We start from the raw sequence: 576,716 nt of genomic DNA, 5'->3' as shown, positions 1-576,716 counted from the left end.
CTCATAAATATTAACAACCTACTTTTCCATTCCAGGTGCAGTAAACTGGTTAAATGACACAATAATTGCTCTGATTAAGCTGTGATGATGATAGTTAACCAAGTTTGGAATGTGATAGTCAACCAAGAATTTGGAATGCGATAGCCAACTAAGAGTTTGGAATGTGCAGAAGTAAAATTATACAAATATTTAAAGGAAATAATGCAACTAATGCACTAGCTGCTAGTATTACATCCATTATACATGTGGGAGTGTTCCATAACTGAATGTTGGATGCTTGTGGTATGTTTTTTACCTACAGTATTAGTCTTGAAAAGTTTGCAAAATAGATTTTCATTCTTTAGATAAACTGATAATACACTATGACGTTAGTTTGATCTACAACATTGAGTATCTACTGTATACGTGCTACAAGCTCACCATGATAATCCAATGTAGAATAGGAAATATATCATTGGGTCATTGGAATGAATCCTACATTGGAGAGCACTGACTTACAGGTCAATATTAAGCCTAGTCATAACCCAGGTCTAAATGCAGTTTGAGACCAGAGCAAGAGTTTAGAGCAGTGGTGGCGAACCTATGGCACGGGTGCCAGAGGTGGCACTCAGAGCCCTTTCTGTGGGCACCTGGGCCATCGCCCCAGCAAACCAGACAGGACTCAATCTTCCTGCCGTTCCAAGCAACTTAAAAGATGCTGCTTTCAGTCATACTTTGATACTTACTTCACTACTTGGGACTAGGAAGAGGGAGAATGAATAGACAGGGCCGGATTATCTTTGGAGGACCTCCTGCTGGTCCCCTACAGGTCTACAGAGGGACACTGGAAAGAAGCTAAAATGATGTACATTTTCCATCTTTCTACTGTGTTGCTGTCCTCAGGAGGCCAATATGATTGTTGAAGAACAGGGAGCAGTAAGTTACTGCTTTAATTTTTGGTTGGCACCTTACGGTAAATAAGGGGGGTTTTGGGTGTCTTTTTGGGCACTTGGCCGCTAAAAGGTTCGCCATCACTGGTTTAGAGGATCGAAACATTTAGAAAAAGCTGAACATTTCAATTTGAGACCACCCAAATGGTCAAGACTAAGGCTACATTCACACTACCATATGGCACCTCTCCGTACCCGGGAAAAAGATAGGACCTGTCCTATCTTTTCCCGTAATATGGCACCGTGCGCCATGTATCCATATGGAGAGGGACGGGGGTGAGCTGCGCTCACCTCCTCCTCCTCTCCCCGTACACTGCCGTTGCCCGCTAAGGTACGGGCGGGCAACGGCAGTGGGAATGTAGCCTAACTCATGCGGATTTTGATCCACCATGTCTATAATCGATTGAAAAAAGTATCCCTTATTACATTTTGTACAAATCCTTCTTGACCTTTGATATTTGCTCAAGAGATCGTAAGATGAATTGTACAAGATGACCAAAGCTGGTGTCTTGTAACTTTCACCTTGACATATATCAAAAGTAAAGGTTTGTAGGACAAATATATATATATATATATATAATTTCAGTGTATTATAGCATTGTACATTCATCACAAAAATGACTATTTCAGAAGAACAAATAGTAATAATAATTAAACAAAAAGACACAGTTGGGGTTTCTGGACATTGATGGTAGGTTGAGCGGACAAACAGGACTGACGAAGAGCGGTAAAAACAAACAAGGTTCACTCAAGGGTATGGACTTACAAGGGCCTATATTTTGATTTTCTGAAACACAAGGTAAACTCTGTTGACTCCAGGTTTCTTACCCGCTTCTTTTTGAGTTCATTAACCACTGGACAAAGTCTTGAGCCCGCCTGGAGTCTAGGTACTTGCTGTAATCACTAGTAAATGTGCCTTGTGAGTGACGTTTAGCTTCATTGTGGTGATCTGAATCATCTAGTGCTTCAGTCCTTGCAGCTTTGACTGATCTGCGTATACAATTTTTTTAATGTTGATATCAGTATCTATTAAAAATCTGGGATGAAGGGGGGTATTGCGCCGAGATCTTAGCCTGTATGAAATATTTAACTACTTGGTACTACAAAATCCAGATGAGAGATACGATTATTGGACGTAAACCCTTGAAGTTATACCTGAATGCCTTTAAGTGAGAAGAACCAGAGCTTGACATTTCTTAAAGCTAACTGTAAATGTTTTTGGTGTCTATTATCCATAGATTAACCTCCTATTTGTCATGAAATTGCATTTTATAAGACCTATGGTCAGTTTTACTTCACTTTAGCTTTTGAAGAAACAGTGCATCCCATTGTTTTTACCGGGATCGGGTCTGTCCATTTTTGCTAACAGTAATCGTAATCAAAATGGAAGGCCTTGCCTGTAGAAACATTGCATGCTAGGGTCATTCATATGGGGCCATAAGGCAAATATCTGACCAGATGGGAGGAAAAGACTCTTATAGGTTGATTGGACCCATTGGTGAGTATTTATAAAGGTGCGTGGAAATTGTCTCCTTTCGACTTATGTGGATGCATCATAAGACTATTTTATAGGAATCGAATTCTATCTGTGGTGGTGAAGGTATACATCCCAACTAAGGCTGACATTCTGTAACAGTCCCTTTCACACATATTACGTCACATCATAATTCTCAGAACTGCTGTGTCTGGGGAAGCTAAGAACATGTGATTTATATGACTTGTTATATGCAGAACTTTCACTATAGGACAAGCATGCTACACATGTTTTTTCTATTAAACAGATTATCTGACATTATCTGACGTTATTAGCATTTCAGATTGTACCTATGCAAAATCCAAAAGTATTTGATTGGGTGCCTAATAATTGCCAGATTTGTACCGGATCTATGAATTAACTAATCAATTTGCTCATCTCTAATTGTGATTATAGGGTTCAGACCTCTTAGATCACAGATCTCAGGGCACCTACAGCTTTGCCTTAGCAACTAAGGTTGGACTTGATGGACTAAGGTTGGACTTGATGGACTAAGGTTGGACTTGATGGACTTTCGTCCTTTATCTACTATGATACTGGATCAGTATAATACTGGATCAGTATTGTCTATATTTTATCAAACCAATATTGTTGTAGAGGTTGGGTCACTGGGAAAGCTGCTGCCCTTAAAGGGCATCTACCACCAGGATGAAGGACTGTATGCAAATGAACCTGAGGGGCTCCAGGCTCCATAGGTGTATACAGTCCATTTGCATACAGTATTTTATCCTGGTGGTAGATGTCCTTTGAGCTTGTTTCTTGTTTAAAGTGAAAAATCTGCCAATAAGCATCAATGATCAATACTTATAGCTGCTCCTTGTTTATTTTGAGTATTAATAGGGGTTTCCTTGGTATTGCTCTTAAACGTGACATCATATGTCAAAGATATACCTTCACTTGGCCTTATGGGAAAACTTTTTGAGTACAAAATATATTTTAAAGGGGCAGGGCTTGTTACATTCCTTCAGGTAGAGCTGTACAATGTGGTAGGAAACTAAAGATTAACTGGGTTAGTAAAAATAATTGAGTTACCCTACAAGAAATTAAACCTTATTCTTAACAAAGCAGATGAAATCTTAAGGTTTCCTTCAAAATATTATCGTTTAATGGAAAAATTCAGACAGCATTTCACACTTCATCAAGGAATTCAGAAGCAGAATGGAAACTTTTTAAAGTCACTTGATAAAATATTCTCTACCATCAAGAGTTTTACATATTTAAATAATAAATGATTAAAAATGTTGGAAATTGAAAAAAAAAATCTTGAAAAAATGATATTTCATGGAATTTTTTGGATTAGATAATGTAGTTACAAACGGACCTCTAGATTTTGCTAATGTACTGTACTTTGGCCCCAGGCTATAATAAACAGCTATAACAGTTATCACAGGTGTCTCTAATTAAGCTTCATTGTTAATCCTGATTCTTATGACAACCCAACATTTTTAAAATCCAATTGTCACAGAGACCAAAAAATTTTTTTGTTGGGGTTACATTTATAAAATATAGAGTTCCGACTTACATACAGATTCAACTTAAGAACAAACCTACAGAACCTATCCCGTACGTAACCGGGGGACTGCCTGTATACTTTAAATAGGAGCTCATTTGTATATTTCGAGGAATATACTATATAGTAAACCTTAAGCACCTACCTGGATTTGCCTTCTGTTTCCTGGATTGGATTTTGGAAACTTCCTTGAAGTAACATGAAGAGAAGCCCCAACATATAGTAAACGCTTTTCATGATTTTCTGTAAAACATATGAATAAAATGTAATATTGTGAAAAATGAGAAAATTTTAATATTCTGTAAGACATTTTAAGTGGTTTCATAATGATTGTTATGCTTAGATTATTAGATAGATTTGTATGAAACATAAAAAAACTTGGAAATGCTTTTTGGATCGAAACTATTCTAAAATATTTGGAACAGATATTGTATCTCACACTAAGGATAAAAGCTTGATCGAATGCAGACACAGATGTTCATGTGTATTACGTCCTTAGGCTGAAAGGCTAAATCATAAGCAGTTTTACCATTTATCAATTAAATACAACAAAAAAAAAGTTAAAAAAAAAATCACAAAATAAAAACTAAGCATAAATATATTTCCTCTTATTGTTTGTGCTGTGTTTTAAGCATTTAGCAAAACTTAATAGATTTTTAATCTCAGTTTAATCTTTATAAATAAATTAATGAATGTTGATCTGTACTGCGCTCCGAAATATTATGGTGCTATACAAATAAAGTTTTATTATTCTAATGCCTGCAAAAAAAATCCATTTTAAGCCTAGTGGTAAAAGTTGAAGAAAATGAAATCAAAATTTATAAATAATGTAAATTTATTCAAGTTAAAAATAAGTCAAATACTTGAAGTCCCATCTGTATATTCTGTATCACATTATATTATATTATATTTTTTTTAATAAATAGCCAAACATTTTTTTAAAAATATGGTATCTGTAAAAGTCAATTCTTTCATAGATAACTATATATATATATATATATATATATATATATATATATATATATATATATATATGTATATATTATATATATTAAGAAATATATAATAAATATATGTAATAAATATATGTAATAAAAATTCATATTAAATTATTAGGGCAAGACAGAAAATATATTGTACCATTCCCTATTTAATAATGTGATCTTCTTTCTATCGGAGTAAAGAAAAGTTCTTACCGTGAAGTGTATGTCTGAAAATGGACAAAATGATGCTCTCACCAAAAGCAACTTTCCGATCTTTTCTGATGATGATTCCAAGTGCTTCTGCCACAAAGCATTTTATACTCTTTTCAGCTTCACTGATCATTGTGAGGATGCATTATCTGCATTATACTGACACAAATGATCATGTGATTGCCGATGCTTTAAATGTTTCACATATGACTGACTGCTTTTTGCTTAATTTACACATTAGAGACGGCTGGAGAGTCATTGGGAAACAATTGCACACGTAAGAGGCTTTCCTTTTCAGGGGTGCATGTGCAGGTATAATGCAATGTCCGATTATATGAACTCTGCACATTTGTTAATAGGGCAGATTAAAAGGCACTTTATAAACTAGGAAAATTTGAGTCATTTTTGATTCAATCTTATTTACATATTTTATAGAAACAGAAAAGGCTTGTAGTAATATAATATTTTAATTTGATTGCTCAAAGGAAATCGAACATCAAAATCCATCATGATAAACCAGGGGCACTTACTCATAGATCCAGGCACTGGGACTATGATTTGTTATCCGTAACCTCCTCCCTTTTAAAATCCACTTTTTAATTTAAGTTTATTATCCAGAAGGGCTCTGGAGGCAATACCAGAGCCCCTCAGTGCTGGCAATCCAAATAACCCCCTAACTTACCTGATTATTATCATAATTTTAAACCTGTATCCCAGGTCCCCTCTGTTATCTAGGAGTCCATAAATTTGTGTGGGATGTCATAGTCAAATATACCCATGGGGTGAGCTTAGCTTGATAAAACACAAGGGCCCAGATTTACGAAATTTGCGGCTGCACTATTCCCAACGCAGCACAACATTCTCCACATCAAGGGGCGTTCAGCACATTTATCATGTAGTGTCCGAATAGCATCGCACACCCTGTGTTAAGGGTGTGCACTAAATAAAGTTGGTGCGTTCTGAATCTGGCGTACCCTGCACACTTCACAGGCAAACTGCACCCTCTACAGGCAAAGTTTGTACTATTTTTGATAAATCTGGGCCAAGATGTACCACATATTCTGTTGGGTGTGATTTAGGATGCCCCCATACACATGGGATGGTACTTCTCTTGTGCCAAGATCAACAAGTCCAACATCATTCTTTATTGTATCATTTGTTATTAAGACAAAAATAGGCAACAAATAAAGCTTTTACCAAAATTCTGTACCTGTGGGGTCCAAGTTATTGAATACAATGACCCTTTTATACAGTGGTCCTGTTATACTCCACTTTATCCTGGTAGCAGAAAAGTAGCAGAAAGTGTGCGCCATGTCCGGATAACGTCACCCAGTGCTAATCTGTGCTCTAGCTAAATATACTCTTGTATTTCTCTATTTGTTTCATTAATAGTCTCCAAGAACATTGTGACAATTACCGGCGTCTCTCTATGTGAGCGCCGGGCCTGGCTCTTCATATGTTTTCATTTAAAAACTATAATTAGGTTACAAGATTTTGCATGAAGAGATGAGGAGAAATGTTTACTGCTCCCCCGACTATTAACATTCATCCCAATGGTTTATTAGTATATGATCTAGGAGTATCACTCCTTGTCCTCAATGGCATCCTAGTTATACACAAAATAAAGATCCAGAATAATATGTGTACTGCAGGACGAGGTGGAACTGAAAACCCCTGGACCACAACCCTAAATCTTCAACAGTCCCACTATTTCAATCAAAAACTGGCCCAAGATTTATAGTTACATATGATGCATGGAGTCCTTGAACACCTGCTCTGTACTGTAATAATGTTTTTTCGTATGGCATGGTTGACCAAGGGGGTTATCAGGTTTCTTAGAGTCCTTTCCTTGGGGCAGTGTTTGATCTGTCTCATGTGAAATTACCATTAAACACTGCCCCAAGCATCATAGTTACATATGATGAATGGAGTTCTTAAAGCCCTGAGGACGCCGCTCTATACTGTAATTATGTTTTTGGTATGGCATGATTGACCAAAGCGGATGTAAGGTTTCCTAGAGTCCTTTCCTTGGGGCAGTGTTCAATCTGTCCCATATGAAAGATGCCTAACATGGATGTTTTCTGTGTAGATAAAAAGGGTTCTGTAGGGTCTCTCCGACACTAGGGCCCATGTACAACTTTTTACAGAAACATAGAACCAACTCGTTGAGGTGTTTAGAGCCATCAGATGCGTGGCTATTCCTATCAATTTGGGCGTTATGTTGATCGGATTGTGTTATTCCCTCTGGGTTGGTTCCAAGAAATGAATTAATAGCAACTGGACAGAACTGTCAACCCCTTAATTATCATGGTGATGCTGGGACAAGGTGGTTAGATATGTAGGGCAGAAGGTCATCTGCTTGCTCAGGGGTTTGTTTGGAGCATTAGAGGTGTGGCTATCCCCATTGAGTTGAGTGTTATGTTTATTCAATGGTATTATCCCCTCTGTGATCGGTCCAAGAATAAAATAAGAGGAGTTGTAAAGCATGTCAACAGATTTGTCAACCCTTGAGCCAGTGGGGTGAGAATGAGGCTAGACGGTTAGCTCCTCAGCTCATAGACAGCACTTCTAGCTCCTGCTCCCTGCCCATATACAATGAAGTTGAGAGAGTCCAGGTCCTGGCTTCACAATGCAAGCCAGCTCGAAAGAAATAGACCCTTAGGACAAGGGTCTATCTCAAAAGTTGATTCTTAATGGGTTTTTTATGAGGTCCTGTCGTAGGTACAGTCCGTTTTTGGTTATTGTCCTTCATCTAGGCCCAAGCACTTTAAGACTGTGCATCAAGCATGTCGTATATTTGCAAAACTGGACAAAATAGTTTTAAATATAATATTTTTGTGTATTAACATTATCATACACTAACCTGCATATAGTAGGATCCAGTACACATTGCTGTTTCATCTTTTCACATGGATATAGTACACACTTGTTATTGGGTCACATTGGTGTCTCCAGCTCATAACCTAAGGAGTTGTCGCTTTGATTAATATGAGCGTTGACAGGACTCAAGGTGTATGTTGTGAGCTTGTCTCAAATGAACTGAAATGAGATGCATCTGATGACGCACAGTAGTACTGGTGCATCTAAGCAGCGAGGGAGTGCTAGGTGCCATTATTCCTGCCATTGGCTATATGAGTAATTGATGATACAAGTAAACACAATGTGCCATGTACACTTTATCGCAATATACTGCTATGTGTGGTGAAGTTACAATGATACATACCGATCAGCCTTAGTATTAAAACTACATAACCCTGATCATCTAATCATATAGGGTGGGATATATTAGGTAGCAAGTAAGCATAAGGTTTGTGAAATTGTAGTGTTGAAACCACAAAAAATGGGCTACCTAAAGAAGGGGGCATATTTTGATTGCTTAAAGAATGGGTTACATGGTATCCCTAAATTTACGTTGCTTATATGCAGTGACAGGGGTGAGGCGAGTTGAACCTCTTGCTTCAGGCAGCAACACCTGCAACAAAATGTGTGGCAGCATCACTTACTACAAAACAGGTCTCTTCCCATCCAATGTCTTCATGGGTGTGAGATACTGCATGAAGAACCCACTTACTAAAATAATAAACTAATATGTATCACTACTGGATGGGGCAGAGGGGGCGCTGTTCTATAACTCGCCAGCAGATCATTTAGGTTCACCCATGTGCAGTGATGGTACATGCCAAAATTGGTCCAAGGAGTGCAAAGGGATCCAGAGAACCTGAAGTGCTCAGGGAAAGAGTTCCCAAGGCTTATCAATACACCTGAGTAGTGAAGCCTAACCTATCTGTTCTGGTACCATTGAAGAGTACCACAAATTGCTGAGAGCTTTAATACTGTCTATGACAGAAAAGTATCAGAATACATGGTACATTGCAGTATGCCATAAATAGGTCTGAATAATCACAGGGAGGTTGTAGTGTCCATGCTGACCACTAGAAGAAGAATACCCGGTCTACCAATAAATTCTCTTACTTCATGTCAATGGTCCATAAGAAAAGATGGAACCTATGTCCTAGGACAATATTCTGCTGGGAAGCCCTGCAGTAAGTGGAGATGTTGCCATGATAGATGCCATGAAACAGGATTTTGTTGCAGAGAGAGTAAATACTTCAAGTCAGTGGTGTTCCGTAACGGTGACTTCTTTTAGGATAATAAGTCCTGGCATACTGTAAAAACAGTTCAGGAATGATTTAGGGAACTTGTTAAAGGTGTTGACCTGACCTTCAAATTCTCCCATTAATACATCTATGGAATGTGCTGGAGAAAGAAGGCCAAGCCTTGGAGGCCACAGCTCAAAACTTACAGGACCTGCTGAAACTTGGAGAAAAATCCCACAGGACACCTTCAAAGTGGAGTCCAAGGCCCAAATAGTGAGGCAGTTTGGTACTACGTGCAGTTTGCCTCACTATCGCACAGAGTGCACCCAATTCATGAAGACCACAACACGATCTTCATGAATCTGGGGCACCCTACAAGCACCCAAAGTGCCTGAACTGAGTGCACGAGCTCTAGCCAATAAAGTAGGGTCTTGGACAAAGGGATAGTCTCAACAGGCAAGACTACTTGAGCCAGGCATTAAAGTTTAACCCTTACATGTATGGCCATTCCTGTAGTACAGGGATTTAATAATTCTGGCAGAATTATATATACTCCTAACATACAACTCTTATCTCTGGCTCATGGTGGGGGTCCGAGCAGGAAACTCATATATTTTATTGGGCTGTGTCCATAAGTTAATTGAATCACACAACATTCTTCTACAGTGCAGTTTTCACTCTTACCTCCATTGCTTTGAAGACTGATAAACTGTAATAAGTAGTGGTACATTTAGGATGTTATGAGCATTACAGCAATTTTCTAGGCTCACAACGTATTTAACATTAGATGATCTTAAGTTGTCAACTTCATTCAAGAACTTATAATGTGACGAAAATAGCAACCCCTGGTTCCATTCCTTAGTAAACTACAGTAGAAATTAATGCAAAAATATGTATGATATAACAATAGCTGAAAATTAACTATGAGTAAGTCTATGGGGGAATTTATCATACACGACTGCCGGTGTATGATGAAGACCCCAGCCACGTCGGACTCATCGGGACGCTCCTGCAATCGACTTGCGTTGGTGTACAATTGCACCATAACCCTTGAACGTTCTGCCATCCTACACTAAACCACCCCACTCTGCCTCCTTCACACCCCTCCATGCCCACTTGGTGTAGAGGTGGCTTAAAAGGAGAAATCATCACAATTACTGGTGGTTCAGAACTGCAATTATTTCTGGGATTGTACTCCCCAAAACTGTTGTATCTGTCCTAATAAATCTCTACCTATGGTTCTTGCTCACATGCTCTAAAAGTAGACAATATCCCACCGGCACTGATGTTCTAAAACTTTCTATATGCGAGTCACAACTGGCTTAATTATTCCCCCTTTCTCAAAAATGACATCACACAAGCTTAAAGTTTCTATTATTTATTCATCAGAAATAGTAGTTTTTGACTTTATACATAATTTTAATAACTGAGGTTTACGGTGTACACCAACTGGACAGGCAAAACACAACAAACACGATTGACATAGAAAAAGGCATCTTGAAGATTTGTCCGCACAGTGAATGTTTTTTTACCAAAATTTGTTAAAATTAAAAAAATATATACGGTACAAGATCAGTGAACGTAACTCATGAGATTGAAAAACATTTCTTAAGAAAATGAGTCATGTGATTGTATAGATGTTTTCTTCCAGAGCCACCAATCGAATGATCCTTGTCTGTGTACCACTGAAAAAAGAAAAAATAGAGTCAGACAGATCCCATATACTTTATGCATATACATCATTTCGTATATCTCACTTTGGCTTGACGTGTCCCCAATATGTGGAACATGAGATGACCAGATTTACAAAACAACATGGTTTGGGATATTAAGGCACAGGATGTCTATCCTATTTGTGTCTAAGAGTAGCCACCGATTTGCTGTGATGTGATCCAACTACAAGTTCAGATAAGAGTCTATAAAAATCACAAGTATCAACAAGGTAGAGTAGTCCTTACCAATGTCCTACAATGCAGAATACCAGTGCTGAAGGTCCTAACCCTGTATAATGCATACACCTGTATATTTATTGTAACCCATGATATGGACACTTTTCAGGGCCAAATTAACTTCCTGATGTCCTAATGTGCACAAAGCCAGTGATGACCCTATGCCTGTATAATGCATACACATGTATAGTTAATGTATCCCATAATTTGAGAACCTCAGGGCCCAAATTAACTCCCCAATGTCATTGCTATACAGTAAGTCTGTAATATCACTGTAACTGTATGGAACTGATTTAGAAAGTATGTAGTGAACTTCTTAATATCATCCATGATCAGAAGTTATAATGTAACTTCCATCTGCTAAGCATTGGGCATATGGTTTGGATTTGAGTGGATGTTTTGTGGCTGCCTCGAAATGTTTGATGGTAAAATAAGTCCTGGGACCTTTGATTATTTAATTTCCTATGCGGTGGGACATATGTAATTTATACATGTCTACAATGTCTAGTAACAGTTGAAATCTAAGGTAAGAGGGAATTTGTCCTTCTACAGGTACGGTAGTAGGGGGTTCAGCAGAATTGTTGACGTGTTGGCCGTCGCAAACACCGTCCAAAATTTATTGTAGATTTCTTAAGGTTCCTGTAAATTGTAATTAAACTGGAAGTTTTGAGGCATGTTAATTTATGGGATTTGGATCACAGCTCCCAAACTTTTAAAATTTGACTTTTTGTTAAGTCAAACAATAAATTTAGGGTTTAAATCCATCAGAGTCCTGTAATCTGAGTCACTTATTCTGCGGGAATTCCGCAAGGCATTTATCACCTATCCACAGGAGAGCTGATGAAAATATATCACAGTTGGAGGCGCCACTATTGGGAGAACCACTGATCACTAGCACAGGGGACGCAAGAGGAATTTAGTCACAAATGTTCACAGGACATTAGGATTCATGTCTGTGAATCCTATATAGCAATAGTGCACAAGTATGACCAATTCTTCATCCATATTACTGCATCTAAGGTCCCTATTCTAGTCACTGGTAGCGGTCCGAGCAGTGGAGCCTCAAGTGATCATTTATTTGCCATGTATTGTTCAGATAGCTATGGTAGAGGTGTACACTGAAGTAAGAGTGGCCCCTAATAAAGATATGGCCCTTTTGGTACCTGTTTACATTTCTAAATGAGGTAGACACTCATTGCCCCGGACCCCGCCATTGGTCCATAGACATTGTAGTATCTGTGGAGAATCCTGGCATTTTATATGACCACCCATTAAAAGAAGCAATGCAGCCCACGTAAAGAGATTGTGTCAAACTAACCCACAAAAACAGAATAAATCTTTGAAAGCTGCTATTATACAGCAGCACAACTATCCCTATATTTTTCTTCCACATGCCTGTTACTTTTCACAGTCCGTATCTAAATTTGACTCACCTTCTTCTTTGCAAATGACGCCATGATCATTGGGGCCGGTTTATCAAGCTGCCTAAGAGTAAGAATGTGCTTAGTTGCTCATGGCACCCAATTACAGCTTCTCTTTAAAATATTCATGAGCACTGGTAAAATGAAAGCTGAGCTGTAATTGGTTGCCATGGGCAATTAAGCACATTCTTACTCTTAGGCAGCTTGATAAATCTCCACCATTGTCTTTCCTTTGAGCAAAGTCCGGCATATTCATGTTCTTCCAACTCAGTTGTGCCTCCTAATTATCAAGTAGCATTCTCTCTTTTCTGCCAAATCTGCTCAACTACCTCATTCTCCCATCCCAGGCATGAGAGAGAAGCTGTCTGTGAGTGACAGACGGCTCCCTCATTCCCTTCTCCCTCGGGAATTCTCTTCGGCTAGTTTCACACAGCCAGTGTCTCTCTCATTCCTGAGTGAGGGGGAATAGGGTAGCTGAGCTAAGTCAGATGGCTGAAGGAAAGCACATTTAAGAAGCTAAAGGTGCAATGTAGCTGGAAGAGCATGAACATACTAAGACAATGGGGCAGATTTACTTACCCGGTCCATTCACGATCCAGCAGCGCTTTCTTTGTGGAGGATTCGGGTTCTGCCGGGATTCACTAAGGTAGTTCCCCCGACGTCCACCAGGTGGCGCTGCGGTGCTGAATTCCGTCGGAGTGCACTGAACTTCACCAAGCCAGGCCGGGTGCAGGTAAGTGCGTGTCAAGCGACACAATCCAACGGGTTTTCCGACGGCCACACCCCCCAATTTCGGTTGCGTGCATGCCAGCGCCGATGCCCCACAATCCGGTCGCGTGCGCCAAAATCCCGGGGCAATTCAAGGAAAAACAGCGCAAATCGGCAAAATTCGGGTAAAACGATGTAAAAACGCGATTCGGGCCCTTAGTAAATGACCTCCAATGTTCGGACTCACATGGGGTCATTTGCGTAGATGGTGTGTCAACTTTGGCTGGTTTTGAATGGCCACATTTATCTACGCTATATCTTATACTAGTCATAAACTAGTTCACTATCTTGGCAAATTTAGACACACATTTAGATAATCTATCATCAGTAGTTAGCATGTAATAAATAAAAAGTGAAATCCTACTAAATATAGGAATTTACCATTGCTTCAAAGTCTACTTGTGCATCGACCAAAGCCTTCGAAATCTGCGCAGCTTGTTGGAAATGCACATTATCTATGACAAGACACAAAACCAAATCCGTTTGTTGACCGTATTAGAAAAATGAATAAATATTTGACAGTTTGGCGATGATGCATTAGGATGAGATGATGGTCTATGAGATGGTTGCCTATTGATAAAAATGATAGTATCATCTCAGCTTGAGAGCAGGTGTAGCACAAACACTCTTAGGTACTATTGTCTATCAGAAACTAAGTAGTGTGCTTATTGCTCATCAAACAAAGTTATTCTCAGATTCTGCCCTGTTGTTTACCCTGCAGATTGGCCCTTGATAGCACCTACCATCTGCCGTTCCGTGAACGAGTAGGTAATCTACTTTCCTGAAATTCTCGGCCCTGGACATCACAGTAGAATTCTGAAAAGGAAGGAGAAGTAATTCATTAGCCGTGATTTCTGATGCACAACTAATATAAAAAGGCTTGTGTTTGGTGATGGCATTAACTCTTATGCAAGTCTATAAAATGATCAATCTGTCTACGCTCTTATTTGCCTTTCTAGTTTTTTCCACTGACCTCACCAATATGTTGACTTTGGCCAGTTGTCTTGTATGTGGAAAGGTAGAATAAAATTGTGAAACGATAGGGCAGGATGGGAAACAATCAGGTTCTTTCCAAAATGATTGTGCAATCTATCATCTATTCACAGGATCCCTTACCGATAATGGGGGCCCTATGACCTAGGCCAGTGGTGGCTAACCTATGGCACGGGTGCCAGAGGTGGCACTCAAAGCCCTTTCTGTGGACACTCAGGCCATCACCAGAGATGACTCCAGGTATCTTCCTGCAGTCCCAGACAGCCCAGGACTTGCTGTGCACAGAGCTATTTTAAAGTGACAGCTCTACTTGGGACTGTTTTCTGCTTTATTGGTGTCCTCAGAGTGATGGTATCAATGAAAACTTTTACAGAGCAGGGAGTACAAATCACAAATTAAATTTCTGTGTTGGCACTTTGCGATAAATAAGCGGGTCTTTGTTGTAGTTTGGGCACTCGGCCTCTTAAAGGTTTGCCATCACTGACCTAGGATAAGATAGGTGATAGGTTGCAATCTCCTATTTTTCCATTTGAATGGGATAATTCTTGGCCTTACTTTTTGATTTGACATATCTTTATGACATGGGAAATTTTCCATCAAAATCAATTATGATAAACCAGGGACACTCATAGATCCAGGTACTGTGACCGTGGCAATCTTCATATGTTTATTATCCATGGCCTCCCTCCTTCTAAAACCATCTTTTACAATTACGGTAATGAGCCTGAAGAACCCCACCCGAACTCAGAGCCCCTTCTGTGCTGAAGATTCACAGACTGTTGAACTGTCTCCCCTTCCCGCTTTGCTCCTGATGTAATCTCACTACAGTGCAAGAAATTTCAACACACAGTGTAACAGTCTGTGAATCCATAGCATGGAAGGGCTCTGGTAATGCCCCCCGTGTCCTTCTGGCTCATTAGCATAAGTTTCAAACTTGCTTTTAGAAAGAAGGAGGCCATTGATAACATTTACAAGATGATTATCACAGTCACAGTGCCTGGATCTATAGGTACATTCACGCGGCGGTATGCCCGCCGGATGTGTATACCACCGTGTGATGGATAGGAGGAGGAGGCAACGCCTCCCCCTCCATAGGAAACAGCGGTGCACGGCCGCACACTCGGGAAAAGATAGAGCATGCTCTATCTTTTCCTGGTGCACGGTGCGGTTCGGTGCCACACATGTGTGGCACTGTACCGCTGTCGTGCCACAATTGCCGTCAAATTTGCCCGCAAATTTGTGTGAATGCACCCTAAGGTAGTTTATCATGATGGATGTTGGTGGTAGATTTCCTTTAAATTAACTTTAAGAATTCTGTACATCCTTTTCAACACTTTGATCCAGGTTATAAATACCCCGTTATGGTTGATATCCATTAACATTTTACACAAAACTACTTCACGAGCAGGAATGCAACTTTAAATGGAGTTGGGCCTATTTAGAAGGCCCCAGTAAGACATGTACCTATCTTGACGATGGTAATGAAGAAATTCTGGCAATACTTTTCATCATTACGCCCAAATAATAAAACACCAGGTGAAGTCTACAGAATCCCTGCATGGATTTCAGGGGGTCTGGTGGTCTACTTTTTTTTTTAGAATATGTACTGATCAGAACATGTGCTCACAATAGGGACAATTGGAAGAGAAGTCACTGCAGGGCTACTGGACTTCCTTGTATACTCCTTTGTACCTGATAATTTTGAAGGTTGTCTGATTTTGTTGGAAGCCCCATGTACCTCTCTGTATAGATGGATGCTGCAAGAAATAAATATTTAAAATGAGTAAATTGGGCAAGACCAAAGGTAAGGCAGGATATATAATATGTAATGTGCAAGGGAGATTTTGACTCCTCCGATGTCAAGGAGTAAAAGTCTTGTATGCTAAAATGTAGTACCTTATATACTCGAGTATAAGCCTAGTTTTTCAGCACAAAATTTGTACTCAAAAACCCTAACTCGGCTTATACTCGAGTCAACTAAAAACATAAAGACAAAAATCACCTTTCTGACGTCACCCATAGGTCCTCTTCTGTCTGAGACAGTCTGAGACAGAAGAGGACCTATGGGGGACGTCGGAAAGATGAGTACAGTGTTATTTTTTTTCCTACTACAGGGGCTGGGCAGGCTGTATGCTATAGGGGTTGGGCAGGCTGTATGCTACAGGGGCTGGCAGACTATATACTGGGAGGCTGTAACAAATGCATTTCCCACCCTCGGCTTATACTCGAGTCAATAGGTTTTCCCAGTTTTTTGTGTTGAAATTAGGGGTCTCGGCTTATACTCGGGTCGGCTTATACTCGAGTATATACGGTAATACTATAGTTTTTATAGTATAATATAGAACGTACCATAATATTCCCAATTGGAAACCGGAGCAACAGCCATCCCACATTTAAAAAGGCCTGTACCTTGGCCGAGGACCATGGATGTGACATAACCACCATAGGACTGAAGGAAGAATAACGGAAAAGTAAGTAACATTGATAGTAAATAACAATATTCATAAATTATTCCTATTTTACTATCCATAATAACGAGTGCCCTGTTGTCTTGACCATGTTTTATTTTATTTGTTTTATGATAAAGTTCCGGCTCGTACAAGTCTAAGGGTGAATAGTTTAATCCACTGGTGGGCCCTTGAGCTAGATGGGCTGGAGCACGATTGGAACATGTCGGTACCATCACTGGACGTCATACAGGTATTCAGAATAGATCTCAACTGTCCTCTAGTATTTATATATTATAGGTAGATTATGTAACAAGTTCTCCAATTAATTTTTTTTACCTATTGTAGATTATTTGGATGACTCCCAAGGCTTCAACTTCTTAATCACCTGTAGGCTCCAATATCCCAAGCCAGAGCCGGCTTCTTTTCTGGGATTAAACCCTGAGTGTCAGAGCTAAGAGGATCTTAGTTCAGGTCAAGAGCAAGTCTTCAGGTCACTGATCGGGATCCCAGAAACAGTCTGAGGCAAGGAGCAAGTGACTACTGAATGAAATTTATGTCAACTTTTTGTTTCAGGAATTTGAAAATAGGTGTCAGTTTGTGATGGGCTCCCATGACCACTGAAGCTGTACATGTACAGCAAGTAGTGGATTATAATGTAGGAGGTTTGGGCGGTAGCCCAGGGCTTAAGGCTTCTAGGGGGCACATGGCCACCCAAACCACACACTGGGGCAGATTTACTTACCCGGCCCATTCGCGATCCAGCGGTGTGTTGTCTGCGCTGGATTCGGGTCCGGCTGGGATTCATTAAGGTAGTTCCTCCGCCGTCCACCAGGTGGCGCTGCTGCGCTGAAAAGCATCGGAATGCGCTGGAGTTCACCGAGGCCGGCTGAGTGAAGGTAAGTGCAAGCTCCGCAACAGATTTTTTGTTTTAAATGCGGCGGTTTTTCCGAATCCATCGGGTTTTCGTTCGGCCACGCCCCCCCAATTTCCGTCGCGTGCATGCCAGCGCCGATGCGTGCGCCAAAATCCCGGGGCAATTCAGGGGAAATCGGCGCAAATCGGAAATATTCGGGTAACACGTCGGGAAAACGAGAATCGGGCCCTTAGTAAATGACCCCCACTATATTTTATACTGAAATGGACCTTCACCCATTTAATCCTCATGTATCTGTTTCTGCTCTCAATACACATGTACACAAGAGCCATTTCAGGACCTTTTGAAGGTCCACCAATGGTCCTGAAATCGAAGATTGAAAATAGGCAGAAGGGACACATCCTCCATTCCCCAAGAAGCTTGAGTTTATGTTCGGGTTTGTGTTCGGGGAAAAATTGCAAAGTTGGTTGATTGCTGAGCAGGCAATCAACCGGCTGCAGCCCCTTAGCAGCCGCAGGCATGTCCCCTGTGGCCATGGTGGTAATTGGCCAAGAGTGGTCATGTTTATTATTTTTTTATTATCATTTTTTCCTTAAAAGGGGCTTGCTTTACAATTGGATCACATGCGACACAACCCCCTGTTAAATACATGTCACAGCCGCGCAAAACCCGAAAATGTCAGAAAGTCCGCCGAAAGTGCAGCTGCGGACCCTTAGTTAATAAGTCCCAATGGTCCTAAGAGGCCCGAATACGGCTGATCATAGCGTATTACGTTAGTCGGCTGAGCACTTCTTTCCATCAATTTTAGCTTTTGGTGGTGTCGCAGTGCATGGAGTAGCACCAATAAAAATGTATAACATGATAAAAGTTTTACAAAAGTTTAATAACATTCAGTAGATATAAGTTTTGTCACCATAACTTCAGATGGACAATAGATTGATTTATATATTCAGAAAGGACTTTTTTGTAACACACAATAAGACATAAATTTACTAGTAAAGTTCAGCTGATAATAAAAGGAAGGATTTTCCAAAAAGAGTTAGGCTTCTTGCACATGGACCTGTGCACCCCCCACCTGGGCATTAGGAGGGGGGAGGGCACGTGAGCACTCCTCACCCCTCCTCTCTCCATTGAAAGCCAGATGTCTCCGGCAGCTCTACTCAATAGTACAGGGGGTTAATTTACATATTACTAAAATAAAGTTTTTAACAAGTTCGGTTCCAGGATTATTAAATTACAGATGAGGGCAAAGAAAGACAGGAGGAATCTACCACCAGATCTACTTTTGGTAATATATTCCTCGTGGTAGGTTTCCTTTAACTACACTTTAAGTAATTTTTTAATTTTTTTAATAGGATTTTTGGTCCATATTCTACAATGTATTTAGACATAAAGTAAACCTCCTTATCGTGTTGTGCTTCTTTTTTTCTGTCCTGACTTCTCATGATTTTCTAAATGTTTATTCTTAATTTTTATCAGTTTTTGCAACTGGTTCCTTTCAAAACAAATGTCTCTTTTATCATCTATTGGATGCATTGGTGTTTATCTCTTTAAGTTTTCTATTTTGTATCATTAATCTGAACAATCTAAAAATAAAAGCTTAATGTAACACCAAATTCCCGAGGCTTATAAACCCATTATTGCCTCGACCAAAGTGCACGATTTACTACCTCTTCACTGTATGTCATGCAGTAAACCAAGTAAAACATTGTTAATCTCGGAGAGAGCTGCATCCATCCTCATGAGGCCTTTGGCACTAGCTTAGCCAAGTACATAAACTAAAGGGTAGTCTTTTTTTTCAATGAAGAGTAATCACCAAGTTCTGTAAGGTTGTCTTGAGATAATTGAATGAATGGATTATCCATTGGGCAATGAGTAAGATTTTCTATTACCTTAAAGGGGTTTCCTACAAAACAAAATAGGCCATATCCACAGGATAGGGCCTAACTTGCTGACAAGTGGAGGTCTTAGTGAAGGCTAATCTTGGAGAGTGACGAGGAGTCTGATGGAGGTACCTCATACCTCATTGGACATGATCTGTGGGGGTCTCGTCACTGAGATCCCCCTGATAAGCAAGTAGTATGGCATTCCCTACCTGCATGTGACTGAAGCCAATCACTGGACCTCTTTTGCTCTGCATCAAGTGACAGGACCCCGCATCAATGTAAGTCAACATCATGGATGGATGTAATGGAACTTGGCAAGTGGGGTTTACAAACTTAGTATAAGGCTGGATTCACAAGACCGGTGCCCGCCGTACCGTAGCACGGCGGGCACATGGCAGCGCGCAGGGAGAGGAGGAGGGGGAGAGCGCTGCTCACCCCCGCCCATCTCCATAGGGATACATGGCACACGGCGCCGTATGCCCTGAAAAAATAGGACAGGGTACGTGTGCGGCACCGTACGCTCCCGTAGGGCGCCGCGCGCCCATAGCTGTCTATGGGGGACGTATATCGGCCGTATATACGTCGGCCGTATATACGTCGGCCGTATATACGCCGGCCGTATATACGCCCCCCTTGTGGTCGTGTGAATCCAGCCTAATTTAGAGTTTTCTGCAACATTTTGACAATTCATTTGTTTGAGCAGGACAACCCTTATGATATTGACCTATTCTAAACATTGACCCTATTTGTGGGTCCAACACACAGAAGAAGGTACTTAAAGGGAACCTACCACCACGAATCTACCTATAAAGGTAGATCGGGTGGTAGGTGGATGTATGGGACGTGAGGATAGCCCTTTTTAGAGCTAATCCTCACGTCCCCGCTAGCGTAGCATAAACTTTATTGCCCTAATATGTTAATTTAATTAAGCGGCTACCGGGGCGTGGAGTAGCCGGACACGAGGCTACACGGCGCGGCTACTCCACGCCCCAGTAGTTCCCGAGATCGCGCATCTTGGCCGGAGTTACTGCGCATGCGCAGAACTCCGGCTTCTCGGACGAGGGCGCGCAGCTGCCAGGAGCTGCGCGCCGAAGATCACAGGGTAGGCGGGGGAAAGCAGCTACTGGGGCGTGGAGTAGCCGCGCCGTGTAGCCTCGTGTCCGGCTACTCCACGCCCCGGTAGCCGCTTAATTAAATTAACATATTAGGGCAATAAAGTTTATGCTACGCTAGCGGGGACGTGAGGATTAGCTCTAAAAAGGGCTATCCTCACGTCCCATACATCCACCTACCACCCGATCTACCTTTATAGGTAGATTCGTGGTGGTAGGTGCCCTTTAAATGGGACTTGAGTTGGCATTAGCTTATTGCGACCATTCCCTTCCAGTACCTCAAGAACCCAGCAGCTGGCACCAGTAAATAAAATATGTTTGGAACGCTAAATCCACATGTGAACAGGGGCGTAACTACAGGGGTAATAGCTGCTGATATGGGGCCTGCAGTGGCAGAGGAGCCTTGCCACCCATCCTACCACAAATCTAAAGAATGGAGGACGTTCTGACCAGCAGTGTGTCCTCCATAACACACACTTTACCACTTCAGTCAGTCTACAGCTCAAGGGGGTGTAGCAGGACCTTTATCTTTAGGAATCTTTAACATCCTGTAGTGGCTCCAGCTGCAGGGCTGCACCTCTGACCCCCCTCATGAACACCATGGAAGAGTGAAAACTGTTGGACTGATCTTCAAGGGTATGTACAATGTGTTGTAAATATATGGGTGTATAAAGTACTGTAAATGTGTATGTGGGTGTATAATCTGCGGTTTGCATGTATATGTGTCTATAATTTCATGTATGCATGTATAATGTAATGTATATGTGTATGTGGGTGTAAAATGTTCAGTATGCGTTTGTATAATATACTATATGGGTGTATTATGTACTGTATGTATAGGTGTATAATCTGCTGCATGTTTGCATATGTATGTATAGTGCATTGTATGCATGTATATGGGTGTATAATGTACTTAATGCATATATATGGGTGTATAATGTTAAATGGAATCCACAGTTCTAAGCTGCTGTTCTGCAGAGACTCCTGGTACCATAAATACTTATATATTACTTATGTGGGCCCCCCAGCAGCTATGGGCCCCGGCACTTGCTGGTGACAGGCCTGCCTTTGATCGCTGCCAGCATTTCAGGTTCAGGGAACATCAACGGCAATGTTCAGCACGGACCCAAACTTTGCAGTACGGGTCGACTAAGTATTGCTGCTGTTATCAGTAAATGGGTGGCTATAATATTATAAATGACTTTATATCCTGCCTGGAAGATGTCAGCACTGTCCAAAGTACTTTGTGATCAAAGTGTCTATAATACAGGATAAATAGGCAAATAAAAGAGAATAATTCATATTCTGGGGAACTTTAAAATAAAACAATTAAAAAAAAATAGAGGAAAGAATGGAATATTGACCTGTAATGAAGGTGAATGCAAAGCAAATATATACGGTATAGTGTACACAGCATAAAAAACCACTACTATGTCATGTTATCTTATCACACACCAGATAATCTCCCTGCATGGTGAAATCTCTTCCTACACTACATATATTACATACAGGGAGTAGTTTTACTAGGTCAGAGATGGCAAACCTTTTAGATGCCGAGTGCCCAATCTACGACCGAAACCCAAAAATCTTTTGCAAAGATAATCGGCAATTTAAACAGTAACTTATGACTCCCTGCTCTGTTACATGTTTAAATTGTATAGGCACCTGAGGACACCAATACAGTAGAAATAAGGAGAAGACGTTCGGATTATCATTGCAGCTTCCTTCCAGGGTTCTGGGCTTCCTGGGACTGCATGAGGCCTTGAGTCCTGTCTGGCGAACTCTGCGTTGGGGTGATGGCGCAGGTGCCCACAGAAAGGGCTCCGAGTGCCACCTCTGGCACCCGTGCCATAGGTTCGCCATCACTGTACTAGGTACTTCTCTATGTTCCCATCAGGTATTTGCTTTAGTAAATTAATGTATTTCTAAATTGGGCTTCAGCCTTGATCAATTTTTGACTATTCTACAGCATATGTTTTCTACATTTTTTTCCTTTTGACCTACCAAAAAAAAATAAAAATAATGGGTATTTTGCTCACTAATCACATACGGATCCTATGCTGCTGCCTGTATTCTGCTTCATAATTCTGCTGAACATCACAGTTCTAGCATTTCTATCACCACCCCTGAGGTTGGATTATATATGGACCAGAAATTGAAAAGTCATTGATTTCTCAAATATCATATGGATCAGAGGATCATTTAACTTTTGACATTTGAATATTTCCCCTATGCGGACTCAACACTTTAGTTTACTTTACATCAAGGGTTAACTTGCATTAATCTATAGTGTTTTGTTATATACATTCGGTTTATTATTACTGTATCTGTATAGACTGGTAGAAAGGGTTAATGAACATTGAGAGACATTTCTGACTGTCTATCTGTAAATTAAGAAAGTCAGTAATTTTCTAGCTATAGAACAGATTGCTTTGCAGAAGAAAGACAGACTTGTTCACCAGACAAACAAACAGCCTCAACTTCAGAATGACAGGCGATGGCTTGAAAGTTGTTTACACTTTAGAAACTTGCTGCCATAGAATATTATGGGGAGTCAGTGTAAGTCTATGGGAGAATGCTTGGTGATTGTTTTTGTGCTGAAATGTAACCACTTCTCCCCTGGTAGAACATATATAAGGAGTATATTCTCACTCGTTAGTGTCTTGCAGTTAGGGAACAGAGCTCTGACAGGGTTCCTAGCCTGTGACCAGAGTACCAGCCTTCAGAGAAAGAGAGGGGCGCTAGCCCAGGTCTTTCAGCAGCATTATACCTTCTTCTACCTGGGAGTAGTCAGCCCTTTGACGTGTATTGCTTGGCACCTGAGCTTTTTAATTAAAGAAGCTAGCTGTTCACATCAAACCCTGAATCTCTGGACTTGTTTCCCATAGGAGAGCACCACACCTTACTATCCCTTCCATAGAATTACAACATGTGGTGACACCTTGATGGTGCCCGGAGGACCCATCATAGCTTTAGACAATCTTCAAAAAGACTGTCCAGTCAAGAGGGGAAATGACATGGCTGTACAAATGAGCAAATTATCCAAAATTGGCTTTGCTGAAGTTTGGCCAAATTTTTCAAAGATTTAGATCAAGTCTGAACCCCTCTATTCCTTTAAAAAAATGTGTTTTTCATTAAAAGCTTCTCTCTTGTTTCATCAAATATTTATATAATTTTTAAAATTTTGCCTCCCCCTCCCTAAGCTCTAGGATAAATGAAGGCAGTAGCAAGCCACCATTTCTTTGAAGTCAAGCATAAGAGATTTGGTTTTGAATCAGTGGCTGAAAAATGTTAGATTCATATGAAATCTATGAATAAATTAATTAGATGTTCTCCTCTGTTTATCTTGGGGTTGCAGTTAAATGGGCCTACCTTAGTTAGGTCCCATGCACACAAACGTTAATGTACACTAACCGTACAAATGGCAGCTAGTAAATGGCTGCCATAGAAGTACATTGTGTACGTCACGGCCCGTAGAGCACAACGTGAGTCACCATACCATGCCACAACCAGGAAAAAGATAGTGCATGCTCTATCTTTTGCCATACTTATGGCTCAGGTGCACAGCTCATTATGGAGAAAGGAGGGGTTAGGAGTTCCCCGATTCCCCAGCCGGCTTTACGCTACGCCCTGGTTATAGACTGGACAAGCATACATTTGTGTGGAAGGGGCCCAAGCCTGAGACACAAATAGACATAAAAAGGTTCAACAGGATCAATGGGAACCAGATGGAAAGATAAGGCGGCCTCATCATGTTGGGTTGTGTACACCTAGGTGTGACATTATGAAGTACTATTGCCTATGACTGAGTAGTTGGCTCCCACCCATGCCAGGTTATGTATAAGTGGGTATGTAAGAAAAATAACTGGAGAGCACTGACATAGTCTGGCATAAATTATAACAGGGCAATTGAGGTTTCTCACTTTTTTGCTGGAGGAGGGATTGGTGAATGGAAAAGAGAACTGCAAAATGCTTGTACAAAAACTGTTTATCACAAGATAAATTAAATCCCCTGTAAGCTTAAACCTTCCATTTGTTGACTTAATTTATGCCAAAAATTTCATTGCTCGATAAAGCTTCTTCAGTAACATTGCTTCATTAGAAGTTGGGGACCAGGCCTGGCTCACAACCCCACCCCATCCCCTGCACCATTAACGCCCACGATTGGTGCCAGCTACCCTTTAATTGTGCTGGCATAGTCGCAAGAGGCATTTAAATGGCTGTGGCCGCACATCTTGGCACTAGGATCATCATCGCTTGTCAATGACTTCATCAGGAGCGACGATCCTCCCCAAAATACCGGTGTGCATGATCCGCTCATCACTAAACTCAACTCAAGTTTTCCTGAAACTTTGCAAGAAGAGACTCATTCATGTGAAATACAGACATGTATGTACATAGGCTATGAAGAGCATGTTCTTCCTGACAGATAGCCCTGCTAGCCAGCTGTCACTGTACATTAGCATAGATCCCATGTCTGTACTCACTTCCTGCCTAGTCAATAAAGACCGCAAAGTAAATAACATAATGCTACTTGAAAGAATAACAGACGTAGACAATATTATAAGGCACTCGGCCACAAACCGTTATAGAAAACCCAGGTCGTAATATGACAGAGGATCGGGTGTGATGTAGTATGGGAAGGGATGACTCACTTACTGACGGGTTATCAGTATACGGTATATATATTCATAGCAAATGACTGATATGGATTGGAAAATTTGTAATAGCAAATGAAATAATAAATCTCCTATCCATCTATCATCTATCTATGCATCCATCATATCTATCTCCTATAATTTGTCCATTTCCGGTCTATATATCTGTCTGACCATTTATTTCTCTAGCTTTTTGTCTATTTATCTTATTTATCTATCAATCATATCAATCTCCCATCATCTATCTATCAATCAATTGATCTTCTATGTCTCTTCTACAGTATCTATCTATCTATATATATATATATATATATATAATCTACTTTATTTTTATACATCTATAAATCTATTATATATCTATGAATCAGGTGCATAACTACAGTGGAAGCAGCCGCTATGTGGCCCACAGTGTCAGGGGGCCCCAGCATCTGAGGTATTGGGTGTGTATTGAGTGTATGCTGTATATGTGTGTGTGATGTGTATACAATGTATGCATATGCTGTATGTCTGTATATAGTATTGCATGTATGTGTGTATTGCTGTATGTGTCTATATGCTGTATATCTGTATATATCATTGTATGTATGTGTGTATTGTTGTATTTGTGTGTATAGTATTGTATGTATGTGTGTATTGCTGTAAGTTTATATGTGATGTGTATATGCTGCATGTGTGCATATGGTACTGTTTGTATGTGTGTATATGCTGTATGGATATGTGGTGTGTGAATACTGTATGTATGTTTATGCTGTATGTGTGTGTATATGGTGTATATGTGTCTATAGACTTAAAATATTTAGAAATCTGCTATGGGGCCCACCTACTATGAATCTATATCATGTTTCATATTTATGTTCTATCATCAATCTCCTATCGTCTATCTCCTATAATTTCTTCTACAGTCCCATATTACAGATACTTACCTTACTACTAAAGTGTTATTATTGTGCAGGGATAAAGAAGCCTCTTACTGACTGTGACTGTTCATAGTTTTATTTCCAGAATCTGTTCTTTCCTGACCATGAAAATGTCTAAAAGACTGATTGTCACTCTGATTCACTCTTATGTTGACTGATGTTACTCCCTACGAATTGGTCTCCCACCCCCTAAACTATCTGTTTTGCAATCCATACTTAATGCAGCAGCCGGAATGATGTCTCTATCCCATATAGAATGGTTTACACGGATGCCTCCATTCTGTGTCAGTCACTGCACAGGCTGCCCATAACCTTCATTATTCATTTCAAATTAATCACCCTCATCCACAAAGCTCTGCACATGACTACACCCCCTACATCTCTTTCCTTACCTCAGTCTTTCGCCCAGTATGTGCTCTTTGGTCTTTCAGTGATTGTTTTAATTGGAACCTTGCACCCATGCCTCCAGGACTTCTCCCAAGTTATACTGATTCTCTGGAGTGCACTAATAACCAGCTACCTAAGTTTCAAACATACCCCAAAAAGCACATCTCTTCAGGCAGGCCGATCGATAGGGGCTGGTGACTGGTTCATTCAGAACATTTATTTACTTAATTATTTTATCCCTTAAAGGGGTTTTCCCATGAAAGAAACTTTTCACATTTCAAACCCTTAGTGATGTTTACACAATAAAGATTATTTTAACCCCTTAATTTACAATTTTACTCAGTCTTTTTGCTGTTTTAGCTCCCATCAATTCCTAGGCTGCTCAGTGCAAAATCCCAGGGTGTGGGCTGGGCCTCTCTAAGCAGACACATTATAATCCATCTAGTTCAGTGGGGTGACAATGTGGTTACATTATCAGGGTACAGGTGTATATACACTTTCATCTGGCTTCTGACATTGTACTAACACACTGACACATAGGGGCAGATTTACTTACCCGGTCCGTTCGCGATCCAGCGGCGCGTTCTCTGCGCTGGATTCGGGTCCGGCCGGGATTCATCAAGGTAGTTCCTCCGCCGTCCACCAGGTGGTGCTGCTGCGCTGAAAAGCATCTGAACGCGCTGGAGTTCACCGGGCCGGACCAAGTGAAGGTAAGCGCGTCCCAAGTGACACATTTCTTTTTTTTAAATGCGGTGGTTTTTCAGAATCCGTCGGGTTTTCGCTCGGCCACGCCCCCCGATTTCCGTCGCGTGCATGCCAGCGCCGATGCGCCACAATCCGATCGCGTGCGCCAAAATCCCGGGGCAATACAGGGGAAATCTGCGCAAATCGGAAATATTCAGGTAACACGTTGGGAAAACGTGAATCGGGCCCTTAGTAAATGACCCCCATAGAAAGAGAGAGAGATGAGACAGATCAGAGATGATCAGATGCATGAGATGATTACACAGAGGCATGGCAGACTTTTACAGTGTTAGTGTTAGATCTACTACATCTCACAGATATGTGCCTGCCTCCCCCTTTCCTAGGGGCAACTGAAACTGTGGACAGCAGGACTGATAGGGACAGGTTAGAATTATATCTGGGAAATGCTATATTTTGGTCAATAACAGTGAATTAGAGAATGTGTTATTTTGCTATCCTAAATACATTTAATCTGTATATGTCCCCCATGATCTGAAAAGTGCTGCATAATATGATGGCGCTATAGAGGTAAAGATTTATTATTATTATTATCAATTCATAGTGTCATATATTATTGAAATGTACTTACCCAGCCCCAGATTGCAATTCGCTGTTTATCGATGAATCCCATTTCAATAAATTTTCTAAAATGATAAAAAGTACTATTTTTAGGGAAGATGGCATTAACATATCATAACCCCACATATAGCATGAGCAGAGAATAATATTGATATTCATTATACAGTTTATAGTAAAGAGATAGACTGACAACAACACAGTTATATTACTGGAGAAAAGAAAGTTATGGATTGCAGTGTCTTATCCATGGCCTAGAGGTGTCAGACAATCTATGTCAGTGATGGAAAACCTTTGCAAGACCGAGTGCCAAAACTGGTACCCAAAAGCCACTTAATTATGGCAAAGTGCCAATATGGCAATTTAAACTACTACTTATTGCTAACTTATGGGTCTCTGCTATTCCACAGCTTTAAAAAAAATATTGGCATCTGAGGACACCAATATCATTGAAAGAAGAAGGCGGAATACAAGTTATTATTGGAGCTTCCCTCCAGGGCCCCCAGAACAGGAAGTATTGTATGGCCTAGAGCAGTGATGGCGAACCTTTTAGAGACCGAGTGCCCAAACTACAACAAAGACCCACTTATTTATCGCAAAGTGCCAACACAGAAATTTAATTTGTGATTTATACTCCCTTCTCTGTCACAGTTTTCATTGATACCAGCACCTGAGGCACCAATAAAGCAGAAAATAGTCCCAGGATGAGCTGTCACTTTAAAATAGCTCTGTGCACTGCAAGTCCTGGACTGTCTGGGACTGCAGGAAGATACCTGGAGTCATCTCTGGTGATGGCCTGGGTGCCCACAGAAAGGGCTCTGAGTGCCATAGGTTAGCCATCACTGGTCTAGAGCAAGAGCCTCAATGTTAATTGGACCCCCTGTGCAGCATCTCGCTGAAGATGTGTTGCTTTAAAATTGCTGTGAGGACGTCCTGGGCTGCTCGGGGCTACAGAAGGAAACCCTGAGTCCTGTTTAGTAAACTCTATATTGGGGTGATGGCCTAAGTGTCAACAGAGAGGGCTCCGAGTGCACCCCTGCCATAGGTTCGCCACCACTGATCTATGGGAATACCAGCCCGGAAGTCAGGGATATCTGTAAAATTTGTAATTATCAAACTATTGAGTGTGATGCGTCCAACCCGAATGATGAGCAACCGGAACTGAACTGTCCAGTGTTTGCGCCAGACATTCCTGCCGGACACGCTGCGAGCGTGATTCGATTTTAATGCATCACATGCACTAATGTGTAAATTAAGGAATAATAGGTGCATTGGAAGAGCTCCAATGTAGATGTACAGTATAGATTGTATACAATTGTGTTATTTAAAGGGGTTTTCCCACGAAGAAAACTTAGGCCCTATTCTGTGGATAGGGCCTAAGTTTTCTTTGTGGGAAAACCCCTTTAAATAACTTGCTGATCAGTGGGGGTCTCAGTGCTGAGACCCCCACAGATCACAAAAACAAAGGGTTCCGATGGGGTCTCGCGTACCTCTGTCGGACCCCTCGTCGCTTCGTCAGATTAATGGAGCATACGGAGGCGCATGACCGTTGGGCTCGACGCCCTCCATCACCTCCATAGAGATTAATGGGGCAGGATGGTCATGCGCGGCCGTCTGCTCTATTAATCTGTAGCAGGAGTCCAAAGGAGGTACCCGGGACCCCATCGGTACCCTTCGTTTTTAGTGATCTGTGGGGGTCTCAGCACTGAGATCTCCACTGATCAGCAAGTTAGGCCCTACCCCGTGGATAAGGTTTAACCTTTATTTGTGGGAAAACCCCTTTAACACAAATTTACTTAATGGAGGGTATTAATCAGGACTTTTACACTTTACACTGGCATAGAAGCCCTGAAATATTCGCAAATGCTATCTTATTGTTAGATAGCGAATATTTTGTCCAGGTGGGCGTAGAGGGGCATGTAGGGGGTGTGGCCTGCCCTCGCATGGGTGCATTTCATACATGAAAAGTTGCAGGCTGCTCTAATTTCTGTGCCGGGTAGGACCTGGCGTAGAAATAATCATGGTGCAGCAACCCACCAGATACATCAAGAGGTTGGAACCTTTAGATGTATCCGACTGTGCCAGCATATGATAAATACCCCCCAATATTTCAGTTATTAGAAGCTATATCTGCACTATTGCACTGCTAGACAATGGGTAATATACTCGCCATCATTTACGCTTCCCACCCGGGTCCGGCGTAGCCCCTTAAGACATTTACACTCAATTGACGTCAGATCCATTACACCCAGAGTCTTCTATATACAACCATACTAAGTTTCCTTTCAAATGTCATTCAGCTTATAACAACACCTTCCCCTATAACACCAGTTTTGGAAGAATATTCCATATTTTTGCTCTTAACGTGACACTTTGTACGGTATACGTCCATATTAATTGTATATTAATTACACCGCTACAGTGTTTTATGATGTTGGATGTGGTGTTTGTCTTACTATGTTATTCTATAACCTTCTCATTCCAAATCTTAAGTCATCACTCTGTAATCGGCTCCATATGTGTAGAAACCACATTACATTACACATAAAAAGCCATCCTGTGACCTTACTGACCCTAACACTGGAGTGATGAAACGCTGGTTACTTAATGTCACCCTACAGTTTGCTTAAGATCTTTGGAAATGTATCAGATTCGACAGAGAACAATGTGGTATTCACTGGAGGGTCCATTGACGCAGCTGAATATCTTCTTGTTACTGCTAAGGTAAAGCCGAAAAAGCGTGGATTTCCTTAATCCCTAGGATCTGCTAATGAGGAACAAGCCAGATATTTGGGTGATTGATAACACATGGACAGAATACAGTTCTCCATATGCAGTTAGTTACACATCACTGTCAGATTCTAAACATGGTGCCCCATTTCTTCTTGAAAGTATATTTCTAGTAATCTGCTTGAAAACCCCTAAATATATGCACCATCAGCCCGAAACTCAAGTTTAATCTAGATTCATACATGCATTGCTCAGGATGAAGGATTGTAAACCAAGCACCACTTACTGGTGTGTGCCTCCCCTGGCAGGATCCCCTCTTCTTTTAGTTTTTTATGCCCTTGTTTTAAAAAAAAAAAGCCTTTAAAAAATATGCAAATGAGCCCCAGGGGCTCTGGCCTCTATAGATGTTGATTGAGCCTGGAGACCCTCAGAGCAGATCTTGCCAGAGGGGGGCACACACCAGCATGTACGTTCATTTAGCGGCAGAGTAGAAGGAGATATAGATTAGTGAGGTCCTTTACTCGCTCCCTGCTTAGGGAAAAATTGATAAGATTGGTGGTGGTCAAAATAAGTATTTGTTAATTGCTTTCCCCTAAACTGGTTGAGCTAGCTTCCTGATCTGGACCTTGAACTTGAAGTGCTTTATCAATTTTGAGCTAAGTAAATGGGATGTCCATTATAAGTGAGGAGTCCACATGAGCATTGTACATGCTAGAAAGGCGCTCACATTCACCTTCACACTCTGCAGAGGAGTTTCTCCCAATAGCAAGTGCAGAGTTGAATAATTTAGAACACTAAACACGGCCCTATGTTATCTACCCCTGTACTGTGACAGCACTGTATGTATTATCTCTGTACTGTGACATCACTGTGTGTATTCTCCCTGTACTGTGACATCACTGTGTGTATTATCCCTGTACTGTGACATCACTGTGTGTATTATCTCTGTACTGTGACATCACTGTGTGTATTCTCCCTGTACTGTGACATCACTGTGTGTATTCTCCCTGTACTGTGACATCACTGTGTGTATTATCCCTGTGCTGTGACATCACTGTGTGTATTATCCCTGTGCTGTGACATCACTGTGTGTATTATCCCTGTGCTGTGACATCACTGTGTGTATTATCCCTGTGCTGTGACATCACTGTGTGTATTATCCCTGTACTGTGACATCACTGTGTGTATTATCCTGTACTGTGACATCACTGTGTGTATTATCCATGTACTGTGACATCACTGTGTGTATTATCCATGTACTGTGACATCACTGTGTATATTATCCTGTACTGTGACATCACTGTGTGTATTATCCCTGTACTGTGACATCACTGTGTGTATTATCCCTGTACTTTGACATCACTGTTTGTATTATCCCTGTACTGTGACATCACTGTGTATTATCACTGTACTGTGATATCACTGTGTGTATTATCCTGTACTATGACATCACTATGTGTATTATCCCTGTACTGTGACATCACTATGTGTATTATCCCTGTACTGTGACACCATTGTGTGTATTATCTCTGTACTGTGACATCACTGTGTGTATTATCCCTGTACTGTGACATCACTGTGTGTATTACCCCTGTACTGTGACATCACTGTGTGTATTATCCCTGTACTGTGACATCACTGTGTGTAGTATCCCTGTACTGTGACATAAATGTGTGTATTATCCCTGTACTGTGACATCACTGTGTGTATTATCACTGTGACTGTGACATCACTGTGTGTATTATCTCTGTACTGTGACATCACTATGTGTATTATCCCTGTACTGTGACATCCCTATGTGTATTATCACTGTGACTGTGACATCACTGTGTGTATTATATCTGTACTGTGACATCACTATGTGTATTATCCCTCTACTTTTACATCACTGTGTGTATTATTCTTGTACTGTGACATCACTATGTGTATTATCCCTGTACTGTGACATCCCTATGTGTATTATCACTGTGACTGTGACATCACTGTGTATTATATCTGTACTGTGACATCACTGTGTGTATTATATCTGTACTGTGACATCACTATGTGTATTATCCCTCTACTTTTACATCACTGTGTGTATTATCCCTGCACTGTGACATCACTGTGTGTATTATTCTTGTACTTTGGCATCACTATGTGTATTATCCCTGTACTGTGACATCACTGTGTGTATTATCCCTGTACTGTGACATCACTGTGTGTATTATATCTGTACTGTGACATCACTATGTGTATTATCCCTCTACTTTTACATCACTGTGTGTATTATTCTTGTACTTTGGCATCACTGTGTGCATTATGCACGTACTGTGACTAGTGATGAGTGGACGCGAATGCTGACCTGGAACCTGACCATCGGGGCCGCTCATCTATAACTGTAACATCTAAGCCCTTTGCTTCTGAACGTCTGGTGTTGTAATGGGGTCCCTGTTTACTAGTTATGAATATGGGTCGGACCTTGGTGGGGCCATAGAAGGAGACGCCACATCCTGTACAGCAAAGAACCTAAAAATTGAATGTGACAATGTCCCAGTAAACAATGTTCCCCAGGTGGCACCTGTATTTCAAAGGTACATTCCACTCTATTGTTACACCACTGGACTCACAAAAAACACTAAATGACTTTTTAATTTCATTCCAGGAAAAAATAATTCCCTTTAGGCTGAATGGAAACTTTGCCTAATCCAATGTTATTCTATGTAATTTCTCCCACCTTTCCTCAAATCCTTCACCCCTACATAGCGATATCTGATACAACCCTGGAAACCTTGGCCCGGATGCGGCATAATAAAGACTGGCAGCCGGGGATATTGGGATTACTTTCTGAGTCTCTCTAGATAAGCACCGACATTTAAACCTCCCCAAAACTAAAAGGGCATTTTTATACAGTAATTCATAGGAACTACTATACATACAATAAATATTATATCACTTTGTGGAAATCATTAGAAAATTAGCAAAGAAACTTTAAGGAATTAAAGGGATTGTCCACAGTTTTATAAATGTATATCTATAGGTAGGATAAGTCATCAACAACTAATTGAGAGGGGTCTAACTCCTTGCACCACCATCAATAGCCCTAAAGTTCTGAAACTTTACAGCTTCAAACACTGCATTGTGGCCGGAAATGGTATTGCATGCTCAGGTATAGGAAAGTCACATAATTTCTTGGGGGAAAAAAACCTTTTTGTAATAAATCTGACAACATAATTACCCGTATATACTCGAGTATAAGCCGACCCAAGTATAAGCCGAGGCCCATAATTTTAGTTTGGGTTTTCAGCACAATTTTTTATGCTAAAAAAACTAGGCTTATACTCGAGTATATATGGTAAGTAATTTCTATTATTGGGAGAATTGGATGACTTTCAACGTAGTTACCAATTCATCTAACACGGGAGTTTTCACTCACTTTTGGATGTAGGTTCTAGGGGTCCATGGAGGTCAAGTCCTACAGCAAACTCTGTTGAACCTATTTTTTTAGGTACAATATACGGTAGCTTAGGCCATGTTTTCACCAGCTTTTTAGATTTCTATTCCTAAAAACCAGAGTTATGGAAACTAAAAATGAGGAGGACATTACATGAATGTGAAGAACTCAAAAGTGGCTCTAAGGTCTTCAATACCTTTTAAGTAGGAGGTGGTCTGAAATCTGAAAATCTCCACCTCAGTTAATTTTGGTGCTATAGGTGCTCAGAAAATCACAATATACGAAAGAGAAAGCTATAGGCTCTATGTAGGGTCAATGTTCAGGCTAAGTTACTACACGGTGCTCAAGGTTTTCTGCTTTTCAATTCAAGCCATTGAGATACAGTTGTTCTGGAAGATCTGCCAACCCTTGGTGGCCAGTGGTCACACAATGATAAAATTGTTAAGACTGTGAACTGCGACATGGCTTAGTGGGTGACTGTGTAAAGGAAATCTGTCACTTGCTTCGTAAAAATTAAAACATTTTGGCCACAGACCATTGGGGACTCTAACCCAACAGCCGATAAGGAGCTTATTGTAGTTTAATATCCAAAAGCTTCTGACAGATTACCCTTTAAAGCTACACTACCTCCCAACCAGGAAAGACTCTCTTAAAGGACACCTGTCATCAGGTCTCTGTCACTAGTCCTGGCACCTCTACCTGTTGGAGCAGCTCACAAGGATCCCATCCCAGCCTTTATCTAGTCAATTCATACATTAATCATTATCAAATCACATTTTCTTTCTTATGTAAATGAGGCTGGTCACATGGTCAGAGGTAGTGATGTCACTCCTGTTCCCCCTCCCCTCTCCTCCCCCTGCTCATGTCTGTGTATAATGTATAGTAAAGCATTGCTAGTATCTGTGCTGCAGCTGCTGACATGTGAGAGACACAGACATCAGCTGCACAAGTACCTGACATGTTCTACTATAACAAGTCTGCATCTTTCCCAAACACACACACATGCACACACAGGCTGCAGGGGGCATGGTCACCAGCACCAGGAAGCACATCATTATACAGCCTCACATCATTATACAGGCTGTCAGTCATGCACTGGGGGTGTGGCTGTGCCTCCCACTCATGAATAAGGTGGACAGCTTGAATATGCTAATGACTCATTGGACATTTCACAGGTCATTTGCATACAGCTTTAGGGCCTCATTGCTTGGGTTTACAGGCATGTAGAGGGACAATGAAGGGATAGAGGCAATGCTCTCTAATGGCAGTTTATGAAAATATATTTAGTTTAGGGGGGTAATTTACCTGACGGGTTCTCTTTAAAGGATTTTTCCAGTAAATGATATTGAACACCCATCTATTTTGTAAAGCCTCTCAGCTACAGTTTCTGGTGCCAGCCACTAGATATACACCAGAGATGGTCAGGAGGCTATCAGAAACAGCAGAGGAGGTCTTGAGTGTCAGACCCCACCTATCTAAAACTGACCTGTAGGTCATCAATATTATTATACTGCAAAATTCCTTTTGGGCAATATCTTAACACCGGGAGAATGGGAGGTGAGTTGCAGTAACCCATCTCGGCCTCCGCATGGCGTGTGTAGCTGTTTGCTTTTTGAAGCTGCGGCTGATATCGGCTGTTGCTTAGATATCATATTTTCCTAGTGAAGCTTTATTCGTTTGAGAAATCAAAGTTATTTCCGGGAAAACACATTGTATATTCTGGCAGCGCGTCAAGAAGTGGTTTGCCCATTCCAAATATAAGATACCTACTTTACTGCAAATATTTGATCTTCAACCTCCAGTGTCCCAAGCTTCTTATACACCGCGTGCATGAACTTGTCTCCTTGGTAAGCCGTTCCTCTACCGTCCACTGATGCAACAATAATGTCCTCTGTGCTTGCCAGGTATGTTTTCCAGCCAATTGAAAATGTCTGATATACCTCCTGACTGGAGGGTCCTCCATACCTGAAAGGGATAGATATTATAAATTGTTAGCAGAAGTCCCCTTGAAAGAAGTTTTTTATATGGAACATGGAAAACTCCCTGAGGTCCAAGGTTGGGAGAAGTAAAAAAAAAAAGAACACCCTTCCCCGGCTCTCTGTTAGCCCAAAAACACTGCAGTCCTAACAATTTTTGGGACCTTCCTTGCTGGAAGTTCTCGGTAGAGGGTCATGGACCTGCTTCATCTAATGAGTGGCCTCCCTTGACGCGGAGCATTTTCCAGGGGACTTCACTAATTGGATAAAGTGAGTCCCATGAGAGTCTTTCTTCCAAAGTTCTAGTCAGAAGCTGGACACAAAAATGGAAGTACTGGCTTGACAAGGAAACCAAAAGCCAGAGCAGGATAGCTACAGGGATTTTTCCTATCGTCATGGGACATCCGATTAGTTTCCCTATAGTGTAACTTGTGGAATCACCTGTCTGGCTAATCCATCCTGGAGGTCCCATAAAAACAATTAGACACTTTGCTGCATCATCTTGTGCTCTTTTGATTTCAACGGGATTCTCATTGTCCTACACAATCCTTCCACTGGTTTTGCTTATCACCTGGGGTATCAATGTTTGGAGATCCCCACCCCTATGTTAGGAAATAATTATCTTTGAAGGAAAAAAGCACAAACCATATCATTGTGTATGTTACTACAAATGCATATTAATTCCAGGAATATAGGTGGACTTGGATTACTGAGAGAGCCTACCCCAGATGCTATATTCTTTGACCTCTCCCTAGCCCCTAGTTCTCCCTAGTTCTTTTGATGCTACTCCCTAGCCTCTTTCCTTTACTGTATAATATAATCAAAAACCTACGACCACTCTTACTCGGGGCAGATGAAAGAAACTGTGCAGTGAGATTGCAGACAGAAGTGCATCACATTGCTCTAAGCCCAGATACAATCCTAGAATGTAAATCCATATTTCACAGTCCTGCTGCTACTAACAACACAAAAAAAGGGTATGATTACAAAATGTGTGGTTATTCAGTTTAGAAAAAAGACAGCTGAGGGGAAACCTTGTTACAATGTACAAATACCCGATGTCTCCAAAAATCTTTTTTTTACCCAGGCGTGGGACCAGGAGGAGGTTCTACCATTGCCATTGACAGGGGGCAGCCTCTACACCTAGAGGAGAGGAGTTTCTACCATCAACATAGACATGGGGCAGCCTCTACACCTAGAGGAGAGGAGGTTCTACCATCACCATAGACAGGGGGCATCCTCTACACCTAGAGGAGAGGTGGTTCTACCATCACCCTAGACAGGGGGCATCCTCTATACCTAGAGGAGAGGCAGATCTACCATCACCATAGACAGGGGGCATCCTCTACACCTAGAGGAGAGGCAGATCTACCATCACCATAGACAGGGGGCATCCTCTTCCCCTAGAGGAGAGGCGGTTCTACCATCACCATAGACAGGGGGCATCCTCTACACCTAGAGGAGAGGAGGTTCTACCATCACCATAGACAGGGGGCATCCTCTACACCTAGAGGAGAGGAGGTTCTACCATCACCATAGACAGGGGGCATCCTCTACACCTAGAGGAGAGGCGGTTCTACCATCACCATAGACAGGGGGCATCCTCTACACCTAGAGGAGAGACGGTTCTACCATCACCATAGACAGGGGGCATCCTCTACACCTAGAGGAGAGGAGGTTCTACCATCACCATAGACAGGGGGCATCCTCTACACCTAGAGGAGAAGTGGTTCTACCATCACCATAGACAGGGGGCATCCGCTACACCTAGAGGAGAGGCGGTTCTACCATCACCCTAGACAGGGGGCATCCTCTTCACCTAGAGGAGAGGAGGTTCTACCATCACTGTAGACAGGGGGCATCCTCCACACCTAGAGGAGTGGAGGTTCTACCATCACCATAGACAGGGGGCATCCTCTATACCTAGAGGAGAGGTGGTTCTACCATCACCATAGACAGGGAACATCCTCTACACCTAGAGGAGAGGTGGTTCTACCATCACCATAGACAGGGAACATCCTCTACACCTAGAGGAGAGGAGGTTCTACCATCACCATAGACAGGGGGCATCCTCTACACCTAGAGGAGAGGTGGTTCTACCATCACCATAGACAGGGAACATCCTCTACACCTAGAGGAGAGGAGGTTCTACCATCACCATAGACAGGGAACATCCTCTACACCTAGAGGAGAGGAGGTTCTACCATCACCATAGACAGGGGGCATTCTCTACACCTAGAGGAGAGGAGGTTCTACCATCACCATAGACAGGGGGCATCCTCTACACCTAGAGGAGAGGTGGTTCTACCATCACCATAGACAGGGAACATCCTCTACACCTAGAGGAGAGGAGGTTCTACCATCACCATAGACAGGGAACATCCTCTACACCTAGAGGAGAGGAGGTTCTACCATCACCATAGACAGAGGGCATCCTCTACACCTAGAGGAGAGGCAGTTCTATCATCACCATAGACAGGGGGCATCCTCTACACCTAGAGGAGAGGTGGATCTACCATCACCATAGACAGGGGGCATCCTCTACACATAAATATACATCCATTCCCAGTTATATTATAGCCACTTTCTCAGAGTGAATTAACCCCATGTTTCTCCAACAATGAGCTCATCATCATCTTTCCCACACAATTAAGTTTCTACGAGTATTCAGGAAGCATTTTCCATGAATACCAAAACTGATGATTTATCATTTACTTACACGTAGAGCAGTAGAGGATACTTTCTAGATTTATCAAAGCGAGGAGGTAATGTCATCTTGTACCAGAATGCTGAGTAGAATAAAAACAAAGGAAAATGGGGAATTTTAGCCAAAAAAAAACAAAAAAACATTTTAAAAGTAACATAGATCTCCAATAACTCTGTAGTTCTGAAATCTGTAGGTGGGGATTATGTGTGTACTGTATGTGTTGGTTTTTATTTGTACCGTATGTTGGTAAAATGATGTGGCCTTGTGTTTGCCACCTCCAATAAAGTTTTAGGAGATTAGAGAGGTTGTCTGGGGGGGAGGGGGTATTATTAGAGGACTTGAATGGAGCTAAAATAGAACTTTTTCATTGGGTCCAGCAATCACCAATCTACAATCACCAACACTGGCCAGCGGTGATGTAGGGCACCGTGTTGGATTAAAAACTATCCTGGACAACCCCTTTAAAAAACTGCAGTATACAATCTAAAAAAAACTAATGAAAATGGGGACCTCGCCCAATGCCACGATCAGTCATGTCTCCACTAAACATTGGCTTATTCTATGATATCCATCTATCTACATATAGATTTTAATATTAATGTCACAAATATTAGCTATAAAAATTGCTCCAATCTATAGTACCACCTAGTGCTCACTACACAAAATGCATGTGGACATAGAAAGGATTTCTTGTCTTGGTTTCTTAAGGCCTCATTCACACAGCAGTATTCTACTTCAAAGTATTTAGTATCAGACAAACGCAGGAGTGGATCCAAAGCACAGAAGAGTTACTAGCCTCCTATTATACTGTTTGTCTGTCCAATACATTTCTGGCTCAAGGGAAAAAATATTTTTTTTTGTTTTTTAATGCAGATTTTGAAACCCAACACTACAACTGATCAACTGGTTAACATTGCAATTGGAGGATGAAGAACACAGTAGTAGTGTATTGGCAGTCCAGCTACATTGAGGACTCAAAGAAATGAATGGCAGCTGATACATTATGGATGGAACTGTCTTTTTCTGCATCCTAACGAATGTAAAACCATTGATCAGTGGTGGTGTTGGGTGTCCCACTCCGTATTGTTGGGTGTCGGCATTGGCACTGACTTGATTGGTTAAGGTGTCGCTTGTCACACCCCAACGATCAACCACTCAAGACCTATCCCATCTGGTATAAACTACATATAACAATATATAGAAGATGCTCATACTCAGCCCATTCTGTTTAATGTTCCCAATTCTCTCTGTGGGCATCTGCACTGGCAGGAGATTGGTTTCCAGTTTCTTGTTGTCCTGTAGTATCTGGAGTTCTAAGACCAAATGTAAAACCGGATCGTTTATGGCAATATGGAGTATTCACTGATTGTAGACTGAAAAAAAGTAATGTAATAGTAATACCTTTATCAGTAGTCCCATTGTGTAGAGTATATATGGGGAGACCCGGACCTGAAAACGAGAAAAAATACGTTAATACACTTTTCCAAAACTATTATTTTATTTCCACTTTATTTGTTTTTCAAAGTTACCACAGGGGAATGAGGGATGAGGAAGCAGCAGATATTAGAAGACCCTCAAAACCAAAACCAAAAATTTTCATGGAGAAAATATCAATGAACAGAATTCCAAAAACAATTGCCAATCTGAGGAGTGATACAATCTTCTCCTCCATAACAATTGAACATACACTCACCGGCCACTTTATTAGGTACACCTGTCCAACTGCTCGTTAACACTTAATTTCTAATCAGCCAATCACATGGTGGCAACTCAGTGCATTTAGGCATGTAGACATGGTCAAGACAATCTCCTGCAGTTCAAACCGAGCATCAGTATGGGGAAGAAAGGAGATTTGAGTGCCTTTGAATGTGGCATGGTTGTTGGTGCCAGAAGGGCTGGTCTGAGTATTTCAGAAACTGCTGATCTACTGGGATTTTCACGCACAACCATCTCTAGGGTTTACAGAGAATGGTCCGAAAAAGAAAAAACAACCAGTGAGCGGCAGTTCTGTGGGCGGAAATGCCTTGTTGATGCCAGAGGTCAGAGGAGAATGGGCAGACTGGTTCGAGCTGATAGAAAGGCAACAGTGACTCAAATCGCCACCCGTTACAACCAAGGAAGGCAGAAGAGCATCTCTGAACGCACAGTACGTCGAACTTTGAGGCAGATGGGCTACAGCAGCAGAAGACCACACCGGGTGCCACTCCATTCAGCTAAGAACAGGAAACTGAGGCTACAATTTGCACAAGCTCATCGAAATTGGACAGTAGAAGATTGGAAAAACGTTGCCTGGTCTGATGAGTCTCGATTTCTGCTGCGACATTCGGATGGTAGGGTCAGAATTTGGCGTCAACAACATGAAAGCATGGATCCATCCTGCCTTGTATCAACGGTTCAGGCTGGTGGTGGCGGTGTCATGGTGTGGGGAATATTTTCTTGGCACTCTTTGGGCCCCTTGCTACCAATTGAGCATTGTTGCAATGCCACAGCCTACCTAAGTATTGTTGCTGACCATGTCCATCCCTTTATGACCACAATGTACCCAACATCTGATGGCTACTTTCAGCAGGATAATGCGCCATGTCATAAAGCTGGAATCATCTCAGACTGGTTTCTTGAACATGACAATGAGGTCACTGTACTCAAATGGCCTCCACAGTCACCAGATCTCAATCCAATAGAGCATCTTTGGGATGTGGTGGAACGGGAGATTCGCATCATGGATGTACAGTCGACAAATCTGCGGCAACTGTGTGATGCCATCATGTCAATATGGACCAAAATCTCTGAGGAATGCTTCCAGCACCTTGTTGAATCTATGCCACAAAGAATTGAGGCAGTTCTGAAGGCAAAAGGGGGTCCAACCAGTTACTAGCATGGTGTACCTAATAAAGTGGCCGGTGAGTGTATAGGACAAAGAAAGAGGAGAGACACAAAGGGACTCGGAGGTGAGGTGGGAAACCCTTGGTTTCCATAGTGGGTAGGGGGTATGCGTCTGGTCCCCACACGTTGTTAGGCCATCATGGTAATGGACCACTAAGAGTCCCAGGGAGCCTAGAAATGGTCCAGTTTGTCTATCTGTCAAGTGTTCCATAGTACAAACCTCCTTTACCCTGGTGTAAAAGTCCTCTTTCCAGTAACTCTCTAGATCTATAATTTGTGATATCTGCAAAACGGAATAGACACTTTTCATGCCATGGTCTAGATATCTGACCCGTAAAACTAGAGGGTACAAAAATAATATCATTGGTGATTGCTCAGACAGTAAATGGAAGCACAACACACATTGCTTCCAGATTGCTCTTGTGTACCATGGGGCCCAGTAATGGGTGAGATGGAGGAGCAGAGGTCGTGGACCAAAGGAAAGCATTGGGATGGTTCTGGGCACCTCAAAGCTTCTCTATTTCCATTCACCTAGTATATGCAGGAAGTGCGGAAGATAAGTCGCCCAGTAATACAAAATTATTATTTTTAATACCGTTTACTGTAAAATATGATGCTCACCGTAACAGCTGAGGGAGTAGTACTTAGCATTGGTACTGAACTTGGCATAATAATACTGGCACCGCTCCTTCCTCAAAGTGCAGGTAAGGCATAGCTTCTCTTTACGGTTCCCTTGGAGTGAGATTCTGAAAGGAAAATAGAATTTTTTTCAATTCTGTCTGGTTTATGAATTTTTTTTTTTCATTATGTTGTGAGAGGTTCTCCATTTTGGACTTTTAGCTATACATCATACCAAAAAATATTCCAATTTTAGACATTCAGGGCAAATCCATAATATACCCTACAGCAAATGTCTTATAGATGGGGTTAGTAGGATCCCCCATCTCATAGTCAATGAATGGAGAGATCTCCATGCATGTATTCTTAACTCCATCAATAGAAAGCAGAAATCAGCTGATTCTATTAAAGTAGAAAGTGTGACGGAGACCCACTCAGACCAAAATGATCCTCCACGTGAGACACAGTGAAGATGGCTTTCACACCAAATGCAGGTTAAAACTTTATTTTAATTTTATTCAAAAGTTTCCATTATAAAAAAAACATTGGGGCACATTTACTTACCCGTCCCGATCCCCGAGGTGCATTATCCGACGAGGATTCAGAGCTGCCGCGATTCACTAAGATCGTGCGTCCAATGCATTTATCGCTTCCCCGCTCTGGTCCGCCGGAGATTACCATCTTCTTCCCAATGCATGTAAGTGCTTGGCTTGCAACACAATTTGGAATGTTAAATCCCGTGCTCAGTCAGAATCCCCAAAAACCCCAGTTAAATGCGGCGCAAAACAGAAAAATTCGGGAAAACCTAACAAAAATGCGATCCGCGGACCTTTAGTAAATGTGCCCCATTGTGTGAACACTGAACAAAAGATGAGTGGAGGAACTTTCCCTACGCATTTCAGGTGTGCTCTAGGTCCTTAATCATGGCTAAGGGCGTAGAGCACACCTGAAATGCGTAGATCAAGTCCCTCCACTTATATTTTGGTCAATGTTCATACAATGACCCACATTTATTAAAGCCACTGCACCAGTTTTTGTCTGACTACTGCACTGAATGGGATGTTTTTCCGGTACACAGTCGGACCGTGCGCCACTTTTATCACTGTCCAACAGAATTTTGTCGCACAGTTGGTGCACTCTGCTGAAGAAGTGTAGGGGGCACCAGATTCATGTAGGACATGCAATATAATTCAGGTATCTGGTGACCCCTGCACACTTCACAGGCAAACTGATCCTAGTGCAGTTTGCACTGTTTTTGATATATGTGGGCCACTGTATTTTGTAATGGAAACTTTTGAACTTCGGAATTGGCTAACTATCCATGGGTTGCAGGATGGGGTTTCTCAAGATAGTTGTTGTCCTGAGAGAGGGAAAAACCCTATCAACTACAGCAAAGACCACCTCTCTATGGTGGAATTGGTCTGTCCATGATTCATACAGTGAATTTCAATGTGAATGTGTAATACTCCTCATACTCTGTAGGGGCTCTGCAGTTAAATGAGACTCCTGCTGCCAGGTTCTCCGGTTCTCCAATAGATCACAGCTCATCAATGGAGAACAAAACAACAGGACATCCTGCAGAGAGCTTATTTCTAGGAGATACTTTTTTAAAAAAAGGATATATTTATCTTGTATTTTATAAAATAATAATAAAAATAATAAATGTCATGGTGAAGATTTTACCGATAAACATTCCTTCTGCCTGGAAATCCTTCAAATTCATTACTTGTGTAATATCTGCAAAAACAAAAAAGCACATGACTTTCTCATCTAAGATGCAATTTCTAGTCTTGATTTATTAAAGTATTGACACTAAAAAAAACTAATAAATAAAATCTTCTGCTATCAGAAAAGTTAGAATTTGTTATATTCACATTTTAATGGCTTCTGTGTGCAGATATTGTTGTTATTTACTTGTTATATCGCCCCCTGGTGTTCTTTAAAACCCTCTCATAATGTCTACCTAAATGGTCTAGTACTGGTGGACGCACATGCTCAGTAACTCCATCTTCATCCTCTTGTACTTCTGCAGTAGTGTGGTTACTGCTTAGTTAACACTTAAAATGAACATCCTAAGTAGTAAAAGATCACAAGGGGGCGCCATAACAAGGATGTAACAGCAATGTTTAGTAAAAAAAAATAACCCTCTAAATGACCTCCAAACTTTTTATATTTTATAGATATAAGATATTTAACTGTAAAATAACTAAAAGATGTAATTGCTTTTGTTTTAAGATATAGGGGCTGATTTATCATATGCCGACACTCGTGCGCCAACTTATGATAGCTCAGCCGACCGGGGGCCTGCACAGCTGGCAAATTTCCACATATGAAAATTTGCCAGCTGCATTGAGCATGCAGGTGCAGGACATGAATGCCTCACGCCAGCCCATTCCCTGCTAGCCACGCCCTCCCTCCAGCTGGCCATGCCCACCCTTTGGCTGGCCACGCCCCTCTCAATGGTGTAAAGGTGGTGGAAAAGGGAAAATAATTGAAGTGCTAGCAATAAGCTAGAACTTTTGAGTATTTCAGGGCTTCTATGTCACTGGCATGGCGCAAAAGTCCTGATAAATACCCACCATATAGTGTAACCGATAGAAAGAGTATGTATGGTAAACTTACATAGCTTTGTCCGAAGCATATAATATATAAACCGCTTCCCAACGTCCTTTGGTTATTTGGATAGCATTTTTCTAACCAAGAAAAAATAGAAATTGTAAGTCAGAGCCAATCAGATTCTAGTTTTCGATTTTAGAAAATAAATGCTGCAATCTCATTGGTTGTTCTTTGAAATTTCTTAAGAGTTAACCTTATTATCCAATCCATCACCCTCCCTCCTGCCCTCTATTAAATAACACTACACAGGACATGGGTAACATGAAGATCATTCGATACTGGCCACTGAAGGTTAGTTTTACCATGTACCCCTCTATTAGCAACCATGTAGAGACCAATGTGCTCTGAATGGGGATAAGTTAAAATTCCAAAAATGGCTTTAAAATTTTTCTTTAACTTGCACTGATTATAAACAAATAGGAACACATTGGGGGTCATTTACTAAGGGCCCGATTCACGTTTTCCCGACGTGTTACCCGAATATTTCTGATTTGCACCGATTTCCCCTGAATTGCCCTGGGATTTTGGCGCATGCGATCGGATTGTGGCGCATCAGCACTAGCATGCACGCAACGGAAATCGGGGGGGCGTGGCCGAACGGATTCGGAAAAACCGCCGCATTTAAAACAAAAAATGTGTCGCGGAGCTTGCAGTTACCTTCACTAGGAATACACCGGTGAACTTGAGCGCGTTCCGATGCTTTTCAGCGCAGCAGCGCCACCTGGTGGACGTCGGAGGAACTGCCTTAATAAATCCCGTCCGGACCCGAATCCAGCGCAGAGAACGCGCCGCTGGATTGTTAATGGACCGGGTAAGTAAATCTGCCCCATTTACTTACCCATCCGGAGGAGTTCACAGAAAGTGCATTGTCCGCCGATAATGCACATCTGCCGCGATTCACTAAGATTGTGTGCCGGATATCCTGCATGTGTCGCTTCCCCGCTCAGGTCCGACAGAGTTCACCTTCTTCTTCCTGGTGCATGTAAGTGCTTGAACTTGCAACACAATTTGATCAGTCCAAATCTGATGGATCGCCCGACGGCCCGCCCCCCCAACCCTGTCGCATGAAATCCAGCGTAGCTGCGCCAAAATCTGATCATGTGCGACACAATCCCCTGTTAAATACCTGTCACAGCAGCACAAATCCCAAAAATGTTGTAAAGTACGGCGAAAGTGCGTCCGCGGACCCTTAGTAAATGAGCCCCACAGTCTCAATAGTCTAGACATCTAGACTATTTTAAAGGGCTCTTCTACTGTTGACACAATTGACTTCCAGAACCCCAAAAAGCGTGGGAATTATGGGGATCCCTGACACCAGCTTAGCAAGCTAAGGTGGCCATATGCTATGAACGTGCCATAAAATGGGCGTAGATGGTAAAATACCACCAATCTGACAGTATATTCCCATCAGAGTTTTTAAATCCAAAAATAGTCTTTAAAATGTAATTCTATTACTAATTAATTCTAATTTGCAATTTCAAAATGTTACATTAGCTGGTATTGGGTGTTACAGATGGACCAGTTTGGGCAGTATGAATTGAGGCAATGGGGGTTATTTATCATGCACAGGGGTATGATAATGTCATGGTCCCTCGGCGCAGAGCAGGAATGGCTCACGTCGGCCCACTCCACCACCAGTCTGGCCCCTATAACGCCCATCAATGCCACCTTGGTGTTGAGCTGGAGTAAAGGGGGAATTAATTGCTGGCAGATCTCTAGCATTTACAATTGTTTCAGGGCTTCTACACCAGTTTCCTGGCCTAGAAGCCCTTATAAATGTCTCCCAATGGCTACAAGTGGTTCCACCTACCATAGTGTCATTGATGTAATGGATATGTTTGTAGCCATCTTGGTCACTGAGGATTTGGTAGTAGGATATACTATCTGATGTGAAGACCGGGAGAGAAGGGAAGAACTGGAAGAAAAAGAATAGTCATGGAATTGGTAAAACAGAGAAAAGAATGACTGTTAATATTAATACACAGGGGATTCAGTATATGGATACATAAATGGGTCATGTATAGACATTAGGAGGTAAGGGACAACCCTTCTAAAGGATGTAATGGAAACTATGTTGGTTGCTCCTCTAATTTTGCAAAAACAGATATAAAGTTAAAAAGAAAAATTTGTTCTAGTTCCTGTTCAATAAAAGGAAATCTACAATCAATATACATCATGATAAACCAGGGACACTTAGTCATAGATCCAGGCACCATGACTGTGGTAATCTTCTTAAATTTGTTATTTATAGCCTCCTTCCTTCACCTTTTAAATTTATGCTAATGATGGGCTCTGGGGGTTTAACCAGGGCCCCTCCCTCTGTCCTTTAAAGGTCACCTGTCATCAGGTCTCTGTCACTATTTCTGTTACCTCTACCTGTTGGAGCAGCTTACAAGGTTTCCATCCCAGCCTTTATCTAGTCATTTCATACATTAATCATTGCAAAATCATCTTTTTTATTATGTAAATGATGGTGGTCACATGATCAGAGGCAGTGATGTCACAGCTGTGACCCCTCCCCTCTCCTGCCCTTGCTCATGTCTGTGTGTAATGTATAGTAAAGCATTGCTAGTGTGTGTGCTGCATCTGCTGACATGCTGCATCCTCCTAATACACATGTGTGAGACACAGACATCAGCTACACGAGTACCTGACATGTTCTGCTATAACATGGCTGCCTGGAGCTGTTGTATCTCTCCCATACACACACAGGCTGCAGGGGACGCCAGCACCAGGAAGCACATCATTATACAGCCTCACATCATTATACAGGCTGTCAGTCATGTGTATAGGAGTATCTCATACACACAGGTTGCAGGGGCGCCAGCACCAGGAAGCACATGGAGGAGCCATTACACCATTATACCTCACATCATTATACAGACTGTCAGTCAAGCACTGGGGGCATGTCTGTGCCTCCCACTCATGAATAAGCTGGACAGCTTGAATATGATAATAACTCTTGGACATTTCACAGGTCATTTGTATATAGCTTTAGGAGCTCATTGCTTAGGTTTACAGGCATGTAGAGGGACAATGAAGGGATAGAGGCAATGCTCTCTAATGGCAGTTTATGAAAATATATTTAGTTTAGGGGGTTATTTTGCCTGACAGGTTCTCTTTAATAGATAGGAATAGCTGCCAAATTATATTATGGCCAAACTATCTTATTTTTTCATGTGCTTTAAACAAGATCATTCCATCTGTGGATACCCACCTAAAAGGAACGATCACACATGTTGAACTTTAACATGTCCAATCCTTTACTTAAGCATGCGACAAAATAAGATATTAAGGGGCACCTAGTAATGCCTTGTGATCCCACTGCAGACATATAGGGGCTTTTTTTCCCTGTTTCTGGTAGATAGACCCCCGTCCCCATCCATTTGAGTGCAGACGATGCCGATAAATTACCCATATGTAGATATTTCAGATGTCCACCTAGATTTCAATTATTGAACCTCATTATATTTTTGAGGCGGAATTAAGAAACCTAATTACAGCATCTAATTAGCAAAGCAAGGTAACCGTAGACACCAAGCACAGGGCGAAGCTATCGGATCAGCTTCTAGCTGTATATACATCTCCAAGCACAAGTAATTAGAAACTCACATATTAGCATATTTCCTGGCAGAACAAGGCAAGGAGCAAATAATCTAGAATTATTTAATAAGCCCCAATTATATAGATGAGGTCTCATCGCTCCTTATTTCAAGAATATTTTGTATTAAGCCGCAATCGTCTTAAACTTAAATAGCAAAACGAGTAAGTACAACACAGATGTTCATTTAGTCAATGTGCCCGCATTTGCCGTATGAAAGTATCATGAGTCAACGACATTCCCAATGCCAAATGATCAATTTACTTGAGCAAAGTGCATTCTAACGCGGTTATAATTAAGATCATGTCTGCGGCACTGCTCAAGCAAGTCATTAGACTAGGATTTGCAAATTGCACTAATTAGCGTAAAAATGTCCCCTCGGCACGTAGCCGCTCCAAAAGGACGGTAATTAGCTCGGAATGACGAGCGGATGGATGAGCAGAAAACTAGCAGTAGGCCTATAGAAGATATAATGTCAATGAGATAGGCATGACCTCATCGATCCACGTATGAGTATGTACGGCCCCAAACATGCCAACCTTATATGCCAACTCCTATGGTCATTGGCACAGCTACCACTGTAGCAGCCATTGCGGCTGCAATGAAGCCCAAGTGCAAGGGGGTTTTGGTAGCCCAAACTACCAGAGTTGTGATGAGTGAAGGATGTTTAGTGTTACTGTATGCAACAGATCTCATCTTCCAGAATAAACATGTTTTGGATCGTCAAGAAGGTAGCCTATAACATATTTCAGTGCCCAAACACTATACATCCTTTTACATGTAAATGTAACTGAAACCTCACGCTGCACATTTACCACTTTGGGAAAGATCTTAGTCATAAAAGCCCCATAAATAGGTACAATATCCAAAAAATGTCTAGGCTATTTCCCCCATAAACCACTTCCACGCCAATGCCACCTCTATGAAGGATGGGTGTCCGATGGAGTAGTGGGCAAGTGCAGGGAATCCCTGCCCTACCCAATTAGTTCAACTGGTTCCAGCTCCTGGTTCAACCATTATCTTTCCAACCAGCATGGATCAAACTCCACAGCGAGGCTTCCATCCAAGAACAAAGACATGCAACAATCCAGCAACATGATCCAACTGTTGCTACATAATGCGTCTGTAATTACATCAACATTTGACACATAAACAAGAACAGAACAAGAAAAGCCTTACCTGCCAAGCACCTGCATGCAAGCTATAGCTAGTGCTCGTTTATGGCAAGTTATGGCATATTTCTATGCCAGGCCAGCATTTCCGTCCCCCCTTTCTTTTGATAATTTAGGTTCCCAACAAAATGGATAAATGACAACTATACACTAATATGTCCTGGGTCATATGACTACTTTAAGATTATTAGATTGGACAACTGGGAGACCTCTGTCTTACATGGACATCTGGCATTGGTAATGTTCCTATTAGGTTTCGGCAGAGCAAGGGCACAGGCTTTAATCTCACCCACAACCTCTGTCTCCTACCTAACAAACCTGCAAATCCTTATGTTAGGGACTCCTGGTCAACCTTTCCTACTCTGATCGAGGTGACTCCAGAATGGGGTACAGGACAAGTATGGGGTACCAGAAACAGGTAGGAGCACGCACAGATAGGAATAAGGGTAAAGCTGGGGGTCCACAGGGTTACTTTTCAGACTGAGGGTACACAGGATTTCTGGTTCAGGCTGAGAGTACACAGGGTTCAGGCTCAGAGTACATAGTGTTTCCGACTCAGGCTGGGGGTAAACTGGGTTCCAAATTTGGTAGAATACGGGGCTCCAGATCTGGCGGGACACATGGTCAGAAGTACCACAGGTCCCATAGGAAACAATAACCAGCCCTAAGTGTACTGAGCATAAGCAATTTATCTAGCCCCTGCATCCCGTCCCCAGCAACCGACTGGCAAGGCCCTGCATTAGGTCTCCAGCTGAGAACTACACAGAGCCTAGATAGTGACACCACCCAGCGTTCCTGAGAGCAGAAATCCAGCTGACAGCAGGCTATCAACTCTGCAAGGCAGCTAACAAAAACACTCAGCAGAGTAGCCATGGGTGAGATCAGCAAGTTCAGAATTGAGTAGCCAGAATCCAAAAATAGGATTCTGAAAGTTCCATTTATGAGACTGCTTTGTAAAAATAAGTTGTATTGACCCCTAAAATTTGGGCTTGGTATTTGTCTTTGGATTAGCTGTTCCAACAAGTATGGTGACCCTTTCATGTACAAATATTTATCACAAGATAGAATACAAGGGGCCACATTTATCACTTTTGTGCGCCTAAGTGTAGTAGTTGCGCCTAAATTCGGGCGCACTGTTTTGCCAGAATTATCACAAGCTACAACCATCTGTGATAAGTATATTTTCTGCCTCTTATTAATCACTTTACTTTAACACAGTTTAGGCGCAGTTTAGGCGCAATGTTAGATTCGGGCACTTACATGTCATCCTGCTACAAGCTCCTCTCTGCTTCTCCCACAGCCCAGAATGAAGATAACACTCACAGCAGCACCCAGGTGTGTGACACCCAGCACCCAGTGACCTCCTCAGCAGGGGCTTCTCCTGGAGGGGATCCCCCAATGCTGGTCTCCTGCTGCACCCCTGTAATTCTGCACAGTATCCCCCTCAGACACTGTGCAGAATTACATGGGGGACACTTGTATGTAGTATCTGCAAGCTTCTGCAAACTTCTCTTGCTCTTGCTGTGAGCTCAGCGTTTTGCAGAATATTTTGTAAATAGAAGGTGATGAACTGTAAATAGAGTCTGCAGCTCCTGTCTGTAATGTATCTAATTGTATCTATTATATGTTCCAGTGTCTGGCTGAGCTCTGCTGCTAGAAATGAGCTCTTCTGCAAAGGGGCTCAGTGCTTTCTTCTCAGATAACGCCACCTTCGAGCTGGAGTGTTTTTGCGCCCGTTTTTGCGCCTAAATGCAAAAGTCGCACGTGATGAATATCATTAGGCGCAGCAAAACATCTGGAAATGAACGATAGATGAGGGAAAGGTGGTTATTTTAGCTGCGCGGCTAATTTGACGTTTAATCGCAAAAATGGCGCAAAAACGGTGCGCCTAAACGAAAAGGCGCAAAAACAACAGAAAAAACAAGTGATAAATGTGGCCCTTTAGGCGCAGTTTAGGCGCAATGTTAGATTCGGGCAGTTACATGTGATCCTACTACAAGCTCCTCTCTGCTTCTCCCACAGCCCAGAATGAAGATAACACTCACAGCAGCACCCAGGTGTGTGACACCCAGCACCCAGTGACCTCCTCAGCAGTGGCTTCTCCTGGAGGGGATCCCCCAGTGCTGGTCTCCTGCTGCACCCCTGTAATTCTGCACAATATCCCCCTCAGACACACTGGTGATACTGTACAGAATTACATGGGGGACACTTGTATGTACTATCTGCAAGCTTCTGCAAACTTGTGCAAAGTTCTCTTGCTCTTGCTGTAAATAGAAGGTGATGAACTGTAAATAGAGTCTGCAGCTCCTGTCTGTAGTGTGTGTAATGTATCTATTATATGTTCCAGTGTCTGGCTGAGCTTTGCTGCTAGAAATGAGCTCTTCTGCAAAGGGGCTCAGTGCTTTCTTCTCAGATAACGCCACCTTTGGGCTGGAGTGTTTTTGCGCCCGTTTTTGCGCCTAAATGAAAACGTTGCAAGTGATGAATATCATTAGGCGCAGCAAAACATCTGGATTGGTAAGATAGATGAGGGAAAGCTGCTTATTTTTGCTGCGCGGCTAGTTTGGCATTTAATCGCAAAAATGGCGCAAAAACGGTGCGCCTGAATGAAAAGGCGCAAAAACAACAGAAAAAACGAGTGATAAATGTGGCCCAGAGTCTGCAGCTCCTGTCTGTAATGTATCTATTATATGTCCTAGTGCAGTGATGGCGAACCTTTAAGAGACCGAGTGCCCAAACTGCAAACCAAAGGCGACTTTTCTAGTGCAAGGTGCCAACACAGCAGTTTAGTCCAATAGCGCCACAATACCACTATACATGAGACAAATAACACTGTGACATCATGAGGCCACCATTACAACCACATAAATAGCATAAAAGACCATTATCAGAGGTCGCACTAACATTTTTCCAGAAGGGTTATAATACTCCTCTCACCATTTTTGAGGAGTATTTTTACCCGAGGAGGAGTATGAACATTTTGGTAATACGCCGCGCACACTACGCTCACACTGCACACACAGCACTCCACTCACACTGCGCACACTCCACTCACACTGCGCACACTCCACTCACACTCCACTCCGCTCACACTGCGCACACTCCACTCCGCTCACACTCCACTCCACTCACACTGCACACACAGCACTCCACTCACACTGCGCACACTCCACTCACACTGCGCACACTCCACTCACACTGCGCACACTCCACTCACACAGCGCACACTCCACTCACACAGCGCACACTCCACTCACACAGCGCACACTCCACTCCACTCACACTCCACTCCGCTCACACTGCGCACACTCCACTCCGCTCACACTCCACTCCACTCTGCTCACACTGCGCACACTCCACTCACACAGCGCACACTCCACTCCACTCCTCTCACACTCCACTCTGCTCACACTGCGCACACTCCACTCCGCTCACACTCCACTCACACTGCGCACACTCCACTCCACTCTGCTCACACTGCGCACACTCCACTCACACAGCGGACACTCCACTCCACTCCACTCTGCTCACACTGCACACACTCCACTCCGCTCACACTCCACTCACACTGCGCACACTCCACTCCACTCACACAGCACACACTCCACTCACACTCCACTCTGCTCACACTGCGCACACTCCACTCCGCTCACACTCCACTCACACTGCGCACACTCCACTCCACTCACACTCCACTCACACTGCGCACACTCCACTCCACTCACACTCCACTCACACTGCGCACACTCCACTACACTCACACAGCACACACTCCACTCCACTACACTCACATAGCACACACTCCACTCCACTACTCTCACACAGCACACACTCCACTCCACTACACTCACACAGCACACACTCCACTCCACTACACTCACACAGCACACACTCCACTCCACTACACTCACACAGCACACACTCCACTCCACTACACTCACACAGCACACACTCCACTCCACTACACTCACACAGCACACACTCCACTCCACTACACTCACACAGCACACACTCCACACCACTACACTCACACAGCACACACTCCAATACACTCACACCAGCATAGACAGACACACACATAGAGGGCCTTACTAAGTGCAGCAGCCGCGGAAACGTCAGGCACCGGGACCCCGCAGGCATCGGGCACCGGGACCCTGCAGGCAGCGGGCACTGGGACCCTGCAGGGAGCGGGCACCGGGACCCCGCAGGCAGCGGGCACCGGGACCCCGCAGACAGCGGGCACCGGGACCCCGCAGGCATCGGGCACCGGGACCCCGCCGGCAGCGGGCACCGGGACCCCGCAGGCAGCGGGCACCGGGACCCCGCAGGCAGCGGGCACCGGGACCCCGCAGGCATCTGGACCCCGCGACTCGGAGCACAGGAGCAGTGACGTCGGAGCACAGGAGCAGGCAGGAGGCATGGGGCACCAGGACCCCGCAGGCATCAGGCACCGGGACCCCGCAGGCATCGGGCACCGGGACCTCGCAGGCAGCGGGCACCGGGACCCCGCAGGCAGCGGGCACCGGGACCCCGCAGGCATCAGGACCCCGCGACTCTGCAGGCAGCAGGGCGGGGACAAGCAGGCATCGGGACCCCGCGACTCTGCAGGCAGCAGGGTGGGCCAAGCGCGAACGAGCAGGCAGTGGTAGCCGGGGTCGAGCGGTCAACAGAGTGCTGGGACCCGGCAGGGGTAGGTATCATTGATGAGACTGGGGAGAAGGTACGCGTGCCAGCAGAGAGGGCTCTGCGTGCCCTCTCTGGCACGCGTGCCATAGGTTCGCCATCACTGTCCTAGTGTCTGCAGTGTATCTAATTGTATCTATTATATGCTCCAGTGTCTGGCTGAGCTTTGCTGCTAGAAATGAGCTCTTCTGCAAAGGGGCTCAGTGCTTTCTTCTCAGATAACGCCACCATCGGGCTGGAGTGTTTTTGCGCCCGTTTTTGCGCCTAAATGCAAAAGTCGCACGTGATGAATATCATTAGGCGCAGCAAAACATCTGGAATTGAACGATAGATGAGGGAAAGGTGGTTATTTTAGCTGCGCGGCTAATTTGACGTTTAATCGCAAAAATGGCGCAAAAACGGTGCGCCTAAACGAAAAGGCGCAAAAACAACAGAAAAAACAAGTGATAAATGTTGCCCAAGGTATAGGGATAATACTAATATTAAAAGCACTCTGGATTAGTATATATTTCCTATTAGAATCCTGTACATACCACACCGATCCATCCGGTTGTACTCGCTTCAACATGTTGATGATTCTTAAAGGAAAAAGGCAAAAATATAAAATTCAGCATACAGTATACTTGTATACAGCCAGTCCCTGGGTTATGTACAAGATAGGTTCTGGAGGTTTGCTCTTAAGTTGAATTTGTATGTAAGTCGGAACTGTATACTTTATAATTGTAACCCCAGTCAAATTTTTTTGGTCTCTGTGACAATTGGATTTTAAAAATGTTGGGTTGTCATAAGAACCAGGATTAACAATAAAGCTTCATTGCAGACACCTGTGATAACTGTTATAGCTGATTATTGTAGCCTGGGGCTAAAGTACAGAAAATTGCCAACATTCAGAGGTCCGTTTGTAACTATGGGTCGTATGTAAGTCAGCCTTTCTTAAGTAGGGGATCGTCTGTATACATAAAAGTTTATCAGTAAAATCAAATAGCAAAAGCAATAGATAGATAGATGGATAAAAAAGTCATAAAATGGCGACACACAAAAAAACATAGAGGCACCTTTACTTACCCGTCGCGATCCCCGAGGTGCGTTGTCCGACGAGGATTCAGAGCCACCGCGATTCACTAAGATTGTGCATCCAATTTCCTGCATGTGTCACTTCCCCGCTCAGGTCCGCCGGAGTTCCCCATCTTCTCCCCGGTGCATGTAAATGCATGGCTTGCAACACAATTTTGAATGTTAAATCCCGCGCTTAGTCTGAATCAGTGGCCTGACAGCCACGCCCCCCGATTTGTGTCGCATGAAAGTCAGTGCCATTGCGCCAAAGTCCGATTGCTTGCGCCAAAAGAAAAAAGTAAAATGCACCGCAAAACGGAAAAAAACGGGAAACCCGACGAAAATGTGGTCCGTGGACCCCATAATGAAAAACCATGGTTACTTTATTCTCAGAGTGCTACTTTGCAGCCTTGAGAAAAACTCTTGATTTAGGAGCTGAGACGTAGCACTCTGGGAATAAAGTACCGTAACCCCGGATTTTTCACTATATTTTTTGGTGTGCTGCCATTTTTTTATTTTTATATTTTAAGGATTTAACAATTCCAGGTTGTACACCCATTTTCCATTTGCTGGTGCTGCTGAATCTATCTTGTTTTCATAGATAGATGATAGATATATAGATAGATGGAGATAGTTAGATAGATAGATAGATAGATAGATAGATAGATAGATAGATAGATAGATAGATAGATAGATAATAGATGGATAGATAGATAGATAAATAGATAGATAGATAGATAGATAGATAGATAGATAGATAGACCTTAAGAACATCCGGTACCTTTGGACAGCTCCATCTACCTGAGCTCTGCTCATAGTCACATATGGATATGATGGATATGTTCTGTATTCTCGCCACCCATTGTACACTGACTCTCTCGTCCAGGATCCATGTCACCCAGCTGAAGCAGTATTCACTGTAGATAAGACATATGTATAATGTTAGATAACAGTCATGGTAGTTCATTATCATGAGATTAAAAGTTGATGATAGGCATTGAATAAATAGATAGATACTTGATTCTAAGTACTGTACCTTGAAGAAAGAAGTGAAGGAACGGCCACTTGGGTTTTAGTATACGATGAATCATCAACTTTTACAATGAAAACCTTGACTGCTGGGTTCTTTGCTCCTGCCTTTTAAATAGAGAAATGAAGACAATTATATCACCATGAGCAAAAATACCACACTGTTATTATTACAAGACAAGTGTTCTGTGTTCTGTATTGCTACTATTAGTCTAGCGACTCCCTGCTCTGCCATTTGGCACTGAACTGTGCATTTAGAGAGACATCAGACATAACTTAGCTTGGATTGGCTAGGTGAGGCGCTGTATACTGTACATAGGTCGAAAAGGGATTCATTTTTATTACTGAGAATGCACTTGCAGGCCACTTTTTTAAGTGTATGGAGTCCGCTTGCTCTTCTTAAAGCAAACTTGTCCCAAGGAATAGCTGATGACAGGCTCCAGTAGCCTATGCTATGCTGCTTCTAAAATATGCCTTTGTCAGCATTCTGATCCATTTCAGTAGTTTATAAAAGTTTCTTTTTCATTACCTGTCTCCCTGTCAGAAGCCTGTGGTGAGTCCCAGGGGAGGGGCAGCTGCAGCCTGTGTGCCTGAGTTTCTTCTCCTCCACACCACTCCCCTCCCTTCCCTGTCTGCTCAGTGCACATGACACAAAGTCTGGATGGATCTGGTTGATTGTGGAGGAGGAGACTGACACGGTCACACAGAGGCTGCACATGCTCCCAGTGACTCACCACATGCTGAAGACAGAGAGCCAGGTAATCTGAAATAAATGATTATAAACTTCTGAAAATGATTTAGAATACTGACAAATGCATATTTAAAATCAGAATAGCATAAGCTATTGGAACCTGTCACCGGACACAAATAACATTTCTGGTTTACTTTAAGATTCTGGGTAAGGAATATGTAAATATATTTTGCCATATCTCCCGCCTTTGAAATAAGGCAGCTTCCTCTACATCAATGTCTGACTATAATGTATCGCTTTCTGACCTACCTCTATGGCCTCTAACCTAGTTCCTAGCCAAACCAGTTCCCTATAACGATGAGACTGACACCAAAATAGTGCTGGCTACCGATGGCTGACTATTCTTTTGTCAAATTCTTTGTGGTTTGGCTACTATATCATGTCACTAGACATTTTGAAAGTCAGATATGGTGAAGCATAATTTTTCTTTTCAGTTCGATCGTCCGATGGCCACGCCCGCCAATTTGTGTCGAATGGAAGCTGGCGCAGCTTTTGCAAAAATCGATTGTGTGCGCCAAAATCCTCACACAGACACTTGCTAAATACCCGTGTAAGCCGTGTTATCCCCCAAAAAGGTGCTTAATCCGGCGAAAGTGCGATCCTTATTAAATGAGCCCCAATGTTTATGTTATTTACCTTTGGATATGGTATCTTCGTAGTTTTTGGATACTGGTCTTCACCATAGACTGAATACTCTATCAGAGGTACATCTCTGTCGTCAAACTGGACATAGGAAATAAACTTGGCACCTGGAGACCACCATAGAGCATACTTTGATCCAAGCATTTCCTCTGAAAAACAGGAGCAGAAGATGAAAAATTATATACTAGTAATAAAATATCATTAGATGCTTCATCATGTAGAAATAATAGAGATAAAAACTCACCTTCGTAGACCCAATCCGGAATCCCATTAAATATTTCATTTTCCTTCCCATCGTTTGTTAGTTGAATGGATGCTTGTCCAGGCTCATTTATTAAATAAATATTATTATCTACAACATACGCCTAAACATAACATAAGAAAATAGAGATAAAATATATATATATTTTAAATTTAAAATAAGATTTGAAAAGAATTCCATAACATTTACGTAATTTACATTTTTTTTTAATGAAATTAAATTAGAGTTTCATGATTATATCAGATAAGATACAATCAAATATATAAAATGAATTACAGTGATGAGGAGACCCAAACAGCCAGAAATTTACTTTTAGTTTGAGTTTATATATGGTATATTGGGGCGCATTTACTAAGGGTCCGTCGGATGCATTTTCGTCGGATTTCCCGACGATTTCCGTTTTGCGCCGAATTGCCCCGGGAATTTGGTGCACGCGATTGGATTTTGGTGCATCAGCTTGCATGCGACAGAAACCGGGGGCGGGCCGTCGGACAACCCGATGGATTCGGACAATGCGCAGGATTTAACACATCAAATTGTGTTGCAAGACACGCACTTAAAAGCACTGGGATCCCCTACTTAAGAACACCCGACTTACAGATGACCCCTAGTTACAAACGGACCCCTGGATGTTGGTAATTTACTGTGCTTTAGCCCCAAGCTGCAATAAACAGCTATTATAGTTATAAAAGGTGTCCGTAATTAAGCTTTATTGTTAATCCTGGTTCTTATGACAACCCAACATTTTTAAAATCCAATTGTCACAGAGACCAAAATTAATTTGTCTGTAGCTACAATTATAAAATATACAGTTCTGACTTACATACAAATTCAACTTAAGAACAAACCTACAGAACTGATCTTGTACGTAACCCGTGGAATGCCTGTATATGCATTTTAATGTGTTTGTTTGCTTAAATTTTTTAACTCATTTAGCACTATATTTGGAATAGCTTTAGTCTACCTTTATAATTGTTTCCCCGATAGTTGTTTGCACTTTTGAACCATTTCAAGGCTTGTATGTCAGAAAACCAATGTACAGGCCCAAGTAAATCCCTCCCCTTTAAGTGAATTAGGGCCTACTAACCAAGGAGGTGGTGACCTTTTAGTTTCATACAGATTACACAGGGACGCACCCCCAGAGAAAATGAAAGGTTGCCGCCCCCTTGCCTAGTAGGAGCTGATTCACAAATAAATAATAATACAACATAAATAAAAATAAAACATATATTTTCAGTGGGTGGTTGATTGATCAGGAGCCCAGTGACTGAAGTCGATGATGTGTGTAATTTGGCATTTTGTATTTGCTGACAGCTCCTCCGTAAACATGCCCTCAATTAGCACAGAGCTTCAGAATTATGCCACGAAAAAAAAAAAAAGGCAACACTAAGATCCACAATTTCATTGCAATTTAAAAAAAAAGTCCATATCTATAGGATATGTGGGAGATTTGGCCCAGTAGAGACCGTGGTAGCGGGGTGCCGTGATGCAGTTCAAGACAGTGACACCAAAGTACAGTCCAAAACAGGTCTCGCCTGCGTTTATTGTAGCAGCAAAATAAACGGCCTTCACATTCAGGCATTAAACAAACAAAATCCTACCCGTCAGGGTGCTAACTATACAGGTGTTCACTAACTCACCACTATACAAAATCACTTGGCTGCTCCAGGCACAGAGGTCAGGGCTGTGTGCTCTCCAGCCTCCTTCCAGAGAGAGACAACACTTCCAGCTCTGCTGAGCGGTTTAAAAAAAAGACTGATTGGGCTGCTCCCATCACCTGTGTCCAAGGTGCTGGACACCCATCCTCAGCACTAAGGCCTTGCGTAATAGCAAAACCTAGGGGAAACATACCGCCCACCCACAGTTAACCCCTTCAGTGTCTCACATACCCTCCCCCTCTGTTTGACCCTGTGGGGGCGAACACTTTTGGCCATCAGGCAGTGGGTACGAGACAGGGCATCGGCATTCCCATGCAGCTTTCCTGCTCGATTTTCTACCGTGAACTTGAAATTCTGCAACATTAGGAGCCACCTTGTGACCCTGGCGTTCCTCTCTTTGGCCTGACTCATCCAGGTGAGGGGAGAGTGATCGGTCACCAGTGTAAACTGTCGCCCTATCAAGTAATACCTCAGGGATTCCAGAGCCCACTTTATCGCCAAGCACTCCCTCTCAACTATGCTATAGTTCTTCTCAGGAGGTGTGAGCTTGCGGCTCAGGAATGTCACGGGATGTTCCTCACCCTCCACTACTTGGGACAGGACAGCCCCTAAGCCCACAACCGAAGCGTCAGTCTGCACAATAAAGGTCTTGGTGAAGTCAGGGGTGATCAGTACCGGTCCCTCGCACAAAACCGTCTTAAGTCACTGAAACGCCCCCTCAGCCTCTTCACTCCACTTTACCATCACCGCCCTGCTACCCTTGGTCAGGTCAGTCAGGGGTGCCGCTATGGTAGCAAAATCGGGGATAAATCGGCGATAATAGCCCACTATGCCTAGGAAAGCCCTTACTTGCTTCTTGCTCATAGGTCGTGGCCACTGCTTCATCGCCTCCACTTTATTTACTTGGGGTTTGATGACACCTCGCCCAATACGGTACCCCAGGTAACGGGCCTCTTCCAGACCCAGTGCACATTTTTGGGGGTTCGCTGTCAACCCTGCTGCCCTCAGGGAGTCTACCACTGCTTGCACCTTGGCCAGGTGACTCTCCCAATCATTACTAAAGACTATGATGTCATCCAGGTAGGCCGAGGCATATCTCCGGTGAGGTTTTAGCACGAGATCCATTAACCTCTGGAATGTGGCGGGAGCCCCATGTAGCCCAAAGGGGAGTACCACGTACTGAAAAAGCCCATCAGGAGTAACAAAAGCAGTCTTCTCTTTGGCCCTGTCAGTAAGGGGTACCTGCCAATACCCTTTCGTCAGGTCAAGGGTGGAGAAGAATCTAGCCTGTCCAAGTCGTTCTATCAACTCGTCAACCCTGGGCATGGGATAAGAATCAAATTTGGACACCTCGTTCAACTTCCTAAAGTCATTGCAGAACCGTAGGGAACCATCAGGTTTGGGAATCAACACAATAGGACTCGACCAGTCACTTTTAGACTCCTCGATAACCCCCAGGTCTAACATCTGCCTGACTTCTTCGGATATGCCAAGCCGGCGCGCTTCAGGGACCCGGTAGGGTTTTTGGTGTACCCGGATGTGGGGTTCGGTTATGATATCATGCTTGATGACTGAAGTACGTCCCGGTAACGTAGAGAACACATCCACATTTCGGAGCACAAACTCCTTCGCTTCCTGAATCTGGGCCCTGGAGAGGGACTCCGAGATCCGTACTTCAGGCACCTTGGCATCGGGTACACCTACCTCCGGTGTCCCCTTCTTGGGGACAGACGCTTTTTCTACTCCCACGGCCATCAGGGACTCTCTTTCCCTCCATGGCTTTAGGAGGTTCACGTGGTATATCTGTTCGGGTTTCCTCCTCCCCGGCTGAGATACCTTGTAGGTTACCTCCCCTACTTTCTCCATGACCTCATATGGTCCTTGCCATTTTGCCAAGAACTTGCTCTCAACGGTGGGCACCAGAACTAGCACTCTGTCGCCTGGGTTAAAGGTCCTGAGTCTGGCTGACCTATTGTAGACCCTAGACTGGGCCTCTTGTGCCCTTGTCATGTGCTCCTTTACAAGGGGCATTACCGCCGCTATGCGGTCCTGCATAAGGGAGACGTGTTCTATCACACTACGGTGGGGGGGGTCCTCTCCTGTTCCCAGGTCTCCTTGGCTATATCCAAAAGCCCACGTGGGGAACGGCCATATAACAGCTCAAAGGGTGAGAAACCCGTGGAGGACTGGGGAACTTCACGTATGGCAAACATCAAATAGGGCAACAAACAATCCCAGTCCTTCCCATCCTTGCTGACCACCCTCTTTAGCATCCCCTTCAAGGTCTTGTTAAACCTCTCGACTAGGCCATCTGTCTGAGGATGATACACAGAGGTGCGGAGCTGTTTAACCTGCAGTAACTTACACATCTCCTTCATTACCCTAGACATGAATGGGGTACCCTGGTCAGTCAAGATTTCCTTGGGGAGGCCTGTGCGTGAGAATACCTGGAACAGCTCCCTAGCAATATTTTTGGAGGAGGTGTTCCTTAATGGAATCGCCTCGGGATACCGCGTAGCGTAATCCAGGATAACCAGGATGTATTGGTGCCCCCTTGAGGATTTGACTATGGGGCCAACCAGATCCATTGCAATCCGTTCAAATGGCACCTCTATGATTGGTAGCGGGACCAAAGGACTCCTGAAGTGGGACACCGGGGCAGTAAGTTGACACTCAGGGCAGGAGCTACAATACCGGTTTACCTCCTCCCACACCCCGGGCCAGAAAAATCTCTGCAGGATCCTCTCCCGGGTCTTCTCAGCACCCAAGTGCCCTCCCAGCACGTTTGTGTGCCAACTCTAGCACCAGCCTACGGTGAGATTGGGGTACTACAAGTTGCTCAACCTCCTCACCCCGTATCTGGTCGACCCTGTACAACAGCTCCCCAACAATCACCATTCGGGGGTATATTTTGTCAGCCCCTGGTATTTGGAGTACCCCATTTATCACCTTAACATTCTCCCGTGCTTTAAACAAGGTAGGGTCCTGTAGCTGTGCAGCCCCAAAATTCTCACGGGAAAACTCAAGGTCCGGCATGTCGGCCACCTCCTCGTGGCCCTCGACCTCACCAGCTAGGACCTCTAGGGGAGAGAATTCATCACATGGGGTCACCCCTACTGCTGGTGTGGGTACATCGGCCTCAAAGGGTTCAGGGGCCAAGGCCGGACATACCTGACGTCCATTATCTGCAACAGCACCTGAGGTGGGTCTTCGTCTCCAGAGGTCCCAAAACACCGGTAAGTCTCTGCCGATAATAGCCTCATGAAACAGGGTCCCCACCACCCCCACTTCATGGGTAATAGTACCACAAGGTGTATGTAGGTTGATGACAGCAGTGGGATATTCGCGAGTGTCCCCATGTATACATAACACTCCCACTTTACAGTCCAGGATCAACCAAAGTTCCCCGCACCAGGGTAACCAGACTCCCTGAGTCTAGCAAGGCTTCCACCGTGTGACCCCCGATTGTGACCATACACACTTGGGGTTCTGCATCCGTGACTGACTCGGCAGCCAGAACCGGCCGGGCAAACAGTGACATTCGCCGGGTCTGGTTGCAGTCCATTGGCTCCACTGACAGGGGACAGTTGGCAGCAATATGGCCCATTTCATGGCATCGCCAGCACTGGATACGGCTATGACCTCTGTCACGAGCCTCACTGGGTTTCTGTGTATCCAAGCCCCCCAGTGTACCCCCTCCCAACCTGACCTGTTTCCCTTTTTCTGCAGTAGCAGTCCTACCAGATGGTTTAATGGCCTTGTCACTGGCACTGCTTCGTGTGGGAGAGGTAAGTAGAAGGTCCTCCGTAGCCCGATATCTCTCTACTAGGGACACGAGTTCCTCAGCATTTGTGGGACCGGCCTGTCCAACCCACCGCTGGAGCCGAGAGGGCAGAGAACGGGTGAACTTGTCAAGAACCACTCTCTCGACCATCTGTGCTGGGGTGCAGTCATCGGGTTGTAGCCACTTCCGGACAAGATGGATCAGGTCATGCATTTGGGAGCACGGGGGTAGTTTTTCAGAGTATGCCCACTGGTGGACCCGGCTTGAACGAACTTGAACGGTGACCCCAAGACGAGCCAGAATCTCCGCCTTTAGCTGGGGGTACTCACGGGCCTCCGTTTCACTCAGGTCGTAGTAGGCCTTCTGCGATTCGCCTGTCAGGAACGGCGCCAGGACATCTGCCCACTGCTCAGCTGGTAACTCCTCTCGCTCAGCTACTCGCTTGAACACAGTGAGATAAGCCTCCACGTCGTCGGTCGCCGTCATCTTTTGTAAAGCCTTCTGCACTGCAGCCCGTGCGGAATGCTGGACAACCGGGTACCCTTGCAAACCAGTATGGGACCCCTCAGTAGCCGTCGCTTGCGGTGCTGCCATAATGCCAGAAAACTTTTCCATCATCAGCTGGAACATGGCTCGGGACTCTTCCTGCTGTTGCTGTAGCATGGCTTGCTGCTGGCGGGACCTCTCCTCCTGCTGCTGGAGCATGGCTTGCTGCAGCTGTCGATTAGCCTGGGATTCTTCCTGCTGCTGGCGGGACCTCTCCTCCTGCTGCTGGAGCATGGCCTGCTGCTGCTGCCGATTAGCTCTGGCCTCCTCTTGCAGGTATTTAACCCCTTAACGCTCTGCGCCGTAGCTCTACGGCGCAGAGGTATAAGGGAAGTATGAAGAGGGCTCACGGGCTGAGTCCTCTTCATACAGAGGTGGGGGTTTTTGCATTTTGCACAAAACCCCCACCGCTAATAACCGCGGTCGGTGCTTGCACCGATCGCGGCTATTAACCCTCTAAACGCCGCCCGCAAAGTCGCGGGCGGCGTTTAAAAGACGGCGGCGCGCGGGCGCCGCCATCTTTTTTTTGATCGCCACGCCCCCGAACGTCATCGGGGGGCGGCGATCGGTTACCATGGTAGCCTCGGGTCTTCTCTTGACACGAGGCTACATGGTTTATGCAGGTTCGTTACAATGAGCCAGTGGCTCATTGTAATGTAAGACCTGCAAAAACGCCATATATTGCAATACTGTAGTATTGCAGTATATGGTAGGAGCGATCTGATCATCTAGGGTTATTGTACCCTAGATGGTCTAAAAGATAGTGAAAAAAAAAAGAAAAAAAAAAGTTTAAAAAATAAAAAAAATTAATAAAATATTAAAAGTTCAAATCACCCCCCTTTCCCTAGAACGGATATAAAACATAACAAACAGTAAAAATCACAGACATATTAGGTATCGCCGCGTCCCAAAATGCCCGATCTATCAAAATATAAAAACGGTTACGGCCGGCGGTGACCTCCGAGGCGGGAAATGGCGCCCAAATGTCCGAAATGCGACTTTTACACCTTTTTACATAACATAAAAAATGAAATAAAAAATGATCAAAATGTCGCACAGACCTCAAAATGGTAGCAATGAAAACGTCGCCTCATTTCGCAAAAAATGACCCCTCACACATTTCCGTGCGCCAAAGTATGAAAAAGTTATTAGCGTCAGAAGATGGCAAAAATTTTTTTTTCTTTTTTGTACACATTCGTTTAATTTTTGAAAATGTATTAAAACACAATAAAACCTATATAAATTTGGTATCACCGCGATCGCACCGAACCAAAGAATAAAGTAGGCGTGTTATTTGGAGCGAAGAGTGAAAGTCGTAAAAACTGAGCCCACAAGAACGTGACGCACGTGCGGTTTTTTTTTCAATTTTTCCACATTTGGAATTTTTTTTCAGCTTCGCAGTACACGGCATGTTAAAATAAATAACATTACGGGAAAGTAAAATTTGTTACGCACAAAATAAGCCCTCACACAGGTCTGTACACGTAAAAATGAAAAAGTTATGGATTTTTGAAGTTGGAGAGCGAGAAATGAGCCGGAAAACCCTCCGTCCTTAAGGGGTTAATAAAGTCCTCCATCTTGGCTTTATCCTGCAATTTGCCTGCTGCTTTCACCCAGGCCATGCAATGTTGCAGGATGTAGCGAGCCTTTCAGGTGTGTGTCTTTTGAACTGTCCGCAATCCGAAGCACCATATGTGGGAGATTTGGCCCAGTAGAGACCGTGGTAGCGGGGTGCTGTTCCAGCTCTGCTGAGCGGTTTAAAAAAAAGACTGATTGGGCTGCTCCCATCACCTGTGTCCAAGGTGCTGGACACCCATCCTCAGCACTAAGGCCTTGCATAATAGCAAAACCTAGGGGAAACATACCGCCCATCCACAGTTAACCCCTTCAGTGTCTCACAGATATTACAAGCAAGGAGACACTAAGCCATACACAGGTCCCTATGGAACAGTGGTTTAGTGTCCTAAATCGCCCTTTAAGTAGTCCCTCTGTGCCCACTGTGAGAATAAAAAACATTTATACCTTGTCCTGCTCAGGCGCACAGTGAAGCCGGCGTACTATACCCTGGCCTCACTGAGCATGCTTCGGCTTCATTCAATTATTGTGCAGGCATAGGAAGTGTCTCTACTTGGCGTCGTGCCCTCCCAGGACGCACTTACCTCTCCACCATCCTGCTCCTGCCCGGCTAGGCCGCTTGCATGTCCCCGCTCCCTAGGGCACACGCCAGCACTCAGAGATTTAAAGGTCCAGCGCACTGCTGGTGCTGGCCACTTCTGGGTTTCCACTGGCGGCTCTATTCATTCCCTGACAGATCTTTGCGCTCATTGCCTAAGAGTAAGCTTCCCTGCGTTGTTCCTGTTACCTTCCTGTTCCCGTTCTGTGTTGATCTTTTGTTGTGACCTCGGACCTGATCTTTGACATCTGCATCTCTGCCGCCTGCCCTGACTGTCTGCCTGTGCCTGACCATCAGACTGGACTCTGTTTCTGTACTGCGACCTTGGATGCCACCGCGGGCTACTCGCACCTATGGAATAACCTGGTGGAAGACCAAGGGCCTCTTAAATTCCAGTCCCAGGTGTTGGCTAGTATCACCTCTCACGGTAGTCCAGGGGGTTCACTGACCCCGAACCCTGACAGGAAGCACCAGAGATGGGTCAGATGAACCTCATCAGACCCATCTCTAGGTAAGTATAAAGGTCTATTTTTATAGTGCGCACAGAGGAACAAGCTAAAGGGCAATTCATAAGTGTCCCAAATCACCTTGGTGGGTCCTCTTTAAGCTCTACTTACCAATTTGTGGCCCACTGGAGACCAAGATATGTGCTGAATGCTATGAGGTAGTTCATTTGTTCTTATAAATAGTCTGTAAAAGAAATAAAAAATTGGTGTCACTGACAAATATACAGTGCATTATGGCATATATAAGAAATAAGAAGACATCAATGCTGACCCATGTTCTATATCATATATGTGGTATGTTGCCGTATAAGAATATCTCCATTGCTGAAAAGACATTGTAAGGAAAACAGAATTATTATAAGGCAATGATAACTTAGCTATCACTATACAAAAAGGTAAAACATCCATTTTTGGGGATGAGACTTGAAAGTTCAAGTCATCTCAACGAAGGCCAAGACCATTTCAGAAATCTAGGGTCATATCAGACTGGGGTTTATTGGGCAAGCCAAATTGAACTATTCGGAGGGCGCCCACCCTTGCTTGCCGGTAGATTCCCTTTACGTTGGGCAGAGGGAGGTCTGAAGGTGTCATGCACTAAGTGATACATGGCAGAAGGCCACCTTGGTGGAGGGCAGGAGCTTGGATAACTGTACTAACATGTTAATTTCCATGTAAATATATATGATAAAAAGTGGTCAAAATGGTCAATCTTGACGAGATCAACCAGTTACCAACCAGATAAGAGATTTTGGATTCAGACATTCACTATCCTTCATTCCCATCTGCACAGTGAGAAGAAATAGAGAACTTACTCATGGGCAGCTTAGCGTTGAGCAAGACACTTCAATTTTTCTGGACTGCTCCAATCTTATGTATAATAATATTGATGTCACATGAATTCTTCCCCACCATGACCTGCTGTTAACTACGCATTTTGATGACATGAGTTGAGCACATCTCTGGCCTCATTTCTGCAAGCGACTCCACCTACACTCTACACAGAGAGGCCATTGTGGCCAAGAGGTTACGCCTCTCATAAAATGCATTATGGACCTATCTGACACACGATGTGATGAGGTCATTTTACCTTTTTGTATTTTTTTATGTGGAACAGTTTTATTACATTTGTCAGAGCTACCAAATTCTGACTTTATTCACCCAGGAGTTTTTGGACATTAAACTTTACTACTTTTCATTTCATAAAGTTCTGAATGTCCTCATAACCTTTTACTGTCTGAGACACAAACACTGTGGTCTGCAGTAACTAGGTCTGACCACTACACAGACAATGGAGCTGTTATTTCAGGTCCATTCTCCATTCTGGTTCTGGTGGGGATCCAGGATATTGATGACCTCTTTTATAGATTAGTGATCAATGTATAGAAGCTGGAAAATTCCTTTCATCTAATATTTATGGCCACTTAATCGCTAATATTTTTACAATGTTCTAAATTAGTATGTGTCAATATTTTTGCTTTCAAAATAATCCAGGCATAATAATTGTCTATATCAAAGCCTGGAAGATGCAAATTATAGCATCAGTATTAGAATATAATTGTAATAATAGCTGCAGGTGATATTTTCCAGAATCATATATAGGCAGTCCCCTACTTAAGAACCTCCGACTTACAGGCGACCCCTAGTTACAAACGGACCTCTGGATTGTACTAATGAAGTGTTTCTATATTTTTTTTATTTGGTGCATTTTTACGGAAGAGTTCGGCACTTATTGGATTTTAGTGTCTGCGCCTTATCTGACATAGTGGGGCACATTTACTTACCCGGTCCAGTCGCGATCCAGCGGCGGGTTCTCCGACGCTGATTCGGGTTCTGCCAGGATTCACTAAGGTCCGTGCGCCGATATTCACCAGGTTTCGCTGCTGCGCCGAGGTCCGTCGAAGTTCACCTGCTTTTTTCTGGTGTATGTGAGTGCTTGATCTTGCGACACAAATGGCTTTTTAAATTCCGCGGTTTTTCCGAATCCTTCGGGTTGTCCGGTGGCCACGCCCCCCCCATTTCCGTCGCGTGAAAGTCGACAATCCTGTGAAATACAGCGCAAAGCGGAAATATTCGGGAAAAACCCGACGGATTCGTGGCTGCGGACCCTTAGTAAATGTGCCCCAGTAGTGAGTGCCTGCTATACAGATGTTTCACCGACATCTATCACTAATTTGCTCCAAAAATGGTGCAAAAAAGGCGCACAAATACACCTACTCGGAGCAGGTGCACTTCATATGAAAAAAAAAAAAAAAATAGGTGCAAAATTCGGCGCACATGAAACCAACTATGAATAATGTCCCACTTGGTCTTAACACTACAGATACTGGGGCTCATTTACTAAGGGCTTTGCACACTGCACTTTTGTCGGACTTTGAACGTTCTACATGGCTAAAACGGCTTGCACAAATATTTAAGAAGTGTCTGCGGTATTGTGTCGCATGCAAACCATTTGTGGCACGGCTGGCCTGGCCTCCATAGACACAAATTAGGGGACGTGCAATTGGTTGGTCCAACTGATTTAGACCGAGCGCCATATTTAACATGAAAATTGTGTTAAAGGTGCACCACAAAAAAGATGGTGAACTCTGTTGGGCCAGTGTAGCGAAGTGGCACATTCATGATTTCTTGCGCACAATCTTAATGAATGTGTCGAGCCAAGCATTATAGATGGGAAAAGGAATTCAATGCAAGTAAATGTGCCCCATTATATCTATAAGCCACCCAACTTATCAGATGAAACGATGGATCTCATTAATTAAAACTGAACCATTAAATAACATACTCCGAAATTTTCTAGTTTCATTTTATGAGGTGCTGGTGAAGGGGAAGAGAAAAATTTGAAATAGACTTTTTTTTTCCCTTTGACTCCATGGGGGACATTTATCGTCAAGTTTCAAGAGGTAAAACTGTTCTAGTTGCCCATGGAAACCAATCAGAGCTCAGCTTTTATTTTATAAACAGATGTTGGAAAATGAAATCTAAGCACTGATTGGTTGTCATAAGTACACCGCTGGCTGGGACAGAAACATCTTAAATATTCAGAAGATACAATCATTTTCATGAGTATGTTTGATCAAATATTTCTGCCATAGATAAAATATATATATTGTCTGTGTGTAACTATTGGGGGAAGGGGCATTTTTCACTTGTTCACCACATAGAAACCATTGCTGCCAATGCCAATCGAAATTTGGACATGACACTTGATAAATGCACTCACCCCCCTCATAGTGTCCCTAATTTCTGAAATAATTATGTAAATCTGATGAACGACAATAGATTACAAAAATCAAAATTACTTTTTTCCAATTGCTTTCGAAGGCAACAAATTTTCTATCTGGTGATAACATGTAGTTTGTAGCATTCACATCGTCCTGGGAAAAAATATGAAGATAAATTATTCACTGGAATTTGTGGTAGTATATGTTGGAATAGATAGATAGATAGATAGATAGATGGATAGATAGATAGATAGATAGATAGATAAAAACATTTGAAAAGTCCAGCAGCACCAAGATCGCCAAGTAATTTTCTTGGATAGATAGATAGATAGATAGATAGATAGATGATAGATAGATAGATAGATAGATAGATAGATAGATAGATGATAGATAGATAGATAGATAGATAGATGATAGATACATAGATAGATGATAGATAGAAGATAGATAGATAGATAGATAGATAGATAGATAGATAGATAGATAGATAGATAGATAGATGGATAGATAGATAGATAGATAGATAGATAGATAGATAGATAGATAGGAGATAGATAATGATAGATAGGAGATAGATAATGATAGATAGAAGGTAGATAGATAGATAGATAGATAGGTAGATGGATAGATAGATGGATAGATAGATGGATAGATAGATAGATGATAGATATGAAATAGAGAGATAGATAGGAGATACATATGAGATACATATGAGGTAGATAGATAGATATCTATGAGATAGATATCCATGAAAGATCTCCAGCTGAACAGATTATCTCACCCTGTATACTTACAAATGTTGTATTCTTTAGAAGTACGGACGCCCTACCAGTGTCCATATTATACACTAGGACATTTCCATCTTCATTTTTGTGAACATATTCATTTTCTGCATAAAACAGAAGACACATTTTATCATAATAAGACAAAAATAAAAACTATTTCCTATTATAGATTCTGTGCCTAAAGTGAAATGGGCTGAAGTGCGATCGACCTGTGATCAAGTGTGGAGGACATCGTGTTCAAGAAATCATAACTCTGAGTCTAAGCCGTCTATTTTTATTTTGAAGTTACCTAAATAAAATTATTTATATTAATTATTTATATAGCACACACAGATCACGCAGAGCTGCACAGAGTTTGACAAATCAGTGGGGCTCACAATCCAATCAAACTACCAGTATGTTTTGGATAGTGGGAGGAAACCAGAGGACCCGGAGGAAACCCACACAAACATGGAGAGAACATACAAACTGTTTGTTGACCTGGGACTTAAACCCAGGTCCCCGGTGCTGCAAGGTTGTAGTGCTAACCACGGAGCCACCGCACTGCCCATAGAACATAAATGTTAGTTAGAGATGACAAATGCTGTAATGAGTTCTGTAATCATGTAATATGATCTCATTAGTCCTGAATGTGAACTATGCCCAAAAATCCCTTTAGCAGAGTCGTAAATATATCCCCATCTGATATCATTCCTAATAGCAGCAAGTTATCACTGTACATCAAATTTGCTGCTCTTTACTGAAGTATGTAAAACAGTTGGTAGAAAATCCCAAATCGGAGCGTCCCAAATGTGAGCGAGGGAGAGATCGCTCCCAAAAGACTTCCATTATTCTGTAAAGGTTTAGTTAGAATAAGCAATATTTATCTCCTGCCTAAAGAACAGATGTATAGTCTGCGCTTTGGTTCTTTGCCAAAGAATTTCCCACATGTTCTAACTGCCCTGGAACATATGTATTTACTTTGGAAATGTCTGTAATAGGGATTAATAACTATTTAGAGGGAAACTTTTCGAGGGACGGGCTCATCTGTTTGTTAGCACCTACTTTATCAAACTGAACATCTGTTAATGTCAGAAATCTGCAAAAATAAATTGGAACATCATCCAGGTTTAGAAAAGATAACAGTTTACGTTTTTCCTAAGATCTCAATCTGTGATGTCTTTATTCTTCTGGCATAAGAAATAAATACATGTCACGGGACGGGATCCTGGATGATAGATTGACAGATAGAAATCTGATAGACAAGTGGATTAGATGGGAGATAGATGACAGACATGAAAATATAGATACATAGAAAACAAATACTGTATGAAGGAGAGTACAATGAGATCGATAGATATAATCTGGATAAATATGACATAGATGTAGAGGTACATGTATCATAGGCTGGCACTATATGCCCCAACATATGATGGTGCCCCAGCCCCCTGGTTATGGATGGATTTATCAGGAGGCTCTGTGCCGGCGGAGAACTTCTATGCCGGGTCTGACCTGGCCCAAATAGGCAGTGTACTGATCCATTAGGTGTGCCAGCTTTCGCATCCCTCCAACACCCACGTGGCATGAGAGGATAAATAGGTACAATTCCTGGCTGTATACTGTGATAAATCTCCCCATACATCTTACAGACAAATAGATGATAGCAATGAAAAAAGATAGATATAAGATAGATAGATAGAGATAATAGATACAGGCGGTCCCCTACTTAAGGACACCCGACTTACAGACGGACCCCTCTGCCCCCTGTGACCTCTGGTGAAGCTCTCTGGATGTTACTATAGTCCCGGGCTGCAATGATCAGCTGTAAGGTGTCTGTAATGAAGCTTTATTGATAAGCTTCATTAAGCATCACAGCAATACATTTTGAAACTCCAATTGTCTCTGGGGCAAAGTTTTTTTCTTGCCTGGATCTACAGTTATAAAATATGCAGTTTCACCTTACATACAAATTCAACTTAAGAACAAACCTATGGAACCTCTTTTGTATGTAACCCGGGGACTGCCTGTATATTGATAGATAGATAGATAGATAGATAGATGGATGATAGATAGATAGATAGATAGATTGATACAGATAGATAGATAGATAGATTGATACAGATAGATAGATAGATAGATAGATAGATAGATAGATAGATAGATAGAAGATAGATAGATAGATAGATAGATAGATAGATATTAGATAGATAGATAGATAGATAGATAGATAGATAGATAGATTGATACAGATAGATAGATAGATAGAAGATAGATAGATAGATAGATAGATAGATAGATAGATTGATACAGATAGATAGATAGATAGAAGATAGATTGATAGATAGATAGATAGATAGATAGATAGATAGATAGATAGATAGATTGATACAGATAGATAGATAGATTGATACAGATAGATAGATAGATTGATACAGATAGATAGATAGATAGATAGATAGATAGATAGATAGATAGAGCAACCGATAAATAGATAAATACAAAAAAAAGGTAGATAGATGATAGATAGTAAGAGAAGGAAAGAGAGAGAGATGAAAGCTGAAACATTGCAGGAAGAGAAATAAAGGTCACCCTTTTTCACTATTTTTCGGAGTGCTGACTTTAATTTTGATTATTAGATAGATAATGGATCGTTAGATAGGTAAGAGACAGGTAAATACTGTGTGTAATTCAGAATGGACTGAGACACAGTCAGACAGTTGTCTCTGAGACTAGACCCCCTTCCAGCTGTCCCTGCCTATTGCCCAGCCAACGCTAAGCAGTGGGCAGATAACTAAGAGATGTTCCCTCCCTGGGCCAACACACAGATAGGGCCACACAGTACAAACAAGTCAGCAGTGCTGAGGAGAAACACAGTACAAAATCACAAGTGAATACAGAACAGTCAAAACATGAGCCAAAAGTCAGAATATCGGAATCAGAATCACAAGGAAAGTATGGAACTAAGAAACTTCTATAGTCAGAACCCTTACAAGGGTGGGCAGAACTCTTATGATATATTAGAACTCCAGCCACAATAGTGATTGGGTCAGAACTCTGAGATCCGGACAAAACAGAGAGCAAGGCAATAATGTTAGTGAAGAGAGAACCTGTTCATAATAGCGGGTTAACTATCGATAAACCAGAGTCAAGCTTCAGGAGAGACACGAGTGTGCTGCTATTCAATCCAAACAGCATAGCTAAATCCGTGTTCACACTGACAATGTTCAGGAAGGACACAATCAGCGCCATTCTCTATGGGCAGAGGGTGACTCTGACACAAATGTTACACTGTCATTATGAGACCAATGACAGATATGAAAAGATAGATATATACAGATACATATACGGTTAATAGATGGATATGAAATAAATACAAATCTAACAGACAAACGGAAGGTTACATGAATATGTGGTAGAGCAACAGATAGAAGAAAGATTAATAATATGAAATAGACAAATAGTAGATAGAAATGATAGAAGCGGTAACATAATAATATATTATCAATGTAATAATCATATAATCACCTGATATCCATGTGTGATAATATTGCTGGGTGTAAAATGTACTATTGAACACATCTTCAAATGTAAAGGTGCGGAGGCCATCATTTCTCTTTGCAGTACCTGAAAATACGAAAATGAAAATCATGTAAGTTTTAGTTCTCATTGAACTTTATGACATCATTTATTATGTGGATTTTTAAAAAATATTAGTCAGGACCTGGCGTAGAACCGAATCGGGTGCACCTTAGTGGGCCCACCTGGCCAGGTATGTATCAAGACATGGCTGACGTGGCCCGAGGGGTGATAAATCTGCCTCATTGAATCAGAACACGTCAGCTCACCCTATGGGGGGTATTTATCAGGGCTTCTGCACGAGGACACCAGTGTATAAAACCTAAAATAATTGTAAATGCTAGCTTATTGCTATCAGTTGCGATTATTTTTCCCTTTCCGCCATCTCCACACCAGTGGGTGTTGAGAGGTCATAAAGGGGGGCGCGGTCGGCCGGGAATGGGCGCAGCCGTGGGGGAGTCATATGTATCCGCCGGATACATCAATAGTCTCTTGATCAAACCGTATTTATGAAAAGGCGCCTTGGACACAGAGCCTTGGGCGGCCAACTGCGGCGGCAAGCACATCATCTGAACACAGCCTGAAGCTGGGGGTAATGGGTATTAGCTTGACAGCACAAATAGGGGGTAAAGTGCCTATATAGTATATATAACCGCACTATTGATGTATCAGGCTGCGCTGGTGTATGATAAATGCCCCCCCCCCCCCCTATATTTCTACTGGGCTCCCGGAACAGCTCATAAGACAGCAAATCCGAGAAGTTCTATTCAGCACAAAGCAAATCTACAGGACTACAAAGTCGCCATTCTCCCGAGCATCGGGGTTCCATCTGTCGGACCCCGCAGCAACTATCTATACACTGGAAAGAATATCACTGGATGGAATGACAAATCCCATTTGAGAGCAGCAGCCCAAATACCTATAAAAAGAATTGCATTCAGCCCATGAAATATAATCCATGTGTTTCCTGTATTTCACACATGGAACAGGTCTCCACGCGTCATAGTTATCTATTATATATTGTCTCTCCATGTGGCACAGTCCTCCTGCACTGTAATTCAGTTTCCAGTATGACAAAGGATATAGACAAAGGATCAGAAACAAACATTCTGCCTGCAGATAGGACCCTATGTACAATCTACTCAGCTCCTCCTGCTCTATAACATGCTGCCTGCAGATAGGACACTATGTACAATCTGCTCAGCTCCTCCTGCTCTATAACATGCTGCCTGCAGATAGTAGACTATGGGGCTCATTTACTAAGGGCCCGAATATGTGTTTTTTGTCTGGTTTCCCAAAAATTACCGGTTTGCACCGAATTGTCCCTGGTTTTTGGCGGACGCGATCAGATTGTGGCGCATCGGTGCCGGCATGCATGCGACGGAAATCGGGGGGCGTGAACGTCGGAAAACTCGACGGATTCGGAAAAACTGTGGAATTTTTTAAAAAAATGTGTCGCTTGACATGCGCTGACATGCACCAAGGATAGGATGGTGAACTCCGGCGAACCTCGGCGCAGCAGCGACACCTGGTGGACATCGGGCGCACGACCTTAGTGAATCGCCAGAAGACCCGAATCCTCGGCAGAAAACGCGACGCTGGATCGCGACAGGACCGGGTAAGTAAATGTGCCCCTATGTGCAATCTGCTCAGCTCCTCCTGCTCTATAACACGTTGTTTGGAGATAGGACACTATGTGCAATGTGCAGATAGTGTACTGTATCCAATCTGTTTAGCTCCTCCCTTCCTATAAAATGCTGCCTGCAGATAGGGCACTATATACAGTCTGCACAGCTTTATAACATGCTACCTGCTGATAGGTTACTATTAGAGATGAGCGAACACTAAAATGCTCGGGTACTCGTTATTCGAGACGAACTTTTCCCGATGCTCGAGTGCTCGTCTCGAATAACGAACCCCATTGAAGTCAATGGGAGACTCGAGCATTTTTCAAGGGGACCAAGGCTCTGCACAGGGAAGCTTGGCCAAACACCTGGGAACCTCAGAAAAGGATGGAAACACCACGGAAATGGACAGGAAACAGCAGGGGCAGCATGCATGGATGCCTCTGAGGCTGCATAATCGCACCATTATGCCAAAATTATGGGCAACAGCATGGCCATGACAGAGTGACCGAATGAGGCTAGATAGCATCTAAAACATCCAATAATTGACCCTGACACTATAGGGGACGGCATGCAGAGGCAGCGGCAGCAGGCTAGAGAGTGTCATGGCGACATACCCTAAATGGACTCAGGCTTCAAACCAATGGGTGGCAGAGAGGAACCAAAGGAGGTGAGCAAGAAGCGCTCAAATAATATCGGTACATGATAAAAGTTTGCCAGTATATTTTGTGGATTACACAGCAGGGTGGCGACAAAGTTAACATGGAAGCCATGAAAACAACCCAAAATTCTGCCTGACACAGCTCGTTTGATAAGGGGACCATGTATGGAGGCAGTGAACTAGTAGTAGATTAAAGGTGCTGCAGTTAAAACTATGTTAGTTGGATCTTGGCATGGAGCTGGCGCTCCGCTGCCAGGCGAGCTTTCGCCAATCCAAGCCCCTGTCTCTAGGCTACTCCCCAAACAGCACTTCTAAGAACCTTTTGTATAAGATCAAGTGTAGTAGCGTTCTTATAAGTTTAGGATATGGCGGGTGAGGGGAATGTAAACAGATGCGCAAGAAGCGCTGAAATAATATCCCTAAATGGTAAAAGTTTGCAAGTATATTTTGGGGATTACACAGCAGGGTGGCGACAAAGTTAACAACTTTGATGTGGAATGCCCTGTAATAGCTCTTGGGCAGTGTGCCTTTTATCGCCTAGGCTCAGCAGTTTCAGCACCGCCTGCTGTCGCTTAGCGACGGCACTGCTGCTGTGCCTAGAGCTACCGACTGATGGCGCCATGCCCACGGATGGTAATTCGGAGGAGGAGGAGGTGGAGGAGGGGTGGGAGGAGGTATAGTAGGCCTTTGAGACCTGGACCGAGGTAGGCCCCGCAATTCTCTGCGTCGGCAGTATATGACCAGCCCCAGGGTCAGACTCGGTCCCAGCCTGCACCAAGTTAAGTGTAGTAGCGTTCTTATAAGTTTGGGATATGGCGGGTGAGGGGAATGTAAACAGATGCGCAAGAAGCGCATGATGCGCATGGAGCTGGCGTTCCGCTGCCAGGCGAGCTTTCGCCAATCCAAGCCCCTGTCTCTAGGCTACTCCCCAAACAGCACTTCTAAGAACCTTTTGTATAAGATCAAGTGTAGTAGCGTTCTTATAAGTTTAGGATATGCCGGGTGAGGGGAATGTAAACAGATGCGCAAGAAGCGCTGAAATAATATCCCTAAATGGTAAAAGTTTGCCAGTATATTTTGTGGATAACACAGCAGGGTGGCGACAAAGTTAACAACTTTGATGTGGAATCCATGAAAACAACCCAAATTTCTGCCTGACACACCTCGTTTGATAAAGGGACGATGTATGGAGGCAGCTATATGGACGACTTTTGGAGGTAGCAATGGAGACAACGTGTGGAGGCTGCTATGGAGACAATTTAATTTGGATAGTGCCTGTATGTGGCAGTCCCAAACATTTTTCAAACCAGAGGAGCAGGTAGGTGGCCCTCCAGTAAAATGGGATAGATTGAGTGCCTGTATGTGGCAGTCCCAAAAATGTTTCAAACCAGAGGAGCAGGTAGGTGGCCCTCCAGTAAAATGGAATAGATTGAGTGCCTGTATGTGGCAGTCCCAAAAATTGTTCAAACCAGAGGAGCAGGTAGGTGGCCCTGCAGTAAAATGGAATAGATTGAGTGCCTGTATGTGGCAGTCCCAAAAATTGTTCAAACCAGAGGAGCAGGTAGGTGGCCCTGCAGTAAAATGGAATAGATTGAGTGCCTGTATGTGGCAGTCCCAAAAATGTTTCAAACCAGAGGAGCAGGTAGGTGGCCCTCCAGTAAAATGGAATAGATTGAGTGCCTGTATGTGGCAGTCCCAAAAATTGTTCAAACCAGAGGAGCAGGTAGGTGGCCCTGCAGTAAAATGGAATAGATTGAGTGCCTGTATGTGGCAGTCCCAAAAATTTTTTAAAACAGAGGACCGGGTAGGTGGCCCTCCAGAAAAATGGAATAGATTGAGTGCCTGTATGTGGCACTCACAAAAATTGTTTCAAACAGAGGACCGGGTAGGTGGCCCTCCAGAAAAATTAAATGCATGAAGTACTATAGCAAGAGCCAGTGGGCCCTGTCAAAAAATAGCCATTTTCCTCTGCTTTACTGTACAAAGAGGAGGAGAAGGAGGAAAATGAGGAGGAGGAGGAGGAGTGGATCAATTATTCAGGTTGAGCTTCCTTCACCTGGTGGAGATTGGAAATTCTGAGAAATCCAGCCTTTATTCATTTTAATAAGCGTCAGCCTGTCAGCGCTGTCAGTCGACAGGCGTGTACGCTTATCGGTGATGATGCCACCAGCTGCACTGAAAACCCGCTCGGACAAGACGCTAGCGGCAGGGCAGGCAAGAACCTCCAAGGCGTACAGCGCCAGTTCGTGCCACATGTCCAGCTTTGAAACCCAGTAGTTGTAGGGAGCTGTGTGATCATTTAGGACGATGGTATGGTCAGCTACGTACTCCCTCACCATCTTTCTGTAAAGATCAGCCCTACTCTGCCGAGACTGGGGACAGGTGACAGTGTCTTGCTGGGGTGACATAAAGCTGGCAAAAGCCTTGTAAAGCGTACCCTTGCCAGTGCTGGACAAGCTGCCTGCTCGCCTACTCTCCCTCGCTACTTGTCCCGCAGAACTACGCACTCTGCCGCTAGCGCTGTCAGAAGGGAAATACTGTTTCAGCTTGTGCACCAGGGCCTGCTGGTATTCATGCATTCTCACACTCCTTTCCTCTCCAGGGATGAGAGTGGGAAGATTTTGCTTGTACCGTGGGTCCAGGAGAGTGAACACCCAGTAATCGGTGCTGGAATAAATTCTTTGAACGCGAGGGTCACGGGATAGGCAGCCTAGCATGAAATCTGCCATATGCGCCAGAGTACCAACGCGTAAGAATTCACTCCCCTCACTGGCCTGACTGTCCATTTCCTCCTCCTCCAACTCCTCCAACTCCTCTTCTTCTGCCCATACACGCTGAACAGTGAAGGACTCAACAATGGTCCCCTCTTGTGTCTCGCCAACATTCTCCTCCTCTTCCTCCTCATCCTCCTCCACCTCCACCTCCTCCGATATGCGCTGAGAAACAGACCTCAGGGTGCTTTGGCTATCAACAAGGGAATATTCTTCCCCCGTCTCTTGTGACGAGCGCAAAGCTTCCGACTTCATGCTGACCAGAGAGTTTTTCAACAGGCCAAGCAGCGGGATGGTGAGGCTGATGATGGCGGCATCGCCACTGACCATCTGTGTTGACTCCTCAAAGTTACTCAGCACCTGACAGATATCAGACATCCACGTCCACTCCTCATTGTAGACTTGAGGAAGCTGACTGACCTGACTACCAGTTCTGGTGGAAGTTGACATCTGGCAGTCTACAATCGCTCTGCGCTGCTGGTAAACTCTGGATAACATGGTCAGTGTTGAATTCCACCTCGTGGGCACGTCGCACAACAGTCGGTGAGCGGGCAGTTGGAGGCGGCGCTGCGCTGCCCTGAGAGTGGCAGCATCTGGGCTGGACTTCCTGAAATGCGCACAGATGCGGCGCACCTTCGTGAGCAAATCAGACAGATTGGGGTATGTCTTGAGGAAACGCTGCACTATCAGATTTAACACATGGGCCAGGCATGGCACATGTGTCAGTCTGCCGAGTTGCAGAGCCGCCACCAGGTTACGGCCGTTGTCACACACAACCATTCCCGGCTTGAGGTTCAGCGGTGCCAGCCACAGATCAGTCTGCGCCGTGATGCCCTGTAATAGCTCTTGGGCGGTGTGCCTTTTGTCGCCTAGGCTCAGCAGTTTGAGCACCGCCTGCTGTCGCTTAGCGACGGCACTGCTGCTGTGCCTAGAGCTACCGACTGATGGCGCCGTGCCCACGGATGGTAGTTCGGAGGAGGAGGTGGAGGAGGGGTGGGAGGAGGAGGAGGCATAGTAGGCCTGAAACACCTGGACCGAGGTAGGCCCCGCAATCCTCGGCGTCGGCAGTATATGAGCAGCCCCAGGGTCAGACTCGGTCCCAGCCTCCACCAAGTTAACCCAATGTGCCGTCAGCGATATATAGTGGCCCTGCCCGGCAGCACTCGTCCACGTGTCCGTGGTCAGGTGGACCTTGTCAGAAACGGCGTTGGTCAGGGCACGGATGATGTTGTCTGACACGTGCTGGTGCAGGGCTGGGACGGCACATCGGGAAAAGTAGTGGCGGCTGGGGACCGAATACCGAGGGGCGGCCGCCGCCATGAGGTTGCGAAAGGCCTCGGTCTCTACTAGCCTATAGGGCAGCATCTCCAGGCTAAGCAATCTGGAGATGTGCACATTAAGGGCTTGGGCGTGCGGGTGGGTTGCACTATATTTGCGTTTCCGCTCCAGCGTCTGGGGTATGGAGAGCTGAACGCTGGTGGATGCTGTGGAGGATCGTGGAGGCGACGATGGGGTTTTTGTGCCAGGGTCCTGGGCAGGGGGCTGACTAGCAGCTGACACAGGGGAAGGAGCAGTGGTGTGCACGGCCGGAGGTGAACGGGCTTGTTGCCACTGAGTGGGGTGCTTAGCATTCATATGCCTGCGCATACTGGTGGTAGTTAAGCTAGTAGTGGTGGAACCCCTGCTGAGCCTGGTTTGGCAAATGTTGCACACCACAGTCCGTCGGTCATCCGGTGTTTCCTTAAAGAACCTCCACACTTCTGAAGATCTAGCCCTCGCCGCAAGAGCCCTCACCACGGGAGCTTCACTAGTTGACAGTGGCGCTGATGCACCAGCTCTGGCCCTGCCTCTCCGTCTGGCCCCACCACTGCCTCTTCCAACCTGTTCAGGTCGAGGACTCTCCTCCGTCTCAGAAGCACTGTGTTCACCCGGCCTCTCAACCCAGCTTGGGTCTGTCACCTCATCATCCTCCGATCCCTCAGTCTGCTCCCCCCTCGGACTTCCTGCCCTGACAACAACTTCCCCACTGTCTGACAACCGTGTCTCCTCATCGTCGGACACCTCTTTACACACTTCCACTACGTCAAGAAGGTCATCATCACCCACAGACTGTGACTGGTGGAAAACCTGGGCATCGGAAAATTGCTCAGCAGCAACCGGACAAGTGGTTTGTGACTGTGGGAAGGGTCCAGAAAACAGTTCCTCAGAGTATGCCGGTTCAAATGCCAAATTTTCCTGGGAGGGGGCAGACTGGGGGGGAGGAGGCTGAGGTGCAGGAGCTGGAGGAGTGGGGATTTCGGTGACATGGGTGGACTGCGTGGAAGACTGACTGGTGGTGGACAAATTGCTCGAAGCATTGTCAGCAATCCACGACATCACCTGTTCGCACTGTTCTGGCCTCAACAGTGCTCTACCACGAGTCCCAGTAACTTCAGACATGAACCTAGGGAGTGTAGCTCTGCGGCGTTCCCCTGCTCCCTCATCAGCAGGTGGTGTCTCACCCCGCCCAGGACCACGGCCTCTGACCCCTGCAGTAGTTGGACGCCCACGTCCCCGCCCTCGTCCTCTACCCCTAGCCCTCGGGTTAAACATTTTTAAAATGAGAGTTATAACTTTTTTTTTTTTTTTACTTCTTTTTGTTTTTTTTGGTGTTTTTTTGTGTTTTTTTTTTTTTTTTGTGTTTTTTGTTTTTTTTTGAGTTTTTAAAACCAAACAATCCTATCCTATTGCTATGGCTATTTTCTAGCCAAGTATCAAAGGAAGCACACTACTATGCCAGATGAGATGACACTGAGTTATTGCCTAATAGAAATCCAACCCCTACTGAATTTTGCCACTTCGGCCTTTGCTATGGATATGTGCGCCACTAAGAGCTAAACACAACGGTAGCAAGTCCCCCTGCGATGCAAATTAAAATAAAAAAAGTAGAACGTTATTGTAGCCCTAAGAAGGGCTGTTGGGTTCTTTGAGAATCACTCCTGCCTAACAGTAAGCTAATAGAACACCCTAACGCTTTCCCTGACCAGCAGCAGCTCTCTCCCTAGCGGCATCCAGAGACAGAATGATCCGAGCAGCGCGGCCAGCGGCTAGTCTATCCCAGGGTCACCTGATCTGGCCAGCCAACCACTGCTATCGACGTGTAAGGGTACCACGTCATGCTGGGTGGAGTGCAGAGTCTCCTGGCTTGTGATTGGCTCTGTTTCTGGCCGCCAAAAAGCAAAACGGCGGGAGCTGCCATTTTCTCGAGCGGGCGAAGTATTCGTCCGAGTAACGAGCAGTTTCGAGTACCCTAATGCTCGACCGAGCATCAAGCTCGGACGAGCATGTTCGCTCATCTCTAGTTACTATGTACAATCTAAGTTTCTTCTTCTCTATAACATGTTGCCTGCAGATAAGGCACTATATACAATCTGCTCACTTCCTCCATTTCTATAACAGGGTGCCTGCCTATAGGACACTATGTGCAAACTGCTAAGCTTCTTCTGCTCTATAACATGCTGCCTGCAAATCGAATGTATGATCTGCTCTGCTCCTCCTGCTCTATGGCATGCTAACAGTGAATAGGACACTGAGTGCAATATCTTTGCTAGACTTCTTGTAAGATTCTTGTTTTCTTGCTAAGTAAACTGATTCAGTAGCATCTGCTTTTTTTATTTGCGGAACATTTTATGAAGAATATGTATCAGATAAAAACAAGTGAAGCAGAACCAGGACATATCTTTTCTTCTGCTTGAGCATTATGAACTTGTGTGACTTCTTATGAGTTCCGCCTCCGTGCTTAAGAACAACTCATGAGAAATCATCTTCAGCACCGGGCCTTCATTCTCGGGTATTATCTCAGACTAACACCAATGGAAATCATTTTATATCTGGCATTTGTTCAATTTTACTATTAGTGGCAATTAATTAAATGTTCCATATTGCTCTTTTCCATGTGACTGTCCGTCAGTAAAGGTGGTGAAAAGGCCCATCTGCTAACCATAAGAAAGTGAAATATTAGGGTTGGCTATGTAAAAAAAAAAAAAGTTGATATAAAATGTAGGCACTGGCCATCTGGGTGGCAGGAGTTTTGTTACTGTCAACTACGAGGGAACAAACTGCATATGGAACGTGTACGAAACCGCAGACAGGAAAACAGAAAAACAAGGCTATGAGTCACTGTATACTGCTCCCTACACATCAATATGTTTCCCGCTCCACAACAAGACTGTTCAATGATGACAAGTATTCTATGGGGCTCATTTACTAAGGGCTCTACGGACTGCACTTTCATCGGACATCCCAACGATTTCCGTTTTGCTCCACTGTAACAGGGATTTAAAAGAAGTTTTTTGGCGCACGCAATCGGATTTTGGCGCAATCACGGCAGCTTTCATGCGACACAAATCGGGGGCGGTCCGTCGGATGATCTGACGGATTTGGACAAACCGCAGGATTTAACATCAAAATTGTGTCGCAAGCCAAGCACTTACATGCACCAAGAAAAAGAAGGTGAACTCCTGTGGACCTGAGCTGTGAAGCGACACATTCAGCAAGTCGGGCGCACAATCTTCTTGAATCGCGGCACAGTGCATTGTCGTCGGACAATGCACTTTCGGGATCTCCTCCGGACCGGGTAAGTAAATGTGCCCAGATATGTAAGAATGAGTATCTTCAGGATGACCCTCCATAAACTGATGGATCCATCAAGAGATCTCTAGGTCTGAGATGTCAGGTCACAAAGGATCCCACCTCACTCCATGTTAATCGGCTCTATATAAGCGAAGGGCTATCACATTGGTGCTACTGTTTTTGCTTATATACATGTAAGGGTTCAGCAGCCCAAGTCCAAATTAGGATTCTATGATTGTTAAAGGGGTTGTCCAGTTGGCTCAAGATAGTGGCTAGCTTGTTGATTGGTGTGGGTCTCAGGGATGGGACCCTCATTGATCAGGAGAACAGGGGGTCTGTTGTACCCCAAAAGAAAGAAGCCACTGCTCGCACATGCATGCTGCCACTCCATTCAATGTCTATGGAACTGACTCAGGCAGCACCATAGAGATGAATAGAGCGGCAGGGTACATACACGACTGGATGCTCTATTCATCTGGGGTACAACAGGATCACAATGGACGCCAATCTGTGAGGGTCCCATCAATTAGATCTCACCAATCAATTTGTTGTTACTGGACAACCCTATAAGCGTTGATGCTCAAACTATTGTAACATTGTGAAGTATTGAAAACTTTAAAAAGTTTTCTGATCCTGGGAAGAATAATGGGGGTCATTTACTAAGGGCCCGATTCGCGTTTTCCCGACGTGTTACCCGAATATTTCCGTTTTGCGCCGATTTCCCCTGGAATCGGGGGGCGTGGCCAAACGAAAACCCGACGGATTCGGAAAAACCGCCGCATTTAAAAAAAAAATCTGTCGCGGAGCTTGCACTTACCTTCACTCAGCCCGGCTCGGTGAACTCCAGCGCGTTCCGACGCTTTTCAGCACAGTAGTGCCACCTGGTAGACGGCGGAGGAACTACCTTAATGAATCCCGGCCGGACCCGAATCCAGCGCAGAGAACGCGCCGCTGGATCGCGAATGGACCGGGTAAGTAAATCTGCCCCAATGTCTTCTGGATAGGGATTTCAGAGGCACCAGACATAAGGGGGCACAATTATTTACATTCCCGCTGTAGTTCACCGAAAGTGCAATGTCTGACGATAATGCCCTGTGCCGCAATTCACTAAGATCGTGTGCCCGATATCCTGCATGTGTCATTTCCCCGCTCAGGACCAACAGAGTTCACCATCTTTTTAGTGGTGCATGTAAGTGCTTTGTGTGACACAATTTGAAAATTAAATCCTGCACTCAGTCTCGGGGGGGGTCCACCCCCCTATATTGGGTAGCATGGAAGCCAGTGCAGCTGCACCAAAATCCCTGCGCAGACACTTGTTAAATACGTGTGCAAACAGTGTAATCCCCGAAAAAGGCACACAAAGCGACCAAAGTGCAGAGCAACCCTTAGTAAATGAGCCCCACAATGCTCATAACAATGAGTGCCATAACAGTAGGTCACAATAGCAACCATGCCATATGCTGCTGCACAGCATTGTGATCTCCTTCATGATTCTCCTGAGGCTATAGGCCAGTGATGGCTAACCTATGGCACTGGTGCCAGAGGTGGCACTCAGAGCCCTTTCTGTGGGCACTCAGGCCATCACCAGAGATGACTCCATGTATCTTCCTGCAGTCCCAGACAGCCCAGGACTTGCTGTGCACAGAGCTATATTAAAGTGACAGCTGTACCTGCGATTATTTTCTGCTTTATTGGAGTCCTTAGGGGCTGGTATCAATGAAAACTGTGACAGAGAAAGGAGTATATATCACAAATTAAAATTTCTGTGTTGGCACTTTGTGATAAATAAGCGGGTCATTGTTGTAGTTTGGGCACTCGGTCTCTAAAAGGTTTGCCATCACTGCTATAGGCTAAAAGCTCTGCTGTTGGATAAACTATTAGAACTAAAGGGGAAAAAAAGAGTAGTTACTTTAGGGAGGGATATACTAGTAACGACAGGTGAGACGCTGCATGCATGGAGCAATTACTGTTATCTGTTTAAAGACAAAATAAAACTTTCCCTAGAGGAAATAGATCTAATATCTGTAGAATGCTTAGTAGAGGACCTTGATTTGACAGAATGGATCAAAGCAGGAATAAAAAATCTTAGGGGTCTGAAGAGAAATGGAAATTGGATATCATTTAGAGAATTAAAAAAGGAATTTAATATACCCCCATCGGATTGGTTTATATATCTCAGGTTAAAATCCCTATCTCATTCATTAAAAGATTTTTTAGAGGAATCGGTCTACACCAGGTTGAGATTCTTAACATATATTAAGGCACTTAGACCAAAGGGAGGCACCTCTGCAGCTTATAGGGATCTTATTCACCGATATAGTAGGGGCAAATTACCGTATATGGTAAGGTGGGAAAAAGAACTGGGACTGTCCTTCTCAGAAGAACAGTGGAGGAAGGCAATAGAGGATTCAAATAGGAATCTGCGATGCACAAATCACATGGATAATTTGTTTAAAATCAGGAGTAGGTGGTATTTAACCCCCCAAAAACTTGCAAAGGCTAATCAAGATGTCAGTGAGTACTGCTGGAGGGGATGTACGGACATAGCATCAACTCTACATATGTGGTGGACCTGTGACCGAGTGGTGCATATATGGAACTATGCTTTTGATCTTATTTCAATAATAAGGAATACACATACTCCACCCTGCCCCGCCATTGCTTTATTGGATATATATATGAGGGGTTTTTCTGAGAACGAGAAATGGCTAATAAGCAGACTATGTGCGGTAGTGAGAATGACTATTGCAAAGCAATGGAAATCTGCTAGCCAGTTTAATAGAGACTCAATAATAGAGAATATGAGTCAGTACATAAGCGTATTAGGATAGAAAAATACTATATTTATTCTCCCCTTTCCTTTTTTTCTTTTTTTCCTTTTTTTCTTTTTTCCTTTTTTTTTCCTTTCTCCCTTTCCTTTTTCCCTTTCTCTTTTTTTTTTTTTTTTTTTTTTCTCTTTCCTCTGTATCTGGGACTTGGATAAACATGTGCCATATTTAAGTATTTAAGTATTAGGAGAAGTACGATGAAGGGAGGATTTTTCCTCCACAATGTATCTATTGACATTTTCATGTTTAAGAAATAATGTCGATCCATCGCTACACTGGAATAAGTAGTAACTAACGGAAAGATTTGCTGTAATAAGTAGTAACTAATTATAAGATTGTTGTTCTATATGAATCAATTTATGTTTTCTATTGAATGATCAATAAACATGTTGTCACCGCTGAGGCTATAGAAAAATATGCAGCTGTAAAGGTGACAGTATTCTCCTTTCACATCAATTTAGCCATGGGTTTCTAAGTGAGTGGGGAGCACATATAAATTTGTATGATCCTAGAGAGAATGATGTCCTTGGGATTGGGGTTGAAGTAGAATGGGCTTCCAACCAGTGGCATAAAAATAGAGGTCACCATTGTAAGGGGGAAAGGGAACAAGCCACGGCACAAGACTTCCATCATTTTGACATCTTGCAAATTAAGCATCTTAAATACCTCAACCTGCGGCTCCCCCCCCCCCTCCTCCATAACGAGACTAGGTGCCCATCCATAAAGATGGAAAACAGATAGAGCATGCTCCATCTTTTTCCGATGTATAGTATGGTAGTGTGACACGTGTGTGGTCATTCTACCACAGCCGGGTGCCATAGGCTTCTATAGGGACTGATATCCGGCTGCACAGTTTGCCCTCACACGTTAGTGCGAAAGAGGCCTTACTCTGCAAAACATTTTTACTTCTACACCAAAAAAAGAATTGTGAATTATGAAGGAGATTTATCGTAAAGTTTCTGAGGTTTCTTGAATGCCCACAAAAACTCATAGCTCAACTTTAATTTTATAAACATCTGTGGGAAAATGGAAGCTGGGCTCTGATTGGATGCCATGGGAAACTAGAACAGTTCTGCTCTAAGAGACTTATGATAAATCTCCCCTAAAGTGTTTTGAACCTCATGAGATTCTAAGAGGTAATTTATTTTAGTTTTTTTTTCTCAATTTTCATTGGCCCATTAATATTTGTGCCAAAATTTTGTGCCAAAACTTGCAACTTTTCCACTCGCCTAGCTAAGTTGGAGAGTTGCAGAGCCAGAATTTTTCAGTATCTTTAAAATCCAGATGTGCATGAAATTTTTTTTTGTTTGGTGCAAATTGCAGTAAGAAGTTGCAATTTTAAGGCAAATAAACTCCAGTTCCGAACAAACCTGAGAAAAACCTGCAGACTTAGCTGGCTAATATATCGCCCTACAAGATAAAAATAACAAGTCCAAAACCCGAACAAAAAGAGGCAAACACAAATGTCCTGAGTGAAGATAAATGACCCCTTAGGACATTCATAATATTATTTATACAAATATATAAAATTATTCCTTATTTTTCCTGACTGATACGTGTGTATTTTTACTAAGGGTCCGAATCGGGATTTTGGCGCATGCGATCGGATTGTGACGCATCGGCGCCGACTTTCACGCGACAGAAATCGGGGGGTGTGGCCGTCGGAAAACCCAACAGATTTGGAAAAACCGTGGAATTAAAAGAAAAATGTGTGTCGCAAAAATAGCACTCACATACACCAGGACGAAGGAGGTGAATTCCGGCGGACTTCAGCACAGCAGCGACACCTGGTGGACATCGGGCGCACGACCTTAGTGAATCCCGGCAGAACCCGAATGAGCGTCGGAGAACGCGCCACTGGATCACGACTGGACAGGATAAGTAAATCTGCCGCATTGTCTTGAAATTATGTCCAGCCTGGGACTGGCCCACCAGTGAATCGGAGGATTCTCTGGTGGGCCCAGGCTCTAATACAGTGATGAGCTTCAAGAGGTGACGCAGAAGACATCCCAATTTGGAAGTTACTACATTTTATTTCTACGAGATGATGAATGGTGTACCCCACAAATATTTTACCTGATGGGTCGAAGGAACCTACGTTTGTCACTGGTGATATTCTATGTTCTATATGTGTCTATGGGCTGTCACCCATAAGAAAATTACAGGTGCAACAAACCAGTATACAATATTTAATTGGTTTCATGAAGCTAAAGGGAGGAGGGAATAGTAATGTGCACTTTATTTAGGGCTTTTATAGGGCAAATATTAGAGAATCCTAATTCTGAATCAGTGGTCGATCTTGTGTCTTTTGCTGTGATTTATCACTTTTTCATTTACATGAATTGTGTGATATTTATATATTACTACCCATTTTGTGTATATATTAGGAGATGTGTGCTCATTCCCTCTATAGGGTTAGATGGATGTTTTTGTTGTTGTTCTTTCTTAGGTTAGATTACGCTTTGTATAGAATATAGCTGGATACTTCCCGTTTTCCCCATAACAGCGATGAGAGCCGGTTCCTTCTTGCATGAACCCTCATGAGAACGTTCAGCATGTGTCACCACGGTAAATATTTGCTTTGAAATGGATATTTATTTACGGACGGCTTCTTCACACTTAATCTGCCTGACAGTTTCCTTTGGCATTACTGCATACAGTGACCAGTGTCAATAGTGGAGCTGACATGTGTACTGTGCTGTAAGTAATAGGCGCTCTGGAGGAGAGCTATACCACATCACATACAGGGGATCCAGGAAAAGAGATAAAAACCTTTTACACAACGGAAAAAGAGATACCTGCCGCCCTGTAATCTGATGGAAAGGAGATTATCGGGATGTATCAACCATGGTCCAATACCAATAATATAGTGGAGTATTATAATTATCCATTTCGAAGTTATATAACGCAGCAATAATGGTCAAAATCTTAAAGGGAATCTGCCACCACGATTTATCTACCCAAACTAATTGCTATGTTATGTAGGGCTATCTTCACACAAGCCAATCGTACATTTTTTTTTTTCCACCTGCTCCTTTTGAGTCAAAATTTCACTTTACAAATATGCAAATGAAGCTGAAGTGCTTTGAGGGGGCTCTGACTTTGAGCTAATAACAACACCCCTGCTACCCCCCCCCCCCCTATTTCTGTTGCATGAAAGTCGGCGCGATTGCGCCAAAATCCGATCACGTGCGACACAATCCCCTTCTAAATACCTGTTCCAGCGGCACAAATCCCGAAGATTTCTAAAGGCCGACGAAAGTACGTTCCACGGGACCCTTAGTAAATAAGCCCCTATCAGTTCAGACCTGGTCTTAACAGGACCGAACCGGAGGAGCTTGCACTGGATCTACTAAGAGGCCATATCTGACGGGGAGGAATTTTAGGACTGGCGTTTAACATGCCTGTCTTAATGAATTCCCCTCTAAGAGTAATTGGGGCAGATTTATCAAGCTGTCTGAAAGTCAGAATATTTCTAGTTGCACATGGCAACCAATCACAGCTCAGCTTTCATTTCACCAATGTTCATGAATATTTTAAAGGGCTGTGATTCGTTGCCAGCTTGATAAATCTGCCCCGAGATCCTGCATGTGTCGCTTACCCGCTCAGGTCCGAAAGAGTTCACCTTCTTCTGCCTGGTGCATGTAAGTGCTTGGGCTTGCGACAAAATTTGAATGTATGTTAAATCCTGCGCTCAGTCCGAATAAGTCAGATTGTCTGACGGCACAATTCTCTCAACCCCCGCCCCCCCCCCCCCCCCCGATTTCTGTCGCATGAAAGTCGGCGCGATTGTGCCAAAATCCAGTCGCCCCCCCCCGTTGTATGAAAGCTGGCGATAAATACGCTGGCAGTAAATAAGCCCCAATATTGTGGCCCACTTATTACTTTGATCCAATAGTGTGTGTGCCAAAGGGGCAGATACCTTTAGGATGGGGTTACAGGAACAGGACAGGAATGACCATGGCCCCAGATAATGCTACGTGTAGCTATAACTCTGCATTGACCTCTTCTAGATCCCCAATGTTGTGCTGTATGGAGGTGGTTGAGCAGATTTACAGTGCTACCTGCACCTCTCCACTTAGTATGAATCATTTTCTGATGTCTGGTGTTGCTCATCTTCCATGTATGACCTACACATCCTCTTTCTAAGTGAGAAATCATGATTAAGAGGAATGTGACAGTGAGGGATGATGTGCCGCTCAGAAATGGTGATGAGGTTTCCATTTATTCCCGTCGTATCATTAGTAATTAAGTGTCACTATCTGACAAATCTGTAAACCCCATGCCAGATGAGCTGCAATTAGAGAAATGCTTAATTATCAGTAATAAGACATTACTCAACATTCTCATTAGAATTAGCAGATCAGTCAATCCGCCATCACCTTCCACTGGCGGTCACCACTAATGGGCAGTTTCTTTCAATAACTTGGATTTCTTTAGTTTTCCTGCGTTTCGATAATTTAGGGTATGTTCACATTCCAGATTAATTATTTAATGTTTCTTACACTGGAGAGTGCAGAAACAACTATGATGAATGGTAGATTCAGGATTTCTTGCGCATGTTCTGCATGATCTTGCACGACCTGCAGTGCTCTGGCACTAACTTTTTTTTGTGCATCTTTCACACGGGGCATGCAACACACTTGTGTCGGACTCTGCATGATGAATGTGGCGCACGGTGCAACTGAGTTCAGCTCGAGGTTGGCTGCCCACGCCCACCCCTCCCCAAAATATCTCTGCACTTCATACAGCTCTGGGAATAGGGAATGGCCGGCTGGGGAGGAGGTGGCCACCTTGAACTCAGTGCAGCTTTCTTGCATTTGTAAGCAAACAGGGGTGCGGATTGGCGAAATGCCGGCGGGGGACGCCAGGAGCGACCAGAGAGGGGAGTACAACTTTGTTTTTTTTTTTTAAATCCCTACCCAGCCCGCCTGCAGAATTTTAGAAACAGCCGGACAACCCCTTTAAGTCAGCCATTTTGGTATTTATTATCCTCCTCTATTTGGGTCATTATCCTCTATCTCCTGTTTATCTTGCCTTAGGCAGAATTAGCTGTAGCAAGATTGGGGGCAGTATCAGGGACACAGTCACCTGTAATAAAGCAGGGACTGACACCTAAAAATAGTGTCTCTTCACACCCGGTGTGAGGGACTGCATGAAGAACCCACTTCCTTAAAAGCATATTCCCATTTCAGCAAGTAATCGATATTGTTTGTGTAATGAAAAGTTGCACAATTTTCCAATATACTTTCTGTATCAATTCTTTACTGTTTTCAAGATCTCTGCTTGCTGTCATTCTATAGGAAGCTTCTATGTCTACATCCAGGGGACAGAAATCTGACCATGGTCACACAGAAGCACGGCTGGTTATATCACACAGCTCTGATTAATATCTATGATGCTAACGAGCAGTGCACCTGTGTGACCATGGTCAGATTTCTATCCACTGGAAGTAAACATTGAAGCTTTCTATAGAAGGACAGCAAGCAGAGATACAGAAAATGGTGAGGAATTGATACAGAAAGTATATTGGAAAATTGTATTATTTTTCACATTAATTTGCCGAAAGTGTGAAAACCCCTTTAAAATTAAAAACAAACTGATATATTACATCTGGACAGGGAGGAGGGAGCTGTCCTATAGCAGAGAGTTTACATTCATCCCTGTCTATACCATGTTCTTAATCCTGTTGGACGTTCACTAAATTAGGCAACATAACCAAACAGCTATTTATAGTCCACCATCACTTGTAAATGATGATATAGCTGTTTGTATAGCTGAAATTTACGATACTGTATCCTTAAACTGTGAGCGGCACAAGTAATTATATGAAATCTAATACGACCGCCAAACCCAAACAGCAAATTACCGAAATAACTGTATACTCCAGTTCTGCACAATTACTAATACCAACAGTCACAAATGTCTCATGGCACGGGCGGCGCCAATCTGAGGGATCACTAGTCCCGATCCCCTGATGATGCTGGTTCTCCGGCGAAACATGTTGGGGGGGCTATTGTTTGGCTTTTAATTTGCTAAGTCTGAGGCTGTTTAATCAACGGGCCGCTGCAGGGACCCAGAGATAGATACTTATAGGCTGAGTTCACACCCAGCATTACTTATTAGACTAGGACAGTCTACAGCCTCACACTTGCGGTTTTTAACTAAGTGTGTCACAAATTTATGATTGAACCTTTTACAAGCAAAATAAAAGTTATGTTTTAGGCCTGACTAATAAGGCTCCATTCTGTCTTAGGACAGTTCTGTTGATGAATTGTTATTGCCTTGGCAGTCCTAAAAGGGCTCCCTTTCTGTAAATAATCTGAGGGAGACGCAACAGGTGTATTTATGTATTCAGGGGCACAATGTTGCCAATTTTTATGTTTATTACTTATTAGTCATTTATCGTCAGGGTCTAGGGACAAACTATAGTGCATAGTGAGGTGCATTTTATGGTTATTTTTTATTTGTGGGTTCCTTAAATGGGACCTGTCACCGGCTTTGACCCCCCTGACTAACAATGCCTGCTGATAAAGGGTTACAAGTCCTCCCTATATCACCTAAAATTAGCTGCTGTTGGAGCACTGTACCTTAATTACAGACATTTTTCTGATATGCAAATTGACTTTTCTGACTTATCTCTGGCAGCCTGAGAGAGAAGAGTCAGAGATAGCAGTGAACCCCGTCCCATTATTCTGACTGACAGCTCTGTGTCTCTTCAAATACCTACTTTGCCTCCTTGTACTTAGGAACCATCTGCTAATATTCAACTACAGACATATATCTCTATGTACAGATGGGAAATACTGTGTCAATTGTTTCACACGGTGCCTTATGTTACATTCATGGCATGTGACCAGTGATATCATCGCATCATTGCATGACCTTTAGCCTTCTAAGAATAGCAAACTGTACACCATGTATGTGATTACATGAAATCACAGCAGCCTCCATGGAGGATGAAGAGGAGTAGAAGTCCATGGAGGCTGTTGTGACCTCATGTGGTCACATACATGCATGGGGTACAGTTTGGTATTATTAAGAGTCTAAAGGACCTGAGATTATGTAACACTGGTCACATGACATGAACTGTGACCAGTAAGGAGGCATAAAGCATGGGGAGGAGTAGGTGGGAGGGGCCGGCTGAGGAAGATAAGTAAAACCATTTTTACCTAAAAGAAGGGGTCAGTCAGTTAATAGAGCTCTATAGGAACCCGTCACTGGCTGTATATGTGCAAATGGGGTGACAAGTTCCCTTTAAGTGGCATATTTTTAGTTGGGAGTTCCTTAAGGGGCATATTTTTTATTTTGGTATTTTATTTTTCATCTGAGGGATACAAAGTGTAAAAGTTATTTTATTAAGGGACACAATGGGGCACATTTACTTATCCGCGCAAATGCCGACACATAACGATCGCATGTGACACAATCCCCGATGCGATCACGGAAAAGTTGGGAAACCCGACGAAAATAAGCCCCATTGGGGCACATTTACTAAGAACGGGGCAAATTGCACTAAATGCAGCTTGCCTGTGTATAGTGCAGGAGGCACCAGATTCAGGATTTCTGGCGCCCGTTCTTCATGAAACTGGCCCTACCTGCACTGCTCCAACAGCCTTTGCATGATAAATCTGGTGCATGGTCCGACTCAGCTCTGGAATAGCCCCTAATTCATGTTGCATGGTGACTAGTGCAGCTATGCTACAAAAGGGTCGCGTAAATACCTGTGCAAACACTTTGCACCTAAAAGATTGTGTAAAGTCCGTAAATGTGCCCCAGTGTGTTCCAGGTTATATTCAGTGGGCACTATGGATGGTACCATTACGTTATACATGTACCCTAACAATACGCCCACTGACCAACCTAAGTTGTACAGACAATAATTGTGTAAAAATCTGTATTTATGTCTTGCCAACAGATATTGCAAACATGTACACATTTTTGACAAAATTTGCTAATACAGCAAACAAATCTAAAATTAGACACAGTGATAGATTAGATACCGGAAGCTTATACATGCTGATTTTGCACACAATGGGGCAGATTTACTTACCCGGTCCATTAGCAATCCAGCGGCGGGTTCTCCGATGCTGATTCGGGTCTTCCGGAGATTCACTAAGGTAGTGCGCCCGATGTCCACCAGGTGTCGCTGCTGCGCTGAAGTCCGTCGGAGTTCACTGGAGTTCACCAAGCTATGCTGGGTGCAGGTAAGTGTATGTCGAGCGACACATATTTTTTAAAATACGGCGGTTTTTCCGAATCCGTCGGGTTTTCCCAAGGCCACGCCCCCCAATTTCCTTCGCGTGCATGCCGGCGCCGATGCGTCACAGTCCATTCACGTGCGCAAAAAACCCGGGGCAATTCGGCGCAAATCGCTAATTTTCACCCAAACCCGATGAAAAAACGCGATTCGGACCCTTAGTAAAGGACCCCCAATGAGATCCTCTTCCATAAAAAACAGGATAGTAACGCTGTATGAATCAGTGAATTGTATGAAGACACCCACAGAGACACATTAGAAAATATGATCAGTCTGGTTTGAGGCCACAATTAAAATAGTTGAGAATTAATAAGAGATAGTGCACTCAACAGAACTAGTGCAGCACAAGTCTTATAGGAGCTGGGAACCCTGGGATACAGGGGATGTTTTTCATACATTAAAATAACTTGTACCCTATGTGGGGTGATAGCCAGAGATGAGGGTTCAGGGTCCAGACCTCATGGTCTTTCCATAGAGCAGCAGTCCAGACCTGCTGTCAGAGTGAACAGAGAGTCAGTGCTCAACACACCTTTAGTGCTGCCACAGAAACCAATCCCAGGATCTGAGTCAGGAGACTCTAACCTAGAGCTGCAGCTTCCACAGTTTGGACACAGCTCCCTCTTAATTATCCCAGCCTGTATCTACTACCAGGCTGGTGCTTTATTCCTGAGGACCCATCTCCATGACCACTCTGGTACCAGATCTGCTGTTGACCGTTGTTGTTCAATAAAGAACTGTGAGTTATTTTGCACAACGTTTGCCTCTGTCTGATCCCTGGATACGGCTTTTTACCATCACGGTCTTGCCATCCATTACCCAGATACTTACAGACACTCAGGGGTTGCCCCAGGGAGAACCAGTACATCAGCCTCTCCCTCCATATTTCTTGCACACACCACCTGCTGGAGACCTGCCAGGCTGTAGGACAGCCCTCCGGTCCCCATACCAAGCACCGTGACAATAGCGTGCCTAGGACGCAACCGCCAGCCACTCTGGTATTCTGGGCCCCGGCTGCCTCCAGGCCACAAGAAAAGACTAGGACCCAGTGGGGGATGTTGCATATCTGTACACATTGTGGATTGTCATGGGGAAAATCTGCATCCAATATGCACATTTTAAATGTAGATTTGTTTATTAATAGTTACGGTTTTATGCATTGTTGTGGATTTTGACTGAGGGTATTCTACATGAAAACTGCAGATAGCAGTTACACAGTAGCATGAAAGTGAATGTGATTTTGGAAAAAGTTATGTAGACTATGCATAGAAATTGTTGCTCTGTGCAGCAAATAAAATAAAGACAATGGGGCAGATTTACTTACCGGTCCATTTGCGATCCAGCGGCGCGTTCTCTGCGGTGGATTTGGGTCTTCCCGCGATTCACTAAGGCAGTTCCTCCGACGTCCACCAGGTGTCGCTGCTGTGCTGAAGTCTGCCGAGGCCCGTCGGAGTTCACGATCCTATTCCTGGTGAAGGTAAGCGCTTGTCGAGCGACACTTTTTTTTTTTTTAAATGCGGCGGTTTCTCTGAATCCGTCAGGTTTTCATTTGGCCACGCCCCCCGATGCGCCACATGCGCCAAAATCCAATCTCGTGTTCCAAATACCCGGGGCAATTCAGGAAAAATCGGTGCAAATTGGAAATATTCGGGTAACACGTCGGGAAAACATGAATCGGGCCCTTAGTAAATGACCCCCCATGTTACTTTTCTTGTGCATCCTTGCAGATTTTTAAATGCATTTTTCTTACATTGAAGTCTATGGAGAGTGGAAATTAACATCAAATCTGCACCAAATCCATGTCAGATCATGTGAAACAAAACAGGTAAAAAAACACTAAATTGACAAATCCACATGAAAAGTGCACATAAAAAGCGTGCATATTGGATGCAGATTTTGAAGTGTATTTTCTGCATAAAAGTCCACAACGTGCGAAAATAGCCTAAGGCAGACTGTACGGATTTTATGCGCAGATCGCGGTGCAAAAACAGTAGCATTAAAGTGAATGTGATTCGGTAAGTAATGTAGACGATGCATTATTTTTTTTCATGTGGAAATAGTTACTTAGTGCAGAAAATAAAATAATGATCATGTTACTTTTCTTGTGAGTCCCCGCAGATTTTTGCTTGCCTTTTTCTTACATTGAAGTCTATGGGAAAGTGAAAATCTGTATCAAATCTGCACCATGATGTGGATTTAATGCAGATTTGTGCTTGAAATGATGTCAGATCATGTGACACAAAACAGGTAAAAAAATAAACGCATGCAGAAAATCTGTGGGAAAAATACAGCACTAAATAGGCAAATCCACATTAAAATGCACATAAAAACCATGCGTATTGGATACAGATTTTCATGTGGATTTTCCGCATGACAATCCACAACATGTTTAGATAGCAGAAGTGTTCTGCTCATTTACACTCACGGAAAAGGTCAGAATCTGCAGATATTTTGAAGGTACCGGTGACATGAGAGTGTAAGTAATTCAGAATCTGCAATAAAACATAACCCCAAGACACTGCATGTCCTGCCAAGAAGTTATGTGAGAGATTATATTCATGAGGTAATGTACTACACATGCACAGGCCTGGACCTTAGTGAACCGGAGGATACACCAGGGCTTCCTTCACCAGGGACAACCCCGGAAAAGGGCTCAGTCATTATGATATTTTCCAGGCAACATTGGATTTAGTTATGATCTGAATTTTTAGTACAAAATACTAGAAGAGAAGAGCAATAGACCTCCATTCTACTACTTTTTACTCATTTCTACTTGCAGGCACATATTTCAGGAATATGACAACAATATATCTGGCACAGTATGAGAGAAAACTGTGGTTACATGAATATACACTGTGGGTTATATTACAAAGATATACCGTGCCTTATTATATACCCTATTTATATATCTGACACTGGGGCACATTTACTTACCCGGTCCTGTCGCGATGCCCGAGGTGCGTTGTCCGACGAGGATGAAGTCCGGCGCGATTCACTAAGATCGTGCGCCCGAGTTCCTGCATGTGTCGCTTCCCCACTGAGGTCCGCCGGAGTTCACCTTCTTCTTCCTGGTGCATATAAGTGCATTGTCTTGCAACTCAATTTGAATTTTAAATCCTGCGATTAGTCCGAATCAGTTGGGATGTCTGACGGCCACGCCCCCCGATTTGTGCTGCATGAAAGCCAGCGCGATTGCTCCAAAATCCGATCGCGTGCACCAAGAACCCTTGTTAAATGTGGCGCAAATTGGAAATAGTCGGGAAACCCGACTGAAATGCGGTGTGCGGACCCTTAGTAAATGTCCTGTCTACCGTTTTACTCTGTCATCCCGGTACCTGCAGCTATTTTTGTCCCCTGTTACAGCAACTAATTTGGAGACCACCTTACAACTGGAGGTGGGACAATCCGGGATGCAGAGACAGATCCAAAAAAACGGGACTGTCTTGCCGAATCCTATATAGTTATGCCTTTATGTACTTCATTCAACAAAACAATCTAGCAGGGAAAATATCAGGGTTTTTTTTTTTCCATAAATCAGCTTTGAAATGGAAATTGAGCTCTGGTTACCATTGACAACAAAGCCTTTCTCACAAACTGAGGCCTGTTTAATTATAGGAGGCCTGTGTCACTTGCTGAAATCTGTTTCGCTGAGGCCTGTTTTGATTACTGAGACCTGTCTTGTTTAGAGTTCTTTTTTGCCAACTGAGGCCTGATCCGCGAATTTAGGCCTGATTCGTTAACTGGAGCCTGTTTCATTTACTGAGGTGTTTTTTACCCTTACTGAGATCTTTTTTGCTTACAGAGGCCCAATTTGTTAACTGAGGCCTGTTTGGTCAAATGAGACCTGTTTGGTTAATTGAGGCCTGTATCGCTTACTGAGGCCTCCATTGCTTACTGAGGCCTCTTTTGCTTAAAGGGGCTCGTTTTGCTAACGAAACCTATTGGGCTTACTGAGACCTGTTTTGCTTAGAGCCTTGTTTCACTAACTGAGTCTTTTTTTTACTAACCGAGGCCTGTTTCTTGTTCTAAAGCCACATTTTTTAGCTGTCAATGATAATTTGAAAAATGCTTTATGTGAAACTTCTCTGAGGCGGATATAAGAAGTGAAAGGCATATGGAAGACATTAGAGTGGTGTTGCCCTCTGGGACCTCTCACATGCACGCTGTTCAGCTACCGATGCTAAAACAATAAAAAGCTGCTAAAATGTAAAAAAATATAAAATGTTAGTCACTACTCCTCTACAGAATCTCTTATAAGGCACTAGAATAAGAGGATTATGCCTTGGAAGCTTTGCAAGCTCTACTGGTAGTCTCTCGGACATTCTCAGAGGGTGGATAAGTTTATCTATGAAGCACATCCATTCCTCAGAGGTCACAAACTTCCCCAAAACTTCATATACAAAAGCCCTAACCTGACAACTGAAAGTATGAGGGCGACAGTACCAGATGGTATGACATGTGCAATTGTGGCGGTAGATGAGGCACATTGAAGGAAGTATAAGAGAAGATGATATACAGAACCTTCCCCAATGCCAACATGTTGCCTCCTTTAATAGGTATCATGCCAATGATTTTTGTATGATTTGTATATTTGCTATTTTTCTCCAGTTCAGGACAGTATAAGTCTTTATGAGTATATTTTCAGCATATAATGTATTCTGGCACCGCCCATTAGTCTTTAGAAATCTAAGAAAAGTGAGCTTGCACAGAAATGTTGTTAAGTAATGAGAACATTTGAACTATGATGGCATCAGTTGAGTGGCACCTATTAACATATTCATAAAGTTGGAGTTGGGCTGGCTGGTTATATACTGGGGGGCATGGGCTTGCTGGCTATATATTGGGGGGCATGGGCTGCCTAGCTATATATTAGGGGGCATTGGCTAGCTGCCTATATACTGGGGGCATGGGCTGAATGTTTATATACTAGGGGGTGTGGACTGGCTGGCTATATACTAGGGTGCATGGGCCTGGCTGGCTATATACTGGGGCAAGGGCTGGCTATATACCGGGAGCCGGGGGCTGGCTATATAAAGGGGGCATGGGCTGGCTATATACTTGGGGGCAAGAGGCTAAATAGCTATATACTGGGTAGAGAATGTGACAATGTACTCAAGTCAATAGATTTTCCCAGTTTTTGTGTTAAAATTAGGTTAATACGGCTTATACTTAGGTCAGTTTATACTAGAGCATATATGGGCAATTATAATTTTTATTTTTTATTGCCCAAGTGAGCCCTGGTTTCTTATTTCAGACAATCTCTTACTGTACATGGTCTAAAAGAAAAGTTTTGCTTCTTGCGATATTTAGTGTTGCAGCTCAATCCCACTTTTAATATTAGTAGTTACCAATATCATCCTCGGCCTGTGAATGAGAGTGGCGCTGTTTTTAATAGAAAGCAGCTTTTTTAAATTTTAAACTGATGATAATTTGCCTGGACCACACTTAGGATTTCTGCCTAGACTAAACTTTTCGGAAGTCATATGTCTAAGAAATGAAATACATAGGGGAATACTCATACGCCTGGGTTTGCACTCTTGACCACAAAGTAGAGAAACTATTCTATCCTCAGCACATTTTCTGAGGTCAAATCTGATTTCCATCACAGTGCTTGCGGTGATCCCAGTTTCCTAGAACAAAACTGAATCTTCAGATTTTGACAAAAGTTTCTTCATCACTGTAAGGAGTTTACATATTAGATATATTAGATGTAGAATGAAGGGCTGGTTAAAGGGGTTATCCTACAATGACTTTTATCTACAGAACAGGGAATTACTGACTGATTGCACTGGGTCAGAATGGAAAACCCAGTGATCATCAGGCCGGGCCGGTGGTACCCAAAGTACCCCCTGTATATCGAGTCATGGAGAACAGAACTGCTGACAGATTCTCTATAATATGTAAAATATTAAAGGGGTTTTATCCCATATACAAAGGGGAAAAGTGTCTGACAGCTGGAGGTCCCAGTAGGGGTTTAATTAGGAGAGACAGGGCCCCATAGCAGACTTTGGAATGGGCCCCCCCTACACCCTCAGTAAATATACATATTTGTATACTCACACATTTATGCACTGATATATACAGTTATAGACTAAGACAGATCTGTTCCAGTAGCTGCTGACCACATAGGTACAAGTACATGGAATTAGAGAAGAAAGATCCCTAGTCCTGTCGTTATGCTACCCCCTCCCTCTGCCCCAACATTTCTTATCTGAGCTGGTAATTCATGCTGTGTACTGTGGAAGATATGCCCTGTTATATACATATTATGCTGTACGATGTGCAGTACAATATGAATCCATTCTTTAGTGTGTCAGGCCGAATGCCAGGGCCCCCTGACTCTGTGGGCCCCATAGCGGCTGCTATGTCTGCTGCCGCTGTAGTTACGCCCCTGGGTCCCAGTACTAGCTATTCATACATCAGAGGTGCCTGATTTCTTCTCGATTACTACTATGAGACTGTACTTTGATTTTCATGTCTGTTCCACAGTAGTGAACTGTGTAGTAAAAGGGAATGTCCACTTTTTTTGGTTCACACAGTGGTCTAAGGGGGGTCTAAGTGGCCCGGGGGCAGAGTGGGCCGACATGGGGTGTTCCAGATTTAGGTTGTGGTACAATGCTATGGTTATGGTGGAAGCGACACAACGCAGCAGAGCCGCCAGGGGCAGGGATACCATGATACACTGGAGCACATAACACCTGCTTATGATGAATTCCCCTCAGCGACTTGTGTGAAGACATATGGGCACACAAGCAATCAGGATCCCCCAATTTCCCAATCCCAATTCCATTACTCCTATCCTGTAACAGAAAGTGTCCTGAAAATCCCTTTAATATTTTTACTCCATCCTTCGCATGGGCACTGCTGCCATGATCTGTGGGAAGGGCTCCTCTACCATCGCTCATGATGTATAAAAAGCGACCAAAAACATACAGCGCTAAAATTTGACAGAAAAACTACCTCAGCTGAGCGCGGCCTACTCAAGATGTGAAGCCGTGTGTTGAGTTTGTTGTTTCATATACAGTAATTGATTCTCCATCTCACACATGGAATATGCCGTAGGATGACTCCACAGAAAGGCGATGAAAATATCCGTAATTGCAATCATTACAGCGGTTACCCCTCCTAACTGGATACCTAAAAATAGACGTGCGACTCAAAAATGTCACTCGACAGATTTCATCAGGCCGCTTGTTGTCATTTGGCAGACACGGTGTAAATATCTGACATGCCTGATCATCATTTCGTACCGGCGAGGCACTTCTTCACAACACTGTCAGTTTCCATGGTGACTCAGATATTCCCAAAATGTCTACCAAGTGACAATGACAGCCATAGCTTGCCAAGTGTATATGGCTGTAACTACCAGGATTGGGGAGGTAGCACCTGTTTTGGAGATTGATGGGGACACCTTTATAGATTTTGCACTGGGATGTAAAGAAGCTTCACGTTACGACTCATGGTGCATCGCAGTTCAAAACTCGTGTGTCCGTGGTATCAAAGGTGGTCTAGCTTTGCTCAATAAAGGCTCAATGAATGGCCTAAAATAAACTTTTTAAGGTGTATGGGGGGGGGGGGGGGTATCTAGTCTTCCTGACAGCAAATGTTAGATGGATTTCAGCATGACGGATATTTTTATACATAAGGAAGTTAAACCACTAGAGGTGTCTCATTCATCTCCTAGTTGAGTGCACATTTACTGTATGCTCGGCTGAGGGTGCATGTGTATGGGAAGAATATATGTTGGAATTTATTTCCAACGGTAAATTGGAAATGACTTCTTGTTGGAAATACGGTAACTTCTGCAAAGAGCCTTCTATAAACAGCTGATAGTATGTAAATCTGCTCTGCTTCTTATGCTCTATAACATGTTTCTTACAGAAAAGATACTGGAGCACATTTACTAATGGTTCGCACAACGCATTTCCGTCTGGTTTCCCAACTATTTTCGATTAGCGCCGCATTTAACAGGGGTTTTTGGCGCAAGCGATCAAATTTTGGCGCAATTGCGACGACTTTCATGCGACGCAAAACGGGGGCGTGACCGCCGGACAACCCAACTGACTGAATTTTAATTGTGTCGCAAGACATGCACTCACATACACCGGGAAGAAGATGGTGAACTCCGGCGGACCTCAGCAGGGAAGCGACACATGCAATCTGCTCAGCTCCTCCTGCTCTATAACATTCTGCCTGCAGATAGGACACTATGTACCATCTGCTCAGCTCCTTCTGCTTTATAACATGCTGCCTGCAGATAGTACACTATGTAGAATCTGCTAAGCTCCTACTGCTCTATAACATGCTGTCTACAGAAAGGACCATACGTACAATCTACTCAGCTCCCCCTGTCCTATATCATGCTGCCTGCAGATAGGACACTATGGGGCAGATTTACTTACCCATTCGCGAAACAAGCGGTGCGTTCTCTGCGGTGGATTCGGGTCCGGCCGGGATTCATTAAGGCAGTTCCTCCGACGTCCACCAGGTGGACGCGCTGAAAAGCATCGGAACGCGCTCAAGTTCACCGGCCTATTCCTAATGAAGGTAAGTGCAAGCTCCACAACACTTTTTTTGTTTTAAATGCAGCGGTTTTTCCGAATCCGTCGGGTTTTCGTTCGGCCACGCCCCCCTATTTCCGTCTCGTGCATGCCAGCGCCAATGCACCACAATCCGATCACGTGTGCCAAAATCCTGGGGCAATAAAGGGAGAATCGGCGCAAATCGGAAATATTCGGGTAACACGTCGGGAAAACGCGAATCGGGCCCTTAGTAAATGACCCCCTATGTACAATGTTATCCTACCACTCACACATGACAGTTTCTCTCAAATAGCAATACCTGTGAGGTAATATACCTTGGTAGATTCTGCAACCAGTGGAGTGTGCCATTATTTTTTCCTGCATTTATCTGAAAGTAAAACTTCTATATGTGGCTTAAAAGCTGAAACAGACAGAAGAATGGTCTAGGACAGTGGTTCTCAACCTGTGGGTCGTGACCCCAGCAGGGGTCGAACAACCAAAACACAGGGGTCGCCTAAAGCCTTTTGAGCCGTGATTTTATTGTGTTTTTACTGCAAATCGCATGGTTTGGGGTCACCCCAACATGAGTAACTGTATTGCGGGGTCACAGCATTACAAAGGTTGAGAACCGCTGGTCTAGGAGACTTGTGTATATAACAGAGCCATAATACAGGTGATCATGTTATTTCTTCTCCTGCACCCGCCCATTACAATGGGGCAGATTTACTTACCTGGTCCTGTCGCGATCCCGCAGTGCGCTGTCCGACATGGATTCGGTTCTGGCGTGATTTACTAACATCCTGCGTCGATCCGCTGGAGTTCACTTGCTTCTTCCCAATGCATGTGAGTGCTTGATTTTGCGACACAAAACCTTTTTTAAATTCCCCGGTGTGTCCGAATCCGTCACGTTGTCCGACGGCTATGCCCCCGATTTCTGTCACGTGCAAGCTGGCGCCAAAATTCGATCGCATGTGCCAAAATCCCGGTGCAATTCGGTGAAAAACGGAAATATTTGGGAAACCTGACAAAATTGCGGCGTTTGGACCCTTAGAAAATGAGCCCCAATGCATCTAATGTAATAGCCATCATGCAATACCTCTGTACCGCTCAGGTGGCTCTGCAGGTCAGGTCTTCGCCTTACAGGTGATCATTGGGGTCCCAGCATAATTGGGCTGTATAATAAGCTCCAATCTTACATAAATGACTATCCGTTGGGGACAATATTTATCCACGATGAAACAAAATGTTCTCCATCATCTGCACTCACTGACTAATGTCCCTTCAGCTACACGAGTAATATTTTCCTGCCATGACCTCAGTTATAAATGACCTTCTAGTGAGGACAAGAACCTTAGCGGTAGACGGGGGACTGAAGGAGAAGTACATGAAATTATTAGGATTAATGAGGGTAAAGGGAAGACAAAAGTGCTAGACAGATCCACTGCATCACACGTAACTCTGCCCTGGAATCACGGATCAGGCTGAGTTCCACCATAATCATTCACATCAGGTTTAAAGTAAAATGTCTTTGGGTAAATTCCAACATTTTTATTAGCTGACAAAACCTTGGCTACAGAGATCGGCTTATTACAGTCATTCTGCAGAGCTGGGAGGATAAAAGGGGAAAATAATCTGCATGTATCCAAATATATTCTGATATATTCATGAGATGTACAGATGTGTCCTCCTTTACATCACCCTGGATGGACGAGTCATGAGATAATCACTACAGTTATTACAAAGGGATATGATATCTGTGTATATTTGGGAGCTCTTAAAATGAACCCCTTAAAGGGGTTCTCCCAAGGTTGAAAAACATGGTTGATTTCTTCCAAAAACAGCGCCACACCTGACTATGACTTGTGCAGGTATTGCAGCTCAGCTGTATAGAAATGATTAGAGCTTAGTTGCAATACCGCACACTACCCATGGCCAGGTGTGGCGCTGTTTTTGGAAGAAAACAGCCATGTTTTTCCACATTGGGAGAACCCCTTTAAATACATATTATCAGGATGTTAGATCAGTTGAAAGCCACGTGTTTGTTTTGTAATATTTCTATCAGTGGCTGAAGGGGATAATGGCGTTAAGATGATTGATTTACAGCACAGTAATGAATTACTGTAACGCTCTGAAGTTTTGCCTGTACACATCACACAGAGCGTACAGCCGCCAGATATATGGGGCTGCCAGACGCCCTTGAATGTCTATTCTATTGGAGGAGGATTTGGCCGCACTCACAGCTGATCCCTACTGTGTTCTCCCTGAGAAGTGACGACAGCCGAATATGGTGACTCCCTGCGTCATAGGAATTAATATGTAATGGTCTAAGCCAAAAAGAAATAATAATGGAACAAACCATCCTAAGACTACAAGTATCTTATGTTTTGACCAGGAAGCTTCATTATATCTTTGAAAAGAAATAATTAATCATTTTATTAATTTCTATTATCTACTGTATATACTGGATAAGCCGACACGAATATAAGCCAAGGTACTTAATTTTACCACAAAAAACTGCCCCTGCCCCAGTACATAGCAAGCCCATGCCCCTGTATATAGCCATCCCATGCCCCAGTATATAGCCAGCCCATTCCCCAGTATATAGCCATCCCATGCCCCAGTATATAGCCAGCCCATGCCCCTGTATATAACTAGCCCCTGCCCCAGTATATATCTAGCCAACCCCCAGTATATATCCAGCCCATGCCCCAGTAAATAGCCAGCCCCCTGCCCCTGTATATAGCCAGCCCATGCCCCAGTATATAGCCAGCCCCCTGCCCCTGTATATAGCCTTCCAGCCCATGCCCCAGTATATAGCCTGCCAGCCCCCTGTATATAGCGAGCCTCTGCCCCAGTCTATAGCCAGCCTATGCTCCTGTATATAGCCTTCTCCGGTATATAGCCAGCCCATGCCCCAGTATATAGCCAGCTCATGCCCTAGTAATAGCCAGCCACTGCCCCAGTATATAGCCAGCCCATGCCCCAGTATATAGCCAGCCATTGCCTCAGTATATAACTAGCCCATGCCCTAGTATATAGCCACCCAGCCCCAGTATATAGCAAGTTTTTGACCCAGTATATAGCCAGCCCATGCTCCTGTAAATAGCCAGCCCCTGCCACAGCATATAGCCGGCCTTGCCCCAGTATATAGCCCATTCCACAGTATATAGCCAGCTCATGCCCCAGTAATAGCCAGCCCATGCCCCTGTATATAGCCAGACCATGCCCCCTGTATATAGTCAGCTCATGCCCCCAGTATATAGCCTGCCAGCCCCCAGTATATACCCAACCTGCCCATGCCCCAGTATATAGCCTGCCAGCCCCCAGTATAGAGCCAAACCATGACCCTAGTACAGGCAGTCCCCGACTTACGACGTTCCGAGATGCGTACAATCCGTAGATACAGACGGGACTCTCGGCGCCTTGTGCATGCGCATTGTACTTCCGCGCTGCAGCGCGGACACGGAGATGCCGAGGATCAGGTAACTAAGGATGCGATCTCACGCTTCCTTAGTTACAAGTCAGTGGGTGGAGGGCTTCTAGGCAGTCCACAGCCGGAGCTTGCAGGTAACTACTTCCCGTACTTACTGCATAGATCGGCAACCCGTATGCAATCCCAGGCATCACCGTGACTTGTTTTAAGTACTGTACAGCAATATTTAATGTTGCCTCCTCATAGGGCAGAGAGCGAAAAGAGGGAGCGGGTCACGGAGATGCCAGGGATAACATACAGATGCAGTAAGTACATGCCGGCAGTATCAGAGGTTTCAGGTAACTAAGCATGCATTAGCTTCCTTAGTTACCAGTCAGTGGGCTGAGGGCTTGCACAGGAGGAACTGCAAGCCAGTGGTTGCGGGTATACCAGTTCCAACTTACATACAAATTCAACTTAAGTACAAGCCTCTGGTCCCTATCTTGTACGTAACCCAGGGACTGCCTGTATATAGCCAGACCATGCCCCCAGTATATAGCCAGCCAATGCCCCAGTATATAGCCTTCCAGACCCTAGTATATAGCCTGCCATCCCCCAGTATATAGCCAGCCAGCCCATAGTATATAGCCAGCCCACCCCCTGTACATAGCCAGCCAGTCCCCAGTATTAAGCCTGCCCACCCACAGTATATAGCCTGCCAACCTTGCCCCACCACAGCAAATAAAATAAAAATCAATACTCACCACCCCCCACAGGTTCACTTCTTCTTTTCAGAGGCAGGTCCATGAGCGCCACCTTCTGACCTCATAGGCTGTACGCCGCCAGCGCACACGGACCTGCCGCTGGAAAAAAGAAGACCTGCGGGGGACTTTTTTTTTATAGACTCGTGTATAAGCCTAGTTTGGTTTTTTCAGAACATGTGATAAAAAAACGTGTACACTCGTGTATAAGCTTAGTTTGTTTTTTTTCAGAACATGTGCTAAAAAACTTGCCTTATCCTCGAGTACATACGGTATCTGTCCATCTCATATCTATTCATTATACTACCTTTCTTTAGAGAGCTGTTTTTGAAGGAATCTACCATCAAAATCAAGCATGATAAACCATGGGCACTTACTGCTAGATCCACGAACCGTGGGACAGAGTTATCTTAGTGTGATACACGTTTTTTGGTTGTATTTTAGTGAATTTTTGGGCGCATTGTGGTATTTGCTCAATTTTTTTCAACTTTTTTTCCAGCAGTTCGCCGGAGGTCGCTGTGTAACAGTAATCCTGGTTTGCGCCTAATTTTTCTTTGTATTTCTACTGCTATTTCTAACAGTTGTTTGCACCTTTTTTAAAACATTAATTTGCGCAAAAACACACCAGTTGTGACCATGCGTAGGAAAAGCAATGGCATGAGTCATTTTGCGCCTTTTTTAAAATTTGAGCCTAATGTCTCAAAAAAACTTGCAATTGACAAAGCTCCAAAACTACAAAGCCAAATGAGGTACAAAAAATAGATCCCCAAAATGCCCAGAAAGAGATCAGAGAAGGGGGAAATAAGATAAATGACCCCCATCAAGTATACGGAGACGTGTACTACTTACATGTGGAACAATATCATAGATATCATATAAGCAATGCTACAGTGTTATACATAGTCAATATATATACAGTGATCAGAGATCTTATAATACAGTGATATAAGTGATTACAGAGCATAAAAACAGGATGGACTGGAATGGATAAAAAACCCACTTGTTCAGCATTTCTATTGCGTTCAGCAAGTACCAACTTAAAGTGAACCTGTCACCACCATTTTTAGCTAGTGACAGGTTCCAATAGTCTCTGCTATGCTGATTTCTTAAAAATTCCTTTGTTAGCAGTCTGAATTCTGACACTACTTTATAAAACTTTTTTAAAACTCCCTGCCAGCAGAATGTGACGAGTCCCAGGGATCTCCTGTCCTCATCGCTCATCTAGCTCCCTCCCCCTGTCAGGTACATCCAATTTATGTTGAGGAGAAGGGGAGACACAGCACACAGACTGCAGTGGCCCCCAGGTAACCAGCTAAAGTGAAATTATAAAGTAGTGTCAGTATTCAGAATGCTAACAAAGGCATTTTCTAAATCACAGCAAAGCACAGGCTATTGGAACCCGTCACCAGCTACAAATCACATTCCAGGTGACAGGTTCACTTTAAGTAACCCACTAATTTTCTGCTATATGCTTAAAGGATTTATCTAGTCCAGGATGTGCACCCAACCTACTGGACTGGTGCTGCTGGATATCTTTATTATCTATGTTTAAATCATCTATTTATCTACATCTATCCATCTCTGTGAGATATATCTATCTTTTTCTACTTCCTAAATATCTATATTTCAAGTGTGTACATATTTGATATTTGTCTTTTTAATATGTCTACTACCTACCTTTCTATCTATAAAAAATAGGAAAAACAAGCAGCAGATTTCAGTGAAAATTTGGTGAAAAATGTATTTCAAGATGACGTTTCGGTGTAACACACCTGGTTTCACCGCGAAGCATCGCCATCTTGAAATAAATTTTCACTAAAATCTGCTGCCTGTTTTTTCTATCTATCTATCTATCTATCTATCTATCTATCTCCTATCTATCTATCTATCTATCTATCTATCTATCTATCTATCTGTTATCTATCTATCACCAAAAAATAGGCAGCACTCCAAGATTGTAGTCCAAAAAACGAGGGTGAAACTTTATTCCATGGCCTCGTTTTTTCGACTACAATCTTGGAGTGCTGCCTATTTTTTGTTGATATTTACAAAGGACCGCTTGCCACGGAACTTACGGCTTTGCACCACCTTACCATTTAACCAGTAGTGCTGCTCTGGACTTTTCCTTAAACTTTATCTATCTATCTATCTGTTATCTATCTATTGTCGATCTATCTATCTATCTATCTATCTATCTATCTATCTATCTATCTATCTATCTATCTATCCATCTCATGTCTTTCTATCTCATATCTATCTATCTATCTCATATCTATCTATCCATCTCATGTCTTTCTATCTCATATCTATCTATCTATCTATCTATCTATCTCATATCTATCTATCTATCTATCCATCCATCTATCTATATATCTATCTCATATCTATCTATCTATGCCATATCTATCTATCTATCTATCTATCTACCTATCTATCTCATATCTATCTATCCATCTCATGTCTTTCTATCTCATATCTATCTACCTATCTATCTATCTATCTATCTATCTATCTATCTATCTCATATCTATCTATCTATCTATCTATCTATCTATCTCATATCTATCTATCCATCTCATGTCTTTCTATCTCATATCTATCTATCTCATATATATATCTATCTATCCATCTATCTATCTATCTATCTATCTATCTATCTATCTATCTATCTATCTATCTATCTCATATATATCTATCGATCTATCTATCTATCTCATATCTATCTATCTATGCCATATCTATCTTCCAATCTATCTATCTATCTATCTAAAAAATAGGCAAAAACAGCAGCACAGTCAAAAACGATTAAGAGAGTTGTTAGGGTGCTATCCAGTACTCTCACCAGCCAGAGTCCATAGTAGATCCAAACATAATAAACGGCAGCACTCCAAGATAGTGAAACAATTCAGTGGAATAAACACTGAATTGTTTCACTACCTTGGAGTGCTGCCGTTTATTATGTTTGTATGTATCTATCTATCTATCTATCTATCTGTTATCTATTCTTCCATCTCCGTTTATTACTCTGTACAATATACTCTACAAATAAATTTTTTCTCTCCACTGCAAGACCCACTTACCTGACTTAAGAAGCACGATCATGATGACAGGTACTATAAGAACAATGGCTGCAGCTATGACAATAATCACTTTTAATTGAGGCTGCAAAAATAGAAAAGAAATTCCACAAATAAATCAACACATCGCACAAAATAACGAAAAACTGAAAGCATCAACTATCGTCTGTCAATCACATTGAAATTTGATTGTGTTTTTTTTAAACAATTCTAGAAATGCAAGTAAAATGTTGAATTCTAGAAATTCCACCAATAGTAAAGAAAGTTCTGGATGTGGAGGAACTCACCTTCATCCTTACTAGAAGTAGAGGGCAGTGAGTGGTCGCTTTGCTTCTGAATGGTTGTGAAGTGCCAGCGTGCAGGAAGTTTCCTTATGAATCAGAATTCCTCCAAAACACTGCAGATTTTGCTCAATACTTTGAAACATTTGGCAACCTTTGGGGTTTTTAAAAAAAGAAATTGAAAACAGATTTTATGGGCGTATTTAGCATTTGGGAAGAACAGTGGGTGGCTCCAGCCTGGATCCAAACCTCTGTGTCCAGCAGAAATCAGAAAGCTAAACTTCCCGGCCACCTATGACTCAACAATTTCATCCCGAAAAATGTGCCAACAGGTCAAATCTACCAAATGAGGCGACTATAGGACTTACTCCAAAAGGTAACAGTGATCTCAGATACGGCCACAGGCTGCAGTTTAGGAAGGGGGGAAAAAAAAGTTTGTGTCTGTTTCTTTTTATGATTCATTTCCTGCAAAAACAGGATCGTTTGTTATAGGATACTTCGGTGTAACGAGCGCAGAACACGCGGTGGACAGTTAGGGTCACGGAACATATGGAAGGTGGATATATGTACAGCACACTGGGCTTCCTATAGTATGTCCATGTATATTCTACTTTACTACTAAAAGAGGAAGAAGCACCAGGTGGTATACAGATAATAAATGACTAGTACTTTAAGGGGTATTCCAGAAATAAGCATAATTTATAATTACGGTAAATTGCTCATTAAAATATAAACTAATATCTAATTGAAATTTTCTCTCCTTAGCATAAAGAAGAATTAGAATGCAACTGGCCCTTTAATCAGACCATTGATTTTGCCCATTTAGAAGAGACAAAGGACAGAAGATGGCCGCTGGTCACATGTCCAGATCACATGTCCTGCACCTGCCTGGGCAGGTCATGTGATCACTACTATATTTGGCTGTAGTCGGTTGGTTGCAGTGTATCCAGTATGGCCAGTGTTGTGGTGAGACGTCAATGATTGTCAATGATGCCACGTGTAGTGATGACAATTACACATCATTTCTATGGTAACAGAGTAAGACAATGGGGCACATTTACTTACCCGTCTCGTTGACGCCGCCGATCCGGAATGTCCGACAAGGATTCAGAGCTACCACGATTCACTAAGATCGTGCGTCCAATTTCCTGCATGTGTCGCAGGGCAAATCGGAAAAATTCGCGAAAACCCGAAGGAAATGCGTCCGACGAACCCTTAGTAAATGTGCCCCAATGTGTTAGATCATCACTAGAAGCAGAGCATAAAAGGGAGGAGCTGTCACTGAGAACTGAGAGATCATGGGAGTTGTAGTTGTAGATGGCAGCCGCCTTGGAGATAACTCCTCCTACTTTACAAAGCCCATAAAATTTTGTGAATCATAAAATCAAACTATTTAAGCTCCATTGTTGTGACTAATGACATTGAGGTTTGTTGTAGTCATTTATTTATAGCATCATGGGATTTTGTATCAGGGGGGACATTAATCATAGTCTGTTAGACTGTTTTGAGTGTTTTTTAGCCCAAAAATCTGGCGCATCTCGTTAATTTGGCGCATTTGGCGCATGGCAAAGTTCGGCACTTAGTGGTTCTGAGTCCCTGCGCCTTATCTGACATAGTGAGAGCCTCCTATACAGATGTTTGCACGGGATCTATCACAAATTTTTTTTTTTACATATCTGTAACTTTTAGTCCCTGCAGTTACATCACAATGATAGGTTTTTGGTGCAGAGATGAAGCCCTGAACGTCCTGTCACCTCCTTTCATTATTGGTCACAAATGAGATCTAACAATTTGAGACAAATTTGGCGCAAATTTAGGATGCAAATGAATCGAACGTGAGACAAATCCAACTCAGGAATGTATAAACACAGGATTCCAAGAAATGTACGAAAAAGCATTATTTCATGCCTAAAAAAAATGACATTTAGGAGGATTATGAAATAAAGTTATTCCTGGTGATACCAGTTCTTTGACAATGTGAAAATTGATCTGGTCATAAAGGGGAGAAAACCATCTGCTATTGAATCTGGCATCTGCCTGGTCTCCTCCTCCCAGCACATGGGCATCAGCAGCAATGAGCTCCGAGATTTACTGCTGTGTTATCTTTATTGTGTTGCAGATTTCTTATACTTCTGTGTATGGAATGGTTACATGGTATTGGTTCTACACCTTTAATATTCTTTATGACAGTCAGAGGATACCAAAACTCATCTCTGCACAATTGTACACTGCACACTCCTACCTGCATACATGCACCAGCTCACTGGAAAAGAAAATCCACCATCAAAATCCATTATGAGAAACCAGGGACACTTAGTCATAGATCCAGGCACCGTGACTGTGGTAATCTGCTTATATCTGTTATACATGGCCTCCTTCTTCTAAAATCAACTTTTAAATTTATGCAAAAGGGAATTACCAGAGCCCCTCTGTGCTGCAACTTCACAGGCTGTTACACTATGCAATAGCACTTCCTCCTCCCATTGTGTCCTGAAACTCACTACTGCTGTGAGATTAAAACAAGCAGAGGGAGGGGGAAGTATAAGGGGGGAGGGTGAGACAGTATAACAACCTGTGAACCTACAGCACAGGAGGGCTCTGGTAACACCAGACAGACCTCTTCTGGCTCATTAGTATAATCAGAAAAGTTGATTTTAGAAGAAAGGAGGCCATGGATAATAAATATAAGAAGATTCCCACAGACAAGGTGCCTGGATCCATGAGTAAGTGTCCTTTATATATCATGATGGATTTTTATGATACATTTCCTTTAAATTTGAGGTTGGTGTAAAGGGCAGCACCTCTATGGAGATTTTATCCAAGCATTTGCTAAGTAGATAATTTATATAGTGATTGTAGTCACTAGTTTATATTTTCCTGTTAAAGGTAATTTGTGCTATTAAGAAACAGATTTTACTGACATGTTTTTATTGCTACAAAGGCATTTCCCCCTCTACATATTAGGGGAATGTTTCATGGGTTTTGAGTCTAAGTATACTTTATGAACTGTTAAGCTGACATTTCCATTTTTTTCAAGGTCCTCATTCTTTGCTGTGTAGACTGGAGCAGAGGCTGCACAGTTATCTCAATGTCATAAGAGGGACAGGGATTTGATGATGGATGACAATATATCACCCTTAATATATAAAGGGAACGTAGCAAGAATTTTTAATCTAATCGTACATTATTATTTTGTTGGCACAGCAACACATGCAGTGATCTGACCTTTAGATTTTGGAAGCTCGCCATCCTTTACTGTGTAGACTGTAGCAGAGGCTTCACCATACAGTGGGCCACATTTATTATTAGTGAGGCAAACTGCACTATATGCCTCACTAGCATGCAGAGCGTACAGGATGAAGAACAGCGCATAGTCTTTATTCATCTGTTGCTCTTCTAACATTAATGTGGTGGCTGGTGTGAAAGAACTACTTCTTTCGGTGCACAGCATTGTGTTGCAGAAACACTTCATAAGTACATATGCAAGCAGTTTGCATGTGTATTTATGTGAAGTCCACACCAGAATACTTCATAAATGAAGCCCAATAATTTACTGCTTAGCCTGGTGCAGCGGCTGCAGAGCTATCTCAGTGTCATAAGAGGAAGAATGAGCCAGAATACTATTGCAGATTACTACATAAATGTGGCCCAATAATTTACTGTGTAGCCTGGTGCAGCGGCTGCAGAGCTATCTCAGTGTCATAAGAGGAAGAATGAGCCAGAATACTATTGCAGATTACTACATAAATGTGGCCCAATAATTTACTGTGTAGCCTGGGGCAGAGGCTGCAGAGCTGTCTCAGTGTCATAAGAGGAAGAACGTGACAGAATACTGGCGCAGATTACTTTATAAATATGGCCCAATAATTTACTGTGTAGCCTGGTGCATAGTCTGCAGAGCTATCTCAGTGTCATAAGAGGAAGAACGAGACAGAATACTGGCCCAGATTACTTTATAAATGTGGTCTATTAATCCACTGTTTAGCCTGGTGCAGAGGCTGCAGAGCTATCTCAGTGTCATAAGAGAAAGAATAAGCCAGAATACTGGAGCATATTACTTCATAAATGCGGCCCAATAATTTACTGTTTAGCCTGTTGCATAGTCTGCAGAGCTATCTCACTGTCATGAGAGAAAGAATGAGCCAGAATACTGTTGCAGATTACTTCATAAATGTGGCCCAATAATTTACTGTGTAGCCTGGTGCAGAGGCTGATGAGCTATCTCAGTGTCATAAGAGGAAGAATGAGCCAGAATACTGGCACAGATTGCTTCATAAATGCAGTCCAATAATTTACAGTTTAGCCTGGTGCAGAGTCTGCAGAGATATGTTAGTGTCAAAAGAGGAAGAACAAGCCAGATGCTGGTGCAGATAACTTCATAAATGTGGTCCAATAATTTACTGTTTAGTCTGGTGCAGAGGCTGCAGAGCTATCTCAGTGTCATAAGAAGGAAAATGAGCCAGAATACTGTTGCAGATTACTTCATAAATGTGGCCCAATAATTTACTGTGTAGCCTGGTTTAGAGGCTGCAGAGCTATCTCAGTGTGACAAGAAGAAGAATGATTTAATGATGAAAGCGAAAGATGAAAGCACTTTAATACACTGACAGAGATCAGACAGATCACCATACATAATGTACATGCGTATGTGTGGCTCCCTTATTACTTCCCAATATCTGATCTGGGTGGGCCGAACTCTTTCTGTTCTTACATTTGTAAAAGTATTAAAAACTCCTATTTATTGTAGCTTGTATATAGCACATTTTAACTCTGTCCATACAAATAATGCAGGAAGAGAGATACATCCAATATGGCCTTAAACAAATAAACACATAAAAGACACACTTTTATTCTATAGACTTACATCCAATAAGTGATTCTGTAATTAGATACATGATACAAGGATTTCATCTGTTTATGCACCATGGACGGAGAGTTATATAGTGGTAAAGGTTGCACTAAGGACCTTTTGTCTGCAGATCATTTAAACATAAGTTCTTGTCAATATGAAAAAATGTGAAAAAATGTGAAAAACTCTGGGATAGCTGATAGAACAGAATACATTTCATCGATGAGCAAAACTGTAAAAAGAGCAAAGATCAACTTTTTCTCACATATTACAATCAGATCAATTACAATAACTTATATAATAGATATTGCTGAAATGAGTCCTAAATGCGCTGCTTTTATCCAAAAATAGTGGCCATCATCATAGACGTAGCATAAAGCTGCTGTGTCCCGCAGCAAAATCTGTACCCGGTCTTACACCAACCAACTCTTATATGTATGTGTCTCTTCACATAGGGAAGTAGTAACTATTGATTAATTGGGGACCTTGGTTCAAGTCCCAGGGTCAGCATCTGCAAAGAGTTTGTATGTTCTCTCTGTGTTTGCGTGGGTTTCCTCCGGGTCCTCCGGTTTCCTCCCACACTACATAACATGCAGGTAGGTTGATTCGATTGTGAATTATTATTATTATTATCATGAAGGATCATCATTCATCAATGAAAACTTCTGTGTCAAGACACTTTAACAAAAATTGGTCTTTTGAATTTTTCTACGGATTTTCATTACTTTGTAACGTTCATTTGAATCTCTCTTCAAATGTCCACCCTATGCTTCCGGTATCGATGGTCACACACGCTCAGTCGGTCAGCACAATCTTCTTAACTTTATTGCAGAAGTGCGGAGTAGTCATTTCTGCTGCAGAATCAGCCAAAAAAAATATCCTCTTCTGGTGGATTTATCGAAATAAGGAATGAAAGGTGCAGCAGGGGGTGCAGTTACAAGTATTTAACACTTAAAAAACTACAAAAGGAGATTTTTTTTTTTAATGATCTAAATGAAAAAAAAAATGTTTTGTGTGATCTAACAAACAAATGTAGGGGTTAATTATGAAATAGTTCCCTTATAAATTACATCTAAGCACGGATATGTTGTCATGGGTAACAAGGCCAGTATGGTGTTCATAGATGATGGCTGTAGTGGTATAAAGTCAGCGGGGGATTTCTCCTGCTCCACCCATTATTAACAAGTGAGGTCTTGAAGAAGCCATCAATCAGTTCACTTACTGGTTATAGTGATGTCACCCTATACCCACATGTGTGGCTCCAGTTCCCTCCCCAAAATCATTTTAAGCTTCATTAAATTGCAGGACTCCATCCATCATCTGTAACATAGATAATAATAATTCCAGAGAGGGAGTCCCATGTGTGGACTAGTAAAATCAGCCAGAGATTAATAGTTCTGGCAAAATATTGCATTTAGTAATCGTCGTCGCTGTCATCAGACAGATAAGTAAATGCTGGAAATTTAATTGGAAGATCTCTCCAAACATCCAAAGTGTCCTTGGTCATCTTCTCATCCTCATATCTGATGACAAAGTTACAGATTTTTAGGCAGGGAAGCTCTGAGCCTCTGTGTACCATTATGGTTCCCCAGGTCTATGGAATGAACAGAAACAGAAAATTTAAAAACCAAAAACATACAAAAAAAAGTCATAAACAAGGCAATAAACAAGTCATAAACAAGGCATAAACAAGGCATTGAAGGCAATAAATTTGCGACGTTTCGATTCGCAATGAATCTTTCTCAAGCATGCTTGAGAAAGATTCATTGCGAATCGAAACGTCGCAAATTTTTTGCCTTCAATGTAAATAAAGCCTTTATACTTTAGATTTCCTGGCGTGCTGTGGCCTCCTCCATGGATATTCTGTATCCATTATATACTACATGGCGACATTTTGTATGCATTATATACTACATGGCGATATGCTGTATGCATTATATACTACATGGCGATATGCTGTATGTATTATATACTGCATGGCGATATTTTGTATGTATTTTATACTAGATGGAGATATTCTGCATGCATTATATACTACATGGCGATATGCTGTATGCATTATATACTACATGGCAGTACGCTGTATGCATTATATACTACATGGCGATATGCTGTATGTATTTTATACTACATGGGAGGACGCTGTATACATAATATACTACATGGCAGTACGCTGTATGTATTTTATATTACATAGCGGCACACTGTATACATTTTATACTACATGGCGGTACACTGTATGCATTTTTTACTACATGGTGGTACACTGTATGCTTTTTATACTACATGGGAGGATGCTGTATACATTTTATACTACATGGGGGGATGCTGTATGCATTTTATAATACATAGCGACACACTGTATACATTTTATACTACATGGGGGGACGCTGTATACATTTTATAATACATAGCGGCACATTGTATACATTTTATACTACATGGCGGTACACTGTATGCATTTTATACTAGATAGCGGCACACTGTATACATTTTATACTACATGGCGGTACACTGTTTGCATTTTATACTAGATAGCGGCACACTGTATACATTTTATACTACATGGCGGTACACTGTTTGCATTTTATACTAGATAGCGGCACACTGTATACATTTTATACTACACGGCGGTACACTGTATGCATTTTACATTGCTTTATTTTCACACCAAACCAATATGATGGATCTGGTCCAGGCACTCCCTGATATATTACATATATGGGCGGGGGCGTCTCACTATGGCTCACCTCAGGCAGCAGACAGGCTTGGTACACCCCTGCCTAAGAGGACCTGAAGGCTCTTCTGCTATGAAAAGACAACACCAGTATAATAAAAGCTTCATTCTTGGTGAGGGATCTGCTATAGATTTCACTCTGTAGCTTAGGTCATCTCGGGATGTTATGGGGCAACATCCCCGTTCTCTTGATCCTTGGGGGTCCCATCACTTAAAACACCTTTAATGTATGCGATTCCTTTTGTCACCCAATCTATCTTCCTTTTACCATTCATGACAATGGGGTCCTGTTCTCACTATTTGTAGCAACAGGATGAGCTTGTGTCCTGACGCTCCATTCCATCGGAAATTCCCGAACGCAGCACTGGGAAGAAAATCCCTGGATATTCTATTCACTATCTACGGATTTCTGGAGATAGCTAAACAAAGCTACTTTATGGGCTTTCACAGTATTGAATGGAGCAGCAGGACACATACTGAAACTTCTGCTTCATTAATTAGTAAGAACAGAACATGTAATTTTACGTAAATTCACGTAATTATTGGGGGTCCCACTGATTAGACCCCCACCAATCAGATTGTTATCCTCTATAACTAGGTACCATCACTTTTTGTGTAGAACAAACAGCCATTTAATACAAACAAAATACAACTTACTGGTGGTCCTCTACTTAAGGACACCTGACTTACAGACGACCCCTAGTTACAAACGGGCCTCTAGATGTTGGTAATTTACTGTACGTTAGCCCCAGGCTGCAATGATCAACTCTAAAAGTGTCTGCAACTAAGATTTATTGTTAATCCCGGTCCTTTTCACAACCCAAAAGTTTTAAAATCCAATTGTCACAGAGACCAAAAAAAATTTGGGTGGGGTTACAGTTATAAAATTTACAGTTCCGCCTTACATACTAATTCAACTTAAGAACAAATCTACAGAATCTCTCTTGTACGTAACTCGGGGACTGCTTGTATATTGAATATTTCCCTATCAATCTGCTTATAAATTTACACAATACTGTCCACATATAATATAGGACTGAATGTGACAGGTTCCCTAACTGACATTGGACGCAATAATACGGCACAGGCTGAAAGCATTCAAAAGTTATAACCGCTTATAGTGACGCAGGAAGTTGCTAGCAAAGTCAGGAAGGTGAAAAGTGGCTTTGGCGGCAAAGGGTTAATACACATGAGAAAATAATTTGTCACAGACTGAGTATAATTTTAGTTTCTCGATAAATGTGGAAATAGTCTAATGATTAATAAAAACAATGATCAAACATCCTTCATGTCAAAATGAAAATAAAAAACCTGCACCTACCCGACCACAGTTTTTACAGATGATTTCGCCATTAGTTTGGTAATCTGCAAACTTCTCCTGAAGAGTTTTATTTTCTCCTTTTTTATAGAGTTTCCTGAAAGAAAAATATTACATTTTCTTTAAACTGACAATTTCTTTAAACTGACACCTCAGGATTACTCCATGGTGGAAATTTTTGGAACAAATTTCATTATTTAAAAACACCAATACTGTATTTGCATAAATGAGCTGGACTTTCAGGCCCTAGATCACATCCAAAATCCTGTTCTGACTAAGATGAATCCGTGGACCCCCTTCCCCCCACAACCGGGCAGAACTCTCTATGTAGGTGACCAGTGCATAGTCTAGGCTCCTGATTCATAGTCATAGTCGCTCCCGATTGGAGATGGAGAGTGGCTGGACAAGAGCGGCACTCTTGCGGTTTCCCCAGGCTGTGAAGAGGGGGTCAGCGGATTTCCGGTCCCAACAACAATGAGGGTCCTAGAGGTAGGACTAACATCATCTATTTATGACATATCTTCTAGATATGTCATAAGTAGTCAACATGGAAAAACCCTTCAAAGAAAAAAGTTTCTATGACCATTTTGGCTGTTTCTTTCTCCTGTATTGAGCAGTGTATCCAGAGTCGGCTCCAGGTTTCAGTAGGCCCCTGGGCGGCACAACCTCAGTCGGCCCCTTTGCAGTGAACTCACATGGCGGCATTAAAATTTCAGAAACTAAAACACCCCCTGTTCCCTAAAATATTTCCTAGTTTATCATCCCAAACAGCCCCCTCATGATTACTTTATAACACCCTATGATTTCATTAGATACAGCCTCCCTCACCCCCATGAATTCCTTATGTAAAGTCTTATGTGGGCCCCCCCTAGCAGCTCTGGGCCCCAGTACTTGCCCAGGTATGCCCAGTGCTGGTGCTGACCCTGAGTGTATCTGAAAGATTTTTTTTTACATAAAAATTGGAGGCTATGGATAAACTCTTTCTATACCTGTATAATATTTTACTTGATGATTTAGGGACTGTCTGTAAGGAGTTAAGTCATAAAAAACTTTATCAGCAGAGTACAGGAGGGAAAACGGATTTATACACACAGCTAATAGTATACTGCACTTGGTTTAAAAGCTTAGTTTTGATTTTAGTTAATTTTAAAGGGTTCTGATATTTCATACAGTTATTGGCTATTATGATATACATGACATACTTGAACTTAGGGTTGGGAACCACGTGATGCATATCTTCTATCACACGGATATCAAGTCCACAACAAACATGACTCTGACACTTTTTACACCAGAAGGTAACTTTGGCAGGGTTCTTCTGGTAAACTTTCTGCAAGTCCTTCTTCTTCTTTACTTTTCTCTCAATGATAGTCTGTTTCTGAAATTCTTGGATCTTTAAAAATATTAAAGAAAAAACACAACAATATCATATGTGTTCCATATGTACCTGCAATTCCCTATATTGTCCAGTAGTGGAACTTCTGAATTACCTTTTCAGCATAAATTGTGGGGTTCATCGCCTGCACTCTTTGGATAGCCTTATGCATCAAGCCTTCTCTGTATACATTAACACTGTCATGATCAATAGCGCCAGATGATCTGGAAGCCACCAGCACAAGGGTACTTTCATCAGCTCTGGCTCGACCACGGGCCTAGTGGGAGATAATGGCATGATTAACAAGTCATCCAAGTTTTTAGCAAACAATAATATTTATTTAAAGGGAACCTGTCATCAGAATTTGAGATTATAAGCCACTACCAGTAGGTTGCCAAGCAGCTAAACAACTTCCAGATCATGTTTCTTTCATGACCCAGTGCGGTGGCATCATCCAGAAAATCAACTTTGAAATGAGATGTAAATTGGTTGTATAAAGTCAAGGAGGCGGAGATTTTAATACTGAAGTCAAGCTCTCTCTTCCTTAGAAAGCCCCTTTCACTGTAATTGATGGTCCTGCATCCAGAAACATCACTAAACAGATCTGCTGAAGTCTGATGCATGATATCAATCACAGAGGAGGAGGCGTTCAGTGTTAAATTCTCCGCCTCCTTGACTTTATACAACCAATTTACATATCACTTTTTTTGGATGATGCCACCGGAATGGACCATAAAAGAAATAAAAACTAGAAGCTGTTACGCTGCCTGACAATATACTAGTAGTGGTTTATTAGATCAATTGCTAATGACAGGTTCCCTTTAATGAAAGTGGACAAGCACTTTAATTTGCAGCATTTTTATTACTGACACAGTATTGTTCCCACTCTTTTAGTTGGACTGTTTCTCCTGGCCAGGAGTCCACACTTCAGAACCTCCCCCCCCCCAAAGTTATTCCAGGAATGTGTCCCCTCTCAGAGTGTTACTGTACATATCCTCCTGCAGATGGGTGCCATCTAGGTGTCTGACACCCAAAGGTGTGGATAGCTTCTTTTCCCCTTAAATAGTCACTGGCCCGGATTTATAAAAAGTAGTGCAACTACACTAAGTGTCACAAACACTTCATAAATACATGTGCAAGCAGTTTGCACGTTTTTTCCAGTGCAAAGTCAGACAGAAAACTGGCGCAAACACTTTAATGAATGAGGGCCACTGTCTTCTCCTCATTCTGTAGTGCAAGGGATTGTGGGGGGGAATTGAAGAAGTTCCTGCAGATACGAGATTGCAGCTCTGGATGTGCCTGGAGTATCAAAGATGATTTGAGATTGATACTCCAGTCACATACAGAGCTGCACTTATCTAAGATGATACTGTGGTATATAGATGATTGCAGCTTTGGATGTGATTGGAGTATCAGAAATTATATAACAATTGATAAATGATTGCAACTCTGGATGTGACTGGAGTAACAGAGATTATCTAATGTTAAAAATCAGACTATAGCTCTAGAAGTTACTGGAGTATCAGAGATGATCTTATGCCTCTACAAAAACATTAGCAAAGTGCAGCGGCGTTGATTCTTTAAGCAGACATACATACATTCAGATATTCATATATTATACACCAGACCAATGGACATCGAAGATATAGAGAAATGAGACAGATAGGCAGCTACACATATAACAGCCCATACAATATACACATACATCAGCAGGCAATACACATATGCCAACAATTACCTGCATCATTGCTATTTCATTGTGGATGAGACCATAAGAGATGACTATGTTGCACTCCTTGATATCCAGCCCCTCCTCAGCTACACTTGTGGCTATGAGAAGGTTCAGTTCTCCAGTTTTAAATTTCTGAAGCACTTTCTTTTGTTCATTCTGCAAAACAATGAGATTTTCTATTACATGGATTATCATAGTAAAGCATGAGGCTTAAAGGGTATGTATCATCAATTTTTTTATTTTCTTCTAGATAAAACCAAAATCCTGATACCTATTTTAAATACATTTTAATCTGTTTTTTACTTTAAGATTATTTGTCCAAAATAATGGGAGCGGCCATCTTGCCTTAACATTGGTAATTCTGGGATTCTGCGATATGTCTAATTGGGCTGTGCGTATAATAGAACCTGTGTTGTTGAGATTGCATTGACCTTTACGGTAAAATGTTGTGGGCATGCTCTGTGACCTGTGCAGGGACAAAGATGAGGTGAAACATGATCATCACCTATTGGGAATACAGGATAATGTGGTACTAATATTTAGGTCATTTTTCCCCGCTTTTTGTGAACATTATCACATGACTGCTAAAAAGTGATCTCTACAAAACAGAAGCTGTTAGTCTGTTATAAGGCTCAGTGGTAAATTCCTTTTTTTTTGTTTTACGGATCCAGAACATTTTTAAAATACACTAAAATCACTAAAGAATTTACTTGAATTATTGGATACAATGGAACCTTGGATTACAAGTAAATTGAAGTGTTTTGCAAGATGAACTTGTATTTGAGAAAACTTGGTTTATAAGCAAAATTTCATATTACAGGCAGTCCCCGGGTTACGTACAAGATAGGGTCCGGAGGTTTGTTCTTAAGTTGAATTTGTATGTAAGTCGAAACTGTATATTTTATAATTGTAGATCCAGAAAAAAAAAATTGTCCCCAGTGACAATTGGAGTTTAAACATTTTTTGCTGTAATGGGACCAAGAATTATCAATAAAGCTTCATTACAGACACCTTACAGCTGATCATTGCAGTCTGGGAGTATAGTAACATCCAGAGACTTCACCAGAGGTCAGAGGGGTCTGTCTGTAACTATGAGTTGTCTGTAAGTCGGGTGTCCTTAAGTAGGGGACCGCCTGTATAAGCATGATGTGGGGCCTACCACAATATTGAAGAAGTAGAAGAATAATGGGGCTGGATGTTGTTTTACACACAACTAAATGTGTTTCAATGATATCCTATGCAAAAATGTGCTTTGCTATAGAAGCAATTTGGATTACAAAAACAAATTCTGCTTATAATCCAAGGTCATTGTAGAACCAAATGTCTGGGTTTCAATGATTTCCTATAAGTTCATTGCTAAAAACTTACTAGCATGTTCCCGGACTGAATTATGCTCGTAATTCAAGGTTCCATTGTATTTGCATTTTAAATATTTGTAACATAGAAATAGGATATGTCATAAATAGATGATAGATGCCGATTCAACCCATGGAACCCACAATTATCCCAAAAATGGGGGTGTGGTAACCCCCCGCTTCTGTGGCCAAGACTGAATGGAGAGCTGGCCCAGCATGTGCCTCCACTCTTCATTCAGGTCTATGGGAGTGTTGGAAATCTGAGAGTCTATACGCTCTGCAATTTTTTCACTCCCATGGAATTTAATGGAGCGTAGCCACCGGAAGAGGGTCAGATAATAAACTCCTAGAAAGTTGACACAGTGGTGCACACAGGGGCATAATTTGAGGGGGCCAAGAGGCTTAGGGGGCCCATTAGGTGTCACTTTCCCATATGAGAAGACTAGTGCTAAAATCCATACATTATAGTCGGGGCCTGGCACAAACTTTGCACTGGGGCCCATCAGCTTCTAGTTATGCCACTGGGTGCACATTTACTTATCCGTCCGACGAAGTTTCCGAAAGTGCATTGTTTAAAGATAATGCACTGTGCTGCAATTCACTAAGACCGTGCGCCCGATATCCTGCATGTGTCGCTTCCCCGCTCAGGTCCACCTGAGTTCACCTTCTTCTTCCTGGTGCATGTAAGTGCATTGTCTTGCGGCACGATTTGAAAGTTAAACCCTGCGCTCAGTCTGAATCAGTAGGACCGTCCGGCGGCATGCCCCTCGATTTCTGTTGCTTGAAAGCCGGCGCAGCTGCAACAGAAACCGATCATGTGCGACACAATCCCAGATCAGACCCTGTTAAATACCGGGCAAAGTGGTGCAATCCCCGAAAACGTTGGAAAGTCCAACGAAAGTGCAATCTGCGACCCTTAGTAGATAAGCCCCATAACCATCATCTTCAAGGTGGACTCATCGTAATATAGTCTACGTGAATGATGGCATTTCATTGAAGAGGATTGTGTCAACAAAAGACAAAACCTCATGATTGGCCAATGAGAAAAACTGGACAATAACCAATATGGCGGCCGCTACTCGTAGCTTTCCTAAACTCATGACCTCCAAATATGAAGATATATATGAATATAAAAGTGCAAGCCGTTTTTTGGGAATAAACCATTACCTGGGTCATGGCTGTATAGTCACTGTTGGCCCCTGCTCCTATAATGTAATGAGCCCGGATGCCCACTTCTCGGAACTTTTCATTGTCATCTATCCACTGACACAGAGCGGCTGCACTTTGCCGAGTCTTGGTGAATACAATTCCTCTGGCCTTGTTATTTCTGGTAAACTCTTCCATTATGGACCTCCTCAGTCTAGTAAGCTTCTCGTTCTCATACTCTTCATTCTCAGCCAACTGCTCCAGATCCTTCTTGCATTCTGAGGAAATATAGAGCAAGTGGGTATTATGTGCTAGAAATGAACATTTAAAGACCATCTAACCCCACACGTGCTCAGATTACTAGATATCATGACCAACCATTAAGAAAGATGCTCAGAATTATTATTTTTTGTCAAAGGAAATCTACCATCAAAATCCATCATGATAAACCGTATATACTCCAGTATAAGCTGACCCGAGTCTAAGAAAAAACTGGAAAAACCTATTGATTCAAGTATATGTCGAGGGTGGGAAATGCATTGGTCACAGCCCCCCTAGTATATAGACAGCAAGTCCCCTCTAGTATATAGACAGCCAGCCCCCAGAAGTATATAGCCAGCCCCTGTAGTATATAGCCTGCCAGTCCCTTGGAGTATATAGCCTGCCAGTCCCTTGGAGTATATAGCCTGCCAGCTCCCTGGAGTATATAGCCAGCCCCCTCAAGTATATAGCCAGCCAGCCCCCTAGTATATAGCCTGCCAGCCCCTTGAGTATATAGCCAGCCAGCCCCTGCCTGTAGGGAAAAAAAACAAAAACATCCATTGCGGCTCCAACATCGGCTCCTGGTCTGTCGCAGGCACCATCACGTCAGCCGCTCACTGACGTCATAGTGTGTGCCGATGCCGGCACACACATTAGAGCGTCAGCGTGCGGCTAACGTCACGAAGACTGCAACGGACCGGGAACTATGTCGGAGCCACGATGGATGCCGGGGGACGTCGGAAGGTGAGTACACTTTTTGTTTTTTTTTCTTGACTCCAGTATAAGCTGAGTTAGGGTTTTTCAGCACATTTTATGTGCTGAAAAACTCTGCTTATACTCACAGGCACCGTGATTATAGTAATCTTCTTATATTTATTATACATGGCCTCCTTCCTACTAAAATTAACTCTTAAATGTCATGCTAATGAACCTGAAAGGCTACTGGGGGCTTTTCACAGGCTCAACCTTCCCTCTGCTCCCACAGCACATCTCCCTCCCTTTCAGCATACAGTGGTAGGGGGGGAAGTGCACCTGCACAGTGTAACAGCCTGTGAAGCTGAAGTACAGAGGGGCGCTGGTAATGCCTTTCTGGCGCATTAGCATAGTTATTTAAGTTGATTGAAGAAGGAAGGAGGCCATGGATAACAAATATACGATTACCTCAGTCACGGTGCCTGGATCGATGAGTAATGCCCCAGGTTTATCCTGATGGATTTTGATAGTAGATTTCCTTTAAGAAGTACTGATCTAGATCAGTCAGTACTTCTTGTGATGGTAAAGGCCTACATTAATGATTACCGTCAAAATATTAGTAAATACTACAATTTTCCCACATTTTGACCCACCAAAGAATTTCCAGGGCGCTTACTATAGAATAATTCAGTGAGAAATCTATCCGTCTCATCGATCTTGTCAGACAGAGCGGCTCCATCAGACTCATTCAGCATTAGCGCCCTCTTCTTCTCATCATTATAGAACTTGACGAGATGGGCGAGGGCGTCATTCATGCGGATTGTGTCGTAGAGCTGCAGGGCGTCGTTGTACTTCTTCAGATGCAGTGCGCAGACGTGCTGCCTGCGGTTTCCTTCCTTGGCGGCTGGGAACAAGATTGAGATTTGAGACAAGGAAAAATGCAGTTTTCTAAAGTATTTGCACTTTTACATTATATAACAATTTGTTCAATGGAGCCCTTTACTTACTGTAAAGAGGCAATAGGACTTTCTATAGGGATGCCTACTAAGGGTTTAAACCTAAAGTGCACATTTACTTATCCGCTCCTGTCGCGATCCCTTGTCGAGGTCCGCCGGAGTTCACCTTCTTCCTCCTGGTGTATGTGAGTATATGTCTTGCGACACAATTTGAGATGTTAAATCCCGGGCGTTGTCCGAATCCGTCGGATCATCCGACGGCCTGCCCCCCAATTTGTGTCACGTGAAAGCCGGTGCCGAAGCACCAAAATCCGGTCGCGTGCGCCAAAAACCCCTTCTAAATGCGGTGCAAAACGGAAACATTCGGGAAAACAGACAGAAATGCGTTCCGCGGACCCTTAGTAAATGTGCCCCATTATATTGGAGCCCCCAGTTCAAACGATACAAGTACAGAAGACCCCAGAGCAAACCATAATTATATTGGAGACCCCAGATCAAACGATAATAGTACAGGAGACCCCAGAGCAAACCATAATTATGCCGCAGACCGCAGATCAGACAATAAAAGTACTGGAAACCCCAGAGCAAACTATAATTATACTGGAGACCCCAGATCAAACAATAATAGTACAGGAGAGCAATTATATTGTAGACCGTAGGTCAGACACTAATTATACTGGAGTCCCCTGATCGGACAATAATGGTAATGAAGAGCCCAGAGCAGACAATAATAACGCTGGAGACTACCGAGCAGACATTAGTAGTACTGGAGACCCCAGAGCAGACTAATACAAACACCTGGGGACCCCAGAGCAGACAAGAAACAAAAGAAATGTCTTTCGTCACTGATCTGTGCGCGGCTCTACACTGTGTCCTGACACTAGTTGTGTGCCCCAGCATCAGGACAAAGTGGTGCCCGCAAACGTTGAGTAAATCTGACAAGCACTTCTCTCCAGGGTCCTCTTCTGTGTACGTCTAGTATCGGAACCCAGAGCAGCGCAGCAGGAGAGGAGCCGGTAGTGGCGAGTTCCTTTCAGATGTACTCACTGCTATCTGACTTCTTAGCCAGGTATGGAAGTGATCATTGATCTTTGCCAGGCAGTAGGATGTGGACCACGAAAAGTGCACCACTTTTATACAGAGCTAAGGCTGCATAACCCAACTTGATATAATTATTACCGTATTTTTCAGACTATAAGGCGCACTGGATTATAAAGCGCACCTGATTATAAGGATGAATGACCAGCAGGTGGCAAACCTGTGCACAGTTCAAGGCAGCTGTTCTCTGTGAGTACGGTTCATATATAAGGCGTACTGGACTGTAAGGCGCACCTTTGATTTCTGGATTTTTTGTGCGCCTTATAGTCTGAAAAAAAAAAAATATATATATAGTAGATGTACTATATCACTCTCACTTCATTCCACTTGCACTTACCCGTCTTCTCTTTTTGCACAACCCACTGCTCATAAGATTGGGATCCATGATCATTTTGTGGGTACAGATCACTAAAGGTTTCAATATCTTTCATCATTTCTTTAATCTTATCTCCAAATGGGCTCTGTAATGAAATAAAAGAGCATGAAACAGCTGGGAATGTCAGGTTATAGCAAACGTAGACAAAACCTGAGTTATACTCATCTAAACCAACTAAAGCTCGACTGATGATCTCAGGATAGGTCATCAGTATCTGATCAGTTGGGGTCCAGAACACAGACCCCACATCTATCTTCCCCACAACTACACAAGGGGAAGAGGGTAGAAGAAGTTGGCGCCATCCTCTATGCGGTGGCCATATTGTGGTACTGCAGCTCACCCAGGGGTCAGACGCCCACCAACCAGCTACTGTTAATGGAAAACAGTGGGAGGCCCAAATTCTAAAAAGTATGAACATGATGTTCACATGTTATTTGATCAACAACATCATTTCTATGACATCACCTTAGCGTTGTCTTCGGCAATCTCCACTTTCTTGTATGGAAGCTTCACTTGGTTCTCTAACTGTTTGATGTGTGTTTGCACGGTCTTAATCCTGGAATCCATGTTAGCACAAATCTAATAGTACAAAATAATATAATAATAATTATTATAATATAATTATAATATACAGTATAAAAGGAAAGTAGCATTCTACAATATATATACAAAGTCGGTTGTTGTCAGGAGTATCTGAGGTGTCTGGGAGAAGTTTACCCCGATCACTACTACTAGTATGCAACTACACAACTACAAGTGCCTAATGAGTCACATGATAGATGCGATCACTATCAATAAAAAAAACAATAAAATTAAAGGGTTGTGTCCAATTATAGGACTTGTAGGGCCAGATGTAGTATTGTGGCTGCGCCAGTTTTCTGTCTGACTTTGCACTGTAAAGAACGTTTTTGGACATTGCACATGTATCTAAGAAGTGTTTTGCGCCAAACAGAATAAATGTGCACACAGAAGAAGAAAAAATTACATAGTGCACCTAAAATAAGTTGGTTCACACTTCCCGAGCACTGTAGGGGGCGCCAGATTCAGTATTCAGTAATCTGCCTCACCCTTTGCCTCAATTAAATCTGGGCCATAGTTTTATGGCACACAAAATCACAGTCCTGCAGGTTGAAAGATGAGTTTCTCATCATTAAAATGACACCAGAATCATGGTGCTATATAGTCCAATATATGGATCGTCTTAAAGGGGTTTGTGTAAAGAAAAGTTAAACAAATTTCCAATCTACTTACTGTATCAATTATTTACAGATTCCTAGATCTCTGCTTGCTGCCACTCAACAGGCAATTGTATTCTTGACTTCCTGTATATAAACACCGGTCCAAGGTCATGTGATGTCACACAGGTGCACTGCTCGTTATAACACACAGCTGTGATTACTTTCTGTGTTATAACGAGAAGTACCCCTGTGTAACATCACATGACTGTGAACCTGTGTTTGTCTACAGGAAGTAAAGAATAAAGCTTCCTGTTGCATGACAGCAAGCAGAGATTTAGAATTGATAGAGGAAGTAGATTGGAAAAATTGGCTAACTTCTCATTACCCAATCAATATCAATTAATTGCTGGAATGTGCTTAAAATGAACAATCCCTTTAAGTAAACAGGACAAGCGACTATTCTCAGCTCATTTGCATATGCCTTTGGAGGTGATTTTTTTTAAAGGTCTAAAAACTGACTGACAACCAAATGTTCTTCTTAGTCCTGGTCTCCTACACTACATTTCAATCTTGCAGGTCCAGTACATATAAGGTAACTAAGCGGACCACTCCACCTCCACCTTGAAGAATGAGAAGAAGTTCAGACAACCCCTTTAAGGTAGGCCACGTGTTTTACAGTATACCCGTACCTTTAAGATGTGCTCCTCTGCTTTCTTACTATCTTTGGCTCCGCCCACACCTGGTGATGCAGTCAGTCCCAGGATCTGGGGAAGTGGGACCACTGGTCCTTGCAACTTCTGCAACCTTTTATTCCTCTTCTTCTGCTGTATGTAGCGGATCATGATATTGTTATAGACCGCCCCCTTCTGGGTGTGGTGACATTCATCAATGATGAGGAGGGAGAAATCTAGAACCCAAAGCCCAGGTCAGTGAAATTATCCTTCTAGGAGAACTCCTTAAATTTTAGATGTATGGTTACCTACATACCAGACAGTTGGACGCCTTCTTCTTCGTCTTCTTCTGCTTTCATTAAGGAATTTTCCAGGATCTGAGCCGTGCAGATGATGACATCATGCTTCTTCACAACATCGGGAAATGAAATCTTCAGCTGGGAATCTCCGCTTATCTTGGTGACCAGATAGCGATCCTTCAAGTACGGATGAAACTCACTGCGGAAGTGCTGGTCAACCAAAGGAACCTACAAAAAGAGACAAGCTGGTGTCTTCTCAAATCAAACATTGGGGGGGGGGATTGGACTGTCGGCATCGGTGATCAGTCTTCTGAAAGCACAGCCCGATGTATTAAAGGGGTTGTCCAAGAGTTGTGAAAAAAGGTGGCCGGAGGGGACTGCTTAATAAAATAAAGATCTACTTACCTTCCGGCGCCCTCCGGTGTCCAGTTCTGCTGTCACTCCGGGTGCCATGTAAACAAACATGGCCGCCAGAGCAGTGCTGGACACGACAACCTTCCGGCCCCCATACACAATGCTGTGAATAGGGAAGGATAGGCGTGGCCGGCAACGGCTGGCCGGAAGCTGAATCCAGCACTGCTCCAGCGGCCATGTTTGTTTACATGGCGCCCGGACCGGAGCGAAAGCAGCACGGGACACAGGAGGGCGCCGGAAGGTAAGTACCGTATATACTTGAGTCTAAGCTGACCCGAGTATAAGCCGAGACCCCTAATTTTACCATCAAAAACTGGGAAAACCTATTGACTCGAGTATAAGCCGAGGGTGGGAAATGCATTGGTCACAGACCCCACCAGTGTGTAGCCAGCAAGCCCCCTATAGTATACAGCCTGCCCTCTATAGTATACAGCCTGCCCCCAGTAGTATACAGCCTGCCCCCAGTAGTATACAGCCTGCCCCCAGGAGTATACAGCCAGTCCCCAGTAGTATACAGCCAGTCCCCAGTAGTATACAGTCAGTCCCCAGTAGTATACAGCTTGCCCCCAGTAGTATACAGCCTGCTCCCAGTAGTATACAGCCTGCCCCCAGTAGTATACAGCTTGTCCCCAGTAGTATACAGCCAGTCCCCAGTAGTATACAGCTTGCCCCCAGTAGTATACAGCTTGCTCCCAGTAGTTTACAGCTTGCCCCTAGTAATATACAGCTTGCCCCCAGTAGCATACAGCCAGTCCACAGTAATATACAGCCTGCCCCCAGTAGTATACAGCCCAGCTCAGCATTAAAAAAAAAAAATAAACTTATATACTCACCCTCCGGTGGCCCCGACGTGTAGCGCTGCTCCCCCGATGTCCGCGCGGGTCCTCTTCTGGCTTCTGCGCCCGTCTTCTTCACTAACTTCGTGCTGGGCGCCGCCATTGTTCTCCCCCGGACGGCGCCTAGTAAGACGCGCCGCTGCTGGCGTCATACTAGATGCTGCCTGGTAGAAAAACATGGCGGCGCCCAGCACGAAGTTAGAGAAGAAAGAAGACGGGTGCGGAAGCCAGAAGAGGACCCATGCGGACATCGGGGGAGCATCGCTGCACGTCGGGGCCACCGGAGGGTGAGTATATAAGTTTATTATTTTTTAAATATTTTTTTAGTAAATATATGTGTGTATTGACTCGTGTATAAGCCGAGGGGACGTTTTTCAGCACATTTTTTGTGCTGAAAAACTCGGCTTATACACGAGTATATACGGTAGATCTTTATTTTTTTAAGCAGCCCCCTCCGGCCACCTTTAGATTTTTTTCACAACTCTCGGACAACCCCTTTTGAAGTGGCGCACGGCTGTAAGTAATTAGATGGAACTAATCAGTCGTGCGCCATAAAAATGAGATGTGCGTCAAAATCTTACATGGACTGCGCCTAAATTTTGCTCTTTGACCATTTTTTTTCTGGTCTATTGTGCGCCAAAAATTGCGCCTAAAAATGGCGACAAAATACACATAAATGTGACGGATAATGTGGAAAGGTTAGGCCACACCCACTTGCGCCAAAAAAAGCCGGAGAAGTTGGGATAGTCGGAAACAACTGTTCTTTTTGGCGCAAACTCATTATAAATGATCCGCAACAATTCTGCGCCCAAAAGACGAAAACTTTTTTAGGCGCAGATACGATAATACATGTCCCCCATTGTGTAGATGATATCCATCAGCAGTAATTCTTACATGCCATGCATAATTTCGTACCTTGTTGACCAAAACGATAATTTTAGCCGGAAGGCCGTTTTTCCTTCTTTCGTCCAGATGGTTCCTTGCGATGTACACGGCTACTCTGGTTTTCCCGCTTCCTGTAGGCAAGCATATGATAATATTCTCTCCGTCTAACGATGGTTTGGCCACTTCCATCTGATAATCTCGAAGTGTCATTTCAGGAACCGGAGAGGCGCGGTCTCTGCTCGCGCTGGGCAGGTCTTCTTCTACTGCAAATGAATTGAATTCAATGTTATACCCTCAAAATCCATCATGATAAACCAGGGACACTTACTCATAGGGGGTGATGGATTATTGTCATTTTGTCTATGTTTGGCGTTATTTTTGGCGCAGTTGTGGTACAAATATTGTTTTGTGACTTCCCATTGCGCCAAATTTTTAAAAAATTCATTATTTGCATTGATTAGTTTTCACAATAAGACTGAACTGAATTGCGAGTTTCAGTTTAGGCGCAGGTTTTGACGCAAATTGACTCCAGTCCCTGCTCTGGTCTATATTTTGCGACATTTTATGCGACAACCCCCAATGGCGGACATAGAACTGTCGTAAGGAGCCGCTCTAATGAATAAATGACCCCTGTAGATCCAGGCACAGAGACTGTGGTAATCTTCTTATATTTTCTATCCATTGCCTCCTTAGGTCTAAAATCAACTTTTAAAATTATGCTAATGAAATAGAGGGTCTACCCTAGCACCTCTGTGATCTGGCTTTACAGGCTGTTACACTGTTTCGCCCTGATAGCACTGATAATACTGCACAAGTGCTGAGGAAGTAGGGGGGAAGGTAAGACAGTGTAACAGTCTGTAAAGCCAAATCACAGAAGTGCTAGGGTAGTCCCTTAATTTTCAAAGTTGATTTTAGAAGGAAGGAGGCCATGGGTAACAAACATAAGGAGATTACTATAGTCACGGTGCCTGGATCTGAGTTTGGTGGACTTCGATGGCAGATTTCCTTTAAAGAGAACGTTTCACATGATCAGAATTCTGAATGGCTGATGTAATTGTCGATGTGTCCCTGATAAATACGGGGTTTAATTTTACAGAATCCATTTACCAATTTGAAACATATGACCCTAAGTGAATATGTTAATTAATCATAATAGCCAACAGGGCGGTAACCAGGGGTGCACCACCCATCAGAGAAGTTGAGCCTCTTGCCTCAGGCAGCACCACCTCCAGCAAAATGGGGGACAGCATCAGGACCAGTCAGCTAATGCAAAGCAAGGCCCGATTCACATCTGATGTCATCATTGGTGCAACAAACTGCATGGAGAACCCACTTACCAAAAAAAATAACCTGATATATTATTACTGGATGGCAGCAGATGGTTTAGGTCAGTGATGGTGAACCTTTTAGTGGCCGAGTGCCCAAACTGCAAAACAAAACCCCCTATTTATTGCGAGGTGCCAACCAAATATTAAAGCAGTAACTTATTGCTCCCTGTTCTTCAACAACGTTTGATCATATTGACCTCCTGTGGACAAGATGGAAAATTTGCATCATTTAGCTTCTTTCCTGTGTCCCTCTGTACACAGAATTTTGGGGCCAGCAGAAGGGCTCATTCTCCCTCTTCCTACATACCCAAGTAGCAAAGTAAGTATCACTTAGATATATGACTGAAAGCAGCATCTTTTAAGTTGTTTGGAACTGCAGGAAGATTCTTTAAATCCTGTCTGGTGTGCTTGGGTGATGACCCGGGTGCCCACAGAAAGGGCTCTGATGACCCGTGCCATAGGTTCGCCACCACTGGTTTAGGTTCTCCCCTGCCAGTAACCTTTTTTAATAATACAGCAGAAAAAACACAACCTCAGACAAAACCAAAGCTCCTCAATCTTGGATAATAAGCTGTTAATATATTGCCTGAGATGATTTCCTCCTTTGCCTAAGCTAAGATCTGCATTTATATTCCAGGATTGGAGCTGGACTTGGAGCACAGGGGAGCACTCCTGTGTGAGATCTCTTTGCAGAAGACAGCACAGCCCCTCTACTCTAAGTAAGAGCTGTAGAAGGCTTCTGCTTAGATATTACAGAAAAGGGGAGAGACTGAGAAGCAGTGTAATGTAAACGAAAAAAAAAAAAAAGCCCTTCCATGTCCAGCTACATTCCTAGAATATAAAATATATTTTTTGCTGCTGCTACTAACAACACACACAAATAATAACACAGTCCTCCAGTTTTGTATGGACACAACTGATGGCAGCCTCCCTTTAACATTTTCCACTAACACTCAATCAAAAAGGATTTCTAAAAAACATTTTCCCTATTATCAAGCGGGTGACTGACAAATGTTTATAGATACATAGAACCTGCTCTGACCAGATGTTGGGACTGATTTTTTTAATCCAGAAGTCTTGTACAACTCATGGCAACTTTAGGAGCATATCTAGAACATAACTCTATGGTTTTCATCATAACCCTTATACTTATATACATAAGTTTATCAGCAGAATTCAATGCAATAAGATTTTTACAACTTGTAAAGCTCCCTCTAGTGGTGGTTGCAGGTAGACAGATTTATAACAAGGTAAATAATATGGTAATAATATGCTTGAATTTTTTTTTTAAAGCATAAAAAATATAATATTTTGATACTTGACAACTTCTTACAACATTATTTTCAGCAATATTAGGGGCAGCACGGTGGCATGGTGATTAGCATTACAGCCTTGCAGCGCTGTGTTCCTGGGTTCAATTCCCAGGGTCAACAACTGCAAAGAGTTTGTATGTTCTCTCCGTGTTTGCGTGGGTTTCCTCCGGGTCCTCCGGTTTCCTGCCACACACCAAAACATACTGGTAGGTTGATTAGATTGTGAGCCCCATGGGGACAGGGACTGATTTGGCAAGTTCTGTGCAGCGCTGTGTAATCTGTGTGCGCTATATAAATAAAGGAATTATTATTATATTAGACTATATTATTACAGTATATTATTATAATATTAGATTAGATTTCAGATAATTTGAAGCCATTTATTGAAGAACCTATATCCATTGCAGAATTTGGCTTGAGTTATGGGGTGGGTTACAATCTCAGCTGTGACTTGTGTGACCTGTCCATTACTTGAAGTGTTGCAGCTGCCAGACACTGACAAGGGCAGAAGGATGAGAAATGAATCTGTAGCTTTACGCTGAAGCTGTTCTGTGCGCCATTGTGCATTGACATTAACCTGGCGGAGAACTCACGTGGACGGAGAAGATGGGTTGGAATGATCACCCCCACATGACTGTATCGTAGGCATGAAATGAGTCACACAAACACATGAATCCCTACAGTCTTCTGCACTATTTAACACCCGAGACCTGACCTTGGATTATTGTGTTAATATGCAAGTCCTACAAACACCCTACAACATGATCTAACCGTGCCCCTTACCCAGACCTTGTGCTCTACCTGGAATCACAGGAAAAGTTCTGTTTTAGTTGTGTTTAAAACAAGCTAGACTTTATCGTGTCCATATGACAGGAGGTTCCTGCCATTTCTAAAGAGAACCTGTCAGCAGAACTTGACCTAATAAACCTCTTCACATATATTGTTAAGCAGATGAACACCTTCCAGATCATGTTTCTTTCAGGGTTCATTCTGGTGGCATCATCCAGAAAATCAACTTTGACGTGAGATGTAAATTGATTGCATAAAGTCAAGGAGGCGGACACTTGTACACTGAAGTCAAGCTCTCTCTGCCTCAGAATACCCCCACAATGTGCTCAATTGTCCTCCATACAGACACATCACTAACAAGATCTCTTAAAGTCTGATGCATGATATCAACCAAAGGAGGAGGCATCTAGAGTTGGGGAGAGCTTGACTTCCGTGGTGTCATCAGGAAGTACTTATGCTCCCCAAAATGGCGGTGTGCAGCGCTGACAACATGCTAGTGCCGCTGGCTTTTTTTTCCGGAGGCACAACCAAACCTCGACCTGAAGTCTTGGTCTGGTACGGACTCAAACACTGAGTTTTCGGGTCCACTCACCACTATTTGTATCCCAAAACCCATGAGTGCATCAAAAAAACAGAAGGGGGGTCATTTACTAAGGGCCCGAATTGCGCTTTACCGGCGGGTTACACAAATTTTTCGTTTTGCGCCGATTTTCCCTGTATTGCCCCGGGATTTTGGCGCACGCGATCGGATTGTGGCGCATCAGCGCCGGGATGCACGTGACGGAAATCGGGGGGGGGGGGTTGGCCGAACGAAAACCCGACGGATTCGGAAAAACCACCGCATTTTAAAAAAAAATGTGGCAGGACACGCGCTTACCTTCACCAAGTATAGGATCGTGAACTCCGGCGGGCCTCGGGGAACTTCAGCGCAGCAGCGACACCTGGTGGACGTCGGAGGAACTGCCTTAGTAAATCGCCAGAAGACCCGAATCCACCACAGAGAACGCGCTGCTTGATCGCAAATGGACCGGGTAAGTAAATCTGCCACAAGATGTTTTCATCGAAGCTTTTCCTCCCGTAGGGTTGACTTCTAGTTTTGGCTTTCAAATAACTGATGTAAAATACGGATCAAATACTGACCGTGTGAAAGTGGCCTAACAGGAGTGGGATTATCTGTTCCCTACTATTCTTAAAGGGATTGTGTAGACAATGTTCTGCCTAATCTGCTCTTTTATACATTTGTCCTTTTTTTAAGATGCTGTCAACTCTGTTCTTACAAAAACCGTGCAGGAAAATATGTAGAAGTTAAGGAAAATGTCAATTTTAATGCCGAATAAGCAAATTCACCCAGAACAGCAGGTCCTGGAAGTACACGGGGGGATATAAGGAGAGAACCCGATACTGAAAAGAACCAGTTCTAGTCAATGTATATGGGGCCGCACAATAACAGACGTCCTGCAGTTTCGTAACTCGCTGCCTATAGATGGTTTTATGTGGTTTTGAAGGACATTTTTTACCAGAATCTTTCTTCACTGTTGACATATAGTAAAGTGAACTTTCTTGCTGAACTAATTTCCTCCCAGCAGACATTACATAACCACAAAAATGTATAGAGCAGGTAATCAGATTCTCCACCAATAAACTACCAGCCCCCTCAGGAAGGGGGTGAAATGTTCTTTCTAGAATTCCCTCTTATGTCAAATCTCACTCAGTTACCTTACAAAATCTCCATCAAAGTCATGTGCAAAAGTGTAGAGAAGAGTCATATTTTTAGTTGATAGTCAAGTTTAGAGGCTTCAGGGGGAGTGTCGCTTTAGACCCATCTATCTTCAGTTCTGTAGCACCCAGAATCATGTAGCTGGTGTCATATTGAAGAGGACCTGTCACCCAAATTTTCTGCACTAGGAGCTGCTTACTAAAGTAAGCAGCTCCTGGAGCTTGAACAAACGCCGCAGTGTTAGAGTGATGGCATTACCGGAAACCTCCGGTAATGCTATTGAACAATGCGGCGGGGTACAGTGTAATTGTCGGACTGCTCACAAAGCGTTCCGATGTATTCATGAGGGGGCGGGTGGTCACTGCCACCCTATGGAGCGAGCGGGGTCGGTCCGGAGAAGAGGCAGCACCTCGGACCGCCCCCTCATGAATACATCGGATTGCTTTGCGAGCGGTCCGATGATTACATTGTACCACGCCGCAGTGTTAGATAGCGTTACTGGAGGTTTCCGGTAACACTATCCTTCTATCACTGCGGCGTTTGGGTGACAGGTCCTCTTTAAGGATAAGAATCTCATCTTGCCAGATTGCTCAGGTACAGCAACCAGAGATTCAGGCAGTTTTAAAAAGGTGGGTGGATATCTGCAGTTCACATTTGGGGGAGATTTATCATAAATCTCTTAGACCAGAAATGTTCTAGTTGCCCATGTCAACCAATCACATCTCAGCTTTCATTGGAGCCATCTGCATTATGCCCACCCCTGCGGTTTCTGATCTACTATGCCGCTCCTGATATCAGCTCATCATGGTGGGGGGCTCCCATGTGTCAGACCCCACTGTTTTGCTAAGAATAAGGCATCAATATCTAAATGCCAGAAAGCCCCTTTATAAAATTCTGAAAACAATCTGGTCACTGAATATAATTTATTGTTAGTAGAATAATCTATCAGAAAACATTGCGTCATGGATGAGGGGGATCATCTTACAACAATAACAGGTCACCAGAATGAATGGTTCAGCTTGTGTACCTGGATCGGGGGAAGATTTGGAACAATTTACAATGGATTGTTCTTATTATTCTCTTGGAATGTGTATTTATGACTCTTCCAGAACACTGAGTGATGCACAGAATGAGGCAATGTTTCCATGTCCCTGTACCACATGACCATGGAGGAAGACTTGGGATACGGGGTTATATCTGGTATGGATAGGGTACATCGCAGAATAACGAAATCTAATATTTTTTTTACATAACTGATCTCTAAAAAAAAGCAAAGTGATATTACTATATTATATTTCAATTTCTAAAATAATAGAACGCTGATTTTAGGCAAATAATGGGGAGAATTCATTCATGTGTTGTGGCTAGACAAAACTAGTCTACTGCTGCACCAGATCCATCATTGTGATGATGTATCTGTCACTTTAAGACTGTCGCATTCTACCTTTAGACCTGATTTGAGCTAGTTTAAACTGTGCACCTGGATTATTTTTTGCTGCACCGACTATTTTCTAACTCGGTCATGCCCTATTTTCCAGAGACCACACCCTTTTCCAAGGGCCACGCCTCTATGTCGGACAAGTTGAGAAAAAAAGAAAAAAAATGGTCTAAAAGCATTAATAAATGTATCAGAAGGCAGGCTTTAGTGCACATTACACCAGAAATTTGCCTAAGGTAGCTTCATGAATTCTACCCAATGGGGGAGATTTATCAGAAAGGTCTTAGAGCAGAACTGTTCTAGTTGCTCATGGAAACCAATCAGAGATCTGCTTCAATTATAAAAACAGCTGTGAATAAATAAAAGCTGAGCTCTGATTGGTTGCCCTGAGCAACTAGAACAGTTCTGCTCTCAGACATTTCTAAAAAATCTCTCCCAATGAGTCTGGTATCGAAGCTTGGCCCCACCTTCCCAGGGTTCAGGAAATTCACTGTGCACACAGGGCTGGATTATCATTCTGTGGGGAGTGGGGGCCCACAAATTTTGCCAGTCAGTGTCCTCAAACTACCTGAGTGGTCCTGAGCCCTCTTGTAGGCAGTGAATGGAGTAGCATGGCACATGTTTCTCCTACCGCTCCATCCATTAGTGAGAAGGAGACAGGGGCATAACTTTAGGGGGTGCAGAGGTTGCGATCGTACCTGGGCCCAAGAGGTTTAGGGGGCCCTTATCATGCCACTTTCCCATTTGAGAAGACTATTACTATAAACCCTACATTATAGTCGGGGGCCTGGCACAGACTTTGCACTGGGGCCCATCAGCTTCTAGTTACGCCACTGGATGGAGATCTCTGTTCTCCGGATCGTGGGGGTTCCCATTCCTGTGTAGTCGGTATTTTATATAGAAGACACTGGAAAATGAAGTTTTACCTGATTCGCTGGGCAGGTCAGGGCTTTCCACTATTGATTTGTTAAAACTTGCATCCAAATCTGTAAACAAAAAATATTACATAATGATGGAGCAACACAAAGTATCAAGTATGTGTGTAGAGGTGTGAATTATGACTTCTCTGCCCGTTTTCTGTTGGAGAAACCACATGAACCTCCTTGTCCCTGGCAGTTTTCTGGCTTCTCCGAACCAAACACCCCTTTGGGCGCGTCGGGGCATAGAACGGGTGAGGAGCAGGGCGGGTGGAGGGTGCTCAGGGGCTTGAACCCGTCACATTTACTATATTCTCCACCAAAATTAAGAGAGGATGATGAGGATGATGGTCCTCTCACTGTCATGCATTGGTAAGGCCTGGCGTTATAGCTCAGTGCCCTTCAGTTGAACTGAACATTAGGGCTCATTTACTAAGGGTCTGAACACCGCACTTTCTTCGGGTTTCCCGAATATTTCCATTCTGCGCCAAATTGCCCCGGGTTTTTGCCGCACGTGATCGGATTTTGCCGCATCGGCGTCAGCTTGCACGCAACAGAAATCGGGGGGCGTGGATGTTGGACAACCTGACGGATTCGGAAAAACCACGGAATTTAAAAAACGAATTGTATCGCAAGATCAAGCTCTCACATGCACCAGGAAGAAGAAGGTGAACTCCGGCAGACCTCGGCGCAACAGCGACACCTGCAGGAACTCGGGCGCACGATCTTAGTGAATCGCGGCAGACTCAAATCCTTGTCGGACAACGCACCACAGGATCGCAACGGGACCGGGTAAGTAAATGTGCCCCATTGTGCGCCAACATATGATATAAACCCTGCCCCTCCGCCGCACCAGAGCCTCCTGATGTATCTGGCTGTCTGTGCTGACAATGTATTGCACTATTACCAGCGCCTGTTTAGGCATGAACGGTCCCAGACCATAGCCAGTGCACAAGGGTGATGATTTGGGACCAACTACAGGTCAACAGTGGTTTAGTGTCCTGTAACATCATTGTCTATAGCTGCTAAAAGAACAAACGTTTCTACATACCTAGAGATAAGTTGGGTTACATCGGAGTCATCTCTGGGCGATGCTTAGTTGAAACCAACATAGTCCACCCCAGCTTCGTTTTGCATGTCTTGTATCAACAGCTCATATGCAGTGAATGTGGGATGTACTACACTGGCTTCACTGAATGAGCACTCCGGACCGAGGTGTGTATTAAAGTCCAGAGACAGAAATAACTATTTGGGACCCCAAATGACTGGTCCATATGGACCTGTGCATGGTTTAGTTCCCCAATCAAACAGACAGACTCCCTTGAAGGACCTGATGTAAAAAGATTGATAAGTCTGCGCCACACTACCCGTTACGCCTCCAAATACAGAGGACTATTGGATGTTCTACTTTTTCCCTACTTAAAACTAAAGCTAGAAAACAGCGCCACCTGCTGGTATATTTTGCATATGTAAAATTTTGGATATTTGTATGCATTGAATGACCATTAGAGACAAAGGATCAGGTCATTTTCCTATTATCATGAATAAATGTGAAATTTTGTGATCATCCCACACCTAGGTACAGCTTAACTCCAATGGTTATGTATAGATGTGTGAGGTTCCAGACCAAAAGTAAAACACTTTAACACCATTTTTGCTTTTTTTTGAGTTTCCATTTTTAACTTCCCAACTTTAAAAAGCCATAACTTTTTGATTTTTCAGTGTACAATACTGTGTAAGGGCTTGCTTTCTGTGTAACTAATTGTACTTCCTAGGGAGAGCATTTTATATTCCATGCCGTGCACTGGGAAGCTGGAAAAAAATTTCAAATGTGATAAAATTGTAGAAAAGACGCATTTGTGTTGATTCCTTGGGTCTTTATGATCACCAGTATACCACAGGTATTATTATGTTTTTTATAGATTTTCAAAAATAAAGATCTTATGTGCAAAAAAAAAAAATTCTTCATTTTGCCTTTAGCCTTCTAAGGGGCCCATGGCCACCCAAACCACCCACCAAAATTTATACTGAGAAGGACCTTCACCTATCAAATCCTCGTACATCTGTTCCTGCTCTCAATGCACATGTACCCAATAGAAATTTTAGGAACTTTGAAGGTCCCCCAAAGGTCCTGAAACCACTGACTGAAAGCAGGCAGAAGGGACATGTCCTACTGATTCTAGTACCATGTAGGAAGTGATTCCAGACTATTGGGGGCTATAATATTCATACAGCCCAGGGCCCATGGAAGTCTTAATCTTACCTGACTGACTGGAATATTCGGAGTATGAGGTCTGGAATGTGCTGCTCTCCCCGGTCACATCACAGCTGTCATTTAGCGGCTCAGTCAGTTCAGAATTCGTGCTGTCATCTAGGCAGCTGCTTTTATGTTTGGAACAGTCATCATCCATGAGATCGATCCCATCTGTTACGGAAACAATATGGCTGTTAAAGGCATCATATAAAGGGGTGATATATTTGTCATGTAGTGAAAGCTCCACCCCCACCACTCCCCCGAGGAGCCGGCATAACCAGCAGGAGAGAAAAGAAGAGCAAGGAGAGGAAAACCAATCCTGTGTCTCCCTTTCCCACCACAAAACTTAGGCCGGATTTACATATCCCCTTAAAGAGGCCCCCTAATGTGTCCCCAAAGTAAATTAATTGCCCCACACTATATAATTTCTCCATTAGTGGCCGTCACTTAGTATAATTCCCCCTTCCAGTAACCCCAACTCTGTATAATGCCCCCTATCTGTACCCCAAAGACTATATAATGCCCTTTCCCATGCCACCCCCACACACTGTGTATTGCCCACTTTCTGTGCCCCTGCACACCGTATAATGCCCCCTTGTGGTGCTAGACACCGACGTCTGAGATTATAGTAAAAAAAATCTTGTTACCTATGAATTCTTCATATGTGCCTCCTGTTAACTCTTTGATGAGCTCAGTCTGTTTCATTTCATGTAACACATCCACAAAAACCTTAAACCAGTCCTTCTTTTTGGTGATTCTGCTGAGAAGTTCCCTACTGGCTTCGTAGTTATTTCCTATTGCGTTTATCTGCAATGAAAGATAATAATACATCCGGTATCAATAAAACTGCTCAGTGTGAACACAGGCTCTCCAGAACACTTAGCCCTATTAGATCATATGGACATTATAGATTGACAAGTTGTCTGTCCAAAACGCGTAGGAATTTTAACTGTCTGTCTGAGTGGACTATTTATCCTATGATGAAACATTAAATAAAGAAATCTTCGGTGTTTGGAGCCTGGCTGGACCGTGCACTTTTTCTTCTACAAATGTTTAAACCCCAGCAGAGGGGTGGCCCGAGCCGGACTTGACACCATATGGAGAGGTGAGCTGGCAACTGTTTTCGTTTTCATTCACATTGCAAACCGAACATACCTTGAGAATGCTGAAGCTACACTGATGCAGAAACATATCTTGTTTAATCCCTGAACTGAGTGGTTTTGCTAAAAAAAAAAATATTATAAAATTCAGGACCTTGGGAAAGCTTGGTGCAGGCTGGCTGCTGTGTTTAGTGGAGCCTCCTGAACTGTCCAGACAGGACTAATCAACCTGAGCTGGATGACTCATACACAGCAGCTGGGGGGTGGTGCAGCGATTGATTACTTCTGCCTGTCAGGGACAACACAGTGATTACATCGTTCTCTGGAGCAGGGCATACTTAATGTGAGAGGAGAAGCTCCCAAGGCAGCCACAGGAGCGACAGAGCCTCATTATCATAATTTTATAATAGTTTTTTCAGAAAAACCCCTCAGTTCGGGGGTTAAACAAGATATGTTTCTGCATCAGTGTAACCACAGCATTCTCAAGGTATGCTTGGTTTATAATGCATAAAAACAAATGGTAGATTTCCTTAAAGGGGACTGCTGAGACTTCTAGTCCAGCCATCACTATATACAATGAGCTAGGGGTGCTGCAAGGAACATTCATGTCTTATCCTAGAACCACCTTCAACACATTTGGTCCAGGTTATCCATGCCTATATTAAGGTAACAAAAGACAAATTATCTAGAAATGTTGGCCTTTTTGTGGTCTTCGGTATACCATCTTATCGTATTTGGGCATCAAATGGTCCAGATTTAGAATTTGAGAGTTTACTTTTTTTTTTGAAAGTCAGGTTTTGTATTTTAACCCTTGTGTGTATGGGGGTTTAGCATGTACTACACTGATATAGTTGTAGATTAACAAATCTGTTTGCAGACAGTGACATCTGCTGGTCATTCTGAATATTACAGCTTGGCATACAAAAAACACCCTTGTTTTCCTGGTTATAGATATTAATAACCTACTTAGTTGTCTACTACCCTGAGTTTGCCAGTACAGTTGGTAATTTTAAGATTTTTATGGCAGTTCCTGCTCCACTCAGTGGGATGACTCCTCCATTGTCCACTTTCAGCAAATAATGGATGTTGTTTGTGTACTGAAAAGTTTTACAATTACCCAATATACTATCTGTTTTAATTCCTTGTGGTTGTTTAGAGCTCTGCTTGCTGTCAGTCTATAGAAAGCTTCATTGTTTACTTCCTGTAGCTAATAATCTGTCCCTGGTCATGTGATGTCACACAGGTGCACAGCTTGTTATATTCCTGTTTATGGGATGTCACACAGGCGCATGTATCGTTATATCCTGGTCATGTCATGTCATACAGGTGCACGGCTTGTTATATCCTGGTCATGTGATCTCATAGAGATGTTCGGCTTGTTATAACCCTGGTCACAGATGTCACACAGGTGCTCATTAAATCCCTGGGCATGTAATATTACACAGATGCACATCTCGTTATATCATGTTCATGGGATGTCACTCAGGTGCACGGCTCAATATATCCCTGGTCATGTGATGTCACGCAGGTGCACGGCTCGTCATATCTCTGGACATGTGATGTCATGCAGGTGCATGGCTCGTTAAATTCCTGGTCATGTCATGTCATACAGGTGTAAGACATGTATATCCCTGGTCATGTGATGTCACACAGGTGCAGTTCTCAACATATCCCTGGTCATGTGATGTCACACAGGTGCATGGCTCGTTATATATCTGGTTGTGTGATATCACGCAGGTACATGTCTCGTTATATCCCTGGTCGTGTAATGTCACTCAGTTGCAGGTTTCAACATATCCCTGGCCATGTGATTTCACACAGGTGCATGGCTCATTATATCCCTGGTCATGTGATGTCACACAGGTGCACGGCTCATTATATATCTGGTCGCGTGATGTCACACAGGTGCACGGCTCATTATATACTGCTCATGTTATGTCACATATATATATATATATCCCTGGTCTTGTGATGTCACTCAGGTGCATGGCTTGTATATATAATCTTGGTCATGTGATGTCACACAGGTGCACGGCTCTTATATATATCCCTGGTCATGGGATGTCACGCAGGTGCTAAATGTCGTTATATCCTCATGTGATGTCACACAGGTGCACAGCTCATAATTTCACAGAGAGCAATCAGATCTGTGTGTTATAACGAGCCGTGCACCTGTGTGACATGAACAGGGACCGGTATTTATGGACAGGAAGGAAACAATGAAGCTTCCTATAGAATGACAGCAAGCAGAGATCAAGAAAAAGGGAGGAATTGATACAAAAAGTATATTGGAAAATTGTAGAACTTTTCATTACCAAACAATATCAATTATTTGCTGAAAGCGGACAACCCCCTTAAAGGCAGTTAGTGTACAGGTCTTAAAGGCTACATCCAACCTGTTGTCTAGGTCTGGTTTAGGATCACAATGATGTCCTTCTACGTTCTGGCAGAATTACTATTACACAGAACTTGACCTTTCAACGCTGTGACTTGTAAGGGGGTAGAAGCAGAGTCATGCTGGGATGTCCCCCCAGGCTGAATCGATGTCCCCAAGCCCAGATAGATCATCACAAGTCTGCCTAAATTGTGTGCTTGTGTGCCTAAATCCTCATGACAGATTCCCTTTAACCCCTTTAGGACGCAGCCATTTTACAGCTTAAGGCTCAGTCCCATTTTTTGGATTCTGACTTGCGTCTCTTTATATGGTTATAACTTTTGAACACTGTTACTTATCAAAGCGATTCTGAGATTGTTTTTTCCCCACATGTTGTACTTCATTTTAGTGGTAAATTTTGGCTGATAAATTTTGTGGTAAGTTATGTCTGGATAATTTATTTTGACGTCACGCGGCCTACAAATCGAATAGCAATTTTCCGTATTTTCAGAATTGACTATTTTGGGGATAAATACTGTTTGAAATCAAATTTTACATATTTAGCAACAAAAACCCCCTATATAACCAACCCATTTTCAACTCTGCACCCCTCAAACTATCAGAAACAGCATTTACGAAGATTGTTAACCCCTTGAGATCTTCATAGTAATTGAATCAAAATGGCAGTGAAATTTAGAATGGTCAAATTTTGTCGGTTATACGTTCATTTAGCCCTAAAATTTACACATTTCCAAAAGATAAAAAGAGAAAACTCACCATAAAATTTGTTCTACAATTTCTCCTGAGTGCAGCGACCCCCCACATGTGGCCGTTACTTGTGTTATGGGGGCACAGCGAGGCGCAGAAGGGAAGGAGCACCCTGCAGCTGCCAGGATTTTAGTTTTCTCGTTGCCCCCTTTTGAAGGCTATAAAATTTTCGCTTTTCCGTTATTTGGGCCATGTGATGGCATTTTTTTTGCGGGACGAGATGCTTTTTCCAGTGTTACCATTTTGGGGTTGGTATCACCTATTGTTGAAAATTTAGGAACTTTTATGAGGTCATGAGTAGAAAAGCATCAATTCTGTACTGGATTTTTTACTTTTTTTTTTTTTTTCGTGTTCACCGTATATCCTAATAATCCTGTTATCTTTATTCTATGGGTCGATACGATTACGGGGATACCAGACATGAATATTTTTTCTTATGTTTTACTAAATTTGCCAAATAAAACCCTAATGTGGGGAAAAATCTATCATTTTTGCATTGCCGTCTTCCAAGTGGCGTAACATTGTTACATTTTTGGCTACAGAGCTGGTTGATGGCTTGTTTTTTTTGCGGGACATGTTGTTCTTTGCAACAGTATCATTCTGGAGTACATATGTTTTGTTGATCACTTTTTATTGCATTTTTAGTGGGATATTTACGGCGTTCATCATATGGGTTCAATAGTTATTTAGTTTTATTCTATGGATTGTTACGGACGCGGTGATACTATATATGTGGGGTTTGTGTTATGATTTAGACTTTTTTGAGCGTTATATGTCTCTTTATATGTTTTGGGGCTTATGGGCATTTTTAGTGATTTATAAAGTAATTTTTTATTGAAAAACCTTTTTTTTTACATTATCCACCATGGGATATGAACAAGCAATCATCTGATTGCTTGTTCTTGATAATACTCTGCAATACAATACTAAGACGCCATCTTAAAGGCAATCCCTCCAGACTTCTCTGGGGTCCCGATCGGACCCCAGAGGTGCCAAAACGGCGATCGTGGGGTAAAGACCCCCAGAAGGCATGTTAAATGCCACGGTCGCGTTGACCGCGGCATTTAACGTGTTAAACACCCGCGATCGGAGCCCACTCCGACCGCGGGTGTTAGCCGGGGATGTCAGTGGTAAATTACCGCTGAAATCCCGCGGCTAACGATGCCGGTTCGGGTGCTGTGCAGCGCTGAACCGGCATCGTCTCTGCGCAGTAGCTGTACTGCGCTGAGCGCTATTTGCGGGACTCAGCGCAGTACAGCTACGGGCAGAGCGCTAAGGGGTTAAACACCCATTCTTCACAAACAGTAAATATCAGATTGGTGGGGTTCTGTCCACAACTACCCCCACTGAAAAGCTGTTCTGGCAATGGAACATTACCTGGCTCCCTGCTAGCAGTGTGTGGTGAGTCCTGGGGGAGGGGCAGCTGCAGCCTATGTGTGTCTCATGCATTCTTCCTCTCCTCCACACCATCCCCATACCTCCCAACATTTGTGAAAAGTAAAGAGGGACAAAACGGCGGCACGCGTAGCGTGCGATCCCCCTAAGCCACACCCCCAATCGCTCCCTGGCCACGCCCCAAATTTTAGCCATATTAAAATAATAAAAATCATCTCAATAAAAAAAAAAAAAAAAGTATCCTCAATGGGATTTGAACCCAGAACCTGCAGTGTCCATGTACAATAATAACACAGCACCTCAACCCACTGAGCTATAGCCTCTGTGATTAACAAGGTGGAGAATTTTGGTAACTAAGAACTATATACTGCTTTGGTATATAGGGAGGGATCTTCTCAGATTATTGTAATTATTGAGACTATTATTATTATTATGGAGATTATTATTATTATTGAGATGATTATTATTATTTTTACCATTATTAATAATCATCTCCATAATAATAAAAATAATAAAATGTATAATAATAATAATAATAATAATAATAATAATAATAATAATAGTCTCAATAATTACAATAATAATCTCTGAGAAGATCCCTCTCCATATATCAGTGCATTAGTCTGTGTCACAATGTAACACTGGCTGATAACACTTCTTAGTTACCAGAAATCCTCAGCTCTGTACACTGGGCTTATAGCTCAGTTAGTTAAGGCTTCTGTCTATGGTGCACAGGGTCCCAGGTTCGAATCTCAGCCTGGGCAAAACTTTATTTAATTTAATTATATAAATAGCTTGTGTCTGGGGAAGCCCTGGAGACCATATATGGACAGATCTGATCTGACCTGATGACGTGGTCCCTGCTCTCTGCTAAGCCCGACACTTCTCTGAAAAGGATTCCCTGCCCGATGTCTGCTCTGGGGAACCCTAGGAGATGCAGTGACCATATATGGACAGATGCTGATCTGAAGCTGATGACGTGGTCCCTGCTCTCTCCGCTAAGCCCGACACTTCTCTGAAAAGGATTCCCTCCCGATGTCTGTAGAAGCCATTCTGTACTGTGAGTTCAGACTTTCAAAGTATTTACTATGCGGACACAGCGCCGGGACACAGCGGGACCTGGGGGGAGAATCCGTGACAATCTCATAGCTGCCCGTGACGCGGGGCAGAGGTACGAAAAACGGGAAAGTCCCGTCAAAATCGGGACGGTTGGGAGCTATGCATCCCCCTCCTTCCCCTGCCTGCTCAATGCACATGACAGGAAGTGGAGAGGGGGGAGGGAGCTGCATGAGTGAAGAGGAGAGAAGATTGATACAGGTAATGTGAATAAAACTTATATAAACTAATGAAGTAGTTCAGAAGTTTTTGGGAGCTGAGCTGCAGTAACCCAACACATCCACCAGCTCTATTCTCTACGTTCAGGCTGCTGTGATATCACATGACCCATGGCTCTGAGAAGAGGAAAATTCACCAGGGTAAGTAGAAGGTGGGTGCCCCCATTAGGTTAAACTTTCTAATCCATGCCCAACCCCTTAATCACATTACAGATACTCACAATGTCCAGGTCCTCCCTGGTGAGTATTTCTTTCGCATGGCACATTGCTGCCGTCTCCTTTGCTTCTAGTTTTTGAACCAGCGTCGGATACAGCCGGGAGACCAGCTCCTCGCAGAGGTCATTTTTGGCCTCTTTCCGGGGGGGCGGTAGGTTTTCGGGGCTCACATACATGGCGGCTTGGTCATTTCCCGCTTCAGTGAGGGCAGTGACAAGCTCTGCAAACCAGCCCAGCCACCGGGGTCCTGAAATGATCCGATCCAGGAGCATTCTGGCTGCTTCTTTGTTCTCAGTGGCGGCTTTGGATTTTATGGCTTCCTTCAGCCCCTGATCCAGACTGTGCATGTAATCCAGCACCGGTATCACCTGCATGTGACTGCAGATCCTGGATTTGAAGGTTGCTATCATGTTTATATGCATCTCCTCGCTGGTGTCTTGCTGCATGGTCGCGGCTCAGTCTATGGACTCTGCAGAACCTTCTGTGTTCTCCCCCAGCAGCGTGTGGCTATGCAGATCCTCCAGGAATATCTATCCCCTGCAGTACTGCAGTCTGTGGATGTGACCCCCCCCAGCGCTCGCCTTTATATAGAGAGCAGGAAGTAGGATTTTCAGTTTCGTTTCTCTGTCCCAGCAGTCCTGCCCTGAGATATCAGCCGGGGATTTCACTCGCTGCGACGTCACAAGCTGGAAACTAAAAGAGACAGAAGGAGCAAGAGAAAAGAAACCGGTTTCTGTTCTCGTCTACAGATACAGAAATGAATAAAAGTAATGCAATGAATAAAAACATGAAAATATTGACAAAATTAAAACAACTTTCTATATCAATTCTGCCGTTTTCAAGGCTCCTACTATGGTGGATCTGTGTGACGATCGGGTAAACAAATTAAATCTGAACACTGATACAAAAATAGGGTGGGAGGTGGGCGGGGACGCAATGTACCCCCACTAGATGAAAAATAGATTGGTCCCAAAATTAAATAACACCACAAAATAAGAAAACAACAACCAAAATATAGAAAGCATAAAATAACACTTTTATAGATCAATTACATTTAAAAAGACACAGATAATACACAGAAAAAGTCCACCAATGGTTAAACAACTAGATAATGGGGCTTATTTACTAAGGGTCTCGGATCACTCTTTTGTCTATTCACGGTTTTCGGGATTTGACAAGTATTTAACAGTCTGCACTGGGATTGTGTCGCACACTATCGGATTGTGGCGCAGCTGCGCTGGCTTCCATGCGACAGAAATAAGGAGGCGTGCCATCGTACGATCAGATTGATTCGGGGATTTAACTTTCAAATTGTGTCGCAGTACAATTAACTTACAGGCACCAGGAAGAAGAAGGTGAACTCCGGCGGACCTGAGCGAGGAAGGGACACATGCAGGATATCAGCGCACAATCTTAGTGAATCGCCGCATGGTGCATGATCGCCGGACAATACACTTTCTGTGAACTCCACGGACGAGGTAAGTAAAAGTACCCCAATAAGTAGGTCACAGTATAGAGTCTGTACAGAAGGTATAATCCTCAGAACAAGTCAAGGTATTTGCTAACAAAGAAGTAATGTATTGCACATTACCCAGAGGAATAACAGAGGACACATACACAGGTACATACAGGTTACTGTGATCTATACATGATGTATATTTAGTTATATGAGATATCTGTGTACAGGCGGTCCCCTACTTAAGTACACCCGACTTACAGACAACCCCTAGTTACAGACAGACCTCTCTGCCCCCTGTGACCTCTGGTGAAGCTCTCTGGATGCGTTACTATAGTCCGAGACTGCAATGATCAGCTGTAAGGTGTCTGTAATGAAGCTTTATTGATAATCCATGGTCCAATTACAGCAAAAATTTTGAAACTCCAACTGTCACTGGGACAAAAGAAAAAAATTTGTCTAGAACTTCAATTATAAAATATACAGTTTCGACTTACATACAAATTCAACTTAAGAACAAACCTCCAGACCCTATCTTGTATGTAACCCGGGGACTGCCTGTATTTTACTGTGTATGTTGTCTATTTAAATGGGTTTGTTGTAACGGATCTAGTAAAGTGTTATGTTACGCTTTGGTTATGGTTTTCTTTTTCCTTTTTTTTTGTGGTGCTCTTGTAAATCTGCCAGTGATCAAGTGACGAGCAGGTAATAATTGCATTTTTTAATGCTGGAATAAAAGGTCATGTTTATCAGAATAGATATATTAGGATGATTGTGACTGTATGTGGCTCTGGATGGTGATAGAGTCATCCACAACGTCGCCATTTAGGATCCGATTACTGATTACACATGCCAGAACATCATGAAGGGGAAGGGGCAGTCTTAAATCCGCCAAACCCCTTCCCATTTTTGCATTTCTGTTTTTTACATCCCATCTGCAGTCCAAAAGCAATTATTTTTAGAGCAATGGGCCGAATGCTGAGTTACGGCATCCCCGTGCTGCAAGTTTGACTGAACAAAACTGTAGTATAACCCCGGCCTATGCAGTCTCTTTATCTGTGGGGAAAAAAATTACTTTAGACTCTAAAAGTGACTCATCTCAGGCAAACAGTGACTCTTCTCAGCTCATTTGCATACAACATTTGAGGTGATTTTACTCCTGTTAAATTGTAGCAAAAATGCAGCAATCCTGATGGGAAAAATGAAATATCCAAATTACCTACAATAAGGCCTCCCAGCAGTAAATATAGCGCGACTAGAAACATATGTACCTATAGTGGAAATACTACACATAAAGATATACGGTATACCTGAAATGTATATACCAAAGATATAAATATGTACCAGCAATGAAGGTAGCAAACACATACTGTAGGTACCAATGACTGGGCTGCACATATAAAAATTTACCAGCAATGAATAATCAGCACATAATAATATCCTGCACATATACCGTATATTCCGGCGTATAAGACGACTTTTGAAGACAGAAAAATCTTCTGTCTTCTCTGGGGTCGTCTTATACGCCGGTAATCCCGACCGCCCGCCGTGTATTCACGGCAGCGGTCGGATCGCGCTTCGTGGAGAGGGCTCACGGGCTGAGCCCTCTCCATAGCCGGTAAGTCTTTGCTGCATATTGCAGCAAAGGCTTACCGGTAACACCCGCGATCGGTGCTAGCTAATAGTACATTGTAATGAATGAGGAGGAAAATCCCCATATACTGCCATACTGTAGTATGGCAGTATATGATAGGATCGATCAGATAACCTAGGGTTAAAGTACCCTAGGGAGTCGGAAAAATAGTATATAATAAATAATAAAAATAATAAAAATAAAAAAAAGTTAAAAAAAAAATTATAATAAAAAAAACTAAAATTTCAAATCACCCCCCTTTCCCTAGAACTGACATAAATATAAATAAACAGTAAAAATCATAAACACATCAGGTATCGACGCGTCCGAAAATGCCCGATCAAAATATGATAACGGTTTTTCAATGCGTTTAACCCTGTAACGGAAAATAGCGCCCAAAGTCGAAAATGGCACTTTTTTGCCATTTTGAAAAATATAAAAAAATCTATAAAAAGTAATCAAAAGGTCGTACAGTGCTAAAAATTAAATAATTGAAAATATTATCAAATTTCGCAAAAAATTACACCATCCACAGCTCTGTACACCAAAGTATAAAAAAGTTATTAGCGCCAGAAGTTGGCAAAATCAAAAAAATAATTTTTGTACAGGAGGTTTTCATTTTTGTAAATGTATGAAAACATTATAAAACCTATAGAAATTTGGTATCCCCTTAATCGTACCGACCCAAAGAATAAAGTAGACTTGTCATTTGGGGCGCTCAGTGAAAGACGGAATATCCAAGCCCACAAGCAAATGGCGCAAATGCGTTTTTTCACCATTTTCATTGCATTTGGAATTTTTTTCCCGCTTCTGAGTACATGGCATGGAATATTTAATAAAATAAAAATGTAAGGTACAGTATGGTAACATTTACAGTAAAATGGACGATGGTAATGTTGTTGTTGTATGCCTTATGTTTATGAGCGACAGTTTTCCTGCTATATACCTGCATGTCATAAGAATTTAAATTAAAAAAAAGGACCATGTTAAATTCAAATCTGTTTTTTTTTTTAATTTTTACCGGTGTTTTGTATGCGTTGGAAAAGGGGTAGTCTTATACGGCGAATATATCTTAAATTTTTTAATGTTTTAAACAGGAAAGTAGGGGGGTCGTCTTATACGCCGGAATATACGGTAATTATACATCAGCAGTAAATAACCACAGATAAATATATATATCAGCATTACATGTACTGCAGACCAGGGCTCGGGCACAGACATCACTTACTGCTCTCATTTGGTGGTTGCTGTTTCCTTCTATGTTGGTGTTGGCCTGGTCCATCCTGTGCAAACTCCTCATTGTTAGCAATTAGAGATGAGCGAGCACTAAAATGCTCGGGTACTCGTTATTCGAGACGATCTTTTCCCGATGCTCGAGTGCTCGTCTCGAATAACGAACCCCATTGAAGTCAATGGGAGACTCGAGCATTTTTCAAGGGGACCAAGGGTCTGCACAGGGAAGCTTGGCCAAACACCTGGGAACCTCAGAAAAGGATGGAAACACCACGGAAATGGACAGGAAACAGCAGGGGCAGCATGCATGGATGCCTCTGAGGCTGCTTAAATGCACCATTATGCCAAAATTATGGGCAACAGCATTTCCATGACAGAGTGACCGAATGAGGCTAGATAGCATCTAAAACATGCAATAATTGACCCTGACACTATAGGGGACGGCATGCAGAGGCAGCGGCAGCAGCGGCAGGCTAGAGAGTGGCATGGCGACATACCCTAAATGGATGGTGATAGGAAATGATTTCCTATGTGAACAAAAGGTTGACGGTATATTTAGTCGATAACACAGCATGGTGGCGACATAGTGACCAAGTTCCATAACGTATCTGGTGAAACACCCGAAAAATGAGCCTGACACAGCTCTTTTGATAAGGGGACGACATGTGGAGGCAGCCATGGAGACGACTTCCATGATTAAGAGCGACAGTATGGGGCATTCATATTGCGCTGCTATGATTGCACCTTCAGGTCTCCAGCATGGCGGCGACAGATGGGCCGAGTTCCACTATGTATCTGGTGAAACACCTGAAAATTCTGCCTGACACAGCTCGTTTGATAAGGGGATGATGTGCTGCATATCCTCTCGTTATCCAGCGTCTGGGGTATAGAGAGTTGAAATGAGACATTGGTGGACGCTGTGGAGGATCGTGGAGGCAAAATGGACAGGAAACAGCAGGGGCAGCATGCATGGATGCCTCTGAGGCTGCCTAATCTTGGGATGGAGCTGGCGGTCCACTGCCAGGTGAGCTTTCGCCTGTCCAAGCCCCTGTCTCTCGGCTCCTCCCCACCCAAAATGGGCCTGGGGGCCAGAAGCGTTTACTTTGAAAAAATTATAATTTTCAAAGCAGGCGGGGTCGTTTGAATATTTCACCTAGGAATAATGGAATAGCATAGTGGTTCTATTTTTAATAGTTTTTACGGAAATGGTTCCATGATTAAGAGCGACAGTATGGGGCATCCATATTGTGCTGCTATGATTGCAACTTCAGGTCTCCAGCATGGCGGCGACAGATGGGCCGTGTTCCACTATGTATCTGGTGAAACACCTGAAAATTCTGCCTGACACAGCTCGTTTGATAAGGGGACCATGTATGGAGGCAGTGAACTAGTAGTAGATTATAGGTGCTGCAGTTAAAACTATGTTAGTTGGATCTTGGGATGGAGCTGGCGCTCCGTTGCCAGGCGAGCTTTCGCCAATCCAAGCCCCTGTCTCTAGGCTACTCCCCAAACAGCACTTCTAAGAACCTTTTGTATAAGATCAAGTGTAGTAGCGTTCTTATAAGTTTGGGATATGGCGGGTGAGGGGAATGTAAACAGATGCGCAAGAAGCGCTGAAATAATATCGGTAAATGATAAAAGTTTGCCAGTATATTTTGTGGATTACACAGCAGGGTGGCGACAAAGTTAACAAGTTTGATGTGGAAGCCATGAAAACAACCCAAAATTCTGCCTGACACAGTTTGTTTGATAAGGGGACCATGTATGGAGGCAGCTATATGGACAACTTTTGGAGGCAGCTATGGCGATGACGTGTGGAGGTAGCAATGGAGACAACGTGTGGAGGCAGCTAAAAAGACGACATGTGGAGGCTGCTATGGAGACAATTTAATTTGGATAGTGCCTGTATGTGGCAGTCCAAAAAAGTTTTCAAACCAGAGGAGCAGGTAGGTGGTCCTCCAGAAAAATTAAATAGATTGAGTGCCTGTATGTGACACTCCCAAAAATTGTTTAAAACAGAGGACCGGGTAGGTGGCCCTCCAGAAAAATTTAATACATAGAGTACTATAGCTAGAGCCAGTTGGCCCTGGCAAAAAATAGCCAGTTTCCTCTGCTTTAGTGTACAAAGAGGAGGAGAAGGAGGACAATGAGGAGGAGGAGTGCATACATTATTCAGGTTGAGCTTCTTTCACCTGGTGGAGATTGAAAATCCGGAGAAATCCAGGCTTTATTCATCTTGATAAGCGTCAGCCTGTCAGCGCTGTCAGTCGACAGGCGTGTACGCTTATCGGTGATGATGCCACCAGCTGCACTGAAAACCCGCTCGGACAACACGCTAGAGACATGGCAGGCAAGAACCTCATCCCTACTCTGCCGAGACTGGGGACAGGTGACAGTGTCTTGCTGAGGTGACATAAAACTGGTAAAGGCCTTGTAAAGCATACCCCTGCCAGTACTGGACAAGCTGCCTGCTCGCCTACTCTTTCTCGCTACTTGTCCCACAGAAGTACGCCCTCTGCCGCTAGCGCTGTCAGAAGGGAAATACTGTTTCAGCTTGTGCACCAGGGCCTGCTGGTATTCATGCATTCTCACACTCCTTTCCTCTCCAGGGATGAGAGGGGAAAGATTTTGCTTGTACCGTGGGTCCAGGAGAGTGAATACCCAGTAATCGGTGCTGGAATAAATTCTTTGAACGCGTGGGTCAGGAGGAGGAGGCATAGTAGGCCTTTGAGACCTGGACCGAGGTAGGCCCCGCAATCCTCGGCGTCGGCAGTTTATGACCAGCCCCAGGGTCAGACTCGGTCCCAGCCTCCACCAAGTTGACCCAATGTGCCGTCAGCGATATATAGTGGCCCTGCCCGGCAGCACTCGTCCACGTGTCCGTGGTCAGGTGGACCTTGTCAGAAACGGCGTTGGTCAGGGCACGGATGATGTTCTCTGACACGTGCTTGTGCAGGGCTGGGACGGCACATCGGGAAAAGTAGTGGCGGCTGGGGACCAAATACCGAGGGGCGGCCGCCGCCATGAGGTTTCGAAAGGCCTCGGTCTCTACCAGCCTATAGGGCAGCATCTCCAGGCTAAGCAGTTTGGTGATGTGGACGTTGAGGGCTTGGGCGTGTGGGTGGGTTGCACTATACTTCCTTTTGCACTCCAGCGTCTGGGGTATGGAGAGCTGAACGCTGGTGGATGCTGTGGAGGATCGTGGAGGCGAAGATGGGGTTTTCGCACGGGAGGTGTTTCGGCCGGGGTCCTGGGCAGGGGCTGACTAGCAGATGACACAGGGGAAGGAGCAGTGGTGTGCCCGGCCGGAGGTGAACGGGTTGGTGCCATTGAGTGGGGTGTTTAGCATTCATATGCCTGCGCATACTGGTGGTAGTTAAGCAAGTAGTGGTGGAACCCCTGCTGATCCTGGTTTGGCACAGGTTGCACACCACAGTCCGTCGGTCATCCGGTGTTTCTTTAAATAACCTCCAGACTTCTGAAAATCTAGCCCTCGCCACGGGAGCTTGACTACGGGAAACATTTGGCGCTGATGCACCAGCTCTGGCCCTGCCTCTCCGTCTGGCCCCACCACTGCCTCTTCCAACCTGTTCTGCTATAGAACTCGCCTCCGTCTCAGAAGCACTGTGTTCACCCGGCCTATCAACCCAGCTTGGGTCTGTCCCCTCATCATCCTCCAATCCCTCAGTCTGCTCCCCCCTCGGACTTCCTGCCCTGACAACAACTTCACCACTGTTTGACAACCGTGTCTCCTCATCGTCCGACACCTCTTTACATACTTCTTCCACTACGTCAATAATGTCATCATCACCCACAGACTGCGACCGGTGGAAAACCTGGGCATCGGAAAATAGGTCAGCAGCAACCGGACAAGTGGTTTGTGACTGTGGGAAGGGTCCAGAAAACAGTTCCTCTACCACGAGTCCCAGTAACTTGAGACATGATGAACCTAGGGAGTGTAGCTCTGCGGCGTTCCCCTGCTCCCTCATCAGCAGGTGGTGTCTCACCCCACCCAGGACCACGGCCTCTGACCCCTGCAGTAGTTGGACGCCCACGTCCACGCCCTCGTCCTCTACCCCTAGCCCTCGGGTTAAACATTTTCCAAATTAAAGTGTAAACTTTACTTTTTTTTTTTTTTTTGTGTTCAATTTTTTAAACAAAAGGATGCTATCTTATTGCTATGGCAAGTTTCTAACCTACACTGACAGCACACAACCGGATTTTGTGCTGTGCCTGATGACTTTGAGTTCTAAAAAGAAATAAACGTAAAAAAAAATAAATCAGCAGACTCTGCCTAATTCAAATCAAACCCCTAATAAATTGTCCCACTTCGGTGTTTGAGGTGGATATGCGTGTCACTAAGAGCTAAACACAACGGTAGCAAGTCCCCCTGCAAATTCCTCACAATATGGTACTAGCTGCACTACTAATGCCAGCAAGCCCAGCCACAAGCAAACAAAAAAAAGGAAAATATAACGCTATTGTAGGCCTAAGTAAGCCGTTGGGGTTCTCCTATGGCTATTTTGTAGCCTACAATGAGAGCACACTGCTTTGCAAGATGACTTTGAGCTATAAAAAGAAATAAAGGTAAAAAAAAATAAATCAGCAGACTCTGCCTAATTCTAATCAAACCCCTAATAAATTGTCCCACTTCGGTGTTTGAGGTGGATATGTGTGTCACTAAGAGCTAAACACAACGGTCGCAAGTCTCCCAGCAAATTCCTCACAATATGGTACTAGCTGCACTACTAATGCCAGCAAGCCCAGCCACAAGCAAACAAAAAAAGTAAAATATAATGCTATTGTAGCCCTAAGAAGGGCTGTTGGGTTCTTGGAGAATCACTCCTGCCTAACAGTAAGCTAATAGAACACCCTAACGCTTTCCCTGACCAGCAGCAGCTCTCTCCCTAGCGGCATCCAGACACAGAATGATCCGAGCAGCGCGGGCAGTGGCTAGTCTATCCCAGGGTCACCTGATCTGGCCAGCCAACCACTGCTATCGACGTGTAAGGGTACCACGTCATGCTGGGTGGAGTGCAGAGTCTCCTGGCTTGTGATTGGCTCTGTTTCTGGCCGTCAAAAATCACAACGGCGGGAGATGCCATTTTCTCGAGCGGGCGAAGCATTCGTCCGAGCAACGAGCAGTTTCGAGTACGCTAATGCTCGAACTGACATCATTGCGCGACCTGTGTAGCGTGGAGGAGGCTGGCACTTACCGTGTCAGCTGTCCGGCCCTACGTGCATCTCCGCGGCTTGGTGTAAGAGGCGCGGAGCAGTGACGTCACTATCCTGCGCCTCTTACACCAAGCCACCGAAGACCAAGGAAAGACACCTGCTCCTAAGAGGTGAGTATTATGTCTTTTGTTTTTTTTAATGATAGAATTGGGCAATAATTATGTCTGGGGCAGGGGGAAGGGGGTGCATTAGGGCTGGCAGGGGGCATAAATTATATGTCTGGGGCGGGGGGGGGGTCATTAGAGCTGGCAGGGGGCATAAATTATATGTCTGGGGCAGGCATTAGGGCTGGCAGGGGGCATAAATTATATGTCGGGGGCGGGGGGCATTAGGGCTGGCAGGGGGCATAAATTATATGTCGGGGGCGGGGGGGCATTAGGGCTGGCAGGGGGCATAAATTATATGTCGGGGGCGGGGGGGGGGGGCATTAGAGCTGGCAGGGGGCATAAATTATATGTCTGGGGCGGGGGGCATTAGGGCTGGCAGGGGGCATAAATTATATGTCTGGGGCGGGGGGCATTAGGGCTGGCAGGGGGCATAAATTATATGTCTGGGGTGGGGGGGCATTAGGGCTGGCAGGGGGCATATATTATATGTCTGGGGCGGGGGGCATTAGGGCTGGCAGGGGGCATATATTATATGTCTGGGGTGGGGGGCATTATTGTATATCTAGGACTGGCAGGGGCACTAATTATATGTCAGGGGCGGGCAGGGGACATTATTCTATATCTAGGGCTGGCAGGGGGCATTAATTATATGGTGGGGGCATTGTATATCTGGAGCTGGCAGGAGGCATTAATGATATGTCTGGGCAGGGGGGGCATTATTCTATATCTGGGGCTGGCAGGGGGCATTAATTATATGTCTGGGGGGCATTATTCTATATCTTGGGCTGGCGGGGGCATTCATTATATGTCTGGGGCGGGGGGGGGCTTTATTCTATATCTGGGGCAGGCATGGGGCATTATTCTATGTCTGGGGTAGGCTGGGAGTATAAATTCTATATCTGGGGCAGGCATGGGGCATTATTCTATGTCTGGGGTAGGCTGGGAGTATAAATTCTATGTCTGGGGCAGGCTGGGGGCATTAATTTTATGACTGGGGTAGGCTGGGGCCATTATTATTACACCTGGGTCATAGTCGGAGCTCTATCAATACTGGGGGGGGGGGGGGGGGTTTGAGGATGTTTCAGGAGAGAAAGAAGAAATAAATTACCCTTACCATTACAGTGTGTGACATTATGGGGCACTATTTGTGTGGTACTAATATTTCAGGGGGCTCTATTACAGTATTTGGGGCACAGTATTGGTGGTAGCAGAAGAACGGACAATGGGAAAGTGCAGAACATAAGACGTCTGTGTGGTAAACTCTGCAGGAAAGCTGTGTACCTGGAGGAAGAGACAAGGAGATGGTGGAACTAATGGAGAAGAGGAACGAGTACAATCCGGGGAGACGTCACCTGATGTCACTGGATGCAATAGGTGAGGATCTCATGTGTTTTCTGTAGCTGTATATGATAAATACTGATTTTTTTCATGTTCGCTTCTGTGTATATATGTAGTATTATAGTAGTTATATTCTTGTACATAGGGGCCAGTATTATAGTAGTTATTTTCCTGTACATAGGGGGCAGTATTATAGTAGTTATATTCTTGTACATAGGGGGCAGTATTATAGTAGTTATATTCTTGTACATAGGGGCAGTATTATAGTAGTTATATTCCTGTACATAGGGGGCAGTATTATAGTAGTTATATTCTTGTACATAGGGGGCAGTATTATAGTAGTTATATTCTTGTACATAGGGGGCAGTATTATAGTAGTTATATTCTTGTACATAGGGGGCAGTATTATAGTAGTTATATTCTTGTACATAGGGGGCAGTATTATAGTAGTTATATTCTTGTACATAGGGGGCAGTATTATAGTAGTTATATTCTTGTACATAGGGGGCAGTATTATAGTAATTGGCTTGTATATGGGAGAAGGTATTGTAGCAGTTTTATTTTGTATATAGAAGGCAGGATTGAATGTGTTATTCTAAATGTGTTATTGCAGCATTATTCCTGTACATAGGAGGCAGTTTCAATATATTCTTTCTCTGAATTGTACATGTATGGCACAGGGGAAAGGTATTTAAGGCTTATCGGGTCGTGTGTTTGCATCATTTACTGATCGACAGGTCACATTCCTTGTACATTAGATTCACTTACTAGCAAAACGTGTTCTTGTTTTGCATTAAGGCCATCTACCAACAATTTGTTTGTTACAACCCCACCCACATTATCTGACCACACCCACTTGTTTTGACTCCGCCCATAAAATGGGGCCACTTTTATAGTTTTTTCCAGGGCCGTTTTAAATTCCCAGTCCGCCCCTGATTCCAGGGATCAGGGTTTGGAAAAAAAGGTGTGCCCCACAAATACTAGATATTTAAACCCATCCCATATAGCGCCCCTTTTTCAGAAGCCCTCTTATAATGTATTGATAAGAAGATGGCTACAAAAAAAGTGACATTATAACACCCCTTTAATATAGCAACCCCCACACACCTATATTGTCCCATTTGTCTTTAGGCTTTTCACTGAAATGTCCACAGCAGAGCCCCCCCCATTGCAATATCACCAACAGTTCTCTCCCCACCCAATAAAACATCCATTGAGCCTCCGACCCAATGAAATTTCTCCAGCTGAGCCCCCTCAATGCAAAGGTCCCCAGTGCTCCCGCGTTAATGAAATCCCCCCAACAGTGCTCCCAACCCATAAAATGATATCCCCAGCAGTGCTACCCCATTAATGGAATCCCCCTAGCAGTTTTCTCCCCATTAATGAAATACCCCAGCAGCCCCCCCCCCCCCCATGAAATCTCTGCAATAGCGGCCCCATAAAATGGCCCCAGTAGTCCCCACCCCATGAAGTCTCTGCAGTAGCGGCCCCATAAAATGTCCCCAGTATTCCCCCCCCCCCCAATGAAATGTCCCCAGCAGTGCTAAGCCCAAATGAAATCACTCCAGCAGTTCTTCCCATTAATTAAAGGACACCTGTCATCAGGTCTGTGTCACTTGTCCTGTCACCTCTACCTGTTGGAGCAGCTCACAAGGATCCCATCCCAGCCTTTATCTAGTTATTTCATACATTAATCATTGTAAAATCATCTATTCTTTATCATGTAAATGAGGCTGGTCACATGGTCAGAGGCAGTGATGTCACCGCTGTTACCCCTCCCCTCTCCTCCCCCTGCTCATGTCTGTGTGTAATGTATAGTAAAGCATGGCTAGTGTGTGTGCTGCATCTGCTGACATGCTGCATCCTCCTAATATACAGGTGAGAGACACAGACATCAGCTACACATGACTCTGACAAGTTCTGCTGTAACATGGCTGCCTGGAGCTGCTGTATCTCTCCTATACACACACAGGCTGCAGGGGGTGCCAGCACCAGGAAGCACATCATTATACAGCCTCACACCATTATACAGGCTGTCAGTCATGCACTGGGGGTGTGGCTGTACCTCCCACTCATGAATAGAGTGGACAGCTTGAATATGCTAATGACTCATTGGACATTTCACAGGTCATTTGCATACAGCTTTAGGACCTCATTGCTTAGGTTTACAGGCATGTAGAGGGACAATGAAGGGATAGAGGCAATGCTCTCTAATGGCAGTTTATGAAAATCTATTTAGTTTAGGGGGGTTATTTTGCATGACGGGTTCTCTTTAAATGCCATTAGCAGTGCTCCCCCACCTAATGAAATTCCCTGATCGGTGCTCCCCACCCCTAAAAAAATGCCCCTCACCAGTGCTTCCCCCCCTTAATCAAATTAAGTTTGTGGCCGTGGGGAACATCTCCACACTCCTACCCTAAAAAGTCACTTTCAATATAATGTCCCCTGGACAACAGCAAAGTGCTCTTTGAAATTACCACAATGTGCCCCCTGCATATACAGATAATACACTGTGACCCCTAAAGATATTATAATATTTACAGTCGTATAGTTTCCCCGTATTCATTCATATTTAATACCAGCAAATCCTAATTAATTTAGATAGCACATGCCCCTGTATACAGTATAGGTAGCCAGCACATGCCCCCAGTATATACATAGCCCCAGCATATTCCCCCAGTATATACATAGCCCATAACATGCCCCAACTATATACATAACCCATAACAGTCCCCCTGTATATACATAGCCCATAACATGCCCCCAGTATATACACAGCCCATAACATGCCCTTAGCATATACACAACCCAAAACATACCCCCAGTATATACGTAGCCCAGGCCATCACATACCCCAGTATATACATAGCCCATAACAGTCCCCCATTATATACACAGCCCATAACATGTTTCCAGTATATACACAGCCCATAACATGCCCTTAGTATATACACAACCCAAAACATACCACCAGTATATACCTAGCCCAGGCCATCACATACCCCAGTATATACATAGTCCATAACATTCCCCCAGTATATACATAGCCCATAACATGACCCCAGTATATACACAGCCCATAACATGACCCCAGTATATACACAGCCCCAGCTTATTCCCCCATTATATACACAGCCCATAACATGACCCAAGTAGATACATAACCCATAACAGTCCCCCAGTATATACACAGCACATAACATGCCCATAACAAAACATGTGTAGGCTTCTTACATTTTCAGCCTTGTCTGACAGAGAGGGTGTGGCCTTCAGTAAAAAGGGCGTGGCCTCTGGGAAGGGGGCAAGCTGAGTGGTTGGTTCTGGAGTTCAGTGTGAGGCCTCATACACATGACCATGTTACGCCCGTGTTGTATCTGCTGTTTCAGGGCTTGCACACCAATGCTGTGGTTTCTACTGCACCATACATGAGCAAATTATGGAGCAGATACTATTCCTGCGCGTGCTTGTGGCTTGAGCTGTCATTGGCAGGTTTGTGGAGTGCACACTCGGGTGACACATGGACCATTGTTTGCTGCCCGTGTACTGCACACTTATCATGTGCAGGAAGCCTTAGTCTCAGCTGTTGGTTGAATGGTGCAGGGGCTAGCCAGTCAACTGCTGGGGAGCGTCCAGGAACTAGATCGGTGACTGGTCCTCTATTCACTCTGGGCTGGTTGAACATTATTCTGTGATTTGTTTGTGTTTTGCTGATCGTCGAACTCTGAACCTGTACCTGAGCTTTTATCCATCGTAAGCCGATTCCTGCACTTGAATCTGTGTCTAGTCTGAGCCCTCAACACCCATCCGGTGCTCGTTCCCCGACTCTCTTGTGTCTCTTCTTTTGTCTGTTTGTCTTGTCTCTCTCTGACCATTTACTCCTGTTCTAGGAACATATACTAAGTAAGGATTTTAGACCAGTAGTCAGGGCCGCTACTTGGAATTTCAGGGCCCAGGACTGTCAAATTTTGATTTTGATTATGTTTGTGGTGTGGTGTACTAGACTATGATGGGCCCTGGGCTATAAAGAAATTGGGGCCTGCCCAATAGTCTAGAAACATATGGTCTAAACATATTAAATGGGAACAGTAAAAAAAATTCCGCACACAGTAGCCAAGTTACTGTCCACCCCAAAGTTTTCCCGTTACAATGCCCCCCCCCCCTATAGTAACATACAGGAGATGTGTGATGACACGTATGCCATGTCAGCTCCAGAAATTGCCCTTAGTGCTCCGGTGCAATTAGTACAGTTCATCAGGGAGGAAGGAATCTCACTACCCCCCTTTCCCGGTAATCCCACTACCCCCCCCCCCCTCCCTTTTGGTAGGGGTCCTCAGTTTAGCTATAGGCACATTGGCTATGTCTTGGGTGCGCTTGTGGAATATGACATCACATCACTTTTTTTGGTTTGTGCCACAAAAGTAGAATTCAGCTTCCCTTTAAAGAAGCCTCATATAGAACTATTATTGGTTTAAAGGCATTTTTAGCAGGGGAGACTCCTTGTATCTTACATGCATATGCTTGCTCTGCCCCCCTCCCTTCTCCATTCACTCTGTATAGCTTCTATGTCAATGGATAGGAGATGCTGCCTTATGTTATACAGAGACTAAGAGAGAGATTTATCACAAGATCAAGTCTATTATCTACTGACGCTACTGCATATGGGAGAGGAAAGTCTGGGCAGTGAGTGCTACACCACATAGAAGGTGGGCGAGGCCGACAGAAGCAGAAGGATTGAGCTGTATCAAACTGAGCTTTCTGCTGTGAGAAGGAAGGGGGTGTGGCCGAGGGAGGGAAGCAGGAGATCTAAAGGGAACCTGTCATCAGGGGCCTCATTTTCACTAAAGACAGGTTATAGAAGCCCATTACAGCTGCATGTAAAGATGCCTTTCTGCCTTACCTACCTACCAGATACCTACCTAGTCCTTGATAAAATCCTCTGGTGAGTCCCAGAGTATGTTTTGCTCTGGATGCATTTAAAAAAAAAAACATGTATCTTGTGTGTGCTGCTCACTCTTCAGCTCTCAGCCCCCACTTTTCTGCTACTGTACAAATCCTCCTTCCTGCCTCTCACTCACACAGGGAGAGAGCTCACAGCCTGGTGTGCTGACATCAGTGGGATAGGGAGGAGCTGTACAGGAGCAGAAAGGTGGGGGCTGAGAGCTGAGGAGTCATTAAGCAGCACAGACAAGTCACATTATTTTTCTTAATGAATCCAAACCAAAACATACCCTAGGACTCACAAGAGGAATTAAACTGTATCAGACTGAACTTTCTGCTGTGAGATGAAACACTGTGAGCCCAAGGACTTGCTGGATCTTGAACAGTCTTGTGCATGATGTGGGAGAAGTACTTGAGTATCTCGATCTTACCAAAACTATTCAGAGTGAAGTAGCAGCAGGTAAAGTATGTGTGTATTTTTATCCATGTAAACTGCCTGGCATGAAGGGTTGGGAATTCTATTTATACTCCACACACATAGCATACATAGCTTTTCATTTGGGCTCATTCACACGGCCCCATAGACGGCAATGGCGGCATTGATCCGCGCTGTACACCGCAAAAAGATAGAGCATGCTCTATCTTTCTGGGAGTGCGTGGCTGTGTGGCTGATTCCTATGGAGGGAGGAGGGGTCACCTCTTGTGCATACCGCTTGTGAATGAACCCTTAGACTGTAAATTATCTGTATAAAGGGTAATATGAGGAACCCCCAAAGTGGTGACATGCACAGCATCATATGACTGATAACTGTCTGCTATGGTATTATCAGCTAGGCTTTGGTGGCATTTGTCAGCAATGGGTTATTTCAGGGTTTTAATAATAATGACCTATTGGGCCACCATCAGGACAGTACCAGAGGTTCTGTTATCAAGGACCTGATAAATAAAGGGGGCCATTGCCTGGAACAGATTTTAAATTAGGGTCCAGCGACAAGTCTGCTGGGAGTCAGACTGCCCTACCATAAGGAGTAGTCTCATTATACGAAGACATGGAGGTTGTACATTACAGAAAAAGGTTCAATAGTCAACATGAAATCCTAATTTACAATTTTCTTTCTTTTATTGCGGTAAATCACGGCCTGTGACATATGCAGAGTATATAATGACTGCAGTGAAGTGCGGTTATCATCCAGTCACGTAATTATATGGGTCAATAACTCTACTGAGATGTTACGTTGTCCTGCTGTGGACAGTCAATACGTTCAGAGTTACATTCTGCATCTCGAAGAAAGAAGAACGAGGCATGCTGAGAACAAGCCGATTCTTATCAAGATAGAGGAGTGTCTGCTATTAGGGATGTTACACTGAGCCTATTCATTATATTATTTCTCTATCCATAATAGGATATCATAATAATCAGTGAAATTGAGGGGGCTGCCCAAAAAAAGAAGAAAGGTTTGGTTTCATAGTTTTTTTTTTTTTTCTCCAGAAATGGCGCCACCTTATGGCCATTTTGTGGAATGATAACTCTCCACAATGTAAAAGGTGTAATAGCTATACCACAATTACAACATACACACAATAAAGGTTGTGTAACATCAAACATCCTCACACCTCCCAACTGCCCCAGATACGGCTCAACAGTCCCAGATTTTATCTTGGGTTTCAACACAATCTGCATCCTATTAGTTGTAACTCCTTATGTAACCAGCAGAGGACACCACGATTCTGGTGGCAGCAGTGACTATGAAATGGAAGGATCATAGCAATAATGTTCAGAATGAAAAAACGTAGCGTGCATAGATCAATACAAAAATATGTAAAATATGTGTCTATCGTTCCAAACTCATAGATAGATAGAAGATACTGTATACTGAGATACATAGATGATATGGTATATATGAGATAGATAGATGTGAGACAGATAGATATGAGATAGATAGATAGATAGGAGATAGATAGATAGATAGATAGATAGATAGATAGATAGATAGATAGATAGGAGATAGATAGATAGATAGATATATGGATAGATAGATAGATAGGAGATAGATATGAGATAGATAGATAGGAGATAGATGATAGATAGATAGGAGATAGATAGATAGATAGATAGATAGATAGATAGATAGATAGATATGAGATAGATAGATAGATAGATAGATAGATAGATAGATGATAGATAGATATGAGATAGATAGAAATAGAAGAAGTAAAATCCAAGTCAGCACAATCTTATGGACTCCTAGTAAGGAGGGGTGCAGCGCCCCCAAAGGGTCTGGCTTGATCCTCTTGTAGATAAATAAAGTAAAAAGCGGGCAGCACTCCATGGTTCAAATTTCAAAATAAAAGGTGAACTTTATTGAACAAGTGGCCACTTGTTCAATAAAGTTCACCTTTTATTTTGAAATTTGAACCATGGAGTGCTGCCCGCTTTTTACTTTATTTAGATAGATAGATAGATAGATAGATACAATGGGGAACCATAATACATTGGGGCCACAATAGGGCAGTATTATAATTCATTAGCTACAATGGAGGGATAAGTGAATGCAAGGTATACAAGAAGAGGGGGGGGGGGGCATGTTTCGTTTCGATGGAAAGGGACATTTTTACATTCTGAATTTTTATGTCGATATAAACATGGAGACGCCAGGTACCGATCACTTGCTTATGCACCAGCTGATTCACAACTAGTTCATGTGCCTCTGTGTTTTATGATTGTATTCATGGCTTTCAGCAAATCCTTTTTTTATTTTATGTAGCACTTGCACTTTATACTTACTTGGCACATATCAGGAAGTTTTCATTATTGTATAAATTGTATTTTCTAATAGTTTTTTTTAAATGAATTTGTGATCATGGCTCTCTAAGAGTTGACGATAAGACACTCCCACATTTGCCATTTAAACCTGCTCACTATGGAATGCACATTGCTTGAGAAAGGTGGTAACACACCGAAACGTCGCCAGTTTTGGAATAAACTCTTCTTCACTTTTACCTGCTTGGATTTGGAGTGCTGCTTCATTTTTTTGGATTTTCTAGATAGATAGATATGAGAGAGATAGAAGGGGCAGATATAAGCGGGCACCAGAATGGGGAACCATAATACATTGGGGCCACAATAGGGCAGTATTATAATTCATTAGCCACAATGGAGGGATAAGTGAATGCAAGGTATACAGGATGAGGGGGGGGGGGGGTATGTTTGGTTTCAATGTAAAGGGTCATTATACATTAGAGGAAACATGATACAATGTTAGAGGTACAGGAAGTTGGTATTATACAATCTTAAGGCAACAATGGAGCAACATACCTTATGGCAGTGATGGCGAACCTTTAAGAGACCGAGTGCCCAAACTGCAAACCAAAGGCGACTTTTCTAGTGCAAGGTGCCAACATAGCAGTTTAGTCCAATAGCGCCACAATACCACTATACATGAGACAAATAACACTGTGACATCATGACGCCACCATTACAACCACATAAATAGCATAAAAGACCATTATCAGAGGTCGCACTAACATTTTTCCAGAAGGGTTATAATACTCCTCTCACCATTTTTGAGGAGTATTTTTACCCGAGGAGGAGTATGAAAATTTTGGTAATACGCCGCGCACACTACGCTCACACTGCACACACAGCACTCCACTCACACTGCGCACACTCCACTCACACTGCGCACACTCCACTCACACTGCGCACACTCCACTCACACTGCGCACACTCCACTCACACTGCGCACACTCCACTCCACTCACACTCCACTCCACTCACACTGCACACACAGCACTCCACTCACACTGCGCACACTCCACTCACACTGCGCACACTCCACTCACACTGCGCACACTCCACTCACACTGCGCACACTCCACTCACACTGCGCACACTCCACTCCACTCCGCTCACACTGCGCACACTCCACTCCGCTCACACTCCACTCACACTCCACTCCACTCTGCTCACACTGCGCACACTCCACTCCACTCCACTCACACTCCACTCTGCTCACACTGCGCACACTCCACTCCGCTCACACTGCGCACACTCCACTCCACTCACACAGCACACACTCCACTCCACTCACACTCCACTCTGCTCACACTGCGCACTCTCCACTCCGCTCACACTCCACTCACACTGCGCACACTCCACTCCACTCACACTCCACTCACACTGCGCACACTCCACTACACTCACACAGCACACACTCCACTCCACTACACTCACACAGCACACACTCCACTCCACTACACTCACATAGCACACACTCCACTACTCTCACACAGCACACACTCCACTACACTCACACAGCACACACTCCACTACACTCACACAGCACACACTCCACACCACTACACTCACACAGCACACACTCCAATACACTCACACCAGCATAGACAGACACACATAGAGGGCCTTACTAAGTGCAGCAGCCGCGGAAACGTCAGGCACCGGGACCCCGCAGGCAGCGGGCACCGGGACCCCGCAGGCAGCGGGCACCGGGACCCCGCCGGCAGCGGGCACCGGGACCCCGCCGGCAGCGGGCACCGGGACCCCGCCGGCAGCGGGCACCGGGACCCCGCCGGCAGCGGGCACCGGGACCCCGCCGGCATCGGACCCCGCGACTCGGAGCACAGGAGCAGTGACGTCGGAGCACAGGAGCAGGCAGGAGGCATGGGGCACCGGGACCCCGCAGGCATCGGGCACCGGGACCCCGCAGGCAGCGGGCACCGGGACCCCGCAGGCATCAGGACCCCGCGACTCTGCAGGCAGCAGGGCGGGGACAAGCAGGCATCGGGACCCCGCGACTCTGCAGGCAGCAGGGTGGGCCAGGCGCGAACGAGCAGGCAGCGGTAGCCGGGGTCGAGCGGTCAACAGAGTGCTGGGACCCGGCAGGGGTAGGTATCATTGATGAGGCTGGGGAGAAGGTACGCGTGCCAGCAGAGAGGGCTCTGCGTGCCCTCTCTGGCACGCGTGCCATAGGTTCGCCATCACTGCCTTATGGTGACCGTATGTGTGGAGGAGTTTATACAGTACGAGGGCCACTAGGTGGGTACATTACTGTGTGAGTGACTAAGGGGGAACTACATTCCTGTTTTGAATGCTCTATACCAGTGATGGTGAACCTTTTACACCCAAATTACAACCAAACCCACTTATTTATATGCAAAGTGCCAACATGGCAATTTAAGCAGTAACATGTTGCTACCTGTTTTGTCACAGCTTTTAATTGTATCGGCGTCCGGAGGACACAAATACAGTTGAAAGAAGGAGGAGAAATTAAGATTATCATTGTAGTTTCCTTCAAGGGTCTCCCTGAACAGGAAGAATTGCGGGGCCCAGAGCAGGAGCTCCAATGATAACACAGCCTTGTCTGCACCTCCCTGCTCCTCCTGTAGTCCCAAGCAGCTAAGGATATGTAGCTTTAAAATAGCACTGATCAGAGCACATCCTGGGTGGCCAGGGACTGCAGGAGGAGGTTTTGAGTCTTGTCTGGAAACTCTGTGCTGGGGTGATGGTCTGGGTGCCCACAGTGAGTGCTCCGAGTGCCATAGGTTCGCCACCACTGCTCTATACTATTCTGTTAACTTTACACCATCTCTGGCACCACATTCTGTGTTATCCTGGGACCAAATAGGGAAGGTTACATGGGCTAGCATCCAGGGGCGTAACTTGAGGGGGTGTAGGGGGTGCGGTCGCAACTGGGCCCAAGAGGTTTTGGGGGCCCATAAGGTCTCACTTTCCCATATGAAAAGATTAGTACTATATACCATACATTATAGTCGGGGCCCTGGCACAAACTTTGCACTAGGGCCCTTCAGTTTCAAGTTACGCCACTGCTAGCATCCATACTAGAAGTCAACAGTAGCCAACAATCACAGTGCTCCTACAGTAGCCAATATACCTCCTTGGTCATAGAGGTTGTGTCTTCTCTGCCTGTCTGCTCTGATTCTCTATTGCGTCAGTCCAGGCCCCCCTTCATTGTACTACTGGAGGAGCCCGTGACTGCAGTCCCACTATTCCCCCCTGATGGTGGCCCTGTGTACACTGAGACTTTAAAATCTTTTAAAAGGTTATCAAAAGAGAAACCACCCAAAATGTGATACAGCTGCATGCAATCGTCCTGCATAATATTAGGGAAGTTAAGCTGAGGTCTCATAGGGGAGGGAAGACTAGGAAACATGTCAAGTATGATGCACCAGATCTTACACAGTGTGAGCCATTAGGGTGAATTTGTCTGTGTGATGGAGCTGTGAGGTGTTAATGAATGCCTCACCCCCCCCCCCCCCCACCTTCTCTAAATTCCTGACAGCCAAGAAGATACTGCCTGGAAATGGAACAAAACTGGTTCTGGGAAATCCCTTTGTCTCTCCCGCTGTAACCCACACAACTAGTCTGTCCGCTCCGCTCACTCCTCTGCCTTCCACCAGCTTTCATATTATCTGTACACGTAATACACAGATCATTTGCATCTAGACAAATTTTTGGCAGATGGAAATAACTCAGAATAGTATATTGTAAAGTTTTCTTCTTCAGGATCCTTTCCCCTCTAGGTCAGACATACACGTAACAACCGGAGGAACCAGTCTGACGGGAAAGTCATGGTAACGGGACAGTGAACGTGGAAGTACGAGGGGACTCTGAAGGTGCACGTCAAGCGGGCAGGTTACTATGTGACTCATGGTTGTCTTCTATGGGGATAGGCAGCCACTTTTACTGTTGTGGTGACTGGAAAATGTGAATAGCGTGTAACCAGGGAGAGGCCCAACAACATACCGATGGCCATGTAAAATATGTTTACAGAAACAGGGCAGCCATGGGGGTATGGGGCGTTAAACACATATTAGAAACATTCCTTTGGCCATGCCAGATTTCATGTTTTCCTGAGGTTATTGGTCTGACGAGACACGAGGAAGATTGTAGGGGTCTCTTTAAATTTATGTTGATAGGTTAAGGTTTTACCCTTGGGATCCCCACGGATTGGCCATAGTCTATATTGGACATAACCATCCTACTGTATATATGGCTCTACCTGATACAGTATATGCTGTGGCTACCTATCTACTAAGGGGGGGCTGTGCTGTGACTAGCTCTCTATTGTGGGACCTGTGCTATGGCTATCTATCTACTGGGGGCCTGTGCTGTGGCTATCTATCTACTGGGGAGATTGTGCTCTGGCTACTTATCTACTGGGGGCATGTCCTGTAGTTACCGATCTACTGGGAGGCTTGTGCTGTAGTTACCGATCTACTGGGGAGAATGTGCTTTGGCTATCTATCTACTGGGGGAATGTCCTGTGGTTACCGATCTACTGGGGGGCCTGTGTTGTGGCTATCTATCTTCCTGGGGAGAATGTGCTTTGGCTACCTATCTACTGGGGGCATGTCCTGTGGTTACCGATCTACTGGGAAGCCTGTGCTGTGGCTACCTATTTACTAGGGGTATGTGCAGTGGCTACCTATCTACTGGGGGTCATGTGCTGTGGCTACCTATCTACTAGGGGTCATGTGCTAAGGCTACTTTTCTACTGGGAGGCATATGCTCTGGCTACCTATCTACTGGGGGGCATGTGCATATTGTATGGCTCTCAAAGAATTACATTTTAAAATATGTGGGGTTAATGGCTCTCTCAGCCAAAAAGGTTCCTGACCCCTGATGTAGACGATCATGAAGACTTCTCCGAATCACAACTTGCCTGTAGCTGATCTAAAATTCTACAACAAAATTTCATACAATGTAGGATTAGATGTTGTATTAAATGTGGCAGATTCTCAGTTTTGCCAAGTATACATATATATATATATATATGTATATACTAGCCTTTATTCAATAACTGGGCTCATCGAATAGTTAAAATACTGTATCGGGCCAAAGGGTTAGAACTTGGTGCTGCTGTTGTACAGGGAAGCAGAGATTCTTTGGGGCCCATGTTCCTTTTGGTTTTGTTTTACTTGTTCTTCTTTTTATGGTGCATGTGCACTTCAGCAAATATTTTTTTTTCACAAAGTCGCAAAATTACTAAAGACTTGAAAGTTCTCAAATTTGAATCCCCTAGTGATGTTTACACAATAAAGATAATTTTTAACCCCTTACTATACAATTTTACTCAGTTTTATTGCTGTTTTAGCTCCTATCACTCAGTGAAGGTCAGTGTAAGATTCCAGAGTGTGGACTCTCTAAGCAGACCCTTCATGATCCCTCTGTGCTATGAGATGCTGTATGCTGTCAACATGCTTAGATTATCAGGGTACAGGGTTTATCTACACTTTCATTTAGCTTCTGAACATCCTACTAGTATCTGACACACAGAAAAAGAGAGATGAGACAGATCAGAGATGATGAGATCTATGAGATGAATATAACACACAATGACACTCTTTGCTCTGCTACCTCACTCCGGGGGAGATTTATCACTGCTTCTATGCCAGTTTTCTGAAGAAAAAAAAAAAAACAGGACAGCAAAGCCAAGACAAAGTTTCATGTGCACCTCATGGGAGGGGCTTAAATTATCCAAAAAATCAGGAATATGCTTGGTTTCCAAAGTGTTTTTTTATGCAAAGACAAACTGCGTACCATGATTTCAAAATGATGTAAACAAAATTGAACTTCAATAGGTGAAACGCAATGCAACGCTAAGGCCGTGTGTGAACGCGGCCCGAGAGAATAGTCACACATGTCCGTTTTTTATGCCACAATCACTAAATGATAAAGAGCATCAAATAGGATTCTGGAATCCTATTTAGACTTCGTCATACAAAACCTGACCGTGTGAATACACCCTGAGCTTTATACTTCAATCTTTTTGCGTTTAAGTTCAGTGAGAGACAAGGAAGCGACATGGAAAATTCACACATGGAATTCATTGCTTTCCTACACAGGAGAATCCCACCCCTGTGCTGCTAGTAACCGGACACCGCGTCACTCAGCCCCGCTAATACTACAGAGACCTGGGGGAGGCGCGTCACGTGCTCCGCCGCCAGCCAATAGCGGCGCGGCAGCTGCTAGGACCAGTTTACACTGGTAGGAAGCAGAGAGGATGCTGAACGCGGAGGGAAGAGCGAGCGATGACGTCACCGGGGGAGGTGGGTGGAGCTCGACACGGGGGGGAAAAGCAAGTGTAGAGTCTTAGGGGAGTAGGCGAACCAATAGGAGAAGGTGCGGCCCCACCCTGGGGAGGTTGCTGACCAATCAGGGACGAGCTCTGACAGAGCGCTGCTGGTACATTCCGTGCACTTCCCAGATTGGAGATAACACGTAGTAAGTGCGGCTCCGCTCCGGTCAGTGTGCACGGCGGTATAACGGACAGTCCTCCTGCTGAGCATGGCGTATCCCGGATATGGAGGGGTAAGTGACCCATGGTGCTCCCCGTACACAGAGGAGGCGCCTTGTAGTCGGGGGGAGCAGCCTGGAGGTCTTATATCGAATACATCAAGATATAGTGTCCATGCATAGATGGCTTAAAGGGGCATTCCATCCACTAGTGTATCCCCAACAGCTCCCCCTGCTGACTGTGTAACATAACCAGGGAGAGCGAGGCCATACGCTAAGGCGATGTGCACTCAAAGGGTTAAAGTAGGAGGAATTCCCTGCGGGAATGTTCATGATCCAGGATCAGGCCGGGGACATCCTCACAGGGCGACTCCCGCTGCTCAATTCTTGTGACGGAAGTTTAGTCCCTTATGCCAAAAAAAATCCCACCAAAATTTTGAATTGTGTGAAATGGGTAATATCATAGAACATACTGCGCGCATCAGAGAGCAGGCGAGATCGGGGTTTTTTTCATGCGATTTTTGCTGCGGCGTAACATTTGCACCCACCCAAAATAAAGGCTTCATTATAAACTAAGACTAAAAAGAATTGCCCTAAATATCCCTAAATGGTTCCTCTCCATGGCTGCAGTGTTACAAAAATCAGTTTGTAAACTAATAAGAAACTAAACTGATGTGCGTCCATCGCATATGGAGAGATCTGTTACATCTTTGGGCACTTAAAGTCATGTGACCAGGATGACATCATCTGCATCATCTACCCCATGTATATATCTGATCACATGAAATCACAGCAGCCTCCATGATGGATGGGGATGACTAGAAGTGCATGGAGGCTGCTGTGGTTCCATGCGATCAGATATATCTTTTTGGTATTATCAGATATATGCATGGTGTACAGTTTACTAATGTTAGGAGGCTAAAGGACATGTGGTGATGTCACATGACATGCTGAAAAGGGGAGGAGTAGCTGGGAAGGGCTGGTGGAGCAGGACAAGCCTTCTCTATATATAACACAAATTTGATTTGTGTTATAGGTCAGGAGGAGGCTTTGACCTATTGATGTATCTGGAGCCAGTGGACAAGTCTATGCCAGGCCTGGTGTAGAATAGCACTATAGTCTGCAATCTCTTATAATATTAATCTTTATTTACATAGCGCCATCATATTCCATAGCTTTACAAATCATAGGGGACGAATACAACTATAATATTACATTACAGAGACAAACATTCATATGGAACAATAGGAGTGAGGGCCCTGATCACAAGAGCTTACAGTCTATAAGGATGAGGGGTAACACAAGAGCTTACAGTCTATGAGGATGAGGGGGTGACACAAGAGCTTACAGTCTATGAGGATGAGGGGGTGACACAAGAGCTTACAGTCTATGAGGATGAGGGGGTGACACAAGAGCTTACAGTCTATGAGGATGAGGGGGTGACACAAGAGCTTACAGTCTATGAGGATGAGGGGGTGACACAAGAGCTTACAGTCTATGAGGATGAGGGGGTGACACAAGAGCTTACAGTCTATGAGGATGAGGGGGTGACACAAGAGCTTACAGTCTATGAGGATGAGGGGGTGACACAAGAGCTTACAGTCTATGAGGATGAGGGGGTGACACAAGAGCTTACAGTCTATGAGGATGAGGGGGTGACACAAGAGCTTACAGTCTATGAGGATGAGGGGGTGACACCAGAGCTTACAGTCTATGAGGATGAGGGGGTGACACAAGAGCTTACAGACTATGAGGATGAGGGGGTGACACAAGAGCTTACAGTCTATGAGGATGAGGGGGTGACACAAGAGCTTACAGTCTATGAGGATGAGGGGGTGACACAAGAGCTTACAGTCTATGAGGATGAGGGGGTGACACAAGAGCTTACAGTCTATGAGGATGAGAGGTGACACAAGAGCTTACAGACTATGAGGATGAGGGGGTGACACCAGAGCGTACAGTCTATGAGGATGAGGGGGTGACACCAGAGCTTACAGTCTATGAGGATGAGGGGGTGACACCAGAGCTTACAGTCTATGAGGATGAGGGGGTGACACCAGAGCTTACAGTCTATGAGGATGAGGGGGTGACACCAGAGCTTACAGTCTATGAGGATGAGGGGGTGACACCAGAGCTTACAGTCTATGAGGATGAGGGGGTGACACCAGAGCTTACAGTCTATGAGGATGAGGGGGTGACACCAGAGCTTACAGTCTATGAGGATGAGGGGGTGACACCAGAGCTTACAGTCTATGAGGATGAGGGGGTGACACCAGAGCTTACAGTCTATGAGGATGAGGGGGTGACACCAGAGCTTACAGTCTATGAGGATGAGGGGGTGACACCAGAGCTTACAGTCTATGAGGATGAGGGGGTGACACCAGAGCTTACAGTCTATGAGGATGAGGGGGTGACACCAGAGCTTACAGTCTATGAGGATGAGGGGGTGACACCAGAGCTTACAGTCTATGAGGATGAGGGGGTGACACCAGAGCTTACAGTCTATGAGGATGAGGGGGTGACACCAGAGCTTACAGTCTATGAGGATGAGGGGGTGACACCAGAGCTTACAGTCTATGAGGATGAGGGGGTGACACAAGAGCTTACAGACTATGAGGATGAGGGGTGACACAAGAGCTTACAGTCTATGAGGATGAGGGGGTGACACCAGAGCTTACAGTCTATGAGGATGAGGGGGTGACACCAGAGCTTACAGTCTATGAGGATGAGGGGGTGACACCAGAGCTTACAGTCTATGAGGATGAGGGGGTGACACCAGAGCTTACAGTCTATGAGGATGAGGGGGTGACACAAGAGCTTACAGTCTATGAGGATGAGGAGGTGACACAAGAGCTTACAGTCTATGAGGATGAGGGGGTGACACAAGAGCTTACAGTCTATGAGGATGAGGGGGTGACACCAGAGATTACAGTCTATGAGGATGAGGGGCTGACACCAGAGCTTACAGTCTATGAGGATGAGGGGGGTGGGGTTTACCCTTCGGCGCTGTTTATTTCAGATTAATAAAGTGCAACATTTTCAAAAGTTTCTTAAGTTTTGTAGCTTGTTGGGTCAGAGCAAGTGAGCCAATGCACAGTTTGCTTGGCTGGTGGGGACACACGTTGCAGCATGGTGCAGCACGTTCAGGGTGTGTATGATGGATGGTCGTCTATCCGGTTACATTCTCATCCCCCCCCCCCCCCCCCTGTGACACCCGGGTGGATAAAGCAGGAATGTCAGGAGCTGCCTGTACATGTTCCACAGATTAGAAGACGTCACTAGAGGGTCTCCATTGTCTACCCTCCCCTCAGCATGGAGGGGCTTCACCATATGTCGAGGGATTCTACAATGTTTCAGTCTTGTAACTTTGTCAGTTGCTACATAACTGTGACCAATGCAGACAATGTAGCAATAACTCGGGCGTCTGCTGTGGCCTTGTTGCTTCATTTTTGGGGTGAGCCTGGCCCTGCTGAACTGATCTCTCTGTAAGAAGTGTTTGAGCCAGTAGAGGCAATGCAAGCCATTACCATTCCCTCTTACATCAAAATCCAGAGACTCACTCCTAGATCCAGGCACCGGGACTGTGGTAATCTTCTTATATTTCTTATCCATGGCCTTCTACCTTCTAAAATCAACATTTAAAATTTTGCTAATGAGCCAGTATGGCTTGGAGGAAGGGGGGTGTTACCGTAGCTCCTCCATGCTGTTATACTATGCACCTCCCACTGAGTGAGATAAGGGGGGGGGGGGGGGAGGGGTGTTCTCCTGCACAATATAACCGCCTGTGGAATTACAGCTCAGTGGGGTTATGGTAATGCACCTGCTCAGCACTTCTGTTCATTCTCATAATTACTCAAATGGAAGGAAGGAGGCCATGGAAAACGCACATAAGAAGGTTACCAGAGTCCCTCTGTGATGTAGCTTCACAGGCTGCTACACCGTGCATGAGGAAGCAGATAGTGAGACAGTATAATAACTTGTGAAGCTGTAACACACAGGGGCTCTGGTAACTCCCCCCAAGAGCCCTTCAGGTTTATTAGCATCATTTTAAAAGTTTATTTTAGAATGAAGGAGGCCATAAAAATATAAGAATATTATTACCACAGTCACGGTACCTGGATCTATGAGTAGGTGTCCCTGGTTTATCATGATGGATTTTGATTTCCTTTAAATTTTCCCTTAGGCCCGGTAGCTTCTTGGTGCAGCTTTTGTAATACAAATTAAAGGGAAGTTGTAGTTTTTTTGAATGTTGATCCCCTTAATATAGGAGATTGTGGGGGTCTCACAGCTGCTTGATGAGGTTCTTGTGCTCTATTAGGCACCAGTTCTATTATAAGGCCCGGTGACATGGCATCTGTCCATCATGTGACCTATTGGGATCTCTGTCCTATTTAATGAATGGGACTGGACCGCTATACCAAGCACTGCCACTATATAATGTAAGGTGCTGGGCTTGTTGAGCAGTGACGAGATTACAGTGTTGGGATGTTTCACACAGCAAATCCCGGAATGGCACTTGATGCATATTTATTAACCCCCTCCCCCCATTAACTAAGTTTGATTAGTCTCCCGTATCCTGTGGTAAATCCCTATCCATAGATCATGAGAATAGGTGCCCTGCAGGAGCGGGAGGCTGTGCATGTGTCATATTGTTCCATTCAATACAATAGGAATATCAGAAATTGCTGGGCACAGCGCTCAACTCTCTCTGATACTCCAATTGAGAAAGTTTGATGGTTATTAACTCTGCTGCTACATGTGACCCCTCACAAGGGATTTTCCAGTCCATCACTAGATCACCTCTGTCTTCTTTCTGGATTTTCTAGGAAAATCTGAGTGATGGATGTAATGATTCAGCGTCTGGGCGGAGTAACCTTACACGTTCACATAACGCACGTGTGGCGTGTTAAAGGGCAGGACAGGATTCCCAGCTACAGCGTTGAGTTTAAACACCCACTGCCCAGTTATATGTTTTAGACTTGCCTTACCTGAACACTCCCTTTAATAATAGGTTACTGATGCCCCCAGTGAAATGTGGAAAGTCAACTTATCCCTTTAACGCAACAAAAGCGAATTATCAAAATCCAGGTGGGGAATTTGGACGTGTACATTCCGGCTCATTTCCTATTTATTTAGTGCCGACCATCAGACAGATATCGGAGTTTCTTGTAACGCTGTTACAAAAACAATCCCCCAAAACTTTTCCTTGGATTTGCCTTTTCCACATTATCAGAAAGCTAAACTTTTAACTTTTTTTTTTCTTTTTCTCCGAAAAAGCCAGTTATCTTATAAAAACGCGTTGGCGATGTGTACTCTATTCTCTATGGGGGAGCCAGAAACAGAGTTCCTGATGAGAGGTTCCCTTTAAGGTCCAGTTCAGATTTCCGTTATCTGCTGTCGAGTGATAATAACGAAAGTGGACACTAAAGGAAGTCGCTAAATGTCCATGGAAGATCATGGAGGTCCGAACCCGGGTGTGAACTGGGCCTGAGACGGGAATGATTATTGCTCCGGTTTATTTCCCTCCATATTCCACGACTCCCCATGGTCAGAGGTGACGTGCCTTTGTATCCGGGCGTCTCTCTTGGATGTGTCTAGGTTTGTGTAAAAGCGTTAATTGTGTTGATCACTTTGGTCGGAGGTGAACACATCCGTGAGGCATTAGGCGCTTCCTCTTCCCTCGGGGGGAATCCATAATAGAGAATTGCGGAGTATAATAGTCTGGTAGCTTCAGCACATATTGTCTCTATAATCCGCCACTTCCCCCCCCACGCTCTGATATCACTGACCGGCGTCCTGTCGCTGACTCTTCAATAGACATTCGGACATTCCTACGCGTCAGTGACTTGTAAAAATCGCTGCTTATAAAGGGGATCTCTTGTGCTCGACAATTCGTGGTTATCCGGAGCTGCGAGATCAGGACCACTAGGTACATCGGGCTCTTGGTGAGGGGTGACTATGGCCTAAGGGGTGTGCACGAAAACATGGAGGAGGGATTGGTGGGGAGGGTTTTTAGCTGGATTTTACCTGCCGCAGTTACGTATCGTTCTTGTATGGGTTACATGGCGTCGCGTTGGCACCTGCAGGTTGCAGATAAAATATAGTAGTGGCTGTTATTTTTCTTTTAAGGGGAGAATTTTTTTTTTCTATACTGAACCTTTGATGTTCTGCCATGTGTATAGCTGTATCATAGCCTATAACACAGAACGAGTATTGGGGACTATGGGTATAAAGCTGTCAGGGATCAGCCCATAAGGCGACACGTCACAGCTTATAAATGGAGATTGTATTGGACCTCAGGAGTCTGGGACAGCTACTAGGGCCCCACTCATACAAGCATCCGGGGGCCCTAGATGAAACATAATGTGGTGCTGGTCTCTTGCAGTCTTTCCTGTATTTCCATCTGCTGGAGTCTATTATCCCTATTTGGGGAAACTGAGCCTCCCCCCTGTAAGAGCAGCTGCCTCTCCATGTTATCTCACTGAAGGGAACTTATCTAACTTTCGGTATTCCCCTCTGTTAGGCCTCTGGCTCCGGATGAGTAGTTTTCAGACATTTGGTTTTTATCTTTGGGTTAGATGATTTCTCTTGCTACACTGTGGAGTAGGGATGGGGGAGGGACTGCTCAGACCCCCGGCCACAAGAATAGGGGTCTGCAAGTTCTCCATGTAGGAGCCAGTGCTTTTTGGTAGTCGGGTAAAAGTGAATAGAAAGGTGGTTGAATGCTTGCACCATGTTATTATGATAGAGGGTGGGGGGGGGGGGGTCACCGTACTCAAATCTCAACCCAGCAATCAGGCAGTTAACCTCCACATGTTTTTATTTAAAGGGAACCTACCATAAGGAATGAGAAGTAGACCTGATGGTAGGTTCCTCCTGCTGCCTCTGCTCTAATCTGTAAATTTAATAATCCTGGAACATAATTTAAACTTTTTTTAGTAATATGTAAATTATATATATATAGCCCAGTAGCCTCTGCAGGTAATTTACAAATTACTAAAATAAAGTTTTTAACAAGTTATGTTCCAGGATTATTAATTTACAGCTTAGGGCAGAGGCAGCAGGAGGAACCTACCATCAGGTCTACTTCTGATTCCTTATGGTAGGTTCCCTTTAAGGGGTGTTTTCATGTGTAGTATGAATGGAGCCCATCTCGTTATGTCATTATTACATGACGGATGCCGCTCCCACCTCTGGGCACGGTCCTTGCTCGTACACATACAGAGCCACCTGCTCCTGGTGACTGATCTATTTTAGGTCTCTGTGGTTAGCGTTCCCTTCCCCCCCCCCCCACTCTCTGGCATCGGTTTATTCTTTCGGGAAGGCAAAAACTGTTACTGACATTCAGGAAACTGCCACGAAGGGTTAATAAAGAGATCTCGCAATAAAGGGCGGACATTGCAGGACAGTAGAAGCTTTTCATTACTGTATCTATGTACATATACTGCTTTGTGGGAGGAACAGAATTCCGGAACTACAGTTATCACTGACACGCACTGTTAGCGAGGAGATGGGAGGGGGAACGTGTGCAGGACGCTGGGTGACAAACACTATAGCCACACAGCAGGGCCAAGAGCCCTTCAACTGGATAACCACTTAAAGGGAACCTACCATCAGGAGTTCACTACCTGAGGTATTCCTGTTGGTAGATTCCTTTCTGTCTAATAAGCCCTACACTGTCTTTACCTACACTTTACCCTAATGCAGATAAACTTCAGAGGCTGCTGGGGTGTAGAGTATCCTGGCTGAGCGGGGGGGTTGGGGGGGGGAGGCTACACCGCGCCCCTGTAGAAGGTGCTTTACTGTATAAATGTTTATACTCGGGCTGTTTAGTAGTTACATTTCTACAGCATTACCAATACAACCGGCCAATTCAGGGCAGCCACAAAGCTGAACATAGTGATAAATGACCTGAGACCCCGCCATAGCAAGTGTGCCCCCCAAAGATTAGCCAAAAGTCCCAGTGCCCCCTCCCCAAACCCTTTCCCCGCTACCCCGATACATTGGCCATAGTCTTCTTTACTCCCGTTAGTGACACCTGTAGATGCCGGCTCTGAAACCGACAGACACAACGATGGCATCGGGGTTTTTTTTACAGGGAAACGGGTGATATTTTACATAATTGGGGATTCTAGGAAGGATGTTTCATCCGCACCACAGGGAGTTGGTAGTTTAGTGAGGTAAAAGCTGATGACAGGTTCCCTTTAAAAATGTTGTGGACATCCTGTCGCTGACTCCTCTATTTGCTCATGTCCTTGTATGCTGGGACAACAAACCACCGGGTCCAGATTATGTACTTACAGCAAAGCAATCACCGGACACATCCTCCTCCCTATGTAGTGTTATGTGGCCGCTACTACCCTGGTGTAGGGGAGTGTTCACATTGTGTGTGCAGGGTGTTACACGCGCTACGGCAGCTCCACTACATGTATCCATTGACCCTCATTTATCTGTCATTATCTACCATCACGATAAACCAGTGACATTACTCATAGATCCAGGCACAGTGACTGTGGGAATCTTCTTATGTGTTATCCATGGCCTCCTTCCTTCTAAAATCAACTTTTAACATTATGCAAATATGCTGAAGGGCCTCTGGGTGTGTTAAGAGATCCTCTGTGCTGCAGCTTCACAGGTTGTCCTGCCTCTGCCTTCTTTAGTCACGCCCCCCCCCCTCCCCCAATTGAGGTCTGTGAAGCTACAACACAGAGGGGCTCTGGTAACACCCCCTCAGACCTCTTCTTGCTCATTAGCATAATTTTGGAAGGAGGCCATGGATAACCAATATAAGAGTACCTGGATCTATAAGTGGTTTATTGTGATTTATTTTGATGGTAGGTTTCCTTTAAAACCCCTTTAAGAAAACCCTTTAGGCCCGTTCTTGGTGGTTGTCACTTAAATGCAGATTTGTGCCTGGAACGGACGTCCTCCTATGCAAATCATCTTTTTCATGATAAAACAAGTCCCTGGAGTTTCTCAGGAAATTACATAAGCCGTCATATCATGGACTATCTTTTAACCCCTTAAGCCACAGAGTCCTCTTAGTTTTTGCGGGATGTGTCTTACTCCCTACTGGCAGCGTTTAATATGCTGTGCAATGAGAGAAATTTTCCCTATGCTGTGAGAATGCTAGAAAATGGCGCTAGTGCATGTTTTTAACACGCCCCGTCCTCTGCTCCAGCACCTCCTCTCTGACAGTGGAGAGGATTATAATGGTCAGACACCAGGACTGATATCTTGGACTGATATAACTTCTCTTATAAACGTGCTGATAAGTTGATGATTATTAACCATCTTTTTATCTCCTGTATTTTCCTGTAGCCTTACGGAAACATGAACCCACAGATGGGGATGATGCAGCAAACAATGGCGCCAACTGTACACGGCGGCTTTTACGGACAACCCCAGTATCCTGCGGGCGACCCCATGTGGGGCTACTTCACCGCAGTGGCCGGACAGGTGAGATCTGTACACGACATGCAGGTTTTGTTTCCATATTCAGAGTAGAGGGAATAAGCGTAAATCGCACTTTACTACAAGCATGAGGGTCCTTGAGCAGCACCCATCTGACTGCTCCCATTTTGGCTTGTATAGGCCTGCTGGAGGGGGCCCCGAGCCTATTCCTGAGATGGGTGCGGGGTCCTAGTAGTCACTTACATTTCCGGGTGATATTCGTTTTTTCTCATCACTTGAAGGTGCGGTTTCTCTTTTACATCATCTTGAAGCCATGATAGGAATGTGTCCGGGTGACTGGGGCTCCGGAGGGCGCTGCAGGGCTTTTCTACTACAGATTTGGATGGTTCCGCTTTTGACTATGCGGATTGTTATGTAAGCTTTCGGCCTGAACTGTTTGTCGGGTCCAGTCTATCCTTTCACACGGATTTCGGTGGAATTTCCCTTTCTGGTAAATGACCACAGTAACGATATGTAATGTCCTGCACGTGTGGTACTTCAAAACTTTCCCACAGAGATTTAACCCCTTATGTGTCGCGTGGTAGAGGGGGATCCGCATATTTGGTTACGGTAGTCTGAGTTTAGGGGCCGATATTGACCACCTCTGAGATCACTACACAACACCCGCATTTTGGATAATACATTTGATTGGAGGAAATATATAGAACGCTTTATACTTAATATACCCTTTTAGGTCATGGACTAGTAATTCTCTTTTGGTACTACTTACCTTTTATACTGTATGTTATATCGTTGTTGTTCTGTAGGATGGAGAAATCGATGCTGAAGAACTCCAGAGATGTCTGTCACAGGCCGGGATCCATGGGAGCTACACACGTAAGTCACTTATATACATGTGTCACTTATATACACTTATACATGTGTCACTTATATACACTTATACATGTGTCGCTTATACACACACTTTTACATGTGTCGCTTATACACACACTTTTACATGTGTCGCTTATACACACACTTTTACATGTGTCGCTTATACACACACTTTTACATGTGTCGCTTATACACACACTTTTACATGTGTCGCTTATACACACACTTTTACATGTGTCGCTTATACACACACTTTTACATGTGTCGCTTATACACACACTTTTACATGTGTCGCTTATACACACACTTTTACATGTGTCGCTTATACACACACTTTTACATGTGTCGCTTATACACACACTTTTACATGTGTCGCTTATACACACACTTTTACATGTGTCGCTTATACACACACTTTTACATGTGTCGCTTATACACACACTTTTACATGTGTCGCTTATACACACACTTTTACATGTGTCGCTTATACACACACTTTTACATGTGTCGCTTATACACACACTTTTACATGTGTCGCTTATACACACACTTTTACATGTGTCGCTTATACACACACTTTTACATGTGTCGCTTATACACACACTTTTACATGTGTCGCTTATACACACACTTTTACATGTGTCGCTTATACACACACTTTTACATGTGTCGCTTATACACACACTTTTACATGTGTCGCTTATACACACACTTTTACATGTGTCGCTTATACACACACTTTTACATGTGTCGCTTATACACACACTTTTACATGTGTCGCTTATACACACACTTTTACATGTGTCGCTTATACACACACTTTTACATGTGTCGCTTATACACACACTTTTACATGTGTCGCTTATACACACACTTTTACATGTGTCGCTTATACACACACTTTTACATGTGTCGCTTATACACACACTTTTACATGTGTCGCTTATACACACACTTTTACATGTGTCGCTTATACACACACTTTTACATGTGTCGCTTATACACACACTTTTACATGTGTCGCTTATACACACACTTTTACATGTGTCGCTTATACACACACTTTTACATGTGTCGCTTATACACACACTTTTACATGTGTCGCTTATACACACACTTTTACATGTGTCGCTTATACACACACTTTTACATGTGTCGCTTATACACACACTTTTACATGTGTCGCTTATACACACACTTTTACATGTGTCGCTTATACACACACTTTTACATGTGTCGCTTATACACACACTTTTACATGTGTCGCTTATACACACACTTTTACATGTGTCGCTTATACACACACTTTTACATGTGTCGCTTATACACACACTTTTACATGTGTCGCTTATACACACACTTTTACATGTGTCGCTTATACACACACTTTTACATGTGTCGCTTATACACACACTTTTACATGTGTCGCTTATACACACACTTTTACATGTGTCGCTTATACACACACTTTTACATGTGTCGCTTATACACACACTTTTACATGTGTCGCTTATACACACACTTTTACATGTGTCGCTTATACACACACTTTTACATGTGTCGCTTATACACACACTTTTACATGTGTCGCTTATACACACACTTTTACATGTGTCGCTTATACACACACTTTTACATGTGTCGCTTATACACACACTTTTACATGTGTCGCTTATACACACACTTTTACATGTGTCGCTTATACACACACTTTTACATGTGTCGCTTATACACACACTTTTACATGTGTCGCTTATACACACACTTTTACATGTGTCGCTTATACACACACTTTTACATGTGTCGCTTATACACACACTTTTACATGTGTCGCTTATACACACACTTTTACATGTGTCGCTTATACACACACTTTTACATGTGTCGCTTATACACACACTTTTACATGTGTCGCTTATACACACACTTATACATGTGTCGCTTATACACACACTTATACATGTGTCGCTTATACACACACTTATACATGTGTCGCTTATACACACACTTATACATATGTCACGGTGACCTAGTCCCTTCACTTTGCCCACATACACACCCACACGTGTATTTTGGAGCATGTGCTGTCAGTTGCCGCTTATTTCTGTGGGCTCATACACACAACCATGCTTTCCTACCATCATCAGTGTGTGATTGGACCTCACATGGCGATGACACTCAGTACTCATACGATGGACTATGGGTCCATTATTTGTGGCCCAACATTGCACATGTGGGTAGGTGCTGACTAAAGTGCTGACCACTTTCCTCATGTTTTTTGTACTGTGGGGAGGGCATTGGGTAATTTACCAATACACATCTATTAATAGTTCTGCTTCGCTTTCCTGACATGTAACGTGAAGCCTCCTGTCTTTTACCTCATCAGCCGGACATTCCTGTCCATAAAATGGCCGCCGATGGAGGGTCATGTGATCTTATCTGTCCACTAGTAATCGCCCTGCCAGGACCTTATGATTCTTATATTCATGAATACTATCATAAGGTCCTAGCAGGATGATTGTTCATGGACAGTTGGAGATCACATGACCCTCCATGTTCAGCCATTTTATGGTCAGGAATGTCTGGCTGATGAGGTAAAAGACAGGAGGCTTCACGAAGTGGCCAACCCCTTTAAAAGAAATCTACCATTAAAATCCATCATGATAAACCTGGGACACTTACACATAGATCCAGGCACCATGACTGTGATATTCTTTTTATGTTTGTTATCCATGGCCTCCTTCCTTTTTTAGTCAATCAACTTTTAAAATTTTCCTGATGAGTTTGAGTTTGTAGGGCTCCTGGTGGTGTTGATAGATAATCTGTGCTGTAGCTTCACAGGCTGTTACAATGAGGAGAATGTTATGTGTGTTCGTGTTAGATTTTGTTCTTTGATTTGCAGATCTGTGTTATAAAGAATGAATTAGCATTTTCCAATTTGTACTTCTCTGTGTGTTGGTAGTTTATGATCCTAGTGAAATACTTTATAGTTAACGATTAATTCTTTGCTGGAACATCCCCGAGCTTATCTCTCCAGGGTGAAGGTGCGATTGTCTAGGGAAGTCCTATAGATAGAGCTGTTAGAGGCTGCATCTCCGATTGCTGGTAATGAATGACTCTGACCTGTAGATAACCTATCCCTGCACCTACTGAAATCTATAGCTCTGTCTTGTCTTTTGCAGCTTTTCTTAAAGGAAAAGTGTAGAGTCCAACTCCCTAAATGAGGGCAGTGGTGGCCCTGTCTGCCTCCAGCTCCATCCTGTTTGGGGTAGCGGATAACCCTGCACCTATTCTGTAAAACCTCTTTAAAAGAAATCCATCACAATTATCCATGGCCTCCTTCCTCCTAAAATCATATTTTAAAATTATGCTAATGAGTCAGTAGGGCTCCTGTGGGTTACGGGCTGTTACTGTCACACACTGCTTCCTCCAGCACAGTGTATCAGCCTGTGATGTGTAGCACGGAGGTTTATTATTAGCATAATTTTAGAATAAAGGAGGCCATAAAAAATATTAGATTACCACAGTCGCGGTGCCTGGATCTATGAGTAAGTGTCCCTGGTTTATTATGATTGGTTTTGATAGTAAACTTCATTTTAAGAGTGACTGTAAAGTTATACTTATTTTATCAAATTTTTACATGTGGTTCCCCTTTAAAAACAAACAGAACGATGCCCATACTGTGCTGCTTGCCCTTTTCTTTCCAAAAATCTGAAAGTGTTGGACAAAACTTTTTCTCACCAGGGGTAAATTGGGCGGAGACTAACCCCTTCCTGTACCTGCCCTGAAGCTGAGTCCAATTCAATCTGCCCACAGATCCCATGATACCTTGTGTTCTATTAGTCAGTCATTTATCAGTGAGATTCCTACGAATATATCCACTGAACATTGCATAGTATTCATTAAGGATTTATATAGGGACTAGCCTGGCAGCTTCCATCACATGGAGGAGCATGGAATATGTAATAAGTGGAAGAAATCATAGGTAAAACAGTAAATATGGTGCTGTGGGAGCACTTAGAGTTAAAAGCTTATCTGCACACAATTTGTAGTACAAGCTGGGGAAGGGAGCAGCATTAGGAAAAACAGAGAAAGTTCTGTAGAATCACAGACGGGACTGATTAGGTACAAGATCTCCCCTGTTCCCTAATTTGTGCTGAGACGTCTGTATCTATGGTCCTAGACACATCCAGCTATGATACATACACAGAGAGCACTGTCACATGACCTCCTCCTCTGTGAGCTGGGAGCAGCAACCCCTCCCGTCTTGTGAGACTGTAGATTTGTTTATAAGACAAATGCACAGAGCTTGTCAGCAAAGGCAGAGGAAGCAACTACTGCAGCACTGAGATAATCTGAGGGTCATAGCCAAGAAACCGATGGATGCAGGTCACAAAGATAATAATAGGCAAAGTTTTTCTACATCCCAAGAGCTATTGATTTGTACAAGAAAAAAAACTTTACACTTGTCTTTTAGTGTCTTATGATGCAACACCAGATGCCCGTGTAATGTCGTACATAGAATTCAGAATGTAGATGTAACTGTATATTGTATGTATCATCTACAAACATCCGGAAGTGTATAGATTTACTGCATATATCTGTGAGACATTATTCATTAACCTGTTCTTTTCCATAATTTATTTAGAGGTTTGTTTTCTGTTGTTTGACTAAATGCAAGTTTCAAATCGATTATATTTTTTAATTGATTTTAATTTGTATTCCAGCCTTTAGCCTAGAAACCTGTCGGATTATGATCGCCATGTTGGACGTATCCTTTTGGGCGGTAAAAAGCGAATGGTTTCACGGTCATCAGTATTATTACGGACGTGCTGTTGGCAGATGCTATAAGGAATCTCTAGGGCAGCACGGTGGCTCAGTGGTTAGCACTACAGCCTTGCAGCGCTGGGGATCTGGGTTCAAGTCCCAGCATCGGCAAAGATTTTGTATGTCCTCTCCATGTTTGCGTGGGTTTCCTCCGGGTCCTCCGGTTTTCTCTTACACTCCAAAACATACTGATAGGTTGATCAGATTGTGAGTCCCATTGGGGACAGGGACTGATCTGGCAAAAGCTCTGTACAGCACTTCGCAACCTGTGTGCTATACAAGTAAAGAATTATTATCTAGCATAAGATACACCAGTGAATCCCCTATATTTAAAGGGGTTCTCTCACTTTAGTAAGACAATTCAGGGGTTAGGGCATAACTTCCTAATCAATGAGGGTCTGAAAACTGGGACTGAAACCTGAGAACAGGACCTTCCCCAGCAATTGGGAGAATGGGAATCAAAGCATGTGTCCTGCCTCTCCATTCGGTTCTGTGGCACTGGCCACAGATGGGTGAGCGCTGTGCTCGGCAAGCTTTGGCCACTGTCATGAAATTGAATGGAGTGGCAGGACACTTGCTCCGCCCATTAGTGCTAACAGGATCTTGTGTCCCCATGAGCACTGGGGGTCCCAGCTTGGAAGGTATCCCTTAAACTGTCAATCTACTGTGGTCAGATTGGAAGCAATTTGGGGCCAGACATTGTATGTGCCAATCCCTGTCCTTTAGTAGCGACCCCTACGCCCGCATCACGTCACTGCTTGGGACAATGATCCGTGCAGCACAATGATAAATGTGAAGTTCTGTATTTTTTGCTAGTCCTGCTCCATACATTTATGATTAAATCCTTCACATAACCCAAACCAGAGGGACTTTACAGGAAAAATGGGATTCAATGAATTCAAAGAGCTGTGGGGGGCCCTGAACGCCTGGAAACAGAACTTCTGTGCAGTGGATCATGATAGAAGCGGGACAGTGGAGCCTCACGAGATGAACCAGGCCATCCTGTCTATGGGTAAGCGGCTGTGTGTTTGACGTACTTGACACGCTGTTCTTTCTCTAGATCTATGTGTGTGAATCCATTACCGGGGCTTGGGCCCAATGCACAACAGCGCCAGGGGGATCCTACATTATGGGCTCCTGTCATGCACAATCCTGCTATAAATGCTGGAAGCTGCTGCACACTTTTGTGTACTTACTGCTACAGAAAGTGGTTGCAGAAGTTCTCCAAGCCCTTGGATTAACCCTTACACCGCTGACCTGTGTGCCGTGTACATGATGGACTAGTGCAGTGTGACCAGCCTCTTGTCTTAGATAAATGTAACAGTCAACATGGTTTCTGATCAATCTCTGTTGTCTGTTATCAATTCCATGATGCCTCAGCACAGTATCACGTGAGAAGCTAGAGAAGGTTGCGTCTATCCTGGCTGGGAGGAGCATGCAATGTTCATTCTCTCCATATCTCAGTGGTTCACAAGCCACACCGACAGGCCACATACAGCCTGTGAAGCCATGAGTTGTGGTCTGCCCCCTGTCCAATGAGCACTTCCGTAGCTGATGGAAAATCATTGGTGCAGGAGGCCGGGTAGCGATGAGGGCAGCTGAGAAGTTCTTGCTGCTCTGGGTCCTCTCCTGCAGCTGCACTCTGTGCTCACACTGGTCAAGGTCAGGACCCAGGAGTGGTAAGTACTTGGCGGCTTTGCTGTACAGCTCCCGGGTCCACTCCTGCTCCTTACACAGTTCTGATGTCGGCCCATACAACACAGAGCGGCACATGGAGGAGAAGGGACACTGCAGTGCGGGGCAGGGAGGATTTATAGATTTTTTTTTTTTTGTTTTTTGTTTTGTCTGCTCTGGGGTCTCCAGTATTGTATTCTATAGTGTCTCTAGTATTATTGTCTGCTATGCAATCTCTAATATTTGTTTGCGCTGGGGGTCTCCTGTAGTATTGTATACTCTGGGGGTCTTCAGTATTATTGTCTGCTCTGTATGTAGCATGTGGTTTCTGTGGGGTATATATAATTTCTAGAGGAGGGGGGATGTGCTGTACTGTGGTTTTTGGTGCATCTAGGGTGCTGCTTACTGGTGCGGCCATTATAGTTTAGAAGTATGACAGTGGAGCAATAAATGTAGCTCACCCCCCTGGCCGAGATCCTTGGATGAGGAGTAGAACGGCCCTGGTTATGTTGATGCGAGATGATTGGCGGCTCCTCTTGATTTACATGTCTTGTACCATTTTATTGTAGGCTACAGATTAAACCCTCCCACCCTGAATGCTATAGTGAAGCGTTACAGTAAGAACGGAAGGATATTCTTTGACGACTACGTCGCCTGCTGCGTCAAGCTCCGGGCTCTAACAGGTAAGAATGGAGTAAACCATTTTTATTTATTTTTTTTTTTTTCATTCACCCCCTTCCCTGAGATGGATGGAGCAAAACGGACATGCCCGACCGTCTGCGCCATTCATCTCGGGGAGCCAGGTTGAGAACTTGTATATCTGGTTTGCAGACAATGCATATCCCCCCCCAGCAATCAATCCCATGATGCCTCAGTGCAGATTTGGTTTTACAATAAAAAGTCCCCTTGATTAGGACTTTGTTTATTTTTATTAAACCTCTATTATGTCTGAGCTGTGTAGTGAGTGTATTGTGATTAGGAAGGTGGGATGTGATGCTGATGACATGTAACGTGCCGGGAACAACGGTAAATTTATCGCTCTTATGTATTGATGTGTTCAGCGTTTGTCTTCTTGCATTTATCATTTATGACCACATCTGCTGTTTATATAGTGAAACTCTCCTTAAGGGCATAAACCCCGGAGGTGACGCTGCGTCCCCTGCCCTGTGTCTCACTGAGTAGTTTGATTCTGACGTCCTACACAATGAAGGTTACCGCCTCAAAATGTGGCATTGTCAGGATACTAAAGGGGAGATCAAGGATTTAGATATGAGATATCGGAGCTTAGAAATGGGAGAAGAATCGAGGCCCTGGATAGAGTCGTAATACACGATGGTCTCGCTGCCTCACATGGAAACATTTACCAAAAAGTTGTCAAATATTTAACACTTGTCCTTGTTCACACAGATGCCTTCCGACGAAGAGACAGCATGCAGCAAGGAATGGTCAACTTTATATACGATGATGTAAGTGTCTGCATAGAAAAAACTTCATATACTTCGTGTATTAAAGGGTTTGCTCCAACTTTGATTATAGATGTGGGCTAACAATCTGATTGTGCTGAGACACCCACCAATCTCCATTCTTACTGCCGCTCCATTTAAGGGAGCGTCATTTGCTGAGCATAGCGCTCAGGTATTTCTGGCACTCTTGTATACATTGGGTGGGAGTGCCAGAGATCCCAGAGTACATTTCCCCCATACGGTTTAATGCCTCTTTAGTATTCCCAAATAGTGTAATGCCCACCTTGGGTCCCTACACCGTATAATGCACCGTTTGTGTTGTGTCCACTCGCGCAGTGAAAATTTCATTCTTCTCCGATAAAAAATGTTGTGCAACCCCTGATGCCATAGTATTGAATCTAGGGGTTGACCTGCTGCTCCATCAATAAATAAGAGCAGTTTTGGTGATAGATTGGTGGGTGTTCTGCCGCTGTGGGACCACTACCAGATCCTTAAAGGGGTTGTCCCCTTTAAAAAAAATATACAGACCTGAGCTGGATTTCTTTATATTTACCTTCTCTGTGCTTATGTTCTCCTGCACAGCCACCCGTCCCCTGTCCCAGCGTCTGATACACATTTATACTAATGTTGTATCAGACTCCTGGACAGGGGACGGGTGGGCACGCCAGGCAGGTGGTAGTTATCGGAGCAGAGCATGCAGGAAAACAGGAGCGCCGAGAAGGGAAGTATACATTTTATTTATTTATTTTGTACAGGGAACTGTTCAGGCTGTTGTTGCTATTATTATTATTCTTTATTATTATATAAAATTAATATTTTATTATATGTTATTGTTGTTGTTATTCAATATTGTTATTAATAATAAATGGGAATAATAAATATGTATTATTATTATTATTCCCTTTTAAGAATCAAATGTTTACGACCTCTTTAGTGTTGCCTTGTCTTAGTCTTCTGCTCCTTACTGACCTGTACCGTCTCGTTCTCCCCCCCCCCCCCCTCGGGCAGTTTTTGCAGTGCACCATGGCCATCTGAATTCCCACGAAGAACCTTCAGCCCAAAACTCAACATGTGAAATCCACTAGGAAGGAGCCAAGTGTATCTGTTGTATATTTTAGTAGCTCTGTTTTACCAGCCAGTCCCATCTCTCTGACTGTAAGTGCTGAAGCCTCATGCATTAACTTATTTTGTATGTGTATACTAGGACACAGGGGTCGCTGTAATAAAACGTCAACCCGGCAGATGTGGTTTTCTTCCCGCGATCGGGTGTAAAAGCCATTTAATCTAAAGCGTAAAAAGTGCCTGCTTGTAATACTGTACATTATAATGCAACCAACGAGAAGGGAAAGCGCTGTCTCCATTCACTTTCCTCCTTTTCTAATGGAATGTTTTGGGGGGGTTTTGTATGTTTTCGTTTTATTTCTTTAGGTTTTTTTTTTTTTTTTTTAAAGTGGTTTTTCAACTAACGACACCTAATGAAGATCCCATGGTAGTTGCCCCAACATTACAACTAGCCACAGGGGGTATGTGTGTCTTTAAAGAACATCTATTACCGGGATGCAAGATTGTAAGCTAAGCACACTGACATTCTGATGTGTGCCCCCTCTGGCAGGATTTAATGTTCTTTTAGCTTCTTATGCCCGGGTTTTTCCAAAAAAAAGGCTTAAAAAATTATGCAAATGAGCCCGAGGGGCTCCAGGCACCATAGGAGTTACTGGAGCTCCTCTGGCTCATTTGCATAATTTTTAAAGCCCTTTTTTTCTTAAAAGAGCAGATCCTGCCAGAGGGGTCCCACACCAGTTTGTCAGTGTGCTTGGTTTACAATCCTTCATCCTGGTGATAGATGTCCTTTAAGCTGGGGTCTCACTTTGTGGATACCTCTTTGAATGGAACAATGGTGGCGCATTTACACTGACACTCCATCCATCCATCTCCATAGTATGGACTGCCCCCTGCATTTTTGATTGGTGGAACCCATTTCATTTTGTATTTGCCAAATTATTAGGAATGCTTCAAACTCCCGGCTTCTGATATAATCGACTTTCTGCCTGTGTGTACATTTCTTGCCATATTGCACTATATACTGTGAATCTTTTAGGGCTTTTTGATCACATTTTTTTGTTACTGGTTACTCCTCTTTTGCCAGTACCTTACATGAATTTGTACTTTGTGCAATCAAATACATGTATTTGATATAACTTTTTTTTTTTAACACCATCATTTGTATAAATAAAAGCTAGTGAATAAAAATAAATGCATCTATATCTTTGTGCGTACGACATTCATATATATCAATGCAAGATACAGGACTATGACTGCTTGTAGTAGGGACTGTGGACTAACCAGATAATATAAATGGGGGAGCTATAAAGAGAACCCGTCATGCAAATTAACCCACCAAAAATAAAGGCTTGATTAAAAAGCATTACCCTTCTCCCTAGATGGCTCCCTTCCATGGCTTCAGTGGCACAAAAACCAGTTTGTAAACTTGTATGCAACTTACCTGTCCTGCATAGTAAAAGTTACTTGCATTACGCTGCCTCCATGTTCCTGAATGACAGGCGATGATATTCTTCTGTATGGAGAGCTCTATTACATCATTGGGCACTTCAAGTCATGTGACCAGGATTACATTATCAAAGGTCCCGTTACATCTGCAAGATCCAACCCATGTATGTATCCGATCACATGAAATTAGGGAGAAGTAGAATTCCCTGGAGGCCGCTGTGATTTCATGTGATCAGATATATGCGTGGTGTACAGTTAGCTAATGTTAAGCTTAGGAACTGTAATGATGTCACCATGGTCACATGACCATGGGACATGGGGAGGAGTAGATGGGAGGGGCATGTGGAGCAGGACAAGCCTTCTCTGATGTCGGGGAATATAATATAAAGTTGTTTTAGCTAAAAATGGTTTCACTTACATCCACATAAAAGAAGGGTGTCGGGTAGTTAATAGGGGTCTATGGCAACCTGTCACTAGCTGTATATGTCAAAATGAGTTGACAGGTTCCCTTTTAAAAGATCTGTCACCAGAATTTTACTAGTCATATCTTTTGGTGAAGATCCTTCCCAAATAACCTAAATTTATCTGCACCTGAGGTAGCGTACCTTTAATTACAGCATTTTTCTGATTTTTTTTTTTTTTTGAGAGCCAACTTCTGAAGAGAAGAGTCAGGTTTTCTCCTGGCTCCCAGTGAACCACGACGACTCATTTTGATTGACAGCTCAGTGTCTCTTCATTTCTCAACCTGGGCAGACAGGAAGTTCTCTCCCTGACCACTTCCTGTCCTTACCAGAATGCTGTCCCTCGCACTGCATGGTGTATTTAGCAGTGAGCTGTGTGGGAAACTACAGATCTTGTTAGCACTTTACACGCCCCACAATGGGCGTGGAGGAATATTCAACTGGAACACCTGCGCTGCATTTTCTTAATATTGTGCCTGTTCTTGATTGACGGGTTCCCTTTAAAGAAATCTACCACAAGGATGAAGTATTGTACACCAAGCACACGAGGAGGCCGACAAGAACACCTTATAGAGGCTTATATCATTAGTAGAAGGAGGAGCCAGAAGGGACTAATGTGATGTAGACAGGAGCCCCTGAGGCTTATTTGCATAATTTAAAAAAGACTCCAAATTTTGCCATTAGGGAACAATGGATACGGGTTCAAGGGACAGACACCAGCGTCTAAGAGTGCTTGGTGTACAATACTGCTTCCATGAAAGTAAATGTAACATAAACATCCACTATGATAAACCAGGGACAGTTACTCAGATCCAGGCACCGTGACTGATAATCTTCTTATATGTGTTATCTATGGCCTCCTTCCTTCTAAAATCAACTTTTATAATTATAAAAACTTATATAATTACGAGTCAAGTGTTCTGGGGGGGCGTTACCAGAGCCCCTCCGTGTTCAGGCTTCATAGGCTGTTACACTGTACAGGAACTAAAACTCCCTTCTGCCATGAGATTCCAGCTGGTACATGTATACACACACCATATATACTCATATACACTCATTTACACACTCGTTCACAAACCCACGTTTGTACACACACGCAATGACGAGACGCGTCTTGAATATTTTAGAAACTACCGTTTTATTGTCATAACAATGCATATATTTCGTTTTCTAAATACTAAATCATTTTGCAAATATTTTACAGTGAATTATACATTTCCATATTTACACATTGTAAAATGTTTTCAAAATTTGATACGGCAAGCAATATAGAAATCCTAACTTTTTTTTTTTCTTAATTTTTTTTTTTAACTTTTTTTTTATTAGGCTATTTATAGCGTTATACATTCACTAAAATGTGCTACTTACAATATGTACATCCAGTTATATACTTGTAAAATCAAGTGCATGCTATCCATACCCAAAGAGGGGGACTAGCCCGGAGCTTGGGTACATAACCTTACAAAATATAGATACATTACATGTGAATTGCGTACGTGGTTCCTAAACATGCGCACACTAAGAACGTGACTGATGCGTCTGCGATCCGTCGGGTCCCCCATTGAAAACACAACAGGGCGGCGCCAATTGCTTTTAAGAGACCAGAAATAAAATTGGACGTATGGAAGAAGGCGACAGATTGTTGTGTTTGAAAGACAAAGAAAACGTGGAAGCGGAACTGTCGGATGGAAGTGACACAATGGACATGGAGCGTCAGGCACCAGGAAGTAAAACCGCAATGTTCTAATATTTATTAAAACCTTCATTATCAAAAAAAAATTTATTTTTTTTTACAGTCCCGGAGCGGCTGTTCGGTCATCAGAGGGGAGGTCCTTACATTATGTTTCCATATAATACAGGAAGCCCCGCCCTCCGCTCTGTGCGCAGCCAGTGGGATTGTGCCACCATACGACACGTTTACACGTTGGTGTGAAACAGCCCTAAGTTATCTCACCCAACAAGGTCCTTTGTTACCTGTTGCAGCCAATCATAAGGTAGTTTTAAAGATAAAAGCTAAGCTCTGATTGGCTGCTGTATACAAGACATCACAAAATAAACGAGGCTCATCAATTACATTTTTTATATATTTTTGGAAATTGATGAAAATGAACAGAACAATGACACAAATGTTCACACCTTATACAGTTACGGGTTTGGTCTAAAGGTAGTAAAAAAATAAATATTTAAATAAATTAGAAAAAATAAAGCAGAAATAAATTCTCATCTGCACAGAAGGTTTACATGTGGAAGAATAAAAATCCATGGGGTCGGATGTTATGGACCCGTCAGTTTTAACAGGAAAAGTTATACTTTGGTATAAGACTGGGAAACTTGTAACTTATTTATTAGGCTCTGTTCACATTGCGATGTGAGAGATTATTATATAAATTAACTTATTAGCCTTAAGAAACATGATCTTCTTAAAGCCAGGGGTGCGAGCAGTTTTCTTTTTGGAGGACCCAAAATATAATGCAAAGCATACTGGTTTAAAGGAAATTTACCATTTGCTTTTATGCATTGTGAACAAAACATACCTTGAGAATGCTGTAGCTACACTGATGCAGAAACATATCTTGTCTAATCCCTGAACAGAGAAGTTCTGTTAACCAATTATAAAATTCAGGACCTTGGGAAAGCTGGATGCTGCTGGCTGCCGTACATATACACATTACACAGAGCTTCCTGAACTGTCCAGACAGGATGATTTATACACAGCAGCTGGGGGATGGTGCAGCATTGATTACTTCTGCCTGTCAGGGACAAAACATTGATTACATCATTCTCTGGAGCAGTCCATAATTAGGGTAAGAGGAGAAGCGCTGGGGCAGCAACAGGAGCAACAAAGCCTCATTATCATAATTTTATAATAGTTTTTTCAGCAAAACCACTCGGTTCAGGGATTAAACAAGATATGTTTCTGCATCAGTGTAGCTACAGCATTTCCAAGGTATTTTTGGTTCATTATGCATAAAAGCAAATTGTAGATTTCTTTTAAATTGGTAGTCTTGTAATACCTGGTTTCACCAGCAGTGTCGCTGCAGGGAAACTGAACACTTTTTTGGTAGATTCTTCTATAGATTACCACAGAAATCCCAGCAGCTAGACCCCCACACTATGACCATCGGCTTATTCTCTGGCTATGTTCACACATGGAGTTTACATTGGCTTTGTGAAATGCAATACAAGAGCGGAGTAATAATATTGTGATAATATTTGTATTTACAAAACACAATGGGGGTCATTTACTAAAGGCCCGATTCGCGTTTTCCCGACGTGTTACGCGAATATTTCCGATTTGCGCCGATTGTACCTGAATTGCCCCGGGATTGTGGCGCACGCGATCGGATTGTGGCGCATCGGCGCCGGCATGCGCGCAACGGAAATCGGGGGGCGTGGCCGAACGAAAACCCGACGTATTCGGAAAAACCGCCGCATTTAAAAACCGGAAAAGTGTCGCTGGGGGAGCGCTTACCTTCACTTGGTCCGAGGTGGTGAATTCCGGCGCGATGAGATGACTTTCAGCGCAGCAGCGCCACCTGGTGGACGGCGGAAGAACTACATTCATAAATCCCGGCCGGACCCGAATGCAGAGCAGAGAACGCGCCGCTGGATCGCGACTGGACCGGGTAAGTAAATGTGCCCCAATGTGTTTACACAGTGTTATCAGGATATTTACAAAACATAAATGTCAATGTGGTGTTGACACGTGTGTTAAGATTGTTAAGAGTTTTGTAAATCCAAATGTTAACAGCAATGTAATCTCCTTTATCTTATTTAGGCTTTATCTCTTCTTCTTAGTTGTTATTTTGCGTTTCAAAACGCAATGTGAACACAGCCAAAGGGACAGTCTACAGAATGACAACACAACGACAATTCTAAAAGTTGAGGTGTTTAGTTATTTGGCACATCTCATCCTGATAGTACGATGTGTCATCTACTAATGAACCTTCCTCACCCGGAGCTTATATGATTCATCTCCAATCCAGTGTAATAAAATCTGCTACATCTATAGGTCATCGCCAGGTAAAGGGGATGAGTCCAGGAAGTTGTATCTCGGGTCATCATGGCCAAAGGGGACTGTAACGTTGGTCTACTTGAGGGTAGATGTACATGGGGGTCTCTGTGGTGAATGTGTATGTACGACTCGTGTAATGATCACACTGATTGTATGAAGTTACATGACAATTCCATGCGGAAAATCTACTGTGAATCCCGACTCTGGGCAGGTTTTCCAAGAATTCAGAAAATCTCTTAGGGATAGGAATGGCAAAAAAAAAACCTGCCCTGCTCTGGTTGCTGTGTCACATTGGTACTTTGGCTCTTGCACTAGGTCCCTGTGGGGGTCACTACATACCCTCGGGCAATCTGTGGCCTCTGGGATGTTTGATGTGGCCGCAGATTGGCCCGAGCTGTTCCCGTGACCTTCTGGCACCTTCTACAGGGGCAGCAGCCAAGTTCCAGAAGTCCTGGGATGTAACTGTCCATGAACAATCGCCCTGCCAGGACCTTATTCTTATATTCATGAATACTATCATAAGGTCCTGGTAGGGCGATTGCTCAATGGCAGTTAGAGATCACATGACCCTCCATCTGCGGCCATTTCATGGACAGGAATGTCCGGCTGATGAGGTAAAAGACAGGAGGCTTCACTTTACACATCAAGAAAGCGGAGCAGAACCATTAATAGATGGATATTGGTAAATTACCTGATATCCTGCCTCCCCTCACTTTACACCCAATATGAAGTGGCCAACCCCTTTAATGTATGTAGGGTAAAGGACTCTTTTACGGTTACTAGTTAAACAGTGAGTAGTATCAGGGATGACACCACAAACCTTGACAGCTTTTATGACAGGAGTGTGACAGGGGCTCCGCACCTCCATGACCTTTGCACTGTATGACCTTTGCACTGAGTCCTTACAGTGTCTTATCAGCTCAGCATCTCCGGATGAACTGGGTTATTATCTACACCTTATAACACATACAGGATATTGTAATATTTTATTACACTTCTACATTCCTATTTATAACCGAGGTAGATGAGTTCAGCAGGTTTATTATAGGGGTTTTCCATTTTGAAAAAAATATTATACTATTAGGTAATTGTGAGATGGAAGAAGGTTGTCACATGTTCAGGATCCTCAGGGAGATGGACGGGGGTGGAAAAGAGGATCTCTCTGAAAGGACCTGATGATTGATTTAAAGGGACACAATCCTATTAAACTACTATCCCCTCAAAGTAGGGTATGAAATGTCCTTTTAAAAAAAATCTCTATATTATGTTAAATCTTGCCCATTTACCTCAAATGTCATGTCAAAACGAGCAGAGAAGAGTCATATTTACTTGAGATAAGTCAAGTTTAGAGGCAGTAGCGGGATTGTCAATTCAGATGCCCCTATCTTCTGTTCTGTAGTATCAAGAAAGATGCTCCTGGTGTCATATTAAAGATAAGAAGCACATCTTTTAGATCATGTTTAGATTTGCAATCTACAGAACTAGAGATACATCAGTTAAAGAAATAAGAAGCAACTGGAACGGCAGTTCACTTGTCAAACTATGTCTTCAAATGCCTGTCTTTAATATGACGCCAGAACCACATTTCTGGGTGCTAAAGAACCAAAGATGAGGAGGATTCTTAAGTGACACTTCAACTGTAGCCTCTAAACCTGACTCATCTCAGGCAAAGTATGACTATTCTCAGCTCATTTGCATATGATAGCTTTTTTGAGGGTAAACGGGAGATATTTCCTCAAAAAGAGGGAATTCTAGAGGCCCTACTTAAGAGGGCGGTAGTTTAATGGTGTAAAATCTGATGAATCCCTTTAAAAGGTTACAGTGTAATACTAATTTCCCCCTGTGGAGGCCCTGCAGAAAACTTAAAGGGAACCTGTCAGTAGTTGTAGAGCACCTAAGCTCCCAGCATGTCTTTATTTTGCTGTAGGAAGTGGCTGCGTCCATGATACTCCAGCTGGTAAAGTTGGAGGGGAGCAGGGACCCCCATGCATGAAACTGAGGTCAGTACACTCTGTTTCGATGCACATTCTGTGATCATGGGGTGCAAACACAGTAAAGTGATCTGCCATGACGTCAGCATCACTATGCGCCATGTGACAATGCAGGACTCAAGCCACCAGAGTCACAAAGTAATGTCACAGACATAATGGGGCGAGCCCTTCTCATAGACTCTTGTGCACGGGGTCCTATGCTGGTCACCTGGATGACTACTCAGGTGTTGTGTGATTGCATCAGCATCAATTTCACCCTCAACAAAATAATAGCGCCACCTTTGTCCTGAGGCCATGTTTGGTATTGCAGCTCAACCTATTTCAGGTGAATGGCCAATGGATAATACTACTGAGTGCAAATACCAGGTATGGGGGCCTATGATGAACACTATGATGAACCGTAAAATAGTCGCAATTCCTGTTGCGGATCAGAGTAATGCAACTAATTCCCCTTACCGCCACTTTGGAAGGGAGGGGGCAGCGCCAGGCCGCAGACTGAGCTGGCTTAAAGTGGGGCTGCCCGGTACCAGATTCAGGCGCAGGCTAAAGCGCCCGAGGGACGGGGCCAACATAAATCTGCCCCAAGTATTAACGGCCACTCAGTTCTATGGTGGTAACTCCCAAATTCGGACATTTTCCCTACAGGTCTTTTTGTCACCAAGTTTTCTAAACCTGTTTTTATTAGTATAATTTGATTACTAGATTTGTAACTCGTGATTCTATTTATTGCTTTACAATGGCAAATACCCATCCAATGCAATAACCTTACCTGACCAGTAGGGGCGCTGTTACTTCTGATTGATTCCCTTAAAGGGGATACAACTGTCTATGTTTGTCAATTTTTTGCAGAATTTGCAATGGAGGGTCCTAACATTGGTGTGAAAACATAGGCTAAGTGCTAAATATGTGCAGCGCCATTATATATCAGGGGACCGGTACAAATGTCACTACAATATATCACTGCCTGTCCCATCGCAGCACAATGAGATGACATTTCCTGGTCAGCAGAAAATTCTGAATGCAGCCGCTGCCATGCGTGACCGCACTCCGCACATGTAATGAACATTTCTGGATCAGTGCCTACATTTAAAGGGACGCTGACAGGTCACGTGATCTCACAACACAGACATTTCATAGAGGTCAATCTATTTACTCAGACTGGAATACTGATCTAGCAAGAGATTTGTGATAGCGCCCCCTAGTGGCCACTGCAGTCATATCAGTGGTAGGTTTTGTATTTGCGACTACTCTTGCATTATTCTTAATTCCTTTGGCATAAATCCCTATATACACAATAATATGACTTTCTGATTGAAGGGTCAGGAGTAAGAGCGTTCTGCTCGAAAGGCGTTGACCGTCAAGCTGCCGCGCTATATCTGTAGGTACGGAGGAGAAATGGATTTTACTATTGGATCTGTCATCTACAAATCCAAATTCTCACCCCCATCGGTAACACCCACAATCAGGCGCCACCATTTTCCTTAGGATTGTCGCTCTTGGATTGTCGCTCTTGTCATCATACAGCGACAATCCTAGGAAATATGGCATGTGTGAAGTTTTGCTCAAACCACAGACCTCAGCCTGGAATTTTTCCTGAAGTTGGGGTTCTGGTCCGCTCATCCCTAGTCACTAAACTTTCGGCAAACGTTGCATAAATCAATAGTACAAGCAAATGTTAGAAGCAAATGGATGTCAAATTACATAGAAGTCTATGGAGAGGAGAGGGGAACAGTGAGTCACAGCAGCTGGGTATCCAGCCACCAGCTCAGGAAGAACTGAAGATCGGAGGCTACACAGTGCATAACAAGGGGTGCACCAGCCATGAAGCGAGTTGAGCCTCTTGCCTCAGGCAGCACCGCCTGCTGCGAAATGGGGGGCAGACTCATGGGCACAGTCACCTACTTGAGAGCAGGACCTGACTATAGTGTCTCTCCACATACGATGTCAGCATGGAGAACCCATGTCCTTATATATTACTACTGGATGGGGAGGAGGGGGCGCCATTCTATAACTCAGCTCAGGCAGCAGAGAGTTAAGCTTCACCCCTAAAAAATGCAGATACCAAAATGTCCAGAAACAAGGTCTATGCATTGTACTAGTGATTCATGCAAAAGTTTTGGTAAACTTTAAGGTGCATTGCTTTGTATTTATTTTGTAGTTTGTCTAAATTATGAGTACAGGCAGTCCCCGGGTTACATACAAGATAGGGTCTGGAGGTTTGTTCTTAAGTTGAATTTGTATGTAAGTCGAAACTGTATATTTTATAATGGAAGTTCTAGAAAAAAAATTTTCTTTTGCCCCAGTGACAATTGGAGTTTCAAAATTTTTGGTGTAATTGGACCAAGAATTATCAATAAAGCTTCATTACAGACATCTTACAGCTGATCATTGCAGTCTGGGACTATAATAAAACATCCAGAGAGCTTCACCAGAGGTCACAGTGGGCAGAGGGGTCCGTCTGTAACTATGGGTTGTCTGTAAGTCGGGTGTCCTTAAGTAGGGGACTGCCTGTATAGGAAATACTAAAATTTTGAAAAATAAAGTGATAAAAATATAAACAAACTTTTATTTGTATTTAGGGTCCTGTCTGTACATATTATTTATGTGTCTATGCCCCTTTATACTGTTTATGGCTCATTTTACATCATGTTATAGGGGCTTCACATATCCTACGCTCACTCCAGGACTTCATAATGTAATAGTGTGAATCGAGGAGTGTGATTGGCTGTAGTCCTGCTCTAAAAACTAAATAAGCAGGGGGAGTGCTGTAAAATTTTCAATCCCTCATCTGCATGGGCTTTGGGTAGTTCCTCAACCTGAAGAGCTTTCTGCTCTGTATTTGACAATTCACTTACTATAGGCCAAGTAACCAACCAGAATTCAGCTATAGCTTTCGCTCATAGCAGAAGGGAGGGGCGGAGGAGTAGCTCACTACACAAAGCAGAAAGCACTTCCAGGCTGAAGGTCCCGCCCAGAGCCCTTGCAGAGCTACAGACCTGGATTAAAAGTTCACTTTTCACAGTCCTGCTGCTACTAACAAAATTCCTAATGGTCTCCAGGACTGTCTCCTAAATCTGTCTATAGTACTGTATGGCCAAAACTGTTGAGAGATTCCCTATGAGATCCCTTTAAGCTCAGAGTAAGAGTTACAAAAATGGCAACCCTAAGGGAAAATCACACCGTATAGTTGACAGAGCTGTGATGTATTTGTGAAATGAGCATCTTTTCGGGATTTTTTTTAAATGATATTTTTAATGTATTTTTTTTACTGTCTGCAGCCACCACTAGGTGGTGCTCATGTTCTATTACAAGTAATAATTGTAATTGTTCTAATTGTCTATTAGTGGGGTAGATATAACTATCCCAATAGAAGCATCTTCATACTGCGTCATACACTGCACATCGCTACAAGGATATTCTAGTAGCTATTGCTATACTCCGCATGTTCCCTCGGGGGCTTCTCATCTGTAGCCAAATTCTCAGACCTATAATTAACACAAGAAAATGTTCTGGAAACCTAATAATTGCCCATGGGACGAAAAAGACAGGGAAGACTGAGTAAAACTGAGACCTGTCAATCACTCCTCAGAGCCCGGCAAGCTGTGTGTGACAAGTGCTGCAAAACATGATTGCTTTTTGGCGTGTCAGGAATAAAGATCTAAAAGTTGAAAGTTATGATAATGGGGGGCATCAGCTGCCCTCATATATGCTGGGGGGCTGAATACCTGCAGATCCAGCAAAGGGAACCAGTTTTTTAGCCATTATAAGCATGAAACTTACAGGTCATGTCTGGTCCAACACCCAACAAGGAGAGCAGGGGCACTTCTAGACCTCACTGAATATTAAAAATACACTTTTGGGGGTCACCTCGAGCTGCAAGGGCTATAAGATTAGATTTTAGAGGAATATTTTCAATATTCTGCATGTTCTAAGTAGCTAAAGGTTCTGTAGTTCTTATAAATTTGTGGGATATCTACCCGGAATTCAGTAGTTGTAGGAACACAAACAAAAATATAGCCATGATACCACTCCTCAAAGGAAAACTACCACCAGGATGAAGTGTTGTAAACCAAGCACACTGACATACTGGTGTGAGCCCCCTCTGGCAGGATCTGCTCTTCTTTTAGTTTCTTATGCCATTGTTTCTAAAAAAAAAAAAAAAAAAAGGATTTAAAACTTATGCAAATAAGCCTTAGAGGCTCTGGGCTCAATTAACAGTTATGGAGCCCCTCAGGCTCATTTGCATAATTTTTACATACTTTTTAGTATGGTATAAGAAGCTAAAATAAGAGTGGATCTGACCACACGGGGGAAAACACACGTTTGTAAGTGCACTTGGTTTATAATCTTTAATCCTGGTGGTAAATATCCTTTAATACAGAGGTGTGTGTATTGTTCCCTGTTCTGGTACAGCTTTTACTGTATTGACATACCATGGGTGTCAATACAGTTTAAAACATGCAATACAGATGTGGGTCATCAGCCGTCTTCTACCCATGACCAAACAGGCATTTCCTTTTAGCAGCTACTGTGATACCATGATATTCTGGGACCCTCTGTTCAGGAAAGAACCATGTTCTTAAAGGACATCTACCACCAGGATGAAGAATTGTAAACCAAGAACACTGAGATACCGGTGTGTGCCCCCCTGGCAGGATTTGCTCTTCTTTTAGGTTCTTATGTCCTAGTTTTTACAAAATAAAAGGATTTTAAAATTATGCAAATTAGCCTGAAGGCTTCAGGCTCCATTGATTTGAATGGAGTCGGGGGCCCCTCAGGCTCATTTGCATATATTTTAAAGCCTTTTATTCTTGAAAACCAGGGCATAAAAGATCCCCCCCGGCCTGAGGTAGACAATCTGGCTGCTCCAAAGCTGAGCCAACGGTGGCACCAACTGCTCTGCCGTAGGTACAATGCATTCCAGGCATTATGTATTCATCATAAGATGCGTCTACACCTTATAAAACTTTATTTTTAGGCTGCTGATTTGTTGTTTTGTTGTATTTTTTGTCAACAGGAACTTTTTCAAAGCTACATCCAGACAAATCCAATTCTATGTGGACATAATGGTGGATAAAATTTAAAAAATATTTGCTACCTACATCCACCACATGGGGGAGCTCTTGAGCCTTTTTGCATACTACTTTGTTATAGAGTACAATTTATAAACAGTATACATTAAACCCTTTAAGCTCCCCCTGGTGGTGGCGAAAGGAAGACAGAATTTAGGATTAAATGTTTAACAATCGAATTTAAGAGTTACTTTAAAACAATTTCTTACAAAATAATTGTCCAGCACATGGACTAAAGTGGTTTTTGATGATGATAATAACTTAGATAACGCAATAGTATGAAATGGTAAATGATGAATAACATTTTAACAAACTTTGCATAAATTAATAGTACAAGTGACAAGAAGACATTTTTAAATATATCTTATCAGAGGAAGGAGCTTCTTTCTCGAGTAACATTGGTTCTTATCATCCTGCCACCTTCCCTTTTAATGTGATTTTGTCTCTTTAAATTCTTTTCCAAATTCCATCTTACCAACAAGACAGATAGAAGTTTACTCAGGTGTCAGATTACTAAGGAGTCTATGGAGAGGGGAGGAGGAGTTGTGAGTTATAGCAGCTAGGTCTCAGAGGTGGAAAGTGCTTCTTTCTCTACCTACATTGATTTTTATCCTCTCACACTCTCTTATATTATTTTCTATGTGAATTTTGTACTGAATTTAATGGGTTGTCAGATTACAAAGAAGTCTAATAAGAGGGGAAGAGGAGTAGTGAATCATAGCAGTTAGATCCCAGAGGAGATCTAACTGGGTCTTTCTCTACTTATATAGATTCTTATCATCCTCTCACATTCCCTTTTTAAATTATTTTGAAATCTGAATTTTTTACTGAATGAGGTGTAAGATTACAAAGAAGTCTATGAAGAGGGTAGAGGGAGTAGTGAGTCATAGCAGGTCATAGGTCATCAAGGTAAAAAGTTCTTTCTCTACTAACATTGATTCTTATCCTGCAACCTTCTATCTAAATGTTCTACGGAATTTCTTAAGGTGTCAAATTACAAAGACGTCTAAGGAGAGGGGAGGAGGAGTAATAAGTCATTCTCCTAAAGGAGAATAGTGTTTCTTTCTCTACTTATATAGATTCTTATCATTCTCTCACCCTCTCACCTTTCCTTCTTATATTATTATTGTATATTGTATCAGAATTTTCTACTGAATGAGGTGTAAGATTACAAAGAAGTCTATGAAGAGGGGAGGGGGAGTAGCAAGTCATAGCAGCTAGGTGGAAATATGAGGTGGAATATTCTTCATTCTCTACTTACATTGATTTTTTATCCTGCAACCTTCTATCTGAATTTTCTACTGAATTTATTGAGGTGTAAGATTACAAAGAAGTCGATGAAGAGGGGAGGGTGAGTAGTGAGTCATAGCAACTAGGTCTTTGAGATGGAAAGTTCTTATTTCTCTACATTCATTGATTCTTATCCTCCGTTCTATCTGAAAATTCTATCTCGGCTATCTGAATGTTTTACTGAATTTATTGAGGTGTCAGATTACAAAGTGGTCTATGGAGAGGGTAGGGGGAATAGTGAGCCATAGCAGCTAGGTCTTTGAGGTGGAATATTCTTCATTCTCTTCTTCCATTGATTCTTACCCTGCAACCTTCTATCTGAATTTTCTACTTAATTTATTGAGGTGTCAGATTACAAAGAGCTCTATGGAGAGGGGAGGGGGAGTAGTGAGTCATAGCAGCTAGATTTCCTCCGAGCAATCAAAAACAGCAAGTTACGCATAGGAATCTTCTGTAATATGCAGAAAACCAATCATATAATGGTCAGATATGGTGTTACTCCTTTTGTATACACACTGGACTACTGATCTACGCAAAGTCTGTTGAAAAGCTAGCCATGCTTCAATGATCGAACGGGTCTGTAGATACTTCATGGGTTATACAATCTGGAAGCGTGGTAACAGTGACTCCGACTCAAGTATTGACACGATAATATCACGTCTCTGAGAAATAATTTAATATCATTCTTCATGCGATTAAAAAATAAAGAGCGCAACATGCAAAGTGTCCAAAAAAAATAAATAAAATAAAACATAAAAAAATATAAGGTGCCTTGTGATGCTGGCAGTTTTATGTCATAAGCATACAGTCTTTCCATGATATCACATCATGACGTGTCAGTCGTACCTTTAGTAAGCTTCAAATGTATCAAAATATACAGTACTTTTGCATATTAGATATCCATTGTGTTGCCCCTGAGTCAAGTAAAGAGGATTTTACATACAAAGAGGGAGAACAGCCATTAAAAGCACTTACAATGTATCGGAAGGTACTTAGAAAATGACCTCTTTTTTTGGATTATTTTCCAGGAAGACCGGGGTCAGACTCGTGCCTGTGCAGGGACACGCTCCCCCTGTGGTGCGTGGAAGAATCGGGCAGAGACGTGGGTCTCATGGGGTTGAGATAGGACGTACATTGCCTGGGAGGGAGGCGCTCATCATCCAGGAGTGACGCCGGCTTGTCCTCGCACGGAGGATTTGGATGGGTTGCGCTAGAAAGGGTTTCTTTGGATGATTTGGGGGTTTTGGGCTTTTCTACAAAGTCTACAAATTCAGGGCTCTGAGGAGAAAAAAGACTCTGTTACAAAGGATCGCAGGCATTTCCCACCACACCGGGCGGCAGAATTGTATATGTGGTAGTGTTATGTCCATGCTGTCCTAGAGGGGCTTACCACTTTTAGTCATGTTTTGTGTAATGTGTGTAAGTGTGGGGGGCAGGATATTTACCAATATACAACTATTAATAGTTCTGTACTGTTTTCTTCATATGTAAAGTGAGTGTGTTATCCCTGTACTGTGACATCACTGTGTGTATTATCCCTGTACTATGACATCACTGTGTGTATTATCCCTGTACTGTGACATCACTGTGTGTATTATCTCTGTACTGTGACATCACTGTGTGTATTATCCCTGTACAGTGACATCACTGTGTGTATTATCTCTGTACTGTGACATCACTGTGTGTGTTATCCCTGTACTGTGACATCACTGTATGTATTATCCCTGTACTGTGACATCACTGTGTGTATTATCCCTGTACTGTGACATCACTGTGTGTATTATCCCTGTACTGTGACATCACTGTGTGTATTATCCCTGTACTGTGACATCACTGTATGTATTATCCCTGTACTGTGACATCACTGTGTGTATTATCCCTGTACTGTGACATCACTATGTGCATTATCCCTGTACTGTGACATCACTGTGTGTATTACCCCTGTACTGTGACATCACTGTGTGTATTATCCCTGTACTGTGACATCACTGTGTGTATTATCCCTGTACTGTGACATCACTGTGTGTATTATCCCTGTACTGTGACATTACTGTGTGTAGTATCCATGTACTGTGACATCACTGTGTGTATAATCCCTGTACTGTGACATCACTGTGTGTATAATCCCTGTACTGTGACATCACTGTGTTTTATCTCTGTACTGTGACATCACTGTGTTTTATCTCTGTACTGTGACATCACTGTGTGTATAATCCCTGTACTGTGACATCACTGTGTATTATCCCTGTACTGTAACATCACTGTGTGTATTATCTCTGTACTGTGACATCACTGTGTGTATAATCCCTGTACTGTGCACATCCTGCCTCCTCTCGGTGGATGTTGGGTGGAATAAGTACCAGGCATAGTCTTCCCCTAGCACAGCGTTCTTACGCCTGGACGCGGCTTATACGTATTTAGCTCATGTTCCGGGCATGTACTCGCCTGTGATGATGGGGTGAAGCTCCTGTCTGTTTTGATGGACGCGCGTGGATGCTGGGTCTGCACTTGTCTGAGCGCCGGCCTCTGATATTCGGATCCGGCTGTTACCATGCTGTAAGCAGGCGGCACAAGTGATGACGATCTCTGCAGGAGCTGAAGAATTGCCTGGATATCCGCAGTCATTTGTGATTCCAACCTGTAATTATAAATTAACTAGAAATGAATGAAGATAATAAAAACCAACTACGTGTTTTCTTCTCAGCGTGTCACGTCCCGGCGGATATTATTTCTTACTAACTCCTGGCTGTAAAATCTATAAGTTAATTAGGGGAATAATGCTAACTGCGGGGATTTTGTTTCCTGACACATTTCCATATTCAATATCTACAACCACCAGCAGGGGGAGCTCATTTTATACAAATCTTTTTATAAATGGGTTGGGTTCAGGGCCGGATTAAAGGAGGGGCTCCCGGGGCTTGATCCCCAGGGCCCCCACCACTTTCACTTTTAAATGGGCCCCCACCAGTTTCCGACAGTCAGCCACTCAGCTGAGTCACTGACTGTCTCTGCGATGCGCAGCAGATTGTGATGGGATGCCGGCGGCGAGTGATGACGTCACACTGTCGGCATCCAATCACTACATGCTGCCGCCAACATGCTGCAACGGCGATCTCCCCCAGCGATGGCAGCTGTGTCTTCAGTGGCCGGCGGCTGCCCGTAGAACGGGGAAAAGCCTGCAGCATCGGTGGATCAAGGGAAGGGAAGCTAAGGTAAGTATAAAGTTTATTATTTTGTAGCTATTTTCTACAGGGGACTGGTGGCTAAATTCTACAGGGGGCTGGTGGCTGTATTCTGCAGGGGGATGGTGGCTGTATTCTACAGGGGGCTGGTGGCTGTATACTAAAGGGGGCTGTTGGCAGTATTCTGCAGGGGGGAGCCTGGCTGTATACTACTGGGGCTGGTAGCTGTATTCTGCAGGGGGATGGTAGCTGTATCCTGCAGGGGGCTGGTGGCTGTATTCACTACAGGGGGCTGGTGGCTGTATTCTACAGGGGGCTGGTGGCTGTATTCTACAGGAGGCTCGTGGCTGTATACTAAAGGGGGCCGGTGGCAGTATTCTGCAGGGGGCTGGTGGCTGTATTCTACAGGAGGCTCGTGGCTGTATACTAAAGGGGGCTGGTGGCAGTATTCTACAGGGGGCTGGTGGCTGTATTCTACAGGAGGCTGGTGGCTGTATACTAAAGGGGGCTGGTGGCTGTATTCTACAGGAGGCTGGTGGCTGTATTCTACAGGAGGCTGGTGGCTGTATACTAAAGGGGGCTGGTGGCTGTATTCTGCAGGGGGCTGGTGGCTGTATTCTACAGGGGGCTGGTGGCTGTATTCTACAGGAGGCTCGTGGCTGTATACTAAAGGGGGCTGGTGGCAGTATTCTGCAGGGGGCTGGTGGCTGTATTCTACAGGGGGCTGGTGGCTGTATTCTGCAGGGGGCTGGTGGCTGTATTCTACAGTGGGCTGGTGGCTGTATTCTACAGGAGGCTGGTGGCTGTATACTAAAGGGGGCTGGTGGCAGTATTCTGCAGGGGGCTGGTGGCTGTATACTACAGGTGGCTGGTGGCGTAAACTACAGAGGGCTGGTGGCTGTATTCTACAGGGGGCTGTTGGCTGTATTCTACAGGGGTCTGGCAAGCTATATACTACCGGGGTGCAGGATTGCTGTATTCTACAGAGGCTGGCAGGCTATATACTACCGGGGTGCAGGATTGCTGTATTCTACAGGAGCTGGCAGGCTACATACTACAGGGGGGTGGAAAGCTGTATTCTAAAGGGGGCTGGCAGTTTATACACTACAGGGGCTGGCAGTCTATGCACTAGAGGGGGCTGGCAGGCTATACACTAGAGGGGGCTGGCAGGCTATATACTACAGGGAGTTGGCAGGGTATATACTACAGGGGGCTGCAGGCTATATACTACAGGGGGCTGCAGGCCTTATACTACAGGGGGCTGCAGGCTATATACTAAAGTGGCTGGCAGGCTATATACTACTGGAGGCTAGCAGGCTATATTCTACAGGGGGCTGGCAGGCTATATACTACCGGAGCTGGCTGGCTATATACTTTCAAAAACATTGTTGGAAGGGCCTCCATCAGTTTGCGCCCAGGGGTCCCCACCACCATTAATCCAGTCCTGGTTGGGTTAAAATTATTACAATGTTCCCCAAGTCTCTTACTGGTCTCTACTGTCTGGTCCCAATTTGCTCAGTGGTTCAGATTGGTCACTGCCGCTGCCAGTGATTGGCTGTGCGAAAGGGCTGTACAAAATGTGTCAAAAGGGACCAAGAATTATAGACCAGATAAGAACCCAGACAGCTTTGGATCAGGAAAGTTGCGGCGTTGTTGTATTCAGCATTATGTCTTTTCCTTTTTATCCATTCTGAGACATGTTTTAGCATCTCAAAAATAGATCTGTATACATCCCTATTAATTAGCACCCCCTAGTGGTAGCCACAAACATCAAATATCCGAGCCAGGGATATAAATGTCCAAATCAAAATCTAAAACTGGAAACATCGACTTTTGAGATGGATTTGTACAAACCTGGCCTTTTATTGGACTGGTACAAGTGGAAAGGATTGTTACAGTCATGTTGTCCCTTAGAGACAAGATAGCCGTCCTTGGATACGGCCAGCACTGTGTAGTACTGATGTACTATTAACGCCTGACCAATCACCGGGATTCAGCATTCATTGACAAAGGACCGCTGTCAGACATGCAGTATCTCCTGGCCATTTCATTTGCAAAAACTATTTTTTTATGTGCAATCCCTCCAGCAGCGGTGGTCGTATCCAAGGACAAGAATCTCATTTCTAAGGAACATCATGGCTACATTTATGGGAAAATAAAGGTGTGCTGCCCCGGATTTATTGAATTACTGCACAGGCACGGGAAGCACCGGAGATGGGTCCAATTTTTATTAATAGTGACACATAGGGACTTGCTAAAGGGCCATTTGGGACACTAAACCAACTTTCCATAAGGACCTGTGGGTAATTTAGTTTAGAGGTCCTATTTAAACGGCATCACCTGCAGGTATTTGTATGTAGTTCCTGAGACATCCAGCAGAGGGCGGACCTGCACCATACTTTGCTCTATCTGCATTTCTAACCCTTATCCAATCCAAGCGTCACATAAACTGATATTGGCAATAGATGATCTCCGTTTTATGTTTATAATAAAATCAGCGGAGTGAGCGGGTATTTGGCTCATTAGCAGATTTATGAATTTATTCCATATGAGTTCCGAGGTTTCCGCACTTACTGTAATAATATTGTAAATATAGACCAGTGTGATGCTGCTCCATCTCTGTGCTGTCTACTCTATGATTATACTACATATTTATTGGCTTACATTGGACCTTACTGATAGATCCAGGCACCATGACTGTGGTAATCTGCTTATATTTGTTATCCATGGCTTCCTTCTTTCTAAAATCAACTTTTACAATTATGATAATGAGCCTAAAAGGCTTCTGTGGTGGTTCCCAGAATATAACAGTCTTCATAGACTGTTACACTATTCAGGAGCACGCTCCCCCTCCCACCATGTGAAATTGTGGAGAAGTGCTGAGGGAGCAGAGGGGAAGACAGTGTAACAGCCTGTGAACCTACAGCACAGAGGGGCTCTGGTAACCCTCCCAGGAACCCTTCCGGCTCATTATCATAATTTTAAAAGTTGATCTTAGAAGGAAGGAGACCAGTGATTTTCTTTTATAACTAAATAAGGAGTCATTTTGGAAATTCTTGGGACTCAAGCACAGTAATGATCTATCTCATATCTATATATTCATCTTTCACCTAACTTATTATCTATCTATCTATCTATCATATATCTATCTATCTATCTCATATCTATCTATCTATCTATCTCATATCTATCTATCTATCTATCTATCTATCTAAAGTTTCAAAAACTGGCAGCACTCCGGATTGGTGTCAAAAAGGTGACGGGGTGTCTTTTATTCCATGTGCAACGTTTCAGCCCACAAGGAGCCTTTGTCAGGCTTGACAAAGGCTCCTTGTGGGCTGAAACGTTGCACATGGAATAAAAGACACCCCGTCACCTTTTTGACACCAATCCGGAGTGCTGCCAGTTTTTGAAACTTTATTACTGAGGCTCTCGGGCCAGAGGGCATCTGGACTTTGCACCCACCAGCATTGCGGTGCTGCTCCAAACTTTTTCACATATCTATCTATCTATCTATCTATCTATCTATCTATCTATCTATCTCATATCTATCTATCTATCTATCTATCTATCTATCTATCTATCTATCTATCTCATATCTATCTATCCATCTCATATCTATCTATCCATCTCATATCTATCTATCTATCTATCTATCTATCTATCTATCTATCTATCTATCTATCTCCTATCTATCTATCTATCTATCTATCTATCTATCTATCTATCTATCTATCTCCTATCTATCTATCTATCTATCTATCTATCTCCTATCTATCTATCTATCTATCTATCTCCTATCTATCTATCTATCTATCTATCTATCTATCTATCTATCATCTATCTATCTATCTTATCTATTTATTATCTATCTATCTATCTATCTATTTATTATCTATCTATCATGTATCTCTATCTATCTATCTATGTATGTATCTATCTATCTATCTATCTATCTATCTATCTATCTATCTATCTATCTATCTATTTATTATCTATCTATCATGTATCTCTATCTATCTATCTATCTATGTATGTATCTATCTATCTATCTATCTATCTATCTATCTATCTATCATCTATCTATCATCTATCTATCCCTCTCTCTCTATCTATATCATATCTATATACAGGCGGTCCCCTACTTAAGGACACCCGACTTACAGACAACCCATAGTTACAGACGGACCCCTCTGCCCACTGTGACCTCTGGTGAAGCTCTCTGGATGCTTTAAAATAGTCCCAGATTGCAATAATCAGCTTAAAATTGTCTGCAATGAAGCTTTATTGATAATTCTTGGTCCTATTACAGCAAAAAAATTTGAAACTCCAATTGTCACTGGGGCAAAAAAAAAAAATTGTCGGGAACTACAATGATAAAATATACAGTTTCGACTTACATACAAATTCAACTTAAGAACAAACCTACAGTCCCTATCTTGTATGTAACCCGGGGACTGCCTGTATTCATCTTTCATATAACTTATTGGGTCAGATTTACTTACCCGGTCCGTTTGCGATTCAGCGGCGCATTCTCTGCGGTGGATTCGGGTCCGGCCGGGATTCATTAAGGTAGTTCCTCCGACGTCCACCAGGTGGCGCTGCTGCGCTGAAGAGCATTGGAACACACTTGAATACACCGAGGCCGGCTGAGTGAAGGTAAGTGCAAGCTCCGCGACACATTTTCCGTTTTTAAAATGCGGCGGTTTTTCAGAATACGTTGGGTTTTCGTTTGGCCACGCCCCCTGATTTCCATCGCCGATGCGCCACAATCCGATCGCGTGCGCCAAATACCCGGGGCAATACAGGGAAAATCGGCTCAAATCGGAAATATTCGGGTAACACGTCGGGAAAACCCGAATCGGGCCCTTAGTAAATGACCCCCATTATCTATCTCTTCTATGTAACATTGGGGGTCATTTACTAAGGGCCCGATTTGCGTTTTCCCGATGTGTTACCCGAATATTTCCGATTTGCGCCGATTTTCCCTGTATTGCCGCACGCGATCGGATTGTGGCGCATCGGCACCGGCATGCACGCAACGAAAATCGGGGGGCGTGCCCGAGCGAAAACCCGACGGATTCGGAAAAACCGCCGCATTTAAAACAAAAAAAGTGTCGCTTGGGACGCGCTTACCTTCACTTGGTCCGGCTCGGTGAACTTGAGTGCGTTCAGATGCTTTTCAGCGCAGCAGCGCCACCTGGTGGACGGCGGAGGAACTACCTTGATGAATCCCGGCCGGACCCGAATCCAGCGCAGAGAACGCGCCGCTGGATCGGGAACGGACCGGGTAAGTAAATCTGCCCCACTGTGTGGACCAGCCTCTTGCTGTATGGAGTATATAAGAGTATTAATAGTGCAGCGGATATGAAGAACTCATCTTAGATAAATGAATGATTTGCAGAACCTTCCGATATGACTGAGAGAAGTAATTCCTTTTCTTAGAGGAAGGTTTTGGCAATTTCTTCCAAATTTAATTATTTCTGCAGTTATCATCTGAGGCAGAAAATCTAAGGTGACATTGTCCCATTTTCCGTTCCTCTCGCCACTTGAGCTAATCTCCAATGTATGTGACATTCATCGACTCCTTCTTTATCTATCTCCAAAATAAGGGCCTAAGGCTCCCACCGGGGCTCATGGCCAGATCCAGCCGGGTGGCAGAGCACATATTCACATGGAACATAAGCCCCTAATAGACGTACAGGGCACATACCCCCCCTCATTGCCTCATCACATGGAAATCGCTTGGTGATAACGCTGCAAAATTGTAGCTGCTAAGATTTAGGGACACAATGGAGCCTATACAGTGCTATGCAGGGTGACCATGGGACCTATAGGCACTGCACATACAGCTATATAATGCCACTATGTCTATACTAGAAGAAGGGCTATAAGAGAGAGAACATTCCACAAAATGGAAACCAATAGAGCACTAGAGTACACAGATGTACAATATATACTATACAGCTTATCATTAAAACATTTGGCAGCCTAAGAAAACTAGTAAATGACAAAAGTAGTTTTATTTCAGTTTTTCTGTCACACATTTCCAAATCCTCTCCATAGTTATGAATTCTAAAATTCAGTCAGCAACTAGTCACCACTAGGGGGAGCTCAGGAGCTGGCTGCTTACTATTGCTGAATGTGGGACTTGGTATAAACAGTATGCGCTCCCCCTAGTGGTGACAGTCATTTGTTTGGAGCTTTTCCAGAGAAATAGTCAATGTAAATATATACAGTAATACTATGTTAAACTAAACAGACATTTGGAACTATTTATACAAGACATTATGAAGACATTTATCTATAACTGAATACAGATATGCAAAACATAATTAGAACATTTTAACAGATCTTTTTTCATTTTTGGAAACTTGATGGAATGTACCAGATATATTTTTATTAGTAATTTAAATATAATTTTTTCCAATCTGTCGTTATTTCAAAATCATTTTTTATCACATTTTCTATAGATGATTAAGAGTTGGTCCATTTTGCCTAAGCAGCTGTTAATAGCACTTGATGTAATGATGTAATGATGGGTCAGTGTTATCTATATAGTGGTCATTGTACAGGGAGGGGGAGGGGATAAGCTGTGACATCATCTACTGTCAGTAGTGATGTAATGATGGGTCAGTGTTATCTATATAGAGGTCATTGTACAGGGATGGGGAGGAGCTAAGCTGTGACATCATCTATTGTCAGTAGTGATGTAATGATGGGTCAGTGTTATCTATATGGAGGTCATTGTACAGGAGGAGGAGATAAGGTGTGATATCATCTATTATCAGTAGTGATGTAATGATGGGTCAGTGTTATCTATATAGAGGTCATTGTACAGGAGGAGGAGATAAGGTGTGATATCATCTATTATCAGTAGTGATGTAATAATGGGTCAGTGTTATCTATATAGAGGTCATTGTACAGGGAGGGGGAGGGGATAAGCTGTGACATCATCCATTGTCAGTAGTGATGTAATGATGGGTCAGTGTTATCTATATAGAGGTTATTGTACAGGGAGGAGAAGGAGATAAGCTGTGACATCATCTATTGTCAGTAGTGATGTAATGATGGGTCAGTGTTCTCTATATAGAGGTCATTGGTCATTGTACAGGGAGGGGAGGAGATAAGCTGTGACATCATCTATTGTCAGTAGTGATGTAATGATGGGTCAGTGTTATCTATATAGAGGTCATTGTACAGGGATGGGGAGGAGATAAGCTGTGACATCATCTATTGTCAGTAGTGATGTAATGATGGGTCAGTGTTATCTATATAGAGGTCATTGTACAGGGAGGGGGAGGAGATAAGCTGTGACATCATCTATTGTCAGTAGTGATGTAATGATGGGTCAGTGTTATCTATATGGAGGTCATTGTACAGGGAGGGGGAGGAGATAAGCTGTGACATCATCTATTATCAGTAGTGATGTAATGATGGGTCAGTGTTATCTATATAGAGGTCATTGTACAGGAGGAGGAGATAAGGTGTGATATCATCTATTATCAGTAGTGATGTAATATTGGGTCAGTGTTATCTATACAGAGGTCATTATACAGGGAGGAGGAGAAGATAAGCTGTGACATCATATATTGTCAGTAGTGATGTAATGATGGGTCAGTGTTATCTATATAGAGGTTATTGTACAGGGAGGAGAAGGAGATAAGCTGTGACATCATCTATTGTCAGTAGTGATGTAATGATGGGTCAGTGTTATCTATATAGAGGTCATTGGTCATTGTACAGGGAGGGGAGGAGATAAGCTGTGACATCATCTATTGTCAGTAGTGATGTAATGATGGGTCAGTGTTATCTATATAGAGGTCATTGTACAGGGAGGGAGGTGATAAGCTGTGACATCATCTATTGTCAGTAGTTATGTAATGATGGGTCAGTGTTATCTATATAGAGGTCATTGTACATGGAGGGGAGGAGATAAGCTGTGACATCATCTATTGTCAGTAGTGATGTAATGATGGGTCAGTGTTATCTATATAGAGGTCATTGTACAGGGAGGGAGGTGATAAGCTGTGACATCATCCATTGTCAGTAGTGATGTAATGATGGGTCAGTGTTATCTATATAGAGATCATTGTACAGGGAGGGGGAGGAGATAAGCTGTGACATCATCTATTGTCAGTAGTGATGTAATGATGGGTCAGTGTTATCTATATAGAGGTCATTGTACAGGGAGGAGGAGGAGATAAGCTGTGACATCATCTATTGTCAGTAGTGATGTAATGATGGGTCAGTGTTATCTATATAGAGGTCATTGTACAGGGAGGGGGAGGAGATAAGCTGTGACATCATCTATTGTCAGTAGTGATGTAATGATGGGTCAGTGTTATCTATATAGAGGTCATTGTACAGGGAGGGGAGGAGATAAGCTGTGACATCATCTATTGTCAGTAGTGATGTAATGATGGGTCAGTGTTATCTATATAGAGGTCTTTGTACAGGGAGGGGGAGGAGATAAGCTGTGACATCATCTATTGTCAGTAGTGATGTAATGATGGGTCAGTGTTATCTATATAGAAGTCATTGTACAGGGAGGGGGAGGAGATAAGCTGTGACATCATCTATTGTCAGTTCTGATGTAATGATGGGTCAGTGTTATCTATATAGAGGTCATTGTACAGGGAGGGGGAGAAGATAAGCTGTGACATCATCTATTGCCAGTAGTGATGTAATGTTGGGTCAGTGTTATCTATATAAAGGTCATTGTACAGGGAAGGGGAGGGGATAAGCTGTGACATCATCTATTGTCAGTAGTGATGTAATGATGGGTCAGTGTTATCTATATAGAGGTCTTTGTACAGGGAGGGGGAGAAGATAAGCTGTGACATCATCTATTGTCAGTAGTGATGTAATGATGGGTCAGTGTCTATATAGACATCATTGCACAGGGACAGGGATTGATATCAATAGAATAGGAAATGTTTGTTTATTATAAGGCTCAGTGGCCAGAAATGTAATAAAACAAAAAAAGTCAAATATTTGTAAAAATTTATGTTGGATTTAAACAACAGGTAATTATCTGGCAATACAGTCCCTTTGATTTGGTCTAAAAGATCAAAAATTTTCAACTTTTCATTGAATATCTGTGGAAGGCTAATAGAAAATGTTACTTTGGCTTTGAATGACACCCACTATATTACTGCCTATGTTGTGTGAGCAGCATTAGATTACTACTGGTAGCAGTGCAAGTTTTATGGCATTCTATTTATGAACCAGGCTGCACAGGATGAACAGTGATATGCAATTGACATGGAATTACCGTATATACCTGAGTATAAGCCGAGTTTTTCAGCACAAAACTCGAGCCTATAAAAAAATGACCACTGTACTCACCTTTCCGACAACCCTCCCCGTAGGTCCTCTTCTTGCTTTTGATGCTCCGGTTCCTCTTTGGGTCCTCCCTCCTTTTTGGGTCGCTCAGCTCCTCTTCGTGTCCCCTCGGGATGCCGGCGTTTCACAAACAATGATATTGGCAAGCGGCTGACGTCATTGTGTGTGCCGGCCGTGCGCAGGGCCCCGAAGAGGAGCAGAACGACCTGAGGAGGAGCCGAAGAAGACTGAAGGACCCGAAGAGGTTGCAAAGCAAGAAAAGGAACCTTGAGGGACATTGGAAAGGTGAGTACAGTGTAAATATTTTTTTTACTACAGGGAGGCAGGCTGCCTATATACTATGGAGCTGGCGGGTTACATACTACAGGGGGCTGGCTGGATATATACTACGGGGGCTGGCAGGCTATATACTACAGGGGCTGAAAGGCTATATACTAGAGGGCTCTGCCAGGCTATTTACTACTGGAGCTGGCAGGCTAGATACTACAAGGGGCTGGCTATATATTACAGGACTCCGGCAGGCTATATACTGCAGTCGGCTGGCAGGCTAAATACTATGGGGGCTAGCAGGCTATATACTACAGGGACTAGCAGGCTATATATTATGGGCGCTGTCAGGCTATATACTACAGGGGCTGGCAGGCTATATACTACAAGGAGCTTGCTGACTATATACTGGGGTGGGGGCTGTGAACCATGCATTTCCCACCCTTGGCTTATACTTGAGTCAATAGGTTTTCCCAATTTTTTGTGTTAAAATTAGGTACCTCGGCTTATACTCGGGTCGACTTATACACGAGTATATACACTAAGTGATAAAGTAATAAATGCTGTTTGCTGTAGACAGAGTTTCTATCTCATATTTACCTGTTCATCTGCTCCTGCATCAGATCTAACCTGTGCTCCACTTCTCCATACGTCAGATCGTTGTCACCTTCACTGATGCCCCAGGCTACGCTGTTCAGTGCTGCATCATTGGTCACACTGGGGTGTATACTGACACTTTCTCTCTCCCAGCATCTTGGACTTGCTATATCTGTCATGAAAAAAAAGAATTTTAAAAATCAAACTATGTCCATTTCTAGACAGGACCTGCTGAGGCTTGTAGTTCCTCTGCTACTGCAAACACAGCCACAGAGAGAAAACTTTAACATTAAAGTAGATGTATCATATTTTCAATTCGTAGACAATAGCGAAAAACGTAATCATTTTTTTTTTTGCTTCAATAAAACCGTTAAAAAAAAGGATTAAGGTAATAAATAAAAAATACAAAAAGAAAATGTACAAATAATTTCTATGTATTTGTCATTTGATGCTCCTGTTACACTCCTCTTGTTGTTATTGTGCCCTTTCTGTTGACTTTCTTTGACCGTTGTTTAAGGTGTATACAAAGGGGCTCATGTACTAAGGGTCCGCAGACCGCACAAACGTTGGATATTCCGACGATTACCGATTTGTGACGCATTTTAAAGGGTATTGTGTCAGCACGTGATCGTATTTTGGCACAATCACGCCCGCTTTCGTGTATCACAAATCGTGGGCGGGGGGATCGGGGCGGGCCTTCGGACGATCTGACAGTTTAAGACTGAGCGCAGGATTTAACATTTAAATTGTGTCGCAAGACCAAGCACTTACATGCACCAGGAAGAAGAAGATGAACTCTGTCGGACCTTAGCGGGGAAGTGACACATGCAGGATATCGGGCGCACGATCTTAGTGAATCGCACCGGAGTCCATGATCGTCGGGGAACGCACATCGGGGATCGCGACAGGACCGGGTAAGTCAATGTGCCTCAATGTATTACATCCTGCATCTCATAGTAGAAGCCTCTATACACATTCCTCAACGTACAGTAGTGTATGAGTTGCTATTATAGACATTGCATAATGCATATGCTAATTTTCGGCAGAGGCTACTGGGGTGTGGAATAGCCTCTCCGGACTGTAGGAGGAAAAGCTACCGTACGCCCCAGTAGTCTCTGCCGTGCCTTTGAATGTTTGTTAGATAAAATTTATGTTAGGATAAATCAGGTTAGGAAGAATTAAAGATAAGAGAAAGATGGATAAGGGCTTAGGACGTTAGGAGGAAACCCACCTACTTTAATAGGTAGATATCGGATGATAGGTTTCCTTTAACATAAATCTACCATCAAAATCCATCATGATAAACCAGGGACACTTACTCATAGATCCAGGCACCGTGACTATGGGAATATTCTTATATTTGTTATCCCTGGCCTCCTTCCTTCTAAAATCAACTTTTACAATTATGTTAATGAGGGTATTACAAGAGCCCCTCAATGCTGTAGCTTCACAGATTGCCCCCTCCCACTGTGGGAGATTCCATCAGGCAGAGGAAGGGGAAGTGCTGATGGAGCAGAGTGGGAGAATGTGACACTGTAACAGCCTGTGAAGTCGGAGGAAGGGGAGGTCTGGTAACACCAGTAGAGCCCTTCTGACCAATTAGCAAAATTTAAAAATTTGATTTTAGTAGGACGGAGGCAATGGATAACAAATATAAAAAGGTTACCACAGTCACTGTGCCTGGATCTATGAGTAAGTGTCCCTGGTTTATCATGATTCATTTTGATGGTAGTTAGTAATTCTACAAAATTTGCAACTTTCAGGTTTGTATCTTGAGTAGCTTTATTCAAGCCTAGTTCCCTATAGTATCATGGTAGATTAGGCTAATAACAGGTGTAGGTTCATCAAGTCCAACCTAGAATCCTACAGCGCTGATCCAGAGAAAGAAACCCCCCCCCCCATAAAAAGACTGGTGGCCATTGGCTTATAATAGGGAAATGACTTCCCATCTCCAAATATGGTGGTCAGAATACATTCCTGTATCTAATTTGGAGCTAATTTCACACATGACCCATGACTATTAGTATGTTTGCCCCAGTTTTGCCTCCATGAGCTAGGATCTGGACCAGGCACACTGAAGGTTGGATTCCTTTGATGTATCTTAACTCTACAGAGAGTTAAGATACATCAGTTTTGAAACAAAAAGGTTATTGATCATAAAGGAGCGATGCAGGTGGCGGTGTACATCGTGTATCTGCTGCCGGCTTTGCCAAATCATGTAGTGAAGGTCTCCCGGATGATTGTCAGGGGGATTCATCACACTAATGGACAGAGCGGTCTATCCCAACCTATCTGGGGGTACGGTTACATATTATTACAGAGAACCATTAGATTCTCTGTTGAAGCCTCAACCGGTGAAGACTACGGAGAAATCAAGGCAGGTCCCTGCAATAACTGTACAATGAGACGGCACAGGGGGAACCATCATTGGCCTTATTTGGTTGGAAAAGTGAGCGAAGCAAAAAATATTCTCAAAGATGGTGAAAAACCAGTCCTGGAACGTTCCCAGGGCAGACAGAAGCAATATCTGGCCGGGCTGGAGTGAGGAATGTTTTCTTATAAAGTCTCTCAATCTTGTGTAATTTAAAGGGAACCTGTAACTAAATTTATACAGCTGCAAAATCTGTGAACTACAGGAACAGAACAAGAAGAGGTTTATACTGACACTTGTAGCTAAGAATTCATATACGTTGAAACATGAGTATGACCAGCATGAGAGGAAACCTCTAAACATGGAAAGAAAAAATCCAGCTCCATGTCCTCCTCATATATTGGCAAAGTTTATTAGCCAATATATCAGCTCGTATTAGAATCGGGTATAATACATTAGCAGATCGAAGTGTTTCGGCATAAGCCTTAGTCTTGATCTACACTTAACGACAATAACACACTATTGAAAAAAGAAATCGCCTCCATCACATGACTAGGGGGTATTGTCTCTGCCTTCATCACATGACGGCTAGGAAGCGTGGTCTCCGTTCCTTGTGAAGGAAACCAACTTTATCAGGACCAAACTTGAAAAAATCTAAACAGAATGGTTGCAAAGGGGGCGTGGTATCCACCTCCATCACATGTGGCTATGGGGTGTGGTCTCTGCCTTCATCACATGATGACTAGGAGGCGTGGTCTCTGTTCCATGTGATGGAAACCAACTTTATCAGCACCAAACTCCACAAAATCTAAACAGAATGGTTGTAAAGGGGGTGTGGTATCCGCCTCCATCACGTATGGCTATGGGGCCTGGTCTCTGCCTTTATCACATGATGACTAGGAGGCGTGGTCTCCAATCCATGTGATGGAAACCAACGTTATCAGCACCAAACTCGACAAAATCTAACCAAACATACCTTGAGTCCGCCTCCTCGGACCACCCTCTTTTGAATACGCCAGACCAAGATCAGACGATCAGACCGCTATTTAGTGGATGATTTTTTCCTAGCTTATTGGTATGTTCCGATAAGATAGAGATTTAACAATGCTCTAACTGGGAGAGGGCTAGGGAGCTTCTTACTTTAGTAAGTGCTGATAGAGTGTTTTATTGGCCTGACAGGGGTACATTTAGTAGCTGAAAAATGTATGGTTCCCTTTTCAGCTAGATTGGAAGTGTCAAGGCTCCTAAAAATCACTGGCCTCAGTGGTCACATGAGCAAAATCAGTGACAATCAGCCGGTGGTCATGTGACTGCTGACGAGACCAGTGATCAGCTGTAGCGATCACGGGATCCTTTATTATGATTGGTCCTGGCGTGTGGGCTGTGCCATAGTAAAGGAGATCTGAAGGTGAGTTGTTACCTTTTTATGTTTTTTGTAATAAATGTAGGTTTTATTAGTATGCTGGACATTTAAGTGAAGAAGCTAAATCTACAGTACAATATATCATTGGCATCTGATGTGTCTAATGAAAGGAACATCTACTGTATGACATATTTTCCAGGAATTGCTTGAACAGGGAGAAGGACGCTTCTCTTTTTCTCACATCTATATGTCTAGACTTGATAAGAATAATGATGTTTTCATCGGTTATAATACGATTTCCTGAGAACGCCGTTATGAAGTCACGAGGAACGCATTTTTACCAAAAAAGAAACCGTTTTCTCTCCGAGCTCAGAAGCTTCTCAAGGAAAAGGAATAATTATAAATCTGATAACAACTTCAGACTTGCTGTAATTGGATTCGTCTACTCTATAAAGCAATCGATAACATTAGACGGGAGGCGTACAATTTGCTAAGAGATAAAGGCCAAAAATAAATCCTCTTCGTATTTCAATGAAAGTCGCCTAGGTTCGGTTTTATTGTATTATTTCGCTATTATCGGCTTCTGGATTTATGTCTTCTGTCTTCGTGAAGTTTTTAAATCAAATAGCAATAGCTAAAAAAATAAAAAGAAACACTTCTGCTACATTCCGCATATTCCAAAAAAGACAGATTTGGATCATGCACAGACTTCATGAAAACGTAGACTTTTTTTTTTTTTTTTGCAGACTTTCTAAATTTTGCACAGACTAAAAAATCTGCAGTGGGTTGCCTTGGAAAGAGTTGCTATGGCTGCAGGGACACAAAGCTTCATCCTAAATAAGTCCGTGGAAAGAAATCTTTCAGTTGGAAGAAGTCGTTCATGACAAGTTTGGAAGAAGAAGCTTTTGCGAGAGATAAAAAAAAAAACGTGTCCTGCTCCCTAAAACCTATCCCATGCAATGATGCAAAAAATAATGTGCACAAAAAAAATTTAGAAAATAAAATACTGAAAAACCAAGCTTTTTATTACATGTTCTGATTGTTTGTTGTCTGTTACCACGGAGACACATTGTTTGCAGTGGAGTTTCTTGGAAATACAAATTTATGGTGTTTGCTTAGACTTGGCCAAGTTTGTCCACCTAAACTTGCATAGGGATATGCTCCATTACTAAGGGAGGCCCAATATACATTTCACTGAGACCTTAGTTCTGTTAAGGACCACCACTTAAGAAAAGACCATCAATGTGTATACCAGGATGGTCCCTTTTTGGGGTGTGTCATGAAGACAGTTCCCAAGGCCATCACAGCAATAATCGTACACTACTATGGTTTCATTGCTCCTCTGTAGACATGACAGAATGTCCTGAAATCTGGTTCTAGTTGAATTTTGGAGAACTGGCCATCAGATTTGATTAGGTCTGAATAGGTTCACTTGGAACACAAATTGTACCCTTAAAATTGTGTTGATACACTCTGGTCACCCAGTTTCAATATCTTTGCAGACCACATGTCAAAGATCTGGAAAAGTTAGGGCTTCCGTCTCGGTCAGAGTTCCAAGACCCGAGTAAAAGAAACTGGTCTCAGTAGAAGAAGGGGGCAATGGAGGGGTTGGATGGCCATCCATCTAGAGTCATTCTACTGTACCCTTTGTGAAATTGGAAAGGCATAAAGTTTATGGCCAGATCACATGATATGGGGACTGAAACCAGGTAGTCTCCTTGTGACTGTGGACCTCAGAGAGGTAGGTGAACAGTTCACCTTAGTAGGTTAACTAAACCTTCTATGTGAAGAACATATTGCTCATCACTACCCCTAAATACTTGAGGCAGCCATATTTTCCCCAATGTATAACTTGTTAATCATTTTAATTCTCCCCATAAATCTAAACCTAAAAATGTAACAGCACATTGCCTGGTTTCTTCTACTAAATTTTGAGACCTTTTCATCTTAATTGAGACAAAAGTTGGGACAAAAAACATCTCAAAAATTAGTAGAAGAAACCAATGTGGTGAAAACTGACCCCTTCCCCTCAAATAACTGTGAATTTAATTTTGTTTAATTTCCCCATCTCCTATGCTGGGTTCCTCTGCTGACTGCAGGGTCAGACTACATACAGTTTGTTTGTTGTCTGTTACCATGGAGATAGCTTGCCTAGAAGCAGTTTAAACAAAACAGTAGCAAATATTTAACAATAAAACTGGATTTATATTAAAAGCTGCAGATGTAGAATATTTCTCACCTCGGTAAGACAGACTTCTTTTCGTAAGGGTTATCTTGGAAGGGCACACAGCTTCTTCAAACTGAGGCACTGCAGGTTTCGGGAAAGTTGAGCTAAAGTCACCAAGTTCTGAAAATAATGGCTTCTGCTCATTGATGGAGGAGACAACTGAAGATGATCCACTTCTCCTCTTATCTGCATTCGTCTTGTTATAGGAATAATTTCTGAGATTTCCCATTGAATTTTCTGACCCGTCTTGGCTGTTGTCTTTACTGCCCTCTACAAAGGAAAGAAGATAAATGTATAGTATAAAGTTACCTTATGTACACAAAAGGTGTATAATTGCTTTGATTTTTAAAGGTAATGTCCCTGAACTGGACAATTTTTAAAGGAAATCTACCACTGCTTGGATGATGAAATCATACAAGTACACCACCCTGTAGACTATTTAATACTGATTACAGCACATACTTTGATTAGGGACATCAACCATCAACATTGATCAAAAATCGATTCACCTACATATGTAAATGAGCTTTCGGTGCTACCCCTACATCACTGGCCACCTATCGTTCCCTTCCGAATGTTAACTATACACGCCTCCATCTTATTACGGGCCCTCCTTCTGGTGCTGAAAACCGTGACGTCACATTGCTCTCGGTACTTATCGCGCATGCAATAGTTTGTCTCTGTGCATGCGCGATAAGTACTGAGGGCAACGTGGCGTCACGGTTCTCGGCACTAGAAGGAGGTCGCATAAGATAGAGGCATAATTAATGCTCGGAAGGGAACGGAAAGTGGCCAGTGACGTAGGGGTAGCACCGAAGGCTCATTTGCATATGTAGGTAAATAAAATTTTTAACTAAAATAAAGGTTGATGTCCCTAACCAAATTATTTGCCGTGATCAGTATTGAATAGCTTACAGGGTGGTGTGATTTCATGATTTCATCAAGCGAGCAGTGATAGATTTCCTTCAAGTATAGGATGGGACTTCCACAATTTGAGGCATAAATGTCTGTGAGTTTACAAGTCATGGTATCAAACCAATTCTGCTCCAACATGGATGTGACATACACATTTTTGAGTCTTTGACATTACGTGGTTATTAGGTACTGTCTAAACCCATATGATGCACTTGTCTACTTACCATTTCCTAAATCAGTGACCTTTCCAGTAAAAAAAATCTAGTGCAGGTTCTATAGGACAGACTTCTCTATTTAAGGTCTGTAAAATGTCATGTATGGGCTCTGGAGACCCTAAACCAGTGATGGCTAACCTATGGCACGGGTGCCAGAGGTGGCACTCAGAGCCCTTTCTGTGGGCACTCAGGCCATTACCAGAGATGACTCCAGGTATCTTCCTGCAGACAGCCCAGGACTTGCTGTGCAGAGCTATTTTAAAGTGACAGCTCTACCTGGGACTATTTTCTGCTTTATTGGTGTCCTCAGGGTGCTGGTATCAATGAAAACTGTGACAGAGAAGGGAGTATAAATCACAAATTAAATTTCTGTGTTGGCACTTTGCGATAAATAAGTGGGTCTTTGTTGTAGTTTGGGCACTCAGTCTCTAAAAGGTTCGCCATCACTGCCCTAAACTATGTATTATAAAGCATCCCCATATAAAACACACAATACTTGAAGTGAATTTGTCAGCGGTTTGACCATGGAATTCATCGGTCAGTGTTAGGTATTGACACTGAATAGCTGGTAGCATGAAGATAATAGCAGCTGGACTGTGCAAAACTGATTTATTTTCCAAGATCTCTCTCTCTCTCTCTATATATATATATATATATATATATATATATATATATATATATATATATATATATATTATATACATATACATTGGAAGGGGATATTTAAAAAAAAAAAAAAATATATATATATATATATATATATACACATTCTTCGTGGCATAGATTCAACAAGGTGCTGGAAGCATTCCTCAGAGATTTTGTTCCATATTGACATGATGGCATCACACAGTTGCCGCAGATTTGTCGGCTGCACATCCATGATGCGAATCTCCCGTTCCACCACATCCCAAAGATGCTCTATTGGATTGAGATCTGGTGACTGTGGAGGCCATTTGAGTACAGTGAACTCATTGTCATGTTCAAGAAACCAGTCTGAGATGATTCCAGCTTTATGACATGGCGCATTATCCTGCTGAAAGTAGCCATCAGATGTTACAGGGTACATTGTGCTCATAAAGGGATGGTCAGACATGGTCAGCAACAATACTCAGGTAGGCTGTGGCGTTGCAACGATGCTCAATTGGTACCAAGGGGCCCAAAGAGTGCCAAGAAAATATTCCCCACACCATGACACCACCACCACCAGCCTGAACCGTTGATACAAGGCAGGATGGATCCATGCTTTCATGTTGTTGAAGCCAAATTCTGACCCTACCATCCGAATGTCGCAGCAGAAATCGAGACTCATCAGACAAGGCAACGTTTTTCCAATCTTCTACTGTCCAATTTCGATGAGCTTGTGCAAATTGTAGCCTCAGTTTCCTGTTCTTAGCTGAAAGGAGTGGCACCCAGTGTGGTCTTCTGCTGCTGTAGCCCATCTGCCTCAAAGTTCGACGTACTGTGCGTTCAGAGATGCTCTTCTGCCTACCTTGGTTGTAACGGGTGGCGATTTGAGTCACTGTTGCCTTTCTATCAGCTCGAACCAGTCTGCCCATTCTCCTCTGACCTCTGGCATCAACAAGGCATTTCCGCCCACAGAACTGCCGCTCACTGGATGTTTTTTCTTTTTCGGACCATTCTCTGTAAACCCTAGAGATGGTTGTGCGTGAAAATCCCAGTAGATCAGCAGTTTCTGAAATACTCAGACCAGCCCTTCTGGCACCAACAACCATGCCACGTTCAAAGGCCACAAATCACCTTTCTTCCCCATACTGATGCTCGGGAGAACTGCAGGAGATTGTCTTGACCATGTCTACATGCCTAAATGCACTGAGTTGCTGCCATGTGATTGGCTGATTAGAAATTAAGTGTTAATGAGCAGTTGGACAGGTGTACCTAATAAAGTGGGCCGGTGAGTGTATATATATATATATATATATATATATATATATAAACACATGTGTTAATGGGCAGGGGTATATATATATATGTATTACTGGGGGGGGGGTGAAAGCTGTACAAAGATTTCTGGGAGGGGGTGTGGTGGCTGTATATCCATGTATTACTACGGAAGAGGCACATATACAGCCGCCTTACCCCCAGTAATACATCTGTATTACTGGGGGTAAGGCGGCTGTATACAGATATATTACTGGGGTGGGGCGGCAGTATACAGATATATTACTGGGGTGGGCTGGCAGTATACAGATATATTACTGGGATGGGGCGGCAGTATAAAGATGTATTAATGGGGGTTGAGGCATCTGTACATAGATGTATTACTGGGGGGGTAGTATATAGATGTATTACTGGGGGGAGACAGTAGTATATAGATGGGGATAGAGAGCAGAAGGATATGTATGTATGCTCCATTCTGTGGGGGCCTCCACCAGATTTTGCGTTCAGGGGTCCCTACCATCCATCCCTGACAGTACAGCAGTGTGGGGACAATAACTTAATACATTTTTTTTACTACTGTTAAGAAAATGTAGACGGCTCTCTAGGTCTGCTACCTATCGTGTTCTGTAGTTTAGCATCGTCAAGACTCCTGACATATTTTCTGTAGATACATGTACCCGTCCTGGTATCTGTGTGGAGAGGTGACCCACTATTTGGTAGAATAAAATAATAGGCAAGTATTAGAGTCTGCTTTCCAAACACTAGTTGTTCATTTGCATTTAAGGGACATTTTTTTTAGCATTTATTTTTATACTTTTACTCATTTTCTACTTTTATTCTGTATGATATCAACCGCTGTCTGTTCCAAATGTGACTAAGATGACTGTTATTTTTTCCTGATATTTTTAACATCATCTAACAAAATAAAATCTATCACATTCTGCACAAATCCAGGATGAATTTCTTCTTTATCACCATATGTTATCACTTCAACAAACTGCTAGCATATAAATAGTGAAAAAACACAGACTGGGATGGGTTGTGTTTGTCTTTATTCAGTAACTTCTGGGACTGCTGAAAATCTGGGAAACTTCTGGGACACACGGAGCATCAGAGATACACGGCGTAACTGGGCCCCAATGCAATAATGGGAAGAGCCACATTATGGGTCTACTTCATGGCCCATGTGCATGCTTTGCTCTCATTCAAGGGGTATTCCTATGGTAATATTTATGAAATATATACAGCTTATGTAATAGATAATGTAGTGTTTACACCCTCACTATATCATACCTACAACTCAAGGGTTAAAATGGGATATTTATGATTTGCTGCATTTTTTATCTTTCCTGCAGAATCCAAAGCTGAGAATGGTTGGAAGTTTAACAGCCTTTGGAATGTACTCAGTGATCCATAATGTGTAGCTCATTCCAAGTTTCTGGGTCTTTCTGCTCTTTTCCTTGAGATTTCTTCAGAGAGCTGCATCTCTATCTTGCTGCCCACGCAGCAGAGCCAACCTGGCTCCTATTTCCAGCCTTCTGAACACTGGATCAAGGCTGAGGTACTTCTGAAATTGTACTCCATAATGGAATCATTGCCAACCAATCCACAGAATTTTATGTTTTTGCAGGAAAATTAGCCTGTTACTTGCTGCTATGTGGACTGTGTAGCATTTAATAAAGTTTTGCAAAGATACCCATCATCAAGTGTTACCCCTGTCCTGCCACTAACATCACGGCCTTGGGTAGAAGATGAAAAAGTTCTACTGGAGCTATGGGGGACCCTTGAGAAAGGTAAATAAATAAAATATTATTTTGCAATTCTTGTCCTTCTAACGGATTAAACCCAACGTTAGGAAGAACTGGACACTGATTTGGCTATTTCCTTGTGCTGTACCTTCTCATGATCTTACTATCCCATGACCTATCCCATGATGTGTTCTTCACTATCTTTCTTTTTGGATAAACATGGGTGCAATTGATAATTTGGCAACAGGAATCTGTACCTGACGTTGCTTGGCTGCACAGTCCTCTGCACTGACCTCTTTGAGCGCAGTATGGTGGCACTAATTGGGCATTACGTGGTATACCCAATCTAGGGGAGGATTTAACAAACTCATCATCTATTGCATCAACATATTTCCAGGAGGCCACCAGCATTGTAGAAATTTATTCCCATGTCACGGGTGGTCCCACAGCCCATATCGCGGGTCGTGGGCTCACCTGTATCCCTCGGGGCTCGCTGAGAGTTCCAGAGTGCGCACGTCTCCATCTCCTAGGGCGCGTGCGGCATCTTCAGGAAATTTAAAGGGCCAGCGCACCACTGATTGGTGCGCTGGCTGAACGACTCCACCTTTAAAAATCCAGCACCTCCCTTCCTGCTTTGCCGGATCTTTGTGCCGTGAGCCTTGGGGAAAGCTGTTTTGATGTCTTGTGCTGTTTCTGAGAATTTCCGTTGTGACCCTGGTTCCGTTTTTGACTTCGCTCCTTTGCCACCTGCCATGACCTGTTGCTAGGAGTCTGACTCCGATCCTGTCACGCCTGTGGAACGACCACGCCGTAGCAAGTGCAACCAGCTTTGCGGCGGGCTCTGGTGAAAACCGGGTACCACTTAGACTGCGGTCCCAGGTAGTGGCTTGTGTCATCGTCCGCAGTGGTTCAGAGCTTCCACAACCTCTGAGCCCGACATCCCCATTGTCTGACCTACATTATTACAATCACTGCTCAAAGAGGAGGTGGTTAAGTATAAGATTATGTGACTTGTAGAAAACAGAGACTGGAAATATTTGGATAAGTTCAGAATGGGCACCAGACGCAATGAAGGTATCAGCGAGGCTGGATGTAAAGAGCTTGGCTCCATAGGACAGGTGAATGTACGCTACAATTATGTTCTGCTGATAATTACTTCCAGGTGCCTCATTCTTAGCTTTTACCCATAGACTCAGAACACTACAGGCTATGCCACCTGAAATCTAGCGACATCCTATCATTAGATCTGCCAGAGAAAGGTCAGTAAAAGACACTGGTGAGTTGTTAATGAAACACTTTTCTCAGCATCTCTGTCAAAAAGAGGGAAAAGATTATAGAAAGTGACACAACAAGTGCAGGGACTTGGGATTTAGGCTGCAGTGGACACATTTCACCCATCACATGAGCGGTATCCGCTATGCAGAATGCTAATTATTTTTGGATTGGGCTGTAATGGACATGCCAGGACTGCACTTTTCTAAACTTCTTTCCTAAATGGTCAGTAACTTTTCAATAAACTTTGCATAAATGAATAGCACAAGTGATAAAAAATAACTTTGTGATATAATTTGGATAAAAATCTCCAATCATCCATCTTAATTTGCTTTGTTTCTGAAATCTCTGCTCAATTCCATCTTGCTAGCAAGATAAATAGATGTTCACTGAAGAGTCAGATCACTCAGAAACTTTGTGGGAAGGGAGGGGGGGGGGGGTCAGTGAGTCACAACAGCTAAGACTTTACCAACCCATCAAACTGCAGATACAGACTGCAATCTTGAAAATTGCTAAAAAATTATAATTAATGGTCACTTTTCAATTCATTTCTTCTATTAGACCTGTCTCTGCATGTATATGTACCTGTGTCTTTGCCTCCTTTGAGTGATTCAGCCTTTCCATGTTACCACCATGCAACCCACTGCATATATACACAGCTTACTCCCTCTCTCTTCTCCAGGCCATCCTTATTGCAGCACCCACTGTGTCTCCTTTTCCACTGTCCATCCTCACTGAGAAAGATGAGTCATAATCTCCTGCTGCAGCTTCAACTTATGTAGACCTCAAAGAAGCATTGAGAGTCTGCACATAGTAAAAAAGTAAGTAGCAGGACTGCTAAATCACTTGATGAACATTCATGAATTATATAAAAGGCAGTAAAGGCACATGGGCAACCTATGTAAAAAATGGCCTACCTGTTTAATGATCAGGGACAGTGTTACTCCTCATGTACAGACACTGCACTGCTGCTTTCCAAAAAAATTGTAAAACAGTAATACCTTTTATTTATTTTGTATTATCTACATCTGTAACAACAGGTCAACTACTGAATATATTTTGAGGTGGCCTGAGCTCTTTTGCACAAATTCTCCAAGGTTCTTATGTAAATTGCGTGTAGTAAAGCTTCCCTTTTGTAGGTTTCCCACTAGATGAGGTTACTTTAATAGGGTTCCTAATGATCAATACATGGTATCACCTCCTATTAATGTGAGGTATGTTGTGGGGGTGGACACAGGACACAATTTATGGACGCTTGCCTTTATATAGCAATCAGAATCAGTAATGCAGCATAAGCAGACTGTGACCCCCTTTTTTTTGGAGGGGGTAATAATAATTTTGAACCATTTTTTCTTGGGGGCAGCTGGATTCCCTTGATACCTGCGTGGCTGGTTTTAGCGTGGAATAGCACTTGGCTTGTCATGGTTGCTTGGTCCAGGTTGAACAGGCCTCGTCGACACCGGTCAGGCCCAGTGAGGGGATGCAAGAAGAGGCTGAGGGCACAATGATGGAAGGTTTTCCCCTAGAAGATTAGGCCCATGATGTTAGCCACAGGGACAAGATGTGAAACATCAAACTTATAGTCTCTAGAGGTCCTATCTGGTAACATCCAAGGTAGCTGGTTGGATGCAGTCTGGTAAAGGATGCTCACTGTCCAGATCCAGGAACTTCGGGCCGGAGAAGATAGAAGCTGCTTTGCCGGCAATCTTAGATAGTCTCTGCAAGTAGACAAAGCTGCAGGCCTGATGCAGGGAGGGTTGCCCTCAGGTGAGACAGCATCAGGCTGCTAGTCTGCAGATCATGTTTCCAATCAGGACTCTCTCTGGAAAGATCTGGAACTTACAACCCAAAAGGAGTATATATTCACTTCCCATCTGGGAGGAGTTTCCAGGCATCCAATTAGGAACCTCAAGGCAAAGCTGGGTGGACATTAATTAAACACAACTTTTTGTGGTAGAGCATGCCACCATTACCATCTATGGGGACATATAGCTGGCCACAAATTTGTGGCCAGATATACGTCCCCCAAATGGCCGTGTGAATGAGGCCTAAGTGTCCCTGGTTTATCATGGTGGATTTTGATGGTAGATTTCCCGAATTAACAGAAAAACATTTATCTGAATGCTTTTTGATGGTGAACATAAGAAATATGTATTTTCTGTATTCCCCGATGATGATCATGTTGGCAGATTATCGGGCGCCTGACCTTGGGACTAATCTGCCGACTTTAGCGGCGTGTTATTATTCTTGATCGGCCTCCTAATAGAAGTCTATGTAAATACTGTGAAACATTTCCATTGATTTCTATTTAAGTGTAACTCCTGGCAAGTGTTACAGTCAACATCAGATTATAGCGCACAATAGGTCGTGTGAACTTGGCTGCCAAGAAAACCTTATGTTACTGAAATCCCGTCCCGGCCAAAACGCATTTCTACCTGAATAGTCGCCGATCGTATATCCCTTCTACGCAGGAAGTCGCCGCGCACCAATATAAAGCCAGAGGTGGATAATAATTGGATCTAATAACATATACATATCTAGGAACAGAGCACAGACCTTATCCTGAAATGAATCTACACTAATAACTACAGTAAATGCAATTACCTTCATCTGATCTTCCTTTAAAAGACAATTTCCTTCTTCGGATTTTGCAGTTCTCTCGACCATAGTCAGCATCTGCTTGTGATCTGAGGAGCGCGGCCTGGTTAATGAAACATACATGATAATGAGCCACAGATACAGATATCTTATTTAAGAAAAGCATGTTATGATACCAATAAACCCGCAGCTCATAAACATATGGCTTATTACACAGCCCCATTCAATGTGGCACCACATCTCAGCGCAATTTAATGAGCACTTAAAATGAGGCTGAGAGCAAGAGATCGTGGAGGGAGAGGAGCTGAGCGCTGTGATAAATAGGCTTACATGAAAGAGTAAGATCCCATGTACAAGGTGGGTAATATGGCCATACAATTTGCAGCCATATCACAGTCCACATGGAGGTCAATGGCACTCGGTCATGATGTGGTGTGCACACACTGGAGCACATTTAGCACATTTACTAAGAACAGTGCAGTGTGTACTAGGTGCAGTGCCTGTATATAGTGCAGGGGGCGCCAGATTCAGTATTTCTGGTGCACGTTCTGCATGAATCTGGCACCCCCTGCACTGCTCAGACAGAGTGCACCAACTTTTTTATTTGGTGCACCTTTAACATGGGCCATTCAACACATTTCTATTGGACTTTGCAGGTTAAATCTGGTGCATGGACTGACTGTGCATCGGAAACCCCCCTTCAGTGCAGAAATTTGTGTCGCATGCAGTATAGTGCAGCTGCACAACAAAACGGTTGCATGCTACATAAATGTGGCTTAAATGCCGTTGCAAGCAGTTTGGCCTAGAAAGAGTGTGCAAAGTCCGACAGAAAAGTGGTGCAAGGTGCTTAGTAAATGTGCCCCAGTATCTCTTCTAGACAGTAAGATTTCTGATAAACCTGCCCACACACAGTGATTGACTATGGAGGTCCTGATTACCACGCCCACGCACAGTGATTGACAATAAGAGTCCTGATTATCCCACCCACACACAATGATTGACAGTGAGAGCCCTGATTACTCCACCCACACACAGTAATTGATAATGAGAGTCCTAATTACCCCGCCCACACACAGTGATTGACAGTGAGAGTCCTGTTTACTCTTCCCACACACAGTGATTGACAGTGAGAGCCCTGATTACTCCACCCACACACAGTGATTGACAATGAGAGCCCTGATTACCCCGCCCACACACAGTGATTGACAGTGAGAGTCCTGATTACTCCACCCACACACAGTGTTTGATCGTAAGAGTCCTGTTTACCCCGCCCACATACAGTGATTGATGATGATGATCTACAGCATGGACTCACTTCCAACTCTCCGAAATATTAGATATAGCCTGATTTATAATTATAAATGTCAACCCTAACAACAATACATTGACAATTTACTATCAATACAAACCTTTGTGCTTTCATCTCTTAAATTAAAAGTCAACTCTAGATTTGTGAGAAATTGATCTGAAAACTCTGGATACATGTCCAAAACTTCCAAAAGGTCTTCTCTTTGGATCTTGTGCAAATCACAATACGTCAGAGCTCGAACATCAGCGTTTGATTTTCCAGGTTTGGCGTAAAGGTGAACCATCTCTCCAAAAATATCATTCTTACCTGAGGTGAGAAAAAGTAGAACTTCAGCCATTCTGTAAGCCAAAACTGTAATAGGCATTAAAATCGCCTTAGTTTAATCATTGGTCTTCGCGAACCATGGACATCTAATGTGAAATATGAGAAAGTAATGTCCTGTGGTCCAAAGTACCAGAAGTATGGGTATGATGCACAAAGAAGGTAGGTACACAGATTTTCTATTGGCAGTTTATTGGGTTTTCCATGATTTCTTGAAAGCTATATTTGGAACAGCAGTAAAACAGTAGGAACAAGCACTGGCTATGGGCACTGGAACAGAGGTGTTGAGTAAGTTTGGGTTCTTTTACAACATATGGAGTAGAAAACTCCTTAAAGAATAATAGCTTATATACATTATAATACCTCTAATAACTACTGTAAAGTTTCATAATTTACTGGACCCATAGGTATCCATCAAGAACAATCGATCAAACATGTCCACTAGGTCTAGGTTACCAAATCAGTGATAAAAGATACAAAGTTGCCCTTTAAGGGCAAACATCATGAAAGAGAGTCCAGATTGGCAGAGGTTCCAAAAGTTGGACCCACTTATTATCTGGCCCAAAATTATTCCAATAGGTCATCGAGGACATCCACTAAGTCCAAGATTGAAGACTCAATAAACAATTGCTACCAACCACCTGATCCTTGAACATGGACACTGCATATAAACCAGATCTCATGGTTGTCCATTTGAGAATCTCAACACTAAATCACATCGATACAAGAAAAGTAATTGTTATTGGATGTAGATCTTGAAGATCTTACCTAAAATTGCCACCACTATATCATCTTTCAGAATCTCAATAGAGCCCCTTGATAAAAAATACAGCGCTGTAAGCACATCTCCTGAGTGTACGAGAGTGTCTCCGGGCGGCGCATGTGTGGTCTTAAACTTCATAGCCAAGGCCCGTAGACATCCTTTACTTGCTCCCGTGAACGCCTTGCAGTTCTGGAGCAATGTTTGATTGAGATGCAGACAGATATCTGCTTGCAGGCATTCTGGAAATCCCTTGAGTACCTGGGAATACATAAAATGTATAATAACAATACCTTTAGAAATATAGCTATGTCAGCATGCAAAAAGTGGCCAAAGAATTGATTGGGGTAACACACCGAATGTTCAAGTGGAGAACAAGTGTAACATTGATAGTAATTGGGCAAACATTTCCACATATATTGGGCGCGTTTGTTGTGGATAGATCAGATGGGTCATACATTTTTAAGAAATCGGTGGCGCTGTGTATATCATACACATGATTGTTTCTTCTAAGTACTATAGTAAATACTATAATTTGCCACGGGTATCGAGTGTAAGAAATAGAACAACTCTCCATGTTGTATTCATTAGTAATTCCACTCTACAACCACAGGGTATATCAAAGGTACCCATTCAATCACGTTATTCCATCTGATAACCACCAGAATCAGACATTTTTACTGTACCCTTCTTTTCTCATATTAGGGTTGTGTGTAGACTACATATATGATGGTGGTACCCTTCTCATGTGGAGGCTTTACCATGGAGGACTTTTAAAACTCCCTGAAGTGAGTCCCAAGGTTCCCCATGGCCAGTAGTGTTGAGTCCACCATTGTCCAACCGGTGCCAGAGCTCGTTGTGACACACATAAGTACGTACGGAAAACCCTTCCTAAATCCATACAGAAGCTCCAATTAACAAACATCAGCCAAAAAGTTGCCAATTGTTTGATTGAAGGTCAACTACTAAAAACTGCAACCAAAGACGATCCAACAAGGATCAGACCAAAACACATGCCTTTTTATGGAAAACGCTTATCCATGCCTTTAGAGTGTAATCAACATAATCATTTCTCCTCCCAAAAAATTCCTAAAATTCTACAAATTTCAAAGTCTTGATATTGACCCCATGGCAATTCTGTGCTGATGCTTCACCAGTCATCCACCTATCTGTTCGTCCTACTCCAGTGATGATGTTTTATCATGGCCATATGATCCCTGCAGATAGTCACTGGCCCCAGAGGTTACCTCAATTAGATGGCTGCATATTTTAGACTTTTTTTACATGATGGACACCAATGGTATGCCTAAAAAAACAACATGATGTCTTAAGGGCTGTCCTCTATTTAAATGGTAGAAAAATCTATCCTGCATCTGTGATCTGTGATGGAGGCTTGGAAGGGACATGTACCGTATGCATTTATTTATGTATGTATTTACCATTTAGTCAAAAAGTCAAAAAGTTTAGTAGGGGAAGCAGGGGGCATCAACATTACTTCGTAAAGTTAAATATTACTTATTTTATGGAATTCTCATTTTCTTAGCAATTTTTTGTAATTTTAAGGGACTAGACAATCATTTTTCTCGATGCTTCAAATTTCTTTGACTATTGTGTTTCTTTTTTTTTAAATTTTGTGGCTGAAAAAAGAACTCAAGAAAGACCAACATCACTTAAAGATCGTAAGATCTGTTAATCCCATAAAATATATTCTTGTAAGTGTACTCGTAAGTAAGAAGTTCAGTAACAGGAATATTGGGGTAAATTAAAAGGAACCTGTGTATAGTGTACATATTGCCAAAGAGTTTTTATAGTAAAACTGACTTTTAAAAAAAGTGAAGTTTAGCTTTCTTTATGCAGAGATGTGTCCCTAGTCCCGTGTGAGGGGCCAGTGAGGAGTGGTCCGCCCTAACCACCCTCGAGAAACCGCTCCGTCATGCATCATTTAAAAAAAAAAATCTCCCATTTCCCCAATATCTCCTCCCACCATTGCTTTCCCCTTCAGGACGTCATACGTGTCCGCCCCACTCCTCACTGGCCACTCCCAGGGGACTAGGGACACAGCTCTGCATAAAGAGAGATAAAGTTGGCTCTAACTTTTTCTTTTTTCAGAAAAAGCCAGTTTTACTATAAAAACTCTTTGGCTATGTTTACTCTATTCTCCGTGGGGACATGGGGGAGCCAGAAAAGGGCTCCTGATGGCAGGTTCCCATTCACTGAACACCTTTTAGGGTTTCTCTATAGTTGTGCAGGATCATGCACTAAAGATGTTTCTATAGTAACTAAGCACAAGCTGGATAACGAAACAATTAAAATTTTACAAAGTCTCTATTCATAAATATTACAACATAGATTTTCATATTTAATGGAGTTGTATTTTAGGCATTGTGACCCACTAAGAAAGATTATATTTATCCACATGATAAATAAAACATATTTGACTCCTACTATGGCGGGTGTTTATATAACCCAACAAAGTGCAGCCTGCACTTACAAATGCATCAAACCGAGTCAACGACGCTGATGGATTCACATCATGCCGACACAAATTCTAATACAGCCAGTGCTTATTCTAACTTGACATACACCCCTAGGGCCACCTCCAATGAAATCTTATAAATTCAAGCCTACTTTGAAAATTTTCGATGGAACTGGAGCACCTTGTTGAAAACCCAATAAGCAGCCAACGTTTGACTTGTCTCTTTCATATACTAAGAGACTCATCTTTTCTAATGCCGTTCCTCTATTTTCCATGCTTGCACCTTATGAATAACACAGGCATGTGATAAATTCTCTCCATTGCTTGTATCTGGAGGACTACCCCATATACTGCCGTCCTGCCAAATCCAAATGGACTTTTATCAAGAAATCAAGATTTAAATTTTAAATTGTGTCGCAAGTCCATGCACTTACATGCACCACTTAAAAGATGGTGAACTCTTTCGGACCTGAACGGGGAAGCGACACATGCAGGATATGGGGCGCACGAAACGCGGTACCGGACAATGCTCTTTCGGTGAACTCTGTGGACCGAGTTAGTAAATGTGGCCCAATTTGTCATATATCTGATGTGAACAAAGTACTTTTTTTCCCACTGTTTTTTGTCCTCCTCCCTCCTCCTTCCCAATCTGTTGATCACTCTTAATCTCTGCTGAATTCTACCTTGCTAGCTAGACAAGAGCTCAGAGAGGTGTCAGATTACATAGATGTCTATTCAGAGGGGAGGGGGAGTGAGTCCCAGCAGCTATGTCTCCACCCACCTGTTGAAAATTAAAATAGATATCGAATAATGGCCAAAAACATTGTTACTCCTTATGTACGGACACTGGACTACTGATTTTTGCAAAGTTTGTTGAGCGGTGAGGGACATTTTAAAATGAATTCTCCATAGCTTTGGAGAAATGTACAGAGCTTATTTTTCAAATAACTTTATTAGTACGGTAGCCATAATTATTCTATCTCCAAAGTATTTTTTTAAGGGCCTCATTGGTTCAGAAACCACATTCTAATACTCTCAGATGACATAAGAAACTTCACCCCACTGATCTGATCAAACAGATTCATCATTTTTTAGACAGTCTCGTGGGAGAGCAGCCAACTTCAGACGGCAGCTATAAGAAGGATCCAAAATGCAATCCTGTCCGGCTCCCCTTTGAAAAATAAGTTTATTCCTGGCTTTAAAGAAGTATGTTCACTAGGGAACAGGAGACTATTGGCAGGCAGACAAATCAGGAATTCGCCATTAGTTTCTTTGAGAATCTGACAGCTGACATATTTAGAAAACTTCTAGAGACCACCCAACGACTTCCACATGTTGAGGTAATAGCAGGTTGATATTAAAATGAAAGAAATGTGTCACTATGAATGTAAGTGAGTCTGGAAGAGAGATGTACCGGCGGATTATATTAACATCGGCGCTCAGATCCCAGCCTCTCACTGTTGATTCCTTGTAGGATGGAACAGCTGTCACCAAGCTGGTTTTCTAGCCCAATGCTGTCACACAGCCTACGCTTCAAAGCTAAAGTTGTATAAGCATCAGTATGGTCAACGGGAAGTGAATTTTAAACTTTACGTTTTGCAATTATTGGTGAACAATTACAATTTTAAAGGTGATTTTATTTTTTAAACAAAAAAAGTTTTTGTCTACAAATGAATAGACATAAGAGGTGGGATTTATCATGGTGCACCAGTGCATGATGTAGACCTTCCCCTCCTATCACATCAAATATATCTAGAGGCTCTGGTCTTCCGATATAATCATCAGCTGGGCTGTGGGGCAATTCTATGCCAGTTCCTGAGTGGCATAGTATGGCTCTATAGCCTGCACAAGTCCCTGGCACAGGAAGCTAGTGTGCAGTTAAAAGGCAGGAAGCCCCCCATCAGCCCATTCTGGTGCCAGGAGTGGGCCACTTCATGTCCTTCCAAGCCCATTTGGCATGTAGGTGGTGTAAGGGAGATAACAGTGGCAATTCCAGACTGGTGACTATTTTTAAGGCTTGTACATGAGAAAACTAGCGTACAAGCACAGATAAATACCCCCCATTGAATTAAAATGACCAAACACCCACCCCCATAAAACCACATGCACCTCCCTAGTCATCCCCATCAGCTGTTGGTCAAAGTCAAGGTCAGATCAGATTCTGGTTCTCAATGGCTGCCCTCATTTCATGCCCTTATACCAATAACTGGTTTTGAGCAGACACAACCGGTGCTGGTTCGTGTCCCCCACACCCTGTACTTCATTAGAAGTACTGCCCTCCCACCGTTTATTCCCCCAATCGATGTTGACAGCAATCGCAGGCACTAACTCTTTAAAGAGTGCATGATGCATTTGTTTTCATGCATTATGAATAGAGATGAGCGAGTATACTCGTCCGAGTATCAAGCTCGGACGAGTATACTCCTTCTGCTCGAGATCGAGCATTTAATTAAACAAAGACAGTGAAGAACAATGAAGAATAGAATAAAAACAGTGAACACAGGATCATTTAAGTGAAAAACACAGTGAAGAATAGATTACAGATGTTCGGCACATCTGCTTACTTGTCGGAAGATACACGCGGAACGGGGAGACATCGCGCACCAGGGAGACATCGGGCGCAGCAGAGACACATCGGGCGCAGCAGAGACACATCGGGCACAGCAGAGACACATCGGGCGCAGCAGGGAGACATCGGGCGCAGCAGGAAGACATCGCACGCAGCAGGGAGACATCGCGCGCAGCAGGGAGACATCGCGCGCAGCAGGAAGACATCGGGCACCAGGGAGACATCGGGCAGCAGGGAGACATCGGGCAGCACGAGGGAGACATCGGGCAGCAGGGAGACATGGCGCGCAGCAGGAAGACATCGGGCACCAGGGAGACATCGGGCAGCAGGGAGACATCGGGCAGCACGGGGGAGACATCGGGCAGCAGGGAGACATGGCGCGCAGCAGGGAGACATCGCGCGCAGCAGGAAGACATCGGGCACCAGGGAGACATCGGGCAGCAGGGAGACATCGGGCAGCACGGGGGAGACATTGGGCAGCACGGGGGAGACATCGGGCAGCACAGGGAGACTTCAGTGGAAGAAGAGGAGCGGATCCCGGGACAGCGTATCTCCTCTCCCGACAAGTAAGCAGATGTGCCGAACATCTGTAATCTATTCTTCACTGTGTTTTTCACTGCGTTTTTCACTTAAATGATCCTGTGTTCACTGTTTTTATTCTATTCTTCACTGTTCTTCACATCTGCTAACTTGTCGGGAGATAAAATACGCGCGGAACAGTGAAGAATAGATTGCAGATGTTTGCATACATCTGATCACTTATCAGAAGACATTCTTTTTCAATTAAATAACACATTTTATTCCCGAACCATGGTCCCTTTGAAAAATGCTCGGGTCTCCCATTGACTTCAATGGGGCTCGTTATTCGAGACGAGCACTCGAGCATCGGGAAAAGTTCGTCTCGAATAACGAGCACCCGAGCATTTTAGTGCTCGCTCATCTCTAATTATGAACCAAACATACCTTGCGAATGCTATAGCTACAGTGATGCAGAAACATATCTTGTTTAATCCCTAAGCTGCGTGGTTTTGCTGAAAAAACAATTATAAAATTATGATAATGAAGCTCTGTCGCTCCTTTGCCTGGCTCAGCACTTCTCCTCTCACATTAGTTATTCACTGCACCAGAGAATGATGTAATCACTGAGTTATCCCTGAGAGGCAGAAGTAATCAATTGTTGCACTGTCCCCCAGCTGCTGTGTATGAGCCACCCAGCTCAGGTTGATTAGTTCTGTCTGTACAGTTCAGGAAGATCCGTGTCTAAGGTGTTTATGTAGGGATTCAGCTTTCCCAAGGTCCTGAATTTTATCATTGTTTTTTCAGCAAAACCACTCAGCTCAGGGATTAAACAAGATGTGTTTCTGCATCAGTGTAGCTACAGCATTCTCAAAGTATGTTTGATTCATAATGCATGAAATCAAATGGTAAACTTTTTTTTAAATGGTGCTGGCAACGTAACCAATGGAACTTAAATCCCTTAAATTCGCCATTTGTGGGAGGATCATCGCTCAAATATTTGGGCGCTATTTTCTGTTATGGGTTTCAAGGCCGGGAATAACTGTTGTTATATTTTGATATTTTTGGGACATGTTTATGATTTGATATGTTTATAGTTTTATCAGTTCTAGGGAAATGAGGCATTTGAACTTTTAGGTTTTTTTATTTATTTATTTAGACCCCCCTCGGGTACTTTAACCCCAGGGAGTCTGATTGCTACAACCAATAATACTGGATTGCAGTATACAGAGAATTTGCTTTACATCTTTTAACAGATCTTCAGAAATGACAGGTCCTGGAGTCTTGCTGTCGCAGTAACAGATTGTCGCTCTTTGATGACGTCATGGCAAGTGATGATTTAATCCAATATGGTGGCTTTACTGGCGGCAGTCAAAGGGTTAACACCCGCAAACAGCACAAGCTAGGTGGCACAGACTGAGTGGTGGAGCCCGGAGCTGATAGCTCCCTTCTACACCAGTGTGTATTTCCAGGGCATCCCACTGTCTTGGGTGTTAGAAGAAGTTCTGGCACCTGAGGAGCAGGACAGCACTAAAAAATTCTGGATAATTATATAGAAGAAAGTAACTGGCGGGCACAGTCCTGGTTATATCATTAGCGGCTTGACACACAACATGCTGGGACAAATGTGATCACAGTAGGACCCTCCGGCGGTGCTCGGCCAGATTTTGACTAAATTCTGGACTGTCCAACTGCATCTACGACATAGGACAGTGTAGGACAAATCTCTTAACTCGTCCACAGCAGATCAGGAGAATAAAAAAGTTTGTTGAATTTCCATGATAAATATTTTGGTCTTCCCGAGTGATAACCTCCTACCCATCTAGAACACACGCATGCTCGGTCAGGCATCAATTAAAAAGAATAATTTTTTGTCTGAATGAGCGTATGGTGACCTTTAAATAATGACCCTATAGTTCTGATCTTTGCTTAGCTGAGTTTGACAATTATCCTAAAGCATTGATATTATTCTTTTTTAAGCTTTGGATCACTCTTATTAACTTGCACATAACAAGATTATTTGTGTAATGCTGCCAGGGGAAAAATTAGGGGGGGGGGGGGTTATTCTGTCCTATTGTACATCTAATGCAGTCTTTGACCTACCAGATGGCAGGAGATGCCCGGAGGAAGTTAGGTGATCATTTCACCGCATTGCATTCCCTACCCTTGGTCATGTACAGGAGAATAACCCTACTAGAGTTGCCCAGAATGAAGGAAGGTCATTACAGGGGGGAATATGTCTAGAGGGTGGAAAGGAAGACAGCATTGGGAACTATGGGGCACATTTACTAAGGTTCCGTAAGACGCATTTCCAAATTTTTTCGTTTTGCCCTGAATTGCCCCGGCTTTTTGGCACATCGATCTGATTGTGGTGCATCGGCGCTGGCTTGCTTGTGACACAAATTGGGGGGGCGTGACTGTCGTACAACCCGACTGATTTGGACAAACTGCAGACTTTAAAAATGAAATTGTGTCGCAAGATGAGCACTCACATGCACCGGGAAGAAGAAAGTGCATGCAGGAATTTGGATGCACGATCTTAGTGAATTGTGGCAGCTCCAAATCCTCGTCGGACATTCCGGATCGGCTTTGTCAACGGAACGGGTAAGTAAATGTGCCCCTATGTGTGGTGCTGATACTACGTGGCACATTTAGGGTTAGGGAGCAATGTCTACAATGTGGGCACTAGGATGGACAGTGCATTTATGGATGAGAAGTTTGCATAGCAGATAAAGTGGTGCTGGAAAAAGAAGAAGTACACGTAATTCTGCAGCCATACCTGTAAAAAGTAATCATTGCATTAAGGCCTGGTTAAAGAATTGGTAAGAGGACTCCCAGGAGATTGTGTGATATGTTCAACGAATAAAATAGATGGATAATACTGAAGTGCAGGGGCGTAACTAAAGTGGTAGCAGCCATAGCAACCGCTGTGGGGCCCACAGTGTCAGGGGGCCCCAGCATCCGGCCAGACAGTGGAGGATGTGCATCATTATATCCATATTATGCTGCACTTTGTACATCATAATATGTATATAGCATACACTCACCGGCCACTTTATTAGGTACACCATGCTAGTGACGGGTAGGACCCCCTTTTGCCTTCAGAACTGCCTCAATTCTTCGTGGCATAGATTCAACAAGGTGCTGGAAGCATTCCTCAGAGATTTTGGTCCATATTGACATGATGGCATCACACAGTTGCCGCAGATTTGTCGGCTGCACATCCATGATGCGAATCTCCCGTTCCACCACATCCCAAAGATGCTCTATTGGATTGCGATCTGGTGACTGTGGAGGCCATTTGAGTACAGTGACCTCATTGTCATGTTCAAGAAACCAGTCTGAGATGATTCCAGCTTTATGACATGGCGCATTATCCTGCTGAAAGTAGCCATCAGATGTTGGGTACATTGTGGTCATAAAGGGATGGACATGGTCAGCAACAATACTCAGGTAGGCTGTGGCGTTGCAACGATGCTCAATTGGTACCAAGGGGCCAAGAAAATATTCCCCACACCATGACACCACCACCACCAGCCTGAACCGTTGATGCAAGGCAGGATGGATCCATGCTTTGATGTTGTTGACGCCAAATTCTGACCCTACCATCCGAATGTCGCAGCAGAAATCGAGACTCATCAGACCAGGCAACGTTTTTCCAATCTTCTACTGTCCAATTTCGATGAGCTTGTGCAAATTGTAGCCTCAGTTTCCTGTTCTTAGCTGAAAGGAGTGGCACCCGGTGTGGTCTTCTGCTGCTGTAGCCCATCTGCCTCAAAGTTCGATGTACTTTGCATTCAGAGATGCTCTTCTGCCTACCTTGGTTGTAACGGGTGGCGATTTGAGTCACTGTTGCCTTTCTATCAGCTCGAACCAGTCTGCCCATTCTCCTCTGACCTCTGGCATCAACAAGGTATTTCCGCCCACAGAACTGCCGCTCACTGGATGTTTTTTCTTTTTCGGACCATTCTCTGTAAACCCTAGAGATGGTTGTGCGTGAAAATCCCAGTAGATCAGCAGTTTCTGAAATACTCAGACCAGCCCTTCTGGCACCAACAACCATGCCACGTTCAAAGGCACTCAAATCACCTTTCTTCCCCATACTGATGCTCTCTGGTAACAACTGGCGAAAAAGCTTTCTCTTTCCATCCTGCTCCTCTTGCTGAGCGACATATACTCTCAGTGGAAACAACTACCCCAAACCAAAGACTCCAGATCCTGCAAATTTACACTGCATAAGCAGTGTAAATCTTGCAAGAAGCAAGTCTGAAAGGAAACTTGTGGAGTCCTATTAACTAAATACCACCCTTCTTTTAGCTAAAAATTGTTTCCCTCACATCCCCATGAATCAACTTTGTTATCTTACCCGGGATACAGCCATCTCTAGCAGGAGACAGATGGGGTGTGTCCTGCTCAGTCAAGTCCAGCAGCTCCACCCCATGCCTCCTATTTCAGCACTTTATTTTATGTGACCAGGTTAATATCATCTAAGGTATAAAATTTGCAAAATCTACCCAATGTATGTATCTGATTACATGAAATCACAGCAGCCTCCATGATGAATGGGGAGGAGTAAAAGTCCATGGAGGCATGCAATGATTTCATGTGATCAGATAACAACATGGGGTTGATTTTTGGAAATGTTAGTGATATCACCCTGGTCACATGACATGAAGTGCTGAATGGTGAGATGGAGCTGTATGCTAGCTCCTTCTCCATCTCTAATGTAGTAGCTGAATAGTATCTATCCCCCCCTCACCCATCAACTACTACAGATAAGTCATTAGTAGTTAATGTGCCTGGAAAACTCCTTTAACATAAATAATTGTATGGCTTAAACATGTTACCTCTTTTTTTTTTTAATTATATGTAACGACAGTGTGTGATAATTTCTGTATAATTTCACAATAATTGACAGAAACAACATTTCAGAAAGAAAAGATTAATGTGGACGACCAATTATCAATGGTGCAATATTAGCGGAACGCCTAAAGAGATGACGATTTCTCTTGCTCCGCGCTCCAGCAAACAATTAGATACATGAAATTCTAAATTCAATTACTTTACTCACAATGTCATTTATCTTTCTGACAATAACATAAACCCGGATTGATTAAAAATCCATGCAGAAACAGCGCCGTTTATTGAGTAAACTGGAATATTAAATTTTTTTAAAATATCGAGGAAACATCCAAAACCATTTTCATAGAACATATGGAAACAATTAATGAAAGAAAACATGTAAAGTTCCATAAAAATATAAAAATAACTGTGCCATGTGGGGAACACGGGACTGTAGGAAAGACGGCAAAGTAACCCAATCAGCGCTTTTTCTGCCAGTTTGCCAACTTAAAAAATTACAGCTTGTGACTAGTGATGAGCGAACCTGTTCAGCTGGACCTCGAACATAAGCTTAATTTGTGTACCAGCTTCAGAACATCCACTGGTTACACCTGTGATTGCGTTTTAACACGTTTTAACTAGAGATGAGGGGACCCAAAGTTTAGGTTCGTGGGTTCTTGTGCGCCTGAAAAGCCAATCTGTCAAATTTTTAGGGCAGTACGGTGGCTTAGTGGGTAGCATTACAGCCTTGCAGCGCTGGGGACCTGGGTTCAAGTCTCAGGATCAACATCTGCAAAGAGTGTATGTTCCAAAACATACTGGTAGGTTGATTAGATTGTGAGCCTCATAGGGACGGGGACTGATATGACAAGCTTTGTGCAGTGCTGCGTAATCTGTGTGCGCTATGTAAATAAAGGAATTATTATTATTGACACCCCTCGCTACTAGCTAGGCCAATGGCTAGTATCTAGGGGCATGAATTTGCCAAATTGGCTGTTCAGCAACCAATCCGGCAATATATCCGGGTCACGTGGGATGCACCTGAACCCCAAACGGAAACTTTGGGTCCCCTCATCCACTCCGCTCCAACTAACCCTTTAAAAGCCATAGGTGGCATTTAAATGACACTTTGCTGACAGCATTAAAAAGGGTAACACCCACAATTATACCATATCGGCAATGATTGCAGTCATAAGGCTGAAACCATCTGTCAGGCTGAGCAGTGACCTCAACCAGGTACTCTAGTTCTATTCTAACAAGAGATCTACTCTATAGTTATAGATAATTTCAAGCCTTACTAGAAAACCCCTAGCCCTTACATCATGATTTACCATGTGTTGTGGCTACTGAAATGCACATGGGCTGAAGTTTTCTACTTGGGCTGTGTACACTTGATTTACTCCTGGCCACCCCACCCACAATGGCAGGATTATACAGTGTTCCCTATTGTGATCCTCAAGGTTTTCACATACGCCTAACACTTTTGCACAGCCAAACAAGGTCTGGACAATATTAGAATTATGTGCACAAAGTGGGTATTACTGCTTAAAGGGGTTTACCCATGAAGACAAGGTGGCCCTACCCACGGGAAAGGGCCTAACTTGCTGATCAGTGGGGGTCTCAGTGCTGAGACCCCGCAGATCACGAAAACGAGGCGTCCGACCGACCTCTCGTCGCTCCATGAAAGTAATGGAGCAGACGGCCACGCATGACTCTTTTGCTCCATTAATCTCTATGGAGCTAACGGAGATTGGTGAGTGCGGCGCTTGGCAATTTTTGTCAGCGCTATAGAGATTAATGGAACAGAACAGTCATGCGCGGCCGTCTGCTCCGTCGACCCCTGGTTTTCGCTATCTGTGGGAGTCTCAATACTGAGACCCCACACTGGTCAGCAAGTTAGGCCCTATCCTGTGGATAGGGCCTAACTTGTCTTTGTGGGAAAGCCCCTTTAAAGGGAAACTGCCATTCAAATGAACCCACCCAAAATAAGTACTTAATTAAAAACTATGATTAAAAAGTATTGCCCTTATCTCTTAATGGTTCATTTCCATGGCTGCAAAGTTAAAAAAAAATCAGTTTGTAAACTTACATCCAACTCAAATGAGAAGAGACCCATCACAGTAAGTGAGTCTTGCATATTCATTCTTCTCTGCACTGCCCTGGTGCCCTGTTCCAGATTGACAGGTCTCACTGCTATCACCCTGCTGCAGGTATGGAACCAGTACTTAGGGACCATCTTCCAATATTTAAATACAGACATATACAGCTACTTTTTATCAGGGGTAAGAAATGCTACACTTTACTGGAAAGTTGAGAGGGAGAGACAGACAGTGGTTGTGTGTGACTCAGCTCTGCTAAATCATTAACCACATTTCTAAGGAAGGTGGATACTGGGAGGGATGCTACCTATATGAAGAGAAATGTATTTTGCTCCTCACCCTACCCTCAGGAATTCTCTTTAGCAAGTCACATGTCTCTCTCATTCTTGAAGGGGGCTAGGTTATTAGTGTCAGTGAGAAGGCTGGGTAGCTTGACTGTATACTGTAGCTCCCCGCCCCCTTGACCGGAACAGAGGGCATCAATAAAAGTATTTTTTAGAAGAACAGTGGCTTTAATCTTATAGATGGAGGCAGGTACAAAGACATCTAAAAGTTGTTGCATGTGCTTTGTGGTGGTGGTGGTGGTGGGGGCGCTGTTGACAACTGATATTCATTTTGTACAAGAACCGTGAAACTATTGCTTACACATTGTTACTATGTCTGCATAAGCTTTCCATTTTTTTAGCTAATTAACACAGATTGTAGCTTCCATCTAACTTATTTCTATGCAAATTGAATCATTTTAATTGTTAAACAACTATTTTTAAAATCTCTGATGAAACGAGGTACAGAGCCGGGTGTTTTAGCAGCTCGGAGAGTCTCGATGAATAAGTGGAGTCAATTCTCTGATTATGCCGTTTTCTCACTTCTATTTTTGTGCATGTAGTATGGTGCCGCAACACATGGGATGGCGCAGAATAAAAACCAGCTAAATATACAAGAGTTTTCCTGAATATTTTTGTTTTGTGCCACTTTTTGTAAACACTTTCGTATCCAAAAGTAATTTGATGAATGTGACTTTTTTTTGTCCGATTATCAAATACAAGGTAATATAAGTAAATTGTGTCACCATGGTGGTGGTGGGGGTGGTGTTGGTGGGGTGCATTAGTTTTTTTTTGTCTATTAGCATTAGGAAATTTTGGGTTTTTTCACTGCTTTTCATAGAAGCTATGATGATCAGTAGACACCAACTCATCTTTGAAGGTGCCGGGTGCTCTGCTACGTGTAGCAGCCCTTTCCATGTTTACCAGGAACATCTCTGTATATTTAATTGTGGTTGTGCCTGAAAATAAAGGGCATCTACCACCAGGATGAAGGACTCTATGCAAAGGAGCATGAGGAGCTCCAGGCTCCATCAGTGTTAATTGAGCCTAAAGCTCTTCAGGCTTATTTGCATTAAGTCTTCCATCCTGGTGGTAGATGTCCTTAAAGTGGGATTGAGCTTCTCTGACCAATTTGCAACTAAAAGGACCGAGTTGTGCCTTCTAACCATGAGAGACACAGGGCTTGGAGGAGGACCACCATTTAGACAGATGATTATTAAAGGTGCCAAGTGTCCTGCTCCAACCAATAAGAAAGTGGCGGACTTCTATCTACTAGTATGTACGTACTACATTAGGCTAGAAATGTGGCAGTCAGGTGATTGTGATTGCGTTAAATAGATGTAAAAATACTATCAACTGTAGTTTCACTGAAGGAGAAACTTAAAGGGGTTGTCCACTTTCAGCAAATAATTGATATGCTTTGTGTAATGAAAAGCTATAAAATTTTTCAATATACTTCCTGTATCAATTCCTCATGGTTTTTTAAGATCTCTGCTTGCTGTCCTTGAATAGAAAGCGTCTATTTTTACTTCTAATGGACAGAAATCTGTCCCTGGTCATGTGATGTCACACAGGTGCACGGCTCGTTAGCATTACAGAGAGTAATCAGAGCCGTGTGATATAACTGCTCCTTCTTAATAAAATCAACTTTGCTAATTATGCTAATGAGTCGGAAGAGCTCCAGTTGTGTTTCCAGAGCGCCTCAGTGCTGTTACACTGTTTTACCCCCCCTCCCCGCCTCTGCCTCAGTGCCTCACACATTGGGAAGAGGAAGTGTCCTATTCACACTGTAACATCTTGTGTAGATGCAGCATGGAGGGGCTCTGGTAACGACCCCAAGAGCATAATTTTAAAAGTGGATTTTTAGAAGGGAGGAGGCCACGGATCACAAATATAAGGGGATTACCACATTCACAGTGCCTGGATCTATGAGTTAGTTTCCCTGGTTTATCATGCATGCTTCTTTACCTTTTTTTATATATACTTATGTGTATATGTGTTTTAAAACCTTTTTGCAACATACTTAATTGTAAGCTTTTATTCAAAATATCTCTTATCCACAAGATAGGAAATAACAAAGTTTATCATGATCATAAGCACTGGAGGTATGGTGATCCGGTTCTCACTAATGGGTGTTTGGGCAGGACGCGCATGCGCACTGCTGCTCCATTCTTTTCTATAGGATTGCCGGAGATAGACGCGAGATGTGCTCTGCCATCTCCGGCATACACATAGTTAGTGATTGGAGCGGCAGGGTAAGCGCTTGTCTTGCCCAAACACCCATCCTCATAAGTGTTTAGAAACACTTTAAAGGGAACCTGTCACCACATTTTCACACAGTCAGCTAATGACAGGATCCCTTGGAGCTCTATTATCTAGTTATGACCCTTCTTTTAGCTTAAAATTGTTTCCCTTACATCCATATAAATAAACTTTAAGTTATATTCCCTGGCATCAGAGGGGGCATGTGCTCGGCCAGCCCCTCCCATCTACTCCATCCCATGTCCCATGCCTCTTCTCAGCATGTGGGGGAGGTCATGTAAGGTCCTGTTACATTTGCAACGTCTACCCCATGCATGTATCTGATCACATGAAATAAAAATGTCCATGGAGGTCGGGAGTAGTAGAAATCAATGGATGTTGCTGTGATTTCATGTGATCAGATACATACATAGTGTAGACGTTGCAGATGTAACAGGACCTTAGATGCCATTACCTTGGCCGCATGACTTTAAGAGTCCAATTATGAAACAGAGCTCTCTGAATGTTCCATACAGTAGCATGTCCTAGTAGTGAGACCTGTCAATCACGGAGGAACAAGGAGGCAGAGCACTGAATATGCAGGGCCTTACTGGACTCATATTGTGTTATGGACTCACATCAGGCATATAAGTTTACAAACTGATTTAATCAAGGGCAATGCTTTTTAATCATAGTTTTAATGAAGTATTTATTGGGGGTGAATTAATTTCAATTTCAACTAGTTTTATACAAACATAGCATTAAATTGTTGTCTGGTTGTCCCCTTATGATTTTCTTTTCTACTATTGAGCGATATGCAGGATAGGTAATTAGTATCAGACAGCCGAGCAGAAGACCTTCCCAGAGAACAGAAGATATAAGTCTATATTAATGTCATGGAATGAGAACCTTGCATGTCCACGTAATTTGGCCATGAAGTCCACAGGAAACTCTAAATACCTATACGCCCAAACAATAGCAATAATGTCCCTTGTGTCATCCTCGAAAACAATGATCTGTGTAGGAGCATCTGCCGAGGTTATTACAACACTTGTAGCAGACAATCTGCTCGTCTTTAGGGACAAGCAAAGCAAAAGATTTGATTATATTTTCTCAATTGCGCTCGTCACTGAGAACATTATCAGAGTCACTGACGTGTCCTCGTAGCCTTTAAACGTGAGATAAATGTGTCATTAGGGACTGAATGTTCCATTGCAATTCCCACCTTTACAATCTATTAACTTGATGTATTTGCAGTAAGGCCTGGACAAGTGTGTTTCTCAATAAAGGATAATTATATAATTAAATAATATAATCAGTCCATAGAAGTAAATGTAACTGATTATGATATAATTACGATCCAAAGCCCCATGCATAGACATAAATAATAAAAATATATCTGCTCTTTCCCACCTCTAGATGGGGCTGAAGAGCCTACTATGTATAGAAGGGATGCACTGACTTCCTATCAAAACCTCTGTCCCAGCCTACTTGTTGCCCTGTACTAAACTGCAGGCGACAACTGGGCAGTGGTCCCTAAACTATACACAGCTCAGATAGTCAGACACAAGACAAACAACAAGCAACAAAAAAACTGGTCAAAACCAAGATGGTGCCGAGGTACAAAATGGTGAAGCATAAAAATTGTTAACATTCATGCAAAAGATCAATATCACAGCAACTCACAACAGAGAAGAGAATCACAAAGGAATCAGAAAGACAAATTTAATACAGGCGGTCACCTACTTAAGGACACCCGACTTACAGACAACCCATAGTTACAGACAGACCCCTCTAACCTCTGGTGAAGCTTTCTGAATGCTTTCTATAGTCCCAGATTGCAATGATCAGCTGTAAGGTGTCTGTAATGAAGCTTTATTGATAATCCTTGGCCCCATTACAGCAAAAAATGTTTAAACTCCAATTGTCACTGGGGCCCAAATTTTTTTTGTCTGGATCTACAATTATAAAATATACAGTTTCGACTTTCATACAAATTCAACTTAAGAACAAACCTCCGGACCCTATCTTGTACGTAACCCAGGGACTGCCTGTAGCTGGCACAAATAATATGAACCAGCAGGTAAATAAGGAGTGACTGGAAATGCCCCGGTAACTGATTGGAGAAGACATGAAGGACTCCCATAACTGTGTGCACACATATCCCCTACTAAGAGAGGCTGAGCTATCAACGACCTTCTGCAGAACATTATACCTGAGTGTGGTGCTTGAACAGGAGAACAAAACTACAGCGCTAGCTCTTGCAAAAGTTCTGACACTTCCTTTAGCTTCTTAGCTCTAGCGATGACTGGAATTTGAATTTCCTAATCTCATCTGCTCCTCCGCTCTGCCAGTCTCTCTGCTGGCAACCCATTTGCTCAAGAGTTCACTAAGCATGAAATACAAGGCTATCCACAACCAGTGCCCTCATACATCTCAGACCTAATCACCCAATACCTTACCACACATAATTCCCAATCATCACAAAACCACTGAATTTACATGCTACAAATATCTGCTAAATCCATTGTCCCTGTACAACAGGGACCCCCAGCAGGAGCTGAATGCGAGGCACAGACAGTGGCTTCTGGAGCTAAATAGTAAAATTCTATTGCACCCTAAATACTTGAAGGAAATCTGTAATCAGGATTTTAAGATTAAACCTAATGATAGGTTCCCATAAAAGTTTTCATACTTTGCCCTATGCTTTTTTTGTATACAAATCCTTAGACTTAGTTAAAATCACTTTTAAAAAAGCTGCTCGCACCTTGTTAGGAGAAGCACCTTGTGACTCAGCTCCCTCACTCCCTCAGGAATTCTCAGTTCCCTCTCTCCTTTTTCCTCCAGGACTTCTCTTCTGTGAATCACACACAGCCAATGGGGCACATTTACTTACCCGGTCCAGACGCGATCCAGCGGCGCATTCTGCCGGGATTCACTAAGGTCTGTGCGCCCGATATCCACCAGGTGGCGCTGCTGCACCGAGGTCTGCCGGAGTTCACCATCTTCTCCCCGGTGCATGTGAGTGCTTGATCTTGCATCACAAATTCTTTTTTAAATTCCGTGGTTTTTCCGAATCCGTAGGCTTCTCCAACAGCCACGGCCCCCGATTTCTGTTGTGTGAAAGCCGGCACCGACGCGCCAAAATCCGATCACGTGCGCCAAAATCCCGGGGCAATTCAGGGCAAATCGTCGGGAAACCTGACGAAAGTGAGCGATTCGGACCCTTAGTAAATGAGCCCCAATGTCTCTTAACTTCCCGATTCCCTCATTTTTTAATGAATAGAGTTGAGTCACACAGTGGGGCAGATTTACTTACCCGGTGCATTTGCGATCCAGCAGCGCATTCTCAGTGGAGGATTCGGGTCTTCTGGCGATTCACTAAGGTAGTGTGCCCGATGTCCGCTAGGTGTCGCTGCTGCGCTGAATTCCGTCAGAGTTCACTGAAGTTCACCATCCTACCCTGGGTGCAAGTAAGTGCGTGTCAAGCGACACTTTAAAAAAAAAAAAAAATACGGCGTTTTTTTCGAATCCGTTGGGTTTTCTTATGGCCATACCCCCCGATTTCCGTCGCGTGCATGCCGGCGCCGATGCGCCACAATCCGATAGCTTTTGCCAAAATTCCGGGGCAATTCAGGGAAAATCGGCGCAAATTGGAAATATTCGGGTAACGTGACGGAAAAACGCTATTCGGCCCTTAGTAAATGACCCCCAGTGACTCGCCCCTTGTAACTCGGTGAGTCTCCTAGAAAGTTCCTGGTAGGTATACCAGAGCAATGGATTTTTATACAAAAAAAAGAAGGTAGACTTCTATGGGAACCTGTCATTAGGTTTAATGGGGAAAATCTGATGACGGGTTCCATTTACATCACATCAGTCAATATTTTTCTACTTGGACATAACTATGTCGATGCTTCTAAATGAGAAAAGTTATGGAGCAGAGTCTTCTTTACTTTCCGACTGTATTACTTTATCACAGTGTTAAGTGGAGTCATGTGCAATGACACGAAAGCTCGAAAGCTGTGGCACTGGAACAGAGGGTGAAAGAAAGATGAGTATAGGATTTATTTATATTTCAGAGCCCCCTAGATGTGCAAAATATCTTTATCCTGGACAATTCCTTTAAGAAGAAAGCGATTGGCACAATTCTAATTTAATTTCATATTTAAAGTATAGGGATTGGTGGAGGTCTAACAGCTGACACACCCACCATGCACGCTATCGGATTGAGGCACATCGGCACCGGGTTGCATGCGACGGAAATCGGGGGGCGTGGCCGTCGGAAAACCCGACTGATTCGGAAAAAACGCGGTATTAAAAAAAAAAATGTGTCACTTGACACGCACTTACATGCACCAGGAATCGGATGGTGAACTCCGGCGAACCTCGGCGCAGCAGCGACACCTGGTGGACATCGGGTGCACGACCTTAGTGAATCGCCGGAAGATCCGAACCTTGTCGGAGAATGTGCCACTGGATTGCGACAGGACCGGGTAAGTAAATGTGCCCCATTGAATGAGAGTAGTGGAGACTGTTTTTGGCTATATTCGGCAAGACCTGCCACTCCAAAATTTAGAATGAACCGATCCCCAGATTTTGTGATCCCTCATTGTAATTAAACTACCCCCTTTAAGCCTTCTACAAGGTATTCAACATATCTTATTTTTTATTTTTTTTATATAGTAATATATAAACTGTCCTAAATTTTTTCAAAATAAATTTTTTGTAAATTTTCTAAAATCTTTCAAGTTCTTAGAACTGGAAATAACTCAACTAAATCCTACCCTCTTACCACAAACAACTACAATGGTATTTTCAATTCTCCGGCTTCATTAATTCTACACATTTCATTGCCAACAAAGGTTACAATGATCTTTCTAACTAAGCTTCATAATTAGACATAATAGGAGATTATATCTGAAGCATATACATAATTATTTTTGCCTGAAGCCAAGTTAGTTGCACTTCTATTTGTTCTGCTCCATTAATGAAGCATGAATTAGAATATCAATATTGGCTTATAGTATGGAATAAAAATCCAGTTGACAGGTAATATTAATATTCTGCGGATAGAAATAAATGGCTGTGAACATTTATGGTGCGAGACAGAACTTAAACAGGTCGCCCACTTTCAGCAAATAATTGATATTGTTTGTGTAAGGAAAATTACAATTTTCTAATCTACTTTCTGAATCAATTCCTCGTGGTTTTCTAGATCTCTGCTTGCTGTTATTCTATAGGAAACTTCATTGCTTACTTACGGTGGATATAAACTGGTCCGTGGTCATGTGTGGGGCACATTTACTTACCCGGTCCTGTCGCGATCCCCGTTTCGGATGAAGTACGGTGCGATTCACCAACATCGTGCGGCCGAAATCCTACATCTGTCGCTTCCACGATGAGGTTCGCCTTCTTCTTCCCGGTGTATGTGTGCATGTCTTGCGACACAATTTGCGATGTTAAATACCGCACATTGTCCGAATCCGTCGGATCGTCTGACGACCCGTGCCCTGTTTTGTGTTGCCGATGTGCCAAAAACCCAATCGCGTGCGCCATAAACCCCTGTTAAATGCGCAGCAGCACGGAAATCGTCGGGAAACCGGACGAAAATGCGGTCCGCGGACCCTTAGTAAATGAGCCCCTGTGTGTTATAATGAGTAGTGCACCTGTGTGACATCAGATGACCAGGGATATAACGAGCTGTGCACCTGTGGGACATCACATGACCATGGACGGGTTTTTATCAAAATTCAGACTTGATATTATTGGAAAATTGTGTAACTTTCATTACACACAACAGGGTAATTATAATTATTATTGATATCAAGGGAGCTGCCTTACAAGGCAGCTAAAAGAGGTGTGGTTTTCCTCATTCCATCCTGGAAAACTTATTTGCATATTTCCCAAAATCCCCCAATTGAGCATCAATGGCAATAAGACTCCACACGCTACATGGTGGCAAAGTCTCCATAAGGAGAACTATTATTTCCAGACCATAGAAATTTTTATGGACAGTGTAGTACAAAAGAAGGGACTACAAAAGATCTATCTATCTGTCTCTCAGAAAAGCAAAGGAAGCAGAACTACAACCTAGGTACAAGAAGAATCTTTTTTTCTTAGGCAAAACTGTTCTAGTTACCCAATGGAAACCAATCAGAGCTCAGCTTTAATTTTATAACCGGCTAGGGGAAAATGAAAGCTGAGATCTGATTGGTTGCCGTGGGTAATTAGAACAGTTATGCTCTAAGAGACTCCATTGTGTCCTTTATTCATCCATACATGTGTTTCAAGGGACCCTTGTCAGATGTGTCCTTTTAATTGGGAACTTGGATTGACTTGTTAATTTTCTACTTTTTAGAATCCGGGTAGTAGCAAAAGGGGGTCCAGTGGTATCAATCGCTGGCCTGAGGAAACCCAAAGGCTGATCTACCCTTATTATAATTAGCACCAAAGGTAAGATATTATATTACAGGTTTGGCATTGGGATCAAGGGGAACCTCTTTGTATCTGTTATACTCTATGTCTAATTTCAACCACAAGATGTCTACCCCATTGCATGGGGATAATGGGAAGATTCACAAACTGACTACATTGTCATTGTCGCGTCAAAAACGACTAGTGCATAAAATTCTACACAATAAACCATTGAAACAGTTGTGTAACAGTATTTTTGAGCCTTCTTCATAAGTTGGCGATATGTGTCTAGCCACTGGGACTCTACTAATCAGGAGAACAAGGAATGCAAGTCCCCCATGTGAAAGGAATGGCGTTGCACATGCTCCACAACCGCTCCATTAACTTCTGTGGGACTTCTGGAATAGTTATGATTATCAGTCCCATAGAAATGAATGGAGCATTCCAACAGGGCACTGTATACTTCATCCTTGTGATCGGCAGGGGGGAGTCCCGGTAGTAGAATCTCAACAATCATGAACTCATCCCCTACCCTGATATAAGTAGGAAAATCTAAAATTGTGTAAAATGCATCAGCAAGAGTCAAGTACAAGAATTCGGTAGTCATTACCCCCCCCCGCCCCCCCCAAAAAAAAAATAAAAAATTAGGATGCATAGTGTCCCTTTTACAAAAATATACAAGTGTGGAAGTGCTTATTCATTATGGCAAATACATCTGATGAACATTTTTAAACAATGATGTCTCTAGTACAAAGCTTTCATGCAGGTTCTATCATTCCCAAGGTGCATGCAATCTGCTCTTATGCCAGTACATTCAATTAATGGCGGTCTACCGGATCACCTCTGAAAACCAACTCAGTCAAAAATACAAGCCATCTCATGAAATCAGAACCCAGATAACATTTAAAAGAATCTGATTTAAAGTCTCCATGCCTTCATAGAACTTGAGAAGTTTGTTGATATGTTTTTGCGACAGAAAAATGCAGATAATATCGAAAAAGTGTTAAAAACCTCCTGAGAATGTGTTGCATGGCATTTAAGGCACATATTAAGACAGATTGGTGAATATGCCTCTTCATGTGGCACTCTTGTCTTTAAATATGGTTTTTGAAGAGCAAGTATAGTGTCTACATAATAAAAAGGAGTGTACCATGTCCCATATTGGCTGAGGACAGCCCCGTACCACCCTCCCATGCCATAATTTATATGCATACATACACACTTCAACATTGAAGCTGCAACACCAAGAAGGACACAGTCTAACAAGCCAAGCACCTAGCTCGAAGATGAAACCTCACCAATTGGATAAGGTCTAGCTGATTGTGCAATATCTCAGATTCATTGTTACTTGTTGCCAACTGATAGGAACAAAATCATTGAACTAAGAGGCTTTAATTTGGGCGAGGGATAATTGTCGTTCACCATTGATGTCGCGTTGGTTAGGTGAAGAACTACAAACTGGGATGATAATAGGGAGTGGACAGAGAAGGATCACTAGATGGAACCTCATTATTAGGAGAATGAAGCCAAGTGATCCATTCTTTACTGCTAGTGAAATTGATTGTGTAAGGTGCCATGAAGAAGCCTTCATGATGGAGCATCTCTCCAGGGAATATGATGTAGGGTGGCATAATGAACCTCTCTAGATTTTACTCTAGGTACGCTAACATCCCATTGGCAATTTTGCCATAGTATCTCAAGAGAGACTTTTCAATGCAACAATGCCAAGTAACATTGCTTAAAGCGAGCCCTTCATCAGGATTTCATATTTCGACTTAATAACAGGTTCCCATAGGCTTTTTAATGCTAATTATGAATCTTCTTTTATAATTAACATTCTTAGCTCCATTCAGTTTTAAAAGAACATTCAATTTTACCCTGCCAGCAAAGGGAGATGGGAGGAGAGCGCAGGAGGGATGGGGAAAGAGGGAGAAGGAGGGAGGAGGAAGGAAAGCTGGCGGAGCTGTGATGACACAGGATTATAACTGTATACCTTGGTCCTCTTGCTGGTAAAGTATACTTTTATATAGATATAAAACTGAATGGAACTAAGAATGGGAATGATAAAAGAAGATTGGTAATTAGCATAGAAGCCTTTGGGAACCTGTCATTAGGTCAAAATGTGAAATACTGATGACCGGTTCCCTTCAAACATTGCTTCACCATACTACCATGGGCTGCAGTGTCCGGACATGTCTTCCATAGAGCACTAGGATATCATCAGAAGGCAATTGCAAAAGGAGCTGCCATATTGATGATTTGTGTGCATTTTTTGTATTCAGCATAGCAGAGTGTTCCTCCGAGGACCATTAAAGCAAATTCGCCAATCAGGCGAACCCACCCGAAATAAATACTTCTTAAAAAACTATGATTAAAAGGCATTAATCTTTTCGAAAAATGGTGTCTATCCATGGCTGCAATGTTAAAAAAAATCAGTTTGCAAACTAATATGAAACTCAGCTGAGGTGAGCCCAATGATAACAATGGGGTCCTGCACTGCCTCCCTAGTCCTTATTGACAGGTCTCTCTACTACCAGTACTTAGGGACCATTTGCCAATATTCAACTAGAGACATATACAACTCTGTAGATAATACTGTCAAATGTCTTACACTGTGCTTTGATGAAATGTTGAGAGAGGGAGGTCTGTTAAAACTTTAAGCACTTCATGGGACCAGGGCAATGTCATCTAAGGTCCTTTACCCATTAACATTTGCAAAATCTATGCCATGTATATATCTGATCACATGAAATGACATCATGCCTCCAAGGAGGGATGGGAAGAAGTCCATAGAGAAATGCTGTGATTTCATGTGATCAGATACACACATGGGGTAGATTTTCGTTAGGTGGTGGAGAGCCTTAGATGACATGGTCACATGCATGAGACGTGGGGAAGAGCTGCTGGACTCCGCCGAGGAGGCCGTTCCCCTTCTGACTTGCAGCTATTTGCCAGTTAAGAGAGCAACGTTGATTTTAGGAGGATGTGAGGGAAACAATTTTTATCTAAAAGAAGGGTGTCAGTTAGTTAAAGCCTGTTACAAGCTGAATTTGTGAAAAATGCGATGACAGGTTCCCTTTAATAACCCCATTTGTAGTATGCCAAGGAGGGTAAGTTCAGGTATTTCAGCCCGTGACACCCATATTTGATACTAAACAATTAGAGATTATTTTTTTTTGGTCATTTATATATAATTAACAAGTTTATTGATTCTGTGATTTCCATGACTTTTCCATCTTGGTGTTGTATGTCAGTAATGACAAGTGTACAAATAAAGATTTAATTAAAGTCCAGTCATTTAACTATTGATTATGGTTATTACTGAGATGATCTATGGAGACAATATCTTAGCAGAACATTGCAACCAATCACAGCACATCTTTCATTATTTGTGTTTCCCTTTAGACTTTAATAAGTGCCATAAATCTGCCTCCATTATCCCAACCAATAGATAACAAATCTCTGTAGTTCCATGAAGCTTTGGGGACTTTAATCTGTGATGTTATAATAGATGATTTTATAAAATCGCTTGTATTTTCCTTCGTTCTCGGTCACACAGCTCACATATCATACATAATCTGTAAGTATATTTAGAGGCTGAATCATTACTAATTTCTCGTTGCGTCACAAAGCATGTGCAATGCGGTATAAGAATAAAGTGGCCTGTACCAGCAATCCATTATGAGCATGGCCTCTGGCATTAGTGCCTCGATTAATGAACGTATGTAATGTTAATTTCTACCAACACGCAAGGATAAAGGCGGTATAGATGCGGGAGGGAATTTAGGTTAATTCTTCACTTTTTGAGATCAGGATGCACTTACAATATTGAGTGATGGAAGACATTACACTTGTATGGTAACTAGGGACATGGACAATGATTAATCATGTACATGCCATGTCAGAAACCTTAGGAAAAGGAGGATAGTCACCAAATCTAGTGCACAGGAAAACAGCAATGGGGGGGGGGGGGTTTAAAAAGACAGACGTTTTTTAAAAATTCCAGTGCCCCTATCCAGGGTTGGCTCCAGGTCTCAGTAGGCTACTGGTTGAAAGAGCCTCATTGGGCCCCATTGCAGTGAACTCACATGGCTGCATTAAAAATTCCAAAATTAAAACAGTCTCCTGTTCCCTAAAATATTCCCTAGTTTATCATATCAAACAGACCCCTCATGGTTATTTTATAAAAAGCCCCCCTCACCTACAGATTCATTAGATGCAGCCCCACTGACCCCCATGGATTCCTTATTACAGCCTTATGTGGGCCCACCAGGAGCTCTGGGCCCTGGCACTGGCCCAGGTATGCCCAGTGCTGGCGCTGGCCCAGCTCGTATCTACTTAAAGGCTCTGGCCTCTTAGTACTGTAGATATGGGCACAATCTCAGCCAGGTCGGACCAAGACCAAACCCAATGCGGCGGAGAATTCTACTATAGTAAACCACGATTTTCGGGTAGAGACTATAGTAAATGTGGTCTAAGGTGGCGTGTGGGTCTTACAAGCTATGAAACTGTCAGGGATGGGGAGATTTATGTGACTACTTATGAAGGGTTCACCAAGTTCAACAGAACTTTGAACAAACTTTGGATCGGGTATTTGAGCTGTATACTGACTCCACCGGCGATCGGTGCTAGCCCCCAATTGCAGGTGATAACCCTCTAAATTCTGCCAGCGTTTATTGCGGCTGTCAGCCCTTTAAATGCCGCCGGCATGTACGTACCCCCATTTTCTCTGGGATCATCACTCCGAGTGATGTCATCACAGACCGACAATCCTTTGAAAAATACTGGCATGCATGGGCATTTCATGGTGGCAGTGGCACCGATTGCGGGTGCTGCCAGTGGGTATTGAGCCCAAATACTGAGCCTGAACCAAACCAGAGTTAGGGAACCAGAACCTGCAAAGTTTGGCATGGACTCGAACATTGTAGCTCAGGTCAGATCCACCCTAGTTTCCCAGGACTGTGAAAATTTGGGAGAATTATAGCCAATTTGGGAATGTTGGCAAATAATCAATAGTCCTACAACATAGTGAGCCACATTTACTAATGGTCGTGCGCCACTTTTCTGTCGGACTTTGCACGTTCTTTTAGGTGTAAACTGCTTGCACAGGTATTTAAGAAGTGTCCGCACCACATTTGTGTCCCACGCAATCCTTTTGTGGCGCAGATGCACTATTCTTCATGCGTACAAATTTCTGTTCCGATGCTCAATCCGACCGTGTGCCAGATTTACCATGCAAAGTCTGACGGAAATGTGTTGCGTGCCCTATGTTAAAGGTGCACCAAAAAAAGTGGTTCACTCTGTCGGGGCAGTGCAGGGAGCACCATATTCATGAAGAACGGGCGCCAGAAATCCTGAATCTGGCACCCCCTGCACACTACACAGGCAACTGCACATAGTACAGACTGCACTGTTCAAAGTAAATGTGTCTCAGTATCTTCAACTTATTATATTCATGTGCTAAGAGAACCTTAGGGATTTCAGAGGCTGGAGTTTTTTGGCATTGGACAGACCCTCCTGGGGCAATTTTCCAAAGAATGTAAATTTAGGATGACCATGGAGGACCATGGAGGATGACCATGCCATGAACCTGACAATTATTTGTACCAGGCATTGATTGGCACAAAGCATGGCTTGGCACAATATGATAAAATTCAATAACCAATAAACTGTTTTCCTGTGCATTAGTTATAAGATGTATCCTCCAGTAGGAAACTACAACATCACGATAAGCCGGTACTTTAAAGTTATTATCTTTTTATGTTTCAAATTCAGCCTTGAAATATTCTTACTCTTATCCTTATATGTTCTATCACTCCAAGTCATGCAAAGGGGTAAAACAAAATATATGACCCCTCCCCCACACTTCTCTTACAGCAAAACACTATAGTAAACTTGAAGTAAAGTTATATAAAATACCTCCTGTTCTTACCGATGATGTTGTTAGTCCAGGAGACAGAGGTTGAGGCAGGCACAAAAGAGATAAATCTATTATAAGTATGTTAGAATAAAAGCAGCATAAACATCTCTAGACAAATATCTCTACTTCTATAGACGTAAAATGCAAATTAGTGCAGGTGAACCCGTTAATTAGTCATATATTGAGAATAATGTGACAAAATACATGCAAAGTGCTACATGCTATGGAAGGAGAAGTGTTTGTTGAGTCATTTATACTAAAAATTTCCCCATAAATTAAATAGAGATATAAGTCGCCAAGTTGTCTTCTATTTAGTCATTGATCTTACATGGCTAATCTAGGACAACCATTGCCTAGAAGGTTTGTCACCCCCACTTAACACATGGCCACCAACAGATGTAGCTCCTCATGTCTTAGAGTAAGTCCCATATTGATGACTCTGCCTGGGTTCTAATTCACCCAGGAATCAATGGTACATTAGTTCTTGACATTTCAACGCAATCAAATATGAAGACATCACAAACTTTCATAGAAATATTTTGAACAACTTTTTGGGCAATAGATTAGCTTCACACTGAGAAGACACCTGAAGTAGGGCAGTTCTTTCAAATCAGTATGTGTAATGCTGGGTGACAAACCCTTTGTGATGAGTAGATCCCATTCAACATCTCGACATAGACAATAAACATAGGTATTTTCAAAACGGCCAAAATCAGCCATTTTGAAATATCATAGTTTTTGACAAGGCATTGTCATGGCAAATGATTGGTTGCCTAGAATCTAATATATATGGCCAGCTTAACTTATATCTGAGATAATGTTACACAACTTTTTGACTTATATATCCAGTTTTTTATTTTATTTTAGAGGGAAATATTTTTCAAGCATGTTCTACTACTTTGTTTTCTTGACATAGATTACAAAAGTCAACCATTTTGTACAAAATTGTATTATGCCTTTTTACTTTCATGTTGAAGAATTCTTTATAGGATTCAGCCATTTTGAATTGAATTAACCAGTTTAGATTTTGCCGGAAAATCTAACGTTGTTGGCACGACTTTCCCATGTTGGCCACATGTAATTGTGGCCAAGCTGGATCTTCAAGATCAACGCAATTAGAAGGACTGTTTTCTGTAGTGTCAGCTTAGTCTTCTTTGTTCTATATATTTTACAGAACTTTATGGCCCAGATTTATTAAAGCACCAGTGTCCAACAGAAGTGTGTTGCACGCCCTATGTTGAAGGTGCACCAAAAAAAAGTTGGTGCACTCTGTCAGAGCTGTACAGGGGGTACTAGATTCATAAAGAACGTGTGTCATAATTGATGGATCTGGTGCACCCTCCACACTTCACAGGTAAACTGCACGTAGTGCTCCTATGTCTTTTCTGTCAAAATTTGGTCCTGACAAAGTCAAGGAAAAAGGATGGTTGTGATGAAATTTTGGGCCTTGTTTTCAGGTCTTGATACGTTGGCTTTAAATTTCCTCAACGTGGATCTCAACTTAGTTCTTTCTTCCTGGCATGATCACCATATTTACGAGTGCATTAAGTATGGCACCAAAACTACTAGGTCTTGGAGATTAAAATTTAATAAAACCTGTATGTATCATTGTGATAAAAGCTTCATCAGCGGGATTCAAGGTGCTGAGACATCGAAATATTATCAATACATAGGAGCCAAAGACTGTATCCCATCAGTTCTGATTGACTATTCTTTCCGCCCCTCAGAGAGGTGGGGTTAGCTGAAGACTTCAATGAGCCCATGTTCAAGTCCAAATGGGGAAAGAAGATTACTGCCGAAAAATGCTAAATACTCTTCTGAACAATTTTACCAATTTTACCAATCGGTGGTAGGCAATTGGCGTTCTATTCTAAGGAATCAATTCATAGTTTGGTTGTACCTTTTTTGGCTACATATCAGAAATTGAAGTAATAAAGGGTTATTGGTCATATACTGTATGTGTCCAGAACTTGACCCTCATATGAGGATAATTCTAGCCCGAGGTGGACTCCTAGATGTCTTTTTTTAGAAATAACTCAGGCTTAGTCATGTCTTCTTAGGTATTGTAGCTAAATTACTGTAGACTAGCGTTGACCTTAGAATATAAGATTGATGTTTTTGCAATATTTTTTAACCCTTAAATGGGAATTTCTTCAGCCAAACACTGATAGTAACTAATTGTCTCGAAGAGGTGGTCTTTATAAGACAACCTGTTATAGAATTGGCTGGTTTTACATTGTAACCTTTATAACATACTCACCTTTAACTGTGAATGTCAAAACAATGAGTGTTGTCCAAACACCACCAATCAGTAGGGTCATTTACTCCGTGTTGTTGTCACCACTGCACAATGAAGTGTCATCGAGCACCAAGTTATGTGACAGTGACATCCATGCTGCTTTCTCCATGAAGCACCCTCCAAGAGCCACCACTGCTTTGGAGAATTGGCTTCACCAATGTCGCCATATGTGATATGGTGCATGACGACACACACTTGCACAGTGATGACAAGATAACTTACAGTGAAAATATAGAAACCTAATCTTACGGTTTGAAAAGCCCCATAAAGAACGCTGCAATATTAAAGGGGTTGTCTGTTAAGAGAAACTAACAGGACATTGCTAGACTGTGGAGCTAAAGATGTGGTCACCCCTACTGAAACAACATAGTGGTAGAGTCCACTTTATTAAGGGACGAGGCGGTAAGATGCTTTCCTACTGCTGCAAAGAGAAAGGCACCTACATAACACTGTGAATGGTTAAAAAAGGGAATGTTACCTTAAATATATAGTGGGGGAGATTTATCAAGCTGCCTAAAAGTAAGAATGTGCTTAGTTGTGCTTAGTCAGCTTTTATTTTACCAGTGCTGATGAATATTTTAAAGGGGAGCTGTAATTGGTTGCCATTGGCAACTGAGCAGATTCTTACTCTTAGGCAGCTTTATAAATCTCCTCCTGTGTTCTTATTACACAAAAGACAATGAAACAATTTGTAATTTGCACATAAAAGCATGATTAATTAAAGATAATAGCATTTTGTGGCGCCTTTATTATCTATATATGGCAATGTAAGGAATCTGTAGGTGTAGGATACCAAAAATGCAACTTTATATTATTTGTTGTTGCTTACCTGCTGCACAAGATACCTGATGGACAGTAACAACCAAAGATGGGGAAGAGTAAAAACTGTTCTGTACACCCAGCACCCCCCTCCGATCGGCACTTTTGCTTCCCTGACTAGTGACATCACATATGTATGTAACATTTGTCACACCTCATGTTTCTCTGTTCTGTCCATGACTACCCGGACCACACAGTAAATATAGTACAGCTCTGTAGAGATAAAGAACCCCCCTTTTCTGAAAACAAGTGTTTGAAGCCCCCCAACTGTCATCAAAACAGTTGTACAATCTTTGCATGCTGATCGGTGTGGGTCCGAATGTTGGGACCCCCATGGATCATGAGAACAGGACTAGGGGCGTAACTTGAGGGCGTGCAAGACTATTACTATATACCACACATTATAGTCAGGGGCCTGGCACAGACTGGGGCCCTTCAGCTTCTAGTTACGCCACTGAACAGGACCCCAGAAATCTAGAGAAAGGGAGTTCTTTCCTAACTAATGGGTGGGGAGGCAGGATGAATTTTGGACCTGCCACTTCATTCAATATTATGGGAGTGTCGGAAAATGATAAAAATAGTGTCAGCTATCTATTGCATTCCCAATGACAGTCCTTCCGCTCCACCCACTAGTGAGAAGAGGACCTCCATTCTCCAGATTGGGTAGGGTTCCATTCTCGTGATCAGTTGGGGTCCCAGCAGTCGGATCCCAACCAACCCCCTAGTTATCCCCTACACCCCTGCCGTTACCCTCATTATAGTTATGCAATTCTAGGAAAATTGTGAGAGAAATCAACTTTTCTAGTGTAGACCTATTGTAGTTAAAATAATTTTAAGATAAAATACCAGAATAAACAAAACATTTTAACCCTTGATATAATATAACTATAGAGTACTGTATAATATAACAATGGAGGATTTAGAAAAGGTTAGTAGCATACCATATTCATGTCAATTCCATTGGTGTAGGTCCAGGCATGTTGAAAGTATTCTTCAAGCCTTTGACGTAAGGGATTAGGAATTTGGTGAAATCTTATGAATTCTTTTACTCGGAGCATTTGCATGTGGTACCGCGCTGTTCCTGAATATAATCTTTGGATTATTGCAGACACATTTCCAAAAATACTTGCATACATTAATGCTGGATTGAAAAAAAACAAACAAAAAACAAAAACAAAAGAACAAAATGGATATTAGGTGAGAAAACAAATGCTTAAATCCTTATACTAAAAAAAACCTTGAAGAGTGGTATTATAAAATAGTAATAACTTACCTTAAACTAATGATGAAAACAGAAATATTTAATAATTTCCTATGTTTACTGTTTGGTCTCTACAGAACTTACGCAGCTAATTTGCATACTTAATTGTTTTCCCCAGAGAAGCATTGCATAGTTTATACTAACACTTATTTGGCTCCCTCCAGTATCCCCAGATGGTTACCCAGTCTACACAGTAAAGCCAGAAACTAACCTGCAGAGAACAAAATGACACTCCCAATATAAACCTCATTGAAATGCAGGGTTCCGTTACATTGGGTATAATTAGTATTGAACTAGTTTAACAATTTTCTATGAAATCAAACAATAGATGTCCATTAACCAAGTTATATGTTAGAATGAGAAACTATCAGTAGAACTGGCTTTTCATGAAAATGACCTAACTCTGCCAACCATGTCCCAGTCTACACAGCAAAGCTGGAAAGTAACTCACAGGAGACAGTTAGTACCAGCAAAATAAAACCCACAAAACATACCCCCCCTAAAGTGTCATAAAATATTACTAATATAAAATGGATTTTAACAGTAATGTGTATTTTTGTAATGTGCCCGATTCTAAGTCAATCAGAGGACATAGCCAACACGGGGAAGCACCTGGGGACCCTGCACAGAGGCTTGGTTAGTGCACAGAAGCACTTTAGCACTTTTTGCACATATGGTTAGTGACGGATGTTTCCAGTAAGGATGGGTTATTAACCCCTTAGGGACGCAGCCATTTTGTAGCTTAAGGCTCAGCCCGATTTTTTGGATTCTGACCTGCGTCTCTTTATACGGTTATAACTTTTGAACACTGTTACTTATCAAAGCGATTCTGAGATTGTTTTTTCCCCACATGTTGTACTTCATTTTAGTGGTAAATTTTGGCAGATAAGTTTTGCGTTTATTTACAAAAAAAAGAAAATATGATAAATTTTTGGAAAAATTTGCCATTTTCGAAATTCAAAATCATTGCGTTTTCAGGCAGATAGATTTACCACCTAAATAAGTTGCTGAATAACATTTCCCATTTGTCTACTTTACATTTTCATAATTTCTGAAATGTTTGGATAATTTATTTTGATGTCACGCGGCTTGCAAATAGAATATCGCTTTTCCGGATTTTCAGAATTGACTATTTTGGGGATAAATACAGTTTTGAATGAAATTTTACATATTTAGCATCAAAACCCCCTATATAACCAACCCATTTTCAAATCTGCACCCCTCAAACTATCAGAAACAGCTTTTACGAAGATTGTTAACCCCTTGAGATCTTCATAGTAATTGAATCAAAATGGAGGTGAAATTTAGAATGGTCATATTGTTCCCTTATACGTTCATTTAGCCCTAAAATTTACACATTTCCAAAAGATAAAAAGAGAAAACCCACCATACAATTTGTTCTGCAATTTCTCCTGAGTACAAAGACCCCCCACATGTGGCTGTGACTTGTGTTATGGGGGCACAGCGAGGTGCAGAAGGGAAGGAGGGCGCTGCAGCTGCCAGGATTTTAGTTTCCTCATTGGCCCCTTTTGAAGGCTATAAAATTTTCGCTTTTTCGTTATTGGGGCCATGTGATGCCATTTTTTTTGCGGGATGAGATGCTTTTTCCAATGTTACCATTTTGGGGTTTGTATCACCTATTGTTGAAAATTTAGGAACTTTTTTTGAGGACAGGAGTAGAAAAGCATCAATTCTGTACTGGATTTTTTACTTCTTTTTTTTTTGGTGTTCACCGTGTAGACTAATAATCCTGTTATCTTTATTCTATGGGTTGATACGATTACGGGGATACCAGACATGAATATATTTTCTTACGTTTTACTAAATTTGTCAAACAAAACCCTAATGTGGGAAAAAATCTATCATTTATGTATTGCCGTCTTCCAAGTGGCATAACATTGTTACTTTTTTGGCTACGGAGCTGGTTGATGGCTTGTTTTTTGCGGGACATGTTGTTCTTTGCACCAGTATCATGTCGCAGTACATATGGTTTTTTGATCACATTTTATAGCATTTTTTGTGGGATTGAAAAGGTAAAAATCATAATTTTTGGAGGGTTTATAACAGTTTTTTTTTACGGCGTTTATCGTGCGGGTTCAATAATGATTTACTTTTATTCTACGGGTTGTTACGGACGCGGTGATACTATATATGTGGGGTTTGTCTTATGATTTAGACTTTTTTTTTGAGTTATATGTCTCTTTATATGTTTTGGGGGTTTGGGGCATTTTTAGTGATTTATGACTTTATTTTTTTATTGAATAACTTTTTTTTTTACTTTTTCACTTTTTCCACCATGGGACATGAAGAAGCAATCATCTGATTGCTTCTTCATGATAATATTCTGCAATACTGATGTATTGCAGAGTATTATCAGTGTCAGCCTATACACTTGCATAGGCTGGCACTGTGCCAGTAAGATGACGTCACAGACGCCATCTTACTGGCAGTTCTTGCAGGTAACTCTGGGGTCCAGATCGGACCCCAGAGTTACTATAGCAACGATCGGCGCACCCCGAAAACGGTTCGGGGGGGCCGATCGTGGGGGAAAGACCCCCCAGATACATGTTAGATGCCGCGGTCGCGCTGACCGCGGCATTTAACGGGTTAAGCACCCGCGATCGGAGACAACTCCGATCGCGGGTGTTACACTGGGGTGCCGGCTATCAGTCACAGCCGGCACCCCGTCTTTCCCGATGCCGGTTCGGCTCAGATCTTGAGCTGAACCGGCATCAGCTCAGCGTCCGATATATCGGACGCTGAGCGCTAAGTCACTGCGCTCAGCGTCCGATATATCGGACGCTGAGCGTTAAGAGGTTAAATAGATACAATGGGGCTTATTTACTAAAGGTCTCAGGGCTGCATTTCCGTCGGGTTTTCCGACTTTTTGGGAATCGCACAGGGATTTAGAAGGGCATTGTATCACACTCGATTGGATTTTTTGACCGCAAAAAATCCAATCGATCATCGGATGATCCGATGCACCAGGAAGAAGAAGGTAAACTCCGGCAGACCTGAGCGGGAAAGCGACACATGCAGGATATCGGGCGCACAATGTAAGTGAATCGAGGCATGGTGCACTTACGTCGGACACTCTGGATTGGGGAACGCGCAGGACCGGGTAAGTAAATGTGCCCCAATATATTTAACACTTTGTATGTATATATATCTGAATCAAATGTGCACAACTGTTACATGTTAATGAATTTGACAAATTTCTATGTATTGTATAACAAATATGTAAATTTGGTGGGTGTGTTTTAGCGGTTTATGTGACCACACTTATATGTATATATATCCACCATTTTCACTGTTAAGATGGCGTGAAAAAGTCTCTTACAGGGCCGAAACGTTGCTAACGTTGATCTAAAAACGGAAAATTCAGAGCAGCACAGCAAATTTGTTGGGTGCAGTGCCCCAAATGTATATTTCCAAAAACAGGCAGCAACAGATGGTGTACAAAAAGATAGGGTGTCTTTATTCCATGTGTGACGTTTCGGCTCACGGAGAGCCTTTCTCAAGCTCATGCTGTATCTCGGAGTGCTGCCTGTTTTTTTTAAATATCTATCTATCTATTATCTATCAATCCGTCTATCTATCTGTCTATCTGTCTATTTGTTGCAAGTGATACTATCTATTATCTATCTATCCTGTCACATATGATACTATCTATCATATAATTATCATGTATCTTTGGTGCCATTTGATACTGAGATAATAAACGACCCCTCTTCTACACCTCTTCTGAGTTTTATTCAGCAGTTTTTCCTCAGGCCAGCCTCACTCACTTGGGTCATGCTGCAATTTCCTACATCAATGGAGGTCACAGACTTAAACTAGCACTGTGGCAACAATGATTAGCTAGATTAGCTTGGGTCTTGGTGGATTTGACCATCCATGTTCATAAAATTATAGCATATCCTAACCATTCCCCATCATTTTACAAGATGGGAATAACCTTGGAAGGGTATCTTCTTACAGTGCCAGGTAGAAGGAGCCCTGGGGAGCTCTTTGTTCATACCCTTGCGTATGCAGTTGTAACTGAAAATAAACCAAGGCCTGCAGCTCTGTAAATGCTGCTTGTGGAGATGATCTATCCTGAAGAGCTGTCTGCTCTGAGAGATGGCTGTAAAATAAAACCGGGAACTTGCTGGAGCTGTCACTCATAGCAGAGGGAGTGGCTGTGGAGAAGCTCAGTGTAGGTTGCAGTTAGCTCTTCTGGATGAAGCACCTCCCCAGGTAGCACTTGCAGAGCTGCAGACTTGGGTTATAAGTACATTTTATCACAGGTCTGCTACTACTAACACCAAACACAAAGTCTCTATAGGTCTTCTCTACTAAATTTACAAAAAGCTTACACCAAATGAAATTCACCACAGATTAGAACCTCTTTGTGACATTCAATGTACAGCACGTGATCAGATCGTGCTACCTTTTGTAGTAAAAAAATGTAATATTCTTTAATGAAACCTATTTCTAGCTCATTAGTCATTGCAAGTTACCTTCAGAGACACAAAGACCTTAGAAACCTGACAGAGCTAATTAGCAGTTGGTTTAGAGGCCTCACTGGGGAGAATTATAGATCACCATTGTGCACTTAAGCAACAATTATCAAGGTTGGATATCATCACTAGTCCATAAAGTACAACAGAAGTGAAGGGGAAGGAGCCAACTGGTATCAGAGTGATGTTCTCAATGAGAAAAGAGGGAGTTCAAGGCTTGTTTTATAACTAGCCAAAATGACACGGATGAAAATCAATGTTGTATTACCTTTTGGTATTGACTTGCCTTTTTCTTGATGCCAGTTGACTAGTTAAAAGCCAAGTCACCAGATTCATTCTATGCCTCCTTTTATAAGATGCTAACAGAAACCCATTCCAGAAACAAAAAACTTTATTGTACTTTGCAAAAGTTTTAAGGCTGGTTTTGAGGAAATACTGCAAAGTTAGTTGCTCTATAACTGTTATGAATGTATTCTGCAGCAGGAGAATGATTCCAAACATCCAGCCAATGGCATTAAAGGGAACCTGTCATCAGGGAGCCCATTTTACAAGATGACAGGTTCCAATAGCCACTGGCATTTTGATTTCAAATATACCTTTTGTTTTACATCTGAATAATCCCACCTGTTTTAATTGTTTCTTAAGCATTACTAGGCCCCTTTCCAGCAGTGTGTGGTGAGTCCCTGGGGGGGATTGGGGCAGTTAAAATAAGAATTTCTTGTGGTAGTGAGCTTATGCAAGTGTAGAGGAACCAGAGGAGAGGGAAGATGAGATTGATGAGTGAGGATGAAAGAGGAGGTAATGAGGAGAAAAGGACTTGTATCACTTGAACTCCCCATCCCTAGGACTCACCACACACTGCTGGCAGGGAGCCAGGTAATGTCAAAGAAAGGATTAAAAAGCAGTAGAATTATTCAGATGCACCACAAAGGCATTTTTTAAATCAACATGCCAGAGGCCATTTGAACCTGTCTTCAGGTTAGAAATCACCTTCCATATTCAAGAACGTTCTTCAGAAGATGCAGAAGTCCTGGAGATTATAATGTGGCCTCCACAGAGCAATGATCACAACTATAATCCAATCTGTCCGGGATTACATAAAGAGGCATAAGGATTTCAACAATTTTGAATCCATAGAAGATGTTTGGAACAACCTCCCTACCGATTTTTTATTTAAAAACTGTGTGTTACTGTACTAAAAGTGATGCTGTTTTTCAGGCAAAGTTGGCCCCACAAAACATTGATCTGGTTTACAGTTCAAGTCTCTTTCGTTCAATCTTATTGCATTTTGTTGATTTGTAAACTTTGTAAACACTCATATTTTTTTTAAGTATTCTGGCTTTACAGATTTTTTTTCATACCTGCCTAAAACTGTTACTCAGTACTAAAGGGTAATAGTAGATTATGCAATACTAGAGCCTCCATTAATTACAAGAACGAAGGGTATATGGCTCTCCCTTTTCCTGTATTGGTGTTGGACCGTATAGGCTCTGTACTGTATCTTATTTTTATTTTTATCATGGGGTATCAAATATCAGGACCTCTACCCTCCTTGAAATAGCACTGCTCAATAAGAAACTAACGAAAATAAAAAAATATATATTAAAAATAAAATGTGGTATTCTATATAATTTATTAAACAACCAACTAAAATATACCCTTTTCTCATGTTATGAAAATAAACAATTTTTTAGAGATAAAGCAACCATCCTGGAAGGTGAGTAGTGAACAATATAAGTATGCTTCGCTGCTCTCCAGGAAGTCAGACATGACAGGGATTCGTGTTTGTATCATCCAGGCTTTAAAAGCATTGTCCAGAGTTAGAAAAAACATGTCTGATTTATGAAATTTACAGCATCAGGCATAGTTTGTGAGTGGTATTGCACATCAGTTCTGAATTACGAGCTGAATTGCAGTACCATGGACAGAGGGGGAGCTGTTCCTGGTAGAAAGCAGCCAAGTTTTTCGTATCCTAGACAACCCCTTTAATAAATGGGATACGACACTGCTTATTGGCTATTCAATATGACCCAGCATGCTACAGATCTCTAGGTAAGCTTATCGTTGGTCTTGGTACTTACAGCCGATCAACATTACACAGATAGAGAAGATTTTTTCCGAGTTGGTGTTGGGTGACACATTTCCAAAGCCCACGCTCGTCAGACTGCTGAATGTAAAGTAAAGGGCTGTCACATACTTGTCCTTGATGGACGGACCAGAACTGGGATCGCTGTAGTTGTACGGTTTCTTTATTTGATCTCCGAGAGCATCCAGCCAGCTGATCTTGTGAATTAAGTAGGGACGTTCCACGTTGCCAATTGCATACCAGATGCAGGCGAGCCAGTGAGCGATCAATGCGAAAATGCACATGAGCAGCATTAAGACGGCAGCACCGTATTCTGAATACCTATCCAATTTTCTGGCAACTCTGACCAAACGGAGTAACCTTGCAGTCTTTAAAAGTCCAATGAGAGTGGTGGTCTGTAAAGAGAATCATACGTAATTATATACTATATATAGACATGCATAACTACTATCTACAATAGGCTGAAAACTTATGATTTTTGTTATTATTATTAATTTTCACAATTTTTAGTCTGTTTTTTTTATTGGCTCGATGGCTTCCAATTCTGTAAGATCTTGAAAGATTTATTACAATCCATCATGATCTCATCATCATCATCATCATCTTATCATTTTCTACAAAGCAGTGAGATACAGGGACAGATAGTATCTAGGCAAACAGTAACGGATAACATCCAGAACACATGCAGTGAATGCCATCACTTGTGACCAGGGGCAGTAGAGAGGTCAATATAGTTATTCCTGGTAGAGGTGTTTGTATTATCATCCCTGATAATGAAAGGCGAGAAACAAAAGTCTCTGAGAGCAGAACTGTTCTAGTTGCCCATGGCAACCAATCAGAGCTCAGTTTTTAATATTAAACCTGAGCTCTGATTGGTTTCCAGGGGCAACTAGAATAGTTTTAACTCAGAAATTTCAAATAACCCCCCCCCCCCCCCCCATAATGTCCATGTTCTTGGCAGTCTAGGTGAAAGGATGAATCTTTGGTGGTCAAGATAGGTTACTGAAGAGCTATATGGTAGTATTTATGGTTGTCTAGAACAGTGAGGGAGTTAAACTAAGGATCTTGGGTTGTTTTTGGCTGTAACAATGTTAAATTGGCAGGAGTGGCCAAAGAAAGAAACTGTCTTGATAAAGGAGCCAATGTCACCTACCTGCAACACGTGGCTCCATCCCATCATAGTGGACAATTGGTTTGTCATAACAATACTGATGGCTTGGAAAGGAGTGTTGGGGGTCATGGGACTGACTACACACAATCACGTTAGGCGATAGGATGTTCCTTTAGAAGTAGAGTAAGGAACGTCTTGAAATCCTGTGACCTCCCGGTCAACTGAAGCGAAGTCCATGCCCTGACTACTAGTAATTGCCAACCATTTCTTAGTAGATAATCCCCATGACGCAAGAATGGTGGACTACTATGCTCCAGCACTGATCATCATATGAAGGGCTTGAAAAGTAACCAAAACTATAAGATCTATAAATATAGGGAATAATGTCTCTGCAGGAATTTATTCTCCAGCCTTCTAAATTTACAGTAAATGGAATGGGGAGGTAGATGAGACTGATACAACCATACCAATTAGGAAGCACCCTGCCTCCGACACCTTTCTTCTCTGTACTATGTAAGGAATAAGTAGTATTTTAATCATGACTTTTCAAGAAGCCAGAAAAGCGTTCCTATATTTTAATGATAGGTTAAACGCTGTAGTCTGCATATGTAGTCTGCATTTAGCCGATCCCACAGAATGCCTGCTGTTCCACATGTCCTAGTCAGATCGGGCTGAGGGAGAGGCAGAATGCTGCAGATCGGTAATATATTATATATTACCGATATATAAAGGGAGGCTTCCACATTCTCAGGATATGGATAATATGATTATGTTAAAGGAAACCTACCAACAGGTAGATCCAATGGTAGGTTCCTTCCCACATCCTAAGCCTTCAACTATCTTTCCCTATTCCAGTGATGGCGAACCTTTTAGAGCCGGAGTGCCCAAACTTCAACCAAAAGCCACTTATTTATTGGAATGTGCCAGCACAGCAATTTAAGCAGTAATTTATTTCTCCTTTTTCTTTGACAACTTTCAATCCTTCAGCCTCCTAAAGACACCAATGCAGTTGAAAGGAGGAGGGCAGATTCATCTATCATTGTAGGAAGATTCTTTGAGTCCTGTCTATTGAACTTCATGCTGGGGTGATGGCCTGGGTGCCCACAGAGAGGGCTCAGAGTGCCGCCTCTGGCACCCGTGCCATAGGTTCGCCACCACTGCCCTATTCCATTATTACTTCCTAACTTGATTTAAACTTTACCTAATATGCAAATCTTCGGCAAAGACTACTGTGGCGTGGAGTCCTGTGGGCTGTGGTCTACTCCATGCTCCAGTAGCCTGCACCGTTCCACCCTCTTCTTGCGCACAAGCTATAATCATGGCGCCGACTTCTTTGAGTCCTGTGCATGCGCAGCAGCCACTTCAGTCCCTGTGACTGTCATAATAAGCATGTGCACTCTGCCGCTGGCAATCAATGGCTTGGGTAGGCATCTACTACAACTAGATATTAGGGCTCATTTACTAAGGATCCCCGGAGTGCATTTTTGTCGGGTTTCCCGACGATTTCCGTTTTGTGCCGAATTGCCCCAGGATTTTGGCTCATGCGATCGGATTTTGGCGCATTGGCGTCAGCTTGCATGTGACAGAAATCGGGAGGTGGTCCGTCGGACAACCCTACAGATTCGGACTACGCATGGGATTTAACATTTAGAATTGTGTCGCAAGACACGCGCTTAGAAGCACCGGGAAGAAGAAGGTGAACTCCAGCGGACCTCACAGAAGCAACGGATACAGGAACTATGGCACACAATCTACTTGAATCGCATCAGACCTGAATCCTCGTTGGACAACGCACTGCGGGATCGCGATAGGACCGGGTAAGTAAATCTGCCCCATCGCCTTAGAAGGTTTCAATTAATGTTTCATATGGTTTGAGGAGGCAGACAGAAAGTAGAGTGCAGCAGGATCGGAGGCGGCAGGAATTGAGAAGCAGTGAAGGGATCAGCCGCAATTTCTTATTTTACCGGCCCCCTGAAGAAGAATTTGGTGTAACATAAAAACCTATAAAAAGACTGCCGAGCATCAATATAAGTGTAACAAATTTCTGGACGTGAGATGTAAAAGTTTTCAATTTCTGGGTGTAAACATTTCCGCTCGCTAACATGTAATACATCAGAGCGCTGCAAAACTTTTCTCTGATGATATTTGGATGAGTTATGATGTACAGTGTAGCTTTGGTTTGGGCTAAAAATAAAGTATTAAATTAAATATTGTCCCTTAATTATACACGGAGTTAAAACGAGAAAGGAAATATATCTCTCGAGACTCGATCATCCATATTTAAACATGAAAATCTCATGCTAAATCATAATTTTACATAATAACTCTGGAGGAGAGCGCATCAACGAGATCGCCTTGGGTTTCTTCAGGAAATAGCTCTGTACACATCAACTTTTCATTTCCACTATTAACAGATATTAATTTCCTTGCAAGAAGAATTGTAGTCGCTCAGGGACAGAGGCTCATAAGATCATTTCTTTGAGGTGAAGATCATCAAATGTAATGCACTTAAGTAACACCGTAACACCGTCCTGATGGAAGCAGTTGAGGGGAAAGCACACTTGACCCAATATTTAACGAACTGACCAGAAATTTGAGGGGTTTTTTTGTAATGTGGACTAACATTGCCGTTTCTGGGAAATTTGGGCACTTCTTGGCAGGGAAGAGCTGTAAGCCTGCACCACACAGGTAAATTCTTAAAGAGTTTGGCTACTTATATATTTACCCTACTTAACAGTGTAAATATAAGAACCCAACAGGGTTAATTATATTATACTTACCACGTTAAAGGACATCTACCATCAGTTTAGAGATGGTAGATGTGTCCTAGTAAGAAGTTCCCGAGCTACATGGTTCCTCAGGACTTTTTTTGTTATATCTCTATATCCCGTGATCGTGGAAATATAGAGTTAAAAAAGGCACCTCAGGGAGCCTAATATTTTAATGTATGCATTCTGCCAGTAGTGCTTGCGCCCCTAGAGTGTATAGATAGGTAAAGGTGGTGGGGGGGGGGGCTGTAGCACCATGGGGGGTGTGAGTTATAATAAAAAAAAGTTCTTACTAGGACACACCCACCATCACTCTACTGATGGTGAATGTCCTTTAAAGTTTGTATGGAGCCAACAAGATCTGGTTCTCCAACCACAGATGGGAAAGAGATGGGAAAGAGATGGGAAAAGTTTCGACAGAGGTTGCACATTCCTCTCCTTTCAACGAAGGATTCAGGACATGGGACTTCACAGAAAGCCCTGAGTTCTGCTGACCACTGGTCACAAATAATATGGGTGACCCTCTTAGGGTATTATACTGTACTTACCCTATTTACATTTGATATAAGTGGCCAACCCCTTTAAGTAAATTATACAGCATGTGTGTGCCATATTTTCTCGACTGCATATTACCTGATACAACATTAGGAGTCCTTTCCTTTAGGGTTCCGTTTATGTACTGAAGATCTGATCTCTCATTGTATTTATATCTTGGGAAGCACAGCCAACATTCAGCCCATATTTCATGGACTGAATATACTGAATATGCCCAGCTAAGGCGTGTTTGGCAAGAACATGATGTAGGATTCTGATCCTGGATGATCTACTAAGAAGGTTGGTTCATATAAACTGGTCATACAAGATAGATCTAAAATGGTTCCACTTGTGCTGGTGACACAATCCAATCATTTTTTGATCAAAAAATACTCTAAAGAATGTACTTCAGAAATATGATGCTCTTGGGTTATAGGTATCTTAAAGGAAATCTGCCATCAAAATCAAGCTTGTTAAACTAGAGACACTTGCTCTTAAATTCATGCATCATGACTTTGTGACTCATGGCCCTTCTAAAATCAACTTTCAAAATTCTGCTAATTAGCCAGAAAGGCTACCCATAGCCCCTCTGTGATTTGGATTTACAGACTGTTACACTGTCTTACCCTCAGGACTCCGATGAATAGATGAGTGGAGGCTATTCCCAAAAGGACCCTATACTTTAGAGGACTTAGCACTATCTTAGAGTCAACACATGGTTACCAGTTATGTTCAATGATCACCACATACATCTGAATCTTAGTTTATGGTAAATGTTGAGACATCAATTTTTTCTCTTGTATTGTATTATGGCTCCGAAACCACTCAAAGGGAACCTGTGACCACATTTATTACAAATACAACTAGTGCATTTAGAGCCTTACAAACTTAATGCCATCCAAATTATTTCCACCATATCCCCATAAAATAAACTTTGTTATCTAATCTGGCAAACAGCCAAATCCAGCAGCAAGTTGTGTGGCCTGTCCTGCTCAGCTGAGTCCAGCGACTCTTCTCCACCATTCAGCACTTCATGTCATGTGACCAGGGTGATGTCATCTAAGGTCCTTACCCACTAATATCTCCTATGTATAAATCTGATCACATGAAATCATAGCAGCCCCCATTGAGGGACGGGTAGAAGTAGAAGTCCATGGAGGCATGCTGTGATTTTATGTGATCAGATACATACATGGGGTAGATTTTGAATATGTTAGTGGGTAGAGGACCTTACATGTCATCACCATGGTCACATGACTTGAAATGTTAAAGTGTTGAAGAGAAGAAGGCATGTGGAGCAGTAGAAGTTAGTGAGGACAATAGTATACACCTCCTCTAACTCACACCTCAATCTTGCTGTATTACAGGTAAGATAAAAAAAGTTTATTTTCTGTGGATGTGAGGGAAACAGTTTTTACCTAAAATTAGGGTGGTATTTAGTTAAAAGTGCTCTATGGGAGCCTGTCACTGGCTGTATTTGTGAAAAATGTGCTCGCAGGTTCCCTTTAGTGAAGGTAGAAAGTCCTTGTTTGACACAGTTTCAACATATCCCAATAGAATACAAAATATGTCTATATACTCACCTCATCTGAGCCAGATCCAAAAATCAGAAGATCGAACGGTATTGCAGCGACCATATCTATTAGGAACCAGCCTTTGAAGTAATGAATCGCTATTTTCGCAGGATCGCTGACAACTTCTTCATTCTGATTGACGTAGGTGGTCCGGAAGTTTATAAGAATGTCGATAATAAACATGATATCTACAATTAGGTCTACAACATTCAGGGGGTTGCAGGAATATCCACACGCACGCCTCTTCTGCTCCTCTATGTCATTCAGTAGGAAGGCAGCTGAGTAGGGTGTGAAAATGGCAGTGTATATAACAAGCAACAATATTAACCAGTCCCATACGGCTTTGAATGGGCTATAGTGCAATATAGTAAACTTATTGATACGAGGCGTTTGAAGTTTGTATTCCGGCAAGACATCGGCTCCTAGCGATAGAACCTGTGGAGACACATCATTAGACATGACAATTAGTGAAGATGTATTGTCCTGTATTAGCATAAATACCAATTGTTACTAGATGGCGAGTATATTTTACAGCACTAAAAAGGAGATGCATTCTGTAATCTTATTCAATTCACCTTGTTGAATGGACAAGCAAATCCTTCATTTTTAAACACACACACATTAAAGGGGTATTTCCAGGAAAACAAGATTCTTAAATACACATTCTCTAATTCCATGTTATTAACAAAAATACTGCATTTCACAGATATTAAAGTATAGTATGACCAGAGCTCTAAAAGTCTTGATTATTATTTTTTCTTAAAAAAAAAACTCTTGTTCACTCATGGGGTGATCCGACCAAACACAAATTTCACTCCAACACGAAACTGCTACCGTTCTCTTTTAATCCTCAATTTTTCTCCAAAGGCTCCCTAGCTATACAGAAAAATTTGTACAAGAACATTGTGTAGACGGTTTCCATAAATTCCAACTCATATATGTGAGTGAGGACGTGATGAACTTAAAGGAAACCTACCACCACGGACCTACCGATAAAGGTACATCGAGTGGTAGGTACATCTATTAAAGGCTAATCCTCACCTCTTTGCAATCTTTTAATAACTTTTATTTCCCAAATTTGCAGATTTACTAAAGAGGCTACTGGGGCGTGAAGTAGCCAGAGCTGAGGCTACATGGCACGGCTACTCTATGCCCCAGTAGCCTCTTTAACCCTCCAGATGTCTCTGGCATGCAGCTCCTTGTAGCTGTGTGCCCTTGTCCGCGAAGCCTGCCATCTGTGCATGTGCAGTTCCTCCAGCTTAGGAGCAGTGACCACGCAGATGCGGGATGAAGACATCTGGTAGGAGGATCAAAGAGGCTACTGGGGTGGGGAGTAACCATGCCGTGTAGCCTCAGCTCCGGCTACTCCACACCCCAGTAGCCTCTTTAGTAAATCTGCATATTAGGGACAACAAAAAATATTAAAAGATTGTGGGAACATGAGGATTAGCCCTAAAAACGGCTATCCTCACGTCCTATAGATGCTCCTACCACCCAATCTACCTTTATAGGTCAATCCTTGGTTGTAGGTTTCCTTTAAACATATTGGAGGTAATTACAGGAGTTTGCAGAGAATAGATCCTGATTGTTTTACCTTCTGAGTGGATTTGGGAGCATCTGGTAAAGAACATAGCAGGTTCGAGTTAAAATCTCCATTAAAACCACTATTATTGTTCATGTTTCGGGAAAGAAGGTGGTTTGTCAGGTCAGAATTTGTTCTGGTCTTTAAACAGACGACTGCGTGTGTTGGGTAAAATTCTTACCTTTAGATTTTACAATGAAATATATTCATATAAAACTCTCAAAAATGATATGTTCAACGCAATAAAAACAGCCGAGTGCCATTTGTTAGGAACACCGCAAAACGGGACGGAAGAGAAAACATCCATTATCTCCTGGAATTTCCTTTGTGGTTAGAGCTCCATGAAATGCAATGGCCTAAAATTACTACAACAATTTCGGATTGTTATACCAACCACCAAACAATATCACTGATTTAAAGGGCTTTTATCCAACAGGTTAGAGCCGGCTGTAAAGTGCACTCCTAAATGTACTCTGCATTATACAGCGGTGAATGAATATTAGCCGGATATTAGGCGACTATTACACCTGTCAGCTACAAAATTGTTAGTATAAAATATACAAAGATTTATATAAAAAGGAAACTGCCTGAAAAATTCCTTTAGTGCACACATTGGGGGTCATTTACTAAGGGCCCGATTCGCGTTTTCCCGACGTGTTACCCGAATATTTCCGATTTGCGCTGATTTTCCCTGTATTGCCCCGGGATTTTGGCGCACGTGATCTGATTGTGGCGCATCGGCGCTGGTATGCACGCGACGGAAATCGGGGGTGTGGCCAAACGAAAACCCAACGGAATCGGAAAAAAAACAAGTGTCGCGGGGGTCGCGCTTACCTTCACTAGAAATAGGCCGGTGTACTTCAGTGCATTCCGGGGAACTTCGGCGCAGCAGCGCCACCTGGTGGACGTCGGAGGAACTGCCTTAATGAATCCCGGCCGGACCCGAATCCACCGCAGAGAACGCGATGCTGGATCGCGAATGGACCGGGTAAGTAAATCTGCCCCAATATCACAATTTCTACGTCTACTGATCTATAAAGGGAACCTGTTACAAGGTTTTACCCCACTAAACTACCACCCCCTTAGGTAGGAAATGTCCTTTCTAGAATATCCCCTTTTCTGTAAAATGTCACCCATCTACTTGTAAACAATATCCCCCAAAGTAAGGCAAATATGACTCTTCACATCAAATTTTCACAAGAGATTAGTCAATTTTAGTGGTTGCAGGAGTATTGTCAGACATCTGTATCTTTTGTTCTGTAGTACCTAGAAACAAGCTTTTTGTGTCATGTTAAAGATAAGAATCGAATACATTAGATCACATTTGGCTTTGGCTCTGTGAGCTACAGAACTGGACAGTTATAAAAGATGGGGAACTGGATCGCTATCTGCAGCTCTCATTTCCATCTATGTCTTTAGCTGCCTCTATCTCTGGTTCGGTAGCTCACAAAGACACAAGCCTGATGTGATCTGAAAGATGAGATTCATATCTTTAATATTACATAAGCAGAATGTTTGTAGGTACTATAGAACCGCAGATAGGGGCTTCTGAAGTGACAATATCCTTGGAACCACTAAACTTGACTCATCTCATGTGAAAATGGGATGAGAAGAGTCATATTTGCCCGACTTTGTGGGAGATTATTTTTTTTATAGATATATGTAGGAGATTTCCCAGAAAGGACATTTCATACTGTATCCAATGGGGGGTTGTATTTTTTTTATGGGGTAAAACCTGATGACAGGTTCTCTTTAAAGGGACTCATGCAGCTCTGATGACATATGATGTTCCTCTATGCTACGCACAAGCGGCATGGAATCGTGTTATATCCTATACCAGATTATATTGAATGCGTTCTGTGCCCCATTCTGTGCCCCTCCAAGCCCCCTCCACGCCAAGTGTGGCTTGGAGAAGGCGTAGGGTGGGAATGAGATGGCCATGGATTGTGACTTTTTCATGGCTAGTACACCAGAAAAATGTCAAACAAGCCATGATGAATGCCTCCGCGGATGTTTAGGTGAAGCGTCCTGTATACTTTCTTGACAAACTCTGTGGCTGAAATGAATAGAAATTTATTCACGTGCAAATAAACATTTGGTTCACCAGGAGTTAACGGGAGGTGCAAAGGATTATTTTAAGAGGGGATCAGGACACTGTCAATGCAGACTAAGTGGGAGGCACCGGAAGGTAAAAATGAGCAGGAGAGAGCACTGAACTTCATAGCCACACCTATAGTGCACCTAAGCATTGATTTGTGCATACAAATATTAAGGAAGAATTCTCTTCAAAGATTTGCTCGGGAAAGAAATCCTTATCATGTAGGGCATTTTACTACAAGTGTATTTGTGATTAGATATATGTTTTCTTTTTCTTAAAGGAACAAGGATTGTAAACCAAGCACACTTACATGCTGGTGTGTGCCCCCTCAGGTAGGATCCACTCTTCATTTAGCTTCTCCTGCCCTTGTTTTTACAAAAAAATGGCTTTACAAATTATGCAAATGAACCTGAGGGGCTTCAGGCTCCAAAGATGGAAAAAAGCCTGAAAAACAAAGGCATAGCGAGACACAAGCCAGCATGTAAGTGTGCTGGATTTACAATCCTTCATCCTGGTGGTAGATGTCCTTTAAAAAATAACACCTGCACCAGAGCGCCTGTCCATAGGTTATAAGTAGTATGACAGGTCTACTCCATACCCTACATTGCAACTAAGCTTCACTTGTGCCAGGACTGGGCATACCTGGACAAGTGCTGGGGCCCAGAGCGGCTGGGAGGGACTAGCATAAGGCTGTACAAAAGGAATCTATAGAGAGTGAGGGGGCTGTATATAAAATAACCATGAGGGGGATGTTTGGGATGATAAACTAGGGAATATTTAAAAGAACAGGAGACTGTTTAAGTTTCTGAATTTTAAATGCCGTCATGTGAGTTCACTGTAAAGGGGCCCCCTGAGGCTCTGTCACCCAGGGGTCTACTGACACCTGGAGCCGACCCTGCCCATGGCAGTCTTAATCCGTCCCTAATTCCCATGACATATTGGGGCAGATTTACCGTACTTACCCGGTCCATTCGCGATCCAGCGGCGCATTCTCTGCGGTGGATTCAGGTCCGGGCGGGATTCACTAAGGTAGTTCCTCCGACGTCCACCAGGTGGCGCTGCTGCGCTGAAGTCCGGCGAGGCCCGCCGGAATGCACTGAAGTTCACCGGCCTATACTTAGTGAAGGTAAGCGCGAGTCCCGCGACCCTTTTTTTTTTAATGCGGCGGTTTTTCCAAATCCATCGGGGTTTCGTTCGGCCACGCCTCCCCCCCCCATTTCCGTCGCATGGATGCCAGCGCCGATGCGCCACAATCCGATCGCGTGCGCCAAAATCCCGGGGCAATACAGGGAAAATCGTCGCAAAACGGAAATATTCGGGTAACACGTCGGGAAAACGCGAACCGGCACTTAGTAAATGACCCCCAATGTTTTTTATTATTATGATTTTGGTTAGTTTCTACCTTTAAAACATATCCAAGAGAAAGCTGTACACCATTGGCAAATACTGTGAATTTTTGTCCTCGTACTTTCCTTATTACAAGGTCATGGATACTGTTCGGCCGTGTACAGCAAATCGTTCTTCACACCGTTCTCAAGAGACAACCCCTGATACAATGAGACACGTCTATTAAATGGCTTGTCTGAACATGTTCCTTGGACTTTGTCCACTGTCATTTGAAATTTTGCCAGAACCTGGTAGGATATTAGTACGTTTTTCATAAGTCATTTGGCGCTGGTCATCTCAGTGAGCTAGAACATGGGCAAAATTGATCAAATGTGTTTGTAAAGTGTCCAAAGTATATGAGCGATAGAAGGTACACGATCTATATCCAATACCCTCGAAGATTCCCAAGCCAATAACTTATATTCAAGTCAAACACAATGGGGGTCATTTACTAAGGGCCCGATTCGCATTTTCCCGACGTGTTACCCGAATATTTCCGATTTGCGCCGATTTCCCCTGAATTGCCCCGGGATTTTGGGGCACGCGATCGGATTGTGGTGCATCGGCGCTGGCATGCACGCGGCGGAAATCGGGGGGCGTGGCCAAACGAAAACCCGACGGATTCGGAAAAAACGCCGCATTTTTTAAAAAAAATTTGTCGCGGAGCTTGCACTTACCTTCACTCAGCCCGGCTCGGTGAACTCCAGTGTGCTCCGATGCTTTTCAGCGCAGCAGCGCCACCTGGTGGACGGCGGAGGAACTACCTTAGTGAATCCCGTCTGGACCCGAATCCAGCGCAGAGAACGCGCCGCTGGATCGCGAATGGACCGGGTAAGTAAATCTGCCCCAATATGACAGGGATCCTGATAACCATACAATAACCATATAATAGGGATGATCACAGAGAAAATTTTGGTTATTATATTGTATATGTAGCTGATGTTCAAAAAAACCTCTGTCCTTGAAGAGTCCCGGTCTGATTCTTTCTATTGTTGCCCAGCTTAATGACTTCACAAACTCAGAGTTAGCAGAGATCTCTGCTTGCTGTCATTCTATAGACAGCTTCTATGTTGACTTCCAGTGGACAGAAATCTGACCATGGTCACACAGGTGCACAACTTGTTATATCACAGACAGAAATCAGAGACATTTGATATAACGAGCCGTGCACCTGTGTGACATCACGTGACCAGGGATATAACTAGACGTGCACCTGTGTGACATCACATGACCGGGGATATAACTAGACGTGCACCTGTGTGACATCACGTGACCGGGGATATAACTAGACGTGCACATGTGTGACATCACATGACCAGGGATATAACTAGACGTGCACCTGTGTGACATCACGTGACCAGGGATATAACTAGACGTGCACCTGTGTGACATCACGTGACCGGGGATATAACTAGACGTGCACCTGTGTAACATCACGTGACCGGGGATATAACTAGACGTGCACCTGTATAACTAGATCAGACCGGATTTCTATCCAGATTTCTATAGCAAGTAGAGATCTAGAAAACCGTGAGCAACGGATACAGAAATTATACTGAAAAATTATAGAACTTTTCATCATACAAACAATAACATTAATTTGCTGAAATTGGAACACCCCTTTAAGCTCCGAAATGTTTCATTCTCCCTTGTGTATTATTACCACACTATTCAACCCAGAGGGTAGCTATCATTTTGCAGAATCATCATTATGCATTTTAAGTAACTTGATTTATGAAGTTAAAGGGATTTTCCTGAAATTTAAAAAATATATTTAAACCTGTTTAACAACAACAAAAATTGTGCTCAATTTTGCTGACCCGACGTTACCTAGGTCCCCGCTGGTTTCTAATCTCTGGTATCTCTCGGAATAGTCAATGCATTGTAAAAGTGCATATTTTGAGTTATTTTGAGCTAATCAGATCTATTCTCCCTTGGCCAATGTATCTTGTGTTCACATGTTTACATTTACCTTCGTTAGGGCAACAAAATTGGTCTATAAATGAGCAACTTTGGTACTATTTTTATTCAGTGTTCACTGCCTGGATTTTTGAGGAAGAGTAGTACGGAGGAGGAGCTAATGCACTGTATGTAAAAAGCTGCTTATTGGTGCTTGGAATCTTGCTGGTATTTCCTGCTCTGAGAGGGGAAAGAAGCACCTGTACACATGGCTGCTGGGGCAAACCGGGTTTAATAAAAGAAAAGGCAAACTCTGACAATTTGGCATATAGATGTAATCCAATAAACATTGTATATAGGGTCGGAGTAAGGGGGACGGGTATGCCATAAGACACACAGGGCAGTGAGACCTAAGCTCCCAAAAACAGACTCCTGCCTGTTGCCTCAGGATGTTCTAGGGACACGGGACTCTGTGTGGACACAAGACAACAAGACAAACAAACAGAAAAACACTATAAGGTGTAGTGAACAAACTGGATCAGCAACTGACAGCGCAAACAATAAACGGATCACAATCCAAAAGAGAAGTCAGAAATACAGGCGAGAGATCAAAAACCTGAAGAATAACAGAAACATCAGATAGTGTGAACAAAGCTCGACAGAAATTTGACCAGCTCAGTGTGAAGTGGGCACCGAATACTTATATTGAGGAGAGACGCTGCCGTAATCACAGTCACACAGGGTTAACTCTTGAAAGTCAAAGGCAGAGTACAAAGAGATGGGTGTGGAGAATACAATGTCACTAGAGCCCAGTTCACACTGCCGGACAAATGAATCACAGAAAAGTCAAAGTCTTCTTGACCTTCTAATGCATATCGAGAAAGACGTGGACACAGATGTTACAGTCCGACTTGTGTTCCTTGTCCAACTAGTAATTGGACCTTCTAAGTAGTCTTCTAATTGGGTTGTCTTTTGCTCGACTTCTAGGGTCTAGCATTGGGTAAGAGCCTGGGCCTACCGGAGTATCCTCCATTGCTCTGATTGGCCAGTCAATAATTATATACCAATTTTTTCTTCTGGTGGCAGATTTTGTTTGGATTTTCATGTTCTAACATCTTCTCCAGTTAAACAATACAAAAGCATATCAGACAGCACTTAAGGACAATATGCTAATTAGAAGCCTCATGTAATTAATTGACATGACAACTGAAATTAGAACTTTCTGCATCTGTTGAATTAATTGTCATATATAAAGATTTGTCACATCGGGAACCTTGAAGAGAACGTACGAGCAAATGTGCATGAAAGTGTGAAATTCATTTGTGATGTGATGCAGTGATAAAGGCTCATTCCTACATTAATCATATTTGTCCGATATGGAGAAGAAGGGTGTGGACTTCCTTCTGTTCTGTAGTGAACATGAATGGTAGGACATAATCATTCATTATAAAAGTGGCAGATGGCCGTACTATATTCATCGCTATAGGGAGAAGGTAAAGAAGAAAAATACTTTGTGTAAGATATTAGAAAGGAGGCAGAATACTAAATATTTTGCCAAACAAAAAACATGGAAAAATTCCAGAAAAGGTTAATAACAAAGAGATAACGAAATGGAAGAGATGAAGAGCATCAGATAAGGGCTGAAATATACAGAAAATATACTCTGGAAATGGGGATAATGTAGCCGTTCATTGGAACAATGATAAATACAAGGATTTGCTATTTTTAGGACCATGCATTACTAAGGAATGCTGGGAGCCATATGTGGACAAAGAATGACTTTTACATGACGGTAATCTCTGCAGCCATTTCTCTCAGCCATTATCCTGCCAGAGTGCCTCCTGGCACAATCACTGTCTTCCAGACGTGGAAAGTCTGCATGTCTTGGCATTTACCCGGGCAAATTTGTAGTATCGGAAAAATACACATTTCAGTTATTACTGCTGAAAAAGTCCTGCCAACAGTCTCTAGAATAACCCATGGATTATGTCAAAATCTTCACTGCTTAGTACTCAACATGGAGGGCCGAGTCACCATAGACAGGCGGCATCCTCTGTGCCTTGTGGCAGTTCTACCTTTGTTATAGACAGGTCATACACTCTACACTTGGAAAAGAGGTGGTTCTACCTTCACCATAGACAGGGGGCATCTTCTACACCAAGAGGATAAGTAGTTCTACCCTCACCATATACAGGGGGTATCCTCTACACCTAGAGGAGAAGTAGTTCTACCATCACCATAAACAAGGGGCATCCTCTACACCTAGAGGAGAGGTGATTCTACCATCACCATAGACAGGAGGAATCCCCTACACCTAGAGGAGAGGCGGCTCTACCACCACCATAGACAGGGGGTATCCTCTACACCTAGATGAGAGGAGAGGAGGTTCTACCATCACCATAGACAGGGGGCATCCTCTACACCTAGAGGAGAGGAGGTTCTACCATCACCATAGACAGGGGGCATCCTCTACACCTAAAGGAGAGGCGGTTCTACCATCACCATAGACAGGGGGCCTCCTCTACACCTAGAGGAGAGATGGTTCCACCTCACCATAGACAGGGGGCATCCTCTACACCTAGAAGAGAGGCAGGTCTATCATCATTATAGACAGGGGCATCCTCTACACCTAGAGAAGAGGAGGTTTTACCATCACCATAGACAGGGGGCATCCTCTACACCTAGAGAAGAGGAGGATCTACTATCATCATAGACAGGGGGCATCATCTACACCTAGAGGAGAGGAGGATCTACCACTACCATAGACAGGGGGCATCCTCTACACCTAGAGAAGAGGAGGATCTACTATCATCATAGACAGGGGGCATCCTCTACACCTAGAGGAGAGGAGGTTCTACCATTACCATAGACAGGGGGCATCCTCTACACCTAGAGGAGAGGCAGTTCTACCATCACCATAGACAGGGGGCATCTTCTACACCTAGAAAAGAGGTGGTTCTCTCATCACCATACGAAGGGGACATCGTCTACACCTAGAGGAGAGGTGGTTCTACCATCTTTATAGACAGGGGGCATCTTCTACACCTAGAGAAGAAGTGGTTCCCTTCATCACCATACAAAGAGGACATCCTCTACACCTAGAGGAGAGGAGGTTCTACCATCACCATAGACAGGTGGCATCTTCTACACCTAGAGGAGAGGTGGTTCTACCATCACCATAGACAGTTGGCATCTTCTACACCTAAAGGAGAGGCATTTCTAACATCATCATAGACAGGGGGCATCCTCTACACCTAGAGGAGAGATGGTTCTACCATCATTATAGACAGGGGGCATCCTCTACTTCTAGAGGAGAGGAGGTTCTACCATCATCATAGACATGGGGCATCCTCTACACCTAGAGGAGAGGAGGTTCTACCATCACCATAGACAGGGGACATCCTCTACACCTAGAGGAGAGGAGGTTCTTCCATCATCATAAACAGAGGTCATCCTCTACACCTAGAGGAGAGGAGGTTCTACCATACCATAGACAGGTGGGAATCCTCTACACCTAGAGGAGAGGAGGTTCTACCATCACCATAGACAGGGGGCATCCTCTACATCTAGAGGAGAGGAGGTTCTACCATCACCATAGACAGAGGGCATCCTCTACATCTAGAGGAGAGGAGGTTCTACCATCACCATAGACAGGGGGCGTTCCCTACACCTAGAGGAGAGGAGGTTCTACCATCACCATAGACAGGGGGCATCCTCTACACCTAGAGGAGAGGGGGTTCTACCATCACCATAGACAGGGGGAATTATCTACACCTAGAGGAGAGGTGGTTCTACCATCACCATAGACAGGGGGCATCCTCTACACCTAGAGGAGAGGCAGTTCTACCATTGCCATAGACAGGGGTATCTTCTAAACCTAGAAGGATAGGCAGTTCTATCATCACCAAAGACAGGGATTTTTTAATGCAAGAGCAGTGTGACGCTCTTCATACTTTGACTTAATTTGACATATTTTGTTCTGGATACATGTCACTCCATATGGGAATGGTGGTGAACAAGTAGGATACTACTCCATAAAATATAAGGAAAGATAAGTTGTCACTCTTGAATTCATATACAAAGTTCTTTTATTCTGATACAGTGATAGCAATCCACAGAAATAATGTGATGTTTCGGTCAAGAAGACCTTCTTCAGAAACAGAATTGGACAGGAAAGAAAATGAAAAGGCAATAAAGCTCTTAAGGAGGCTTGTAGCACAAAGGAATAGCGGATAATAGCGGCTGGAGGATGGCGCCTTTTCATTTTTGTATCCAGTGTAATCCTGTGTCTGAAAAAGGTCTGCTTGACCGAAACGTCACATTATTGAGTGCCAAGCTCTTCATACGTTGCACATCTTCAAGATGCCTGGACGCCTTTCTTGAGAGCAATAATATCAAAGTTATGGAAAAGAAATATTTTGCTAATTAGATCTTCATCCAGAAAGTTATTCTCACGTCCAGATTTGGGGTCGGGAAGGAATTTTTGAGGAACTTTGGGCTGATTGGCTTCAGGCTTGTTTTTTTTGCCTGGCTCCGGATCAACAAAGAAGGATTATAGGTTGGACTTGATGGCCTAACATCTATTTTCAACCTTTTCCACAATTAGTTGGATGCCATTAGTAGGCACTGCATTAAATCAGTAATTTATTAGTGGTTTTATAAGACAAGATATTGATAACATATTCTTAGGATACATGAAGGGCATAAATGTCAGATCAACTGATGGGGTCATCAGTCTCCCATCTTTGAGACTTAACAGTGGATATGGGCACTGGAATAGCACATAGTACAAAGCCAGAAGCTGACAGCTCTATACACTTTGTAGTGGTGATTTTAGGGTACTGCAGCTCAGCTATCATTCAAGTGATTGGAGCTGTTTTGTACACTTTGATTGCAACAGCTAAACTGTGGTGAGTACCAATGTGATACTTGTGACTTCTCCTAAAGGTTGGCCAAAAACATCTAGTTTTGGGCACACTCCCTACTCATTTTGGCTTTCATGAAATTATTATTTGGTCACTACTTATTTAGATTTTAATACAGTTCTGTTTCTGTGAAAAGGAAAGACTATGGCCAACAATTCAAGTAGGGGTCCTGGCCACTATTGTCGACCGTTTTTCTTAATTTACCTGGTGTTTTAGGGTTTTGGAAGGAATAACTGATAATTCATCACTGTTCTAAATCGGTGATAGGATTAATGTTAAGTTCAAATTGCCTACAGGGTTTCCAGTAATAAATCTTTAAAGAAATTTAGGCTATCGACCAGGGGCATAACTAGGAAAAACTGGGCCCCATAGCAGATTTCTGAATTGGGCCCCTTCCCCATTTAAAAAAAATATACATACTATACACTATATAAAACATATTAATATGCTTATATATACAGTAAATAGACATACAACATAAACATACATATAGTACACACACACCACATATACATACAGTACAGTATCATATACACTACACCCATGCAGCATGCACACATCATATATACACACATACAGCATAAATATACATAGAGTATTCACACATCACATATACATACAAACAGTATATACATACATTAATACATACAATACCATATATAGACATACAGCATACACATATATTATATAAACACCACATACACATACATATAGCATATACACACATACACACAATACCATATATAGATATACAGCATTCACACACACACACACACACATACATTATATACACACCACACACAACCAATACCCCAGATGCTGGGGCCCCCTCACACTATGGGCCCCATAGCAGCTGCTATGGCTGCTACTGCTGTAGTTATGCCCCTGCTTTCGACAGTGAGAAACAATCCAACTGTAAAAGCAGAGAATCTGCATATTTTTATAAAAGTATATAAAATAATAGGGACACTGTGTAAACCACAGACACAATAATGCCAAATAGTAGAATTCTCAGGTTTGACATGTAAGTAAAATATGTAATATTTTATAATATCCTAATTATTTTTGTATTTATACACTACAATACTAAAGATGCTTTAATTATATATTCCCATTTGTTTAACAGTAGCCAGAACAATATCTTTTATTAATCCACATTCATATGCAAAGCCGCGCTATGAAAATGTGAGCACGCAAACCAATTAAATCATGAATATATTATCTATGTTTATTCTCTACCAGCAAAAAAAAGAGCAGTGACTTCCATGGTGATCATATGATAATATGTCAATGAATATTTATTAGCCTGGACACAGTTGTCCAAGATGATGAGGATTAACCCCTTACTGCCAAAGCCACTTTTCACCTTCCTGACACTGTGTCCTGTGTGCCCTGTGTCACTATAAGTGGTTATAACTTTGGAACACATTAACATATCCAAGTGATTCTGAAATTGTTTTCTTGTGACACTTTATACTTCATGTTATTTAAAAAATTTTGGTGTCATAACAGCAGAAAAACTTGATAAATAATATTCAAATGTCTGCTTTATGTGGATATATGTTTTGTATGCAACCTCTCGTTTTTTTTTGTAGGATGTAATGGGGCTTTGAACTTTAGGTGCAAATTTTGACATTTTCAAAAAAAAAAAACACTAAATCATACTTTTGAGGGACCTGCTCAGATTTTACGTGACTTTGACGAGGGTCGTGGGTGTTAGAGGCGGGTGTCAGCTGTAATATACAGCTGACACCCACAGCTTTGGCCACCTGCTCCATTCAGCAGTCAGTTACCTGCAGAGGCTACTGGGGCGTGTACTAGCCTGGCCGGGTACTGGGAGCTAAGGTTACTCTATGCTCCAGTAGCCTCTGCAGGTAATTTACATATTACTAAAATAAAGTTTTTAACAAGTTATATTAGGTTCCAGGATTATTAAATTACAGATTAGGGCAGAGGCAGCAGTAGGAATCTACCATCAGCTCTACTTCTGATAGCAGATTCCTCATGGTAGGTTTCCTTTAAAGGTATTTCATAAGAAAGTACTTAGCACTCAAATGTGAAGCAATCTTCTTTAATTCAAGCAAACGATATTTACATTTGAGTTTCGTTATGCAATCCAGAATTAACGTTTCGATCAAATCACATGGCCTTCATCAGAAACAGGAAAATGAACCATTTAAATAGAATATTAATCATGTGTATTCCAACCATATAGCAAGTCATTTTACTCAGTGCATTAGAACATATGGAAGCCAATCTGTAAGGTGGAATCATATGGATCTAGAAGATCTACGAGATCAGATTATCCCATTTAAAGAGAAGGATCCCGGGTATTATCAGACAGAAAGTAAAAATTTAAAATAAGGTAATATTGGCTTAGAAATATTAGGAAAATAATAAAATTATAAAAAAACATTAAAAAAAATATTCGCCTCCAGATCAAAAACATCAGTGGTATAAGAAAACTTTTAAAAAAATCACGTTTGATTTTTTCAAAAAGTACGGTCGGTATTTGTGCATATCTTGACCTAGTCTATTCTGAGGAAAACATCACATTTTAAATACATGAATTCAATAAAGAATTAAGACTTTGGATGAAGATTTATCCTGCAGAAATCGTACAGTTATATTTGGACATGAAAATTAAATGAGAAGAATAAAGTAAGGAACTTTGAAAAACCTCAATGTTATGTGAAATCCAGACAAAAGATAGAAATTCGCAAATTAGTTTTCTGCAATTACAGGATATCTATAGTTTTGGCAGATGTGTCCACCGTTAACCCTAACATCTTGAGACGCTCTACCACGTGATGTCTTAGTGGCCTCTGGTGGTTGTGTTTGATTTGCATGTGGACATTGTAAATTGGGGACTTCACCTCTTTTTGAGTTAGAACAAAGAGCTACCAACAAACTGTAGATCCAGATCTGGACGATTCAAGCTGAGAATTTATACAATGGGGCAGATTTACTTACCTGGTCCTGTCGCGATCCAGCGGCACGTTCTCCGGCGAGGATTTGGGTCTTCCGGCGATTCACTAAGGTCATGCGCCCGATGTCCACTAGGTGTCGCTGCGCTGAAGTCCGTCGGAGTTTACTGGAGTTCACCATCCGTTGCTGGGTGCAGGTAAGCACATGTCAAGCGTGTCAAAAATTCCTTGGTTTTTCCAAATCCGTCGGGTTTTCCGGCGGCTACGCCCCCCAATTTCCGTTGTGTGCACGCCGGCGCTGATGCGCCACAATCCGATTGCGTGTGCCAAAAACCCGGGGCAATTCGGTGCAAATCTGAAAAATTTGGGAAACCCGATGAAAAAAAGCGATTCAGGCCCTTAGTAAATGAACCCCCATTGGCTTCCATGGATGGATTCTTGTGGCCATGGTCCTTCATGGCATCCAAGACTGGAAATCTTTTCACCTCTCACTGTCTTCAGAACCAATTTTAAAGAAAAACTAGAACATTTTAATAAATATTCTCCAAATTGTGGTAAACCCCCCCAAATTCTTCAGTCTTCTTACCTGCGTTACTTTTTCTGTAACATTGTGTGTCCGCTCCTTGACCTTGGGTGCAATAATGGCCTTTTCTGACGAAGGAGGTGATGCCGCTTTTTTTTCATTTTTTATTTCTGAAAAGTTCAACGTGAGCTGTGGAATTTTGTTGATTGTGCTGTATTTGTTCAGGTTGGAGTCAGATGTGGAACCCAAAAGACTGGATTTGATATGGTTAAAAGGGCCTAAAAGTAGTTAAAGAAACGCAAGTCATCCATGTGCAAATAAAGTAAGGCTTTCGTGAAACGCCAAAAGAGGTCACGAGGTCCAAAAAACATGTTCTTTTATGGGTTAAATGACAATTAGAAATGGACAACATACAGAAATTTTAGTTGTATATTAGTAATTTCAGTGAGTTTGTGGCTAATATATAACAGTTATGCGCTCAATAATAAATCTATTTTGATTATACTGCTGCTAAAAAGGACACTTATAAGGCCCCACCCCCGAGGTTCCATGAACCCACAAAATATTATTTTAGTTAAACATCTAATATGTAAACTAGGGATTTTAATTATGTCTGCTAGCTGAAGCCTTAATTTACAATTTTGCAACAGGGTCCATGATGTCTATATATGGCCCAAGTGTACAGCACCTTATAATAAGGCAGCACCCGATAGAACATACCACAGTTTCTTTTCTATCCTTTTCCAGATTAACATATTCCAAACTAAACCTTGTATGTCTCAGTATGGCCCCACCTATGCAGGCCATATTCCAGTTTTAAACAACAAGGAGGCCTCATTTGATCATTCTGACCTATGGCGGTCAGAGAGGAATGATACACCGGCAAACTCTTTCTGTGTTTTTTAAGTAGAGAACAGCAGAGCCCCGACAGGGTTGACTTTAACATGAAAATACCAAAGAACAACCGATTCTGGAGGCTGTTACAAGTCTATTTTCTAGGGGGTGGTATATGATGCATGTTCATAGGAGTCATATTTAACCAATAATAATATTTTATCATTCATAGAAATGTGGCCTTTTTTCTGAAATTTTTTAAAAAATTATATGTAGCTGGTTATTTTTTATATACCCTTTTTCCAATTTGCATTTCCATTTTTCGCTCCACAAATTCAAAAATACATAGAAATTATATTTTTCTATTTACAGGTCTTTTTAAGGGATTGCTTTCTGCATAACAAATTTTACTATATGAGTTAATATATGAGTTAATGGGAGAAGAGGGGTACTTCAAACGTTTAGGTTTTTATTTTTTTCCTATTATTTTTTACACTTTTAAAATATATTTGTTAGTGTATTTTTAGAACCCCTAGAGTACTTCAACCCTGTGTGGGGGGGGGGGGGGTCCAATATTAACAATGTTACCGGCACAACAGGTTGAATGACAGGCCATGGAGTCTCATAGAGACTCCCGGCTGTCATGTGAATGGATCCTCATCACCTGAGGACCTCATGAGCGACAGAAATACTAGAAATATGCAATTGGTGTATTATACAGCAAACACTACTATTAAGAGGACCTGTTATGTAATACAAAAGGAGGGATGATGCACATAATTTTTATGACGCTGTGCACCTGATCACTTTGGCGTTTTTTTAAGTCCTTCCACCTATTGTAAAGATATGATGTCTGAAAGTTTTTTATGTGTAGTATGCGGTTTAATTTTTGCATCCTCCTTGGTTAAAATAGCTTTTGTGATGTAGGAAAACATTGCCGATTATTTTAATTACCATTTTAATGTCCAGCAGTTTTTGTTTTTTTTGCTATCCTCCTCAGTTTAGCCTGTCCCTGAACTAGCTGTCTTCCCTGACTGTGCTGCTTATGTCTGTGATACCATAGGTTGTATGCAAGCTAGGCAGATTCTATATGATGGAGGGGATGGTCTGGAACTCCCTTCTCATTCTTGAGGGAGGGGGAGGTCATGTGATGCTTTCTGTGTGTAGCTAGCAGGAGAGATATGTCTGTAGAGATCCGTGAATGCGGAAGTCTCCTGTAAAAAAAGGTGAAGTTCCCTGTGCTATTTTAGTCCCTTCAACCCGAGTCTGTAACTCTACAGAACTCTTTCTGTCTCTCTCTGCATCTCAAGCTGTGTCACATATTCTTCTGCAGCAATCCTCTTCCCAGCCTCTGCTCTCCAGACACTATCATTACAGCAGGGAAGCTGTTAAACCTAAGTAGTCACAAAGTACTCACTAAACACTTCATGTAACTGTTTCAACACTGGTTTCTACTACTTAGTGCATGCTCCACCATGTGATGCAATCTTCCAGGCTAGCCACTATATAGTCCTCTATGTACACAGTAGGCATAGATCTGTAGATTTCTGCATTGGAATCTCACTTGGTTTGCTGCTACATTACTTCAAGAGAGAATAAAAAGCATCATGGGACATGAGGACATCTCATAATTGACTCAGCTTTGTGGCAATGGCATGAAGAAGTTAGACTCCACCCACAGCACTCCTTTAGACTCCACCCACAGCACTGCTTCAGGACAAGTACTTTTGAACAGAAAAAATTGGATAACTCTAGAAAGAAAAGGGCGAGCAGCACAATAAGGGCATAGTTCTGTTTGTTTTGAAAGGGGGAATCATGTGGGACAATTCAGTTTTTTTGGAATGGGTGGATAGAATTATAAAACAAATAAATGCCAAAGTAATGAGGGGCTGAGCGGCAATCACATGAGGAATGCCAGTCTGTACATGGTGACAATATCTTCAGATTTAAAAAAAAGATCACTGATCCACTCGGACTACAACTATAACTACATTACGGCTGCTCAACCTGGCATGTCAGTGACAAGATACAGTGCGCCCCATTTAATCCAACAAGTGTGTGTAAGATAGAACGTTCCTGAAGTATGAAAGATCGCTCGCTTTATTCCACTCGCATAGTGCAGACCCTGCAATTATCTAACATTACTTTCCCTCTGAGTAATTCTATGACTCACTAAAATTCCCAATTTGATCAGCCTTGAAGCTAGATGGAAACATTGAAGTGAAGGATACATTTCATTAGCCGGGAAACTAAAAACTTTGCGTAACAGAATATCGGAGCCATCGGAGCCTACAATAATGGGCATATTTAAGCACTGCAGTTGTATCGATCCTGGAGAAATGTGGATTTGTATAATTGATTGGGGCAGTTTATTCTCACTGTGTAAATGATATTACCGCCATGGATCGGATTTAATAATACATTTACAGCTTCAGTCCAAGGCCTTGGGTTACACGAAGCTGCTTTGCCTGGAAAATCAGAGTCTTATCTAAGAAGCTCATATATCGCTAGCATGAACGTGAAGCTTCGGAAGGCTCCATTGTTGATAAAGATGATGACTAAGGGATAGTTTAACAATGAACAATATTATCAGATGTGAAGATATTATATATAGAATGATGTAAGAGCACTGCAACAGGTACAAAATGAAATCTAGAATAAAATATTATTTTAAAGCAAAACTGTCACCAGGAATGTTGTTTTTAGCTGGTGACAGGCTCCAATAGCCTATGTTATGCTGATTTTTAAAAATGCTTTTGTCAGCATGCTGAATACTGACACTACTTTATAAAACTTTTTTTTCACAATACCTGGCTCCCTGCAAGCAGTGTGTGGTGAGTCCCAGGGGTGGGAAGTGGCAACTGCAGCCTGTGTCTCAATCTCCTCATCCATTCTTTCTCTCCTTCACACCATCACAACACACTGCTCGCAGGGATGTGAAATAAAGTTTTTTATAGTAGTGGCAGCATTCAGAATGCTGACAAAGGCATAACACAGGCTATTGGAACCTGTCATGAGCTAAAAATGACTTGGTGTACTGACCTATGTAAGGTGTAATTTTTTGCAGTATGTGCTAGTGTTTTAAGTTCTATCAATTTGGGACCTATATGACTTTGCTAATTTTGTATTCAAATATTCATGTATGAAAAAATGGCAAAAAAGTGGCAATTCGGACATTTGCCCTTTATTTTCTGTTACAATTTTTATCGTCGAGAATAATCTTTTTAATATTTTAATAGAATGTGCATTTTAGGACGTGGTGATACCTAATATGTTTATGATTTTTACTGTTTATTTTAATATGTGTTCTAGGGAAATTTTAAAATTTTCTTATATATATATATATATATATATATATTTTTTTTTTTTTCTATTATTTCAGACCCTCTAGGGTACTTTAACCCAGCAGGGTCTGATTGCTCATACTATAAACTGCAATACTACTCTTTTGCTGTATATAGCAATTTTATTGATGATCTCTAATATTGGATATTGGAGATCATTACACATGGCAGGCCTACAAGTCTCTATGTGACTCTTGGCTGCCATGGCAACTGATCACCACTCACCAATGACATCACAGGGAGGACGAGGGGCTGCGATTGGCCATGGCCATCCAAGACCGTGGGGCCCATCCGCAGCTATGTTAGGTTAACTACCGCGAACGGTGGCAGTAACAGGTGGGTGTCAGCTGCATTATACAGCTTACACCCACTTTGTATGGAGAGAGCACAGTCCGTGAGCTCTCTATACACCCCCTGCAGCACCAGGATGTAAAAATTTTTTGGGGAGCAGAAAATTAATATGTAAAAATGTAATACTAATATCACAACAATGCTAAATATTAGCAACAATAACAGTGCAGAAAAGTGAAGAAAATCAAATACAATATGAATTATATACGGAAAATACACACTGTAAGTGATAAGTACTCTGGGGGGAGAAACACGTAAGGCATAGTTAAATGTAACACTCAATAGTACAACAGGGGATTGTGCGTATCGTGTGGGTAAAGAGCACGTCTCATATCATTAAACATTCACGTAGAAGATTAGTAACTCCATGAGAACAATAAACACATACTCACAATGGTTAGTAAGCGTAGCATGTGCTGCAGCATAATAATCATACACAGCATGCAAGCAGGAAATTTCACACTCAAACACCGCACTGAATCGTTTGCCGCAGGCATTAATTGACAACAATCCCCGAAAAAAAAGACCCCGAACTGCATTAACTTCTATGTATATTGTAGCGGCTGCTTTGTTTATAAATAGAGGTGAGCGAGTATACTCGTCCGAGTATACTGCTAGGTCGAGTATTAGCATACTCGGACCGGCTCGTTACTCGGACGAGTATCTCGCCGGCTCGAGATCGAGCAGTAAATTAATAAAATAAATTGAATAAAAGTATTTTTATTGTAAAAAAAAATATTACACATGTTTCCATATGTTTTACTTGTAAGAACACATTGAAATAACACTATTCTTCACTTTCCAGGTGTTCGCGCGTGTCTCCTGCTAATTTAGGAGATGTTCGGAACATCTGGAATGTGAAGAATATTGTTCTTTCAATGTGTTCTGCACTTAAATGGTCCTGTGTTCACTGTTTTTAATGTTTTAATTCTATTCTTCACTTTGCAGCAGTGCGCGCGTATCTCCGAACCTATCGGGAGACACGCGCGCACACCTGCAATGTGAAGAAAAGAATTAAAACATTAAAAACAGTGAAAACACGAACATTTAAGTGCAGAACACATTGAAAGAACACTATTCTTCACATTCCAGATGTTCGTGCACATCTCCTAACTTAGCGGGAGACACGCGTGAACACCTGCAAAGTGAAGAATAGTGTTATTTCAATGTGTTCTTACAAGTAAAACATCTGCAAACATCTGGAATTTTTTTTTTTGCACTGTTCTTTTACTGTTCAGTTTTATTAAAAAAATGCTCGGGTCTCCCATTGACTTCAATGGGGCTCGTTATTCGAGACGAGCACTCGCGCATCGGGAAAAGTTCGTCTCGAATAACGAGCACCCGAGCATTTTAGTGCTCGCTCATCTCTATTTATAAACTCAGACGCTAGAGATTAAGTCTGAACCCACTGGGATCTATAGTTCCTAGAAAGCAGAATTTGGTTTAGGAGAAGTAAACTGTAGGTGTTTTGATTTCATGGTGGCTCAGTGGTTAGTAGTACAGCCTTGCAGCACTGGGGACCTGGGTTCAAGTCCCAGGGTCAACATCTGCAAAGAGTTTGTATGTTCTCTCTGTGTTTGCGTGGGTTTCCTCCGGGTCCTCCAGTTGATTCCCACACTCCAAAACATACTGGTAGGTTGATTAGATTGTGAGCCCCATTGGGGACAGGGACTGATTTGGTAAATTCTGTGCAGCGCTGCGTAATCTGTGTGCGCTATATAAATAAAGGAATTATATTTATATATTTATTATTGTGGCTTTCAATCTAGTATTAACCCTGCTCCCTGCTTCCATAGTATCTATACACAGGGTGGGATTTGGTACTTCTAGGACCCCATACAAAGTTACTGTATATCTGAGTGATGGAGAACCATTCAGAGACTGACTACAAACTAGACCAATACCTACTTATTTTTTTATTTAGTGTCAACATGGAAACATGGAAACTCTGTCACAGCTTTCTATTATTTCGGTGTCTAGAGGACATCAATACAGTAGAAAGCAGAAGGAAAATTCTGGATTATCATTTTAGCTTTCCACCAGGGTCACCCTCACAGCTAGAATAAGCTCCAATGATAGTTAAACTCTGACTTTCCCTCCCCCATTGGAGAATCTATTTCACATCCTGTAGAAGCTTGTTACACTTTTTCCCTTCCCCCTGCTCCATCAGTGCTCCCCTACTCCTTCTGCCTGATTTAGTCTCACACAGTGGGCGGGGGAAGTGCTCTTGCACAGTGTAACAGCCTGTGATGTCGCAGCATGGAGGGGCTCTGGTAACACCCCCAGAAGCCCTTCTGGCTCACGGTGTCTGGATCTATGAGTAAGTGCCCCTGGTTTATCATGTTTGGTTTTGATGGAGGATTTCATTTAATGGTGGCCAAACCCAACACCTTTTATGGGAATGATTAATAAGCCATCATTAGGACATGTAGGGCCTATTTATCAGGGCTTGTATGCCTGAAATCTCTGAAATATGTGCAATGACCAGAAATTGCACCTATTTTCCCTATTATGACAAGTGGGTGTGGAGTAGTGTTAAGGGGGTGCGGTCAACAGCAGAGTGGTTTGGCCCGGGGTCTTCCTGCCCCCATGCCTCTGCACTGCCTACAACTTGCAAGCACTTAGGCATAGACTAGGGTGCAATGCTTCAACAGGTCAGACCTGTGCCCTGCCTGACGGAGACTTCTGATAGGTCCAGCAACTAACAGTGGGCGGGGGCACATCATACACTGGCACAATTAGGTGCACCTGAGCCCAAACTATCCAAAGTGGCCAGTTTCAATACACCCTGTATTTCAAAGTAGAGCAAAAGTTCAATTGGTTGCACCCCAACCAAGGTAGAGGGGTGAATTGATGCCCTCACCCTCAGGAACTCAATGTTTCCTTAAAGTTTAGGGATCCCTCGGATGTCCTCTCTATGTACAACAATGCTGCAGGGCAAACTATTTCAGTGGGCACGGTACTTCATAAGGCATGCAAGAATATCTAAACTTGACAAAAATAAACCATACCCCCTGCCATCCAGGAATGTGAAACTAGTTTTAAGGAGACAAAAGAGGAGTGAATGAAGAAAATATGCAATTTTTTTTTTTGCTTCTTTCAAATTTACCTCTTTGCTACCAGAGGAGGGAAATATTGCAATAAATAACGATGTCTGGCAGCAAAGGAGTTAACTAGATCTCATTACTGTACCTCCAACCCTGTAAAATTAAAAAAATAAATACATCAGCGTTTAGGAGCTCATGTTCCATTTTCTACGGATATTTCTGCGTATTTTACGCTGCCATCGAAAGACGGAATGTCACAGGTTCAATAATGCGCCAAGTCATTATCAGGCCAGCAGAGGGCGCTGTATCTCATAGAACATGCAACAGGCAGATTATAACATGCCGGGCAAGGTGGCACTCTAAAGCATCAAAGAAAACATTTGTGAATCACACGTTACCTTTGATATCGCGACCATTGTCTGATATTCAGCGGGACAAGAGGGAATACAAAAGAGAATCATTCTAAATGGTTTGGACTCGAAAAAATTAAAAAAAAAAGACAAAAAATGACAAAGAAATATAATGGTTGTTGGTTAAAGGGAAGGAAAATCAAACAATGAAAAAGGCACATAAATGTTTCCTTTGATCTTGTTTTATCACATATTGCAATAAAAACTGATACATGTACAAAAATATGTTTTCTGTGTGACTCCTATGTCTGGCTGTAAGATAACTGGCTGCAGCAGGAGCCTTTCCTTTCTCTCCTGTCTGTAGCAGGGTTATGTCACATGATGTCACAGTCCTCTAAAGGAAATCAAACATCAAAATTCATCCTGATAAACCAGGGACATTACTCATAGATACAGGCACCGTGACTGTGGTAATCTTCTTATATTTATTATCAATGGCCTCCTTCCTTCTAATATCAACTTTTGAAATTATGCTAATGCACCAGAAGTGCTGTCAGAGCATTATCAGAGCTCCTCCATGCTGCAGCTTCACAGGCTGTTACACTGTGCAGTTGTACTTTCCTCTCCAATTGTGTCAGATTACAGAAGGTAGAGTGAGGGGGAAAGTGCTGAGGGAACAGGGGGTAGGGGAAGACAGTGTAACAGCCTGTGAAACAAGAGGATAAAGGGGCTGTGGTAACACCCACAGCGGCTTTTTTGCTCATTAGCATACTTATAAAAGTAGATTTTAGAAGGAATGAGGTCATGGATAACAGATATAAGAAGATTACTATGGTCACGGTGCCCGGATCTATGAGTAAGTGTCCCTGGTTTATCCTGATGGATTTTGATGGTAGATTTCCTCTAAGTTACATATTTCAAACTGTTCCATGTTCCAATGATTTTTAAGAACATGCAAAAAATCAGACAAACAATAGATTGCTCCTCTATAAGGAATCTCTCGGCAGAGTGACTTCTTCCTTTTTTAACAATCCATTACAGCTTTTAATCAGAGCAGATGGGAGGGGCTGTGGGGCAACTCAGTGCCAAGAGCTTAGAGCAGAGAAGTGTGAGGACACACCTTGAAGAGCACAGAAGTGTGAGGACACACCTTATGTACTGGTAACATACACAATGGTATGATTAACCTGTTTCTCAGGTCATGTCCCCAGCATTGTGTAGGTATGCATTTTCAAAACTGCTGATAGATTCCCTTTAGAGGTTTTTTTGGGGCCCCTTCCCCCAGCAGGCACCAGTTATATCTGTTAGAAGGGCTAAAGAGCAAATCACTGGCCTCAGTAGGCACAAGAACTTGAATAATAATCACTGAAGTGCTGTGAGTGCTGAGGCCAGTCTGCAGCAGTCACTAGATTCTCAGCACTGGCTGCAGCAGTCAATGGATTCTCAGCACTGGCTGCAGCAGTCAATGGATTTTGAGCACCGGCTGCAGCAGTCACTAGATTCTCAGCACCGCTGCAGCAGTCACTAGATTCTCAGCCCAGGCTGCAGCAGTCACTAGATTCTCAGCCCAGGCTGCAGCAGTCACTAGACTCTCAGCACTGGCTGCAGAAGTCACTAGATTCTCAGTACTGGCTGCAGCAGTCACTAGATTATCAGCACTGGCTGCAGAAGTCACTAGACTCTCAGCACTGGCTGCAGCAGTCACTAGATTCTCAGTACTGGCTGTAGCAGTCACTATAATCTCAGCACTGGCTGCAGAAGTCACTAGACTCTCAGCACTGGCTGCAGAAGTCACTTGACTCTCAGCACCGGCTGCAGCAGTCACTGGATTCTCAGCGCTGGCTGCAGCAGTCACTTGACTCTCAGCACCGGCTGCAGCAGTCACTGGATTCTCAGCGCTGGCTGCAGCAGTCACTAGATTCTCAGCACTGGCTGCAGCAGTCACAAGATTCTCAGCACTGGCTGCAGCAGTCACTGGTTTCTCAGCACTGGCTGCAGCAGTCACTAGACTCTCAGCACTGGCTGCAGCAGTCACTAGACTCTCAGCACTGGCTGCAGCAGTCACTGGTTTCTCAGCACCGGCAGCAGCAGTCACTAGACTCTCAGCACTGGCTGCAGCAGTCACTGGTTTCTCAGCACTGGCTGCAGCAGTCACTAGACTCTCAGCACTGGCTGCAGCAGTCACTAGACTCTCAGCACTGGCTGCAGCAGTCACTGGTTTCTCAGCACTGGCTGCAGCAGTCACTAGACTCTCAGCACTGGCTGCAGCAGTCACTAGATTCTCAGCACTGGCTGCAGCAGTCACTAGATTCTCAGCACTGGCTGCAGCAGTCACTGGTTTCTCAGCACTGGCTGCAGCAGTCACTAGACTCTCAGCACTGGCTGCAGCAGTCACTAGACTCTCAGCACTGGCTGCAGCAGTCACTAGACTCTCAGCACTGGCTGCAGCAGTCACTTCAAAAAACTTTGCAAATATTTGTATGTTTCACAAATAGGACTTATAAACTATGTTTTACAACCCATTTAGCTGCTGCTTAAATGCAGTAAAGGGATAACAGGAACACACCTTAAACTCAGATTTCTGATATCCTCATAAATAAAATAAAAAGAAATCTAATAACAAAATACTCCATGCCCGCAGCCACCACTAGGGGGAGCTAAAGATTCTATTGCATACCGTTCTATAATAGTATTAAAGGGGTTATCTGGGTTTAAATTTTTTTTTTATGTCCGGGCTGGGGAGGGCTAGTTAAACATAATAAACATGTACTTACCTCCTCCGGTGCTGCCGATGTCCCGCGCCGCGGCCCGTCTTCTCTGTGCGCCGGTTTCATTACACCGGCGCACAGGGAGCTTCCGGCCGGCCGGAAGCTCCCATGCGCACCATCTCTCAGCGCTTACAACGCTAAGAGATAGGGACGCATGGGAGGAGCCGTCCACATCGTGGACCGGAAGCTCCCTGTGCGCAGCTTCCGTGCCCCTGTAAACAAACAGGGGCACGGATCGAAGGGACCGCGGCGCGGGACATCGGCGGCGCCGGAGGGGGTAAGTCCATGTTTATTATGTTTAACTATCCCTCCCCAGCCCGGACATAAAAAAAAATTTAAACCCGGATAACCCCTTTAAGTGTGAATTTAGTCAGCAGTATGCTCCAAAAAAATCCCTCTAACACTGGCTGAATTTTACTTTTCAACCTTAAATTTTAGCAGGGGATTTGGAGCTTTGCATTAGTATAACAAAGCAGATGAAGATATATTCAGAAATGATTCTAAAAAGATTTCTGAGCCCAAAAATTGCATAGTAACTATGACTGCGCCTGTGCTGCACATAGTATTGACCCTTTTCTACTGCCTTACTATCAGAACACCCAAGGGAAACAATGTAAAGTGTATAGACACACAAAAGTTTCATTTTTAAGGTCACTATCTATTATTGCGTCTGCTCACTTCCTCTCGAAGGGAACAAAATGCACAACTGTGCAAGACACCTGGGAGAGAGATGTTCTGGAAAGACGCCCTGACTAGCACAGAGCTCAGATCAGGCGATCGATACAGAGATCTCTTTCACATAGCAATGTCTCCAGCTATCTCCAGAACGCTGCCTTGCCATAGCCAGACTCATTTCTAGATTAACTCTTTCCATTCTCAAGCAATAAAATAGCAAAATTGAAGCCATAATATCTAATATATTTTATGTGGCTACCACTAGGAGGCAGTAGTCTGTAAAACCTTTTTTTAAAGGGATTGTTTACTCTCAGCAAATCATTGATCTTGTGTGTGTAATAAAAAGTTATACGATTTTACAACACACTTTCTGTATCAATTCCTCGTGTTTTTCTAGATCTCTGCTTGCTGTCATTCTATAGAAAGCTTCTATGTTTACTTCCTGTGGATAAAAAATGGTTCTAGGTCATGCAATGTCACACAGTTGCAGGGTTTACTATATCCCTGGTCATGTGATGTCATACAGGTGCACGGCTCATTATATCCATGGTCATGTGATGACACACAGGTGCACAGGTCGTTATATACTGTATTCCTGGTCATGTGATGTCACACAGGTGCACTGCTAGTTATATCCGCTGTCATGTGATGTCACACAAGTGCACGGGTCATTATATATACCTGGTCATGTGATGTCACACAAGTGCACGGCTAGTTATATTCCTGGTTATGTGATGTCAAATGGGTGCATGGCTCAGTGTACCAGACAGCTCTGATTACACCCTGTGATATAACGAGCCATGCATCTGTGTGACATCACATGACCAGGAATACAGTATATAATGACCTGTGCACCTGTGTGTCATCACATGACAAGGGATATATAACGAGCTGTGCATCTGTGTGACATCACATGACCAGGAACCGTTTTTTATCCACAGGAAGTAAACACTGAAGCTTCCTATAGAATGTCAGCAAGTTGAGATCTAGAAAACAATGATGAATTCATACAGAAAGTATATTGGAAACTTTTCATTCCAAAAAAATTACAATAATTGGCTGGAGGTAGACAAATACATTTAAAGGGAACCCGTCACCATTATTTTCACAAATACAGGTAGTGGCAGGTTCCTATAGAGCTCTAGTAACTATCTGACACCCTGCTTTTAGCTAAAAATTGTTCCCCTCAGATCCCCATAAAATCAGAGTTATAATCTTGCCTGGTATCTATGCAGCTTTGGAGCGAGTCCACGGGGGGCGTGGCCTAATGTCATGTGACCAGGGTGACATCATCAAAGGTCCTTGAGCTACTTAATATGAAAACTATACCCCATGCACATATCTGACCACATAAAATCACAGCAGCCTCCATGGACTTCTACTCCTCTCCATGCAGGCTGCTGTGATTTCATGACATATATGCTTAGTGTACAGTTCCTAATGCTACTAAAGCTATAGGACCTGCGATGATGTCACCCTGGTCACATGACATTATAGCAGCATACAGAGATAGGGATGGGGAGGAGCTGCTGGATTCAGCCTGAGGAGGCCACACCCACCTGGACTCCATGTAGCCATGCTTAGTTACCAGGTAAAACTATAAAGTTGAATATATGGGAATATCAGGGGCATAATTTTTAGCTACAAACAGGGTGTCAGATAGTTACTAGAGCTCTATAGGAACCTGTCACTACCTGTATTTGTGAAAATAGTGGTGATGGGTTCCCTTTAAGCAGAATAGGAAAATGTGTTCCCCTCCATTCTCCTAACTCTAGGGAATTACAAGAATAATTGAAAAATACAATCACCATAGACTTGGAGTTTTCCACTTTGATTATTTATGAAGAACCAACATATCTGCTATTTCTGCTTTGATTCAGCTCTTTCATACTCCAAAGTCTGAAAGGTTATGCTGTACTTGTTAAAGAGTTTTCCAGAAAAAAAATCTCAAGGGTTCCAAATTGCTCTGGTAGTCAGGTTTTTGCATCGGCTTTTTGGGAGGTTTCGGGGGTCATAGGATCCACTCCTGCCAATGAGTGGTCTACTTAGACCAAGGAACAGCACAGGAAGTGATGCCACCTGGAAAGAGGAAGTAATGCCCATGTTCCAAGATGGCCACTTCCTGGATAAAACAAGTCATGTAACCCCCAAAACGTTCAGCTCACTCCAGGCACAAAAAACTTTAGTGCAAGAGCAATGCAGAACACAAGCAAGGTCAGTATGTGTTCTTGTTTCTTATTCACCCCAACCCCTGGAGGTCGCTTGGGTGTCTAATGAGATCCTAAACCTAATTTTCCATATAAAACATGATATTTTTGCTATGTTGTAAAAAATGGAGGGTGTCATACCTTCACTTGCATGTCGGTCTCTAAAAACACTCTTGGGGTGAATGCTAAATCCTTCGATATCATGCACAGAAGAAGCCCGTCTCATGCTACAAAGGCTTTCTTTGGACCTTGAATGAGACAGGTGAGACCCTGCATGCATCACGTCCGGAAATAACTGGTCCCATTGTCGCTTGGGTGAAGAATGGTCCAGAGGTCCAGTTATATTAACCAGCGGTGAACACTTATTGGAATCGATCAGTGCTTTTGTGTCGTCTGCCTCCGATGGGCTGCAGCTCTCCTTTGTGGGGGATTTAAAGTGCTTCATAGCCATGGAGTCATCGCTGTGCTTAGAGGAGTCCACTATGACGGCATCGGGATCTTCCTGCGGTAGGGACTGTTTCCTGTAATTTAAAAGTCTCAGGGATGGTATCCGGAATCCAAATAATTTACCTGGAAGATATGGAATATTGAAAATTTAATCCGATATGAAGGGGACACATCGGAGCAGATTTATCAAACTTTTTAAGACATAATTCTACTAAAGTTTGAGCCAAAATATCTGTTTTTTTAATCTCTTGCACCACATTTATAAAGGATTTTAGACCATGTTGATATATTTTTAAGGATAATACAGAAGTGGGAAGTCTTGGAAAAGAGGTATGGCTTGGAGGGGAGGGGGCAAATTTTTCTAGTGTAAACTAGGCCAACTGGACCTTCTCATAATTCACCAGATTTATAATCCAGCATCAAAAAAATAAGATAAAGATAAATTTGACACAGCATCAGACTGTCAAGTCTAACTGTGCACCGCCTTAGGCTAAGTTCAGACAACCTTTCTATTATTGAATAGAGTAGCGTACACCTAGAACCTACCATCCATTCCCATAGCCAACAGTATACATATACTGCCTGGGTCAGGGGTGATCCACCAAGCCCATTGAGGTGTCACCACCTTTTGTTGCTCTCTAGAAGGGGTGGTAAGGCATGGTGCACCCCAATGGGAAATAAGTCCAGAGAGTCAGGGTCTGCAGTGGACAGTCGATTCTTTACTAAGGAAATTCAGGTACCAGAAAAAAAATACAAACAAAGCAAAGGGCCTGACTTCTCCAAACTTATCCCTGGCAGAATAAGGATTTCATGCTGAGGAAAGGCCAGGGCTAGCTATCCCTCTCTTTATCCTAAAGGTGGCACCGTGGAAAAAGGCTAGTAAACCAGGATCTAGGGTAGAGTATCCCCATTTTAGAATCTTCTTTTGGTCACTCACACAGTCTGGCAAAATATCCTCTTCTAAGCTCTGTTCTCTAACTGCAGGACACTATGGCCTATGGCTGTTTTCTTTATATACCTTCTAGGTTTGGATAAATTTCAGCACAAACCATGAAAAAAACATTCTCCAATAGATTAAAACTCACAAAGTCCCCATAATATTCTATGGCAGCAAGTTTCTAAAGAGGTAAACAAGTTTCCAGACAGAAGCTGTCAGTTTGACTTAAGTAATAGTAAACAAGTCTGTTTTTTTTCCTAAAAAAAAAAGCCAAAAAAGCTTTGGAAATGACTAGCTTCTTTTTTAGTTATACATATGCAGTCGGAATTTTTTCTCAGTGTTCATTAACCCTTTCTATAGCTTTAATAAATAATTTAAGAAGTGTTGTCTTCATATAGGGGAAATATTCAAATATCCAGACATATTCAAAATTTGACGCTCCTCTGCTCCAGGTCACTACATAGCCCAAACAGTGCCCAAACATGCCCAATGTGCACTGGGCATTACACTGACTATATACCGATTTCCATGATAAATGAAAAAACGTCTGTTCGGGCTAATTTGAATCTTTTGAAAAATTGGACGAAGATTCTATGAATCGATTCATGGATGATTAACTCATCTCTATTAATAGGTAGAACTCAATCCACCAGTAAATTGATGCTCATCCTCAAACAGCAATAGCGGTAAAGTGTAGAAAACCATGAGCCTATGTTGTCACATCACATACATGTATGTTGGGATGCATATAACAATCATTCCCTGAATTACATGTATTGTACGCGGTAATGCAGGAAGGGGTTAAGAATAGCTTATGGTATGTTGTGTGTTGTGTATGTGTACTAGCCCGTGTATTAATGTAATTGTTTGGTTCCGGTGTAGGCTCAGAGTCAATGCAGTGAGGGAATACATTAATCAATCATCTTCTATCTGCAGTAACACACTGGAATATGAAGGGGATTAGTCACGTCCCTCCCTGCATACAATTCACACAGGCAAAAGTATTCCCACTGAGAAACAAGTCTCTGATGTGACCCCATGAACAGTTATTTCATATAAGTAATATACAGAAAAAAGTATGCAAAAGGAATAATCCCTTTAAGAGAGGCCGGTAGTCACATGACTCCAGTAGCCTTCTGTGCCATCCACAGGCAAAGCTACAGGATCCGATTTCCACCCCAACTCTTCAAGCATTGGGTATTACAGTAATTGTTCCACATTGTAATCCTATAACTATAATCTCCAACACAATACTTAAAACGTAACTTGGCTTTAAGAGAAAGTAGAAAGCGAAGGGCGGGGGAGGCGTGACAACCTCATTTATTCTAATTAAGAGATTGTCACCGTTCATTTATGACAAATGACATTATAATTGCTGTGGGAATATTAGGAGTCTTGTGGATGCATCTGAAACGGTAAAGTTGTGCACAGGTAAATTATAGAGAAACACTAGACAAGGGCTCCATGTTTAGAGTATATTTCTGAAAGTGCTTCTGGTAATAGCCAAATGTAAGGTAAGGGGTATATACAGTATATATATATATATATATTTATTTTATTTTTACATTTCAAAAGTGCCAAGAAAGGGTAAAAAAATGGAATTCCTTGTCTGATAGTTTGGGGGTCTAACCACTTGCACATCCACCATTCTCAAGAACCTTATCCTCCTAAGTAATGATGAGCGGATTTGGCAAAGGTTCGGTGAGTGTAGCCTAAACTTGGAAAAAACATGTAGTTCGGACACCCGTTGTTAACGGAAGCAGTGAGCTGCCGAACGAGAACTTCTGACTGAAGTCAACCCTCAGTGTCTGGCACAGACCCGTTCGGGTATGCTCATCCCCACCTCCAATGAATGAAACATCCTTTCACTATACTTGGCATTTTGGGGGCTTCAATCAAACTCATGTTTGTGGGACCCCCTAATGTTAAACATATCCCCTTGGTGTGAGGCCATGTAACTCTGTCCTACTTTCCTCTCACTCTCTCTTCTTTCCTCTCCCGCTTCCATTGGACCCAAGTTGCACCCCAGGTTGCCCCCTACCTTGGGTTGCCTTGGATAACCGGCTGTTATTTTAATAACTGATCCAAGTGAATCTGTCTCACCACATCTGGGGCCCCATGAAGTTGATGTTATGTGTTATAGGCAAATCCCCTCATGACATTAACTGGGACAGCTGGATATAGGCAAGTGCGGTTCTGCCAGAAGCAGACAGTTCCATCCATGTTATAGCGGTGGAATCCAAGTATTGCATCTGTGCCTCCATTGAACTTAAGACTGTACGGCAGATACTCATTGTACCATGTAGCTGACCCTGCTGGTGGCCCTACACACAACTGGTCGGGAGGAATTTGGAGGCCACAAACCCACCGATGTCCTGATGATGTCAATATCAATCGGTCAGCAATATTGTAAGGATGTAATACACAATTAAAATTTTCATGGTTGTGTTAGAACCAGAAGTCATGATGCCAGTGTGAACAGAACCTAAATGGTGGTCTCTGAATAACAATAGCTAATGGAGCGTCCATATAATCAATAATAAAGTAGAACTCTAACCAGGGACAATCATACCCTGCAGGGTCCAATCTATAAAACCTGCAGCAGTCCCTGGAAATGACAGAAAGCTGTCCGCTAGGCGAAATTCTCTGCTAGCTCCCCATATGAAAGCTTCCCGAGACGCCTGTACAATACACAATACACCCAAAGGCATTACAGCCTAATGGAAAGACTCTCCGTAGGATCCTATTTTTTGCGATATCTCAGCAATTTTCAGTAGAATTGAAAATGAATCGAGAGCTTGTGTGCAGCCGAAATAGCTTGTTTGTAAAGCACCAAACTCATATGCTGGAACTTAGGAACAATACGAGTCCGTCTTCTCGCATGAATCGTAACCATGGCAACTCTAAAGTTATCTCACTAGAGACCTACCTGCGCCATCAAGAAAGAAGAAGAAATTACAGTGGAAAGTTTCAGACACTCTTTACTAGGTCATCCTGTGCAAGTGATGGGGAGCTGGGAACTTTGAGCATGACGATTCTGTTCTGTCTCTTTTGTCCCTCTAAGATAATGGCAGAGGTTATATATGATTGAATATATATATATATATATATATATATATATATATATATATATATATATATTGAGTTATATATGATTGCCTGCCCCCGATTTGTGTGGCATGAAAGCCGGTGAGATTGCAACAAAATCCGATCGCGTGCAACACAATCCCCGGCACGATCCCCGAAAACGTTGGAAAACCCGACAGAAATACGGCCTTGGGACCTTAGTAAATAAGCCCCACTGACAGTTCAAGAAATAGATGGAACTGGATCTTTATCTGCTGGTATCTCCACAAGCTTGAAGTGCTCTGAAAGACGAGTTTCTAATATTTGAAATAACACAAAACTATGAGGAGGGATGCATCATGTGCCACCGTATAATCCAAGCCCTGCCCCTGCCACCGGCCTGATCTATCAGGTGGCTCCAGCGTGGGTGCAAATGCCGGGTGCATTGTGCACCAGGCATAGAACAACGCTGCAGTCTGAGGCCGAGCCTGGCGCAGGCTATATAGCTCGTGCCTTGGCTGCATAGAGGGTAGGTAGAAAAGTCACTGAGACCAAATCACCGCTTGTAGGCCAATAATTAGTCATACAAGCTGTGATAAATCCCCCCACCCTATGTTTCTAGATTCTAAAGAATCGAAGATAAGAGCGTCTGAAGTGACTTTCCCCCTGCCGCCTCTAAAAGTGACTCATCTCAAGCAAACATGACTCTTCTCTGCTCATTTCCAAATGACTTTGGAACAGATATTTTTGTGGATAAACCGGTGGGCTTTCACATAGAATAAAGAATTCTACCCTACTTGAGGGGGCTGCTAGTTTTAATTCGATAAAATCTGGTGACAGGTTCCCTTAAAATAAAGAATAAACCCTTTAATTAATAGGTTTTGTGATACTCTTTAAACTTTAAAGTGACATCCAGTAACAAGGAGCTGTAATCCAGCAGTGACATTCTGAGCTGTAGGCAATAACTATGTGCGAGCCTTGAGGGATGACATTTTTACTATTTAAGAGGCAGTGTCAAAACCTGATGCACTGGGAGGCAGTTACCAGACCATTGAAAAGAAAACATTTTAGCGATCCTGAGGGCATCATTTACTAACTCTACATGACCAGATGGTATTCAGCGAAGCCTTAAAAGAGACGCTGCAGCAGATATTACGCTGGCTCTAGTCGCTGGCAATCAAAGCCCAGGACTCGCACTTTCAATAAGATTCGGGATGTGATAGCTTCTATCTCGGAGATCTTCAGAACAGTCCAGAGAACACATTTTCCCTTCTTAAGATCATCACAAATCACTCAAGTCATCATCCTGCTACAACTGCGCCTTTTATCTCCGTGACGGCTTTTCATTTCTTTGTTTATCTGATGGTCTTTGATATGTGAGCTGTCACTTTTATACATTCAGAATGCAGGGGTTGTCGTGTTCTCCACATAGGAGGTGCACAGAAGACCCGACTCGCTATCTCTGGATGGTTTATGTTAGATAGAGATGGAATATATAACAAAGATATACTCGAGTATAAGCCTAGTTAAAAATGTGCTGAAAACCCAAACCCAGTAAAAAAAATATATATCAAAACTCACCTTTCCGGCTTCCCCCGCTGCTGGCTATATACTGGGCCAGCGGGCTGGCTATATACTGGGGGTAAGGCTAGATACTATGGGGCAGGGTCCGGCAGGCTATATACTGGGGAGGCTGTGACCAATGCATTTCCCACCCTCGGCTTATACTCGAGTCAATAGGTTTTCCCATGTTTTTGTGGTAAAATTAGGGGCCTCAGCTTATACTTGGGTCGGCTTATACTCGAGTATATACGGTATGTAGTCAGTCAACAATTGTGTAAGGGCCCCCACTAAAAAAGATGAGAGAGGCCTGTAACTGGCATCATAGGAAGATCTCAACTATGAGAGACAATGGGGCTCATTTACTAAGGGTCTGCGAACCTCACAAGCGTCGGATATTCCATCGATTACCGTTTTGTGCTGCATTTAAAAGTGGATTATGCCGGACGCAAACGGATTTTGGCGCCGGCTTTCATGCGCCGCAAATTGGGGGGAAGGGGGGGCGTCGGACGATTCAACGGATTCGGACTGAGCGCGGGATTTAACATTTGAATTTGTGTCGCATGCCAAGCACTTACATGCACCAGGAAGAAGATGGTGAACTCCGGCGGACCTGAGCGGGGAAGCGACACATGCAGGATATCGGGCGCACGATCTTAGTGAATCGCTCGGGAGTCCATGATCGTCAGACAACGCACAGCGGGGATCACTCAAGGGACGGGTAAGTAAATGTGCCCCAAAATATGATAACGGATCCAGAAAATCACATTGTTTGATTTATAAAGAATTTATTCGCAAATTATGGTGGAAAATAAGTATTGGGTCACCTACAAACAAGCAAGATTCCTGGCTCTCCCAGACAGACCCGTCAGACTGGAATGCGCAGCTCAATGGGAAGGAACCCCCCTCACACAATATGAAAAATTATCTCAAATGATGGTTACACTTTAAATCTTGGAGTGCCGCTCCCTCTTTCTGGAATTTAGGATCTGTAGGGGTTTCCAAGAGGTGGGTTGGTTTGGGGGTACCATCTGGCAGGACATTACATTAAAGGGGGTGTCTGGGGTAGACTTTCATTAAAGAGGGCGTCTGGGGTGGACTTTCATTAAAAGGGGGCGTCTGGGCTAGATGTTTCATTAAAGGGGGGCATCTGGGGTGGACGTTTCATTAAAGGAGTTTTCCCAATATATGAAATAAAGTTAGGCCCTATCCACGGGATAGGGCCTTACTTGCTGATGATTTGTCGCGAGGACCCCTTGTCACTTTGTCAGATTAATGGAGCAGATGGCCACGCATGACCGTTCTGCTCCATTAATCTCTATGGAGCTGCCAGAGATCGCCAAGCACCAAGTTAGGGCCTAACTTTATTTTGTGGGAAAATCCCTTTAAAGGGGGGCATCTGCTGTGAACTGAGGAGGGCTGAATGGACTGAGGGGCTGACTATGGACTGGTGGGGCTATCTATATACTGAGTGGGCATGTGCAGGGGCTATCTGTTCCTGCCCTCAATTCACAAGTACACAAGAGCCATTTCATGACCTTTGAAGGTCCTCTAAAGGTCCTGAAATTGCAGATTGAAAGCAGCAGAAGGGACTCATCCTCCATTCCCCAAGAAGCTGATTCCAGTACCAGATGTAGGGAGTGACTCCAGACTTGTTGGGGCTATAATAATCATACATCCCAAGGCCAATGGCAGTCTTAATCCGTCCCTGATAGTTATCACGATCGAGCCGGTGTAGGAGACACAATGTAAGAACAGAGGCAGTATTGTAACAGACATAAAAGATAGATACGTCTACGGAAACCAGAGTATATGTTCGCATGGACGTGTGTGGTAAAATAAAAGTGCCCGCTCAGCAATTCACATTCACTTTGAAGCAATTGTGACTGTAAGACATGAAAAGCAGCGCTGACCTCACATTAAAAATGATAATTGGGAGCTCGTAGAACAAAGGCGCCACATTCATGTCCGGTAACGCCTGCAATATGTGCAGATAACCACAGGGTAACCACAAAAGAGCAAAACCATAAACTCTAGGAGTGTAGTCAATGCAAAGACTTCATGAATAAAGAAATGAATGGAATAATGGAGAAATGGAGGAGTGATTTATGCTTCCAGCTTCTTCCAATGCCACATCTGATTACACGTTACTGGAGCTCCATCCTCCCATTAGCATGTTAGAGGGTCTCTGCTTATGTCATTCTATTATTCATTCATTATATATCATTCTCTAATGATACCCTGGACATAGAACATCCCAGCATTCAGATGTAATCAGTGCAGGATCATGGCAGAAAGTAGATTCTCTGCACTGCCCCCTCTGGTGAAATTACAAATTGCATTGTGAGTTTGTGTGTTCTCTCTGTGATTGTGTCGGTTTCCTCTGGGTCCTCAGGTTTCCTCCCACACTCCAAAAAATATACTGGTAGGATGATTAGATTGTGAGCCCCATTGGGGACAGGGACTGATTTGGCAAATTCTGTGCTGCACCGCGTAATCTGTGTGCGCTATATAAATAAAGAATTATTATCATTATTCTTATTATTGTGCTTACTGATATCACAACTACAGATATTTGGGGGTAGTTTACAGATGGTGGGTCCTCCAGACTAAAAGATATTCTTATGGTTCCGGTCAAAAAATTACTGTGAGTGTATTATAATATAGGCGGTTTCCACAGTGGCCCCGGCCCAAGCTTTTTAGGGGGCCCATGGTCACCTAAACCACCCACCAAATTTTAAACCAAGAAGGAGCTTCAGCTTTGAAATCCTAGTACATTTGTTCCTGCTCTCAATACACATGTACACAAGGGCTATTTCAGGACCTTTGAAGCTCCTCGAAAAGTCCTGAAACCACAGATTGAAAGCAGCAGAAGGGACACATCCTCCATTCCCCAAGGAGCTGATTTTAGTACAAGATGTAGGAAGTGATACCAGACTTTTAGGGGCCATAATATTCATACAGCCCAGGCCCCATGGTGGTCGTCCACCCCTGGTGAGTCTTATAAGTCCATTGAAAGACACATATGCCTTTTCTGATCGTGCAGGTCCAACCAATGTGAACAAAACCATCTAGACATTGAGGGAGCGATAACATCCTGAAGAATGAAGTGCAGATGTCCATACTTGATATATATTCCATCCGATTCTATGGAACAACCATGCCATACAAATGAATAGAGCACAAGCTGCAATCGGTTTTGTATGGACCCTCCTTCTTACTTGGGGTCTCCCAGCCATCTATCCATAGGGGACAAGTGTCCTTTGTAGGGCACCTACCCCAGTTTAGCAAGACAAGAGTTTGATTGGATCATTAACCTGGATCATATCCACTTGTATTGTAAAACTAGAATATGTCTTGTGTTTCATGGGTCAACCAGACTAAATGAAATCTATACACTATATGCAGTTCTTCTTTATCATTATACACTGAAGACTTGTCACCAGTAAGGTCTACCAGTATAAGAAATAGAAACAAGGGATTTGTTCTAGTCGTGTCCAAAAGAAAAATATATACGGAACCAAACCCATAATACACAATATCCAACATCTGCTGGTCAGGAGCTTGGAGAACTCTCTGTATACTACATCCATATTAGGAACCGATCTTATTGCTAATCCTTCATCATAAACTTACGGTTTTCTGCTTTGATGGGAAGAATTTGGCTTATTTTATCTGGGGAGCCCGGGCTTTCAACCTTTGTCATATTCTCGAAATTAATGATAAACATCATTGCTACACCTTCCTGGTTCTTCACTGGTATGACGTGTGTGCTGCAGATGAACGTTGAACCTGAAAATAGAAAAATAATTAGAATTAATTCAATAGACTTTGTCTACATTAATATTGACTTCTCAGTATTCAATTCCAATTGAGAATTTGACTAGAAATGATGAGGGATAAACAGGAAGTAACTGCACCCAAACACTATGGCCAAAGCCCCCCATGGCACCTTAGAAGACAATTGTTTTATAATAGAGAGATATCTTATAATAAAAGGTATAAAGGAATAATTAAAGGGACCGTTCATTTTCTGAAAATAAATGTTATTGTTTGTGTAACGAAAAGTTATACAATTTTTCGAGATCTCTGCTTGCTGTAATTCTACAGAAAGCTTTATTGTTTACTTCCTGTGAATTATAATCTGTTCTTAGTCATGTGTTGGTATATAACGAGCCTTGCATCTGTGTGACATCACACAAACAGGGATATAACAAGCTGTGCACCTGCGTGACATCACATGATCAGGGATATAACAAGCCGTGCACCTGTGTGACATCACATGATCAGGGATATAACAAGCCGTACACCTGTGTAATATCACATGATCAGGGATATAACAAGCCGTGCACCTGTGTGACATCACATGATCAGGGATGTAACAAGCCGTACACCTGTGTAACATCACATGATCAGGGATATAACAAGCCGTGCACCTGTGTGACATCACATGACCAGGGATATAACGAGCCATGCACCTGTGTAACATCACATGATCAGGGATATAACGAGCCGTACACCTGTGTAACATCACATGATCAGGGATATAACAAGTCGTGCACCTGTGTAACATCACATGATCAGGGATATACCAAGCCGTACACCTGTGTAACATCACATGATCAGGGATACAACGAGCCGTACACCTGTGTAACAACACATGATCAGGGATACAACGAGCCGTACACCTGTGTAACAACACATGACCAGGGACATAACGACCATAAAAAAGGAAACATGTTCCCAGTTATGTTGCACACTCCTTTCTTATATGCCCCACCCTCTTGTCTTCTCACAAAACCAGAACAAATATGGGAGGAAGATATAAACTCGATGCTTCAAGAGTTAAGCTTTAAAAAAAAAAAGATTAAGTTCTATATTAAATTTCCCCACTGCTGTGCGGTGAGCAGTCAGATCCTAATTTACATGCAACGTTTAGTAGAAAGTTAAAATATAATTACTGTAATGCTTAATTAAAAGTTCTGTAGCTTCCACTTTTAGCTTCATCTTTAATGTGTAACGGTTAATCTCCTCGTATTGATTGGCGCATTAATAGACGGAGCAGATGCCCTAGTTTATAAGTCATTTACAAATTTCCTTAATGGAGGTAAGACTTTCTGCTGACTGGCAATCCAGTCCTTTATATTTGACTACTTTTTAGGGAAAAAAAAATTGTGGAAGCTTGTTTCCCAGCATTCTGTAAATTCAGCAATTTTTATTTTTATGCTAATTTGATGCTTAGTGCTTACCTGAGAGATATGAGGTAAGCACTGACTAGTGTATTAAATTAGACCTGGTCTCCATCTCTGAGGTTCTTTGCTTCTAGTCTCCATGTGAGACACATTTCTACATCACACAGATTGCTGCTGATGAAGCAGAACCAAACAGGCTCCAAAAGAGACAATCCAGTCTAGTTGACCCATAGGTCCAGAGTTGTGGTACTAAATGTTTCTATAACCAAGGACTATTGCCTATACTCAGCCAAACCAACAGATAGACCTTCTAGCCACAGGAGAAATCATTGCCAGCCTTTAATTAGTTCCTTTAATGACAGCAACAATTAATTTTTACCACAATACTTCTCCAGTGCAAGTCCCTGGGATGCCATTAACACCAAGGGCCTTCTGCCACCTGCCAGGGAATGACTAATTTAATTCTCCCAGGAGTGCCCCAGCCAGACTATCTACTATACTATGGCCTCCACTTCCTTCTCTTGCTTCTGGCCAAGACCGGAGTGGATGAGGCCTACTTTAGGTATAAACCACCATGACATCGGCTGCAAGGCCACTACCAAGCCAGACCCTCCGGTTCTAACCACCTAATTGCCCCCATTTACTGTCAGCCCTCGAAAAAATCAAGCATAATAAACCAGGGGCACCTACTCATAAGAAGATTAGCACACACACTGTGCCTGGTTCTATATTTGTTATCCATGGCCTCCTTCCTTCTAAAATCAACATTTCATTTTGCACTAATGAGAAGGACTCAAGTGGGCGTTACCAGAGCCCATCTGTGCTGTAGCTAAACTGTACAGGAGCACTTCACCCCTTCTACTGTGCAGCCTTCTACTGTGTGGCTAATGTGAAACCAATCAAATGCTTTTCTGGTTAATTAGCATAATTTTGTTGATTTTAGAGGGAAGGGGGCTGTAGATAACAGATATAAGAAGATTTCTACAGTCACAGTTCCTGGATCTATGAGTAATGTTCCTGGCTTATCATGATGGATTTTGATGGTAGATTTCCTTTAAGTAAGTTGTCACCAATAAAACCATGATGGAACCCAATGGAGCCACTAGAAAGTCAATGGGTACATGATATTCATGGTGCGATAGATCCAACTTACGGCTGTGGTGACCTATATACATGGAGGCCATAGTGTGAACACATGTGAACGTAACATAACCTAAAAGCTTAATGCCCCTTGCCCACCAATCGCTGGTCCTTTTATATTCTTCGACCAGTGTTATTGTTAGAAAGCGTTTAGAAAAAACATGTTAAAAGTAGAATACGTCTCTATCCGCCCCGTTACAGCCTGTGACTTCCTCTCCGTCAGTATGGCTCATCAATTTGTTATGATCACACAGTTCAAGTTTTATCCATTGTGTCTTCAAACCATCTCCCGAAACAGTTACACCATGGCACTCGCTTTAGTTCCCATGGAAACAAACAAAATGACTTTAGTAAACAGAAAAATAAGCAATTTAGGATTGTTCCACAAACGCTAAAAATAGCCGTGCTGCAGGATAGGCAGCCAGGTCGGCTCAGACTTATTAAATAAACGCTATAGCTTTCACCATCGGAGAATAGCCGTCTTTAGGCTAATGAATAATGCTCCATAAAGCTGTCTTAGCGGGAAGGGATTTTTCATCTGGATGTACAGCCATGATATTTTCCCTTTTGTGCCGGCGTCAGCATTTATAAATGGCTTTCCTATTGTTTGTTTACATTCCCAGGGTAAAAAAAAGAAATAGGATGCAGATTTATCGCGAAAAGCAGAAAAATAGCGGAAGACAAAACACAATTGGCCTCGTCTATCAGAAGAGTCAGGGGACATTTATACCCATTACTTTTATTATAATTAGAGGTATTCCCCCCATGACCACTCATCGTGTATCAGTATTTATCATGTTAAACCTGTTAAGAGCCCTAAATGTTTTGTACCTTGAAGGCAGAATGACCTCATTGTGTCGGAACCGGCGATACGATTGTGTGGGTGCTGCCACTTAGTGCCCACATGGTCATGACAGCTAGAAATACTGTCCAAGGCTACATTCACACTGCCGTTGCCCGCCGTACCGTAGCACGGCGGGCAACGGCAGCACAAGGGGAGAGGAGGAGGAGGTGAGCGCACGGCGCCATAATACGGAGAATGATAGGACATGTCCTATCTTTTTCCGGGGTACGGAGCAGTACGGTGCCGCATGTGTGCTGCACCGTACCGCTCCCGTAGGGCGCCCATTGCCGTCTATGGGGGACGTATATCGGCCGTATATACGTCGGCCGTATATACGTCCCCCTTGCGGCAGTGTGAATGCAGCCCAACTGAGAGCAAAGCCCTGGAAATCTTTGTAACCATACAATGGGGGTCATTTACTAAGGGTCCCGAATCGGTTTTTTTCGTTGGGTTTCCCAAATTTTTCCGATTTGCGCCGAATTGCCCCGGGTTTTTTATGAACGCGATCAGATTGTGGCGCTTCGGCGCCGGCATGCATGTGACGGAAATCGGGGGACGTGGCTGTCGGAAAACACGACGGATTTGGAAAAATTGCGATATTTTTTTAAAAAAAGTGTCGCTTGACACGCACTTACCTGCACCAAGAAATAGAAGGTGAACTCCGGTGAACTCCAGTGGACCTCGGCGCAGCAGCGACACCTAGTGGACATCGGGCGCACGACCTTAGTGAATCCCGTCCAGAACCGAATCAGCATCGGAGAACCCGCCGCTGGATCGCGACTGAACCTGGGAAAGTAAATCTGCCCCATTGTGTGTGTTGTTAGTAGCAGCAGGATTGTGAAAAATGTATTTATATTCTAGGATAGCAACCTGGCTTAAAAGTGGGTAACTTTTGAAGTGGTTGGCTTTTCAAGCTATTCTAGCAATTTGGGGGCAAGTAATGTCATTTTCAGCACATAAAACAACCTGCAATCAATACAACAAGGCGCAGTAGACCCACTAGCAAGTCACTGGGTTCCAAGTGGGCACCATTGGTGTTCATGGTGTGAAGTTCAAATCCAGTACTGCAGCTCTTGTAAGGGCTCAGGGCGGGACTAACAATCTGAAGAGATTTCTGCTTTCTGCAATGTGCTGCTCCACAGCTCCTCCCCTCTGCTAGGAGTAGGAGCTGTGCAGGAATTTTAGTTGGATACTTACAGCAGCCACTCAGAGCAGAGGGGAGGGGCTGTGGAACAGTTCATCGCAAAGAGTAGAAAGCTCTTCTGGATAAAAGTCCCACCCATAGCACTAAGCAGGAGCTGCAAATCTTGATTGACAGGTTACTTTTAACAGTCCTGCTGCTACTTACAATACACAGGTACGGTTAAAACTAATGATTCCCTTTAACTTTAACTAATTTTATACGATCACGAATATATTAAAATCAAAAATTGCTATGAACCACAAATGTCTACTAATAAAATGTACAGGTATTTTTAAAAAATTCCCTCCTACAGCCATATTGACAAAAAATGTAAGCAATGATGGCGCTTGGAATGTGGTGATGCGAAACATTTATTTAAATTCGACGATATAGGCAGAAAATTTTTGTTAGACAAAACAGTGTCAGGTTTACATTTTTTTTTAATATATTGCACAGTGCATAGGGCATAGGGCATATGAATCCCAAAGTCGTGCCATTAAAAATGATTTTTTGCCCCCAAAAAACAAGAACCCATACAGCTATAGTGACCGAAAGGTTAAAGGTTGTGTAGGAATTGATTAAACAAACTGAAAGTTCACCAGAAAACAAGACCCCATTCAGCTATAGTCACCGAAAAATATAAAAGTTATAGCTTGTCGAAAGAACTGATGAAAAAAAACAGAAAAATGGGTTAGGCATTAACATGGAAAACAGTTGCGGAGGTAAGGGGTTAAAGAACCACCAGCTGGAATACTTGGTATTTAGTGTCAGATTTTCCTACAGCGCCACCACAGGGAAAGTAAGGCATTACAATGTTGTCTTTGGAATCAATGGATCGTCATGTAAAATTTCCATTCCCGATGTCCACAATACCTGTAAGCACAGTATCTCTGCCGGTGTCACCGGATATTTAAGCCATGTCTCCTGTGTAGACAAGGCAAAGCTCAGCCATGAAAACCTTATCCTCCGACATGATTAGCATCTGTCAGGAGCGGTAATGGAAGCCATGTAAAACCGCCGACGCATCTTATCTTCCACCAACATATGTAAATGGACAAGAACCCGGTGAGATGCTGTTCCGTGTTGACCTTTTACACAAATGAACTTTGCGAAACCATTAAAAAAATATAAGTCAGAGGATTGGGTTAACACGTTGGAGCTCTGTGGGACGTGCCTCAGTGGTCGAGCCGGAGGAGCTTGTGTTTTATTTGATTGTCTTATGGTTAATAATTTAGCAACCTTCTCAAATGGTACCAGACAACATTCACCTACAGCGACCGTCTTAATGGAAAAAGGAACGCAGATACAATTAGTGTTTACCGGTCTGTTCAGAGAGCACTTAAGACTTAAAAAAAAATGCCAAAATGTTGTTGTTCGGCATGTAAATGTTCTCCTGTCCAGACATCGGCCTCATAGGGATACAATAATATCCCCTACATGGAAAAGTCGCAATGTAATTATGACATCCTATGTTCAAATACATATTAACTTACAAAATTAAGTTGATACTCACCACCTAAAGGGGGCTAAAGGGGGTGACCCATCAACAAAAAGTGTCTTCTATAGAAAGATTAGAGAACACATCCATGTCATAAACAGCATATACACACACAAACAAATATAGTACCTACACACCACACACACATGCAACATATTCACACCCTATACACAACCAATACCGCAGATACTGAGGCCCCCTGACACTGTGGGCTCCATAACAGCTGCTATGGCTGCTAGCCCTATAGTTACACCCCTGGCAAGTCAGGACTGCATAATTACTCTTCATACATGGATAACCATCCTGAATAATTCCCAAAAAAAGACTTAAAAAAAAGGCCAAATGTTGTTGTTCAGCCTGTAAATTTTCTCCTGTCCAGCCATCGACCTCACAGGGCTACATGGAAAAGTCGCAATGTAATTATGATATCCTATGTTCAAATACATATTAACTTACATAATTATGTCAATACTCACCACTTCAAGGGGAAGACCCACCAACAAAATGTATCATCTATGGACAGGTTAAAGAATAAATGATAGTTTGTTGAAATGGAATCGATCCCTTTCCCCGTAACCCCTTTGGTCTTTCCACCTATTGTTTGCTTTGATGACTCTAATATAGGGTCCTATTTTATAATATAAAAAATAAACATGTTAGAAAAAATAAAAATTATGGATCGATGGAAGTTCAACTGCTAGGAACCTCCATTCCATACACATTCTTGAGATCCATACAAGTCCCATCAGTCGTACCCCTACTGCTCTATAACTTATCTGCTTTTCTGTGAGTGTGGGACAGGTTTATGATTTATGAGGTTCACATAGGATGCCAAGATGCAATCCCTTCCCAAGGTTTAACTGCTAAGCCCCCACGGCATTAGGAGGTCACATAAGAAGTAACGTCATATTGTCATGATGTCATCATTTCCTACTTGGTGGAATCATAAGTACCAGCTCCCTACAATCCTTGGTGCTGGATAAGCTCTGTGATCCCTTACTCAATTTTCCTTGCAGTGTAGGAACACCATAAGGCTAATGACCAAGGAGACAACTCAAACTTGGTTTTAAGGGTCATTTAGGTCCTAAAAGTGGGACCCAGCTAATGATAATATTTTGCTGTATCCAGGGGTGTAACTAGGAGAGGCAGGGCCCCATAGCTGACTTCTGAATGAGCCCCACTTACCCCTAAGTGTACATATTTTTTGGGGGGTCATACGTTTGAGTTACAATAACACACAGCATATACACAACATATAGACATACTTACAGCATATACACACATACATACAGTACCAAATATACCCATGCATATACACAGACATACAACATATACACATCACATATACACACATACAGCAAAAGCCCACACCCATACAATGTCATATACAACGTATCCAAACACATACAAATACAGTACATACACACCACAAACACACATACACACCCTGTTCCCAATACCCCAGTTGCCCCTGAAACTGTGGGCCCCATAGCAGCTGATACCGCTGCTACTCCTGTAGTTACTCCCCTGGCTAGTCAACACTGCATGATTACTCTTCACACACTGATTACCATCTTGAATAATTCCAAAAGTCTTGTGATCAACAATTATGTCTACATGTAGTTTAACTCAAATTTGGTCAATTGGGTTCAATTAGTCACAAAATCAATTCAAAAGAATTTCAAGAAAAGCATAAAATAGAATTTCTAGCGAAATCCTTAATAGACTGCAGTCTACTACACAATCACTTGCTACACATATGGGATAGCATCAGGAAACTATGTCCTGAAAATCTGTAACAAACATATCTGGAAATGGAGTGGACCCCCTATGATCGGTTCAGAACTTGGACGCTCAAGCCCACTAGCAAAACCCGTGATCCGCGCCATCGGGGTAAAGATTGTGAAGCCAAAACCTAACCCTAACCCATACTTTGGGTTCAGGCCACCATACCCACAATGTTCGACACCAATCTGAACATTGTGGTTCCACTCCGCTCATTACTAGGGGTGACATGTTCCTGGAAATTCAAATTTTTCATTGGTCTAAACCTAAAGCTCGACTAATAATATTAACGCTGATTGTTAATTACAACCATCCAGCAATAAAGCAATTCAGTTATTACAAATTTGACAAATATTTTATTCAATTTGTTTAAGATGGCCTTTTTCAAGATGGATTTTACGTCCTTCGATGCCATCCCACTTATTGCAGTGCAGTTCAAAATTTTTCTTTAACTCCCACCTTTCCTGAGAAATCAGGGTTATATGTTTTATTGTGTTAAATATGTGCTCTCTATATGTGCAGGGTTGTCTGGTCTACGCCAGGACCACCTACTTGCCAGTAGAGAGAATAATTAGCATATTAGGTTCCAAAAATAACAGCACTGATTACTCGGAAATGGTGAGGGCTAGAGAAAAAATTGCAACTGTGCAAGAATCAGTGGAGTAGCTCCTGTTCTAGCACAGAGAGAGTTGTTAAACGTGAGGGAGCTGCCTTACATGGTAGCTAAAAGAGGCGTGGTTTTCCTTATCCCATCTTGAAAAACTTTGCATATTTTCCCAGAATCCCCCAGTGGAGCATCCATGGTTATAAGACTCCAAACGCCTACACGGCGGCCTTAATTGGCAGCCTCCGTAAGGAAAACTCTTTCTTCCCGAAACGTCTTCTTTAAGCAGATATTTCATTATAATGTCCACGTGTTACGGGATTCGTGTGATTTATAATCCCAAGGCATCTGCTTGGTTTGTAGGGATTTATACAGTAGGTATTCCCGGTTTTTACAGAATCTAAGCCCATTCATGCGGAGAGCAATTTTACGTTTATTTAAGAGAAAAACCCTGTGATGCACAAAATCATATAAAACCTATTAATCCTGTAGGAAATGTGTTTACCTAGAAAACTCAAAGCGAGACCTTAATGTTCCCAATGTATTTTATACGCGGGCTCAACCGCATTTACCACTTCAGAAATTTCCACACTTAACTAGCGTTACTTCTGCAAAGATTTTCGCCGTGTCTCTGCCTGGCGTATGACATTTCATTTTTCTAAATATTCAACTTCCTTGTATTGTCAGCACTTTCGTGCCATCTGTTTGGAGCTTGCTGGCTCCGTTTCATGATTCACTGTCAAAATCTCTTATGTCCTACCGTTCCAGTCGGCGTGTGCATGACCTTTTTAACCTGATACGGGAAAAAGCAAGCCAAAATAGGGGAAACCCCACCGTCTTCATTATTGTGCTTCCTTACCCAGGATGCATGCACACCGCTGCCGACTATGGAAAAGCATCTGTTCATTAAAATACAATTGAGCACAGGCTGTTCTGTTCGCTGTGTCAGTGAGGCTGCTAGGTGTACGTTTCAGGTTGTTGAGCCTAGACTGCGTTCCCACACCAGAAGTTACGGCGCAATGCGGCACATCTGTCTTTTTTAATATTTTTCATAAAGAGAGAAATGTAAGCATGTATGGTCTGATCCCGATGCTCCGATAACCCAAATAATACCATCTGTAACTAGTGGTGAATTGCAACCTAAGCAGACTGCTTATTAGTTCAGGAGAAGGAAATGGAGGTAAGAAATAATGAAAAACAGAAGTTTAATGGAAGATCACAGTTCCCCAAGTAATAGGGAGAAATGAAGACCCAAGGGAAGGCAGTGGAAGTCTTCTGATGACTTGGAAACTAAAAGTAGTGGGGTAAAATATGGACCATATCCCTGGAGAGCATTGATGGGCCAGGAGGACCAATAATGTGGCACATCAGCAAATTGACTATGTTAAAAGGGCACCTGATGTACCATTGTCAAGGGAGGAGCAGATCTTATTCTATGCATATTCATTCCCAAAGATTGAAGATTGACAGATTGATTGTGATAGCTTGGCCTTAGCCTCTTACCAGCAGGCAAACCATAAGGTAGAACCGTATGGTCTGAGCGGATCAAGCAAAAAGGGCATCTGATGTAGTGCTGTCAAAGAAGAATGATTGAGACTATACGGATTGAGTATAAACTTGAGGCCATAAAAATGTGTATTGTTTGAATGGTAAGTTTAAGAATCAGCAAGGCTAATAGTCTGGTATAGAGATTAGCGGACCCAATGGTCGGTTGGGTCGATATATTGCCGAATTGGATTCAGCAAACTGACGCCCTAGAAACAAGACATGGATATGACTGGCCAAGCTAATTCTCTCCATGGACACCCCCTGGCCAATCGTAGCCATGGCTAGTTTCTAGGGGTGTCAATTTTATGGATTTGCTCTTCAGCTACTTATCCGGCAATATGTTCGGGTAAGGGGGCCAAACCCAGAACATGGGTCCGCTCATCTCTAGAGTGGTATGTAAGTTGATTGAACAATTTAACTAGTAAATGCACTCATTGTACCATTGTTAGGTAAAGACCAGAACTTATCCAGACTGTACTGATACCCAGTACATTTTGTATAGAAAAAATAATGGAGCCAGTGAGATCTTGACTTGAGCTCATGGCCAGCATGTGACCAACAAGGCCAACAGTGTGACAAATAAATGTATGAGCAACTCAAGCAAATAGTGAACCTGGTGTACTATTGTCCAAATACCAAGTAAGAAGCAGAAATGATTGGCTGTATTGATACCCAAACTTTGGGTCAATCTGCTTTTGTCCCATAGAGGGGTACCATTAAGAGAATGAAAGTCACACAATAAAATCCAAGTGATGGGTTTATTTGTTCTCCACCCTTATTAACGTTACCATTTAATACTAAAGGATGTAAGCAGGAAGGTGCAGTATGTGCCATATTTAGAAACGTATCTGCAAAACTGAAGGTATTTTTGATATTTGAAGGTTCCTCAGTGCTAGATATTTTTATGTAAGCTAGTATAGGTCATCACTCCCCAACTGTCCCAACAACTGGATTCCCTGCTAATCCGGAGATTAAAGGGGTAATGAAGAAGTACTTTGTACAGTGACCAGCAGGGGCAGTTTAAGACCGCCATGGCTCCTGGAGGACCTTCAAGGGTCCTGAAATGGCTCTTGTGTACATGTGTATTGAGAGCAGGAACAGATGTATGAGGATTTCATGAGTGAAGGTCCTTCCCAGTATAAAATTTGGTGGGTGGTTTGGGTGGCCATGGACTCCAGGCTACTGCCCAAACTGCCTATGTTATAACAATCTACTGGTGACCAGGTGCTCCACTGTACCAGGACTTACTTTAAAGAAGCTGTTTTTCGGTCACTGTGTCTATCTGGAAATTCCAGGGTGTCAAGCGAATGGAAAGGATGCACAGTGCTGTTCCAATGGAGGAGGCCACTCATTGGCCAAACCTGAAAACTGGTAGCACCTGAGCCACATAGGAGCAGGATAAGTATGTTTCTTTTTGTTCCCACCCCTGCTCCAAGGACATTTCCAGATTACGAGCCTTGTTAGCTTCGTACAGCCAACTTTATCTACAACATGGACAACTAATTCCTGTGTTTTTCACATGGTCATTGTTCGAAGTGGTAAAAAGTATATATTGTACTTTCTGGGGTAATAAACCGGTAATGGTGGAAAAAAACCTGCTGGGCCGAGGAAAGATCCTGCAAATACTGCATCAGGGAGAGGCCATAAGCTGTTTCTATCTGTATATTTGTTTTACACCAGTGAGTCAGGAGGGAATCTGTGAATAGTTATATAGGGGACATTAAGTTGAAGGGTATTCTGTAGCAGATGGCAAAGACTACAGCATTCTCCATCAAGAGAGGCAGTAAAAAGGCTATTACCACATCATCACTATCTGGGGAACATTGAACCTTGCCTTCTACACAATAATGAATACATAGGTGTTATTTAAATATACTTCTCGTCAAGGTTTACATAACCAGCGTAATATGTGGGGACAAACACAAAGGAAAAACCCGTAAAATGACTGCATTTGCATTTTATATACAGCACTTGGGAACCCGATGCGTAAATGTACATACAATAGAGCACTACAGTAAAGGCTTAGTTACAAGTAAAGAGTTATATTTTCGGTTAAATTGCAATAACAGATGTCGTCTATTCACAAGAGGGGCACTGCTTCTCCTAAAAAAACTCCATTTTTTCTACTGTCTATTCTAAAGAACCCTTTCTATGGGTTTTCCCATTCTACAACCCTATACTAACTATGGTCATAAGTAGTTGATCAGCGGGAGGACAAGACCCAACACCCCTGCCCATCCCATGTTATGGAAAAAGTGGTAGATCCAACACAAGTAATAAAAAAACACATTCTTTATTTTATTCTTCTAAAATATGTTCAAGACAAAAGATGCATAAAGTGCAAAGTACAAGCTTGTATCCACAAAAACAAAAATAATGACCTACGAGTCCCATGTCATCCCATGTTATACAAAGAACACCGCTCCATCTGTAGTGTATTGACCATCCTTTGTACTGTGGGAGTAGCTCTCCGTCACATGAATAATATCTGTGCCTACAATACTTCTCGGATGGTTGATACACTATGGATGAGCTAAGTTTTTTTTGGTCATAGAGTAAAACGGCTGATCGGTGTCACAGGTGCCCCTGCGACTCATATTCCGGGTCGCAGGCGCACCCGTGTACCTCCGTGTGCCCCAGCCTGTAACTCACCTATCCCGGTTCCAGTGAGCGGTCACCAAGATGTCCGCAACCCGCCACGCATGTCCCCATGTCTTAGGGTGCGCGCGCGCCAGCTCTGTAAAATTTAAAGGGCCAGCGCGCTGGTACTTGGTGCTGGCCAGCTGCCTACCCTGATGATTTCCAGCCCCTTCCTGTGTCCCCTGCCAGATCTTTGTGCTTCCATGCCTGAGAGAAAGCTGTATTCCAAGCCCTCTGCTATTATCCAGATTTCCCATTGTGACCTCGATTCTGTTTCTGATTCCGATCCCGTGCTGCCTGTCCTGACCTACCGCTACGTTTCCGACTCTGATCCTGTGCTGTCTGCTTAATCTCCTGCGTGGCCCTGACCACAAGTTTGCCTTACGTTTCTGTACTACACCTTGGCCGCCACCGCGGACAAAGTCGCGCCAGTAGAACGACCTGGTGGTACCACGCCACAACAAGTCCAACCTGCTTTGCGCCAGGCTCTGGTGAAAACTGGGTACCACTTGAGCTCCGGTACCAGGTGTCGGCTTACTCCATCGTCCGTGGTGGTACAGAGGATCCACTACCACCCATCCTGACAATCCGCAACGGTGCTGGGACTCCCACTCCAACTCAACACTGATCATCCATCATTTCCCTAAACTATGGATAGGTCATCAGTAGTGGATGTGACCAGGAACCTTCTTCAAAAATCTTACTGTTAGATGGGTATTTTCAACTCCTGCCTTCTGGTAGAAGTCAGCAATAGTACATTCAAAATATTCTAGCCTTATTGTCTCAGTAAACGGAGAATGCAAGTAGAACAAAGCTGCACCAGAGATAACCCTGCTCCTGGTGCACCCAGCTAATTTGCATAAATAAGAAAAACGATATTTCTCTTAGATGATTGAGAAATAAAAAAAACTTATAAACTGTCCTGAACTGGTGTAATATGGGAGTGAGAAGACTCCCTTTAAATCAGTAAAACAGTAGTTGTTGTTTCCGATGGGGTGTTCTTGTTTCTATTCCACTTTTTGTTTTCTCCTCTGATTGGTCTAACTTTCTTTGTTTGGAAACTTTTTGCACACACCATAGAGACCCTATATGTAATCTTCAACTGTAATTAGATATGAGACCTTCATTTCCCAACTTGGACTGTGTGAATGGCATCAGTAGCCTTGCCAGTATATGGGTCAGTATCGCGCTCCAGGCATTATGTATCCAATGCTGAGAGCTTCTTACTGACTGCAGCAAGTGACAGGCAGAAGACGAGACATTACAGACGAGAGGGACTTCTTTAATTAAATTAGACTGGAAAGAGACGTAAATGTTATAACCTTTAGGCACGTACTGTAACTCTAGTAAATACAGAAAAAATATTCTGCTTGTCTAAGCCTGCAAACCGGAAAAAAGTTTTCTTTCTTGTAATGAACGCTTAGACCAAAAACTTTGGGTTGTGTAAAAATTGGCCATAAAGCTACAGTCAAAGGCCACTCTAGAGGCTTTGGAGTCATTCCAATAAAAGGAAGCCCTGAAAATAGCCAAGCAAACAGACACAGTTAATTTTGGTCCTCCCATGGACCCGAATGGAGAGTGGATGCAAATGTGAAGCCAACCGACCATCTTCTCACAGGGAGGGGGTTGGTGGACTCACCTATCTCTTTCCTGCAGCATGAGCTCTAGTTCACACTATTCACCTGCTCTCTTTGTTGTCTGGATCTCTGCGTTCTGGTCCAACCGCAATCACGGCCAGGGCTCTGAGATGACAGGCCTACCCACCATTCTTAGGGTGATGGCTATCAAGTTTTTTCCTAGTTAGCTCCATACTTTGCCTGTGACTCTGATCATTGCTTTCCTAGGACCTTTGACTCTTGTACAGTCTACTCTACTGTCTTGTGATTTTGTACTTTGTTTGCACGCTTTGATGTAGGTCAGATGAGGTCGGCTCCTGTTTCTGTGTTTTTCACTTTGGCACAGGGGTGTATTAACCACTTACTGGCCACTGCCTAGTGTGTTTTCAAGTAACTAGGCAAGGCAAGATTGGTGGGTTGAGAATTAGGGCTCACCGTCCTGTCCGTTATTCTGTTCCCGGTTCCCCTTTTATTATTTTGCAACCTTTGATTCATTTGGTGGAAATTTGTGCAAAACTGACAATAAATTCTCCCTATTGTTCTCTTAGAGGGGCCTTGGATTTTTTTTTTATTAGCCCCAAATTAATTAAAAAAAGGTGATTAATTATATTCAACTTGTTTTATTAGCTACATTCTAGAGCAGTAGCTTTGTAAAGTTCTAGGCATCTGCTGTAAAGTTGGAGGCGTGTGATAATTGCAGCCAATCAGTGACTGAGTGGTCAGATCCACCACCGCCACCAATTGGCTGCATTGATCACATGACTTAAGCCAACTTGGAGCTAAAGTACTTCAGAGGCAAAGTACTTCTTTCACCAGGGGAAGACGCCCTTTAAGACAAAAATTAAAGGCCCATTAGAGTTCTGTGAGTTATATAAATATAACTACTACATGGAATTTCATGATTCTAATTTCATGACTTCTAATTCTAATTTACAGAGAGAAAATTTACTGAACAGTCAATAAGCATTATTATTATTATTACATTCTCTCGGCATTCCAGTAATCTGAACGTCTAGATCTCCAGAAATGTGGCGCGCGCCAAAGTGTTTGTGAATAATATTTATGTTTCCTTTCATAGGCAAATGTTGATTCATGTTGATATGTGCTCCCCCATGAGTCATCCCTCCTGGTCCCACTGCGTTAGTGACATTACAAGCTGTTGGGCATATTAAAATATTCCATCGGCTGCATCATTTATTTATATAGTAATAAGGAGGACATGTTAACACATCAGCTGTAAAAATCCTCTTGTAATAGCAGCGCTCAGCCAATGTAAATAGAGCACGCAGGACGATGTGCAATTTGCTGCTGCAGCAAAACGGCCCTAATATATTCTTCGTACAATTCATCACAAATACAACCCGGGTTGAATGCAAAACAGAATGAATTGTATTCTTCTGTACATTCTACAACTATACAGAGATGAGGCACATACTGATAGAAAGGTGTTTTCCCGTTTCAGCCAAAAACATCTGGGGGGCTGGGCAAGATAAAAAAAATAATAAAATAAAATATCCTTACAGTGATGCACGAACCTGCACTGCAATATTCAGGTCTGTGTCGAATAATGCGGGAATATATTATTCCTGGATATGAACACGGACCTCAGCAGGTATGACTTCAGCGTTCATCCAAAGATTCATCGGCAACACAGTGATTGGTGTGAACACCAAAGCCTTACATGCCATGGGCAAAGCCACCATTCATTTGCGGATCTTGTCGTTCCCATTGATATCATGGGAAGTAGGGCCGGCACCAGCACTGGGCATACGTGGGCAAGTGCCCGGGCCCAGAGCTTCAGAGGGGGCCCACATAAGACTATATGCAAGGAATCCATAGGGTGTGGGGGGGCTAATACAAAAAAAATAACCGTGAAGGGGCTGTTTGGTACAATAAACTAGGGAATATTATAAGGAAAAGGGACTGGTTTAGTTTCTGAATTTTTAATTCACTGCAAAGGGGCCCACTGAGGCTCTGTCACCCAGGGGTCTACTGAAACCTGGAGCCGGCCCTGCCGGAAGCGTCAAGTTCCCAGTCAAAGGCGAAGTGAATGCAAGAACCAATGTACGAACCTGACGGATCCAAATTTCCCTGGGTCCGCTCATCACTATATACTTATCCTGTTCTGGCTCCTTGTTTCTGAAGTCTTGCACTCCATCTAATTATAGTCATAAGTTGCACCAAAAACTGTTTTAAAAGTCACTATTATTAGGGGATTTAGACAGGTTTTAGACACTTTTAAGATTAGTATTAACAGGGGCGTGGACTCCAAAAGGGGGCATGGCTACAAGGGGAAAAGTCTGTGCCCCAAAAATCAAGTTAATATGCAATTTTAGCTCAGTTTTCTGGCATAAACTAAAGTATGACTAGCCCAAACTAAACCACATTCATAATGCCGCATCAGACACTGTCTATTCTAACCTTGCGTCATTTTAGATAAATCTGTATACTGTTGTTGGAACCAGAACTGAAGACAGTCATGTGACCACTGTGGCCCATCGGTGGCCAATCAGTGTTTAGTAACATCAATTAACTGATCCTGCAACTGAGGCCTCTGAATGGCCACTGCTTTCCCATGATTACTGGCACTTATGGCCCTGACGGTAATATAGGAGATGGAGGCGGGTAGTGCCACATGAGCAGACAGCTGCAGCAGGGTAAGTAGATTTTATTATTTTCTTATCTTACCTTGTGAACCTCTTTAAGGAGGATCCCTCTAATATAAAAAATCTGAATTTTGGCGACGTTTCCCTGTTATTCCTCATATCAATGAATAAAGTGACAATTGTGTGTTACCAGTTGGGTACTCATTCGCAGTCGGAGATGACACCTAGTACAGCGTCTTTGCACCTAGTGACCCTACTATATATAAATGTTTCCGTTTCTAAAATGGTTTGTAGGAGCCACATTAAGTTTAACTCTATGTACATTATAGGGGGTAAATTCGAAGATAAGTGGGGGTCAAGGTGGTGGCACCCTATGGATCACAAGATTGGGGTGTCACAGATGCTCCTTCTGCTCTTTTAACATCTCTAGCACTGATGGAGATAAACAGCTGCCACTCCACTTCATTTGGGGTACAACAGACCCGAGTAATTGTGATCCATGGGGGTCCCACCACTGTAATCCCACCAATCAGCAAGTTATCCCCTATCTTTATGTGGCACTTGATGTGGCTTGACAACCCCTTTAAAGTCTTTCTTTCAGCTCACCGACATGTAGGAGGCCATATGAGGATCGGGCGCACGGAGCAAAGAAGTCGGGCCGCTCCGAGACAATGTGGAAGAACAAACGAAGGTAAGCTCCAGCGAGGATCCATAAATGTGGAAAGTCAAGAAAAAATATATGAAAAAATCAAAAAAATGGAAGCATAAAAACTAACTTTTAATTCATAAGGTTAAAAAACCATGTGCACATGGGAAAGAAAAAAGCCATGACTCGTTTCGGAAGTCAATCCTTAGTCATACTGGCGTGTGTGCATGTGGGAACTTGGGGCATTTAAAGTCTAAATGGAAACACCCGGTATGCATGAGAAGAAGGAAGTGACGTAATAAAGACACAGTATAAGGGAAAGAGGGAAAACCCGATGTGGATAGAAAATGTTTACAGATGTAAACAAATTGTAAACAATGAAAAGATCTAAAAAGATCAGGCAAATCTTGAAAATGCGGTAGGTATGAACTTAATAGAAATGACATAATAGAGACACAGTATAAGGCAAAAAAAGGGGAAAAAAAGGGTTTTCCCCTTTTTTTGCCTTATACTGTGTCTCTATTATGTCATTTCTATTAAGTTCATACCTACCGCATTTTCAAGATTAACCCCTTTAAAGACAGTCGTTGAGATGCAGATCACTATTTGTGCCCCCATATTAGGTGGGTTCCACATAGCTGAGGCCAACAATAGAAGTAATAGTGGCAAATGTTATATGTGGCACAGTTACTTCTTGGTTCATCTACTGACAGTACAATAGAAAATGATGTTATTTTGTAGTATTCTCTGTTCAGATGGCAAACACTACAGGAAAACAAAGAAAATCTACAAATACAGTTTATAATCAACCCTCGGGAGACGCATAAAATATCGTTACTGTGGTATCCTGTTCCAGAAGCTCTTATGGGAATGCAATTACATTACACTTTAATGCTGAAGCCTGGAAAAAAAGTTGTCTTCTTATTGCTACAATGTAGCAATAGTTGCAAATTTCCCATCTATTTTATTAAAATGATCTGCTTTGGACAAGTTTTAATTACCGTACAAATCACGAAACTGCTGAAGCAGGAGCCGCACCGTTATATAGAAAAAGAACCCGAATGGAAAACACAACCAAAAAACGGGCGCAATGTAATTGTCTGGAGAATGGTCTTCATTACGCGGCATAAAATGACAGCGGTAAGATACAGTTATACTAATCGCAGAAAATACTTCCCATATGCAACCTTTAATGAGATGAAGCAAAGACATGGAATAAAACCTAATTAAAGGAGGACCTTTTTTTTTTCAGCGAAGAACCAGCAGTATAATGAAATTAAGCTCCTGAGATGTTTTTATGGTATAACCCGAGCTGGAAGACTGGAGTTATTTTTAAAGCTGCTATCAGGAAAAAGTTTTAAAAGTAAAAATAAAACCAGTAATAGAAATATGTGATACCAATATCATAAATTTACCAGGAGATGAAGGTTCTTCCCACAGCCACCTGCAGGCCTGTCAGGATTGGAGATAGTGGTTCCCCTGGACCACTGCGGACGATGATACAAGCCGACACATGGGACAAATAAGCGGTGTGCTGGCCCTTTAAATCTACCAAAGCCGGCACGTGCACGCCCTAGGATACGGGAATACGCTTGCACGGCCGATGGATGGGAATCAGGAACGAGGGGAGGTAAGAAATGGTGGAGAGGCGCTGGGGCACACCGAGGATCACCGGTGAACCAGCAACCCGAGACGTGGGTCGCAGGAGCACCCGTGACCAGGCCCCTGTTTATAGACCCCTCTGCCGACATACTTGCCAAGCACCATCATCATAGCTCATTAAAAAAGAATGATTTTATGCCCAAAAATTACATGTAGTAGTATGTTATGGCTGTCCAAATTTTTGGCATTAAATAATTTTTAATCTAGAGTGGGAAAAGGGGTTATCTGTAATATTCCTTGTTGTCCTGGGTAGTAAAGGAGTTAATGGTTATATGACCTGTCATCTAGGGCAGTGAAAGGGTAAAGGAGTGAAAGGAGTTACTTTTTTGGTTGTCTAAAGTAGAGAAGGGGAAAATTCTGACCTCCATTGGGGTCTTTAACAGATTAGAGCGTAGAGTCAGAGAGTCAAAGACATGTAAAAACTGGGAGGGAACATAGATTTGTTGCGTATGGGGTGTTCAGTTTGCACATATGGAGCATTGATTGGTTCCTCTAAAATTGGCCTGCAATGTTCTCATCGTAGAGGGTGAGGGGAAAATGTTGATGTATATTGAATGGGAATCCGTTCAATAAGGTCATCATTGAACTCTCTTTTATAAAAATGTTATTTTCCAAACTTATTTTTTTCTACTTTTTTACTACATAAATTATCATTTTTTACATGGTGTGTACAATTCCAGGAATTTTTGCCAGCTTAGATCATCATTACCACAATAGTGGGCAGGGGCGGACTAAGGCTGCCATAGGCCCTGGGCTGTATGAATATTATAGCCCCTACAAGTCGTGAATCACTTCCTACACATGGTAGCAGAATCAGGCTTCTTGGGGAACCTTCTTTCAATCTACATCAGCCGTTTTTCAATCTACGGTTCCAGGACTTTTTGAGAACCTTCAAAGTTTCCGAAATGGCTCTTGTGCAAATGTATTCAGAGCAGGAAAAGATGTCCAAGGATTTCATGGGTGAAAGCCCTTCTCAGTAACAAATTGTTTGGGTGGCTTGGTGGCCATGGGCTCCAGATTACAGTCCAAACCTCCTATATTATAACCCACTTTAATGATTGCTGCCTCGTCTTCCCAAACCTGTAATGTCCTTTTCACTGGTCAATGGCATCCAGTGCTAACCCATGTCATGGCTACTGTAATGTAGAGAAGCCATATTCCAGCAGATCCGTAATCTGAAGCAAAACCTACCTCTAGATGAGGCAGTTTCACCTCCTACATTATCATGACGGGAGTATGAATGAGAACTCAGTTCATGTCTAAGCTAATTGATAGCGGCTGGTCTGTTTTCTCTGTAGGGCATATTCATATTACAACATATTAGAGCAGCACTTTATGAAAGAATTCAGAGTTGGTGAAGGGTATCTAATAAGAAACACTCCCATCTGCTTTCCTTCGCATCTAGTTATCTTAATGTTCTCTTACGGATACACAACATTCAGGATGGTGATGTCACTTTATTGCATGGGAGATAAGGAGGAATATCATAAAAATAATAAAACTCAGAGTTCCCGTACAAATCTCTTCCCTGTCTCCTTCCAGTCTCACTTTATAAGGGAAAGAGGCTTTATTTTAATGGAATAATAATATTCTAACCAGCAAAAATGTGAGATAAGGGCGGTCGTGAAGTCATTATATTCTCGAGTGTGCCTCCTGATTTGGTCACAATGGATGGCTTCCCCCTACTGTGGTCTCATGTCATACATGCAAGGTCACAAGTCAAAAAATCCCAAAGGTCTCCACTATTGGGTGTAATTTTTTAAAAAGTGTAGTGCAATTCTTCTCGGAAATGTCTAAAAAAAAAAAAAAAAATAAATGTTTTTTTGGTTAACCAAATCTACTGGTGGACAAGGTTTATGCTATACCTGAAACCAATAATATTGTATGTGTAGTCCTACCTTGGGACCCGCTCTTAAGATGGAGAACAAATAGGGAGATTCATTAATGTGTCTCAGGTGGCGACAGTGCAGAGCTGGGTGTCACTAGTCTTGTGCTGCACCAGATTCATTTTTGTGATAATTAATCCAGACTGCCGAGTTCTACTCTTATACCTTCTTTACTTTTATCATTATCTTTTCCAGTAAAATATCATATTATACAGAGTCATGAAGACAACCCAAGTCTACAACTTCCATAAACATCTTTTAGGTCCCTTCTAAGTACCCCCCCCTATCTTCCTATTAAAATAAATATTATTTGGTCATACCAAAAAAAATTAAGTTTTTCAACTTTTTCTGTATCCTTATAAGAGTAGGGGTCTTACCACCCCTAACCCTTGTATCTGATTTTTGAGGGTCACATTCTTAGAGTAAGGGAAGTAAGTGATGTGACTAGAGCAGGTGGGCTCATTCATTTCACTTTTATAGGACTTCCAGAGATATTTCTATATCTTTTAAGACAATTTTATTTGCCAGCCCTTACGATAGAGACGTAACAAATCTTCCGAACAATTTTTAACCTCTATCCCTGCCAGTAGTAAATAAAATGTTAAAATAATTGTAAACCTGCCACTCTCAGACAGCCTTCTCTATCAGATTTATTCCTGTGCCTGAAACGCGTTGTGTTCCCTCCTGAATTGTTTATTACACCCTCCGAACATACGAATGCTTGAGCCAAGGTTTGGGGACTTGTCTCCGTTCTATGTCCTCATTGATTTGTGTCTTTGCTCCCATTGTTTTCCGCAATCTCCGAGGGCCAGCTCCTTGTCCTATTATCTCTTTACACTGTGTATGTGTTTGTATTGTCAGTTTACTACATGGCACCACAGGTTCAGGAACCCCCTCCTGTGTATGAGAAGAATGGATTGTATCTCTCTCTCTATCAGTCTACAGCACATTTAGCTGTCTGTGTGGTCATAAAACTGAGAAATCTTCAGACGTCGGAAAGCACAGTCTGCTCTAGATTCAATCTCATATGAGTAATAGAATAAGAACAAGAAGGAAGAAAAAAAATCACCAAAAATATTGTATCAGTCCATACATTTACAAGAACAAATGTGCATTTTTTCTAAAAAAATATTACAGGTCCACCCAAGGGACATCTGCAATTTCTACTCCATTTACTTTAGTATTTTCAGGGCTTGATGCTCCTCCCAAAAAAGTTGGATGTTAGCAGTTGGGATTGTTTCCCAAAACACTCGACACCCCCCACGTAACGATCAACTACCCTACGGATAGATCATTAATGGTTTTGGGGCTTGAAAACTCCTTTAAATGAGCTAGTCTTAGACATCACTCTCAATGTTGTCAACAGAGACTGATGTTTTCGATTGGATTTTTCCTACTGTTAACCGTAGTAAAAAAAATGTTACAGTATTTGTAGGAAATTATATTTACTTTCAAAGTGACTTGATGGTACTCCTCCTTAAAGGGAACATGATATAAAACTGCTATTATACAGCAGCACAATTATCCCTATATTGTTCCCCTCCATGTCTCTAAAGTTCCACAGTCCATTCCAAAACTTGACTCCCCATCTATCCATACTCATATTCTTCCAGCTTAGCCCTGCCTCCAGCTTGACAAGGGTTGTACTTTCTCTTCAGTTACTTCACTATCCCCTCCCTCAAAAATGAGAGAGACACTGTCTGTATGTGACTCACTATAGAGAAATCAGTTCCCTCACTTCCCCCTCCCTCAAGAACTCTCTTCAGAAAGTCCCACATGTCTCTCATTCCTGAAGAAGGGAGGAATGGGGTAACTGAGCTAAGTCACGCAATGGGGGTCATTTACTAAGGGCCGAATCATGTTTTTTTACCGATTTGCACCGAATTGCCCTGAGTTTTTGGCGCACGCAATCGGATTGTGCGCATCGGCACCAGCATGCACGTGATGGAAATCGGGGGGCGTGGCCATCGGAAAAACACGACGGATTCGAAAAAAAAAAAAATGTGTCGCTTGACACGCGCTTACCTGCAACCAGCAATGAATGGTGAACTCCGACAGACCTCAACGCTGCAGCGACACCTGGTGGACATCGGGCGCAGTACCTTAGTGATTCGCCGGAAGACCTGAATCCTCGACGGAGAACCCACCGATGGATCGCGAATGGACCGGGTAAGTAAATCTGCCCCAATGAGTTGGCTGAAGAGAAAGCATGCCCCTTGTCAAGAAGGAAGCTAGACGTGCAGCTGGACTGGAATTACATGAATATGATTGACTCAGCTCAACGTAAAGACGTTGATCTGACTCACATGGGGTCCGCATAGATAGATCATTCATCATTGCATAGATGAAGAGTCAACTTTACAAACGGACTGTGGAACTTTCAGGCATGAGGAGGAACAATAAAGGGATAGTTCTACTGTTGTGTAATAGCAGTTTTCAAAGATATGTTTTGTTTGTATGGGTTAGTTTTAAGTGTCAGGTAACCCTTTAAAGGAAAACCCCTAAAAACCTCCCTTAAGGCTCAGTTCAAACCGTTGTGGTAAGAAGCTCAAACGGCAATGAAATACTTAAAGGAAACCTACCACAACGGACCTACCTATTAAGGTAGATGCGGTGGTAGGTGCATCTAACATATGTAAGGATAGCCATTTTTAGGGCTAATCCATTATTCCCCTCCATCTTTTCTAATCTTTAATCAGGGTAATATGCAAATTTTCTAAAGAGGTCACTGGGGCGTGGAGTAGCCGGAGCTGAGACTCCACGCCCCAGTAGCCTTTTTGAACTTCCTACCCAGACATCTTCAGCGCGCTGCTACAAGGAGCTGTGCGCACTCGTCCGTGAAGTCCGAGATTGCGCAGCTGCTGGCCTGTGTTCTGCTCATGCAAAGAACTCTGGCATTGCAGACGGGTGCACGCAGCTCCTTGTAGCTGCACGCTGAAGATCAAAAAGGCTATCCTTACATACGTTAGATGCACCTACCACTGGTTCTACCGTTATAGGTACATCTGTAGTGGTAGGTTTCTTTTAAAAATGTAACCTACTGTCTTGGTCTCTGTTCACATGGTCTCATGAAATGCATTCATACATATGATTGTAGACTAAAACAAAGACTTTTACTGACGTATGTCATAGGTATCAATGATGAGGCCATTGCCGCGCTTCAACAGTCAGATAATCATGTAGGGTCCTTCACTACTGGAGCGATGGTACTGGAGCCATGTGGGATTTATCAGATGTATACTGTACATTTTATAACATTTTCCTTTTTCAGTGATGTTTTTCCATTATTCTTCATGTTGTAGTCATAAGAGAGCAAACAAAACCGATCCGTAATATTTCTTCTATTTATGTATATGGTGTTTATCTATTGTAATAATTGTGGATTTAGCAAATCTAATCCTGTCCTTGATGTCTGCCAATGTCTCGTTCTCAAGCCAACACAAAGCTGATAGAAAAGTTTTACAATACTTTCTTTTTTACAGCCTGTATTTTATTAACTTGTCGTACGTGTTACCATGGTTGCAATAAAGTAGACTTTAAATAGGGTAGATCATGTGGTTATTCTTTATAAACTTAATACTAGCTTTATAAAGAACTCCCCAATGAAGTTCGAAACGCGTTGCTGAGTGCTACTCTTTCCCCTTTGTACCGTTTGGCTTGTGTTGTGCCCTCACTTTTGTTTTTTTTAAAGGACTTGAATAAAAAGAAAATTTTAACGGATCAAGGCACTAGAAATCTTTTCTTGTTTAACCTTTGCATCTAATTGGGTGATGAAAAGTTTTTCTCCGTGCAGCCTATTTTAAGACGATGACCTATGGCCTGTTTGGTGAGCGTTCACATATATCCACTTTCCAGTATATTAATTTTTTCTACCCAAATACTGATTTAAAGGGGTTTTCCAAGTATTTTTTATTGATGGGCGGAGCTGTAGCTAGGCTCCTGATGCATCTAAATACATACATTAGACATGTTGGTACCTCCTGAAAACCAGCACTAGGGGAAATTCCCTGTTGGGCCACAACTAACTCTTCTTACTAAGGTCTTTACCTGGTCATGGAGTATCAGATCACTGCTTGTCACCAACTCATCAATCTTACTGATTGAAAGGGCTGTGGATCTAAAGTATTCTAGCCTCTTCACTGTTTATCTACCATCATGTTCTATAAATTAATAATTCTATATTTATTTTATTTATATAGCGCACACAGATTACGCAGTGCTGCACAAAGCATGTCAAATTGGTCCCTGTCCCCATGGGGCTCACAATCTAAACAGCCTACCAGTATGTTTTGGAGTGTGCGAGGAAACCGGAGGACCCGGAGGAAACCACGCAAACAAGGAGAGAATATTCAAACTCTTTGCAGATGTTGACCTGGGTGGGATTCGAACCCAGGACCCCAGTGCTGCAAGGCAGATGTGCTACTCACTCAGTACACTGGCTTTGTTCCTGGTACAAAAGTGCCATGGACTTGAATGGGTCTGAGTTTCAGAACCACAATGTAACTGATGCTTGTGACATCTGCCACTAAAAGATGGTGACGAAAGCTCCCTTTCCTGCTGAACTCAATTTTCTAGGTGTCTCTCGACATGACAGGAAACACTAGGAAAGAAACCTCAGCCAGTCATTGGTTGGAGTGGGGACCTACCTAAGCCAACGATCGACCGACTGGTCACTGTAGCACAGACTCCAAGGAAGTACAGGACAGCATAAATAAGGGGTATCATTAACAGAACTTTTCTATAGCAGGGAGTGTCCATGATGTCCACCTGAGTGTTTCAACCCACTTAATGCCTTGATTGGTGGGAATGTCGAAAGTCAAATCCTCCATGATCTGATGTTGATCTTCTATTGTGAGAGGAATATCTCCAGGAAAATAAAATAGATGGGGCACTATAGGAGAACAGTAAAGTAATAAATAGTTACCTACCACTCCTTTCTTCACGAGGGCTCTCCTACTGTTCCTGCTCATCTCAACTTCATGGGTGTCTCTTGACACCACAGGATACATTAAGAGAGGCCAGTCATTGGTTGGAGTGGTGACCTGCCAGTCATTGGTCAAATGACCTCTTTAGCATTGACAACCAGGAAGTACATTGGGATCGGGAGCATCAGTAACGGAGAACTGATAGACTAGGAGACATCACAGGGGACATTAGGAGAGGCCAATCATTGGTTGGAGTCAGTGTCGGACTGGCCCACCAGAGTACCAGAGGATTCTCCGATGTGCCCTGGCTCAACCCAATACTGAACCCCAGAGGTCCATCAGAAAACACCACAATTTGGAGGCTGCTAGAGTGTATTTCCTGGGGGATAATGAAGAGTGGGCCCCCAAATTGATTTTCTCTGGTGGGCCTAAGGAAACCCAGTCCGACACTGGTTGGAGTGGTGACCATTCTCAGCCAGTCATTGGTCGAGTGACCTCCTTTGTACTGACACCCAGGAAGTAACAAAGCATTGATCTTGCTTAACTCAACTTGATGGGTGCTTCTAGATACTACAGGTGAAACAAGGAGACACTACTCTGCCAGTCATTGGTTAGAGTGGCCACCTAGTGGTCTCTCAGAGTACAGATGTCTAGAAAAGGAAGAACAGGAGGGATCGGGAACATCAAGAACATTGTGGAGACACAAGAAGAATTCATTTATCATGTTAAAAAAATTCTCTTTTAAAGGGTTGTGCAGTAAATAAACTACTGCATGGCTACTTACTCTCCACTTTTCCTTCATTGGGCAGCACTCCCTGGGTGACACCACGGGTAACGCTGAGAAGAGACTGCTCAACCAATCAATAGTGTCTAAGAGGAGACATTCCCTCTAAACTGTTACATGTACATAACATCTATAAAGAGATAAATCTCGAAGGCCTCCTCCAGCTACGTCGTGAATGGCGACAATGTCTCATGAAATGTAAAGCTCGGCTATTAATAACGCAGCTCGGTGTTGCGTTGATGACTTTCAAAGTCCTCTACATGGCAGAATAACTGATGATCACAGGGTCCCATCACTGCCTTAAATTTTTAAAGCATCCAGATAGAAATTCAATATGACCTTATTATAATACACTTCATTATTCACGTATACGGCCGGGTATTAGGGTCTTCACTGTCAATTTAAATTTATGAAGGCTTCACGCGTTCAGTTCTCATCGCTCCTTGCGGTAATTTGGACCTTGCCGCGTGTGATAGCTGCTGGTGACAGAGGGCAAACGCTCCCTTGGCTTGTGCGAATGTAATGGCTTGGCCTTTCTTATTACTTAGGATGGGGCCACGGAGCTGCTGTTGGAGGGATAGCCAGAGGGGCAGCAGATCTCCACATCTGCAGAAGATATTATTCATTGCCTCGGTAATATATATCACATACACTCACCGGCCACTTTATTAGGTACACCATGTTAGTAACGGGTTGGACCCCCTTTTGCCTTCAGAACTGCCTCAATTCTTCGTGGCATAGATACAACAAGGTGCTGGAAGCTCCTCAGAGATTTTGGTCCATATTGACATGATGGCATCACACAGTTGCCGCAGATTTGTCGGCTGCACATCCATGATGCGAATCTCCCGTTCCACCACATCCCAAAGATGCTCTATTGGATTGAGATCTGGTGACTGTGGAGGCCATTTGAGTACAGTGAACTCATTGTCATGTTCAAGAAACCAGTCTGAGATGATTCCAGCTTTATGACATGGCGCATTATCCTGCTGAAAGTAGCCATCAGATGTTACAGGGTACATTGTGCTCATAAAGGGATGGACATGGTCAGCAACAATACTCAGGTAGGCTGTGGCGTTGCAACGATGCTCAATTGGTACCAAGGGGCCAAGAAAATATTCCCCACACCATGACACCACCACCACCAGCCTGAACCGTTGATGCAAGGCAGGATGGATCCATGCTTTGATGTTGTTGACGCCAAATTCTGACCCTACCATCCGAATGTCGCAGCAGAAATCGAGACTCATCAGACCAGGCAACGTTTTTCCAATCTTCTACTGTCCAATTTCGATGAGCTTGTGCAAAGTGTAGCCTCAGTTTCCTGTTCTTAGCTGAAAGGAGTGGCACCCGGTGTGGTCTTCTGCTGCTGTAGCCCATCTGCCTCAAAGTTCGATGTACTGTGCATTCAGAGATGCTCTTCTGCCTTCCTTGGTTGTAACGGGTGGCGATTTGAGTCACTGTTGCCTTTCTATCAGCTCGAACCAGTCTGCCCATTCTCCTCTGACCTCTGGCATCAACAAGGTATTTCCGCCCACAGAACTGCCGCTCACTGGATGTTTTTTCTTTTGCGGACCATTCTCTGTAAACCCTAGAGATGGTTGTGCGTGAAAATCCCAGTAGATCAGCAGTTTCTGAAATACTCAGACCAGCCCTTCTGGCACCAACAACCATGCCACGTTCAAAGGCACTCAAATCACCTTTCTTCCCCATACTGATGCTCGGTTTGAACTGCAGGAGATTGTCTTGACCATGTCTACATGCCTAAATGCACTGAGTTGCCGCCATGTGATTGGCTGATTAGAAATTAAGTGTTAACGAGCAGTTGGACAGGTGTACCTAATAAAGTGGCCGGTGAGTGTATATGGACAGTATACAGTAAGTGGTATAGATATATATATCCTCTAGTTACCTGTACGATGAAACTCTAAAGAGGTCGTCCACCTCAAGTTATGCATCCTCTATACATAGGAGACAGGAAACTGATGGCCGAGGTACACGTGTCCCCTATTTACAGAAAGGTCTGCGTGTGCGTAGTGTACGTGGAGTAGCGTTGTACATACGTAACCACCACTTTATTCACTATTAGCGGCATCCTATACATACGTCAATCCCTCCATCGTTCCCATGGAAGTGAACAGAGCGGTGGCCGAGCCTGCACTGCGCTAATCTATTTACACTGGGTCCTCGTTCTGTATTTTTCTATCTATAGATGTATGTCACATCTATCTAGTATGCTATAGCAAGATGCTTTGAGAGGTTTCTATATACTGTCTTATCTCTAGGTAGCATGTTATAGAGCAGAGGGAGCTGAGCAGATTGTACATAGTGTTTCATCTGCAGGCAGCATGTTATAGAGCAGGAGGAGATGAGAAGATTGTACATAGTGTTTCATCTGCAGGCAGCATGTTATAGAGCAGGAGGAGATGAGCAGATTGTACATAGTGTTTCATCTGCAGGCAGCATGTTATAGAGCAGAGGGAGCTGAGCAGATTGTACATAGTGTTTCATCTGCAGGCAGCATGTTATAGAGCAGAGGGAGCTGAGCAGATTGTACATAGTGTTTCATCTGCAGGCAGCATGTTATAGAGCAGGAGGAGATGAGAAGATTGCACATAGTGTCCTATCTCTAGCCAGCATGTTATAGAGAAGAGGGAGCTGAGCAGATTGTACATAGTGTCCTATCTCTAGCCAGCATGTTATAGAGAAGAGGTAGCTGAGCAGATTGTACATAGTGTCCTATCTGAGGTACATAGTATAGAGCAGGTGGAGTTTAGTAGATTGTAGATAGTGTCTATTTGCAAAAAGAATTTTACAGAGCATGGAGCAGATTGTACGTAGTGTCCTATATGCAAGAATCATGTTATAGAGCAGGAGGAGCTGATCAGATTTTACATAGTGTCCAATCTGCAGGCAGCATGTTATAAAACAGGAGGAGCTGAGCAGATTGTACATAGGGGCAGATGCGCCTTTTTTGGTTGTATTTTAGTGAGTTTTTGAGCGCATTGGGGTTTTTGTGCAATTTTCGCGCCTCTTTCCAGCAGTTTGTCGGAGCTTGTTGAGTAGCAGTTTCCTGCTTTCCTGCTAACATTCATTTGCACCTAAAAGGGCACAAATAATTGCACAATAACTCGCCAGTCCTGACCATGCTTAGGACAAGCGATGGAACGATTTGTGCAACAGAATCGCCTTCTTTAAAATTTGCGCCTAATAAGGCGCGAAAAAACCCTGCATTTGACAAAGACAAATCAGGTGCAAAAAATAGACTCACAACTAGAGCAAAAAAAAGCTCAGAGAAGGGGGAAATAAGATAAATGACCTCCATAGGGGCACATTTATTTGCAGGGTCACTGGAGTTCACAAAAAGTGCATTGTCCGAGTATAATGCTGCGTGCGGCGATTCACTAAGATCGTGCGTCTGAAATCATGAAAGTGTCGCTTTCCCACACTGGTCTGATAGAGCTCACCTTCTTTTTTGTGGTGCACCTTTAGCATAGGGCGGGCGACACAATTTGAAAGTTAAATACTCTGTCGCTCTCTGTCTGAATCAGTCGGACCAACCGACCTGCTGCCACAGCTGGGCGCCACAATACCAGCGCACACACTTCTTAAATACCTGTGCAAGCTATTTTAGCCCCCCAAAAAATTCACATTTACTTACCTGGTCCCCGCGCGATCCCCAATCCGAGTGTCCGACGAGAATAAACTCTGCCACGATTCACTTACATTGTGCGCCCGATATCCTGCATGTGTCGCTTCCCCGCTCAGGTCCGACAGAGTTCACCTTCTTCTTCCCGGTGCATGTAAGCACATGGGCTTGCAACACAATTTTAAAGTTAAATCTTGCGATCAGTCCGAATCAGTCGGATTGTCGGATGGCCCATCCCCCCCACCCGATTTCTGGCGCATGAAAGCCGGTGCCGAAGCGCCAAAATCTGATCGCGTGCAACACAATCCCCTTCTAAATCCGTGTCCCAGCGGAGCGATACCCAAAAATGTTGGAAAACCAGACGGAAAAGCGCTCGCGGGACCCTTAGTAAATACGCCTCATAGGGGCAGATTTACTTACCCGGCCCATTCGCGATCCAGCGGCACGTTCTCTGAACAGGATTCGGGTCCGGACGGGATTTATGAAGGTAGTTCCTCCGTCGTCCACCAGGTGTCGCTGCTGCGCTGAAAAGCATCGGAACGCACCGGAATACACCGAGCTGGACCAGGTGAAGGTAATCGCTTCCCAAGCGACACATTTTCGGTTATTAAATGCGGCGGTTTTTCCGAATCCGTCGGGTTTTCGTTCGGCCACGCCTCCCGATTTCCGTCGCGTGCATGCCAGCGCCGATGCGCCACAATCCGATCGCATGCGCCAAAATCCCGGGGCAATTCAGGTACAATCGGTGCAAATCGGAAATATTCGGGTAACACGTCGGGAAAACGCGAATCGGGCCCTTAGTAAATGACCCCCATAGTGTCCTGTCTGCATGACTTGCTGTCATGCAAAGACTGACCGTATTAACGTTACCCAACCAAAATGTACCCCACTCCCCCTTTCCCAAAAACCAACACAACTACAATTCTTGGGATAAAAACAGGGGGTCGGCCACAGCTTTATTATTTACATAACAGATTAAATGACCTGTGGGAAGAACCCTGACCCTTACCCTAACTTCACCTTGCATGCCTGGCCCCGCCTCCGCGGGGGCATGTCCTAGTTGTTCCGTCAGGTGATTTAACTAACCGCCGAGAGGGTCAAGATTCCACCACAGGCCAAGCTGTGACTACCAACAACAAACATGAATAACGCAATAACAAAGATCAAAGAATAAAAATTAACAAAAACCAATAAAATACAATATTAACATAGGGAGGGTGGGTGGGATCTCTTGAGCGCGGAGCAGTCAAAGAGGCTGGCTAGCTCCGCGCTCAGGAATAAATAACCTGGCCCGCTGCCCCCCAGTGGCCAGCGGAACTCACTGGCCACCAATGAAAATTTAACAGCGGAGGAAAGGGGAGGGGGAGAGCAGGAGGGACCGTGCCCCTTAAAGGAGCCAGAGCACGGCCAGTCCTGCAGCCCCCCCGCTTATACAGCCTGCGGGCTGAGCAGACTGACCGTATTAACGTTACCCAACCAAAATGTACCCCACTCCCCCTTTCCCAAAAACCAACACAACTACAATTCTTGGGATAAAAACAGGGGGTCGGCCACAGCTTTATTATTTACATAACAGATTAAATGACCTGTGGGAAGAACCCTGACCCTTACCCTAACTTCACCTTGCATGCCTGGCCCCGCCTCCGCGGGGGCATGTCCTAGTTGTTCCGTCAGGTGATTTAACTAACCGCCGAGAGGGTCAAGATTCCACCACAGGCCACTAGGAGAACAGTGTAACCCTACACTGTGCTCCGACCCCCACACAAGAGGAATAAGGCCCTCTCGATGGCGTCCTGCAAACCAGAAAGGAAAATATCCAGGCCGATGTCATTGAGGTGAACACCGTCCTCCCTCATGAGGCCTGCATTATCTCCCTCCAGCTGCCGATGCCTAACCACTACCCCACACCTGGACCTAACAAAACGCGCAACCCTCATATTGAGCATCCTCCTCGCCCTTTCGATGGATTCGGGGTTACGGGCACCATTCCAGATTCCTCGCGGCACGATCTCCGACCACACCACCACCAAGTCCTGGAAGAAGGCTGCGAAACGCTCAAAGTCCGACTTCATAACTGAAATCAATTCCGCCAGACGTGTTGAACACATGTCGTTCCCTCCGGCATGCACCACAAGCACCGTCGGACCCGGGGAAGACTTGCTGATCGCCACCACCTCGGGTAGCATAATGAGGATTGGATCAACGGTGTCAACTGTTCACCACCAGGTCCCACAGGAAGGGGGGGCAGGGGTACCCCTCCGGGTCCGCCAGGGGGTGGAAATCCCTGAAACGCTGTAGCTGAAAACGAGATAACACATCAGCAACCACATTAAACTCGCCAGGAACATGCCTAGCCCTGAAGACTATATTCAACTGCAAACATCGCAGAACCAAATGCCTAAGCAGGGCAAGAACCTGCAAAGAACTGGAGGTGAGACCATTCAGGGCCCGGACCGTACTTTCGTTGTCCGACCAAAAACGAATCCGTTTATTTGCCATCTCAGGACCCCAAAGTTCCACAGCCACCACAATTGGAAAGAGTTCAAGCAAGGTCAAATTCTTAGTGAAATCCCTCTCCAACCACTGCGGCGGCCACCGCTCCGCTGACCACTGCTTACCAAAAATGGCACCGTACCCCACCGATCCTGCCGCGTCCGTAAATAACTGTAAGTCAGCGTTGTCAATCTCGTGTTCAAGAAATGCGGACACACCAGTATAATCCGTCAAAAAGGACCTCCAGACCCGCAAATCGTCTTTCAGAACCGCCGTCAAACGTATATGATGGTATGGCTTCGAAACACCGGCCGTAGCCAGCGACAACCTCCTGGCAAAAACTCTACCCATGGGAAAAATTCTACACGCAAAGGCCAATTGGCCCAGCACAGACTGCAGTCGCTGCAAGGTCACTTTATCGGACAAAAGGCACAAGTCAATGTCACCCCGCAAACGTTCCAATTTATCAGCAGGGAGGCTGAGAGTCATTTCTTCTGAGTCAATCAAAATACCCAGGAAAGTCAGGCGGTGAGTGGGACCCTCCGTCTTCTCTGCTGACAAAGGAACACCGAAAAAATCTGCGAAGTGACGGAACATGTTCAATAGTCTCAAGCACTCGTGAGAGTCCTTCGGACCCACAAACAAAAAATCATCCAAATAATGAATGACCCAATTCGAACCAGCCTCTAGCCGAAGAACCCATTCCAAAAAACTGCTAAACATTTCAAAAAACCTACAGGATATAGAGCAACCCATGGGAAGGCACATGTCCACAAAGAAAGAATCGTTAATTCTGCAACCCAGTAGATGAAAACAGGACGGATGCACCGGGAGGAGGCGGAAAGCCGACTCAATGTCCGACTTAGCCATAAGGGCCCCCGGACCGGCTTTATTCAACAGGAGAACCGCTTTGTCAAAGGAAGTGTAAGAAACAGCCACCTCCTCCTGGGGAATACCATCATTGACTGAGTCACCCTCAGGATACGACAAATGGTGTATCAGGCGAAACTTACCCGACTCTTTCTTTGGGACCAAACCAAGCGGAGAGACCCGCAAATTATCAAAAGGCGGCAACAAAAAGGGGCCCGCCATCCTGCCCAACTCAACCTCCTTTAACAATTTTTCTTCAACCAGTAACTCGTTGTCCCTAACCGATTTAAGATTGTTTGACAACATCAGACCGTCACGCGGTACAAACGGAATCACAAAACCAACAGTAAAACCGTCAAGCAGCACTTTTGCCTCCTGCTTCAGGTGGTAACTGTCTAACCACGGCCGCATCCTTTGCACCCGAACCGGAGTCCTCCCCCCTGACAGCTGTGGAAGATTTCGCAGGGGTTCTCTGCTTTTTAAAGCACCGGAGAGCGGAATGGGCCCCGCCACAAATGGAGCATTCGTGCTTGAACTTACAGGATGCAAAGAAGCGGCAGTGGCCTTCGTTAAACAACCAACAGGATCCCGGACGCTTGGAAGCCGCCCCGGACTGCGAGCCCGAGACGGCTCCCGAAGGAAAGGGAGCCTGAGGCTTCTGTGTCATCATAAACTGAATCCAAACATCAGTCGCTTTAGTCGCCCATCCAACCTCCGGACTCGCCGCTAAGCGACGCCGAAACTCCTCGTCATATCTCCACCAAGCTGAACCTCCATGCAACTTATGCGCAGTATATATAGTATCCAAATACACAAACATATCCTGCGCACAGGCAGGCTTCTGTCGCACAATGATACTAGACATAACAGCAAAAGCTTGAAGCCAGTTGCCAAAGGTCCTTGCGACCTTAGGCTTCTTGTCATCACCCTTCTCAAAACGCTTCTCCTTATCTACTGTCAACTGATCAGGAGATAACAATGTCCAAATATCAATATACTCAAAATTAACAATTTTCTCCCGGAGGTCAGCAGCCACCCGCGTGCCCAAAGGAGCTACGCCACAAAACAAGGAATCTCTAAAAAGCATCCCTGCTGACCCCGGGGCCTGCACAGGCGGCAACGATGTCGCCCCTGGGGATGTCCCGGAGGCACTAGCCTCCATTCTTGCCACAACCGCCTTAAGGGCGCCCACAACATCATCACCAGCAATAACAGACTTTTTCCATGCGGTCTCACAGGACAACTCACCCGCTGGAGGAACGACCTGCTGCAGAACAACTGGAGGAGGAGGCGCCATGGGTGCGCTAGGCAACGCTGAGGATGGGACCGTTGGCGGTACCCTCGCCTCTTCTACCCCATGAGGTGGAGAAGAGTGTTGCCGTCTCCGCGACCGCCTCTCTCTGGAGCGGGTGTGACCACCGCTGGACGAGGATGAAGAGCGCCTGGAATAGGTCCGGCCCCAGCTGGATCTACCAGACCGCCTACTGTCTCTGTCACGAGACCTGGACCGCTTACGGCTCACCCAAGTGGAGCGGGAAAAGGAACGTGAAGATCGAGATCGGTGTCTACACCGTCCCTCCGGGCTGTGCGGCCGAGGCCCAGCCCCCGAGCGGTACCCGCGCTGCTGAAATTCCGAACAGCTGCAGGCCACGCTGGAGTGGCTATGACCCCTGTCGCGCCGGTCCCGCGGAGCGCCGGCCACCGAAACAGCGTGCCGGCGGTCCGCGGGTTCATCACTATCGACCTCGTCACCCGCCAAGGCAGGACCCGAGGGGTAGGAGGGGGGCGGGGGGGTGAATGTGGACGAAGGGGGGTGTGTGGTGCTTGGTGCAAACGGTGGCTGCTGAGCCACCGCACTATGTGACAAGTGTGTGTCGGAAGCAGGGGCTGTGTCAGTGTGTGGTGTTTGCACTGTATCACTGCTGGCACCCAGCCCAAACCACCTAGCTAAACGACCAGGCTGTTTGGGCAGGGAACCAGCAGGGGGAGCAGCTGTAACCCGAGCTGCGCCTGGAGGCACAGCCAGGTTAACTGGGTGAGGAGACGCAGGAGCAGGCGTGCCCTGCATCTCCTCCCCACGCGGGGACCTTGTCACTGCCGGCGTCGGCCCACCTGCTGCGGCCGACGCACGGCTACTGGCCTTAGCAGAGCGCGACATGCGCTCTGCCGGCCGCGGAGCCGAGGCAGGGTTCCGAGACGGAGCCCGCGCTCGGCTCCGAGTCTTGATGGGGGAGGGACTAAGCCTGCACGGCGCACGACCGCGCCGTGCAGGCCGGGCAGCAGGAGGATCGGGCACCGGAGGAGCCGACACGGGGAGAGAGGGAGCCGGCTGGGACAGCAATGGAGTTAGCCAGCCGGAGCCCTCTCTCCTCAGCTTCTCCTCAAGCAGGGCCATCAAAGCGGGGTCCGCCATGGTACTTGCGGGTCCAGGAATCTCTTGAGCGCGGAGCAGTCAAAGAGGCTGGCTAGCTCCGCGCTCAGGAATAAATAACCTGGCCCGCTGCCCCCCAGTGGCCAGCGGAACTCACTGGCCACCAATGAAAATTTAACAGCGGAGGAAAGGGGAGGGGGAGAGCAGGAGGGACCGTGCCCCTTAAAGGAGCCAGAGCACGGCCAGTCCTGCAGCCCCCCCGCTTATACAGCCTGCGGGCTGAGCAAGAGAACTTCATCATTTACTTCCCGTAGATAATCAGGTCTCGTTATAACGCTGTGTAATCAGAGCTGTGTGTTACTAACAAGCCGTGAACCCTGGTCACATGACCATAGGTCGATGTTTATCTACAGGAAGTGAATGATGAAGCTTCCTGTTGCATGACAGAAAGAAAACAGAAAGCAGAGATCTAGAAAATTGTGAGGAATTGATGGAGAAAGTATATTGGAAAATTGAATAACTTTACACTGCGCTACATACCACATCAATTATTTGCTGTAATATGCTTAAAGTGGACAATCCCTTTAAGGAAGTCGTTAACCTCCAAATCCATGTAAAGGCTTATTCACAATGACATACAGATGCACTCATCCACTATTGCTTGTCATTACTCAGAATGTCAGCTACTTACAGATGGATCGCCAAAAACTGACCCCAGTGATTAGGATTCCCAGAAGACTCAATCACTGTAATGCCTCTAGCTCAGGTATATCAAGCTAATATGTCTTTCATAGTGGCCATTCAATACATAATATATAAATATATGTGGTATATATTGATGTAGGAGTACTTGTCACTGTTACATTCCAGTCTAATCTGCAGGTAGTATATTATAGAGCAGGAGGAGCTGAGCAGATTGTACATAGTTCCATATCTGCAGGCAGCATGTTATAGAGCAGGAGGAACTGAGCAGATTGTACATAGTTCCCTATCTGCAGGCAGCATATTATAGAGCAGGAGGAGCTGAGCAGATTGTACATAGTGTCCTATTTGCAGGAAGCATGTTATAGAGCAGGAGGAGCTGTGCAGATTGTATATAGTGTTCTATCTGCAGGCAGCATGTTATAGAGCAGGGGGAGCTGAGCAGATTATATATAGTGTCCTATCTGCAGGCAGCATGCTATAGAGCAGGAGGAGCTGAGCAGAGTGTACGTATCGTTCCATAGAGCAGAGCTATCTTATGCGATGCATTTTCTCATATCATACTCTATGTAGAATAAACATTCTTTACTGCAAACTTCCAAAAAATGTTACAATTTGTTTTGTTTTTTGCATTGGCTTATATGTTACAGTTTGTTACTTCCTCCGTCTTCTAGCATCTTGCTTCATGGATTGTATCATCAGACATTGCGCTTCCCCTCTGTAGTTGTAATCATTATATTACTTTCGTCTTGGAAATCCTGAATCGGAACCAGTGACTTGGTGTCTATGTGGCCTCGAGTAATAATCCTATAATCTGTATGTATTTCTTCCTTTTTTGAATCAATACCTGTTACCACAGCAACTTCTAATATTTTCAGTGGATGGGCGACAGAGGAGTTTTTAATTTCCCAGGGGGTGAGTGGAGAGGGGGGGGGGGGGGGGTGATCGATCGCAAATATAGAAATGACAATAGTTATACAAACAATACACTACTGTATAGCTCCAGGTACAACTCTGCAGACTAAGTTTATACCGTATTCAATGCCTATGGCATAACAATCTAATCAGTGGGAGGACCCTAACCATTAAATTCAAGGGATTGTCCAGTGTCTTACTGATTGATGGGGGGGGGGGGGGGGTCCTCAGTGCTGGGACCCCCAAGGTTCATGAGAACAGGGGGTTAGCTGCTCCCCAAATGAACAGAGCTGATAGCTGCACATGCCCCCTACTGCTCTATATTTACCTATATGTTGATGACAGAGACAGCTGAGCGCTGTGCTCAGCAAGAATAAAATACTCAGATTCAATAGAACAGAAAGCATATTTTGGGGTAATGACCAAAAACTCCTATGCCAGTAGAAATCTACGGAGTGGATCACATGGGAGGATTATGGGGCCATTAGTTACAGCTGATCCTCATGGGTGACATAATGGCCAATAGGGAACTCATTCCAGTCCTCTGGAAAGCGACTAAGGAGCTCAATGAACAGGCAACCAACTTTATTAGCAATTACGTAAACTGCTGAGAGACGCACTAAAGTTAAGCCACTTTTATAGAGAATCTATTATTGCCTGTGTTTTCCCCGGATTGGGATCCCATCCAGATGTCGCCGCTCAGTGTGATGTGACGCTGTCTGTTAATGGTTTTCCATAGGACTATTGTAAAAAAAATTATAAATCATTATTTTAATGACTTTCAAGTACATTTTGTAGAATACTTACATGGGGATCCCAGCAGAGTGGAGTTGGGGAGCCCATGGAGTGATCAGTCCTTCTGAGTCCCTTGGTCAAGAACTCCAGGCTTAGAATTTGGTACTGGCCCAGCTCCAGGACATTACATGTATACAAGTCTCCAGCAAGAGAAGCCATAAGGAAGACGACGGTGGGGTTTTGTCAGCCATGCTTGGATGCAATTTAGGAATTTCCATCATAGCTCCACCCACAATGAGCTTACTAGATGATTTGCATACGTATAAAAAATAAAAAGGAAACTAAAATCCAGTCTAATCTGCAGGCAGCATATTATAGAGTGGGAGGATCTGAGCGGATTGTACATAGTGTCCTATCTGCAGGCAGAATGTTATAGAGCAGGAGGAGCTGAGCAGATTGTACATATTGTCCCATCTGCAGGCAGCATGTTATAGAGCAGGAGGAGCTGAGCAGATGGTACATAGTGTCCTATCTGCGGCAGCATATTATAGAGTGGGAGGTTCTGAGCAGATTGTACATAGTGTCCTATCTGCAGGCAGAATGTTATAGAGCAGGAGGAGCTGAGCAGATTGTACATAGTGTCCTATCTGCAGGCAGCATATTATAGAGTGGGAGGTTCTGAGCAGATTGTACGTAGTGTCCTATCTGCAGGCAGCATATTATAGAGTGGGAGGTTCTGAGCAGATTGTACATAGTGTTCTATCTGCAGGCAGAATGTTATAGAGCAGGAGGAGCTGAGCAGATTGTACATAGTGTCCTATCTGCAGGCAGCATATTATAGAGTGGGAGGTTCTGAGCAGATTGTACGTAGTGTCCTATCTGCAGGCAGCATATTATAGAGTGGGAGGTTCTGAGCAGATTGTACATAGTGTTCTATCTGCAGGCAGAATGTTATAGAGCAGGAGGAGCTGAGCAGATTGTACATAGTGTCCTATTGGCAGGAAGCATGTTATAGAGTGGGAGGAGCTGAGACGATTGTACGTAGTGTCCTATCTACAGGCAGCATGTTATAGAGCAAGAGGAGCTGAGCAGATTGTACATAGTGTCCTATCTGCAGGAAGCATGTTACAGAGCAGGAGGAGCTTGTACACAGATTGTACACAGAGGAGCCCAGGAGAGTGATCAGTCCTTCTGGGTCCCTTGGTGAAGAACCTTGGGCATCATATCTCCACCCACCTTGAACTTACCAGATGATTTGCATAATAATAAAAATTGATACAAAATGAAAAGTATTTAGATTTCAAAAAGATACATTAGAAATCTGCATGTGGTCTTGTTATTAATAACGTTTTTTAAGGATTTCTTTGCTGACAGCCTCTCTTTAAAGTCCTTTAGGCTATGCTATGTTTGCCATCCAACCACCTGAACCACCTCACCCCCCTCCCCTACCCCCCAAAAAAGAGAGAAAGCAACTGGAACATTGTCAAATCTTCTACCAGGTTTTGAGTTCCTGAGAAGTAAAATTATCATATTTCACTTCCCATATTTCTTCCCTAATAAAAGATGCAGATTTTTTGCTATTTTTACTCCTAATTTACAATCACATTTGGCACGGAGCGCTTCCTAATTTCCTGTATACTGCAAAATATTTGCGTCTCAGCTAAATAATTCAAAGAAAACTTTTTAAAACATGGAAATGTCATTCCGGATATCACAACGCTGATCCCCTTGGTTTAACAAAACAACTTTGCTAATGTGTTTCTGTAGTGGGGAAACGGAAGATTCCCATTATTAAGTAGCGGCGCGGATGCGCGGCGGAGGAGACGCGGCTATCAGTGCATTCTTTGGAAATGAGCAATACATTTATGTTAATAGTCAAATGACATTTTCGAAACAATGTTTATTCCTAGAGGAGGATAATATCGTTAAAGAGATACAAAAGCTGAACTCACTATGACAGTCTAATCCTATAAACCATGTGATGATTTCGTATATAGGCCGCCTGGCGCAATTCATAATCTATGTCAGACATGTAACTTGACAAGTAGGGTTAAAAAATGTCTCTAAGCACCTCTGGAATGAAAAGTTGCCGGCGGTAAAATTCTGGCTAGGAGCTATGCATGATCCCTGGTGTTGGCCACAGGCCCATGTCCCAGTCAGTGTTAATGAGCCCCAGGCCTATAAGAGTATTACTGTAGGTATGAGACAGGGCTCAGGTTGTTACATTTCATTTCCAGATCACAAGCTACTGTATATAGGGTCACCTGAATAATATCATATAATAATTAAAAAATATATAATTAGAAGTCAGGGGGTTGACCAGAAAAATTGGACCGATCCGCAATTTAAGATATATGTGAAACAGTTAATTAAAGAAAAGGCAAATTCATTTTGGCCAATAAGCTTCCTAATCTTTGGGATCCCAAAGCGATTATAAGAATAGGGGTTCTGTGATCCCCATTTGACTTATTAGTGATCATGAACACGTTGCCACACTATGCAAAGTCTTTGGAACTGAGGGAGAAAGTTAGATCGTGTCTTCTTATAGGCTATCAGGGACTTTGTGACTATTTACTACAGGGGAAACATAACTATTGGCTACTTGGGGCTGTGTGACTATTGGCTACTGGGGCTGTGTGACTATTGGCTACTGGGGCTGTGTGACTATAGGCTAATTGGGGCTGTGTGACTATAGGCTACTTGGGGCTGCGTGACTATTGGCTACTGGGACTGTGTGACGACTGGCTACTGGGGCTGTGTGCTTTTGGCTACTTGGGGCTGTGTGACTATTGGCTACTGGGGCTGTGTGACTATTGGCTACTTGGGGCTGTGTGACTATTGGCTACTTGGGGCTGTGTGACTATTGGCTACTTGGGGCTGTGTGACTATTGGTTACTTGGGGCTGCTTGACTATTGGCTATTGGGGATGTGTGACTATTGGCTACTTGAGGCTGTGTGACTATTGGCTACTTGGGGCTGTGTGACTATTGTTTACTTGGGGCTGTGTGACTAGTGGCTATTTGGGGCTGTGGGACTATTGGCTACCTGGGGCTGTGTGACTATTGGTTACTTGGGTCTGTGTGACTATTGTTTACTTGGGGCTGTGTGACTATTGGCTATTGGAGATGTGTGACTATTGGCTACTGGGGCTGTGTGACTATTGGCTACTGGTCACTGAGGGCTGTGTGACTGTTTCACTACCACATCATACTCGGACTATTTCTGTATGTTGACGCAATGCACAGTGATGGAAATGCACATACGTTCTCCCAGTGCTTTTATAATAGTGCAATATAATGTACGATTCATGTATGGTATATAATTGAGATTGCATCAAATTTTTGGGAAATTTTTGTCTAATTGGATCACATTTAAATTCCTTCATGTCTAATTTTTACCAGTCCCACATCTTCATCTGTCCTTAGGGACCAGAAATTTGCCTTAGACCCTGGACTAATTGATACAGGGGTAACATGGGAAACAGTAGGGTGTGTATTACTTCTTTTAGTACTCTATATTATTAAAGAACAAAACAGAAAAGTGATTAGACAGCACCTTTGGCCAAGTTTGGGCATCTTCTGACTGGAGCTCTATTCTCTATTGCTTCTTGTAAGTGATGGGGGCCCCCAACGGTAAAACTGCCACCAATCAACACGTTATTTCCGATTATGTCAATAGGAGGCACCATCAAAACTTGGGCCAACTCCTTAAAAATTGGAGCGTATTTAAGACTTGCTACTCATACTCTAGTTACTACAGGCGGTCCCTTACTTAAGGACACGCTCCATACAGACGACCCCTAGTTACAGACGGACCTCTCTGACCACTGTAACCTCTGGTGAAGCTCTCTGGATGCCTTACTATAGTCCTTGGTCCCATTACAGTATAACATTTTGTAAATCCAATTGTCACTGGGCGCAAAAAAATTTGTCTGCAGCTACAATTATACAATATACAGTTCTGACTTAAAAATTCAACTTAAGAACAAACCTAAAGAACCTACACTCACCGGCCACTTTATTAGGTACACCATGCTAGTAACGGGTTGGACCCCCTTTTGCCTTCAGAACTGCCTCAATTCTTCGTGGCATAGATTCAACAAGGTGCTGGAAGCTCCTCAGAGATTTTGGTCCATATTGACATGATGGCATCACACAGATTTGTCGGCTGCACATCCATGATGCGAATCTCCCGTTCCACCACATCCCAAAGATGCTCTATTGGATTGAGATCTGGTGACTGTGGAGGCCATTTGAGTCCAGTGACCTCATTGTCATGTTCAAGAAACCAGTCTGAGATGATTCCAGCTTTATGACACGGCGCATTATCCTGCTGAAAGTAGCCATCAGATGTTACAGGGTACATTGTGCTCATAAAGGGATGGACATGGTCAGCAACAATACTCAGGTAGGCTGTGGCGTTGCAACGATGCTCAATTGGTACCAAGGGGCCCAAAGAGTGCCAAGAAAATATTCCCCACACCATGACACCACCATCACCAGCCTGAACCGTTGATACAAGGCAGGATGGATCCATGCTTTCATGTTGTTGACGCCAAATTCTGACCCTACCATCCGAATGTCGCAGCAGAAATCGAGACTCATCCGACCAGGCAACGTTTTTCCAATCTTCTACTGTCCAATTTCGATGAGCTTGTGCAAATTGTAGCCTCAGTTTCCTGTTCTTAGCTGAAAGGAGTGGCACCCAGTGTGGTCTTCTGCTGCTGTAGCCCATCTGCCTCAAAGTTCGACATACTGTGCGTTCAGAGATGCTCTTCTGCCTTCCTTGGTTGTAACGGGTGGCGATTTGAGTCACTGTTGCCTTTCTATCAGCTCGAACCAGTCTGCCCATTCTCCTCTGACCTCTGGCATCAACAAGGCATTTCCACCCACAGAACTTCCGCTCACTGGATGTTTTTTCTTTTTCGGACTATTCTCTGTAATCCCTAGAGATGGTTGTGCGTGAAAATCCCAGTAGATCAGCAGTTTCTGAAATACTCAGACCAGCCCTTCTGGCACCAACAACCATGCCATGTTCAAAGGCCTCAAATCACCTTTCTTCCCCATACTGATGCTCGGTTTGAACTGCAGGAGATTGTCTTGACCATGTCTACATGCCTAAATGCACTGAGTTGCCTCCATGTGATTGGCTGATTAGAAATTAAGTGTTAACGAGCAGTTGGACAGGTGTACCTAATAAAGTGGCCGGTGAGTGTATGTTGTACCTTTCTGTAATATATTTTGCTCTTGCTATGCACAGACTGTTATAAGTTTAAATTGGTCCTTTGTATGGTTCATGCCATGGTATTTCTGTTATCAATACGCGGATATTGATATTCCGGAGCCGTAGTAGGCGAACATGAGGCCTAAGCGTCAGCTCATTAGGGCAACTTTTTTAGATGTCAGCAATAAAATGATTGGTAATCCCAAATACTTTTCATTGACTTCTGCCGCTTCTTACGACACTGGAGCAGGTAAGTACAGGAAGAACAATTCTTCACTTAGTGTCTATTGTCCCCGAGAGAGAAATATAATATATTGCACACTAAGCCATTTGGTCAAAAAATGGAAACGTTCATTTATTATGTCCTCTCCCTAATTGCAGATTCCATCCAGAACGGTCGTTTATCATATATTGATGTCTGACGCTCTCACTGTGCGTCTTGACAATGTAGTACGGCGTATGAGACTGTTAATACACTAAAGGCGGCCCTCAGGGTCCAAGATTATGGTTTTTGCAGCAAATTGGTGATTTGGGTTTTAAGGAATAAAATCAAATACAGGCGGTCCCCTACTTAAGAACACTCGACTTACAGACGACCCATTGTTACAAACTGACCTCTGGATGTTGGTAATATACTGTACGTTAGCCCCAGGCTACACTGATCAGCAATAATAGTTATCAGATAATCCTGGTTCTTATGACAACCCAACATTTTTAAAATCCAGTTGTCATAGAGACCAAAAAAAAATTGTCTTGAGTTACAATTATAAAATATATAGTTCTGACTTACATACAAATTCAACTTAAGAACAAACCTACAGACCCTATCCTGTACATAACCCGGGGACTGCCTGTATAACAAAGATTTCTCTAGAATTAAAAGGTTAGGGATGAGCGAATGTATTTGTTGTTTATTCGTAGATTCGGTATAATTCTGCCATTTTTTGGTTACTAAAGAGAATCTGAATTTTTTTCTGCTTTGCTTCGGACAAAACTTTTCAATTGGTGGATAATACGGTCACTCATCTCAGAGCGTAGAAAGGGGGGAGAGAAAGACTTGTAAAAAAAATTTGAAAATTAGATAGGAGCTTTTCATGAAAAAAAAATCTGTTTTTTTTTTGGGGGGGGGTTATATATGAATTGGAAAAAGATTGTTTCGCATGAAATTGGATCCAAACCAAATTGTTTGAAAAATTTGTTAGGCAAATCAAATCTTTGATATCCCGGGTTTTATGATACAATGCAACGCAGTTATATCCCGGAGAACCATAGGGTTATGTACACTGCCATATGTATTGTAAGGGATCTCCTAGGTCTCTCACTAGCCGACCAGTATTTGTGGGTCCCACTCAGTATAAGCAGGGGTGCGCCATTCATGAAGCGAGTTGAGCCTCTTGCCTCAGGCAGCGTCAACTTCAGAAAGTTGGGTGGCAGGATCAGGGGGGCAGTTACCTGCTATAAAGCAGGGCTTGACACCTAAAAATAGTATCTCTTTATACCAGTTGATGGCATGGGTGTGAAACATTCACTTACTAAAACATATTCTGACTTATTACTACTTAATCGGGTGGAGGGGGCTCCTTTCTATAGCTCGCCTCAGGCGGCAGGGAATTTACATTCATTCCCTGCCTATAGGGGCTTGTATTTTTGGTGTAGAATTGAGACAACACTTACTTTTACTTTCATACCAACTCATGGGAAAATCAGAAGCACGGAAGGGGTTATAAGCAAGGTACATAGTATTTTGAAATGAAGTTGCTGGACACCATACTGACTAGGAGGAACTGGAAAGGGTTAAGCTGGTTGTATAATTTCGGATTATTGTGTTATGTTTCCATCTCAGGAATTAGTACAACCCTGAATGGCCGCGCACCTCTACCTCCGATTAATCCTCCCTTACCTGGATAATACGCTGTGGGGGTGTGATTGATGATACACTCCACTTCAATGGTATCCATGGTAACAAAGCGTCATGTCCTCCTCACTGAATTTGGGTTACAGGGTTTGTGACTGATAGGGGCAGAGCTTCAAGCAACCTTACTAAGCAATTTCTATTCCTGGATCCATGCAGGAATATATAGTATGGGAGAAGCTGTCCCTGGTCACATACAGACACCCGGTCATGTAGGTGTCCTATATTATAGGCAGACCTTCCTGGAGAAAATACTGTATGTGGTCTGCAGGGCCGGCACTAGCACTGGGCATACCCGGGCAAGTGCTGGGGCCCAGGGCTGCTGGGGGGGGCCACATAAGGGTGCACATAAGGAATCCATAGGAGGTGAGTGAGGCTGTAATTAAAAAAAAACTGTATTTTTAAAAAAAGGGGACTGTTAGGAATGAGAAACTATGGAATATTTTAGGAAACAGGAGACTATTTTAGTTTCTGATTTCACTGCAAAGGGACCCACTGAGGCTCTGTCGCCCAGGGGCCTATTGAAACCTGGAGCTGACCATTATGACCTGCCTTGCCACTCCCATTTATCCTTTATAGACAGTGCTGGCTTCATATTCCAAATTAAATTAAATTCCCTCATGTCTAATCTTTACCAGTCCAACATCTTCATCTGTCCTTAGGGACCAGAAATTTGCATTAGACCCTGGACTAATTGATACAGGGGTAACATGGGAAACAGTAGGGTGTGTATTACTTCTTTTAGTACTCTATATGATTGAACAACAAAACAGAAAAGTGATTAGACAGCACCATATTCCAAATTAAACACTAGAGGGTGCAGTGGACCTCATGACTGTGTTGCCAAAGCCCCTCCATGTTGTAGCTTCACAGACTGTTACACTGTGCAGGAACACTTTACCCTCCCACTGTGTGAGATTACAGCCGGAAAAGGAAAGATGAAGTGCTGAAGGAGCAGTGGGGAGTGGGAGACAGTGTAACAGCCTATGGGTGGGGCTGACGGTTGTTTTTTTTGTTAAGTCATGGTGCCTGGATCTATGAGTGCCCCTGCGTTTTTGTGATTGATTTTGATGGTAGATTCCCTTTAAAGTAAACCTACCATCAAGGATCTACGTGATAAGGCAGGTTCTTATATGCTTTACAAGTCTTATGCTTATTTTCATTAAACGTTTAGTGCCCCATAACTTAATAAAAATCTAATCTTATATATATGCAAATTTCCTTTAGAGTCCACTGGGGCGTGGAGTAGCCCCTGAGATCTGCACATACTTATGATGTAGAGCACTTTAACTCCGGCTGAGTTTATCTTTTGCTCCCCTCAGGATCGATTTTCCGGTATGAGGGTCATAGGGCATAATGTGGGTTACTTTTGGCCATCCATATAATTACTATATACTCAGAATTATGACCCAATATCCTTCCGGCACATAATGGCAGAAGTTCGGAGTGAATTCTGAGTGATGTTAAGATGTTACATCTGACTTTTAAATCAAGCATTTGCACTTTCTTCTAAAATTAAAACAGCTTTCAGGCGCCAGCTGGAGCCACCGTTTGGGAGCTGATGTATGAGTTATTCTCCTCTGCAATTAGAAACCGATCTTTAAAATCTGATTTATCTTTCCATTACTTATATAAAATAGAGACAAGCATATTGTGGGCGGAACCAAGAGTGAACCTGGGGAGGTCACCGAGTCAGAGGTGCTCAGAATGGGATCCTGATGAAGCCTCCTGGCCTGAACATATTTTCTGTGCTTATGGGCTCCAATCTTTAATTTTTTTTACTAATTTTGGTTAAAATTAAGAGGGTTTGGAGTCAAACTAATGTTCCACAAATCCCAGCTACGAATCCCTTCCAACACAGGAAATCATTGGAGACGACCATCCATCATGAAGATGACCAATCGCTGCTCACAGTATCACTCCCTGTATCACAACCTTTTGACAAAAGTAATGGTAATCCTCTGCATTCAGAGCTCAGATGTACCAGTCTTAAAGGAAATTTACCATCCAACTCAATCCTGATAAACCAGGGACACTTACTCATAGATCCAGGCACTGTGACTGTAATAATCTTCTTATATGTGTTCATGGCCTCCTTCCTTCTAAAATCCAATGCCAGAAGGAGTCTATAGGGCGTTACCAGAGCTCATCTGTACTTCACAGGCTGTTACACATATCAGGAGCACTTTCCTCTTCCCACTGTTTGCTAAAACTTCCTGCTACTGTGGGATTACATCAAGCAGAAGGCGGAGAAAAGAGTCGAGGGTGTAGGTGTATGATGAGATTTGCTCCTGCACGTGAAGCCTGTGAAGCTGGGAGAAGAGCAATTGCTCCTGCACAGTGTAACAGTCTGTGAAGCTACAGCACAGAGGGTCTCTGGTAACCCGGCAGAGTCCTTCTGGCTTGTTAAGATAAATTTAAAAGTTGATTTTAAAAGGAAGGAGATCATGGATAACAAATATTAGACAGTTAGCACAGTCACAGTGTTTGGCTTTTCTAGGGCTAGGGCTGAGACCTCTCCCTTTAGGGCAGGTGGCTTCTATATTATACAGCAGACACCTTCAATTACAGCTGTCTACCAGGAGGGTGCTTGGGTGTGATGTCATCAGGGGGCGCCGATTGGTTGCCTTCCCAATACCCATCTCCAATTAGCCTGGCGCTCTGGAGATGGGGTATCCCAAATTGAACCTGCACTACTTCCCTCTCATATAGATCTTTTCATTTTCATGGGGGAAAGTCAGAAGACTGTCAGCGAGCAAACTCATTCCTTCCCCAGCTGCTGGAAAATGAGGTTTGTTTTGGAACTTGGTGCATCCCAGCGGGTAATGTAGCTTAGCGCATTATGCCGGTATCAGCAAAGTACTTTTAAATGGCATCGACCAATCACACATTGTATTTCCAGAAATTCTCATTAAAGTGGAAAAAAAAATTCCTTTAGCTATTCATTACACTACACCAGAGCCCCAGTAATTGCTTTTATAATAGAACAATGCCTTTTGTTAACTATTTCAGCAGAATATTTCCCCATATAGTCCATTCTTTCTGTAAGACTCTATTACATAGAACATACAGCAAACCCTTGGCAGGCGACGCTCCTTCATTTGGATCTTCTCCAAACCCACCAATTAAGGAAGTCTTTTAAGGATAACAGTCAACACATTAGAAATCCACTTATTATTCGCAAAGTGCCATGGATAGCAAACAAAGTTTGTCTTCTTACTAGATCCCGATGTGGAACCTATAATCTGCTGCCAGTGGGTGGGGCTTAGATAAAACCCCCTTGTCCCACCCCTGAGGAGCAGTATAGAAGCTTCAATAATAGTCTGCCTAAAGATGGATTTATATGACTAATAAAGTCACATCGTCATCTACTCTACAGAAACCATATTAATTAAAGGGGTATTCCCATTTCAGCAAATAATGTACACTCAGCGGCCACTTTATTAGGTACACCTGTCCAACTGCTCGTTAACACTTAATTTCTAATCAGCCAATCACATGGCGGCAACTCAGTGCATTTAGGCATGTAGACATGGTCAAGACAATCTCCTGCAGTTCAAACCGAGCATCAGTATGGGGAAGAAAGGTGATTTGAGTGCCTTTGAACGTGGCATGGTTGTTGGTGCCAGAAGGGCTGGTCTGAGTATTTCAGAAACTGCTGATCTACTGGGATTTTCACATACAACCATCTCTAGGGTTTACAGAGAATGGTCCGAAAAAGAAAAAACATCCAGTGAGCGGCAGTTCTGTGGGCGGAAATGCCTTGTTGATGCCAGAGGTCAGAGGAGAATGGGCAGACTGGTTCGAGCTGATAGAAAGGCAACAGTGACTCAAATCGCCACCCGTTACAACCAAGGTAGGTAGAAGAGCATCTCTGAATGCACAGTACGTCGAACTTTGAGGCAGATGGGCTACAGCAGCAGAAGACCACACCGGGTGCCACTCCTTTCAGATAAGAACAGGAAACTGAGGCTACAATTTGCATAAGCAGATCGAAATTGGACAGTAGAAGGTTGGAAAAACGTTGCCTGGTCTGATGAGTCTCGATTTCTGCTGCGACATTCGGATGGTAGGGTCAGAATTTGGCGTCAACAACATGAAAGCATGGATCCATTCTGCCTTGTATCAACGGGTCAGGCTGGTGGTGGTGGTGTCATGATGTGGGGAATATTTTCTTGGCACTTTTTGGGCCCCTTGGTACCAATTGAGCATCGTTGCAATGCCACAGCCTACCTGAGTATTGTTGCTGACCATGTCCATCCCTTTATGACCACAATGTACCCAACATCTGATGGCTACTTTCAGCAGAATAATGCGCCATGTCATAAAGCTGGAATCATCTCAGACTGGTTTCTTGAACATGACAATTGTCAGGCTTAGAGGTTGTGGATCCTCTGAACCACTGCGGACGATGGCACAAGCCACTACCTGGGACCGGAGTCTAAGTGGCACCCGGTTTTCACCAGAGCCCGCCGCAAAGCGGGTTGGACTTGCTGCGGCGTGGTTCCACCAGGTCGTTCCACAGGCGTGACTTGTCCGCAGTGGCAGCCAAGGTCGAGGTACAGAATCGGCAGGCAATCTCGGGGTCAGGCAGGAGGTCAGGACGGGCAGCACAGGTTCGTAGTCAGAGTCGTAGCAACAGGTCGGGGCAGGCGGCAAAGGAGCGTAGTCAGAAACGGAACCGGGGTCACAACAGGAAATCTCAAGAACAGCACAAGGCATCAAATACAGCTTTCTCTAGGGCGCAAGGCACAAAGATCCGGCAAGGGTAACAGGAAGAGGCAGGGTTAAATAGTTTAAAGGGAAAGGACCAGCGCCAATTAGTGGCGCGCTGGCCCTTTAAACTTGCCGCGCGCGCGCCCTAGCTGTCGGGGACGCGCGCGCACAGCCGAAGGGGATGGAGCAGCCTCAGACGGAGCCGATGCCAGCGGGGCAGGAGCCGGGACCCGTAAGTAGCGCTTGCGGCGCGCTGGCGGGGGACCGACAGCACAGGTGAGCCCGCGATCCGCGACGGGGATCGCGGGACCACCCGTGACAGTACCCCCCCCCTTCGGCCTCCCCCTTTTTCTGGGCTGGAGGAATCTCTGCAGGAGGTCCTGGTCCAGGATATTGTCCTCGGGCTCCCAGGATCTCTCCTCCGGCCCGAACCCCTTCCAGTCAACCAAGAAGAACCGCTTACCCCTTATAGTCTTGGCATCAAGGATCTCCTTTACCTCATAAATGTCAGAAGAGTCGGCCACCGGAGCAGGAGGAGACAGCTGTCGGAAAAAGCGGTTCAAGATGACAGGCTTGAGCAGAGAGACATGGAAGGAGTTCGGGATGCGCATGGTGGGAGGAAGGCGCAGCTTATATGAGACTGGATTGATGCGATGCATCACCTCGAAGGGACCCAGGAAACGAGGACCGAGCTTGTAGCCAGGAATTTTAAGCCGGACGTATTTGGAGGACAGCCAAACCTTGTCACCAGGAGAGAAGAAGGGGGGAGGCCTGCGTCTCTTATCGGCTTGAATTTTTGTTTGAGTTGAAGCCTGTAACAAGGAAAGGCGGGTCTGCTTCCAGATGGTTTTTAAGTCCTGTACCAACTCCTCAACAGCAGGAACATCAGAAGCCACGGGTAGAGGTAGAGGCGGGCGAGGATGGAGTCCATAGTCGATAAAAAATGGAGCGGAGCCCGCAGATGCAGAGTCCAAGGAGTTATAGGAGAACTCCGCCCAAGGCAACAGTTGGGACCAATCGTCCTGACGGGCAGAAACAAAGTGGCGTAGATAGCATCCCAAAGTCTGGTTAACTCTCTCCACCTGCCCGTTCGACTGGGGATGATAAGCGGAAGAGAAGTCCAACTTTACCTGTAGTTGGTTAGAGAGAGAACGCCAAAATTTTGAGACAAACTGTACTCCACGGTCAGAGACTATGTGTCGTGGAAGTCCATGGAGTCGGAAGATGTGGTGAAAGAACTGGTCGGCAAGACATGGAGCAGCTGGCAAACCTGGCAGAGGAATAAAATGGGCCATCTTAGAGAACCGGTCAATCACCACCCAGATGACGGTATTGCCTGAAGAAGAAGGTAGATCCGTGATGAAATCCATAGCAATATGAGTCCATGGACAGCTGGGTATCGGCAACGGCAGAAGAAGACCAGCAGGCTTAAGACGTGAAGGCTTATTCCGGGCACAGGAAGTACAGGCACCCACAAAATCCCGGACATCCCTGGCCAGGTCTGGCCACCAGTAGAATCGGGTAATGAGGGCGATAGAACGCTGCACCCCAGGATGCCCAGCCACACGAGAGCAATGTCCCCAAGACAGAATTCTCCTCCGTAGCGCAGGTCGTACGTATGTCTTGCCAGGAGGTAAGAGACGAAGATCCACTGGCGCGGCTAGTACAAGTCGGTCAGGAGAGATAACATGGCGAGGAACCGGTTCTTCCCCAATGACATCCGAAGCACGAGAAAGGACGTCTGCCTTGATGTTCTTCTCGGCCGGACGAAAATGAATGAGAAAATTGAACCGGGCGAAGAAGAGTGACCAACGAGCTTGGCGTGGGTTGAGTCGCTGAGCAGTCTGGAGATAGAGGAGGTTTTTGTGGTCTGTATAGATGCTGACCGGAAACCGAGCTCCCTCCAGGAGATAACGCCACTCTTCTAGGGCAAGCTTGATCGCCAATAATTCTCGATCTCCTATCCCGTAATTCCTCTCTGCGGAGGTAAAAGACTTGGAGAAGAATCCACAGGTGACTGTGCGGCCTTTGGGACCCTTCTGCGTAAGTACTGCTCCGGCCCCTACTGAGGAGGCATCCACTTCCAGATGAAAAGGCTTTTCAGTGTCGGGACGCACCAGGACTGGAGCCGAGGCAAACAAAGATTTTAAGTTCTTAAAGGCCTCCTCAGCTGCCGAAGGCCAGAGTCGGGGATTGGCACCCTTCTTGGTAAGCGCCACAATTGGAGACACCAGCGAGGAAAAACGTGGGATGAACTGGCGGTAATAATTCGCAAAGCCCAGAAATCGCTGTATAGCGCGCAGTCCCACTGGGCGAGGCCACTGAAGAACCGCCGACAGCTTGGCAGGATCCATACGAAGGCCTTTGTCCGAGATGACATAGCCGAGAAATGGAATACTCTGCTGATGGAACAGACACTTCTCGAGCTTGGCATAGAGACGATTGGTCCTTAATCGACTGAGTACTTGCCGTACTTGGACTTGGTGGGTCTCAAGGTCCGGAGAAAACACGAGGATATCGTCCAGATAGACCACCACACAGACATAAAGCAAGTCTCTAAAGATGTCATTCACGAACTCCTGAAAGACGGCTGGTGCATTACAGAGTCCGAACGGCATCACCAGATATTCAAAGTGTCCATCACGGGTATTAAAAGCGGTCTTCCATTCATCCCCTTGGCGGATACGAATGAGGTTGTAAGCCCCACGAAGATCCAATTTGGAGAAGATCTTGGCTCCACGAAGGCGGTCAAACAACTCAGTGACCAATGGCAACGGATAACGGTTCTTAACCGTGATTTTGTTAAGACCGCGGTAGTCTATGCATGGTCGGAGTGACCCGTCCTTTTTGGTCACAAAGAAAAAACCTGCACCAGCCGGAGAGGAAGACTTGCGAATAAATCCCCTCTGCAGATTTTCTTGGATATAGTCCGACATGGCTGTGGTTTCTGGTACAGAAAGCGGATACACACGACCCCGTGGGGGAGAAGTGCCCGGCAACAGATCCACAGGACAATCGTAGGGACGGTGAGGTGGCAATGTCTCAGCTTGCTTCTTTGAGAAGACATCACGAAAGTCCTTATAACATGCCGGAAGACCCTCCAGGGCCTTAAGGGACACAGAAGAAGCCAGAACAGGCACAGGACGAGGCAAATCCACACAGCGAGATTGGCAGTCGGATCCCCACCGAAGGATCTCCCCCGTCTTCCAGTCAAGAACGGGTGCGTGGAACTGCAACCAAGGTAGACCCAACAGGATTGAGGACGTGGAACGTGGAAGCACATAAAAGGACAGGTTCTCCTTGTGCAGCACACCGACTTGCACGGACAGTGGCTTGGTGCGGTAGTGGACCGGGTCAGAAAGGATTTGTCCACTGACGGAGGAGATGACCAACGGCCTTTCAAGACGGACCACAGGAAGGTGATACCGGGAGACCAAGGCGGCATCCACGAAGTTCCCCGCGGAGCCTGAGTCCAAGAAGGCAGAGACCTGAATCTGGGTGCCAGTGCCCACGCTGAGCAGCACCGGTATCATCAAACGTGGAGAAGCTTTGCTCACACCTAGGGACGCTTCTCCCAAGAACCCTAGGTGCTGGCGTTTCCCGAAGGTTGGGGACGGATAGGGCAAGACCCCAGGAAGTGTCCAGGACTGGCACAGTAGAAGCAGAGGTTTCCCTGACGCCTTCTGATACGCTCCTGGGAAGAGAGTCGGAGCCTGTCCACCTCCATTGGCTCCTCCACGGGTGGTACATCAGGGGGCTGGAGCGGTCTTTGAAAAGCAGGAGCCAGGCGAGGAAATCGTCGTGGGCGAACTTGCGGTTGCTCTAGGCGTAATTCCTCGGCACGCTCTCTAAATCGCACGTCAATCCGGGTGGCTAAGGTGATAAGACCACCCAGGGTAGACGGCAGATCCCGAGCGGCCAGAGCGTCTTTAATATGAGGGGCAAGTCCCTTCTTGAAGGTTGCGGACAGGGCCGCATCGTTCCAGGAGAGTTCCGTGGCCAAGGTACGGAACTGGACCGCATATTCTCCCACGGATGAGCCCCCCTGGCGGAGATTCAACAGCGCAGTCTCAGCAGAAGAGGCCCGTGCAGGTTCCTCAAAAACGGACCGGAACTCCGCCAGAAATGCAGTGAGATTGTCTGTGACCGGGTCGCCTCTGTCCCAGAGAGGAGTAGCCCAGGCCAGGGCCTTACCGGAGAGAAGGCTGACGATGAAGGCCACCTTGGATCGTTCCGTGATTAATTGAGACGGCATCAACTCGAAATGCAGGGAGCACTGGGTTATGAAGCCCCTGCAAGACTTGGGATCACCATCATACTTCCCGGGCATAGACAGCCGTAGCCTCGGTTCACCGGCGGGAAGAGAAGCCGGGGTAGCGGGAGCCACTGGGTCGTCCTCAGGAAGCTGTTGTTGCTGCTGGGTGGCCAGCAGCTGCTGCAGCATGGCGGAAACCTGTTCCAGCTGTTGGCGTTGAGCGACAATCTCTCGGGATTGCTGACCCACGATCGCAGCCAGAGTCGGCTGAGTAGGAAGCGGCACCTCAGCGGGATCCATGGACGGATCTTACTGTCAGGCTTAGAGGTTGTGGATCCTCTGAACCACTGCGGACGATGGCACAAGCCACTACCTGGGACCGGAGTCTAAGTGGCACCCGGTTTTCACCAGAGCCCGCCGCAAAGTGGGTTGGACTTGCTGCGGCGTGGATCCACCAGGTCGTTCCACAGGCGTGACTTGTCCGCAGTGGCAGCCAAGGTCGAGGCACAGAATCGGCAGGCAATCTCGTAGTCGGGGTCAGGCAGGAGGTCAGGACGGGCAGCACAGGTTCGTAGTCAGAGTCGTAGCAACAGGTCGGGGCAGGCGGCAAAGGAGCGTAGTCAGAAACGGAACCGGGGTCACAACAGGAAATCTCAAGAACAGCACAAGGCATCAAATACAGCTTTCTCTAGGGCGCAAGGCACAAAGATCCGGCAAGGGTAACAGGAAGAGGCAGGGTTAAATAGTTTAAAGGGAAAGGACCAGCGCCAATTAGTGGCGCGCTGGCCCTTTAAATTTGCAGAACTTGCCGCGCGCGCCCTAGCTGTCGGGGACGCACGCACACAGCCGAAGGGGACGGAGCAGCCTCAGACGGAGCCGATGCCAGCGGGGCAGGAGCCGGGACCCGTAAGTAGCGCTTGCGGCGCGCTGGCGGGGGACCGACAGCACAGGTGAGCCCGCGATCCGCGACGGGGATCGCGGGACCACCCGTGACAACAATGGGTTCACTGTACTCAAATGGCCTCCGCAGTCACCAGATCTCAATCCAATAGAGCATCTTTGGGATGTGGTGGAATGGGAGATTCGCATCATGGATGTGCAGCCGACAAATCTGCGGCAACTGTGTGATGCCATCATGTCAATATGGACCAAAATCTCTGAGGAGCTTCCAGCACCTTGGTGAATCTATGCCACGAAGAAATGAGGCAGTTCTGAAGGCAAAAGGGGGTCCAACCCGTTACTAACATGGTGTACCTAATAAAGTGGCCGGTGAGTGTATATTGTTTGAATAATGAAAAGTTATACACATTTCCGATTCCGTATCACAAATTTTTAGATCTCTGCTTGCTGTCATATAGAAAGCTTCATTGTTTAATTCCAGTGGACAATTGAAAAAATATGTCTTATTAGTACAGAACATATAATTTACTGCCAAGGGATGGGCTTACATAAAGCACCATTGGACCACCCCTGAGGAGCTAAGGACTAAGGACTCGTTCAGACGAACGTAATGAGGACCCGGCTGCTCCATTTGCCCCCGGTCATGGGGCTGTGAGCACATGTTGATTCACCACTCTGTGACCGTGCACAGAGAAATATAAGACATGTCCTATATTTCGCTGTGTTACGGCGCCAGCCCTTTACTTCTGTAACTGTAATAAGCAACTGCTGGACGTCTATACAGGACAATGACCTCACACAGAATATGTGTTCTAAAAACTGCCTGGTGAATACACTCACGTAACTCACCCTCTGAGCATTTGTGATCATATATGTACAGTATATTACTGTAGACACAGTAGGACCGCCCCCGAGGAACATGCAGATGTCAAACTAGAAACTGTAGTAAACAACTGCTGCCAGTGTTTTAATTTGGAGAGAATGGGGCTCCCATTTCCTACTTAAAAATATACTTATTTCTATACTCACTCATGCAAGTTGCAAGTCATGCAAGTTACAATCACAAGCAAATATACACACATACAGTATACACACACCATACACCGTATACACATCACAGATACAGCATATATACATCACATATATGTTATATACATATTATGCTGTATAATGTGCAGCATAATATGTATATAATGGTGCACATCCTCCACTTTTTAGTGTGTTAGGTCAGATGATCAGGCCCCCTTACACTGCGAGCCCCATAGCAGCCGCCATGCCTGCTACCACTGTAGTTACGCCCCAGACTGCTGCCAGTCTGCATCCTGCAGGGCAATGACCTAACAGATAATATAACAGAGTAACAGCTGTCTGGTAGCTCTTGTGTATTAGAGAACTATTTAGTGATTTGCAAAATGTGACTTTTAAGAAAAACTATGTAGACTAATCTCACCCATGAACTTAATAGTAATAGTTACTATTAGTAATAGTAATAGTTCATGTAATCTTGGGTCAGAGTGGCTGCAATACATCTGATAACATGGTTGGTCATACATATCCCATGTAGTGACTATATTATTGTGTACCAGCTATTGAATGAATGGTCAACCATGTCACCGGTAGCCAAGTCCAGTTTAACAAAAGCAAGTGTCGCTCCGTGTGCTCTGGCTAACAGGAGGGGGGTCTTGACCTGTTGATCCACCTTTTATCTGAAGTCTCAGGAATCTCTACTGGTTTCTAAAGTTCTATTCATTGTCCTATACTCACTTCCTTTCAGGGCCTCTGGTTCTAGAAGAAGTTTGGCAAACAATTACACATCTGATTTAGGATTTACAACACAAATCGCAGCAGTGAGGAAGCAAACCCCCACTGCGTCCTAAATATTTCACAACATTTCAATCCAAGTGACAAATGTGGCTGATGTTCTCGCCCTCCAAGACTTAAAGACATGATAAATTATCGTAGATGATATGGCAAAAAACAGACATGCACTGTCCCTGATTCAGAATCTAGTTAATGAGTTATCAGTTTATGGTGGAGGCTATGAAGGGACTCAGATCTATCATTTATCATCGGAATTTACCCCATTAAACTACCAGCCTCCTCAGGTGGAGTATAAATGTTTTTTCTTGAATTACCTCTTTTATGTGAAATCTCACTAATTTACCTATAGAAGTCATATTGGGGCTTATTTACTAAGGGTGCGTGGACGCACTTTCGTCAGACTTTCCAACGTTTTCAGGTTTTGCGAGGCTGTGACAGATATTTATCAGGGGATTGTGTTGCATGTGATCAAATTTTGGCTCAGCTGCGCTGCTTTCATGCGACAGGAATCGGGGGGCAGGGTGTCGGACAATCCGACTAATTTAGACTGAGCACGGGATTTGACTTTAAAATTGTGTTGCAAGCCCTAGGACTTAGATGCACCACTAAAAAGATGGTGAACTCGGACCTGAGCGGGGAAGCGACACACGCAGGATATCGGGAACACAATCTTAGTGAATCGCTGCAGAGTGCATTATCGTCGGACAATGCACTTTCAGGGAACGCCAGCGGATCAGTAAGTAAATGTGCCCCAATGTGTTTGAGATGAGTCATGTTTAGTGGATGTAGGGGGAGTGTCACTTCAGGTCCCTCTATCTTCAGTTCTGTAGTACCTACTTCCAGGTGGCATCAGGATTGAGAGCTACAGAACCGAAGATACCATCAGGAATCTACCTGTTATGGTGGGCAGATTCCTCCATCCGTCCTCAGTCCTTAACTATTTTTCTCTAATCCATGTATATTGTAAAACCTGACCTCGAATGTCCAAGTTGGGCTCCTGATACAGGTTGAGCTTGCGCACAAGCTGTTTTCTCACCATCAACTTCTTCGGAGCCCTACACAGTAGCTCCTGCTCCACTGCCATGATGTATCTAAAGCTCAACTGGGATAATGTGCATATGGCCTAAAGAGAGGGCAGGACTCCTCCGGAGTAGAGGAAGGCCAGCATGACATGGCCTGAACGGAGGGGAGGGTAACCAAGGGGTGGTGCCTATAAGGCAAGTGTTGCTAGGGGACCTTAGTTAAAATTGGGGGTTGGGAAGAACAAGTGCCATTTTGAAAGAAGAAGAGTTGAGAGTCCCGCTCGCCTGCCCGCCTTGGGGTGGGTGGGGGATTTCTTTTAAGAGCATACATTTTGTCACGGCTGTGGTTTCGGGGAATAGGAAGGTCCTTTGAGTTGGTGGAAATGTGGAAGAGGAGGGGAAAATCAAGGAATGGTTTTCCCTTTAAATTATTGGTTACTGTCTGCGAGGTGGAGTCCCGAGGATTGGCGATAAGGAATTGGGTTACCCATCTGCAGCAGAGTTGGGTGCCCTCGAATCTGTGATCACGATTGGGGGTAAAGATGAAAGTGGGGTAAGATTGGCAACCTAAATATTTGGAGCTCCAAAGACCTCCTTCTGTTGGCTTCCATGTGGTGGGGGCTGAGGGGGGATTTAAAGTAAATAAGGGGGGGAGGGGAGGGGGGTCACAGTGGCTACGAGTGAACAGGAGTAAGTGGCTATCCAGGACCGAAATTGACAACGTCAATGTCACAGAGATGGTATCAAGTGAACACATTCCTATACATTGCCACTTTTATGGGTTTTTTCATATTCGATCGCTGGATATTAATACAGTCTTATATACATTACGTCCATCGACCCTGCAGAATAAAGATTTCCTGGGCCTGTTCTAATATTACAACCATCAGGTTTCCCACAGCTAATACTCAAACCGCAGATAACTTTGCACTGTTAAAAATCCATTAAAAATCCTCCCGGCTTTTTGCAAATCCTTCCAAAATCTGCAACCTTCAGTATGACTCAGCTGTTTCAAAGCCAATCTGATGCTCACCGAAGCCTACACCATGTCCCCGTGCTTCCACCGATGATGTACTCGCTATTAGAAATGTCAAATGGAAATGAGTTAGACGTAACCCTGCAAAGAACACGGGGCTTGTGCAGAGTCGCCTTTATATTAACCCTGGGACACTCTCACGTCACACGGATCTGGAGTTATCATTCCCGGCTATAGGTCTACCCACACATGTAGAAGAGTTATGAACTGTATGTATCGTAGCACTTAAGCTTCATAGTGACGCGGCCTGAAAAGGTTCTAGTGACCGGAGACATTTTAAGCGAATTTTAAAGACATCGCTGCAGACTCCGGACCTGCGCCCCTGACGTCTAGAGTCAGCAGGCGAGCAGAGAGGAGTCGGTTGTCCAGCTCAAATGCATATGGCAAACTCTATTCACCAAAGCAAACGAGTTAATTATAAAACCTTAAAGGGGTTTTCTATTTTTGACGCAAAACCCCTGAGAGATCGGGAAATGAATAAATAAATAGACTACTCCAACCACCGTTTCCTATGACACAGCTACTGCATTCCTTGTGAACATTCCAAAGAATTCAGTTGTTTACATTGCTGTAATGCAGTGATGGGCAACCTTTTGAGCTTGGTGTGTCAAAATTCGCCCAAAAAACGAGCATAACTCGTTGGTGTGTCACCTTGACAAAAAAAACATAATTTTGTGATATTTATAGTTTAAATAACAAATATGTATACTATTTAACTTCTAGGGTACTTTAACCGTAGGTTGCCTGATTGATCCTACCATGTACTGCCATACTACAATATGGCAGTATATGGGGATTTTCCCAATCATCTATTACTATGTGCAAATCGCACATTGTAATAGATCAGTTACAATCAGACAGGTGTGGAAATGTTTAGTAACCTGTGAACTTTCATGACAGAGAGGGCGCAGGCATCGCTGTCTGCATCTCCCTCATGCCCTCTTGGCATGGAGAAGGTGTGAGGAGCAAAATAATCGCAATGTCTGGCGATTTGCAAAGCGTTGCGATTATTTCAGGGCTTGTACATCACAAAACTGACACACAAGCCCTGATGACTTCTATTATACAGTGCACTGACCTTACTTACTATATGATGAGAGTAGTTGTCCTCCTTTGCCCCTGCTGTGGAGATGGTCAGTGTAGAGGTGGCAGCTGCTGGGACATCACACAAGGCAGCAGCGATGTGACCTCTGACAGTGCTGCAATCTTCCCCCCACCACAACTATCAGGAGCTGCAGAGGAGCCTCCTGGGTGTATGGCCGGGTCACCTCTCCTGCTGTGCCCCATGCTGATACCTGTGCTGACTGGAGACACTAGGCACAGCTCACACATGTGGAGGGGCCGGCCCGGGGGAGGAGGGGGGAGTGCTGGAAGCTCAGTGCAATCTCTCAGCCTCCCGGCTACTGCACCTGGTCATGTAGGATGAAACTTAACTCTCAGGCAGCCGTGTGTCAGTGAAAATGGCTACGCGTGTCAGCACTGACACGCGTGTCATAGGTTAGCCATCACTGCTCTAATGCGTTATCTTCACATTAACATAACTGCAATGTCAACGCTGTGATATCGCAATGTTAACACAATGTTTACATAGTGTAAATGAAGCTGAACTAGGCAACGTGTGAACGAACCCAAAAATTTGGCATGGCCCCCTTCAAGGGCCCTTACCTTAAGGCGGAGATAATTGCAATTCCTGGTGGTTTGCAAGGAATTGCGATTATTTCAGGTCTATTATGATAGAAAACCGGTACTCAAGCCTTGATAAATGTCCCCCATAGGGTCTTTGCTATCACTGTGTGAATACTATCATTTTCCTTATGCTTCACTAAACATAAACCGTGTTCATATAATCCCCTCGTACATGGCCGCGCACAGACTAATATACAGAGGCAAATAGGAAATGATAATGAGAACTTCCCAAGGGTGTTTAAATATGTAGAGAGAAAAGAGCATTATATAACCCACAGCAATACTATAATGTATCTGCCCTGATGCTGTGCTACAATACAGTGCAATGTTATGACACATAGAAGTGATGTGCAAGTCTTTCTACTGATTCAGAAGTGACTGTCAAAAATACATTCATATTTCCTGTCTGCAGACTTCAGACTACCACTGTTACCCGAGAGTAAATATACGCCCCACAAACTTAAAGGACATCTACCATCAGATTTACTGCCATGCGCCTTACCCTGGGTGGGGCCTTGCATCTTTTTCCTTTATTACTCAGATATAAACTTTATAAAAATATGTAAATGAGCCTGAGGCGTTCTGGCCGATGTCACTGGAGCACCTCTCGGATCTGGTGTTTCTAAATTATGGACGGCCACATCCACTCAATATGCCCCACCTCGCTGCACCTGCACATTGCAGACACAACAACACTTTCCTTGTGCTGACGCACTAGTAACCAGCCGGCTGTGCAAGGAAAATGTTCCCACGCCTGCGCAAAACTTGCCGAGAGCCGGGTGATGTCACTGGCTGTCTGCACTGAGCGGGGGGGACAAGGAGGTGCATATTATACACTATCTCCAGCCTAATTTCACTGTCAATGAGAGTTTCCTAGATGGGTGGGGGTCCCAGCAGTCAGACCCTCACCAATTGCCTTGAAATTTCCTAAGTTCAACCCCTTTAAGGTCACGTCCATGATGCACTCCAGTGGTAATTTGCATATACATAAACATAGGACAGTTGTCTATTTTTGGAGCTCGGCTGCCCATCAGATTCTTAAAAGTGGCTTTGGCCCTTATGTTTTTATGGTATACTTTCTGTCTGGGATTTCCCCCCCCCCCCCTAAAATACCAAAAAAGTCGCAAAATGCATAAAAAGTCCCAACACCTCCACCAGCAGGGGACTGGAGTAACTATGAGACTTTTAATGGGACTTTTTTTGGAAAAGTCCCAAGTCATGCATCATGAAATGGCGGAAATAGCCCTGTGAGACTTTTTAGCAGTGAAAATTCCCAAAAACCTCAGGAAAGCCAATGATAAATAACCCCCATTATCTCAAGAACAGCAGGGCTCATACTGGAGGGCTGACTATTTAGTTTATTTTTGACAAGAAAAGTGACCGGTTCCCTTTAAGGTACATGAAAAATCTGGTATCAATAATTCCTCCAATCGCTTCCTCTACTAGAGGTGCTGAACTCTTAGATGTGTTACATTCATTTAAATAGTTATTGGCACAGTGTGTACTTTTTACATCTGTTGCCATGGCAACCTAGATACATTTCCATTTTCAACTTCGTTTTCACCCATCCACAAGCATGAGGGGGGGGGGGTCACAAAAAATGCAGCGTGATCCTGAGATCTCTGTGTATACCTCCCCAGGGTGGCACAATTACATAGCACTTTCCTGATGGGGGGCTTCCTATGTCTTTGACACTAGGAACATGGATTTTTAGCTTTAATGATAGAACGTAAAGAGAGCTGAGACTATCCAATCATTAATTTGCAGATTAGCTACTAATCTGACAATTTTCCAAATCCATCATCTTAAACCAGGGACCTTTACTCATAGATACAGGCGTTGTGACTGTGGTAATCTTCTTATATTTGTTGGTCATGGCCACCTTCCTTCCAAAATCAACTTTTAAAATTGTGGCAATGAGCTTAAAGGGTTATGGGTGTGTCTGGCTCATTAGAATAATTTTAAAGGTTGTTTTTTTAGAAGAAGGAAGATTACCACAGTCACGGTGCCCCTGGTTTAAGATGATGGATTTTGAAGGTAGATTTCCATTAAAATAGGACTCCCATTCTTGTAGTTGGTGGGGAGACCTTCACCCAAGTATGAATGAACAGATTGATTTTTCTTCGAACGTGCCGAATTTTATAATCTGAACTGGAAAAATCTCTTACGCTATCGGTCAGTTTTAATCTTGAAGCACCTAAATAATCAAAGTGGGATCAAGTGTTTGACTAGTGTAAAAGATGTGGTAAAGCTTCAACGAGAAGAATAAGTAGGAACAATGACCTCACGGATGAGGCTGAAAGTACATTTAGTAAACTCAATTAGTAGATATGGCTATGGAAAACTCAACTGGAGAGCCATATGTAACACAGATAGATTAAGAGGTAGCCATGAGAGCCTTATATACTGCATATAACTCTGGAGTACATTACCCTACAAACACCAAGTTATCCTGGAATGAATCTACCTTGTCACAATGAGTAGATTATGTTTGCTAATGCAGAAGGGGAAAAAGCCTTTTATTGAGTCATTGGGAATAATGATATTTTACTTTCAGTCTATCTTGCTTCCATACAGCTCCAGTAGGCACGTTGCATCAGAAAATCAATGCTAGCAAGAGTTGTTAAACATTCTTCAGTAGAGGACATCGATACTGTGAACAGAAATATGATTTTATGGATAATTACGTCTGTTCCATATCTGTGTTATCTACCATTAAAGCAGATGGCAGCTCGGAAGCTTCCCTAGAAGAGATTATCTAGAAACCTTGGGGAAATAATAAAAGAAAACTGGTTAGTCCTTAAAATGGTCTTCACTAGGGATGAGTGGACCTGATGAAGTTTGGGTTTGGCAAAGTTCGGGCAAAGCTGAACATTCTTTTTGGGTTTGGGTACAGGTATCAAACCCGAACACCCAACAGGTTCAAGGGACACCACAGTGTTAGATAAGGGCTCAAAATTCAGACATTCAGGTTCACTCATCACTAGTCTTTCCAGATTAATCTGGTGGACTACAGATAACCATGTACAGTGTGACATGGACATCTAATTACATTGGAAGATAACCTTTTCCTAAATGCTCCCATACACCACCCAAGATCCTAATGTCTGAACCAACTATGAATAAGATGTTTGATCATGTAATAACCAGCTGAGAGATAACTCTGAGTTCTCAGAAGTTTCCTCATAATAGTGATCACTGTATTTCAAAGCTTTGTCCTCCTGGAGGAAACCACCTCCTAATAGCATTGACATAAATTTTGGGACTGTACCCCATTATAGATCACATAACAAGCCCAAGTTTGGGATGGTGTACCCAGTTTATTGGAGGCAGTTGTACCATTGTTACAAGAGTGATAAAGTTTAATAATAATCTACTTACAAAATGTACCTCACTGAGGGGCAGAACAGGCCCCTTTAGCACATGAACATCCCCCCCTCAGTGGAATCACACACCTGGGAGCATTAGAAAAATCCATGAAGCACAAATATCGGTCAATATAGGGATCCATATCAACTGGACGTGTTGTCCAAGTTTCCTCCGCTTAACCTCAAGCCCTGATAAGTCTCAGTAGAAAGGGTTTTTCATGTTTATCCTTTTTATTTTATAACTGCTTGCATTTGCATTGTATGTATATTTATTTGTAGCCAATTATCTATTTATATCTTTTTCAGTTTTGCACTGCACATTCAAGTATTAAATCTTTAAAACATAAAAAGTCTCTACTTGTAACCAGTCTCTACTTGTAACCAAGTTCCTGAGGAGATAATGCTACTGTTATTATTGTTAAATAATTTTATAACTCATTGGGTTTTCTGTATTTTGGGTTTCCAAACTATTGAGAGACGCCTATTTGCCTTATTATTCTAAAGTATAGGTGGTGGCACCAAAGGTCTGAGTGCTAGGAGAGTAGTTTTAGTGTACAGGTGCCATCTTGCATAGGTGGGTTTTTACCGTAAGTCGTGAGGTTCCGCAGTGCAAGTTCACCCTGTGACATGACCTGAGAGTGGGGGTACACCACAAGGTACATACCTGGTTATGTAAGGTGAAATGATCTGTGATTGGTGCCATATACATATATAATTCTTGAGTATGGTAGTAGACTTCACTCTATAGTAGCACCAAAGTTCTATATATAAACCATACACTAACTAGTTTGAGGTCACTTTCACCAAGTCCCTGGCAAGACTTCAGCTTTCGTATCTAAAAGTGAACTGAAAAGGCACTGACTGCAGACAACAACACTTTTTCTCTAAGACAGTTTTGATACATGAGACCCACTATGTGTAACGAAACAATTCTGTGATATAATTGCTTACATATTCTGGAGTGTTGACTTGACCTAAATAGTAAACTCCTGGGACGGTGATTCATCTTCCAGTATTTTGGTATTTTGTTTTCAGCTCTTCCTAGTGATGATATATGATTGTTGTTAAAATGTCAAAAAAACGCTACTTACTATTAAGAACACAAGGAAGTTGTTATTCACTGTGACACTACCGGCACGAGAGGAATGTATGGAGCGCTTATGGAAGATTCAGGTGGCTGTATTCGGACGGTTGCATCTCCTGGACCAAATGCAGCCTCTGATCACCTCATCGCAATGATCTATGATGTTGTGAACCCAAGCCCTCCTGCGGGTTGACTGTATACTACAGTGTATACAGGACAGTAGAATTATATAATTAGACATAACAACATCATAAATCACTAGGATGCAAGAAGTTCCGTTTTAGTTGAACCATGGATTTGGGAAATTTGGTCTTAAAGCCAACTTTGCTTTACTGGACTAAACATGGTCATGAAAAATGGACCCATCTGCTCCTAATTTGTATCTGAAAGGCCTATATGTGGAGGCTTCATAGACTACGCTCTGTTTGCCTAGGGTGTCAATCCAAGGAATGCTGAACCAGTGCCATCCAGGTATATATAGGTATAGGTATATACTTGTATAGGCAAGTAGAAACAAAGGGTGGTTTGTTTTTCTCTGGTCTAACTATACACAGAGTATATATATATATACATATATATATATATATATATATATATATACATACCAAGAAATATACTTTCTACTACAACATAACCAGTTGATGACTACCACTGTATGCTCATACGTATCGGAGACTTCTCCTCCGTCAAGTTGATCTCAATTATTTAACCTTGTTCTCTAACGACAGCCATACTCTTCATTAGCTAAGTCTCTTCTGGTCACCATGACCCTTGTGGCCATCAGTTATCTACCGATGTAGACATTAGTCCAGCCCTGTCCGGCCTCAGTCACCAGCCCCTATCTCTTCAATCACCTTAAAAAGGTACATGCCTTTATTAACCAAGGTATCCTCAGGGCACCTCCTCCTCATATTGACATAGGACAATGTCATGAGTATTTGATCCACTTCTCTTCCTCAGAGTATAATTTGTGGCCCACAATAGAGTAACATTACACCTATTGCTGACCAAATGGGAGAGATACTTGCCACACCTTACAAACATACAGTACTCCAGAATTAGGGCCTAAAGTCAAGGTCCACAATCTTGTTTTTTTTGTCTCCAACTTTAATGCTTTCACTTTTATAGCTCCGTTTTTTTGTGAAACAGAGTTATGTCTCTAATATTCTGTTGACTTTGACCTAGTGAATAGAGACTAGACACTTTCCACTGTCCATTGTGGGAATGTAGTGTGTCTTCAGACTTACTGACAACCCAGGACCACCCACTTGACAGTCAGTAGCCTATTTAGCATACCGAGTACTAAAATGAGTGGCACTGTTTGCTGGGGGAAAATTGTGGCTGTTCTGTAATACACAGAGTAAAGTCTATTAAAGGAGGCAAAGAGTTGGAGATGGTTCAAGGTCCTCTTTAAAGGGTCTGGCCACTCTTTTACATGAGTAGCCCATGTGTTTTTACTGTCTTCATAATAATTGAATGTTCAGTAAGTGATTCAGCAGTCCTGCTACTTAACTTTGTGCTGTCTGCAAACTTTCTGTGAATCTTTGTTTACATGGCTGAGCACTGCTGAATAGGAGGAGGTGTAGCAGGAGATTATGACTCCTCCTGCTTCCTCCTCCCCTCAGTGAGACAGACTGTAAATGAGAGGCATAGTGGGTTACGCCTTTAGAAGGGCTGAAGAAGTAATAAACAGGAAGTTCTGTATATATGCAGAGGGCAGCATGGTGAGGAGAGACTGAAGCTCTGAAAGGTGGTAAAGGTGCAGCTACATATACATGCAGAGACATGTCTAACGGAACAGATTTATGTTGGGTCCATAAAGGGTGGTGTTTAGGGCTCTTGTTCCTTTTAAAGAATGAAAATAAATATCTCATTAAATTCAACCTAACAGATGGCAGGAACAGTAAGCGATTTTACTCCATTCGATATTATTATTATTATTATTAGATTTTTTTTTTTTGCATTAATCTAACAGCCAACAAACAATCTAGGAAGAAAATAAAAGTTTAAAATTCTGATAAAACTTCAGCATGAAAAGAGTTAACAAAATCCCAAACCTTTCAGAATCTTTCCCCATTCACTTGACAGTGTAATATTCCCACCATTGCCCGAGGCTCCGTGCTCTATAATATTGTGCACATATCTCTTGCACCGGAGAACCGTCCTATTTAGGGACTTTTTGACACTTGGGGCTATTTGTTATTTTTCTCTATGGTGAAATCCAATTTGTAACATCTTTATTCCTAACAAGAAAATTCAGTTTAATCCAAAGTGTTTGGCTGAGAACGACTGCAGATCTGTCAACCTGTAAAATGAAGAGCTTCGGGCAAGTTACTGAAATGAACTTCGCATGAGATCTACGCCGTACTACGATAATCACATGCGGCATTTCGAATGATCAAACAATATTATTAAAAAAAACATAAATAAGAAATTACTATTATATGAGGTTGGAAACACTGGCCAAATAGGATATTGTTCCGACACTATCTGACTAGACGTGAAATGGGTCGACAACTATTATAAAGCTAGCTCAAGGTTCCTTTAAAGGGAACCTACCACCACAAATCTACCTATAAAGGTAGATTGGGTGGTAGGTGGATCAATGGGACGTGAGGATAGCCCTTTTAAGGGCTAATCCTCACGTCCCTGCACTTTTTTAATAACTTTTATTAGGTATTTATTCAAATTTACTTATGCGGCTACTGGGGCGTGGAGTAGCCGCATATGAGATTACACGAGGCGGCTACTCCACGCCCCGGTAGCCACTTTACCCCTCCTACTCACCCATCTTCGGCGCGCAGCTCCGCGTAGCTGCGCGCCCTCGTCCGGCGATCCTGCCGTCTGCGCATGCGCAGAAGAGCAGGCCCGCGCCTGTTTCGGAGTAGTGACCGCGCAGGCGGGGGCCTGCTCTTCTGCGCATGCGCAGACGGCAGGATCGCCGGACGAGGGCGCGCAGCTCCGCGTAGCTGCGCGCCGAAGATGTGTGAGTAGGAGGGGTAAAGTGGCTACCGGGGCGTGGAGTAGCCGCCTCGTGTAATCTCATATGCGGCTACTCCACGCCCCAGTAGCCGCATAAGTAAATTTGAATAAATACCTAATAAAAGTTATTAAAAAAGTGCAGGGACGTGAGGATTAGCCCTTAAAAGGGCTATCCTCACGTCCCATTGATCCACCTACCACCCGATCTACCTTTATAGGTAGATTTGTGGTGGTAGGTGCCCTTTAAAGGAAATCTACCATTTGTTTTTATGCATTATGAGCCAAACATACCTTGAGAATGCTGTAGCGACACTGATGCAGAAACATATCTTGTTTAATCCTAAAGCATGTGGTTTTGCTGAAAACATAATGATAAAACTATGATAATGAGGCTCTGTTGCCCCTGTGACTGCCCCGGCGCAGGTTTAATTTTTGCAAATGTATGAAAACATTATAAAAACGACACAAATTTGGTCTCCCCGTGATCGCACTGACCCAAAGAATAAAGTAGACATGTCATTTGTGGTGCACAGTGAAAGTTGTAATATCCAAGTCCACAAGAAAACAGCGCAAAAGCGTTTTTTTTCCCCAATTTCACTGCATTTGGAATTTTTTTCCCGCTTCCCAGTAAATGGCATGGAATAATAAATACCATCACTATGGAGTGCAATTTGTTACGCAGAAAACAAGCCATCACACAGCTCTTTACGTGTAAAAAAAAAAGTTATAGAATTTTGATTATGGGGAGTGAAAAATAAAAGTAAAAAAACAAAAAAGGGCCAGGTCTAAGTACTCCTCACGTCCCCCCTCTACATTGAAAATGGCTCAGTAATGGTAACAGCGTGTTGATGGGGGATACCTTGTAGTTGCTGGTATAACCCCACTAAGAAATGGATACAAAATTGCTGGATTCTATATCATATATTTTTCAACACTGGAAAAAACTAACAGAAAAAGCAAAATCTTTTGATTTTTCTGGTCTTTTAAGCTCCTAGTCTTGTATTCTCTATGTTAGAAGTCGTCAGTTCCTCTGTACAAATCTCCCCCGATACTGTTCTACTAGTGTTTTCCTTCTAAATGAGCCGGTAAGTCTCGGCACAATGACAGCGCCTTGTACTCTCCTTGATGTTTTTTCCTTCCGTGCGGCGAGGTGTACACATCTCACATCCATTGTACATTTCATCTGAGCCTCATACAGAAGACGTGTAAATCACTTAGGGAATTTTAAGGCAACAACAGTTTTTGCGATGAGCCAGAATTTTTGTAAATGCCACACGTTACCCCGGAGAACAATGTATGAAAAAAGATATTGGAAGTCATTAGCATAACATAGAGGTCTGAGATCCAACTGGAAAATGTGATTTACTTATTTAGAAAGGGGCATAAAAGGGACACTATGGGGCACATTTACTTACCCGGTCCTGTCGTGATCCTGCGGTGCGTTGTCCGACGAGGATTTGGGTCTGCCGCGATTCACTAAGCTTGTGCGCCCGTGTTCCGTGGCTTCTGCGCCGAGGTCCGCTGAGATGCTTGATCTTGCAACACCAATCCTTTTTTTAAATTCTGCGTTTTGTCCGAATCCGTCGGGTTGTCCAACAGCCACGCCCCCCGGCGCTGATGCGCCAAAATCCGATCGCACGTGGCAAAATCCTGGGGCAATTCGGCGCAAAACAGAAATCGCTGGGAAACCCGACAAAAATGCCTCCGACGGAACCTTAGTAGATGAGCCCCAATGTAACAGTTATTCCTGCGACCCAGCGTCCCCCGCCACACATGGAAGAAGAAACCGATATTATTAAAAGTATCTGGTAGGTGGGGGACCTGTCACATATTTTATAGTTAGGAGCGTTACTCTCTCAAATATTATCACTTCTTAAAGGGGTTGCTGAGACCCCCGTAGATCGCGAGAGCGAGGGGACCCACCGACCCTTCGCCGCTCCTCAGACTAATGGAGCGGACGGCCGAGCATGACTGTTCTGCTGCATTATTCTCTATGGAGCTGACGGAGATTGGTGAGCGCACACTGATCAGCAAGTTAGCCATTATCCCGTGGATAGGGCTTAACTTGCCTTTGTGCTGCTCATACAGTACTTTTCTTGTCAAAGTTATGGCATTTTCTGTTCTGAAAGTGTTTGACAAAAATCTTTCTCACCAGAAATGAAGTGAGCGGAGACTAATATGTGCCAGTCTATGCCCTCAGGCTGAGGCCAGTTAGCTGGCCCACAGATCCCATGATGGTGTTCTCTCAAAGTAATTTAGCATTAAATTTATCTAGTTTTTCTCAAGTAAATCCACTGAAAACTGCACAGGGCACCTTTAGGATGTATATGGAGATAGCCCGGCAGCTTGCATCACATGGAGGAGCAGGGGACATGCACAGTACATACAGGATGTATATGGTGACAGCCCGGCAGCTTGCATCACATGGAGGAGCAGGGGACATGTACAGTACATACAGGATGTATATGGTGACAACCCGGCAGCTTCCATCACATGGAGGAGCAGGGGACATGTACAGTACATACAGGATGTATATGGTGACAGCCTGGCAGCTTCCATCACATGGAGGAGCAGGGGACATGTACAGTACATACAGGATGTATATGGTGACAGCCTGGCAGCTTCCATCACATGGAGGAGCAGGGGACATGTACAGTACATCCAGGATGTATATGGTGACAGCCTGGCAGCCTCCGTCACATGGAGGAGCAGGGGACATGTACAGTACATCCAGGATGTATATGGTGACAGCCTGGCAGCTTCCATCACATGGAGGAGCAGGGGACATGTACAGTACATACAGGATGTATATGGTGACAGCCTGGCATCTTCCATCATATGGAGGAGCAGGAGACATGCACAGTACATACAGGATGCATATGGTGATAGCCTGGCAGCTTCCATCACATGGAGGAGCAGGGGGCATGCACAGTACATACAGGATGTATATGGTGACAGCCTGGCAGCTTCCATCACATGGAGGAGCAGGGGACATGTACAGTACATTCAGGATGTATATGGTGACAGCCTGGCAGCTTCCGTCACATGGAGGAGCAGGGGACATGTACAGTACATCCAGGATGTATATGGTGACAGCCTGGCAGCTTCCATCACATGGAGGAGCAGGGGACATGTACAGTACATACAGGATGTATATGGTGACAGCCTGGCATCTTCCATCATATGGAGGAGCAGGGGACATGCACAGTACATACAGGATGTATATGGTGATAGCCTGGCAGCTTCCATCACATGGAGGAGCAGGAGACATGTACAGTACATACAGGATGTATATGGTGACAGCCTGGCAGCTTCCATCACATGGAGGAGCAGGGGACATGTACAGTACATACAGGATGTATATGGTGACAGCCTGGCATCTTCCATCATATGGAGGAGCAGGGGACATGCACAGTACATACAGGATGTATATGGTGATAGCCTGGCAGCTTCCATCACATGGAGTAGCAGGGGGCATGCACAGTACATACAGGATGTATATGGTGACAGCCTGGCAGCTTCCATCACATGGAGGAGCAGGGGACATGTACAGTACATACAGGATGTATATGGTGACAGCCTGGCATCTTCCATCACATGGAGGAGCAGGGGACATGTACAGTACATACAGGATGTATATGGTGACAGCCTGGCAGCTTCCATCATATGGAGGAGCAGGGGACATGCACAGTACATACAGGATGTATATGGTGATAGCCTGGCAGCTTCCATCACATGGAGGAGCAGGGGGCATGCACAGTACATACAGGATGTATATGGTGACAGCCCGGCAGCTTGCATCACATGGAGGAGCAGGGGACATGTACAGTACATACAGGATGTATATGGTGACAGCCTGGCATCTTCCATCATATGGAGGAGCAGGAGACATGCACAGTACATACAGGATGCATATGGTGATAGCCTGGCAGCTTCCATCACATGGAGGAGCAGGGGGCATGCACAGTACATACAGGATGTATATGGTGACAGCCTGGCAGCTTCCATCACATGGAGGAGCAGGGGACATGTACAGTACATTCAGGATGTATATGGTGACAGCCTGGCAGCTTCCGTCACATGGAGGAGCAGGGGACATGTACAGTACATCCAGGATGTATATGGTGACAGCCTGGCAGCTTCCATCACATGGAGGAGCAGGGGACATGTACAGTACATCCAGGATGTATATGGTGACAGCCTGGCATCTTCCATCATATGGAGGAGCAGGGGACATGCACAGTACATACAGGATGTATATGGTGATAGCCTGGCAGCTTCCATCACATGGAGGAGCAGGAGACATGTACAGTACATACAGGATGTATATGGTGACAGCCTGGCAGCTTCCATCACATGGAGGAGCAGGGGACATGTACAGTACATACAGGATGTATATGGTGACAGCCTGGCATCTTCCATCATATGGAGGAGCAGGGGACATGCACAGTACATACAGGATGTATATGGTGATAGCCTGGCAGCTTCCATCACATGGAGTAGCAGGGGGCATGCACAGTACATACAGGATGTATATGGTGACAGCCTGGCAGCTTCCATCACATGGAGGAGCAGGGGACATGTACAGTACATACAGGATGTATATGGTGACAGCCTGGCATCTTCCATCACATGGAGGAGCAGGGGACATGTACAGTACATACAGGATGTATATGGTGACAGCCTGGCAGCTTCCATCATATGGAGGAGCAGGGGACATGCACAGTACATACAGGATGTATATGGTGATAGCCTGGCAGCTTCCATCACATGGAGGAGCAGGGGGCATGCACAGTACATACAGGATGTATATGGTGACAGCCCGGCAGCTTGCATCACATGGAGGAGCAGGGGACATGTACAGTACATACAGGATGTATATGGTGACAGCCTGGCATCTTCCATCATATGGAGGAGCAGGAGACATGCACAGTACATACAGGATGCATATGGTGATAGCCTGGCAGCTTCCATCACATGGAGGAGCAGGGGGCATGCACAGTACATACAGGATGTATATGGTGACAGCCTGGCAGCTTCCATCACATGGAGGAGCAGGGGACATGTACAGTACATTCAGGATGTATATGGTGACAGCCTGGCAGCTTCCGTCACATGGAGGAGCAGGGGACATGTACAGTACATCCAGGATGTATATGGTGACAGCCTGGCAGCTTCCATCACATGGAGGAGCAGGGGACATGTACAGTACATCCAGGATGTATATGGTGACAGCCTGGCATCTTCCATCATATGGAGGAGCAGGGGACATGCACAGTACATACAGGATGTATATGGTGATAGCCTGGCAGCTTCCATCACATGGAGGAGCAGGAGACATGTACAGTACATACAGGATGTATATGGTGACAGCCTGGCAGCTTCCATCACATGGAGGAGCAGGGGACATGTACAGTACATACAGGATGTATATGGTGACAGCCTGGCATCTTCCATCATATGGAGGAGCAGGGGACATGCACAGTACATACAGGATGTATATGGTGATAGCCTGGCAGCTGCCATCACATGGAGGAGCAGGGGGCATGCACAGTACATACAGGATGTATATGGTGACAGCCTGGCAGCTTCCATCACATGGAGGAGCAGGGGCCATGTACAGTACATACAGGATGTATATGGTGACAGCCTGGCAGCTTCCATCACATGGAGGAGCACGGGACATGTACAGTACATCCAGGATGTATATGGTGACAGCCTGGCAGCTTCCGTCACATGGAGGAGCAGGGGACATGTACAGTACATCCAGGATGTATATGGTGACAGCCTGGCAGCTTCCATCACATGGAGGAGCAGGGGACATGTACAGTACATACAGGATGTATATGGTGACAGCCTGGCAGCTTCCATCATATGGAGGAGCAGGGGACATGCACAGTACATACAGGATGTATATGGTGATAGCCTGGAAGCTTCCATCACATGGAGGAGCAGGGGGCATGCACAGTACATACAGGATGTATATGGTGACAGCCTGGCAGCTTCCATCACATGGAGGAGCAGGGGACATATACAGTACATACAGGATGTATATGGTGACAGCCTGGCAGCTTCCATCACATGGAGGAGCAGGGGACATGTACAGTACATACAGGATGTATATGGTGACAGCCCGGCAGCTTCCATCACATGGAGGAGCAGGGGACATGTACAGTACATACAGGATGTATATGGTGACAGCCCGGCAGCTTCCATCACATGGAGGAGCAGGGGACATGTACAGTACATCCAGGATGTATATGGTGACAGCCTGGCAGCTTCCGTCACATGGAGGAGCAGGGGACATGTACAGTACATACAGGATGTATATGGTGACAGCCTGGCAGCTTCCATCACATGGAGGAGCAGAGGACATGTACACAGCACATACAGGATGTATATGGTGACAGCCTGGCAGCTTCCATCACATGGTGGAGCAGGGGACATGCACAGTACATACAGGATGTATATGGTGACAGCCTGGGAGCTTCAATCACATGGAGGAGCAGGGGACATGCACAGAGCACATACAGGATGTATATGGTGACAGCCTGGCAGCTTCCATCATATGGAGGAGCAGGGGACATGTACAGTACATACAGGATGTATATGGTGACAGCCCTGCTGCTTCCATTACATGGAGGAGCAGGGGACATGTACAGTACATACAGGATGTATATGGTGACGGCCTGGCAGCTTCCATCACATGGAGGAGCAGGGGACATGTACAGTACATACAGGATGTATATGGTGACGGCCTGGCAGCTTCCATCACATGGAGGAGCAGGGGACATGTAGAGTATATACAGGATGTATATGGTGACAGCCTGGCAGCTTCCATCACATGGAGGAGCAGGGGACATGCACCGTACATACAGGATGTATATGGTGACACCCCTGCAGCTTCCATCACATGGAGGAGCAGGGGACATGTACAGTACATACAGGATGTATATGGGGACAACCCGGCAGCTTCCATCACATGGAGGAGCAGGGGACATGTACAGTACATACTGGATGTATATGGTGACAGCCCGGCAGCTTGCATCACATGGAGGAGCAGGAGACATGCACAGTACATACAGGATGTATATGGTGACAGCCTGGCAGCTTCCATCACATGGAGGAGCAGGGGACATGTACAGTACATACAGGATGTATATGGTGACAGCCTGGCAGCTTCCGTGACATGGAGGAGCAGGAGACATGTACAGTACATACAGGATGTATATGGTGACAGCCTGGCAGCTTCCATCACATGGAGGAGCAGAGGACATGTACACAGCACATACAGGATATATATGGTGACAGCCTGGCAGCTTCCATCACATGGAGGAGCAGGGGACATGTACAGTACATACAGGATGTATATGGCGACAGCCTGGCAGCTTCCATCACATGGAGGAGCAGGGGACATGTACAGTACATACAGGATGTATATGGTGACAGCCTGGCAGCTTCCATCACATGGAGGAGCAGGGGACATGTACAGTATATACAGGATGTATATGGTGACAGCCTGGCAGCTTCCATCACATGGAGGAGCAGGAGACATGTACAGTACATACAGGATGTATATGGTGACAGCCCTGCTGCTTCCATTACATGGAGGAGCAGGGGACATGTACAGTACATACAGGATGTATATGGTGACGGCCTGGCAGCTTCCATCACATGGAGGAGCAGGGGACATGTACAGTACATACAGGATGTATATGGTGACAGCCTGGCAGCTTCCATCACATGGAGGAGCAGGGGACATGTACAGTATATACAGGATGTATATGGTGACAGCCTGGCAGCTTCCATCACATGGAGGAGCAGGGGACATGCACAGTACATACAGGATGTATATGGTGACACCCCGGCAGCTTCCATCACATGGAGGAGCAGGGGACATGTACAGTACATACAGGATGTATATGGTGACAACCCGGCAGCTTCCATCACATGGAGGAGCAGGGGACATGTACAGTACATCCAGGATGTATATGGTGACAGCCTGGCAGCTTCCATCACATGGAGGAGCAGGGGACATGCACAGTACATACAGGATGTATATGGTGACACCCCGGCAGCTTCCATCACATGGAGGAGCAGGGGACATGTACAGTACATACAGGATGTATATGGTGACAACCCGGCAGCTTCCATCACATGGAGGAGCAGGGGACATGTACAGTACATCCAGGATGTATATGGTGACAGCCTGGCAGCTTCCATCACATGGAGGAGCAGGGGACATGCACAGTGCACATATAGGATGTATATGGTGACAGCCTGGCAGCTTCCATCACATGGAGGAGCAGGGGACATGTACAGTACATACTGGATGTATATGGTGACAGCCCGGCAGTTTGCATCACATGGAGGAGCAGGAGACAAGCACAGTACATACAGGATGTATATGGTGACAGCCTGGCAGCTTCCATCACATGGAGGAGCAGGGGACATGTACAGTACATACAGGATGTTTAAGGTGACAGCCCGGCAGCTTCCATCACATGGAGGAGCAGGGGACATGTACAGTACCTACAGGATGTATATGGTGACAGCCCGGCAGCTTCCATCACATGGAGGAGCAGGGGACATGTACAGTACATCCAGGATGTATATGGTGACAGCCTGGCAGCTTCCATCACATGGAGGAGCAGGGGACATGTACAGTACCTACAGGATGTATATGGTGACAGCCCGTCAGCTTCTATCACATGGAGGAGCAGGGGACATGTACAGTACATACAGGATGTATATGGTGACAGCCCGGCAGCTTCCATCACATGGAGGAGATCTTGTACCTCACTATTCTGTGCAGGAGACATTTGCACACACATCCAGCCCTGCTACATTCACTGTCACATGACCTCCTCCTCTGTGAGCAGGGAGCAGCAGCTCCTCCCCTCCGATTAATCCGTAGTTTGTTTACACTTTATTTCTCTGAGGGACTCCAGGGCTTGTCAGCACATGGAGAGAAGGCAGCCATTACAGCAATGAGGTAATGTGAGGGCTATAGCAAGGAAACTACTGCATAGAGGTGATAAAGATAATAGGCAAAGTTGTTTTACATCACAAGAACCATTGATTTGTGAGAAACAAACACTTTTACAGTTATTCTTTAAATCCTACTGGCAAAGCCAGGTACCCAAACTCAAACATGATTGCTTAATACCACCTCTGATTGGTACTGGCACAGATCACTATTCAGATGCCACCACTGCATGCATGCTGCCGTTTTTCCCAGGCTCATCACTCCCTATGACATCATTGGTGGGGGAAACAATCCTAGGGAAAATCTCAGCACATACCTTAGCAGTAACGTGGGTGATACTGGCAGGAGTGAGCACAATCGCTAAACCGAATCGGTACTTCCCAGTTCCCATGTTGTGCCAGATCTTCCCAGTTCCCATGTCACACCGGGACTTCCCAGTTCCCATGTCATGCCAGGACTTCCCAGTTCCCATGTCATGCCGGGACTTCCAAGTTCTCATGTCATGCCGGTACTTCTGTAGCCATCCTTATCATCATTATCATGTGTAGCCTGTGAATATTGCGGGTCATAGATATGCGCCTTAATATTTGTGTATTGTTACATTTACAGCTAACATTTATTGAGTAAAATCCTGGAAAACCACTTTAATGAAGAAATGTTTTTCTCCTGCGAACCTTTAGCTCTCCTACAGATTGCACATTCGAGGAGTCATGAGCGGAGCACACACAGCGTATAATTTCCTGCCAAACTGAAACCATGACTAGTAACACAACAACAAAAATAGTAAGTTATCTACATACTGAGTCAACATCTGAAAATACCGCTCCATCCACATCTATAAAAAACAACCTCAACATTTGGTAAAGGTGGTGCAGATACAGTCACCCCAATGTTTTATACATAAAGGTGGGAGGTGTCGGCTATAAAAAGATCTTCACGCATGAAAAGAAATCCTTTAGAAAGAACAAAAAATATAAAGACAAATAAAATGGCTAGATGTCTGTAATGATGAGTTATATATTGGGGCTCATTTACTAAGGGTCCGAACGCCACACTTTTTTCGGGTTTCCCGAATATTTTCGATTTGCGCCGAATTGGCTTTGGATTTAGCGGACGCGATCGGATTGTGGCGCATTGGCGCCGGCTTTCACGCGACAGAAATGGGGTGGGGGGTGGCCATCGGATAACCTGACGGATTCGGAAAAAACGCAATGAGCCCCATTGTCTTAGACTCATGTCATAGTCTCTTATTTATCATAGTTGTGCGGGAATAGAATGTCTCCCCTGCCAGCATCAGACAGATTTTTCAGGGCCTGGGATAGAACTCTGGTATATTCTGCGCCTAAACGGCTGCGGGCTATCGGTAGAGTGCAAGCAGGTGGCCACGCCCCCTTTTCACACCCACTCGGTGATAGCATAACTCCTATGCACTAGGAATATAGCAAATTGCATTATATTTGAACGGGTGACTGCCATAAAAAAAGTCAGACATCTATATTTTTTATGATTTTCAATCGAAACCAGGAACAGAGGTGCCGAGGGAGTGCAGGGCTGGGGAGACAGTGCAACAGCCTGTGAACCCAGAGCACAGAGGTAACATCCCTAAAGTCCTTCTTGCTCATTAGCTTAATTTTAAAAGTTGAGGCCAAGGATAACAAATATATATGAAGATTATCACAGTCTCGGTGCTGGATCTATGAGTAAGTGTGCCTGGTTTATCATGGATTTTGATGGTAGATTTCCTCTAAGGTTGCTGTTAAAGTAAATGACATATGTCTATAGAAGTCTATGGAGAGGGGAGGGGTCAGGAGGTTGACATGGCAAAGTGAAAACGAAGGGGGATCAGGGAAATTTATATTTATTTGCAGCTGATGATCGTTTCGTTGTCTCATGCGCTGCCTAGATTCACATCAAAACTGGACAATACTTCTTTTAATGTCATATACAGTCATTTTCTCTATATCTTAGAGTAATAGGGATAAAAGGAGAAAGACAACAGTCCATATAAAGATACATTACCCCACAGAATATGCATATAACTCATAATTAATACTAGATTCTAATAACATCATGAGGTTTAAAGCTCATGTGCAGTGAATGGAAAATTAATGGAACTTCAGTTTCTTGGAAATTTCTACAATTTGGCCAATCCTTAGAAATGCTATTTTGATGCTGATACTGTACAATGATTATGCTGTGCATCTATCACCGTGCCTTCGGTTAACCACATTGATATACACCAAGTCATGTCCCTATCTACCAAGATCACCTCCTGTATGACCGGGAAAACTGACTGAATATGAGACGAGCAGCTAGTAGTAGGTTTATACCGTAATAGTCTATTATTGAAGGTCTTTCCACTACTTGTCCTATTTACTTCTATTTACCCCCAGGCTAGGACCTGCCAGACCTCCTCTATCAGGGCCCACAATAATTGACTTTCTAGTAAGGGGCATAATCTAACCCTATACTGTATGGATCACAGGTTATGGAGTATCCCGGGGTCATTTCATATAGACATTCAAAGTATACATAATGGGGGTCATTTACTAAGGGCCCGATTCGCGTTTTCCCGACGTGTTACCCGAATATTTCCGATTTGCGCCGATTGTACCTGAATTGCCCCGGGTTTTTGGCGCACGCGATCGGAATTTGGCGCATCGGCGCCGGTGTGCACGCGACGGAAATCGGGGGGCGTGGCCGAACGAAAACTCGACGTATTCGGAAAAACCGCCGCATTTAAAAAATAAATTGTGTCGCGAAAATTTCACTCACCTTCATCCTGGATAGGCCGGTGTATTTCGAGGCATTCCAGCGGACTTCAGCGCAGCAGCGCCACCTGGTGGACGTCGGAGGAACTGCTTTGATGAATCCCGGCCGGACCCGAATCCAGTGCAAAGAACGCGCCGCTGGATCGCGAACGGACCGGGTAAGTAAATCTGCCCCATTGTATCAAAATGGTAATCAAAGCTAAAATATAGTTATTGTCCTGATATAGTCCTTAGTGTTCTGTAACCATGTATAGGCAACCAAGGTCTAAAATATCATAGAAGCCAATGTAGAGACCTGAGCACCGGCTACCAGTGAGCCTTCCAGTGAGGGGTGTATTCCCAGACAAGGTCTCCCCGAAAGGAGAAGGAAAGGAAACCATTTACAGGCTAGACTCATTCAGTCCCAGGTAATAAGCAACAACTAAGCTTTGGACGTCTGTCAAAATTATGGTGTGTGGTGCAGAATCAGAATGGCTTAATTTTCTATCATGTTGAGCTGGGCATTCTTTGTCCCACCAGATTAATTGTTTTTAGGGATCCACTGTTCTTCATCGCTGAGAAAACAGACCCTACTGCCCTCCAATTTAGGTCCAATTTATGTTCAGTTTTAAGTTACATCCTGAGCCCACTGGAGGATCCTCTGGTTCTCTGGTCGGCTTTTCTGACTTCTACTCATAGATCCAGGCTCCAGGCACCGTATGGAAACATCTACAATGTGTTCTTCACACATATTGGGGGTCATTTACTAAGGGCCCGATTCACGGTTTCCCGACGTGTTACTCGAATATTTCCAATTTGTGCCGATTTCCCCTGAATTGCCCCGGGATTTTGGCACATGCGATCGGATTGTGGCGCATCGGCGCTGGCATGCACGCGACGGAAATCGGGGAGCGTGGCCGAACGAAAACCCGACGGATTCGGAAAAACCGCCGCATTTAAAAAAGAAAAATGTGTAGCGAAAATTGCACTTACTTTCACTCAGCCCGGCTCGGTGTATTCCAGTGCGTTCCGATGCTCTTCAGCGCAGCAGCGCCACCTGGTGGACGGCGGAGGAACTACCTTAATGAATCCCGGCCGGACCTGAATCCAGCGCAGAGAACGCGCTGCTGGATCGCGTATGGACCGGGTAAGTAAATCTGCCCCATTGTTCTTCACATACTATTGTGAAGAACACCGTTCGGCACGCGTCTTCGGATAAGTTAGCAGATGTACGGAACAACTGCAATGTGTTCTTCACTGTGTTCTTTCAATGTGTTCTTCACTGTGTTCTTTCAATGTGTTCTTCACTTAAATCATCCTGCATTCATTGTTTTCATTGTATTCTTCATTGTTCTTCACTGTGTTTCGTTAACTGAATGCTCGTTATGGAGTCGGCGCGATACTCGTCCGAGCAACGAGGCGTTTCGAGTACTCTAATACTCGAAGGAGCATCATGCTCGGACGAGTATACTCGCTCAACTCTAATAAGCACTGATTATACCGGGGATAGCCTCCTGACAAATAGGGAAGAATACTGCCCTATCCAAATCCAATTCAAATTTTGTGTCTCTCTTAGTAGTAGGGGGATATTATCTCACAGATACATCACATATCCATCTATACAAACATCTAATAGAAAGCTGCAGAGAGCAACCACTCACATACAGGAAAAGCTTCTGTCTGTCTGGGACATGTCAACAGATAGTGACAGGTGTACGGAGGAACAATGTATAGTGTGTACATAGCTGATGTGTGAGGACATGGCGAGGGCTTATGTTATGTATACAGGCGATTGTATCACCATCCAGACTTATCATACAGCTGAGCCTAGCCGAATAGTGACACCTGCCTGTATATCTAGATCTCTATAGTTTTCAGTCATCTGTCTCCATATCTATTTTATGTATTTGTCTGTCTATCTATCTATGTCATATCTATCTATCTATCTATCTATCCATCTATCTATCCATCTATCTATCTATCTATCTATCTCATATCTATCTATCTATCTATCTATCTATCTCATATCTATCTATCTATCTATCTATCTATCTCATATCTATCTATCTATCTATCTATCTATCTCATATCTATCTACCTATCTATCTATCTCATATATATCTATCTATCTATCTCATATCTATCTATCTATCTATCTATCTATCTATCTCATATCTATCTATCTATCTATCTATCTATCTATCTATCTATCTCATATCTATCTATCTATCTATCTATCTATCTATCTATCTATCTCATATCTATCTATCTATCTATCTCATATCTATCTATCTCATATCTATCTATCTATCTATCTATCTATCTATCTATCTCATATCTATCTATCTCATATCTATCTATCTCATATCTATCTATATATCTATCTATCTATCTATCTATCTATCTAAAAAAGGAAAGTTCAGAGCAGCACAGGCCTGAATGGGTGCACAGCCATGGACCCCTTGGCTGGGGGTGTCAATGCATAAATATGGAAATAGGCAGCACATCATTGGACAACAGCATTATGCATTGTTAACTCTTGCCTTACCAGGCAGTGGCTACATCTGAAATTACCAAGCTCTCCTAGAAGTAGCTTCCTCATGAGTTGCGCAGGCTCACCAGATAGATCCTGACAAGAAGAGGGCGCTATTCGGAACAACCACTTTGCCTATGCATCGGCAGGGGTGTTGCATATCTATCTAGTAATTCAAAGAAAGGCAGCACTCCAAAATTGGTGAAAAAAAAGGTGATCTGTATTTCACCTCCTGCAGTTTTAGCTTTATTTTCACTATTTTTGGAGTGCGGCCTTGGTTTGATTGATTGCATACCTGGACTATTGGGCAAAAAGATTACAGAAAACACCTATCTATCACTCATACCTACCGTATGTATCTATCTTCTCTACTTTGTAATATGACAATTCATATTAGGCCGGCTACAAATACTTGTAAACCTTATAGAACTGATTGATTCTGTGGACACTTCTCCATGTTGTACAGCTCGGGAAGTGATTGCTTGTGTTTTAATTGATGATTCCATTTACTGTAGAACTTGTAATAGCCAAGAAGCTTCCAAATAACATTGAGAAGTCGTAGATCGTTCTTCTCCTTGTAATAGTATTAGTACACGAAGTTCATGAGATAAAACTAAGAAGTTTTTATGAACTTGTGACTCGCTTAATGGAACGATTACCAATAGAACATCCATTAGCACCAGACATAGATGAAGTAACTTCTAAATGTATACATGAAACGTGATTATTCCTGATCAATTATGGAAGTTGTATTGACTTACCATGAACTTTATTGTGTCAAATTCAATTGAGAAGCACTTTAGCAAGTGACTGATCTCATATCTGGAAGGGAATCCAGGCAGGGGATTGGGCAGGGCTATTCTATTTTATTATTTTATGTAGGGAGACAAAATATGAAAGGGATTGGAAACCTATATGTATTCATGTTACATGCAATAAAAAGAAAATTTCAAGGGAATATTCTAGACAAATTTTATATAATGTCGTATTTGTAGACAGAATATTATAGAGCAGGAGGAGCTGAGCACATTGTACATAGTGTCTTATCTGCAGACAGCATATTATAGAGCAGGAGGAACTGAGCACATTGTACATAGTGTCTTATCTGCAGACAGCATATTATAGAGCAGGAGGAACTGAGCAGATTGTACATAGTGTCCTATCTGCAGGCAGCATGTTATAGAGCAGGAGGAGCTGAGCACATTGTACATAGTGTCCTATCTGAAGGCAGCATGTTATAGAGCAGGAGGAGCTGAGCACATTGTACATGGTGTCCTATCTGCAGGCAGCATGTTATAGAGCAGGAGGAGCTGAGCAGATGGTACATAGTGTCTTATCTGCAGACAGCATATTATAGAGCAGGTGGAACTGAGCACATTGTACATAGTGTCCTATCTGCAGGCAGCATATAATAGAGCAGGAGGAACTGAGCACATTCTACATAGTGTCCTATCTGCAGGCAGCATGTTATAGAGCAGGAGGAGCTTAGCAGATTGTACATAGTGTCCTATCTACAGGCAGAATGTTATAGAGTAGGAGAAGCTGAGCAGATTGTACATAATGTCCTTTCTGCAGGCAGAATGTTATAGAGCAAGAGGAGCTGAGCAGATTGTACATAGTGTCCTATGTGCAGACAGCATGTTATAGAGCAAGAGGAGCTGAACAGATTTTACATACTGTTCTATCAGCGGGCAGCCTGTTATAGAGCAGGAGGAACTAACAGTTTGTACACAATGGGGCTCATTTACTAAGGGTCAGCGGGAACATGATTTCGCCGGGTTTCGCGAATATTTCTGATGTGCGCCAAATTGCCCTGGGTTTTTGGCGCACGCGACTGTGGTGCATCGGCGCTGGCATGAATGTGACAGAAATCTGGGGGCATGGCCGTCGGACAACCCGTCGGATACGGACAAACCACAGAATTTTAAAAAAGAATTGTGTTGCAAGATCAGTACTTACAAGCACCGGGAAGAAGAAGGTGAACTCCGGCGGACCTCGGCGCAGCAGCGACGGAGTTAGGATCTCTGGTGCATGAGGTTAGTGAATTGCGGCAGACCCGACTCCTCGTCGGAAAACGTACCACGGGATCGTGACAGGACCGGGTAAGTAAATCTGCCCCAATGTCTTATCTGCTGGCAGATTCAGCAGATTATATAGTTTATTAGGAAAAAATTCTGCTTAATTTCACTCTATCCATTTTTATCCATCCTCTAGTTTAAGGATTTTAGTGATTAGTGTAGATTTTGCACAGTTTTACTGAGCGATAGCTATTTTTGAACAAGTAGTTGAGTGGGTGGTCATCCTTGTGGATCCTAAAAAACAAGTCCATGTTCATACTGGTGGTTTATTGACCCCAATCCTGGTAACAAGTTCCCTGTCATGTGTAAGGCAGTCCTCCTATCCTCCCTCTGCAGTATACAACATGTTACAGTCTCTCTGTATGAATAGTCCCAGCAGCAGCCACTAGACTTGTGTTCATCTATTATATGGAGTTATATGGACTTCCAAACAGCGCAAACAAGAGCGGTTAAACAAAACGCGTTTCACGCAGAAAGATAATTAGTGCGTGATTTAGATAAACAGCCATGCAAATTATTCTCCAAACTCTCAGTTCATAATCACAATGAAAACACGGATTGTCACAGTAGGACGCTGTAACTACTACAACACATCCAAATCTGCATAATTATGCTGCAAAAATGCAATTACATGGCTTTCTGTAGAGAGCCTTTAAATACCGCAAGATGAAGATGAGGCTTTAAAAGGGTTTTCTGGGCCCAGTATCCTAGAATTGGTCATCAATATCAGATTGGTGGGGTCTGAAAGGACTTGGAAATAGGACTGAAGTAAGGGTGGTGGGGGCCCCTGGGCACAAATTGGTGGGGCCCTCCCCCACAATTTTTCTTGCTAGTAATATATAAAGCTTCCTAGTAAACAGAACCATCCCTAGTAACACGTATATACACAGCGCCACCCCCAGTAACAAATAGACAAATATATCTATAACACATAAATATACACACCAGCCGCTTCAATAATACATATATATATACAGCCCCCCCCCCAGTAATGATAATACATAGATATATACACAGCCCCCCCCCCCAGTAATGATAAAACAAAGATATATACACAGCCCTCAGTAATGATAGATGCATAGATGCATAGATGCATAGATGCATAGATACATATACACAACCTCCCCCCCCAGGAATACATAGATATATACAGCACTCCCGCCCCAAGGAACACATAGATATATACACAGCCCCCTCCCCAGTAATGATAATACATAGATATATACATAGCCCCCTCCCCAGCAATGATAATACTTAGATATATACATAGCCCCCTCCCCAGTAATGATAATACATAGATATATACATAGCCCCCTCCCCAGCAATGATAATACTTAGATATATACATAGCCCCCTCCCCTGCTAATGATAATACAAAGATATATACACAACCTCCCCCCCCCCAGGAATACATAGACATATACAGCACTCCCGCCCCAAGGAATACATAGACATATACACAGCCCCCTCCCCAGTAATGATAATACATAGATACATACAATCTCCCCACCAGGAATACATAGATAAATACACAGCCCTCCTCCCAGGAATAAATAGATATATACAGCACCCCCAGAAATACATAGATATATACAACTCCTACAACGCCCCCCCAGCCACTCCATAGATTGATAAATACACAGCCCCCCCCAGTAATAATAATGCATAGATATGTACACAACCTCCCCGCCAGAAATACATAGATATATACACAGCCCTCCCCACAGGAATAAAAAGATATATACAGCACCAAGAATACATAGATATATAGCCCCTACACCCCCCCCCCCCTCATTTCCGAGGAATACATAAATATATAAATATCTAGAGCCACCCAGCCACTCCATAGATTGATATATACACAATACACAGCCCCCTGTAAAATAATAAAAATGTTTAAAATAATAATAATAAATAATTAACAATATACTCCCCTTCCCCTGCTGACCTGATGCGTGCAATGCTTCTTTCGGGATGTCAGTGTCCTGGTGCAGGTGGCGCAGTGTGTGACATCACTGCGCCGCCACTGCCAGGATGCTGATGTCCTGTGCGCTAAGCGTCTATGGCAGAGCAAATAACGTATTGTCCCTCCCTCTGCCATAGACACAAGTCCATTGGCTACAGCCTGATTCTCTGAACCGCCTGTTAAAAAAGCAGCCAGTTGGACCCTCAAATGTAGTGGGCAGTTCAGGCGGCCATGCAACTGCCCAAATTGCCCACAGTTGGGAGCGCCCATCCTATAATCTGTTGAACCCCTTCTTGCAGCATCTAGATGCAGATCTTGTCACGCATGCGCGGTTAATCTACATTCATGTCTATGGGAAGAACAAAGATAGCTGATCGTAATTTAGCTACAGTCCTGGAGGAATACTGGCGGAGGCTTTGCTGGCGTCATTTATAGGGTTAACAACCCACTGGTGCCAGCACTAATAGCAGCAGGGGTGAGCCTGAACTCCAAACTTGTGACTGAAAGTTTGGAACTTCTCATCCCTATTTATGACACGTCCTGTTGATGGTTACTCTCGGTTAAAATCGGAACAACCAAAATAGGTGACTGTATCGAGTTGGCAAATTTCGGTACTCCCCTACACCTGAACGGAAAGTAGCTGATCATTCTCATCAAACTCTGTAGACTCACATTCTGAAAATAGATGCAGATCTTATGATATCCTGTGGATTTGTCATAAACACACAAAACGGGAATACAGGCGGTACCCTACTTAAGGACACCCGACTTACAGACGACCCCTAGTTAAAGACAGACCCCTCTGCCCACTGTGACCTCTGGTGAAGTCTCTGGATGTTACTATAGTCCCAGACTGCAATGATCAGCTGTAAGGTGTCTGTAATGAAGCTTTACTGATAATCCTTGGTCCCATTAAGGCTAAAAATTTTGAAACCCCAAATTGTCACTGGGGCAAAACATTTTTTTGACTGGATCTACAATTATAAAATCTACAGTTTCGACTTACATACAAATTCAACTCAAGAACAAACCTCCGGCCCTATCTTGTAAGTTACCAGGGGACTGCCTGTATTATGGCTTCTCAACCATGAAAATCTTCCCATCACAACCATTTTCAGCTTTTTGTGCTCCGACTCACCCAAAGTGGGGAGCAAGCGCCCACCCCAGCAGATTTACTATAGTCTCCACCCAGATTAGACCTGGTCTAAATGGGTCCGACCTGGAGGAAACTGCACCCGCATCTTCTTAGTAGATCCGGCCCCGGAATTTTAAGACTGTCATTGTTAACCACCGGTCTTAATAAATTCCCCCGTTTATTTTTGGATGACAGAATATCGTCTTCTTCTTAGAGGTTGATGATGGCCTTGAAGGAGCAAAACAATTCTATAAAGTCACATCGACCCAAACCGAAATCATTCCCCATGTAACCTCTCCCGCCATAAGAGCTCATTCCAGATGCATTAGACGGGCATCCGGCACCTTGCGTTTTATGGCCTTTTATTGTAATTGTTAAGTGTTTTCAAAGGAATCGAAATATTGAATACAGGAAACCCCCGTAATGGACGGTTAATGAAATAAGTGAATTCTTCAAACGCCACAACAATACGTTAATTTACGGATCCTGGAGACACAGAAGACAGATGGGAGACGAGTGAAGGACGCAGAGTAATGTCTACATTACTATATTCACTCACAAGTATAAACTCTATGGGGGGGGGGGGGGGGGTAATCTTTAGCCCAAAGCAGTGAACCCCTTTTAAAACATTTTTTGTCTCCTTTGGCTTATCCACAGAATATCTCCTAAGTACAAGAAAGATGGAGAGGAGCTCAGAGGATGGTTCATAGTGACTTATCTGCATGCAGCATGCAGGAGGATCTGTTCGGGTTGTACAGTGTCCTATCTACAGGCAGCATATTATAGAGCAAGAGGACCTGAGAAGATTGTATATAGTGTCCTATCTGGAGGCAGCATGTTATAGAGCAGGAGGAGCTGACCAAACTGTACATAGTTTCCTATCTACAGGCAGCATGTTATATTACAGGAGGAGTTGAGCAGATTGTACAAAATTTCTTAATTGCAGGCAGCATGTTATCAAGCAGGAGGAGCTGAGCAGATTGTACATAGTGTCCTATCTGCAGGCAGCATGTTATCAAGCAGGAGGAGCTGAGCAGATTGTACATAGTGTCCTATCTGCAGGCAGCATGTTATAAAGCAGGTTGAGCTGAGCAGATTGTACATAGTGTCCTATCTACAGGCAGCATGTTATAGAGCAGGAGGAGCTGAGCAGATTGTACATAGTGTCCTATCTACAGGCAGCATGTTATAGAGCAGGAGGAGCTGAGCAGATTGTACATAGTGTCCTATCTACAGGCAGCATACTATAGAACAGGGTGAGCTGAGCAGATTGTACATAATGGGGGCACATTTACTAAGGGTCCTGCAGCCGCGATTCCGTCGGGTTTTCCCAAATATTTCCGATTTGCGCCGTTTTTCACCGAATTGACCCAGATTTTGGCGCACGGGATCGTATTGTGCCTCATCAACACCGCGACAGAAATTGGGGGGCGTGGCCGTCGGACAAACCGACGGATTCGGACAAACCGCGGAATTTAATAAAAGAATTGTGTCACAAGATCAGCACTTACATGCCCCGAGAAGGTGAACACCGATGGACCTCGGCGCAGCAGTGACATCTGGTGGATATCGGGCGCACGACCTTAGTGAATCGGCAGACCCGAATCCTCATCGGACAATGCGCCGCGGGATCGCGACTGGACCGGGTAAGTAAATATGCCCCAAAGTTCTATCTGCAGGCAGCATGTTATAGAGCAAGAGGAGCTGAGCAGGTTGTGTGGAGTGTCTTATCTACAGGTAGCACTTGATATAACTGAAGACAAAACAGAAGTTCGCTGACCCCCATCCTATCCCCAAGACTAGATACAGAAATTTATCCAATTATCCAAAATTTCAATTACAAATGTGTAATAATATAAAAAGCTAAATAGGCCACCACCACCCGTTCCCTCTTTCCTGCAACAAAACTCAGCGCAGATACCTTCCAAAAAGCACAATTTAGGCACATGAACAAAAAAATGCGTTTTTTAACGGACTACTTAAAAACGGACCAAAAACGGGTTCAAAATGCCACATGTGTCGTCACCCTTAGGCTGTGGTCGCACATGGCGTTTTTAACCCGTTTTTGGTCCGTTTTTAAGCAGTCCGTTAAAAAAACATATGCCTTTTTGAAAAACGCATGCTTTAAAAAAAATGCAATTATCTTAATTAAAACCGATCAAAAACGGGTTCAAAGCGGCACGTGTGACCGCTGCCTAAGGGTGCGGTCACACGTTGCAATTAAAACTGCATTGCAGTCAGCTTTGAGGTGGTTTTAGGCGCAGTTTTCTTAATTTAACAGGTGATAGACAGCAATGGAACAGGTTCAAAATCAAAATCCATCCATTCAGTTCATGTTTTTCACCTGGTAAATTAACAAAACTGCACCTAAAACCACTTCAAAGCTGATTGCGATGCAGTTTTAGGGCGATGCCGCACATGGCGTTTTTAGTCCGTTTTTCCCAATGATCTTAATAGGTAAACAGCTTGTAAGCAGCCAAACGCATGGTAAATGGCAAAATCGGACTGAAAACGGCTGTTTAAAAACGGACCAAAAACGCCATGTGTGGCATCACCCTTAACTGCTAGGTCTGACCGCACCCTCAGGCTAAAGTACAGTAAATTCCTAACATCCAATGGTCCGTTTGTATCTAGGGGTCGTCTGTAAGTCGGGTGTTCTTAAGTATAAATGATACATTGTAACTGAGGGGAGGGGGCTAAGAAAGATTCTTCTTTGCGACTCTACAACTTTGCTCGCGATCTATAATAAATGACCCCCATTGAGCGTTTCATACAAACAGAGAGTGAAACGCTGAGACCTTTTCTTTCGTTCTTTCTTGGGACAACCCCTTTAATTCTGGCTTTGTACTTTCTCTGACGGTTACGTTTCTAGGCATCTTATCTGCGCTCATATTTCTGAGAAGATTACATGCTGGGCTGATAGCAGAGAGCTGTTTTCTGTAAAGTTCACGAGTGATAATATCAGAAGCGCTGGATGTAACACTTGTTATTAACAACTTGTGCCAAGGAAACATGTTTTGTACAAGTTCTCCTAAACCGAAAAACTTCAGAACATCCATCATTCTTATTTATTTACTGTACGGCACCACAAGACTATATTAGGATTGTTATCACTCACATTGGCCGCTGCCCCCACTTTGATCTCGAATCTAAATTCCAATGAACCCATCAGTAGGTTTATGGTGTGTGAAAGAAAGATGCGGGACCCCAGGGTATCTCATGCAAGTACCCAGTATTGGATTATAATGTAGGCGGATTGGGCGGTAGCCCGGGGGCCCAAGCCTTCTAGGGGGCCTATGACCATCCAAACCACCCTACAAATTTTATACTGAGAAGGACCTTTATCCATGAAATCCTTGTGCATCTGTTCCTGCTCTCAATACACATGTACACAAGAGCCACTTCAGGACCTTTGAAGGTCCTCCAAAGGTCCTGAAACCGCAGATTGAAAGCAGCAGAAGGAAAGCATCCTCCATTTCCAAAGCTTGATTCTAGTACCAGATGTAGGAAGTGACTCCAGACTTCTAGGGGCTATAATATTCATATAGCGGGCTTAAAACGCCCCTGCATGTACCACCAAAAATGAGACACATTCTGATTAATATGGCACATTTACAACACTTTGTTAATACAAGTAACCCCGTTTTATTGTACATTTTTGTCACTGTCATTGAGGTCAACTTTAGATTTTTTACATCCATGCATCCATAGATGAGTAACTGAAGGGAAAAATTCCTTAAGGTTTAACAAAATTTTTGAAACAACAAATAATGCAGGTGATAATAATAACTTATACAATGTACAATACTCAAAGGGAACCAGCCTTTCAAATCAACCCACACAAAATAAATGCTTCATTAAAAAAAAACATTTAAAACTATTTTAACCATAAAAAGTTTCTCTCCGTGGCTGTATTGTTAAAAATTCAGTTTGCATGCTAGGTATGCAGCTCACCTGAGATGAGACCAATCACAGTAAGTGAGTCCTGCATATTCATTGTTCCCTGCCTTCATGTTCCTAATTGACAGGTATCACAGCTACCACAATGCTGCTGGTATGGAACTAGTACTTAGACTCAACAGACATATATGGCACTATTTACTTTCCCTAGGTTTGTTATGAGGTTAATGCTACACAGTTCCCTGCTGGAGAGAAAGAAAGAGAGACAGTGGTTGTGTGTGACTTGGTTCTGCTACATCATTAATCACTGCCACAGGAAGGAGGGGGTGAGAGTGTTGATGGCTATGTAAAGAGAAAGACCCTTGCTGCTCACCACTCCCTTATAAATTCTCTTTGGCCAAGGTTAGCAGTGTTGGCGACAGCAAGGAGTGCAAGGTAGGTTGACTGTATACGACAGCTGCCCACCACCTGGACTTGTACAGAGGACATGAAGCAAAAGTCTGTTTTAGAAGATTGGTGACTTAAATCTCATGGAAAGAGGCATCAGAAAAACATGTATAAAGAATTGTGTGTAGTTTGTAGGGAGGGGTAACAGGTTTGCTTTAAGTAAAAAAAAATGCTGTCCAAATTTTTGCTTCTTTCTTCTCCTGCAGTGGGTGATGTTTGTGGAAGCTTTCTTAAGTCTGTCTACATTAGATAAATATGGATCTGTAAGGAGATTAGACTATCCACAGATGCAAATTAAGACAGTCATTGGCCCTGGGCTGTATTTATTGCCTACATATGGTACTAGGATCAAGCTTCTTGGGGAATGGAGGATGTGCCCCTCTGCCTGCTTTCAATCTGTAGTTTAACCCCATAGCGCAATAAGACGTACCCTTACGTCTTGCTGCGCATGGGGGAGTATGAAGAGGGCTCACAGGCTGAGCCCTCTTCATACTCACCGGGCATTTGCTTCATAATGAAGCAAACGGCCATCGCTAACCCTTTGATCGCTGCCGGCAAAGCTGCCGGCGTCGCGTAGGCGCCGCCATCTTGGCTACGATCGTCGCTCCCCGTGATGTCACCGGGGAGCGGCGATCCGTTGTCATGACAGCCTCGGATCACACAAAGATCTGAGGCTGTCATGATCGAGGCTATCTATTACAATGTGCGATCTGCACATTGTAATAGATGGTATGCAAAATCCCCATATACTGCCATACTGTAGTATGGCAGTGTATGGTAGGATCAATCAGACAACCTAGGGTTAAAGAACCCTAGGGAGTCTGAAAAATAGTAAAAAAAATAAATAAAAAAAGTTAAAAAAAATTATATTAAAAAAACATAAAAATTCTAATAACCCCCTTTCCTTAGAACTGATATAAATATAAATAAACAGTAAAAATCCTAAACATCCTGAAAGGAACAGGAAATCCTGAAAGGAACAGGTGTACGAGGATTTCATGGGTGAAGGTCCTTCTCAGTATAAAATTTGGTGGGTGGTCCATGAGCCCCCTAGAAGGTTCCGCCCTGGGCTACCACCCAAACCTCCTATATTATGATCCAACACTGCTCGTAACAGTAACATATGCTAACCTGGTGCTTTAGGAATCCTAACATTGTAAACTAACTTTAAGAAGATTAAATCCGAGGCAGCGTAACATATTTACATAGAAATAGAATTAATCTAACGTAAATTTATACTCTCAAAAGAAATAGATTACCTCTTCCCCGAAGAGAACCAGAAAGCAATTGAGTGCTGTGCTGCAGAGGTTACCTTACGTGAACCGGCCGCTCTCCATCATCTAATATGTTTCTCTGTCAGATCCATCTTTATGGTTTTTGCAGTTTATAATTTCTGCCTCGTTGGAAAATGAAACGTTGTCGCTAATTTTTGCTCGCATGGATTTACAGCCATGAACATAAGTTAAGCATTTAGTATTATGATGTTTGAAAAGGTCAGAGATGCTGCATTAACACGGAATCAATACCTGGATCTGGTACAAATGTAGAAGGAAAGAGTTTGGTGGCGGTGAAAATAAGTAATTAGATCAAGAATAAGGTGTGTGGGGGGGTACTAAAACGATGATCGAACTAAAATTGGGAGAGACGTTTAGTGAGAAATATTGGAATTCACTGCAATGCCCTCTGGATCCATAATGACAGAGCAAAAAAAATCTATTTTAATAGCGTCTTGCTATATTCTTACAATTGTATTATAATATTATAGTTATATTGTCTGGATCTGCTCTGCTCTTATTCAAATGTCTGTCTATTTAATAATTTATGAAACTAAGAATCACAAAGGATGCGGCTAGTTAAAGGTAATTTGCTCTCACAATGCTGTGCTGCATTGTCATCTGCTCTAAGTAAAAGCTGCAGCAGGTTCCTAGTTGAATACCACAGCATTTACTCAGACCAGAGAGGAGAATCTGGTTAGTAGCTCATGATAGTAGACACACCCCAAGTGCAGGTGGGAAATCTCCAGTCTGGAAATATAAAGTTGAACTTAAAATTTAGTTTTTTAAAAGGCTTATGTCATTATCACACAATCCTTATTCATCCATTAGTTTAGGATGTATTGTACGGATAATAGAGAATGGGGTTGCCCACGCAAGACTAGCGATAAGCAGACCTGAACATTCGGGAAATGTATCTTGACGGGCAAATCAAACAGCTTAACACCCCTAGCAACAAGACAAAGCTGTGATTGGCCAGTCCAATCAGAGCCATGCCTAATTGCTTGGGGCGTATAGACTCCTGATGGCTTCCCCGCAGCCCATCAAGCAACATGTCTTGGTTAGCCGGAGCTCTCATCTCTACTCAAGACCCCTATACAAAGCCCATAGAACTGTTCTGGGGGTCAATAACATCTCTGCAATACATGTATTCAATGGGATGGCTGGCAACTAATACTGCATTACCTCTGTTGTAGATGCTACAAGGGAAGAGCATGGCTGATTTGCCTTGTAGCATGGACTTTCCCTGCTGGAGGTGTCAGGACTGATAGTTGTGGGGACACATTTAATATATGGCTGGCTAGTATGAAAGGAGATGTAAAATCTTGCCTATAGATTTAGTTTTCTGTCTTCTCTGATCCACACCTTTAATGTACAGACTGAGAGATGATATGCAGAGTCTTCTCATTATCATAAGAAGTTGCAGGAAGTAATCTGCGTGTTCTAATTTGTCATACCTATTCCTCCAATGTCAGGATTCAGGGATAGTGGACCCACTGAACCACCACGGACAATGACGTAAGTCAACACCTGGAAAAAGAGTCTAAGTGGCACCCAGTTTTCACCAGAGCCCGCCGCAAAGCACGTTGGACTTGCTGCGGCGTGGTACCACCAGGTCGTTCCACAGGCACGACTTTGTCTGCGGTGGTGGCCAAGGCAAGGTGCAGAATCGTGAGTGAGTGATGAAGTCGGGGACAGGCAGGAGGTCAGGACAGGCAGGGGACGTAGCGGAAGGAGCGGAATAGAGGTCACAACGGGAAATCACTATAAATGCAGAGGACATAGGAAGAAGCTTTTTCTAAGGCACAAGGCTCAAAGATCCGGCAAGGAACACAGGAAGGGGCTGGCATTTTATTGTGGCAGGCAGTCGGCCAGCGCCAATTATCAGCATGCTGGCCCCTTAAATTTACAGAGCTGGCATGTGTGCACACTAGGAGACGGGAAAGAGTGCGCTGGAGCGTGGGGACCACGGAGACTACGGCTGGAGCCAAGGAAGGTGAGTGAGTCTGCAGACTCAGTGGCACAGGGAGGCACACAAGTGTGCCTGCAACCCGGGATATGGGTCGCAGGAGCAACGTGACCTCCAGGCATACAATAGAACTTCTATTAGATCCCCTATTCTGTAATGAAAAGCAGACGACTGAGCTGATTCTATCCCAGTCTGCACAACGTAGTTGATGGTCAAGAAACACAGGATAAAAAATGTTTGCTTTTTTAACTATAATAACATTTGGATGGACCATTCCTTTAAATGCCAAAATGTATTATATGTACTATATAAATGCATCACTGTATAAATGTATCAACGACGCAGGAAACCGTATAAAGAAAGAAGCAAGAACTTGGGAAACAGGCAAGGGAAACTTGGGGCGAAATCACACGATTGTGTGCCCGCCGTACTGTAGCACAGTGGGCACACGTTGTCGCCCGGGAGAGGGGAGAGGGACCCTCTAATGAAACAACTGCTGCAAGAAAAAACTTGGTGAACTAGCAATCCCAGCATGCACACCGGCACACAACCAAGACTGAATACAAGGAGGAGGGCAAATGGGGGGGGGGGGGCAAGAATTGAGTAACAACCAGGGAAGGTCCAAAAAACACTCACAAGAAAATAAACACAGACAACAGACAAGGGGAACAGACAAGAAAGTGGTGAGTGAATACAAGAGAACAGACAAACTTCACAGAATCTCTCACCACAGACAAAGAAACAAGCTACTATAGATGCTCATACAGAACAGAGCCAGGGATAAGCTGCAGAAACAACAATACCTAGAAAATACTCAATGACAAAACCAGCATTAAATGGAGCCCGGCCCCTCCTGGCAGGATAATACAAATGAACACAGATGAGACCTAAACACACCAGCTGGTAATGCCGAAACACCACCAACAAAAAAAACAATCAGTGTACATAGCACAGCGGTAGAGAACTAACTAGAAAGGCCACAACACGCCGGAATCCTGACAACCATGTAAAAGCTATAAATATATATGTTGGAATTTAAAGGAACATACCGTACAGTAAGTCATAATACATAGTTTTTTTTTTTAATCAGCCATTTTCTTTTTTCTCTCCACAACTTATAAATAATAGGATGGCCCAAACTGTGACATATCAGGGCATCATTTTTGAAGGAAACTGGACTCTACAATGCTAAAATATCATCCTCTAAGAACGACTAATTAGTCCTTTGCTTGCCTCCACATAAAAATCATAAAGGTTGCGGCAGACAGGTGTATATACCATAATATACAAGGTATCCATCTGACCTTTAGATCCAGTTATAATTAGCTGATAATACAATATATGGGTGTTCCTATTGGATTTGACACTAAATTAATGTCTTTTTTTAATATAAGAAATATGTTTTCTATATTGAGCCTCAGTTACTATACTAATGGGACGGATGAGGAAATTAGAGGTAACCAAAACCTTACTATGTTCATGCTTTATGGTGGCTGTGATGATTAGGTATTATAGGGGTTGTCATATGTTTAGCTTTTATCCTTCTAGCCTGATCGGTGAGGGCTCAATTACTGGGACCTCCATTGGTCATGAGAATGGGGTCATGTCCCACCTAATTTATAGTGCACCAGGTCAAGCATGTATCCTGCCACTCCAATGTCTACAAGAATTGAGCACAGCTTTTCACTATCTCTGGATCTCGCTATTCTAATAATGGATACAGCTAAACAAAGAACTGCTCTATGAAAGGTCACAGAAACAGACCAATGCAATCTTCAGAAAGACATGACAGCCTGGAGTGCAAGAATTCAAAAGGTTCCCAAATAGTGACCTAGTCTATTGCAGTTTATCTCCAGAAGTGTGCTGCAAAAAGAGTCATAATAGGTCCTGACCCACACCCAGCAGCAACTATAATGATTATGGGGCTCATTTACTAAGGGTCACACTGACACAATTTAGGGGGTGTGCCATTGGACGATCCGACTGATTCGGACTGACCAAGCCCAAGCACTTACATGTACCAGGAAGAAGAAGGTGAACTCTGTCGGACCTGAGCGGGGAAGCGACGGATGCAGGAAATCGGGTGCATGATCTTAGTGAATCGCGGCACAGTGCATTATAGTTGGACAATGCACTTTCGGTGAACTACAGCGGGAATATAAGTAAATGTGCCCCAATGAGTCTCCTACATAGAATGGTCACTGAAATCTGCCCAGAGTTGACTGGTGGTCATGATGACCTTTCATAGATTTCTACATTTCCGGTAGACTTTTCCGGTAGACTTCATACCACCGAATATGGTAACAATAGAGAATTGTATACTGATCGTGAAAAATATTCTAATACAAATAGACTTAGCATACTAAGTGATTGGCTAGGCAGTGCTCAAAATCCATGGCCTTAGCCAGGAAGTTTTTCATGGACTTGAGATTTGTCTGACTGATCATCCCTTGAGGAGCTGCCATGGTAGACTGTAAAGCATTGTAGTCAATCCAGTAATCAGTCACTGATCTTATCTATGGCTGTCACAAGTGGAAGACAACTAGAAATGGATGTAAAATTAGACAAAATCTATACATACCTTGGCAAAACCTGGGTCAGATGAGGCATATGTTGATTTTATGTGCTCACTTTTATAGATGTTTATGAGAAGGTATAGTAGATATTTTTATTAACACATAACTTGAGAATCTATGCTATGTGTCCGTCTGATTAACATTAGAAACCACCGTGGATTCCAGACACAGGAATGGACTGTTGAACACCATACATGAACGACCTGAGAGCAACATCTTCCTTGTTCCTGACTGTATAATGGTCTGGTGAGAACTACTACTTTTGTAACCAAATTTTTATGCCTTTTTGGAGTGAGCACTATGCTAAATTTATAACATTAATTTGGAGGTAATAGTTGCACTGCATTGCTCCACAGATTTACATAAAATCTCTGACACATTTATGATATAGAAAGAAGAAAACGTGTGAAACAACAGCTAAACCCTCCCCCTGAGAAGCTAATAAAACGAAAAAAGATAAAAATGTAATTTCCCATAAATGAAAGATGCCTAGGACTTGGGACAGGTATATCTGGAAAGTTAAAGTTTCTGGTCCAATTGTGGCTACCATTTAGTGCATTATGAAGCAAACATACCTTGAGAACGCTGTAGCTACACTGATGCAGGATCATATCTTGGTTAGTCCCTGAGCTAAGTGGTTTTGCTGAAAAAACTATTATAACATTCAGGACCTTGGGAAAGCTGGGTCTGGATGGCTGCCTGGATCAACACATTAGATACTGAGCTTGTAATTACAAATGGAGGTTAGTCAAGCATGACTAATCAACCTGAGCTGGATCACTCATACACAGCAGCTGGGGGATGGTGCAGCAATTGATTATTCTGTCTGGCATGGAGAACAGTGATTGCATCGTTCTCTCCTGCAGAGAAAACCTCACATGCATAGACAAGCACTGAACCAAGCGCTGAAGGAGCCATAGAAGTGACAGGGCTTCATTATCATAATGTTATATCTGTTTTATCAGCATAACCCCTCAGCTCAGGGATTAACCAAGATATGATCCTGCATCAGTGTAGCTACAGCATTCTCAGGGTATGTTTGCTTCATAAAGCATCAAATCGAATGGTAGATTTCTCTTAAGATTTGGTAAGTAGTAGACTCCCTTTTAGTAAGTTTTTTTAATTATGTATACAAAACCTCCAAGTAACCTTGTTATGTCCAAAATAACAAGATTTTGGATAATTTTTTAAAGTAAACTTTGCCTGACCTGATCTGCATCATCTTTACAATCTAGGAAAAGTACCAGACTTAGTGCTGCTGATTTACATTGTAAATGTTGGGTACGGCCTGGATTCCTTCCCATATTTGCATATTGAACAGCCTTTACAATGTAGCAAGCAAAAGGTTAGTTAATGTATGCAAATGTGTGATCCCACAGGAAAAATCACTCTCTATAATAACCTCAACCTCTTCTGGTGAAGTTGGCAGAACGGTTTATACCAGTCACATTACAAGTTGCAATAGAGGAGATAAAAGTGACAAACAGCCGCCACTTTGCAAACATAGTAAAACGCACCATGTTCTCATTTGCTTCCTCCAGACAGGCCATGAGATCAATCTTTCAGCGTATTTCCATAATAAACAGCGTCGCCTGCTTTGCATGAGATGTGGGTAATACCAGGCAAATGACTGATGACACAAGCAAAGTTAAACTGCTCAATATGGATGGCTGAATGACTCCCGGAGAAAATCACATTTTTAAGCAAAGCAAAAAAGTTGCCAAAATCCTATCACTATCTACAATGTAGACATAACAAATGTATGATTGCTCTATCTTCATGCATTAGCCGCTGCCACGCAGATGTTTATGGAGTTTTAAATTGAAAGATTTATCTCTATACAACCTCGGAGGGGCTATTAGAGGATAAGACATCCTTCCATTGAAGCCTAAATTGAACTCCTACTTTCAACACAAATAGGGACATTGATGGAAGGTTTTTATAAGGAGTCACTCTGGTGTGTAATACAGTATACAGTAGAGGTTCAATAGAGGAGACGTCCATCAAACAGGAGTATACACATCCCAATACTGGTTGATCTTGAACGGTTGACTTGAAATTGAAATCTTATGATTGGTGTTGGTCCACCGGGACAGATTCTCACCAGAATAAATTATTCAATTGTCAAGAATAAAAGATCAAGAACCAAAAAGTTGCAGTTGGAGATTTAACCAAGTGCATGTTATAGGAGGTAGTGTACATATATACAGGTCTCACTCAGATGCCTCATGGGTCCTGAGGCTATGAAATAAAACTACAGAGTTATAATTGGCACGTGATAAGGGGGGTCCTGTTAGAGATTTAAGGCTCAGGCTGTATATTGTACAACAGCTCCCGGTTCCGGCTTTGCAGTGCCCCAGAATTCTCAGTAGGGCCAAAGTGTAAGTGAGCCGCGGGAACTGCTGCAGGCAATGAGTTGCCCCAGCTGGTCTACTGCCCCCAGATACTTCAGACCCAGCCAGGAGTTGTGGGGTCTAGGTGACGACTGCAATGTTGGAACCAGGAGTTGGAGCAGTTCAATATACCTTGTACTTTGCTTACTCCTACCCCCAACAAGTGTGATTTCCTGAAAGTAAAGGATGACTGGAAAATCTCTTTGGTATCAAACTCCTTGTCCTACCGATTTTACAAGTATTTTTGTTGCTTATGGTCCTCCCCCCATTGATTAGCATCTTAGCAATAGTAGAGACTATTATTAGACTTATTGAAACCCCCGCTAAGACAATGGCAGTGTAACCTTGTATCATTTAGGCTAAGCTCATGTGGATTGCACTATGGGGAATAAATACAATGGGGCACATATAATTACCCGTCCTGGTCGTTCCCCGAAAGTGCATTGTCCGACCGGAATGCACATCTGCCGCGATTCGCTAAGATCGTGCGCCCGATATCCTGCATGTGTCGCTTCCCCCGCTCGTTTCCGCCGGAGTTCACCTTCTTCTTCCTGGTGCATGTAAGTGCTTGGCTTGCGACACAATTTGAATGTTAAATCCCGCGTTCAGTCCGAATCAGTTGGATCATCTGGCATGTCCCCTGATTTCTGTGGCATGAAATCTAGCGCAGCTGCGCCACAATCCGATCGCGCACAACACAATCCCCTGCTAAATTCCTGTCACAGTCGTGCAATCCACGAAAACATCGGAAAATCAGACGAAAGTGCTGCCCTTAGTAAATAAGCCCAAATAATTCCCATCAACATGACCAATGCACCATTAACTGGTGGACTACAGTATGTTAGATGTGAAAGTTGTCCATCGTTCACTGCCGGTGGGAATGCGATGTGGCTTCTGTTTATGATGGCATGTGTAAATAGCAGCATTGTAATCATCCATTAATAATAATGGGTATAACGTACAATTAAAGTGATCACAAGGACCCTGCTGAAGTTCAGGTTTTAGTCCTGAAACGTGAGATATGGGTTGAAAGTATGGAACATTGTTTGGAAGTTCACATAATTTCTGTTTCACTTGAATAAAAAATTTTACATTTCTACTCCTCTAATGATCATCACACCTGTGTATTACGAGAGGTAAGTGCCCTACCTTCCTACTAGACATTTGGAAAATATCATTTGGATCTACCATAAATGCATAAAGATGACTATACACAATGATAATCTAATGCATGATGGTATTGCAACGTTCCCCAGTTACAAATGTTGAGGACAAGATGTTAGGTTGTTGGATTTCAACATGCCCAATCTTTTTTTTTTTTACCTTAGTAAAATAAGCCACATGAAGGTGTCTGAAAGTTGCTTGATATCCTATCACCCTTTAGGACCCAGCAAGGCAAAGCTGAATATTTATAGATATTTGTAGCTGGCATAGGTGCCCATTAAATGAGCATGCAGCCAGTTTATTAAATTGTTTGGCCAGCCTTAATATCTAAAAACTCCTTTAAGGTTTATGATATGTTAAAGGGAGTTCATGGGTAGTGATGAGCAGAAGTCACTAACATGCCGATGGCTCTGTGCACTGCCATTTCGGGAAGGGGGCGTCGCTCCCTATGATGGCAGGTTAGTTCTGGTGAAATGAGATTTAAATGCTGCTTGTGACTTAATACCCAAGTTAACACCCACAATTGGTGCTAGGGAGTTCAGGGGACCAAAACCCACAATTTTCGGTACAAACTGTGAACTTTGCGGTTAGGGTCTGCTCAACACTATTCATGGGGTTACATATCTCAGGGATATCAGATTGGTGTTGTTCCAACATACAGCATCCCCATCTGTAAACTGTCCACAGTAGGTGAAAAACAGATAATAGAGCATGAACAATATACCTCCCAAACTCTTGAATTAATAAACCAAGCCTCTTGCCCTGCCCCTTATCATACCCCCTAGTATGCCCATACAGTATAAAACCTAGATTAATGGGTCTTACACTGTATATTCTCACCCTGTGCAATGCCCCATACCCCCTTTTAGTGTGGTCCATTTCTTTGCTCCCCCTCTAATTATGAACCCCTTTCCCATTTCATTGGTCCCCCCTTCTCTGCTTCCCTTCCTTATGTCCCTTACCTGTCCCCCTTCTTATTGTGGCCCCCCACTTCTGCTTCCCTATCTTACTATGTTCATTTGCCTACCTTTTATTATACATCTTTATCAGTGCTCCCCCTTTATTGCACCCCCTTCTCTGCTGCCCATCTCATGTTGCACAAATAAACTATACTCCCCTTTCCCCCTCTGCAGTCATCCTCCTCCACTGCATCTGTATGGCATCAGCGCCCGGGGGGCATGGTGTGATAACATCAATGCACCCACCAGAGACCCGGAGCTGATGGCTCACTGTATCACCATTGCAATTTATCCAACTCTTATCGGCATCCTCAGAGTCAATATCTCGGGTCATACCTCCCGCCGGGCAGGACAGAGGGACAGAGCCCGAAAACTGGGACTGTACCCATGGATCCGGGATGGTTGGAAGGTATGTGAAGACAGCTCTATTTTCTGCTTAATGGCTAAACTCAGTCATTTTGCTTTCATTCAACTGTATGGGAGCTGATGTGCAGTAACCTGGTCTGTTCATTAAAAGAGTACTGCAGATCTGAGGGTTGTTGGATTTTATACCCTCAACAATCTGATATTGAAGACCTATTCTACAGATACAATTTCAATATTTTTTGTCCATAAAACCCCTTTAAACTTCTAATTTAAAAAGAAATTAAAAAAGAATTCTCATCCTCTCCTCTGCCGTTACGGAAGGTTTAGAAAGATGCATTTTGGGTAGAAATAATGAGATGATTAACTGCATTGGAATAACGAGTAAAGTTCTGTGTCTTATTACAAAAGCTTTGAGAATCCACGAGCCTTCAAGTAACAGACACAATGATCAATTTGTTTCTATCATTTCCTGCTGTGAAAGTCCGTAAGTCAAACAGAATCCCCTTTCCAATAATCCTGCTCTTCTACTGACAAACAAACAATAGCCTAGCTACCAACAACTAATAAAGCAGCCGAGAGCCTGGGAAACAGATCCCTGAACAGTCTTCAGTGAAGCAGAACAGGAAAAAATATTGCCAGTCCTCTGGGAAATCCTATACACATCATAAGAAGATCACGTGAACCGATCCACTGGGAAACACCACCTGAAATCTAGTACAGAGCGAAGTCTTGATGTTCACAGCAAATGATCTTCTACCCCCTCTAAATACCGGAGGCATCCATCATCTTCTTGTAGGAGAAAGTGCAGAGTAAGCATGGAGGCACGCCGAGCAGAGATCAGATATTGAAGTCTACTACAAATATCTATTCTTATACTTAACCCTCAAGGTATTCTGGAGAAGTACTAAACCCCGGAAATACCTGGCACAAATGGATCGGAGAGTATCTAATAGATGCTGGAGGGATTGACCTTATGTTCCTTCTCAATAAATCTTCTGGGGGATTTTCAGGGAACTTTTTTCCCACCTTTTCTGTGTTGGTTGACAGTTTGATACCTCTAGACCAGTGGTGGTGCACCTATGGCACTGGTGCCAGAGATGGCACTTGGAGACCTCTCTTTGGGTACACAGGCTGTCTCCCAGGCACAGAGTTTGCCTGACATGACACCTTTCTGCAGTCTCAGGCAGTCCAAGTAGTCACCCATCCTGTGCTGCTTGGTCCTGCCTGAAGAGTGAGGAGGTGTGGACAGGGTCAAATTGGTGCTCAAAGATTCTGGTAGTAATACGTTTGCTACTGCCTAAATTGCCGTGCTGGCACTTTGGGAAAAGCTAGTGTGTTTTGGGTCTCATTTTGGGCACTTGATCTCTAAACGGTTCGCCATCACTGCTCTAGACCCACTGCGAGCTCTCGTGACCATTGGCATGGGTTAATTCCTATAAAAAGTTGAGACGTACGCTGCAAGCCTCTGAGATGCTACTGACTTTGGAAGACTCCTTCTCCTTCAGCCTAATCCAGTTTACTGTATACATTGCACATTCAAGAAAACCTTTGTAACCTGAAGGTTTTCTACACATGGTTACATCTTCCGATGATGAACATGAAATTGGACAATCCTAATGTGACCCTTAAACAGTCAAAATATTGTCCTGTCTATCTGCCAGCGTAAAGATATTTTAGTAGGATTCTGTACTGAGGTGTTGTTAGATATCGCAGAGGAGGGGGTCAAAGTGCATATGTTAGTGAAGACCCTGAATACACCAATCATCGTTTATCACACCGAAGTCCACCTATAGCCACCGAAAGATGACATTAGCAGCAGAGGCAGAAGTTGTCTATATCCTGAGTTTCCTGCACTTGCATAGATAAGACACATCAATAGTCCTTATTAGCGGCAAACTGGCAGCTTACCATATGATCTCTATCCTATCTCCTGGAAAGGTCTAGAATATACTGTCATCTACTCGCAGACAGAAGATCCACATCTTAATGATATGTCTTCCAGGTCACATCCCTACAGCGGGTGCTATAATTTGCTTTAGAGGTTTTCTGTACCCAGGAACCACAATGATTCTGCCTATCCTGAATCATGACCTTCCATTATAAATGTGTGCATGGTAGAGGGAACACTCGTGTACCAATGATAGTGGGACAAAATAAGACTTTATCAGAAAACATGACATGCACTTAAAATGACAATTTCAAGGTAGCCACCACATAACTCTTCGGTTTCAAGCCCACAGACGATTCTCTTGTACGCCTGATATCCTAATCTTTATTGATCATCATCACCATATGCAGCCGTATGGCAGTATAAGGAAGAAACAATCAGACCCCCTAGGGTGAAACCATCCTAGGAGTTCTGCGAATAGACTAAAAAAGTGATACAAAAATAAGCAAAATACATCATAAACATGTTAACTATCACTGCATCCCAAAGGTCCAGATCTATCAAAATATAAAAAGGTTACTCCCGTTGATGACCTTCATAACAGAAAATAGCGCCAAAATGATACTTTTTTGACATTTTACAGCACATAAACAATGTTATAAAAAGTATTTAAAGTTATCCCTAAAATTATAGCATATGAAAAAGTTATTTGCTTCAGAATATAGCAAAACATACTTTTTTTGTACTAAAGGTTTTACTTTTTGAAAATTTAAAATCTATTAAAACCTGGTATTCCAGTTATTGTACTTAACCAAAGAATAAAGGGGAGGTCTGAATTGGAGCAAACAGGGAAAGCCATAGATACAGGACCTTAAGAATATGTTTTTTTTTTCCAGCTTCTTGGCACACGGAATGGAATATTAGTAGGAATTACAATTGGCTACACAGAAGAAAAGCCATGAAACAGCTGTGTACACAGCAAAATAAAAATTGTTATAGTTTTTTTAAAGGAGGGGAACAAAAAATGTAAACGCTAAAGCGGAAAAAGGGCATCGTTGGAAGAAGCTAAATTAGCCCACCAAAGGAATCCCCAATGGGCCCAAGTTCTCACATGGTAAAGTGCTCCAGCCAGGTGTAAGCAACATCCCTTAAATACAAGCTCTGAACTGGCCAACCAAAAGATCCCCAATGTTTACTGCTAAATTATATAAATTCATATGGAACAATCCCTTTAAGTTTGATGATATGACCTATAATTGTTTAGATTGGTGTTAGGTAAAATGTTGAATCGGAAATAATGACTATTAGACTTTATACATGACCATGAGGTTTCCAGTCAAAGGACATCTACCACCAGGGTGAAGGATTGTAAACCAAGCACACTGACATACCGGTGTGGGCCCCCTCTGACAGGATCTGCTCTTCTTTGAGCTTCTTATGCCCTGTTTTTTTTTTTTTACGTTTTTTACAATTATGCAAATTTGCGTAAGCGACTCTGGGCTCCATAGGCGTTAATTTTAAAGACTTTTTTTCTCAAAAACAAGGGCATAGGAGGCTTAAAGAAGAGCAGATCCTGCCAGAGGGGGAACACACCAGTATGTCAATGTGCTTGGTTTACAATCCCTTATTCTGGTGGTAGATTTCCTTTAAGTCTGCTCATAAGATATCACGTCACAGTTGTCTAAGAGGTCCACATTGTTGATTTGTGGCACCAATGTTTAATGTTTAATGGCCTCAGCAAGTGACAAATTGAATTTTGCCAGATCAATAGGGTCTGTAATCAGCTGATACTGCCTGGCAATTATTAACATTGGGGAGCCGATTGCTTGATAAGTATTTGCGATCAACAATGAGACAATATAATATTATAATTGCACGCCCTGACACCCCATACAAAGGCTTTAGACCGGCATCTGATTCTCTTATATTGCACTTTGCACGGGTAACTAAATCTGTCACCACATTTAACACTAAACCAAATTGCTTAAAGATGTAACTGTTATCACATGAGAGGTTTCCTGCTGAACCTTTAAGACGCAGCTAATCTCTTCAAGCCGCGCTCTCCGCTTTTACAGCACATTTTCTTTTTAAGTTCTATTTCATTTCTTAATGTAAAAGTTCCTGGAAAGCAACAGATCTGTAGATGTCGCAGTAACAGGGGGACCATGTAACGCAGTACGAGTAAGTGTTGTGTATCCTGTGAGGTGTAAAAATGTTATCATTTAATATACAGTATCCAACCAATATAGGATAGTACTGGCGTCGGACAGGGATATAAGGATTTATGGGTTTAAAAGAGAAATTAAATTCAGATATATTGGGGGTCTTTTATTAAAGTGCTTTTCCCGCTAAACAAGTTATGCTCTATCCACAGGACAGGGCCTTATTTGCTTATCATTGGGGGTTTCAATGATGGGACATATCACTTGAATGTGGGATCCGATGTTCCCAAGTTGAACCTTGAGTGGAGCAGAAGGACGCACATGGCCTGGTTGTCCTATTCATCACTATGGAGTTGACGGAGATTACCGATTGTGGAGTTCGTCAATTTCCATCAGCTCCATATCGATGAATGTGGCAGCCCAACCATGCGCGACCAGCAGCTCCACTCACCTCCGGCAGCCACAAGGGATCCAACTAGGGTACATCGGAACGCCCAATTCTCGTGATCTGTGGAAGTCTCATCACTGAGACCCCTACTGAACAGCAAGTAAGGCTCTATCCTAAGGCCCTATATGGATAGAGCATAACTTGTTTAGCAGGAAAACCCCTTTAAGACTGGCGTTTTATACACCAGTCTTAAAATTCCTGCTGCCTGTACTCTGATACCTGTATCTACCATATGCTCTGGTCTTTTACTTAATACAGACAGTCTCCACCAGGTCAAACCTGCTTGATCTGTCCGAGTTCCCTGATATAGTCTTGACTGTTTTCCGGTGGGCCGAGCTTTCAATCCCCACAGCCTGCCTCGCTCCCAGATATGCCCAAAGTTGTATGTGGGTTGGAGAAGGCACAAAATTAGTTTATGTGCCTTCTCCACCAGTTTTCTGGGTCAATTTAATGGAGTTCTTTACATGTAAGAAAGCTTTGACACTGTTAAAGGAATATGCAGTGTCTCTCTGCATGAGGAGTTTAGTATACAAAAAATTCGAGACTAAGTCAACGGGTCAGGATCTACCATGGCCGGGTTCACTCCTTAAACATTTCTTCCCTTCCCAGTGATGCCACATTATACTTTGGTGTGTAACTTCAGGGTGTAGTTCATTGGTTCACAGTTTGTTAGAAGCTTCAATTTGAAACCTGTGGTCTGACTAATAGACCCTATAAGGAGGAAACTGTTTAATATGTGCATACACTCTTTTCAATAGGAATCTTTGCCATCAATAGATCCCTAATCAGTTTGATACCTATGTAACTGAAATAGTATACATTCTTTTATGAACACCGAACCCTGTGGCCTGTGTGGAGGAGTTCTCCAGCCCCATCACATGTCAGAGAGAGGGGTCCACGATGGGGAAGCCCCATCACATGGCTAACGGGTGGGTATTTTAAATTCAGTTAATTTATGAATCAGTTCAAACCATGACTAAGCTCTGGTAACGTTGAAATGTGTGGGTAATGTTCCACCGCACGGAGTGAGCGGCGTATTTATTACCACAATAAAGATGTCAATAATTTATCACTACATCTGTGAACTTTCCTTGTTGTGTTGGAAGAACAATGAGTGTTTGTACAACTCTGTACATTAGCTCCTCCTTTAATTTCAATACACCTACAACATATCCATATGTAGAGGGAAGATGGCTTTACCAAAGTGCCAGTATGCCAAAACTCGGAATCACTAATGGGTCTCTCATTAAGGCACTGTTTTGCAGGGTCCACAATCTACCATGACCTACTAAAGGTCACATAAATGCAGGTTTGGGTAGACTCAAAAAGCTTCCGGTGGGCCAAAGCTCTGAAACTATAATGGGTCACAAACAGGGGTGAACCATCCATGAGGCAAGTTCAGCCTCTTGCCTCAGGCCTCGCAACCTGCAGGAAGATGGGGGGGGGGCAAAATTAGGGGTGCAATTACCTACTTTGTAGCAGAAGCTGATACTTAGAAATGGTATCTCTTGACACCTTATGCCAGCATGGGTGTGAGACACTGTGTGGAGAACTAACTTACTAAAAACAATAACATGAAATCTTACTACTTGTTACTACTGGTTGGAGTGGGTGCCATTCTATAGCTTGCCTATATTCATCCCTGGTCACAATGTAACCTCAAAAGTCTAAAAGAAGCTAAGCTCGGAGACCATCCCATAGCAGTGTAGTTTATGTAGGCCTAAACAGATGGATGGTGGCCCTCAGAATCATTCCTTCTAGTGGTCCTCTCACAGGTCTGTACAGATGGACGGTAAGGTCACCCTCAGAATCATTCCTTTTAGTGGACCTGTCACACGTTTCTTCCCCTTCTTCCTAATTAGAGCCTGGCCAGTCTTAGCAGATGACTATCATCCACATAGCAGTTTCTATATTCATTGAAAAATCGATCATTCTTTGGATGTAACCTCGTGATACGTAATGACAGCTGAATGAGACGATCTCTGTGCATTAGTGGCTCCTCGGTGTAGAGATAACACTAACATGACTCCACACATCTCATCATGGATGCATTTATGCAGAAACCTGCTCAGATGGCCTCAAGTGTCATGTACACAAGGTCTTACAGCCAAATTTCAAAGGACACCGTCCCGCTGAAGCCTTATATCACATAACACGTTTATACGTTCCATGAGGCTGCAAAGGAGAAGACACCATCAGTAATAGATTGTAGAGATTATCATATAAATGACTCTATCCATCTGGTATAGTAAAAACCATATTCATTTTTCAATTCACACAACAATATGGGGCACTCAACGTTTTTTAAAGAACACCAGGGATGTAACTTGAGGGGTTGCGGACGCGTGGTCGCAACCGGGCCCAAGAGGTTTAGGGGGCCCATAAGGAGTCAATTTCCCATAAGAGAAGACTAGTACTATATACCATACATTATAGTCAGGGGCCTTGCACAGACTTTGCACTGGGGCCCATCAGCTTCTAGTTACTCCACTGAAGAACACTGAATATGGGTCGTACCACAGCCATCGAAAACTAGCATCAATCTTCAGCTCAGCGTCCTACCAAATAGAAGTGACAGTAGCCGAGTGTTTGATATCAAACTGGAGTGTAAAAAAACAGAATACAGTAGTTTTAAAATATAAAGAAAGTAAAAAAGAGAAACGAATGTCAGTTCTTGAGTAATTAGGTAGCCGGTAAATCTTGACAGGGCAACGCTTTCACTTTCCTGACAGAAAGTTTGAACAAAAGTATTTTTTCTTTCTTCAAGTTCTATATAAAACCCCAGCAAATAAAAAGAAGCAATTTCAAAGTCAGTAGGTTTGCGAGCTACGAAAATGTGCACTTGTCGCCAACGTAGAGTAGAAGTATCCCTTTAGAGAATACAGTCCATCCATTTCCTTCGAACCATGGGTGTCATGGAGTTACGGGTCATACTCATTCTATAAACAGTGAAAGGATAAAGATTTGGATTTAAAGAGGACTTTTTACCACCTACATCATCTCCAACTTTTTGCATCCTTTAATAGGTACCACTACACTCATTACCCCTACATCATCACACTCCATCAGTACCAGGGGTGTATTAAGACTGCGCTGTATGGATATCATAGCCCAGTGGTGGCAAACCTATGGCACGGGTGCCAGAGGCGGCACTCATAGCCCTCTCTGTGGGCTCCCAGGCCATCACCTCAGAACGGAGTTCACGACAGGACTCATCAACTTCTTGCAACGAAGATTTGCCCTCCTCCTTTCAACTGCATTGGTGTCCTCAGGAGGCCGATACGATTGGAAGTTGTAAAAGAACAGGGAAAAATAAAATATTGTTTAAATTGCTGTGCAGGCACTTTCCAATAAATAAGTCGCTTTTGGTTGAAGTTTGGGCACTCGGGCTCTAAAAGGTTCACCATCACTGTCATAGCCACTAGGAATCACTTCCTACATATGGTACTAAAATTAGCTTCTTGGGGAACAGAGGATGTGTCCCTTTGAAAAAAAATACCCAGGCACGTCCATGTGTCCCTTTTGCCTGCTTTCAATCTGCGGGTTTCAGGGCCCTCAAAGGTCCTGAAATGGCTATAGTGTACATGTGTATTGTGATCAGATGTAGAAGGATTTCATGGGTAAAGGTCCTTCTCAGTATTTGGTATAATAATAATAATTTGGTGAGTGGTTTGAGTGGCCATGGCCCACTTGGACCCCGGGATACCACCCAAAACGCCGGTATTATATTGCATTACTGATCTGTACCACCCATTTGACAATGGAGAGCCTAGTTACGTACAACTACTAGTTGTGGTAGGTGAGAGTGTTCAAAGGTCGTCTGTTAGACTTTTGTTATCACCGAAGATATAAAATTTGTCTGAAGTGAATCAGAAAATATTTGTATTTGATTTGGTGGATGAAAATCTCCAGATGCTTACTGAATCTATAAATCCACGAATTGCTTTGCTCATCTCTTTATAATGGTCTTGTAGTGGATAACACATAGGGGGTCATTGATCTTAGAATTTTTTTTTCTCTTATTTTGGCAACTTTTTGGAGACTTTTGATATATTTGTTCCATAAACTTTACCACTTGCCTAGGAAAGTTCGCCATGCAAACATTTTTCAGTGAAATATCTTTAAAATCCAATTTATCCAACAATTTTGCCGCAAATCACGGTTAAAAAGTCGGAAATAAACTCCAGTCCTGATCAGGCGTAAGAAAAACTTTAAAATAAGTTGCAGAAGTCCTACAGACTCAGCTGCCTGATATATCATCCTCTAAGAAGAATCAAACAAGTCCAAAACTCCCCCCAAAACAAGAAAAGCCACACAAATGTCCAGACTTAAGATAAATGACCCCCAAATGGTATACTAACAGTGGAAACATAATTCATACATTACTGCTATTATTGAATACATTCTGTACCGGCAATATTCATCACAAGAAATTTCTAGTCTCGACGGGTTACAATTTTTAAAGCCCCCATGCTTGTGGCCCCGCCTTCTGCTGATTTGGATCAAACTACAAAATAGGGCCACTTTAAGCTCCAATGGGCATTGTCGTGTATCTCAGCCATTTTGTTGTCATTGATCTTGACTAGAGATTAGCAAATCATCCAAACTTTGATTAATAGAAGCTTCAACAAATCTATAAGTTCTGAACTGATGTTCCTCCAATTGTTCTAGAATTTGGTAAACAACCCCCTCTCGTCCTTTAAAACTCGCTGGGGCGATTATTATCGACTTTGAAGCGGAAAACTGACCGAATTTTCTTTCCCTTGCTGCGCCTCTTGCACCTTATTTATGAAGCTGACACTTTTCTGGCGTTTCTATTTTTACGACTGCTTTTGTGGCACAATTTTTGGTGCACAATTAGGATAGCTAATTATTTCTGAGCTACAATACCTTCACAAACCATGGTCAGGTGTGGCGCTGTTTTTGAAAGAAAGCAGCAATGTTTTCGGGAGAACCCCTTTAATTCTCTACTGAGATGTTATTCCACTGTCTTCCCCTTGTTAAAAAAATAGCAGAATAACCACCAAAGCTGGAGATGCAAAATGAATATGAGCTAAAATTTAAAAAAATGGTTCTTAACCTAAATATGGGGGTTTATTAAAGGGGTTATCCGGGTCTTAAAAATTACTAAGGGCCGGGCTGTGGTGGGCTAGTTAAACATAATAAACATCTACTTACCTCATCCGGCGCCACCAATGTCCCACGCCGCGGCCCGTCTCCTCTGTGCGCCGGTTTGCATACAGGGGCGCACAAGGAGCTTCCGGACGGCCAGAAGCTCCCTTCCGACACCATCTCCCAGCGCTTACAACGCTGGGAGATAGGGACGGATTGGAGGACCCGGCCACATCGCGGACCGGAAGCTCCCTGTGCGCGGCTTCTGTGCCCCTGTAAACAAACAGGGGCACGGATCGAAGGGACTGCGGCGCAGGACATCGGCGGCGCCGGAGGCGGTAAGTACTTGTTAATTATGTTTAACTAGCCCACCCCAGCCCAGGTGCACAATTAGGATAGCTAAAAGCAAGTACAGGCAGTCCCCGGGTTACATGCAGGATAGGTTCCATAGGTTTCTTCTTAAGTTGAATTTGTATGTAAGCCGAAACTGTATATTTTATAATTGTAGATCCAGACAAAAAATTTTTTGGAGTTTCAAAATTTTTTGCTGTAATTGGACCAAGGGTTATCAATAAAGTTTCATTACAGACACCTTACAGCTGATCCCAGCCGGGGACTATAATAACATCCAGAGAGCTTCACCAGAGGTCACAGTGGGCACAGGGGTCCGTCTTTAACTAGGGGTCATCTGTAAGTCGAGTGTCCTTAAGTAGGGGACTGCCTGTATGGGGAGTTCCATTTAACCTTATTTTTCGTGAGCCAAATCATTAATCCCTTGCGCCACAAACTGATATCACACTGAAAATTATAGCACACTCCCAGTGCCAGCGCCCAAATTAATAAATGCTCCCCACTCTTTGTTTACATTTTTTACAAATTTTTAAGATTTTCTCTTGACCCTCCACCCTCCATAAGCTTGGCGATGAACTACAGCAGAGGCTTGCTGCTTTTTTAAAAGATTCAATAAAAAGATTCGCTCGTCTCTAATCTTTACACTCCATCGAAACTGAACGCGTTCAGGAAGGAGGCGCCATGATCACTTACGTTCCATTAAGGGCTGTTTGATGCTTTTCTCAGGATGATCCCAATAATGCAATTTCAGTTCATATTTTACACGTCATAAAGCAAGAGCAGAGTAGCAGCAGGGGACGTATCTTGCAGGAAATTGGGACGGGATGATATTATTTTGATTTTGTGTTTCTCCGATGTTGTGCTGTGTCTGGCCGGAGAGATGAGTCACTGACATCGGCGGTAATTTTCCCACCATAGAAATGGCACAATTCATTATTTTGGGAAGATATTATGACAGCTCAGACAAACCAATCTCTATAACAGTGCATTTAGGCACTAAAGAAGCAGAATGGCGGCAGTGATTAGGAGGACTCGGGTGATATTCATTAGGAAGCTGCTTATCAGAGCTTTGTGAAGAAGAGACCATCATAATTATTGGTCATTACAATTACTCAATCCATAAATAAGCTACAGTCTATTTAATACTCAGTTATCTTATCTGCTGGGGAAACCTGTGCCTGGAGTAACACCTGAAATACACAGCGCCATTCACTATGTAATGGCCAAGTTAGGTAACTTCAGCCATTTCTCCAGAATAGGAGTTCCGGGATCCTAGAAGAGGGGTTTGGAGAGGCCTTATATGAACCTTCTTCATATATCGCAGGTTACATGGGTTTGCGGTAACACCCATGATCGTTGCTGGCTTTATTGTTTAAAGGGAACCTGTCACCAGGAGACCCATTTTTAGCACTCACCAGTCCCCACAGCGCATAGTACATACACTGCCAAAGTGTTTTTGTATTAAAAATTGGTTTTACAGAAAAAAAGATATGTCATATTGTACCCTTCATTAGCATCTGCTGTGTGACTAGGCAGTTGCCTTTTGGGAGTTACTGGAAAGGAGCAGCCCCCCCCCCCTTGGGAAACAGCTCCTCCATGTGACCTTTTCAAATATATGAAAACACCCATCACTGGGCTTAGCGACGCCCCCTGCTCCTCTACAGCCAATCCCCAGTGTTGGGAGTTATTCATATATTTGAAAAGGTCACATGTTACCCAAGGGTGGGAGGGAACTGCTCCTTTCCAGCCCCTCCCAATTGGCAACTACCTAGTCACACAGCAGATGCTAATGAAATGTACAACATAACATATCTTTTTTTCTGTAAAACCTATTTTTTATACAAAAACACTTTGGCAGTGTATGTACTATGCTCTGTGGGGACTGGAGGAGTGCTAAAAATGGGTCTCCTGGTGACAGGTTCCCTTTAAATGTTGAAGGCACATTGGAAGAAAATGGCAGCCAATGTGTTTTTCTTGTGAATTGCACCATATTTGGAATTTTTTCCAGCTTTCTAACGCATGCCTTGGAATATTAATACTGCCATTAGAATGTACAAGTAGTTATGCAGAAAGCCATCATACCGCGCTACAAATGGAAAAATAAACAGTTCTAGAAGTTGTGAAGATGGGGGGGTGAAAAATGGAAACACAAAAAAAGAGACAGTGGCATTTAAAGGAAATCCTGGTGGTACCAGGATAAAGAATTGTAGATCAAGCACACTGACATACTGGTGAGTGCCCCCTCTGGCAGGTTCTGCTTTTCTTTTAGCTTCTTAGGACCTTGTTTCATCAAATTATGCAAATGAGCCTCAGGGGCTCCTGGCTTCATAGATGTCAATGGAGCTTGGAGCCCCAAAGGCTCATCTGCATAATTTTTAAAACCTCTTTTTCTTAAAAACAAGGGCATGCAAATCTACAAGAAGAGCAGCATTTCAGTGTACTTGGTTTACAATCCTTCATCCTGGTGGTAGATATCCTTTAAAGGGGTTCTCTTGAAAGATATGTCTGTTTTCCTCCAAATAAGAGCACCACACCTGACCATGGGTTTTGCAACTTAGCTGAGCTACAATACCTGCACAAACCATGGTCGTGTGTGGCGCTGTTTTTGAAAGAAAGCAGCAATGTTTTCGGGAGAACCCCTTTAATTCTCTACTGAGATGTTATTCCACTGTCTTCCCCTTGTTAAAAAATAGCAGAATAACCGCCAAAGCTGGAGATGCAAAATGAATATGAGCTAAAATAAAAAAAAAAAAATGGTTTTTAACCTAAATATGGGGGTTTATTAAAGGGGTTATCCGGGTCTTAAAAGTTACTAAGGGCCAGGCTGGGGTGGGCTATTTAATAATAAACATCTACTAACCTCGTCCGGTGCTGCCGATGTCCCGCGCCGTGGCCGGTCTTCTCTGTGCGCCGGTTTGTATTCAGGGGCGCACAAGGAGTTTCCGGCCGGCTGGAAGCTCCCATTTGACACCATCTCCCAGCTCTTACAACGCTGAGAGATAGGGACAGATGGGAGGAGCCGCCACATCGCAGACCGTAAGTTCCCTGTGCGCGGCTTCTGTGCCCCTGTAAACAAACAGGGGCACGGATCGAAGGGACTGCAGCGCGGGACATCGGCGGTGCTGGAGGAGGTAAGTACTTGTTTATTATGTTTAACTAGCCCTACACAGCCCTGCCCTCAGAAATTTTTAAAACCCGGATAACCCATTTAACATTAATTTTTTGGCCTTAAAAAGAGATAAAAAAATAGCATTGATTTTTTTTTCGAGTCAAAAAATCATAGGGGCCTTTTTACCACCACTCAGAAATAGTGACGTATACAGAGATGCCCTACAAGTGCAACACCGTGTAAAGCCGAATTTACGACTTGTGAATTTTTAAATTAATAGCCAAAAAATCAAGGTCACTCCAACAACCCCCCCCCCCTCCCTCCGCTGTATGTGCATCTGCAATTTTTTTTCATTTCTTGTTCTACTACCCCAGATTTATCATCCAGCATCAGACACATTGATAAATCTGTCTAGTCTTTCTTTGCGGTGTGTAATTTTTTGACACTTTTGATAAATCTGCCCCAGGATATTCTGTCCTCGGGGATAAGCTACGACGGGCTTTTCGAGGTGTGTAATGACTCCTTGTGGTCACATATTTATTCCCCTTAGTCCAATTTTTCCATTTCCTTGAGAATTTCCTTTTAGAAAAATGCAAAAATTTGGTACAGGAAACCATCTGAGATGTCAACGGGTTTTATCCAAAATATATAAGACGTAGTAGAGGAAAGCGAACGAGTTGACAGAAGAGAACTCAAGGACTCGTATTTAGAGGTGATTCATATTTTTTAGGGGGAACGCTGGCAATGTTCCTTGTCTGGATGATGTTCACTATGGAGAAACAGGTAAAATGAATGAATGTAGCGGCGGTGAACCCTCACGACATTTGATGAATCGCTCCCGCTATGTAATTATGTGTAGTTTGCTTCACTCGGAACTACTGGTAGTTTTACAGATCATTGAAAAACATGATCTGTATCAATCTGAAGGGAACACAGCGTTCTCGTCTCGGTTGCAATCCAAGATGTATTACAGGGGACTCCAGAGAAAGCGAAATGTGTGCGTCGCGGACGATTCACAGACATCATCAACACAGCCATTGAATAGTCACAAATATTCACTTATACACTAAACAAATATGCTTCCTGAGCGGCTCGCGAGCGAAACACGCCATTAGCAGCTATGTTGTCTGCAACACACATGATACTTGGTAAATAAGCTTCCATCTGTTCTGAAATACTCCTACATCATGATACAAGCACATTCTGCCTGTCACACAATGTCAATACCAGCCATGGCGTTTGCGTAGTCTATTTTTACAAACGCAAATGCGCGGGCGATGACATGACGTGTCTGGAAGTCGGGGAAAGACATCGACACCTGCTGGGAATTGAACCTCGACAATAGCTGAGATCACCCTAAGGACAATGCTCCTCAGAAGAATATAGGACATGGATGTCAAGTACAAAAGTAGAGCTGTTTTTTGTAAAATAGGTATCGGCATTCTGAATTCGGCCACTACTGTATAAAACTTTATTTCACATTACCTGATGATTCTTTCTCTCCTCCACCCCATCCCCCTCCCTCCCTTGCCTGCTCAATGCACATGACAGGAAGTGCGGAAGGAAGCTGCATGAGTGTGAAGGAGAAACAGTGTGGACACCGAAACATGAGCACACAGACAGGAAGTCAGGTAATGCAAAATAAAGTTTTATATAGTACTGACAGTATTAAGAATTCCAAAAGGCTACTGGTACATGTCATCAGCTAAAAATAAAATTCCTTGTGACTGCTTTTAGTGGCTTTCAAATGTACTTCCGTTTTTTTTGTTTTTTCTTTAGTTCACATATTGGGTCCAAAGTTGAAAAGGGTTAACCCAAGTTTAATTGTAGCCAGAATACGGATAACAATCTCATTGGTATGGTGCTGACTGCTGAAATCCCTACTGAACCCAAGAATGGGGTTCCAGTTTCTTTTAATCTACCTTCCCGGACCTTAAAGGGGGTTGTCTGAGAATAAGAAAAAATAGTGAGGTGGCTAGGGATCGAGCTGCATAAAAAAAATAAACTTTTACCTACCTTGTTTGGTGTCCCTGGTGGGTTAGGTAGGTGTGCCCGGCCTCCCGGAAGTTGTCCGAATAGAGCTGTAAACAAACAGGGTCACGGGAGTGACCATGGGGTGGGACACCGGGACTGCCGGACAAGGTATTTTTTTATGCAGCCCCTCGCTATTATTTCTTACACTCAAACAACCCCTTTAAGCTTGTATTCTTGGGTATGGTCCTCGAAAGTCGATTGTTCATGGAAAGTTAGAGATCACATGACCTTCCATCTGCAGCCATTTTATGGACAGGAATGACTTTGGATGAGCTAAAAGACTTTTCTGAACCAGGGGCTTCACTTCACAATTCAGGAAAGTGGTGACAAACTTGTAATAGATGTATTTTGGTAAATTACCTAATACCCACCCCCCCACACACTTATACACACATTACAAAAAACATGAGGTAAAGTGGCCAACCCCTTTAACTGCTGGAAGGTAGAGATCATCGGAGGCAGGTGCGATCAAAACTTCCTCCATGCGCCTGTGAGTCTGCAGCTTGATCCCCCAGCATAGATTATACATGGACATCTTGCGAATCCTTAAAACCGTGCATAAAAATTTCAATTTAGCCATAAATACTTAATATCACAATATTAAATGACCTTCTTAAAGATGAAATGATCCAATACAGATTTTATAAATAATGGAGTGGAGACAATTACACTATAAGTCAATTGATATCTACAATCGTACGGAATAAAGTCCGGGATAGATGCGCGATCACATTAAGAAATACCCCAGGGAGGAAGAAAGTGAAAGAGCTGAATTACACCTGCAGACGGGAGATTTCCGATGAACTGTTAAACCTCCTATTACTCGTGTTCAGATGCAAATTTAAGACATTTAGCCCCTTGTCAACTTCGACGTGGTGGGGTAATTGTGATTAAATGCGAGCGTTCAGATATACCGAAAAACGTAAACATGACACCAGAGAGGACTATTTCTAGGAAGCCAGTAATGTAAGAACATGGACTCGGACGTCAAGATACAAGGGGGGGATGTAACGTGAAACTTTCCGATAGCGTCCTGGTCTTATGGAGCTGTCAGTCATGAGCGCTAACACAATGTCGCACATTACATTGTGTATCCTGGTTAATCTTGACGGATGGGTAAAGTCATTCCGATAAGGATCAGGATAATGAGAAGTACATGAATACTGAAGACTGGCGGGAGACATAATGTAACACTGAAGGGAAGGCCTATAGATGGAATCCTCCAGTGTTTACAGGCACAGATAATGTTACCATTTAAAGGGATTGGCCACTGTGCCTCATGTTTTTTTGTAATGTGTGTGTAAGTGTGGAGCGGCACCATATTAGATAATTTACCAATATACATCTATTAATACTTCTGCTCTGCTTTATTGATGTGTAAAGTGAAGCCTCCTGATTTTAACCTCATCAGCCAGACATTCCTGTCCATAAAATGGCTGCGGAAGGTCATGTCATCTCTAACTGTCCATAAACAATCACCCTGCCAGGACGTTATGATGGAGCTGTAAAAAAAAGATGTATTATTATTTTTTAAACGTTATATATCTCCACCATGTGCCACACAAAGCACCTCCAGCTCCTTAATATACACTTGTGTGTCTCTACATGCAGTTCTGCTCTGACCCTATGTACAATCTGCTCAGCTCCTCCTGCTCTATAAAATGCTGCCTACTGATAAGACATTATGGGGCACACTTACATACCTGGTCCCTGCGTGATCCCCGAGGTGCGTTGTCCGACGAGGATGAAGTCTTCTGCAATTCACTAAGATTGTGCGCCCTAAATCCTGCATGCATTGCTTACCCGCTCAGGTCCACTGGAGTTCACCGTCTTCTTCCCGGTGTATGTGAGTGCATGTCTTGCAACACAATTTAACTTGTTAAATCCCGCGCGTAGTCCGAATCCGTTGGATCATCTGTCGGCCCGCCCCCTGATTTGTGTCGCGTGAAAGCCGACAAATTAAGCCCGAAAACCTTAATAAATAAGCCCCAGTGTACAATCTGCTCAGCTCTTTCTTCTCTGTAAAATGCTGCATCCATATAGGACACTGTACAACATTTTCAGCTCCCCCTGCTCTATAACATGCTGCCTGCAGATAGGACACTATGTACAATCTGCTCAGCTCCTCCTGCTCTATAACATGCTGCCTGCAGATAGGACACTATGTACAACCTGATCAGCTCCTCCTGCTGTATAATATGCTGCCTGCAGATAGGACACTATGTACAACCTGATCAGCTCCTCCTGCTGTATAACATACTGCCTGCAGAAAAGACACTATGTACAATCTGCTCAGCTCCTCCTGCTCTATAACATGCTGCCTGCAGATAGGACACTATGTACAATCTGTTTAGCTCATTACGCTCTATAACATGCTGCCTGCAGATAGGACACTATGTACAATCTGTTTAGCTCATTACACTCTATAACATGCTGCCTACTTTTTTGATAATGCGACTTGCAGTACTCCTTGCCCTAAAACAAATATGTATCCATCTACCATTCCACTCCTTTATATAATCTGTACAGTGGATGTGTCATCTAATAGGAGACGGCAAAGAATACAGAAGACATTTCGTTTTTGAGTCTGGTGCTCTCTATTTTCCCTGCCCCTTCCCAGCCCTGATAGATGGATGTATACACAGCGGCCATAACGTGGTGATGGACCCGTCCCTTTATGACACTGCTCAGCAGTGACTCATCTGCTTTTACAATGCCCCTTTAACACCTAGCACCTAATGAACCCTGCGCTCTCATCCTCATGTTCTAATTCATTATTCAGCAGCCGGATGTATAGATTCCTCATAATCTGCTTTATCTGTAATAACATCTGATCCTGTATCGAGCTAAACTGGAAAGATGAAGTGCACATCACGCGTTGTATATCCGTACCGCGCTAAAACCATAAGTAGCCGCCGTCGACAAGTCAGGTTGCAAAATGTGACATCTGTGCCATATGCCGGAAGACGAGCCATGAGGCGTCTAGGAACACAAATAGCCGGGGAGCGTTTTTTTTTTGCCGCCGGCGCTGATGCATTTGTGGCAATATTTGTTAATTAAAGATTAGCTTAACAGATTTCCCCAGCTGGCTTTGACATATTTAATTAAAAATAGATCCAGCGTGCCATGCCAAAGATTGTTCCGCCGCGCTATATTTAGCTGGAGGATGGGTTAAGAAAATGGAGTTTTCCGTGCAGCGCGTGTGTAATATGTCAGGCAGCTCAAGTGCCGGCGCTTTCATCTCCCCATCAATACTAAACTACATGCAGGAGATTAGAACTTTGCTTTTCCATGGCAACTTATAAAATATGAATCTGCAGAAGAGGCATGCACACAGAGATGTCATCCGCAGCCTAATTGCGCGGATCCATTTTCCATCCCCTCAAACACCTGCGATCCGGGGAGTTCTCAAAAACAATCTTAGTTATGCCTTTAAGACGGTACTGACCCATATGAAGATGAACGGTCGTGACTTCAGCCTGGTAGTGTGCACAGGACATATAGCGTATATCAGGAAAGCACACACTCATGCGCCAATTATGCGCCAGAGAGATGGGCAAACTTTTTTTCTGCAACTTTTCAACATTTTAGCAAAAAATTTAACTGGATTGAGAATAAGGGATACTCATCGTTTTCTCGTTTGCATCTATAGGGTCCTGCGCGACCTATAACATTTTTAGATGCTACGGCTGAAATCTTGAGTACAAGGCCTGAAGTAGGCACAATTTCAAGGGGATGGCCAGCAATTGTGCCTAATTCCCCTCTTACGACCCCTCTATGAATAGGCATGGAGGGGTGTAAGAGGGGCCCAGCCAGTGTTGGGGTTTTCTGTCATTGTTTCATGCAGGAAATGGTGCAATTTTATGCAAGGCCGGACCTGGCTTAGAACTACCTGGCCCATGTAGCACAACCGCTCGGCAGATAAGTCTAGTAGGTGTTGTTGGACGTGCAGGGTCGATTCCAGGTTTCAGTGGGCCCCTTTGCAGTGAACTCATGTGTCAGCATTAAAAATTCAGACACTAAAACAGTCTCCTGTTCCCTCATATATTCCCTAGTTCAGCATACCAAACAGCCCCCTGATGGGCATTTCATACAAAGCCCCCCTCACCTCCTATGGATTCATTAGATACAGCCCCCTCATGGTTATTTTATATACAGCCCCCTCATGGTTATACAGGCCCCTCATATTTATTTTATATAAAGCCCCCCTTACCCTCTATGGATTCATTACATACAGTCCCCTCACCCCTATGGATTCTTTATGTGGAGCCTTGTGTGGGCTCTCCAAGAGCCCTGGGGCCCAGCACTTGGCTGAGTATGCCCAGTGCTGGCACCGCCCCTGTGGACAGGGACAATAGCACTTAGTGTCACCGTATGATAAATGTGCCCCAAGGAGAATAGCGGGTGCGGAGGGGGCATCCAGGAGCCAATATACAATTCATCCCTATGGTGGAAGTGATGTAATAGGGTCTAGTGTCCAAATACATATTAAAGGTCCCCAATGGCGTAAAAGGGTATCCTCATTAATTGTTGAAACAAATCTGTTCTCGGGTTGTTCTGTTTTTGCAATTTTGCTAAAAAAAAAAAAGCTCCACTGCTACCAGTTTTGTTGAAGTTTTAAGTTTAGTTGTGTATTGGGTATGTAGATGCGGTATGTGTGTGCATATGCTGTATGTCTGTATATGGTATTGTATATATGTGTGTATTTGCAGTATGTGTGTATATGTTGTCTATTTGTGTGCATATGTGATGTGTATATGTTGTATGTCTGTATATATGATGAATATGAGTCTATATGATGTATGTATGTATGTATATATGGTGTGTATATGTTGTACGTGTGTATATATGGTGTGTATATGTTGTATGTGTGTATATGTGGTGTGTATATACTGTGTGTAAATCACATATGTCAGTATACAAATATGTTTAATTTTTATTGCTATGGGGTCCTGATTCTCCTAGATACACACCTGGGTATAAACTTCAAAGCCAGAGATGCCGTTTGCATTCAGTATTCTGCTTTCTATACACTTGTCTACCCTCCACCTTACAAGCTGATGCTCTCCATTACTCCACAGAACATTGAAAGTATTTTATGACTTGAATAAATCAGCAAAATTTGTATTAAGCAAAAAAAAAAAAACATTCAAAATAAAAAAGAAATATTCAACTGACACCAAGCGCCCCATATATCTCCGCGCCGTGAACTAGATGTTTGGCAGCACAATTTATTTTGCGTAAGAATTATTACAATGTCGGCTTGAAAAAAATAGCCAGAGAGAAAACAGAAATGGTGGATGCCGAGGCAGCGAATGCGAGCGCCAGCCACGCACAGTCCACCGTGTCAAATTTTGTTAAGTGATTAGTCAGCAAAGCTAGATTACTATGGAGATCTCCAGGGAAGAACAACGCCCGGGGCGCACGTTACTGCAGCTCTGGATTTTAGAAATTTTTTGCCTCCACAGCCAAGTTATAAATTATCATCATTTTCCAAATATATGAATCATTATCCAATTTATTTCTTTTACAGCCCTCGGAGAAACGTAACGAGGATGTCTAAATATTACCCCTAGTCGTTCAATTATAGTTTACAAATTCCAACGAAAATATTTAGCAGGTTTTTCACTGTAAACATTGAGCGCGCAAAACCACCGACAGGGTAAGGTAGTGGCTCCGTTTGATTGTGCCCTTGTTTGTATTGTGAATGGTGGCAGCACCAGGGAATCGGATTTATATTCCAGGAATGTGTCCCCTTTATGTGCGCTGGGGGTGTGTCCTCACACTGCTGTTCTCTTAGCTCCCTATAATCAAGGGTGAACCTAAACTTCCTGCTGCCTGATGTAAGCTCTAGTCCCATCCAGGTCAAATCTGCAAAGAGTTTGTATGTTCTCTCCGTGTTTGCGTGGGTTTCCTCCGAGTACTCCGGTTTCCTCCCACACTCCAAAACATACTGGTAGGTTGATTAGATTGTGAGTCCCATTGGGGACAGGGACTGATCTGGCAAGCTCTGTGCAGCGCTGCAGAATATGTTGGCACTATATAAAGGAATTCTAATTTAATAGATGGCACGCCCATTCGCCGAATCCATTTTTTTAGAAGGTGGGTTCTCGGTGCAGTGTCTCCCACCCATATTCACATTACGTCTGAAGAAACAATGGGGGAGGTTTATTATTATCTTTCTTTTAAATGTTAGAACAAAAAAGGCGCACAGTCTGGCCTGGCGCAAATATTAGCGGCCATATAAGCGCAAATCAACGTTACATAAGATGCAAACATTTGGAAGCAGGAGAAATACAAAGACAAATTAGGCACAAACTTAAGCAAACTGCTGAAAAAAGCTGAAAAAAATTGTGCAAATAACCCAATGCGCTGAAAAAGTCACTAAAATACAATAAAATAAGGAGCATCAGACTTAGGCTACATTCACACTAACGTATGGGGGACGTATATACGGACGACGTATACGCGGCCGATATACGTTCCCCATACACTTCTATGGGCGCACGGCACCCTACGGCTGCGGCACCGTACCGTTCCATACCCGGGAAAAAGATAGGACCTGTCCTATCTTTTCCCGTAATACGGCGCCGTGCGCCATAGGTTGCTATGGAGAGGGGCGGGGGTGAGCTGCGCTCTCCTCCTCTCCCCGTACACTGCCGTTGCCCGCTACGGTACGGTATGGACGGGCAACGGCAATGTGACTATAGCCTAAGATAAATATAACCCCAATATAACCAAAGGTATTATATAAGGTAAGGGGGAGATTTATCGGACAGCCATCTGTGAGACTTTGTTGCGCAAAAACTTGCTACTTGCATCCTCCACACCAGGAACCAATGTTAGACTATTGGGCACAGGTGCAATATAACACAAGGAGACAAATTAGACTAAGAATCTAGACAAAAAAAGGAGCTAGAAAACTAGAAAGAGAAAAGATAAATCTCAACCAATATTTTGTGCCAGATCCCGCCTTTTAGAAATAGTAGTCAAAATGGATTTTGGATTGTATGACATGATAATTACAAAATAAACATTGAAAAACCAAGATGCACTGAGTGCCGAATGTATATAGAGTGCTGGGAAATGTCCCATATACTTCTTTGTAGCAGGTGAGTGTACCCCTCTTCCTGCAGCTGTTGCTGCCTGAGGCGAGAGGCTCACCTTGCGTCATGGCTGGTGCACCCCTGCCTACATTGAACTACTCCACACCTCCCCTCTGCTCTAAATGATAGCTCTAGTGTTCAACCAGAATCTTGCAACAGTTTTTACATAGACAAAACTGAGAAAGAGCCATTGAGAATCTCAATGCAGAGAGTTAAGAGCACAGCAGTGTGAGGACACACCCCTAGTGCACACGCAGAGGATAGAATCCTGGGATATACCTGAATTTTAACAGTAATATTTCATACACCAAACTCATGACCTCAGTAGTTTAAGCCCTTAGTGTTAAAACGGTTTTTCAACATCGTAACTTTATTAACAAACCGCTTTTATATTATATATACAACCACTGAAACAATATATATGGTATCACATGAGACAATAAACAAAAAATGACTCAATATTGCGGATAACTATGTCATTAGAGAAACAAAACCACCACAATTACACACAACGGATGCATCTAATGCTCTTCATTAAAAATAAAATCGCATTTGCATTGATTTTGTTTTAGTCCATCAAATAAATTAATTGGCTTTACAGTTAGATTTTACTTATTTATTCATTTTCTGTTTATTTGGCAGAATTTGACAAATATTCAGGATTATTCCTAGAAGTGACAATAATAGGACAAACATTGATAACCAGAATCAATAGACTTTAAAGGGCTCGTCCCATGTGTAATTGTTACCCGCTTTAATTGCAACCACTGGTGATAGGAAGAGCCGAGCCCAGAGCCCTCCAGTCTAGTGATCAGCGCTTTCAACTCCCACTGGTCAGAATGTTCTCCATGTCGATGGGAACAACAGATAAACATAGGAAATCTACCCTCAATATCAATCATGATAAACCAGGGACACTTACTCATAGATCCAGGCACCGTGACTGCGGCAATCTCCTTATATCTGTTATCAATGGCCTCCTCCCTTCTAAAATCAACTTTTAGAATCATTCTAACGAGCCTGAAGGGCTCTGGGGGCGTTACCAGAGGCCCTCAGGTCTGTAGCTTCACTAGTTGTTAAACTCTCTCTCCTTCCACTGCTCCCCCAGCACTTCCTCCTTCCTCTTCCTGATGTAATTCCACATAGTGGCAGGGGAAAGTGTTTGTGCACAGTGTAACATCCTGTGAAGCTACAGCACAGTGTGCTCTGGTAAATGTAGACTTTAGAAGGAAGGAGAGCATGGATAACAAATATAAGAAGATTCCCACAGTCACGGTGCCTGGATCGATGATTAAGTGTCCCTGGTTTATCATGATGGATTGTGATGGTAGATTTCTTTTGAGCAAATATAAAGGAATATTATCACTCAGCCTCATTCCAAGATATGATCCTCTTTTAATTCTTAATATGATGTTTGCACAGTAGTACAGATCTATGAGTTAGTGCCCCCTGATTTTGATGATAGATTTCCTATAGAGTGGGACATCTGTGTAGCTGGCCGATGCTACATGCTATGCTATGAGAAAATTTGGAAGGGCCCCTGTAAACGACACATCATTTATCCAGACTCCCGATCATTAATATCCATAGTAGGAAAGCCCTTGTATTTCAGGGTGATCACCAGATGACAACAAAGAGAATTTCTCTTTCTCCCTGTACTGATTTCAATGGATACGATGTAATACTTAATTTGCCCTACGGAGGCAGTGTAGGGAAATTAGACAGATTCCATCCACCATATGAAACCTATTAGTAGAAAACCTCCTTTTCGTGAGACTCTTACCGTAGTACCTACAAAGTGTAGGCAAAGCTTTCAGAATGATAAAAAGAACCGAAAGTACTGATTTCAATGGATACCATGCAATACTTAATTTGCCCTGAGGAGGCAGTGTAGGGAAATTACTACCAGATTCCTCCACCATAAGAAACCTATTAGTAGACAACCTCCTTTTCATGGGACTTTTAGAACCTACAAAGTGCAGACAAAGCTTTCAGAATGATAAAAAGAACCTAAAGTACTGATTTCAATGGATACCAGGTAATACTTCATTTGCCCTGCGGAGGCACTGTAGGGAAATTACTACCAGAATCCGTCCACCATATGAAACATATTAGTAAACAACCTCCTTTTTTGTGGGACTTTTAGAACCTACAAAGTGTAGGCAAAGCTTTCAGAATGATAAAAAGAACCTAAAGTACTGATTTCAATGGATACCATGTAATACTTAATTTGCCCTGAGGAGGCATTGTAGGGAAATTACTACCAGATTCCTCCACCATATGAAACCTATTAGTAGACAACCTCCTTTTCGTGAGACTCTTAGTACCTACAAAGTGTAGGCAAAGCTTTCAAAATGATAAAAGGAACCTAAAGTACTGATTTCAATGGATACCATGCAATACTTAATTTGCCCTGAGGAGGCAGTGTAGGGAAATTACTACCAGATTCCTCCACCATAAGAAACCTATTAGTAGACAACCTCCTTTTCATGGGACTTTTAGAACCTACAAAGTGCAGACAAAGCTTTCAGAATGATAAAAAGAACCTAAAGTACTGATTTCAATGGATACCATGTAATACTTCATTTGCCCTGCGGAGGCAGTGTAGGGAAATTACAACCCGATTCCATCTACCCAATGAAACATGTTAGTAGACAACCTCCTTTTCGTGGGACTCTTTGGACCTGCACAATGCAGACAAAGCTTTCAGAATGATAAAAAGAACCTAAAATAACATTATCCTGCCATAAGGTAACTTTCCAAAAGAAAATATGGAACCAATGAGTATTTTATGGAGGTCCCCAGATCTCAATTATCAAGAGTTACAACACAAGTTCACATAATAAACATTTTAAGACTTTTTCTTCTCGTGTCTTAAGGAACACTAATGAATAATGATTTCAAAGTCATTTGACCTCTATTGATGCATTTCCTTCAAATCCTGTCGGGTACTTGGTCCCTCAGGACGGTTTTAAGCACAACAACCATAAAAGGCACATCAACACATTGCTAGAACAAGCCAATGACAGACTTCTATAGATTAATCAATAGGACTCTAAATATAGAGGTCAGGTTAAGAGATTTTGCCTGTTGGCCTTACCATCTTTATGATAATAGGTGAGCACGACTTTCCGCTCTTCCGAGCCCAGCAAGGCTTGAGCTATTTGGGCAATGTCATGTCTTTTGGTCTCCGGCCCATGTAAGAAGTCACAAGTGCAGGGTTTCTGCATGACATCCGGCCTCGAGTATCCTGTCATCTCGCAGAATCCGTCATTGCAGTATATAATTGCGCAGTTCTGTACCCTGGCGTTTGCAATAATGAATTTTTTATCTGTAACAGGAAGATAAGTCATAGTTAGAGCTGGAATTAAACAGTGTTAAAAAAATTATATTTCATAACACAAAATCATCTATGGCAGTATTTTATCCCTTGCCTTCTGAAACTTACATAGAATCTGCAAATAAAGAACTATTTACTCAGGGGTGTGTACAGGGGAGGAGCTAATAAGCACTAATATCTCCCATGAGGACCAATGGTGTATAGGAGGCTTGTATAGACACACTGGGGGTTAATTATCATTGGTTTTCCTGAGCATTTTGGCCGAAAAAATAGTCTCTAACAAGTGACATTGAGGTTTTTTGGGGCTGTTTATTGAGGACTATTTGCACCTCTTCATTAATCTGACATAAATGGGGAATGCTGCTAGTGCAACGTCGTGCAACAGTGTGCAAAGCCATATTCATGACTTGGGACTTTTGGAAAAAGTCCCACAAAATGTCTCCAAGTCCCCTGCTGATGCATGTGCTGGGACTTTTTATGCATTTTGAGACTTTTTGGAACTTTTTGAAAAAATTTCACCAGCAGGGGACTGGAGGAACTATGGGACTACTTTTTATGGGACTTCTTGTCCCTAGTCATGAATCTGGTGATGCACGACGTTGCACTAGCAGCAGTTCTATATTTACACCACCATAATGACGAGGTGGAAATAGTCCTGTGAGACTATTTAGCAGCAAAAATACCCCAAAACCTCAATGCTACTTTTTAAGACTTTTTTGACACCAAAAAAGGTCAGGAAATCCAATGATAAATAACCCCAATATCTTTAATTATGAGCCGAAAGTGAAATGGATGACATGCAGTGGATACGGAAAGTATTCAAACCCATTACATTTTTTTACTTATTGCAGCCAATCGGTAAGTTAAAAAAGTTCTCTTTTGCTCATTATGGTACACTCTGCCCCCATCATGAAAGGAAAATACAGAAATGTTAATATTTTTGCTAATTTATTAAACAAGAAAAAATGGTCACATGGTCATAAGAATTCAGCCCCTTTGCTCAGTAAAGTAGAGTAGAAGGAGCTTTGAAGCTAATACAGTCACGAGTCTTCTTGGCAATGATGTAAAAAGATATTGGCACCTAGATTTGGGGATCCTCTGCCTCTTCCTTCCCATTCCTCTCCAATTCACTCAGGTTGGATGGTGAACATTGGTGGACGCCAAGTCTCTCCAGAGGTGCTCAATTGGGTTTAGGTCCGGGTTCGGGCTGGGCCACACAGGAATTTTCAGAAAGAAGCCTCTGCTGTATGCTTAGGGTCATTGTCTCGTTGGAAGGTGAACCTTTGGACCAGTCTGAGGTCCAGAACACTCTGGAAGAGGTTTTCTTCCAGGATGTCTCTATACTTGGCCACATTCATCTTTTCTTCAATTGCCACCAGTGGTCCTTTCCCTGCCCCTATAGCATGATGCTGCCACCACCATGTGCCACTGCTGGGATTGTATTTGGCAGGTGAAGACCAGTGCTTGATTTCCTCCACACTTACCAAAAAGTTCAGTCTTGGTCTCATTAGACCAGAGAATCTTATTTCTCATAGTCTGGGAGTCCTTCATGTGTTTTGCACACTGTATTTGGCTTTCATATGTCTTGCACTGAGGAGAGGCTTGTGTCAGCAGACTCTGCCATAAAGCCCCGACTGGCGGAGGCTGTAGTGATAGGTGGCTTTGTGGAACTTTCTCCCATGACCTAACTGCATCACTAGCGCTTAGATACAATGATCTTGAGGTTTTCCTTTATCTCTCCTATCAAGGTTCACAATTGTTTAGTTTGGCTGGAGGTTGCGGAAGAGTTGTGGTCGTACCAAACTTCTTCCATTTTAGGATTATGGAGGCCACTGTGCCATTAAGAACCTTGAGTGGTGTAGAAATTATTTCGTAACCTTGGCCAGATCTGTGTCTTGCTACAATTTTGTCTTTATGCTCCTTGGGCAGTTCCTTAGACCTCATGATTCATATGTGCTCTGGTATGATATGCACTGTGAGCTGTGATGTTTTATATAGACAGGTGTGCGCCTTACCTAATGAAGTCCAATCCATTTAATTAAACACAGCTGTACTCCAATGAAGGAGTTGAACTATGTCAAGGAGGATTAGAAGGAAATAGACAGCAAGTGAGTTAATTATAAGTATAACAGCAAAGGCTCTGAATACTAATGACCATGTGATATTTTTTCTTGTTTAATAAAAAGAATATCTACATTTTGGGGGTAGGTTCTGTCAGGTAGGGGACAGAGTGTACACTAATGAGCAAAAAAAAATGAACAATTGGCTACAATGAAACAAAGAATAAAAAATTTGAAGGGGTCTAAATACTTTCTGTTCCCACTGTACCACTTCATCTGCTTAAGGATAGATAACATGGCCTGATGTATGGCCTACATAAAATACCCAAGCATGTGATATTGTAATAACTCGACCTTTCTTTTTTTGGTTGAACAGCAGTAAATTGTTTTGGAACCCTCAGCTCAGAAAGTATGTATCAGCCATCGCCCCCAAGGAGCTCACAATCTAATTACCTGACCTCAGGTACTCAGACACAAGGGATAATTTTACAAGAAGCCAATTATCCTATCAGCATGTTCTGGAGTGACCAGAGGAAACCTTCTTAAATGGGTATGAAATAGAGTTATAGGTATGTTTACAACAATGAATACAATATGATGTGGTAGGAGAAATGAGTTCAGAGCATTAACCTTAGTCTATGGCTTTCAATCATATGGTTTTTGGACCAGGTCCACAATTTTTGTTTTAATTTTAATTTAACAGCATGATTACCGCCAGCACCAAACTCGGCCTTACCCAGTCTGGAATGGGTCCTCTCATTCCTATTTGTGATGTAAAGATACTGGGGCACATTTACTTACCCGATCCTGTCGCGATCCCCGATCCGAACAGTCCGACGAAGATGAAATCCGGCACGATTCACCAACATCGTGCGCCCGATATCCTGCATCTGTCGCTTCCCCGCTGAGGTTCACCGGAGTTCACCTTCTTCTTCCCGATGTATGTAAGTGCATGGCTTGTGACACAATTTGCGATGTTAAATCCCGCATGTTGTCCGAATCCATCGGAACGTCCGATGGCCCACCCCTGATTTGTTTCATGTGAAAACTGGCGCCGATATAATATACCATAATATAATATAATAATATACCAATTGCCCTCACAATCTGAATATTTACATTTCTGTTTTTTTCTGTCAGGATGGGGGGCAGAGTATACATTAATGAGCAAAAACAGAACTTTATTGATCTTACTAATTGGCTGCAATGAAACAAAGAGTGAAAAATTTAAAGAGGTCTCAATACTTTCTGTTCCCACTGTAAAGTCATCCTTCATTTAGCTGAAAATAATATCCATCACATCCCCATAAAATCAACTTTGTTATCTTACTTGGCATACAGCCATATTCAGCACAAGCCTGTGTGGGTGTGTTCTCCCATCCTCACTCACTTCTTCTCTAACCCTATGCCTCCTTGTCTCCATTCAGCACTTCATGTCATGTGACCAGTGTGATGTCATCTAAGGGCCTTTACTCAAGAACATTTGCAAAATTTGCCCCATGTATGTATCTGATCACATGAAATCACAGCATGCCTCCATAGAGGATGGAGAGGAGAAGAAGTCCATGCTGTGATTTCATGTGGTCAGATACATACATGGGATACATTTTTCTAATCCACAGTATGTAGCTATTCTCAATATTCCAGTTGTAGGGCAAATACTTCCAATTATAACACCACGTGACTGAATGAACATTAACCAATCAGAAGTTTAGGGAAACTCAGAGGTCAACTCCAGGGCTAGCTTTATTCTAGAATTTAGAATTTTATCCAGTAACTATGTATAGTTCATTACGATAATGATAAACAATTTCATTCAGTATTTTGTTCCCCGTAGGAAGATCTCCCCGCGGCTCGTTTATTCTAATAAATCGACTTTCCCCACACGTTTGCTTATATAAAGTTAATTAGATCATCCGTCTGCATTCATTCTACACTGTCACTTGTGTTAATATGACTTAGTGAGAGAACTAGTGATTGTCACATTCGCCAGGTTGTGCTGGAATACAATCAAGAATGTGATCAAGTTTATTTGCTCGGCGGTGGAATGTATCAATTTCCATATGAATAATTGCAATATTCTATCACAATCAGCAGGCTTGTTCCCCATTCTTCTCTGTGTCAATAGATATAAATCATTTCGGCAGAGTCATTCTGTTCTGTGACAAAAGTAGGTAATTTTTTTTTCTTCTTAAATCAAATTATTACATTTCCAAACAGAAGCTAAATAATACAAAAGAAATTGTAAAAAAAGACTATAACTAGTTCCGTATAAAACGTGTTTGAATTTAAAGGGGATTTTGACATTATAGTAATGACTAGAGATGAGCGGACCCAAACTTTAGTTTCAGCGTCCACCTTACCCGGACAGCAGCCAATCAGGCAGCTTTGCATCCCTAGGCTTGGCTGTGATTGGCTAGTTTGGCAGCCGGTCTAATGGACTGCTCTGAAGTCCATCAAGCAACATATTCGGGTTCGGCAGAGCTGCCAAATGGAGGACGCCAAAACTGTATCATGGGTCTGCTTATCTATAGAATTGACCCCTTAGAGACCAGCTTCTTTTAGGCCAAAATATTCCAGGAATATTTTGAAAATTTTCCCTCAACACAGCCATATAAGGACCTGTTTTTTGTGGTTTAAGTTGATTTTATGTAATGGAACCATTTTGTTGTACATAGAATTTTGTAATGAACTTAAAAAGGAGAAAATTAGGAAACATATTCTGACAACTTTTTAACTTTTTTTTTTTTTTATAAAGAACATGCTAACTTTATACTCTAGACGAGTACAGTTCTGTGAAAGCCAAATCTGTATGATTTTTTTAAAAACACTTTTGCTCAATGAAAAAACTCAAGGGGGGGGGGGGGGATTACAATGCCTTGTCCAATAATTTTCTCATCTGATGGCTTCAGGTCTGTGCAGAAAAGGAGTGCTGTAAGGGGAATGTGGAGAGGTAAGTATATGCTTTTATTCTTCTTAATAAGGTATGAAATGGGTGGGAGGGGGAGTCTGGGAATATTGGAAAGATGGGGGAGTTTCCTAAATGTGGATATAGGGTGGGGCTACAGAAAGGGGAACATACATTTTGGAGAAAGGCTATATTGGGGGGGGGTATAGCAATGGCAATATAAGTTGTGGAGGTTATAGAAAGGGCAGAATAATGGGGGGGGGGGTCTAATGAAATAAATGAATAAGTGGGGGGGGGGCAGAAGGTCCAACAAGGAGGAGAGATTGTAATTGAGGAGCACTCCATGAAAGAGGTACTATAAACAAAGGAAGGGGGTGTTAAACAATTTGGGGAATGACAAAGAGTGGTATTATATGTTGTGGATACACTAGGGGGGTTAGGGCACTAAGGTCATTTATATGGAGAGGTAACTACCTGTCTTGATGGGTGGCATATTTGCAAACCATAATGTACAGTTGGGGCCTTTTCCTGAAGTTCACTTTGGGGTACAAAAATTTCTAGTTACACCCCAGATTCCCTTTGCAGTCCCCATGAATGGGGAGAGGGCAGTAAACTGCTTCCAAGTTCCATATGTTCTGTGAGATCAAAATGTTTGGGCTAAAATCCAACAACCTAGCTGGAGGGATAAAAGGAGGACACCAAGGGGAATGTGCCGGATCTGGACCTTGTCTGTGACATCTGACTCCTGGAGTGTACCTTAGGTATTGTCTCTTTTTTATATCGCCATGGGATGGACCATATGGCGGCACACACAGTGCTTAATGCTCTGTAGTATGGAGATCATTTCTCGGTTTTCCCACGTATTCCGACATGATGCCCTGGAGCCCAAGAAAAAGTTGTCTTTGAATGTTCTGTTAATGGAAAACTCTTGTATACTACTAAGAAATGAGACAGGATCTCCGTAAACACTTCATAACACAGGACCCAGGAGATGATAGGTATCACTTTCATGCGATACAGAGTAATGCTCTATATTCATGTGACTGCTGTGCAACCATCATATTGAGGATTGAGGGTGAATGAACACTATTCGCTTAAAGGAAATCTACCGCCAGGATGAAGGATTGTAAACCAAGCACAGTGACATACTGGTGTGTCCCCCTTCTGGCCAGATTCACTTTTCTTTTATTTTCTTAGGCCTTTGGTTTTACAAAAAAAGGTTTTCAATATTATGCAAATGAGCCTGAGAGGCTTTGAGCTCTGGGCTCTATATGTGTTTATTGAGCCTGGAGTCCTTCAGGCTCATTTGCATAATGTTTAAATCTTTTTTTACCAAAAAAGCTAAAGAAGCTAAAAAAAGAACAGTGGATGCTGCCAGAGGGCGCGCACACCAGTATGTCAGTGTGCTTAGTGTACAGTCCTTCATCCTGGTGGTAGATGTCCTTTAAGAAGAACCTGTCACCAGGTTTTACAACACTAAACTATTACCCCCTCAGGCAGGCGATGAAATTCTAGAATTCCATCTTTTATGTGACATCTCACTTGTATGTGACATCTCATAGTAAGGAATGCAAGCTGCAGATAAAGCTGAGCACTGGAGCATTCGGGCCCCCAAACACAACCCCCCCACCCCACTGGTAACACCCACAATTGGTGCTGGGAGCATGTGCAGATGTTACGCTTTAAATTCCACCAGCAAAACTGCGGTTCAGGTCTGCTCATCTCTAACGATCAGAAATACCATGTACACACAAAACTATTTTTTAACATCTGATGATCCAAATACAAGTAGAGTAATGTACATGTACAGGAGAGCACATCTGATGGGTTATACTGTACAATGGAGGGGTTTGGCGGAAAGGTTCTCCCCATTTAATTCAAGAAATTTTTTACATTTTCAAAATTTAGCAAAAATAAAAGAAATTGATTAAAAAAACAACGACTTATGTCTACAGGGAAACATTGACCTTGTAAATCCTACAATGAAATTACAAATGTTTATAGATCCGATTCCTTATATGAAACACAGAAACCAAGAGGAAATCACCTGCCGTGTGGAATCTGGAAATCGTTCTAAGATTGTTCAATTATTAACGGACATTTCACGTAAATGGACAAATCTCAGTCATTACTGCTACAATGTTTACATGAGGTAAATGTACTGGAAATACACATTGTCGTAAGGAAGGGTTTTACATAAATGCACATGTGGTGGACACATCTGAGGGTGTCTGAGGTTGTAACTAGGAATTTTCAATATTCAGCCTTCTCCCTTGGCAATAAATGCATTTAGAGGGGTTTCCGGACACTTAATGGCCCAGCACAGTAACAATTCGGGTCACTAATTGAGTATTTCTACATTCATCTACTTGGTAAAATTGAGATACTTAAGACTTGACTCCTGGACTATCCATAGGTCCACTCTACCTCTAAACCAGACCGACACTCCCCTAAAAGAACTAGGACCACAAATGGGACAGGTCAGAATTTCCGTTGTCTGTTTCAGAATTATCTAATTCACAATTAGAGCTCTCCTTATGGAGACTTTGCCGATTAAGACCCCCATGTAGGCGTGTGGAGGCTTTTAGTCATGAGGATTCCGGTAAAATATGCAAATAAGTTTTCCAGAATGGGATAAGGAAGACCACGCCTCTTTTAGCTACCTTGTAACACAGCTTCCTTCACATCAATCATGACTCCAGGAAGCCTAATGACATGATGCAGGATTAGACCAGTTCCCTACACTGTACTGAGGGGACCCAGCAAGGTCAAACAGCGCTGTCTACAGTTGGGAGTCTGTTCCTTCTGGAATAGATATACTGGTTTGGTTCTAATTCCGTGTCATGTCATTAGGCTTTCTGTAGTCATGCTTGGTGTTAAGGGAGCTGACTTACAAGGTAGCTAGAAGAGGAGGGGTTTTCCTGATCCCATCCTGGAAAATTTATTTGTCTATTTTCTCAGAATCCCTTAGTGGAACGTCAATGGCTATAGGTCTCCACACGCCTACAAAGCACCCTTAATTGGCAGTCTATGTAAGGAGAACTCTTACTTCCCTACCATAGTCAATAGCCTCTCACTCAGCCAAACCAGTTCCCTACACTGTACTGAAGAGACTTAATCAGGTCGGAACAGTGCTTTCTACAGTTGGGAGTCTGTTCCTTCTGGAATAGATATACTAGTTTGTTTTTAATCCCGTGTCATGTCATTAGGCCTTACAAGGTAGCCAAAAGAGGCATGGTTTTCCTTATCGCATCCTGGAAAACTTATTTGCATATTTTCTCAGAAAATTAGAGAATGTCCTGGCAAATACTGGACATTTGGCAAGTCAGGTCCTCCATATACAAACTCCCCTTAACTTTGTTGAGAGTTTGCCTGTTTATTGATGTTACTTTTGCAGTGCTACATGTCACATCCGTCAATGTCATTGTCTAATTTCCCTAATTCAGAAACCTACTAGCGGCAATTTTAATGGAATCCAAATAAATCCATCATTATGTTGTAGAACCCCCTCCTTCCTAAATATACTTAGTAGAACTAAAACCCAAAACAACACAGAAAATCTTGCACCTATTGCAACATTGTGATTTACCTATGAATCTGCCGGATATGAAATTTCAATGAAAATAACAAATAAGAACATTGACCTCAGAGGGGTTTCTACATTTCTTGTATCAAGGGAATAAAGCTGATCTTCTGTCTCTGATCTCTGTAATGATTCCAGTGCCTGAGACATTGGAAGAATGGCCCCAATAAATCTTGTATCTGGTGAACCCAATGAACCACAACCGGACACTCAATTTCAACATGAAAGTGTGAAGACTGCGGGAGGGGCTAGAGGCTTAGAAGCCATGGGGTTGGTTCTGTGTCGGCTTCAGGTTTCAGTAGGCCCCTGGGTAACAAAGCCTCAGTGGGCCCCTTTGCAGTGAACTCACTTGGCGGCATTAAAAATTCAGAAACTAAAACAGTCTCCTGTTCCCTAAAATATTCAGTAGTTTATCATCCCAAACAACCCCCTCATGGTAATCTTATATAAACCCCTCTCACCTCCTACGGATTCATTAGATACAGCCCCCTCACCCACATGGATTGTTAATGACAGCCCAGTGGTGTAACTTGAAACTGTCGGGCCCTAGTGCAAAATGTGTGCCAGGCCCTCCATTACATGGTATTGTTTATAGTACTAGTCATCTCATACAGCAAAGGTACATCATATGGGCCCTCCAGGCCACTTGGGCCCGGATGCAATTGTACACTCTGCACCCCCTCAAGTTACGCCCCTGGTACAGCTCAGCAGCTCTGGGCCCCGACACTTGCCCAGGTTCTGCTCAGTGCTAGCCCAGGCCCTGGGTAGGTTTAAACACAAGTAATCAGTTTATTATTGGTTAGATAAGGTAAGGAATTTGATTGGATGCCCATAAGTTTAAATGGAATAGCAGGAATTGATTGCCCGATGTGAATCAGGAGTTTAGCCGCATTAGTCGTTGGTCGGTCTATATGCACATAAAAAGGTTGACAATCGATGGCCCAAAAAAATATATTTTACCCGGAAGTTGAAACTTTAGAAGAAGGTTTTTTATTGGTTGGATTAAAAGTGGGCATGTCAGAGAACTGGATTGGACAAAATAAGTCATGTGTTTTTTTAAAGTACACAGCGGGATTTTCTATAATACTGTACTTACACAAACCCTAATGATAACTCATATCCCTTCACCACTGTGTGACTCAACTCTGACGACTTATCGGTGAGAGTCCTAGTTGTTAGGTGCAGACCAATCTCAAATCCAAATTTCAGACATGACACTAATATGGATTCTAGGAGAATATACACAATAATATACTTACTAATAGTAACTTGTGCACAAGCAGAAATCTCCAAATGATATAAATGATATAAACATCTCCCTCCGCGTCCGATTCACGGAGCGGAAACACTTATTACCGGATGATGTTTTGACAGATTGATTATATAGCTTTACAGTGTGTACACAGAAATATGTATATGATGTTTCCTATATGACACTATGTAGTGTTCAACCCGGTTCCCATGGAAGTCAGGCTCATTAAGTTTTCCTCTAGAATCTATTATATATGTGCAATCTCCCAGATACAGAGCTGTGACTAACCAACTCCACCAGACCGGGGCGGTTACCATGTGTCAGTACGACGGTGTTATCAGGGCAAGTGAATTCCCCTCTTAAAGGAAACCTACCAGTTAGAATGGCAGGGGTAAGCTGTAAGTACCGAGCACCAGCTCAGGGTGAGCTGGTGCCGGTACTTACTTTTGTTAGTGTTATAAACCGCGTTATCGCGGTTTTAACACTTTTTAAACTCTAGACCAGAACAGGCTTAGGCGCTGCGTGCGCACGATCGTGCGCGCGCCTACATAGGAAATAGCGGAGATGTTGCGCGTGCACGGTCGCACGCAGCGCCGAAGCCTCTCCTGCTCTAAAGTTTAAAAAGTGTTAAAACCGCGATACCGCGGTTTATAACACTAACAAAAGTAAGTACCGGCACCAGCTCACCCTGAGCTGGTGCTCGGTACTTACAGCTTACCCCTGCCATTCTAACTGGTAGGTTTCCTTTAAAGTCAAGGCTCTGGTTTATGAAACTTGGCTAAACGTTGTATATAAAAAGAATGCGCACCCATCGAAAAACAATGTTTAACCAACTGGAATCCCAATGGGAATAAAAGTTACCTATCATGCATGTTATCTCCAAGAGATAGGACCGACAGAGCAAATAGGTGGTGTTCATTGGTGATCCTTTAAAAGGAATTCTTATTTTATGTAAAGACGTCACAATTGGTTAGAAAAATTTTGATGGTCAGCTACCCCTCTCCATTGCTTAGTTCTTGCCCGTCTCTTACTTCCTGTCCTGTTTTTGACACACAGGAAATGCCTGCTCAGCCTATCATAGGTGGGCTTCAAAGTATGTCATCACAAAGGTCAATGACTGCAGGGGACTAGTAGGGACCAAGTTAGTGCAGTAGGGGACTGGGGAGACTAGTATCATTTTATCCACTCTGTGCACTTTAAAAAATAGGGGAAACCCCTTTTAAATTTTATTCAACTCAATGCCTGTCAAAGTAGAGTAATAAAATCTTATATGTCCACTACATTGGCCGATCCCGACCTCAACCCCAGTCTCAACTTGCCCCGTAAGGCACAATGACTGGTGGACTGTAGGGTAGCTACTATGCTGTACTGTACACGTGTGTTCCCATAAAGCCAGGAGTGCCCCAGGTCTAACATATGATAGATAGATAGATAGATAGATAGATAGATAGATAGATAGATAGATAGATAGATAGATAGATAGAAGATAAATACATGATAGATAGATTGATGAAGATAGATAGATAGATTTTGCTGTTTGTTTGCACTATTTTTTTTTTGGCGCAAAGGTAAAATTGTCTCTAATTTAGGACATTTTTGGGTGCAAGCAAAAGTCCGGCACTTAGTGGTTTTGAGTCCCTGCACCTTATCTGGCATAGTGAGTGGCTGTTATACAGATGTTTCCCGGCTTCTATTACAATTTTGCACCTGAAAAGTCGCAAAAAAAGTTGCAAAAATGCACCTACTCTGAGCAAAAAAAAAAATCTCCCTTATCATTTCTGGAAACAAAGTTTTTCGCTTCCCAGATGAAAAATTACCTCTACGCAACATGGAAAATACTTCAGCGCAGCATTAAAATGTAAAAATTCTCAAGTAACAACTTCATCATTTTCTCTAGGATGATATTTCTGAGTGGGATTATTGTCAGTCTTAATCTGCAGATCTGAAAATGTTATCAGACTCCATTTCCTGTACATTATAATTAGAGATGAGCGAACATGCTCGTCCGAGCTTGATGCTCGGTCGAGCATTAGGGTACTCGAAACTGCTCGTTGCTCGGACGAATACTTTGCCCGCTCGAGAAAATGGCAGCTCCCGCCGTTTTGCTTTTTGGCGGCCAGAAACAGAGCCAATCACAAGCCAGGAGACTCTGCACTCCACCCAGCATGACGTGGTACCCTTACACGTCGATAGCAGTGGTTGGCTGGCCAGATCAGGTGACCCTGGGATAGACTAGCCGCTGGCCGCGCTGCTCGGATCATTCTGTCTCTGGATGCCGCTAGGGAGAGAGCTGCTGCTGGTCAGGGAAAGCGTTAGGGTGTTCTATTAGCTTACTGTTAGGCAGGAGTGATTCTCAAAGAACCCAACAGCCCTTCTTAGGGCTACAATAACGTTCTACTTTTTTTATTTTAATTTGCATCTTTTACCATTTTGTGAGGAATTAGCAGGGGGACTTGCTACCGTTGTGTTTAGCTCTTAGTGGCACACATATCCATAGCAAAGACCGAAGTGGGAAAATTCAGTAGGGGTTGGATTTCTATTAGGCACTAACTCAGTGTCATCTCATCTGGCATAGTAGTGTGCTTCCTTTGATACTTGGCTAGAAAATAGCCATAGGAGAATACAAATAGCTTCTTGAAGCCTACAGTAGCGTTCTATATATTTGATTTCTGGTTGATCTGCTGGTGGCTGTAGTTTCTGCAGTGCATGTACTTGCCAATTCTGAGCAATTTGTAGTGAGACTTGCGACCGCTGTGTTCTGCGCTTAGTGGCGCACATATCCATAGCAAAGGCTGAAGTGGCAAAATTCAGTAGGGGTTGGATTTCTATTAGGCAATAACTCAGTGTCATCTCATCTGGCATAGTAGTGTGCTTCCTTTGATACTTGGCTAGAAAATAGCCATAGGAGAATACAAATAGCTTCTTGAAGCCTACAGTAGCGTTCTATATATTTGATTTCTGGTTGATCTGCTGGTGGCTGTAGTTTCTGCAGTGCATGTACTTGCCAATTCTGAGCAATTTGTAGTGAGACTTGCGACCGCTGTGTTCTGCGCTTAGTGGCGCACATATCCATAGCAAAGGCTGAAGTGGCAAAATTCAGTAGGGGTTGGATTTCTATTAGGCAATAACTCAGTGTCATCTCATCTGGCATAGTAGTGTGCTTCCTTTGATACTTGGCTAGAAAATAGCCATAGCAATAGGATAGGATTGTTTGGTTCTAAAAACTCAAAAAAAAACAAAAAACACAAAAAAAAACAAAAAACACAAAAAAAAACAAAAAACACAAAAAAACACACAAAAAAAAAAAAAAAAAGTAAAAAAAAAAAAAAAGTTATAACTCTCATTTTAAAAATGTTTAACCCCAGGGCTAGGGGTAGAGGACGAGGGCGGGGACGTGGGCGTCCAACTACTGCAGGGGTCAGAGGCCGTGGTCCTGGGCGGGGTGAGACACCACCTGCTGATGAGGGAGCAGGGGAACGCCGCAGAGCTACACTCCCTAGGTTCATGTCTGAAGTTACTGGGACTCGTGGTAGAGCACTGTTGAGGCCAGAACAGTGCGAACAGGTGATGTCGTGGATTGCTGACAATGCTTCGAGCAATTTGTCCACCACCAGTCAGTCTTCCACGCAGTCCACCCATGTCACCGAAATCCCCACTCCTCCAGCTCCTGCACCTCAGCCTCCTCCCCCCCAGTCTGCCCCCTCCCAGGAAAATTTGCCATTTGAACCGGCATACTCTGAGGAACTGTTTTCTGGACCCTTCCCACAGTCACAAACCACTTGTCCGGTTGCTGCTGAGCAATTTTCCGATGCCCAGGTTTTCCACCAGTCACAGTCTGTGGGTGATGATGACCTTCTTGACGTAGTGGAAGTGTGTAAAGAGGTGTCCGACGATGAGGAGACACGGTTGTCAGACAGTGGGGAAGTTGTTGTCAGGGCAGGAAGTCCGAGGGGGGAGCAGACTGAGGGATCGGAGGATGATGAGGTGACAGACCCAAGCTGGGTTGAGAGGCCGGGTGAACACAGTGCTTCTGAGACGGAGGAGAGTCCTCGACCTGAACAGGTTGGAAGAGGCAGTGGTGGGGCCAGACGGAGAGGCAGGGCCAGAGCTGGTGCATCAGCGCCACTGTCAACTAGTGAAGCTCCCGTGGTGAGGGCTCTTGCGGCGAGGGCTAGATCTTCAGAAGTGTGGAGGTTCTTTAAGGAAACACCGGATGACCGACGGACTGTGGTGTGCAACATTTGCCAAACCAGGCTCAGCAGGGGTTCCACCACTACTAGCTTAACTACCACCAGTATGCGCAGGCATATGAATGCTAAGCACCCCACTCAGTGGCAACAAGCCCGTTCACCTCCGGCCGTGCACACCACTGCTCCTTCCCCTGTGTCAGCTGCTAGTCAGCCCCCTGCCCAGGACCCTGGCCCAAAAACCCCATCGTCGCCTCCACGATCCTCCACAGCATCCACCAGCGTTCAGCTCTCCATACCCCAGACGCTGGAGCGGAAACGCAAATATAGTGCAACCCACCCGCACGCCCAAGCCCTTAATGTGCACATCTCCAGATTGCTTAGCCTGGAGATGCTGCCCTATAGGCTAGTAGAGACCGAGGCCTTTCGCAACCTCATGGCGGCGGCCGCCCCTCGGTATTCGGTCCCCAGCCGCCACTACTTTTCCCGATGTGCCGTCCCAGCCCTGCACCAGCACGTGTCAGACAACATCATCCGTGCCCTGACCAACGCCGTTTCTGACAAGGTCCACCTGACCACGGACACGTGGACGAGTGCTGCCGGGCAGGGCCACTATATATCGCTGACGGCACATTGGGTTAACTTGGTGGAGGCTGGGACCGAGACTGACCCTGGGGCTGCTCATATACTGCCGACGCCGAGGATTGCGGGGCCTACCTCGGTCCAGGTGTTTCAGGCCTACTATGCCTCCTCCTCCTCCCACCCCTCCTCCACCTCCTCCTCCGAACTACCATCCGTGGGCACGGCGCCATCAGTCGGTAGCTCTAGGCACAGCAGCAGTGCCGTCGCTAAGCGACAGCAGGCGGTGCTCAAACTGCTGAGCCTAGGCGACAAAAGGCACACCGCCCAAGAGCTATTACAGGGCATCACGGCGCAGACTGATCTGTGGCTGGCACCGCTGAACCTCAAGCCGGGAATGGTTGTGTGTGACAACGGCCGTAACCTGGTGGCGGCTCTGCAACTCGGCAGACTGACACATGTGCCATGCCTGGCCCATGTGTTAAATCTGATAGTGCAGCGTTTCCTCAAGACATACCCCAATCTGTCTGATTTGCTCACGAAGGTGCGCCGCATCTGTGCGCATTTCAGGAAGTCCAGCCCAGATGCTGCCACTCTCAGGGCAGCGCAGCGCCGCCTCCAACTGCCCGCTCACCGACTGTTGTGCGACGTGCCCACGAGGTGGAATTCAACACTGACCATGTTATCCAGAGTTTACCAGCAGCGCCGAGCGATTGTAGACTGCCAGATGTCAACTTCCACCAGAACTGGTAGTCAGGTCAGTCAGCTTCCTCAAGTCTACAATGAGGAGTGGACGTGGATGTCTGATATCTGTCAGGTGCTGAGTAACTTTGAGGAGTCAACACAGATGGTCAGTGGCGATGCCGCCATCATCAGCCTCACCATCCCGCTGCTTGGCCTGTTGAAAAACTCTCTGGTCAGCATGAAGTCGGAAGCTTTGCGCTCGTCACAAGAGACGGGGGAAGAATATTCCCTTGTTGATAGCCAAAGCACCCTGAGGTCTGTTTCTCAGCGCATATCGGAGGAGGTGGAGGTGGAGGAGGATGAGGAGGAAGAGGAGGAGAATGTTGGCGAGACACAAGAGGGGACCATTGTTGAGTCCTTCACTGTTCAGCGTGTATGGGCAGAAGAAGAGGAGTTGGAGGAGTTGGAGGAGGAGGAAATGGACAGTCAGGCCAGTGAGGGGAGTGAATTCTTACGCGTTGGTACTCTGGCGCATATGGCAGATTTCATGCTAGGCTGCCTATCCCGTGACCCTCGCGTTCAAAGAATTTATTCCAGCACCGATTACTGGGTGTTCACTCTCCTGGACCCACGGTACAAGCAAAATCTTGCCACTCTCATCCCTGCAGAGGAAAGGAGTGTGAGAATGCATGAATACCAGCAGGCCCTGGTGCACAAGCTGAAACAGTATTTCCCTTCTGACAGCGCTAGCGGCAGAGTGCGTAGTTCTGCGGGACAAGTAGCGAGGGAGAGTAGGCGAGCAGGCAGCTTGTCCAGCACTGGCAAGGGTACGCTTTACAAGGCTTTTGCCAGCTTTATGTCACCCCAGCAAGACACTGTCACCTGTCCCCAGTCTCGGCAGAGTAGGGCTGATCTTTACAGAAAGATGGTGAGGGAGTACGTAGCTGACCATACCATCGTCCTAAATGATCACACAGCTCCCTACAACTACTGGGTTTCAAAGCTGGACATGTGGCACGAACTGGCGCTGTACGCCTTGGAGGTTCTTGCCTGCCCTGCCGCTAGCGTCTTGTCCGAGCGGGTTTTCAGTGCAGCTGGTGGCATCATCACCGATAAGCGTACACGCCTGTCGACTGACAGCGCTGACAGGCTGACGCTTATTAAAATGAATAAAGGCTGGATTTCTCAGAATTTCCAATCTCCACCAGGTGAAGGAAGCTCAACCTGAATAATTGATCCACTCCTCCTCCTCCTCCTCATTTTCCTCCTTCTCCTCCTCTTTGTACAGTAAAGCAGAGGAAAATGGCTATTTTTTGACAGGGCCCACTGGCTCTTGCTATACTTCATGCATTTAATTTTTCTGGAGGGCCACCTACCCGGTCCTCTGTTTGAAACAATTTTTGTGAGTGCCACATACAGGCACTCAATCTATTCCATTTTTCTGGAGGGCCACCTACCCGGTCCTCTGGTTTGAACAATTTTTGGGACTGCCACATACAGGCACTCAATCTATTCCATTTTACTGGAGGGCCACCTACCTGCTCCTCTGGTTTGAACAATTTTTGGGACTGCCACATACAGGCACTCAATCTATTCCATTTTACTGGAGGGCCACCTACCTGCTCCTCTGGTTTGAAACATTTTTGGGACTGCCACATACAGGCACTCAATCTATCCCATTTTACTGGAGGGCCACCTACCTGCTCCTCTGGTTTGAACAATTTTTGGGACTGCCACATACAGGCACTCAATCTATTCCATTTTACTGGAGGGCCACCTACCTGCTCCTCTGGTTTGAAACATTTTTGGGACTGCCACATACAGGCACTCAATCTATCCCATTTTACTGGAGGGCCACCTACCTGCTCCTCTGGTTTGAAACATTTTTGGGACTGCCACATACAGGCACTCAATCTATCCCATTTTACTGGAGGGCCACCTACCTGCTCCTCTGGTTTGAAACATTTTTGGGACTGCCACATACAGGCACTCAATCTATTCCATTTTACTGCAGGGCCACCTACCTGCTCCTCTGGTTTGAACAATTTTTGGGACTGCCACATACAGGCACTCAATCTATTCCATTTTACTGGAGGGCCACCTACCTGCTCCTCTGGTTTGAACAATTTTTGGGACTGCCACATACAGGCACTCAATCTATCCCATTTTACTGGAGGGCCACCTACCTGCTCCTCTGGTTTGAAAAATGTTTGGGACTGCCACATACAGGCACTATCCAAATTAAATTGTCTCCATAGCAGCCTCCACACGTTGTCTCCATTCCTACCTCCAAAAGTCGTCCATATAGCTGCCTCCATACATCGTCCCTTTATCAAACGAGGTGTGTCAGGCAGAAATTTGGGTTGTTTTCATGGATTCCACATCAAAGTTGTTAACTTTGTCGCCACCCTGCTGTGTAATCCACAAAATATACTTGCAAACTTTTACCATTTAGGGATATTATTTCAGCGCTTCTTGCGCATCTGTTTACATTCCCCTCACCCGCCATATCCTAAACTTATAAGAACGCTACTACACTTGATCTTATACAAAAGGTTCTTAGAAGTGCTGTTTGGGGAGTAGCCTAGAGACAGGGGCTTGGATTGGCGAAAGCTCGCCTGGCAGCGGAGCGCCAGCTCCATGCCAAGATCCAACTAACATAGTTTTAACTGCAGCACCTTTAATCTACTACTAGTTCACTGCCTCCATACATGGTCCCCTTATCAAACGAGCTGTGTCAGGCAGAATTTTGGGTTGTTTTCATGGCTTCCATGTTAACTTTGTCGCCACCCTGCTGTGTAATCCACAAAATATACTGGCAAACTTTTATCATGTACCGATATTATTTGAGCACTTCTTGCTCACCTCCTTTGGTTCCTCTCTGCCACCCATTGGTTTGAAGCCTGAGTCCATTTAGGGTATGTCGCCATGACACTCTCTAGCCTGCTGCCGCTGCCTCTGCATGCCGTCCCCTATAGTGTCAGGGTCAATTATTGCATGTTTTAGATGCTATCTAGCTTCATTCTGTCACTCTGTCATGGCCATGCTGTTGCCCATAATTTTGGCATAATGGTGCGTTTAAGCAGCCTCAGAGGCATCCATGCATGCTGCCCCTGCTGTTTCCTGTCCATTTCCGTGGTGTTTCCATCCTTTTCTGAGGTTCCCAGGTGTTTGGCCAAGCTTCCCTGTGCAGAGCCTTGGTCCCCTTGAAAAATGCTCGAGTCTCCCATTGACTTCAATGGGGTTCGTTATTCGAGACGAGCACTCGAGCATCGGGAAAAGTTCGTCTCGAATAACGAGTACCCGAGCATTTTAGTGTTCGCTCATCTCTAATTATAATCAAAAAGGCAAAGACTCATTTGAGCAAGAATTTTTTTGACATATCTGTAACTTTTATTCTCTGCATTTACAACACAATGGGGGTCATTTACTAAGGGCCCGATTCGCGTTTTCCCGACGTGTTACCCGAATATTTCCCATTTGCGCCGATTGTACCTGAATTGCCCCGGGATTGTGGCGCACGCGATCGGATTGTGGCACATCGGCGCCGGCATGCACGCGACGGAAATCGGGGGGCGTGGCCGAACGAAAACCCGACGGATTTGGAAAAACCGCCGCATTTAAAAAAAAAATTGTGTCGCGAAAATTTCACTCACCTTCATCCTGGATAGGCCGGTGTATTTCGAGGCATTCCAGCGGACTTCAGCGCAGCAGCGCCACCTGGTGGACGTCGGAGGAACTGCTTTGATGAATCCCGGCCGGACCCGAATCCAGCGCAGAGAACGCGCCGCTGGATCGCGAACGGACCGGGTAAGTAAATCTGCCCCAATGTAGTCCGGACGTTGTACATGCAGTTACTTTATGTGCAAAAATGAAGCCCTGGACGTTCTGTCACCGTTTTTCATTCTGGTTTCATTATTGGTCACAAATGAGATCTACTTTGTTGGATAAAAATTTTAGACAAATTTGGCACAACATTAGGCTCAAATCAATCAGACATGCGACAATTTAAAAACTCATTTACTAAGGCAGAACTGGATCCATCATAGATCACAAGCCAAAAAATAAGAACAAACCAGGTGCAAAAATAGGCGAACCGGAGACCCCCTATGATTAATGTCCCCCTTTATCCCTATAACTTCCTCATGTTGCAGATTGTAAGACTATTTGGCCCTTGAGAAGGTGACGGGCCCTTCTCCCTCTTCCATGAATTGGTTGATATCAGCATTTCTCATTAGTCCCAGTATACGACCACACCATATATCAGGAGGTGATAACGCTCAGCATCAATTAGAAAACTCCTATAAAAATTAATGAGACATATATAATTACCTGGCGCCTAATTAATATAAAATGTCCTGAGACTGTGCTGAGTCTGCAGGAGCGGCTCTCCTAGGTGAGATGCTGCTGTCACCAGCACCTGTGTGTTATTTACATGGCATTTAGGGAAAGGTAACACACTGTAACGAAAACACTCCTGTGCTGTATATGATATGCATTGCTCTTTAAAGACCTATACATAGAGCTGGGCGCTGCCTGGAATCTCATAATCCTGATGCCTGTCTATGATGACATCCAATTATCCGGTGACTTTTTAGAATAGCGTCCCAACTGGAAAAGGCCACTGGTGCTTATATGTTTGTGATGTCCATATTTACTGGAGGATGTACCTGGTTAGGGTAGAATGCTGTACAGGGCCCTTTGTTATGGTCTCAAAAAGCACTATCATGTAAGTAGTGATGTAGCAGAGCTGAGACGGTCTGTCTACTGAAATAATGGACACTGCTCCAAAGCACACTTATGCATACTGTAGGGACTGATGTAGCAGAGCTGAATTTGTCACAGAAGGTCTGTCTACTGAAATAATGTACACTGGTACAAAGAACACTAATGCATACTATATGGACTGATATAGTAGAGCTGAATTTGTCAGAGAAGGTCTGTCTACTGAAATAATGTACACTGGTACAAAGAACATTAATGCATACTATATGGACTGATGTAGCAGAGCAGAATTTGTCACAGAAGGTCTGTCTACTGAAATAATGTACACTGGTACAAAGAACACTAATGCATACTATATGGACTGATGTAGCAGAGCTGAATAGTCAGAGAAGGTCTGTCTACTAAAATATACAGTGGTACAAAGAACACTAATGCATACTATATGGACTGATGTAGCAGAGCTGAATTTGTCAGAGAAGGTCTGTCTACTGAAATAATGTACACTGGAACAAAGAACACTAATGCATACTATATGGACTGATGTAGTAGAGCTGAATTTGTCAGAGAAGGTCTGTCTACTGAAATAATGTACACTGGTACAAAGAACACTAATGCATACTATATGGACTGATATAGTAGAGCTGAATTTGTCAGAGAAGGTCTGTCTACTGAAATAATGTACACTGGTACAAAGAACACTAATGCATACTATATGGATTGATGTAGCAGAGCAGAATTTGTCACAGAAGGTCTGTCTACTGAAATAATGTACACTGGTACAAAGAACACTAATGCATACTATATGGACTGATGTAGCAGAGATGAATAGTCAGAGAAGGTCTGTCTACTAAAATATACAGTGGTACAAAGAACACTAATGCATACTATATGGACTGATGTAGCAGAGCTAAATTTGTCATAAATTTTGTACCTCACTTGAAGCTTTCACATCAATCTATCAGGATATTGTACAATGGTAACTATATTTGTCCAGAAAAACACTAATACATACTGTAAGTACTGATGTAGCAGAGTTGAATTTGTTAGAGGCAGCCTTTCTCATTTGGTGCTTTTATTGCAATCCACCAGGATACTGTACACAGGCCACTAAGATGGTCCCAGCTGCACTAATACATTATGATAGATGGAGCAGGGCTGAATTTGTCAGTAATGGTTTGTTTCATATTCAGTTTTTGTTGCAATGTACTAGGAGACTGCACCCTGGTCTGTAAAAGCATCTATACTGAAGAACTGATGTAGCTGGATGGAACTTGTTATTATGGTTTGTCTGATCTATGGTTTTCATTGCAATCTACTGTAAACTGTACACTGGTCACCAAAAGCATCTATACTGAACTACTGATGTAGCAGAGCTGACGGTGTCCTAGCTGGTTTGTCTCCTCAGGAGCTTTCAGAGCAATCTACTTGGATACTGTACACTGGCCACTATGGTCCCAAAGGCACTAATACATCATTACAGATGTAGCAGAGCTGAATGGTCTGTCTCCTCTTCAGTTTTCATTATAATCTACTGGAATACTGTAAACTGACCACTAAAAGCATTTATACTGAGGTTTTGATGTAGCAGGCTGAATTTCAAAGAGCTGGTTTGTCTTCTCTTCAGTTACTCTTGTAATCCACTAAGAAACTGTACACCTGTCACTAAAAAAATCTATACTGAAGTATTGATGTAGCAGAGCTGAATTTGTCAGAGTTAGTTTGTCTCATCAGGAGCTTTCATGACAATCTAATGGGATACTGTAAACTGGCCACTTAAAGCATCAATACATAAGTACTGATGTAGCAGAGCTGAGATGGTTTCTCTTATCAAGAGCTTTCATTGTTATCTACTGTCCACTGATCCCTAAAAGCATCTATAATGAGGTACTGATGTAGCAGTGCTGAGTTTGTCAGAGATGGTTTGTCTAATCAGGAGATTTCATGACAATCTACTGGATACTGTAGACTGCCCACTTAAAGCATCCATACATAAGTACTGATGTAGCAGAGCTGAAGTTGTATGAGATGGTCTCACTTATCAAGAGCTTTCATTGTTATCTACTGTCCACTGATCACTAAAAGCATCTATAATGAAGTACTGATGTAGCAGGGCTGAGTTTGTCAGAGATGGTTTGTCTAATCAGGAGCTTTCATGACAATCTAATGGGATACTGTAAACTGACCACTTAAAGCATCCATACATAAGTACTGATGTAGCAGAGCTGAAGTTGTCAGAGATGCTTTGTCTCATCAGGAGCTTTCATGATAATCTACTGGGATACTGTAAACTGACCCCTAAAATCACTTATATACAGTTTTTAATGTAGTAGCGTCGAATTTGTGAACAATATAGGTTTTTGTGCAGTCAATATTGTGATATAATAATGAGCTACATCATGGCAACAAACTCAGCTCAATGTCTTTACAAATTCAGCTCTGCTACATTGCGTAAACTCTGCTACAGCTGCAAACAATATAATGGTGGTTTCTTTTTATCCATTTGTGCTTATTAAAAGGGTCCATATATTGTACAAATCGACTATACTTCTACCCATCACATTGTCCTAGTACATCATTACATAACCCATGCAGCAGGGGTAGTACAGTATATTCCATGCCACTACTGTATACAGCACCTGCCCCCTTAACTTGCAACACCTGAGATGCAAACTTCATCCCCTTTAACAGTAACAAAGTCCATTCCCCATCACCTGGTGCCTGAAGTGAGTGCACACTCAGTGCCAAGTCGGAGTCCTAAAGTGTCGTTAGAAAGTTGTTACAATGTATCAATGTTTATCATTCTTAATGTAAATAAACGCAGCGTTAGATACATTGTATCATCCACATGTGATCTACATATAAAGCGCTCGGCTGTAACAAGCATATAATGTAGTATCTGGTAAGGAGTAATATACTCACTCTGCCCTTCAAATTTCCTGATAATGGTTCCCAGAAATGTGTTTTGTGGGGCCACATGTCCTCTTCTCACGGGCATTTTTGGAACTGAGTGCAATTCAGTTTCCTAAGTGTCCACAATGATGTCTCCTGGGCTGTTACTGGATCATGGGAAGCATCTCTTCTTCTTCACAAAGCATTCTGCACAATGGAGGCCAGGGATGCTGCACAAGGGGGGTCCTGGAGGGTTGGTACCCTAGTACACATGCAGGTGCTGGAGACCCCCCCTCCCCCCTGAAGCAGGGACTGTGAGGGTCTCTGTCCTTCCCCTCCTCACCTCCAGAGCCTCAGGCACAGCTTGTGATGTTATGAGAGGAGGAGGAGGAGGAGGAGGGGAGGCAGGCACAGCGCAGCCTCTATAGGAGGCTCCATGGCAGCATGGCTCCCTTATTGCAGCAGCCCCCTCCCCTCTATGAGATCCCCTTGTGTGCAGCTGGCACATCTCATAGTGAAGTGTCATGAGGAAGCTGCCAACCTGACAATGGGTTAACCATGTGCCTGCCACTACTGCAATAGAACTGGCAAGCACTGGTTTAAGATCAGGTGTAAACAGGGGGGCAAAGATGTTCTGCAGCAGTTGCAACCTTTGGATCTCTTGCTGAATATTAGTTACAATACATATGCCATGTGGACTAAATGGACAAGTCAGTGAATTTCTCCTCTAGGAATTGTAAGATATGATGGATTATATAATACAATTGCTGGACAGACAATTCCTTAATATAGACCATTCCAAATACTGTGAGTATTTCGGTATCTGAGGTAATAGGGCTGAGGTTTCATTTATATTGATAGGAGCACTAAACAGGGGACTATGGCAAATGACAGGTAATTGTCCTTGTCAAAGGGAAGTTGATCAATAATAATAATAATAATAATAATACATCTATATATATATATATATATATATATATATATATATATATATATATATATATATATCGGCATCATATCTGCAGCACTTTATAGAGGGTCATATACAAGTAGAATAAAATAAGATATAACATGGTCGCATGGAATAATAGGAGCAAGGGCCCTGCTCACAAGAGCTTACAATCTATTAGGAACTTGCAAATGTTCCCGCCAGTGGTTACAGTTTTGACATCTTTTGTGTGAAAAACGGCAGCTATGCTAAATTTTTGGGTTAAGTTATAATAAAGCAAGCAATGACAACAAGCCGGAGCTCCGCTATAATATCTCAGGCTCCAATGATTGATCAAAATCAAATGAATGATGATATTACACTCATATCCTTCGCAGGTACACAACCCTCTTATAAACTATCCCAATAACCACGAAGGACCCAGGTCACATGTGATTGACACATGATAAATCTTGATCATTAAAATGAATGTTTGGTGGATGCTATGGTTGGGGAGAGGGGGGTGGGGGGTTTGGGTCAGATGTTTGGAGGTAAAAGAACAGCTGCAATATGAAAATAATATATAAATATATAGTATATCTGTAATATAATATATAATATATAGAATATAATATATATTTTAATATATATAATATAATAATATTTAATTTAATATCTAGTACAGGTTATAACTTGTATTATAGTGCACATACAAACTATAATTTGTGGTATTTATAATGTACATGTGTAAATTTGTAACATGTAGTGTAATATCATGTGCAAACTACAATCTATATTATAGATCATGTGAGAACTGTAACATAATGTCTGTTTTGTACTTAACTATAACCTGTAATAGATGCCTCGCGCAAACGGTAACCTGCAATTTAGACCTTATACAAAGTGTAAGGGCTCATTCACATGGCCGTGTGCTCACTTGGATCGGATCCCGGGCCAGCACAGAGCCGGGAGGAGGAGGGAGAAGGGGTGAGTAATCGTCACCCCTCCTCCATCCATCGGCAGAAGAGCGTCGGCACCACCAAATTATAGTACAAGTGTGAATGAGGCCTAACTTATAATATACTAAACAATTTATGCAAATTGTCAAATACTGCAGAATAGGTATTGTGTAAACTGTGACCGTCAGACGATTCACATTTTTCGGGGATTACACGGCTTGTACAGGTATTTAATAAGTGTGTGCACAGGGATTTTGTCGAACATGATACGTTTTTGGCACAGCTGCGCTGGCTTTCATGCGACACAATTTGGGGGGGAGGGCCCGACTGATTCGGACTGAGTGCTGGATTTAACTTTCAAACTGTGTTACATCCAATGCACTTACATGCACCGGGAAGTAGATGGTGAACTCTGTCGCACCTGAGTGGAGAAGCGACACATGCCGGATATGGGGCGCACGATCTTAGTGAACCGCGGCAAGTGAATGCACTTTTAGTGAATTCTGGTGACCAGGTAAGTAAATGTGCCCCTACGTGTTTAGCTTTTGTGTAAAATGTGATGTGTAATGTCTATATATATGTTTATTTTGGAAGCTTGGACCTGTACTATATGTCTTGTGCGCAATGAAGGGAGCCCGTGCTTTCATCATCCTAAGGACTCATTCAGACGCCCGTTATGGGGTCAGTGATCTGGTCGCATGGTTTGCAGCCATATCACGACCTCCATAGACCTCTATGGCTCCTGGTGGTGGTGAGCACATGGTGATTTACTGCATCGTGACCGAGTTGGGTGGCTGGACCACAAAATATAGGACATGCCTTTATTTTGGTAGATTTGTGACGCAGCCGCTCTTCTGCCTATGGAGGGAGGAGGGGTGAAGATCACTCCCCTGTCCTTCTCCCGACCCTGTGCTCTCCCAGAATGAATGAGACCTTAGAAAGGGTTTTATATGCTGTAAATCACCATACATGGAAATATGGACCAAAACTCAGATACTCTCTTGGCAGTGTTCAACACATTGAATAAATGCAAACACATTTTATCTTCAGAGAAGTTTCTTTTTGTCAGATGCTGTCACTAGGGGGAGTGCCTGGGTTTATAGATCTAGTTCTATGTATACTATACACATTTGTATGGATGGAGCTCCCCCTAGTGGCTTCTGCAAGTTACCAATATTTTATCATTTAGATGGAAACTGTTAACTTGAAGTGCAATCAGCATGTGAATTTATTTATTTATTTAAAGCAGTTTTTTTCCTGAATTAATACAAATTACTTATCTATGGGGATAGTGATTAAAGGGGTGTTCCCACTTCGGCAAATTAATGTTATTGTTTTTATGATAAAAAAATAATACAATTTTCCAAAATACTTTCTGTATCAATTCATAGTGGTTTTCTAGATCTCTGCTTGCTGTCATTCTATGTTTACTTCCAGTGGATAAAAAAATTGACCATGGTCACACAGGTGCCCGGCTCGTTAGAGAGTAATCAGATATGTGTGATATAACGAGCCGTGCACCTGTGTGTTATCACGAGCCGTGCACCTGTATGACCACAGTCAAATTTCTGTCTATTGGAAATAAATAATTACACTTTCTATAGAATGACAGCAAGCAGAGATCCAAAAATAGTCCTTGGAAGTACAACTGGTGATAGGGTTCAGGAGAAACCAAAGACTCAATGGGGGACATTAATCATAGAGGGTCTCAGGTTTGCCTATTTTTGCGCCTGGTTTGTTCTTTTTTTGGCTTGTGATCTATGATGGATCCAGTTCTGCCTTAGTAAATGCACTTTGGAATTGTCGCATGTTCGATTCATTAGCGCCTAAATTTGGGCCAAATTGGTCTCAAATTATTAGATCTCATTTGTGAGCAATAATGAAAGGAGACTGAGAAAAGGTGACAAAACGTTCAGGGCTTCATTTTTGCATAAAAAAGTCTCATTATGATCCAAATGCAGGGACTAAAAGTTACATGTTATGTAAAAAAAAAAAAAAAATTCTTACTCAAATGAGTCTTTGCCTTTTTTATTATAATGTACAGGAAATGCACAATAAGACAATAATCACTCACAGAGATGATCCTATAGAAAGAGATGAAGTCGTTACATTACATTTCTTTACCTTTTAAAACTGCTCCGAAGTATTTTTTATGTTGCATGGAGATCATTTTTCATTTGGGAAGCAAATGAAAAGTGAAGTTTTTTTTTAAGTGCACCTGCTCAGAGTAGGTGCATATTTGCGCCTTTTTTGCGTCTTTTTAGGCTCAAATTAGTGATAGATCCCGTGCAAACATCTGTATAGCAGCCGCTCACTATGTCAGATAAGGCGCAGGGACTCGCAACCACTAAGGCCCCTTTCACACTTGCGTTTTTCACGCGCGTTTTCTGCGCGTGCTTTTGACGCGCAGAACTTGCATTGCACTCTGACCCATTGTAATCAATGGGTCTTTTCAGACTTGCATTTTTTCTCACGCACACACGCGCATTTTTTTTACCGCACGTTTAAATCTCGAATGCTCTACTTTTGCAAGTCACGCGCGTGAAAAACGCACCATACGAGTCTATGGAGATGCATCAAAAACGCATTGCACTCTGAGACACACGCAAGTCCAATGCAAGTGCAATGCGTTTTTCACGCATCAATTGCCATAGAAAAGATAGAGCTCAGCCCTGAGTCCTTTCACGCGCAGGTAACGCAATGAAATTGCATTGAAAACGTGCGTGAAAAACTGAGACACTGAACAAACTCTGACTGAAAACTGATGCAAAATGTGCGTTTATCACTGACCAAACCCTGATCGCACCCTGATCAAACTCTGACGTGATCTGCAACGCGAGTGTGGAAGAGGCCTAAGTGCTGGACTTTGACGTGTGCCAGAAAATGTCACAAAAACGCCAAATTAACGAACTGCGCAAAACCCCCCAGCTAGAAACAGTCTAAAAAACTATGATTAATGTCCCCCAATGATTCCTGCTTTCCATAAATTGTTGGAAAAGGTAAAGTGAATATAAGACGCAAGGTTTTATTGTTACTGCTGTAGAAAAAAACCCCAATTTTTAAATAGTTGCCTAGGAATTGAAATAAAACACGGCTATTTCCATAAACCGCGCCCCTCGCGTGCATACGTTCTGTGCGGTATTTTGTCTCCTATCATTTCAAAGGAGTCGGGCTGCAAACTGATCCATTGGCCAGTGTGTGGCGATTTAATCTCAGCTGTACTTTGATGTCAAAACTTTTTTAAAGGGACTGTACATTTTAGCAAAATTATAGCTGCTTTCAGAAACAGCGCCACCCCTGTCTATAGCATGTACTTGATTTTGCAACTTAGCTCCAGAAACGGTTGCAATACCAAAAACAACCTGTGGACAGCTGTGGCGCTGTTTTCAGACAAAGGCATCATGTTGTTCTAGCCCAGGATATTTCAGGACCATGGACATCTCCCTCGCAGCTCCGAGCCTTGTAACTAGCCGTATGATCTCCAGGATTATCCAACAGCAGAATAATCCTAGTAAAATATTAGCTTCTTGTAAGGCTAATGTGATCTGCGTGCTGGAAAAATGGATTGTATAGTAGAACATTGCACGTTATAGAATTAGTCAGATGTTCTTGTATGTTTCTTAGTATGTAATGTGCATTTTAATGCACGCCTAATTAACTCTTTAGGAGACAAGTGCTTTGTATAATGGGAGTAATGAGCCTCCATCGCCCCCTCTCAGTACAGTGAGGACAAAGGCTGCTCTATGTAGCATTGTCCCAGGCTGCTGCTATTAGCGGGGTGAGCTGTAGCCCCCCATCCCACTGGGAAATTAAGGTTTATTGGAAGACAATTACACATCAGCAATTATCTTTGTGTACACAGAGAGGTGTCTGTCGTCTACAGTGAAGTGTCCTAATACACAGACAGTCCCCGACACTGAGGCTGATATAAGATGATGGGATCAATCTCCCCTGTGACTCCATCACTTACCGGCCAGGAAGGGCAGCGGGGCACCAGCGTGCCAAGATGACCTTATACTCACTGCCAAGAGCTAAATAGACAAGGCTGGCACAGAGGGCGGCGTATACCATTCACCACAAGTGAAATCTGTCAGGATGAATGTGGTGTCAGATTATGTTATAGAGCAGGAGGAGCTGAGCAGATGCATAGTTTTGTGGAAAATGATAAAATAGAATTTGTATTTCTTGCCATTGTATTTTTTGCTTTGGTGTCCAGTGAATCTAATTTTCATTGACTGTTATACGACTATAAACACCAGTTAGTAGGTATCTGGCCACTGGAATAAGCATAGTAAGAGTAGGGATTTACATGAAAACCTCTCTGCTCTCACCAGCTAAGACACTATGTACAATCTGCTCAGATCCTCTTGCTCTATAACATGCTACTCACAGATAGGACACTATGTACAATCTGCTCAGCTCCTCCTGCTCTAAAACATGCTACTCACAGATAGGACACTATGTACAATCTGCTCACCTCCTCCTGCTCTATAACATGCTGTTTGCACCTAGAACACTGGGGCAGATTTACTTACCCGGCCCATTCGCGATCCAGCGGCGCATTCTCTGAGCTGGATTCGGGTCCGGCCGAGATTCACTAAGGCAGTTCCTCCACCGTCCACCAGGTGGTGCTGCTGCGCTGAAGATCCCTGGAACGCACTGGAGTTCACCGAGCTGGGCTGAGTGAAGGTAAGTGCAATTTTCGCGACACATTTTTTTTAAAAAATGCGGTGATTTTTCCGAATCCGTCGGGTTTTCGTTCGGCCACGCCCCCCGATTTCCGTCGCGTGCATTCCAGTGACCCCCACTATGTCCAATCTGGTCAGCTCTTCCTGCTCTATAACATGCTACCTGCAGAGAGGATATTGTGTACAGTCTGTTCAGCTCAAGATAGGAAACTATGTACAATCTGTTCAGCTTCTCCTGCTCTATAACATGCTCCTGCCGATCGGACACTATATACAATCTGCTCAGCTCTTCCTGCTCTGTAACATGCTGCCTGCAGATAGGACACTATGTACAATCTGCTCAGCTCCTCCTGTTCTATAACATACTGCCTGCAAATAGGACACTATGTACAATCTGCTCTGCTCCTCCTGCTCTATAACATACTGCCTGCAAATAGGACACTATGTACAATCTAAGATTTAGGATTCAAAGCTTAAAATAAATGTATAGATAAATGTATATACAAATGGATAGAGATCTCTAATAAATAATTCTGGAGACGGCAACTCAAGGACATTTACTCCCCAATGCCGCCCATAGCCAGGGAATGAGATTCTAGCCGTAGCACCGGGATGATGTCGCTGTAGAAGGAGTCAGGAGGTGATAGGCAGAGAGATGAGTTCATCATCACATAATCGCACTCAGGTCAGATGTGCATACGCTTTCATCAAGGTGAGGATCAAGTAGAAGAAGAGCAAAAAGCAATGAGCTGCACCAAAACACAAGAAAAACCTGACTGAGACGCGTCGCACACGTAGTTAGTTACTTTCATCACTACATCTAAGCGTTATACAGCAGGTGGTGGACGTAGACACGGGGGCTGATTTTATTTTATCTGTAGTTCAAAGCAACTAATATCTACTAAGGTCATCAAGAATATGGCTCCCAGATACCCCCGATCAGTGGAAAGTAGAGGTCAGGAGTCTTTGCTTCTTCTTCTCCTCGCTGAGTCATAGAAGAATTCAAGACGGAGCAGTAACTAATGCTCAGAGGAATCTGGTGAGGAGCTCCTTGGAAGAAGCAAAAGGAAAAGCACCCTAGGGGTGGGATGGGGTGAGCTGCTTGGATGGGGTACATTATTTCCCCTCTTAGACATACTGTGAACTTGTGCTGCTCTACTTGGGAACATGATATCGTTGAGGGAGTAGGGCTGAATTCCGTGATATATATACATATATATATAATTATTGGATTTGGAAGGATATATTTTAAAAATATCAATGTAAATTCTGACAGGACTCTAGGAGTCCTGATTACCCCGCCCACACACAGTGATTGACAGTAAGAGTCCTGATTACCCCGCCCACACACAGTGATTGAAAGTAAGAGTCCTCATTATCCTGCCCACACACAGTTATTGACAGTGAGAGTCCTGGTAACCCCGGCCACACACAGTGATTGACAGTGAGAGTCCTGATTACTCCTCCCACACACAGTGATTGACAGTGAGAGTCCTGATTACTCCGACCACACACAGTGATTGACAGCCAGAGTCCTGATTACTCCTCCCACACACAGTGATTGACAGCCAGAGTCCTGATTACTCCTCCTACACACAGTGATTGACAGCCAGAGTCCTGATTACTCCGACCACACACAGTGATTGACAGTGAGAGTCCTGATTACTCCTCCCACACACAGTGATTGACAGTGAGAGTCCTGATTACTCCTCCCACACACAGTGATTGACAGTGAGAGTCCTGATTACTCCGACCACACACAGTGATTGACAGCCAGAGTCCTGATTACTCCTCCCACACACAGTGATTGACAGCCAGAGTCCTGATTACTCCTCCTACACACAGTGATTGACAGCCAGAGTCCTGATTACTCCGACCACACACAGTGATTGACAGTGAGAGTCCTGATTACTTCTCCCACACACAGTGATGACAGTGAGAGTCCTGATTACTCCGCCCACACACAGTGATTGACAGTGAGAGTCCTGATTACCCTGCCCACACACAGTGATGGACAGTGAGAGTCCTGATTACCTCCCCCCACACACACACAGTGATGGACAGTGAGAGTCCTGATTACCTTGGCCACACACAGTGATTGACAGTAAAGGTTCTGACTACACCATCCACACATAGTGATTAACAGTGAGAATCCTGATTTCTGGGGTAATCAGGACTCTCACTGTCAATCATGATGTGTGAGTATAGTAATCAGGGTTCTACCTGGCAGGAACTTTCAAGAAGATTTTCACTATTCTAATCTATTCAGTATGAATTGCTATTTGCAACTTTATATGTATATTTACCTGCACTTTCCAGTCTTTTGTTCTCCATTTAAGAACGACAACTAGTGTACAAGCCTGAGCATGCCCCATGAGCCTGATGAGACCACTAATTCTTGGTTAAACACTGGGGCGCTCAGGTTGTCATTGTGGAATTTCATGGCAACCATTCAAATGAATGGCCCTCCATGTAATACAGTACAGTAATAGAGGGGTTCTCAAGTACTATAATGGGAATTTGTGGTGGGCTCAGAGCACATTGGGGCAGATTTACTTACCCGGTCCGTTCGCAATCCAGCGGCGCGTTCTCTTTATTAAGGTAGTTCCTCCGCTGCACTGAAGAGCATCGGAACGCACTGGAATTCACCGAGCCGGGCTGAGTAAAGGTAAGTGCAATTTCCGCGACACATTTTTTCTTTTAAATGCGTCGGTTTTTCCGGATCCGTCGGGTTTTTGTTCGGCCACGCCCCCCGATTTCCGTCGCGTGCATGCCGGCGCCGATGCGCCACAATCCGATCACGTGCGCCAAAATCCCGGGGCAATTCAGGGGAAATCGGCGCAAATCGGAAATATTCGGGTAAGACGTCGGGAAAGCGCGAATCGGGCCCTTAGTAAATGACCCCCATTGTCCCTTCACTTGTAAATGTTCTGTAGATATCTCTTACCTTTATATTTGCTTATTATCCCCTTTAAATATATGAATGAATATTTATGACATATGTAAACATGTAAAATTGTTTGCTGCTCTTATCCAATCATCTTCCAGTTTGCAATATTCTGTCATATATAAATGCAAAAACAGTCTCTGATAGCACCGGCTCTCAGACACTCTCATCGCACAGGACAAATAGCTTGCGAGCGCTGAAAAATTAAAAGGTCATTATGATACGAGACTTACTTGCTACTTTTAGCTACAGAAGAGATTTATCTTGCCCGTGTCTAGTTGGAGGCCTGATACAGTTTAGATGTCCAATTACGCTAACAGAAATCTTAAGCAGAACAGAGAGTATTATCAAATGGAAAAAAGTTAAGGCACTTGATGGCAAGTGGGTGGTAATGTCAAACAAAGGTTGTGAGGATTCAAATACATAGTAACCTACAACAAGACTACAGCGCAGCTTCTTAAGGATCACGCGTCACTAGAGTGTCAGGAAAACCTATAGTCAAGAAGAAATTCAGATGAAAATATATCTATTGATTTATCAATATAGGGAGGGATTTATTCCCCCTGGTGTCCTGGATTTACCATGGGCTCTGGCCTCTTAAAGGGGTTTACCCATAAAAGAAAGTTCTCAAATTTAAATCCCCTAGTGATATTTACTTAATAAAGATAATTTTATCCCCCTTTACTTTGCAATTCTACTCAGATTTATTGCTGTTTTTGCTCCAATCACACAGTGATGGTCGGTGTAAGATTCCAGAGTGTGGGCGTGCACTAGGTGAGCAGACACTTTATGATTCCTCTGTGCTATGAGATGCTGTGTGCTGACAATGTGCTTAGATTATCAGGGTACAGGGTTTAGCTACATTTCCTACTCGTATCTGACGCATAGAAAAAGGGAGATCACAGTCATGAGACACACTGACACACAGTCAGCACTGCTATGCTCTCCCCTCCCCTTGGATCCAGAGCTTATATTGTCTATAGAGCTGCTCCTGGACAGGAAGTGCCTGTGTCTGCAGGTCTCCCCCTACAGTGCAAAAAATGCTAGAGGACTCTGCCAACTATAGTCAGGAATGTATGGTCATGTCCAGGGACAACCAAAATGTAAACACCAAGACAGGTTGGTATTATATCTGTCAATTGCTTTATTTTTGTTAATAACAGTGAATTAGAGAATGTGTTATTTTGTTATCCTGAGTATATTTAAGAATTTTGTCTTTATGGGAATAACCCTTTTTATAGACAAGGGAAACCGTCTGTGCCAGGTAGGACCCATTTAGACCAGGCCTGATGGAGATTTCACCTATAGTGGCTGCCGGTTTTCATCGTAGATTATAGTTTATATGGTGTTCTAGCCCCAGCCCTGATTTCAGCCTTGTCACTCCCAAAGTGGATGGAAAAATCTCAGAACTGGCGGGGATGGGACATTTTACACAGGTTGCAGCTGCCCCTACATGCTGCTGACAGAGAGCCAGGTAATGTGAATTAAACTTATATAAAGTACTGCAATGATTCAGAATGCTGGCAAAGGCATTTTTTAAAATAAGCATAGCACAGGCTATTGGAAAATGTTAAAAATAACATTCCTTGTGACAGGTTCACTTTAAGGGTCAAAGAGAACATCCCAATTATTTTATTACAATTATAGCACATTTTTTTATTGCAAAATTGTTGGTTTGTCTCTGAAGTGACTTGACTACAAAAGAAATTGGGTATTGCTCACTTTATCTTGAATTTTTCCACAGTCTGTATCATCTGACACTAATTCTAGGCCAATATTTCTGGGCCGCTCATACACAACAAATATTACAATTTAAACTTATTACGCTGACCCAAAAATGTCTCTGAAGTCTGAACTTCCCTAGATACATTCAATACCATTCCATTCAATATAAGAGTAACAGGGACAGTAATCCAAAGCTTTCAATTCTGTCTTCAAGACTTTTCTCGAGCTGCACCATTACTCTGGATTGCGCTACTCCAGATAAACTCTATGATGTCAGTAATATTGAGATTTTACTCCTTTCATTTATAATACCTGCTTCAGTCTCCTGCTGAAACTTCAGGTAGCTGAACCATTTCTCCACAATAGCTTAGAGCTGTGCTGAGGAAGGAAGGCTATTTTATAAGTGCAATATCTTGTAATACCCCTGGCCAATCATAGCCATGGCTAGTTGTTATGGTTATCAATCTACCAGGTTGTTCGGTTGCTAATCTGGAAACATGTCCAGGTCAGGTGGCCAAACCCCAATGCCGAACCCAAACACATCCATTGGGTCCGCTCATCTCTAATGGTAACTGAAACTGGTGTGCTCTATCTCTAAGTATGTGCTCTGCTATATTCAACTCTTACTAACCCTAAAATACTACATGCAGAGCTTAAAGGGATTTTCTAGTCTAAATGTTTGATAATATATCCATAAACTGTCTTTTATATGAGTATAGTGGGGGTCCAATCGTCAACACCCCCCAAGATCAGTTGTTCTAAGTAGATGATAAACAGAGAATAGAACAGGAAACAAACAGCTCCATTCTTTCTGTAGTGGTCAGACAAAGTTACTACAGTTAAGGGTAGTTTTGGGGCAGTCTTCATCGTGGACATAGGGGCACATTTACTTACCCGGTCCTGTTGCGATCCCTGATCGGACGGTCCCTTGAAGATGAAGTCCAGCGTGACTCACGTAGCCTGTGCCCCCAAGTTCCTGCGTTCGTCGCTTTCCCGACTAGGTCCACCGGAGTTCACCTTCTTCTTCCTGGTGTATGTGAGTGCATGTCTTGCAACACAATTTGAAATGTTAAATCATGCGTGTTGTCCGAATCCGTCTGTCCGACGGCCCACCCCCCGATTTGTGTTGCGTGCAAGACAGCGCCGATGCGCCAAAATCCAATCGCGTGCGACACAATCCCCTGCACGATGCAGCATGGATCAGAAGTCGTTGGAATATCCGACCAAAGTGTGGCAGCAGGACCCTTAGTAAATGAGCTCCATAATATCAGAATACAGACATGTTAAGAGAAACTGGCGGAGAATATTCAATGTTTAAAAAAAATGGTTCTATTAATTGTCCCTAACATTATCTAATTTGCATATGTTTGTCAATTGGATTATTGCCTCCATAAAATTGTTATGTACCCATTATGGTAGTTAGATCCTGATGATGAGTGGATCCGAACCTGCAATGTCTGGGTCTGCGCCGAACATTACAAGTTTAGGTCTCCGAATCGGGACTTCAGCTAGAATTTCAGGTTCGACTCAACCCTCCCTCCTCCTTCGTTAAAACCCCACAATTGGTGCTGGCACCAATCATCTCCCCATGTCATCATGTGCTGCCATAGAACCTGAAAAGAACCTGAAAAGGACCTTCAGGAACTTTAACGGGTCCACTAGTCACATTTACCTTGTATCCTCAATGGCTCCAAAGAAGAAGCTTGACTTATATATTGGGTTCAAAGGCTGAACGATAATATAGAGCAGACAATAATGACTGCACAGAATTAATGATTTCAGGGTGTAGATATCTCACATTCCGCATTGAAGACATCTGCTATTTATATATTGCACATTTGCCAAAAATAGAGGGACGTGTTACAGATGATAAAACAGGGGTCTTCGGAACAATGAAGGAGAAAGGTGAGAAGAGGGGAAGGAGGGAATCATTCGCTAATGGTAGTTTCCATTTCTGTTGTCATATTTTATAAATAACCTTCACATTTTAGTGGGAATATGCTGATGCAGCATCTGTTCTGTTTCCCCAAAGGAAGCGATGCATTTTTCATTCTGAAGAACATGAACATTAGAAAACTACAAAGCTCCTGGCTGAACCACAATCCGGTTTTATTCTTCACCCTGGTACAATTTCCTCTCCAAATGTAAAAGGCACAAGTAGCTTGGTAGCATGTTGTAGAGCAGGAAGGGCTGAGCAGGTTGTACACAGGGCCCTATCTGCAGGCAGTGGGTTATAAAGTAGGGGGAGCTAAGCCTATTATATATAGGGGCTCAATTACTAAGGGTCTGTGGACCGCACATACATCGGATATTCCGACGACTACCAATTTGTGCCGCATTTAAAAGGGTATTGTGGCGCACGTGATTGGATTTTGCTGCAATCTCGCTGGCTTTCATGCAACAGAAATCGGGGGTCTTGCTGTCGGACGATCCGGCGGATTCAGACTGAGCGCCGGATTTAACATTTTAATTGTGTCGCAAGATCAAGTACTTACATGCACCAGGAAGAAGATGGGACTTACAGGACCTGAGTGGGAAAGCGACACATGCAGGATATTGGGCGCACAATCTTAGTGAATCGCGGCAGAGTGCATTATCGTCGGGGATCGTGCAGGGGTGGGTAAGTAAATCTGCCCCATAGTGTCCTATCTGCAGGCAGTATGATATACAGCAAGAGGAGCTGAGCAGATTGTACACAGTTTCCTATCTGCAGGCAGCATGTTATAGAGCAGGAGGAGCGGAGCAGATTTTAAATAGTGTCCTATCTGCATGAAGTATGTTATAGAGCAGGAGGAGCTAAAAAGATTGTACATAGTGTCCAATCTGCAGATAGCATGATATAAAATAGGAGGAGCTAAGCAGATTTTACATTGCATCCTATCTGCAAGCCGTATGTTATAGAGCAGGTAGACCTGAGCAGCTTGTACATAGTGTGATATCTGCAGGCAGTCGGAGGAGCTGAGCAGATTGTATTCAGGATCCTATCTACATTTAGCATGTTATAGAGCAGTAATAGCTGAGCCGATTGTATATAGCAGTGATAGAGAACCTTTTAGAGACCGAGTGCCCAAAATGCAAACCAGACCCACTTATTTATTGCAAAGTCCCAACACGGCAATTCTAGCACTAAATTATTAAAATCTTCTTGCTCCGTGCTATACCAGGACACCAATATCATTGACAGAAGGTGGGAAAATTCAGATTGGAGCTGAACATGAAAAGTTGGGCCAAGAGCAGGAGCTTCAATGGTTTTAATGATAATCTGACCATGTCCTCACCTTCTCTTCCTGTAGTCTCAGGTAGACCAAGATGCTTCACGTTTCCCTCAAGTCCTGTCTGGTGAATTCTGTGCTGGGGCAACAGCCTGAATGCCCACTAAAAGGGCTCAGAGTGCCACCTCTGGCACCCGTGCCATAGGTTCGCCACCACTGGTATAAAGGGTGCTATTTCCAAGTCGTATGTCATAGAGCAGTAGGAGTTGAACAGATCATACATAGTGTCCTATCTGCAGGTAGAATATATTCCGTATACCAATTCTGCACCGGGGCCCTGATGTTACCCAATTACAGCACAATACAGAGTAATACTTTCCCGAAAAAGAATACTTTACAATCCGCCCTTCGTAGCTAAAAGTAAAAACTTTTTACTTTTTAATGTTTATAACCATCTTTAAACACAGGAAAATCTTCTCTACTTTGTCATCTTTTATTACTTTGTACTACAACCTTCAGAAGAGGAGAACGTGATAGATCCCCTCCAGTAGTCTGACAGCGCGGCGCAGTAATATCCTCTCTGAGAGAAGCCATATGAACACAACCTCTCAGCGAAGATTACCCTTAATGATTTTTCTACATTAGAGACCTGTAATTAATTAGTGTCAGAAATGATGTAAGAGCAAGTTAGCAATGCAGGTGATGGGGGGAGATGGGATCTTTCACCGAGCCTCAGCACGAATAATTGTATAACATTAAGGACATGTTTCTTAAATCACATTGTTAATCTGAGGGGCTGAACGGCTCCTTCCCTTTACTATAGTTCTCCATAGGCAATTAAGCAAATTAGAGAATTGAGGGAAGGCAGTCTTGTATAGTTTCCTAATTGTCCCGAGCACGGGTGGCGGTAGTCGTAGGTACCATTATTTAATTACACATCAGGTAACAGGTAATCCCAATTTCTCTTCATTGTCTGAATATTCAATAAAGGTTGATAATTTTCTAAATTGATGGGGAAAAAAAAAATCAAGCAGCAATTACCATATGCAAACGTGTGAATAATGGCAGAAAATTAGACATCTCCCAGATATTTATAAGGTAAAACTGTCATTGAGAAACATTTGCCATAAACACCTATGATTTCATTACGTTATGATACTTAGGTGGGTATTGAAGATGAATTATCATGAATGAGGAACGATATAATAAGTATCACAATAAGTATTTAACAAAATATGGTCATTTGGGTTGTATAGGATTCCGAATATTAGATAGTTTTCATACCATAAGACACTCCTTACTATAAGACTCACCCCAGAAATATGAATTTAATAAATGAATGAATGAATTAAAAATTACCTGGTGATCACACACATAGGCAATGATAGCAAACAGAAAAATGGAAAAGAATCAAGAGCCTAGTAAAAGCAGCAAGGTGTAATGGAATTGGGCAAATATATAAAGGAGTTCCTGGATGCTGCCCCCAGCAGCTGACTGGAGCGGCTGTCCATCATTCAAGTTAACCATATGCTTGGCAGAGTTGAGCTTCAGAAGAACCAGCTGTGGTTCAGTTACTTCTGATACAGCAGCAACCTTAACCTCAGTTCACACACAGGCACAGAACTGTGCATATGTATGCTTACACAGAGCAATGCTACATCCATACACATATACACACGGCACAGCTACATCCATCCATTAGCTCACACAGCTCAGCTATATCCATCCATTAACATGCCTCGCAAACCCAATTGAAGAGCGACTTCTGTTCGACTATCCCTACGGTGACAGTGCAAAGGAAAGAGGACCAAACACAAAGGGACAAACAAAAGATAACAGATAGACAAGCAAAGTCAGAATTGAATTATAGAATCGAATAACAAGGAGAATGCTCAAAAAACGAAGCAAAGGTCAGACACACAGTATAGCAAAACGATAACAAGCAAAAAATATGGAAGACCAACAAGGTATAATGAAATTGGGAAGATATATTAAGGAGTTCCTGAATTCCGTCCCCAGCAGCTGACTGGATCAGCCATCCATCACTCAAGTTAACCATTTGATTGACAGAGCTTAGCTGCAGAGTAACCCGGTGTGGTCCAATCAGTTCCAATACAGCAGCAACCTGAACCTCAGTTCTATTCCAACCATTAGTATGCAAAGAAAGATTCAAGGTCCTTACAGTGACATGCTTCTGACATCACAGGTCCTACAGGTATTACTTGTGTCAGGACTGGCAGGGAGACAGCAGTGCAGAGGCTCTGTTCTATCAGTGATTGGCTGAATTCTTTTGTCAGCGCTTCACCTGGTCTCCAGGACAGCGCACAGGAGGGTCTGGCAGTGCTGGATGCTCCTGACTTATCTGTACTATATGATCCAGGAACTTTTTAATAAGACTCTTTCTTGCTTAAACATAGGTGTTATAGTTAGAAAAATATGGTACTTTCAAAAGATCGCCACTAGAGATGAGCGAACATGCTCGTCCGAGCTTGATGCTCGTTCGAGCATTAGCGTACTCGAAACTGCTCGTTGCTCGGACGAATACTTCGCCCGCTCGAGAAAATGGCAGCTCCCGCCGTTTTGCTTTTTGGCGGCCAGAAACAGAGCCAATCACAAGCCAGGAGACTCTGCACTCCACCCAGCATGACGTGGTACCCTTACACGTCGATAGCAGTGGTTGGCTGGCCAGATCAGGTGACCCTGGGATAGACTAGCCGCTGCCCGCGCTGCTCGGATCATTCTGTGTCTGGATGCCGCTAGGGAGAGAGCTGCTGCTGGTCAGGGAAAGCGTTAGGGTGTTCTATTAGCTTACTGTTAGGCAGGAGTGATTCTCCAAGAACCCAACAGCCCTTCTTAGGGCTACAATAACGTTCTACTTTTTTTTTTTTTTATTTGCATCTAGTACCATTTTGTGAGGAATTAGCAGGGGGACTTGCTACCGTTGTGTTTAGCTCTTAGTGGCACACATATCCACCTCAAACACCAAAGTGGGAAAATTTAGTAGGGGTTGGATTTCAATTAGGCACAGTCTGCCATTTTTCCTTTTTTATTTTACGTTTATTTTGTTTAATAACTCAGTGTCATCTCATCTGGCATAGTAGTGTGCTTTCATACTACTAGAAAATAGCCATAGGAGAATCCAAACGGCTTACGCCTACAGTAGCGTTATATATTTGATTTCTGGTTGATCTGCTGGTGGCTGTACTTGCTGCAGTGCATCTACTAGCCAATTGTGAGCAATTTGTAGTGAGACTTGCGACCGCTGTGTTTTGCGCTTAGTGACGCACATATCCATTGCAAAGACCGAAGTGGGAAAATTTAGTAGGGGTTGGATTTCAATTAGGCACAGTCTGCCATTTGTCCTTTTTTATTTTACGTTTATTTTGTTTAATAACTCGGTGTCATCTCATCTGGCATAGTAGTGTGCTTTCATACTTGGCTAGAAAATAGCCATAGCAATAGGATAGCATTGTTTGGTTTTAAAAACTCAAAAACACAAAAAAAAAAAAAAAACACAAAAAAAAGTTAAAAAAAAATTAAAGCTATAACTCTCATTTTAAAAATGTTTAACCCGAGGGCTAGGGGTAGAGGACGAGGGCGGGGACGTGGGCGTCCAACTACTGCAGGGGTCAGAGGCCGTGGTCCTGGCCGGGGTGAGACACCACCTGCTTATGAGGGAGCAGGGGAACGCCGCAGAGCTACACTCCCTTGGTTCATGTCTGAAGTTACTGGGACTCGTGGTAGAGCACTGTTGAGGCCAGAACAGTGCGAACAGGTGATGTCGTGGATTGCTGACAATGCTTCGAGCAATTTGTCCACCAGTCAGTCTTCCACGCAGTCCACCCATGTCACCGAAATCGCCACTCCTCCAGCTCCTGCACCTCAGCCTCCTCCCCCCCAGTCTGCCCCCTCCCAGGAAAATTTGGCATTTGAACCGGCATACTCTGAGGAACTGTTTTCTGGACCCTTCCCACAGTCACAAACCACTTGTCCGGTTGCTGCTGAGCAATTTTCCGATGCCCAGGTTTTCCACCAGTCACAGTCTGTGGGTGATGATGACCTTCTTGACGTAGTGGAAGTGTGTAAAGAGGTGTCCGACGATGAGGAGACACGGTTGTCAGACAGTGGGGAAGTTGTTGTCAGGGCAGGAAGTCCGAGGGGGGAGCAGACTGAGGGATCGGAGGATGATGAGGTGACAGACCCAAGCTGGGTTGAGAGGCCGGGTGAACACAGTGCTTCTGAGACGGAGGAGAGTCCTCGACCAGAACAGGTTGGAAGAGGCAGTGGTGGGGCCAGACGGAGAGGCAGGGCCAGAGCTGGTGCATCAGCGCCAAATGTGTCAACTAGTGAAGCTCCCGTGGCGAGGGCTCTTGCGGCGAGGGCTAGATCTTCAGAAGTCTGGAGGTTCTTTAAGGAAACACCGGATGACCGACGGACTGTGGTGTGCAACATTTGCCAAACCAGGCTCAGCAGGGGTTCCACCACTACTAGCTTAACTACCACCAGTATGCGCAGGCATATGAATGCTAAACACCCCACTCAGTGGCAACAAGCCCGTTCACCTCCGGCCGTGCACACCACTGCTCCTTCCCCTGTGTCAGCTGGGGAAGGCCGTTTCTGACAAGGTCCACCTGACCACGGACACGTGGACGAGTGCTGCCGGGCAGGGCCACTATATATCGCTGACGGCACATTGGGTTAACTTGGTGGAGGCTGGGACCGAGTCTGACCCTGGGGCTGGTCATATACTGCCGACGCCGAGGATTGCGGGGCCTACCTCGGTCCAGGTGTTTCAGGCCTACTATGCCTCCTCCTCCTCCCACCCCTCCTCCACCTCCTCCTCCGAACTACCATCCGTGGGCACGGCGCCATCAGTCGGTAGCTCTAGGCACAGCAGCAGTGCCGTTGCTAAGCGACAGCAGGCGGTGCTCAAACTGCTGAGCCTAGGCGATAAAAGGCACACCGCCCAAGAGCTATTACAGGGCATCACGGCGCAGACTGATCTGTGGCTGGCACCGCTGAACCTGAAGCCAGGCATGGTTGTGTGTGACAACGGCTGTAACCTGGTGGCGGCTCTGCAACTCGGCAGACTGACACATGTGCCATGCCTGGCCCATGTGTTAAATCTGATAGTTCAGCGTTTCTTCAAGACATACCCCAATCTGTCAGATCTGCTCACGAAGGTGCGCCGCATCTGTGCGCATTTCAGGAAGTCCAGCACAGATGCTGCCACTCTCAGGGCAGCGCAGCGCCGCCTCCAACTGCCCGCTCACCGACTGTTGTGCGACGTGCCCACGAGGTGGAATTCAACACTGACCATGTTATCCAGAGTTTACCAGCAGCGCCGAGCCATTGTAGACTGCCAGATGTCAACTTCCACCAGAACTGGTAGTCAGGTCAGTCAGCTTCCTCAAGTCTACAATGAGGAGTGGACGTGGATGTCTGATATCTGTCAGGTGCTGAGTAACTTTGAGGAGTCAACACAGATGGTCAGTGGCGATGCCGCCATCATCAGCCTCACCATCCCGCTGCTTGGCCTGTTGAAAAACTCTCTGGTCAGCATGAAGTCGGAAGCTTTGCGCTCGTCACAAGAGACGGGGGAAGAAGATTCCCTTGTTGATAGCCAAAGCACCCTTAGGTCTGTTTCTCAGCGCATATCGGAGGAGGTGGAGGTGGAGGAGGATGAGGAGGAAGAGGAGGAGAATGTTGGCGAGACACAAGAGGGGACCATTGTTGAGTCCTTTACTGTTCAGCGTGTATGGGCAGAAGAAGAGGAGTTGGAGGAGTTGGAGGAGGAGGAAATGGACAGTCAGGCCAGTGAGGGGAGTGAATTCTTACGCGTTGGTACTCTGGCGCATATGGCAGATTTCATGCTAGGCTGCCTATCCCGTGACCCTCGCGTTCAAAGAATTTATTCCAGCACCGATTACTGGGTGTTCACTCTCCTGGACCCACGGTACAAGCAAAATCTTTCCACTCTCATCCCTGCAGAGGAAAGGAGTGTGAGAATGCATGAATACCAGCAGGCCCTGGTGCACAAGCTGAAACAGTATTTCCCTTCTGACAGCGCTAGCGGCAGAGTGCGTAGTTCTGCGGGACAAGTAGCGAGGGAGAGTAGGCGAGCAGGCAGCTTGTCCAGCACTGGCAAGGGTACGCTTTACAAGGCTTTTGCCAGCTTTATGTCACCCCAGCAAGACACTGTCACCTGTCCCCAGTCTCGGCAGAGTAGGGCTGATCTTTACAGAAAGATGGTGAGGGAGTACGTAGCTGACCATACCATCGTCCTAAATGATCACACAGCTCCCTACAACTACTGGGTTTCAAAGCTGGACATGTGGCACGAACTGGCGCTGTACGCCTTGGAGGTTCTTGCCTGCCCTGCCGCTAGCGTCTTGTCCGAGCGGGTTTTCAGTGCAGCTGGTGGCATCATCACCGATAAGCGTACACGCCTGTCGACTGACAGCGCTGACAGGCTGACGCTTATTAAGATGAATAAAGCCTGGATTTCTCATAATTTCCAATCTCCACCAGGTGAAGGAAGCTCAACCTGAATAATTGATCCACTCCTCCTCCTCCTCATTTTCCTCCTTCTCCTCCTCTTTGTACAGTAAAGCAGAGGAAACTGGCTATTTTTTGACAGGGCCCACTGGCTCTTGCTATAGTACTTTATGCATTTAATTTTTCTGGAGGGCCACCGACCCGGTCCTCTGTTTTAAACAATTTTTGGGAGTGCCACATACAGGCACTCAATCTATTCAATTTTTCTGGAGGGCCACCGACCAGTTCCTCTGTTTTAAACAATTTTTGGGAGTGCCACATACAGGCACTCAATCTATTCAATTTTTCTGGAGGGCCACCGACCCGTTCCTCTGTTTTAAACAATTTTTGGGAGTGCCACATACAGGCACTCAATCTATTCTATTTTTCTGGAGGGCCACCTACCTGCTCCTCTGGTTTGAAAACTTTTTGGGACTGCCACATACAGGCACTCAATCGATTCCATTTTTCTGGAGGGCCACCTACCTGCTCCTCTGGTTTGAAAACTTTTTGGGACTGCCACATACAGGCACTCAATCTATTCTATTTTTCTGGAGGGCCACCTACCTGCTCCTCTGGTTTGAAAACTTTTTGGGAGTGCCACATACAGGCACTCAATCTATTCTATTTTTCTGGAGGGCCACCTACCTGCTCCTCTGGTTTGAAAACTTTTTGGGACTGCCACATACAGGCACTCAATCGATTCCATTTTTCTGGAGGGCCACCTACCTGCTCCTCTGGTTTGAAAACTTTTTGGGACTGCCACATACAGGCACTCAATCTATTCAATTTTTCTGGAGGGCCACCTACCTGCTCCTCTGGTTTGAAAAATTTTTGGGACTGCCACATACAGGCACTATCCAAATTAAATTGTCTCCATAGCAGCCTCCACACGTTGTCTCCATTGCTACCTCCAAAAGTCGTCCATATAGCTGCCTCCATACATCGTCCCTTTATCAAACGAGGTGTGTCAGGCAGAAATTTGGGTTGTTTTCATGGATTCCACATCAAAGTTGTTAACTTTGTCGCCACCCAGCTGTGTTATCCACAAAATATACTAATAAACTTTTATCATTTACCAATATTATTTCAGCGCTTCTTGCGCATCTGTTTACATTCCCCTCACCCGCCATATCCTAAACTTATAAGAACGCTACTACACTTGATCTTATACAAAAGGTTCTTAGAAGTGCTGTTTGGGGAGTAGCCTAGAGACAGGGGCTTGGATTGGCGAAAGCTCGCCTGGCAGCGGAGCGCCAACTCCATGCCAAGATCCAACTAACATAGTTTTAACTGCAGCACCTTTAATCTACTACTAGTTCACTGCCTCCATACATGGTCCCCTTATCAAACGAGCTGTGTCAGGCAGAATTTTGGGTTGTTTTCATGGCTTCCATGTTAACTTTGTCGCCACCCTGCTGTGTAATCCACAAAATGTACTGGCAAACTTTTATCATGTACCGATATTATTTGAGCGCTTCTTGCTCACCTCCTTTGGTTCCTCTCTGCCACCCATTGGTTTGAAGCCTGAGTCCATTTAGGGTATGTCGCCATGCCACTCTCTAGCCTGCCGCTGCTGCCGCTGCCTCTGCATGCCGTCCCCTATAGTGTCAGGGTCAATTATTGCATGTTTTAGATGCTATCTAGCTTCATTCTGTCACTCTGTCATGGCCATGCTGTTGCCCATAATTTTGGCATAATGGTGCGATTAAGCAGCCTCAGAGGCATCCATGCATGCTGCCCCTGCTGTTTCCTGTCCATTTCCGTGGTGTTTCCATCCTTTTCTGAGGTTCCCAGGTGTTTGGCCAAGCTTCCCTGTGCAGAGCCTTGGTCCCCTTGAAAAATGCTCGAGTCTCCCATTGACTTCAATGGGGTTCGTTATTCGAGACGAGCACTCGAGCATCGGGAAAAGTTCGTCTCGAATAACGAGTACCCGAGCATTTTAGTGCTCGCTCATCTCTAATCGCCACCTTTGTACATTGCCAGTAATTAGTATTGCAGCTCAGCCAGGTTCACATTAAAGGGGTTGGCCACTTCACCACATGTTTTTGAAATGTGAGTGTAAGGGGCAGGACATTAGGTAATTTACCAATATACATCTATGAAAAGTTCTGCACATGACGGGTGGATATGGGATGGACCCTGACTTTATTTCAACAACTTAGACAAGAGAAAAACATGGTATTTGAAAAAATACACAACCACATAAATGAATGGGTCAAAATGGCCACAGCTTTATTTAAATTTCTGGAATAAAACTATCAGAGGAGGAGTCAGGTGACATGCTAGGGGTGGAACACCAATACCCCAATCCACAGCTGCCTGACATACAGCACCCGGCCAGACATCAAGTAAAGGGGGCGGCACACTCTGGCTGCCATTCTAGCAGAGCCAGTACACTTTAAGGGCACCAATGACCCTAGTGAAGATTATCCATTGTGTGCTTCACCAACATGCCCGCCCCTTGCTGCTTTTACAATTACCAGACCCTTGAGGCTGACTACTTCCAAAGCTCAGGCTGTTCACCACCATGAGCTTTTACATGCTCTATAAGTTAAATTAGTCCACCAATAACTTGCCTGCACCTTCCACCTGACTCCTCCACCGCAAAATAAAAGCTGCAACAGATAAGAAAAAGCCAAACTTTATGGCCTGATATTGACTCTGTTCTTACATCACTACACTATCCCACCTACTCTGTTCTTACATCACTACACTATACACCACCCACTCTGTTCTTACATCACTACACTATACACCACCTACTCTGTTCTTACATCACTACACTATACATCACCTGCTCTGTTCTTACATCACTACACTATACATCACCTACTCTGTTCTTACATCACTACACTATACATCACCTACTCTGTTCTTACATCACTACACTATACACCACCTACTCTGTTCTTACATCACTACACTATACACCACCTACTCTGTTCTTACATCACTACACTATACATCACCTACTCTGTTCTTACATCACTACACTATACATCACCTACTCTGTTCTTACATCACTACACTATACACCACCTACTCTGTTCTTACATCACTACACTATACTCCACCTACTCTGTTCTTACATCACTACACTATACACCACCTACTCTGTTCTTACATCACTACACTATACACCACCTTCTCTGTTCTTACATCACTACACTATACACCACCTACTCTGTTCTTACATCACTACACTATACACCACCTACTCTGTTCTTACATCACTACAATATACACCACCCACTCTGTTCTTACATCACTACACTATCCCACCTACTCTGTTCTTACATCACTACACTATACATCACCTACTCTGTTCTCTTACATCACTACACTATCCCACCTACTCTGTTCTTACATCACTACACTATACATCACCTACTCTGTTCTTACATCACTACACTATACACCACCTACTCTGTTCTTACATTACTACACTATCCCACCTACTCTGTTCTTACATCACTACACTATACACCACGTACTCTGTTCTTACATCACTACACTATACATCACCTACTCTGTTCTTACATCACTACACTATACACCACCCACTCTGTTCTTACATCACTACTAGAGATGAGCGAACATGCTCGTCCGAGCTTGATGCTCGGTCGAGCATTAGGGTACTCGAAACTGCTCGTTGCTCGGACGAATACTTCGCCCGCTCGAGAAAATGGCAGCTCCCGCCGTTTTGCTTTTTGGCGGCCAGAAACAGAGCCAATCACAAGCCAGGAGACTCTGCACTCCACCCAGCATGACGTGGTACCCTTACACGTCGATAGCAGTGGTTGGCTGGCCAGATCAGGTGACCCTGGGATAGACTAGCCGCTGCCCGCGCTGCTCGGATCATTCTGTGTCTGGATGCCGCTAGGGAGAGAGCTGCTGCTGGTCAGGGAAAGCGTTAGGGTGTTCTATTAGCTTACTGTTAGGCAGGAGTGATTCTCAAAGAACCCAACAGCCCTTCTTAGGGCTACAATAACGTTCTACTTTTTTTATTTTAATTTGCATCTAGTACCATTTTGTGAGGAATTAGCAGGGGGACTTGCTACCGTTGTGTTTAGCTCTTAGTGGCACACATATCCATAGCAAAGACCGAAGTGGGAAAATTTAGTAGGGGTTGGATTTCAATTAGGCACTAACTCAGTGTCATCTCATCTGGCATAGTAGTGTGCTTTGATACTTGGCTAGAAAATAGCCATAGGAGAATACAAAGAGCTTACTTACGCCTACAGTAGCGTTCTATATATTTGATTTCTGGTTGATCTGCTGGTGGCTGTACTTTCTGCAGTGCATGTACTAGCCAATTCTGAGCAATTTGTAGTGAGACTTGCGACCGCTGTGTTCTGCGCTTAGTGACGCACATATCCATAGCAAAGACCGAAGTGGGAAAATTTAGTAGGGGTTGGATTTCAATTAGGCACTAACTCAGTGTCATCTCATCTGACATAGTAGTGTGCTTTGATACTTGGCTAGAAAATAGCCATAAGAGAATACAAAGAGCTTACTTACGCCTACAGTAGCGTTCTATATATTTGATTTCTGGTTGATCTGCTGGTGGCTGTACTTTCTGCAGTGCATGTACTAGCCAATTCTGAGCAATTTGTAGTGAGACTTGCGACCGCTGTGTTCTGCGCTTAGTGACGCACATATCCATAGCAAAGACCGAAGTGGGAAAATTTAGTAGGGGTTGGATTTCAATTAGGCACTAACTCAGTGTCATCTCATCTGGCATAGTAGTGTGCTTTGATACTTGGCTAGAAAATAGCCATAGGAGAATACAAAGAGCTTACTTACGCCTACAGTAGCGTTCTATATATTTGATTTCTGGTTGATCTGCTGGTGGCTGTACTTTCTGCAGTGCATGTACTAGCCAATTCTGAGCAATTTGTAGTGAGACTTGCGACCGCTGTGTTCTGCGCTTAGTGACGCACATATCCATAGCAAAGACCGAAGTGGGAAAATTTAGTAGGGGTTGGATTTCAATTAGGCACTAACTCAGTGTCATCTCATCTGGCATAGTAGTGTGCTTTGATACTTGGCTAGAAAATAGCCATAGGAGAATACAAAGAGCTTACTTACGCCTACAGTAGCGTTCTATATATTTGATTTCTGGTTGATCTGCTGGTGGCTGTACTTTCTGCAGTGCATGTACTAGCCAATTCTGAGCAATTTGTAGTGAGACTTGCGACCGCTGTGTTCTGCGCTTAGTGACGCACATATCCATAGCAAAGACCGAAGTGGGAAAATTTAGTAGGGGTTGGATTTCAATTAGGCACTAACTCAGTGTCATCTCATCTGGCATAGTAGTGTGCTTTGATACTTGGCTAGAAAATAGCCATAGCAATAGGATAGCATTGTTTGGTTTTAAAAACTCAAAAAAAAACAAAAAACACAAAAAAAAACAAAAAACACAAAAAAAAACAAAAAACACAAAAAAAAACAAAAAAAAGTTAAAAAAAAAATAAAGTTATAACTCTCATTTTAAAAATGTTTAACCCGAGGGCTAGGGGTAGAGGACGAGGGCGGGGACGTGGGCGTCCAACTACTGCAGGGGTCAGAGGCCGTGGTCCTGGGCGGGGTGAGACACCACCTGCTGATGAGGGAGCAGGGGAACGCCGCAGAGCTACACTCCCTAGGTTCATGTCTGAAGTTACTGGGACTCGTGGTAGAGCACTGTTGAGGCCAGAACAGTGCGAACAGGTGATGTCGTGGATTGCTGACAATGCTTCGAGCAATTTGTCCACCACCAGTCAGTCTTCCACGCAGTCCACCCATGTCACCGAAATCGCCACTCCTCCAGCTCCTGCACCTCAGCCTCCTCCCCCCCAGTCTGCCCCCTCCCAGGAAAATTTGGCATTTGAACCGGCATACTCTGAGGAACTGTTTTCTGGACCCTTCCCACAGTCACAAACCACTTGTCCGGTTGCTGCTGAGCAATTTTCCGATGCCCAGGTTTTCCACCAGTCACAGTCTGTGGGTGATGATGACCTTCTTGACGTAGTGGAAGTGTGTAAAGAGGTGTCCGACGATGAGGAGACACGGTTGTCAGACAGTGGGGAAGTTGTTGTCAGGGCAGGAAGTCCGAGGGGGGAGCAGACTGAGGGATCGGAGGATGATGAGGTGACAGACCCAAGCTGGGTTGAGAGGCCGGGTGAACACAGTGCTTCTGAGACGGAGGAGAGTCCTCGACCAGAACAGGTTGGAAGAGGCAGTGGTGGGGCCAGACGGAGAGGCAGGGCCAGAGCTGGTGCATCAGCGCCAAATGTGTCAACTAGTGAAGCTCCCGTGGCGAGGGCTCTTGCGGCGAGGGCTAGATCTTCAGAAGTCTGGAGGTTCTTTAAGGAAACACCGGATGACCGACGGACTGTGGTGTGCAACATTTGCCAAACCAGGCTCAGCAGGGGTTCCACCACTACTAGCTTAACTACCACCAGTATGCGCAGGCATATGAATGCTAAACACCCCACTCAGTGGCAACAAGCCCGTTCACCTCCGGCCGTGCACACCACTGCTCCTTCCCCTGTGTCAGCTGCTAGTCAGCCCCCTGCCCAGGACCCTGCCACAAAAACCCCATCGTCGCCTCCACGATCCTCCACAGCATCCACCAGCGTTCAGCTCTCCATACCCCAGACGCTGGAGCGGAAACGCAAATATAGTGCAACCCACCCGCACGCCCAAGCCCTTAATGTGCACATCTCCAGATTGCTTAGCCTGGAGATGCTGCCCTATAGGCTTGTAGAGACCGAGGCCTTTCGCAACCTCATGGCGGCGGCCGCCCCTCGGTATTCGGTCCCCAGCCGCCACTACTTTTCCCGATGTGCCGTCCCAGCCCTGCACCAGCACGTGTCAGACAACATCATCCGTGCCCTGACCAACGCCGTTTCTGACAAGGTCCACCTGACCACGGACACGTGGACGAGTGCTGCCGGGCAGGGCCACTATATATCGCTGACGGCACATTGGGTTAACTTGGTGGAGGCTGGGACCGAGTCTGACCCTGGGGCTGCTCATATACTGCCGACGCCGAGGATTGAGGGGCCTACCTCGGTCCAGGTGTTTCAGGCCTACTATGCCTCCTCCTCCTCCCACCCCTCCTCCACCTCCTCCTCCGAACTACCATCCGTGGGCACGGCGCCATCAGTCGGTAGCTCTAGGCACAGCAGCAGTGCCGTCGCTAAGCGACAGCAGGCGGTGCTCAAACTGCTGAGCCTAGGCGACAAAAGGCACACCACCCAAGAGCTATTACAGGGCATTCCACATCAAAGTTGTTAACTTTGTCGCCACCCTGCTGTGTAATCCACAAAATATACTTGCAAACTTTTACCATTTAGGGATATTATTTCAGCGCTTCTTGCGCATCTGTTTACATTCCCCTCACCCGCCATATCCTAAACTTATAAGAACGCTACTACACTTGATCTTATACAAAAGGTTCTTAGAAGTGCTGTTTGGGGAGTAGCCTAGAGACAGGGGCTTGGATTGGCGAAAGCTCGCCTGGCTGCAGAGCGCCAGCTCCATCCCAAGATCCAACTAACATAGTTGCAGCACCTTTAATCTACTACTAGTTCACTGCCTCCATAATAATAATAATAATAATCTTTATTTATATAGCGTCATCATATTCTGTAGCGCTTTACAAATCATAGGAAACAAATACAAATGTAATGTAACAGAGCACAACATTTGTATGGAACAACAGGAGTGAGGTCCCTGCTCGCCAGAGCTTACGGTTTATGAAGATGATGGGGTAACACGAGGTAAAAGAATATTTAATGGTCAAGCCATTCTTCTTAGGGAATAGAAAAAAATATAATAAATGGAATTGCTGTCGCTTGAACCACTCAGCCGTCATCTTATATACCAGGTCCAGGGTGAATGGGACTGCAGAGAAGTCTGGTGCCTGTTGGTTGCTGGATAACAGATGGGAGGACGACACAGGACGGGTTAGTAGAAGAGTTAAAACTTCATGCAGTTAATGAGTGTTATAGGCTTGCCTAAAGAAATGGGTTTTAAGAGCACGTTTGAAACTTTGGAGGTTAGGTATTAGTCTGATAGTCCGGGGCAGAGCATTCCATAGAATTGGTGCAGCTCTAGAGAAGTCTTGGAGACGCGAGTGGGAGGTCCGCACTAGGGTAGAGGTTAATCTAAGATCACTGGCGGATCTAAGAGCACGGGTTGGGCGATAGACTGAGATAAGAGAGGAGAGGTAGGGGGGTGCAGCATTATACAGAGCTTTATGGATGAGGGTTATTATTATTTTAAACTGTATTCGAAAGGAGACTGGCAGCCAGTGCAGCGACTGGCATGAACTGTAAGCATACATGGTCCCCTTATCAAACGAGCTGTGTCAGGCAGAATTTTGGGTTGTTTTCATGGCTTCCATGTTAACTTTGTCGCCACCCTGCTGTGTAATCCACAAAATATACTGGCAAACTTTTATCATGTACCGATATTATTTGAGCGCTTCTTGCTCACCTCCTTTGGTTCCTCTCTGACACCCATTGGTTTGAAGCCTGAGTCCATTTAGGGTATGTCGCCATGCCACTCTCTAGCCTGCTGCCGCTGCCTCTGCATGCCGTCCCCTATAGTGTCAGGGTCAATTATTGGATGTTTTAGATGCTATCTAGCTTCATTCTGTCACTCTGTCATGGCCATGCTGTTGCCCATAATTTTGGCATAATGGTGCGATTAGGCAGCCTCAGAGGCATCCATGCATGCTGCCCCTGCTGTTTCCTGTCCATTTCCGTGGTGTTTCCATCCTTTTCTGAGGTTCCCAGGTGTTTGGCCAAGCTTCCCTGTGCAGAGCCTTGGTCCCCTTGAAAAATGCTCGAGTCTCCCATTGACTTCAATGGGGTTCGTTATTCGAGACGAGCACTCGAGCATCGGGAAAAGTTCGTCTCGAATAACGAGTACCCGAGCATTTTAGTGTTCGCTCATCTCTAATCACTACACTATACATCACCTACTGTGTTCTTACATCACTACACTATCCCACCTACTCTGTTCTTACATCACTACACTATGCATCACCTACTCTGTTCTTACATCACTACACTATCCCACCTACTCTTTTCTTACATCACTACTACATCACTACACTATACACCACCTACTCTGTTCTTACATCACTACACTATACACCACCTACTCTGTTCTTACATCACTACACTATCCCACCTACTCTGTTCTTACATCACTACACTATCCCACCTACTCTGTTCTTACATCACTACACTATACATCACCTACTCTGTTCTTACATCACTACACTATACACCACCTACTCTGTTCTTACATTACTACACTATCCCACCTACTCTGTTCTTACATCACTACACTATCCCACCTACTCTGTTCTTTTAACAAGGACCAGCATCTTACCTCAATACTAGTACATTAAATTCAGGCATTATAGGTCCCCCCCCCCTACCACCGTCATGTTCCCCCTTTGCCTATGGCTCCGGAGTTGTCAGTTTTCTTGATGGGTAAATTGAAGGCTTTCTTGCAATTATTGACTGGAGGTGATTGCTGGTTACAGTCAGTGATTGGCTGCAAGATCACAAAGTGTTGAGCAGCCGATTATTTGGATAGAGGATATGTAATAAGGGGACTGGATTTGGGGAGGACAAACAAGACATGAACTGAGCCCCCCAAACTGTCACCTGCCTGCTTTCCTCAGCGTGTCCTGGGTGATATGGCACAATTAGAAGACAGTCCCTCCCTATGCCAAAGTTAGGTAACAGAGCAAACACAGCACAAAATTGGAGCACAAAGGGATTGCCAAAATACATAAGCAAAGATCGGACAACCAGAAATACAGCAGAAGAGCAAGGACAGATAATAAGGAGCTAGCCATGGAATATAACCAACTAGGTGTGAACAAGATCTATAAAGGTGCCCAGAGAGCCCCAGCTGATTGGAGCAGAGACCTGTCCATCACAGCAGGTTAACTGTTGCTGGACCAGAGCAGAGCTGCAGAGGGACTGGGTGTGGTGCAATTAGTCTCAATACAGCCAGCAACATAAAGCACAGTTCACACCATGAAAAGTCAAGCAAAAACACAGAAAGAAATAAAATCCATCCTAAGCCGCTTATTGCTGACGGAGGAAGATACTCTCCCATATGTTACCGGATATGTTGTTGATTGGTGGGATTCCCAGTGGATGGGCCCCCTAAATTAATAGAGCAAGTTCCACATGTACTTCACGGCTCATTTCCTCTCTATGATCCTGAAAGAGATAACCGAGCACAGTACCCTGCTACATTCATCAATGTCATGCTCAACATGGTGCGCAATTCATATGGGGTAAAATCTTTTTGATCCATGGGGTATCCCACCACTGGGAGACTTTTGGGGCTAACTTTTTGAGCCCAGAATACCCAGTTAAATTTCATGGACAACAACTTTAAGTATACAGTATTTCCACCCCCCCACCCCCCCTACAACAAAAAAACATTTAGGGAGATCCCGCTGCAGAGAAATCATGCCCAAATACAAAACTGCTGAATAGTCTAGTGCTGCCTAGTGTATACATGGAAGACAAAGGTTGACCAGATCTTCAGTCCATGGGTATTTTGTGTTACGAGTTTCACCCAAGGGACAGTAGACATCTGAAAGATATATTAAAACATTGACTATTCGTCAGGTCCACCACAACAGAGGTCTTAGGTTCAGAGGTGAGTAGAGTGTGATTGGCTGGAAATGAGAAGGAATTATAAGTTGGATCGAGGTAAAAGATAAAAATGAATGTTTCTTAAAAATAAACATGAGAAAACATATATAAGTAAAGGACTGATAATATATTACAGTGGCTACAGAAAGTATTCACACCCCTTTAAATGTTTCACTCTTTGTTTCATTGCAGCCAATTGGTAAGATCAAAAAAGTTCTGTTTTTGTTCATTAATGTGCACTCTGCTCCCCATCCTGGCAGAAAAAAAACTGAAATGTAGACATTTTTACTAATTTACTAAACAAGAAAAACTGAAATATCCTTTGCTTAGTATTGAGTAGAAGCAGCGTTTGAGCTAGTACAGCCATGAGTCTTCTTGGGAATGATGCAACTAGTTTTTGGGGATCCTCAGCCTCTTCCTTGCAGATCCTCTCCAGTTCCCTCAGGCTGGATGGTGAACGATGGTGGACACCATTTTCAAGTATCTCAATTGGGTTAGGTCAGGGCTCTGGCTGCGTCAGTCAGGAATGGTCACAGAGATGTTCTGAAGCCTTGTTGGAAGAAGGTCCAGGGCACTCTAGAAGAGGTTTTCATCTTTCCTTCAATTGCAACCAGTGGTCCTGTCCCTGCCCCATAGCATGATGTTGCCACCACCATGTGTCACTGCTGGGATTGTATTTGTCAGGTGATGAGCGGTACCTGGTTTTCTCCACACATACCGCTTAGAATTACCACCAAAAGGTTCAATCTTCTCATCAGAGAATTTTATTTCTTATAGTCTGGGAGTCATTCATGTGTTGTATTGCACAGTGTATGCAGCTTTTGTGTCTTGCACTATGAGAGGCAGACTCTGCCATAAAGCCCCAAATGGTGGACGGTTTGATCGTCCCAAACTTCTTCCATTTAAGGATTGTGGATGCCACTGTGCTCTGTCCTATGACTGCTGCAAAAAATATTTTGTAACCTTGGCCAGATCTGTGCTTTGTCACAATTCTGTCTCTGAGCTCATTGGGCAGTTCCTTAAACCTCATAATTCTTATGTGCACTGTGAGATCTTATATAGACCTAATCAAGTCCAATCAGTTTAATTAAACACAGCTGGACTCCAATGAAGGAGTATAACCATCTCAATGCGGATCACAGGGAAATGGAAAGCAAGTGAGTTAAAAATTACGGAGTTTTTTCTTTCAAAATAAGGTGCAGAGTCTACATTCATGAGCAAAAACAGAACATTTTTGATCTTACCAATTGGCTTCAAAGAAACAAAGAGTGAAAAATTTGAATACTTTCTGTATGTTGGTAAAACTTCTACTATGCAGAATTAGAGTTTGACACTGCATATTGTTTCTGAAATCTGGCTTAATGAATATCTGAGACAATTGTGAGACTCTGGCCCATCAAGCCATGAACTTCATATTACCAGATTGAAGTTTCCTGGGGTGTTCGGAACTGAGAACTTAGCGACAGATACATTTAGTTCTGTAACTTGCACTTGTTTTCACGTATATTTGAGACATGATCGAACTGGTGAAGTGAACATCTTAACTCTTTGTCCTGTTCCTAAAAGAATTGCATCGTCCGAGGAGGCCATTACCAGGAGAGGGAACATATCTAGCATCAAAGAGCTTTCTTGGTCTTCAAAATGTTTACGGTAGGCTGTATGTATGGTATGTATCGTCCACCTGCCCGGATATGAGGTTACCAGGTTATTGCCCAGAACATCCCACTGTCTTCATTATCTTTTATTCCTCAAAGACTCTGAAGTCCAAAAGATCAAGCCTACACTGAACCCCAAAATATGAAAACCACTTTGATGTCCAGGACATTTGGCCAAGACTGAGGTCCAGAAGAAAGGACACACAACTAAGCTCAGGTATATGGATGTCCACACTAAAGTTCTGGACATGACACATTATATATACTTGTTATGGTCTAGATCAGTGGTGGCGAACCTATGGCACGGGTGCCACAGGTGGCACTCAGACCCCTTTCTGTGGGCACTCAGGCCATTGACCCCAAGACAGACCTCACCAAACAGGGCCAAATTAACCAAAACTTCCTGCAGTCCCAGCCAATTTAAGAGATGATGCTCTCAGAGCTATTTTAAAGTGACACTTCATTGGCTGGAACTGCAGGAAAAGTGAGAAGGTGTTGATAGAACTACATTATCTTTGTAGGTCATCCTGCTGGACCCACCGTTCTTCCTATACAGAGAGGCCATGGACAGAAGCTACAATGATAATCTGAATTTGCCCTTCTTCTTTCAACTATATTAGTGGTCTCTGGCGGCCAATACGATTGAGAGATGTTGCAGAACAAGGAGCAATAAGTTACTGCTTAAAATGCAATGTTGGCACTTTGCGGTAAATAAGTGGATTTTGGTTATAGTTTGGGCACTCTGTCTCTAAAAGGTTCTCCATCACTGGTCTAGATGATGGGCCCAATACTGATGTCATTCAGGAACAGAAGCCCCGCGCCCTCCCCTGTCAAAATAATCTCAAGTAATACAATAAGCTTGCAATTATTTCAGCGTCCTGGTGCCGAAGCCCTGATAAATACCCCCCAATGTCTGAAAATAATACTCATACAACTGAGGTTGTTTTTATAAGATGTAAAATACAATAGTTCTCCAAGCTCAGGAACATAAAGACCTCTGCTCTCCACGTTCCTGAGATGTTTCTCATGACAAACATGTTTACTATTGTGGACGGAGTGAATCCATTGCTCAGGACAGACAGACGCAGCATTGCAAAGACCAAAGGTTGGGAGATGTAGCTCCCCTTAAAGGGGTAGAAAAACAATGTTGGCAGGTTGTTACACCTCGCCCTGTGAGATTCTTACTGATGACATCTAAAAAGATGACAGAGCAGTTTTTCTAACATGTGATTGTTTGTATCCTGTGACTAGATGGTCCATTTTTCCACATTGACATAGTGAAGGAATGAAAATACACAAAGCCAAGTTCTTGCTGGTCGATCATGAATTCTCTGAATAGAAATGGAAACTGGAGTTATCTCAATCAGCTTAGAGACAAAAAGATAAAAGATGGTATAAGAGTGTATATCCACAGTATATTTTATATATATACTTCATAAAATGTAACAACAGCACTTCTCTCTATTAACATCTGCAACACCCCTGCCAATACAAAGGCAACCTAGTAATTGTGAATAGCGCCCCCTCCAGGTCAGGAGCTGTTAGGGGGAGTTGCGAACCCTCTATGAATGGCGAGTATATGGCTGTGTGAAAGTAGCCTTAACCACATTATGGATATACTAAACATATGTATCCCTGGACCTTCAACATGCAGGGGAATCTTAACTGAACCAATCTGGTAGATGGTAGATTTCTGTTAAGGTGTTCAGAGGTGTGCAGGGAGAGCTTGACTTCAGTGTTAAACTCTCCGCCTCTCTGACTTTATACGACCAATTAACAAAGTTGATTTTCTGGATAATGCCACCAAGCTGGGCCATGAAAGAGACATCATCTAGAAGCTGTTCAGATGCTTAACAACATACTGGTATTAGTTGATTAGGCCAATTTCTGATGACAGATTTCCTTTAACTGGGGGAGAGGGGGCATCATAACCCATAATTCGTCACATTAGGCAATACCTATTTAAGTTTGGTGGCGATGGCTAAGGATCATCTTTAGCTCCCCTTAGTTGTGATATCTGAGCTATAAGGTTTGTATTTTTGATTTGGCCACTTAGAGGGAAACTCTAGTGTATGTGTCTAAACTACAAGATGCCCACCAATGGGACTGATCTTCGAGACCTTCCTTCCCATAGCCATGTTGAATGGTTTGAGCTCATGCATGGCCTCCTCCAATCAGGTAGCACAGAAAATAGTGGTGCCCACCTTCTTGGCTATTTTCTTTGCTTCCATAGAAATCCCATCTAGTCTGTTCTGGTTATTGTCTCCTTCCTCATACAGTAAATGTCTGACTGTGGGAGTAGAGATACTGAGACGTCTCTTGGGGATAGGAGCAGATGGAGGAAGCTTTGGTGCAGATGCTAATTGTGCGTCCTGCCAGGCTGGGCTCCCTCTCATTAGGATATTAGTGATTTCTATTTTACCATTGAAAACATTAAATAGTCGCAGTCACCATCCTGTAGTCTACAAGTACAGCTAAAGAGACAGAAACAAGACGCAGAATCGGATCCTGTGACAGATGCCCTTGTGTTACGGGAAAGCTGTCATATTCAACATTCAGTATGACTTGCCTGCAGCATGTTATAGAGTAGGGAGAGCAGATTATTAGAATATGTTATGGAAAAGAGTTTGGCGATACTTCATATTATTTAAAATATTAGCTATTTCTATATCAAGGAGTCCAGTGGGAGGTCCTAATCAGTGATTGGCAGCCATATCTGCAAATAATGTGCAAAAGGCTTTCAATCATTTAGTAGGAAAGACCAGTGGACTACAAAGCTCAGCAAGAATTAAAGCAATACATGACAAGTTATTTGTAAATTTTACACAAAATAACTGATCAATTTGCTTAGTTGCTCCTGCTGTATAACATACTACCTGCAGATAGGACATTATGTAAAATCTGTTTAGTTCATTCTGCTCTTTAACATGCTGCCTGCAGATAGGACACAATGCATAATCAGCTAATCTCATCCTTCTCTATAACATGCTGCCTGCAGATAGGACACAACAATGTATAATCTGCTCAGCTCCTCCTGCTCTATAACATGCTGCCTGCAGATAGGACACTATGTACAATCTGCTCAGCTCCTCCTGCTCTATAAAATGCTGCCTGCAGACAGGACACTATGTACAATATGTTTAGTTCATCCTACTCTATAACATGCTGCCTGCAGATAGGACACTGTACAATCTGCTTAGCTACACCTGCTCTATAACATGCTGCCTGCTGATAGGATACACGGATGGGTGGATAAAGACTATCTATTCCTATGAAAATTGTGGGCCCTCTATGGGAGTCTCATATTAAATGGTCTATATACAGTACCAGGACCAAGTTGTTCGGGAGAGGAGGGCAGTCCTATCTGACCACATCGATTCTGTAGAATAAGTAAATTCAGAGGTCCTTAAATGGTCATGCAATGGCTCTTGTATACATGTGTGTCAACGGCTGACCCACAAGGATGATTATTTTAGGTCTTGTGGTCCAAACCCCCCATATTATTATATATTATTATTATATTAGGTTAAAGGTTCCTTTGCTTATAGAATGTTTTATACTAAGTTTTGTGTTCTATGTTGTTCTATGCTATGTTGTAGTTATGGATGTGATATGTCCATTATGTGTTCCAACTGAATTGTCCCTGGATACATGGAATGTTATTCTCCCATGGAGCCTGCTGCATGGTCTATTTCTGTCCAACACTTGTAGAAAAACATTATGGGATGTCAGCGTGTGTTAGCTGAGATAATATTGCCTGTCATCTGCAGATAGAGCTCAGTGTGATAGAATGGAGGATTCTCCTGTTATCACTCCGGTCTTCTCCTTTCACTTGCTGCGCCCTGTGAGTTCATCAACAAAAAAGTATGGAGCTGCCATTACCAGATAGTTATTAGGAAGAAGCTACTAAATACTAATAAGGTCAGATAGAGGCTTGGGAAATGTTCGTTATAATGGCTGGCCTACAAAATTTAAGCCCTATCCTTTGATTGGTGGGTATCTCAGTGATGGGACCCCGACAAATTGCTAGAATGAAGGGTTCAATGCGGTCTGACGTACCATCTCGGAGAGCAATGGATTGGGACCCCATCAGAACCCCCCGTTCTCATGATCTGTGGAGGTCTCATTACTGATTAATGGAAAGGACCTAACTTGATTCATGGGCAAATCCCTTTAAAGTCAGATTTATGTTGTCAGAAATATTTTGCAAATTTGCAAAAACTTTCTGCCACCCTAGAATTCCCAAAAGGGTTTTCGAACTACAGTAACTTATACCCTATCTGTTGCAGATGGTTGCTGGGCTTCCAAACGATCTGAACCAATCATGTGTAACCAATGCTTCATTCACTTATATGGACCTACGCTGGACCACCAATCTTGGTTCCTCTTTCTGCTGATCACCTGGATTCCCAGAGGTCAGACCATCAACGTTTTGTTACATGTATAATTTCATAAGAAAACCTCTTTAATGATTTGTTTTAAATTTTTCAACTTTTTTATGAGACTTGAACAGCCTTTGTAATTGACATACAATTGACATACAGACTGCTAGATCCTACCAAAGGCAGGATTAGGCTAAGTAACACTACCATAGGGCATTGCAGGGTGTTAGTTGAATGTGTATTTGTACACTCACCGGCCACTTTATTAGGTACACCTGTCCAACTGCTCGTTAACACTTAATTTCTAATCAGTCAATCACATAGCGGCAACTCATTTAGGCATGTAGACATGGTCAAGACAATCTCCTGCAGTTCAAACCGAGCATCAGTATGGGGAAGAAAGGTGATTTGAGTGCCTTTGAACGTGGCATGGTTGTTGGTGCCAGAAGGGTTGGTCTGAGTATTTCAGAAACTGCTGATCTACTGGGATTTTCACACACAACCATCTCTAGGGTTTACAGAGAATGGTCCGAAAAAGAAAAAACATCCAGTGAGCGGCAGATCTGTGGGCGGAAATGCCTTGTTGATGCCAGAGGTCAGAGGAGAATGGGCAGACTGGTTCGAGCTGATAGAAAGGAAACAGTGACTCAAATCACCACTGTTACAACCACAGTACGTCGAACTTTGAGGCAGATGGGCTACAGCAGCAGAAGACCACACCGGGTGCCACTCCTTTCAGCTAAGAACCGGAAACTGAGGCTACAATTTGCACATGCTCATCGAAATTGGACAGTAGAAGATTGGAAAAACGTTGCCTGGTCTGATGAGTCTCGATTTCTGCTGCAACATTTGGATAGTAGGGTCAGAATTTGGTGTCAACAACATGAAAGCATGGATCCATCCTGCCTTGTATCAACGGTTCAGGCTGGTGGTGGTGGTGTCATGGTGTGGGGAATATTTTCTTGGCACTCTTTGGGCCCCTTGGCACCAATTGAGCATCGTTGCAATGCCACAGCCTACCTGAGTATTGTTGCTGACCATGTCCATCCCTTTATGACCACAATGTACCCAACATCTGATGGCTACTTTCAGCAGGATAATGCGCCATTCTTGAACATGACAATGAGTTCACTGTACTCAAATGGCCTCCACAGTCACCAGATCTCAATCCAATAGAGCATCTTTGGGATGTGGTGGAAAGGGAGATTCGCATCATGGATGTGCAGCCGACAAATCTGCGGCAACTGTGTGATGCCATCATGTCAATATGGACCAAAATCTCTGAGGAATGCTTCCAGCACCTTGTTGAATCTATGCCACGAAGAATTGAGGCAGTTCTGAAGGCAAAAGGGGGTCCAACCCGTTACTAGCATGGTGTACCTAATAAAGTGGCCGGTGAGTGTATGTCTATTAACCCTGGGGTTAAATGTTGTATTTGCACTACAATGTATCTTCCTGAGGCTTATCAGTGGCTGATTGGCTGGAAGCTCAGAATCTTCCAGAGAAGAAGAATTATAAAATTTGGGCTTCTGGGTTAGTCTTCAGTTGCTGAATGCGAAGATTACACACATTAATATTGTGCTGCTAATGCAGCAGAGACAATCTGGCTCATTGGAGATACCTGACAGAAAAGCTGACCACTGGTCCACACTGAGGATCCCACAAGCCAAGGACTATTACTACTGTTACAGCGAACCAAGCTACAGCCCTTCTAGCACTTTCAGTGCCTGCTAATAAAAGAAATGCAAGTTGTTCAAAGAGCTCCGTTCTATTCTGTGTCTCCCTGGCCTGCCGCTACCATCATGGGCCTCCTTCATAACATCTGCCAAGGTCTAGTCTCATGCACCCAGAGTGCCCTAGTGAAAAACCTTGTCACCAATGAGGTCTTCAACTCTTCTTACTTTTCCTTGCTGAACCAGCCAGGTGTGGAAATGGCCTACAATGGAACCCAGGCTACTGTAACACCTGTGGCCCAGTCACCATACAGCCAGCTCTTGGTTCCAGTATACTGCTGTCCCCACATGCTGGTGGCCCTGGTTGGGATGGTGTAGAAGCTCTAACCACAGGATTCCCCACTGCCAAAAAGTGACGGTAACAGCTTTATCCCCAAAGATCACAGAAGATGATCACTAAACTGTCTCATAAAAGTCTTCTTCCAGATCTCTGCTTGTTGTTATTCAACAGGAAGCTTTATTGTTTACTTCCTGTGGATTAAAACTGGATGCTGGTCATGTGATGTCATACAGGTGCACGGCTCAATACATCACACAGCTCTGTGGTATAATGAGCCGTGCTCCTGTGTGACATCACAAGACCAGGGAGAGCTTATTATCCACAGGAAGTAAATAATAAAGCTTCCTGTAGAATAACAGCAAGCAGAGATGTAGAAAACTGTGAGAAATTGATAAAGAAAGGATATTGGAACATTGTATAACTTTTCATTACACAAACAATATCAATATCAATATATGAATCCCTACTTTGTCTGGATGACCCTTGTCAGGGCGCTTTGTTCTGCTCATCAGTCCTCAAGGATGCTTGACCCAGGGAAACCAAAGAAACTTTCTTCCTCGGTGAACACAGACTATTACTGCTTGAACATTTTGACAAGAGTCAGAACATATTGCCTTAACCACTGGAGTTATGGTTTTAAAGATTAGATTCTGCCGCCATGCTGGGTCTTGCGGATAGATATTTTATGTGCTTGGTTATAGACTTAAGTGGAATCTGGAATGGGAGTGAACAGAATTTTATGATATTCTTAAATCAATTTTATTTTAGTTCTATAGAATGTACGCAAATATTCTTACATTTTTTATTAGGATAAAAATTCCATTCTCAATCAAAGCATAAAACTTTATGGTATATAGAGAGGTGGTTACTAGACATATTCTCTAGGACCACTGCTGGCTCAGGATATTTTATATCTTATGCAAGGAATATTAAGCAGTCGTGTTAAGCAGACCTAAACCACAATGTTGAACATTGTGGATTCAGGTCCCCGCACCCAGACTTCAGAGAGAAGTTTGGGTTTCAAGCTGGTTGATTTGCTGCCGCTAACTGGATGAGCCCTCTTCACACACCTTGGGGCTTATTTACTAAGGATCCCGGATCGCACTTTTGTTTGACCTTGCACTATTTTCGGGATTTGCACCGCTTGGACAGGTATTTAACAAGTGTCTGCGCTGTTTTGGCGCAGCTGCCCTGGATTCCATGCATCACAAATTAAGGGGCGTGCCGCCAGACAATCCGACAATCCGACAGATTCGGACTGAGCGAGAGACAAATTGTGTCGCAAGACAATGGGGCAGATTTACTTACCCGGTCCATTCGCGATCGTGCGACGCGTTCTCTGCTGTGGATTTGGGTCTTCCGGCGAGTCACTAAGGCAGTTCCTCCGACGTCCACCAGGTGTCGCTGCTGTAGTATATGGTAGGAGCATAAAGACCTCTCAAATTGGGTATAGGCTTGGGTACAGAACCCGAATGGGTCCACTTGTCATTAATTATGATTAATGACCCATCTCCCAGAAGTACAAAGACTTTCCTTGTATTCTATAACACATTCATCTTCTCCATCCAAATGGATGTGCCCCAAATCTTCTCCTTCAGCAGCAGATGCTTCCCAGAGAACTACTAATGTCTCTACCATTTCCACCCAGGGGCATCACAAAGTGGATACTCCACTAATCACCCTTATTTATCATGGTACACAGCACACATGTGATGCCCGTAAAAGTCCAGAATATCATAGTATCATAGTTTATACAGTTGAAAAAAGACACTTGTCCATCAAGTTCTACCAAGGAAATGATTGGATGAGGAAGAGATTTAGGGGAAACAATTCTATATAACATAACCATCAATGTTATTTAGGTGTAAAAATGCATCTAGACCCTTCTTGAAGCTCTCTGCTGTCCCTGCTGTGACCAGCGCCTGAGTTTGGCTATTCCACAGATTGACAGTTCTCATAGTGATCTCCTCTAGTGATTAAACCTTGTTTTTTTCAGATGGAGACAGCGCCCCCTCGTCTTTTGATTTGATTTAATCTGGAACAACTTTCCACCATTTTTTTTTGTATGAACCATTCATATATTAATAATTAATAAATTAATCATGTCCCCTTGTAGTCGTTTCTTTTCCAGACTAAATAGATCTTGTTGTTTTGATCATAACTGAGACCCTCCATACCCCATATCATTTTTGTGGTTATATTTCTGTCCTGTGCAGCAACCTGTAGGTTGGTAAGGTTGGTTTCTACATTTTTTAGATTTTTGAGGATTGAACTATGAGTTTTTAGTTGGTGGGGTGGGGGGCTATGATACCATTGTACTAAAAATGTCATCCACAAAGAAGCCATTGGGACTGGACGTCTATCCAACATATATGGGGATTTCTAGAATGTTCCTTGACAGATGATGTTGGGAGAAGTAAGTTTGGTCATGTTAAATTTATATTAATTTATTGGGCAGATATTGTTGAACCGATGGCTCTGTGTCTTGGGTGCCCCTGTGATGCACGTATCGGAACACAGGCACACCCGTGTCCCTCTCCGTGGCTCTGCCCGGTCCCTACCGCACTCACCTCTCCACGCTTCTGCTCCCGTCCCGGGTGGCCAGCGCATGCATCCCGACTGTCAGCTATGGACTTTCAAACACCGAGCAGAGCACTACAACCCCCACTACTTTTCCAATTGTACTTGAAGAAGGGCGTTCCGCCCGAAACGCGTTTACTAGTTTGGAATAATAAAACAATTTAAATCGACTTGAGGACCCCCTCCCTCAATCAGCGCCGTGCAAGCTATTTTCTTGGTTTCTCGGTTTCCTAAACCTCCTTGCACGTACTCGAACACTGGTTGAGCCCCTTCCTAGGGATAACACCGGCAAGCTGAAGGGCAGCTTGGGAGGAGGCATAAACTTGATTGAACTTACTCAAGGTGACCTTTTTTTATCGGGGGTATAGCCCCCCTGATACATTGTTATTTCCTTCTTCTATGCCACAGTAATACACAAGCCGCCGTCCTCTTGTTCTTGCCCTTGTTTTTTCTCATTTTCTTTTATATCAAGTGTCATCTGGGATCATTTAATCAATGGAGTTACCGATTGCGGGACACTGCCCAATCTCATCAACATCTGAGGTCATGTTGGTGGATGTTGCTTGCTGACTATGTACATCATATACACTTGGGTGGGGGTGGGAACCATTAAAACAATATCTTTATTTATGGTTCTTTGATATTTTATGACTTTTTTTATTTTTAGACAATTTTTCACTCTTTAAATCTTAAAAATATTCCATTTCTTATAGTCACTTCAATCAGATCTTGCATGTAAAATCCGGATATCATGTTGCTGCTGTGATTCTGTTTTGCTCATTTTTTTCCATTTTTAGATCTGGTCATGCTCATCTTATAGGAATTTGTTTTCCGTCCCCCTCCGGGCCATCATATGACTCACATAGTTGAACACCCATTGGAGTGACAGCGAGTCAAGTGACATATACATCATCTACAAAACCTGCGCAGCATTCACGATCCTGAATGTGGCTCCACCGTGAAATGTATGGAACATCCTTCTCCATTACTGCTACAATTGTAAGCATTTCCTTCACAAAGAAACCAAATGTTTTAATTAAGATTTCACTTCATTAAAATAATCCCATGAAGCAAAAGAGAAACAACATCAGCAAAACATATGTTTATTCAGCAGAAATGGGTAATATTGTATTTTATAATTAAGATTTTTCATTACAAATTGTGCTGAATAATGTAATATCTACTCTAATGAAACATAAATGACCATAGTTTTTAATTATTAAGTGAACATTTTGGCTTTGAACTACTAATACAATGTGATATTTTGTTGTAAGTATAAAGCATATGTTTAGCTGTTTTCACCCGGGCAATGTATGTCCTGAAATGAAATGCATGGAAGCCTAAGGCTCTGTTCACATCTGTGTTTTGATTTCCAATCCAATGTGGGACCCATGATAAGGAGTTATTCCGTTATACTACGGATAGCAAAGTGACTCTTATTTTTTCCTCTTTTGTGAATCTTGTCTGAATGGTGACCATGATTGGTTTATTGAATTACTACTAGTAACCCACTGAGTGCAGGGACTCCTTAAAGGGAACCGGTCATCTAAAATTGACCCAATAAACCACTACCTGCATGTTGTGAAGCAGATTAACATCTTCCAGTTCATGTTTCTTTCATGGTCCAGTGTGGAGGCATCATCCAGAAAATCAACTTTGAAGCGAGATGTAAATTGGTTGTATAAAGTCAAGGAGGCGGAACTCTCAGCATTGAAGTCAAGGTCTCCTCACCTCATAATGAAGGAGATCTGGTTAGTGATGTGTCTGGATGCAGGACTATCAATTACAGTGAATTACATTCTGAAGTAAGGAAAGCTAGACTTCAATGTTAAACTCTCCACCTCCTTGACTTTATACAACCAAATTACATGCCCCTTCAAAGTTGATTTTCTGGACGATGCCACCACGCTGGGCCAAGAAATAGACATGATCTAGAAGGTGTTTAGATGCTTGATGTCAAAATGGTAGTGGTTTATTAGGTTAATTTCTGCCGACAGGTTCCCTTTAACAGTTGAAGGAGTCCCTGCACTCTCTCACATGCAATCCTGAAGATAATTATTGTGTTGCATCTTGGGAAAGTTAAGGGGCTTAGCCAACTTTTAAGGAGTCCCTGTACTCTTGCAAATGGAAGCTCCAAGACATCCCATCATTTTTATGTTGTATCTGGGGGTGATGCAGGGACTCCTCCAGCTGTTACGAATTCCCTGCACCCTCACATATGGAAGCTGTTAGATACCCCATAATTAATCATTGTGTTGTATCTTGTGTCAGTGCAGGGCCTCCTCCAGCTATATAGGAGTTCCTGAACTCTTGCACATCTAAGATCTGCCATAATTATTGTGTTATATCTTGGGATGGAGCAGGGGATTCTCCGGCTATTAGGAAGTCCCTGCATTTTCACATACAGAAGCCTTTAAATACTTCATAATAAATCATTGGGGCACATTTACCTACCCGTCCCGTTGCGATCCCTGATGTGTGTTGTCCGATGAGGATTCGTGTCTGCCGCGATTCACTAAGATCGTGGGTCCAATTTCCTGCATGTGTCGCTTCCCACGCTGAAGTCCACCGGAGTTCATCATTTTCTTCCCGGTGCATGTGAGTGCTGATCTTGCGACACAATTTGCTTTTTTAAATCCCGTGGATTGTCTGAATCAGTCGGGTTGTCCAACGTCCCTGCCCACCGATTTGTGCCGCATACAAGCCGGCGCTGATGCGACACAATCCAATTCAGGGCAAAATAATGCGAAACCCGATGAAAATGCGGCATTCGGACCCTTAGTGAATGTGCCCCATACCCCATAATTATTTTGCTGTATCTTAGGGCGATGCAAGGACTCCTTCCGATATTAAGGAATCCCTTCATCCTGGAGTACAGTAGTCCCAAGATGATGATTTTGAAGATGTGTTTGTGAAGTGCTCCTGATTCATGCAGGTTTTATGGACTTCAATTGGATTAAGAAACAATGGATTATCAGTTTCACAGCAGAATGGTAGTGTGAACCATTTTGTTGCTTCATTCTGTGATGATTTGTGCCATACTTGAGGACTATCATCTACCAGAATGCAAAAACTCATTAAGCATAGAAGGGATCCCTGTGCTCGAAGAGTTGCTCGCATTCATTGCTGCCAGCAACTTTTTGGCTGAGTTTTTGAGCCTCGTTCCAGTTTTGCTACAAATATGGAAGGTGAGACCCCTGGTTTTGACAGCTAGGTAGTCAATAAGGCAGCATAAGTCAGTGTTTGAATTAAATTTCGAAATTCAAGGGCTGCGGAGAGGGGCTTGGCCGATTGCAGATGCATTTCTCCAGAGTTTTGCATGTAAACAATGTAAAACATGTGGTGCTCATAACCAATCACAAGCGATAATGGGATGGGGACAAGTCTCTCCCACTTCTGATTATTAGGGAACGTGGAAACACAGCCTAATTGTTATTGGCTACGTAAGATCAGGTGATTCCGGGTTAAGGACCAGTTATCGAAACAAGTCAATGACAGATAACAGCTTCCAGCCGTAAAATCCAAACAAAACAAGAAAAAGGTGGGATGCGTACACAAGGCTAGACAGAAATAACAAAAAATGTTTATTGGATAAGTACCAATTTTAAACACAATCAAGACGGGACAACAATAAATATAAAAACACTTAAAAAGTACACCAGAGGGGTGTACAAAGCTGCCAAGGGCCAAGTTGCACTAGAAACCCCCTACTACAGTCTGCCAAGGGTAGAACTACAGTAACCATAAGGACCAGAATATGAATAACCATATAGAGCTAAAGTGCAAAAAATGATGCAAAAATGATGCTTGAAAAGTGCATTTTGAACAATGTAACAAAGCTCTGATGCATTGATCCCTACATGCCCAACATATACAATACCATGTTGTCGTAGAGTGAGACAATAAAGCAAGGCAGGCAGGGGGGGGAGGGGGTAGGCAGACCGGCTTCCAGCTGTAATTAAAGGGATATTTCCATTTCAGCAAACATTTTTCTTAAAACATGATACAATTTTGGCAGAACAGTGGCTCAGTGGTTAGCATTACAGTCTTGCAGTGCTGGGGGGCTGGGTTCAAGTCCCATCCAGGTCAACATCTGCAAAGAGTTTGTATGTTTTCTGTTTGCATTCTCTCTTTGCATGGGTTTCCTCTGGATCCTCTGGTTTCCTTCCACACTCCAAAAACCCATGGGGGCAGGGACTGATTTGGCAATCTCTGTGTAGTGCTGCGTACTCTGTGCGCTATATAAACAAAGTAATTATAATTAAAAGCATACAATAAAGGAGGGGCATGGCATTCCGAGAAACTGAGATAAAGGGGCAGATTTACTTACTCGGTCCATTCGCGATCCAGTGGCACGTTCTCTGCGGTGGATTCGGGTCTTCCGGCGATTCACTAAGGCAGTTCCTCCGACGTCCACCAGGTGTCGCTGCTGCGCTGAAGTCCGCCGAGGTCCGCTGGAGTTCACGATCCATTGGTGGGTGAAGGTAAGCGGGTGTCCAGCGACACTTTTTTTAAAAAAATGCGGCGGTTTCTCCGAATCCGCCGGATTTTCGTTCGTCCACGACCCGATTTCCGTCGTGTGCACGCCGGAGCCGATGCGCCACAATCCGATCGCGTGCGCCAAAAACACGGGGCAATTCAGGAAAAATCCGCGCAAATTGGAAGTATTCGGGTAACATGTCGGGCCCCCAAAGTTTTCTGAGGTTATCAGCTGTTCAGAGGGATGGACCTTAAAATGAGAAGTTGTGGACCAATCCTATGGATGGGGCATCAATATTATTACCCTGGAAAACTCCTTTGAGTGAGAAAAGAGGAGATATATGCTGCAGTATAGTTAATGTGTCCCAGCCAGCTTCTGTACAGACATAATTGTATCATGTACTGCAGCTATACACTAATATGATGCCTACTATGTATAATACAAGACAAGTCATTGATGTTATACACAATCCCCTTTACTCAGAAATGGCCGTGTTGTCCTAGGAGGAGCTTACGATGTAGTTTCTCTTCCTCGGGCACACATGTCAGAGACAATTATGTCACGTCTGCTGTTTACATTGAATCAGTGGGTCAAAGCAAAATGCCAAAATATATTACATGAGCTTTTTTTTATATTGTGGTCATTTCTAGAAACAATTGTTTATGAATTAAGATGGAATACATTCATGGTATATCTTTACGGCTTAAAAGTTATTAACACGGGTTATTGATAATCAGAATAATAAATACTGGTAAACAAATACAAAATGTCAGTAACAATTATCATAACATTAGATATTTACATTATTTTATTGTCTATCTCTATCTAATTTCTATCTATTTAATATATATCCATTTATCTATCTCTGTATCCATCTATCTAATATCTATTTATCTACAGTATCTCAGATTACACAAATGATCCAAATTAGCCATCAAATTTAGCGCTTAACTTAGCTCAAAATTGTATCTGCTTCTGAAGGGATTTTATGGATACAGTGGGGGTCATTTACTAAGGGCCCGATTCGCGTTTTCCCGATGTGTTACCCCGAATATTTCCTATTTGCGCCGATTTTCCCTGAATTGCCCCGGGATTTTGGCGCACGCGATCAGATTGTGGCGCATCGGCGCCGGCAAGCACGCAACGGAAATTGGGGGGACGTGACCGAACGGAAAACTGACGGATTTGGAAAAACCGCCGCATTTAAAAAAATAATCTGTCGCGGAGCTTGCACTTACCTTCACTCAGCCTGGCTCGGTGAACTCCAGCGCGTTCCGATGCTTTTCAGCGCAGCAGTGCCACCTGGTAGACGGCGGAGGAACTACCTTAATGAATCCCGGACGGACCCGAATCCAGCGCAGAGAACGCGCCGCTGGATCGCGAATGGACCGGGTAAGTAAATCTGCCCCAGAATCTTGATAACCTATCCTCTGCCTTAACCTTTATTTTAAAGCAGATGCCCCTCTCCGTTCGGCTGTTTGAAAGAGCCAAATTTGTTTATGCGCTACCTAAGGGGGAGATTTATCAGAAGTGTCTGGGAGCAGAACTGTTCTAGTTGCCCATGGAAACTATTTTTTTCCGACAGTTGTTTATAAAATTAAATCTGAGCTTTCATTGGTTGCGTACGCTCAGGACTTGTGCCTATTTCACCACCAGGGGGTACAGAAAAAGGCTGGGGGGTGAAGATTGCAGTACACACTGGGGCACCGTGTGCCAGCCGTATCATAAATCCCACTATGGTCCACAAGTTGAATCATTCCCACCATCTCATTTTATGTGGCCTATGAGTTGTCAGATTGCAAAAACCTGATTCAGTGTAATGCTGCTCTAAGGGAAAGACAACGATGGAAACATAGGACATGGACAGTGAGACCTAAAGCTAGAACCCTCAGCTGTCCCTACCTAATTGCCCTTTCTACTCCAAGCAGTAGGTGACAACTGCTCAATGTTTCTTTCCTGTGGCACAGTGAAAACATGAAGCCACAAGTAGAACAAAACAAACACAATTGTACAGATGTGTGCCAAAAACCAAGAGGACAATGCAGCACAGAATCAGGAGATAAATGAATGGTCAAAACAGACACAAACAATCCAAAATACAGCAGTCCAGAAAATACTATCAAGCTCCAAAGAAGACTTTTTTTCAAGAGTCCTGGGAAAAGGGCAGACAATCTTCTTGTGATGTGATATCAGAGTCTCATCCCAATTGCAAGAGGCATCTTTCCATCACAGCTAACTTTACCGTCTGTGGCCCAGAACAAAGTCAACAACAGACAGACAGCTGTGGTGAAAACCAATTACAAAAGCCAGGAGTAGAATAAGGCAGTGTTCAGACTTGAACAGGACAGAATGGAAACTAAGTACAAAATTTAGGTCAGCAGCGCATATTCTGACATACTTTATGGGCAGAGGATGATGCTGAAGCCCGAACGGACATGGTTACATTCACCCATTAGATAAAGCACCACAACAGCCATGGCTTCATCTTCAGTGGAGCTTTGGCTCCTGGCCCCAAATGACCCTAGATCCCCCCCACATACAGACATGATATAAATGTTACTACCAATAGTGGAGTTTAGTTGTTTTTTTTGGGTGTAAGGGATGAAGATTATTTAGAAATAATTGAGATATTTCTATATTGCCTCATCTATCACAACTTTTGGATTGATATGATTGAAAATATGCCATTCATTTTCTTGTTCAAATTTCTATGAATGAACTAAAATTCCAAATCCCATTCAAGCCAGATCATTGTGAGCATCTTAATAGCAGATATTAATAATAGAATTAGTTGGATATGGCAGAATGATTTAGTAAGAGACATATTATAAAAATAGCCTCATTGTGGTAGGAAAAATTCTTCCTTTTATAGTCCTCCGGAGGAACGCTCGTATTAATAGTTCCTACAATAATGCCTTTTGTACCAAAGAAAGATTAAATATAGACATAGCACTACCTGGAATTATAATGTACAATACCCTTAACTATAATACAATGCTCTCTGATGTGTTGTTCTAAAATACAGGGGGAGATTTATCAGAAGTGTGTGAGAGCAGAACTCTTCGAGTTGCTCATGGAAACCAATCAGCTTTCATTTTATAAACTGCTGTGGGAAAACTGAGCTCTGATTGGTTGACATGAACAACTAGAACAATCTTGTTCTCAGACACTTCTGATGAATCTCCCCTAAAGTTTTTCTGTAGCAACTCTATAGTATCCACATAGATATGATGCTGTGGACCTAGTCCTGTTACCTGAGAATGCACACGCCCTCCAATTAACAAGTTACGACCCGTTGGGATAGTTTGTAACACCCTTTAAAGACACAGCCCCTTTAATGAAGGTCTCCTATACAATTAGCATTGAACGGGCCTCCAGCGATTCTGAGATCCAGGTTCTGTCTCCCACTTGTAAATGGAGTGACACATTCATCCTCTTTTGGACCACACCATGGTTAAGTATCTCCATCAATACCGTGTCGTATGAACGGAACTGCAATACAGTAGTGTCTTGCCACTCTGAAGTCTCATTTTCCCAGGATTGATGGGGTCAAAGTATCCAGACCCCTACCAATCAGCAAGTTGTAACCTATTGTGTGGATAGCACAACTCCTTTACTTGTTATGTGCAGTAAAGGAGGGAGTTTGTCAGCAGTTTTGGCCATACATAGCTGCAGACAGGAAATGTATTGTCCCTGGAGATCTGAGTTACCATACCTTTGTGTGTGTTAGTAGGACAGCAGGACTGTGATAAATGCATTTCTATTCCAGCATTGTAGCTGAACTTAGAACACCGGACGATGGTCCCCCCCACTGCTGTGTTCTTTGATCTCATCATTTAAACTTCCCCCCAGCTCCTCCCCTCTGCTGTAGTATCTAACCAGAAGCCTGTTAACGCTCTTACTGAGCTGAACTGGGAATGTTTCACAAGTAATGTAATATAAATACATTTATCACAGTCCTGCTGTCACTTACAACACACAATGGTGTATTGGTGTATGGTTACACAGATTTCTAATGCGTTATAATAATTCTTTATTTATTTAATAATTCTTTATTTATATAGCATACACAGAGCTGCACAAAGCATGACAAATTGGTCCCTGTCCCCATGAGGCTCACAATTTAAACAACCTAACAGTATGTCTTAGAGTGTGGGAGGAAACCGGAGGACACGGAGGATACCCACGCAAACACGGAGACAACATACAAACTCTTTGCAGATGTTGACCTGGATGGGATACGAACCCAGGACCCCAGCGCTGCAAGGCATAAGCCACCATGCTTTTGTATGTCTTCACCTTTGCATGTTTACAAACACTCCCTTTAAATCTGTCTACCTCTGTATCTGATATTTATGGGGAGGATTTCATCATTCACTCTTTGCTGTGTTCTCTAATAGACAATAAATTGCCCCTCAGCAGTAATTGCGGTGAGCACTATAAATCACGTCGCACTTGTGTTACCATAACATGTTGCAGTGTGGAGCGATATAACATTATGTAATGATGTGTAATTTGTCAACATCTCAGATCAAGATGATTTGTAATCCAAACTCAATAGCAACGCACACGTATCCATTACTTAACCGAGAGAAACACGATCATCTATTCTCATGTTCACAATTTTCTCCATGTTTGTCTACAGCAATTCTGCCGTAACTGACAGAGAGACAACAATTGATGCTGAAAGACGAGGACAAGTGACAAGAAGCTTGGAAACAATGATATGGAAGTCAGGTAGCCGCAGTACAGGATCCGTATTAGGTAGATACAGTGGATACTCTCGGAGGTCGAAAAAGGACAACTTTGTACAAGTAGTGATATTTCACTAACACCTCAAATTCTACATAATTAAGATCTACGAGTAGTGGGTCCAATTGTGACTCATAACACGGTCACTTGTAACACATTGGGGCTTATTTACTAAGGGCCCCGCGGACCGCACTTTCATCGGACATCCCGCCGATTTCCGTTTTGCACCGCTGGGAAAGGGATTTAAAAGGGGTTTTTGGCGCATGCAATCGGATTTTGGCGCAATCACGTTGGCTTTCATGCTACAGAAATCGGGGAGGTGGGCCGTTAGACGATCCGATGGTTTCAGGCAAACCGCGGGATTTAACTTCAATATTGTGTCGCAAGCCAAGCACTTACATGCACTGGGAGGAAGATGGTGAACTCTGGCGGTCCTGATCAGTGAAGCGACACATGCAGAAGAATCGTGGCAGAGTTCATCCTCGTCAGACAGTACGGATCGGGGATCGCCTGGAGCCTCTTAGGCTCATGTGCATAATTTTTGGTAAAAACAAGGGAATAAGAAGCTTAAAGAAGAGTAGATCCTGCCCGAGGAGGCACACACCAGTATATCCGTGTGCTTGGCTTAAAATCCTTTATCCTGGTGGTAGATATCCTTTAAAGAGTTAACACCCAGGATCAGGATGAGGGGTGTTAATAGTGGAGTGTGTGCCGAATGCCAAACTTCTTGCTGAAGTTCAGGGACCAGAACCCACAAGGTTTGCCATGGATGTGAACCTCAATATTCAAGAAGAACTAATATGGGGGTTGTAGGGGAAATCCTACAATTAGTAAAGGGTGTAGCTCAGATGATCCTGGTTTGAGTGCTTTATGTGTATTGGTGTTTTCCATTATATGTATTTTAATAGAAAAGTCTGGATGTTGGAACCTTTCCTTGGAATTATAGAAGTCCTCTGGCTCCAAACAGAGCATTCAATTGCCTTCGAAGTAGGGAACAGTGTACCGTATATACTCGAGTATAAGCCGACTCAAGTATAAGCCGAGGCCCCTAATTTTTCCACAAAAACCTGGTAAAACCTATATATTTTTTACTCGAGTATAAGCCGAGTTTGGGTTTTCAGCACATTCTTTTGTGCTAAAAAAACTAGGCTTATACTCGAGTATATAAGATATATAGCAAGCTGCTCTCTAGACACATGGACAAGATGACCCTTCTCCCTAGGTCACTATCATCACATCAACTGCTTGGTGCAAAAGTTGACGACCAAGAACCTATATGGCGGTTGTGGGGGCTGAAATAAGCTAGCAGCTTTTCATGATAAATCGGTTATTTACCGATTTTCATTCGGAGCAACATCAGATCAGGCCAAATAATTTCAGAACCTAACTGAATCTCTTGAAAAATTCATCAACGCTTCTAAAAATCTAATCCTTAATGGTTCACCCTTCTCTATTTGTAAGTCTTAGGCATCTACAGTTTATAATTTTGTCCCCCCCCCCCCCCCCCCCGACCTAAAAGGGTATTTAGGGAATTGGTCACCTATGAATAAGATAGGTCTCCAAAATAAGATCTAAGATCAACAAAAATTGAATCTCTGAAACTAAGGTCTGTTCCCTACTAATACTGATCCCTCAGTAATCTCACTGACAACTCATAAAAACAAATTAGTGGCCATATTGATTTCTCTAAATCTTTCTTAAATTTGTTAAATGTCTTAAAATGTTTTTTTGCTCAAATTGGCCAAAATTCATGATTTACTACATGACATTGCAAACAGTGGATAACCAGTTTATATTAGACGACGGCCTCTGAGAACCAAGTATTAATGGGAAATGATGTGTCGCTGCTGGAACATATGATGTTTCGATGTTGCTCGTTGTGTGTTTTTCTCATTCGTTTCCAATGTTGACAGAAATTCTCAGAATCTTCAGCACTATAAATACTTGTGTTATCTGTATATGAAGCTGACACTGGCCCACTTGCCAGATGACAGTATTTTAGTAGATAACATTAGTATGCATGATTTCAGTTAAGATACAATATCAGATAATACAGTATGGCATGTGAAAACAACATTTAGCATTTTCAACATTATTTTAACTACCAGAAACAGATTTGGGGGACATTTATCATTGTAAACTGATATCCTGGAGTACAAGCCCACTATGAATGGCGATTAGTGAGCTCTAACGTTAGACCCACCCAACTGTCCCTAACCTAGACGGTAGGTGACAACTTGGCGGCGTTCCCTTTCTGCACCAAAGTGAAAACAAGACAAAACAAATCATAGAAGGAAGGTTGTACAAATATGGGAGAACTGCTAAGGGCAGAGTAAGAGGACAAAGGAATGTGAGAAGGCAATCAGAGGTTAGGAAATCCAAAAGACTGAAGTCCAAAAATGCTAGGAAGCTCCAAGGAAAATGTATAACAACATTACAACAATAACCACTGGGATGTGGGCAAACCGTCCTCATGGGATGTCAGAGTCCAGGTCCAGAAAGCTTGGACCAGCTACCTAACAGCCAGACTGAACAGAAAACAGACTAGCAGGAGAAGAATGTGAATGGAGAAATCATCTGTCCAACACAACAATCTTTACTGTCTGCAGCCCATAACCAAGTCAGCCGGAGGCAAATGGGTGTGGTAGAATCCAATTAAGAGAGCCATGAATGAAATGGGACAGTGTTCAGACTAGCGCAAGACAGAATGTAATCTATGTAAAAGATATTCAGCAGCACATCTTTTTCTGCCCTTCACTGACAGTTGATGATGCTGAAGATGTTACAGATAGATAGTGTGAGAAAGTAAAGGGTATTGTTTGGGATGACAGGTATCTGGCAGTTGAATGGTGTATGGTAAAAAACCTGGATTTGTTCATAGTAAACTAAGGGTTAAAGTAGACATATGGTAAGCAGGAGTAATCTGTTGACTTAGCTGGAATAGACCCTTCAATAAAGTTTTTACTAGGCCTGCTTACTATGGAGTAGGGGTAGGCTGGTAGTGGGACACCTTCTTCATCCAGACTCCAGTCCTGGGCTTTGCAGTGGGTCACATGACTCAGTAGGCGCTGACATAACCTGCATGTCAGAATTAGTAAGTATGGTATCACCTTGGGTTCTGAAGGTTGGACTGACATACCCCAACATGTAACTGAATGCCACCATATCCTGCTGGTCAAGAATGGGTGCCTTGCAGCCAAGTACAAATAGGGAGCTGTTACTGTAGTAGCCGGTGCTCGTCCTAGCGGGGTTTGTTTTGTTTATGCCTTTGCTAAGGCTGAATATTTGTTGTTTGGCAAAAGAAAGAAAACACTTGATTTGGAATATATCCTGTGTGTGACCCGGCTTCCTGCACCACTACCTAGCATCTGCCAGAGTGAATCCCTACAAAAGATAGATCCAGCGAGTGCCCGGGGTGGGGATTGCATCATACGATGAGACACAAAGCACCAATTGCTCTCCTTATTTTTTGGATCTGGATGTGCTAGATAAATAGATAAAATAAATGTACAGAGATAGATAGACAGAATATAACATATATTTCTCTAATTGGCAGGCAGTATACCAGGCAGATGCCCGCTAGCTTCTAGTTGGCAGTAATATCTGACACTAAGGAAAAGAGAGAAAAATATCTGCCAAGACAAAGAGTCATTGACCAAGGACAAAGCAAGAAGATTAAATTAACAGCACATTGTTCACACAGCGGCAGACAGGCCCCATAGCAAAACAATGAGGGATGTACTGCCCAAAAAGCTAAAACTCTGATGCTAAAATTAGCCTGAGCATCTGAACATGTGTAGACTGATACACATCGCAACCTAGGCAAGACCAACCTCACTAAGTATCCCCAGATACTGTACATTAATCAGCACTATAGTATGACTCTAATAGGAGAACCTTCTATCCGTATATCTATCTATCCAACCAAATATCTATCCATCTGTTTAGGGGGGTGTCTATCATGGCTTGTACACTGTGATTTTGTCTGTTAGATTCTGTGGGTATCGGGGGGCCAGGTTTTAATCATATGGTGGCACATGGTGCCCCAGTGTTGCATACATCCCTTTGCTAAAGTCTATCTATCTTTTAGTAATAGGGGTCACAGGTAGAGATGAGCAGATCCAACTTATTTGTTCAAGTTCGAGACTCGGCTTCCATGGCCAGGGGTGTCAATTTGCTGGATTTGCCAATCTAGTAATATGTCCAAGAAGAGGGTCCACTCATCTCTAGTTATGGCACCATCATTCTCAACATATGCGTCCCACATTTATTGTATATGACATATCGGGGCACATTTACTTACCAGGTCGAGTTGCGATCACACGGCGCGTTGTCCGAAGAGGATTCGGGTCTGCCAGTATTCAATAAGGTCCAGCAGGTGTCGCTCCTGTGCCAAGGTCCTCCGGAGTTCACCTTCTTCTTCCTAGTGCATGTAAGTGCTGATCTTGTGACACAATTTAGTGTTTTAAATTCCGCGATTTTTCAGAATCCGTCGGTTTGTCCGATGGCCACGCCCCCTGATTTCTGTCACGCGAAAGCCAGTGCCGATGAGCCAAAATCCGATTGCAGGCGCCAAAATCCCGGGGCAATTTAGAGCAAAACAGAAATATTCCGGAAACCCGACGAAAGTGCAGCATTCTGACCCTTTGTAAATGAGCCCCATCATGTACATTAATGTCCAACACAGGAAGACCTTTGTAATATCCCCTGCACACACCATTGCCTTTATCCTTAAAATAAGCATACAGACTTGGTATAGGAATGTACTATAGACCACAAGGTCCTATCCACTGTACAATGCACCTCTTCTTGAAGAGCACATGTTATTCTATGGACACCATAGTACCGATTCACACCTCAGATCAAAAACATATGCTCCATATTTTAGCCTATGTAATCTTACTATTTATAGGAAGTATATGAGATTAGATTTTTTATCCCCAGCTTCTTCCTTCAAACAATGTTGGGTGTTACCCCATTTAAAGGAAATCTACCATCAAAATCCATCATGATAAACCAGGGACACTTACTTACTCATAGATCAAGGCACCGTGACCGTAGAAATGAGAGGTGGCAGCAGCCTCCCACTGCCTGCATCGCACAAAAAACTCATTACTCACCTCTCCAGTGCTCCCCATGTCTCCTCTTCTTCAGCTGTAGCGCGGCAGAGCCAGGTCCATGAGCACTACCCACACACACACTATGACGGGGCTGGACGCCACCTCGTGATATCATAGTGTGTACGTGGGTCGAGTGCATGGAGCTGACTCTGCCCTCGTTACAGCTTCAGAATACCAAGAAGAAGAGGAGCCGTGGGGAGCGCTGGAAGGTGAGTTTATTGTTTTTATGTGCTGGGGGCAGTGTGCTGTGCTTGGGTTAGCTATATATTGGGGTCAGTGTGCTGGGGCTTCCTATATATTGGGGTCAGTGTGCCGGGGCTACCTATATATTGGGGTCAGTGTGCTTAGGTTACCTATACAATGTGGAGCAGTGTACTTTGGATGTGTGTTATCCATGGCATCCTTCCTTTAAATCATGCTAATAAGCTAGAAGGGCTCTAGGGGGCATTGGCTGTTACACTGTCTCCCCCTCCCCTACACCCTCAGCCCCTCACCTTCCTCTTCCAGCTGTAATCTCACTGCAGCACAGGAATTTTTAGCACATAGTGGGAAGAGGGGAAGAGCTTCTGCACAGTGTAACAGCCAAGGATAACAAATATAAGAAGATTACCACAGTCATGATGCCTGGATCTATGAGTAATGTTCCTGGTTTATCATGATGGATTTTGAAGGTAGATTTCCTTAAAGTGATAGCTGCAATATGATACACATCCTTTGGAAATGATTGTCCTTGAATACAATTATTTATAAGAGAGAAAAGGCGAAAAAATAAAAGATGAAACCACATTCACCTATAATAATACAAATCATAAAGCCGAGTGCATCAGGTCCCTATGCGTTACTGTAACGCTACATACAGCCAGTGTCATGATACATAATAGAGGTATAATACTAATTAGTTGTGTTGTGTCATAATAAAGAGGATGTAACAATGTTCTAAAAGCAGTGAAAACAAGTCAGGATTTGTATAATGTATAATGTATGGATCCTGGATGTATAATTTAGGGCCGGGAATGACTTATTCATATATGTTCCAGTAACCAGGTGACTTTTGTCTTGGGAGGAGGGTGATCCAGACGTGTGGCTGTAATCCTCGTCTTACATAATATATGATGAAACGTAAAGGTTACTGTATATCTGGGGTGATTATACAGGTCCAGTCTTGCTCTCCTTTTCCTTTCGGAGTGCAGTCATTACGGGCTTCCTAGTGATGTGTCATTATGAGACGTCTCATCATACAGTAAATTCATTATAATCATCCGCGTTATTACAAACATCTGTTCAGGGGAAGAAGCTTTAATGTGTGCAGCACATTGTAACATCCTTACTAGATACCCCCGGGAGACCCTTCTTGTAAAGAGACCCCTCTTTATGGTCCCAGCTCCACATTTAGTGTCATGGGGGGTATTTATCAAGAAACTGGTGCAGAAGCCCTGAAATAATTGTGAATTCTAGCTTATTGGGAACACTTGGATTATTTTACCGTTTCTGTCACCTCCACGGCAGGGGGTCCTGAAGGGGGGGGGCTTGACTGGCCAGGGAGTGGGCTGGCGTGGGGCGTTCCTGTCCTGGCGTAGAAGTAAACGGTGTGCTGACACCCATGAGAGATGCCGGAACCTCTTGATGTATCCGGCTACATGGGGAGGGGCAGTGATATCATTTCTCAACGTTTTTGCTATGATTGTGATTGGCTGCAGTGGTCACAGATTCGTTATTACCTAAAAACCACTCCAACAGGGAAATAGAGCAGGGTGAGTGGCGATATGATGAGTTGACTTTGGTCACCGTATGGTGGACCTGAAACCCAGCAGCAAACAGACAAGTTACTGATTTGAAAGAATGGGGCTCATTTACTAAGGGTCCGAATTGCGTATTTCCGCCAAGTTTCTCGAATATTTCCAATTTCCAGGTTTTTGGCGCACGCGATCGGATTGTGGCGCATTGGCGCCAGCTTTCATGTGACAGAAATCGGGAGGGCGTGGCTGTCGGGAAACCAAACGGTTTAGGAAAAACCGCAGAATTGAAAATGAAAAAAATTGTGTCGCGAGAATAGCACTCACATACACCGGTGGACTCCGGCGGACTTCAGTGCAGCAGCGACACCTAGTGGATATCGGGCGCACGACCTTAGTGAATCCTGGCAAGCTCCGAATCATCGTCGGAGAACGCGCACTGGGATCGCGAATGGACCAGGTAAGTAAATGTGCCCCAATATGTGAACAGTTCTGGAGCACTTTATAGCCATAGCTTTTTTTGTTGTTAGTAACAGCAAGACTGTGAAAAAATCTTAGTGAATCGCCGCACGCAGCATTATAGATGGACAATGCACTTTCAGTGAACTCCAGTGACTTGGTAAGTAAATATGCCCCATGTCTATACACTTCTGATTCAGACACAGTGGGGCAGATTTACTTACCCGGCCCATTCGCGATCCAGCGCCGGTTCTCTGCGGTGGATTCGGGTCTTCCGGCGATTCACTAAGGTAGTTCCTCCGACGTCCACCAGGTGTCGCTGTTGCGCTGAGGCCCGCCGGAATGCCCTGAAATTCACCGGCCTATTCCTAGTGATGGTAAGTGCAAGTTTCGCGACACATTGGGGCACATTTACTTACCCGGTCCAGTCGCGATCCAGCGGCGGGTTCTCCGATGCTGATTCGGGTTCTGCCGGGATTCACTAAGGTCCGTGCGCCGATATTCACCAGGTGTCGCTGCTGCGCCGAGGTCCGCCGAAGTTCACCTGCTTTTTTCTGGTGTATGTGAGTGCTTGATCTTGCGAGACAAATGGCTTTTTAAATTCTGTGTTTTTTCCGAATCCTTCAGGTTGTCCGGTGGCCACGCCCCCCGATTTCTGTTGCGCGAAAGTCGACGAGATTGCGGCAAAAATCGATCGCGTGCGCCACAATCCCGTGAAATACAGCGCAAAGCGGAAATATTCGGGAAAAACCCGACGGATTCGCGGCTGCGGACCCTTAGTAAATGTGCCCCATTTTTTTTTTTAAATGCGGCGGTTTTTCCGAATCCGTCGGGTTTTCGTTCGGCCGCGCCCCCCGATTTCCGTTGCGTGCAAGCCGGCGCCGATGCGCCAAAATCCGATCGCGTGCGCCAAAATCCCGGGGCAATTCAGGGAAAATCTACGCAAATCGGAAATATTCGGGTAACACGTCGGGAAAACGCGAATTGGGCCCTTAGTAAATGACCCCCAGTGGGGCTTATTTACTAAGGGTCCGTGGACGCACTTTCGTCGGATTTTCAAAGTTTTTGGGATTTGCGCCGCTGTGACAGGTATTTAACTGGGGATTGTATCGCATGTGGTCGGATTTTGGAGCAGCTGCGCCGGCTTTCATGCGACAGAAATCGGGGGTGGGCCGTTTGACAATCCGACTAATTTGGACTAAGCGGGGGATTGCGCTAGCACTAAGCGCAAGATTTGGGGATCGCGACCGGACAGGTAAGTAAATGTGGCCAAGTGGGTCCTGTGCATCGATACTTTTTACTCTCTGTCTTAAAGGGAAGGTGAGTTGGACCTTACATTTTTCTACTGGAAGGTACAATTTGTTGCACAGAATACAAGCCCTCATACAGCTTAGTAAATGGAAAAATTAAAAATGCAAGGATTTTTGAAGGTGAGGAGCAAAAAACGGAAACATAAAAATGAAAAAGGGCCGAATCGTTAAGGGGTAACAAACGACTGGTGACATAATAGGTGATAAATAATATTGACGGGCCTTCCTCTGCTATACGTACACCCCCAGCTAATGGGACAATACTTGTGAGTGGTAATGTAAAAATTGTTATTTTACCCTTATAGTCAGTAGGTAAAGATAAGACTGTTACATACAATATGGTAACGAGGCACATGACACGGATTATCATTAGATTTTCTATTACATACAGTACATTCCTGTCCTGATACATGTCGTATTTTGTTAACCAGGCGGCTATTATCTTATTACAAGACATTTGTCACCACCGCACCATTGCCATTCAGCGCTTTTATCCGTCCACAGGCGTCTCGCTGACAAATCTGCTTCTCGTTCCACTTTCACCTCAGTTCACCAACTCTGAGGACACTTTCCCTTCCCGTCTACACGAAATGTTGAGCGTGAATTATCCTCACACTGGGACTATTGAAATACATGATAACTTAGTCCCTGATGATTACACATTGCAAATAGGATGTAATGGAAAATGCAGGGTTTCCGCTAATTACATCTGACAAAGATTCATGTTGTGATCAATTATTAAAGAAGAATGAGGGAAAAGTTTGTTTACAGTTAATTTACAGTGTTGATAAAATTTTGATGCACGGTTTTCATTGTGGAGCCTAAAGTGGTTGTCTCAGCAAGCAGGGGCAGGTTAAGACGGCCCATAGGCTGTATGAAAAACATGGGCAGCCCCAAATTTATATTTTAAATGTTTGATATTTACTGCCTGGAGTAAACACAGTACCAGAACCAAGCTTCTCAAGAAAGGATGGGTGGTCCCTTATTTCATCTTTGACGGCCCATTTATTTCAACGGGTGGGCCAGAAGATCACCCTAGGTGCCAGCAGCAGCTGCCTACTAACCCCATCAAATAAAAAAAAAATCATTACTCACCTTCGAGTTCTCCCCATTACTCCTCTTCTTCAGCAGTAGCGCGGGCAGAGCCAGGTCCACAAGCAATCCCCGCACACACACTATTACGAGGCAGGTCATGTCATCATAGTGTGCTTGGACTGAGTGTATGGTGCTGGCTCTGCCCACGTTACTGTTGAAGAATGTCAAGGAGAAGAGGAATCATGGGGAGCACCGAAAGGTAAGTTTATTGTTTTTATGTGCTGAAACAGTGTGCTGTGCTTGAGCTAGCTATATATTGGGGCCAGTGTGCTGGGGCTAACTGTATACTGGGGGCAGTGAGATGTAGCTACCTATGTACTGGGGGCAGTGTGATGGGGCTACCTATATACTGGGAATCAATGTGCTGGGGCTACCAATAAACTGGGAAGATGTGCTGGGGCTACCTATATATTGGGGGCAGTGTGCTGGGGCTAGCTCGGGCTAGCTATATACTGAGGAGCAGTGCACTGGGACTACCTGTATAATAGGGGAAGTGTGCTTGTTACATATTTACTGGGAGGGAAGTGTGCTTGGGCTACCTATATACAGGGGATTAGTGCACTGGTTCCATATAAACTGGGGGAGTGTACTTGCGCTATCTATATACAGGGGATCAGTGTATACCTATATACTACAGGCATTTTTAGGTCATCTATCTACTGGGGTATGTGCTAGGGCTACCTATATACCCAGAAAGTGTGCTGGGGCTACCGTATATACTGGTTGAGTGTGCTGGGGCTACCTATATACTGGGAAGCAGTGTGCTGGGGCCACCCATATACTGGGTTGCAGTGTGATAGCACTATCTATATACTGTGGGCATCAGCTGGTGCTACCTGTATACTGGGGTCATGTGCTTAGCTGCCTACATGCTGGGGAGCATGGTGCTGGAGCTTCCTGTATAATAGGGGAAGTGCGCTGGATAAATATACACTGGGGGTGTGTGCTTGGGTTACCTATATAACCGGGGAGTGGGCTATGGCTATCTGTAAACTGGGGAACAGTGTGCCAATAGAGAGGGGCACAGTATATATAGCTAATAGAGGGGGCATAGAATACATCCAATCGAGGGGTCTCCATCTATATAGCTGATACAGGGGGCACAGTATTTATATCGAATAGAAAGGGGTTCAGTATATATATAGCTAATAGAAGGGGGCAACAAAAATTATAGCTAATAGAGGAGGACACAATATATATCTAATAGAGGCTAATATACAGCTAATAGAGGGGGCACATCTGTACTTTTTTCACCGACACAGAATAGTAATTATATATTCTGTATGTTAGGCTGTCATTGTAAATATTCAATTTTTGGATTCTATTATCCATTAGCTTCCCTCTAAGACCTTTTACCACCAGTTAAAGTGGGCATGCGGTTATTGGCCTTACCTAACCTCCTGCCCTTTTCTTTCTTTACACATAATTCCTACCAAAGTATTTATTTACATATAGTTCCCCCACTATTTCTTTATATGCAAAAAAATAATTTGGGGGCACTATGTGTGTGAGGTCTAAACGCCAGTCTTAATGAATTCCACCCCTTGGTCTTAAAAGTTGGAGATAGACCATAACAAGAGCTGCCCTTGTGTAGGGCTGATAGTTTATCTATCTTTGCATAGGTTGTCTTGTCTTAAAAACCCCATGGAACTGACATTGGCCATATATGAATTTGTGGAAAATTTCATGAAAACCTGTAAAGGTGAATGGGTCAGGTTCTGATTTGTCTGGCAGCCCCAAGAAAGTGTCTCTGTCTGGATATGCTCCTCATTTGGAAAAGGGACCACACAGACCTACTGTACGGCAACACAATCTCAGAGTCAGTCACGACTAAGAGTTTAGGTGACTAAGACTTTACGGTAAGACTTTAGGGGAAAGGATGAGAATGGAAAAGGCTTCCAGCCACTCGGAAAGCTCAGTTTACAGTCAGTAATTTATCTTCATGGCAATGCTGCCTGACGACGCGCTGGTTGAGCCATCCCGCCATGTGTGGGCGTTCATTTGTATGTAAACACATCCTATTAGCCAGTCATCGGTGCGGTATTATTCTGAGTCCAGCAGGAGCTCAATTAGACTGAAGAAGTCATAAAGATATATTCTCATTGCAGGGAGCACGACTTTCTATCGAGACTTTACTCTGTGTGAACAATCAGAAAAATATCTTCTGCTGCTTTCTTCTGTAGCACGCTGTGAACCTTGAGTCGCTCTGAAGGTATTCTTGCTTTCCAAGGACACTACCTATCTTAAATTGAAAGACGCAAAAAAAAATCCTGATTTATGGCAAGCAAAAAGTAAAATCATTTTTGTTAAAAATGTTGTCTACTGGATTGTTTTAAAGAAATCCATTTTAGCAACCTCTTCCCCTCCCCCCACTTCTACAGATCCATGACTTCCAGCTTGGCAACATTCTCCGAACTCCCTGGTTTCTGTCAGTGCCAAAAAACACATATGAAAGGGTATATAAATCTGATCCGCGGGTCCTACTACTCCATTAAATGGCAGAGTCAAAAATTGTTCAGCACAGCATTCAGAGGAAGAGAGGGCTAGGAGGTGGTGAGTTCTTGTCTGTTTTTACCACTCCTGGTTCCTCTCCTGAGCCTGGCACTACTTTAGTCTGGGTCCTGACACCGGCTTATGCCTTGAGCACTGAATAAGTTGCAGTATGGTACAGGGTGGAAGAAGAGGAGCCAGGAAAGGTGAGTATTTATTTATATTTCTGGACTGGGGTCTGCAGCATTGGCTTTATATGAGGGTCTACAGCATTGGCTTGATCTGGGCTCTCCAGCATTTGCTCTAGGGGTCAGCAGTAATTGCCATCTTCTCTGAAGGTCCCCAAAATTTGCTGTCTGGTAAGGGAGTCTCCAGTACTAAGAGTCTGCTCTGGGGGGGTCTCCAGCATTATTAGTCTGATCAGGAGTCTCCATTATGAGCCATCTAATCTAGGGTCTCCAGTATTATTATTTTCCTGCTCTGGTGTCTCCTATCAGGTCTGTATTAATATATATTGCCTGATCTGGAGTCTGTTTTGTTGAGTATTGGCTGGTCTGGGGTCTGTATTAGTTTAATGCAGCATTTGGTTTCTTGGGTAGAATTTATTGTTGTGCTGCAGTATTTTTTCATTTCTGAGGTGGTGTTTTGTGCTGTTCTGTGGTTGTTGTTACATCTATGGTTCTGGTTTCAAATTCTGTTGATCTTTATATGGTCAAAAGCGTCTATTTGACAACATATTATTTTACTGATTCTATGTATGAGCACTCAAACTTCACGGTGACCTATATGATTCAATGTCAAAAAAATCTGTCAAATTGAAAATTTTTGCATTTTTCCTGAAAAATACTGTCAAGGTCTGCCACTTTTTCATTAGCCGAGTGCAAATGATCGTTTTAACAAGCGGTAAAAGCAAATTCCATCATTTTGGACTCAGAATGAATTGTGGCGTTGAATGACAAAATGAAGTATAGTTGGGATAGGGAGAGCTGTCACACACAAGTCACTGTGTCAGGTCATATAATAATGCCGCCATACTGTAACCTGCCAGACACCGCCTGAAAGTGATGCAAATGATGTGTTTTCTAATATTTAGTGAATGTGCGGACTATGTTGCTGACACATGGAGAACAATAGATACGTAACCCATGTTCACCATGGGAAGACCTAAATGTGTCTCCTCCGCAGTCTATTATATCTTTTTTATGGTTATGGAGGTCGTGAAAAGGACATGGAAGTAATTTTGCGTTAATAAGAGGAGACAGATGTGTGTCGTGTGATAATCCTGCTGTGCCTCTGCTGCCTAATTAAAAGTTATAGAAATAAAACACACATTTACACATGTCGCCTCGCTGACTGGTAATAAACACATACATTCGTTCAGGGGTATAACTAGGAAAGGCTGGGCCCCAAAGCACACTTCCGTGGATAAAACCTAACTTTGTTTGTGGGAAAACCCCTTTAAACTGCAATTTCTGAGGCTAATGACTCGGATTAACTTATCCTGTGCAGCAGAGGTGACTCTTGTCCTTCCTTTCCTGGGGCTGGTGACTCGGATGAACTTATCCTCCGCAGAGGTGACTCTTGCCTTCCTTTCCTGGGGCTGGTGACTCGGATGAACTTATCCTCCGCAGAGGTGACTCTTGCCTTCCTTTCCTGGGGCTGGTGACCCAGATGAACTTATTCTCCGCAGCAGAGGTGACTCTTGGTCTTCATTTCCTGGGGTGGTCCTCATGTGAATTAGTTTCTTTGTAGCGCTTGATGGTTTTTGGAACTGCACTTGAGGACACTTTTAAATTTTTCCCAATTTTTCAGACTGACCTTAATTTCTTTGAGTAATGATGACAACTTTTTTTGCTGCTTTCTTCTAGCCATAATACAAATTCTATCAGTCTATTCAATAGGACGATCAGCTGTGTATCCACCTGACTTCTGCACAACACAACTGATGGTCCCAACCCCATTTATAAGGCAAGAAATCCCAATTATTACTCCTGACCGGACACCTGTGATGTAAAAACCTTTTCAGGTGACTACCTCTTGAAGCTCATCAAGAGAAGCCAAGAGTGTGCAAAGCAGTAATCAAAGCAAAAGGAACCTAGAATATAAGCCATATTTTCAGTTGTTTCACCATTTTTTGTTAAGTATATAATTCCATGTGTGTTAATTCATAGTTATGCCTCATTAGTTGATGCCTTCAGTCTGAATCTACAATTTTTATAGTCAAAAAATGAAAACCTATTGTTCATCCCTATAAAATAAGGATGAGGAAACCAACACGAGATATGAAGTAAACAAACAAATAAAAGTGTAGAAATTGAAAAGGTCGCACAGTCCTAAAAATTATAGCAATGAAAACGCCATCAAAAGTCGCAAAAAATGACACTACCCACAGCTCCATACACCAAAGTTATTGGCGCCAGAAGATGGCAAAATTTTTGTAAATGTATGAAAACATTATAAAACCTATACAAATTTGGTATCCCTGTAATCGTACCGACCCAAAGAATAAAGTAGACATGTCATTTGGGGAGAACAGTGAAAGCTGTAATATTCAAGCCCACAAGAAAACGTCGCAAATGCGTTTTTTCACCATTTTAACTGCATTTGGAATTTTTTTGCTGCTTCCCAGTACACGACATGGAATATTAAATACCGTCACTTTGAAGTGCAATTTGTTACGCAAAAATTTAGCCATAACACAGCTCTTTATGTGGAAAAATAAAAAAAGTTATAGATTTTTGAAGGTGGGAGTGAAAAATGGAAGTTAAAAAACGAAAAAGGGCCAGGTCGTTAAGGGGTTAAAAGTTGATGAGATTCATTATTGGGGTAAAACTATAGAAAATTTTTCTCTGCTTGGAAACATCAGTCCAAAACTGGAAATAGCTTTTGGCCAAAGTTTGATATCTTATGTTCATGGTTGACTTTACTCTTTTTTCCAACACATATTCCCAATAAATGGTCTTTTTGTTAAACTTTTGATATTTTTCCCCTTTAAGGAATTTAGTAAAGATCCTTTTTTTTTTTGCTGGTATTAAATTGTGACTGCTGTTCCCTCATTTGAGGGATAAAAGCATTTGTCCAGTGCAGGATCAAAAAATCCCCTAACGATGAGAAGGAATTATTTACAACTAGATGGCGCCGGCACATCTCCAGCTCTGATAAATTTTGCATAATATTCTGTGAAGCGAGCGTCTGACATGAGAAGTTATTCCAAGGAAACTCCCCTGTATCTCTATATTAAGTTATTCCAAAAATATGTAACGTTCCGTCATAACAATTTATGGTGATACTAAACTAAAAGCACATAATACAAAAAATGGAGAAGGCGTCCAGTCCGCCTAACCGGCCGTACATCTCCAGCTGAATGTCACGTTTTATTAAACTGAGCTCACACCTGATATTTATTAAGTGCCATTAAGTTCATTCCGATTCTTGGCAACGATACGTTTGGTGTTTTTCCAGAACGTATTGGGGCTCATTTACTAAGGGTCCGCACGGCGCATTTTCGTCGGGTTCCCCAACGATTTCCGTTTTGCGCCGCATTTGACAGGGGGTTTTGCCGCACATGATCTGATTTTATCGCAATCAGGCTGACTTTCATGCGACGCAAATCGTGGCCGTCGGACAACCCAACGGATTCGGACTACGTGCGGGATTTAAAATTCAAATTGTGTCGCAAGACACGCACTTACAAGCACCAGGAAGAAGAAGGTGAACTCCGGCGGACCTCAGTGGGGAAGCGACAGATGCAGGAAATTGGGCGCACAAGCTACATGAATCGCACCAGACTTCATCTTCGTCGGACCGTCTGGATCAGGGATCGCGTTCATGCACTACAACGAGCTAGGACGTCTTGGTTTAAAGCACAACTGATCTTAACAAAATTGCATTTATCAATAGTGCATATGACATTAGTAAATTTATTAAATTAAAGGAAATCTACAATCAAAATCCATCATGATAAACCAAGGACACTTACTCATCGATCCAGGCGCCGTGACTGTGGTAATCTTCTTTTCCATTGAAAAAGCATTGCACTTGCACTGCACTTCCAATGCTCGCAAGTGAAAAAAACTTGTGTGTGAAAAACACAAGTGTGAAAGGGGCCTTAGTTTTCCAATCAGGGTCGGCTCCAGGTTTCAGTAGGCCCCTGGGCGACAGAGCCTCAGTGGCCCCTATGTAGTGAACTAACTTGTGGCGTTAAAATTTCAAAAACTAAAACAGTCATTCCCTAGTTTATCATCCCAAACAGCTCCCTCATAGTTATTTTATATACAGCCCCCCATTGGTTATTTTATATAAGCCCCCCTCATGCCCTATGGATTAATTAGTTACAGCTCCCCCTCACCCCCCATAGATTCCTTATGTACACCATTATGTGGGCCCCCCCAGCAGCTCTGGGTCCTGGCACTTGCCCAGGTATGCCCAGTACTGACGCCATCCCTGCTTCCAATCATGGGTCCCTTACTGAGTCCTCCATAACTGGTCAAATGTCCTTCTACTATTCCGATTAATTGCTCGGCTGGTCCTGTTTTGCCCTCATTGCATCTGACAGTAAGACTAGGAAAAGTACAAGGATAAAATACAAACTTTTTTCCTCCAAAAAATGATTATTACTATCAAGTCTCTACAATCCGAGAAAGCTTCAGATATAAATTATCTTCAGGACAGCCTGTGCTCCAGCATGCTTACTCGGAAAGCTTATTCTCTCTGATGAATGTAACTCTCTCCATGAATCATTTATATGTCAATCATAAAGGCCACATAACTCCATAAATAATAGAAATGCTGACTGCGCATATATAAATGATACAGTGTCTCCAAAATATCCCCATCATTTACTTTGCTCTGCTTGATGCTATGTTCCGAATACTTTTATTCATCACAAAAATTGTATTTGGCAAGAAGGAAATCTTCCACATTGAGACATATTGCCGGCAGGATTGCTGCTCCTCGAGATCTTGTTTTATGTTACAAGGTAGGAGGATGACGGGAATCACAATATAATAAGGTTCCTACTACAAGGTTCAGTCCATTGATGACAGATGGTGGATGTCATGGCTTGTTGTCCAAAATTAGACTACGAATCCAATAGTCAGTATCGAGAATGAGATGATCATTCCTGATATTTTGGAGTGATGTACAATACTTCTTTTGGAATAACAAATATGGTAATAGCAATGTTTGAGGGATGTTATGGAATTAAAGATTATAGTTCAGCCGAACTAGGACCTCTTGGACCATTTCCGGCATGACCAGCCTCATTTTCATTCCAGCAGAATTGCTGTCAAGACTAGGAGTCCCTTAAAAAATTGATGGCCTCCTCGACCCTGATTCGACCTGGGTAAGCAGGTGCTCCCGGTGGTGAACCGTAGCTGTAACTCCTAGGGAGCATCCACCAGGCAATGCCTTTTCTGGAAGACTGGGGTCTGAAGGACCCAATCCCCCCTTGGCAAAGTGAGGGCTCAAGGAAGGGCTACTTTTGTCCATGGCGCCAGGTCATGCTAGAAAGTGATATAAGAGGTCAGATAATTCTACCAAATCCTTCTGGTCTGGCCACAAAGCACCATCCCATTTCCCTTGCCAAGTCCATGCTCAGTCCCTAATCATGGATCTGGCAAAAGAAATGGGACAGTGAGACTGTGAAGTTGTGGAAGCGATATCCAAACTTTTGGAGCCTTTTACAGCATTGTCTGGTCCTTGCTCCATTCACATCAGAATTTCTTCCAAGAACAGGATGAGCAGATAAGTCATGCCGGAAAGGACTCCAGGAGGTCTAATAGGCGAAATAGGAGGTTTTGGAAGCCATACCCAACCTCTTGGAGCACTTTCCAGCATAGCACCTTGCCCACATCATGGATGGATTTTTGCCAAGACTGGGAGAATCTAAAAAAATGGCCACTCCAGGAAGTCACCCTTCCTTTATATGTGCCATGGGGGACTAGGTCTTCATGCTCCCAGACATCCAGGAAGACCACCACTAGTTGGAAGCTCCCTTGGAACTGCAGCTCTTGTTCACCACCGGGAGGAACTGCTCCCCAGACGGAGTCAGTGCTCCAGGAGGATAGCAACTTTTTGCGTAGCAGAAATTCTGTTGCATCCAGGGCAAGGTACCGGGCCCTGCCGGAAAGTGCTCCTAGTTCAGACACATTCAATTTAGACCCAAAGAGAATTTTTGAGAAATTAGCTCCTCGATAGGTATTATATTGTGAGGACATGACTAGGGGGGAGGAGGGTAGGGGTAGGGATGTTATTCTAAGTACTCAGGCACTTATAATTTGCATAAATACTTCCAGCAGATGGCGCACTTTCTATACACATGCTTATATAATAAACTGTTGACAAGGATATCAGGAAACCCAAAAGTAACTTAATTCATCCTGTCATTCTCAATAACTGGAAGTGTTCTTATAGCATGAATAAATGACAATTACTGAACAAAAGAGAGGGAAAAAAAAGGAAAACAAAGCTGGCAGCCTGACATTTGCATTACATTTTTGGCGCAGATGTAATGAGAGCTTGCAGAAGAAATTAGTGAAAGACCAGTGTGATGGTGGGAACATGTGGCTTCCCTCCCGCCATCACTGGGTGGATTGATTAGGAGAAAAATCCTTCCCTGCCGTGTTCTATGACAACCTGCATTGGATATGCTGTCATCTCCAGGGACAATGCTAATGCTATGCTTATTAAAGGGATCCTGGCGCTGGGTAATCACTCTGCTCAGTGCCAATAGAGAGTTTCAAACCTACAATTTTATATTTCTGAATGCAGCTTAGATAAATATTAGGCCAATATTTTATAGAAAAATAAAATACGCTAATTTAAAGAATATTGCTCTATCTGTGAACCTGTCATCAAAAAGAGACACAATAAACCTTCCGCACACCCCACTGCGCCTTTGTTAAATAATGGCATCCCAGATTATCTGCCTCCTCCAACCAGTAAAATCATTCCCCAAACTTTGTCTGCCTATGTTGGCTCCACCCAGGGCCGGCGCTATGGGTAGGCAAAGTGGGCAATTGCCCCATGCCCCCTTAAAGGGGAGAATCTCTTCTTTCAAATGAATATTGAATTGTGTTTCTAGGTGCTATGGATCCAGAGATATTCAGGTTTAAAGTGAGAACATCAGGTGCCAGTTTTATATATAAAAATCACTCCAGATGGCAGTTTAACAGTTAATATCTCCGTTTTCCTGACACATAGTGACACTTAGAAATACACATTTGGATTCATATAAAAGAGGAGACTCTCTTTATTCATAGGAAAAAAAGCAGTGAGGTTCTATGTGTCACAGAGCCAGAGAGAGAGAATTCGTTTTGCTGTAATTTTGATTTTATTTTTAAACGTAAAAATTGCTCTGGTCAATAACGCAACAAAATATCCAGAAATGCCGGGCGGCGAAAGGGTTAATACCCCTTGGTTCAATTCCCGGGTGAAAAAGCTTCTCATCTATCTCCTGTCTATATATCTATCTGTCTAGTTATCCATCTCCTATAATCTGGCTATTTATATATCTCGCTTTTTCTCTATCTATTCATTGATCAATCTCCTGTATATATCATCTACTTTATAGTTCTGCATCTAGAAATCTCTATCATCTTTCATATTTATCTTCTATCATAATAATTATAATTAATAATTTCTTTATTTATATAGTGCACACAGATTACGCAGCGCTGCATACAGCTTGTCACATCAGTCCCTGTCCCCAATGGGCCTCATACATAGTGTGGGAGTGTGGGAGGGAACCGGAGGACACGGAGGAAACCCACGCAAACACAGAGAGAACATACAAACTCTTTGCAGATGTTGGCCAGCGCTGCAAGACTGTAGTGCTGCCCATGAATCTCCCTATCAGCTATCTATCTACTATAAAATTCTACAATATTACAGTTTGTTTTGCCATACTAAAGTGAGCCTCTTGCTGACTGTGACTAGTCATAGAATAGTTTTGTTTTGGGGCCCCACTTTGTCTAGCACTGTGTGGCTCGGTGCAATGTCTGAAATAATGACAAGATCAGTGGTTTACCGCTCAGTACTCATAGCATTCTGGTGAGGACAGGAAGTGGACAGGGAGGTGACTTCCTGTCTGCCTAGGCCAAGATTGGATGACACTGAGCTGTCAATCAAAAGAGGGAGGCGGGGTTTATTGGCAAACTGGAGAAAACATGACTCTACTAGTCAGAATAGTTTATTCATTTGCATATCAACAGATATTACTGATGTGAGGGGTAAAATTCTGGTGACAGGTCTTCTTTAAAAGGGCTTTCCTTGACTAAAAGATTGAACTATTATTAAAATATTTAATAATAATAATATTCATTTATTTATTTATATAGCGCACACAGATTACACAGCGCTGCACAGAGCTGCCACATCAGTCCCTGTCCCCAATAGGGCTCACAATCTAATCAACCTTCCAGCATGTTTTGGAGAGTGGAAGGAAACCGGAGGACCCGGAGGACACCTACCCAAACATGGTGAGAACATACAAACTCTTTACAGATGTTGACTTGGAAGGGACAGGTGATCAATATCAAAATCATGAGTTATGATACGTGGAACCACCACCAATCAGTGGTTTAAAGAGAACATTGCGATAAGCTCTCTTGCTTAGAACAGTTCTATTCTTGTACATTGGCCATACGTTTTGCATTGTTTCAGCCATTCCACTGGTAGTCAGAATTTTCTCCCTAGCCTCCACCATTCCAGGGTAAGCATCGTCATTATTTGCAGATCTGTACAGTCAGATGGGTGGAGCAACACCCTACTTCAGCTAAGGACCACCCAACTGACTGTTAATAGCCACTTAGCATATTAAGAGCTCTCTTCTGTGAGATGGGTGGTCCTGGACTGGAGCAGACAGCCTGACCCCACCCATGTGGCAAAATCATATTGTTTGCTGTGGCGGCTATAGAGAAAATTCCAACAGAATAAGTGGAAAACGTGGTGAAACATCCAATCCACTATACGGACATGGATGAAACCAGTAAATGTGACTGATGTGATGTCACTGTGAGAAAAGTGTTTGTGACATTCAAAATTGACAAATTTGGAAAATCTTAAATGTCATACAGGTCTTCAGGATTGCTTCATAGTATAGTATATAACCCGGACACACAGATAACAAACCTCTGTATTATTCCTACATATAGAGATTGAGTAAAATGTTACACCCCCATTAAAATAAGTCACCAACAAGATATTACATCCTGCAGGGATCAATAACGAAACTCCAAAAATGTTCTTTCACTTGAGTGTAAAAAGGGACGTGCAAGAAAAAGAAACAACATTGACATCTAGTGGCCACATAAAGTATCTATCTATCTATCTATCTATCTATCTATCTATTTATCTATCTATCTAATATCTATCTATCTCATATCTATCTATCTATCTATCTATCTATCTATCTATCTCATATCTATCTATCTATCTATCTATCTATCTATCTATCTATCTATCTATCTATCTATCTATCTCATATCTATCTATCTATCTATCTATCTATCTATCTCATATCTATCTATCTATCATATCTTTCTATCTATCTCATATCTATCTATCTATCTATCTATCTCCTATCTATCTATCTATCTATCTATCTATCTATCTATCTATCTATCTAATATCTATCTATCTATCTATCTCATATCTATCTATCTATCTATCTATCTATCTATCTATCTATCTATCTAATATCTATCTATCTATCTCATATCTATCTATCTATCTATCTATCTATCTCATATCTATCTATCTATCTATCTATCTATCTATTTCATATCTATCTATTATATCTATCTATCTATCTATCTATCTATCTATCTATCTATCTATCTATCTATCTATCTATCTATCTCATATCTATCTATCTGTCTGTCTTTCTATCTATCTATCTATCTATCTCATATCTATCTATCTATCTATCTATCTATCTATCTATCTATCTATCTATCTATCTATCTATATATCTATCTATCTATCAAAATAAAGAAGCCAGAAAATTGTTCCTCTGAATTTCTTTTTCCCTCTGTTTATGTATTATCTATATATGTATCTATTGAATATCTATATTTCTATTATCTATCTATTTCAACAGCGCCCAAGAAGAATAGTGAGCAAAATATATTTCATGTGGTGAAATAAATGTTTCTATTTTGCTTACAATTCTAATGGAGTGCTGCATGTTTTTTTTAATACATTTGTGGAGTTTTCTTGGCATGAAGCATTTGAGATAGATAAAACTATGGGTACAGCACCCCGTTTTAGCACCCTTTTTGGACTGTGCTGCTGGTTTGTTTTCTATTAGTCAAGACAGGGAAGAAGTGGGGTCACTGTGTTTTGCACAACCTCTGTCACTGCCTACTTGCTGACTAAATTGGTGCGACAACTTGGTGGCGGGCCCCAGCAAAGATGAGTGCACAGTACAGTAAGGCCCCTTGCACACAAATGTATGAGGGCCGTTGCTAAGTACACGTCTATGGCACATGTTACACAATACACATTTTGTTTCACCGCACTTAGCTTTCAATGGAGAGGGGAGGGGTGAGGAGCGCTCACCCTAGATCTCTCCTAAGGCGGCTCATGTATGCTCGCAATGCGTAAACAAATGTTCATGAGCAAGACCTAAGACAAACAAACACAAGACAGAACACAAGTCAGATGAACCACTTTGAAAACCAAGATGGCGACGAGAAACAAAATCTTTATGCAGAAGAATAGACAAGGTTTAGGGGAAGGGTCAGAATCAAAGCAAATCACGATTCTCACAAAGAGGCAGAAAGACAATAGCAGGAACAGATAATGGGGAATGTGTTACTAAGGGTCCGAACGCCGCATTTTCGTCAGGTTTTGCAATTCTTTTCGGTTTTGCCCTGAATTGCCCCAGGTTTTTGGCACACACGATCGGATTGTGGTGCATCGGCGCCGGCTTGCATGCGACACAAATCGGGGGGCGTGGCCGTCGGACAACCCGACTGATTCGGACAAACCGCGGAATTTAAAAAGCAAGATTACATAGGCTAAAATATTGGGCACATGTTTTCGATCAGAGGTGTGAATCGGTACTATGGTGTCCATAGAATAACATGTGCTCTTCAAGAAGAGGTGCATTGTACAGTGGATAGGACCTTGTGGTCTATAGTACATTCCTATACCAAGTCTGTATGCTTATTTTAAGGATAAAGGCAATGGTGTGTGCAGGGGATATTACAGAGGTCTTCCTGTGTTGGACCTTAACGTACATGATGGGGCTCATTTACTAAGGGTCCGAACGCCGAATATTTCCGTTTTGCGGCAAATTGCCCCGGGATTTTGGGGCGCACGCGATCAGATTGTGGCGCATCGGTGCCGGCTTTCAAGCAACAGAAATCGGAGGGCGTGGACGTTGGACAACCCGACGGATTCTGAAAAACCGTGGAATTTAAAAAATGAAATTGTGTCGCAAGATCAGCACTTACATGCACCGGGAAGAAGGAGGTGAACTCCGGAGGACCTCAGCAGGGGAGCGACACATGCAGGAATTTGGACGCACGATCTTATTGAATCGCGGCAGACCCGAATCCCTGTCGGACAACACACAGCGGGGATCGCGACGGGACGGGTAAGTAAATGTGCCCCAATATGTACATATGGAGTGACCTGAACCACCCCAGAAACTGAGTGAAACAACCCTCTAGCACTCCCATAGGACTGTGTGCAACACATATTCCCATGCTGAGAGAGGCGGTTGAGCTGTCAATCAATCAATTAATCAATCAGCCTACTGATGAACATTGCATCCAGGTGTGGGAGACTGATCTGCAGAACATTGCTCCAGTAACAACCAAGGAGAAAGGAAGGTTCTAGAATCCATTAAATTGTTTTATATTTATCTATATTTTTTATCTATGAGATGCTGACATCCTTAGCGGCTCGTGTCGTCTCCTAGGCCCCAGGCGGTGGGTGACTTGTGAGAGGAAGTAGAGACAAGGATGGAATGGCCGTCAGTTCTGTAATGGCTTTTAAATCGATCCCCGTCCTAAGGACATAGATACATGGAATGCAGTACTAGGATCTAGGACATGCGCCCAACATGTGCGGTACTAACGGCACTGGCGAGGACCTTACACTCACCTCTCACCAGCTCTGCTTAACTCTTTCAGTGCCATTCTAAAAATGTTTCATTTTTGCAGTTTAGCATATGGGTGCATTGGGAGACAGACACTGAGCTAGATGCAAGATACTCCAGAGTAATTATACCCCCCGCTACCCTGAATCTGGAGGGACAGTCCTGTGTGTGCCCCGTTGTGTCGGGCATTGGGAGGTGGGTATAAAGGAGTTGGGCATAATAATGAAGCCCAGAGCCTTGGACTCTTGGGAATACAGGAAAGGGGTAATATTTGTTGTAGTTCCACATTAGGTGGTTTTATAGATGGGGTCCACAGGGGAGCATTATATTGTTTGGGTGATGGCCGCAGAAGAGGAGACAATATATGGTGGGAGCCACAGGAAGTGAGAATCATACGGCACAGAGTGGGGGTGCCACATAAAGGGACATTATATAGATCAGCGTGCCAATTACCATTGTGTTGTTCTGCAATTGTTTGGGGGTGACTATAGGAGATGTGCTGGATGTAGATGTGCAGCACTACGTATCTTCCACTATTTACTCCCCATATACTTCTTACACAGATAGGTATGAGTAAGGACTTAAAAAAGTACTGAAATCTTCTTTTGGAAATCTTAAAGGGGTTGTCCACTTTAATTTTTTTGTAATGTGTGTGTAAGTGTGGGAGGTAGGATATTAGGTAATTTACCAATATACATCCACTAAAAGTTCTGCTCCACTTTCTTGAAATGTAAAGTGTAGCCTCTTGTTCAGAGATGTCTTATCGGCTTCGTTTCTTTTCCATAAAATGGCCGGAGATGGAAAGTCATGTGATCTCTAACTTCAGTGAAAAATCTACCAGAATCCAAATGTTCACCCCCCACTGGTGACACCCGCGATCAGTTCTGGCACCGATGAGGTTACCCTTCAAACGGTGCTGGCAAAACCACTGGTGGCATTTCAATGAGTTAATAACTGTGATTGGTGCTACTGGCGTTATATGTTGGGTGAGTCCGAATGCCAAACCTACTGGCTGAAGTCCAGGTTCAAGGACCTGAACCCACAATGTTCATCTCCAACCCAAACATTGTGGTCCAGCTCTTAACTACTTACAAGTAACTAAGGTGTGTACCACCGACATCTAGTGATCACAGTTGAAATGGCTTCTGTTACTTTGTATAACTGCACTTGTCATGTGGTTACTCTATGACCAATGGATTTACCTGAGAGATAAGAGACAAATATTTGCTAATTCATAAGGAAACTTTACCTTAAATTAGTATAAAAACCCTGTACCTCATGTGCTCCGGGGATTTCCAGAACAGAGTTGCTACCTGTTACTCTGCTATTTTCCTCTTAGAATCTGTAACCACAACCCGGAGAGGAAAAGTTACCTGTTTATGAGGAACAAACCTTCTGAGCCCGTTCCAACATCGTTTACCTTGGAATGCTTGGAAGATCAACTGTTCATGTTCCTAGTAGTAGAAAGTTACCCCTGTGCTTGATCCGCACCAGACCAACCTTACATCAGCCGAGGATCACAAATGTGGGAAGCCCCGGGCAATCTTAACACAACTAATTAAATTAATGGCAAAGAAATCTTTATTGAAGGTACGTCCACACATTCGGGGTGTCATCACACTTGGCATTTACGTTGCACTTTGAAAAGCAATTCAACAGCTGCGAAGAGGAGATTTATATATATATATATATATATATATATATATATATGCATGGCACTAACATTGCTTAACATTGCATTTGCATAAATGCAATGTTAATGCTATGTGAACACATAGGGGCTCATTAACTAAGGGTCGCGGATTGCACTTTCGTCGGACTGTTTGTCATTTTCGGGGATTTGTGCAGCTTTGACAGGTATTTAACAGGTGTCTGTGCCGGGATTGTGTCGCATGTGATCAGATTTTGGCGCAGCTGCACTGCCTTTCATGCGAAATGAACTGGGGGGCGTGCCGTCAGACGATCCGATTGATTCAGACTAAGCACGGGATTTAACTTTCAAATTGTGTCGCAAGCCCAAGCACTTACATGCACCAGGAAGAAGAAGGGGAACTCTGTCGGACCTGAGCGGGGAAGTGACACATGCAGGATATCGGGTGCACAATCTTAGTGAATCGCGGCAGAGGGCATTATCGTCAGACAATGCACTTTCCTTGAACTCTGCGGACAGCTAAATAAATGTGCCCCATAAAATTAACATCATTTTAACAGAATGTTACAGCAATGTAAACACAATGCATTTAGGCAAATCTCTCCACAGCTGTTGAATTATGTTTCAAAATGCAATGTGAACGCAACGGGTGACTTCACCATCTGGTTTTCTGTTTAAATTTTCGAAACCAAAAACCGCATCTGAAAACCCGAATGTTCGGAAACACCCTAAAGATCCCAATTCTATGGCAGACCCACAAATAGAAACTCTTCAGCTCTCACAATAGGAAAAAATACTGTGGAGGAATCCTCTAGGGCAGTGATGGCAAACCTTTTAGTAGCCGAGTGCCCAAACTGCGAGCCAAAACCCCCCTTATTTATCGCGAGGTGCCAACCAAAAATGAAAGCAATGTACACAGAGAACCGTGGGGCCGGCAGTAGGTCCTCCAAAGATAATTCGGCCCTTCTCCCACTTCCTACAGTCCCAAGTAGCAAAGTAAGTATCACTTAAATATATGACTGAAAGCAGCATCTTTTAAGTTGCTTGGAACTGCAGGGAGATTCTTTGAGTCCTGTCTGGTGTGATGGGGCGATGGTCCAGGTGCCCACAAAAAGGGCTCTGAGTGCCACCTCTGGCACCCGTGCCATAGGTTCGCCACCGCTGCTCTAGGGAATCATGGTTGAAGGTGCACCCCTATTTCACCCAATTTCTGTCAGATTTGGAGGGATTTATTATATTCTGTTTCATAGTGTGGCAGCGTATGATGTGAGCCCAACTATCCAACCTTCCCCGCCCCCATCCTCCCCCCCCCCCCCCGGATCTATCAGGAGGCTCCTGAGACTCTGGTACAGGAAATAGGAAGCTCACAGATATGGGGCAGCAATGCCCATTCCACTGCCCTGGGCCCTGGGCTGTATGAATATTATATCCCCTACAAGGTTGGAATCACTTCCTACATCTGGTACTAGAGTCAGCTTCTTGGGGAATGGAGGATGTGTCCTTTCAATGTGCAGTTTAAGGACCTTTGGAGGTCCTGATATAGCTCTTTTATACACATGAATTTAGAGCTTTAAGGTTTCGTGGATGAAGGTTCTTCTCAGTATAAAATATGGTTGGTGGTCTGGGTGACCATGGGCCCCCTAGAAAACTTGTGATCCACTTCTGATGCCAAGTACTGTAAGGGGGAGAAATAGAAATGTACACCAAAACAAGCCCTGGTAAATCCCCCCATGACTTTTTTAATAGTCTTTTTTATCCTTATTTATCTCAGTGGCAAAGTTTCATTGCAGGTTTCTAAAATTAAAAAAAAAAAAAGATAAAAAAAATGCTGCGGGTAATTCTAAAGGAGTGAAGGAGTAGAACTATAATAATCATTGTCCCTATTATTTCATGTATTCTTCCTTTGGGTAAAGAAAAACTTGTTTTTACTTTATCGGCAAATATTTTTTCTTTCCACATAACGTCCAGCAGATGGCAGTGTCACCAAACAATTGACAGTAAACTGGTCCTGCATGATAGCATCATCCAGGATTGCTATACTACAGCATATATATAAGTATACTATATACTGCTTTATGATAGTATACATGATCATGCTATATACTGCTATACGATGCTTTAGTTGGTCAGAAGACTGGCACAAGTAAATATATCCACTTTGGAGGAAGGTTCAGAGCGAATCCCGAATGTGTCTGCAAAGTGGAACAAATGTTATACTGTAATATAATAATCTGTAATATAATAATAATTTTATTGATGTAACTCAAAAAACATGAACGTATCTCATGCATAAAGTATGCACTTCTGTATCCGAGGACATGTAATAGAGACTCCAGCTAGAGGCTCCGATCGAGGTTGGAGACTGATCCCGTGTTTATTAAAACCTATAATTAAAGCTTAGCAGAATAAAGTGGAGAAAGTGAATAGAAGGATGGAATATGTAGGATATCCATAAGTTTTTTTGGCAAGGTAAATTTTGCTTTATTTTAGTACAGTTTTTGATTGAAGGGAACCTGTCATCAGAAATTGGCTTCATAAACCACTAGCAGTATGTTGTCAAGCAGCTGAGAAGCTTCTAGATGATGTTTCTTTCATGCCCCAGTGTGGTGGCACCATCCTGAAAATCAGCTTTGAAGTGAGATGTAAATTGGTTTCACAAGGAGTCAAGGAGGCGGAGAGTTTAATACTAAAGTCAAGCTTTCACTGCATTAAAATTCCCCCTTCACTGTAATTGATGGCCCGCATCCAGGGACATCATTGATCAGATCTCCTGAAGTCCAGCGTACGATGTTAATCACATGGCAGGAAGTGTTCCAGGGCAGGGAGAGCTTGACTTCAGTAATAAACTCTCCGCCTCCCTGACTTTACACATCTTACTTACATCTAACTTCAAAGTAGATTTTCTGGATGATGTCACCAAGCTGGGTCATGAAAGAAACATCTTCTAGAAGCTGTTCAACTGCTTGACAACGTACTGGTAGTGATTTCTCATGACAGGTTCCCTTTAAATTCACTGTTTAAAACAAAGTTGCATGAAGGTGTTTATGTGACTAAATGATGTGTATTTTTCGGCTAGGTTCACACTGTTATAGGAGCAGGACAGCAGAAATAACCAAGGTTTCGTTTATTTAACCTATAGAGGATGCAGCTACTTTTGGTCTTCAGGACGCTGCCACTTTTCCTTTGGTTTCCAGTCAAGTTATAAAAGTCATAACTAAGGATAACCGCAATGTTTTATTCCGTGCCAAACACAAAGTTTGGGTTTGGCGCACAGGCTCATCCTCGGTGGTAACATAGTGAAGAGCAGTCGGTTTGGGTATCCGAAGCCGATCATCCATCAGTGCCAGGACAGCCAGAGGTGTTAACCCTTAAAATGATTTGTCGACTACATTTGAAACGTTAAAGGATTAATCTGTGCCAAGTGATTGCTGGTGTTCAGTTTGGGTGTGGATTTATTCTTCATTAAAAAAAAAATAATTTTTGTTATCAGAATATGGAGTGTCTGTATAAACTATTGGCGGAGTAAACTCTCTATGTATGCTTATTTTAGATTTTTTAAAATACAAAAAAAAATTAGCAAAAATTTCTTATAAATATTTACACTTTGATCCACAATTCCATGAACGTGTCTACATGTATGACATGCCTAATGGTATTTCACATTTCACCTACTGTTAGTAAATCAATGGTTATGGGGGTTTAGTGGGAATATTGTATTTTCTAATTTAGTGTACAAACTGTCCTGGATACCAGAGGTGTAAAATGTCCCAAAACCCTGGGCACATACCATAGAGAACATATTCTCATCAATATTTGATCAGTGTGGGTCTGGCCCCTGGGGTCGTCATACATAATGCATATGTTATGGCTGTATATGTTACTGTAACACAGCTCCATACATCGACTAGAACGCAACTATCTAGTGAACGTGAGCCAAAGCATGAATGATGAAGGCAACATGGCCGTTCTTTCTGGTGATTGGTGGAATCCCTGGGGGTTGGATACATATGATCAAATATTCATGTCTTAAAGGAAACCTACCATTTGATTTGATGCTTTGTGAAACAAACATACCTTCTGAATACTGTAGCTACACTGATGCAGGATCATATCTTGGTTAATCCCTGATCTGAGGGGTTTTGCAGATAAAACAGATAATATTATGATAATGAAGCTGTCTCGCTTCAATAGCTCCTTCAGCGCTTGCTTCCGTGCTTCTCCTAGCCTGTGAGTTATTCTCTGCAGGAGATGATGATGATGCAATCACTGTTCTCCCTGCCAGACAGAATAATCAATTGCTTCACCATCCCCCAGCTGTGTATGAGTGATCCAGCTCAGGTTGATTAGTCATGCTTGACTAACCTCCATTTGTAATTACAAGCTTTGTGTCTAATGTGTTGATCTAGGCAGCCAGCCTGACCCAGCTTTCCCAAGGTCCTGAATGTTATAAATGTTTTTTTCAGCAAAACCACTCAGCTCAGGGTTTAACCAAGATATGATCCTGCATCAGTGTAGCTGCAGCATTCTCAAGGTATGTTTGATCCCGACTATCACCAATGTGCTCAATGGTTGACATGTCCAATGAGCATGCTGGCCATGCAAGAACTAGCAACTTCAGGTGATGGTAGTGAATGAATGGCACACCAATGGGCTAAGCATCTCATTCTGTTATCTCTGAACAGTAAAAACTAGTATTCATCCATTAAAGGAATTCCTCTCTAGCCTGCCAGATGCCATCAAATGTGAGCATTAGCCCAGTCAAGTTGTCTAGAGGATGAACTGCAGTCAGGCGGAGACCCTAATGAGAAGGGTCATGAATATGAACTTCACTGAGATGGTTTATACCCCAACGGGTATATATTATTAATCAATAGCTCTTGGGAAGTAAAAAAAATGTTGCCTATTATCATATGGTATGTGCAGTAGTTTCTTTGCTTTCCTCCTCAGTTTTGCCTTCTTTTGCGCTAAATTATCTCCTGGCTATGCAGATCTCTCTTGGAGGGGCTGCTGCTCCTAGAAGGAGGGGGAGGTCATGTGACAGTGCTCTCTGTGTGTAGCGGAACTTACAGTGTGTTGATCTGTGCAGAGGTCTCCTACACAGAACAGTGAGGTAAAAGATATGTTCCCTATCAGTCCCTCCATGCCAATCTACAGAACTTTCAGAACTTTCTGCACCTCAAGCTGTTTCATCGGCTCCTATGCTCCCTCCCCTACCTTCTGCTTTCAGGCACTCTCTGGACTGTGCAAAGACTCTTTTAACTATACACTTCATGTAACTGTTTTACTGCTGGTTTCTACTACTTATTTCATGATGCATGTTCCTCAATGTGAAGAAAGGGTTCAGTGGATTTAAATCTAGAAATATCACTGGATTTGCTGCTAAATTACTGAATGAGAGAACACAAAGCAGCATATTAAGTGAGGGCAATCTCAATATTACTGAGCTTCAGGGCAGATACAGGAAGAGGTTAGTCTCTGTCCACTTCCCCACTGGTAAGAAAGTTTTTGGCAAGCAGCTTCAAAACAGAAAATGCCATAACAGTAGAAAGAAATTTAAGAAAAGGACGAGCAAGACAATATCGGCATTGTTCGATTTGTTTTTAGAGGGGGAATCATTTGGTAAAAATCATTATAACATCGGAGTTGCACATTACATCCACTTTATGATAAATAGTTTTTGGTCTTATGTTATCTGTTATCTGTAGAATAAGAAAGCAGCAGCATTCCAAACTGCAAAAAATGGATACTTCTCTGTGTCAGGATCAGAGGTAGTGGATCCTCTGTACCACCGTGGACGATGACATAAGCCGACACCTGGGAGCAGAGTCTAAGTAGCACCCGGTTTTCACTAGTGCACACATGAGAAACAGGTTGGACTTGTTGCGGCGTGGTACTACCAACTCGATCCACAGGCGCGACTTTGTCCGCGGTGGTGGCCAAGTACTGAGTCATTGAGCAGAATCGTGGGGACAGGCAGGAGGTCAGGACAGGCAGCACAGCATCAGAGTTGGGTATGAAGTCGAAGGTCTGGGCAGGCAGCAAGGGAGCATAGTCAGGAAAGGAAGCGGGATCACAGCGGGAATTCAGAACACGAGCACAGGGCATCAGGTACAAAGCTTTCTCAGAGGCATGAGGCACAAAGATCTAGCAAGAGACACGGTAAGGGGCCAAAAAAAACCCCCGAATGTGCAGTAGGCCAGCGGCAATTATCGGCACGCTGGGCCTTTTAAATTCCGGAAGCCGGAGCGCACGTGCCCTAGGAGGCGGGTCCATGCGCCGGGCCACCAGAGCCATTGCTAGAATGTGGCAAGGTGAGTTAGACAGCTGTGGGGGGCCTGGGGAACAGAGAGGAGCACGGGTTGTGCCTGCGACCCGGGACATGGATCACAGGAGGACCTTTCACACTGTGGTCTTTATTTCATGTACAACACTTCAGATCAGGTTTGTGCCTCTATCTAATCTATCTATCTATCTATCTACCTATCTATCTCATATCTATCTATCCTTCTATCTATCTATCTATCTATCTATCTATCTCCTATCTATCTATCTATCTATCTATCTATCTATCTATCTCATATCTATCTATCTATCTATCTATCTATCTATCTACCTATTATTTATCCATCTATCTATCTTTCCTTCTATCTTTTCCCCTGACTGTAGATACACTGGATGTACATCTTCCATAGTTTGAAGGACTTTCTTACTTACAAGTAACTGAAAATGAAATCAAATGGTTCCTCTGTCAATGCTGAAAAATTTATTAGTGTTGGTGTAGAAACGTAGTGGAAATCCAGTCTTTATCTACCAAATAATGCATCATCCCGTGAGTATCGGGGATAGTGAAGCTCAGTTAATAATTGATATATTGCCTTAAGTTTCCTGAACATCATCTGTGTTTTAATGGTCTTCAAACTGATTGTGGGTATTGTAGTAATAATAATCTGAATTATTCTGTCATCTATATGATGTGTAATCTGTGTGTGCGCAGATTCACAGCCTCCTTGACTATTCCACCTCTTCAGATCTTTCGCATCGCTTGTATGTAACGACATTGACTTGTGATTGCCCGAATTACTTGTTTGATGATGTTTCATAGAAAAGAACTCTTTAGGACCTATTCACACACGTCAGACTCGCCATAGGCAAACCCTTTCCAGTATGAATCAATAGTCCACACAGTCAAGTTTCATGTGTTGTTTCTCTGCACAAGGATTAGCCCCAATTTATGGTGTGTGAATTCTGTAAGAAAATAGTGTCATGCTATTTAGTGATTTTTTTTCCTGTGTGTGTGAATAGTGCTACAAATTTTCCCTTGCAGATTGTCATAGGATTAGATGCAGGTCAAATAAAACACCTGAGATCCAAGATTTAATATAATTTGGCAGGATTTTATTTACTTATTTATCTATTAATAATTCATTTTTTAATTTTAATGTTATGTTTTATTTTGCGTATTAGATTTTTACTTTTACGTTTATTCAATGTGGATTTGATTTAATTTAAGATTTTAGCCATAGGATGGAGAATGACACACTGGGAAATATGCAAATAAGTTTTCCAGGAAGGAAAATCACTCCTTTTGCTAGCTAGTAAGGCGTCCGCCATAACATCAAGCATGACTTTCAGGAAGCCTAATGATATTATATGGGATTAAAACCAAAGCAGTATATCTATTTCAGGAGGACCTGATTCCCAACTGTAGACAGCGGTGTTTCGATGTGGCTGTGTAACTTCAGCACAGTGTAGGGAGTATAGCTGAGTGAGAGGCTTCTGACTAGGATCGGGGAGCAAAGGTTCTTCTTACAGAAACTTTGCCAATGAAGGCCATCTTATAGGTGTGTGCAGACTTATATCTATTGATACACTACTAGTGGAGTATGAAAATATGCAGAGTTTTCCAATATGGGACAAGGAAAACCACACCTTGTTTACTACCTTGTGCCCCCTTAACATCAAGCATGACTTTCAAGAAGCCTAATGACATGATGTGTGATTAAAGCCAAACGAGTATATCTATTTTAGAAGGAACAGATTCCCAACTGTAGACAGCGCTGTTTCAACGTGGTTGCGTCTTTTCAGTACAGTGTAGGTAATTGGTTTAGTGAAAGGAAGTTGACTAGGGTCGGGAAGTAAGAGTTCTTCTGATGACACAGTGGTCATTTCAGATGCTCGAAATTGAAATTTTGTACCCCTTTAAGAAGGGAGTAGCAGGCCGAGTATGTCAGTCTGTGTCTTAGCCAATGCTAGCCAAGCTGTGTACTCATCTATATTCAATTAAGGAGTATACATATACGGTTTACTACGCCATTCATGGAGGTTGATGAGATCCCTATTCTCCCATCCCAGCATTCAGACTTCTCTGATCAGCATGTTATCCTCTATATCAGTGGTGGCGAACCTATGGCACTGGTGCCGGAGGTGGCACTCCGAGCCTTTTCTGTGGGCACCCAGGCCTTCACCCCAGCATAGAGTTTACCAGACTCAAGGTTTCCTCCTGCGGTCCAAGACAGCTCATGATGTGCCATGCTCAGTCCTATTTTAAAGCAACATCCTTGGCTGCCAGGAGGAGCAAGAAGGTGTGGATAGAGATGGATTGTCATTAGAATTCCTGCTCTGGGTCCCCTGATTCTTCCTCTTCAGGACACCCTGAAGGTAAGCTACAATCCAAATTTCTATTGTTTTGGTGTCCTCAGGATGCCAATACAATTGAAACCTGTGATATAGCAGGAATCAATAAATAATTGCTTAAATTGGCATGTCGGCACTTATAGGTGAGTTTTGGTTGTAGTTTGGGCACTCTGTCTCTAAAAGGTTCGCCATCACTGCTCTATATGGACTATGTATGCTTTAAGCCACAGTTCTCATGATTCTGGCCATAAATTTTAAAAATAGGTAAATGCTATAATTTATGAATTTTAAATAAACAGGTTAATGTGCAACATTTTAAACATTTAAAGCATGCAAAATAATTCCAATTTACAAGTTAAAACAGGGTCCATTTAAAAAAAATCCTTCCGGGACCAGGTGCAGATTTGCACCTGAAAAGTCACAAAATTAATCAAAAAATTTGATACATAAGAGAAAAGTCGCACAGAACATCTGGAAAATAAAGAAACATAAGGCACAAGGTACAGACCAAGGTGCACTTGAAAAACAACAGCAAAAGTTGCAAAAATGAAACAATTTAACTTGCAGAAATAAAGATACACATCCACCAATCAGAGCTATATAAGTTCAGTTTTAACAACCCACATGTTTAGTGGACAATGCAAACAATAGTCATTTTGTAATTCAATTATGACTATAAATCTCAAAGCAGAGAATACAGGGGCGTAACTTGAGGGGGTGCAGAGGTTGCGGTCGCACCTGGGCCCAAAAGGTTTAGGGGGCCCTCATGGTGTTACTTTCCCATATGAGAAGACTATTACTATAAAACATACATTATAGTCGGGGCCCTGGCACAGACTTTGCACTGGGGCCCCTCAGCTTCTAGTTACTGAGAGAATATGATAGAGAAAAAGAGAACACTGCGCACATTGCAATAGCTCAAAAAGTAAACCTTTTTAGATTTCCAGGTTTCTTTTGACTTGGGTGAGACACTTGGGATCTCACGCAATCACCATCGCCATGGCACTAATGCACTATGGTCTGAGCTAAAAAACGGAAAGCTCGGACTGTAGTATATCATCTATCTGGCTGCACCGCAGAGGCAGTTCTTTCATTCACCTCTATGGGAGATGCACTATAATACACTAAGGAGGGAGGCACACACCAGGCATTAGGAACCCAAAATTTTCTGTATCTTTTACATCTCACTAATTGAACTCCTATAAATAATACTTTGATACTCCCTACACTTGACATGTCATAACACTTTAACACTTATGTATTCATTCAACTCTTTATTTTAATATAACATGTTGTATTATACAGGTAGCCCCCGGGTTGCATACAGGAGAGGTTCCTTGGGTTTGTACTTAAGTTGATTTTGTATGCAAGTCAGAACTGTATATTTTCTAATTGTAGCTCCAGACAAAAAAAAAATTGTCCCAGTGACAAATTAATTTTCTAAATTCTTGGCTGTGATGGAACCAAGGATCATCAATAAAGCTTCACTACAGACACCTTACAGCTGATCATTGCAGCCTTGGACTATAGTAACATCCAGAGAGCTTCACCAGAAGTCACAGTGGGCAGAGGGGTCTGTCTGTAACTAGGGGTCGTCTGTAAGTCGGGTGTCCTTAAGTAGGGGACCGCCTATTGGGGCACAATTTCTTACCCGGTCCATTCGTGATCCAGCGGCGTGTTCTCCGTCGAGGATTCGGGTCTCCCAGCGATTCACTAAGGTAGTGCACCCGTTGTCCACCGGGTGTCGCTGCTGCGCTGAAGTCAGCCGGAGTTCACTGAAGTTCACCATCCTATCCTGGGTGCAGGTAAGCACGTGTCAAGCGACACATTTTTTTTTTTTTTAAATTCAGCTTTTTTTCTGTATCCGTCGGGTTTTCTGACGGCCACGCCCCCGATTTCCGTCGCATGCTGGCCGGCGCCGATGCACCAAAATCCAGGGGCAATTCAGCGCACACCGGTAATTTTCGGGAAACTCATCGAAAAAGAGCGATTTGGGCCCTTAGTAAATGACCCCCATTGTGTCAAACCTCAATTGTTCCCTGAGCATGTGCAACTTTTTCCCCATTTTTGACTCGTAAAAAGATCATCTAAATCCAGATTTTAACTGAAACAAAATAATTACATTTAATAACCTAATGCAAACCATCACATGAAGAGTTTTACTGTATGTGAGTTTTGTGTGTTTTACTACAGGAAACATAATTTCTCATTGCATGCTATACATTTACTGTCCAATAGATGGCAGTATGAGCCACAGTTTATCCAAGTGTGTAAAACTTGCATTTTAGCCATAAATTCCCAGCAAAATCCCAGGGAAGTTCCTACACATTTAACATACTGAATATTTGCACTGATATGTTTATGCCTATGAGATTTCCTAATTATGTAGTTACACCCCAAAGAAATTCTTCCCTTAAAAACAAGGAATGGTCTGCATTTCTAAGTAATGCTGCTGATACCAAATAGAGGAGCGGCCCTGTGTACAGATACATAGAAAGGGGGGGGGGGGGGGAGCGTAACACATGATCTTAATATTTTATTAAACATTCAATGAGATGAATATGTTTCCAGAAAGACGCTGCTGTTTATTTGTGCTTATAATGACCAGTGCCTTTAATATGAAATTATATTCACAATGCAAAAGTATAAATACACACATGGATAATGTATCAAGCCTTGAGCACCAGTTTTCTGGCATGTAAAAAGTCACAATTTTTGACATAGGACACTTTTTTCCCTAAAATTGAGGGTTTAAAAAAAAAAAAATTACAGTGGGCAAAGAGTGCAAGGAAATCATTAAAGGGGTTGGCCACTTTACCTCATGTTTTGTGTAATGTGTGTGGGGAAGGATATTAAGTATGGACCAGCAGAGTAGTTCTCTACATACCTAATCATTACTCCATGCGGGATTTGGAATACTCATTCATTTGATTGGTTCATTGAGAAGCATGGTTTTGCCCTTCAATCATGTGTTGTTGACCCTTCATACATCCTTCCACCTCCCTCTACCTTTTACTATCATACATATGATTGGTCACCAAAAAAAGAATACAATTAGAATAGAGCATAACTGCAGCATCAGACAACAAAGTATTTGTTTGTAGTCTGTTACCATGGGGATGAGTTGCTCCATACGCTATAAGAGTGCGTCCATGGCCACTTGGCGTGGAGGTGGTATAATGGGGAAATTATTCAGGCATACCAGCCCTGATGAAAGTGGCCCTTCGTGTTTTTTAATTGCGGGAATAGGTAGGTGTCACCTGTCATCTAGACTCCATGGGGGAGATTTATCAGGACTTGTATGTAAGTTTTCTGGCATACAAGCACTGAAATAATTGCAAGTCCTTGCGAACCACCAGAAATTGGGATTATTTCCCCTTTTATGCCACCTCCACTCTAAGTTGGCATGAGCGGTATGAAGGGTGGGCCATTCCGAGAAAACAACGATCCAGCGCATATAGTTGGAAAACTTCCGAGTTTTATTTACTCCAGGGTGTACAGTACAGCATCACATAGATCAAAGTACTGCGTCCATACTGTAGACTACAAATTTCAGTCTACGCGTTTCGAGCGTGTTAAACGCTCTTAATCATGGCTCCGGGGGGGAGGGGGGGTGTTCAGGCCGGTGGCGTTCCTGACTATGGAATTGTAAACCACTGCAGTCGACCAGCGGATGCATCAGGAGGCGGGAGCCTCCTAATGTACCCGACATGTTGGAAGGGAGGGACGTACAATTGCCTGGCATATAAATAGTGGGGCACATTTACTTTACCTTGCACCAGTTTCCTGTTGGACTGTGCACATTCTTTTATGTGTAAACTGCTTGCGCAGGTACTTAAGAAGTGTCTGCACTGCATTTGTGTCGCACACAACCATTTTGAGTCGTCCTCATGCAACATTTCTGCAATGAAGGGGGCACTCCGGTGCTCAGTCGGATCGGGCACCAGATTTAACATACAAAGTCCGACAAAAATGTGTTGCACGCCCCATGTTAAAGGTGCACCAAAAAAAAGTTGTTGCACTCTGTCGGAGCAGTGCAGGGGGCACCAGATTCATGAAGAACTGGCACCACAAATCATGAATCTGGCGCCCCCTGCCCATTACACAGGCAATTGCACATTAGTAAATGTGCCCCGATATTCCCCTTTATAATACGTCAAGGTTTCCCTTTAAATTCATCTGTATTTTATAAATTTTCCATATTCCGTAGTAAACAAGAACAATAACATCTATACAGTCACCATTGGCGTTTCTGATTGCTATAGGATTCCCTTTAAAGTGTTAGGGCGCAGTGTATGCTGTGGGATTTCCATAGGATATTACACATGTATAACACAACACGTATCAAATAGAATCAAGAGAAAACAAAAACTTAACATAATAAACACAGACGTTCCAGAATAAATCAGGACAAGCACCTGAAAATATTGAAACAGTCATTATTGATTGACATTCTGCTCTCTCTGTTTCTCCTGATAAATCTTGTATTAAATTTGTTATGTTTACACCACCAGCTCGGGATACACTTGACCCGACTGACTTGCACTTTTAATTAATGCAAGCTTATTCCTACAGAGTCTGGGTATCTCCCTCTACACCACTTAGATTATAAGCTCTTCTGGGCAAGGTCTCTTCAGGCCGCTCAATAATCATCCTCATACCATCTATTAAAGCAGGATTCTTTTTGTCGAAATTCTGCTTATTTAATCCTTTTTGTTCATTATTTCCGTTCTCAAGTCCAACCACGTATCACTCAGATTTAGTTTACTTTTTTCCAGCAAAGTAAAAAATAAATAACTATAAGTAAATAATTACCTATAATATTAGTAATAAATTATACAGGAAGTCCCCGGGTTACGTACAGGATAGGTTCTGTAGGTTTGTTCTTCAGTTGAGTTTGTATGTAAGTCGGAACTGTATATTTTATTTTTGTAACCCCAGTCACAATTTTTTTTTTGGTCTCTGTGACTATTGTATTTTAAAAATGTTGGATTGTCATAAGAATCAGGATTAACACTAAAGCTTAATTGCAGACACTGTTACAGCTGATCATTGTAGTCTAGGGCTAAAGTACAGTAAATTACCAAAATCCAGAGGTCTGTTTGTAACTAGGGGCCATCTGTAAGTTGGGTGTTCTTAAGTAGGGGACCGCCTGTAATTAGAATAATAATTAAATAAAACTAGTCTCCTAATATTTTTGGGTATTTTTAGATCTGGTGGATTCAAACTTTTTACTATGATATAAAAGTAGAGATAAGAGGACTGGGCAGGGTCAGCTGGAACCGATCTTGTATGTAACCCGTGGACTTCCTATACTGACTTCAGAAAGACTTTTAGATACACAGCTCAATGGTTGTAAAAAGAGTAAGGATTAAAACAGGACAAATAAAAAAATTTTCAGTAAAGAGAAGGTGCCACCAGAAAATAACCTAATTTGCTAAATATTTCAAGGACTTTTTGATGTTTTTTTTTTTATTTCAGTATTCAGTATATTCAGTTCTTTTCTTCATACAACAGTCACAGACATAATTATAATAGAAACACCATCATTGCATCACTACTGACAATAGATGATGTCACAGCTTATCTCCTCCTCCTCCCTGTACATTGACCTCTGTATAAATAACATTGACCCATCATTACATCACTACTGACAATAGATGATGTCGCAGCTTATCTCCTCCCACTCCCTGTACAATGACCTCTATATAGATAACACTGACCGATCATTACATCACTACTGACAATAGATGATGTCACAGCTTATCTCCTCCCCCTCCCTGTACAATGACCTCTATATAGATAACACTGATCCATCAGTGGAAGGGGGGCTGGAATGAGATTGGGGAATAAGGACAAAAGGAATACGGACAGGGAAAACCATATAAAGTGTATGTACACAAATGCCAGAAGCCTCACAAACAAAATGGAGGAACTGGAACTCTTGATGTTGGAGCCGAAATATGATATAGTGGGTATCAGCGAGACATGGCTAGACAGTAGCTATGACTGGGCTGTTGCTATAGATGGTTATAGTCTTTTTAGAAAGGATCGTATAAATAAAAAAGGGGGAGGGGTTTGTTTATATGTGAATTCTCGCCTCAAGCCCATCCTGCGAGATGACATCAGTAACGCAAATGTAGAGTCCCTATGGGTGGAGATAAGGGGAGGGAAAAAGAATAATAAAATATTACTAGGGGTTTGTTATAAGGCTCCAAATATAATGGAGGCAGCAGAGGAAATGCTGATAAGTGAAATGGATGCGGCTTCAAAGCAAGGTGAAGTACTTATCATGGGGGACTTCAATTACCCAGATATTGACTGGGGGGCAGAAACATGCAGGTCCTTCAAAGGCAGCAGGTTCTTGTCAACAACAAAAGACAATTACCTGTCGCAACTAGTCCTGGAGCCAACAAGAGGGGGGGGCACTGCTGGACCTTATCCTGACCAACAGACCTGATAGGGTATCAAAACTACAGGTTGGGGGGAACCTGGGGAATAGTGATCATAATATTATTGATTTTGTATTATGCTTTACTAAGAGCGTTAGTGAAGGGGCAACCAACACTCTAAACTTCAGGAGGGCAAATTTTCAGCAACTAAGGGAAAACCTTAAAGGCATAGACTGGGATAATGTTCTCAAAGACAAAAGTACACCCCAAAAATGGGACTTTTTCTTATATATTCTGAAAAAGTCCTGTGAGAAACACATACCTTATGGGAAAAAGCATAAAAGGAACAAGAAAAACCCTATGTGGCTAACTAGTCTTGTAAGGAAAGCAATAAGCGAGAAAGGTAAAGCGTTTAAGGTGCTAAAACGTGAAGGTAGCGATGAGGCATTATAGGATTATAGAGAGAAAAATAAATCCTGTAAAAAGCAGATAAAGGCCGCAAAAATAGAGACTGAGAGAAATATTGCCAGGGAGAGCAAAAATAATCCCAAATAATTTTTCAAGTATATAAATGATAAGAAACTAAAAACAGAGAGTGTGGGTCCCCTTAGAAATAACATGGGGGTCATGGTGGAAGGAGATGAGGAAAGGACCAATCTACTAAATGTCGCCTTCTCAACTGTCTTTACCCAGGAAAATCCCCTGGTGGAAGACACAATGAGGAATAATGTTAATTCTTTTTATAATGTCAACAGTTTAACCCAGGAAGAGGTACGGCGCCACCTCGCAACCACTAAGATAGATAAATCACCTGGGCCAGATGGCATACACCCCCGGGTTCTGCATGAATTATGTACGTTGATAGACAAACCGTTATTTTTAATATTTGAAGATTCACTGAGGACTGGTTATGTTCCACAGGACTGGCGCATAGCAATTGTGGTACCAATATACAAGAAAGGATCAAATAGCGATCCTGGAAACTACAGACCCGTGAGTCTAACTGCTGTGGTGGGGAAAATATTTGAGGGGTTTATTAGAGATGCTATCCTGGAGTATCTCACTGTGCACAACCTTATAACCCAGCGTCAGCATGGGTTTATGAGAGATCGGTCCTGTCAGACTAATCTGATTGGTTTCTACGAGGAGGTAAGTTCAAGACTGGATCTGGGGGACGCTGTGGATGTTGTATATCTGGACTTTTCAAAGGCATTTGACACCGTGCCACATAAAAGGTTGGTATATAAAATGAGACTGCTGGGAATAGGAGAAAATCTGTGTATTTGGGTAAGTAATTGGCTTAGTGATAGAAAACAGAGGGTGGTCATTAATGGCACATTCTCAGATTGGGTTGATGTTACCAGTGGAGTGCCACAGGGGTCAGTATTGGGGCCACTTCTTTTTAATATTTTTATTAATGACCTTGTAGTGGGTTTACACAGTCAAGTTTCAATATTTGCAGATGATACTAAGCTGTGTAAAGTAATAAATACTGAGGTCGATAGTTTAGCATTACAGAGGGATTTATGGAAGCTTGAGGGATGGGCAGAGAAATGGTTGATGAGGTTTAATGTAGATAAATGTAAAGTTATGCACTTGGGCCATGGAAACAAAAAGTATAATTATGTTCTAAACGGTCAATTACTTAGTAAAACTGAAGCTGAAAAGGACTTGGGGGTATTGGTGGATGGTAAACTTAATTTTAGTGACCAGAGCCAGGCGGCTGCTGCTAAAGCAAATAAAATAATGGGATGTATCAAGAGAGGAATAGATTCTCATGATAAAGACATAGTTTTGCCCTTATACAAATCCCTTGTCAGACCACACATGGAATATTGTGCACAGTTTTGGGCACCAGTGTATAAAAAGGATATAGTAGAGCTGGAACGGGTGCAGGGGAGAGCAACCAGGATTATTAGGGGAATGGGGGAACTAGAATACACTGACAGATTAAAAAATTTGGGATTATTCAGTTTAGAAAAAAGACGACTGCTGGGAGACCTCATTACAATGTACAAATACCTGAACGGACAGTACAAGGATCTCTCCAAAGATCTTTTTATACCTCGGCCTGTGACCAGGACAAGGGGGCATCCTCTACGCTTAGAGGAGAGGCGATTTTACCATCAACATAGACAAAGGTTCTTTACTGTAAGAGCAGTGAGACTGTGGAACTCTCTGCCACAGGAGGTTGTTATGGCGGACTCTATGTACATGTTCAAGAGAGGCCTGGATGCCTTTCTGGAGAGAAAAAATATCACGGGTTACGGGGATAAAACATTTATTTAATTCTTAAAGGTTGGACTTGATGGACTTGCGTCTCCTTCCAGCCTTATATACTATGATACTATGATACTATGATTACATCACTACTGACAATAGATGATGTCACAGCTTATCTCCTCCCCCCTCCCTGTACAATGACCTCTATATAGATAACACTGACCCAACAGTACATCACTACTAACAATAGATGATGTCACAGTTTATCTCCTCCCCTTCCTGTACAGTGATCTCTATATAGATATTACTGACCCATCATTACATCACTACTGACAATATATGATGTCACAGCTTATCTCCTCCCCCATCCCTGTACAATGACCTCTATATAGATAACACTGACCCAACAGTACATCACTACTAACAATAGATGATGTCACAGCTTATCTCCTCCCCCTCCCTGTACAATGACCTCTATATAGATAACAATGACCCATCATTACATCACTACTGACAATAGATGATGTCACAGCTTATCTCCTCCCCCCTCCCTGTACAATGACCTCTATATAGATAACATTGACCCATCATTACATCACTACTGACAATAGATGATGTCACAGCTTATCTCCTCCCCCCTCCCTGTACAATGACCTCTATATAGATAACACTGACCCAACAGTACATCACTACTAACAATAGATGATGTCACAGCTTATCTCCTCCCCCTCCCTGTACAATGACCTCTATATAGATAACACTGACCCATCATTACATCACTACTGACAATAGATGATGTCACAGCTTATCTCCTCCCCCCTCCCTGTACAATGACCTGTATAAATATAACACTGACCCATCATTACATCACTACTGACAATAGATGACATCACAGCTTATCTCCTCCTCCATGTACAATGACCTCTATATAGATAACACTGACCCATCATTACATCACTACTGACAATAGATGATGTCACAGCTTATCTCCTCCTCCATGTACAATGACCTCTATATAAATAACACTGACCCATCACTTCATCACTACTATCAATAGAAGATGTCACAGCTTATCTCCTCCCCTCCCTGTACAGTGATCTCTATATAGATATTACTGACCCATCATTACATCACTACTAACAATAGATGATGTCACAGCTTATCTCCTCCCCCTCCCTGTACAATGACCTCTATATAGATAACACTGACCCATCATTACATCACTACTGACAATAGATGATGTCACAGCTTAGCTCCTCCTCCTTCCTGTACAATGACCTCTATATAGATAATACTGACCCATCATTACATGACTACTGACAATAGATGATGTCACAGCTTATCTCCTCCCCCTTCCTATACAATGACCTCTATATAGATAACACTGACCCATCATTACATCACTACTGACAATTGATGATGTCACAGCTTATCCCCTCCCCCTTCCTATACAATGTTCTCTATATAGAAATGAAGCTTTGATTTTAGTTATTTAAATAACTTTTATCCAGTGAAATCCCCTTCAACCACAATGACGGTATATTTAGTCGATAACACAGCATGGTGGCGACATAGTGACCAAGTTCCATAACGTATCTGCTGAAACACCCGAAAAATTAGCCTGACACAGCTCGTTTGATAAGGGGACGACATGTGGAGGCATATTGCGCTGCTATGATTGCAACTTCAGGTCTCCAGCATGGCGGCGACAGATGGGACGAGTTCCACAATGTATCTGTTGAAACACCTGAAAATTCTGCCTGACACAGCTCATTTGATAAGGGGACCATGTATGGAGGCAGTGAACTAGTAGTAGATTAATGGTGCTGCAGTTAAAACTATGTTAGTTGGATCTTGGGATGGAGCTGGCGCTCCGCTGCCAGGCGAGCTTTCGCCTGTCCAAGCCCCTGTCTCTTGGCTCCTCCCCAAACAGCACTTCTAAGAACCTTTTGTATAAGATCAAGTGTAGTAGTGTTCTTATAAGTTTGGGTTATGGCGGGTGAGGGGAATGTAAACAGATGAGCAAGAAGCGCTGAAATAATATCGGTAAATGATAAAAGTTTGCCAGTATATTTTGTGGATAACACAGCAGGGTGGCGACAAAGTTAACAAGTTTGATGTGGAAGCCATGAGAACAACCCAAAATTCTGCCTGACATAGCTTGTTTGATAAGGGGACGATGTATGGAGGCAGCTATATGGACAACGTGTGGAGGCAGCTAAAAAGACGACGTGTGGAGGCTGCTATGGAGACAATTAAATTTGGATAGTGCCTGTATGTGGCAGTCCAAAAAAATTTTTCAAACCAGAGGAGCAGGTAGGTGGTCCTCCAGAAAAATTAAATAAATTGAGTGCCTGTATGTGGCACTCCCAAAAATTGTTTAAAACAGAGGACTGGGTAGGTGGCCCTCCAGAAAAATTAAATACATAGAGTACTATAGCTAGAGCCAGTTGGCCCTGGCAAAAAATAGCCAGTTTCCTATGCTTTAGTGTACAAAGAGGAGGAGAAGGAGGAAAATGAGGAGGAGGAGGAGTACATACATTATTCAGGTTGAGCTTCTTTTACCTGGTGGAGAATGGAAATCCTGAGAAATCCAGGCTTTATTCATCTTGATAAGCGTCAGCCTGTCAGCGCTGTCAGTCGACAGGCGTGTACGCTTATCGGTGATGATGCCACCAGCTGCACTGAAAACCCGCTCGGACAACACGCTAGCGGCAGGGCAGGCAAGAACTTCCAAGGCGTACAGCGCCAGTTCGTGCCACATGTCCAGCTTTGAAACCCAGTAGTTGTAGGGAGCTGTGTGATCATTTAGGACGATGGTATGGTCAGCTACGTACTCCCTCACCATCTTTCTGTAAAGATCAGCCCTACTCTGCCGAGACTGGGGACAGGTGACAGTGTCTTGCTGGGGTGACATAAAACTGGCAAAGGCCTTGTAAAGCGTACCCCTGCCAGTGCTGGAAAAGCTGCCTGCTCGCCTACTCTCCCTCGCTACTTGTCCCGCAGAAGTACGCCCTCTGCCACTAGCGCTGTCAGAAGGGAAATACTGTTTCAGCTTGTGCACCAGGGCCTGCTGGTATTCATGCATTCTCACACTCCTTTCCTCTCCAGGGATGAGAGTGGAAAGATTTCGCTTGTACCGTGGGTCCAGGAGAGTGAATACCCAGTAATCGTGCTGGAATAAATTCTTTGAACGCGAGGGTCACGGGATAGGCAGCCTAGCATGAAATCTGCCATATGCGCCAGAGTACCAACGCGCAAGAATTCATTCCCCTCACTGGCCTGACTCTCCATTTCCTCCTCCTCCAACTCCTCTTCTTCTGCCCATACACGCTGAACAGTGAAGGACTGAACAATGGTCCCCTCTTCTGTCTCGCCAACATTCTCCTCCTCTTCCTCCTCCACCTCCTCCGATATGCGCTGAGAAACAGACCTGAGGGTGCTTTGCCTATCAACAAGGGAATCTTCTTCCCCAGTCTCTTGTGACGAGCGCAAAGCTTCCGACTTCATGCTGACCAGAGAGTTTTTCAACAGGCCAAGCAGCGGGATGGTGAGGCTGATGATGGCGGCATCGCCACTGACCATCTGTGTTGACTCCTCAAAAGACTTGAGGAAGCTGACTGACCTGACTACCAGTTCTGGCGGAAGTTGACATCTGGCAGTCTACAATTGCTCTGCGCTGCTGGTAAACTCTGGATAACATGGTTAATGTTGAATTCCACCTCGTGGGCACGTCGCACAACAGTTGGTGAGCGGGCAGTTGGAGGCGGCGCTGTGCTGCCCTGAGAGTGGCAGCATCTGTGCTGGACTTCCTGAAATGCGCACAGATGCGCTGCACCTTCGTGAGCAAATCAGACAGATTGGGGTATGTCTTGAGGAAACGCTGAACTATGAGATTTAACACATGGGCCAGGCATGGCACATGTGTCAGTCTGCCGAGTTGCAGAGCTGCCACCAGGTTACGGCCGTTGTCACACACAACCATGCCTGGCTTCAGGTTCAGCGGTGCCAGCCACAGATCAGTCTGCGCCGTGATGCCCTGTAATAACTCTTGGGCGGTGTGCCTTTTATCGCCTAGGCTCAGCAGTTTGAGCACCGCCTGCTGTCGCTTAGCGACGGCACTGCTGCTGTGCCTAGAGCTACCGACTGATGGCGCCATGCCCACGGATGGTAATTCGGAGGAGATGGTGGAGGAGGGGTGGGAGGAGGAGGAGGCATAATATGGTACCATAATATGGTACTAGCTGCACTACTAGTGCCAGTGAGCCCAGCCACAAGCAAACAAAAAAAAAAGTAAAATATAACGCTTTTGTAGGCCTAAGTAAGCCGTTGGGGTTCTCCTATGGCTATTTTCTAGCCTACACTGAAAGCACACTGCTTTGCCGGATTACTTTGAGTTATAAAAAAAAAATAAACGTAAAAAAAAATAAATCAGCAGACTGTGCCGAATTCAAATCAAACCCCTAATAAATTGTCCCACTTCGGTGTTTGAGGTGGATATGTGTGTCACTAAGAGCTAAACACAACGGTAGCAAGTCCCCCTGCAAATTCCTCACAATATGGTACTAGCTGCACTACTAGTGCCAGCAAGCCCAGCCACAAGCAAATTAAAAAAAAAAAATATAACGTTATTGTAGCCCTAAGAAGGGCTGTTGGGTTCTTGTTGAATCACTCCTGCCTAACACTAATCTAATAAAACACCCTAACGCTTTCCCTGACCAGCAGCAGCTCTCTCCCTAACGGCATCCAGACAGAGAATGATACGAGCAGCGTGGGCAGGGGCTAGTCTATTCCAGGGTCACCTGATCAGGCCAGCCAACCACTGCTATCGACGTGTAAGGGTATCACGTCATGCTGGGTGGAGTGCAGATTCTCCTGGCTTGTGATTGGCTGTGTTTCTGGCCGCCAAAAATCACAACGGCGGGAGATGCCATTTTCTCGAGCTGGCGAAATACTCGTCCGAGCAACGAGCAGTTTCGAGTACGCTAATGCTCGAACGAGTGTGTTCGCTTATCTCTAGTATTTATATACAACATCAATACTGCATATTTAGTTTGTTCTAGAATTCAAAACCTACATTTCCAGGATTGTATCTAAGCCCATAAATCATTATGGTACTTGTTATCATTCAGCTATTGACATTTTTACAGGACCAGGGGAAAAGTGTTAAATGGTGTGTATGTTTCCCCTAGGTTTCTGTCCTACACTATCTAGGGAGCCAAAACCTGGTCTGGAAGACCTGACTGCTGCAGTTTGGAGGGTAGGGCTTGGTCCCTACTCCGCACAGCCACTCCAGGTGTTTGAGGTGATTGGGGCTAATCACCAGCAGCTCTGAGATGTTGCTTTAAAAAGTCAGAAGCTGCACAAGAGGGGCGCTCTCTCTGCTCCGGGGAAAACCCTATATGTGAGTTGCCAATTGCTGTATGCTGTGGTTGGGAAGCTGTACAGTAGGTACAGTTTCTTGGTAGTGAGGAAACGACTGTACTGTATAGTAAGTGGCCGGACGGCCTAGGATTTTATTTCTGTATTGTTTTTTTGTTTTGCCATTTTTCCTGCTTAAAGTTAATAAAACTGGTTGAGGCCAGTTGCACCCAACTTGTCTGGAGTGGACTGTGACTGCCAAAAAGTGCTTGTCTATCCCAGGAGACGGCTATCCCAGAGCTAATCCCGTTACAACATGAACTGCATTGTCTAATCTTTCACTGCTTGTGTTGTATGGCCAACCACAGTATCCAGGATTATTACACTTTCTGGATCTTGAATCTCAAGGATTTAAAATACAAAATGTCAGTGTGATAGTCATTAATATAATATTTTACACCTTTCTCTAAGTGACTTGATTCTGATGAATCGTCTTTAATGGAGATTGGACTTTGGCAGCTTCTGGTTGTCAGAGTGTGTAATACTCTACTACCACATGACACATAGGACTGTGATACCAGGAGCTCCCAATGTTGTGGACCTAAAGGCATTTTAGCCTGGTTTGGTACCAATAAATTGTGCAGGAGAAACCAAAACACCTACATTATGCTTATCTGCTTCTCTGGAGACTTCCTGACTCCTTTCTCTGTCTCTCCGTCCTCTTGATTAATACCTGGTAGGTGTAACTAATTTGTCCTGGTGTATAAATTGGAGACTACAGGTCATACATGACTGTGTCTTACCCAGTGCATCTTTTTCTAAGTGCAGCTATTTTAAGTGGAAAGGAATTATACCAGAATTGAATCAAAAGGTAACAAAGGGACTTTATCTGTAGGAACATGTCTAACTCTTGCCTTTCAAAATATATTTTCTGCAATGCAGCATTACCTCTTACCATTACCTCACTGCTCTTCCCCTTCCGAATATTGTGTATGGTGGCACTTATAACAGATGCACTGCCAAGCTGGCGCCACTGTTGTTGGCTGCCTTTGCACTGGTTCCAGCTTTTGACCCCCACCACCTTACCCACCTTGTGGCAACAATGAGTCATCTGACCCAAGCACTCCCCACTAAACGGATCATCAGCAGTAGGGGCTCCATGTTGCACAACTGCTTGCAACAGAATGCCGGCAGCCAAGAGCATCAGTAGCAGCTTCATTGGAGCACCTGAAATGTAAGTGATCACAACCAGAGCCTTACCGCAAGTAAGGCAAGTAAGGAGGAATGCTACACCAAGGCTCGAGCCCTATGTAGCTTAAGCAAAAGTGCAGCTATGGGCAGTGCCTCTTCTGCCAAAACAATACCGGCAGCAGCCACCATTAGTTTACCTCAACACTGTTAGAGCTGCACCGGCACCCCAACTGTAGTAACCCCTATACATGTCTAACAACATGTAAGAATCCGCCTCTCAAAGTACTTATGTAATTGTAATGTTAAAACAGTTTCTAACTGTGTAAGAATTGCCGGTACACTATGTACAAAATAATTCCCCCCGCAGGAAATCAATAAAGCTGTATCGTATCTGTGATATATCAGTCATATGTGTCTATTGGTTTTGTGAACCTTTTTTGTTTAAAAGTAGCCTAAAAGTTGCTAATTCTTTTGCAATACTCCTCTAAGCTTTTACCTACGTCTGCTCCGGACTGAAGTTTATTTTTGCAAAAATTTCACTATTTTACAGTGATTTGCACCAAGTTGGCAACTTTTTTATACATCATCATCTGGATTTTAAAGATATATCAGGAGCAACACTGAAAAATTCTTGCATGTCTATCTTTGCCAGGCAAAGAATTTTAGAACAAATTCACCAAAAAAGAAAAGGAAGAGTAAAGCCTAAGATAAATGACCCGTGAAGACTTATTTTTTTTCTATTTGTTTCCTTATTGTAGAAGTCTAATTGTAAAATCTGAACTTCAACTGGATCTGAATTGTTTTTGTTGTTTGTTTTTGTTTTTGGTAATGTATAGAACTAGAGATGAGCGAGCACTAAAATGCTCTGGTGCTCGTTACACGAGTCAAACTTTTTCCGATGCTCGAGTGCTCGTTTCATATAACGAACCCCATTGAAGTCAATGGGAGACTCGAACATTTTTCAAGAGGACCAAGGAGACCAATAAAATGTGCCATTTTATTGAGAAATAAGGAAGTCAGTCCTGTTTCTTCATTTTTTTTATTCAATGGAATATTCGTGGAACCTCAAAAAGAATGACCCGTGTTAAACATCTGCAATGTGTTCTTCACACATATTGTTCTTCACATACTATTGTGAAGAACACCTTTCTGCACTACTGTCTTCTGATAAGTTAGCAGATGTATGGAAACATCTGCAATGTGTTCTTCACTGTGTTCACTGTGTTCTTCACTGTGTTCTTCACTGTGTTCTTCACTTAAATGATCCTTAAGTGAAAGCTCGTTCTCGAGCAGGCGAAATAGTCGTGGGAGCAACGAGCCGTTTTGAGTACGCTAATACTCGAACGAGCATCAAGCTTGGATGAGTATGCTCGCTCATCTCTATACAGAACCAAAAT

At 43.2% G+C, this 576,716-nt stretch overlaps 5 protein-coding genes across 13 annotated transcripts in view; 1 reads left to right on the top strand and 4 right to left on the bottom strand.

Annotated features, from left to right (window-relative positions):
• Positions 1 to 5,261, bottom strand: part of GCG (glucagon) — a 12,435-nt gene extending 7,174 nt beyond the window's left edge. For 3 of the 4 annotated variants that reach the window (XM_072119990.1, XM_072119992.1, XM_072119991.1), the window contains exons 1-3: positions 5,170 to 5,261; positions 4,119 to 4,216; positions 1,758 to 1,919 (exon numbers count right to left, since the gene is read on the bottom strand). In XM_072119990.1, coding sequence (XP_071976091.1) covers positions 1,758 to 1,919; positions 4,119 to 4,210 — 254 coding nt within the window. In that variant the 5' untranslated portion in view covers positions 4,211 to 4,216; positions 5,170 to 5,261. The remainder of the gene's footprint in view (positions 1 to 1,757; positions 1,920 to 4,118; positions 4,217 to 5,169) is intronic. The other variant, XM_072119993.1, reaches the window with a different exon arrangement.
• A 5,364-nt stretch (positions 5,262 to 10,625) lies between these two features.
• LOC140075694 (prolyl endopeptidase FAP-like) lies at positions 10,626 to 111,310 on the bottom strand. Its single transcript, XM_072121872.1, has 26 exons — positions 111,195 to 111,310; positions 110,911 to 110,992; positions 74,332 to 74,430; positions 70,837 to 70,931; positions 70,121 to 70,195; positions 67,093 to 67,145; positions 66,933 to 67,005; positions 58,137 to 58,257; positions 57,887 to 58,041; positions 56,507 to 56,607; positions 56,252 to 56,387; positions 54,951 to 54,995; positions 46,772 to 46,876; positions 44,968 to 45,038; positions 44,029 to 44,082; positions 42,349 to 42,473; positions 40,246 to 40,293; positions 40,059 to 40,157; positions 38,857 to 38,926; positions 35,932 to 36,126; positions 28,012 to 28,066; positions 16,744 to 16,843; positions 16,087 to 16,151; positions 14,145 to 14,217; positions 13,783 to 13,856; positions 10,626 to 10,948 (listed from the first exon to the last, which is right to left on the bottom strand). Exons 1-26 carry the CDS (start codon positions 111,198 to 111,200, stop codon positions 10,850 to 10,852), a joined length of 2,274 nt encoding a protein of 757 aa, XP_071977973.1. The 5' UTR covers positions 111,201 to 111,310; the 3' UTR covers positions 10,626 to 10,849.
• Positions 111,311 to 115,963: 4,653 nt separating this feature from the next.
• IFIH1 (interferon induced with helicase C domain 1) lies at positions 115,964 to 150,962 on the bottom strand. 2 transcript variants are annotated; one of them, XM_072121870.1, is made up of 16 exons: positions 150,316 to 150,962; positions 143,771 to 143,930; positions 143,133 to 143,294; positions 140,879 to 140,938; positions 133,398 to 133,627; positions 131,250 to 131,460; positions 130,952 to 131,169; positions 129,550 to 129,663; positions 129,046 to 129,169; positions 127,331 to 127,558; positions 125,722 to 125,978; positions 123,206 to 123,355; positions 121,583 to 121,744; positions 121,295 to 121,485; positions 120,096 to 120,189; positions 115,964 to 117,631 (listed from the first exon to the last, which is right to left on the bottom strand). In XM_072121870.1, the coding sequence occupies exons 1-16, from the start codon at positions 150,754 to 150,756 to the stop codon at positions 117,452 to 117,454; spliced, it is 2,982 nt and encodes a 993-aa protein (XP_071977971.1). In that variant the 5' UTR covers positions 150,757 to 150,962; the 3' UTR covers positions 115,964 to 117,451. The 2 variants fall into 2 exon arrangements, with proteins under 2 accessions (XP_071977971.1, XP_071977970.1); XM_072121869.1 differs by having other exon boundaries at positions 133,398 to 133,630; positions 150,316 to 150,961.
• A 24,440-nt stretch (positions 150,963 to 175,402) lies between these two features.
• GCA (grancalcin) lies at positions 175,403 to 195,017 on the top strand. The gene is made up of 8 exons (XM_072121867.1): positions 175,403 to 175,602; positions 184,849 to 184,986; positions 185,748 to 185,817; positions 190,542 to 190,585; positions 191,506 to 191,653; positions 192,885 to 192,998; positions 193,723 to 193,781; positions 194,787 to 195,017. The coding sequence occupies exons 1-8, from the start codon at positions 175,579 to 175,581 to the stop codon at positions 194,811 to 194,813; spliced, it is 624 nt and encodes a 207-aa protein (XP_071977968.1). The 5' UTR covers positions 175,403 to 175,578; the 3' UTR covers positions 194,814 to 195,017.
• Positions 195,018 to 207,521: 12,504 nt separating this feature from the next.
• On the bottom strand, positions 207,522 to 474,370 carry KCNH7 (potassium voltage-gated channel subfamily H member 7). Of its 5 annotated transcripts, none has more exons than XM_072121861.1 (17): positions 474,033 to 474,370; positions 450,896 to 451,126; positions 322,424 to 322,579; positions 312,919 to 313,347; positions 307,176 to 307,196; positions 306,742 to 306,765; positions 299,265 to 299,479; positions 283,871 to 284,296; positions 277,870 to 278,269; positions 270,967 to 271,166; positions 239,516 to 239,768; positions 238,527 to 238,732; positions 237,124 to 237,220; positions 228,483 to 228,740; positions 222,513 to 222,681; positions 211,561 to 211,753; positions 207,522 to 210,393 (listed from the first exon to the last, which is right to left on the bottom strand). In XM_072121861.1, exons 1-17 carry the CDS (start codon positions 474,106 to 474,108, stop codon positions 210,133 to 210,135), a joined length of 3,615 nt encoding a protein of 1,204 aa, XP_071977962.1. In that variant the 5' UTR covers positions 474,109 to 474,370; the 3' UTR covers positions 207,522 to 210,132. The 5 variants fall into 5 exon arrangements, with proteins under 5 accessions (XP_071977962.1, XP_071977963.1, XP_071977965.1 ...); XM_072121862.1 differs by having other exon boundaries at positions 239,516 to 239,759; XM_072121864.1 differs by lacking the exon at positions 306,742 to 306,765.
• Between the last annotated feature and the right edge of the window lie 102,346 nt (positions 474,371 to 576,716).

Source organism: Engystomops pustulosus, chromosome 8 (assembly GCF_040894005.1).
Source record: "Engystomops pustulosus chromosome 8, aEngPut4.maternal, whole genome shotgun sequence".
NCBI lineage: Eukaryota > Metazoa > Chordata > Amphibia > Anura > Leptodactylidae > Engystomops > Engystomops pustulosus.
The sequence above is the reverse complement of the archived record's forward strand: the minus strand, read 5'-3'. Positions and strand labels throughout refer to the sequence as shown.

Coding starts and splice junctions, on each gene's coding strand:
- LOC140075694 (XM_072121872.1), bottom strand. Junction 40,158..40,245: donor CAATGGGACTACTGATAAAG/GTATTACTATTA, acceptor ATTTGGTCTTAG/AACTCCAGATACTACAGGAC. Junction 38,927..40,058: donor CATTAAACAGAATGGGCTGA/GTATGAGCATCT, acceptor TATTCTACTCAG/CATTCTGGTACAAGATGACA.
- IFIH1 (XM_072121869.1), bottom strand. CDS start 150,756: ATGCAGCAAGACACCAGCGAGGAGATGCATATAAACATGATAGCAACC. Junction 143,931..150,315: donor CCAGGGAGGACCTGGACATT/GTGAGTATCTGT, acceptor CTTTCATTGCAG/ATAAACGCAATAGGAAATAA. Junction 125,979..127,330: donor TCTCACTGAATTATTCTATA/GTAAGCGCCCTG, acceptor ATATTTCCTCAG/AATGCAAGAAGGATCTGGAG.
- GCA (XM_072121867.1), top strand. CDS start 175,579: ATGGCGTATCCCGGATATGGAGGG. Junction 190,586..191,505: donor TTATGATCGCCATGTTGGAC/GTATCCTTTTGG, acceptor AACCCAAACCAG/AGGGACTTTACAGGAAAAAT. Junction 192,999..193,722: donor CAAGCTCCGGGCTCTAACAG/GTAAGAATGGAG, acceptor TTGTTCACACAG/ATGCCTTCCGACGAAGAGAC.
- KCNH7 (XM_072121861.1), bottom strand. CDS start 474,108: ATGCCCGTGAGAAGAGGACATGTGGCCCCACAAAACACATTTCTGGGA. Junction 451,127..474,032: donor CAGGAAATTTGAAGGGCAGA/GTGAGTATATTA, acceptor TTCCTGTTACAG/ATAAAAAATTCATTATTGCA. Junction 237,221..238,526: donor TAAGAGATGAAAGCACAAAG/GTTTGTATTGAT, acceptor TTCATTAACCAG/GCCGCGCTCCTCAGATCACA.